The 490,197-nt window shown below is 35.1% G+C and overlaps 16 protein-coding genes and 4 long non-coding RNA genes across 41 annotated transcripts; 8 read left to right on the top strand and 12 right to left on the bottom strand.

Annotated features, from left to right (window-relative positions):
• Window positions 1-36,766: 36,766 nt before the first annotated feature.
• On the bottom strand, window positions 36,767-39,658 carry LOC145960588 (myrosinase 1-like). 2 transcript variants are annotated; one of them, XM_083080166.1, is made up of 9 exons: window positions 39,582-39,596; window positions 39,312-39,447; window positions 39,130-39,157; window positions 38,918-39,027; window positions 38,589-38,846; window positions 38,213-38,390; window positions 37,677-38,071; window positions 37,328-37,569; window positions 36,767-37,070 (listed from the first exon to the last, which is right to left on the bottom strand). In XM_083080166.1, exons 2-9 carry the CDS (start codon window positions 39,312-39,314, stop codon window positions 36,947-36,949), a joined length of 1,338 nt encoding a protein of 445 aa, XP_082936292.1. In that variant the 5' UTR covers window positions 39,315-39,447; window positions 39,582-39,596; the 3' UTR covers window positions 36,767-36,946. The 2 variants fall into 2 exon arrangements, with proteins under 2 accessions (XP_082936292.1, XP_082936291.1); XM_083080165.1 differs by lacking the exon at window positions 39,130-39,157 and having other exon boundaries at window positions 39,312-39,658.
• A 2,819-nt stretch (window positions 39,659-42,477) lies between these two features.
• On the bottom strand, window positions 42,478-48,184 carry LOC145960673 (sperm-tail PG-rich repeat-containing protein 2). Its single transcript, XM_083080293.1, has 11 exons — window positions 47,958-48,184; window positions 47,759-47,877; window positions 47,504-47,659; window positions 46,584-46,745; window positions 46,300-46,521; window positions 46,058-46,177; window positions 45,839-45,986; window positions 45,516-45,757; window positions 43,788-43,941; window positions 43,599-43,717; window positions 42,478-42,837 (listed from the first exon to the last, which is right to left on the bottom strand). Exons 1-11 carry the CDS (start codon window positions 48,118-48,120, stop codon window positions 42,652-42,654), a joined length of 1,791 nt encoding a protein of 596 aa, XP_082936419.1. The 5' UTR covers window positions 48,121-48,184; the 3' UTR covers window positions 42,478-42,651.
• A 915-nt stretch (window positions 48,185-49,099) lies between these two features.
• Nudc (nuclear distribution C, dynein complex regulator) lies at window positions 49,100-124,385 on the top strand. Of its 2 annotated transcripts, XM_083079127.1 has the most exons (8): window positions 49,100-49,558; window positions 50,818-50,923; window positions 51,007-51,084; window positions 51,238-51,453; window positions 51,577-51,789; window positions 122,877-123,071; window positions 123,613-123,815; window positions 123,887-124,385. In XM_083079127.1, exons 2-8 carry the CDS (start codon window positions 50,849-50,851, stop codon window positions 123,936-123,938), a joined length of 1,032 nt encoding a protein of 343 aa, XP_082935253.1. In that variant the 5' UTR covers window positions 49,100-49,558; window positions 50,818-50,848; the 3' UTR covers window positions 123,939-124,385. The 2 variants fall into 2 exon arrangements, with proteins under 2 accessions (XP_082935253.1, XP_082935252.1); XM_083079126.1 differs by lacking the exon at window positions 49,100-49,558 and having other exon boundaries at window positions 50,714-50,923.
• Window positions 52,514-101,879, bottom strand: LOC145959942 (uncharacterized). 2 transcript variants are annotated; one of them, XM_083079130.1, is made up of 4 exons: window positions 101,537-101,879; window positions 53,998-54,189; window positions 53,387-53,651; window positions 52,514-53,243 (listed from the first exon to the last, which is right to left on the bottom strand). In XM_083079130.1, the coding sequence occupies exons 1-4, from the start codon at window positions 101,540-101,542 to the stop codon at window positions 53,218-53,220; spliced, it is 489 nt and encodes a 162-aa protein (XP_082935256.1). In that variant the 5' UTR covers window positions 101,543-101,879; the 3' UTR covers window positions 52,514-53,217. The 2 variants fall into 2 exon arrangements, with proteins under 2 accessions (XP_082935256.1, XP_082935254.1); XM_083079128.1 differs by lacking the exon at window positions 101,537-101,879 and adding an exon at window positions 68,477-69,230.
• A 98-nt stretch (window positions 124,386-124,483) lies between the features above and the next one.
• Window positions 124,484-139,399, bottom strand: LOC145959940 (uncharacterized). Its single transcript, XM_083079125.1, has 11 exons — window positions 138,139-139,399; window positions 137,112-137,655; window positions 127,074-127,170; window positions 126,860-126,981; window positions 126,489-126,608; window positions 126,279-126,409; window positions 126,075-126,205; window positions 125,801-126,000; window positions 125,508-125,642; window positions 125,210-125,434; window positions 124,484-125,084 (listed from the first exon to the last, which is right to left on the bottom strand). Exons 2-11 carry the CDS (start codon window positions 137,301-137,303, stop codon window positions 124,797-124,799), a joined length of 1,641 nt encoding a protein of 546 aa, XP_082935251.1. The 5' UTR covers window positions 137,304-137,655; window positions 138,139-139,399; the 3' UTR covers window positions 124,484-124,796.
• Window positions 139,400-140,792: 1,393 nt separating this feature from the next.
• On the bottom strand, window positions 140,793-142,211 carry LOC145960829 (uncharacterized). Its single transcript, XM_083080527.1, has one exon. It carries the CDS (start codon window positions 142,194-142,196, stop codon window positions 140,793-140,795), a length of 1,404 nt encoding a protein of 467 aa, XP_082936653.1. The 5' UTR covers window positions 142,197-142,211.
• A 2,928-nt stretch (window positions 142,212-145,139) lies between these two features.
• Crok (crooked) lies at window positions 145,140-146,880 on the top strand. Its single transcript, XM_083080824.1, has 3 exons — window positions 145,140-145,376; window positions 145,687-145,848; window positions 145,935-146,880. Exons 1-3 carry the CDS (start codon window positions 145,310-145,312, stop codon window positions 146,159-146,161), a joined length of 456 nt encoding a protein of 151 aa, XP_082936950.1. The 5' UTR covers window positions 145,140-145,309; the 3' UTR covers window positions 146,162-146,880.
• Window positions 146,494-153,135, bottom strand: LOC145961024 (uncharacterized). Of its 4 annotated transcripts, XM_083080822.1 has the most exons (6): window positions 152,897-153,135; window positions 152,658-152,826; window positions 151,009-151,333; window positions 149,557-150,120; window positions 148,948-149,284; window positions 146,494-148,846 (listed from the first exon to the last, which is right to left on the bottom strand). In XM_083080822.1, the coding sequence occupies exons 3-6, from the start codon at window positions 151,213-151,215 to the stop codon at window positions 148,722-148,724; spliced, it is 1,233 nt and encodes a 410-aa protein (XP_082936948.1). In that variant the 5' UTR covers window positions 151,216-151,333; window positions 152,658-152,826; window positions 152,897-153,135; the 3' UTR covers window positions 146,494-148,721. The 4 variants fall into 4 exon arrangements, with proteins under 4 accessions (XP_082936948.1, XP_082936947.1, XP_082936946.1 ...); XM_083080821.1 differs by having other exon boundaries at window positions 152,537-153,135; XM_083080820.1 differs by having other exon boundaries at window positions 152,658-153,135.
• LOC145961028 (uncharacterized) lies at window positions 150,685-271,705 on the top strand. 4 transcript variants are annotated; one of them, XR_014435542.1, is made up of 4 exons: window positions 150,685-150,780; window positions 152,547-155,264; window positions 180,184-180,246; window positions 271,607-271,705. It is a non-coding gene; the product is annotated as an uncharacterized LOC145961028 (long non-coding RNA). The 4 variants fall into 4 exon arrangements; XR_014435543.1 differs by lacking the exon at window positions 271,607-271,705 and adding an exon at window positions 223,540-224,070; XR_014435544.1 differs by lacking the exons at window positions 180,184-180,246; window positions 271,607-271,705 and having other exon boundaries at window positions 152,547-153,243; window positions 153,373-155,448.
• LOC145961027 (uncharacterized) lies at window positions 173,560-291,300 on the bottom strand. 8 transcript variants are annotated; one of them, XR_014435534.1, is made up of 5 exons: window positions 290,134-291,300; window positions 268,086-268,128; window positions 234,228-234,355; window positions 181,160-181,332; window positions 173,560-174,321 (listed from the first exon to the last, which is right to left on the bottom strand). It is a non-coding gene; the product is annotated as an uncharacterized LOC145961027 (long non-coding RNA). The 8 variants fall into 7 exon arrangements; XR_014435541.1 differs by lacking the exon at window positions 173,560-174,321 and adding an exon at window positions 180,181-180,568; XR_014435536.1 differs by lacking the exons at window positions 173,560-174,321; window positions 181,160-181,332 and adding exons at window positions 231,235-231,627; window positions 231,985-232,163.
• On the top strand, window positions 274,920-279,523 carry LOC145960684 (uncharacterized). Its single transcript, XR_014435444.1, has 2 exons — window positions 274,920-275,091; window positions 277,645-279,523. It is a non-coding gene; the product is annotated as an uncharacterized LOC145960684 (long non-coding RNA).
• Window positions 290,525-389,825, top strand: Sfl (N-deacetylase and N-sulfotransferase sfl). Of its 3 annotated transcripts, XM_083080817.1 has the most exons (13): window positions 290,537-291,306; window positions 323,422-325,037; window positions 348,896-349,093; window positions 377,974-378,226; window positions 379,561-379,752; window positions 383,359-383,702; window positions 384,232-384,520; window positions 385,011-385,139; window positions 385,441-385,623; window positions 385,696-385,916; window positions 385,993-386,271; window positions 386,531-386,828; window positions 386,952-389,825. In XM_083080817.1, exons 2-13 carry the CDS (start codon window positions 324,868-324,870, stop codon window positions 387,060-387,062), a joined length of 2,667 nt encoding a protein of 888 aa, XP_082936943.1. In that variant the 5' UTR covers window positions 290,537-291,306; window positions 323,422-324,867; the 3' UTR covers window positions 387,063-389,825. The 3 variants fall into 3 exon arrangements, with proteins under 3 accessions (XP_082936944.1, XP_082936943.1, XP_082936945.1); XM_083080818.1 differs by lacking the exon at window positions 379,561-379,752 and having other exon boundaries at window positions 290,525-291,306; XM_083080819.1 differs by lacking the exon at window positions 323,422-325,037 and having other exon boundaries at window positions 290,546-291,306.
• A 213-nt stretch (window positions 389,826-390,038) lies between these two features.
• Amt2l (Amt-2-like protein) lies at window positions 390,039-393,699 on the bottom strand. Its single transcript, XM_083080959.1, has 3 exons — window positions 392,816-393,699; window positions 391,630-392,419; window positions 390,039-391,338 (listed from the first exon to the last, which is right to left on the bottom strand). Exons 1-3 carry the CDS (start codon window positions 393,530-393,532, stop codon window positions 390,827-390,829), a joined length of 2,019 nt encoding a protein of 672 aa, XP_082937085.1. The 5' UTR covers window positions 393,533-393,699; the 3' UTR covers window positions 390,039-390,826.
• Mcu (mitochondrial calcium uniporter) lies at window positions 392,972-445,350 on the top strand. 2 transcript variants are annotated; one of them, XM_083080961.1, is made up of 7 exons: window positions 392,972-393,595; window positions 411,338-411,521; window positions 441,955-442,131; window positions 442,255-442,373; window positions 442,606-442,752; window positions 443,482-443,685; window positions 443,773-445,350. In XM_083080961.1, exons 2-7 carry the CDS (start codon window positions 411,428-411,430, stop codon window positions 444,097-444,099), a joined length of 1,068 nt encoding a protein of 355 aa, XP_082937087.1. In that variant the 5' UTR covers window positions 392,972-393,595; window positions 411,338-411,427; the 3' UTR covers window positions 444,100-445,350. The 2 variants fall into 2 exon arrangements, with proteins under 2 accessions (XP_082937087.1, XP_082937086.1); XM_083080960.1 differs by lacking the exon at window positions 392,972-393,595 and adding an exon at window positions 394,273-394,681.
• On the bottom strand, window positions 394,085-399,207 carry LOC145961106 (uncharacterized). Its single transcript, XR_014435559.1, has 3 exons — window positions 398,890-399,207; window positions 396,608-396,925; window positions 394,085-394,820 (listed from the first exon to the last, which is right to left on the bottom strand). It is a non-coding gene; the product is annotated as an uncharacterized LOC145961106 (long non-coding RNA).
• Window positions 413,084-439,233, bottom strand: Jv (javelin). 2 transcript variants are annotated; one of them, XM_083080957.1, is made up of 7 exons: window positions 439,078-439,233; window positions 435,407-435,504; window positions 419,691-419,912; window positions 418,033-418,339; window positions 416,533-417,366; window positions 415,068-416,038; window positions 413,084-414,668 (listed from the first exon to the last, which is right to left on the bottom strand). In XM_083080957.1, exons 2-7 carry the CDS (start codon window positions 435,484-435,486, stop codon window positions 413,666-413,668), a joined length of 3,417 nt encoding a protein of 1,138 aa, XP_082937083.1. In that variant the 5' UTR covers window positions 435,487-435,504; window positions 439,078-439,233; the 3' UTR covers window positions 413,084-413,665. The 2 variants fall into 2 exon arrangements, with proteins under 2 accessions (XP_082937083.1, XP_082937084.1); XM_083080958.1 differs by having other exon boundaries at window positions 439,082-439,233.
• A 3,075-nt stretch (window positions 445,351-448,425) lies between the features above and the next one.
• LOC145961100 (chromosome transmission fidelity protein 8 homolog) lies at window positions 448,426-449,145 on the top strand. The gene is made up of 2 exons (XM_083080955.1): window positions 448,426-448,557; window positions 448,663-449,145. Exons 1-2 carry the CDS (start codon window positions 448,538-448,540, stop codon window positions 449,000-449,002), a joined length of 360 nt encoding a protein of 119 aa, XP_082937081.1. The 5' UTR covers window positions 448,426-448,537; the 3' UTR covers window positions 449,003-449,145.
• Smf (small ribonucleoprotein particle protein SmF) lies at window positions 449,038-450,182 on the bottom strand. The gene is made up of 2 exons (XM_083080956.1): window positions 450,024-450,182; window positions 449,038-449,434 (listed from the first exon to the last, which is right to left on the bottom strand). Exon 2 carries the CDS (start codon window positions 449,416-449,418, stop codon window positions 449,152-449,154), a length of 267 nt encoding a protein of 88 aa, XP_082937082.1. The 5' UTR covers window positions 449,419-449,434; window positions 450,024-450,182; the 3' UTR covers window positions 449,038-449,151.
• Window positions 450,183-450,351: 169 nt separating this feature from the next.
• LOC145960521 (leukocyte receptor cluster member 1 homolog) lies at window positions 450,352-451,864 on the top strand. Its single transcript, XM_083080058.1, has 3 exons — window positions 450,352-450,541; window positions 450,618-450,717; window positions 450,859-451,864. Exons 1-3 carry the CDS (start codon window positions 450,519-450,521, stop codon window positions 451,633-451,635), a joined length of 900 nt encoding a protein of 299 aa, XP_082936184.1. The 5' UTR covers window positions 450,352-450,518; the 3' UTR covers window positions 451,636-451,864.
• Window positions 451,865-451,897: 33 nt separating this feature from the next.
• On the bottom strand, window positions 451,898-453,889 carry LOC145960522 (jerky protein-like). Of its 2 annotated transcripts, XM_083080061.1 has the most exons (3): window positions 453,779-453,889; window positions 452,894-453,033; window positions 451,898-452,790 (listed from the first exon to the last, which is right to left on the bottom strand). In XM_083080061.1, exons 2-3 carry the CDS (start codon window positions 452,906-452,908, stop codon window positions 452,005-452,007), a joined length of 801 nt encoding a protein of 266 aa, XP_082936187.1. In that variant the 5' UTR covers window positions 452,909-453,033; window positions 453,779-453,889; the 3' UTR covers window positions 451,898-452,004. The 2 variants fall into 2 exon arrangements, with proteins under 2 accessions (XP_082936187.1, XP_082936186.1); XM_083080060.1 differs by lacking the exon at window positions 453,779-453,889 and having other exon boundaries at window positions 452,894-453,643.
• Between the last annotated feature and the right edge of the window lie 36,308 nt (window positions 453,890-490,197).

Here is a 490,197-nt window from a genome sequence, read left to right as displayed (position 1 = left end):
TTCAGATGACATTCATAGCCGCATATGCCTAATTTGCATCTGAATACCGATCGTCGTCAGTTATCTTGTGGTCCTCGTGCGAAATCGAACGGAAGGCGGAAGTCCGCTGAAGGATCTAGTTGTGGACAGGCAGGTATTTAGATGCCATTTAGACGTATCGTATCGCGACGCAAGCATTCGAGGAAGGCTCCCAGGTATCGTGTCTTGAACCAGGGATGCGTAGGATGCTCGAAACAATGGGCATTATCTCGTCTCCGTATAGGGGTAAGGGTCGAGAGGTTCGGCAAGGTATAGGTATGCAAGTACGGATGGCAGAGCCAGCAGCCCCCATATAGGTATGTACATATCCCTCTGCTTCCTCTATCATCTCCCTTCCGCCACCGGTTTCCTCTTATCATTCGTATTAGTTGCTCTCTCTCTCTCTCTTCTCCCCTCCCCCTCCCTCCCCATCTCTCTCTCCTCTCGTTTCCTCTCCGGATCCTCTTGGAAGGATGAGAGGCGGAGGGGCGGTAGCATTTAATCACAGGGGCCCGCTGGTGGCAATTCCACCGGACAATGCCTGTTGACCCGACTCATCGGTGCCACCCTTTAATCGCTATGCGATTCACCAACCACGAGTTCGATATCTTTCTTTCTTTTTTTTCACAAATTTTCGTTACTTTTATTTCTCTCTCACCTTCGTTTATTTTTCGCTTTTTTCTGTCATTTATGATGCGATGGATGAATGCGCAGGTATATCATTGAATATTTAGTAATATTAAAATGTCACGTCTTTTTCTTGCGCGAATCTAAATGTTATAATATCAATCAGCAGAAAAAAAGTCAAAAGAAAAAATCTTAGTATATTAATTAAACTTTGAATAAATCTGTGATAAAAATATACTTCTTGCATTTAATATGAAATTATCATTTTAGAAAAATATTAATTAATATTATGATTTATTTTGATAATAAATCAATATAATTCTTATTTCGTAAACGATCTCGGAATAAAAAAACGTGATATGACATTTCAAGACACACAATCGACAGTGTTAACATTTATAAAGAGGATTTGCGTTCTTTTCGACAATCTTGAAGCGTTGTATACGATGTTGCGCACGAGTCACGGTTCATGCGTAATCCACGGGTGGGTCACATAAATCGCGCAGACACAGTATCGTATTAATTTTCCAACTAATCGCGATTGGGATCTACAGGCAATTACGAGAAGGATCGTCCAATCAGATTGTACGCGCGGCGCTTTACCCGCTTCCGTTAACGCACCGCGAAGTCACGCACACGCGCAACGCACTGCACCGGACCCCGGCTACCGTACGTACAAAACACCCACGCCGCGCGAGAATACCGCTCGAGGGTGGCTTATGAATCGTCCAGACATATCGCGATCGAATGACGTGGAATCGACTTTGTACCCGTGTGCCTGGTAAAGTCATTAATTTATGCCGTAGGCTTACGCGAGGCGACCAAGTACAACACATCCACCAGTGTTTTCAACTACAAATTTACGCATTCGGTTTAGAATTAAGTTTTACTCCAATAAAAAGATCCAATAAAAACATATTAATGATAATAATTAATATACATACATACAATATGTTAAATCATAAATCTTGATATTAAGATCAGAATGAAAGCATTTGCTTTTGAAAAGAATACAAAGGATTTTGAGATTTGAATGATGATAACTAATTAATGAGATATTTTTTTCACAATGCGATCTTATTAAAAATTAAAAGTGCGTACTCCAACTGTCAAAAAGTGAACCTATCCGTAATAAAACATGATCATAAAAGGACGTGCATATATTTGCCGAGTAATGGTGCGTACATCATGGTCAGTATATGGCATTACAAGTCACCGAACGTGCGTGTAACGCAAAACCCGTCGGTATATCGTCTTTCAAATAATTACTTTTCGTCGAAAGGAAATGAAGGAGGATCCCGAGGATAAGAAGGGTATACGACCGTTTCATACGAGGGAAGATTACCGCGTGCGCTAACGAAAGGAAGATCGTGAAGGATGTGGAGGTAGTTGAGATCTTATCGAGGATTGCGCCCCCGGGGAATCCAATCGTAAATGACGAAAACTGAAATTACGAACAGCCACCGATGTGGCAAAGAATTGTGCGTGTCGAATAAATTAACCAACTTATGCACGTCTTTAAACCCCTTTCGCTTAAACGAAACAGAAATATGTTAGGCTAAATTAAATGTCATCTGATATCACTAAATATCATTTTTTATCGTCCTGTATGTCGTGCTCTTTCGTTATATTTTTTTTATTATATTTTTCTCAAAAGATATTTCTCTTTATCTCTATCTCTTTTAATAATATTTTTCTTCCTAATTATATTTTTTATTATATTTCCGATATTGCGTTTTATATTTTCTGAAATATATTGTCTATATATCATGCCTATGTTTACTATTATACGAATATATGATAAATATGGTTCATATAATTAAAGGCATGACGGTGTTGAAAATTTAGATACCAGTCGCGATGAAATAGCGATGTAATAATAAGAGGGGAATATTGCCATTTATCAAGTTAACTCGTTAGCACAGCAGCTGGTATTAAAAATGTTCGAAAAACCGTTCGCATATGCAGGCGTGTACGTGTCGACGAGAAAGTTTTGCGACGAGCGGAAATTCCCGGAGCGGAAACCACCGCCAAAACGGCAGCGAAAGGAAGAAGAGCATTTTTTCACTGTCGTTCGCCAGGATTTTTGTAGCTACCGAAACAAAAAGCTAGCCACATAGTTCCGAAACAATTTCGTCGCGGAATTCCACGACATCCGCGACTAAAGGGCAGTAAATTTCGCGCGTATTTCGCGTATCCGCGGTACATTTTGCGCTAAAATTGTTATCGAACAAGAATACGATTTCATGAAATTATACTATAAAAAACCGAGATATAAGTATCCAAGTTGTATCTTTTGATTTTACGCGCACGTGTACCTTAATTCCATGTCATTAGGATAGTCAATTTCTAATAGAACAAGGCAACAAGTTGTTACTATTAAATATCTCAAAAATATTTGTGTATTTTTTATTATTATTATATTATATCTTATTATATATTATTATTTATTATTATATATTATTATTATTATATATTTTAATAAGCGTTTTTTTCTTTATCACATTTTTCTTTTTTTTAGATTGTTTTAACTTGGAAGGAAATTTTACATAATTTTTTGACACTTTTGTATTTATTATATTGATCTGAAAAATCTTATAAGCTCTCTCTCTCTCTACGCAAGCATAATTAATTTAATTTAATTTAATTTAATCTAATTTAATTTATAAATTAATTGAATATCATAAAACTGCTGTTGATATTCTAATATGTATTATTGTTGTCTTACAGAAGCAAAGAGAGAGCATTGTAATGTACGTATGTACCAAGGCAGTGAAATATTCCAAGCCTAACGAATTTGTTCAACTCGTAATCCTATTTCCTTCACGGCGGTAAGCGAGTATCAATGTCTTGATTTGCTCGTGTCACCGCGCGTCTTCCTTCGAACCGTAGCAATCTGCGCGAGACATTTGCATGGGAACGCCCGACTTTAATCCGCACAGCGACGAGCTGCTGGCGCGGCGGTGCTGAATTATGCCAGCGGCGTAATTTGCATAACCCTTGCAGGCTGGCCCCGATAAATGACGATTCGCGGAAAATTGCGGCCCCCGGACGCACCCCGCGCATCGAATTAAATCCGGCGCTTAATTAACAGAAGTTTACAGCGCGCGCGGACGAGAATCGCCGCAATCTCGTCCGCTACGACCGCGCTTAAGCGAACGTCTCTGTCACGTAAATCGTAAGAACTTTCTGTTCACTACTTTTCACAAGTATATTTATACGTCTTACAATCTAATTAAATGTAGAGATTATTAGATTCCGTTGAATTCCAATCTTATCGTAGGAAAAAAATGACGTAAAATAATATATAACTATTAAATATTAGAAAAAACATTATTGTAATTTTTTGTCACTCTTTAATATCACGGTTACCTTAATTACGATTTAATTAAAACATTAAGTACCGATTAAATCAGCGTCTTCTCGCATTTCCTCAAATTGAATTAAAGCAAACTTTAAACGTTAGTTACATCGAGAAGTGTATCGAGTAATTACGTTCTTAAACTATCGCCGGATAACACAGTCGAGAGAACATCGAAGTTTCTAAGTAGCATTTAACTCGAGGAAACTGTTAGTTAATCTCTGAACTTTGCTGATCGAATAGAGAAAGAAGAAAAACTCACATTTTGTTTAGTGTCTTCTTTTAGAAACGCGCATAATCACAGTGATTTTATATCGGAGTGAATGGCCACAATTGATTAACCTTTAAGGCATTGAAATCATACCGCAATGGTTAGCGTTTCTTCTTTTCTTGTGTTCTCCATCCGCACAATTGGCAATTGCACCACTCGTGCAATTAAAAATAAAAAAATGTCTGTTGCTAGGTAGTTCAATGACTTCAATGCATAGCGGCAATGAAGTATGGTCGACATGATCTATAACTCAAAGCTGAATCAAAAGACGATTATCTGACTTGTATGTAACGGAATCTTATTCTCTTCTTCTTTTCTCTTCAAAAGTGGCACTCTTTCTTGGCGTCTGATGCTGATGGTACAATTTATCGTATTAACAAATCATTCTCATATCTCTTAGATGCATGGCTCGATCTTAAAACTTGGATCTCGCTCGTGAGATTGTCAGCGTCTCTTCTTTAGCTTTCATGCAATTTTGCATTGTAGCTTTTTTGTCGTGACTTTTCTTCATTAAGCTTTTCACTTGATTTTCAATTGAAAATGTAATGAATAAAAATCATATCATCAGAAAAGATATCCGGCCTGGCAGTTAAATACATGAAATCTGAATACATGATATTCTAATAACTTTCTTTCAGATAGAGCAAAAAGCGCAATTATTCGATTCTCCGATCGCCAGTTATGAATGCGTCATGTTAATAATGCAATTCATTTCGCTTTCATTTCCATGCACTTCTATCTCGCGGAATGGCATTAATTATCAAACATAAATTGTGTCAGTACGCGTCGCATTTTAACAGGTGGATTCATGCATAAACATGTTCTCTCGATCCCCAATTGGTCATGTAATATTAAAAATGTAATATCGCTACATATTGTACCGTTCGTCGTGGGCTTTTTCGCTGTTAATGACACAATCATGCTGCTCGTCCCCTTTACTGGACGATGTTTCGAATTAACAAATTGCCAGCGCGCCTCTCGTCGTTCCACAAATGCAATTTCGTACCGGTTTTAACTTTAAAGTTCCGTGCATGCGCATACTAATTTGAATCCATTCGTTTTTTATTCATTGTTTTATTTTATCCTCTTCCGGGCCAATTTTGAAAGTAAAAAGCGCAACGAGAATTCAAATCGTATTTGTTAATTATATCTTTAACTCTCTCTTTCTTTTTTCTCCCTTTTTTCTTTTGTATCGAAATACGATTCCAAAATTTCATAACGATGAATGATGGTAATCTAATAATACCGAAATTAATAAATAATTTTGCATAATTTAGAATAATATGCTGTAGATAATTTTAATATAATCTTATCATGTAATATCATATTTTATAAAATATAATATTTCAAGCGATGAAGTGAGAGAAAGAGAGATATTTCATTGGAAAACTCCAATAATCTTTAGTTGTGCACCAGATTTGATAAATAACATTACTTTTTGTACAGATTCTTGTCGCGATTCTATTTCAAGGTTTCTCCGAAGAAACGATAGCTGTCAGAGGGACGAGGAATTGAAAAAAGTTTCATGATCTGATACTGATAGATGAAGGGAGAGAACAAACGTCGAAAGAAACGCACCGGCGGGTTCCATGCTCCAGTATCGCATTCCCTAGACGCTGACAGTGAAGAACCGACTGTCGTACCGCGGAGATTAGTTCCGGTTTCTGAAGAATCGACCGTCATCCTCTACACGACCGCCAAACGTCAGACGGTGAGGATGTACACGACGGGCGACACTTGGCGAAAAAAAGTCCAATCAAAATCGTGTATCGAAATGGAGCAAATCGTTCATGCTATAACAACGGCGTCCCGATATTTGTCAAGAGTCAAATCGTTTTAAATCTTGTCATTACGGTACTTGGAGAGGCGTAAAAAGGGATGATGGATGATTCAGCACAGTTGACAATTGCGATAAACGCACAATGGCCTTCGAATTTTGTCTGCCAGGCACTTGGTGACGTTATACATAAATTGAAATTCACATATTAAATTCAAGTAGGTAATTGATATGTGCCGACCATATGCGCATTAAATTTAATGAATGGCCACGTATCTATCTCTACGAGCGCATACTCCATTTACAACGCTGCAAACCGCAATGATGCCGATAATTCATCGTGGTTTCGCGTAATTCGTCGATGCATATATCGTTCGTCGATTGGGACTGGCGGAATGTTCACATTATGTATTAATAGCGACTCGATAACTTTTGATGTGTTTGAAATAGTATCAAGTTGAAGATATCGTGCCTTCTCGTATTCAAGGCTTTTTATCGCTTCTATTTGTTCAAGGATTGTAGTCGAGAATTTCAAAAAGCGTTCTCTTTATCACGATACGCGTAGCACAGAGCACCCTACGCGCGAACTTAAGTAACATAGCGGGGGAGGCGAGGATCTTGGAGGCCGCTATAAATACGGCAATAAATCGCCACTATAAATCGCTGGCTTTGTTACCATCGGTATCGATATCGTTGTCGGTCCCGTATCCAGGTTGAATCTCGACCGACGACGAGGATGACAACGAGAAGAAAGAAATCGAGAAGGAGCAAACACCCCCGTGTGGGACGAGGCACGGACGCACGGACGCGTTTCCATAAGAGGACGAGGAGGAGAGGATGCTCTCGATAACGCTCTTGTTACCTCGAACGCGGACACGTCGCACCACGTGTATCGGAGTCCTCGAGAACCTGGTTAGATCGAACCGCTCGATCTTTTGCGTTGATAGGACGCGACTAACTCACTCCAGATGTCTCGATTTTTGCCGTTGGAGAGTCCATCCGAGCACCATCTTGTCGCAAGATTCAGTCGCAAGATGAATTGGAAAGGTGTCGTTGTAAGGAAAAATGTCAAGGTTGCAACGCAGGCCACTTCGTATGGCAGTTGGAAAGGCGAGTGTAAGCGCCAATTTAACTTTTCAAGAACCTCAAGATTGAAAGATGTTTATCAAAAGAGAAAAAATGTATTTTTTTGGAAAAAACTAGTACACTTGCGTCAAGAAAAATCGTTATGTAAAGATGTAGCGAATGTTAATTTGAATTACTAATAAAAACGAGTAAATTTTTTTGAGCAGAATTTTTGTAATTTCGTAAAAATTTTTCATATTTATTTTTCGAAACTAATAGATCGTTTAATGGATTGAGTGCCAACAATTTTTCTCTATCTTTTCGGGCGATATTTCGAGTTTCGTTTATTGCAATCTCGTGGTTCCGACTGCGTTTATTTAATAAAACTCATGATTTTTTCCAGATATTGTCACTTTCTGGTTTTAATTTCGAGCACTCAAAATTTCGAGCGATCAAATCATCTCGTTTCTTTGCTTCTTCTGAAACCTATTTTAGTTACTTCTCGTGTTTTCACTCTATTCGATCGAATACTCGATAGATACCACCTTACCCTGGATTTTATCCATCGTGAAAATTTCATTTCCTCTCATTGTTTCCGCATCAGACCCTTCTTCAAGAAACTTCATCATGAGAGAGATTCTTCGCGTGGCTTAACGCGAATCTAACTGCATGTTAAGTGAGTATTACACTCTTGGAAAAAAAGCATAATGGGAATCTCTTCAAGAGAAACGTATTACATAAATTCTCGATTACTATCATAAAGATGTGATATACTTTACCGAAAATCTCACCGACTCGTGTCTCCCTTCTTTACTTTCGCCCACCATAATTGAAACGCGCAAACAACGGAACGGAATCCCCTACTCGCCGATCGTATCGTATCGCTCCGTGACCACGTGCACTTCTTCAATGAGAGACTTCGCTCCGCGGGACTCCGGACCGCATTATCGCTCGGTACGTCCGATGCGCTCCGGACATTCCGAGGTAGCCGGCGCTATCGCATTCTTTCGTCTCCCTTAGATTTGCAGGCGCGTTGCATGCGTGCGTGCGTGCGTGTTCGCCCCGTCGTAGGCGGCGCGAGACTTCCCGTAGATTACGCGCCGACTGTGCTTTCTTCCTCGCGCGGAGAAAAATCGAAGAGGCGAACCGAAAAAGTCGCAACGCGAGTATGGTCGCGCGCGACTATAGAGCCGCTTTATTTACGACGTTATTTCCGAGGAATCCGCCGCTACGCTCGTCGCGCGGTGGCAATTTGGTCGCACGGCCGTGTTACCCGCTAGCCGGGCCGATGTAAATGCAAATACAAATGCATTTAAACCGGCCGCACTGTCTGCCCTCTCTCCTCTCGTTCCTGCATCTCTCTTTCACTCGCGGATCCGCGATTGCAGCTTCCTCTTCCTCCTCCAGCATCCTTCTCTCTTTCTCTCTCTCTCTCTCTCTCTCTCTCGTCTCTCTTTCCGAGACCGCTCTCTCTGCGGCTGTAACCGTTAATCCGTGCCGCAACTAACCGCGCACGAATGTGCGAGCTGCACACGTATAAAAGGCTGAGCAGCCCTTTCAGTAGATCTAATACTCTCTCAGTAGATCTAATACTCTCTTCGGGGTCTGCGAATCCTATGTCTGATACCATGAGACGCTATTTTTTTTTCTTTTTTTTTTCATTATCCTTGCATACACGCGGTTACCTTTCCCTTGGTCTCGTGCACGCCTCGAAGATTCATGAGTTGAGCGACGAGATTACTCGAAAGCATAGCAATGTTAATAGCTAATGGCTAATAAACGGTCTCGACGAGAGCGGATGTGGCTCGCCGCGGTCTCGACACTATAAAAAGTTGTCGGAATACGCAATTTCTGTGATGACAGCCTTTCAGCGTATTATTGCAAACTCGAGAAAAGTATATTGCAATTTTCTTCGTTCTTTCAAGGTAGTGGTACTAAGCTCCTATCGAAAATTACTCGTACACTTAATGCTTTCAGTATTGGAGCTATCAAATTTCAATCTTTGCTCAATGACAGATTGTTTTTTATATGAAATAACGCACAATATCAAGATCTTGATATTGATATCATGAAAAAATAACAAATTTTGATACTTTCAAGTAATCTTTATATACCTTTTTTTTGAAATTTTTTAAGAGCAATGTACTCCATCGTTTTAATTAGGTATTTTAATGCGACGTGCGAGAATGATGTTGTCACGAGCCACGGATGGCCCATATGCCACCGATCCGTAGTTTAATCTATATTTAGATTCCAGATGCACTCTAGACATTCATTGCATGTCGCGTCGCGCTCGATGTCGCGTGAAATTCGCGTGACTTTAATTCATTCTATTTTGCAACGAATTTACTAGCACGTTCTTCCTCTGTCCAATTTGTCTGTTTATTCGCAGAATATATCTCGAGCGATTTTACTCCATAATATTTTAAATGTATACTATCTCTTTTTCATATATATCTTCTAATTGAAGAGTACAAGAGATTCTAATTCAATCAATAAAATTAAACTAAAACACAAATGTAAATCGATAAAATATTAAATCATTCTAAATAATTGCGCTAGATAAATTTGTATAGATGTAGATGAATTTATAAATTATTCGCGATATTTCTTAAATATATTGAAAAAATTGAAAGATTTTTGCCAAGAAATATATTTCCCTCTATCGTGCAAAGGTGTTTCTCTCCGCTTACCAGGGGGAATTCACTCACCCCATCGTATATACGAATCATAGCGGACGTGTCTGGCGACGACAGGATAAAGAGGCGCTCCTACACGCACTTACGTCACGTCCTTTCCCTTTGTACTCCCGCGCCATCCGGTGCGAAACCATTCGCCGTCTTATCAACGCGGAGCGCGCGCGTCCAGATAAGGCACGTTGGACGTTGTGCGCGCCCAGCAGCATAAATTGTTTCGAGGACACTCGCCGATCTCGCGAGCGATTCGCGAACAGTGAGAAGCGACGAATGGATCATTTATATGCACCACATATATGTATATGATAGCGGGTGTTCCACGTTTGTTCATCATCGGAGGAACGAATGTCTCCTTCCCTGCTCATCTCTTGTCTCCTCGGAATAGCGGGAAGTTCGATCGTTGAAACCACAAGAAAGTACTTCCGTGACGTTGCTTTTCTCTCGTAACGATCTACCGTAATCTTCGAGTGTCTCGGACATGCTGTTGTGACACGTCCTCGAAAGAAAAAACGTAAAATCTTTCGAATATCTATTGGAATTGTACAAAAACAATTGTCTTTAATTCTAGTTCTTCGTATTAAAAAGAAAAAGTTAGACGTGGTCAGTAATATGTATTATATGTAAAATTGTATTTATTTAATTTAATTATATGTATAATTGTAACTCTAAGGGGAATCAATAAATTCAAATTAAAAAAAAAATAAAATTGCTGTCTGTCCACAATTAGCGTATGTTTCATTCAAATGGTATTTAGATATTGGAGGCCTTTTCGTAAATCTCACATTTTTCGTCGGAGGAATTACAGTACCTCGATTTCGCCAAGAAAACACTCGGAAATCCGCTTTTATTGGAGATTGTGCAGCGATTTAAACGAGAGAATGCGGCCGAAGCTCTTTCGTTTGCTGGAGTTGGTAGATAGCAAGATGAAGACGAAGGATGAGTATTAGAGCAAGAGAGCGGCTCCAGCGCGTTACTTTCGTTGGTAAACCGTGGTCAGCGTTTCTCGAGGATCTTACCGCGATTTACAGGAGCAAACGTTATTAAGGGGTTTTCGTTCGCAGCGATCCGAAGACTTGAAAGAAAGAAGAATTCTGCCGTAGAGGTTGCTTGGCGGATTGACCGCCCCCGAGAATTTTATTTCTCCTCCGAAACAGATATGAACAGAGAGGAGTGAAATAGTGGGGGCTGAACGAGAGAGGGAAACATTGTCGAGGAGAGGATGGGGACGGTGGTTCGTTAGCCGATGTAATTTCAAACTTGCTGACTGGTCCCGTATATGAATGGATTCGGGGGAAGGTGATCGAACCAGGGAGATCCGCGAAACCCCCATTCTATTGGGCTGATATACCCCGTTTTAAAGTCCAGGGGCGTATTAGACCTTCGATTGACCCTCCTCAAGTTTATTCTATGGATTTCGAGCCGTTTGACCGCTCAAGAAAGCGAACTCTCAAGTGGCGCGTATACAAAGTCTTTTTTTCAATACTCTCCGTTTTACTTTGGCGACTTTGCCTTGGCATAGGAGGTAATGGAGCGGCTTTTAGCAGACTGAATAGAGAAGTCAGCAGACTGATGAAGATGACTTCAAATACGTCACAAGAGAGAGAAAGAGAGAGAGGGTACAGCTTACAAATATTAGTTACTCTTTTCTGTTAACGGTATATTTTCTCGATAAGTATATTTTCAATAGTTATCCCAATAATTATGTTTTATTCAGGACTGAAAAATAACGTATTCGCATTTTTGTACATATAATATTTAAAATCTATTTATAATATATCGAAAAATATTATCAAGTAATGATCAAATTATTATCAGAATCGATAATTCTATTTATTACATTACATTAGCCGAAATTTTCGTTTTGGAAATTGACATTAATCTAATTGCGATTCTAGATAAAATTAAGGTGAATTCTTGTTAAATTTCTCGCGTATATATAAATCACACGAAAACTTGAATTGTGTAATTCCATGAACTTTGAAGGTGATTGTCTTGCGTTGGATGGCGAATATAGTTCTATTCTCCGTTTCTCTTGAGTTATATAAAGTATTGTGTATATATGTATTCGAATGAAAATAATTTTAAAATATAAATTAAAATTTTAATGCAAAAATAAAACAAGAAAACTAATAATTTCACGCTGATATTCAAATGTAACTTTTCAAAAGATATACCTCTCAATACAATAGCATCATAATATTATAATATATATTAACATGCAATAATGAAACAATTGACGTTATCAGTGTTGTGGCTTTTTATGTTTGTATCAAGAAGGAAATTGTCATCTTTACAACTTATTTCAGCTCTTACTTGAAGTAATTGTATGCTACTATGGTATCGCCGTTAATTTTCATAATATCTCCGTAGATAGCCCGCGACATTGTTTCTCAACCCTGAAAAATATTTCAAAAAAGAAAAGCTGCAAGCAAGAACAGTTGAGCAAGTTGGCGTGTCGCGAAGTGTTAAAAACTGTCGTTATTCATAATTAGCGCCGAATCACCGAGGCTTTTACACGGATGAAGGCCTTTTAAAGCGATGGGGGATTCGTGACAGTTGGCTATTAGAATAGTTGAGCACACGCAGGCACGACATTATAGCGAATTCCTAGCCTTCGTTGAATGTCCACGCGCTGCTTGAAACAATGAAAAAAGTCTCGCCGCAATCATAAAGTTAACTACGTGGGTAAAATTGTTTCCGCTTATTGCTAGTGATATGCATATTGTCGTCGTCCTGGTACATTCGATTGATAATTATTTCTCGAAACTTGTGTATTTCATATACAAAATTTATACGTTAAGAAAGACTAGACTGGAAAGGCTACGCCAATTATCATTCATTTACATAATAAGAATTAAAATAAAGAAATATATCTGTAATTGATATTAATAATACAAGAATCAAACAACAGATCAAATATTAGAAATGTTAAGAGTATCAATATATATCTTTCACAATATTGGCTCTTCTGAAAAAGAAGACTCTTTCAAAGTAATTTTTTTAACTGTAACCGCGCATAATCTGAGATAATTGCAGACAGCATAAGAATGAATCTCAATGAAGTGCTTTGGATGTTAGCCATATAGCCTGTATACAAGTTTTCCACGGTTTTTATAATCACAAAGCCGACCACTTGGCGAGCTAGTCCTTTCTTGATGAATAAACTTTTTCTCGTAGGGTTTGCCTTTTGCGAATAAACGAGGCACGCCCAGTCATTTGTACAAACGTATAAAAAGATCGTGAGAAAGGCAATGAATCGCTTTATTCGACTTCGAAAAAAAAAGCGAGGAAGCGAAAAGTGGAGGAATTGCATTGGTAAATAAGATCTTAGGGATGGAAATCGCGACACAATGATAAGCATCTACAATATAAATCTTTTGATTTTGCGTAAAGAGCAATTAAACGATTGATTCTAATTGATATTCATTATCATGCCATCCTTGTATGTCTTGAATAAATTAAAACTATATACATATATATGTACAAAGAATACAGCCTCGAATTTTAATGTTTCTTTTGACAGATCAAGATGTAAATGAAGAGATGTGAAACTTTAGCATATAAAATCGAATACGCGAAACTAGGAACGATTTAACATGCAAGGATACTTGTGTATTTACCATAACAATTCGAACCCTTATCAGTAACTTTTGTTCGAGATTTTGACGGGGGTTGTCCGAAACAAAGACGGCAATTTCTAAAGGCGCTTCGTTACGTCGGCGGTAGTTGACGTCACCACCGACATTGGCGAAAGGCCGCAACAAAGGAACCGAGATCCACAAAGAGGAATATTATTCCTGCCGGGCGTAATCCTACAGGCGAGTACGAATATTTATTACGCGGGCCATGTTAAAGCGGCCAGCCGAATGCGAAAACAATGGCGGATTTTCCTCAATCTGACTAGCCACACACGAATACCGTGGTCTATTCTGATTTATAGAGGACTTTTTTTCTCGTTTTATATCTCAGGAGAACTAAGCTTTCCAGTCAGTATTATAATACTCGGTAAATGTGCGTTTCAACATTAAAAGCACTCTTATCTTGCGATGACACGATTAATATGAATAGGAGCCAAAAAGAAATAATATCATAAAATTTTAATTTGTGGAACGACACAATTTATACCATTTAATAAAAAAAAATATATTTAAATGACGTTAAATCACAATTTTGCCTAAATGAAGCGTGACATCGCATTTCTTCCCGATTCTTCCTATCAAAGTCTCGATTGTCGCGAGGGAAACAAAACGGCGAGGTAAGACATTCTTTACCCCTTCGTCGTATAAAAGAAGTTCCCGATTTTCATAGTAAGCCCATCTCTTTGCCTAACCATCGGCATAACCATCGTTTCGCGTAGAGAGCAAAGCCGCCCTGCGCGCGCGCACTCTTTCCGCTCTTTTACCCTTGTTTTAAAATATTTGGGTTTTATGAACGCGCTCGCAGGGTGCATAAATTATACGGTATTCCGTGTAACGTAAAGAGAAGGAGTGAGAGAGAGAGAGATGCGAAGAAGCGAAGCGTCCGGAATATAATGTCCCGTCGGCTTTTTCCCCCGGCACAAAACACCGCCAGTAAAGCACACAAATTGCGCGACGAGAGAAAGAGGAGAAGAAGCAGGAGAAGCCGACCGCTCGAATGTCACATCGAATATTCGTGGAATAAATTGTCACGTTCCGCGCTCACATATACACGCGTACACACACAGCAATATGTTTAACCGTATAGGCAACGACGTTTCCTGACATTTCTGCGGTATTCGCGCCAAACGCGTGAAAATTAACGTGACGCAAGATTGACATTATATTCGTCGCAAGTATTTCTCGACGTAATTGCATTGATATATGGAAGGACCTTTCGATGTTACGATTATCCTTGATTAATTTATTACATTTGCGTTTACGATGATACAAATATGCGTATATAATCCTCGATTATACGGAAGGATTTGTCAGAGGAGGATAATAGGTAGTCGTAATATGTTTCGGATGCAAAGGATATTGGACGGAATTCTCTGTTCGGTATAAGAGAAGGGGTCATAGGTGAAATGTGGGTAAGACGCATTTATCTTCGTTTGAGACGAATCGAGTGCGAATAGCCGAACACCGATAACCCTCGTACACCTGGGATACGGATCGACTTATTTCCGACAAATCGGCACGAATGGCGCCAGGGTTTCGATTGATCGAACGAAACATTCACCCATCCCTGAGACCTTCCCGAGGGATCGGAGCGTCCCCCCCTCGCCTTTCTATCCACAACGACGAAAGTCGAAACTTTCCTCGGTTCCGACCATGAAATCCCTAAGCGTAAAGGTACAATGATTTGCACTGTAAACGTAGAGAGAATGTGCGTCCTCAAGTTATTTTCGTCAACTTACATTTATTGTGTTTTCGCCGAAACAATATATCGCGGATAACACTATAAAGCTGGTCGCATCTTTTTATTCGCCGACTTTTACATAATTTCAGCGCGTATTTTCTGTGCGCTTATTAAAGATACAATACAACAACTGGCATGCACATCTATGAATCTCGTTTCAAGATTGCGTTATACATCTCTTGATTATTTCATTTAGCCGCGATATAAAAAACATAATTGGAAAGCCGCGTCGTTACGCCATCATTTACCGCACTTGTCAAGCCTCAATCTGTCTCGGATAACGTTTCTCGCTTAATTGCGCTGCCTTTTTTCCTTCATCAACCACCGTTTAAGTATTCTTTGAAGGCCAGGCGCAGAATTCTACTCGTTTTATTCGCGGCTCGCTCGCCCTCTCGTTCGTTCGCTCATGTGCCAGCTCACGCTACACAGACGCGCGGCTATGCCTCCGAGATATTTTAATTGTCGCCTCAAAGCACAGCGGGCCCTAATGTAAAAATTCTTCGTCACTCCGGTGAAATATGAGAGGAGTTGACGAGTCGCTAATAACCTCCCCGCGGAGCTACTGACGGCGAATTTAAAGTTCCTCGACTCGGAAACTCTCTCCCGTGCGATTCTACATTCATATCTTAATATGCATTAACACTTTCGTTATAAACACGTGTGAAAATTTTTCTTCTTCTAAATATAATTAAAGTTAAATTATATTTATTCTTCGATATAATTTTTATTACTCTAATAAAAATAATTAATAATGTCTTTCTATTTTATTTTATAGAAATTTCTCCTCTCTCAGTCTTTTATATTTATAATTTATTCATTAGAATTAAGGATATAAAATTACACGAAATATCTTCACTATTCACGAAAGCGTTAAATATTTATGTCGAGAATAATGGCGATAGACGATCCAAAAAAAAGAAACAGACTGGAATAGCGAAGTGCATCGAAGCGTTACAAAGGATTTCATTCCATCGATAGTCGCGTTTCGATTTCCGAGGCTCAGGTGCCTGAATGTTGAATTCAGTCCCCGGGGCTCGGCTGCGCACAAGAGCCCGTGCAGAGGAAGTTCATAGGATCGCACCCCGAGTAAATCGGGGTGCAAGGGGATCGGCGCTGCAAACGCGAGCCGGTAAAGAGAGCCGTTGGAGCTCGTTAACACGCCCTTTCGACGGACCTTAAATCACTCGTGTTCTCGAAGAATTGGAAAAGAAACTTTATAACATTCTGAGATTAAATTGGATTTCCCCGTCCCTCTCCGTCCATGTACGGAAAGAGCATGCAAAGGAGGAGAGAGCGAGCTAAGGAACTCCGTGCCGGCTTAATTTTCCAGGGACTCTTTCGAAAGTCCGTCAGTTAGCCACGGAAGTTAAATCGCCGCGGGTATATCGATTAGCAATAAGAGAAGCCTTTACTTCACGAGGTAATGAATTGATTCACATCGATTAGTTGGCGCGGATCGTTACGCTTGCCAAATGAACTCCCGACCGCGCGAAATTTTCAGGCGCGTTCCTGCTTTTCGACAGTGCGTATCAAGAGTGATTTTTCACCGGTTTGGTCTGGCGAGACGCCAGTTCCTCGCGCTGATAAACCTTTTTCTCTTTTCCCTCCCACGCTCGCTCGCTTTCGGCGCCGGTGAAAAATAATTTGCCGCGCCGAGCGCAACTTTTCGCGAGTATTTCGGGCCATTTGTCCGCGGTAGCACCTCGCCTTACAGAAGGAACTACCTTAATATCGCCTCTACCGCCTATTTCGTATGCATACCGCGTTGCGCGATCTCGTTTTCTCTCTCTCCCTCGGTCGTCCCGTCGCGATTCCTTCGTCCAATTCAGAGAAAAAGCACACATGAGCGACCTCGCGCTCGTTGGAAATGGTACTCGTTCGTAACCCTCCACGGACAGGATCATTCGGATCATGCTCCGCAGTCTGAGGTGAGTGCGTCTGGCGTGTAAAAGAAGGAATCACGGGCATAACTTTAAAGTCCGACTACAACTATCCATTTCGCGCTACGGATAAAAAATCCTCGAGTTATACACGCACTTGCTTGCCACTCAGACAGACCTCGTGAGAAACTGAAATTGAAACTGGAATTCTCACGAAACACGAAAGAGATCGTACTTCTTTAAATCCCTTAACACTTCTGGCTTAAACTGTAGAATATCATGGCCAAATATACCGAGTATTTTGGGAGATTTTCATTTTATGGAAAAGTTCTACAGCTACGTAGATTGTGTTTACATAAAGCACAAAAATCTTTTGTTTGCGTATAATTCTCTCTCTCAGTCAAGCATTGTTTTACGTGATATTTTCTCTCATTTGTCAGAAATTTTTATACATCTTTCTTGAATCTGTTTCAAAGTTTTGAATATGAGTTAATATTTTTTCTTTATTTCTCTAATGCTTTGATGTATTAATTATTATCTAACAGCGAGTTTTTTATTAGTATTTCTAGATAAAGAAACAATAATTATGAAAAATTTATCGCTATTTTTTATGGTGTTTGAAAACGATAATAAATTTTTTACAACGTGTCCGCGAATAATTTACGCTGCAAAATAAAGCTGACCGCTACCCGGACAGGATAGTCTTAAGAGCATATGTTACACCAAAGTAGCTTTTAATAAAGAGCATCACCGAGGAAATGTGGCTTAATAATGTAGGAAAGCTTTCGTCCGCTCTCTATTGTCGCTTGAAAGCGCAAATAAAGAGGACGCAGTAAAGTCTACAGTTATTGGCACTCTAAGAGCAGGTGTTCGAAATGATTTCTCCTGGGATCATCCGGTTCTCTTCGGATGTGATATTTTATTCTAACCGAGCGAAGTCTATTTGTATGTATAAAAAATCAAGCACGGATAGATTAGTAAAAAACGCAAGTGAACGTCAGACTGAGATGTAATATCCAATCGAATTTGTTATAAATTTTAACATTCTTGTGTATCTAATTTTTATGCGAACGTAGCTTGTACCGAGGATTTTATCCAAGCAGTATTTCAAGATATTTGTTTAGAAATAAAAATAAATTTTTTCTTATATCTTTTTTTGGTAAAGAGTTATCTCTCTCTCTTTCTTTCTCTTTCATGCATAAAAATAATACATTACATTATCCATCTCATATAGGAGCCTAAAGAATAATAAAAGTAATAATAATAATAATAATAAATTCTATTTAAAAAATTCTAATTAATAAAAATAAAAATAATAAATTCTTTTAGTTGATGGAATAATAACTTATTATATATTTGACGATACATTACACATGTACATTGAATTATGAAGATTCTTTTACGTTTGCCCTGCGTTATATAAATCGGAGCCCGTAAACTAAAAAAATATCATGCCTCTTCGAGATTGATCTAAAATCAAGTTACGAATAAAGACGCGTGGGTTGCTTTCCTGCGAGCGAACATTTTTGCCAGAACACGATTCAGACCTCTGTCATTTCGGACGATTCGTTTTCTGCCTGTCTTCGTCGTGGCGGTGGACGCGAGACCGAACGCCGAGTCTCGTGAAGACGTAGGTGGAAACACGAACTTTCAGAGGGACACTCGCTCTCTGTCCACCGTACGTATGGCGAGACCATGATCATAAATTCACAGCATGCGAGCTCGCGCGAGAACCGTGTCTTCATAAAATCTTAGATCGAAGATTACGCGCTCTCGTGCGTATGCGAAAAAAATAATTAGACGGACGAGCTTTTATATCCACGGCGGATATTCGAGATATGTACATAAATTATCGCCAAGATGTGCCGCTAATTCTTATTTATTAGAGCACTTTACTTTAGCCTTTCCTTTGAGATGACTACAAGTTATCAAATGATACGAAGCTATATCAAGAAGAATAGTCGTACTAAAAAGAAACTTATGCTTTCACGGAGAAGCTTTCATTTTTTTATCGTATTATCTAGAAAATATTATTCTTAAATTTAATATTATTTAGTAATAATTGGATTTTATTCTGAATTATTTTTCTATTTACAAAGCAAACAAGTATTCTATATGTGAGAGAGAAAAAAGATGCATTAGAAAAGAAAATTATAGATTTATCTCACAAATATAAAATTATGCAATAAATAATAAAAATGAATAACATTTCTATTATGAAATTTTACACTTATTGCTCGTGTAATTTTATATATATTTTTACAGAAGGGTAAACAATTCTCGTCAGCTGACACTCGCTACTCTCCGTAATTCTTGCTTTTGCGGATGAATTAAAACATTACGAGATTTTATACGAAGGAACGATTAAAGTATACATGCAAAATTGTCCGTACACATGCTCGTTGTGGCACTGTGTGTTTTAAAAATGTAAATTAATAAAATCTCTGCAAGTGCGAGCGAGCAGTACATCCTAGCTAGCCGGCGAGACACTGCCGTGAGAGAGTTTGGGGTAATTTATGTTCGCGCTCGTAGGGTTGGTTTGCCCCATAAAGCAAGATAAATACGCGTGCCGTAGCTACGCATACTTTTAAGGCCTGTACACGCGGATCGAGCGCAATCGAATTTTCAGGCATCGTGTTACGACCGGCAAGTTGCTCGACGATGCCGCGCGTGGATGGAAATAGGTTTCAAGTAACGTACGTAACTTCAACTATCGCTGTAAAATTCTTTCCTCAGTAGCTTAACTTTCTTGCGCTTGGCAGGCAAATAAATTTACGGAATCGCGGAATGATGCAGGAGCTGAACGCAACCTAAGGGCCGGCCAATACGTGCACCTCAGCTCCGCGAAAGTATACTCGTATATCTCCCCCTTCAGGTACTTTCTCAAGAATATGAGAGATATGTTTACTGCACCCGTTCACTAGCCTTCCTACTTGCTTCTTTCTATTTGCGCCAATGTCTATTGATCATTCCGTACTATATGCAAAATATTTCTCTACATCGTTTCCTTTAATTTCAGCCCAATCTCATTAATAACCGTCGTAATTTTATGTAATGAAAATGAATTAACTTAACTAGTATTAATAATTTAATAACGTTTATAAGTATGAATCAAGAAAATAATAATATATGCAATTTATGTATCTGCATCTGTTCTTTTTTTTTTTAGAGTTACATTGCTACGCTCGGGAATTATATCGCAACGTATTTCTCAGGAGTATGTATCAGTACATATATCAGTGCATGATTCCCAGCCATGTTATGATTTTATTTCAATCATGTCCTGTGCATTTTATAGGAATTGCTGGCGCACCAGTACTAAACGTTCCTCGAACTGGAAGCAATTCATGCTTGCGTGCTACTCGGCGAAAATGCGCTCGTATATCTTTTCTCGTTCAAAGTGTCTTCCCGAGAGATACGTTTACTACCCTTATCCTCATTATTCTTTTTTCCCCCGCCTCTCCTTCCCCTTTTCTCACTCTTCTCTCTTTCTTTTTGACCGTGCCGCGATTGATCATTTCTCGCGTACTATCCTTTCCCATAACTTTACAAAACGTATCGAACGCAAACCATGCGTGTATCTCAACGATATTTATCGTACCGACGAAATTATTTTCGTGTACAACTCGCGCTGTCTGTGCATTATTCAATTGAACACACTGATCAGTTTGCGACTGTTTATAAAAATATAAAAAATATATAATAATGAATGAAAACATAAAAAATATATAAGTTATAAAAAATATGTAATAATAAATTGAATTATATAATTTGATATAATAATAGTCTAATATCACAAATATAGGGGCTATTTAACTTCATTATATTCTTAAATCAATTTTTTACTGTTAACAGATTAACAGCACCCCTCTTTAAAACTCCGCTTAATGTATCGGTTTTTTTATGTTATTCTAAAATTATTTAAAAATTATTTTAAAGTTTTTTAAAAAAGTAGTATAAATTTATTTTTCAATTTAATTTTTACTTTTGCAAAGTTAAATTATTTTTATGATATGTGTGCAAAGAAAATGGATTACTTTATGATGCGATTACTTTAAAAACGATATTACAAAACTTTGAATGCCAAGTTTTAATGGAACATTTTCGCACAATCAGTATCTCTTTTTTTTACAATGCACGTTTCGAAAAAAATATTAAGCCGTAACTTCGTTGTTCGCGATGCAGTTTCCTGCCGTCAGACGCAACAGATGACACAGTCGCGACAAGCATTGTTTCAAAACGGAAAAGTTTCTATCGCGCCTCGCGTCATCCATTGTAGGAAACAACGAACGAGAGTAACGAGTTGACAAACGACAACAAGACCGACGAAATCTTTCTTAGCATGAGAATGCACTTTGGGGATCAAGCACGGTTACGATCCGTAAGCGTCCGTAATGTCTCCATCCATCACGCTTCTTAGAGTTCGATCGTTCGACTGGTCCTCTCAGTATGCTGATTAATGATCGGCGAGTCGTACAGCTATCAAGGGTGCCCAGCATCGAATTTCCTTCGTAGATCGACGTGGCCCGTTAATTCGCGAAATCCGACCAGTGTCCATCGGTGTCTGATTTCTTCTTATTCCTTGTTTTTCCTTTTCTTCTTTTTTTTCTTCCTCTTCCTTGAAGAACTGCGGGTGCTCCATAGCTTCCTTCAATCAATGTCGATTAATCTCGATTTGGACGCATCTCCTCTCTCTACATCCCTCTTGCGAAATCCATTTTTTTTCGGCGCGCTTGTACTGCAGCCTTTCTCAACTGAAGGGCGGAGAGCGCATAATTATTCATCATGGTCTTTGCCTAATTCCAGCTCGTTAATCACCGTCTTCGAGGACCGCCTTTCTTAGGTCAATGACTTGCGAGAGATCGAGGCTATAAACTTCCTCAATGATTTGAATTGAACGAAAATTATAGATTTTCCTCATTTTAATTATTATCGATCAAAAGTGCCGATTATTTTTCAATTATGCATTTGCTACTGATGGATACTGATCGTTGAAAATGTCAAATTAAAAGATATAATAAGAGATAATAAGAAAAACATTAATCAAGCGTATTTAATAAAAATATGTAAATATTTAAAAAGAACTTAAATAATTATAATATACGATTAAATTTATACGATTAAATAAAAAGATATTAAAATTATAAAATATCAAAAATATAGCGCTACACGAAAATGTCATCCGAAATATGTACAACACAAAATTCATTAAAAGTTTTCAGATTAAATCTGACAACAATTAATTACGCGATACTTATTGTCGATTCTAAATTACAAAACTTATTAAGGGTTATGAGAATAAGCCGTACGATAAGCAGCGTTATTAATACATTTATTAATTACAAATTTCTCTCATTCTCATCAGATAAAAAATATCTTATTTTGCGAATAATCTGACAATAGCAATTAAAATCTTTTTGCCAGATAGCATGCCAAGTAATACCTGACAGAGAGAAAAATGATCCTAAATGTAGAGAACGACTTCAATGTGTTTTGCTTTTACATCAACCCTCGCGGGATCAATCTGCGAAGAAAAGTGACCCGTCAAACGCCAAGGGTCTTGCTACGAAAAGAACGAATTCCGAATCTTTTAGAATGCTCTCAACGATTTTAACATTTCAATGATCAACGATAGTTATTGTTATTATTATCTTCAATTCATAAAATTAAAATTTTGCGAAAATGTTCTTATATTTAATAGTAAAAGAACACATTCTTCCATTATTTATAGCATATCTCTTTATTAAAAAATAAATGGATATAATAATTTTTAATTTGTGTGCGCATTACACGTAAAATTGCGAAGAAAAGTATTTTTGTTTCAGGTATTTTTCACCGATTTACCACTGATTAGTTTTGATTGATCTGTCGTACGTGACTTAAATTAATCATTTTTTAAGCTAGCATTAAATTTTCCTTTCTAACCGCATTCAATCTGACTACTTCTAGTTAGACATAAAGTAGTTTCAACCTCTATCAAAGGCCAATGAAGGAGAAAACTCCTTCCGTTGCAGGCTAATTATTTTCATCATGAGCGTAATTTTACACTCGTTCGTAATACGTAATGACCATTTGTTGTACAACATCTTAATATAACTTTACTTTAATTAATATAATATCAAGTTATTAGTCAAGATTGATTAAGAGATTAAAATTTTTATAATAATATAATATATATAAAATTCAAATTATAATAGCATTTAAATTAATTAATATTTTAAAAAATTATTATTGTACGCACTGAATCTCTTATAATTCATATAACAATAAATTCATATAATAATAAATATATAACGTGAAATAATTTTATAAAGTCCAAAAAGTTTATTTTTTTAAATAGAATTTTTTATAGGATTTATATAAAAGTCTTTCTCTCTAAATATTTCTTGTTTTAATCATTCAAATAAATAAGCCGAATTAATGGATACGCGATTTATAATAATTAATATGTAAATAATATAATATTTACCTGAAGGTTGTGCCGCTGATGCAGGATGTCTCTCCTAGGTCTCTTCCTCCTTTCAAATTGTCAGAGTCGACAGAATCCATTGAGTCACACACGACACTTTAATGGCACTTTCGCACTTATACGTGCGATACTTTGAACGGCACTCCCGAATTTCACGATTAAAAATCTCGTTTCATATGAAACTGATATATCTGATATATTTTATAATTGCTTTATTATTTATTATTTATAAGATTGGTGCTTTTTCAATATTTACGATAATAATTTTTTATTCATTTATGTATTATATTATAAATATTTTATTTTTTAAGCTAAAAACTTTTGAAATATTTAATAAAATATTTAATAAAAAATGTTTAATAAAAAGCATATAATTTTAAATATTTAATAAAAAATGTTCAATCATTTTTTATGATGTTTTATTACATGATGTTTTATTAAGAGAATATTGATTATATATATAAATTTTAAAAAAATATATTTAATAGGATTAATAAAATTAATGATCGCCACTCCAAGCGTTGAACGGTTGTTAAAAATTACCGAATGACATATATTAATGATAAGTAATGTTTAAGTAATGTTATAAAAACGCGTGAGATATTCCGATATAATGATAATAATAATTAAATTCTAAAATATTTAAATTTAAGCATGGTTAAATAATATTAAGGAAATATATTTGATTTTAAGTATTGTTAAATATCCGTACAATCATTAATCGATAATCAAAAGATACGAAAAGATAATTTATAACTTTTATTTATGTTGCGCGCGCGCTTCGATTTTTATTTGTAATAATAAATAATTACATTTTAATAAAGTTTATCGTCACAATAGTTTCATGTCGTCCAAGTTTAATAATCGATTTTAATAATACAGCGAATTATATCTCGATATTAGTCGTGATCGTGATTAAAAAGAGAATTTAATAATATATGAAGTATTTCCGCACCACACACTACGACGCGTCTTTGCCGTGTAATGATAACAAGGCCGCGGTATGTAAACAATACCGCGTCATACGCCGCCAAGGCCGAACGCCGTGTTATTGTCAATAGTCGTTGCCGAAATATTTTACGTATTTTAATATATATATATATACGCGGAATGTTTTAAAATAGAAATATATTTTAAATTATAGATTAATTTTATTTCAATAATTGATTTAACGATCATGGAGCTTTTTGTTTATGTATGTTAATACACAGACTTCTATATATTATGCTAACAGCGACAGTAGCTGAAGCCAGGACAGACATTTATAACTTTATTATTATATGAATTATAAAATTCAGTGCGTACAATAATAATTTTTTGAAATATTAATTTGTATTAATTTGATTGGACAAAAAAATATATTGTATATAGATTGAATATTAATAATCGTTTTTAATCCACGTACAAAACGATATGTCATATCAAATTCTGTGATATCCGATATAAATTCTGCCTAATTGTAAATGACTGCCCTTGTTTCACATCTCATATGAGATAGTCGTATTAGCTTCTAGTATAGAAGTCTGTGTGTTAATTATTCGATTTGTTAATTACTCGATTTTATTACGCGTTCTCAATTCGAATTAAATTTAGATCGTTGAAAAGAATTCGATAATATGCGAAGTAGGGTTTCGTATTACTACGACGCGACTTTATTGCACGAATGTCGCCGTGTGAATGATAACAAGGCCGTCGTATGGAAACAATATGCGCTACACGCCGCCAAGGCCGAACACTATATTATTGTCAACAATATCATTGCCGAAATATTTTATACTCCCTCTCTCTTTCTCTCTCTGTCTCTTTAACATATATATACATGAAATAAACACGATATAAAGTATAATTAAATGTAATTAAAAAATATAATTAAAATGTAATGAAAAAATATAATTAAAATATAAAAGTATTTTATATTATAAATTAATTATGTATTAAATCGCTAATGTATATCTCTCTCACAGAGCTTTTTATTATGCTAATTACTCGATCCTGCAACTTGTTTTATACTACACATTCTCAATTCGAATTATATTTAGATTGTTAAAAAGAGAACGCGCGCTAAAGTACGGATAAAATATGTTTGACTTTATATTATTAAAGAAATAATTATTCTCCGTAAATATCGCAATAACAATTTATAATTCCTACCAGACTTCGATTCTTACTTGTTTAAATGAATAAATTATGCGAAATATGTGCTTTATTAATGTCATCATTCTTCAATCTTCTTATCTCCGGATCTATCGAGCTCATTTTATGATGAAAATTTATCCATAACTACCCGTCTTTAATAGTACCTCGCCAATGACATTGATTAAAGCCATAAAATTAAATAGCTCTTGTACATGCTAAAAACAAAATCTGCTTCAGTAAATTAAAAAAAAAATTATTAAACCGCTTTGCGTTAGGGTGAAAATTGTTGTTATATTTTTATTTTAATATCTCGTCGCGCACTATCCTTGAAGGCAGTTTCCGGCAATCCGATTTCTTAGATACGAATCTCTGCATCATACAAACGAGCTTTAATATCAGAAAAATCTGGTACAATAGACTAAAATCATAAATAAAGTTTCACACTATAGATAAGAATTTTATATAAATAATGAATGAAGATATAGATTTAATAAAGCGTGATTTCGTGATATATATTCATATTAATTAACATTTACGTTTTATGCGATTTACTCACATAATTGATAAGAGACTCCAGGAGATATTAAAAAACAACCTTCAAAGGTATATCACTTTTATCGAGACACGATATATTATGTGCTTGCGTTCCTCTCTTTCTCTCTCTCTTTCTCATCAGTTAGCATTAAATATTTATATTCATTTGCAATAAATGCAAATAGATAGCAGAATTTCACTTGTTGGCATACCAATCGCCTAACGCAATGTGGATGCATTTAATAGTCACGTAATGGGTCGGTAACCACATTCGTGCTAATAATATATCAAACTATTAGCGTAATTGCTATGGTAACATCGTGCATCACGAGATTGTTATTATATCAGCAAATGTCTGCGGAATTAACGTAGATGCACTTTTAATACAAAGTGTTATCTCTAATAAATGGCGACATTTAGAAATTGCAAGAAGTAAAAAAAATTGAAAAGAGTTAATAAAAAATCTTGAATTATTGGAAAGAAGTCAAAGTTGAGCACATAAATGTTCGCCGATATTCAGTCGTAAGGGAATAATCAATTCTGAATTCGCCATATCGATTTCGATATTTTTCATCGCCTCGAAAACCGTGCATCCTTCCATGAGATCTTCGTCTTCGTGAAAACCAACAGTAGGACTTGGATCTCTGGAACGGTGGATCACCCGGCGTGTCCTATCGATCAGTGCCTTATTCAGTCTGCATTGTCTGTACGTGAGCGTTTGTATCCACTCCCTTTCACCGTACTTTAATTCACTCTTTCACCCTCTTTCTCGCGCGTCACCGTTAAATCTTTACGCCACAGCGTATTTGGCGCGATTTCTTCCTGTAATTGACGCTCATTCGATCCGCTTACGTACTTCAGTAGATCTCTCGGACGCTGTTTTTGTCCTTAATTACTTCGCTCGGCGTGGTACCGAAAAAGAAAGGCAAAAGAGAAGGCGGGGATGGGTGGTATGCTAGGGACTCGTTAGTTTTCATTCGGGTCGCCAAACTAATTAATTTCGCCTGGCCGCGACGAGCTGCGTGTCTTCCGCTTAAATTGTGAAAAGAATCAAGCAAAGAGAGAGAGAGAGAGAGAGAGAGAGAGAGAGAGACTCTTTCCTTTTGACCGTTTCCCCAATTAGACACGGATACGTAACCGTCGTTAAATTAACTCTGCGCGACGCGTGTCATGTGCGAGATTGATCGTTGACGGTCCTCTTTCAGAGAACAGACAGTGAAGAAGACAGCGTCAGACAGAATCGTTTTCACGGTCGGAATATGAACGCGCACACGTGCACGCGTAAACTTGGAATGCTTCTTTATGTGGGTGACAGGGCGACGGAGAAAAATCATGCATCTTCTTTGGAGTTAGGAAAGTCTCTTCTTCGTGGTGCGATGTCAAGCTCATATATGCAATCGTTACCATGTGACTACATCCACGTCACGAAATTGAGTCATTTTTCGGCGGAAGTTGGCGAATGTTGCCGAAACGGCTGAATATTTCTTGTCACTGTTATGTAATAATTCGTAACTTTCCACCTATTAATCTAGTTGCGAGCGATGCTTATTGCAGTTAGCCGCGATTTATGATAAGCGTTTCGACGATTTCAGAAATTTACCGAAAATTCCACGATTATATCGTCCGAATCATGGGACATTCGTAAAAAAAGATATCGAAAATTTTGGAACGAGCTAAGCTCGTAATTGCAGTCGCATACAATACGAAGAATTCCTTTTATTATATTTCTTCCTCTCTTTCGTAGTGCAAGAATTTAGATCTGTACAACAGCGAATCGCGGAGGGGCATAAAAGGGCTTGGGTTATGTCTGGATTCACTGGTGTGTTCGCGCAAAAGAGACTGCATGGGAAGAGCAGAGTCGTGCACACCCTGATTACACCATAAATCGAATCTCGGCCGACCGCGCGGAAGCTCGGATTAAATGAAATTCCTATGCCATCTCGTATATCTTTCCGGTTTGCAGTGGCGGTTGCTTCGGCAACGAGAACCACGTCAATGTAACGTTTCCCGTCTGAGAAGCTTTTCGAGACGCTTTGCATGAAATATACAGGAAGATTTGAGGGCGTGGATCTCACCTTACTCTTATTAAATGCAATCTACTAGGTTGATTGATAACCACGCCGCGACTGGCGTACCGCTCTGCAGGAAAACAATAAATCTAGAATCCAACAGTTAAAATGCGAAATTGCTGGATATCCGATATCCCGAAGGCTTAATATATGGGACTTTAAAATATCCCCGTCAGTTGTTTCCGTCAGATAAAAAATTATGGAGTATTTTACTATAGATAACGTTGCAACTGTGATAGCTGTGCAATTTTAATATGACGTGTTCTAACTAGAAAATATAATATAAAATATTAATAATATATATTACAAAAAAAAGTAAATTTAATATTCATAAAGACAGCGTACATGGGTGACTTTTATCCTCTTTCTTAATTATATAAAATATATTTTTTTCCATAAATATATGCATTGTATATATAAATCAATTTTCATAAAAATATATTTGTTTCAATTTTATCTTTCCCTCTTTTGTGGTGCTCGATATTCCATTGAACCTGCAGTAAGACTAACACGATGTTTCTATCTCAAGGCACACTATTCGTTCCGACAGTGCGCGTTTCGTGGCGTTACATCGTCTCGTCTTGGCCGTAGAAAGGGAGATGGACAGATAAGAAACGCGAGGCGATGATAAAGGAGAAAGGGGATGATTCGCGCTAGAAAGAAAGGTAGAAAGGGGAAAGAAGAAAGAGATGGAGAAGAAAACGAGCTGAGCGAGTCGAACACGGTCCTTTGAGCGTGGGCGGGCAAGCCGAAAGATCGACAAGATCGATAAGATTGCTCGACTGCAGTTCAATGCTCGCGGTTGAATTGTCAACTGGTTTTGTCGATTCATCAAACGATCAAGATCCAGGTCCGCAGAACACCTCGAAATTCTGCCAGAGGAAAGACGCGTGACGTATTGCTGACGCATCTTATGATGCTTCCTGGATGAAAAAAAAAGATAATTGATGATTGTATCAATTTGGCTATTCCACAATACTACGATCTGTTAAAGTGCCAATATTTTATACACTATTTCCTTCATGTTACCGCAAAGGTACTTCTGTAATCGCGTTTACTCGATTGTAACGGAACTCCGATGTAAAGTTACAACTGCAGAGGCGTGCGAAAAATTTTCGATTGAAAAACTCTCAATTGCTGCAGAAAACGTGGCTGTCTTGAACGACTTTATAATCGAAGACCTCGACTCAGCGGATTGCCAAACGAAGTCGACGTTCCGATTCCACCGTGCCGTGAAAGTATCTGGCTTTGGAAAGTTTTTAACGAGCTTCTTCGCTCGTCTTTTCCTCGGGACCGAACTGGTGTTTACTCTGGCAAAGTAAGACTTGGCGACGCTGGTACCCGTAGATGGAAACGCGGTGTACTATCGTTTGTTATTTGTTTTTGTCTCGACACGGCGGTTTACCAGCGAAAAATGTATCTTCTCTTCGAAATGAAATGTGCAAGAAGCGAATGGCCGCTCGATCGTTTGTCTCGCGTGCCTCATGGCGATGTTAATTAAATTGCTCGGAATCGAGTCTTATCGAGAATTAATATCAATTAAAAGCAACGATCTGTCGGCAATCGTGATTGATTGCGCTGCAAAGTAGCGAAGAAACGCCTTGTTCATTTAGCATTTAAATACCTCGTTCCTTTCCATAATAAACAAACGATTTCCTGATACATTGCCTCGTTCCTTCTATCCATGATTTCTCACAGTAACATTTGCATATGTTAATTTTTACAAGTATTTCTGCGCAGAAAAATTTTATTTGCGCTGAAACTTCTGCAGTATACTTTGAGTATTTTCAATAAAAATTAATTGCTGTTACAATTCTCGCTCTGTGAGAGAGACAGAAATAAATAACGTATTATGCAAGATATTAAAGCAGATATTCAGAAGAGAATTTAATGCGCCAAACGTTGTTATTAACTCTTACCTTTTCTAATAATGACCTAATACCATCTTCCCTAATTCCTTCAATGATGTAGAAAACAGTGATTTTTCTCTCTCTCTCTTTTAATATTCGAAGTAGTCACGGCAATCTTAGAATAGCTCGGAGTATCTATAACTGTTTCTCTGCTTGCGTTGTTAAATCCAATTACAAAATCCAATTTACATACACGCGCGCATACCATTCCAATGCGATACTTACAACAGTTTTAAATGGATAGAAACCGGATACTGAATGAAGACATTTAGCCATTTCCAAGCTACGATTTTGCTGGTCGACCGCTTCTACGGAATCACGTCATGAACTTTGCTCGTTACAAGCGCCGGAGCGGACGCACGAGGAGAATCGTGCTGCGACGTTAATCCTTTGACAGTTCGAAAACGGGTATTTGCCGAGCTAATGTCACGCGAGAGAGCAGGACGGGACGGGCGGTAAGATGGAACGAGACGCCGGATGGAAGAACAGCGCGAAAGGGGAGGAAACGTGACGGGGACAACCCTCGCACGAATGTCCGACCCTTTGTTTGAGCTCTGTCAACCGAGATACATTTTCCGTTTCGCGCCAAGGGTGCAAAGCGATTGTTCGACGCTAGAGCTGCGCGTATAAGAGCACATCTCTCAGCTGCACTTACGCGCATTACAGCACCCTCTTTTCCGCGTCTTTTACTGCACGATCCTTCATAATAACCACCTCTTGTATCGCTCGGATTCAAGCGATACAAAAAATAAAGTATTACATTCCACACGTGTAGTTATGTAATTAAATAAATCTCTCTGTAATATGACGCGAAAATATAATAGCCGATGCAATTATGATAATCAATGATCAATTATCTCTTCACGACGATACATGCTCGTAGCGTGTGAGCTAAAAGTAACAGCGTTATGAAATATTCATGGCATAATAACGGTGCGAATCACGGTGTTTCGTGTATATTCGCCAGGTGCGGCCGTCGTAGTCGCTGCACCGTGCAGATGTAATCCGCGCTGCTTAATCGCGCGCCTGGAGTATGTCGGGAATCGGTTGTAGCGCGGGAATCGGTATTAGCACTCTCCGCGATTATGTAAAGCTCGAGCGATTATGGAGATCGAATTAAGCTCATGGCGCGCGCCCGCGCACTCAAACGGGGTTGACGCGTGAAGAGAGGGTGAGTTGCGAAGGGAAAGGGGGAGTGAGCGGGCAGGAGGGGAAGATGCCATGGCATAGAGCAAGGGGTCGTGAGAGCTTTTCGCGGAGGTAGCGTAGCCTCTCCACGGCAGAGAGTAGGGCGGGGGGAGGGAGGGTTTGCAATTCCCGTAAATTAAAGGACAATCGAGCCGAGGTCACTCCCCATTGTTACTAGCTCTGATTCCAACAGCACGACCGGACAATGCGCATCTAGTGAGATTCGCTCCCGTATTTCATGTAACTGCCAAACGTTCGTGGTTTCCGGACCGAAAGAGAAGCGGAAACGTGGCGAGTGAAAAATATAAATATGCGAAAAAATGTGTACAATATTAATAACGAAAAAGAAAGAAGAACGAGAAATTATATTTTTCTTTTACTCATATTATTTGGTAATTATCTCTCTTTCCTCATCGCGTTCGGAAAAATTTGGATGACATAAGACGTCACGCGGTCTCGAGAATCAAATTTCTCGAACGAGCGTCAATAATCGCACCGCAAGGTGGTCGCGCTTCAAGTTCGTTACATCGAAATTCCACAAGTTCGGTAAGCATCGGCACCACTGGTTGTCACCTGCGCGAATTCGCATTTACATACCCCTCGCCGAACCTCGTCGGATTAGACTCCGGCAATAGCGAGATCTCCGGAGATCTTCTTGGTTTACCTCGAATCGTGACGGTTTGCCTTGAGTTATCGTGCTTTGATCTTCGGCTCCGATAAGTCGCGAAAGGATCCCCTTCCCGTGCCAATTGCTTGTGTAAACTTTCATCGAGTTTCTAGCACGATTGCTCGTAGTCGCGTGCTGCTCGGACGGCGAATCGATCTTGGCACGGTACTTAAAGTCAAACAAGCTTGTACAGATATGTAAATCGCGTTACGCTCTCGAAGTCTTGCCCAACTAGTCGATTAATTTGATGTATTTTAATTCCATTGCCGGTCTCGAGCTGTTCGTAATTGCTCACCAAAGGGCAGTCTATCGCGCGAGAACTATCTTTTAATCGATCGGATAATTTTATGGATAGAGGGGGGCAGAAATGTATGCAAGTAAAATCATTTCACGGTCAATCTATCTCGTAAAAATTTTTTAACAAAAATTATTTATGAAAGACTACCTTGTATGATATGATACGCAAAAAATACTTGATTAATAGACTTGTTAATAACTTGTATACACAAGCGGATTAAATAAAATTATATTCGATACAAGATGCGGAATAATCTAGAATCAAATATCTTCATAATAAATCATTATAAATCAAATTTATTATGATGATATAGTTGATAGAGAAAATTGATAGAAGGTAATGTATTCAACGAAAAAGAGAAAGTCTTGATAGTACTATCGATTTTGCAACGCAGGAAACAATCCGTCAGATAAGTAATCTTTAAACAGATCAAATCGGTGACGTTTCCACTCCGCTACCCGCTATGATGGAGCGCTGCCAAAACTTTTGCGACGCGCGCATTTGTAAAATGAAGACAGTCCCCTCCCGTTGAAATTCATCACGCGTGAAAGAGCGGCGCAGAAGTAGTCATCGGCAGCAGCTCTCTCGTGTCCTATTAAAATTCGTCAAATTCGCTTCGCGGGCAATTAAAGCTGCGGCGGCCAGCCGCGTCAAATAAATCAGGGATCAATAAATTAGCGGGCGGTTAAAGCTCGGGGGCTGTGACTTTATCTGCGCGGTGGCATCGCGCCGCGCTGCATCGCGTACAGCCCGACCCGACCCGGGAAGGCAGAAACGGAAGCTGGCCCCAATAAAACACTTGCCACCCGACGCTCTTACGTTTACGTCTGCGTTTGCGCCCGTTCCTCCGTACTCTAATCTGCATTTTAAATGTCGACGCCCCCCCTACAGATAACGCCGCGCACCGGGACTGAAACCCACCGTCCTCGCCACCGACGAATAGCTCTCTTTCTCTATCTCTTCCTTCCTCCTCGTCTCTCGTCAGCAGCCACTTCGTTCTCTGACTCGCCGGATGCGTTGCCACTGGATACCTCGCGAGTACATTCTCGCGCCCGCCGCGAAGATAAAAGTACCTGCCAGAATGAGCTACGGAGATCCCGTTCGTGTACCGTCAGCTATGCCGAGAGCCTGTCCGCGAGCATCGCCAGACGACTTCATTGTTCTCCATACTTTTCGGAGTTCCGCCTTTCCATGGGATATCGGCCCAGTTTGCAGCTCGTCGACGGATTCTTTTTGTTTCAGGAGTAACGAGCTGTGCGGCGGCTTTTCTCATCCGCTTGAAAGCTGGTTTATGGATCGTTGAGGCTTTCCTTTATGGAGCGGTTACCTTAATGTGTATTTTTGAATGTGTTTTCGTTACCTCGCGAGAATCAACCATGAGCGAAAAGTGCCGAGGAAGATAATTATGAATCCCAGCATTTTGTGGAATATAAAAAGTGCGTTAAAAGTACATAATATAAGATATCTAATATCTAATATTGATATTTAAATCTTGAGATTTATAAAAAAAATTTTTAATTATTACCTGTATATTTTTTACTTATTTAGAGAATATCTTAAACTTTATCACGCGTTAAGGAGCTTCTATCTTGCCTTTATAAAAATACCTTTCTTGTCCGCGTTAGTAAGTATAAATACTCGAGAGATCATCTGACATTAAATTTGTATCGTCGTGGAGATCAATGAAATGAGGCGTCGCAACTTTGTCAACGACATAAATTCCATTGTTGGTAGTTCAAGCTGAAGCAATGCTCGATTTTACGATCTCTCCTCGAATTCAATGGAATAAGAGTTACGACGTACTGCACATATCGTGAAAAGAGCGGTATTGTAGCGATGCAGAAAGAAATGAATCAGGGATTCAACTTGGTCAAATGACCGAATATGATCGCTCGAAGTAAAAAGTTCTTACTACTTTTCCTTCCCTTCGGTTGTGCAATTGTTTCCACTCGTGTCGGTTTCGTAAACGCGAGAAGAAGGCGACGAAGAACACTGGCAGCTTTATTATAGTTACAGTCTTGGTAAAAGTTTCCCGAAGTTCGAAGTCTTGTTGTGCCAACTTCTTTCTTCGTGAAACTTATTCGCCTGTTGATTTTTTAATCAGATAATTTGTAACCGTGTTTCTTGTAATGTAACTTTGTTTTCTTACAACAAAAACTAAATATTGATTAAATTTTATAAATAATATTTTGCATAAATTTTATAAGAATTATTGATTAAAGTATTGATTATATTGCTTAATACTTGAATATAATTACTGATTAAAAAAATTTTTAAAGAAATAAATATATGCTCTTTTAATGCTCATAGTGTATCTCCACTAAAAGATATTAGAAAGAAAGACATTTATGTAATCTTACAAATTGTTCATATATAAAAGAATATAAATACGATGGAAAAGAAAGGGATGACATGCGTCGGTGGGGCTGCCATTCCCGAGCAAAGTGCCAGTAAAGTCAAAGGGACAACGTCACATTCTTTCTAGCAGGATATTCCTCTTTACTTTCTCCTACAGTGACTTTTGTAGACACCGTCATCATACGCGCAAACAATGGTTTTTTGCGAGCGACTGCGTGAATCGCGAAAAAGTGAGACAGCTGGGCGGAAGAATCTTTTGTCTTTGGGGTACACTCGGGGTACTTTCGAGGGGGTCGAAGGAGAAAGGTCCACCCTTCGTCAGCCATTCTTCCTTCACTTCCTAAGAATGAACGCGAGTTCCTTTTGTTTTACATTCAAGGAAAAAATATTACTCTTCTTGGAAAAAAACTAACCGTGGAAAAAATTAGTTATTTTATTTCATATGTGTATATGTGTATTTAATACTATCTTTATTATATCTCCAGTAATTTTAGTGCTTTTTACGCTCTCAATTAAAAACACTTAAATATTTCGCAATATTGCATTAAACGATGTTATTATCAAGTATTTTCCTTATAATTTTTTCAAATAGTCTTTACATTTCTAAATTATTCGTTATTAAATACTCTTATCTGGAGTTGCATTTTTCGTTATTTCAAAGCGAAAACTGACAATAAGATATAGCGCTATGCAACAACGCGTATCAAATGCACAGTCTTTTGTCGTTCCATTCTCTCACCTAGTTGTAAACCAACAAAGCTGCAAGTAGCGACAATAGCGACGTCGCACACCGTGGAGGCACTTATATGGCAGACTAGAACAAAGTAGCGTGACACTTCCAGTAACAGAAGCGTCATCGGACAGAGATACGTCGGAATGTCGGCGTGCTGGCGCACTGTCTATCTGTCCTCGGCAGACAATACGAGATCGGAGGACAGACGTGGCCGAACCGCGCCCCTTTCATGTACCACTGATTGATACCCTCGGTCCTGTCGGACGTGGGGATGCGACGGTAATGTCGCCCTCGTTGCTAGTCTCGCGTACGGCCACATTATCAACGCCAGGCCCAAAATGTACCGATTAACTGAGCGGCCGATGCTCAACATTGCCGAAAATGTCGAATCGCGCGTTCACCGTTTCGACGTGTGCCAAAGTATAGATACTCGCATAGGGGATGAAGACATACACCATCGTGTCACATGAGCTCGCGTTTCGCATAATGTCACACCGCATATTATCGGATCAATCGATCGTTCATGATGCCGTGACATTAGGTGTATCATCTATTAATATTGTATATAAACAAAGAAAAAATTACTAAATAAATACACACATGTATATATGTACGATAGATTTTTTCAACATCCTTTTTCCCTAATATATCACTTTTTTTAGACTAAAAATATTTTTCTAAATATAATATTATGAAATTTTAAAAAGCCGTTTTTGAATGTACATGAATGTACATGAATAAAACTTTGATGGCACATTTCTTTATTTTATATAAATAGCTACGTAATAACATGATATGTTGGAACGGTAGCGAAGGTATTTCCGCCCGTCGAACATCGTCATCGAGCGACGATCAGTATTGCCGTGCTTCCGGATTGAACGTGTGATAAATGTCTTATCCTACGCATCGAACCAAGGTGCAGCGACGTTTCAAAGGGCTTATCCCGGCGGCATTAAAAGGTCGGACCGGCGCGGATCCGCCGTTGCGGAGTTATCCGCCGCATCCGCTTCTTGTTAGACTGACATTCGCGAGAGACGATCAAAGGCGACATTCCTCGCAGGCAAGAATCTGTGGAATTGCTTCCCAGACGCAAGCCGTGCGTGACGATTTGGCGAGGAAATTAGCGGGTCGTTGCCTACGTGTCTCCTTGTCATCGGTGTCGCGTCGCTGTCGTACCACGGGCATTGCCTGAATTCGCGTGAGTGCCATTTTAATCGCACACAAAGAGCCGGTTATAACGCGAATTACGTCGGGGAGAGACTTATCGATCTAGGCACACACTGATGTAGGAAACGCACAGGCAACTCCATCCAATAAATGTGAATTTAAACAAGTTTATGCAATGTTTTATGCAATATTAGCGACTTGTAACAATATATTAATACAAGTGAAACACTTATTTAGATATTACTTACAATAAATTATTTCGTATAATATTAAATCCTCTTTAAACAAGTTTCGTGCGCTATTATATTTGTGCACATTTATTTTATATACATGATTATGCGTGTCACAACACTTCTTCGTCTATTTCAAGAATTATATTTGCTGCCTCTATTCTCGATTGTATGACTTTCGTTTGAAAGGTATCAGCGATCATTTCGACTGAAGAGTTTGATGTTTCAGTATGGTCACTGAAATCAATATAATAGAGATCAAGTCTTATTTTAAAATATACAAAAAAATTGACAAAATATTCTAACTATAACAGTTTTGAATTACATTATTTTGATTCATTATTAATATGTATAATTACATAATACACTTATATAATACTTGTAAAATGTAATTTCTAAAATTTGCAAAATTTTCTATTTGGCTCCATAATGTAGCTTTTTGAAAATATAACATATAATAATAATTTCAGTTAATCATAAAAGATTTAACGTACCGTGAAAAATTATTGATTAACGAGCAAATCAAATAACCCCGGATATTGACACCTTTTTGCATAGCTTTCATAACTTGTAATATGTGCTGTTGGAAGTAAATTATTCTATTTATATCCACCATTTCTTCGTTATTCGCAATTTCCCCAATATTAGCGCAAGCGTTTTCAATTATATAAACATCCGGTAGAATGTAATTGTTATCCAACCATTCTAATAATTTACGGAATCCCGACGTTGTAATCTGCAATCGAATCATATAATTATGAAAAAAATTATTTTTACGCATAATATATGTGACATATAATGTATGGTCTCTTGTTTTTAATGATTATCTATATAGCTATTTACCTCAGTGCGTGTATTACATATATTTTCGCTTTCTAAAAGAAATGCAATATCAGCATCATATTTGAAAGATATTCTATCTCTATCCCATACTTCTGCCGCGCGAATCTTAAATTCCCCGCAAAAATTAATTCCGAGAAAATCGGCGGAATTCTTGATAAGTTGCACTTCTTTGTCTGCGAAATAAGGCAGTCGCGAACGAGAGAATCCTTGAAAGAGACTTTTGAAGTCTATTCGATTTCTCATCAGTTGCGAATAGTCGCCGCTTTTGCTGAAAATTGGATGGGTGAGCCAACCATTGTACCATTCGAGGCCTCTTCTCTGTCCGTAAATATCGGCTTGTGCATCATCATTTTGCGGTTCCATCCACGTATAAAATTGAATAATTCCAACTTTTCCTATTGCAAGAAAGTGCACATTCGATATATCGTAAAAAGAAAATAAACTTTTAGATTCGAATAAGAAAAAAGTTTACAGCTCGAATGCTTGCAGTTCGATTAATAAGCCTTGTCATTATTATGCATGTTGGTTATACGTACCATTTTGTGACTGGCGAAAATTTTCATTATACATATTATACACTTTCGCGTGCGCTAATAGCATATAATGACCGCAAAGATAATCTGCAATGCCAGATTGATTAATTGCAGCTGTATGCGTACTGCGGTTGGAATACGCCATCAAATTCACCTCGTTTATGGTAACCCAAAATTTCACCTAAAAGCAGAAGAGTTAGAATGAACGTGTGGAAAGGAGCGATACACATTTAAAAAATTCTAAAATTTTATAAAATATAATAATCTTTTATAATTTTATAGCATGTACATAAAATTGTGCCTTGTTTTCAAAATTATAAAATTTTCAGAATTGTGGAATCAAATTTTCTTTCCTTTATTTATATTTACTAATATGTACCTTATCTCCGAAGACTTCAAATATTAATCTAGCATAATCCTCAAACCAGGTTACTAATAAAGGATTCGTGCATCCTCCCATAAGTTGTAAATTGAGCGGTAAATCCCAGTCAAACATGGTAACCATGGGCGTCATACCATTCGCTATAATTTCATTAATGATAATGTTATAGTCTTCTATTGCATCCTTGTTAATGAAGTTTGTGAAGCCATGAGGTAAAATTCTTGTCCATGATAAGGATATTTTAAACATTTTAGACTGCAAATGATGAAACTTCTTAAACGACACCAGAGATCATTATATCGTAATATCCTCGCACAGCAACTTACATTGATAGTTTTTGCAAATGAAATGTCCTTATAATGCGAAGTAAAATTTGTACCTTCTGCAACATTATTCATGATACATTCTGATTCTTCACAATGCGATTTTCTTTCATCTGTAACGAGACAGTATCTATTTCATTTTAGCGTATTACTTTAGTTTATATAAAAAAAATACTAATAAAAATACTTATAATATTTGAAATTTTTTGGCATACCAAATATTTTAAATATGCAACTCTTTCTCTGTTAATAAAAAAATAAATTATTAAATAATTGAATATTTCTGAATTTCTATCTCTTCCTCCTTTTTTTTTAAACACTTAATATTTATTTATTTTAATATTGATCTGATATCTGATATTATTCTGATCTATCAATTTTTATTTTTATTACTTACCATTCACAACAGGCACTGAAACACCGAACAAGAAATCTTCCGGAAATGTATTTCTAGTTAAAAGATTAGCTTGATAAATTTGTTCTGGAGAAAACTTATATGTCACAACTTCCTTCGACAATTCGAATATTGATTCCTGGGTAAAATATGATATCATCGTACCATAAAAATTCAAAATAGTTACCATATCGATTGAAAACCACATTTTCTATGATTTTATTCACAAGAGAAAAACAGTGTAAAAATAAACTGCTCTTTTATCTGACGCACATATAGTATATAATATATGTAGGAAATAATGTCAGCCTCACAACTTTACTGTTTCTATGCGACCGTAAAGTCTTGCGTGGTATTAAATTGTTAAATAAGTGTCCATTCTTGATTATACCATGGCATAATGAAGGCAATTATAGCAACCGATAACAGTTGCAATTATGATGCAAATGATAAAACTTACATAGAATCAATAATGTATACGAGTGCATATATTTATACATATAGAAATTTTTACTTAATAATGTTAAATTTAAGACAACTGTCAATATCATATATTCAAAAAAAATATTCAAAAAACATAATTAATTTTTGAATATATAATTATTTTTCACCTCTATAAAGAAATGATACATATATATTTCACTTATTTAAAATAACCAATTCTGATAGAATTTTTGGCCAGGATAACGATATTACATATATTATACTATAAATGTATATTTAATAAATATTTAGAAATGTATATTTTAATAAATATTCACTTTTTTAAAATACTATAAACAAAGAAATCAAAATAAAATGTTTTTAATATATAATTAATTAAGAAAGAAAGATATCTATTTTAATTACAAACATAGTGTTTATTTTCTATTAAGCATTATATTTATTCCAAGATTTTTCGGTAATTTAACACCCTCTTTGTATTCGTGAGATGTGTTAACCATCATATCAGCACTGCTTTGGTTGATAATTGGATTCATGTGCATCATGTAATCCCAAATAGATTGCCCTTCGCCTATAAATTACTAATTACAATTCGAAATAGTATTGATTATGTATTATCGAAATATATACAGCAATTTAGAAGGAGTAAAAATGCATAAAAATTTCTTTTTTATCTTTGATATTTTTGATACGTTAATAACTAAAGAATGTATAGATAAATTATCGACCAGATTATATATATTTTATGATAATTTAATTACATGTATATTTCTTTATGTCATAATAATATGTTACTCAAAACAATATAATTTCACACATTGATGATTGAATATTTTTAAGAATTAATAATTAAGAATATGCATGTATACTACTGCAAGTATACTATTGACATTCCATATTTTTCAATTCGATAAATAGTTGCGAAATAGAAATTTTCCGAAAATTTGTGTATAGCATGAGTTTGTGATCTTAATGCGAGTATGTGAAAAATCGTATTTGACAAATTATTACATTCCTGCATAATATAAATTGTAGAACTATTTTGCAAGCATATTTCATCAAGATATTAAACGTCAAAAAAATACGCTAAATGTTCTTCACAAATCATATTGTATATAATCTCATGTATATAAAATATAAATAATTTTGCACATATAAACATTTTATGGATAAAAATAAAACTGAAATATTCTAAACGATATTTTCAGAAAAAAACGCAATCATTTATATATAATTTAGATAGTAATTTGAATGATAATGATGAAGTAACATACGGTAATATCTTTTTACGGTTGAGTCACGTAATAATGAGTTATACTAGTTATATATACCTAGACTATTATTGTAAACATTGAAAAACTGCAGTATTATGAACATAAAATATAAATGTATATTTTAATAAATATTCATAAATAGTAACTTAATCAATATAATTCTTAAAAAATGTAATTTTTATTAAATGAATAATTTTAAAAATAGAAAGACAAATACTTATTATTATATATTTGTAAGATAATACATGTATGTAAGTACAAACATACATATACATATAAATCATTAATTATGATGTAATAATAAAAACAATAAGAAAAATAATTCTATTTTTATAGTTTATCGAATCAACGCTAAAATTATATTCGACTTTTAGCATAGTATGAAACTCTAAACTTTTATGGAAATTTTAATTGAAAGTTTATATTAAATTCATTCATGTCATACCCGTTACATTCCATGCGTCCTCACATTGGTATGCCGAAGTAGCTATCTCGAAATAGAAACTGTCTGAAAATTTATTATTGGCAAGAAAATTTTTGTATACTTTATTTCAGTTGAAGAGAAATAATATTTAAATATTACATATGGTTTATTATTTTAGACAATATAATATTTTTGGAATATATCGCTAATGCGACTTATAATCACACTCAGAATAAAAAGCAAAGAGAAAGCAAGAATTTTGCTAAAACTTTTGAGTGCTGCTAAAAGAAATATAAATACATTATAAATAATATAACGTCATGACAAAATGTGTAATATGAGAAACCTTTTAATATTTATTTAATAGATGTTTATCTTATAATGTTGAATGTGTAGATAAATTTTCTATAAAGTAAAAATACAAAAATAGTTCGTAAATCTAATTTAATATACTACAATAATTATTATTAATATATAATTACATATTGTTTCGCGAAGACCAAGTCTGATATGTATGTGAATATAAGAAAATTGGAATACTTTGTGATATAGTCAACAGCTCTTACGTATTTCTTTCTTAATATAAAAATACACATAATATAGTTTTTAAAAAGTATACGTATATAATTTTAAACATATATAATATGTGAAATTATGTATATCATATTGAAGGGAATAATATATAAATAACACATTAAAAAACGTTAAATTTTATTTTATCTTCAATATTATAGATAATAAGCATATATATGGCTGTAGTTTTTCCAGCCGCACGGTTTTATATTTGAAAAACATTTGCCTTTCTTTCCGCATCATTACATTCGACTGTTACAGTTCATTGAACATCTTTTGCCGTCGACCATTTCCCACTTTTACAGTATTGATCTTAGCTACGATCTTTCCTAAAAGTATGAAGATAAATTTATTGCACTGCTAGAGTTTTCCCTTATTTAAATATCTGTTGAATTATTGAAATTTTTACATTTGTGACGCATACTTTCCCTAAATGATTTACGGAAACTGACAATATTAGAAAATTAAATAATTTATTAACTATAAGAATGATTCGGGGCTACAAATCGAAAGTACAAATGCTTCTAAAAGATACATGAGAAAGAATTTCATATATAAAAAATTAATAATATATATTTTTAATTATATTTTAATTACGTTAGATGCATAAAATATATTAATTTATTAATCAATTAATTTCAGAAGTACAATGTTGATATCTTTTGCGAGGTATAACAAAACAACGAAGAACTTTCTTCGATCGTCGATAATGCCATGGAGTCTGGATTTCATTAATAGTCTTTATGTTTTTCGATTTATTCAGAGTGACATTAAATGATTTCTTCAAAACGGATGATGCAATGCATGGATGTATCTATATTGCAAATTGTTAATTAATTAAATAATTATGTAATAATTAAATTTCATTAAAATTAATTTTCATTAATTAATTTTCTTATGAATATTTAATCATAAATGATTTTTAACCGCATATTATAGTATTTACGATAATCCAGTCATTTTTTTCTAATATATCTGCGATTTATGAAGCCACTTTACACACGGATATGGCGAAAATACAGCAGACAGAATAATGCAGGATGCCAGCCATCTCGTAGTGCATAGCTGTACCTCATACATCACCATCTGAAGCATCCGGTATTACTCTCATATGCTGTGAGCACGCAATATCCTGCCATGTTACAACTAAGTAAATACTATCGAATATTTGTGCGAATCGAAAGATTAAAGACTGAAGCTGATCGAAGGCAATCACTTGTATGTCATTAAGTAATTTTTCGAGATTGAATTAATGTAAGATCCGTCAGAAATATGTGATTAAAGGATAATCGTATATATACACATATATATTGATATACATGTGTTCAAATTGCATAATCCTTTTGCGATACACATAAAAAGTCATTTACTAAATGAATTTTTTAAGTTTTTTAATATTCTCTATAAATATTTATATAGCTGATTATACAATTATTATTATTATTATTATTATTACTATTATTATTATTATTATTATTATCACTATACAAAACTTTCTACTATAAAGTAAAGAGAATATTGACACACAACAATGTTGATTATTTATTCCATTGTAAAATAAAAACAATAACTTACATGATAATGCAACGGTCCTGGTCCTTTAATATCTTCCTTTCTTTCACGAGGAGCGTAACATATCACACCATTCTTTACGTTCTTGGATATGTCTTCGCTAAGATTATAATATGCTGGACCTATGCACGTATAATAATAATGAAAGAGTTTTCTTGACAATTTCTATGTTTCATTTATTTTACTTTATACCTGGTACATGAAAATCGTCTTTTAGTGTCGTCGGAAACCGACAGACGCGTGAACCAAAGGGTGGAATTAATTGTCGGCAAAGAAAATCGCATTTATCACGATTAGTCTTGAAGGCTGATAAGGCTTCGTAAGCACCTGGATCCGGTACATCATCCTATGAAAATTAAACGAGTATCGTCTTTAATCTAAAGCAAGTTAATACTGATATGCTATTTTATTATACATTTTTATAAGGTCTAAAATCATTTAAACTTTTATATTCCTAGGTATGTATTAACCCTGTCCGATAAAATTAAAAGATTTGAAAATAATAAGACAGGTATTCCGCTTTTCTTTGTAATTTAATCATTTAGAATGGATGCCGATTCGACACAAATCTAAGCGCCGATGTTTCCGGCAATCCACAATTCGTATTACAGAGACAGAGACACCAAGCAGGGATTGGCTCGAATTTCCGGCTCAGCGAGCCGGAAGTGATTTCTCTGGGTAACATTGGCCACGCGCCTCTACATGGAAATGACCTGCAGAGCACAGCAAAATGTCATTTCCGGCGTACAGTCACTACTCTTTCCTACGTTATGTAAATATAAGACCTCGGATTGGTACGCCGCTGTTGTTATTGACTAGACATCCAACGAAAGGAAAGATACTTACTTCACTATCGCTCACAGTTATCATGAAATGATTCAATTATTCAGCAAAGGACTAACATGACTAACTGTATCAGTAACTGTATTAGTTTATCAACACAGCATCAATTTAGTTATATCGAACTGAGCTCCCAGTTTTGCACCGTTTCAATTGTTTAAGTGAGACGCCAGCTAATCGAACCCACACGAACTCGTCGAACACAGCGGAATCAGCAGCAAGTCGTTCGGCATTGACGGTCCTGGTCTATCCACTGGCTGCGGCATCGAATTTCGTCCCGGCACTCTCGATTAACGGCCAGATTGGATCCTAGCCCCGAATCGCCCCGGGTACAGATGCATCGGTCCGATCCACTGCCATTAATTTCGTCTCCAGGTCTCCTGATTACCTTGCGCTTCCAGGATTACTCGGGTCTACCGAGCCCACAGATTCCTGAACAAGCTGAAAGAATCTTTGGACGTCCGGCCAACGTTTGGACGTCAGGTCTGACCACAGCCTTATCACGACTACTAGTCCAAGTTTCTCGCCGTCTTATTAACGTTGCACAAGTAATTTAGATTGCTTCATTTATTAATAGCGATCTTTCTCTCATCACATACTATTTTACACAATAGTCGATTAAATATGTAATGTATAAAAAGTGATATAATATATTTGTTTTCTGCTTATTTTAATTTCATTTTATCAATCATTTTTTAATCTTCTCATTATTTTATTAATCTCATATTATATTATATAAACAAAAAATATAATTAATCCATAATAAAAAATTATGGATATTAGTTTCAAGAAATATGAATACTTATTATATGTTTTTATAGCTAATACTTTTACAAATTTAAACAAATCTTGATAATTTATGCAAGTTACTTTTAATATATATCATGTTTTATGTATATCCTTTTATAGTTTTCAAAAGTTTAATTTCCTCGTGATATATTTATATTAAAAAAATGATATCTATTCTAAATAATATCTTATCTCTCAAATGTCGCATAAAATTATGGTTTGGATAAGAAAGAAATATATTGAAGAGAAAAAATTATATTACATATTATGTATTAAATTTTTATAACTCACATTTTTGCGAATTTTTGGAAATCTGTCCACTCTTGATTTAAAAACTGCATGATATACCGAACATTTTCCTTCATCTGTTACTTTGCGTTCATCGGTTAATTCGATACATTCATCATCGCCGTCTAATGATGTTAGTGTTTTGTAAAACTTTAGATAATCGAACATCTTTGCATATCTATTCTTAAAACGCTTTATGGATTCAAAACTCAAATTTCCGACTTCTGTATGGTAATCTGCAGGTCCTACAATGCAAACTCATGTAGTTTATTGCGAATTTGATATAAATATTAAAATTTATTTAAATTTATAATATATATACACACCTGGTGTCGTCGCATCAATCATTCTCTTGAAACGAGCACTGAAGGCACCAAAAGGTGCGTGTAAAATAGAGCCATAACAAACCTGTCGAGTTGCGATTTCGTATTTTCCAGGTCCAGGTGTGTCCGATTCAATAGTCTCTATGAATCTCTAAAATAAAGAAATAAGTCATATTTTCGTATAATTATCGAAAAACATACAAGAAAAAATAAAAAATATACCTTTGCTGTTCGACCGAAAGATAGAGGCTTTGTCATATGTCGGTCACACTTACATGGGATGTATTTGTATTTGTCGAACACGCTTTTCGATAAGTCGTAATGATTCGGAGCTGGAAAGTTCTTTATGGAAAAGCAGATTTTCATGAGACGATTCACAAGAATAAAGGTAGCTTCCCGGCCCGAAGTTTTCGCGAAAGAACCGGCGACTGCGCGAAAGTTACAAAGCATGTTCTTAAAATTACTTGGCGTAATTTTTGTTGGTACAAAGCTCCCAAGAAACGCGGCTGCTTAGCGGCGGCTCTTTTCGCTTCCCTAGTTCTCTCATTGTGGATTTGGGCGAGACTTTTCTTTGTCTCGTGCTCGTAGTCCCCGGGACTCGGGGTCACGGAAGTCCGTTCGTCATCTCTACCCTTCATTCTGCTCCAAAAGTTTCCTTTGTATTTCAGAGTAGTAAAGTTTGCCTCCTACGGTATAAATAATCGTTCGCGAGATCTTTTATAAAGCAGAAGGCACGGCATCTTCATACCCCTCGTGGAACATCGTAAAAATCGGTTGGCTTATGTTCAATGACCGAATTTTTCATAAATATGCCGCGTTCATCGCAGTCGTATCCGCCGACATCACGTTTCGAAGGAATAGACAAGCCTGTTGTATACATAAGCAACCGCGGAGGACGAACGAGCCATAACTATAAATGTAACAAATAATTATATCGAACGATAAATATTTCATTATGATTGAAAATAGAGATATTTAATCGTACATGCAATTGTATTGAACATATAAAAAAATTATTTATACATATAAAAAAAATACATTACTAATTATTTATGTAATTTTGTAATATTATATTATACAGCTTTATACAATTAATAATCTAATTATTTTTATACAATTAATAATCTAAAATCTAAAAAAATCTAAAAAATAATTAATAATCTCTTTATACAATTAATAATCTAAAATCAACAATTAATAATCTTATTAATAATCTAATTTAAAATTTTTTATGCTTTTAAAGAGAGAGAGAAAGCGAGACTTCCTTTCATATATTATGAGGAAAACTTGTTTTACGAGAGGGCTGAATAGAATTTCATTATAGAAGGCTGTATAGATAGACGAATTTTATTGCTCACGCATTTTTTTTCAACATACGAACGTTGACTGACTTATAATAATTTTTTTCTTTACGCGTATAATCTTTTTCTCCTTCTCAATATCTATTGTTGTATTCGTATCCCCACTACATCGCATTGACATACCAAGTATGTAAACAAAGATTTTTCTTATACGCACAATGTGTCTTATACGCACAAGTTGTTTTTATAAAATATCTAAAGCTAGTGTATAAAGATACGTACGATGACACGTATATTATCTACATATGTGTATATTTGTGGTAAACTGAATGGGAAAAGGAAATATTATTGACGAAATATTTTATACTTTGCCTGCAGGATCACGCCAAGTGCCTGGGTAAGATCTTATTTTTCGAGATGTTTTCTTAAACAAATCATCTGGTAAAGTGTACTCTGTTGGACCTGGTCCTTCGTGTACTTTTTCTTTAAATCTAACAGCGGTGTAATCAATACTAATACCACCCTAAATTATTAAATCTCATAAAATACATGTAAAATACATATTGTTATCGAGCAGAAAAATTGCAAATAAATGAGGCATTAATAAAGAAAATGCACGTTCTGATATATGTTTCCGTGGTGCCTCTATATTGTAACAGTCAGGTCCTGGAAACTTATGCGAGTCTTTTGGTATGCTGAGTATCTGCCTGCTCGCTCCGCTCAAAAATGGATAAGCATTGTCTGTAGAACACACAGTTGCGTAATACAAGAGCATACGCGAGCGAATGCAAAATTCAAGATTATTGTACATTATAAGTTACCTGGATCTCGAGTTGGCTTTGATAGAACCGATACGTCGTAAATCCCTGGACCTATTCGAGCAGAAGTCGACGTAGCTCGTTTTACGAATCTTTCCGTTCTGTCAAACGCCATGCGTTGACTTTTGCATACACGATTAAGAAAAAAAAAATCTTCAAAGCACATGTAACTTATAACCTAAATGTAAAGGGAAATATAAATGTTTTCTTGAAAATACACGTCCTATAGGGAGATAAAAAACAATTTAGAATCAAATTTAATGATAATAAACAAAACTGTGTCTATCACTGCATATCTATATATCTTAAATTTACATATTTACACAATTAGAAAAGAAATATTTAATTTTAAATATGTATATATAATAATATATAAATATATATAAATATATATAAATATATATAAATATATCCATTAAATTTAGAAATAATATAAAAAACATAATATAAAACATTTTATCATTTTAATATATGAAACTGGAAAAAGATGAATTTAAAAATATTCCTCTTAAGCCTCTTTAAATATATTAAACATTTCATTAATAAAAAATAGGTTTCAATAAAACAGATTAAGTTTAACTTTTTTTGTATTTTAATAGAATTTCTCGAAAACAACTCTCTTTCTCTCAATGTTTTACTACAACAAGTCATTTTAATGTCATCAATATTTTCATTAATAGGTAAAAAACATTGCGCGCCATTAAGAAATTTCAAAGGTCGCGCGAAATTGAACGATTACGTAATCGAATTTCAGTAACCGCCGCGCTTTTGTCCCGTGTGGATCGTGGAGCGATCGTTTCGCGTCTCCACGTTTTTCCCGCGTGAATTTCGTGCACGAATGAGTATCGGGAGTGTCGAATCCGTCGACGGGTCGTCCGGTTTATTAATTGTTCTCCGTGATCGCGAATTAATGGTGTCTTGATATATCAATGTCCGCCCTTCGTCTCATGTTACGTCGCGAAGTGCCCTCCTTCCTTCGATCCTCTCTCGCGGCGATCTCTCATTCGACAAGCATCGCGAGAGCCTCTCAACATTAGGGATATCGAGGATTATCAGGTAACATCGAGGAGCATCTCGGAGAGACAGAGAGAGACGAGAGACCGATCATCGCAATGGATTAATCGCGACAAGTGATCCGATATCTCGCCGCGTAACGATCAGTGTTTCACGTCCGCCATGATTGCTGGATGTGCTTCTCTCCGCTCGAGATTCTCCTGATCCAAATCGCGTGGTGCGACGAGTCAAAGTGATAGTGCCGATATAATAAATCTACGGGCGATCGATTTACATCGCTCGATTTCGCGATCGTGCGTTTTCCGACATTCCTGACGTCGCGGATAACGTTTCGTCGTTCGCGAAAAAAGTCGCGCCAAATTGATTGCGTGAAGTTCGCGAGCTTCGGGAGTGCCGAGTATAATGTACGGGCGATCGTAATCGCGATCGAATTTTTTTCTGGACATACATGATGGAAATTGTTTGACAATGTGCGTTTGCTACATATTCGTCCGATCAGCTGACTTTCATAAGTGCGTCGAGTACATGTGTCAAGAATAGCGTCGAGAGGCATCCCGAGATTTTCGTCGTAAAGGACTAAATCGAGAAAGGTAAGTGTGTTCCAATGTGTTCCGAGGAAGTGCGCACCGCTTAAATTTTTCCGCGTAATATCATGTTACGTACACATTTCCTCGAATTATCTGAAATTATCAGAAAAGGTCCTTTGCCCCTCCCATCATTCGCGTGCGCTTATGTTAGTCAAAACAATTCTTGGTCGAACGCGCCGCTTTATCTGATTTCCCCGAAACGATCGACACGAATATCGTGACCACTTATGTGCCCGTGTTCTCTTGTGTTAGTAATAATTTGGTACAATTGAAAAATAATTAAATAAAAAAATATATTTCTTTAACTAAAGCAATATTTCGCATGAAAATTTAGTCAATATTATTTTTAGAAAAAACAATTCGCGAGATAGAAATATAATTTACTTTCGTAATCGCTTTAAAATATATAAATTCAAGGATATATAAATTAACATTAAATATTGTATTTATTAAGCTTTTGCATTTTTTTATTTTATGATATACAGAGTCTAGATAATAATTATATTGTATAAAATAATTTATTCTATCTCCCGATATTAATGGAAGTTTTTAATATTTGTGATACAAATGCGCAATAGAGTATATTTTGCACAAATGACTGCAAAGTACAATACAAGAATTTTTTAATAAAATTGATAATTTATAATTATATATATACACATTTATAAATTATCATTTTTATTAAAAAAATTATAACATATATACATATACATATAATGTGTGTTAATTCAATATAAAAAAATGTTTGAACAATTTATTTTGGACAGCTTGTAGTTATCTCTAGAGAAGTGTATATTTCTTTTTTTATTTAAATTAAAATATTAAAAAAAGAAGATTATATATATATATATATATATATATATATATATATTTATTTATTTATTTATTTATAAAAAACTTGAGCAGAGAGAGAGAGAGAGAGAGTCGATAATATTTGACTCGAAAGTTATTACTACAGTTTTACCAGAAGGTTATAGTTGTTATTGCTCAGTTGGTTAGATTACTTCGGTCGATAATTCAATGTTTGTGTAAGGGAACGTCGTCGGTAATGACGTAGCAACAGAGGGTTTTGTTGTTGTCTCGACTTGAAGGACGTTAGCGGTTTTGTTGTCAGAGGACGTTATTGATGAACTTGATTAGAATATTCGGTCGATTATTCGAGATGTTTCATCGTGGAAACGTGATGTAGTATAGCAACAATAGCTTCGTCGTTACTAGACAACATAAAACGATACGAATTATTGTGGCCTTTTATCGTAAAGTTGACAGAATATAAGTAAATATTCAGGCAAAATGACGAAAAAGGAGGATCAATTCGACGGAATGTTATTGGCATTGGCGCAGCAACACGAAGGCGGTGTGAAAGACGTAAGTTTCATCTTCTTTCTGATTGAGGTTAACTCGCGCGATAAGATATGTATTTGTGTCTTACATTGAGCTTTCTTCTTTAGTTATTAGATACCTTCTTCAGTTTCCTGGCGAGAAAAACAGACTTTTATACCGGAGGCGGCGAAGGGGCAGCTGAACAAGTAATTGTTTTTATATATTTGTTGCATAGTTATTATTCTAGAAATTCCAGATTATTCTAGAAATTATTTTAGAAATTTCTATGAATTTTTATTCTAGAGATTATTCTAGAAATTTCTATGAACTGACCAGACAAATTGTTCTTTTATGTGCAGCTTGTCATGAGCAAATTCAAGAAACACGAAGCTAACGCTTTAGCCAAAGCTGCTTCTGATAAAATAGAAAAAATTGAGCAAGAGAAACGGCGTAAGGAGAGACTCGAAAAGAAGAAGAAAGTGGAGCAAGCTGAGGAAGAAAAGATAAATAACGACTCTAGAATAACAGAGCTAACTGAGGAAGAAGCTGTTAAATTACAAGAAGAAATAGATAAGGTATTTATTTCAAAAACTTTAATATATTATTTAATATATCATTTATATTATTTAATATTATTATTTATTTGATGAAAAGTTATTTGTTAGAAGTCATAATAATATTTTAAAATTTTTGCTTAGCGATCAGTAAAAGACGCTGCTGTTGCGGGACCTAGTAGTGATCATAATGAACATTCTAAAGATGTCGAGGATGAAAATGTTGATTCTAAAGATGGCAATGTGGATGATGAGGAAGAAGAAGATGAAAAGGAGAAAAATAAGCTGAAGCCTAACAGTGGTAATGGTGCAGACATGCCGAACTACAGATGGACACAAAGTCTTGGAGACGTGGACGTAAGTGGATATTCTTATTTTCCTTTATCACTATGAATTACACAATGTGGCGCTAAAATATTCTTTTCATATAAAAAGAAAATTTAAAGAGATAGAATATTTTGAAATGTCAATTTTTTACTATGTAGACTGATTTAGCTTTATTTAAATTTATATTGATGACAATAGTGGAGTTATGATATGTTAAACTGTACTGATAGGTAATGAAACATTGTTAGATTAGGTTAGATACTTACCATGTGATATCATATACTATTTTTGGGCTATTATGTGAATGTTATTGAATATGCTGCAAAAGATAGGTTGAAATGAAACGACGTTTGATATATTTGACAGTTTCTTGTTGAATCGACGATTAATTAATACGCATATAATATCACAGACGCGAAAAGGGATCGACTGCTCCCCTCATTGCTTTTTCATTTATGTTTATCTCTGTAATAACATGTCAGCGGAAATCCAGGTTTATTTAAGGCAATTTGTGTTAGTGAGAATTAAGTTATGCGGGTCCCTAAACAGATACTCGCTATTTTGGTCCCATTTCGTCGATTGCTTCCAAACTGTCTCTTGATTTTCGTTAAAATACGATCAGATTTGAAATTCTATTGGACGATCAGGATTAGTGACACTATGACGATGCCTTTCATATTACTTTTCTCTTCATCAGCTCTCGATAATATCAAGATTTACAATGAACGGTAAATCGATTGAGAACCAAAGAAGAGGAGCTTAAAGTACATTTTATTTAAAGCAATCGCGAACCGCATCACATGTATCACTGTCGTCGATAACCCCTTACCACATGTATCTTCTTATGCGGAAAAATATATAGCGTGCAGAAAGGTGTCATAATCGTGTACAAAACGGTGAAGAAATTTTAGAGAAAGTTGCTTGTGCTCTATATAACACACGCATTAGCGGTAAGGGGTCAATTAATATAAAATATTACAATATTCGTCGAATCGTGTCTCGCGATACGACTCGAAGAAATCGTTAGTCTGAGTATAAATATAGCAAGGCTATCCCATCGCGAGGATCTCGTTAATCCCTTAATAATATGTACGTTGTTCATTACACAAATGTAATTACTGGTTTTCACGTACCACACTTGTTACGGTGCAATACAGTATATATGTATATATACTTAAAAACCTAACCGTAGCCGAGAACGTCTGCTAACTGAGAGCGATCTGAGCGGTCTAATAAGACAAATATAAATACGAGTAAATTCAAATTAATTAATATCGTGACTGAATCAAATGCGCGTCCTGCTTCTGTCTCGTTTCTACAAAAACGACATTCTCGTTCGACTTTAATCTTTCCATCGCGCTTTTCGCCAGATTCGTTTCTTCGCTGCCTTTTTCTATCAAGATGATCATCATTCACGGTCACGTGTCGCCTCCGTTTCTTCCTCCCGTCACCCTCGGCCTAGTTGTACTTGTCGCGAGCCCTCACTGCAATCAGAGGTAAATACCGGTGAGAAGGTTTTGTGGATGGTGAATCTACCGAGATCGCGCGTGATGTTGAAACACGCGGTGAATGTGGCAATAAGAATTCGCGCCGCGGCTGTTGCTGCCACACTGTGAGAGATACTTACTTTCCATGTAAAGGATCCCGGCTAGCAGACCGACCATGAACAGAAAGCTCATAGTGCACACGAGCACGGTGAGCTGATTCCGCGCGCACCAAGACTTCCTGTAGACGGTGGTCGGTCTGCCGAGACCGTTCACGACCGTAAAATGGGTGCTGCTGGCCACCGAGGCGGTGTCAATCTGCTTCGGTGCCGTCACCGTGGGCGGATGTATGGCGGCGAGATTTGCCAGATTCGCGGCTGTGAGTAGCAACGTTCCAGACGCGGCGCTCTGTAAATCGATTCGGAAACATTCGATTATTATCTTGGGAAATCAGACAATCTCTCTTGCTTCTTGTATATAATATGAGCATTTTGATTGTGTCAATTTTGATTTAAATTTTTAACGTGGGTATAACTTAAATTATTCACAAAGTTTTATTATTAACATCTATCAACTCTGAGAATCCGATAAAGTAAAGTAGCTCTTTGAGATTTGCATCGGAATTTTAATTTCGGTCTTTTAAGTTAATTTAGAATCGAATTTTAATTTAATTTTAATTATAATATTAAATTTTTAATTTTAAAATTCAGGGAGATGGGGGGCGCTATTTTAATATCTTTCGAGTGAAATTTACGTGTGTACTGGCGGTGGAGCCTTGAGACGACGTCGACCCTCTCGAGGGGGAGTTTGGATGCAAATGATGAGCCCAGCTTCCATTTTCACTGTCCCTCTCGCTGCGTCCGACCAAGGACGGCCTTGGGATGTGCCAGGAAAGCGGACTGGCAGCAGCTACCGCCGTTGTTGTCGCCACCGCCGTCGTCTCGATCTGAAACCGACGTAAATCGACGTGAAGCTTTGATTGCATAAGCGATAATGCCATGCCGATTGCACCTCTACTCTTTTGCCCGCATGTCCCCCATCTCCGATCGCGTGTCGTTTATCTGTCACCAGAAAACATTATACCTAGCGATAACGCGCACTTAAATGGGAAGCTTTTAAGGCGACGATAAAATTTACGGAAATCGTCTTGTTATATTCGCTATTAATTTCATTTATTTACTCTGGTTCGAAAGAAACTCAATCTGTTGCGAGATCGTATCTAATAATTTCTAACTAGAATTATTTTTGTATATATTTAATCCGATTTCTTCGACACATATATATTTATTTTATATATCATATATCTTTCAATTCGTCATCAGAGTTATATATAAAAATAATTGCTAATTTGTTATAATTTTAAGAGACGGTTGATGTTAAAAATGATACAGAAAATTGATAATGAATAAGAGCGCACTTAGTACACGCCAATGTATATTAATGCAAGAGAATTCACTAATAGATTTTTTAACACATTATTATTTATATTATTATTATCGTTGCAATCAAGCAGGCAATCACATTTGCGCGCAAATCTCACTTAAGCGTTTGCATTCTTATTTATCATTAAAGTCTTTATATTTTTTAAAGTACTATACACTATTAAAAAAGTCAATTCGGAGTTACATATTTAAAGACAATCACGCGGGGAATAGCTAATATTTATTAATTAATTAATATATATGAAAAAGAGAGGTAAAATTATGCCACTTTTACGAGTCCACTTCTCTATCGTACAGATTTTACCGCGCTTAGATCGAGCCTCGTTTAAAAATCCGTCGTGTAATTTTGCCGAATGAGGAGCTAAAGTGCACGGTATCAAAACAAGACACCGCGTATCGCGAAAACATCTTCTGCTCCCACTCTTCCTTCCTGCGAGAGGAAGATTGACGAGAATTTCGGCGTCTCCCGGGGGCGTGGAGCACCTCGACATTCCGGTTTGATCGTTGCACAACGCCCGTTGCGCTCTCGAATTCTGTGCCGAGCCGCCTCTCCGCGTGTCAAGTCCGCCGCTGTTGTTTTTGCATCTTGTTTTCGTTCTTCGTTGCGGAGAGACGCGACGCAGAAGTCGTCGACGTCGTTCCTCTCCCGCTTCCTATCCGGACCGCGATATTTCAGGGCCATTTCCGTGACCTGGCGCGGGATGCCGGGATGACTTTTGACAGGACGCGACGCGCCGTCCCGTTCGCGCATACATGCCGATTACGCCAGTTAATTGGCAATTTTCGCACGTAAATTAAGTGCATTTCGCACCGGTGTGGCCTACCTTCGCGGCCGGGCGTTGCCCAAGGACCGCCGTAAGACTGTGAACGAGTTTGCGCGTTCTTTTTCGTCCCCGGTGTTGGTTTTTCAGGCGTGCACTGGTCTTTCGTCCCGACTGGTACAACGCCATTCTAATGAAACGCTATTCTAATGAAACGCTTCTTATGTAGCATTCATTTTCAAGCAGATGAAGAAGATTTGATCGAACCAATAAACGTGCTAAGTCATACGCGGGAAACATCGATATAAAAGTTATATTTATTTACAGGGTCGACTACGATACCTCCTGAAAAATGCTTGCCTTGTCTTTAGAAGTGTACGTTAAGAAGTCGGTTCAAAAGTCATACATAAAGAAGGATATTAAATCTTCTTAATGATCGGTAACATTTTTTTTCTCCTATTGAATTTGCTTCGTGCGAGCTTAATGATATTGGTTTTAATTATATACGGATTATTCCAATTTATCTCTTTAGTCATTCCTTGCTAATCGATCATACCAAATTAGGAGTACAATAACAAAAAGTATTAAATGAGTATACAGCGTTGCAATGTATGATTGATTTATTACATCCGTATTCAACTCTAACAAAGCACATCATCATTAATAGGATAGAATATAACTCATCTGTTATCTTTAACATTCCTTCAGAGAAGCAAATTATATATTTTTTTTAAATATAAAATCATGAAAAATATCTATGTAAAAACCTATATAAAAAACAATAAAATACAAAAGGCAAAATTTGGGCATCATCGACATTTCATGAAACATTTATATTTGTATCTGTGATGTGCAAAGAGAACGTTCGCGAACAGATCGAACGAAACGGGAGTTTCGTGACGAAATCATCGGACCCGAAGTCACGACGGTGACAGGTATATTTCTTCGCGAGCCGATATCTTGAAAAAATCTTCAGTCGTGCACGAGAGCGAAAGACGGAGGGATCGCGAATAGTCGGGCAAGAAACGAGAGAAAGAGAGAGATAGAGAGAAGGGCGACGCTTACGGTCGTTAGGAATTTTTGTAGAACTCAATACACCGGTCAACCTCGAAGCGCCGCACCTGTACAGGTCTACGTAACGTAATATCCTGAGACGGATTTTGAATTCGTATGCGTGAGCTTATGTCCAAAAGCTGTCATATTTAATTTTTATCGTTTGCAAGCAAATTATAAGTGATACATTACGCTTATTTGGTATTAATAAAATTTATTATCGAAATAAAGTGAGACAGGATTTAAGTAAGACATCAAATGTTATTTTCACAGAGTTTTGAAAGATACACTTGACATCTCTCAAAAATAATTACATTATAAATAATCTTTTTAAGACTAAACAAAAATATTTTGTTTTAGTCTTATAACTTATCAAAGATCAAGTGCGACAGAGAAATCGGATTTATGTCTCAACGTATAAAAGGAACATCGTCAAGTAACATCTATATCCCTTTTCATTGATAATCGAAAAGAATAATATCGCGCGCACAGAGAAATTTTGCTTGGAATGTCCTTGGTGTCCGTATGATTAAAGTACAACATTAAGTTTGATATCAGTTCATATGTCCGGACATTATGAAAACGTATGCTCAATTCGCGATATGCCATTAATTGCATCGCCGATATTTTAAAGCATCGCTATTCCTCATTTTTGCCATATCCCAGATAATTGCGCTGTCATCGTGTATATTGCATCCAAACCTCCAGCGATGAAATAAATATGCTTTTTCAGCAGAAACAAAATTTCTCTATTAATACAGCGAGACTGAATATAATCATCGATAAGATATTATTGTAGTATTCGGAGCAAGGCTATTTAAAAAAAGAATTTCTGTGTTCCTTTGTTGAGATTATTACGTGCAATAAATGAGAGCGCATAATTGCGGGGTAAATGTCAAATGCCGTAAAATCGCTTACGCGATATTAAATGGTTAATGTGTGGTTAACATCGATGCCGCATATGGTACCGTCGTAATCATCATTATTGTCCACTTCTAATGTAAACGTCCTCATTAAAAGGCACCGTGTATTCGCCATTAACGAAGATGCCATCGCATTCTGCGATCGTGAAACGATAGTGTCCGTAATGAACGTCACGCTTTTTTTATCCATTGTTTATGGATCTATGAATAATCCATTGACGTTTCGCCAAGTGCATCGTTTCTTCGATACCATAAACGACATCAATCGGTTTACGACTTCGGAATTATGCCGTATTTTCTTCCTGTATTATATAAGGGCCTGTGAAAAGCCGGCAATGTATAGATGGAATTCATCACCGCAGGGCAAAAGTTTGATTCATTAAGCAACCGTATGTTGCGCGATTACTGGCGAAATGTTCGATATTGAAGACGCATTTACGTCAATCTGCACCTAAGGGCATATTTTCTCGTTATCGATAGTTCCCGGTAGTCTATTTCGCTCATAAGCAGCGAGAACGAGTGTCACCTCGCCGGATACGTGAACGCTAATGAGCGTAAAAAGATATATGTTACAAGGTAGCGATAACAGACTCTGCCGTGCAACCTTGTGCATTTTGAGATGGATTATTTTACACTTATGTATCGATAGCTTCGATCTATCAACCTCGAATCAATCCGATTAGATTCGTAGAAACAACAACCTATTGCAAGCCTTTATTACATCAAAGCGCGCTTTTGATTTGATTGACTCGTTGATAGATGGAAGCTATCGATACGTAAGTATAAAATAATTTGATTATTATGAGGTTACAGGTTTTACTGGCATAATTAGCGGCGCGTAAATATATTTTTGCTTCTATCACATGGCTATGCGCGCCCGTTTTATGTTCGCGAACATGGCAAGCCTCGTAAAATCGATTGTGCTTTCCAATACGAAACGAGAAATAAATCATGAAGTACGTTTTTAAAAGGGAAAGATATATTATGAAAGATCGATAAATTTCTTTTACAACAGGATTGAGACACGGCAAATTAAGTCTCTTTCAATTATACATACAATATTGATATTCAATAAAAACTTCATTCATAGTAGATTCTTGATTTTATCGACAATATTTTTATTTCTATGGTATACGAATATTTACAAATTTTAATATTTATGCAATTCAAGCAAACTTGTATAGAGATACGTATAATCTATGATTAAAAATTGAAGTTAAATTTACTTTTAATTTAAATAGCTAAGGAAATTCATAGTTTGATCGCCGTTGATTTGAAAAGCAATTCTTTGAATAAATAATTAGAATTTTAAAATGTACGTAATTATTTAAAGTAATATGAATATACGAAAGATCATGCACTATTTAAAGCATATAATTTTTCAAGTATATGAATAAATTGCCCTTTGAGAATTAAGAAATTTAATGGACAATTAAATATTTTTTTGTCTGCGGGCAAGAAAAATTAAAATTGTAAATTTACAAATTAACACATACTCTATCGCATATTGCTGGCGTACCTTGTCAAGTATGAGTGAAAGATTATCAGCAGCGGTCAGTTTCGTTCTTTGCAGTTACCACTTTTCTTTCAAACATTACTCAAGGATATATTTAATAGTGAGTAAGATACTATATTTTATCGCGATTCTCTCTCTATGCTCTTATCTGTCTGTTGAGCTAATGCCTTTGTTAGATTGCCGTCAATTAATAATTATAATCAAGATATCATTAGGTCTAGGTCTGCTTAATGCGAATTCAATTAAATCCGCTTGACCTTAATATTTTTACTTATTTCATTTTTTCAGAATTATCTAAGTAATCTTGTTGAGAACGATTAAGATATGTATCTTTATTGATTGAAATTTGATTATTCTTTTAAAAACAATACCATAAAAAATAAATTATGAACCAGTTAGAGAAATTTTACGATTTTTGGAATTCAAGAAACTCAACAGACATTTGAGATAATGTCATGTATTATGGCAACTATATATAAGCTTTGCAAAGCATATTATCATATATTTTGCAACATTACTATCATCACGAGAATCGCGATTTACGATCGCTGCTAAGGTAAACAAATTTGCAAATTTCTGTAATTTGCTATGCATCGATTGAGAAACTATCACACGCGCTTCGAGTCCTTGAATGTTCGACTCGGCTTTATGGCACGTTCGCGAACTAGTGAAGACGTACGGACGCGTTATATGCACGATTATGAAACGGATCTGCGGTTACGAGGGAAGCAATTATCTCGCACGCATCGTGCACTGTTTCGCGTCTAAGAAGCGCTGAGAACGCGAGATAAATTGAGTTGAAAATTTCTCTCGAGATATGATTATGAGTGGTTAAGAATTTATTAACTTTCATCTTCCTCTTTTTTTCTTTTTTTTTACTAGCGAGGATTTTTTTTCTATCAGCGAATATTTAATACAACGAAATATAGACATATATGTTGGCTGAAAAACGATAAGAGAAAGAATAGAGATAAATTAGAGAACAAACTTATATGAATTTACCATCGTATTTTCAATAAATTAAGTTTTTAATACAGATAATAAAATGATAATATTTCTTTTATGATTATTTGTATTAACGATAATTTCGTTTATAATCGAAGCTAAATAAAATTTAACATTTTGAAAAATGGGCTGTTATTCAAGTTCAGAATAAAAAAAATTGCTAACGTATATATCTCTTGATCAAAATCATTTGTAGTGATGTTTCTTTCGTCTGTAATTGTGTCATTTAATAGTGATAGTATATTCATAACTAAGGAAAAAACTACAGAAAGAGAGAAGAGGTGGGCGGGAGGGAAAGATTCATTAGAAATGACAAATAATTCTACATACAATATTACTTGATCTTATAACAAAATTGCTCGCATACTTTGAAAATTCAACATGGATTTTAAAAATTAACTGCTTAAAATTAATTGATATATACAATATATTATGTTTTTATCTCTTTATTAGCGCATGTGAAACATATAATTTCACGCATTACGTTTTTAGTTTTGAATATCTTATTTTGTACCCCCCTCGGTAATTTATTAATTGTTTTATGCTGCTAGTAAGATCGCGCGATCTCATTCTCAAGGACATCTCGCCAAAGAAAAGTGTGATGTAAATCGATTTTGTCTACCTGTCCTTATCGTCTTCCTTTTTCCGCGTCTCATATCTCGGATAGTCGACCCCGAGGTCGCCCTGATTGCCAATTAGTAGATACCAGATCGATTTGCGAGAAAAAAAAGGCCGTCACGGCACGCCAGGGTATGCAACGAATAAAGGTTGAGTGATGACTCTAAATGAGAAGTATGTGCTGAGTCCTTATTGGTAATTATTCGCTTATTATTGTGAACGTCTCTGATTCTTTAATCACGCGACAGTTATTATCAATTCAGAATATGATTGTTAAGGTTGCAGACTGATTTATTGGCGAGTCGAACGCAATTCTGTAATTATTTCCTCAAATGTTTATAGAATTAATAAAAAAAAATATATATGTACTGAATACATTCTCATATGAGATGAATAGTATAACCTGAGAAAACACGTGGCTAATTTTTTCGAAAGACTCGAGAGGTGGTAAATGCTTAACATAAGCGATTGTTGTGGACAAATGAAAGTCCTCGCACTACACAGACGCGACAGATGCTCCAAGTTAACGTTCGACAAGCGTTTGATGAGTAGGAAGAAAATCATTTCCTGAAGCGTATTCGCGCGCTGACCGCGCGCAAACCATATGGACTCGAAGTTTTCACCGTTCTGTTCTTCCTGTCATAATTCATTTTCTCGAAGCGGACGTCCATCACGGTAATTTTACTACTGTGACGACGCGGAGACGATATAAGAATTACATGACTTCCTATACGATGATTCAACAACAAACAAAATACATTGTATCATTTCCTAATATTACATTATGAGTAAAGGATTAATTGAATCAATGTAAATACGTATTTTGGAAGATCAATTACAATTGTATGAATTAATAAATTAATTTTGTATTTCCACAATAAGAAATTTTTTTTAAATTTTGTAGCTATGTTGGATGATGTGCATAATATGTTATGTCTTCATTGCTACGAGTAGGTATTCGAAATTCATGTTCCTAATTTGTTTTTTGTAGATATTTCGGTAGTCACATATATATATGTATACATCTCTTTCGTAGATACTTATAATTTAATTAAGCCTAGCGTTTGCCGTTTAGCGTAGATTAAATATCCATCTGATTTTTTTTTGCTCGCGCTGACATTGCGAACAGCTGGTCGTTTATCTTCGTTAGTCTGCACTTAGGCCTTCGGCGTGGCCCGTGGCGATTTGTCAAACGTAAATAGTGGTTTAGCACGCGATAGAAGTTAATTTCGCACCGTAAGTTTTCTGATGCTCATAATTCACAGTATCCTCGACACCTTTACGGGTGTCCTCAGATAATTTCACGAATTTTGCAATTTTTCGATATCCATCTGTCCTTGATGCGAATGAACGAGCAGAAAGAGAATAGCTAATCAATTACGAGCACTATTTCTTTCTTTTCACGCAATGCAAATAACTTTCGTGCGGCCGTGACGTTCACAAATCTCGACTTTCTTTTTCCGTAATCTAACCACAGAAGTTTGACAGATGACACAGATGTATGTATGTGCGAGTGGTACTCAACGCCGCCCACCTTCGCCTTCTTACGCTTTCGACCACTTTCTTTCTTAGCCCAAGGGCAATCGTGAAATTTCGTCGTTTATCTGAGTAATCAATAATGGCCTCGATCAAATATTCAAGTATATGTAATCTTTTAGGCGAGTGTTGATTGGTGGAGAGTTCGGATCGTTCTATGGCAGCTGCTAGGATGACGTTACATCCAAAAATTTAAATACAGCAGTTTTAATGAGCAATTTTATATAAGCATACGAGAATTGCCATCGAAAATAAATTCAATATCGTTGTGACTATTTTTTTCTTTCATATCAAATTTAACACACAATCGGAGTTGATAGAAAAATGTTGATATAAAAATGTATACAGTACTGGTCAAAAATATATCACCTTTATGTATTTTAAGGATAATATATTTCTATATATTCAAATATGGAATATATATTTCTATCTATTCAAATATGTTTTAATACTAAGTAACATGTAAATTACTGAACAATAAACTTTTCATTCAATAATGAAAACAGCAATTTAAGAAAAATTAGTTAAATATATACACTTTGAATTAACTTACCCTCAAAAAACATGAAGGTGATATATTTTTGGCCGGTACTGTATATCTGTTTTATGTATGATTTTCCGTCAAACGCGGGAGGCTGTCTATTAAAATTGCAATCTCAACAACAACCAAAAGATCGGGGAATAAAATACTCGAAAAAAGCACTTTAAATTAATTAACGTCGTTTCGTGACTTATGACTGTTAAATGTCACAAGTATATATGGATTTGGAACCTGTCCTCGACTAATCATCGGTTTGAACCTTCTAGGTCGTCGTGAGTTTTCTGACCGGCATCAGATCGATTTGCATTTACGATGTAAATAAAGAGAACTCGACAGGACGGCGCTCCGCAAATTGCGAAACCGCCGACGGTTGCGTTCGCATGCCAAAGGACGCTAAAGCCGACTCCACATTTTCCTCTTGCCCCTCATTTCTCCTCGTCGGTACGAGTCTAATAACTGACATTGCCGAATTCGGCCGTCAATCGTTCTCGAAATCGATCGATCGTGTCATAATCCATCGGAGTCCTTATGCATATGACATGTGCAAGGATATCGTAATCGTTCTCTCGTAATCGTTCACTCGTTATAATTTAAATTAGTATTAGTATTAGTAGTCGCTTGTTTATCAAACTAAAGGACATTTCGAAAAGTAACTCAGAAGAAGACTGTTTGATGTCGAAACTTACAACCCTGTTTAATTCGTGTTTAGATCAAAGATTTCGGCGAAGATGTTAATTACAAGGCAAATGTTACAAAATATAGCTGCGCTTAACGTAATCGAACACTTCTCTCCTGGCAATTTCGCTTTTTCCTATTTATTGAGATTTTCGAGGTGTGATTGCTGAGTCTCGGAATATTCCAAAGAGATACAACCGTACGGAAGAAAGTTCGGTGTACATCTTTCTGGTCACGCAACCTGACAAAATGTTTTCTTAAGGTATTTAACAGCTCTGCGGTTATATAAATGCAGTGTAAACGCGTTGTACGCTTAGCTTTTTGATGTAATCACATCACTTAGTCATCGTTTTTGACTCCTTCCATTGAATACGTGTTGTCTCGACGTACTCTACCGACTATCGAAATCGTATCGAGTGACAGTTGGTATGCAACTTGAACGGATTGCAAGTTATAAATAAAAGCTTTTAAAATCTGAGATACAAATTAATTCACATTATATAAGTCATTATGTAAGTAATATTTAAATGTGGTATATATACATGTGTGTATGTGTATATGGTTATAAATATTGAGTCAAGAGCCTTTATGATTTTAGTGAATATATATTTACATTATCAGAATTATATCGAATACGTGAGACTTCAAGCACATTGAAAAGTGACTTTTTGTGTATATGTTTGCTTATCAAATTACTTGCATTTTTATCATGTAAGCCAAAAAAAGAAGCCATTTAAAGTAATAATCAGAGAAATTACAATTAGCAATCGAGCACGTAAATCCGGTTAAGAAACAGAGTGTCTTATTATAATTTTAAAATTTAATCCGCGTCTAATGAAGGAGGAAAAATAATATCGTCATTTAAAATAGATTATTTTTATATTCTATGCTTCGACAATTTTTATTTTAATTTGTGATGTAAATTTTTTTCATGTGATAATGATTATAAATTTTTATTAAGATCTTTCTGCTCAAAACAGGTTTTCGTATGATATTAACACAATCTATTTCTCCACCTTTGATGAGATATTCTAAATTCTAAATTCTCATAATTATAACAAATAGGATTCTTGGGGTCTCCCACATTTTCTGCGTAGAATAAATAAAAAATAAATAAAGTAACCTGTTTAGCTATCAGTTTTTCGTTGCATACAGATAAAAAATTATTCGTTTCACCGAAAAATTTTGTTCTTCAATGAATTAACGTTTCAGATTGGATTGCATCCAAGGCTTACATAAATCTCATTTGTAATCTGTCGCGTAGCAATTTTTTGTTGTCACGTGAAATAAACGCAATACGCAGTTATACATCGTTGAGCGCAGATAATTCGATCAACAGAAGAGAATACTTTTGCATTAATAGCAAAATCTAATTTCGGTTGAGAGAGTTTAGTAAATAGAATTTGTTTTCCCTTTCATTTTCGTAGACGGATGTTAAAGTTATATGACTTCCTCAGTTGGCATGTTGCAATCAATCGAATAATTCTGTTGCAAGATGCATGAACGGGATCCGACTGTGAGACGAGTCATCGCGCGTTAGACACGATCGTGTGGAAAGTGAAATTCTCGAATCATCATATCGATCACATTCTCCACAAGACTACTTGGCTTACGATCTATGTCTTTCCTGGAGAAATTCATGGATCTAAAAATCTCTTACTGTAATATATATTAAATTAATTCATCACGTACTGTAAAATCCGGATATATTAGATTTTTTATAGAAAGCATTTTTATTTTTATCATTTTCACTTGATTGAATTAATTATTCAGTGATACAACTTTGGCAATAAATAATTTTTGTGCAGTAGCACAATTTAATTATTTTATTTTATTATTTATAAAAGTGCTCGTGGTTGTTTTTTGTTTAACGTACGTGCGCGAAATTGCTTTTAACATATTAAAATGCCAAGGGAAGCGATCATTTCTGACACGTCGTTGCAGTTTGCATGCTAAAATGATCGGTTTGTATGTTACTAATTTTGCATACACGGCTAATTCGTGCCGTTCGTGCATTCGAGCGAGAAAAACCATTGTATTCCTACTCATTTGATACAAACGACACGTCACGACAGCTATTTTTCGTCATGGGTCTACTCGTTCTTTTTCCTCTCACAATGACGTTAAGTATCGGACTTAACGTTTAACTTCCAGTACTTCGCAGCCACTTTGGCACCTTCTTTGAGGTGTGCCGTAAGGCAAAGAGGATCGAGATTACACCTTGCATGACTAGTCGTTCGGCAAATGACACTCGTTTTATGCATGCATTCCACCCGACATATCTCTCAAAGGTCTGGGGTGCGCATAATAAAGTTGAATGGGGAATTTTAAATATTTTTATACGCATATAAATTGTGCATTTCATCGCAGACAAAAAATTAGCTTTCCTTATCTTAAAGTAAGAGACACACGTGCCAACAGGTTTTTAGGAAATCGTTACGTTATCATGTAAATGCTTGATATCACGATCTTTTAATCCAACGGGCGATTTATCTTTTTCGATCGATTAATTTTATAAGATAGGTGTAGGTGCGCTTGTCAAGACGTGTTAAGATCGTTATCTAACTGTTATTCTAAGACATTTTGTTTATTCATTAGCGGTTTTGCAATTTAAAAATATTTAGCGTGATGCTTGCGCAAATCACGTATGCACGATACGATGCAGAAAACGGGCGAAGTCATAAATCATCGGACTCTACGATTAATTCTCGATCTTCGTTGTATGGCAGAAGTTAAATGTGGGACGAGATGATCAGTTGAGAGGCATAAATTGAGATTTAAAAAAAAGCATCGAACACACAAAGTGTCCGGGGAATTTTATTCCGGAAAATTTATGAACAGTCAGATCAGATAATGTTGACATATCAAAATTTTATTTCTCGGTACAGCATCCAAAAAATCAATTGTGATAAAGTCTAATTGAAACTTTAAAGCGGCATAAAGGGCACTCTATACAATTTTCGTAAGACATTGAAATTTTCTCCGATCGTAAATTACGACTTCTTACGGATAGAAATTTGCGTCAGACGAAACAAGGTCCGCGATACTATAGCGGACTTTTGCGGTGTTACATCTCGCGCATACTTCATCCGCACGCGCGTAATCGCACAAGTGAAGTCGTAAACATTAAAATGACGAGAATTATGGAACTTGCGCATAAGAAGATTAATGGCTTGCAGATGGTTGTTCACCGCCTTGTTGAGATCTCTCGTGCAGCTCGCGACGCTGGAAGTACGTAGATTGTTCTCTTGCGACAGCCCCGCACCCGCAAACTGCACTTCATTCTTTCGACCTTAACGTCGAACCTGTTATGAGGCTAACGCACGAGCGCTCGTAAACTGTAAACGAAGCTCGAAATTAAATCAGTAATCGAAAGGAAGGAAAAAATTTTCGATTCGCGTTGCAGAAGAGAGGGAGAAATAAAGGAGGGAATTTTTTATTTACGTTCATCGAAATTAGAATTTTTTGGAAAATGTCCGTCGTTTTGCGTTTTTATGATATGCATACGCGATGAGGCCGATCTGTCTCGTTCGATTGCTTCGAGCGAAAGTTAAAAGTTTATCCGGCGACGTATAAGTGAAACTGAATCTTTTACCATAAATAAATCAACGGTTCGTGTTTTTTTTTGGCTGCTATTGCACAGACTTCGGTAAAAATCTCGTCATTAAGTGCGCGACGTTATTGTAATTAGCAGCCACGTATTAAGCACAAACTTGGCGTCGTGAACCTAAACGAAGGAACAAGTCGAACCGCTGGATTACCGTTTTTAGTTACGGAACACCGCGTATCGCAGTCTGTCGAACGTGAAATGAAACCGAAAGATATCTACAGCTCGCGAAAATGATATCACTATGCGGCTAAGCGGCTTGGCAAAACCGGAATAGTCAAGCATATAGGGTGTCCCGAAAATATCGCGACTTTAACGATTTAGAAAGATTTTATAATAAATCCTGAATTTTTTTCCTTTCTTAATGAGACGTTGAAATAAACTTCCGTATCAGAGAAATTGTGTAATTATGCGTGACGCGCTATTGTTGACTTGCATCTTCCTTTAAACACAGATAAAGTTTTCTGTCTCAGGGAACTGTTCTCACGCGTAGTAATTATTACACGGTTAATATGGAAAATCAGCGTAGCTCGCGAGCTTTATTCAAGATTTTTTATTTACCACATTATTTTCTATAGTTACTTTAGATGTGAAATATACATATATACATATGGGAATTATATTGTTCTTCTCGTTTTCCAGCTGATAGCGAAATTATAGAGAATACTGTTTTTACATTACATAAAACCTGAATGGGCGTCAAGCTTATTAAATATTCGCGGTGAACGGTATATAGTAATATATATACACCTTGCCCATGAACCTAGTGCATTCGATGCCTTTTACCAGAATACCTCGATTATATTAAGACCGCATCGCGCCTGTTAAGGCTCGTGTGTTGAACTTGTTACTCTCTTGATTGCGGCACGACCATAATTTTGAATAATAAAAGATACATCTCGAGCTCTCTGAACTCACGCGTTATAAATCATCCGGATGGACAGTGTGTGACTAAAAGAGATCTAACGTTGACAGGAGCACGACACTTGTCGTATTTTTACCAGACGGAAGTTGTTTGTAATGAATAGAGGAGATCGACTCGTTTCTGAATGATTATTCTACGATGAAAAGAAAAATCGATAGACACATGCATAATTAATGAATAAATAAAAGTTTTCGCTTTGAGATTCAAGCTATTCACCGAGTAACCGAGCTCAACTTGTTAGCTCGTTAGTTTGTTCTGATCGTTTCACCGGATCTCGGCGCGATTCTCAGTTATGCTCGCGGTTCCCTTTGTGCCGCGACGCGTTTCCCGCCAAACCAGGAGATATTCGTCGCGCAACCGTGAAAGTGCCTCCGGGTTCCGCGAGGTTGAATCTCCGATGGAGGGAGATCGAAACGTGGATGCGCAGCAGCCGTCTGTATAGCCGGAAGGAACGATAAAATAGAAAGCCACTGACGAAATAACGGGGGGGGGGGGGGGAGGGATATGCGTGATTTCCGCGTCAACAGCCTTCTCCCTTACACCCTCCCATCGGCGTCTTGTAAATCGCCGACGAGGTAAGACGTTACATCGTCGATTATTCGAGTCGAGACTGACCGCGTAACGAACTTACGTTTCTAACGAAATCCTCGCGGCCGTTGGAAGCCTCCTCCACGTTGATACGAATTGCCGACATGCTACGTGGCGTCGATCCTTCGCGAAATCGTTCTGACAGAACAGCTCTCTCTTCTAGATTGTCGTTGAAAATCGATGATGCCTCTTGAATCTTCAATGGATATTATCCGGGAGATACCTGTTTCTTTAACGAGATCACCACTCCTTGTCGCGGCGGCTGGTGACCTTTCCGTGTATTAATTCACGAATTCCACAAGAAACTCACTATCGATCACCCTCGAGAAACTAATCGCGATCGAGCTATTTCTCACGCGGATGCTCCGTGCGTGACTATCGGCGTCTGATTCGAAATTTAAGAGGGAAAGGTCGATGCGCTAAGCGCGTATCTTAGGATATATCGTGTCCTCCAAGACAGATAGAGTCGAGTCGGAGCTCACCGTCCTTTCTTTCTCTTCGGATCGGGACAGTGCCTCGTCGTCTCGTCAACTTAATCTCTCCTGGGACATACGCGACGCACGAACTCGCTCTCGAGCCTTTCGCGAAAATCCTGCACGGACTCACCACCGAGGGACGGACCAGCGATGCGCTGGCCAGTGTCGCATGAGTGTAAATAAGCGCGCTTCGCACCTGCGTGCGCCTACGCGCCTGTTAATTTTTGAGGAGTACCGCACGCCGAGCACCGTGATCGTCTCTCTCGCACACGTGCGACTAGAGCCGTCGCCGCATCTGGCCTTTGGACTGGCTGGTACCAGTCTACCAGATCGGTTTTATACCTTCGTATCTCCCACTCTCGCGAACGTGCGAGCGCGCTCGTGCTCGCTCTCTCGTTCGCTCGCTCCGCGGCACGTCGATTCTGCACACGAGCAGTTCCACCACGGTCGAGAGAATCGATCTTTTTTTCTTCCTCTCCGGACATACGTGGTATACGCACGAACACACGCGGCGCCGGAATTCAGGCGGTCGCGCCTTTTCCTCGCGAGGGGCTATACTCGGGTGCTCCGAGACGCGAGAACGAAGGAGGAATCGAGAGAAGGCGACTTGTCCGCGCCCTAAGTCGATCCGGTTGACGTAGGATGTCGATCGATCGGTCTTGTTTCTCTATGTCGCGGATACAGGAAACGCGAAGAGCGAACGCGTTATCTCCTGGTCGTCGCGTAACGGAACCGAGGAAGTGTGGGCTTACTCTTATCTCTTGAATTCCGCGTGTAACCGCGACACACCCCGTCTCGAGAGGTTTTACGTCTTATATACGTCTTACTTGTGTCGGATATAAACAGAAAAGTGTATACGTTAGTCTTATTTCGTTCTTTGATAGTGTTTTTAATATGAATACTACTGTGCCATACTCATGCCGTATCATTTTGCGATCATGCGTAACATTTGTTCTTTCTGTTGTGCAGATTCAATATCGAATTATGACGAAGCGAAATAATGATCTCTCGTTTCTGTAATTCAATCATTTATTCATATTAAAGTAAAATATAATAAGGAAATTTCAATTAATTTTTATGCGATCAATTTTAGAAAAGATCTAATCAAATCCTCGATTAGAAAAATTAATATTAAATGATTTTGCATTATTGTTGAATTAAACATTTATAGTTGCTATCACGAAGTATCTATCTTGCACTTTAGTACGTAATAAAAAATAAAAAATCTGCTTTTTTATTTCTGAGATGAAATATATCTACAGTCTTATATTTTGCAACTCAGATCGTCCTTCGGGTGTGTGTGGTCGTAAGCACGACCGGAAGCGGGTTTGTTTTATTGTATGTTTTACCTTATTCTGGTTTGCCTTATTTTTATGTCGTCTGAATCTGTCTCGTTTTTTGATCGATTCGCGTATCATTCGTCGTCGGACTGCGTGTATGAATGTACTCGCAATTTTCGACATGAATAACAAAATATCAAAGAGAAATTTCGTATTTTTCCTGTCATAAACTCTTTTCTGTGTAAGTAAGTGTAAATCAAAAAAAGCCACGAAATCGTAAGCTAGTCATTGATTTCATTTTCTCTTTGTCGCATACACGAGTGCTTGAAAAAGGCGCTCGTGTATATAATGTGAAAGCATTTCCGCACAATCGGAAACAATCATGCGCTCGATTTTATGCAACGTCAAAGACGCGTCGAAGCATGCGAATCTGCGCGCTTTTTGCTCGATCGAATTCATAAAATGAGAAACCATGAAGCGATTACCGTTGATCAAATATTATCGAATATTATATTGTGTAACATTCGGCGCGAATATTCGACGTTGGCGTGGAATTATATTCACATAAATTCTGCAACAATCAGAACGTAATTGGGCAAAGTTTATCTCGCAAAATCCGAGTCGCGAGGTGACAAAAATCACTCCGTGAAATATCATATTTATTATGAAAAATCTCGGCGATATCAATGATGTTTGAGAAATCGAGGCGACCAGGTGCAGAACCCACAGCTGTAAATTATGCGGGTATTATATGTAACGGTGGCTAACGTGACTGCCGAACTATCGCTTCACTCGAAACTTAACGTAATCGCGACGAAACAGTGGTCCTTATGCAATATTTATCGCCCCAGGTACCAGCGACTCGTTTCGTAACCTTGAATTTCACCGATCAAAGGTAGCATCATCGACGTCCAGCAGATCCGCGAGTAAAATCGTCACGCTTTGATCGGTTCTAAGAAATTTCCTGATGTATTCTCTATCCTCGATCGAATCAACTGACTCACGCGATCCATCGCTCGCCGATCAGCGAGGACAAGGTGCGCTTTGATACATGTCCCGCAAATTAGGCCTAATCACTATGTTGGGTTCTCCGATCAAATTGAATATTCCGCTCAAGAGCGACGTACGTAGCGCTCTATTTCAGGCAAGGACTTTCCGCGCCCGGAACTACTTCCTTCCTACCCCTTCCTACTTTTCCTTTCCCGCGTCGTTCGACTCGCGAGAGATATCTACGAGGTCGTGATCTCACGCAATGATCTCGATCGTCGAGAGTCAAGTGCACCGCCCCTTCTCGGCTGACCTCCGGTCGCTCGCTCGGTCGCCCCAAGGCGAAAAGTTACGTGACTTTTACAGCCCGATCTTTCGCAGGTCGGCATCACGGACGTCTCGCGAAATTCTCTATTTAAACAGACCGCAGCACGTGGCTTTTTTCCCATATAAGGTCGATTTTGATGATTTGTTAGAAGGCGCCCGACTTCCTTACGTCGTCAATTAATTTTGGATTTTTTCTCTTTTTGCAATAAAGAGAAACGGCGCTGCGGATATTCTCTCAATATTAGGCAACAACGGATGCGAATCAACGGACTGTGGTCGCGAGATTAAGAGCGGATTTATCGTAAAAATATTAATTAAGGAAAATTTTCTTGCGAATCGATTTATAAATATTTATAGATGGCAAAATCCTATTTTCAGATATTTCAATTTCTTATAATTCTGACGAAAACAAAATGATTATTTATCCGATAATTTTAAATCATTATTACAAGAAAAATTCAGAATTTCTCTAATCATTTATTAGAGAGAAAGTTTAACAATTATTAATGTTTTGAGGTATTCTTATATTAAAAAAAAAATAATTTTAATTGTCCAAAACCTTCATACATGAAAGGAAGTGCAGCGAAACAGGGACATTCTACATATTTACAATCATGGCTGCTGTACAATTAGTCAACCCTATGGTTGTGTGTGTTGTGTGTCTGCTTGCTACTTATTTTCTTAAGTATATACTAGAAGACAAAGTATCATACCGCCGTGTCAACGACAAAGATACTCGCGTACGAGTCGATTAAAGTTATTAGCCGTATTTTGCAAGCGGGCATTAATCGTCGCCGGCGAATCATGAGATCGTCATTGACTCGTCGGGAAAAAAACCGAGTACATACATCCTCGTGTGCAATTTGGTTTCCATTAACGACGATTGTGCGACTCGGTTGAAATCTGAATGTGACTGTGCGAATTAACGCGCGCGAAAACGCATCTACGCTCATCGCGCGATTTAACTCTCGCGCTCGTATCGATCACGATAGATTGCGTGCCGAACGACTCCTCTTGATCGTCCATCGTGCGATTTTTCCTCGGTAGAAAGTATTTTACAAGCTGGAACTAATGAAATTCGCCTCGATCAAGCTTCTCGATATTTTATTCTCCGAGTTACAACGTAGGCAATGCCACTATATTTCGCAATTATGTATTACCATAATTATACCTTTAGTTGAAAAAAAAAAAACGTTGATTATCTTTAATATGTATGTAATAAAAATTTTTTGTAGAAGGATGAAGTGTCCTCACATTTTTTGCGACGGGATTTGTACACGGAAGGGTTAAGATTTCATTTTTTCGAAAGTCGACACACGCCTCCGAGATTTTTTCTGGACTCGAAGCACTCTGCTCTACTCGGAGTCTTCTACTCTTTGTCTCGCGAATCTATCCGGTTGGTTTCGGTGCAAGGTCGTACTTTCGACAGCTTCCTGATCCACGTCGCGCGCACCATCGCCGGGAGGAATGCGAAAAAAGCACGTGCGTTCAATGATATATCGATCTTTTTCGATTGCGTGCAAGGTCGAAAGGGATTGGCTACCTTGCTCTTCCACGTCGCGCTACCTGTACGCCGTTTTCATTCTATCTTGTGATGTATTTCGACCGCCCACTTCACGTCGTTGCAAACCTTCGAGAAATTAATTACACGTCCCTCTCTCTGCCGCGTACATTATTTCTCTTCCTGGCTTGCCCAAGAGTCTATGCAGGTCGATTGTTGATTGCTACGATGCTTGAAGCACGTACGCGTGTATGTCTCTTTTACGATGTAACGATGGATGTGTCTGCGTCACTTGCGAGATACGTCTTTCCCGAGATGGGAGTTCGCCAAAGATTCTCGAGAGTGAATGCGAAGTACCCGCGAAGTCGGCGCGAGAAAACTTGGTGTCTTTTATTAAGTATCTTTTATGATTTTTATTTCTTCTTACTCTTAACCAATAACTTGCTATACCTCCGACTTGCTTAATCCCATACACTGACATTTGTCCGCATTTGTTTGCATGGTTCGGTAAATTTCACGGTGATAAATGTAAATTTATTTGTAGATTCTATTTGATCGATGTTGCGAGCGTCATAAAGTTCCCATGATAACATATTCAAATGATTGTCAAATATTTATTCGCACCATCGATCACGTACAGATACATTGTTCTCGTAACTGCAAAATACAGTATTGATAGTAACTGCACGATTACGGCAGTGCATGCGATTACGTATGCGAGTAAACAGCTTCATAAGCACTGTCAGTGATTATAAAACGTTCTGCTAATACGAAGTCGACTCGAAGAAACGCAGTCCAGGTAATGTTCAGGTACTGTAGATCGCAATCGTGCGTCTATACATATTTTTAACTTGTCTGCTAACAATTGCTAAGCTACCATAACCGCTAATTGCCGTCCTTAATTATATTTTTGCCGACGTACTAGACAACATGTGTATTCATTACGTACGTTGTACGCTGCGCAAGAATTCACGGCAACATTACGCGCGATGCCGAACTTTCCCTACGCTATCGTGTCGAAGACAGTGGATGACGAAATGATCCTGGGCGGGTTCGAGCTAACGCCGCTTGAATCGTTCATAAAGTGTGAAATCTCCGCGACATTTAAGCGGTGCCTTCGGTTATCTAGCGCGAACCACCATAGAGGAGAAAAGAAGAAAACTGCAGTAACCTTTAAAGGGGAATAAATTACGGTATAAAGGATTAAGAGAACTTGGGAGAATAATTACATCTTACAATATTAATCTATCGCATTTTAAATTATTATAACAATAGAAGTACAATAATATTATAAATATAGTCATATTAAAATTATAAAATTTTATAAACGCATAATATATTGCATGCGACATTCTCATACAATGTCGTTGGCATCACGTCATCATGCGTATTATTCCATTTAAACGGGCTTTTAATATTTCGTTACGTGTTGCACATAAATTGTTCTTATGTCATATATCGTTCAAGAATCCCGACTCGGTTTCCTGATTAGCATGACGCCGCATGTGGTGTCAGCACGAAGAATATATCTACGATAATCTGCACAAAAATGAGGACCGTCTCGAAGCTATACCGTAAGGTGACTAATTCCGGAATAAATTCATGCGTATTTATTTGAATTATGCGAATGTCAAACATGCGCGATTAAATCCGCACGTGTCCACGATTCCAAAATAAAATTACTCCTTGCGTGAAATTTCACGACGCCTTCGATGCCCGAGTAAGTGAGCGTGGAATACGTTCTTACAGACAGGATAATGGTAGAACCCTTCATCAACCTCGCGGAGGTATTCGTGAATGGTTCCGTGTGAAAGAAGCGGGGCTCTCTACGAACCCGGACACGGGCTCCCTCGCTCTCGCGTGCATTACGTTATTGTTCCCGATTCGTTTATCTCATCGGCCCAGAATCGTATATCCGTGCCCGTGAACTCGACGTACGCATTGAAATTTATTACTATTCCTGCTGCAAATATATTTTGAAAATGATTTTTTTAAATATTAATTTGTCTCTAAACACACACATGAATGATTATAATTAAACAAAAATATTATATATATGACGCTTTAAGGAGTCTTAATTCAACTACTTGAAAGGCAGTAAACAAAGGTATTGCGAAAGTTACCGCCGAAAAGGTTTCTGAAGAGAAGAGAGTTTCCCCCGAAAGTAAATATACGTAACATCCAATTAACAGAGCACGATGATAATTGGTATCCGCGTATGCAAACGTCTTGCTGTGCTCGCGGAATTGAAATTCTACCGTTAATTTATGCATTTTATTCTGCTATAGTGTGCGAGGTACTTTAGATGCGAGAAGAGATATTTTAGAATACATAAAGAATATTACCAGTATAGCGTTGAGAAATGAGAAACATTAGCAAAGATGAAGAAATAAAAAGAAATAGAGAAATGTAGTGTAACTTAATTAAACTGCGAAGGTGTTTTTCACTAAAATCTTGTACTATAATTATATTACAATATAGCGATACTTTTGATTGATTTTACGTTAGATTAATTGTAGATTTTGATAAGAAAAAAATATACGCTTGAGCCATATGGCTGATTGATGTCGTATGTGTAACACACAAAAGAGCAGGAAACATTCGCGATTATTTATGTGCAATAGAGAAAAGTATGGCGATTTCGCACTCGCAATAATACTTTACGATAATTTGCCACAGACAATTTATAGTTTTTACCCTCCGGCCACCGTATTCTATTCCATCGTATATTAATTAATCTCGACTATTCGATATTGATATATTTTATTTTTTGCAATAGCATGTGCATCATAATATAACTGGTAATCATTTGCGATACTTTCTAATTTTTCCGCTTGATACGTGAATTTATATTATCTCGAAAATCATCTCGGATTATTGTAATTTGATCCACTTAAATACATCATATAACACATGCAATCCATATCCGAGTCACGATTTTCTTAATGATAACGATTTTTTCACGCTTTTTCGTCGGTATTTCTTAATTTAATAGTTTCAAAATTACGATCGATATCGCGTTCAAATTTATGACTATCTCAGATCCCGAAGTATTTTTACACATGTGGCTAGAAATAAATATCTCCATTGCACATATGAATACTTGCCATTGTCATCATTTAATCTGAGGATAACATTGGAAAATTATATTTAAATATCATGTAAGATCCTTTCTTTCTCGGAATTCATTCGCAAATCTACCGCTAAGACATCTGTTCAGGCGTTCATGTTCGTTACGTCACTTGTAAGTAAAATTCTAAGTATGTCGCAGCATCTCTCGCATTATGTAATATTACATTATAATTTACACACTATTATACTATATTATATAAGATTTTTTTTTTCTTTATTACGATTCTTTATTTACGATTTCACACAATTAGTTTTGCTTGTATCTCATTTACATCCCGCGAATCTTTTCGCGTGTTAAACGGCCTCTCGCGAACGCGCATATCTTGAAGTTTGTCGTTCGTTAAATCGGAAAGGAAGGACATAGAATTATGTAAGCTACAGCGAGAAAATCTCCGCTATCTCCGGTGTGTCGCAAAGCGATAGACGATTTGTATAGCTTAGGTAAGTCGAAAAGAAAGTGGCCATCGGAAGAAGGCGCGCCTTCATATATACGTGCACGTGACTCAACGTTAATTCTTCAAGTGCTTCCGAGGAAGTTATTGTGCAATGACTCGCAGACTCTGACAATTGCTGGCTTTAGTGATCAACGATATCGATGTTCATTATTCCAGGAGGAAGGTCTGAGACTCGCTTAAGGAATGAAAACAAAAGTGGAAAGCAAACCGCGAAAAATACAAGATTGCTTCAATCATAAGATATTCGTGTTGATAGGCAAAATGATGAAATAGCTAAGAAATAAACCTTTCGAGATATGTTTCTTGATAATATGACGAGATCTACAGAATATATCATCAAATAAATGAAAGATACTACATACTTTTGATGGAACATTTCCTTATATGTAATATATTTTTCATTTTTAACCTGAGATTACTAAGCTTTTTGTATTTTTTAAATATACAACAATATATATATTGAAAATTTTATCACAGGGATGCATTTCCAATTTCAATATCATTACAGTATTAAAATCAGGAATTATTATTTTGCAAATCTAGAAATATGTCTATTTTTAATACCTCTAATACATATATTTGGTCTTGCTTATAAAATATACGGTTGTTCCTTGTCATTTTATTTTCAAGCCATTTGTATCGAAATATAATTTGTCATAGTTGTAAGACTGGTTTTTAGCAGTCGATTACGATTAATATATGAGTATATGATTAAAAGCACGGAACATCGCGCATCGCGGTAAGTAACGCCCAAGATACGACCCATATTCTATATCTTACAAGTTCGACAGTACTGTCTTTATAAATTACGATTGTTTCGGCAGTAACTCAGCGCGTGACCTTGGGTAGCAAATTATAATTATGCCGGGCGTAGCGATTCGTGAGTAACGGCCGCCGTCAAAACACGATGCAATTAAGTCTTGCGGGGCGTGCTTGCTCGATGCATCGTCTCGCGGATGACTATACTAGACGTAAATGTAACTCTTCAAGTTTCCTTGAACCTTCGCGAGCCAATGATTAACGAGTTCGTCCGGGCGTGCGTGTCCCCGAGTAGGTGATAATGTCGCTGGAGAAAGCGCGTTTCGAACTCAAAAACGACCACTCGTAAGTCTTCTCGAACGTTTCTCGGACGTTTACGGCGATTGTACTTAAGATTGCATCCGATCCCCAATGACTGGCATCATTTCTTGTAAAGAAAGCCGCGTGCATATATCGGCAGAACCAACGAATCTCGCCGTAGATCCGTCAATGACGAATCAACGCTAAGGAAAAGCGGCTGGACCTTGAAGTGTTGACGCGATAGTTGCTCTATAAAACACGCAGGTGCGAGGATTGTGCCGACTAAAAGATCGCGGCAGATAATTGGGAAGATTCTATTTTTTTTGCAGCAGATTCTTTCATACGTCAGGTGGGACGTTAAGATTCGTATGAAGCAAAATACACGTTCTTAATCGATGTACTGTTATTCCAAAGTTATCTCAGTTCCTAATAAGCCATAGTCATCAAAGAATTCCATAAATGTATCTCCGTTATAAGTCTACTTTTATAGATGAAATTCTCTTTCTACATTATATTTCTATATTATTAATTTTCTAAGTACTTGACGCTGCTGTCAAGTCAGCAATCTGTGATCAAGGTTAATCATAACAAAGGTACATTTTTTCTAGCTAAACAGATTTATTTCTTCACGGTTTCTGATTATAAATTTATGAAACACATTCGATACCGTTAACGCTGGATGCTGCTAGCAACGAGATGGAGATGTTTTATCCACGGGAATTTTGGGGATTTCCAATGGCTACTAAGTATGCAGGAATGCCCGCACTAAAAGATAGCTATTTTCAAGTTCATGGTTGGGTCATGTAGTGAGTAGTCGGAATATAATATGTATGTTTTTTTATTAAAATCCTGTTCCTAAAAAGGTAATGTGTTGTGACTTTAAATTTAAAATATAATTCCACGCACAGGAAAAGATATGCGGAAAATAAAATCTCGCGTGATAAATCTCGCGTATTTTTTCAATAAACGTTTAGTATAAATTTGGGAATTTTGTTAATCTAATGTAATCGTGAAGATTTTAAAAAAATTTTTATAACACGAAAATTATTATATTTTAAAATAAAATGCTTATTTAATAAAATAATTTAAATTAATAAAATAATAATTTAAATTAAATTAAATTATTTAATAAAATAATTTAAAATAAAATATTTTAAAATGAAATGCTTATTTAATAAAATAGTACTCTTATCCAATATATATATTTAAAAGTAATTAGTATATTTTTGTATGTAGGATTATATAATTAGCAGATTGTATAATATGGTTTTGTTATATTCTAAATCGTGATGAATATAATGTCGGAAACTACCCACTCGATAATGCTTGCCAACTATTTTGAGCCATTATGTCAGCTTATATGATTACAGTGTTATCACGGAAAAAAAATTACAAATTGCAATACATAAACGTGCAGTCAGACGCTGGCTTTTCTTCCGTATATGATTACACAGGAGAAATTTGCGTTTGTGTTGACTTCGTTCACACGACCTATTACCGAGTGTTCACGCGATCCGTTGTCATTTTCCCTCTTCATCGATTGCTATTTCTAGCTATTTTTTTAAATACATTTATAACAGTTATTTGTAATTATAAAAATAATGTTTAACACGGTGATTAAAAAATATACGCCTTTCATTTTGATTTTTTTATATTTTTATAAAATATTAATATTTATATTAATATTAATTTTAAATATTAATATTTTATTTTAAATATTAATATTAATTTAAATATTAATATTATTTTAAATATTAATATTAATTTAAATATTAATATTATTTTAAATATTAAATATTAATTTAAATATTAATATTATTTTAAATATTAATATTAATTAATTATTATTTATATCAAATGAGCTTTAAGATAGATTTGGTTTCAATATAAGATTTTAAATAATTATGAAAAATCATGCACACGTATTTCGCATCTTGAATAATTTATGTATTATACGAAATGCAATATTTGCACTACAAAAATTACATGTTAATGTAATCTGATGTAAATTTTCATTCGTCATTTTACTATATGTCATGTTCTATAATTTCATGGCTATTGCATATCGAAAATTAAGAAACCGCGTCGTATCGATGCGTGTAAATCACTTTGACACTCGGTAACATTGTTCCACCTGTTGGATTCCTCGCATAACATTACTCGTTTCATAAAAACCTTCCACGTGAATATTAAGTTTTTACAATGTACGCATGAGTATATAAGTATCGATATTCCATGTATATACCTCTCGAAGAGAGAGCACGTATTTACTTGGCGAATCGACGCGATTTTATTACGATAGTTTTTAACGCGAGGAATAAAAAAAGAAGAAAAAAAAAACTCGCGGCATACAATTCTCATAACGTAACACTAGTAGCAAAATGGAACGAGGCGCGCGATCTCCAATTGGCCGATCGTCCGCGATTTCACAATCTGTTTGCAACTCGTCTGGACCCTCCGTGCTCCGCGCAACACCTGCTGCGACCACCAAGTCCGCAAAGTTTCATCTTCCAAAACTTCGGCACGAGACTGCAGAAACGCAACCGGCGACCCGTTCGAAATGCAGGCTGGCATCGGGCCCCCGGACTTCGAAACAGAGACGAGAACATGCGAAATACTCGCGTAGGCGATTACGTCTTACGGCAATATTGTGCCAAAGATTGAGAGAAAGGAAGCCCGGCGATGCAATCGATCCTTCTCCGTTTCGATGTCGCCTCGTTCGCTCGATGCGAATTCGTGACGTGTTACGAATTCCGCTCACGTCATACCAATGTTATGCCGCCGCGAAATATCGTCATAGGTGACGCCTACACGTTGGTATCCTGCCGGTTACTCGTCTTGCGAATTATTCGAATAACGGCATTGGTACGTGAATGCGAAATTTCAGCTGATTGAGTGTCTCCTGCGAAACGAATTAGTCCTTCGGATCTGATTAACTCGTCGTGACTCGTTTTCGCGAAATGTCTTTAATGAGCGTTGCAAAATTTCGTTATGAAACTTGGTGAAATAACACTATAAATGAACTAGCTGAAAACGCTTGTGAATTGAAAGGTAATTCATGTCTCATGAATTTTGTAACATGTGTAGGAAGTATTATTACTTCATTTTTACTACACAGTTTCACTTACATTAATTAGAGTATTGAGTTAATATAATTCTCTTATTTACTTTATATCGTACTTTTGCTTGATCATATTTCAACTTTATGCTAGATATAAATTATATGTGTTTCCAGTACAATCTGGACAGATGTATCATTGGCTTCTGATTTTCATAAATTATTTCACGATTATATATGTGATGCATATCGCGCATAAATTTCTACAGTATTTCAATAGCATTCTGATCCTACTTTTTGTGATATTAAAGATTCTTCGTGGCGCCAACAGAATTGTAAGAAATTTATCTTCGGAATTCCACGTCGCGTCGAACCAGTCTGCGTGCATTTAAATAAAAGTTTAGCCGCTCATAGGTCGATATTAAACATTCACGTTGATGTTATATCATGTGAACAGTACACATCCGAATTTAATTTTTTATACTATCAAATTTAATATTTTATTCTATTTTACTCGCCTATTCTTTCTCTGATAGTCGTGAAGTAATTCTTATTTAAAATTTGCCACATCATTGAGAGACTGTTATGTGCTTCATAAAGCAATCAAGATTTGTATTCTTATTGCAATCATTATAAAAGAACTAAGGATGTGACATGCTAGTTAGAAAACATTGAACACAAGAGCAAAATCAACGAAAAAAATTCAATTATATGAGAAAAATAACAAAGTTTAAAGAGCATTGCCCTCAAAAAGAGCATACCACAGAGAGCATTCCTTTGATATCCGTTCTGTAGGTTCTTTGACCTGCGCAGACTACGAGAAAAGAACTTCACGTAGCCGGCAGTTAAGAGAGTACGTGTACGAAATTCGCGGCTCGCCATTCTTCATTCAGATTGCCCCCTAAAACGCGAGTCATCACATATCGTTGTTTATCGTAGGATGAACGAACGCATCAAATATTTTATCGTAGAATTTTTTTCCTTTTATCTTTTTTGGCCACCGCGATTATGGTCTTTTTTCGTTAAATGCAACTGCGACGACGCTATTTTAAATTCTATTCCATCTCGCTGATAAAAAGGAGCATACTAATTATCAAGTTTCACCGCATTCTTCGCAAAATCTAAAAGCTTTTGAAGTATTTTAATATATTAAATATTTTTTACTTATTATAAATTGTATATTTTTTATATATTATATTATTTATTGTATATAAAAAACTTGTATAGGTACTAAAATTCCTTGTCAGAATATTTTTATCTCAAATTGTTGTTAGATGACTAAAAATACTCAATCAGACATATCATACTTTTAAAGCAGTGCTTCTCAATTTTCAGAAAATTCCAATTTATATATTTAATATGCTTGACGTTATTAAATTAATGTGTTTGCGCGTTTTCTTACATCCGTATATCTTGGACAGTGGACATAACTTGGGAACAATTCACGATAAGAACATGGTTCGCGCAGAGGGAATTACTCGCCCGTATTCATTCGTATAACCCTGAACCCTATTCACGGATCTCGGAACACCGCGGCTTCTCGATTCTTCTCCCTCGTCCCTTACCTCGTCTTTCCTTCCTTCTCTATCTCGCCGTCTCTCGCTGTCTACGGGACCGCAAAAATCTCTAATTGCAACGCGGATGTGTGCGACTGTCTGCGGTCCCTCCGGCATGCGATGAAATCGCATCTTTTCTCTCTCTCTCCTTCTTTCCTTATGGCTTCTTTCTTCTTTGTCTCACCCGGGTCCCCTCCCCTCCGTCGAGAGAAAGAGAGAGAGATAACCATAAGAATTTATATGCGTGGCACAAACCTGTCCGCTTAACGATAAACCGCACGCGTGTACGTGCGTTTTTTCCTTCTACCTCGCGCACACCATCCCCCTTTAAGATTCTTTTTATCCCCGGTGAGATATTCAGTAATGATTCGCCGTATGGAAGGTCGCGCGCGAACAGGTTTTTCATGCTTCCTGCGTGACTGCGGGCTTGAAGGGTAAAATATTGCCAAGGGGATGTGCGTTCGCGCTCGCAGGACCATCACGTGCCGTAAATGGCAGACAAAAGGATCGCGTCCGAACGTTTATCCGACATAAGTCCAATTACGCGCGAAATACCGCGATACAAGATAAAGCGCATAAACGGTGAGATCAACAGTGTCACCAGACGATTAGCGTGATTCATCACGTGCACTTTGCGGCGGAGATCCGTTAAACTGATGAAATGATCGAGAAACATAATAGATTTAATAGATTATGGATTACTGATGAGCCGATACACGTAATGGATAATCGCAGCGGCAAGTAATCAATTAATCTTGCGTGCAACGCGAGGAAGTTTGAGATTTTGTCCGGTGGAATTCCCAGTTGCATATCCATTAATTACACGACTGGTTACGGCACTCGGCTGCTCTCATGGTACTCGCTTTGTCTCTTGGCGGAAGTATTTTATGCGTCGCGATACATATACATTATCTGATTAGTCACCGCTTGTGTCCCCAGAACCCGGAACTTGCTCTTATAATTATTACTTTATTATTCAGTGAAGGCGGATGCGAATCTTTCGCGCACGATCTGGTGTTATTGATAATATCAATCTGAGATTATAAGATAAACAGTGACCCTACACAGGTTACGAATCTCTTTTGTATCTTTTTGTAAGGACATTATCACGAAAAGAGTCGGCGACAGGAACCATACTAAGAACACTTGCATACAATTTGTGAAAGGAAACTTTGTTCTCTCTTTTTTTCTCCCTCACTCCTTAAATGTATCTCGTTTCAAAGGAAAAGGTCATGCCTTATCTATATACACGTTAATCCGTATCAATTTATCAAATACTGTCATAACTTGTTGGGCTACATGTTATAAGTTCAAGATCGTGACCTGACAGAATGATGCACGCATTATTTCATATATTTATCCATATCATTGAACGATATCTATATTTGATATACGGTTCGTTATATAATGAATAAAATATTATTCTACACGCTATTCTATAATAAACCGCATTGCAAACCAGTTATATCTCGCTATATCCAGTGATAAATACTATGAACATAAATGTAACATGAAAAAATATTATTTATAGGATATGAGAGGTATAAGCTTTATATCAGGAAGTATGTTCATGAAATATATAAATTGGCAGAACGACGCATAAACATACAAGATTTTATTACGAGAAAAAGTTATACCGATCTGTGTAGGCTAGTATCATATGAGGAAGTAAAATAAGTAGCAAGGTTGCGATATATTTCTCTCTTTTTGAGATTAAAGCATTAAGTAACTAGTTGGCAAGAAAGAAAAAAAAATTTATTGCAGTGTACAAAAATGGAAGCAATGAAAGTGTTAAGTGTTTGAGATACCTGAGATAGTCTTTTATTTTAAATCTGATAAAATATCTCTATTCTTCAATCTCTTTAATAAACGCGAATTTATTTGAAGTAAAGACATTTGCATACGTTGAAACGTTCGTAAAATCGTTATCACGCGTCATGCAAAATGTTATAAAATTATAGGTCTTTCTATGTGATTTATTACATTTCCCTCGTGTACAAACTATTGCATTAATATTTTACAACGGTATTTAGCTTGACGCAATAGGAAGACATGCCTAGCATTCTTCTACATAATTGCCGCTTAATAAATATATTTGGCATTTTAGAAGAAAGTTCATAACTGTTAAAAAATTGTTGATTGGAAAAGATAATAAAAGTTATATATCTTGTAATACAAACTCTTTCACTCTTTATAACTGTATGAAAACTGTATACTTATCGAAAATTAATTCTTTATCGTTTCCGAGGTATTTCGATGAAATTATTTACGCTGTTTCTCGATCAACGCACCCTGACTTCCATATCCAGTACAGAATTTTTTTATCTCTTTAACATGTGGATATAATATTGAATTCGTAATACACTCTTTCTTACGATCTTTTCTGACCGTGAAAACACCCACGTAATACGGACATGTAATAAGAGAATATGTAATAAGGTGTATTGTCTATTATATGCGATTTTTCATTTATTTTTTCTCTTTTTTTTTTGCTACTTTTAAATAAACTTAATTTTCCCGATGTTTAATAAATTTATATAATATAATTGCAATTTAATAATATAATTGTAATTTATATTGCACGAACAAAAATGTTGATTTATTTCTTATTATTCTTGTGACTTGACATTGTTATGCACACATTCACAGACACATTTATTTGAACAAATATGAAAAGTGTCGCTTACTTTCTCCGAAAGCAATTTTCTCTCTCTTCTTACCGCGAATTTATTGTTTGCCAATATTGTAACGTCTGGCACGTGATTTTATTCACGGACATAATATTTACATAATGTCGTTTCATTGCGGTCTTCGCAATAATTCGCGTGTAAAAAGGGCTTGATAACGACTTGCTTATGTAAACATGCATCAGTTTATTAGCTCGTTACGTGGCACAAACATTTCTTGCATTTGCGTCTAAGAATTGGTGAAAGCGGTGACACACAATAATACCTCGCTTTTCATCATCACGTACTCCTCTCTCGTACTATTCATATTCCGCACGTTTATGCGCGTCCGGAACGCACCGCCGGATTTTAATGCAGAATCGCGCGCTATGCTACATCATCCGTGTATGATGAAGGCTAAACGTGATGACACGCATGTATACGCACAAAGCCGCGACGGGATGATGTGCGCGTGATGCCGGGTATCATTTTGCTCATATCGCTCTCTCGCGAATCCGCCTTTGCTCAGGCCATAGGAGGATCCTTCAAGGACACGAGGCAACAGGCACGTGAACATTAAGATCAACGGACATTGCACTTTACCGCCCATATATACATATATTACACCTGAAGCGAAGATTAAGTCAAACGTTTATGAAAAAAAAATATATGATAAACTCTGCTGTCCGACCGGCTTTTATTTTATTGTAGTTTTATTTGGCTTCGAGATAGAGAGAACAAAACTGCGATATGTATGTACGTATTATATTTAATTTTTATTCGCAAAATTAAATTAGCGGTCTTGTAGAGCAATTACTGTCAACCTTGATAATATTTTCACCGGCAATTGTGACAATATCACGATTTTACAAAAGATAAAATTAATCCTCGGGGAACAAGCGGTTGCAGTTTGATATTCCGTGCAAATATCATGCAAACTAGATTTTAAAGAAGCAAGTTCAGAATTTATCATATAAACGACATGAATTCAGTTTATAATTTTTACCGAATTACGGCTATATATCCTATATTAATTGTTTTAGTGGCACTTCCGCATTTCTGGCATGTGCAAATCTTACTCTTTAATTTTCATTAACATTTTAATAATTTCCAGATGAGATCTTTATACGGACCGTCGGTCAACTATTGCGCAACGGCGCTTTCTAATTGACTTAGATTATCGATCAGAATTTATCTCTAACACAACGAGTGCACGATGAAAATACGAGCCATTTCTCTGACGCAATGACCTTCCGTCATATTTCATATATACCTATTACTTTCACGGAAACCCGACGATTGTAGAGTTAGATGCCGCGCGCCTCGTGTCATTGAAATCTTCGGAGAAGGGCCATGGCATTAGGCAATGACATGCTATACGTATACCGGCGAAATGTCGCGTGCACGACTTGCGCGGGCAAAAACGCCGGTCCAAGGTCGGACCTGCCCCTGGTTTAATTTCCGCGACGCAATTTATTGGCGCTCGCAAAAAAATGTGCCAAACATCGCGTGTATATCGGTCGGACATGTGCGTGATGTGACATGATTAACAGCAATGACGTATGATAATTTTTTTTTATTTACGTGCATGTATTTATTTAATTTAGTGAATTTATCGATGATTAGAATCCATAATTGTCACTGTTCAACTCCAATTTTTCTACTCGACGCGGCAAAATTGTATTTACTTTGTCGAATCGAATGATTTTTATATTGAATCGTAGATCGAAAGTGATATTCGATATTCAATTCGAAGGAAATTTCTGCGTCAAGTGCACACTTTAATAAATGAATTCGGTTTTCTAAAAAAGTGATCTCGAAATACGAAAGTTATCGCGATTGCGTAATCGGTACATTTAAACACAATTACACAATAAATAAGTAATCAGATGCGCGTGAAATTTATAGATGTTTTTCTAGATTGTGGGCGGTTTCGATAGTTTTTGCGCGCGTTTTTTTTTTCTTTTATTTATAACATTTTCTGACAAGTCGTTTATTATCGATCGCGCCAACGCATTAACGATCCGCCCATTATTCCAAATTCTCTATCGGGTGAAAAAAAGAAAATTAGAGAGTGAACTGACTAGTAGAACTGACTTAATTATACAGATGGAGAAAACCGCGTCGCTAATTCGAGAGAGATTTTAGATTATCCGATGCATGCACGTATATTCGCTCGTGTGTGTGCACACACACACACACACACACACACAAATAAATAAATGCTATATATATATTGACGTAATATATGAGTTATACCGATGACGTAAGCATGATAACATCTTAAATTGTATATGTTTAAAAAAAACGAGCATGTGTTATAGAAAAGCGCGAGAGAGCATTAACATTGGTTATATTCGTATCCTGCTTAAAAGCTATTCTAGTCATGCGGTGAGATGAAATGCTAAAAATAAATGTATCCTGCTCCTGTTCCGCGAATTTCGACCACGATGAAGTCATCGTTCTTTTTCGAACACTCAAATATACATATACAAGAGATTATTATTTAAAAATTCATAATTTGACATTTTTTGCTTACTTTAAAATAAAAAAAATTTGGCCTTTATTTCTTGTGGACATTACATTTTTTAATCTTTTTAATCGCCACGTTATATCTTTATACCCCCAATTGACGTGAGTCTTAACGGTCGAAGAGACAAGAAAGAGAGATAGAGAATAAAAGAGCTACCGTCGCGCTACCTTATTTTTTACGACGTCATGTGACCGGGGGATAAAAATACTGGAGTCGACGCGTTTCAGATACTATCTCCCGTGCGTTTTTCATTCTTATTTCTGTCTTAAACCAATTATACGTTCTCTCGATCCCGATCGCGGATGTCTGTTGACAATCGAAGCAACATGGTCGAGCTGAATGCTGTCTCGTTTTATCGACTCGTTTTACATACTCGCGCCGATATTTTTTTTGCTCTATTGTAAAAATACACACCCTCGTAAAACAAACGATCGTACGCGGGAGGGTAAGTACCCGAGCGCGGTGATTGCAATCGTTCGCGCGCTGGTTGCACGCTGCATGCAAATCCGGTATTAAAACTGAGAAAAAGACGGGCGGAGGCGTGTTATGAGCGGGTACGTTGTCGGATCGGACCAGTTCAAACGAGTTTGAGGCCGAAGGCGAACCGCTCGATCCACGAAAAGCACGATCCACGAACGAAAAGTGAAAGGGACGCAGGTGGGGAAAGCGCATTCGGGGCAGCTCCCTATGGAAGCTCCCCGACCTAGCATAAGCGATGGACGCTATTATCTTTACACGTGTTGCGCTGCGAGATAGATTCCCTGGGAATCCCGGGAGAGAAACACGCGTCGTAAAAGTCTAAATTGAGAATCGTAGGATGTCGCTCTCTCGAGTGAGCACGGATGGGTCGAAACCTACAGGTCGACCTTGAAGAATCGCAAGAATCGCGATCCCTCGTGGAACCAGCGAATCCGCTCCGTTCCGCTTTTCAGGAAGGAACGACCTTCACCATCACCTCCTGTACTATTGTCTATCGTTACCGGTCACGAATTTCTATGATGTTGCAACAAAAGGAACGGACCGTAACCCTGAAAAAGAATCTAGTTGACGATTCCTTAAAAAGGTTGTTAAATCGTTTTCGCACATCGAGGAAGCGGTGACCTTTGCCGAATTTGAGCGATTGTGACGAAATATCGACCGAGACCTTGACGCGATAAAGTCGACGGATGTATCTTATATAATTAGTTCTGGATTCGATCGGAAAACTTGATTTATACCGGATTAACGAGTACGCGTCATAATCATCTGTAAATTTCACAGGAATTTCAATTGACAGTGAAATATGACGAACTCGAACAATCGAGGCGATCGACATGTGAGGATGTTACTAATTCTCTGATTAATGAAAAAACTATTCTTGTCTGTGTATTTTATTAAAATTCCTTCGACATTAGAAAATATAATTATAATATAATATATTATAATATATGATAATATAATTTATTTCGATCAGGATACTCGCTAGAGAAATTTTGCAAAAGCTTGATTTCTTTCTCGTTTTCTTCAATTCTTTTTTCAAGAATTTATTCTTTTTGTGTGGTTATCTATATATAAATTGAATATAACGCTCTATTACAAATATAATAATATAATTAGATGAGCAAATGATGATATCAATATCTATTTTTAGATTTTGAGATTCGCGAATTCTTGTTTTCACATTTATATAGATGTTATAATACAATGTTGTTTATGTAAATTTGCATACTCGTTCTTGAAATTCCTATTCTTGATGAGAGTAGTCTAAGTTATCCCTCTTCCTTGCCCGTAACCTCGGCAACGCTTACATCCGCGTTGTGGCCAAACGCGGTTATTACACGGCGACGTAATAGACGGCGAGTCGATGACCACGAAAAAATCCCACCTAGGCATAGTAACGATTATCGTTTATAAACGACGTTCCAACAACATTTACCTGGTAATTTCGATGCTTAAAGATCACGGTAGTTGCGGTTAATCAAGGATACTCGGAAGAAAGTCTCGCGTCGAAACGCGATTACTTCGGGTATCTAATCGTCCCGATTAAAGAGCGCATCTTGTACAATTTCGTAATTTAGATAAACGGTGGCGGAGATAATCTTGCGCATGAGAAATCTTCGCGACCGCATTCGCCTAGATATCTCTTCGGGATCGTTAATAACTCGAGAGACTCGATATAGAGACGCTTATAAAACATCATTTTTCTGCCGCTTTAGGCGTGCGCGACATCATGAGTGAAGTTATTACGATGAAGACCTTGTATCTTCTACGCGATTCAAAATCATCAGCATACCGTGCTTTATTGCAGAATTGCGCCAGTCTTCTCTCCCTCTTAGGCAGTTATGCGATTCTTACGCAAATAATGCCATAACTTCGAGATAAATATATGTCGAACCGCGATAGATGATGTCTCGTGTGAACATCTGTTTCTTGTCAATGCGCTTCGTCTAACAATAAGAAGCCGGCTTTAATGGATCACCATTTCCTCGGATAAAACACGACGAGTCCGATGATTTTCACACTCTTGGCAAGATTTGGCGCAATGTTATTGCTAATGTGTGGCCTTTGCATACGTCCTCGCGGTTTTGTAAATGAAAATCTATTAGTCGCGCGTTGAGAATCGTCGTCGTAAATTACTCGCCATAATACTTCGCGGCAAAAATGATTTATTAATAAAGCACAATTGTACATTCATATTGTTACATGTATGGATTTTTCAATGCTCTTTTAATCGTATATGTCGATGAGACCTTGAAAACGGTATTTTTGTGAGACACCTAAACTTATGAAATAACGAGACGTTCCTTCGATTGCGTTTCGCTAATTAAGCAGTGGAATTGCATTACGTGTCATATGTTATAGCATCGATAATACCAGTTACAAGAGAGTTAATTAGTTGAATTCGATGTACGTGCATTGTCTGTTGGATCTCTGTTGGACTCTTGTTTATTTCTCCGATGCTTTCGTAATAATTGGGAATACGACATTTAAAGTAATTATTTAGATATTAGGGTTGAAGATTTATTAAATGTAATTTTCTTATTTACTCATGTCTCATAGTTTCTTACATGATTAAATACACTAAAATACTTGCAAAAGAGAAATCTACGATGTTAGACGTGAATCAATTATTTTCTTAATCATATGTTTTACAGCACGTAATTATAATGTTTAATATTCACAAATTACGATTCGTAAATCAATAAACTCAAATTATACCTAAATTTATTAATTTCGTAAAATAATTAATGATTCTTCAAGTAGAAAAAAATGAGATTTTAATAATAGGAAAAATTAGTCGCATGAGATCACATTCTTGTAAATTTAATTAGGAAGATAATTTGTATGTAAATTATTTTTATTACAGATACATCCATGATTTTTCTTTAAAAACTATTTATTTTAAATAAAAAACAAATTACCATTGAACATAATTGCATATAATTTCGCATGTATTATAGATATATTACATCTCGTGGTATTACGTTATTCACCAAGGTCGTGATTGCGGTTTTGTTGAAAGATGATTAGGCGCATTAGATTAGTATACCACGCAATGCACGGTATACGGTAATACGGAAATGACGTTCATCGAGGGAGAAAAAAACTGACAAAAAAAAAACAAATCCACATGGAACACGTGATATAAGCCTCTCGGCGAGGCAACAAAAAGAATGGTGGCCGCATGTTACGATGATCAATGCTCAAGTGGTCGACTTCTCTTCCTCGTGATCATTTTTTTCCTGCCTCCTACGACTCCTAGTCTGTATAAATAGCGAGTATAGACTCGACAACAGAGAGACGGAGATACGGAACTCTCGCGAAGGTCGATTTTAATTAATACGTCGCTCGAGAAACGATCTCTACTTCGTATACATCTATAATGAATGGGCATGTAGCTATCGTATTTTGTTTCGTTAACAATCTACCGGTCGATTAATCCAATTACGAAGTAAATCGTGTGAAAAGCCGAAAGTCATTGAACCCACGAGCGATCGTTCGTTTCTGGGAATCGCGTTTCTCATCAATCTCCAAGTTGTTCTAATCAACTTGGATTGACAAGTCGATAATTAAATTGCAATTATCAAGAGTTACCGCGATTTTTCTATCAATCATTATAACGAGAATATCTTTGGACGGAAAATTGTTTTGTGTATACATATTGATATATATTATGTTTATTTTCTTTATTTTTTTTATGTATCATATATAATATAAAATATGAGTCAATTATATTTCATAAAGTATTCTATCATGAATGAGAATACAATCTAAAGATTCTTCTAAATCACATAGGACGAGATACTTGATGAATAAAAACTATTATTCGGTTGGACAACTTTCAAGATTTCGCTCCTCCCTTCGATAATTAATTCAGTTTTGCCACTGTCTTGAATCCTGTCAGACGGATATTCTTCGGACTTCTTAGGCTTATAAATTCCTCCCTGGCCAGTCTGTGGAATGTGGATTTTTTTTAACGATGGCGAGCGTATGCAAGGGCAAGGTTTTTTTACGGATGGCTTGCTGGACGAGAGGGACGAACAGCCACGTGCAGGTGTTCATCTGATCGAAAAAACTGTAGGAACCCGTCGCGGAACAAAGGCGAGCGTACACAATTCCGATCCGCCTCGAAAATCGCTCTCTCGTTCGACAGGTTCGAGGACGTACGTAAATGCTCCTTTGTCAACGATTTAACGAGACAAATAACATGAGTACTCTCGCTTGCTCGAAGCGCATCGCATCGCAAATATCGCGAATAGAAGGGAACTCGAGGATTTTAGTATTTCATTTTTATCATGTCAGACAATGTTTGTACGCGAAAGAGGCTCTTGAATTTTAAAAAGAAATAAAATTACATAATATAAGTCTAAAATTGAAGCGTTTGATCTATCGTTACAGTCATTGATTGATTGACTATTTGAAATTTGATTTGACAACATTATTTTTATTATCTCGTTATTAATAATAAAAAACACGTCGCGACGATAGATTCTCCGTTGCACAGTAGCAACCGAAGATATGATCCAGCAATAACAGCGGGCCTTGGCCGGTTTTTGATCTAGATCGAGGATCAAGTTCCCAGGTCGGTTCTTGGCGATTGCATTAAGCGTAATGGGAGGCACCCTCTTGGGATCCTTATCTCGCTCGACGAGCAGCTTCGATGCGGGAATCAAATGACGCTTTTCGTAATAAAAATTTGCATTCGCGTAACGATAATGTCCGTCGTTTCCTTCAGGAAAAGAATGTCGAGAGATTCTCTGTCGATCCCGGCAGTCGACCTTCACTGTCTCCTTTCAGAGCGCTACGTAACGCGACACTGGAACTATTTTGCTCTCGAGAGCGTTCAATAATACGAAACATTCTCAAGTCACGCTAATTAAGGCGATTCTATCATCTCACGTGCATGCGCGGGGGTGTCTAGAGTGTCAGTTTTGCGCGCCGTTTATGATTGCCGGTTCCCGGACGCGATCTCGCACATATATCAACGTGCAAAAAATTATAAATTTAAATATACCCGGGCAGTTTTAACGGGATACGTGGGTGTCGGGACTAGCGTGGCATGGGTATATTATTGGTAGTGGTTCGCTAGCGGCCACTGTCAGAAAATATTTCATCTCGTTAATTAATTCGCATTGGTTATCACGACGGCGAGCTGCAATAATCGTAACGCGAGTTTGAGCGGGCGACTGCCCTCGAAGGAACAACGACGTCACTTCGAAACGAGGTTAATCGCCCGCGAGTGTCAGCGGGAGTAACGGTTCCATTTGACGTGTCACTTTATGCATTCTGCAATAATGATATTCTAATAAGGATTCTGGATCAACAAAATTCATGCATCTTATTAAAGTTTATTGCATCAGAATTTGAAAGTGGATGCCATGTGTATTTTATCACATATAAATGTGTATTTTAAGAAAACACTAATCGTATCCGATACGCAAAATTAATAGCAGAAAACTCAATTTAATATTTAAAAAAAAATCTATTTTATTTAATGAAGTATTATTGCATTTGTTGATTATTACTTCAAAAAATGATCGATTCATATGTTTTTTTTTTTTTTTAATTATTTCTCTAACACCGCGGATGGCGTCTGTCTTGTTGCGAATATTTTATGTTTTACGGTTTTTACGATGGTTTATGTTCTATGCAAATCAGGTTTATATCGGTTTGCAAACAATATCTTGTCAACGAGATTGACTATGCGTTTATCAGACTTATGTATGTCATAAATTATCTCTGGCGTCGGACGTCTCTTGAAGAAAAATTATCACTTTACAATGTCATTCAATGAGCTTTTTTTGCTACTTCAATTTTTCCGCTTAATTATATATGTATTTTTTTTCTCTAAAGTTACCGCATTATGTGTATTAAGCAATCTACCGTTTTATCGCGTGATACATACGACGACAATAATGGAATAATTGCAAAAATGCATAATCTCACTGTGTGTACTGTTGTAAGATTCACACGCGTGCAAAAGTAAACTTCGTGAACCTTCGTCAACGCCAATCAATTCATTGTTTTGCTGTCTTGAACCTGCTATCTGCGATCAATGTTTAAAGTCATTACGTGCATTTACACGACACAGTTTATAAGGGGTTAACAATATGAAAGAGCCGTGACATCAACCGTTTTTCTAGCAACGTATTATTAGGAAAAATATTTATCGATGTACGTCAAGTGCATAATCTACTAATGTTATATGTGGTTGATTTTTATTGGCACGTGGGACAGAAGTGGCAAAGTAACATAGATTGAACCTCTTTTGATACAATATATTTATCAAGCGTGAAATCCTGGTAAAAAGTCAATCAATTCAGACGCCAATTTTTTGCCGCGTTACAAAAGACGCGAAGTTTTTACTCTCTTATAATCTGCAACTGATCTAGTTTCGATACGCTCAAAATCGACATTACGTAACATTTCGTCGCAAAAAATCTGCATGATATTGAGCAATTTATCTCACAATGATGTACAATGCTTCAATATGCATGTTTCTTGCATAGTATTCAACTTGTCACTTTATTAGCATAATAGTTGATGTTTGCGGCCATAAGGATTAGAGTAACATTTGAAATGTCTCATATTACTTGAAACCGCAGCTGGAAGAGTGCAAGCATTTCATTATTTCACCAAATGCCAGCACGAAATTCATTTTACTGCAGCATATTGTCTCTCACCCAAGTCATATTAATATACCACATAATACATCAAGCAAGTAGAATGAAGCAAACGCCTCAGCAGTCGGGACCGCATCAAATGCAATTGGCAAGTCTGAATATTCTCGCTGAATAAACTTCCAGTAAATTTCAGCGTGGCAGAACTCTTCTCGTTCTCTCTTGTACCGCATGGCTTTATAGCAACCGTAGTGATGATCATTATTCGACGTTCGCTAAACAATGGATGGACCGAGTACTACAAGAGAAAAGAGAGGGGGGAGTTGGGAGGGAATATCAGCGGGAGGATGTTCTGAATACTTCGTCGTTGTTGCCCATCTCGGTATTCACGTACCTTGGTCGTAGACCTTACTTGAATGCGGTTACGTTGCATAATGACCGAGATTTCTTGACGTGCGGCACTCATTGCTGCCGTGTCAATTCTCGTGTCAATAATGCTAGTCGCCAGGTCCTCTTCGAGCTCATCCCACTTGTTGCTCGCGCAGCACACGAAAGGTTACACCGGCTGTTGTATGTTAGATTTACGGTGACGATATAGTGTCTCTGTGTATGTATGATCGATCGTAATACCGTCGATTTATTCTCGTGGGAGAAGCTGCAGGATTTATATTCTAGATATGTTTTTTAACGATTACATGTTACTGAACAAAAAATATAATTGACACTGAGCTAGGATTCTAAGTGTTAAAATAGAATTTTTTTTTGTAGAAGCGTAACTTTCGAAAGAATTAATTGAAAACGATAGTTATTTATGTCAAGTTGTATTCTGAAGCGATCTTTTTATTTTCTGTTTAATGTACGATCAACAGAACGTGCATAAAATCTGAGAATAATTACGATAAATACGGTAATAGTGCATAGTTTTGCGTGTATACGCAACGTCTAGTCTTGCGTTCACGACGATTTACCATCGCGTGTATTCTTTCTTTACGAGCCGGTTGACATGCTAAGCAGGTTCCCAGCCAATGAAATATGATACTAAGGAGATTATATAAGGTATTTATATATAATATTCTGAAGAAACAAATCGTAAATTTTACAGATAAGATAAAAGTTTAATTCCAAGAATTAATCTTGTACTGATGCATGCACATTAGAAAGATCTGTAACTAACGCACACGCCTCGATGATCTTTAATACTTACGAAATATCAGTGATGCCGCGGTAATATGAGAAGAAAGAGAAATCAACAGGCTCATCCTCTGTCATTAATTGCTTTTATTCGCGTGCGCGCGATACGCTTTATATACGAATACGAATTACGCAAGTTTCAAGATTTGCAGTCGACGCTTTATGCGTAGCATAAATCCGTCTAATCCATGTCATATGCGTGGACAATGATCCGCATGATGTAACGTCAATTTTTACGAAACCTCGATGTAGTAAATAATGTGGGAGCTTGACACACAATGGACAGCGAATAATTTGAGTAGCATTGAATTTGAGTAGCGAAAAATTTTGACAGAGATAAAAAAATTTCGATAAATAAATAGGATATTTTGCGCACGATATACGCAACGTGCAATTATTGTTAAAGGGTAGAAAGTCACTAAAGATAAATGTCTATCGCGACTTTCTTCTTCTGCCTTTTCCTCCTCGGTCTTGCGCAGTCTGTTATCCGCCATATGTAATTAAATTTGACATATCTGGTACTCGCCGTTTACGCCGATGTTGATCGATCGCTATTGACATTCCAATCGTGTCCGCCTATCGGTACACATCGCAAAAATGAACATTTGTTTCTCGTCGATCATTTTCCATTACACTGCGCTCTCGTTAAAAAAATAGGACACAAATGTTTCTTTGACGTTTCATTGCAACGTCACCACCCGCATTCTGTATGACTAAAGACTTCGCTTATCTTGAGCATGTTTTCCACTAGCGGTTGACAGTATAATCGCGGAAGAGAATGATATCAATTGAAAGGAAGATATTAAAAGGATTATTGTATTCGTGAAGTGCACTCGATGGAAGATGCGTTTCATCCTTGAGAGCGTAAAGTGTTCTGTTGCGTCTAATCGATTTCAAGGTTCGCTGGATACGAAGAAATGAAGCAAAGAAGAAGACTGCAACCAACATTAAAAGTCGCCGAGTACGACGTGACTGGATAATCTAACCATCTCGCCAAATAAACGACTCTCAACCGTGGAATCGTTACTTTTTATTATGTCACGAATTTGTACACGTGTTGACGAAATAGTTCAGGAAGGCAAAAGCGCGAAATTCATTTTCGATCGGTCTGCGAAAAAATATACTACACACGACAATGTGTACAAATAAATAAACAAATAAATATAAATAAATTCTTATCAATTGCCAAATTAATATACGAATTTTATGCATTTGATAACATACTTTCATTCTTCGGTAGTTATACAAATTTAATACAGATCGACGCGATTTTTTTGAATGTTTGAAATAATGCGAAAAATATTATTATAATCTTTGAAGAGGACATTATGGCAAGATTAATTATATTAATTTCAGATGTTTATAATTGAATCAAATTAAAATAATTGTTTTATCGGAAATTATTAAAATATAAGTTATATCATTGACTTTTACGTCTTCCAAATCATGTTTTACTATTATGCATTATTATACATATCATAGAAGTTGACAACATTATTTCAATAATAAACAACTAAATTTTCAATTATAAGCAATTGCTAAAAGACGCAAACACCTATGACATAATTTATATCTTAATCATTTCTGATGATTAAGAAATCTATGGAATGCATATATGTTGCCTGTTTATAAATATCTGCGTTACATTTTACATGATTGCGACACTATCGAATTTAGAAATGGACCGTGCATACCAGAAATTATCTGAATCGCAAAGATGGTCCTCGTATGAACGCAATTGTGCGAATCGAGAAAACATCGAAGTCACATTAAGCTCCGGGACACGCCACTTAACTGAATCTCGAAAGCCTTGCGCGTGCGTGGAAGGAGTCACGTATGTATAGACGATGAAGGAATACTAAGATCCTTCACACCCACGCTTTATTTTATCTGCTATTTATCGAACAGTATCTCCGGCGCCTATTATGCTATTTCTTTCCTCGTGAAAAGTACCGTAAACATTTTCTAGACATTTTCCGACTTGCTACTCTTACGAAATAACATCAATTTTCATGAAGTTTATCTATTGCGTGAAATATTCAATACACAATTTATTTCGTCACAATCTTTATTGCATTTATATGGAAATGACTAGAATCTAAACGATTAAATAAAATGAAGATTTAACGGTATGTTAATTATTTTTTTTGGTCATATTTTATTGGCCGAAGAATAAAATGTGTTTGGAATTATTATTTGAAACATTCAACACATCGCTATTCATGAAGATGTTATCCTTGGCCATTTTAATACACCTTATAACAAAATAAATAAATGCTAACACACATGCATATTTTTAACTAACATTGACATACAGTGTAGATTATAAAATAATGTGTTCTTCAATCGGATTATATCTTAGTATTCCAAAGCATACGAGCATATGACTCAAGTTGGAGAATGAGGCATACAAAGTGACCAATATCAAAGGAAACAGCTGAGAAGGGAGCATTGTGGGAGAGACAGAATCTGGGTCATTGCGGTAACAAAGAAACAGAGGAGGCTTTTCATTGCTATAGCAGCAATTAAATCGACAAGAGCGCTGAGATTTTGCCCGCATACGTTGCAACCCTGTCGCATTTTGCTCGTAATCATATGACAAACCGATAATTTTGCTCCAATGCATTCGAGTGCGCGCGCACAGATCGTGATGCGGTTTGTAGAATCATCAATTCCGATTTGTCAGATCGTTGAATAATCGCTTTGTGCTAATTGCCTAGTAAGTTTGTCTAGATAAATCAAGGGTATGCAAATAGTCAATCCAAGGTTTTATTGCGGTACGATAATTGCGTTGCTTTTCTTTATTTTACTTCCTCACAATCGAGATGCAATTCGCCTCTTTTTGCGATAAACCATGACGGTAACGAATAAATCGATTTAACGAACCGTATAAGTATCACGCTATAATTTTTCCATTTGTGGTTAATCTTATTCGAAATTATTAGTACACAGATAATAGATATTGCTGTAACTTTCTCGCACTCTGAATTGTCTAACAGTTCTAAAAGGATATTAATATCAAGGTTGACTTCATCATAATCTTTAATTGAAATTCTTATATATCGCCTTATTTCTGATTTTTGTTTTATTATATTTTTTTTATATTATCTCGTAAACACCTAAAATTTAAGCCTAAACATATGTTTATAGAAAAAGAAATATTCTCAATTATTTTCTCTCTCTTTCATATATAAAATTCCGCAAACAATATCAGTCGTGAGAATTTATGAACTTTATTCATTATAATATTCATATGATTTGTTAGGTCTTTTATTTTTTTTATCATGCATCTATATAAAGGAATACTTTCTCTTAAAACATGTAATAGCTTTGAAATTAGTATAGTTTGGTATTACCGACAAAGGAAATTCCATTTCGATTTGGTCTTGAAGAAATAAAACTGAATATCCAGTTCTTCTCGATATACCGATATCCTGCGGCGGATTGAAATAGTTGAGCGGTGTTATGGTAGTTACCGGAGCCAACGAAGCGTATACGCGACTTTTCCACAGTCACTTTCATAATATAAGCCGCTTCCGAAAGTGAATCAACGTATCCGACGTCGAAAGAAGGTTACGCATAGCTAATGCAATCTTATTTATCATGCAGCTGAGAAATTTTTTTGTACATATTTTTCGATATGATGTATGATATATATTATAGTCTTAAAGATGATAGAATATTTCCATTAATGAATATTACCTTATTATATTATTTTATGCTAGAGTGAGATAATAAAATTATACGTACGAAACAGCCTTACTAATATTGAAATTTTATAGTAATGACATAGGCATTCTCTTATCGCTCGTTTTAAATCAATGATGTAATCACTTGTAGCCAGTTAATTTGTAATGTTTTTTATGGCTATTACTCTGATTTTTTTATTTCGCTAAAACTTATATAAATTCATACATAAAAAATCACATAATTTTATATATTGATTAAAAATTAATTTTATGTATTGATTTAATATATGTTAATAACACAATTTTATTAAAATTGATACAATCTATTTGACAACGAGAATATATATTGCACAAATATTGAAAAATTATTGTTCTTAGTATACGAAAAAAAATTAATAAAATTAAATTAATATCGGTGAGAGATCAATATTAGTTACGATTGATTCATAACTATTTACGCTTTTCAATCCGTAAGAAATTGTTATCAAATGTAAAATGGATCGAATTATAGTGAAAAAATACTTTAATGATCTAACTTTCACATATTCATTAGCTCGTTTTTACGAGAATAGAAACATGTTTCGATGGAGCGTTATGGTTAATAAAATAAATCAGAAGATTAAATTTTGCTTGTGTTTTATTCTAACTTATTTCTTCGAGAAATCTATTTATTCCATTAGAAAGCTCATAACATTTTACATCAGAGTATGAAAATTTAATCATGATTTTAGATGATTTCGCACGATACTTACTATTATATATTTCATACGTGATAATGTTATTTAAATAGAACTAATTGCTTTACGTGTTCAATCTTAAGATACTTGGTAATGGGTTTTATATAGTCAGGAATTTGATTTCGAATTATGAGATGAAAATCATTTTGCGGAGATAATATAGTTTCCATTTTCATGTTTTAAACTCATCAATGTGATAATTAGAGAATATATTATAATTTGGCAATTCATGATTCCTTGAGAAATTGAAACAAAACATATATTATTTATAATTATTTTACAGGTATCAATTTGTAACAATTTATAACATATTTTTACATACATGTGTATAATAATTACACTCTCAGAGAAATTTACTATTATTATCTAAAAAAATTTAACATTGTTAATAACATTACATTAAAACAATAGATATTTCTGTAGCACATATTTTAAAAAAAACTTCTTTATTATAATTTCTGTATAACTTTTTACTGTTATTTTATCATGTAAAGTAATATGTTAAAAACATTTATAAATTATGTTGTATGAAATTATAATATTGACAAAGCAAACTTAGGCTCGGTTAAAGGCTTATAATAATATTACGATTGTAACTACAATGATCGTTAAAGAAAATAATCATTGAAATAGTACTCTCTATGGTGAATCCCGACAATGTCAATCAACGCTCAACGATGTTACGTGAGTCGCATTGTTCTCAAGTGTCACGGACACTCATTGCGCAACGGCGTTTTGATGAGTGATTGACCCACAAGTATACACACGTACACAATAGTTTTTATAAACGTGTCACGATAAGAGACATATTATATTCAAGTGCATTAGCCGCGATTAAAGTGCCTTTGTATAATAATTGCAACATTTTGCATATGATTACGTAAGTCATGTAAACTACTTTCGCGATTTAATTTAAATATATTTCGACAGTAGGAATCTCTATTTCAAGGAAACAAAAATTTATATTGTATTGTATAAATAATTATTACATATTTATTGCTTTGATCTCTATTTTACTCAACAAAAATGCGATTAGAATTGTTCTTGAATATTAATCAAAAAATAAACTAATTTGCAACATATTATCTATATTCAAATATTTTTTATGGTTTGAGAATAGTTATTAATTAAACTTTATTAATTATATTTTTAAAAGAAAAATATAAATCTTTCTTTTTTATATATTTTTACAAATGTGTGTATTATATCAGCAATGAGCATCCAAGAAAACATGACTTTACGCTTTTATAATTTTTGCTTTATTAACTTCATATTTAAATAAATTTATAGAGAGTTTCAATTGAAGTCCGTTAAATCTTATATAATAACAGGTGTGTAACGAGCATTAATACTCACCAACATTTCTATCAGGAATGATTCGACGTATCTCAAAGATCGTGTGGGATAAGATGCACCGATCGCACCTTCTTCCCAATTACTTCGTCGTGCGAGGAAACGATCTTTTCAACGGGGCATCGGTTACAGTCGTCATTCAATTTCACTTTCCTCCCTCGCGGCAAACTACGAGACGCTCGAGTTATGACGAGACGAAAGCAACCTAATGTGCAGCTGGAGCTAGAACCCGATCGATATTATTACGTAATTTCATCCGAGACATAACGCGGGTCTGCGGGTCTGCGGGTCTGCGCACTCAATCACGCGGAGACATGCGGGTTTCGCCCGTATTTCGAAGACTGGTCATCGCAGTGGCGATGCCAGGGTATTCAAAGATCGAAACCGCCGAGTGTCGCCTCCCGCGAGGGAGATCGAGTGATCCGAGGAAGGCAGACGTCTTGTTGCGAGCATTGCGGGGAAAGGCGGGAGGGAGAACTGTCACGGAGAGGGGGGACCCAGGGCCCCCCCGCGATCTTCATGGAAGGGGCAAGAGCATCCAAACCCCCGAGTTAGCTGCTGGTAGGAGCTTGGGAGAGGGCCCAAGTTGGGTCCGAGTGAAAGACAAAGCGAGACGAAAAAACGAGAGGGAGGGAGAGAAAGAGAGAGACATCGTCGAAAGGAAGAAAGATAACGCGAGACGCAAATCCATGGTGAATCGCTCGCATTGTTGCGTGTCAGCGTGCGCGATAGTTATGGGCTCCAGGCAACCTTGTCCCAATACCTGGCTCGCGCTCGCGCTCATCCAGCGTGCCATCATCGCGACGCGATAAGGCGCAACATCGACGCATATCCGACAAAATACGAGCGTCGATAAGACGAGGCGCCGCCTCGCGTAAAGTAAGATTCGCGGCTCTCGACGGAAGAAATCGAGGAAGAAATCTTTCCGCGCTGCTATTGCGCGCTTCGCTTTCGCGACCGGAGGATGCGTCGCGCCGGGTATGCTATGTGGGTCATGGATGCAACCGAGAAGACGATGCTGCATTTTGGTCAGGTTCCTCCTCCCCCTCCTTCCTTTGCACGCGCGCGCACTCCCCCCTTTCACCATCGCTGTTAAGCAGGACCTTAATTTACATCACGTTCGGAAAACTGGCGCGCACTTAATAAGAACGGTCGATATGTAATACTGAAATTATCGCTTGAAACGCACTCGATAGCAAGCTCGTGATTGGAGTTAACTGCTGGAGCTGCTCGATGAATCGAGACTCGAGACAATTTATGAAAGAGATCGAAACACGCACAATACGATCGAGAATTTAAAAAAATCGGACGTTTTTTCATTGACGCTTTATTCGCCGTGTCTTTTCATTTTTCTTCGACGTTCTTCGTCTCTCGATTAAGAGACGCTCTAATGCGCCTACACCACTATTCTTTACATAACAGACGCTTACTTTATGCAAGTGACACAAGTAGAGGCTGCGGTTCCACGGTAAAATTATGTAAATGCCTGTAAACAGCGCTGAAAGAGAAAGAGAGCATAATAATTTGACTAGTAAATTTCGTTACTTCTTGAGATTTAAGTTTAAAATTCTAACAATGAGTACCCTATTACATACCGTGTTATGTATAAAAGATAATCTTATCAGCTGTACGATGGTGGGAAAATCTCTCATTGTCTTTTTCATTAAAATATCTATTATAGTGAGAGCAAAGTTGAGAAAAAATAATGCAATTAAGTGACTATTGTGCATTCTCCTATATTTGTATGTGTATCATAATGAAAGATATAAGCTATGTTTAAATATTTTTTTTAATGGAAAGAAAAAAGCCTGTACCGGATGCAGAGAAACATAAATGAGAGGCATTTTACGAGATAGTACTGCTAATTAGTTTTAATCATTACGTTATCTCGATACCTCGAAAACCTCGTGTTCTCTTCTCTGTCTTTATTATTCGCACTATAATTACTTGGCTATATGATTATCATGTAAATACGATGGTTGGCATATAACATCATGTACGTGATCCGGGCAATCGAACAGAGTGTGATCATCGATAAGTCGATATTTCGTGAGCAAACGCATGATTCCACGTCCGGTACATCCGGTCGTGACGGATCGCGATTATTGCGCGATTATCAACGTTCGAAAACGCTTCTTTTTTTCATATACACAAACGTTAGCGGGTCAGGCATGTAGGTCAAGGAGCTGTTTTGACGGCCTAGACAAGTCGAGGATGCGACTGCCCTTTTGACACGACGGTGGTCACATGAATTACACCGAGTGTGAATTCGATTTTGATCGCGTAGAGGAGACAAAGGGGCACATTCGAGACATCGGTGTCTCTTAGCGTTATTTAATACGCTTGATTTATCGCGACAAGCGGTTATGCGTGCAAGCGGCGCGCACTATTCTTAGCTGACAATCTCTGCATGCATTTATCGTTGCGGCATTCTCTTCTATTCGCTTGTCTCTCTAGACGTGGATAGTTATAGTATAGGCGAATTCGACGCGAATGCGAATGAACATGCACGTGACGTACATATTATCGCAATTAATCGAGCGGCAGAACGGACAATTAGTTAGCCGCAAACAAAAGCAAAGTCTGCATGGAGATGATTAAGTAGAATGGCCATTGCATAATGATGTTATCGAAATAAGCTAATGCAACATTAGTGTTGATTTCTTGGACATCAAGTAATGAATGTATCAGAAATCATTGCTTCACAGCTGCTAGAAAAAAAATATATTTATTTATTTATTTATATTTATATATAATATTACATTATATTTTAAAAGATACAATATGATGTATCATAATCATAAATTGAAGACAAGAAAAAATTGTGACAAAGCCAGGATTGTATATATCTTCTCAGTTTGAGCAATAATACATCCAGGCAAATTTGTTACCTCCTTCAATTAATGTATCACAGGATTAATATTGCGTCGAAATATCTTTTAAGACTCTCGACTTTAGCTCTAATATCACGCCATCTTTTTACATGTATGTCGTAACATGCAAGAGTTGGCAAATTTCGTTAATGTCTTACTATCGTATGTTCGCTACCGTCATTGATCAGTCATTGGTTATGAGTCAAGAGTTTTTGGAAATTTTTTAAACCTGACATTGCATCGGCATCGATTCTTTACGCCGTAATTTCGAGAAGAGAATGGATGGAGATTATCTTCCAGAATTTTTTTTTGCACAAATGCTATTCACTTTATTTGGGTCAATGTCGACAAGAGCTATTTTAATGTCGTTTTCGATAGGAGTCGCGAGAGCCCTTTTGTTGACGAGAATAAGAATCATATCAATGATAATTGCTCCTGTTATTACATTTTGAGTGACTTTCTGAATCTGCGAGAGTAAAAGTATCGTGTTTTTCTGACGATTATTATGGTAATAACGGGGTAAAGTAAATTATTATTTCCGTTAGTATCTTCTTACATTCGAAATGAGCTATGAAATGTGGACATAAGAGTCTATAAAGATAATTGCTGTTACATCAAGATATCGATCTGTTCTATTATGATCTTAACCGATACTTAAAGTCAGGTGTAATTAATGTCGAGAGTAACAGTAGCTCTTTACTTTTTTTACTTTTCTCTACAATCATGACACCATCTGTGCAAAGCTTCACGATAAAGAAAGATATTGAAAAAGTGCAAATGGTTACAATAAATATATGTATACGAATCAAGTTAAAATAAAACGCAATCGAAAAATATAAATAAAATTATAAAAAAGAATTAATTAAATCCATGAAATATTAATTAACATTATATAATATTATAAAAATATTATATCTATTTAAAACACATGTTGCAGAGAACAATTTATTAATTATCTTTTTATTTTGCAAGTAAATCTATAGCTTGTATTGATAAAAAATTGATCCGCAGAAGAGTAAGGGAAGACGTACGAGTCATGTATTGATTACTGTATGTACGATAATAAATTGAGATTGCACTCAATTACGATTTATCTCGTATTAATCAGGTGGCTCCATAAATCGCACCGAAAGAACGCATCGTTGCTTCAGGCTGGCGAATCATGCACAATTTAAGTATCCGATCGTCCATATCGATCGTCCCTACGCCTTTTCTTAATCGGCGAACCGCGAAGATGTCGAGAGAGATGTTTTTATCCATCCAATCGAGTATGCGATGGAGCGAAATCGATTTCGAGCAATCGCGTTCGCCAGCCATTAAGTCATATCTCGTCATCATCTCATCTGGTGCGAAATGTGCGTATGTCGAAAAATTCTCTCGATGACATCAAAATATCATCGCCTGCAATCGTTACGCTTGGTGTGGATTTAAATGCATTTAAAATCGCGCGATCTATCATTGTATCTGCATAGAAAATTCTTATGTTTGTTAATGATAATATCGCAATTTCTTGGCAAGAGAGAGTAAACCTGTATGAATCACTTGACAACTTCAAAATAGCGCAAATCAAATTTTCAATTTTTTGATACATGTGATAGCGTTTTGCTTATGCCAAAAGTGTAAAATAATCGAAGTGATATGTTGGCTGTAGATTTGCTATATTTTGAAAATTTTTTCGGATGCTGCAGAAAATGTACTGTTGTTTCACGTAAAAAATGGAGAGTTATAACGCCAGAAAATTTGCACATAGCGCAATATGTCGAAGGTCGGGGACTCACGCAAGCATTCGGTGCATACTGTCAAGTGCAAGGTTTTCGATATAGCACGAAGGCAATCAAAAGGCAGGGCGTTTCGGACATCAGCGGAGATTGGTAGTACCCCAGGGAGTCTGACTTCATTTTTTCTGTTTTTCTCTCTTTCTCTCTCTTTCTCTTTTTTTCTCTCCGACTCCGTGCCTGTCGCTAATTATTTTACACGAAATCGCCTGGAAACGAAGAAACTCTCCCCATCCCACGGCGCTCCTTCTCGTTGTTTCGTAATGTTTCGCAATATCAATTACGCGGTACCTGTCAAGTTATACACGCGCATGGTGCGTCGACGGCGGCGTCGCGTATTGCTTTTCGCGTCGTGGCATTATTCCTTAAGGTGTTCTAAAGTATTTAAGGCTGGGTAATTTAATAAAGTTATGCCGACGCGAGAGATCGCTCTTCGGCTTCTCGAGGCAGTATTAAAAATGCCGCCCTTTGCGAAACCGTGAAATTGCAGCGCGGGTGAACGTCCCCGATTTAGCTTTTAATCCATTACTCACGAGTTAGAAGAAAAAATTCTCTACTCCTTATATAACGCAAGAATTTTCACAGCCTGCCCGAAACGCGTCTCATATCATTCTTTTCTAATAATCATACTTGATGGGTTTGTTTGCGAGAACAGTAAAAGTGCACAATCGAATATCCTTTATAAGTCAGAATATCCTATATACTTTGGCATATTACGCAATGGCATTATTAAATATTGTAATCGAATATTCTTGCGCGATTATTTATAGCGACATTTTTGATCGCTTACAAGCATTCCTCGTACCATATATTTTTTTGCCGAGTAGACACTTGGTTGTATCGATGGATATTGTAAGCGAGCTCGTAAAAAGAATTAAAAAACATTCGATTGCAAGTCAGTCTCGTGATATAAGTAGGAAATGTGGGAGAGAGAAAAATTAAAATAATCATGCGGCGCGCACGTTTGCATCGACGTGATCGGAAGGGATTGAGTAAGATGTATTTTTAGAATCGACGTGCGCGATGCGTCTCCCGTAGGGGCTCCGTTCGCCGGGAGCTGCGCCGGAGTCGTAAGAATTCGCGACTGTCGGCGGGCTGTCACGGCGCCGAAATTCTAAATTAACCGGTTTTGCAATTTTGGCGCCACTCACCTTTGAGAAATCACGCGGTGGTCCAATTTCGGCGATCGGCGTCGAACCGACTCTCGGTGTATATACGGGTACATAAGCCGCGTTATGTAGACATACGTAAACTTGTTTCATACAAGTTACCTGCTTCTCGACACCTTGTTTCGTCTCGATGAATTACGTTCTGCCTTGGACGCCGCGATGTCGATCGGTTTGTTATTTAAACGTGATTGCGTCTCGCGCTGCATAAAATTACGTGCGTGTATGTGTGTGTGTCGTCATATTTTGTAAATTAATTAAAAATATTTATAAGTCGTAAAGAGTGGAAGTCAAAGTCGAACTTGCGCGCGCGCAGGAGTTTTCATAGATTAATAATTATTTATACTATTTATGCGTATAAAATAATTATGCATATATTTACTATTTATTACTTATATTTTACAACTTTCCCTCTTAAAATTTTATCGAGATGCACCTCGCGGTGCTCGAGACTTCCCGCGAAGAACTCATTCCTTTGTGAGATCGCACCTTCGTGCTAAACGAAGTCGCTGAACGATGAGACGGCTTCATGCGAGAAGAGAGTTAATGACTCTCGCGAGATGCGGTGGAAAATCTATCTGCATTTAGATGCATCTTTAGACCATCCGGCTAGGATGTGGCGATCGGTATTTAGGCCTCGCGTTACGCAACGCACGACCATCACCGGCGATGGATAAGAAATTATCTCGAGGATCGCGGGGGAATGGTAGTGGATCGTCTGGCTGACATTGAACTCGCATTTTCCGTATGCGCCTCGCGTTTAGCCGAACGTACGACGGAAGACTATCTTCTTTTTTTCTCCCTCTCGTTTTCTGCTCGCGCCTATATTTCGTTCAATTCAGTCACGTAAACGCTCGTCCGAGCGCGTTTGACACATGACTATCCGTACCTATCTACCTACGTGCTCGGGAACGCGTAGAGCGGGCATCCGCCAATTGCGAAATGCAGGAATTTAAAGAGGCATTCTTCATAAGGTCAGCAACGACGCTCGGGGTCATCGTCGTAATTGTACACGCAATTAAAGTGCGTGCCCGGCCATGTAAAGTGCGGCGCATGTACCTATTCATCGTAAGAAGTGTGCGCTTATTAACATTTCCAAAATCGCCAGCCAAGAATAAAGATAAATTTACTGCTTCAAAAAATATGAAAAAGTTATATAAAATACATCCTTTTTCTAAAAGTCATAATTTTTTACCAATGTATGTGATTAATATAGTTTTTTCATGAATATAAAAATTATTCTATCTTTATAAAAAGAGAGAGAGAGAGAGAGAATTTCTTTGAATACATGACCTCGGTACTAGACGTGAAACATCTCTTCTTACGAAACGAGATTTCATTTTCGTAATACCTCGATTGCATATAAAAAACGTATTATCTCAGAGACTCCCTCGTAAAATCATCGCACTTCTTCAGGGTCATCGCAGTAATTGTCTGCAGCAATTAAAACAAGCGCGGGAGGCGAGATGGTGTGTTCCATGTTCTCAACAGTTTTGTCATAAAAAATTCGCATAAGACAATCTAAAAGCAATGTGACAAGAAGGACTGAGATAAAACGGCAAGCCTCACAGTGTCTTTGATTTGCGATTACAATGTATGAAATAACGAATAAGTACTACTACATGACCAATTATTAATTTAAGTAAAGAAACTCTGCACCAAACTATTCGTATCATATGCAAAAAATGTATGATTTTGAAATTTAAGTGATAATTACTGCGGAAATAGAGTGTGCACTTCGGATACCAGGTTTAATGGTACTACAAAAATAGCCTGAACGAAAAGTACCTTAATTATATGTAATTATAGTATATAAATGAGATTATTTAATACAAAAAAGCGTTCAATCACGGCGAAAAATTGCTCGCGTTGTACGTGCCTTTGAAAAACACTTGTTTAATTTATCGTAATTATACATATACGTTCATGCACTTACTGCATAAGTTAAAAAGTTCCAGTCATCGAATATTATCGTAGCTGAAAAATAAACGAACCTCTGATCTCTTCCACAAAATAGAATGCCGCGAAAGGATTTTGCGGAGGTTCCAATTATTTTATTGCTCGCCCTCGGTCTCTCACTCTTCTGATACGTTTGTCAGTTATGAAAGGCAGAAGTTGCAATGCCTGCGCGCAACGCCGGGGTCATCATGGCAATTACTATGCAGTTAGAGAATGTGCGGCTGACGATCGACGACGTTGCGCACCTTGTAAGAACCGGTAATTTTGCAATATTGTTGCCCGATTCGCGGGAAAAATATAATAAAACCCCCCGCTTCTCACAAGGGACGAGTGTAATTGTGCCGAAAAACGGTCGTGCGTGCGCCCGCGAACCGATCCGCAATTTCTCCTTATATTTCGAGCGACAGAATTGTCGCGCGTTGCGAAAGATTCCCAAACTACTTAGCGAATTCGTATATTCTCGTTTCTTGCGGTAACGACGTCCTTAACCAAATAATAGTCCCTCATTAGCGCGTGTCTGACCTCGCAAATTCTTAAATACGTGAAACGTGAGGTGCCAGATTATCGAGTGCAATTGACACTTAACGATATATCCGATTACATTATTTTTTTTTAATAATATAAATACAAGTTTTTTTTATATCGTTGAATGCTTTATTGAGAGATCACGCAATAATTGATAAAAAATCGCCGAAATCAAAGGAGATAATCTATCTCGCAATTATTGCAGTAATTGCGAATCGCGCCTATATTCTTGCCAAGTTAGTCAAGATTTAATTAAGCGAGAGTCTGTTATCGCTAATGATCATAATTGTAATATTAGCAATATAGTGCAATAGCTATAAATTACACATAGCTATTTTATAGTACAGTCCTTCTATAAGTTATCGACTCCTATCTATTATTAGTTATGCTTCACATTTAAAAAAAGCACGAAAACGTATAATAGTTCATGAATAAATTGTAAATAAAATTGTAATAATTATTGTAAAATTACATTATGCAAGACGTGCTTCTAATCTTTATCTATGAGAATTTTTTTGACCAAATAATCACAAGTTAATCATAATTTTTTTAAAGAAAGATCTTTCCATAAAAACAAATAGAATACAAAACAAAAGTATCAGTCATTGGAAACATTATTCAATAAGTAGATTATGTACCGTTCAACCAAAACTTGCAAAGCGAGATAATTTACCACGTCTAATTATATATTATTATTCTGTATAAGCGACAATATCGATCGATCGATTCGCGCGGAAGAAGAAAAAGGAATACGGAATTTTCAGCGGCGGATTATCGCACTTAGCGCGCCTTACAGCCTTGTAACATATACGCAAATAACCTAATAAATCTCGGTATAGGCTGTTCATCCTTCGGAGTCCTTGACACCGACGCGGTGTCACCGACTGCATCGCGTCGCTCGTTGAGGAAAAGGAGAGCCGGTTGGCTGTTCGCCATCGTCCGTCCGTCCAGTCGTAGAAGCGACCCGGATCAACCTCGCGTTGTTTCCCAATACGTGGTCTTCTTCGTAACGTTATTCACCACCGTCTACGTCACTCCTCCCCGCGACGTGTAGCGTAATCTCCTTAGAAAGACGTTAATGATCCTTTGGAGTTATCGACCACGAGAGGTTCCGCTCGGCTACCTCGATGAGCATGTGTGGAAGACGCTCTTTCTCAATAAAACGCGAGAGTTTCTGGTTTGCGCTGCTCCTTTGACGTTCCTGAATTTTTCACGAGTGACGACAGCGATGTGCAAGAGTAGTGATGATATACTTGAGCGGGGCATCGCAAATGATATACGCAAATTGTAACGCGTATTTGACACAGCGGTGTAATTTTGCCGCCAATCTGAATGGCACGAACAAAGAAATTGTAACGATTAATGTTGAGTAACGTTCGACTGATGCGTGAAAGGTGTTCGCTGACCCAGATCAATAATCGCGATTCGAGAGATTTTCAACTAACGGCTTAGTTGCGCTAATGTTTTCGCTCCTTGGAAGTATCGGTTATCCTCCGGTGCAATTAATTTGTAGCAATAATCGATGAAATTAATTTGTTCGCCGATTGCGGTGTCCATCGTGAAATTGATAAAAAATTTCTTTAACGAGGCTACACGTTGATTATAAGAAAGAGAGTCGTTTATATGCGTGCAGTTATTTTTTATCAATATAACTCAAGAAATTAATTGATGATCACTAATAATTACCGAGTGCGTAATAATAATTAATTTGAATGGATTTTATTTCCCAATCCAAGTGTACTTCGGCAACCGGCAATTAATCCTCTCGTTACTGCAGGTTTTAATCGTAGGGGACAAAGAGAGGTCGTTACCGAGTGACAGTTTGTTAGTAATTAGTGGTATCTACACGTCTTATCGATGATATATAAGCATGAAAGTTAAAAGGAAGGAGAGGATGATGGTGATGATAATGTTTGCGTTGTCAGTAGCTTTGGTAATGAAAAACTCAAGTAATCTGCCGATACGTCCGCCTGTCGGACATAGAATAATCGCAGAAGACGAATAAATAATATGCCACAATAATAGGCCACTTAAAGAAAAATAATTATCGACAACATGAAACTGCTTTTAAGTAACAATGCGAATGTGCGCAAGCTACGATTATTCGTCATATTAATGATTGCGCAAGACAAATGTCATTGTTTCCAAGTTAAAAGTATTTATGCGTCTCGTAACAATTTACGAGCAAATCATCCCCCATCATGTGGTTGCACTCCGGACGTATAATTCGACGATGCATCGCAATAATAAACGTTCTTATTCCCGATGTGTGCGCGGAAATTATTAGTTATGCATTTAATTGCCGAACGGCCAATCAGCGATATTTTACATTATCGCTCAAATACAGAATATAATGATGTACTTAAATGTAATCGAACACCTGTAACGATCTCGTTTGCGAGCGTAGCGTTTTTTGGACGTAATCATGTCAAGGAGATATTTATAAAATAGTAGTGTAAGAACGCTGGCATTTAGCACTTTTGAAGAGCGAGCTTCGAGAAATGAGCTATATCTGCATTTATTAAAATGTTGATAACTGAATAATGTAAATTATTACTTTGTCAACGATCAATACAAAGTTCGTTATGGCATCGTTTATGGCATCTTATTAATATATTATATATTATATAATTATGGCACATCTAGTAAAATATATAAATTTTTCCTCATAGTTCAATTGTGACGGTGTTTTTTAAGGACACGTTTTCTGATCTAAAGTTTAAAACGATAAATTGCAAGTGATGTGAAAAATATATATTGTTCCATTATTTATCTAAAATTAATTGAATATTAAACGACGATAAAATGCAACTTAAATTTTTCGACAACATTTTTCAAGGCTATTCTCGGTCTTATCGGGTTGTAAAAATAAGACAGATTCGGTGAACAAAAACCCGTCATAACGACCTCGTACGATATACGATCATGTATACAGTATGCAAGAATTTCATCTACTTACATAACGTTTATTGTTGAAGTTTTTACGCATGATCCTGCAGGCAATCCAGTTGTAATAACCGACATCTGTTTCTTTCTCGCTCAAAATTCGAATTATATTGGTAATGTAAAGAAGGATTAAATTACGTTATAGAGATTTATAGGAGAGAGTTTATACGAGAATTTTTTTTATATAAAATTTATATCTTAGATTTCTTTATCTGCATATATTAAGAAAAAAACTTTACAATACTAAAAAATTTAAAATAAAAATCTTAATTAAAGAAAGTATCGTTAAAAAATCGTCTTTTTTGTAAAACTTCCAAATAGTCTAAAATAAAAAAACATTTAAATATAAAATCTTTAAATATAATTGCCGCCGAAATTTTTGCATAAGAAGAATGCTGACGTAAGATTCAATCTATGAAAGTACGATAGTATGAAATAATTATTTAATTTATCTTTAATTCTAATGATTTATTACATTAAATTGAAACGATTACGTATAGAATGTATCTTACAAATTTTAACAGAAATCATATAAATATTTTGTTTTTAGAAAATTAACATACATCTTTCTATAGCGTACATATCTAAAGATTCGAAATGCAGATATAATTTATTTAGCCTTCTTTATGCTAGATTTCTTAGCCTAGGCAGAACGTATTATGACATAGAGAATTTTTCTTTTATTATATCTATATACATATGTATAGACTTTAATTAACACCGATCTTTAATAGATAAAATAGATCATTAAGGAAACGATTACTAAATGCTTCATTATTAAATTATATTTAAGCAATACACAAGACCTTTGGAAATAACCGGAAATGTCAATCTATCGATGATAAATCTACAGATAATTTTCATCACCTAGTAAACTTATTATAATCTTCCGACACCCACGCTTTCGAATCAGCGAAACTAGTTAAGCGCAATTAAATGAAATTAGACAAAAAAATGCTCCCTGTAAAGATCTAAGAAATTAACGATGAACGCTCGCTTGCTTCGAGAACAATGGTCATCGGAGTTTACGCAAGCATAGTTAACAGGGTTACAATCGCACGCGCAGTTTTCGTCTAGTTCATGCTAAACTCTGCACTTGGGAGGTCCTTTAATGAGGCACCGGAGAAGGCAATCTTCTCGATTCTTATACCGATAACCCGAATGTTCCCGCGAACTTTCTGTTTCTATTTACGCTACCGTGGTATTTCTCTGCGTATCACCATATGTACAACGCGCATATTCTCTTTCATCCTTTCATAGCGTTAAATAACGAAGATAAGTACTTTCCAGCCATAATTCACCAGTAAAAATTATCACATTTAATATTCCTTAATAGATTAAAATCTTAAAAACGTAATGTGATTAGAATAGTTGATAACTTGGTTATAAAAAATACGTGGACGTCAAGTTTGTTAAACCAAATCATTATTATTGTTCATTAAAAGTTACGTAAGTAGGCAGCGAGATAAGAGATATAATAGCGCAGATTATATTTTACGTTAATTGCTAAATGACAGCAGAGAGATTATCGCTGATGTTCGGGGATTAGATTGTAAATTTCGTCTTCCCTTTTCAACATCCCGAAGCGCCCTATCTTCGCTTGGTCCTCTTCGATCTCTCGATTTCACTTTTGGCGGCCGCGGCGCACTCTTCCTCCCCGCGCGCGCGCGAGCCTTCCTTCCTCCCTCTCCCCTTTCTACTTTCGGTCTCTCCTTTTCTCGGCGATTGCGTAAGCGGCGCGTTTGAGCGCAACGGTGATATTTGCCGCGGCGCCTGTGAACCGCACGCGTGCCCCTCCGAATGAAAAGGACCATTACACTGCAGCGTGCAATTTGTAAAATGCGCATTTGCCGCAAATCCGCGAAAGTAGAGCGATTGTTGATTAGCGCTTGTCTAACAGCGGTGCCCAATTTCCTCTTGCGTTTTAATCGCCAGAAATTATCCGATTCGTGCCGGTAATTATCGCCGGTAACGACGAAAAATTTTATTTCCTTTCGCCCTAAAAGCCTTCAACGTATTCCAATCAACGCGATTTGACGCGTTTTCATGTTACGTTGCGTTATTCATGTGATCTTTGCGCAACACCTAGCGTTGAAGATAGCACACTTATTCTATCCTGTTTATAATTCATGTATAGTACTTGAAATCTCTAGAGCAGAGCAAGTATAATGAACAGGAGCAAGTTGCGTAAGGCAAATTTCTTGCATAAATATCGATAAAAAGTTTGACAGAGAACATCTGCTATCCGAATCATGCGTGACCGTACTTTAAGGTAGGAAGGCTAAAGTCAATTACGACTAAGCACGCGTAATTGATACGGCATAAAGTTATCGCGTATCTAAAGCGAATGGCGAACAAATTGCCAATAACTTAGTAATTATCTGCCATCAGATACGTTCAAAATTACTCGGGATTACAAAACTTGCATTATACTTTCTCGAACTAGGATAAGAGTGCGCGGTTTTTATTAATGTTCGGATTTCCGAGGCGGTATTTATTTATGCGCTTTTACTCACCTTTGTTACTTTTCGCAATCATGTATAAAGCACTTGCTATCTCGATAGTTAATGTAATTGATTTGTTGTAACTCAACTTGCTTCTGTTCGGGTTAACAGTTTACTCGCGCAGTCAAGAACGGCAATGTCTGTCGAAAGTTACCCTGTTTCTCCATATTTCGTCAAGGATGAAATCGAAGCCGAAGCGGTGGAGATCGTTAAACGATGACGTATTTGACTAGTAATTGCTTGCGGTCTACGTGAATGTCGAATTCTTAATTCGAGTTTTAACATATCGTTTATTTAATACAATTCAGAAAAGTGATTATATCAATTCCTCTGATTCTTGCGAACGCTTTATCATTAAAAATTTCGCTTTAAACACGTTCAACCGTGAGCAATAATCGTGAGATGTCCTAATCCACAGATAAACAGTAATCGCTGATCTCGTAATTAATTAGGAAGAATCCGACACGCGATTATCAGGGAGAAGGGGATGCCATTAAATGTAAAACACGGAATATTATCGTCATCTTCATCGTCAGCCTCTTTTTTTTTCTCTGACATAAGGCGTGTTTATGCCACTGACATCGACGCGGTGGCGATGGCGAATTAAGGTGAGGAGGGGAACCGTGAGGACGCGAAAAGCGCGAGGAGCAGTCAAGGCGATGAGACAGGGGAGGTGGCGAAGAGGCCGCGGGAGTGAGGGACGGGCGAGAGGCAAGGCCGTTCTTTGACCCGAAACGTGGTCAGCTCGGCGCCAATTTTTCGGGAGGAACCGGTCTTACACGGCCCCCTGGAATTTTGGCTGGCGCGCACACCACCGGGCCACGGTTGATTTCGCCGAGAAAACCGAGGGCGACATGTTGGCATTATTGTGGCGGAGCCGCTGCTGTCTCTCCCCGCCCCGACGACGTCGCCGAGGCCCCGCGCGAACAATTAATATCGAGAGAACCCCACTTCGTGTTTGGTGAACCTCGTCAATCAACGGTAATCGAGGATCACGTAAAAAACAAGGAGAGAAGTCAGCATGCGCCCCATGGATCAACGACGTTTGACATCGGTTTGATATTTGTGTGAAAAATCCTACGGTTAATTAATTAATTTTTAATAAATTCTATACGAGATATTATGATTTATGGAATTTTAAATTAGTTAAATAAAAGTATTTGGCATTACAATTATTCATTTTTATCAACGTGATGATGATAATAATAATAATCTAGTAAATATTGTTATAGAGATATATATTTACAATTTTAACAACTTTTTAAAAATGTTTTACTTTTCACGATTTCGCCTAAATCGCACACTACATGTGCTCGTTCTTATTAAGATATAAATACATAAATACATTAACGATTGAAGTAAAATAATACGCGACCTACATTAGCTCGATTCCAGATTGTGGTGTGAAGAAATATTTACCTACGGGGCCTCTCTCCCCCCTCCTCTCTCCGGTTTGCTTCTCGTCGCGACCTGGATTCTGCATCTACCGGCTGCAACAATTTTTACCTTAATGCTCCTGGTGCACGGTGCAATTTTTGCTTCGGGAAGCGCGCATTCATTGTCGGCGCTTATTATCGCGACGGCTTGGGTCCGATTTAATCTCGGCAACTACCTCCTTTCTTTGTGCAACACATCTGTTCATACGTATAAATTACGCGCCGCATTTTCATGCATATTAACACATATCGCGCTCTCATCCTCAGCCGTTAATAGGGACTGTTGCGAATCGCAGAAAATCCGCGCCGGGAATCCTAATCGTCTCCTCGAATCCGACGCGCATTTACGCGAGTCGATTTATCGGTGCATCTTTGCATCTCTCTCGCCCCTTTTCACGATCCGCATCTCTCCTCCTCTTTCGGACTCGTCTCTTCTTGCATGCGAGACGATGTACACGTGCACGCGTTCTCGTAGAAATGCATGATGCACCTGTACACTCGCCACACCTGTGCGCGCGCTCGGTAAGAAAAGCTCATCGATCTTCTCATTCCTTCTCGATCTTGTACCTTCTCCATCGCTTCTTGGCTCCGTTATCGTAAATATTATACTACTGATATTGAAATAATATTGAATAATGAGCATATAAGACCTAATATAGTTAACAATTGGTAATCGTGCGTCAAAATTTTTTTATTTATTAGTAATTAATTATTAATTTTTTTATTTATTATAAAACCGCGGCTTTTAAATACTGCACTGGCATCATTTTGTCTCTGAAATAATATATTGTATTATTATCTTATCCGTATAATTTGTAGCTGCATTTATTATTTAATGAAAGTTATTGGTTGTAATGAGAATTATTATTGTTTGAATATAATGTTTAATGTCTGCAGCATCTACCGGAAGCCATACGTTAATGTTTTATCTGTACCATTTTGTCTCATTGTTAAAACGGCGATTAACATTAATTGTGTGTGGTTTTGTAAATACACGCATTAAATGATTGTTACGGGATAATTATATCTTCTGCCGCAACAAGATTTAACTGATTATGAAAAATGTGAAATGACGCATATGTAGATAATTGCTGATTTACAAACCAGATTTTATGACGTTAACATGATGTAAAAATCATTTAACATTAATCGATATATATTATTTTCAAAATACGTTATTATTATGACAATTTGTTAGTATAAAAAAATTTTTGTAAAGATGCAGGAAAAATAATGCGCTAGAAACTGATATACTCAAAAGAAATAATTTCACAATTCACAATAGTATTTTACATGATATATAAAATTATTAAAACTGATTTTAATAAGATTGACTTTTTAATATTTCGTTTTTTTTTTTTTTTGCAAATTACATTGTTCGAGATAATAGTAATGTTTTTAGTTCCATAATATTTCTTTGGCACATGTTTAACAATATGCATCTTCCAATATGTACTTATAATATGAGTAGTAAAATCTGATAATTGCAAATCAACCTTGGTTGGTCTGATCAGTGCGAAAATATATCCTCTCTCTGTAATGTTCCTTGACAGCTAATTAATTCTTTGTGTTTTTTAATAATTTTGCTAAAATTTATTAAGAAATATAACATGAATATCTCAATAACATTTATAATCTTCATTTTTTGAATCTTATTTCAAGCTTTAGTTAAAAAGAATTTTTTAAAAATTATTAGGAGAGAATTCTTAAATATATCTAGAAAAATTATATATAATTTATCATCAGAATTTAATCTCAAAGTAATCTTTTGGTTTTATATTTTACATTAAAATATTTTTTTATCAAAAATTTTAATACTTACAAAGAAAAATCAGATATGTAAGTTTGTTAGAATTATTTAATCCTTACAATCGATCCTATTTTATAAATATAAAATCATTTTACATGTCGTTTTTAATCGCACGATTAAACTTTCTTTATTTATATATAAAATAGTGAATTCTTCATGAAAACTAGAATTTTAAGAAGTATTATAGAAATATTAATTTTGCACATTCAGATGTCTAACAAATAAGCTAAAATATAAGAGCGATTTTAGGTCATAAATTTTTCAACTTCAGCAATTGCTGCAACGTTTGCCTTACGTTTCACTAAAGTAGCTTCTATAATTATTAAAGTAATGTATTAATCTTTGTGCATAAGCTCTTTTTCGTTTACATTTCGCGGCGTCCTTGATGTCTTGAAAAGATACCGTCTTTGTCGAGTCTCTACCGTCTCTATCGCAAACTGATGATTTAATATTTTTTACTATCTACTGATGTGCTTCTAGGCGAATAGAAAAATTTCATTTGTACGTTAATACACCGTACAATGTCGGAGTCGCGATTACAAATTTCGATCTCGTCGCGAGATCTTCTCCGCCTCGAAAAAAAGCGTGTTATTCAACATCGTGAGTAATGAACAAACTATTCGGTTACGCAAGCAAGGCCTGGTAAACGTGCGATCCTTTAGTATCAAGGATTCCACCGAAGCGCCAAATAAATCGGTTATCCATGAGCGAGATGATGCGCAGCTATAGCAGCCTTTGGTGTCACGTTCGTCCGTTCGTGACAACAAGTCGAATGCCGATAGAGCTTCATCACGTTGAGTCTATGAACTTGTATTAGGTACAATCTTCATGCCATTTTTAGCGCCTATGTGTCGTTTACAAATGCTAAAATCATCAAAATAATTCACAAATATACGCGAAATAAAATCTACCAGAACATATGTGACTCTGATGTAGTGTACGAAGTTTGTATTATATTAACGAAGATTAAAAAAGTCACAATCTCTAAGATATATAAGATGATTTTAAAATGGATTTTATTACCTATTATTTAATTATAATATTTAATAATAAAATTCGAAACAGAAAGTTTATGATATCTGCTATGAAATCGTAACGAATGAACGAGTTGATCATTTGTTAATAATCCTATCCTATATATCAGTTTTAAATTGCTAATTATGCATATAAAAGAATAAAATTCCGTGGAATTCGATCAAAAGTGCATGCATGTGTGCTTAATTAACTATGCAAACATATTTATAAATAGCAAACACACCATGTATTCTTAGCTTAGCACATAGTTTCAAAAGTAGGTAATAATTTCTTTATTGTGACAAAGTCTTTATTAGAATTCTTCTAGATGAAGATCCTGTCTTTATTATGAATAATCAACATGCCATTTTTAGTGCGGATACGTCATTTACAATTGCTCATGATATCATAAAACAATAAGAATTTCCAAAATTTGACTAGTTTATTTATACATATTATTAATTCTCTCTAAAAAGCTGACATAATATCGTAAACTATTAAATAAATTATAGTGATTATTGTATATCGATAATATTTTTTTAAAAAGTCCGACAGATAAATTTATTATGATTTTAAAGAATCAATTAACAAGATACAGTTATTTCTTTTAAATTCAAGGACTAGAGACTTAATCATCTGTTTTTTTCTCTCTGGTTCTGAAAAGATTTACTCCATTCTTATACCAAAGCACAATAGTATGAATGTATTTGAATATGAATAATATATCTCGTACATTTCTTCGTAAAGCTGACGATCAAATAGCTATATTTCCATTTCTAATTGCATTCTTGCTGCAAACTGTCAAAGATGCTGTTCATTAGTCTCATCATTGTTATTGATATCTCATATATAAAGGTACATACACATATATACATGTGAAAAGAGTCTACATGTGTTTACGCGATCTCAACACGGTGCAACTACAATATATGGTAATAAAAGGAAACGTTTCGCAAGTCTGGCCGTCACAGACGACATCGATACGACACATTATGCGGGTGCCAGGTTAAACCGATAGGAATATCAATGATTTACACTAAAAATATGAAATTAACAATATTACTATATTCTGCGAATTTTTATTATTATGCAATTTTTTTTATTCTCAATAGTATTCAAAATTAATATTGACTATAAAATTAAGTATTGTAAATTATTGAATATATATTTTAATAACGAAATAAAATAATTTAGGAAGCAAATTATATTCGTATATATAGAAAAATTGAAAAGCAATTATAACTGAATATGCCTTTGAAAATATGCCTTTAATCTTTTTATTACGTATAATTAAAAATAATTCTTTACTCGTGGAAGAGTCTCGGCAAGCTGTATCAATACAGCTGTGATTACCAATCGTATACATAAGAATCCCTGATCTCTGAATGTCATTTTTTAAAGTAAAAATACTAATTGCACGTTTATATAGCATATATACTTTCGCAGTAGCATTGATCAAAGTTCGAACATAATAGCAAGGGCAGCACGAGAGTAAATAAGAAAATAATATTGCTTTTTGAGAGCGATATGTTACCAAATAATGGCCTAGAAAAATGCAGTATCATTGCGGTTGCAAAAAAACAAATAATAGAATGTCAAAATTCTTATTTGTGGTATGAATTGATTTGTAACGGGCATTCCACGAATGTCTCGAAGATTGTTAAAGCATATATGTGTCAGTCTACTTAGGCTAGACCTCGGTAAAATGAACAGCCTTATAACCGTCTTCTTCCTCGCCTTCTCGTTGTCGCTTTTATAATGATATTCCACTTTGTTAACATCGGACGCAAAGTCGGTAGCCATGATCCGTTTCCACGCACCGATGCATCCGACTCTATCTCCACTCCATCGTCGTCGTTGTTGTCATTGTAGAAATCTAAGAACAATCGACTGCGAAATAATGATGATAGTCTCCCTAACACATGAGTTGCTATTTTGTTTTCTTTATGAGAACCAAATCACAAAGAGTGAAATATCAAATAAGTGTGTACAAAATAAATGTGTGTAAAAATGTCGCAATAATTTATAAACGCATCAGTTTGATCTCGAGATTCAACCGTGAATAATTGAACTATTTGTGAGTTTAGCTACAAAGCCATATGGCGTGAGAATTACATAAATATATGTAAAATCTTATCTATTATTTGAATAATAATAGCCGGAAAAATACAAGATAAAGTCCAAGATAATGAAGCGGAATTTGCATGCGTAATAAACTTAGGAAATATTTAAATTGTATATTCATTATAAATTGGAATTGAAATGTAAAGATGTATGGGATATAAGTCATTTGTCGCAATGATATAAGAATATGTTAATGAATTTTGCTGCTCAATAATTGCTTTAGAATTCTTATCGGAAGATTCTCGATTTAATTAGATGTACATATACATGTATGTCCATGAAAATCTAATTAAATCAGAAATTTAGGATCGTAATACATTTTTAAATACAACTTTATGTATATTATGCAACCACACAGTTTTAATGAATACGAAATTATTGTCACGACTTTCTTAATCTTGCTGATGATTCATGACCATACAAATAGATGACTTGATCGTTTGACACTTCAGATTTGAACATAAAGGTTCGTGCTCGACCTATTCTTGACCAAAGGTCAATATAATGAACCTGGCAATGATCCAAAGTCAAGATCTGGTCCGTCTGTTATAAGTTAAAGCGAGCCCTTTCCGTGGTTAATGAAGTGTATCGTACGAATATATATTTGGCAGGAATGTTGAACCTTTGTCATTTCGTTTTGTCGAACGTTACAATGCATCTTTCATCCTCCAATTCACGGTTGGAAGATTCGAATGCTCCCACAAACTTTCCGAACGTTCAAGGTCCTCTTCTAAAGTCATTGCGATTTTTCATTTCCCAAATCCAAGCCCGAGGTCGCTGTAATCCGGATCACAATGATCTGCAACGAGATCGTAATCGTAAAAGGATATAAACGCATTCGTGCAGAACATATTGAAAACGAGTCTCGCTCTCACTATTGACCGATCATTCTATTCATTGTTTTTTTCTACTTGAGTGTGCCAATTATCCATGGGAATTTGTAGTTTTTGCGTACCATTATGTTAAAATTATTTATCGAAATAAATTAATATTAATTTATATTAAAGAATAGAGGAAACGGATTATAAAATAGGGGAAACGAATTATATAAAATAAAAAAATATATAATGTATATCATTTATATTCTTCGCGTATAATACAACGGATAAATTCCCAATGAAATTTGTCCAGACGAATTTTCTAGCCGCCACTTGTGAATGATGTTCGCCCGAGCGAGCAAGTAAATACATGTTGCGATTTTTATATTATAGATTAGAGTGCCACTAAAGGTGAGTCTCCCGGCCAAGCCGAAGGAAGTGATTGTGTCGATCACGAAAAAACATTTACGCTGCGGACTTAAGGGCCATCCGCTGATTCTTGATGGGGATTTCCCACACGAGGTCAAAGTCGACGAATCTTCTTGGCTACTCGAGGACGGGAAAGTGTTGTTGATTAATCTGGAAAAGGTGAGTCGTGGACACATACACATGTGGCACAATCCGCGCCCTCGCATTAGTAATATGCTTTTTCGCGACCTTGCCGCTCTTCGGCCTTGCCGGAACGGTAATTCCGATAGTTCTAAAGATCGTTTAATCGTAGACGTATGTGCGTGTGGAGATTCAAGATACGCATGATCGATTGGCAATGAATCCAATGAACATGCAAAAATATTTAATTGAGTACTAATTAATTATTCCATGATTATCGTATTAATCATTCGCAATTATACTTGTCACAATATCAAAAATTTTATTTCATGAAATAAAAAATATAATAATTATTTTGTATTCATTTGCGACATATATATTAAGATGTACGGACATTGTATCAAAGTAATTCGACTATCGATTAAATGATACAAAATATCAGAATGATTTTAAAATTGTTTAAATAAAAACAAAAAATTGTTAACGGCAATATAACTATAAATATGAATTTGTATATGATATAATAGATTATGCAATCATTCTTCTAATCAATAATGAAATCGACATTTACGACATATAGGTCAATAAGATGCAATGGTGGGCTCATGTAATAACGAGCGAGCCGGAAATCAGTACGAAGAAAGTAAATCCCGAACCTAGTAAGCTTTCTGACCTCGATGGAGAGACACGAGGCCTCGTAGAAAAGATGATGTATGATCAAAGGCAGAAGGAGTTAGGACTTCCAACATCCGATGAGCAAAAGAAACAGGATGTTATTAAAAAGTAAGATATTTTTGCGCATATATAGATTGTATTATATATTAATATTTTAAATAATTTATTAAATTTTACAGGTTCATGCAACAACATCCCGAGATGGATTTCTCAAAATGTAAATTTAATTAATCTTATTTGTTGAATTTACAGAAACGCTTAATGATATTCTAATATTACATGATATTACTAAGATCGTATTTTGCTTTTTATTATCACAATGCAATGTGCGAGTCTCTCTGCATTTATGGCTCCGTATATTTAAAAAGAGAAACATATATGCGATATAACTGCAGAGATTGTAGAAGATGGCACCACTATATTAGGCTATATAATGATGTATACAGAATTCTACTATCGATTGAAATGTTTTTTGATTTTTTTAATATTCTTTTCGCCGTTTTTTTGTATTTTACTACTTATCTATAGCTGTAAAGAAAACAAATCGCACAGAGTATAAGTTTTCAATTTTTATATTATATTTCTTATCTAGCGCGCGCGATCTCGTTCATTGAATAGAAAGAGGATGAATTAGAATTGTATGATCATAATATAAGAAATATAAAGATTATGTAAACATTTCTTTTCTTCCGGATTTCCAATAATATTATTTATATATTTAATTATAATTAATAAATATTTGGTTTAAAGGTAAGTAACAGATAAGTAAAGAAAACTGTAGATACAACCAACTGTGTTAATTTCTGCAAAAATTACACTTCATTCCGTAAATCCTTATATAAAAAGTAATAATAATCTTTATATAAAAAGATACAAACCATGCTTGCAGAAATATGTGATGTAGTAACAATATAATTAGCTTTACATTTAATTTTTTCAAATACGTGTTTGCACTTTTTGCCATATCGATAAATCGAGATACTTGAAATTTGTAGTTTGATTGCTTTATCATTCATTTTTCCGCCTTTATCTTCGTTCATATGTAAATACTAATTACAATTATAATTTAAGCATATCTTCTAAGTATATTTATTCATCTGTCTGTTTTATCACTTTTGTAATCCAACGTACATAATTGGATAGTCTCGCATATATACCGAATTTGCCACGTTTGCCGCAACCTTCACCGAAACTAGTGATGCCAAAAATTGTCCACGGATGATCGGGCTTTCGAGGATCTTTGCAGAGTAGAGGACCTCCGCTATCGCCCGCGCAAGAATCCATTTTTCCACGACGATAACCGGCGCAGAACATATTGTCCGTGATTCTATAATCTATGTAGACTTTTCGGCAGGTTTCGGGTGACACTATTGGAACCTAAAATCAAACTTGATGTTTTTATATTGTTTTTCACATGTAATTGCCGTTGTATCCTTATTATTATATCATCAAACAATTAAATTATTTTTTTTTTCATTAAAATGTAGGATGAAATCGCGTACTTTGACTTCGTGCAGCACATCTGTTCCATAATCATCCGTCACGCTGGATTTGCCCCAGCCGATAATAGTACAAAACTGGTTCGTAGGTAAAGGCTGCTTCGGCGCAGGTAAACATGCGATACCTCTCGAGGGAGACGGAGTTAGGATAATAGGTAAACGAAGTAGAGCCACGTCGTTATCAACAGTATCGGCGTCGTATTCCGGGTGGATGGTCACGGAGTCCACCTACACATTCATAAACCTTATCACAATAGAGCATAAAATTATCTTCATTGAACTCTTCGATTGTGATTCGTACCCTAAGTTCTAATTCCGTGCCTTCCTTCTTCGTTAAATCGTGTTCTCCAATGCGAACGTACAGACGTTTTCTAATACAATGTGCGGCAGTCAATACCCATCGTGGAGATACTAATGTTCCGCCGCAAAAAGCTTCCTAGAAAAATAAAGGCTATTAATTTTCCAGATTTAAATAACATAAAATCTTTTTTTCCTATAATTTATAATTTTATAACTTTCTGTGCTATTCTAATTTTAATTTTATTCCTACGGTTATTGATTTAGCAGAAATGTAAGATTAATATCGTTGCGTACTCGAAATCGATTTAACACTGCCACTTGCCACGGCCAACTTCCAGGTGTAGCTGGACGGCCGCCGATAATTCGCATGAAGTACGATAATCTAGCACTTTTGTGAGAGTTCGCTATTCCACACTTCCAAGTATTTGGATTCTTGTCCGGAGCGAAACTATCCACTGCGTTAGGATTAAGTTCGAACTCGTCCAACACCAAGTCTAGAAAATTGAACAAAAATCAATTGTTAATACTTTATCTAAATCAAATTTCGAGTGCTGTTCAAGATATTTACTTTCACCATCTTCTTCGTGGCTACCGTGAATCTTTCGATTGATCCATCTTTGGCAAAAGCTACCGTCAACGTAACAATAAGCGCTCTCTCGTATCACATCGCGACCGCAAATGCCAGGCTTTCTGCACCATCTAATCAGAATGGAACGAATATATTCATTGACATTAATTACGTAAAAATACGTATAAATTTTATATGATATACTTATGACGTTGCGTGGTGCATAGTCTCGTGCAAGGCGACCATTTACTCCATTTCCCGTAATGTCTCTCAGAGTGTTCTTTAATATTTTGATCTCTTCGCTTTCCATGCCTAGGCTCTGCTTCTCTAGGTGTCTGTCAAAAGCGTATATTTATTTATTAATTAAAAATTAGAGGCGACTCATCGCGAAAACGAACGCATATCGCGACTCACCTGAAATCTTTTATCTCTTATCACGTGAAATCCTTTATCCCTTCGTCGATGTCTCCGACGCTGACGCTGCTTGCAACGCCTTCGACGACCCTTTCTGTTATGTTCACAACCGCGTTCTTCCTATTACATTATGACAAGTCATTAATATTGATGTATATTATAGGAGAAAATACGATATATGACGACAAAATATTTTTTCATAATTATATATAAAGAATTTCTTTTTATGTGTCGTTGCAAATTAATACGAATAAATACGCTTGCATATGTGTGTGTATTATAGAAGGATAATTTTGTCATATGATGCATTTGGATCTTTAACCGAAGCTCATTCACAATAATATCATAAATATATATTTATATATTTTTACCCTAAGTACAGTTGATCCACAATTTTCTTTCAATCGGCACCTCCTGACACGATTTTGTGTACAATAACGATCGCACACTGACCATTCGCTCCAACTCGTGAAATGCGACAGCTTTGTAGCTTCTATGAATATAATGTAAGATATGTTGAAAAAAATATTTTCAATTAAGAGGAAATATTTTTATGAAAACAAAGTGGCACGCACACATACTTACTGTTCTTTGGTAAATATTCCACAGTGGACGGCTGGTTGGTCGAATGGAGATAATCTACATCGCCCTTAATTCCAAAGACAAATGTCTTATTTTCATTCTACAAAGAATTTTCAAACATTATTATTGAAATTGCATAGATTCTTTGATCAATTATCTTCTTGTAATATTATTAGAAATCTATAATTTTTTTATAGATTATTTTTTGAATCGGTATATTATAGTGTTACAATCTTTAATCAATAATATTATTATATAACATTGTGCGAACTTTGACATTTATTAAATTTTGTAATTTTTATATTAAACGTGTAAATTAGATTAGATGCAATCACTTCATCTTGGCGAAAGGATTAATCTCGATGAAAATTTCATATCGCAATATCCATCGTTCTTATGGCATTTCTATATGTCGGCAATGATTGTATGCTGATACGATTACCTTTAAAGTACTTTGAGATTGTCTGTTCTAGACCGATAGACTTAATAGATACGACCTGGTCAGCATTCGGCTGATTCTAATATCGTCCAGTAGTCTCCAAGGCTATAACGCCCAAGTCGCGATAATAAACTCAATTTGTCTGCTGGTAATGGCATCGCGACGTAACCGTTGTCGACGTTAATCATGCGTTACGCGATGTCACCGTAGTTGACGGAGTACGTAGGTATATAAAATTACTGTCATTTCGCCGTCACGCCTTGTCGAAGCTCCTCAAAGTTTGCCTGCTCTGAAACTCCGTAATAGTTCGGAGAGCCGCGATGAATCATTACAATTCATTTGGAGGCACGATTAAAATGATACTTGAAGCGTTCTTTTAACGGCCTACATGATATAATATTGTGCGAGATGAATAATGCAAAACTCGATTACCCAATCGAGGATGATTATCTCGGAGAAATCTAGTATTGAATTCATAACAGAAAGAAAAAAAATTTATCTCTCATATACATCGTCGTATGTACATCTAATTTAGAATTTAAATAATTGTTAACTGTTATTTAACAGTACTCGCTATCGATGATTTTTGAAAGAGAAAAATATATTTGACATAATCAACTATAATAATAATAATAATATATAATAAAATAAATAAATTTGAAATTGAGAAATCGCCTAGTAATTCAATATTAAATTATTGCCTAATTAAATGATGATTTAATACTAATTACTTATCGAAAGATGGAACACAAGATAGAAAAACACTAAATGAAGAAAGACGCGAAATGGACGTGAAAAAGATGGAATGAGCGAAATTTATATGCGACGAGGCTAGCGTGTCCAAACTAGGTTGAAACGTGCGGTACCTTGCATCTCGGTGACGATCTCGCAAAAAGATCATGCCGCTAAAAGGAAAGACAATTCCGGAGGGTGAAATCGAAGAGCGTGTTGCCTTATTGTCGACGCGACTTCGCCATTTGAAAATCTTTACAGGGTCTATATGAGAACGCACAACGAATCTCTGATCAAAAAATTCAAAAAACATAAATGACTTCGCTAAAAATTAATACAAATTTTAATTTGTCAAACGAACACTTTGATTCGAGATCTCTCAATGTTTGTTGTAATTCAGTAACAAACGAACTTTCAGCTCTAGTTTACGGAAGGAGAAAAGGGATTATCTAATTTTGATAAAATCTACATCTATCCATTTATCCCTTCTATTTTTTATTCATATTTTTATATCTATTGTATGAAGAAATAATTCGCTTTAAATTTATTTGTATGGCATAATTTACTATGATCGAGAGATCTCTAACATATAAAATATATATTACGAAGATTAATAGCGAAAATAGATACAAATCAAGATCGGGGAATGCTATGATGAAAATTAATAACAGCAAGCCATGCAATTGAAATTGTTGAAGCGTATTTAAGATACGACACACGTAATTCGAAATTACCATTTCTATGACCCAATCTGGATCATGAATGCACGAAGAAACATGCTACAGAGGTCGAATGGAACATGAAGAAAGGTTCGGAAGCCGCTTCACGAGCTAACGCCTGAGCTATACCGTAGATGGTATCGTGGCCGGTCTCTGCCCACCGTGTCTGCGCATATTTTAATATTACGAGATCGACGCATTGATACCACGATATATACTTTCATTGACACATAGCTTCGTGTATTACATTTTACAATTTCTTAAACAATTCTTCAACAATTTGGTAGATTATTTCTTGTTGTGAAAACAACCCATGTTTTTACAATTTAATCTTTAACTTATTCTTTTTTAACGGTTTGTTAAAATGTTACATCGGAAAACACAGCTATAATTTGAAAATTATAATCATTACATTAATAATAATTTATCTCTAAAATTGTTATAATTTTGGTTCTTGCATGAATAAAGATTTTCACACACGATTCCGCATAAATCGCGAAGACGAAGGGAAAATCATGGAGAAATTCATTTCGCATCGACGCTTTCTCCTGCTCTAGATGGTCGAAATTTGTTCAACGATGATCGAAAGTGATTGGAGACTTTTTTAGGAATGTTTTTTTAGGATTGTTTTTATGGAGATTTTTAATGTGTGGGTTCTTTCATAACCTTGCTTGTATCACTATGCTGTCAGTGGAATGTTCTCTATGGAAAGATCGTGATCTGTTCTTGAAATTGGAAAATTCGTTGTATTTATTGATATTTTTAACATCTTGATAATTTTAGTTGAAATCAAAAATTTTGACAAAAGACAAATTAAAGAAATTTGATAAAGCATAACGTGATATGTATGAAAAACGCACACGCTTCTAATGATGACAAATTAGAATTTCATTGATGTGTAATCACGATGTAATTTGAATATAGCTGTAATTATATGACATAACGCATATTCGTTCATTTAATCTCAAGAGAAATTATAACTGCATTATATCTTTGACGCAGCTGGAATACTTGATTCAAGCTCATCGATTTATAGAGAAATATAATTGCAAGGATACTTACACGTATAACAGAATGATCATTACGACATTGTCATGATTGTTGCATATGAGTAATGTTAGACTCGTAATATTCATGGGACCACAATTTACACTCGCGTCAGCGTTTATTCTCTCCTGCCAACAATCGATTAATGTAATGGACAGCGTCATAAAGTACAATAATGCCATACAGTTGCATCGACAGCTGTTGGGAACAATTCATACGCTTTGAAGTCCGTTTGGCAACGTGTACTCGTTGCCAGGGATAACAACGCGCTTTATTTCTCTTTTTGTGCTACTTCTTACTTTATGTAAGCGGTTCGATGCCTTTCAAGTCAAAGTTTACGAGAACTCATAAATACTGCTCTGTTTTAATTAGATTTTTCATAGCAGTAATAAACGCGCGTGTCTTGAAAAATCGTTTATCTCACGAATATTGAACGCGAGATGAAAGTGGCTTCCTTATACTTTTAAACTGTTTCGTTTTCGCGATGTATTTAAAACATAAGCCACTAAACTCTTCTGACCCATTTGTGACCCAATATATATCTAGCATGTCATGTATTACATAATTTTTTAAATCGTTTTGCTGAGTGAAAATATGCAAAATTTATAGCTAACCGCAATGTAACGGTTTTACCTTATGCGTTTCTCTCAAAAGTTCCATAAACATATCTCATAATCCCTTCGTGTTCGGGAAGATCATTGTATGTGATTTATTATTTCCATTGTTTAACATGCAATATAACGCGATAGAATAATTTTTACTTAAACCGTAGAATAGCATGCCTCTCGTGCTTCTATCTTTGTTAAGTTGTTGAAATATTGATAATATTCAAACAAAATTTATACTATATTTATGTTTTATTTTTATTAATCACGCATATAGAATTAATTTACAAGTATATATGATTTAAAAATTCTCAAAAAATTGACTTTTTCATGCTTAATTTTCTTCCCTTACAATCATTTTGAACTTTAAAAATACCCTTAATAATGCAATTTTCTCGAGACCAAATTCAATTATGAATTTTTTAATAGACATTGTGTATTATTTACATTATCAGAAATATGTTACGTTTACACATTATGTTACTATATACATATTAGATTAAATCGCAGATGCCGCCAAATTTTCTGCGACCTTAATAAGCGTAAATAGAGAGCGGCAAATAAAAGTAGCAGGAGATGATTTCTCAGATCTATGGTAAAAGCCAAGTTCACAAGAAGTTAATTTGCGTCGGCGTCTAAGTGGGAATTTAGACCGTAAAACTAGCCATTATGATCGTTTGAGGAACGGCAGCAAGGGGAGTCACCTGCAGTGCTTTTAACCATCGCTAACCATCCGTTCTCAACTCGCTGTTCCCTTCGTTCGTTCTTCCACGTATAGTAAGGCGTCCGGCTTGCATTTATGGCCACGGTTATTTCCGGATCAGCGTCTCCGACACCATACACCACCGCTTTATATTACTAGGACTTTGTAACCCCTTATTGTTCCTTGACACTGGTATTCCCTCGCATGAAAGAGTCTGCGCGAGATACATCATTGCCCGCGGCTAATTTTACAAGTACTCTATCGATACGCTATGCGGAACTTTCATAAAGCCGATCATCGTTTCCTCATTTTATTCTCGTTTTTGTTAGCTATGATAAAATTAAAAGCGCGCTTTCATAATTTAATTTTCAATTTTTGCGAATTTATATAATTTATTTATTTACGAATTTTTATTGAAAATATTTTTATTCATTTATTTACTTCTGACATTTATAAAAGACATATGCAATAAAGCGTCTTAATAATAAATTCTTGCATATTCCACGTGAAAAGTAACTTAGTCATCATCTGATATTGTAAAATTTACTCTGTCAAGGCAATCAGATTTATTATTTAATGATGATGAAATTGTGATGTTGCATTCTCTCGAATTGAATGGCCGTATTTACGGGAAACGGTGCGTTCATTTAGCGCAAAAAAAACGTATATGAATGACAGTTAATACACGATATTAATGAAGGCAACTCTTTGTGCATAGACGAGTTATACCGGAATAACTTGTTTCGAGTCATTCCCACCTCGTACATGATGTTTGCTAAATTCAAAGTAAAGACACAATGTCACGTGCTGCAATACTCATAACATTATGCGCTTGTCCTATAGATTTAAAGATGTCTTTTATAAACATATGTATATGTATATGTATATGTGCAAACAATATGATTAGAGATGATACATGCAAATTTATATTTTTTTTATAAGGGACTACAGATTGATCTACATGATATGAGCTACAATTTAGCACACATTTGAAGTGTTTTATACGTATATAAAATAATAGATTTATAAATAATAATAGACATGTAAAACATTGAAGGATTAAACATTTCCTGTTCTTTGAACTTTATTCTTTCACAGACGCACGAATACCATTTGAATAAACGCACGTGCAATACAACTTTGCTTAAGCAAGTCATGCGTCTCTTATCGATGAATCAAACGTGAGACAGTAATTCGTGTCATGAGTAGTATGTATGGAACACCGGAGACTTCAACAATCATGCATTGAACTCCCGGCTGATCACAGAATTCTAATCATTTCTTCCGCCGGTATCGTGATCGCTTTTCCCGCGTACATCGACGACGAGACAATGGAATCGCCGGTCTTGGCACAGGCGACGTGAAACATCTAAAGGTAAAGAAACCACGAGGAAGATGAGTAGAGGCGGCCAAGCAAACGGGAGTGGGTGAGACGGGGAAGAGACGTCGGTAGAAACGAGCCCCAACAGATTTTACGGAAAGAAGAGGGAGACGAACGTGATCTCAAACGCGGTTGCAAGTCTCTGGACGTTGCTGAAGGGACATCGTATGCGACATTCTCTTCGTCTTTCTTTATGTTCTCTTCGTCCTCTCTCGGGGCCTCTTACACCTCTTCTCCTCTTATCCTCGTCGGAGTCCCGCGTGGTGCCTCGTTTCTTTCCCTGACGACGACAACTTTTTATCAGCCGCGAGACTCACATACTTCCTGCCCGACAACGGGCTGAAATTCCACGCGATAGTCGTCACGATACGCAATAAGAAGCTAATCGAGCTGGATTCACCAGAAGAAGCTGCCGGGTGATACGGAGATTCCCGCGGGAGAGGATTCTCCACGGGGTGCCAACGAGACGTTCCAGTCTTTCATGGTTGTTCTTACGCCGGTGAAAAGTACGCGATACCAGGACATTTTTTGCATAGTTTAATAAAGCGAAAGAAGAGCCGGTTTCTTCAGCTATTAGACGATTTAACTTGCAGCGCATAGACTTTTTCTTTTGATTAAAACATGTCTTGGAATATGATATTCAAGATATTCATTGTTGTCAAAAAAGCAATTTATTATCGAACGCGAATTTAACGCAAGTAAGCCGGTGTGAATCAGCTACAACTTTACAAATTTAGAATGCATAAAGAAATAGTATAATAATAAAAAAATATCTGTCATTAATGAGACTGTAGTTTTTTCTGATGATAATGAAATTCCATATTAATTTTCTAAGATTATATTTGCCAATTTAAATAATAAATGAACGTTCTCGATGTTAAACGCAAAAACGTGGCAATATTTCACGCACGATTGCGAGCTAATATTTCCTCGGTAGAAAAACGATTTTCACATGTGACAGCGGAGAAACCATTCGTGAATCAATGAGCTTTCTTCATCCCAGTGTCAAAGTTCACGATAATGTTCGGCGAAGGTTGTCTCTTCGGGAAAGTGGAAACAGCTGCTGGAATGTTTCAATAGAGTCTTTCGATGTTCTAATGGAGTGCACGAGCATCTTCGAGGATAAGGACAGGAAGTTTCACCGCGGGTTGCCCGTGGTAACACGGTCGAGGTCAAGCGTCGACGAGTGATACCTACACGATTAGAAAGTCGAGAGATGTTTAGCGAGAGATTGATGCAACATCTCCTTTGCGAATATCCGATCACACTCGTTACAAAGCTGACTGAGAGGTGACTGCTAATTGGAAGATCGACAACGCGATTGATTATATTTTCTGGGATGGGAAAGATGCTTCTTCGACTTTGGAGCTCGATCAAAAGAACTAGGATGTATAGGTGAAGTCATGTTGTTCTCAATAGAAAGTAAGAATTATTACATACATTGATTAAGTGATATTAAATAGTTATTGTATTGATTATTTTGTTCCTTTGGCGTGATAAAATTTCTTCCAATGACAAATTTTTTTCCAGAAAATATTCAATGAAAAAATATTTATAATAATATAAAGATTATGCTAGTAAAACATTCTTAAGATTTTTAATATTCGCAAAAATTCTTTACGTTGAATTGATTAATCATAAAATATCTTCATCGAAGATGTATATTTAAAACACACTGCTGGCGTTATTTACACATATTAATCTGAAGAAGGAGCGTACGCTAAATAACGGTATTTGAAAAGAGCATTCAATTTATCGAGATGTTAATAAACGATTTGAAAGGACGACATAATTAAATCTCCTCGGGACTTCCTACTTAATTCGCAAGCATCAGCTCTAATCGATATAGTAATAAAGGAATCCTCGCTTGGTAAAACGCAAAAAGAAAATGCAGAAACTGCTTGAAAAATACATGTCTGCATTCCTAACATCGCGCTATCGTATAAAAATTAAAGAAACCAATATCCGTTATTCGATTATTTTTAACAAACCCAAATTTACAGCCGACAAGATAACGCTAACCGAGACGTGAAAGTACTGCTCTTCCAATATCTATGGGGTGTAACGTCTTGACGTTGTGTTATAAATTAGCTTGTTAACCCGACGATACGCGCTGTTGGATAAGCAAAAGGAGATTTAGATAAGCGCTTATCTTCCTCTATTGTCCGTGTATATGTAATAAGTTCTTTTACCTTTTTTCTCGTAAAGTTTTTTCTCGACAAGCGAGCTGGCGGATTATTCGGCACAATTGACAAAACGATTGTGTTTGATGACCCGATAACCCGGATGAGTAACGATTTTACAAATACCCGATTATGAAATATTATTCATGCACAGTTACATCAACAAGTCGAAGGAATCGGAGATGGCATTCATTCAGGCAAATATCACCCGTGTTGCTACAGCTGACGAGGATTTTATTGCAGAGATTGCATTCAAGCATGTATTATTGAATTTCGATAAAAAAATTACTGGCGATAAAGAGTACGATTGTCGCGATGCAAAATTTTAGATGCCAATACCTTGAGAGACATTAACGCGTGACTCATGCTTTAACTTGTCAAAAAAAGGAAAAGAAAAAGTAAAAATATTTGTAAACTCTATGTAACAAATTGATGCGTATTTTACATTGCATAAGAATAATTATTGTTTGAGTATTGTTTAGAAGTTGATATTTCCGCGTTCTTTTCTAGTATAACATATTGTTTGTTCAAGTAACGTTCACACACATCCCACGCAAAGTTCATATAATTTTCAACGCGTCTGTGTTTCTGCCTCTCTTGCTAACGGAACTTAATGTTTTGCAGAATATAAATACTTCGTTGATTCCCGCATCTTAACGCACTTCCTTTTCAATCATAGCTTTTATTGCAAGATGAATATTTCGAGCAATGTTATTACCGGCCTTGTTAGCAATAGAACTAGTTTACGTGTCGGCACATTAACCTCGAAATTGTAAATGATTATTGCAGTCTAAGAATGGTCACGAAACAAAATTACAGTAATTATCCCGACGTGCTTAGCTAAAACGAGGTTTCTCCGCTTTGGTCGGTAATTGCATTAGTATTGCTAGGTTCCTGCTGACACGATGCTTTATCGGTTGTTTTAGGCCTCTTGAACCTTTCCGTCTCTCTTCCTTAATCCATCTAATTACTAATCTATCTTTGATAAATTGCATTACATGAAAGAAAAATGTTTATAGTGTGTGAGCTCAATATTTTCTTTACGTACATATTCAGTATATTAGCGATTGTAGCAATTATGCAAAATCATTTTTAAAATATTTGACTTTGGTTGCGTTCGATAAATTTAGAAGTATTTATTTACACACTTGTTCGAAGCATTTTATTATTAAGCAAGCCTAAGAGAATAATTAATGGGAATATACAGAAACAAAGTTACAAAGTACATGGTACATGTAACAGGAATTTTAATTGATAACTTTTAATTAATCTCGCAAATTTATATTATTCGAGTCAATATTAATTTATTTTATATCAAATTTAGATGTGATATTACACGTGATTTTTTAAATTAGAATATATATTAACTGAATGCTAGATATTATATAAATTCGACTAGCAATTAAGTAAACTTGTACTCGATAAATATCCAAAATTATAGTGCATTAGTTGGATACAAGATACGTGTAATACCCCGTTTTCCCTGGCTAAACGATTTTACGATCAATATTCGATCGGTCAGGAAAGTCTTCTCTTCTCGTAATACGATGCGAAGTCGATACTTCTACGGTCTCAGAGGCTAAATACATCGCAGTCGTGAAAACTATTGTCTACCGTGCTGCAGTTAGTAGTCCCAGAACCTTTTCAGCTAACGATGCAATTTTGCGCGCAGCTTCTAACTTTCATAAAGATATATTCGTGTAATTCATCCGATAAATAATCGATTTTAAATTTATAATGAAGCTATAGCTTCGTAAAAACTGCATTACACTATAGATCTCATATTTTTTCTCAATATATATAGATAATTTTTTTCTCTCTTTTTTATATACAATATTTTAATCTATGATTCTAATATTTTAATCTATCTTCATTGCAATAATTAATTATCATTAATTTAAATATGATTTTAATTTTCTATATTTCCAGAATATTATTGATGATAAAATATATAAATGTTATAGCAAGACATATAAAGTAAATTGACAGCATCAATAAGAAATATTGCAACTGAATTTATTTATGCTTTCCAATCTCTTTTTTTACCGGTAGCATAAAAAAATAATATATTCCTAATTCATACAATCTTATTCAATATTTTTTATTCCTAACTGAAGCAAAAATTTTTCGGGAACAAAACTATTGCAATATTTTAAAGAATTACAGATATTTTACAATATGTTTTGCAATATTTTTTATTGATGTATCGTGGATATAAAACAAAATACTCACCAGACCGTCGGCGGCAACCGCGTAGGCAACGACAAGTAGGACCACGAGGACGCGGAGGATCGCGCCGGCGATCATGCCCGGAAGTAGTGGTTCGGTGGATCGCAGCCAGCGGGGCGACCAGCGCAGACAGTTCGACGGCGACGGGGACGCGCTCGTCGAGACGGGCCGGTGGTGCTCTTGTCGCGGACGCATCGCGTCATGATCGCGCTTTACGGACGCGGGCCCGACGCGGCTCGGTTCGCCGGCTGTTCCACGTACCTACTTACTTATTTTTCCACCTTCGGGAGGAAGGAGCTGCGTGTGTAAACGCGCGACCCTACGCGCCGCAGATCTATAAATACGGGCACGACTCCGCGCGAAGAATTTCAAACAACCGCGCCGGTAAAATACCGTCGATGACAGAGTCCCCGGGAGAGACTCGGAGAGCTTCGGCGGCCTCCTCCGTCGAATCCGTCTCGAGGTAGCTCTCGGCCTTGACCCTGCGTCCTAAGTTCGGACGTCGTGACGAAATCCGATATCGATACCGGGTCTTCTTTTAGGCAACCTAATGGCGCAATGATATTAAGATTAGAAGAGGATTATCTTGTTGGAGTAGATATATAATGTAGAAAAGAGATATAAAATAATATTATTTGTGTGTGTGTGTGTGTGTGTGAAGAGCTTCTATTTGTATGAGAATGAAAAACGATATGTAATTTAATGATAAGTAAAATTTCTGTGATGGTTGAAGCATTTCGTGTATCTTACACGTGCAGCAAAGATTTCTATTATAACGCGGCATAGTTTACATTTCCTCCTGCCAGTTCAAACCGACCGGCTAAGAAAGAGCGTAAGAAAAAAGAATACATGCTTCATGCATTTTAGTTACTTTATTTCCGACGAGACTGTTTAACGTCTCATTCTCGCGTGCAAATCGTTACAAGATCAAAAGATCACACTTGACGTCTCTCGCTCCTGGAGAACGCGAGCCTCCGCTGCTATGTGCTCAGGTTCCCTAAATAACGTGCATCAACAAGCGAAATCTTACCCTGGTGTATTTCAACGTATCTGAAAGAATAAATAGCCCGAAATTTTTCGGCGCATCAAGCTCTTCGATATCTCAGACCCTCGAGTAGATGCGGCGAAAAGGCTGATAACTTCTGTCTTAGCATTCCATCTTAGCATTCATCAATACTTGCGATCTTGGATGTGGTATGTGTTTATAGCAGTAGTAGATGATGGGAGAGAGAGAATAATAGTAGCTGAAGAAATAGACGAAGGCAACGGAGTATTCGTGGATCACGCGTGAAATCGCGACACGGTCGCGTCTCTCGTGAATGTCCGGTCTGTCAACTCTCCGCTCTTTGCGGTAACGACGAGCGTGCTTGATAGTTCGTCGCGAATCGTCGTCCGCGAGTCTTATTAAAGGCGAACCCTGTTTTCACCCCGCACACGAAGAGATATCACTCTCATCTTTTCCAGGCGGTAAAATTGTGGAGTACACGACGTGGCGGGGCACGTCGCCGACCAACCGCGGAACCGGCTGATATTTTTAGTTCTCCCGACGTCTTCCACAGCCGACGTCTGTCTTCACCTTTGAGAGCTACCTAGAGCTCGCAGCGATATCTTTGTTCTTCCTCGAAGCACTCTCTCTCATATGCCAGGATTGGCGGCGAATCGTGCCGCTTTCCGATAAGCTTGATCGATGATGCCGCGAGATATTTCGATCTTTCTTTGAGTCGGCATCGTACACTAGTATTACGCGAGCCACCAGACACCATCGATATACTTCATCTTACACAAGTATTCTAGATTGCAATTGTCAATATCTTATCGTTTATTCGATAAGATGAAATTTTATATTTTAGGATTACATTACATAGCATCGATCTTATGAAACACAAGAAAATTATCAATTTTCAATCTTTCCAAATTCTTCACTTATTGTTCTATTCCATCTATCTATCTAATTATCCATTCTAATTGTCTTTCTCATATCATCGCATGTGTCAGCCATAAACTATTTTTTTTATAATTCACTATAAATGTAACTTTCTTTAAAATCAGACTGCGCATCGATCTATTTGTCGATGATTAAATAAAAAACGAATATGGATCATGAAATGTAATTGTCTTCTTGCACTAGTAACTTTACGTGGAGATTTTTATCTGTCATCGGAAGTAACGTTAGGCTAGGACGATTCGTCAATACTAAATGACACTGTCCGATGTCCAGTGTCGTTCACGCGGGAGCTACTCGAGCGAACACAGCACGTGGCTTCAGGCCGACTGACGAGATACACGCGCGCGAGAGGAAGTATCAACGGAGGCTGCTGAGAGGAGTGGCTGCTAAGCTAGGCGGAAGTGGAGGGTGATACCGTCGACCAGAGGTGGAATGAAGGCGGAAGGTATCTCCATCTCTACTTCTTCAAGATGCGTTTACGGTCGATCACGCGCGAAGATGAATACGTATCGACATTTGTTCGGCAAACAGGGGAGCGCGTGTTGCTCCAATAATCGACTGGTTTTACCGCGATAACATCAAGTATCTTTAATAGGTTTTAAATAAATTAACGCTATATTAAAGTGTCATTATCCTTCTTACGTTCTCGTGCGGTCAAATCAACAGAGATATTTAATAATTTTCGAAATATATACTTACGCATTATTGATGTACTTTTGCATGGAAGGGATTTTTCATGAGAAAATTGTGAGATGTTTCGAGCCGCCTTTGATAATAAGCATTTATTTCATCATGTGACATTATCTTTAGCGCTTATGAACATTTAGGTCACTCGGACGCGCATCTAGCGCGAAATGACAATGAAAGATGTGTGAGAAATCTCAAAGTATTTGCCGCGATGCTAGAAATAACTGTACTTAATGGTCTGTTCGAGATGCCCAGTATTAATCGTTACATTAATCGAGCCATCTAAAGAAATTTCTTGATTGTCGGAGTCTTTTAAATATTGAGACAAGGTGTCAAACATTTTTATTATGTATTTACAGTTTGAAATTTGAATATATCATGTCTTCATAATTTTAAATTTTATTCAGTCAATTCCGAAAAAAGAGAAAGAGAGAGGGATGAGGGAGGGAAGCAGAGACCGATCAGGGTCGCTTGAAGGATTCGGTTAATGACACACGTCGCAGTTGCCTACCAGAGTATCCCTGTGGTCCAACCACGCCCCGCTCTCGCAAGAAGATTATACGAAATTGACCGTTTTTGAGGAAAAAATAAGCATGAAGCATGGCCGCTCTTCAGGCCAGTGATTTCGTTCCCGAAACGAGGGCCGTCCTTCGACCTAAGCGAGACTGACTCATATAAACGATATGCTCGCAGATCGGAGGCGTTCCACTCGTTTGAGGAAACTGTTACATTGATTAAAATTGCTCGCGTCCATCTCGCGCCGTATATAACGATTACACGTCGAGGACACGACGTGCGCGCAATATAACGAAGATTAACTGTGTTCCGCAAAGCACGAGACGCGATTAAAGTACGCGTTATTATCGCTACTGGTATTGCGATATATCATAAATTTCACAGCAATGTTCATCTATTCGATAATGCCACCTCGAGGGAATCAATTTTTCAAGTTCATATATCACAATGTTAATTAATATCCATCTCTGATCATTAAAGTAGCGACAATTTTCTTAACAACTTGCAATTTGTCTTAATTATATCGTAGTCCATTTTTATTTATTCTTCTTCAAGTTTAATAAATGACATATATTATCGAAATTCAAGTTGATGTTAAATTGTTTCCAAATTAGTTCGCCGATGAAAACGAGAGCAGAGATCGAGTATCCCGTTATCAATACATAAATCATTGAATAATACACGTTGACGCACATAGAATTCGTTTGGTGTTGATTTGTCTGAATAGTTGACTCTCTCGTCTCATTCCACAGAAACTCGCGAAACCATTTATCGTAAAAACCTCCTTCTATGAGCATTAGGAATAAGTCACTGACACGTTTGATATAAGGAGATCCTTCCTGGAAGACATAACCGACTGGTGGCGACAGATAACAGAGTTTTGTCGTCTGCAGCAGACTCTCATCATTCTGCATATTATTGACTGCAAGCATTTCGGCCCGATTAGCCTGCATAAAGCAAGTAACATTCCGGTACATCAGCAAATCCTTAAGGCAAAGATCTGCGTGAATAAAGGTTGTGATTTTCTTGCCTGATTTGTAAACTTCCTGCGAAAAGGCACTGTTAAATTGCATGATAATTGTCTTCATATTTTCGTCCATCATTAATGCGAAATCGGAATCTATTAGATCTTGTAAATGATCATATTCAACATAAAGATTGCTCTTGAAACTGATGCTCGTCAGTTCGATGAAAAGAGTCGAGGAGTAGCATGCGTAGACAGCGAAAATGCTGAGAAGGATGATTCGCTCGTGTAATTTTGTGGATACCGGTGGAAATGATACACCCAGCATGATACCGACGATTTTCACGAAATGCCATTCACTTGGATTGAACTTCATTAATCGTGAGCACAACCAGAAGATTCCTACAATCGAGAAATTCAGAACGAGCAATCGGAATGCGATGCTCGTAAAATTTTGCTTGACGAGCAGCCTGGGTACCACGAAGCACCAATTCTCGTAGAAGAAAGGATAAGTAAATTGTATAGCGGGTGGTGGTGTATGTTGGTACACATTTCCCATCATCGGCAGCGTAACCATAAGGGCGTCGTATTTTTTAGATCCTACATCGATGAAGATACCAAACGAAGTTCCATTAGACCTTCTAAAGTATTTATTCTCTTCTGTTATCTTGGGAATACCGGTGAAATTCATTTTATCCGCCAGGATATTGATGATGGATACATCTATGCCTTTTAACTTTTGTTCCGCTTTGTTGGCTGATACAATATCGCTATAAGGAAGCCGACGAGTAAAGGCGTAAACCAATGGATAACCATGCATGTTTGGAAAGTCTTCCGTGAACCACACGGTATCTACAGAATACGGTTCGTCGTTCTGACTGTCGGTGAATGGGTTGTATCGATGAACAATCGTGGAGTACTCCGATACTCCGGAATACTCCACAACAATCGCATCGAGAATATTCCTCGACCACATCGCTCGGAAGAGCGTTATGAGATTGCGACACGGTCGACGAAGTATCATCAGTACAAGTACCTTGGGCCGAACGCGATCGTGAATGAGGCGGTTCATGTCTTCGGCAACGAGCTCGCCCTCGACGATATCCGGCTCTCGCTCCGAGACGTAGATATACACGACTAGATCGCGTGACATTCCGCAGGAAGAAACTCGAGACGGTTTCGTCTGATCCGCGTTTACGTAAAGAGTCGGTACGCGTCGACTTGTCGCCGCGAGTATTTTATCGAGAATGTCACCCGCCTGCCCGTCTAATAAAGAGTTTCGAAGTACGAGGACAACGTCCTTCGCCCGTGATGTTTGCAGCACTTTGTTTAAGATATCCACGAAGAAGTCTTTGTCCGAACGATTGGTCAACGTGGAAAAGCAGCTTCGAGTTTCAACGAGGCAGGAGAACACGATGGTCCAGAACAAATGTTGTCGCGTGATTCTCATCTTGGAAGGAAGCGAGCGTGGTTATCAGATGTAATCGAAACGACGACTGAGACGATCAACTGAAAAATGAGTATCAACAATTGCAAGAGACTGTATCGCTAGAATGCAAGGTATACGTTAACGAAGAAAAAATATAGCTTAAAACATTTATGCAGAATTGCTTTAGGAACAGTCCGCCGCAAAATACTCATTAATCTTTGTCACTTAGCGTATTGATTCTTATGCATCAAAGATAAACAGCTGATTGTAATTTCGAATGAATGAAAGCTTTGAAACGCAGGAAATTTTCATGTACAATCGATAAATAAGTCATTATGATTTTATCTCTCTAATTATACGGCAAAATTACACGTTATTCTATCTTGAATTTCTAGGAAAATAAATATTTAACGCGTGCTTATTAACTTTCATTACGTCTTATGGGATCTACCTAAGTATATTTAATTTTTCATGAGAGTTTACATATTCTCTTTTACTCTTAAAATAAATAAAAGAAGGCAGTTCTACCTTTTAGTCTGAAAATTAAAGAACGACTTGTTCTTAGGATTCTTGAACTATAACGTGTACAATATAATTATAGTTTAATAAAAATAGCATTGAATTTAACGTGTGCCATACGAATATGGAATCCAACGGCGTGTAATGCGTGTATAAAAGCACACATAGCGACATATAAAGAGCGCTACTCTCGAATTAATTCCCACGAGCCCGAGACTGAAGGAGACGGCACGGCCATGCGCGTATCCGGATCCCATAGTCCCGTGCCCTTTTAAGTTAAAGGGAAGAGGAGTCGACGAGTGAATGCCGCAGGAACCGAAGGGACACCGATATAAATCAACGTCCAGCCGGCACGACTCGGCCGCAAGAGGAGAACGGAACGGGGGGAGAATAACGGACAGGGGATTCGCTCGGAGTCGCTGTCTTGCCCCTTCGCTACTACTTATATGCTAATGTCAGCAAATCAATTTATTTATATTTATTTATAGCATTCAAATGTTTTTCGGGCCGCGCACGTCGGTCGTCGGCCACCCGCGGACCACCCGCGAAAGCGAGCCGATCCCGCTCGCTGCGGGCTACGAGATCCGTGGGGTCCAGATCGCCCCCTTCTTTCAGACTGATACAGATAGCTGGAGGATGCTGGAGGAAGGGAAAAGGGGGACGATCGACGTGTACCAGTCGATTCAGAGTTTCACGATCCAGACTCCTGTACGCGATCGCGTCTAAAGAGAGAGAAGATAAGATACTTTCACGCAAATGAGCTTTGAATCGTTGAACAATATTTCGTTGTAATAGCCCTTCTCAGAAGCATATTGTTTTTTTATACTCGTAAGGGCATTGAACTATATTTCATGCTGATACACAATCGCCGTTCATCTGATAACGACTGCTGAATGATTAGAATCAGTCAACTGAAAGTTACTGCAATCAATTACAATTTACTCTTTTTTAATATTAGTATATGTCTACATGTATAATATGATATTACATCTATTTTTTATACATATATTTATTTTGTATTTGTTTTAGATCAATTTTGTTTAGATTAATTTTAAACTTGGCATGTATTATAAAAAATTAAAATTTTAAGAATATTAGATAAAATAATTTTCTTTTACATATTGTCAGAATGTATAATGCAAATCTTTATTATTTAAATGTGTTAATTAATTTAGAGAAGCCTACTCTTATTTACATTTCAGTTATCCACTTCCAAATGCAGTATCACGTTTCCTACGTTGCATTTTTTTCATATGTGGTTTACCGATATAAAATAATTCCGTTTCTCTCTCTGGCAAATACGCATATGTATGCATACTGTTGTATACCAGTAACACTATAGCAAGAAATATTGCATATGTCGGGCGCGGTTACTCGAGTCACGCGTGACGTAATTCCGAGGATACCCGAAGTCTTCAGTAACGTATGAAAAGATGTAATCTCGAGAAAGCTTACTTATATTAGCTAACAATATCAAATTATTTTAATTTTTACAAAATTTTAGTACGTTTTATTTTTTTCCGTCAATATTTTTCGAACAATATTTATCAATCAAGGATGTTAAAATATCGATAATAAATATGAATTTATAGAGATTACACTTACTTGTAAGACACGCGTTATAAGCGACTGCGAATGAGAGTACGCAAGTAATTGTGATAATTAAACAATTATTGACGTACAAATATAGAATGATTTCAAAATAACATGGTTTCAGAAAGCATATTTATTATATAATAAATATGCCTGGAAAAATGTTTATTTTAATATTTATTTACAATATTAAAAATATAAAAATTTAATTTGCATGATTATTTGATATTTCTAAACATTAATAATCTTTCAATAAGTGGCAGCCTTCCGGTAATTTATCAATAGATATTATCTACAATATTGGAGAAAGTTATAATAAACTTATGAATCATTGTCTGAGGCTCTTTGAAAAAAGAAAATTTGTTGGAATTATTTGGGCTACCCGGTATAAAATCGGGCGACAACACATCGCGCGGTCAGTTGTGTCGGTTATAGGCGTGGACACAGAATATGTAGAGAATGTTTATAGTAGTTTAGAGGCATTGAATCTATCGTGAGGAGTTTTCACGAAGCAAGGAGAAAATACATATCTCAGGTTTTTTCCCGAAATGGCTGTTGGAATTCGCCTTTCTTTTCTCGCGACAGTGCTTGTTTTAATTTACTGCATCCATGAAGGTATATTAAGCCAGTTACCTCTACAAGTTCTAATTAATTCTTCTTAGATTAACCTTCAAATAACCTTTTTTTTAAAAGCTCGAGACTACACAAGTAAATACTTTATACATGTATGTACTTATCGGTATTCTTACGGAGCTTTGCGTAATAATTTTGATAAGAATTTTATATCAGATACGTTCCTAACCTCTATTTTACAGAAATAAATGCGTATTAGATTGCATTTAAATGAATACGGCTTTATAACATAATTAAGGAAAGTATTTATTTATATAGTTAGAAATATTTTGGATTTTATCGCATTTTTCAGGCCTTTCTATCAAATGTTATGTGTGCAGATCAGACAATGATCCAAAATGCACGGATCCATTTGACAATACCACTTACCATATGACAAATTGTGCAGAAGAAAAGGACCTAGCCCATTTACCGGGTGTAAGACCGACAATGTGCCGCAAAATTCGACAAAAAGGTCATTCATCTAGAAATATGAAATATAAACCAAGCTCATCAATTTTATTGTTACACCCTAGGGTTTATATAAACTTATGTTTACAGTTCATGGTGAATGGAAATATTATCGTAGCTGCGCTTTTATGGGTGAACCCGGGATTGGAGGTGACGAACGATTTTGTTTAATGAGAACTGGAACGTATAATATATTTATGGAATACTGTACATGTAATAGTAAAGATGGTTGCAATTTGGCGCCATATCAACATGAAAATTGGTTGCTCTTGTTAATTGGTTTAGCAACAGCAGTTCGATATATATTCGTCATTTAAAAAAAATCTAGCCACAGATTTTTGACAGATCTGCTTTACTGAATAATTAATATTTTAGTATGTTTACAGTTCAAGATAGATTTTACTTGTACTTATTAAATACTTCTCTTGTTTTACACATCAAATTTCAAAGGAAGCTAAATTTAGAAAATTAAATATATTGATAGGTCTGCTTATTTAGTTTGTTTGCAATTTTTGTAATTTTATAATTTTTATAATTTTTTTATGGAAGAAAGAAATTAAGTGCCTATAGTATGCCTTAATAAAGGGATAAAGAAAATTTTTTAAACATATTTATAAGAGAGAATAACTTCCAGTAAGTTAATAGCACCTTGGCTTAAGCAATATTTTATCAACATAAATTACATATTTTATAGAAATACATATATATATTTTTTTTCTCTATCGCTACATATATATAAAAATGTATATTTACATAAAACTTTTTCCATTCTTATATTAGAGTACAAATTATAAATTTTACTAATATTGGAATAGTTTACTATTATAATATAATCTCAGATATTAATGATCAATAATAGATCAATAATAAATAGCTAACACCGTCCATTAATTATCCGTCCATCAATTATACCGACAACTTAGTGTTAGTGTGACATTTTGCTATTTTTTATTATTTTTGTACATAATTCTTTAATAATATGTAGTTTTTTACACTGCCATATGATACAAATAAAGCATTATTCATATATATAACATATTACTGTCATACTTCATACGAATTTAATATATTAATAAGTTAGAATCAAAATTTGATATATTGTAATCAAAATTTTCTGTAAAATTGTTAAATGATTGTATGAAATGCAGACAATAAAATAATTTTTGAATCAGAAAATAAATATTACCTTAATGAAGGTGAAACCTGAAAAACATTGATTTTTTTCACGATAGAAAATTAATTTATTGTTTGATTCACATAATAGAAAATTAATAAAAACTTGTCTCGACATATAATATATAATTAAGTATATTTATAAATATATATGAAGATATTTTGCTTCTACATATAATAAAAAAGTAAGAAATACATTTTAGACATATGTATGAAATAATATGTTGTTTTTAGTGTTAATTACAATCCAGATATTATTTATTAAAATATTATAAAAAAATATAGAAAAAATATTGATAATACTTATGTTTAACGTTATAAACATTTTAACATTTCCTTAACTATTTTCTTCTTCAGTATTCTCTTATGTTAAATTGTAAACATTTAAAATTATTTAAAACACATCAAAATTATTTAAAAATACAATTTGAATTATCATTAAAATAATATAAAATCTGAAAAATTTAATCTGTTATATTCGCGATAGAGAATGAGTAAAAAATTATCTTGATATATAACATACAATAAAATATTTACAACATATAATAAAGTATATTTATATAAAGATATATTTGCTTTCACAAATAATAAAGAAATAAAAAAAATATATGTTTAAAAAACATATATGCGAAATAATGTGTGTTGTGCATGTATGTTTTGTCGAGTAACATTTATTGAAGATATAAATACTAACTCTTTAAAATTAACTTGAATTAAAACTCAACATTTGTAAAGATATATATATAGATACGTTTTACAAAATTTACTACGTCTTTTACTACATCGTTTTATTATGTCATTTTATATTAAATACTTTGTTATCAAATGTACATAATAATTAGTAAAACAAATGTTTCGATTTATCACAATTTAAAAAGGCTTTTAATTTTGTTAATACACCAACTCCTAAATATTGTTCACTCTCTTCCTTTATAATCAAATGGTAATAAAAATGAGCATGTATATATAATATAGAGCAAAATAGAGCAAATTTTCCATTTTGTCACTTTAAAAGAGCATATCATTTTTCAAAGTATTTTTACAGACGACTATAATGTGCCTCTCGATTGTCTTAATTTCTATAGAAATTGTTAGTTTAACACGAAAAAATTATTATTGAATTGAAACTATTTTCATAAAAAATATTACTTAATATTAATGTAATATGATGAGCTTATGTTCTCGCAATCTTATAAAATATGATATGTTGTACTTGTACATTACGATTTTTTTTAACTATACGTATGTGTAAAAGACAATAATTTTTACTTAGTTTACGGACGGTTATATTGATTAAATTCAGAGCAGAAAATATTCAGTTCTCTCCTTTGCAGAATAGAGGACGGTTAAAATTGACAAAGAGTTTGTATATGAAGAATTTGTGTGTATAAAGATAAAAATATAGAATTATATTTTTAAAAACCGTGTTTCTTTTGTATAAAATCGACAGATCTCGGACATAAATATACGTAGCAAGAGAGATGTAATGCACACATAATAATCTTCGAATTCGCGTACGTATCTATGGTATTCTTTGGAATAGCTTTATCGATCAGTATCTCAAATATTTATGATGCACGTATATAGCGCTTTTATTTTCATTGCGGTGTCTTTAGACGTCTAAAAGGAAAGTACGTGGTGCAGTATGCAAAGGCTGCAATGATTTTTCGTTGTTGAATAAGTTATTACTCGTACGCCTCATTTTTATTCAAACGCTTGCCATTTCGTTATCTCTTGCCCTGGTTTCGCTAGAGCTTGCTTCCATTGTTCGCCGTAAGATCCACCGACGTCAGGGCCCAATACAAAGTGACCCACGGGAGTTTTCTTGCCTAAAACATAAATAATTGTATAATAAAACCATAAATAATTTTACATAAATCATGCATAATTTATATCACGACAAATTAGAATTTCCATTGGTTTTACTAACTCATTTTATTCTTCGAGACGAACTTTACAACAAAGCTCACGTCATTGAGCGCTCCTTTGTACGGATTGTCGGCGACGACTCTCGCCGTTTCCGGCGAAAATTTCGTGGATACCGTCGGCGCAAATCGATCGCTCTTCCAAAAGTGCGTTACACGTCCATTATCGACAACCGACATCTTCAGATACATTTGTCCTTTCAGACCCTCGTGCTCGTGCATCGTCTGAAGCGAACATCTCAGACGGCTTAGAGACAGTACCAGTTGCCCACCGCTATCTTCGTCTTTATCGCCTTTCGATAGACATAATGATAATTCGACTTGTCCTTTTTTATTCTCCTTCTAAAATAATATTGACTCGTATAATAAAATTAAATAAATGTAAAGAATATAGTAAATAACATATCTTTCGAAGAAAGATATCAATATATATTATATATATTTCTAGATATATTTCTAGAAAATAAATATATATTTCTAGAAAATAAATGCACATTTTTATTAAAATGTATAGGATGTTGTAATTTTTCTTAAAATAAAAAAAAATATTAAATATAATTGTAATGATTTCGCTTTTGCGACTGTGCAGTTTGTATGAAACTATAGAAACCTACTCTGTCCTCGGCACCTAAGATACCACTTGCGATTGGTCGCAGCGGTTTCCACAGATCTCCTGTAGATACATCGCTGGAATGTTTCGATTTCGGTGGTTTGCAAACAAAATTTTTCGAGTCGAGTGGAATTGTTGTCGCGCCGATGGTTCGTCTCTTGTCGTAGGCTCTTCTCTCCGTAACCATAGGTTCCGCGAGCTTGTCGGTACCTTTGCCAAAGAATTGACTGAGAAGTTTATTCTTGGTGGATTCCTGATTTTCGGTAGAACCACCCTGACCTTCCTTCTTCTTTCCGCCTTTCTTCGCCGATTCTCCCTTAGCAGGCGATGTCTTTTCCTTATCCGAGTCCTTCTTTTCAGTCGCTATCAGCGGTTTGTCTTCGAGAATCGCGAAGAGAGTCGCAACGATGAATCTGGATCCGTTAATTTCCTCCTCGACGACCTTCGATTTGCCAAACTTTTGCTTAATTTCTTTACGCAAAAGAAAAGTGAATGTCTCGTTCCATTGTGGCCAGGATTCATTTTTCGTAGTAGTCTCGAACTTCTCCTTGCCAGGTATCAGCTTTACCTAGAGAAATTAAACCTTGAAATTATTTCTTCTCGATGACAGCGAATTTTAACTTATGCTTTAATTGTTTATGATTTAATTGCTCAACTTTTAAGATAAAAGTATATATGAATCAAGCATGAATGTAATAAAATAGAGATATATTTTCATTCTTATTTATTTCTTAGTTAAAATAAATTATTCTTCAAAATATGAAAAATATATTTTTTAAATTTATTTTTAGCATTTTTTAAAATTTAATTTTTACTTTTACATTCTATTTATAACTCAATTTTCTCCCAGCGATGTAAATAATGAGATCAACGATTGATGTTATGTGAATTTTATTAAAGATCTATATATATATCACATATTCCAGAAATATATTTAATTGATAAAATGTTTAATTGATTTTTTGTATGTATATATAAAAAACATAGATGCACATATATATAGATAGACGATATGTTCTATATGTCGTTCTATTCGCGAAACGATGTCAGAAGGAAAAGGAACTACTAGAAATACTACAGTTAATGTCGCACTTCTATAATACAATATTCTCGTGGTATTACGTAATCATAGATAACACCCAACAGCTTCTTTGACGTCTTATGCGTAATTCAGAGTACTGCGAAGCGAAACGAAGCACGATCTTGCAGTGTAAAATTGTTGATACCGGTTAGTATTTTTGCGATGACGTATTTTTCGAAAACGTTATTGTTTTATTCATACAGATACGAGCAATTATATGCGAAAATACAGTACGAAATAAAATTGAAAAATAAAATTACTATGTCAAATTTATAGATTCAGTTGACACAACGTGCGAGAATATGTGAACTATTGATAAAATGTACACCGCCTCTTGTTTGATCGATCCACATTCTCGAGTGAGGTTTACTCTACCTTTACGACGTAGCTGTTGACTCTGGTGAAGCCAAAGTTCTGCGGCAAGTGTCTGGCACCGAGAACAGTGACGTGGAGCGTCTTATCGTTCTGCGAGTGTACGATCCTAATGCCGATCTCCGGCTCCAAATTTACCGTGCGATCCAACGGCGTGGACACCGTCTTCAGATTATTGTCGATGAAATTCCTGAGCTTGGCCAGCGCCATGGTCTCGTGATTGTCCTCTCGAAAATCCAATTATAGCTTATCGGCAAATGAGCGATCGCTTAGATAAGATCGTTTAGATCGGCTGATCACGGGGACTTGGTAGCGTCGTCTGTGCACGCTGCAAAATTTTATCGTGAGCACGGCAATGAGCACTAAAGGTGTGCTATTAATATACACGCATATATAATGCGACGCCATGTCCGCTTTCGATCATCTAGAGATATAATTTTCGACGCAAAATATATTTGCTACAGTCAGTGACAAGAATTTTCACTCATTAAAAAGAATTCTCTATTTTTATTATTATCACATAGTAAACATATCGTAACTATTACTGAAAAATTAGAAAATTAATATAATAATCTCACTTTAAAATGCTCTAATGTTTCATTAAACATTCTTATCAGATTTGATTTATGGGAATAATTCCTTAGAAGTTTCCTTATAAGTTATCGGAAGAAAAATGCCTCGATCACTTTGATATCGATTATACATCTTATGAGTGACTGAAAAATAAGTTTAGAAAAATATTGTTATGTTTCGGATAATTCTCTTGACGTGGACAAATCTTTCGATCGTAAAATTTCTCGGTCGTAAACAGTGCTTTCTCTCATCAAGCGATGCAATTCTATCATCTACAACAGGTGATTATCAGCTGTTCCGGTATTAGCTGCACGATCCTTCTCGATCGTTCTCATGCAATAAAACCGCGATCGCGCAGAAACAGGATGTCCGAGAGAACGTCAAAGAAACGAACTAACGATCGAACTTTCCCCGTGAAGAAAAAATAGACCTCGCCTTGTCGTGACCACGTCGATTAATCTCGAGCGATCGCGCGAGCCGCTATCCGACGACTCCGGAATGTAGCAAAGAAAATCATGTTTACCACCGAGATCACAGCGACGCCGACCTCGATTATCGCATTATTAATTAATGAGAATTAATGTGCCAAATGCGATAGACGCCTGCACCTCTCATCTCCTTAATAGAGACTTTAACGCTCGGTGTGTCATCTGAAGTAAAGGAAAAAATAACGACAGCTTCGATCTTTTTTATTAGGACATTATTTTGCGCTATTTCGTGCATAAATCGAATGAAATTTCTTTCCAATAACATTAGGCATTCAAAACACACTTCTTTTGGAGCACGTTAAAATTTAAATAACGGTAAATGCATGCATAGCAACATCAGTATAATGTCTTTTTAATTATATTGCAAAATAAGTGCTTATCAGAGAGGAGCATATAATGATAGAAAATAATCTGTTATAGTATTCACGTCTAATTTGGCGTGTGTGATTTCTAGGAAAAATTTTAATTACTCTGTATCAGGTAGCTCGTTCCACACGCAACACGTCAATGTCGTGATATCAGAATTAATCGTAAGTAAATAATCGCTTGGATCGCATCGGTGCACTCGATGTAAAGAAACAACACTTGTACCATAATCCTCGTTTCGGAGTAAATTGCTGCAGCCCAAGAACGGCAGATTGAGATCTCGAGTAAGCAGGAAGAGGACAGTTGCTATCCGGCGAGAAGCGATGTCGGCGCGGATGCACGCCTGGCGGGTCCGTGACTGATGACGTCTCGAGAGATCCACCCGCTGATCTTCCTGCCGATAGACAACGATGTCAGACGCTCGATCCCATGGTTACGAAAACGATCGAAACGCGAACACGCACCATCATCGATCGCGAGGAGGAATTCGCCGACAGCTTTCACCGCACACGCACTTTGCACGCCTTAATATCCACTGCGTATCGCGACGCACCGAGACCAACTACGTCATCGCACTCATCAACGAAACTTGTGGGATCCCATGAATGGCTTCGCAGGCGATTGCGCGCGTGCGAGCGTTGCTGGAGCGTCGTGACAATCGTCGACTTGGGCTGCGCGCGACGCGTCGACGTGGTATACAGCCTGCTCTCGCGTGGGTTCCCTTTATAAGAGGCCAGCTTACAGTGATGGATGATGGCAAGACGTCTGAAGGCCTTTTTCCGAGGGGCACCGTTACAGTTGGGAATTATACGTGAGTAAACATGTGTACGTAAGAGAGATTTGCTGAAGAAATATGTATAATTTTCACGTATATATGTAAGTAATTAATATCTTTAACATATATACACATATATACACAACATTTCTTTTCTTTTTTCAGATATTTTTTATCATTCCTTTTTGCATACAAAATGTACATGAAAATTATAATTATGACTCTGCCCGATATATTTAATATATTGTTAAATTCATTAGATGGTTAATTTTAATCCAGCGTCAAGTTAATTTTAATTTCTTAATTTTTATGAGAAATTTGGAGACCAATCAGGAATCTGCAACTACGGTACTGTCACAAAAGTGACCGTTGCCGCTAAAATAGGGGATTTATTTGACTGCCGTGTGTCGTATACTCGTCTGTAGTCTGTAGAGTTGTAGTTGTGAAGTGACGCCTGTTGCGCTCGCAAGGTCGTGCGTTTATATTACGCGTTGCTGCATGTGTACAGGTGTGTGAACGTGCAGGCGCTTCTCCGTGAGTAAATACAACCACATGGAAGAACGGTATACAGAAACAGGGCCGTAATTAGTCACAATTTTCCCTATCCGAGGTACAACAACAGATAAGAATAAATAATAGAAAATATTTCACACAAGAGAGAAAAGATTTTAATATTAAAATTGATGTGAAATTTTAATATAATATAAAGATGTTCTTTTGGTAAAACAAAGAGTAAGAAATTTAGTCTATTTACAGAATCAAAATTTAGGTAATATATTAAAGCGATAGAAAATTGTATGAAAATATTTTTTATATCAATTAATTAGTGATAAAAAATTAATCAATCGACAAATTTTCGCGATCTAGTACGATAATTATGTTCGCCTAAGCATGATAAATAAAATTTAGTAAGAAAAAGGATCGGCAACTTATACTGAATATGTGCTGTGTAGAAATTTATACATCTTGATGCGCAGAAAAAACTAATTATAATTTCACGATAATCTCATGATGGCAGTTTAAAAGAATGCGGTAGAGAATATCGCGTTGCATAGAAAATGAGTTACGACAATTGCATTAGAATATAGTACATTAAATATACGCGTATCACAAGAATACAATATGTGTTACAGTTAAAAAGAAAACGCTCATCATTTAAAAATATATATCTCTCATGTGAATATAAATAAGATTATATTGATTTTGTGATTAATTTATTTTTTATACATAAATATTAAATTTAAATATCTAATATTCTATCCATTTTTTGCGAGAATGCATATTCATATGCACATATCTACATTTTTTCAATCGCATATTTAAATACGCATGACGAATGATGTTCTATGCGTACCTGATTGTATTGATCGCACGTGATGATATGCAAGGATAGCTCTATCAGATAGATCGTGGCCTTCAAAGTTAAGCAACATTTGTTACCATGTTTATATTAAAGATATTACATTTATGGAAAGTGAATCTACAATTTACCATCACGCGTCAATATATGGTTCCTTCTAGAGAAACATTACATAGGTTTGTAAAATTATTAACTAGTTTATAACGCAAGAATATATAAACAATCCTACAAAGTATTACAATTATAAATATAATTAATATAATGAAAAAGCAGGATTATTTAGCATTAATAGGTAAAATTTAACCATTAAAAAATTAGACGTTAGAAATTGATATTTCCTGCGGAAGTTAAACAACCAGGATATAAAGACTACAGTTACTGGCACCCTGCGGTAGATGGCAATAATGGACGACGGTCAACCCTTCTTCCTGTCAAACAATCCCCACGGTTGACGAACAGCTGTTCAGCACCGCCATGGCACGCGCGACATCGCAACATCAAAAACACTTTGAACGATTTCGATTTCGTGCCAAAAAAATCTTCCCGCGCCGCGATACGACATATCTCGTGATAAACTTTCGATCGTAGAGCGATATTTCGCGAAAGTGCTTCAGATTGTGCGAGTTGTATGTTCGCGAGTGATATCAAAGTGACATTTCAGAAATATTTGGTGCAAATTTTGTTCCTTATATACCAGGTATGAATTTCCTTTTTATTTGTTTCTTAGCATCTTGTATTAGCTTGGAGAGATTAGTATTGCATAACTTTTAGCAAAATTGTAACAAATAAAAAATGATCATCAGTGAATCAGATAAATATATATATGTATGTATAAACATATGGTGCGTGAAATGTAATAATATAATAAATCAAAATATATAATGTGGAATCTTTTATTTTTTGATTAGTCATCTTTGCAAATAAAAGTTTAAATAATTTTTGTCTCTTGTCTACAAACACAATATATATCTTTTTAATTATATTTATTATTTCTATTATTTAAATAAATAATACATATTAGATGTTATATTTTTCAGAAAAGAAATAATTTATATTATATAAATTTTCCAAATGCCTTAATCGTTCTATTAAAATAATATTATTATTTGCAAAAGTTTGTGAAGATATTTATTTGTTTAATTTTATATAATTTATATTATTTTTTATATATTAAATGTGCTTCAAAATTAAATGTTTACTTCAATATCGAGATAACTTATCTTAATTATAAGCTGAAAAATACTTATCATCTTGATCGTGAGATGGCACCACACAGGTATATGTTTCAATTTGGTAAATATAAAATAAATTTTTCCTACAGATTATTTTTTATAATTTATATCCATATCGCTTATCATTTCTAAATTAATTTGCTTCATCATATATGTTTAATGAAAAAATTATTTCAGTTTAGAAAAAATTGTTTAAAACAGAAGGAAAAATTAATGTAATCATGTGTAATTGTTGTATAACATAATATATTTATGCAAGATAATATTACATAAAAGTTTGATTATAGAGAAATATTTGCTATAGCAAAATGCTATTATGAGACTCAAAATTATATGATCGAATTACGAATATTTTACATTCTTAAATATATTTCTTTTTTTCTGTTTATCAGCAATAAAATAATATTAAATTTTATTAATTATAATATTTATAATAATATTAATAAATAATATTAATTTTTTTCAAGATACTATAATATAATCTACATATATATGAAAAAAAATATGTGTAATTTTTTCTTTTCGGAGAGAAAAGCCAGCATATGATCCGGAAAATCATACATTTTTTCGGTTACATGTGTTCTTATTCAAGTCACGTTCTGACGACAAGGGTAATAGCCCTGAACTTTGTCTTCGTCGGATCAGCTTAACTTCCGGTCATAAAATTTCACGAAATTCTAGTGCTCAGCGAAATATGTTTTCTGTGGTTCCTAGCATTTTTCAACTTGATCGATCACTGCCACGTTATTGTACGTAGGAAGCCAGAGATATAACAGACGTTTTTATGAGTTTTTCTAAACATTCATGTTATCTAACATTCACACCGACTATTTTACATTACGCGATATATAAATATACACAATATATATTTTAAAGAAAAAAATAAAAAAAGAAAAGAAATTTAAAAACCGATTCAAAGAGAGAGAACGATGTATGATAAATTTTAATATTTAAGAGGATCAGAGCTGACATACAATAATTTTTGCTAATATATCTCTGTGAAAACACACTCTCGCGAAACTTTATTTCCATTTTTTTTAAATATAAACATGCAGTTGTATTTATATTTACTGCAGAGCTGCGTGATGTTCAATATATGCCGCAATGACACAATGAGAAAAAACCGATATGGCGAAATCACATTATACACTAGTAATCCGCGCTGCATTACGATGAATGCTGCATGTGTCTGCGGCTTTTTCGCATCACGAGATTCATGAATGCAAATATCCCAGGAATAAAGAGTCACGCACGCTCTTTACATCATTCACCTTTCTCATTTTCGTTCCGCACCGCTTTCCAGACCATCCCTTTCTATCCACCTCTTTCTTCTTTTTTTACGTTACTTGTACCTCACTCTTCTCCGCAGCGAGTCAAACTTTAAACCCGGATGCTGATATGCACTATCCATTTTCGCGTTTATGATTTAATGAACGTAACTCCGCACCTTCCGCTATCGACAACAGTTCGTGCTTCTTCCTTCGGTAAATCTCCGGTGTACGCCTTATTATAAACTCTTTTACGCGGCGCAATTTAAAAGTGCAGCTCGCAACTTCATCCTGTGAAGTTTCGTATTAAGCTTCCACTTTGAAAGCGGCACCTCGGTAACCGGTGGAAGTATCGTCCAAGTTTAGCTAATCGTTTCTCATCACGGACGCTGATAAATTATTCAATTATAACGCCTTCCGCTACCGAACAAGCACTTTCAAGATAAAGAAAAGATAGGGAGAAAGAAAGAAGAACGTATATCTTCCGAAAATAATTATTCAAACGTTTCCCATGATATCGAAATGGTATCGCGTCGACAGTACGAAGATTAAAGTCAGATTTCGAAATACTCCGTAATTCCCTGTACGTATTTCTCGCACGTAGTCGTAGTTTGATATATTTAACCTTCCCTTTGACCCTGCGCACCCTTTTAAGTGCATCATTACGTATTCCCTTTTGTAACGCCGGACTTTATGCAGACCACATTCGCAGCACCTTTCTATTCTTGATCATATCGCACGTTAGGTGTACAAGGTGATAATTCTGCCTTTATTATACAAATGTCCTTTATTAGCGAAATGTATGTAGATATATATAAATCAGTTATATTCATGTCTCAATAGTCCATTATTAAAATTGATGATATATCTTTTTTAATTATATTACATAGAAAGAGACATTTTTTATTACAGAAAATATAAATGGTACATAATTGATGTATGAATTGATCATATAGAATTGTCTTGTGCCTTTATATTATGGATGATTTTATTGATAGAAATGCGAATTTTATAATCGAACAAATCCGGGGATAACGCGCGAACTTTAATTGGAACAGAATCTATTTGCATTCCTCGCATTGCTTTCAACGTGATTCTGTTAATATCGTTTTCCTCGTCGTGTTCACCTTGCTATATACGATACTTTGTCCCAGTTCCGTGATACGGCGACAGAGAAAGAGGTCGGAAGCTTCTGAATGTCGGTAATGAATATATGAATGCATAAGCATTGTCGCCGTTTGTCACTCAGAGATTTTAGATGTATCATTTCATGAGAACGCGCATCAAGATTACATTCAATCCTAACAATATATTTAGCGACAGTATGTATGTATCGTGTTGGTATTATTATTCTCATTGCAGAGAATCGAGTTCTCTAGATCAAAATCTTCTTCAAGTCCTTCTCTCTTTATTCGAATTTATTATTGCAATTAAAGGTAATTATGCAAACTTTCCATTTTTAATAATAAAATAATTCGTAAAAATCGCGGTTTTATCAGTTTTATTTTTTATTACGTTAAAAGTTTTATTTTTTATTACGTTCTATTAGTTTTATTTTTTTACGTTAAAAGTTAAATAATAAAGATTCTATTCATGATTGTATGTACGTTTCGCGAATGAACAATGCGTAATATAAATGAATATTCGTGATAGACATCTGTCCATCGAATTTATAATCTTGGCATCATCAATCGTCACTACACAGATAGAGATTTCATTTATCGAGAAAGTTTAAATCAAACCACCATTACTCACGACGCGGCAACTGCGACGGAGCATTTTGATTCACCAGAAGGCAATTGAAATTCGTTTCGTCACTGGCTTTTGCCCTTTTTGCGATTCTGCAATTTATTGTAGGTATTTTAAGATTCTGAATCGGCACAATTTAGCGGTGCGCGAAAAAATACAATTCGTTTCGCGTACGTGGCAGGGCTTTTTAGATCCTCTTTTTTAATTTTCTACCTATCCTACGGCAAACTCGACGAATGTAAATTTCTCGTCGATTACGATTGGCATACAAAAATGCGTTTCGTAAAATACGTTCGTAGTTTGTCAATCATATGGAACAGCTTTCGAAAATTGAAACGTAAAAAATTACTCGTTTTGCGGCCGATCGTAAATATAATTTACGGTACAGGACAAAATTGCTCGAGCATTTCATTTACGAAAAAAAAGAACGTGTAATTTTTGTTATTATGCTGAAAATTGCCATGAATTTCGACACTTCACTCAACCGAATCTTCAAAATTTTCAGACAAAACGGATTAGCACCGACCGTAGTCGAACGAAGGGGGACGTAAATCGATTCCGACGTGCCCTTAAATTCTATTAGCGCCAACTCCGATTGCATTCTTCAAATGGAAATAGGGAACGAGATTTTCGCGACGAGGAAGTGATTTCGACAAAGCAAAGTCGCGCCGGGCGTGTGATTAGATTTTACACTCTCGCTTTACTTTTACGAATGTCGTCGTTGTCTTCGTTGTGTCCTTAAACGAAGTCATTCGCCGGAGTGGTGCGGAGCGATATCGGAAAATAAATTTTGCGTAATCGTGTTTCGACCATGGAGAGTACCGTGGCTATTAAACGCAGGAAATTCTTGTCCTGCTCTGGCAGAGAACTAACAGGACCATTTCCCTTTCCAGTTTAAACTGCCATTTATGAAACCGTCTGCCGCGGCGAACGAGTGTCCTGGTTCCTGTTCTATCGTTGATGATTTATTCAATCGCGCGCTTGTCGATATTTATCGTTCGGCAGCCGTTCCCAGGGGACCAGACACACTCTCGGCGAGATAAATCATATTATCGTAGACAAGTAGCGTCCAGTACGTGGCAATCTGCGCCATGCCAAAATCTGCGGTCGTACGAGCATGGAAATCATATTAGACTGATACCATATTGCTTAATAGCGATCATCTGCTTTGCCGAGCATCGATTGCGTTTTTACGTTGCTATTATGATAAAACTCGTAGTTTTCTTTTGAAATAAAAGCAAAATATTTGATATTTTTCTATTAAATGTTCAACAACTTTTCATCGTAGAGGAAAATAAAAACCGAATAAAGAGATAAACTTTTACATCTTGCTCGCTAATATTGTCTATAAATATCTACATAAAGTATTTCACGTTTCTCTGTACGCTCTTCCTAAATTTTCGGCAAGATCGGCTCCAGTTATAGCGAAATGTAACATGCAAATGCGATGAGATGTAGCAGCGCACAGACATCGTATAGAACGCATCATCGTCGAAGGGTTAATGTGGAGTTGGCGAGTTTCCCTCAGAAACTTTGGACCCGACAGCCTCCAGCGTCATCGCGCGAACTAAAGCAAAGCCTCGTGAATTCTCCGAGGAAACGCTCCCGGAGAAAGTCTTTCACGATAGGAAGCAAGCAAATCCTATCCGGATGGAATAGCCGTTCGAGCAAATTGCTGCAACGATTGAATGCACGCCGCGCTCGATTATTTAAACGCGCGCCCGAGATTTTCCGGACGCAAGTCGGGGATGGCGCGGAAGATCGACGGGAAACACTCTCGCATGCTGCGAGACGTTCCGGTGGACGTATAGTGTGGCAAGGAAAGAAACGTGTGTCTGCTGACGCCGCTTCGTGGAGAGCGATATCGATTTCGACCTGTCGAGCGTGAGCGATTTAAACTCGCAAGACGGAGAAGATAACGTAAGTCTCCGTCTTTCCACACACATACATACATACATATACATATATATATATTTTTCTCTCTCTCTCTCTTTTTCCGTTCTTGTCCGTGCTCCGCGAAGTCGATCGGATTCGAACGCCAAGGAGTATTTCTATGATTCACCCTCTCGACTGATGCTGTCGCATCTTCGGCGACGGCGTAGCAACGTCCATTTAGATTGTCATAATAGGATTATTTTTTTTTCGGTTAGCTATTCGGTAAATTTAATTTATTTTTAATTTTATATATATAATATCGAAAAATAAGATAATCGGGATTTCATCTCTATCGTATTGTAAAGTTTAGGCTTGGAAAAATATCCTCTCAAAGTTTTTCGAAGTTATATAAACTATAATTATAAAACTTATAATATATACATTTTTGAAAAATAATAATTTTTGAAAAATATTAATTTGTACAGCTTTTGCTAATTGCGAAAAAATTAAAATTGTCATAATGTGTCGTTCATAATATTTTAATACTTTAGATATTTTTGAGATTAAATTGTTTTTATAGTTGCATCTATTTTTACCCCCTTACCAAAATAAGATTGCATAAGAAAGTATTTTATTATACTTATGTTAATAGTTGGAAATCTTAGAAAAAATACGCGTTATAAATTTACATTTTCGAAAATATTATTCCCCGTATATTCGCGCGATGGGACATCATGACTCCACCCAACCATTGCGGCTACTTTGCGGATCTGAATATCGATTTTATATTGCACCGGCAGATATCGAAAATATTGTCGTTTGTATGTAGCCGAAGGAACGAGTGGGCAGGCGATTTGGAATTCCAGGTAAATAGTTACGATCGCCTTTCCGGTTCCGGCTGCGAAACATTTTGCGCGGAAATTCTGCGGCTTACGCGTGTCGGCAAGTGTTGTCTCTTGGAGAACAATATCGATTTCGCGCCGTCTAGCATGAACGATTTAAGCTTCGAAAACAGAGGGGTTTATAAAGCCATCGTACTGTTCTTCCGTAGCCGCGGAATCAACCCGTGTCGGGGACGTCGGTTAAAACCCCGCTCGCTTATCTAAACACTTTAAAGCGCCCTATTGACTTCGGTATCACCGAAACGGTAAATAAAGTTAGTCGTTAACCAACGACGATTGCATAATATCAGTCGGCTTACATAACAGTTGCTCTGATTTTCAGTCCTCTTTTTTTAAGAGGAATTTTTGATAGTTTCAGGGAGTGTAAACGCGTTCGGCTCGTATCTACATGTAATAGGGATGCCATTAGGGCGCCGTAGTGTCTCTAATCAGCAGCGGCGATCTCTTGATATCTGCAGAAACCTCCACATCACGCGAATGTGAACTATCGGGATTGTAGGTCACTGCGGGTAATCGTGATGTAATTATGTTATGTACGCGTTTTAAATGAGACATTGGCATCGATAGAGCTGAATCATCGCTTTTAACAAGATTGAGCTAGCATTACAATCATTTTGTCAGCGAGCGTTGTCTTCCCCGCAATTAAAATCGCTCGATGCAAATTTTCTCTTCGAGCGAATATTTCTTAGATAATTACAGGCAATTTTCCCTCTTATATTTCCTCTTAATTCCAAGTTATCCATTATGTCTTCTTGACCGGGATCATCCTTGACTCGAATCGCGCTAGAAGAATGAAAATATTTCCATAACCAGTGGATATAATGCCCGTGCGATTTTCTTACAAAACACGACGATGTATCAGTTTTATAGCTGTGTTAGGGAATTAACTTGGCCAAGGGGACGTTATACGCGTGCGTTAATGGATGCGATGGTTGATAACGACTTCCTGCCTACCATCTTCACGAACGGCATCGCGCCCGGAAGCGGTTCCGCGGACGATATCGCTTCCCGACATCCATCGAGATTCCTCTCCGACAACGTCGCCTTTAAAACAGTATATTAGGCCGAGGGTTATAAATCAGACTGGCGGGGGTAGCAGCAGTGGTGGAGGCAGTGGTAGTTGGTTGTGGTAGTGCTTAGTAAGTAAGATAGTACGTTGTGCTCCGTGTATGTGTTACGTGTATGTTTTACATGCCTACAGGATGTATCAGAAACTCGCATCTCCCCTACAGATTTCTCTTGGCAAAAATTTTGATTTTTCAAGCTGTTTGAATCTTGAACGATATAAGTTTCAGATATAAAATACAAATATACAGAGATAAAATTATAATATATATTATTATTTATTTATTTTTCATGGATGTGATTATTTTTAAATTTTTGCGCTATTATTATTTTAAATGTTAAATAACATAAGGAAGTATATAACGCAAAATGTGGAAGAAGCTGGTAGCAAGAATTTATCATATTACGAGATTACGCGCGACTTCTGACGCATCCTGTATATGCATCCTGCGCGCGACGCAGGTAGAATGTTGGCAGGCTGGAGTCACGAGAAGGATAGCCTGCTGCTACAATATTGCTTTTCCCTGGCGTTAGGCCAACTCCTGTCTTCGACGACGAAAGGGAAGGGAGAAGCGCGTGGAAAGCAGATAGACGGAGTTAAGATTGGAGGGGAAGAAGCAGGTGGATTCCTATCGCAGTGGATAAGCTCTAGGCATCCTTTTAATCTGCGTGCCACTCTATTCCTCTGTAGCATTTTTCCCCTCTCGTTCGCTCTCTTCTCTTCCTTTTTCATCTTTACTTTCTTTTTCCCTTTTTCGATACTGCGTTAAACGGTGTCTTATCCTGCCTTGGCGAGCATGGCCGCCCTTCAATCTTCGTCAATCGCCGGATTTAACCACGGCCTCGGAAGTATCAACGAAGATGACGGTGATAAAGGGAAAGATTATGGAGCGGATACGTTTTCCCCTATCGCGGAGAGATTAGATTTGAACGGAAGTTCGCTTTTAAAAAGCCGCGAAGCGATCTCATCGTATCGATCGTAGTTGTCTTTCACGAAAATGTGTTTTAAAAAGAAATATGTAATTCGAAATATGTTTCTTTTAAACTCTGCTTTTAAATTTGTAGAAATTTTAGCATACTTGCAATAAAATCCTATAAATTTCTCTAAATTAAAAACAGCAATATAATGAGCAAATGTAAACTTTATTTATTTTACCGTGAAAAAAACATGATTGTATTGTCATGGAATTATGTATAAGTGATCACAATTCGTATATCACGGAAACTTAATTTTTATTAGACGGAACTTAATCCACTCATAAATGTACGGACACAATACGAAAATATGATAAAATTATTCCAGCGAAAATGCTTTCTAAGAACTTATGAATTTTCGAAGTCGGTTTACATTATCCGGAGTTGGAGGTTCTTTGCGTTTTCCACGATGTTACGTCAGGCGAAATGAACTCTTGAAATTATTCTATAAGTTATTTGAATAATCGTAAGTTAGTTAGGAAATTTATGAAATGAGTGTGAGATTCATTGTGAACCTCGAGAAGCAAGCAACTGTGATTTTTGATTTGCACGGCTCTCTGCCAAGGATTTATTGTCTACTTTTCGTTGAAACAAGAAATCTCAATCGTGAAAGATTTCGAATAATTTATTTTTTGTACAGATTTTTAAATTTAAATATCGATATATTTATCAATTGCATTTTAATAGAATTAGTCTCACGGTTCGGAAAATGTTTAGAAAATGAAAATTGGGCCAAAAGTTGCCAGTAATATGTTTAACGAGTTTTAAAATGCGTTCGATTCTCCAGAACACTGTATACATATTTTCCAAAGTATCTCGTAGAGAGTGGAGTTAGAGATAATGCTAATTGGGGCAACGTGTTTTTCTCAACGAGCGCAGTGACGGATGTTACAACAACGTGTAACATACGGATCGAGTCTAACGATAAATTGCACCAGACGCTGTCTCTAACGAAAACACTGTTTCCGTGAACATCGGTCCGCATACCGCTACATACTACAACCGACGGCTGCCTTATCCTTCTTCATTACCCGGCCCGAACTTTTCGGCGTGTGTCCGGTTGAATTATATTTTCACTGTGGTTCCGGTTCCCTCGCAAACGCCGCCGCGAAAACAGCCTGGAGATGACCGCAGACCCGTTACTCTCTCGCGGTGGCGACTCTCTAACCAATCCACTAAATTTCATCGCCGCTGTTGTTTTCTATTTATCGCGACCGCAGAGAAAGAGGGGAAAAAAGGAGCGGGATTCGGATCCGAAAGGAAATAGAGAGATGTACGTGTGCGAACAATACGAGTATACGGGATAGGATTGAAAATCCAGAGGGAAACGTGTCGAATGAGAGAAAATCGGCGAAGAGCAAAGCGGGCTGGCGATCGGGAAGAGACGGCGATCTCGCAGCAATGGCTGATCGGTCAGCGCCGTCATCCCTGGGGGCGATCTGCCGGGTTAACCGATGCAGAGTACGACGCAGCGGGGTATCCTATTGCCACCAGCTTGAAAATCACTCGAGTGTACCGGCGACCCCGACTGGCCCCGGCCGGTCTGCGGTCGCTCATTGGACGTTATATCTGCAGTATTATATAGATGCGCGCGTGCACATACACACACACACACACATACAAATACACGCGCACATGGACGCGATCGCTGTTCCATGAACATGCGTGTATGTAGAGACACGAGACAGCGATGCTTCCGGATCCCCGCGGGAGGGTACAGAATAGGTGGATGAGTATCGGTGTTAACGTCTCAGTGGACACGCCATGGCGCTGTCCGCTCTAACCGATAACGTTGCCAACTCGTTAGGAATGAATGAACGGCGCCAGGTTGGGGGCATCAAGCGACGCGAGAGTCGGAGACAATAGAGAGTCAGCGATAGTCTCCGTTCGAATGCGCCTCTGCCCTCTCTTTCTTCCCGTCCTTGAAACTTTGTCGGCGCACTTCGTCTTCAATTACTCCGATACCTCGTAATTAATCTCGAGAGCTCGGAAGGTGTTTGCTACAGCTCGTTATACCAGGAGAGACAGAACCGTCGTGGCGGAAAAGGGCGAGAGCGATGGAGGAACCTCGAAACGAACACTGCCTAAGAAGCCAAGACGTATATAAAAGACAATCGGGCGCGTAGACGAGAAAAGGGTTCTCGGTAAGGGGTGATTTTACTTTGAGGGGCGACCCTCGTCGCTGGAGTAATCAAAGAGCGTTAATCGTCCGTGACGAGATTAATTTGATTTTATTGCGCCGCCTCCTTCTTATTTACGACCGATTATCGACGTAGATGGTATTTCGGATGTATCTTCCGCTCGTGTTTCTGGATGATGCTTCGCTTGAGAGAGGCTCTTAACGTAAGCGGATCTCGAGTAACTTCCGCGTGTACGTAAAATGGAAATAGGGATACACGTATATCGATACTCCTCGTCGTCGTCATCGATGGCCCGCCGTTTTTGAGAATTCAACTACCGGAGGCACGAAGTATCTCAGGTTACGTGCAAGCGGGTTAAGAAATGGTCTTTAATATTCATGTGTAACTCGAGATATTGGTCGCCGACCGCGACGAGGGCAGTCACCGGGTCAATTGTAAATTCAAATTACCGCTAAAGTTTCAAGCGAAGAAGCAGCGGGAGGCGCGTCGTGACCCTTTAAAAGGATACTCAAAGAAAATTATAACTTTCTCCATCATCCATATATCTCTTAACTGCGTGTTTTTCAAGTCAACCGTTTCAAGTTGCGAAAAACTAAAATTTCCTTTCGTCTTATCATTCGGCCGACCCTCTCAAATATGCACGATCCCCTTCAGACGAACGGGAACAACTTATCGTTGCCCCGATAAGGCTACTTTCCTCGGATGCTCCGTCTACCGTGAGAGTAATCATGTCACACGATCGTAAGAACTTTTGCCTCAACCGTAGATCACTGTAAATCACTGCACGTGACACGTCCCAAAACTTTACAAAACTTTCGTTTCCCTTAAACTGGCGCGCGGTATTAAACTCCGTCGTAGTCCGGGATAACGATAGAGCCGAATCGATCGTCGTCGGCGAACAAGGATGGCGCCAGGACGACTGCGGATCCAATCGTCGCGATTTCCATGCTCATAGATCGCTATCGCGCTGCACTAACATTAGATCCTACACCGAAAGTGCGACTTCCCGAAACGTTCGTAGAATGCGACCACCGTTTTCAGAAACGGAATAAACTCCGAATAAACCGCAGCATAAGCTGCCCAACTTCTACCGAATAATCAGTATAAGGACGTTTACTGTGTACTTTGCCAGGAGTAAATTTATTTAAGTCGGTTGATATAACAGTCTTAATTGGATATCGTGAATTGTATTTGACTTTGGTATTTGACTTAATAACTAACTAACGATTTCACTTCATTATAATGTTAAATTACGCAATTAGCGTGTTTAGCGTTAAGAAATGTTCTAATTTTTGACATTTATAATTCGATTTAAATTTATTTAATAACCAAATATGGATAAACTTACAAATATTTATATTGTCAAAAATTAAAACATTTCTTATTTATTTATTTATTTCATTATTTATTCATTATTTATTTATTTATTAAATATTTATATTATTATTCAATATTATTTGCATATATAAAATATATTGCCATCTCTTCTCATCAAACATTTCGAGAGAAAATCAAATTCAGAGAGCAATTTTTTTCGTCAGAAAACGATAGTCGGTGAAAAGAGGTGGAGGAGTCAGACACTGTGAATGCTTCATAAACTTTTGGGCGGAGACAGCAAAGTGATCCTGAGCTTTGGACGAGAGAGCTCCTTGACGACGCGACGTGACGGAAGGATGTTGTAAGCATTGTCGCCGCAGGTTTATATGATGGATAGACGGACGAGAAATTCTCGGAAGGGGAGGGGTGAGGGTGTCTTCGAGCCCAACGCTCAACGCCGCTTGATTTCCGAGGTGGAATGCGCGCCCCTTAAAAACGAGGGCTGCGGATAAACTCGAGTAATTTGTCACTTCGCCGCCGTCTCCTGTACAACGGGCTACGACGGCACACCCTTCATCGTTCGCGTAAAAAGCGAGTCGCTTTCTTTCCCGCCTCCTTCCTCGCATACCGAGCCGCGACGAGATATGACTTTCTGCTCGCGGCAGAAACAAAGAAAAAAAGCGACTACATCCACCAAGCAGAAGTCATTTCGTTCCATTTCCGTGTACGGTTGTTTTGCGACCAATCATTTTCTCTTCATTAGAGTACTTGCTCTTCTTTTAATTGCATTTATAATTTGTCGCTCAATGTCGTAGCATGTGATATATGCTGAATATTTTATAAACGTTTTAAAACAGTTTGTAAAACAGGAATTTTTAGGAATTATTAGTCGTGATTTTTATCGATTTGTACTTTATAAAAAGGATTCGAGAAAAAGACATATCACCAATTTGTGTCAATTATGGCAAAATTTCTGTCGTTTCACGTTCGTATTTTTACACTTAAAAAAATCTAATAAAGTCTCAAGCCAATATCGTTTCGCGACATATAACAGCTTTGCGAAAATCGATAATCTAGAATTACTTTCGTTATTTCTACTTCTATTTTTTCTTTTCTCGTGCTATTTTTTTTCTCCTACGCGCGTTATCGTGCCAAAAATAGTCGCATCAAGATTATGCTCGGAACCGAACGACCATATCAATTTTAGATTGTTATTTTCTAAAAAGCTGAAACCTAGAGATTCTATCGTCAATAACGAACGCAGATGAAAAGAGGATATCGTCGCAATTTTAAGGCTTTTTTTATTCTGCTCTATAAAGCGCAATTACGTCGTGCTGTGTGTATGTGAAACGCAGTATAATAAAAAATTATAATTTGAAAGCAAATTTTTTGTGTAACTTGATATTTTTTTTATTTTACAAATCTCTTCTTTTTTGTAACTTGATATCTTTTTTGTAACTTGATATCTTTTTTATTTTACAAATCTCTTCTCTCATTGTTGTCTATTTCTCTTAAAGAGGTTTATGCAGATAAGGAATAAAGCGTATACGCGCTATTTGCGTTAATCTGCGGGAACACAAACTAGACGTAATTATAGGCGATGCACGGTGCTTGGTGTTTACAGACTGCTATTACGAGGCTAAGCGACATGTAGTTAAAAGCTTCATTTAGTGATAGTGGAATTGTAGTAAAGTTGAAAGATGTTTCGCGTATAATAATTTATCTATTGTATTTTAACGATTTAATATGACTTTAATTTTATACTATTCTGAATTTTCTAAATTACGATATTATCGATCAGCTGACCCAGTAAAATTATCCCTTAAATTTCACAAATGCTTCGCGTGTCCGACTAGGCGGTTCGGATCGATATTGGCTTATGGCAACGCGCGTGGCCGAAAACACGTCGATATATATAAGCTGCGTAAGGTGAGGGTGGCAAGCTTACAAGTACAATCAAACGGTGCAATTAAATTGGCGCGTCCTCCACTATTTCATTGTTAAATCTATTCATCTACATTTGTATAGTAGTATCTACCTATTCGGGCACGAAAATGCATGATTGTACATTACCTGCTGAATTTCGACTTTGATCAATATTGCTTACCCTATCGTCGACAAAGAATAATTGCGTCGAGATGAATAATGAAATATAACCGCTTGATATAAATTAAAATTACATGATGACATGGGAGGTACTTTTATTAAATCTTTCATAAGAATGACTAATTAATTAGTGAACTAATTAAGAAATAATTAATGTACGGTATTGATACATCAATAAAATATGATATAATTTTTTACAATTTTCGACTATAATTTTCCGCACCAACTGAATTAAAATACTAGTTTCGTTTCTCGTTACTTAAATCATTAAAATATCTCTTCCGATTCTAGCCACCTCTTTTCTTGCCGATGTAATTCGCAGCGTTTTCCCGCAATTTGTCTTGCGAAAGACAAAAATAAGGAGTACGTTGTCCGGGCGCATGGTGTGAGTAGCTCGTGAGCTAGAGTTATCGTAGATAAGAAAGGCATGGTGGACGAGGGTGCGAGCCCCGCAAGATGGGACACTCGTTTGTCATCGCTGAATAATCGCGAAGAACGGCGCGAGAGGGTAACATGGCATACAAAAGGGTGAGAGCCACAGCGATGGAGGACGTTTAAATGTACAATGGGGACCATTTACCTTCGACTCTTTCGTAGCGGTCCGTTTATCCCTGACCGCGCTTTTTGGACAGGTCAGAAGAAAGTGCCTCGTAGAGGGTTGGAATTCGCTTCATTGACGCAGCAGTGTCATGTGAGAGCTTAGGTATTCCATAGCTATATATATCGTATAAAGCCACCGCTTTTTTTTTTTTTTACGAGTATGCATTTGATAACGGATGAGATGGAGTTACGAAATATCCGGCGAAATAACGATAACAGCGACGACAGGCGTGATAAAACCAGCAGCATCTTCTGCCTGTATTTCCGAACATCAGAGCGTTTTTGTTACGCACTAATGCGATATATTCCATCGTCCTTCTCGCCGTAATTTATCATTGTCCGTGCGCGCGTTCCTTTTACATGCTGCTGGCAACAGCATTTTATCGCGCGAGACAATGAATACAACCTCGCGTAAAGTAACTAAATTTATTATTCTTATCGACCAGCTATTCCCGATATTCCCTGCGATATTTTTTTTACATTTTTTTACCGTCTAATTTTTTTAGCTTCATCGAAACACGTCAACTAATGTGCCAGACTTTAATTTATTTAATATTTATCGATATTCTATGTAACGTGTTAAAAAGCAGATTTCTTGTATAGATTTAAATAATTGATGATTAACTAATTGAGATAAAATTTAGAGCTTTTTATTCTTATTTATAATTTTTATTTTTCTCTATTTTGCATATCTCTTCTTTATATTTTATGTATTGATTAATTTCTACACATTCTTTTTCTAAGAAATTTTTTAATAAATACGTTTTCAAGTTTATTAGTTGAGTTTTCGAATCTGTTGCATTTTTTGCAAATATCGCCAGATGATTGTCGCAATATGTGAGTTAGAATTTTTATAAATTTTATATATCGCAAATTTTTTTCTCTATTAAAGTGTGTGCTACGGAGAGACGACGTGGGTGAGGTTTTATCCTTCTATCGAGATGATTCCTCTTATCTCGAAGATTCTCAAAGATACGTATCGCGTTCTTCCATAAATTGAGATTGATCGTACATACGAAGTCAGTCCGTCAGCACGTAGTATTACGAGATGTTCCGATTTCGACGACCGGATGTCGTACTACTTCCACGCTTCGTAACGGCATCGCAACGGATATCGTTCGCCGAGTTTCGCAATCTGATTTATGACAGCCGGTGATCGCTTACCGTCGTATCCCCGGGCGTAGGAGGAGCAATTCGTATCTGCCTTGGATTTGATGGGCGTTGGCATGACGATTCTCTGATGCTCATGTAACGCGCAGTGGTGTAAATTTTAATCTAATCTCAAAAATACATTATTAAAGAATGAATAGTATTGCAGAGAAGTTTGAAGGATTGACTTCATTTGAAAGAAAAGTTTGACGAGAGATGGTATATAATATATTATAATAATATAATAAAAATATATTATAATAATATAATATTTCAAGCATCTTAACGCGTGCGTTGATACTATAAATATTAAAGTTCAGCGTATTAAAGTTTGTATTCGAAAGATAAATTTTCGACTATATTCAAGTGACTAATTAATCAGGGAGTAACGTAATTAGGGTAAGACGCCTACGGTGAAGAACGATCGTTGATCTCTCCCCATCTCAGCATCAATAATCATTATGTAAGCCTTGCTATGCGATGGAGCAAGAAGATGCCGCGCCATCCGTTCTAATTACTCAAGATGAACGGAATATCAACATTTGCGCATCAATGCGAGTCCGTTCGGTCGATGCGTCGCATATATTGTACATATGCATATATATACATATATGCAGGGATTGGTCAGGGAGAGATGGCAGTGTTTCGAGCTATGCCTAATGTCTAAGTGATGCAATCTGTAATGCTAAATGCTGCCTCAATGTGAATGCAGTATGTGATAAAGGATTCTGACTCGAGGCCGTCAAATATGCAAAGATTAATTGCAACAAATAAATCCGAGTCGAGGTTTCCATTCAAAATTGCGTGATTGTTTGAAAATCGATAATAAAGATAGAAATACTATATATTACGCAATATTTGTGAATTGAGAATAATTCGTTGGAATTATTTATTAAAGAGAAGAACGCATTTTCGTATTTAGAGGAAGATGGAACTTTAATGAAAAATATCTGATATATTTGTAGATTAAAACAATAATTTTTTTTCTTATTCCAAATGTTCTAAAAATAAGGAATAAATTTTTAATATACTGAAATATGATATACAAGTGATTATTTCTGATACTTTTTGAAAATTTACAATCGAGAAGTATTCACTCTCGTAAGATTAAATCTATGATGAAACTCTTTTAAAGATTCAATTATTCTGTCTTTCTTCTGGCGCACCACTGACGTGCAGTTATTAAACATTTTTTTCTTTTCCGTTCAATCGATAAGCACGCGATTTCTTTGATGCATCTTCTCGTTTGCAAGCGCTGTAGATTTTAATACGTTACCGTCCTCAGGGCTCTATAAACTCCATTTTAATCTTCTGTTTCGCTAACGGGGGAGATCCGGCTTTCTTTTCATCCATCCACGCTCCTTAACTGTAACAGAGACTCTTTTTGCGACGCAAATATGATTACGTCGGAGAAAAAGGAATGTACAATGCAGGAGAGAAAATGTAGCAAAGTAACTTCCTATTTATTATGCTTAACCGTTAATACATTAGGGTCGACCTGAGATTTAGTGTCATAAATTTATGTCGTGGCGTGCGTCGCGTAATAATTTTTTTTTTTAACCACTAGAATCTTAATATACTAAAGGAGGTAAATCGGTAGATAAAGGACATCATTTAGGAGATAACTCGCCTAATGACTGACTGATAAACTGCTATCTTAAAAATCGATGTTTCGCGGGTTTCAAAGCAGGTCACTTTTTTTATACACGACCGTAACGACATCCATCTTTTCATCGAGTCATGTGATGATTATAAGCATTACATTTGACATTTGATATATTTAAACGAAAAGTGGTACGATATGAGGTTATTGATCGTCCAGAAGGGATTGCTCATTATTAATACATTTCATTTCTGATACACGTATATACCACGTGTAATTATCGCGATGCGCAAATCAATTTAGAGCGGCGTTCATATTTCAATAAATTTTATGTGATGTATTACCAAAAATAGTTTAGTCATTATCATTGTAATTTTGCAAATGCCAAGAACAATGTTCTTTTAAATAATGAGAATAATTATAATAAATTTCGATCATCTATTTCGTACGGAAAGCTCAATATCAATCGGCAGTTTTTAATTGAATCTCATTTGCGAAATAGCGATCAAATTGAGAATATAATATATGTATGTTGAAGAGCTGGAATTTCCAGTATTAATATTGTAGATGATATCGACACACACAAATGCTTTTACCAATTTTATTTAATATTCAATAATATTTGTTCTCATCTCGTTATCGTTCTCAATATATGTAATTGCAATTCTATATTAAAACTTTTCTTTAGACACAATCGCGTGATTTTCTAAGTTTCCGTGGAAGAACGGCATCGATAAGGTACAATCATTAACTATCCGCCCCTTTTCACTCCTCCCATCGGCGATAGATGTGTTATTTATGGCGACCAACGCGTTTCGAATCAATTGAAACGAGGAGCCAAATCGCGTCTCCGTCCGGCCATTTGCGAGCGACGGGCAGGACGGCTGTTTCGGATCGAAGGGGTCGTTTCTTACGGGTTGTTAGCCCCGATCCTACGAGCCATTACCGACATTACGTTATCTCGCCGCGCTCCCGAATGTTATCGTTCGACTTCCCACCCACACCACCCATACCAATCCGCCTTCGACTTCCGTTTACCCTGCGTCGCCTTCGTCAAACGCCTCTAATATCGTCGGGCTGTTGCGCGCTACCCTAGTTAATCTCCGTTGCATGACTGCAAGCTCGTCATAAAGCACGTACACTCGCATAATGCACACGCACATGCGATTTTCATCCGGAGATAGAAGATTTAACCGCGCTTGAAGGTAGTCGAGTAAGGATGAGAAAGGTGATTTTAGAGCAAATGCGAGGATTCGCGTCCTTCGTGCGATAAAAGGGATCTTTCTCTGCCTTGGACTTGATACATGGATCGCTAGTGTTACGATATACACACTACGTACAACTAGTGGATAGTTATCCTGAAACGGATAGATTCCCAAAATCCTTTTCCTCTTTTTTCTTCTCCCACCAAATGTAATCTGCTGTAGCCTTATGGCGCATTCACAGCCTTAGGTCGGTCTCATGTCAAAGGTCGATGAATCCATCCGCGCGTGGTTTATCTGGGTAACACCCAGAGAGCGTCGTCGCCGCTCTCGATGATTTATATTACGACGGGACCGCGTCGCGTATTCGTCGAGCTTTTTTTCGTCGGCATTATGTACGATATTGTAATGCACGACGTTGCTCCTGCCGGCGACGCCGAGATACCAGATTTGAATTATATCGGCTTGGTCGTTGACTGCTCCCTTGTCACGCGTTTCCCTTCCGCCGTTAAAGTGGGATAAATCTCTGCTCCTGCTTGCCTAAATATCCGTTTCGCTGTCCTCCATTTCCTGCGGGCAAAAATTGTTGTAACAGGAACTTGTAATCGGAACACGAACTGGACGCAAGTAACGTTACGTCATCGTTACTCGCAGCGTGGCCGTAAAATTTAATAAAATCGTAGACACACAATATATATTTAATGACCTGACGTTTCATTTGTTATATATATATTACAACGATCCATCATGCAATATCGGTGACATTAAGATTTTTTTCCGTGACGTATCGCGTTATATAAGCCATTCGGAAAACAAACGTCGCAATAATCTTTGTGAGGTTTAGAAGATATATTAGCGTTTGCATGATAGGCCTGTAACATGATTACATCACTTATGCAATTTGTATATACGCGCTCGCAACATCATGCATGGCGTGGTAATAAATTCGCGATAATTACACGATAATTACACGATACTTACGCAAAGTTATTAACCTGAAAAGGATTGGTCAGATCGCAGGCAAAATGCTTAACGATACAGGCGTATTTACGTCGGTTGTCGCATTTGCGAATCATAAATTGATACGTTATATACGGGGACGTAATTGGAACGCGCGCAATCTGTCACCGCATGCTACCGTACGTACATCAAGACTTTTCGTGACCGATGATTGCGACAGTCGGCAATATTTGCCGTGCGCTAATATTGATCTTCTGCTATTGGCTATTTGCTAGTAAATAGAAATTTTCCTCGCATTCGTGGATACTTTGCTAGGAGTGTCAACGACGTCAACATCAAACGCTACTATTCTTGAGACGCCAGTCATATTGCACGATAACTTGATATTATAACCTTAGAAGACGTAAACTACTTCCTAGGATACGACGTAGCGCGATACAGCAGCTATAAGTACAATCACAGTTTCTAAATTCGATAAGATAAGTTTTCGCACGAGCTGAAAGATTTTCACGCAGAACGGCGAGTCGCCAAGATGCAAGAAAAAGAGACGCACGAATCGAAAAAGTAGTTTGTTACAATGTAGAAAAATAACGGAAATAAATCATAGTTACGATCACAGAGGGCATGTCACTTCTACGCCGTAACAGTTATACGGTTACGTCAGTCGCCACGCAAACTTCCTTCCTAGTAGCTATAACAAGTAAACTGTCGTGACTTTTATTCGCTACATATATAATACGTGCTAGGACGACACACAGATTGTATAAATACGTTTTCGCGTAGCCGTGCGACGCCAACCTTTACGCAAGTCAAGATGTCACCACTACATTCGCAACACACATGCGATATATCGGAAAATATTAAAAGCGTTCAGGATGTATTTTTGCGTCACATGTTGTCGCTCGGTTGCTCGCGTGACAGTTGCCACGCGGCTCTTTGTACGTTTCTGTAAAAAAAGAAACTCGTTATGTGGGACGCTTATGTACGCGAAATATAGTCGGGGAAAGAGAGAAGGCAAGAGAGAGAGAGAGAGACAGAGACGGTCGGTCACGCGAGGAATGAGCTATCCGTTGGATGTCTTTATCTGACGCTATTAACCGCAATGTTTCCTTGCCACTGTTAAAGGGTAAGCGGTTTCCCTGTTAATTGTCTGCCGTCTCTATGACGAAAGAAAATGCGGAAATAAGCTCTGGTCACGTAATGACCATGATGAATGCGACGCGTAAATTATAAGTCGTGAGGTGTCGCAATGAACAGTGGACACTTAAGATCAGACACGGCGCGCGGGAGACTAAGTAGTATAGCGTACTGATATGGTCAGACAAAAGACATACAGCGCGCACAGAACAGTCTTATTAGACTTAACTTCGGGATAGTATCTTGATGTCTTAATCTCATGTCGCTATGAATTGAAGATAGATTACAATGGCTGTTAAAAAAACGAAATATAATTATAAAATAAACATACTTTGATTTAATAATAAAATGCAAGATTAGTATTGTCAATAGAATGTTGACGGAGCTTGTTGACGGTGACATTATAAATTAAAATGTATGTATCATATCAGAATAATATGAAATTGATCCTATTTGCTGTAAATTGTTTGTTAAATTGCAGGTGTAGCTATTAGCAATATATAACGTGGAGCGTAAACAAATCCGAAGATTAAGATCTTCGGTATCGATCGACATCGAACTATATGAATGCGGGAATATATCTACGTGGAATAATATTCGGAGAAGCAACTACGTACGCATATATCAACAGTGTATTGGACTTTCATTCGATGGAATAAATATGTTTCGAGGAAAATAGCTTGTCCCCGGGGAAAACCACAGACACGGTCGATCGAGGAACAAGGGAATACCGATAATAATGTAACAGCAGCACTGGGATGATTATTATCAAATTACAATACGAAGAACGGAGGGAACGATCGGACAGTCATATAATTACATTGCTATTATAACTAGGCGGGGTTAGCCATAATTAGAGAGAGACGTGTATGAGTTAGTCACGCGGTTAGATCAGCATCATCACGTAGAATTCAGTAGTAAAACTACGTTGAATCTGCGAACGGGATAGATTAAACAAACGCGATCAGTAAATAGATCGACGAAGAACGACGGAGGGTGTGGACGATGCGATTCGCCGAGCATCCTCGTTTCCATCGACCAGAACCGCTCCCGAACCGCTCGCCGAGAAACTACCCCTCTCTCTTTTTCCCTCGTTGCTCTTTATTGGAACGAAGGCCGCTTAAATAAGCACGGCACTACGATAAGGATCGCAGGTGAAGTAAAATAAATTACTTCATTCGTAATGCCGAGTGGCTCTATTATCCCAAGCTGCTGCTGCTGCTGCTGCTGCTGCTAGTCCACCCCCGCCATTATGCTCATTTTGCTATTCCTGTCCGACAGGAACAGCAAAGTGGAGTCAAAGACTCGAAAGTATCTTCTTCTTTTCTTCTCTCAACACCTCGAATTTTCTTTGATCTCGAACAAAACGAATGTACATATCGCCATTTAATTAACGCAGCACAGTGGTAAAGATACACAAGATAATGTTACACACGACGTTCAACCGATGGAGCATTCTCACGGTCCTATATAAATTTCCCGCTGACGATTGTATTTTTAATTCAAACATTCCAAACATTCTAAAGTTTTTATATTCCCGTTTTAAACATTTCAGAGTTTTTTTTTATTTATGCGTTGCACGAATTTACACTGCATTGAGCTTTTTTTTAATTCGTTCAAGAAAATATGAAAATTCTCTTCCTCCATATTCGATAGTTTCATTCCCTACATCGCAATCATATTTTTGTTCCCTACATCGCGTTAAACTCTGATATTTTCCATTTTCCATTCTTTCCATGAATATTTATAAACATTTTATATACCGTTTATTTTTTATAGCTTGCGTTAAGCTTATTTCCCTCGTAATTACGCAATTCATGAGTTTAACTTAAAGAACAGAAAAAAAAATTTACAATGTACTCTCGCGGTACTCATAATAATGATTGATACTCGTAATAATTATTTTACGCGTGACCTAAAGATTGTTATCTTACGAGACTTGCTCCATGATAGAAATACATTTAAATGTCCACAATGACGTAATTGCGACACCAAATTTAACCCATCCTACTTGCACAGTATGCCGTCCGTTTTCTCATTACTATCGAGGTGTGTACACACAAACCGAGCGATGGTTAATGGACCGAGGTAATAAAGCGGCGGGCGTTACATCGATTACAAGCCCGGAACGGAACTTTCCGCGATCCGGCAATAACTCTAAATATCGAGGTATCGGTCCGTACCCTGGATTCTCTGGATTACTTCGATCTGGTTAGTCTGCGGCGAGTAACGGCCATTTTCTGACACCCGTTATACGCGAAATAGTCTCAACGACGTTTCCGCTAGTTTTCTTGTTCGTTTTGTTTAGCTCTTCTTACTGCCATCGTATAAATCTGTTATTTCTCGTACTTGCACTTATTTTAATCGATACTTGTTCAAAATTAATTAATTGTGAAACAGATATTATATAATTCTTATTTATGAATTATAAAAACAATTTGATTCTGTTCACTTAATTATCATTATAATATAAATTAGGCAATTCGAATGCTTTTTATTCTCAGAATTAGATTAATGAAATTATAGCTAGAGAAAAAATACGCAAGTTTGATATATAGTAATGTTCGATTTCATATTCAAGCTATTTTACATGTATGCCTTTTCACATTTTGTTAAAAACTTTTCTTCTTATATTCCTAAAAGGGGATAATGTGAATTGTATTTCTATTTCTATTTTTTTATTCTTATCAATTTTAATAATGAGAGACATATTGTATTATTTATTATATATTTTCCGATATATCTCGAGAAGGAAGTTAACGATGCGCTTAATTGTCGAAAGCTACGATCCGTACAATAAATCATGTTTTTATACGGGGAAATGAGAGACGAGCGGATATTTCCGGGTAGCTCTGTAAATTGGGAACGTCAATCGATACTCACGAGAATTGGCGATTCAGCGAGGTGTAATAAAATAGACACAAATCACCCGAAATTGTCGTGCGCCAATATTCGATGAAGTCGTGCAGTTGTTGAATACCCAGGAAAACTGTTTTGAGAGTGTGCAATATTAAGAAACAGAGAGAGAGAGACAGAGATGGAGATAGAGAGGGAAAGAATCTCGATCGAGTTGGTCCGTCTGCCCAAGCTGGAATTGAACCGACCGAATTCATGAGTCTACTTTCGTGGAAGTTTCCATGCAGCGAAGTACCTCGCCAAGTTTCGTTATTAAGCTTTCAAATTCTTAGTTTGCCGCCTTCTTACTTTTTTTTGCGCACTTGGCCGTTCCTTGGTAAAGTTAAATAAATATAGTTGTTAAACATGATTCACATTTTAGTAGAGAAAATTTGTAAAGACTTAAATAATGAGCTTAATATGAGCGAAATATATCTTAGATTATCGCGCTGGATAAAGAATAAGAAAAAAGTTGCAAGAGAAAGCTTCCAAAGCTAGAAGAATTAGAAGATAGAAAAAGCATTATCGAAGTCCCTCTCCAACAGTTCCGAAGAAACACATATCTTCTCTACCTCGCTATCGCCGGCCGCTCTGCGAGGACTTAGATCAATATCAAAACCTTTCGTGAAGGGCGAATCATCTGCCAGAATCGTCTGATTGCCGATAGGGAGTCTTACCCTTCGTGTCTAGAGAGAGTTGCCAGTAGAAACCATCCTTCTCGACAGCATGACAAGAGGGTGGAGGACATTGGAAGGGTGAAGAGAAAGGTGGAGGTCGAAGAACGGTGATAGAAGGGCATAGATGAAGATTATCTCAAAGATACGCGACCGTCATCGAGAGGAGCTTTCACTTGACGGAAATTTAGAGATCCTTTCATTCGTTATCTTCACACGTTTCCCCGAACGTGCGTGATATAAAGCAAAATCCGAAGGATATAAGCCCGAAAATTGAATTTATTTTCACATCCGCGAAACAGATGCGGGGACGCGAGAGAAGCCAAAGACCATGGTTGAAACGGGAGGCTGGCGAATCGAGTGCTTTTCTTTTAACGAGCAGGTCGAGCGGCAAAGTTCTTTTTGTCACTATTAACTTTGCCGCGCGCGCGGCCCATCGGGGAAACGGATTCATGTAAAATTCATTCGGAGTTGCCACCGGCAGCTCGGACGCCGGCGAAGTAAGGGCTGGGAAGAAGCAAGTTTTATGAAATTTACCCTTTCATCGTGCCGCGACGAGAGCATCGGGATATATGGCTTTTTAATGGGTCACCTCCCATCTCGCCTTCGACGTTCTTTCGAGTTTCTAATTGCGGAGCGTGATTTATATTGAAATTCATACTGGCTATGTATCGTGTTTAATTTATAAACATGAAAATTATTGAACAATTAGAAATGAAAGCGAGATACGCGTGTAGAAATATAATTTTCGTTCTTTCTTTTCCAGGCTGAATTTCGCGAGTGTTTGACTGCAAAAACAAGTGTCCGACGTTACAATGGGATGAATAAGGTGAGTTGCATTTTGTAAATAGAACAGATGAATTTTTTTTACGGTTTTAATTCTACAGTTTTTTTTGCTGTGTACACGATTCTGCAAGATTTGTTTTTCTGCAGCGATTAGTGGATGGTTTTTTTTTAGAAATCCGCTTTGTACATCTCTCCTTTTATTTTCTTTTTCTCTATGAAGCTTGCAATAACTTTTTAATTCTTACTATTCTGCTGACATCAGGCAGTTCCGTTTCCGTGGAACAGCATCGTGCTGTTTACAGAACTCTCCGGTTAGCCATATCGCAACGTTCCACGTATTCTTTGAAGTTATGGATGGTGAACGTCTGAAATGCGTCGAGAGTGAGTGTGCGCTTCCGGCGTTAGCCTCGGGCAAAGGGTTGAGCGAGCGAGGAACAGTTATTGCTTGGAATTTACTGTCCACTCTTACACAGAGCACGATTCCTTTTCTCAGATACGAAAAGGAACTGTTAGAAAACCGTGACGCGAAAGATACATCTTTTCGAAACGATCAAAAGTTTTTCTAGTAGAATTCTTCACATTCTCATCATTTGAAGCGTGAACAAAATTCAATAATATTGAAGAATAAAAAATATATCATCCTTAGAATATCGATGATTCCGAGATTAATGACGATCAATGAAAAAAGCAACAATTTGTTTGTAAAATAATATTATGATAAAAAATCAGAATATCAAATAAGATCGCAATTATTTCTAGTTTCTGTGTAAAAAAAAGAAAAAGAGAAATTAATTTCGCTTAAGCAGATATCGCTTTCATATCGTATCTCGAAGACTCCTTTTCACAAATACATGAAATATGGCTCTGCGCGCAGTGTCAACATCGATGTAGCGTTAATATTAAGATTCACAGTAGGATGCGCAGCCATTTGCTCGAAATGAGGATTGGATACCTACCGGAAGTTTAGTTCACCGCCCACGTTCCTCCCACGACGGTATCGCGTAGCGAGAATATTTGCCCCAGCGGTGTTCGGCGTTTTCCGCGCTAATAAACCGTTCCTCTTGCTACTGTCGCTAATTATTCGACGAACGAGTCTCGAAGCCTTGCCCTCTTCCTCCCACGCCATATCCTATACGTTGTAGAAACGTACGTCACTCCTTCAATCTCCCTCGAAGCACGAAACTACTTACTGCTTCGAAAGATGTTCTCGGAATTTCCGAGAAAATCTTTGATGTCGTTGGTAATTGCTTTAATATCGGTCGATACAAATAATAAATTTATTTTACTTTTATATTTCTATATTAGTGCTATACATATAATTAGAATTTTTTATTACGTAATAAAAAATTTGCCATGACAATGTGCGATTTTAGTCTAGTATGGATTCTGATTTTCATATGTATATATGTTGCAACAAGTTTCATTTTAATAAAAAGACACAAATCTTAAATTGAATCTTAAAATAGTATCAACATTAGACACATTGGTCGGTATCGTGTCATGAGAATTTGTCGGATTTCCAGTCCCTTTCGCATTACTTTACTTCGAGCAGGCCGAGACTCAGCTGAAACTTTCGCTCGAGTGCGACCACGGCATGACGGGAGGATAGAGTTAGCAAGAGGAATAGAATTAGAAGGCATGAGTGGAAGAGACGTTAAACTTGTATAATTAAGGGTGGCGAGAGAGCACTTTTAATAGTCGGTACGTTGCGCTCGTTAATATTAAATCCAGTCACCAGCAAAGGAGATGCGTCTCATTGTCAGCCAATTGTCTCTAGCTCGCGAAGTATCCTGGATGCAAACTTGTGCGAAAATGGACGGCGAACTCCGCCGGATATCCGTTGACATGATCTTTGCATTTGACAGCTCGTTCTGACAAAGGACGTTAAGAGATTGTCGTACCGCGTCGTTTCAACTCTGAAGATTGTTCAAACTTTAGAAGCGCACGAAGCACAAGGACAGGAAGCAAATCAGAAAAGAAAAAATGCAGAAAAAAAGCTCTCGGCCGCCAATCGTCGGAACGGCTAAGTTATTAATGTTCCGATCTTTCGAACCACCTGAGGGCTTTGAGTACTTCGTTCCGGCAAAAGGTTGTGGCAAACTTGAAACGTCTAACCATCCTCCGCGCTCGTCTTCGATGACGACGGTTTCGTAGGATACCCGTGAATGACCCTGTATTCTCGCCCATGTAGACGTTCGTCTCGTATTCCCAGAGGGTTTAATTAAGAGGACGTGTTGTCAGTACCTCGTCGTCGTTGATCAATAGCTCAAGGGGTGCTATCACCTTCCCTGTTTCGCGTCCGTTTATCCTGATTTCTTGTTTCCTCCGCGGTCCGATGAGGAAGAGAGGAATTGAGAAAAGGGGTGGTTACGTATCTCAATCTATCCAACCGACCATCTTTCCTCCACTGAACTGGCTTCGATTTCTGTCACTAATACTCGACAGACTCTTTGATGTCGAGGACTGGAAGACACTATCATCGCGTCGTCATGGATACCTATGGCACTTGAGAATCGAAGGAAACCTCTTAGCTTCCTTTCTGTGAGAAATTAAGCGGTCCTCTTTTACGTGATCGGGAAATTGAGCAAGTGTTCTTGTCAATAATACGTATTGCATCGTGCTTACTTCTACTTCACTTGCACTTAACGTGAAAGGAATTATACATCTCGTCTAATTAAAGAACGAGTCTGTCTGATTGAAAAGATAATAAGATGAGAGTGTATGTCTATAGTAAAATGCGAAATCTGTGTATTAGACTTTAAAACAAGTTCCTTTAATTTTTAATTAAGCAAATTTATCGATAAAGAGAGCTCACATTAAATTGACTGTATCTCTGTATATTTTCGAATCAAATTTTTTTTTCAAATATTTATAAACTGAAAAACAAGACCAATACATTTTATCGATATCATACAATCATATGAAAAAATCGAAACATTTCCTGTAGTGATTTTTGCATAATTTATATATTTGTGCTAAAGCTAAAGCTAATAAATTGTAATAATCATAGATCTCTTTTTTTCCCTCGTTTTAATGATAGTTGAGATTGGCACCCCGAAGCCAATATCGATATCGATATTCTTCCCTAGTATCTCGAGTACTTGAGAGTGTTGTTTTAACAGAAGCAGCTTCGAACGAATATCCTCTTACACTTCCTATATGGAACGACAGAGGAGAGATGAAAAGTGCCATATATATCCTTTTTTATTCAAGAATTGTTGCGATCATTTCTAATGTACAGCACGACGCGATAGATGCATGAATATGCTTAAAAATCAATGTATATGCAAATTGCATATACATAATATTTAATATTGTAAGGTAAATATGCGAAGCTTTGGTGAAATTACCCGACACGTGTGAATTTAGAGAAGGTATGTGAGGGATATAAGGGATTTCACGGAGAGTTACGGAATTCATTATGATAACATACACTTTGCCTTTCCTCGTATAGGATTAAACCTGTGCGACAAGCGATTTCTGCGTTACACCGCTTAACACGCAAATTCAATTTTAACAAATTTATCCTAAACCGAATGATGCGGCACCCCGACTAAAGTAATCTATTTACAAAGTTTGAACTGTTCCTGCACTTGAGACTCAATTAATAATGCAATTAATGCACCATTCACGATAGAGCGTATTTGCAGTGATACTTAAAGCAATAATTATGAGAAAAAGTTGCGCGATGAATTTATTCCAGATTAACATAAATTTTTAATTTACAATTTTGCGTTTCTTTTAAATACATATATGAGAAACTTATTTCAAATGTCTCCAAGTTATGGATATCTATTTTCAACTTTCAAATCGATAAAAATTTTATTTTTCTGACCGCGTACATAAAAGCATCAATCAAATTACCTCAGTAAATCCGCTTGAATGAATCCTAAGAATAGCATTAGATTCGCCGTTTATAACATAGTTTATAAATTGTTGGAACACAGCAGATTGCGTCCTAAACCACTTAACTACCACTGGCGTGCCGCGGCGGTTAAACGTGCATCAAAAACGTTCTCGCACAACCGAAACTCTCGAAACGCTGTTAAATCCCGGTACTTCCGGAATTCCTAGCATCAACGTTCATCCTTGAATTCGGGATTAGTACGGTGCGCGCGCGTGAACGGCAGTAGCGACTGTTTGTTGCCGGAGTTTAATCCACATGAAAAGGAAAGAGCCGCGGATAATTTGTGACTTATTGTGAGGACACAGTAAAATCCAACGTTGAAATTGGTGAGATTAGTTTTCAACAAATAAACACTGCGTAAAACTGCACATTTCGAACCTCTCTTTCATTTTCTATAGATAAGATTGAGAGATAAAATATATTTACAGATTTAATCACTGATCTCTTGTAATAATCGAATATTGAAAAATAAATTTTATACAATATCAAGTTTATACAATTAATTAATACAAATTTTATTCAATATCAAATTTATACAATTAATTTCAAATCTTTATGTCAAATTAATATTTGACTTTGACAGAATATGTGGTGGAATTACGTTAGAATTAAGAAAAGATGTATCAGCTGATTCGTTTTATAATTAATTCATTAGTAATTAAGAGATGATTATATTTTCAATTTCACTTTTTCAAAAAATTGATAAAAAAGGATAGACAGAAATAAAATGTTCTCCTCTCTATTGATCGAACCGTTAGAGAATGTATGCCCAAGTTTCCGCGAGTATTGGGAAAAATATCTATCGCAATGCAAATTGCATGCGGACGATTAAGCATTTCCGTCGTTTGGTAGACGATTATCGATTTTCAGAAAACAGTCGTCTGACGCGCGACAGAGAAGGAATAAATGATAGATGCGATTGACTCAAACAGAGAATGATACGAAGGAAAGAGAAAGGTTAGGGGTTGGAGAATAAGAGAGAAACGGAGAGAGAAATAATATCGGCCAAATGGCAGGGGAAGGTAGGCAGACAGATAGAAAAAGAGATGGAGGAAGAGAGAGAGAGAGAGAACTGTCGAAATAATATATACAAAGTCATAAATCGAAGGCGTGCTGCCGACGCAGCAACAGTGTTACCGACTATACGGGAGGGTGGAAATACCGTTCTATTATACAGATATATACACATACACGCACACTCACGCATTATCCCCGGCACGTAACGCGCCGACCGTATGTGCGCGTTCGAAAGGGGTTGAATGCGAACGAATAGAAGATAGGGATATTAATCCCGCAAGTAACTCACCCCGCGCAGTAAACCCCGGCAAGTACGGTATGTGTACCGGGTGTCTCGCTAAAACGGAACGTCGCCCGGACACCGCTGATTTACGCGCGAAGTCGTCGCGAAGTTCGCGGGGCCATGGCACGAGTTTACCGGGCTTTTTGGCACGTCCGTGCCCCCTGACTAATTGCCGAGATCCCCGATGTGGCGCCGCTAATTCGGCGCTTATCAAGACTGGCACGTTTAAGGAGTAAACCCACCTGCATTTTCAGTCGCAACGCCTCCCGGATGCCGCAGCCTCGTTATTAAGTGCTTGCCCGAGACGCAATATTGCGGAGCAAGGAGAAACCGCGAGATTGATGTTTTCCTCGGATTTATAATTAAAGACATTGTATCCGTTTCTTCATATTTGCGACAAAAGAAGCAGAGGGATCTTTCTTTCCTGTGCGAGGAATCTTCCCTAACGGATATATTGACTTTTTTTCGACTTATCGAAAGAAATAAGTTATGATAAAAGAGAGGGGGAGCAAATCGCGACTGATATCATTAGTCGTGGCAAATGTCTCAGTTTTCATCATCAGAGGATTGATAAAGCGGAATATTGTTTATAATGGCGAGTTTCTTAGACAAAAAATGATATCTTTCGATACTCGTCGTCGAAGCTTGCGAGACGATAACTTATTCCGGATGGCAAAACCCGCGAATTGCAGGTCGTGTAATGGCTCACAGACGGTTAACCGTGGAATTAATTTCTTGGCAATGTCTCTTTTTGCCGGACTCGCCACCGAGCGCGGGTCACGCTGTTTTCTATTTTTTTCCTCTCATTCTGCCGCCTCGCTCTCGAAAGCACGTGATAAATGAATTGGACGTAATCCGAATGCCCATTGTTTCGCTTTAACGACGATCTCGCTGACTAGGTGCGTTATGGGTCGGCAAAACACATGGAGATCTCGACGCCTTTAAATGCGGTACCTATTAAAGATGGGTGCGAACGGAACCAGTTCATGACAAAACGATGTACATTTCTGTCGAAATTTGTCAATTTGACTTTTTATATTCCTTTCAATTTTGCGATATGAATTTGTTCGCATTTATAATTCGCGATGTTACGAATCAAATTTAGTTGCAATGTGAAAATATGTCTTTGAAAGAAATTTGTGTAATACTCAGTCAATAATAATATTTTTTTTCGACAAAATGTTCGACACGCGGACAATGGCGCATTGATAGATAATAATAAATGAACATTTGTTTCTCGCAACCTACTCGCATGTCGCCGGCATGCAATTTCGATGCCAATTCGCGCTTTGAAAGTTGTTTACGATCGCGCGCCGAAAAATATCGGGGGACGCTGGTAGGTTTTCGCATGAAAATAAAATATTTTTCGCGGACGCGGTCGAACCCGCCGATATGTTGGATTTATTGGTTTCCATCCTCGACTCTTGCAGATTTTGCTATAACGGACACAATTCTATCGATATTGTCTCGTTGCGTTTCATTGGAATTCGTTAAAGTATCACGCTCCGTTGAAATAATAAGCCTGGATAAATCGACAAGCCAGGCGCTCGTTCGCCAACCTATCGTGATCAACAAATTACAACATTTTCATGGGTTTTTTGTTTCAATTATCACGTATATGTGAATGTCAAAGTCACTCTTAAAATCACCTAAATCTATCTAAAGACAGAAGAGAGCAAGAACGCAAGACTACGAAATTTGAAATGGCATAGATTCTGTTAATCAACATTATTATTTAATTTGCATATCGTCATTCTATATGTAAAGTTTCGCGGAAATGTACGAGTCCCGACTGCGCTTCTAGTTCTCGGAATCGTACCTTTAACCACTACTCCGGAAGATTTTATGGTGATAGACGACTTCCTGCGCCGGCAACTCGGTGGACACCCTTTCATTAAACGCACGTTGCGAAAGCCATCGCAGGGGCGAATCCATCGGGTAGTGATTTTCCTGTGATGATTATACATTAAGCCAATTGTACCAGGCACCAGATCTTCCGGGTATCCGTGCAGTCGCACGTTCCCCAACCATCAGCACCGTTTGATCGATAACACATTTTTTACTGGGTTGAACCGTTTTTTTTTTTAAATTTAACGAGTTTTACAACGACGTAACTTTCGCTCATGTAAATTGTCTATCCGCCAATAATATTAGGTGGAGTAAAAAATGTTTTCGCAGAGAACGCGTTGCCCGATATTTTCATTAACGTTATTATAGTTTTCTGATTGACAGCAATTCTATTTTAACGATTCACTAACGTCATTATCGATATTCTAACGTTTCATTCAACCGCATAATGTTTACTCAATCGATGCGAAACATGTTGCTCGCCATTGATTTATCGTTATTGATTAATATTTAGAGAAAATAGAAATGAAAAGTACAAGATTTATATTATAAAATCGATTAAGTCGATACGTCTCTTATTTCTATCTGAGCATCGAATATCATGATTTTAATTACTCGATGCTTAATTGCAAGCCAGGTAGACTTTAACAACACAGTTCTCGAACTTGGCGAATTCGTCAAAAGTTTCTGCTGGTTGTTAATTCAACGGTAAATTTAGATCCTCGCGTAAGCTTTCTCGCCCGAGACCTTTACAGATATAACATCACCAAGGCAGACACGGCGCCTTTAAGCGCGTCCCTTCGGCCCTTCGGAGGGCCTTCAAAACTCTACGGATGCTATTCATCCGCGACGCTCTTTCAGGTCGTGACGTATGTGTAGAGATAAGAGTGCTAGACTTTGATAGCGAGCTGTCTCACGCACAAAGCGTCTGAAAACTCTGTGAATATGGCCGACATTGTACTTGCCATCATTCTACGCGCGTTTCTAAATAAGAGCTTATATTTGATTTAAGGAAACTTGAATCAAACTATACTTTGAAACGTTAATAGTGTGATATAAAAAAAATATATTAATTTACATTATCTCTTTGTCCTCTTTTCAATTTTTTTCAATAAATTATTCGTGACGCACTATTATAACCGAGGTTTTTTTTCGAGAGATAATATCCGGTGAGACTGTATAGCAATGATATTACCTTTGTACTCCGTATGTATCAAAGCGAATAATTATATTTGAATAATTTAAATAACTTTTAGCAGCGTTAATTTGCAATATGAATGTTTAATAACGAAGAGCACTGAAAATATTCGGATGCTTTTGAAATCCAAAAGTTCGATCAAATTCGAATAAATTTTTTTCTCTCGGAATGTCGCCATTCCGGATTAAAAACAAGTGACTTAGAAATAATCTTATTAACGTATTAAATGAATAATTAATGAAAGTACTGAAAAGTAATTATATTTAATTATATATCCTCAAACTAATAAGTAAATAAATGCTATATAAATAGATAGGTAAATCCTATGTAATACTGCAAAAAAAACTTACAGTATTTCCATGCTCGAAGAAACGTGATTAACTGCTTTTATCTCGCGTTCTCGATGTTATTTTTTCCCAGCCGAACGCTTTCTTCACTATAGTAAAAAATAATCCGCTCTATGGATTGTTCGAAGCCGGTTAGTAAAGCCCGTGCTGTCACGCTTCGTGCGAAATCACGTTTCTCTTCGTCATGGTGAAAATATTATTGATAAAAAAGGGATAGGAATTGATGATTGACACGTACACCTCCGACGGGAAAAACTAAACGTTCGCTCGATTGTCGATTTTTACGTACACAATTTGACTTGTTGATTTAGTCCATAAAATGAAATTGTACGATTTTCACACAGAGAGTCATGTAGGTACATTCAAACCCGTTGAAATTCTCTTTTATTGATATATCGTGTTTATTATTGTTAAACAATTATTATTAACAATTGAGATTTTTCGATGATCTGATCTACATAATGTAACATTCAATCTTTAAATTTCTTTATCTCATTTTATTAATCATTATTATATAGCCAACTATGATAGATAGAATTATTGCACAAATCAAGATTATTATTGTTAGTGCATGTATTGTAATATTATGTTTATATCAAAGATGCCATAATAATTTTGTATAATCTTAAAAAATGTCATAAAAGTAGCCAAAAGATGCTGATTTGCGAGGTAATGATTATGACATAAAATAACATTACATAAAGCTTTAACGATCTATTTGTAATTTCTTTGATATTATTTATGATACCAACGATAATAAACGGAATCTCAGCAGTCGTAAAAGTTTAGACTACATAATTATGGCTATTTTTTTATTTTTCTTACCCTTGCGTGATTATAATACATCACAAAATAATTCGTAATATTGCACGGCTCCGTTTATGCAACATCTTTCACCGATGTTATCAGGCAAATCACTTTCTTGCTCGCTGTCTTTGGATGATCTATGAGCTGCATTGTATCCACGGCATCACGAAAGCCGATTTAATTTCTTTGATGCGTGGGATAAACTTTATAAATATTGCCACGATTTTCCTATGCACTATATATTCATCATGTCAGAGAATAATCTTTATTACAGTGTTAGACATTCTGCAAAAACTTCAAATAAATTTACTCACTGCAGGATTAAGGATAATAGAGATTTTATATTTATATATTTTTTCGAGAAAAATAGAAATAATTTAAAAGCTTTCGTGAGAGAGATGTAAAAATCACATGCTATTTATTCGCAAAAAACTTAATATCGAAAGTAGTTATCAAACTTATATCGCCAGACTTATTACCAAAATAATTATATGACATTTAATTGCATCATGTATATAGCATTCGGATAAAATTTATATAGCAAAGAAGAAATTCTTTTAAGAATAGCTAAACTATTATAATTTCAAATACCTATTAAAAAAGATTATTCGTATTATGTAAACAGAGTTATAATCAAAGTGTAGATACATAATGATAAAAGCATGTGTATATCCGAAACACGCATACACATAGCGAGATAGATACGGTTTGAAGGGGTCAGCCGGGAGGGATGAAATGGCGAGTAATCTCGTGGCGCGACGTGCTTCTTAAAGGGAACGAGCTATTAGTGAAGCGGCTCATCCCCTGTTTAGGACGCATCCCGACAACGAGGACGACCGTTTCTTGGGACGGACCGCCTGAACTTTGACGAGCATCCGCAAGATATTAAACCGAAGCCAAACTCTAACTTGCTCGCCTGCTCCATCTTCGCCCGAGCACAATGCTGTTCGTCGGTTAGTTAATTACTCAGATTCCAGACGTGGGAGATAGAGATTCTATAAAGGATTTTCCCGCGTTACATAATGCTGAATGGCGCTTCTGCCTCTATCTCGCTGTCTATCGGAGAAAGCGGAATAACACCGCGCGCAAAAGTTCGTTCAAAGAAGTGAAATCTATTCGAGTGGACTATGCGACGGACTAACTACAACCTTCCTCTCTTTCTCCCGCCCGTAATCACCCCGCAGCTTCTTTTCCATGGCGAGGTTTCTCCTTCTTCTCGTGCTAGAGCCCATGTACCCTTCTTTATCTGCTGCAGTTGGCGCCGCTTCTCGGCAATTTCACGCAAAATCTTGGAAACTTCGCAGCACTTTGTGCTCCATTGTTTGACTTGTGCTCTAACTATCCGCTCCTAGAATCAACCTAATATTTTACTTCGAGAACGAACAGCCGTCTCGTATGATGGAGGGTTATTGGAAAGTACTTGTACCCGATTGACCCTCTCTTTCTTCCTCCAGGCGTTTCTTACGAAGCTGTGCATTGTCTCTTCCTTCATCCCCTTCACGCTTTTCTCTCACCTGCGCGCTCGTCTTCGCTCGTTTCTCTCGCTGACGAGTACGCCGCACTTACTGTTAGATTCGCAGAAACCTCATCTCTGTCCGAGTTACGGATCTTCGATCTAAAAAGTTTCGACCTGCCCGAGGTGATTCGATGAGGTTTTACCGTTGGTTTCTTGCGTCAGTGATATCCAAAGTAATCAGAGTATAATTGCTCCTATCTCTGCGGGCGGTGGATCCTGCCTTGCTGTAACTTGCGCTAACAATTCGCTCGTATTACGAGCAAGGAAATACGTTTCCGTGCGCGATAACGATTTCTCGGAAGATTAACGACCGACTCTTCCGCGAAGAACTTTATTTCGACGATCCGTAATAAAAAAATCACGCGGTTGTAACGTCGACGAGGTACTTTCGTCGAATGCAGCCGCGTTGAAAAATCGACGCGAGAGGTAAAATCGGCGTAACTTTTCACTCGCGCCGAACGCGGCTTACTTGCTGTTACTTGCCGTTTAAATCCATTAGGACGTCGCGAAATCGTCGCCGGATAAAATCTTAGCGCGCTAGGATAAAACGAGAGAGAGGTAGGGAAGGGAGGGAGGGAAAGACGCTTTGAAAATGGTGCTGCCGATTATACTGTCGCTTCTGGAAACGTCTCATACCCCGCGATGGCTGCTCTTCCATTCGAACGGAATCTTGTCATTCCGAAGCGACGATTGCCGCGTCAAACTTCGAGCGGTCTCTTCAACGTTCCTATCTGGAACACTTTCCGCGATCCGGACCAACTTCCTACAGCGCGAATTCCACATGATGGAATGAGTTGGGACGGTGGGGCGCGACGACGGTTCTAAAGAACTTCGAGAGCGCGCTGAATCGATTAAATGGCATTCCGAGCTACGAAACTTTTCTCTCTCGCGAACACTTCTTCCAGAATTCATGGTTCACTCGGCATTCCGCCTGGATTATGTTCAGACTGCCGGAGATCACCCGAGATTTGTCCCGCCGCAATATTATCCTTCTTTTCGCTGTGTACGCAGCTACGAGTAATATTATTAATCTCGTCGCCGAAAGTGTATTAAAAGTACGAACGGTTTAATTAATTCAACCGGTATCGAACGGTCGATCAAAGAGACTAAAATACCAATGGAAGCGCCTATCGCCGATGTGTTTATCAAAGAGTTGGTGTAATAATTAATTTACTTGCTACAAACGAAATCACTGGCGCTAATAAACTCCGCATAGATGATAGGATCTATTAACCACATTTTCAATAATTAATACACTAACGTAACAATTAATAATTATCGTTCTGCAGCGATTAATTACTGACTTCTTAACCTTTAACGTTCGTTATTACGTTTGCTACGTTACGCGTTTAAATTATTGTTATAAAACGCGCAACATATATCGATGTAGTTGCCTCTAACTATGTCAAACGCAAGAGAGTTAAATCTCACGATAAGAAATAGCCTTGGAAAATGTAGCCTGTAAAAGACGCTAGTCCATCTTTCCAATGAAACTTCTTTGAGAAAAGAAATACCTCGTGTTGAAAGGATAGTTAACCCCATCATGAGCCCTGATTTCGTCTTCGGCGATCGAGAAAGGCTAAGAATTGCCACCCTAAGGGAGTCCCTCGACGCAATTCCACGGGGATCGAATATCGAGGCGGTCGGACAAAAAGTCAGCTGTCCCTCGTCGGTGCTGATAGATTCCTGATGTGTTCCTGGGGTAGAGGTTTTTGCGATGTTCACTCGAAACCTCTCGCATCGAGGTCGTCGGCACGGAAGAGATAAGAAGTCAATGTATAGATACACAGCATCCAAAAATTATGTCCGTGATGGAAAACTCGGTAAAGTGTGCTCGTTCAACGGCAGCCTCTTCTTGTCGATCTTTCATATCGCAGAGCGCCATATGGCGACGATATAAAAACGACGTATATGAGATTACATGCGATTTATCGTGTTATTTTATTTAATAGCTGTTCTCGCGATATAAGCCTTATAAACTTATATCGATATGTGGGAATAGTATCCTGTCGTTATTGTCAGAGTAATAAAATGCTGTTGGCGTTTCTATTATGTGCTTACACATTCTTCATTCCTTATACGTGTTACATCAGCGTAAACGTCATAATTGTAACAGATAATTCACCAGTTGTTTCCGAAGGACGTAGATTAGTTCGGGGTTATCTCCGCGAAACATTTCTCATCTCCGTCGACGCGGTTCTGATGATCTAACTCTTGATTCCTCGCATAGCACGTAGCATCACGCGTTGTAGCTCGTTCGATTAATAATCCTCACGTTACCGCGATAAACCAACCTTCATCTCGTCCGTAGCGGGAATAATGTTTCCATGTTCAAGCAGCAGGGAGTTTCGTTTAGCAATGTAAAAGCTTCCAAGTCTAAGTGGATCACCGTTCTCGTCGATCGAACAAATGGACTTACAAGTTCGTTTACTTGCCGATCATTCCGCCGGTTTATTGTTCCTAGGATAACGAGCGTGTATGAAGGTTTATGGTTGCTCGAAGCAACGACTATAACGCCCGATGTGATCCCATAAAAGAGACTTAAAGCCCGAGTGGATCATGTTTCTCGTTGCACGAAGCACGTACTTTTTTCGAGCCAAATTGGCTTAACTCTTCCTTCTGCGTGTCATACGGTTTTATGAGAAAATCATCGTATATAATATCTACCTACGTTTTAAAGGTATCGCCAACAATCTCGGTTTATGTACTCGAAAGATTGATAATCGTGCGATAGTGTGCATAGGATTATCATTGTAAAAATGTTATAGATGTAAAGGCTTTAAAATTTTTGTAAAAAAATTTAGTATTTTCGAAAAATTGCGAACGCGCGCAAACCATGTATAATATTTAAAAGGACATTATACAACGATAATTAACTACATAATATAACTGCAATGCTTATATAATTTTCAATCTGTTTCTCAAAAAAGGAAAAATTTTCTATAAATTCTATAGAGTATAATATAAAATATTAAATAAATTTTTATTCTCTATCATCTCATTCATTTTCTATCTACTTTTCGAAGAGCGTGTTCGCTGTAAAAAACCGCAATAAATGCAGCTTTAGCTTTATAGCTAAATTAAGAATAAACGCCTTGCTCGACGCATAACGAAGACATCCCTCGACTTGATTCACCAGCATCGTTGATTCTTAATACACGCCACAGTACCCATTGTCGCCATTTTCCTGGCGATTAACCCGCGCGCCGGTCTCGCCTTCATACAAATTCCCTCGTCCCCGTAGCCTGGGCTATTTTTCTCGCCTAATGTACGCTCGCATTAGCGTCATGGAGTCGTCTTCTCTCTCTCTCTCTTCCTCCTTTCCTCTTTACGAGAAGGAAAATTATAATTTCTCTGGGAAAAGTCGGCTATCTGAATTTACTACCTCGTGATACATCGCACTTACCCTACGAAAAATTCTACCGCACATCTCCTTCTTTTCCTGCACAACCTTTTCCTTCTCCTCCTCGCATTCACTCCGCTTCGCTTTGTATATCCGCGTCCCTGTTCTCGTTTATATCTGCGAGCATTTCCCGCTACCGTCACACTTTCTTGATTGCATGGGTCGCGGATACTTACGATAAAGTATGAATGTGTCGAGGAGCGCGACCGCGAGATTATTTCTGTACATATTGTGCTCGCCAAGACTTGCCTTTTTCAGAAACATTGATAAATGCTCGAGTTTCTTTACCGTGAATATCGACTCGCCATTCAAAAGACTCGTGTAAATCGAGACTGAAATATAAAATAAATAATAAAAAAATCAATACATCTACAAAAATACATATATCTACAATCTAAATTATAAAATATGAATCTTAACAAATCATCGATGCCTTTGCCAAAAATGTCATTGTCTCGAGACGAATGAAAAATCGCGCAGTAGGGTTTGGCATCCACCGGATGGCCGTAATTGCTCCGAGCTTGAAATATGACGAGGCCCATGCTGATTCAATTAAACCGCGACGTGATTTCGACGTAATTTAGCATGGCGCCGAGGCGACTGAGCCCGCGATCAGACGGCGGCGGCGATTTGTCTGTTTTACGGTGGGTCCCTAACTCCTCCGCTCTCGAGCGGTATTATTGCCTAATGCGGATCATCGAGCTTTACCGTGCTCGCATTATGCTCGCTCCCATCCACGGCGCATCCTCTCTGCCTGTAAATCATAGGCCTGCCTCGCCGTTTAAACCACCTACACATTTCAGTAGAAACGACGCGTCGTTTGCCAGCCATGCACCAGTAGTAGAGCCGTTAGTTTGTCGCGGACTACGAGTATCGTAATCGACCAATTAAATTAGGTTGCCGACGTGCATTTATATGTCAACGTCCGGTGGGATGTCCGTAATTGGGAATTAACGTGCTTGCGCATATATAACGCCGCCCGATGTAATTAGGATGTTTTCGCTACTGCTGTTGTGAAAACGCTCGTGAGCGCGTCGAGAAAGCTGCGACAATAGCGCCCCGTTGATGCGCTGCTTCGTCCCCCAGACAACGTTGCTAATTATTTTACTTTATCCCGTTAACCACACGTATCGCACACGGCCTTAAGGTTATTGCAACGATGCGAGAGCGCTCGCTATACCTAATTGTCAAAGTACGCTGCGTCGTGTGATACGTAAAGAGACTTTTCAGAGAATATGCTTCGTTTTAGAAACAAACGCGATATTTTCATTAAAATATATTAACAGATGAAACGAATCTTTTACAGAAATTCATAATGAATGTTTCACTAAAATAGTTCAGAGATTAATAATTCCGTGCATTAACGATTATTATCATCAAAAACATCAACAGCTGTATATTGTAGTAACTTTTCTTGTAGCACACATCTTTAATTTGATTCAGCCATTGTTACTGCATTGCAACGAAAGGTCACCAGCTTGAAACTTCAAATTTTCCCTTTAAATTTGCCAAGAGCGCAGTTTCGAAACGAGAAGTTATTACCAACCAAAACCGGTGAACTGTTTGCGACTCGTAACTTTGCAGGAGCGTGAATTTAAAGCGCAACAACCACGAGCGCTAGACGATGGTGATGATGTTGGAAGACTCTGCAAAAGCCGGAAGACGGATCGAAACCGACGCAAAATCTTTCGCCTATGGTTCACGATATCGCGACATACAGAGAATCGCGGCAACACGCACAAGGTAGCGCACACATTATAAACTCTTTACCGTTGCACTATTAATTTGGTACTTAGGCAAGATGAATTTATACCGAGTAAATAGCGCCTCGATGTTCGACTGATGAGATCGCACGTTGTTGGAGCGCTCGTCAAGTGCTAAGAAACTAGGTCACGCGAGATTAGTTTGCGAATTGAAAAATATGGTATTACAGTACATAATGAATACACAGTTGCACTCTCGACCTTTGGAAATCGTTATTTTCAGTCGCAACTAAATCACATTAATATCGTAATGATATTATCAATGTAACTCAATATTGCATGGAGAATATCAGGGCGGATTGTATTATTTTCGCTCTGGCAATTTTTGTGTCTTTCTTTTTTTCTCTTTCGTTTCTTTCCGTTCTTCATTTTTTACCGTTTCTGATGATTTCACAGAATTTCCGAGAATAGTCACAAAGGGTATACTGTCTTATTTCCCATCGGAATTGTGTTTTAATACGATATATCTCACTTGTCGTGCGCGATTTGTAAGTGTTGTCGCAAACTAAATACGCACGCAAAAATCGTAAGGTTATTTGTATCCATCATGGAAATTAATTATATCACAATGATTTCATTATGTCTCGTTGATTATAGACTATCATACATACATTTGCAACATTATTAATTTTGCTCCTATTTACTATCTATATAGATTTATTCGTAATCGAATATTGAGACCAACAGTCATTGCAATTTCGCAGTAGTTATTACATAGTATAGTCAGCCAGTAGTCATACTAGCTCATATAAATCAATCAGCGTTAGTGAATAATAACATACATCAATTATAAGTCTAATAGGAGTTTTAATAATATTAATATTATATTCTCGATTATCTAGAATTGAATAATTTGAATAAAAGATCGTAATAATGAAGAATGGCCCTTAAAATAAAATCAACTATTAATCTTGCTGCATTTTAGATATGTAACGTAAAATATGTAACATCTACGTTTTTTTGTCATATTTAATTAATTATAAATGTGTAAATCAAGATTGGCGCGAATAGTTAATTAACAAATTTAAAATTTTCAATCATTCTTTTTTAATTTTTAGTTCCACAGTTAGTTTCAACATATCTCTTATCTAATTTGATGGTGCATAAAGAATCTAATTCATTCGTCGGATAGTTCCGGGAGAGGTAGTCTCATTGTTCCGCAGTTAATTGCACGGTAATTACAAAGCGATGCTCGGAGATCAAGACGGGTTGTTTTATTTCCGCTCTGACGATTTCTGTGTTTCCCTTGTTCCCATCTCTCGCTCCTCATTTTTCCTGCATTTTCTTCGAAAATCGTCACCGTGAATATAATGCTTTATTTCCCATCAGAGAATTACGATATAATATATTTGTAATTGTCGTTAGCATTAAACTTTTCATCTTGGATAACCTCAATAGTTGTCTTCTGTTTAATATAAATTTGAGAGAGACGAAGTTTTTATTTTTTTTATGTATTCTTACATCATTTAGGAAGAGATAAAAAAATTATACATGCAACATATGCACGAGACGCGAAATTAAATCTAGTTAATAAATAGAACTTTAATAATTATCTGGAAACATTTTAATTAAAATTATGTTGTCATTTTTATATTTATATATATTTCAGTAGCGTGCTATGGATGTACAGTAATTCTGTCGTTCATTGCCTCATGTTTTATGTCTTGTATATTTTTTATGAACACATTTTTTTCTTAGACTGATGTAAAAATTTTATGCCGTACTTTTACGTCTGCATCTAAAGTGATGGTCCTAACTCCGGCAAATTCTGCAAGACCGATGAGTAGATACAGATATTTTCTGTTCTTGACGATTCATATAATCTCGCGACCTCGATCATCTTCTTCGAGCAATTGAATTAAACACTTTAAATGCAATCGAATCGAATGCTCACTACATCAAATATTCGTCACCCCGTGTCCCAATTCTGATTACGTGTTTTGGAATAATCCCGAGTTTGCAATCGAGCAAATCGCAATGACTGTTGCATAATTTCCATGACAAAATTTCAGAATTGGCGCTGTTGATGCGAAATCTTCTGAATATTAGTACACCGCATTTTATTTCGTTTTTCTACGGCATTGACGTAATCGATATATCATTGCATGCAAAATCTCGTATAATCTCGTTATGTCAATAAAACTGTAAAAATATGTTAAATTCTACTTTTATGCATGTTGCAAATTCTATCGTGACATAAGCTAATTAAAAAATCATCCAATCAGCAAACAAGTATTTGGCTATGTTTGCATTTAATTAAATTTATTTCGACGATAACATTTCGTTATACTGTGTTGTAGTTTATTTATTACTAAATATATATGCATATGGATGAAATAAAAAGAGCAAAACGATATATGCATATATGAATAATGATATACGAACTAAAGTGATGTCCAAAATTGTAAAAAAATATGATTTGACTAGCACAGTCTAACTCTTTATAAAAAGTATTTTATTTTATAATAAAACGTACACATTACGTTTTTATAAGTTTAGCATTGATTTACAAGTGCAAAGCAACAATATAAATTCAATAGGAAGCAACAAAAGCGATCAGAGTTTTTCTCCGCAATTATCAAAACAGGATATGGATTGATAGAGCCATTCATCCTGTGCCAAAGTCTCGTTTAGTTTCTGCGCTTACACACGTGCATGTCGCACAGCTCAAATCGGCTTGTGTACGCGTAAACTTCGGAGCACGTAACCAGCCAATGCACGCGGAGAGGAAAATTGTGAACGGGACGTGACAACGGGCTTTTTTTCGCGACAAGAGATCGCATAGTTGCAACAGCGAACCGTTGGTTCGTTGCCGAACTATGAACAAACAAGCGCTAACGATAAAAAACAAAGGCTGGTGAGTTCTAGCGGAGGAAAACCCTGGATATCATATTTGGCCGTCAGAATCTTTTCCCTGCCATTTTTTGTGGACATCTGCGGAAATCTCAAAAATCTGCTCATTCGAGAATGTTTATTGATACAATTCTGTATCGAGCACACATACATATGTATATTTCCAAAATTTCATTATAATTTCCAAAAATCTAAGTTAAATAAGATTTTACAGTTTTAATCTTTTTAATATAAAACGTTTTTATAAAAAAATAAAAAATCTACCATATATCCAAGTAAAATTGTCCAAGGAATTTCCGGCCATTGTCGATAGAGATAATCCAATTATTTTCAAATATCATTTGTATGAATTATAGTCTGCATCTCCTCGCCTGGTGAGTGAAGAGAAAGACGAAAATTTAAAAACTCGGTCACGCAGCAGTTAGTCGCACGATTTAATGAAACTCTTGCAATATGTAGAGTGGTACCTGGTCACAGGAAAAAGGAGGGTGTCTGGGTGGAGGGAAAATTACCGTCGTGACGAAGTGGCCATTAATAACGCAAAATGGTCCCACGACGCTTCATTACTTTCACCTCTTTTTTTAAATTAGCACTCGAGAAAAAGTGTTAGACGGTTGGTACGTTCTTTGAATTAAACCTCTATATGAGTTTCATTAGAACAAACAGATAATGGCCGCTTCATTTATTTATTGTTTCATCGGCAAGCAAAAATAATTTGATGAATAATAAATGACAAAATAAGTTAGCTTGAAGTTGAATTAATATTATTAATATTTATTTATCAAAATCAAGCTACTAGAAAAATATATATATTATTTTTTCAAAAGGAATCAATATTTCTTCGAGGATAAAATTTTGGACATATTTTGAAATCGGTTTGATTAAAGTTTTCATAACAATAAATTAATTATTAATTTTGCTAGCAAACGTACTAATATTAAATAAATAAATTTGTAAAAAATTTACAATTTTTTTATTGGATTACATAGAGAACATTCAAAATTCAGATCGTATCGTGAAATCTGGAGAAATGAATATTAATTTTGTGATATTTTCATGTGATGATGAAGAGCGTACGGAAATTGACCCGCGGGTAAACCGCATGACAGGTTTCGAAACTATGTAGTTTCGCAGCCGTTCTATGTCCCGACACAATGGCTGACAACTTTGCGTTATCGTCAAGTATGCGTTATGCGTGAAATTTGAGATTTCTCATTTAACTTTCGTTTAATTATTATTACAGTCGGGCCATTAGAGGCCGCTGTTATAACGGTGCATATGGCTCAGTCGGAGGAGAATGTTTCACTTCGGGCAAAAACCGACGGAGTTATATATTAACTGGTGCTTGGTACATTGGTCCAAATGCGTCGTTAAATTTATGCAAATAATTTTCGTTAATATTAAACGGTATTATACTGTGCAGTTTGCGAGATGCATTGTTCACATTTTGTTAAATAATACCTATGAACATAGATATTTTCGAGATTATCTTTAGATTTAGATCCGGAGTTTCTCCACTTTCCAGCTTCACGCATCATTTTCATATTTCAGAAACATCTTTTGTTATCTGTAACAAAACACTTATGACGGAATTAAAATTAACTCTTGCACAAATTTTATTTCTTTTATCTTTTATTATAAATACTCATCTACTTTTCATCAAACATTAAATATTTTTAATAACCAAGAGAATAATAAAGTTCTCATGAAACACAAATATTTTATATCTAATTAAACATTTTTATATCTTTCTGTTCGTTGTGTATTTGCAAGGCAAATGTATATTCAAGTCTGAATATTAATGCTTTAGATACCTCGTTTTTAAAGACAATGTAGACTCTACGTAATTTCAAACTTATATCATACTACTTATATTATATTAGTATTCAACCATCTTTAATTATATACACTTTTTTAGCTTAATTAATATTTTATTCTTCTAAATATTGAAATAATAATACATTAATTTACTTTTTAATTGCTTGATATTTACACATTTATTATGAAAACAATTATATTGAAAAACGATGTGAGGGGAATTTATCATTGTATTTATATGATATTATTTTATATAAGTGTTACAGAGTACATTTATAGGTGCTTGGAGCGTTACTATTAACATGGTCAATACCAGTTACATTAAAGCTATTTTAGTTCAGTATGTTTCAACTTATCAAAGACAATATATTCCTCATGTAATATCGTAATATATGCTCTTGTTCGAGACATAAATTTCTTATCAAGAAAGATCTCTTTTGCATATTATTGCACAGTAGCATAAATAAATGTTATCCTTGCATATAATGAATCTTATAATTAATTATAAAATTTTTTTATAATCAATGTTTTTTATCATTAAACATGTTATATAGGTCGAGCCGACATTTTATTATAAACATTTGTTACTTTTTTCTAAGAAAAAAATATAAATCTAATTCGAGGTCCCTGAAGACAAACGTGTTGCAAGAAAAAAAGCGTGCTGCAATGTTTCAAGCATTAAATGTCAAGCTCTCTCAACCGTATCTCTACTACAACCTGAAACATCTACATAATTTTTTTTTTTTAGGATCGCATTCTGCAACAGTGACTTTTGCGTTCATGCGTAGCATAATATTCGATTTAACAACGTGTTTCTTCCTGACAGAGCGTTGTCACACACACTTCAGACATTTCTGTTTCCACTGTCGGCTGCATTGTCCGCTTGGGATCAAAGCCGGACCAAGTCCGACCGCAGAACGAGAGAGAAGGAGAGAGAGAGAGAGAGAGAGAGAGAGAGAGAGAGAGAGAGGAGAGGGGAAAGGGGAGAAAGACAGAAATTGAGAGAAAGAAAGAGAGAGATCCAACGATGTCGGCATCAAAGGAGAGAAGGGGGGCACCGCACCGTAGCATAACACGTAACACAAATACGACTCGCTGACGTATGCGCTGACGTAGGTGAGGTGAGATGTCGCGAGCCCGCGTTCCACGGGCATGCAAGCCCGGATCGCGATGTCGGTGCACCGCAGAAGCCGTGACGGTCGACCGGGGGTTGGAAAATGAGAGGCGAGGGGTTAGCGAAAGAGAGGAGACGGCACAGGGGGAGATGAGCGGAAGGATAGAGAAAGAGAGAGAGCTCTGTTGTGCAGCCGTCAGCGCTGAGAATGGCAAGTGAGTTCCACCAGGCTCTTTCGCCCGTTGCGGTACGGCTCGTGAGTGGCTTCCGGAGTGACAGAAATCTTCTCTCGTCCTGTAGCCCCCCGTCCTCGTCCCGACCGCATTTGAATCGCAAATCCCCACGTCGTCATTGTTGGTCTGGCCAACTCCGCGGAACGGGCGCGCAACGCATCATCCGTGAAGCAAGCGCTCGCTTGCTCCGTACGTTCATTCGAAAGGTCTATACGACAGAGATACTTCGAAGATTTTCGCAGCGGTTTTATTGACACTAAACATTTTATTTTTCTTTCTATCCGACTTTAACGAGCTTCAATAGGATCATATCGCATTATAGTTAACGCACATATTGCATCCTTAATAAAAAAAAAATGTATCGAAACGAAAAGATGAGCTCGAATTGAATATTTTTTTATCCTATGTTAATTGTGTATCCGAGAATATATACGTGTAATTCTCAGATACATATAATCTACATCATACATAATGTGCATATACGCGAAATATGCGATATTATCACACCTGTGTATACATATATGAAGATCAAACGCGATCTAATCACGTCTCCAACCCGATATACACGTCTATAGCCTCGGCTTTTGTAATTGGGTATCGATCCTCGCTAACGCACTGCGAAATTTCAATTTTGACTAGCCTTTTTATGCGGATCCATCCCACCTCTCACGCCCACCGAAATTACCGTCGAACGATTAAAGCCGGGTGAATTACGAAAAATTGATGTATCGTTTAGATAAATGGGGGATGGGCGAAGTTGGGGTTATGCACAAGCTGGAGCTGCGATAGCTAATTTTCATGATGATGCTATACACCCATCCCATATACCATGGACAAAAGCGCGCGCGCGCGGGCGGATTTTTCCAACATATCGGCCACTCGAAAATAATGCACGTGCGTGAGCAAGTACGGGCCGCAGGTGCATCAGTATTTCGCTCTCTCTCTCCTCTTCTCGCATATATCGCGCGAAGTGCATACGATTTAGTGCATTCGGGAAACGCGTCCGAATACGAATTGCATTCGTATTGCATATCAAGAGAGAGAGAAAGAGAGGGAAGGAGAGGGGAGAGGGAGAGATTCTCTCTATGCAGCACCCCTCTCTTATTGCACAAGCTCCTGTATATCGGTCCCGTATAACAGGCGCACGCATGTACAAATCAACGTTTACACAGAGACGGATTCGGGCATAGGAAAGCTTCCACGGGTTCGTTATGAGTAACGATTCGTTTCGCGTATCCGGAGAAAATGTGCGATTTTTTATGACGGCGTAGCCACCCTTCGTACCCTTCGGTGCGTTTTTCTCCTTCCAATCACCTCTCGTCGTTTTCCTCCTCTACGAAAAAGGACGCGGGGTGCAACGAGCTGTTGTTCATTCATCTGGGTTTACCGGCAAATGCACAGCGTTAGCGATTGGTGGAGCCAGCACTGTGGTTTGTCGATATTGTGTGTGGCCGAAACTTTTTTCTGTTTCCACGGTTGTGACAAATATCGATACATTTCACCAGAGTGTCGCCGCGAGAACGGAAATCTCTGGAAAGAGCGGAGTAGTAATATACAGCTTTCAACACTTCTCTCCAAAGAATATGATAAATTCATGTTCGAGATACAGTGTTTTTGTGAGAAAAATTAATATGTTTTGCTTTACGTAAAATAATAAAAAATTTTGCAAATGAAAAATAATTGCATATATATAATTTGTATAGTTTATATAGTTTATAATTTCAATGTTAAAATATATATATGTATATATTTTAAGCGTAATAACTAATTTTTGATTGTATCATATTAAAATAATAATAAAAAATGCAAACATATTAAATGTAATTGCATATTAAAATTAATTCAAAATTATAAACAGACTGCAATATTCAATCGCTTGCCATTTATTATCGAATTAATATCGCTTTCAAAATCAATTTTTTACTTTTCTCAATTTCTTTGCGATTCGAAAAAAATATATGAATTTTATAATTATTAGAGTATATATATTTTCGATAATAAATGTGCTGCAAGTGATTGAATATTGCAGTCTGTTTATAATTTTATTATTTTTAATATACAATTGCATTTAATACGTTTTTTAATTATTATTTTAATATGATACAATCAAAAATTAATTATTACTCTTAAAATATATACATATATATATATTAATAACATCGAAATTATATAAATTATGTTTGGATCGCTTTCGGACTTTGTCCAAACAAGAGAATATTAAAATTAACATATGTGATAGCCAGGGATTTGAAAAGCGTATTAAATAAACACATAAAATTCGCAGAGTACGTGCATGTGCGTATCGCGCTATCTCGCGCGGTTAATCTTAGCTTTAATATTGGCGCGATATTTCGTGATACTATGCATTCCCAATAGCAACAACAACAATAACAACACAAATCATCAAAAAGTTTATCGACAGTTTTACGTACTGCATATGGCTACAACGGCTTTCGCTCAAACGCGTCCATTCGGAACGGCAACATTCGGATGTTGCATGAACGGCATTTGTTGGAATTGCGGTGAGCCTCGGCGCTATTACTGGCCCTTTTGCTGGTATGTGGCTTCAGTATAGACAGTAGCAGCGAAGTAGAAAACGCGATGGGAAATTGTCAGAGGGTGAAAATCTCCGGATAGAAACGAGAGAGGAGAGGGGGAGGAGAGAGGCAGAGCACGAGGTTGCGCACGCGGGTTGCGACGAGCGGAGAAAGAATGGAGAACGGAATTTGAATAATTCAATCGCAGGAGAGTCGGACGCGCGTTAAATAAAATAACGCGGCAAAATGTTGGAATAAAGCTGGCGATGGCTCCCGACGTCGGTGCAATCGTTTTCGGGAGAGGGGACTATCGTCGACGCGATGCCGCGATCCAATTTTCTCGCTGCTGCTTCGGGGACCTCGTCCCCGTTCTTCCTTCCTTCCTTCGTCCATGGAACGAACCCCAACGTTGCTAAAAAAAATGCCCCACGGCAATTGGACGGTAACGCGCGCGCCCTCAACAGGGCTCGTTCCTCAAGAAATATGCATAAAGTCGAGCGATATATGAGTCTCGCGATCTGGTATCTGATATTACTTGGTTGCATTATTTATCGGGGTACGAACGGAGCTTTCATTGAGCATTTCAACAAGTATCTTGATAATTCTTTTCTTCGCCGAAGCTACCGCATGAAATCTTTATTAAACATCTTCCTGTGATGGCAAGAATAACACATTTCTCATATGAATATACGTTCTTTTTTGTTATTTATATTTTTTTACCATTTTTCAGCGATTCTCTATTATTTCAGATTAGCAATTATTATGTGCATTTTCTATTAAATCTTTTAAGATAACCATTTATCCGCATTATCCGTGAACAAGATTGTGATACATCAACGATTTAATTAAAATCCTTCATTCATTATTAAGTAGTAGAAAAAGTTTCTTTCATTATTCTTTTCTCGTTTTATCACTAAGATTATACTCGGCATAAAATTCCAATGTAATTTTACTATCGGATACTTTCCCAAAACATATTTTATTGTCTATATATTATCGGCCACGTTGCGACCGTTCTTGTGGTCAGAGAAGATACGATTTCCATTCACAATGAAATTCGCCCTATTCAGGAACATAGAATTCGAATGAGCCGCTGGTGGACGATTACGGTTCCCGAATGTGTGGTGCATTGTGCGAAAAGACAAGAGGACAAGAGAGCGGACAAATTCCGGCAACCTTCGCGCGAAAGTAAATGCTACAGGACCGCGCAATAAAACGGGCTGAATTAATCCCGCGGCGTATTCGCTCGGAAGACCCGGCAAATGATTATGGAGCCGGGAGTTAGGATGAAAGGGGCGAGAAAGGGTGGATAAAAGTAATGCGTGGCCAGCGGCAAGTGGTAGAAAAAAAAGGAGTTTTCGGCGAGTAGTAAATTGAACGCGCAGTCGCGCACTGTGACATAAAATTACGGGAATACTACTGTGTCGATGACGGCAATGGTCATGCAATTACACAACGACTGATGACTACGCAGCAGTTTTTGCCACCATTGCAGATCCTTCTTTGAAGAGGATTAGTTTACGAGTAGTATTAGAGAAGGACGCGCAATCGCGGTTTCGGTCTCAACCGAGATCCGTCTAATGGTCGCTGGGCTTTCAAGCTAGTTTTGCTTTTGAATACGAGCCAACCACGAAGTAGGCCGTGTATATAAACCGCAATGCTCTTTATATTGCGCGCATACATTGCGGCGCAAGTCCGCTGAGATATGGATGTCACGTATCGCTTTCATATATCATCTGAAAGAACAGGCTCCTGCAATTAAAATGTTCCCGGAAATAGGTGCAATTGGAAAATAATATCGCGATTGAATGACAGATAGCTTTTTTCCAAAAAAAGCTCGGTAATATTCGTTATCTGTCATTCTTGTTGAGGGTATTGTAGCATAAATAATTAAATAGTAGAATTATATTTATAAATAATTGAATAGAAAAATTTTTAACTCGGCATTGCTAAAATGCCGTGACATTTAAATTACCACAATCCCAAATTTGCGAGTTCTTTAATAACAGAATTGACTACATTACCGCCCTAAATGCATTTCACCATTTTGCGAGCCAATTTCTCGTATTATTAGTGGGTAACGTAAATGTAGCTATATGCATTGTAATGTAGTTCCATTATCGGATTTTAAATTTTATTCTTTTACTGCTTGCGCGAACTGCACAAATATAATTGTTACTTAGCACTTTTTTGGGTCATCGTTCGTTTAAGCTGTAGATGCATCTATTATAGCAACTTTTAATTCGATAAAACTTTAAAGAATTAATTAAAAAGTAGAGAATTTATTTTAGGTAAAAAAAATTGAAAAAAATCCCATTCTTTACTTGCAAATTATTTTGATAGAGTAAATAAGAAAATCATTCGGGTACTGATACTTACTATTATTAAACTCGTAAATGCGTATGCTCCTGTGTTTGAAACGCTTTCATAACATGACGCGTCAGTAATTTAAACTAATAAGTAGTTTGGAACGCGCGGCGCGGCATCCTTAATACCGCCGCTTTAAACTTTTCGCCTCACGAATGAAGTTTTGATACGCATTACTCGCGTGGAGCTGCAAGACGCGCCCGTGTAAGTTTCACTTCACGCGCCGAGATTATGCCGCGGGGACAGGCAGTTTTACTACGTGCTCGCTGGAATTTGTACGTCGGTGTAAATGAAATTATCGCGAATAATGCCAACGAGTCTTCCCGCATACAATCATAATCTCTTATAAATTTTTACAGCCGCCTCGACCGCGCTACTCGTTAATTCTCATCGTCTGACAATTTCAGCTTATTCGGTTTCTTTTTCCTGTATTTATGACTTCTTATTATATTTGAAATAAACGCGACTTTATTTAGCAAAGAATATGAAACTTATATTAAATTTTATTCAAGTCTAGTAATTTTAATAAATATGTAATTTCAAGGAATTTATCCAACATATCGTATCTTGTTATTATAAAAAAAATATATGATTAAATTAGAGATATAATTTAATTATAAAATTTATATATATATGTTAGGAATGTGTCTGTCATTTACAGGACAGTGTTGATAATAATCATGATAATAAACAGTTTCGCGACGCTACTACCAGATTCGCGCATCTCAAAATTCGCTGACTCTCCCTTGACATAAAGTGATGCGCATTGTCTCGAGGCGGCTGGCAGATGACGTCAAACTCGATTGTGCTAGGTAGAGTTGAACGTGCATATATGATGCATTCATCGGCACATTTAGTTTGCATAATAATATCAATCTATGTCATATGATTATTTTAGACAAATGTTGTTATACAATGTATGCAACATATGACATGAAACTATTTTACTATCAATTAATGCGAAAATAATTAATATTGAAATTTCCCTATTAGAATCTATTTACTGCACTTTGATGTGCAATGTAATTGTGTGCAATAAAACACTCGTTATAATTTAAATTATATTTAATTTGAGAAAAAACTTTGCAAATTACCAGTACATTTAAGAAATTACTTAATTAAAAGATTCGTTGTATGATTACAGGTGCGAAATGATTAAGTAGAGCTCGCAGATTTGCAGCTACACATATATATGTACTAGGAAAATCATGTCGAAATAATATACCCATAACTTTTCATCTGAATGCTTTTCTTTGGTTCCTTTGTCTCTTCTTCCGTTCATCGAGGTCTTGTCATTGCTCGAGCGACAATACACTACCTAATTCACAAAGAAACCCCGCGAGACTCTTCTTTAATCAAACGCAGCCCCTTTAGTGCACTACAAACAGGCGCACACAGGCTGATGGAAATAAGCGCACTGACGCTTCTGTTTCTGCGGCGCTTCCGTGATAAAAAAAAGGTACAGAGAAGCAGAGAGAAAGAAATAGGGGGAGAGAGGAAGAGAGAACTTGCGCGTGTGGAAGCGCACACATGTGGACGTTATCGCATGAATGAACGATACGCGTGTCCGGAACCAGTCAACGTTAATTACTGCGGAATCGGTAGCTCCGGTTGCTGCGAGGGAATGATTCATGGCTGGCGAAAAAGGCTTCGAAAGTGCAAACGCGGCTAACTACTATAGTGCCCTTTAGGCCGTTTTTCTTTGTGACAATTGTCTACAACTTAGCATGACTCGTTAACGCCACGTGTTTTTAATTGGACGGTTAAATGGGCGAAAGTGGCGCTTTAAGTAGATGAACGACGCTTTAAGTTTTTCCAAATTACTTATACACGTGTTCACTGCTAAATTTGCTCAGACAAGTAAAATTTAAAATTTTGAGTATAAGATGATGGAATGCTAACAACTTTTTTAATATTTATATAAAAATCATCGTATAAAATCTGAAAATATGTAGAATATAATAATTTATTTATTTATTTTTTAACTCTGCAAGAAGCTACAACATTTTTTCTAAAAACTGTACGCTATGCATGTTAAAGTTGCATAATTTTACACGGAGGAAGAGACAGAGAGAGGAGAGGAGCAATTAATAAACTTCAACCAAAGCCAGCTTGTTAATCAGCTTTATAAATTAATCCTTGCGAACTAGTTACACGATTCTTAGTAATTACTGTGCAATATCAGCTTGTCATATCTACGAATATAAATCTTATCTTGCATAAGACAAATAAATCTCTTGAAGAGGATATACATCCGCACGTTTAATAGAAAGACGAATTCCTTCGCTATTTTTCAAAACTATCGATCGATGGCCGATCTAATCGATACCGGTTGTATTCGCGTTTCTGGACACTATGCATAATTTGCGCGAGCAAAGAATAGGGAGAGTACAGAAAGGGAAGGGGAAAGGGGGCTGTAACGTGACGAGAAAGGGCGACGGGATGGCGAGAGTGCAATGTACCGCGGCTGCAACCGCCAGCATGCGGGGTCGCTGTGAATAAATAACGAGTCCGCGGTTTTATCTCGGCGGTTATATTCGGCCTTTAACATTTTCCAGTCGCATTAGCGCTTGCGGATGACAGTGCCGTAACAATGCGGCCGCTTTTCCGCGCGTCGCCGAGCGGAATGGCCGCGCCACACGGGCGTTGTCACTTGGCCATCGAGCGTGGTGGAGAGTCGAGGGATAGGGAGGGATACGATTCCGCAAGAGAGAACAAAACGAGCAACCGAGCCGGAGGCAGTCGACCAAAAAGAAGCGCGGGACATCCTTAAGCCGTGATAATAATTATGGCTGCCGGCAATTAGAATAAATCGCCAGCTGGCTAATTGCCCTATTTATTTGCGACTGAAAAAAGGTTGCGTAACTTTGTGCGGACGCATCTGCGGCTGCACTTTGCGCCAGGAAATCATCCTTGTCGTCATTATTATTATTCTGGACAAAAGTACTAGTTATAGGAGGAATCGAGAAGCGTGTCTTTAACTCAAGAAAATTTCCATATTATTATTTCGTCTTTTCTCCGTCTTTCGTCTTTTTCTCTCAACTGATAGTTTTTGTTATTATGTGGAATTCAAACATTAATTTGAGCTAGAAATAGCGCTATTACTTCCGCGGAATATATTTGAATTTTCGTGGATAATAACGAATGTAACCAATTATTGGGAAACTCATTTAATTCTCATTTATATGCGCCAAGTTTGTCGCAGTTACGATATGAACGGCGCATTAAAGCCATGTATTTGAGGAGCCGTTGACACAAACGGAATATAAGTCTACGAATTATCGAGAACGTTATGGATTATTGAACATGTTTTACACCAGATTTGTCGCGCGTGCACGCTTATCTGAATCGTATAACCGCGCACGCTGTCGACCAATGTGACACGCGTAGAATACTTTTCCGATCATGCGGGTATGCGATATATATTCGATGTCACTCGCATTCCCTCGGTTCTTTTGTACGTCGCTGTAAACGTTGAAAATTCTTCTCTCAATATCCCCCTCTCCCCATCTCTTTTCTGTGATACGCGCTTTACTCTTATTTAGATCACCCTCTCCCCCCCTCCCCCCGTCATAAATGTTGTTTCTCTCGTCAGACATGCTTCCGCTTTAAATCCCCAATCGAGTAATGGATTCTTTCTCTCGTCGTCGTAAATAAAACAAGAGAGAATATGTATGGAAGCGCGTCCCGAGCAATAACAATTTTGGAGATCAAGGAGTTACGTTTTCTCTCCCATTTTTTTTCGCATCGCAAAAAATATTTGCCATAGATCAAACGCGGGAATGTTTTTATTGCGCATCCACCTACATTTCCGCCGCAGCTTCTGACTCGGCCCGCATAGCTCGGCGTGGTATTTTATTTTATTTTCCCTCCCTTTTTTTGGCAGAGTATCAAAAAATAGAGATCACGATGGAATACGGGACCACTATTTGTTCGTTATTCTATTTGCGCAGATATTTCGCGAGCGTCAAGTCAAAATAATTCTCTTGTAATGCTTATCCATTCCCAAAGCAATTTCTGGCACGGTTTCATCGTCACGTCGCACTTTGTCGTAGGTCCTTTAGTTTCCACGTTAGCGGCAAAGTAAATAGGATAGCAGTGGATATGTCAGTTAATGGTCAGCCTATGGTTACTGCATAGTTGGCCTTAACAGGTTGCAATACAATTAAACCGTGTTACGGTTATGTCAGATGCGTCGTGCTCGGTTGGAAGCTGTGTTTGCGTTCATTCGCTTACATTATAATTCGTCCGCCGTATTCGTGCATCATACATTCATACATTTTGAGCTGTGAGTTTTTAAATTTACGCGGAATAAAAATAAACTACAGATAATAATAATAATACACTTACTTCTAGAAAAATTTTGATTAAATTATATAAATGTATATATGTATAGCGTTCAATATTTTAAATTTTATTTCAATCTTTCAAGATGTGAAACATCATGCACATATATGAAACATTTATAACGAATTAGATATACAATAATAGTAATTACAAAGAAAGAAAAAAAGAGATATAATATCGATGTAATAATAATCATGATCTATCAATAATAAACTTATAATAATAAATGTTACGATATAATAGATTTGAAAAAAATTTTGGCTATATTAGATTTATCACACCTTACCAAAAATTGATTAAATATTCGAATAATATCTTTATCGAAATAATTTTGTGTTAAGAAACTTTTGCTGAATTTTCGCCAAACTGTCAGTCTGCTGTCGCAATAGAGTATTACGTACGTGTCCGGCGGTCAATCGGTGCCAACACGATACATCGGCAAAAGTCCACTCTGGATGACCAGCCAAGTATGAAGTAGAACTTGTCAGCGATGTGAAGGGTGTGAAATCGCGTCACGCGCGGAAATCGCGGTGCACGTGATGCAGCGGAAAACTTCCGAGTGTCAGATCACATCCTGAATTGGAAATAGTGGCGAAAAGCTAACGTCCCCTACTTTAAGCTTGACTCGGTTCTAACAATAAAGGAATATTATTGATCGCAGATATAAAATTCATAAAAATGATATATTTTTTCACAACATATAAATACGCAACATATTTTTGCTCTTTTATTTATACATTTCGATATCCAATGGGGTCTTCAAATTTTCCAATATAGGAAATAATGTGACTGATATTGTCAATCTTATGTCATGTTACATCTATCGTAATATTTTTCTTGCATTGTCACGTTTATACATTCCTAACTCTCTCATGTTTTACTCACAAAAATAACTTTTCCATCTGGTGAGAGAGATTTAGAAAAAGTTTTTTTCGGAAAAGCCAATCAAATTGACATATATTGGAGATGTAACATGAGAGAAAAAGGAAATTTATTTCTTGGAACGCGGTCACTATAGTCCAGCGGACTATTTTGAGTTTAGTTTTCTTTAGAAATACGAGAGAATACAAGAAAAGACGGAAAACAGCAAAAAGAGGGGAAGGGAGCCGATGAAGGACAGTGCTCGAACGTGTCTCTGCTCAGTCCGACGGGGACTTTCCAATTAAATTGCAAATTAAATCGCATATTTTATTCGAGTGCCAGTGGGACCATGGGGATATCACGAGAGTTGAAGTGGAAAGGGGAGGAATGGCGTTGTGAAGAAGAGGGTGAGACGCAGGTAGAATCGCACCAGGACAGAAAGTAAGTTCGCCATTTCCTGCAGGGAAATTTTTTTTTTTAACTCGGTCAGCCATGTTGCGCTGTTTCCCGTTACTTCCGCCCCGAGAATACCGGCCGTAATCTCGTCAGTGATTTCGCAAACTTCGAGCGAGCCCAGGGCAAATCGAATCATCCCTCGTGGCGTAGCGACCTTGCCAACGCGATACACCTGCCGGACTACAGGATGATTCTCCACCCTTGCATCTTCCGATTGCATTTTCCCTTTAAATCTCCTCGCTACCCCTCGATGGGCTGGTGGATTGCCGGATTTCCCTGGTTTGAAACTGCGGAAACCTTTCCATTTTCCATCCATTTTCCTCCCTTCGCTCTCACGCAGTCTTGCTCATTATTTTGCATGAACGCCGTTTAACCAAGGAATCTTATTCGGGGCTGAAATAGCTTGCGAGACAAGGAATGCCCCGCTGAGCATTTTTATTGCTGCGCACAACGCCGAGCAATGAATCATGAGCGTGGTCTAACCGAAAGCGTTGGCAAATAATACGCGGACGCTTATGGTATGATAATAATAAAACTAGATAGAGATTTTTTTACGCGCAGCTCGGGAGAAAGCGATAAAAATGCTGGAAACGATGTGAAAGTTCTTCCGCCCGTTACTGTATAATTTTGATACATTACCACTTTTCTGTAATAAGAGATTATTCATATTTATGATAGTAGCATAACGTTTGCATTTGTTGGAGATAAATCACTTTTAATACGTACTGTATGTGCTGGATAATTTAAGAGCATAAAAGATAAAAAGGACGTAACAGATTTATACGAATAAAAAAAAAAAATTATTAGAGATACATAAAATTTGGTATATTCAGATAATATACATAACACTGGATGTTATTTTTAATTGTTTCCACAAAATATGTGATTATTATTATTTGTAATTCTCTCTCTTTTTCCCTCTTTCGTTTGGTATTTTTTACAACTTACTTTTTAAAGATATTAATTTTTTTACATAGAAGATAACGCTGAAAGATGGGATTTTTCTCGCGGCGATAAGAAAAAAGGTCAAAAACAATAAATTTGAAGAACAAGAAGAGCTCAATTCAGTAAAAAGCAACTCTCACAACGATTCGCAACCATAACTCGTTAGAGCAGAGTGCAGAGTCGTTTTTCGAGAGACGCCCGAAAAGCCATTTTACGGGAAGGCATCTAGACAGAAATCTTTCTCGCCGCAGAACCGAGAAAACTTTTCCCCGACAGTTACAACGGAAAGGCAGTGGGATCCCGCAGACGGATAGATATATCCTAAAGGTGTCCATCCCACCGAAACTTTACGCGATATCTGGGGTTAAAGATGACTTTAGAAAGGTGAAAGGAGGGCGGTCGTCCAAATGTATCGTTCGACGTCTCGAGATTTATTTGCGGATAAGATTTTTGTTTTCGCCAGGTCGTGAAGCAAAACGTGGGAAAACGGGAAATGTACGTGGCATCAGAATGCATCTGAGGATCGAAAAAAGCGACGGACGTCGGAAATTGTTTCGAAACTTTTGCGCGTAGCACGCGAGTTGAATCCATGGAGTACGTTGTTTCGATGCACGTATCATTCAGCGTGCAGACAAGCGAATTTAGTTTCCGTTTCCGGATTTTTGTCATCGTCGCGCACGTGACAGAATACATACAACCAATACATAACTGGACTGATTTGATTTTTTCGAGATCGTAAACGTTACACGACAACTGTTTATTTTTTTCTTTGAAAAATATTTCCCTATAATAAATAAAATTACAAATAATTTATTTGTGATCTCATTTGGTTATTTATTACATTTAGCAATTTACTGCAAACTTTATTTTGTTATCGATATTTATTTTTATTATTTATTAATCATAAAAATTAATTAATATATTTTATCAACTATAATATTTATTTAGAAGATAACGCTTTTTTCATAGAATATAAATAAATATGTTTGTTCTTATCGATTTTATAATATTCTAAATATCATATGGAGTTATCGTGTGAAAAATATAAAGAATATTATTATATTAAGTGTCGCATATCAAGTTGTTATATAAAATATTTTATTTGTAAAAACAAAATTATATTATTTCCACTTACACAATTTCTTTCGCACAGTTCTTTCTTCCCAACCATCAGTTTATGAATTTTCTATACTACATAAAGCTACTCCGTCTCGAACAGATACTTCAAACGTTCCATCGCATATATTGTTATTTTGTAGGCCGTCGATCGACTCGTCGTTTATGCGAATTCACAATTCATCCGTGGATCCAATTTTCTCTTTCAATAGTGTCAATTTCATACACAACCGAAAAGCTTTCTCGTGTGACTACAATATATTGTATACGTGAAAAGCAGAAATATCGAAGAAATGCGCTCGGCTAAAAATATCAATTGTATACATATTTTTGCTCATTATGTTGTTCCGTTGCAGACAATAATATTTCATCGAAAATATTGTCATTATTTTCGAGAAAGAGAAAAAGACATGAGTGAACATAAATTATATACATTATAATTAATTATGTACATTTAATAGTACCAAAATGCATACAATAGATTATAAATTAGAGAATATATACACAATTAATAAAGGGAGGAAATGAAAGAAGATTTGTGATTTTATATCGAGCGAGCATTTGAAAGCGTAAAATCCATTGGGTCGTGTTTCGCGAATATGGGAAACGGATGGCCTACGTGCAGCGAGGTTGAGGTCGGAAGAAAGCAGGAAGTGGAGGGAGATAGTCTGCGTGATTTAAGCTCACAGGCAAATCCTGAATAACCCTGTGGCCGAATAGGGAAACAACCCGCCGCCTGGTGATCCGCCTCTCTGTACCGTATTTGCCCGTACGAAGAATATTCCCCGATAGCGGAATGCGAAAGTCCGATTTCCTCTCGTTGTTGCGAAAAGGTAAACAGGATAGAAAATGAGCCGACTACCGAGCGCGCGCGCAATCTCGCCAGCGACAGGTTGAATGCACGAGAAAGAATTTATCTTGGAACTCATTCCTACGGGCGATCGCCCCGCCGGATTGAGCTTTACTACCGCCAAATTGCTTCAGACACGAAAAGCTTTCGGAGTCGAATATTATCTCCGGACTCTTGAACGCGCATTTTTGAAAGAGGTTTTCAAAAAAAGGAAAAAAGAAAAAAATTATAATGCTAACTATGTGTGTGTATGTGTCGTATTATTTCTCTCATTGCATAATAAATAATATTAATTATGTAGCTCATTTATTTAACTATGTTATTTGTATTATTATTATCAATAATTATTACACGATTATCTTGTTAATTGAAACGCAGTGGAAAGTAATTACATTCAATAAATAATATAGGTTCAATAAATAGATAAGTTTAATAAATGATAAGAGTGAAAACGCAGTCTGAGAATATCTCAGGAACGCGCACGATCGATACTAGGCACGATAATAGAACATTGACGTAATGTACTATATAGAATGTCAAATAGAGTCATCATGTAAAATTATCTAATATTTTAAATATGATAGCGCTTATAGAAGAAATTAGCTTAACGCTTGCTATCGTTATAACCTAATTAAAAACTATAAATAATAAATTTGTAGAATTAACAATATGATCTTTATGATTGAAACATTAAAATTAAACTGACATAAGGAAATTATAAACGAATTATCATTTGACCCAAGAATATAATTAGAATTAAATCTAATGCATGAGTGATTAAATACGATAGAACTGTGACAGAATCTGTGTAGCGCAATATCGCGAACGTTGCGGAATATTTATGAAAAATATTCAAGAGTGGCAAGAGCAAAATGAATAATTCCCGAGAGTGGAAAGAGGTATATCAGTGTTTCTTGCTTCCACCGGTGAGTCGCCGTCGAGCGTTCCGATGCAACGACCACCGTGATACCGACTACAAATATACATGTATTTCAATACATTAGCGTTCCGTAAAGCGAAACGCAATTATTCTACCTAATCCATAGTTATCTCTGCGCTTCTCACTTCATATTTTTTTTATAATTTTATATGGGCATCCTTTGAACGTACCATAGTGCGAAATGTGTTCGACAAAGTAACGTTGCGCATAATTATTATATTGTTAACATTTAAATGTCGCCGTAACGATGTTGCATGATACGAAAAAATTATATTTAATAAAAGAGATATATTTTAAGAGATGTATGTACATATATTTGTATATATATAAATGTGTTTGTGTATGAGAAATAAAATGAAAAATCGAAATATTTTCCAATCGTTTTATGCATCGCAGATAAATGATGAATATTTCACGTTTCATTTATATGACTTAATTCATTTGCTTTTTTCATTCTCTGGCTATGAAATAATGATTGTATTACTGATTCAAAGCTTCGGTAAAACAGTCACATTTTTTTTTATAAGCCGAGGCCAAGAATACGAATAGTATCACAATAATTATGGATTTTCAGATGATATGACCTGATGTGCAAATATTTTCCGCGACATTAATTATACGGCATTAATGACAGAACTACATGCTAAACGACGCCGGGAGATTGCGGACCCTTTTCAATAGAATCGTGGCAAACAGCTGATGCAGATATTGTTCGATAGCGGCGCAAACAATCGCAGCCTAACGTTACTGCATTGCATTGCCCCCAGGGCATTAAACGCATAATGAGCACTTGTTGCTTACGCAATTGGCGTATAGGTAATTTACTCGAGTGCGACATCCGGTATTGTTCTTCAACGTGCGGTGTGTTCGTTAACGAGCGGCCGAGTCCCGGATCGCTACTATGTAATGATAATTTATTACTCATTACATCTCGTTATCGTTCAGATTGAGGAATAAAGAATAGAAAAAAATGGCAAATGATCGGAAAACAAGAATAGAGGAAAGAGATCGCCGGCGACAGAATCTCGTACTAGCATGATACGGCAATTAATTGCCACGCACACGTGTCATCATCATTTTTTTACGAAATAAAAAAATATGGAAAAATCCAACTTGGATTATAAGAATGAAAGAGAGAGAGATAGGAGTGGGTATCATTTATCGCGTGGATAAAAAGTAGATCGGTACGTGGCGTTATCGGTGGCCGCTCACGTAGTGTATACAATGTACGTATATTCGGTGAAAATCAACCCTCTCTCGTTTCCACCCTCGCTATCTCTCACCGAGCATTACGTAGAACTCCATCAGTAGGGATTACTCTCCCGCCAGTAGGACGGATTAAAAATTACGCCCGGATTACGGCACACGAAAGGATTTTTGTCATATCTGCTAATGAATCGACGGCCCACATTTTAGAATTACCGCAGTTCGCGCGCGTCCGCAAGCTCGGAGAAGCGAAATCTGGACGCGGTGAGCTGCTGACACGCCACTTTCATTTTAATATATTTTCCGCATCCTTATTTTTCAGAAAGCATTTTTTCTGCTTACGTTTTCGCCAGAAATGATATAGATAATCAGATTACACGGATTTTATATTAGCATACTAAATTGCGTGCGTGCACCAGCAGCCATTAATTAATCCTCTTAACAAAAATGTGCGTTACTAATAATTGTGTAACTCTTTTTATGTATTAAAAGTGAGCTTCTTTATTATGTTTCCAAATAACGATGTAACATGAACATTATTCCGTAAAGTATAAAATTCTGAATTTTCTATCAAATTTATAATAATTTTCTCATGTTTCCGTAATTTAATCTGTATTCATTAATATAAAAATTGAATGTATTTTGTATAAAAGAAAGATATTGGAGCTATACTGCTTTTTTAACATCAATTTAATATAACAACATAACAAAGTTATCTGTTAGACATTTGATATCTATTTTACTTAAATGATAGCGCTTTTCTATAATACATCGATATAAAATTTTCATTAAATTCTTCATCTCCTGTTTTATTAATTATCGCGATCGACTCCAACTATTTTCAATGAAAATACTATGTGATTGAAGTTATTGCTAACTTTCGTGGAAAAAGTTCTACGACGGTACCAACTGCCGCCGCACTATCAATACGTAGTTTATCACACCAGTGGAATATAGGGAGGGGGGGGGGGTAATAAACTAAACGTGAATTACCACATGCGATCCGTGTCGTAGAGATAAATCGAAAGTTTCGCGACGACGACAGCTGTTGGCGATGATTTCACGAAAGTCGAGCGAGTTTATGACATAACTACGCACAGTGAGTTTTATCATACAGATTTCCTCTTTACATCGTAAAGCCAAGTATCGAGCATTCCGCCGCAGAATATCTTAGAATGCGCGGAATGTACCATGATACAACGGAACGTCGCGTTTAACAGTGTAAGTTACGATGCACAAGAGTACGCTTTAAGAGTATTGTGAGTAAACCTGATATATTTCGAGAATGCTTATCGACTTTTAAAATCTCGTCTAAGAGGAAAATCGAGAAATATGCGATTAAATATTTTATACGAGAAACGATTTCGCACAATGTTCCATTTTTCGTCGATATAACGCACTCGTAGCGCGGTTCAAATATTATCACAGTGACATTTAATCGCAATTTTCCCGACATCTCGCCCAGTAGCATTACTTTACCGGCGGACAAACGCTGGCCGACTTTTACGGGTGCTTTCTACTGTTAAAAGGATCGTGCGCTTTTTTGATTTAATCACACTGTTACAACGGACTTAGTAACTTTCAGCAGGACTGTGCATTTACATATTATGAAAAGTATGTAACATAAAATGTACATGAAATAAAATGTAAAACGTTTATATCAAGATTCATATAGATAATATCAAAATATATCCATGATTTTTGTTCAAATATAACAACGAAATAAATATTTTACTATCGTCATACAGAGTTATCGAAAAAGTCGTTTATTTAGGCTAAATTAATATAGATATGATTTATTTTCGATACGACCGGTTTTACAATGGAAATAAATTTTATGTAGCAAGTATTGACATACGTTCGCGCGCGACACATATATTTCTGATATATATGATTGCGATTTCCGATTGATTAATTAATATCAACATATTGCGCGATTAAATTCGATGTTCGAGAATAACTTAAAATAACATAGTGATAGTGCATTTGGTGCATTAATATATAACAACCATTATTAATCTCAGTATTAAGGTTATTTATTTTCAAGACTTGCAATATACATGCCATTTGCATGTATCTTATCGATATTTCATTTTCCACAAAAAAGTCATGTAACTCAGTCACATAACATTCGAAATTAAATAAGAAACTAAACGGACATCCGAGCGAATACAGACACAGAGGATAACATCTAGATCGTCTGTACCCTCGAAGCTCACCGACCTGTAAGTCCGGCGCTTTCAAGCCTTCCGAGCATTCTTCCCTTGCCCCCGGGCTCCTCGAGGAAGTATCGAGAAGATAAAAAGAAAAGAAAAGAAAAGAAAAAATAAGATATCGACCCATGTCCAGCGTACAAGACGACAGGATAGGACGCGCAACAGCGGCCAGAAGCTAAAAAACCGTTTCCTCACCAGCGAAAAGACAGACATTTTTGCCTTTTGGCCGTGTTCCCGACGCGCTTTCACGGTTATTGTTCCCTGCCTCCCTTACCGACTTGTTATTATCGTTCTTACCGTCGCCTCACTCCTCGCTTCTCGCTCCTTCAGCGCATACCACGTGGCACAAATTCTATCCGTGCACAGAACCATCCCCATTCATTCACCGACGGCGTGCTGCAACGCTTCGCCCCCGGGGATGGCTCCGCTTTTAATCTGGCCCGAGAAAAATCACCGTGGTTTTCTGCGCGTCCATCCGCGACAGATCTCTTTTCTTTTCTCCGCCGGATGTTCCGCACTCCAAGCGTCCTATCTCGTCTTGCAAATTCTTGCCCTCTGCTTGTTTCTCGAATCATTCGCTATCCTGTCCGGCTGAGTGATTTTGCGATGAATTAAATGATTAATTGTTGAGTAAAAAAGCGCCAAGTTAAAATTTAGGATGTAATTTAAAATGGCGATTGAAAAAAATTATGAGAAAGATTTATAACAATGTATTGTCGAAATAAAATAAAAGAATTTTCCGTTGTTAGCAAATTAATTTTTGATTACTTTTCAAATTTATAGAAATAAAATTGGTTGATGCGAAACATGTTTCTATAGAAATATAATTTCTTTTAAATAAGGAAATATTAATTTTTATTTTTTGCGTACATATAATACACAATATTTTTTTATCAAATATTTATAAACTTGCGTTATCGTTTAAACTTTTAACGTTTTAAATTTTAAACTTTTGAATAAAGTTTTCGACAGAAATAACATTTATCTTCGATATCGTGGATTTTACCAAGTTCCTTTTATCTGATAATGTGATATGAGATGCGCAAAAGATGTACGCGCGATATTAGGATTCCAGCGATGCACGCAGAGAAATACGTCGACGTTGGAACTGGGAATTTATGGGGATGTTGATGCTCATCGCGGCATACCACATTAATCGATAACTATGCAAGAACGCGCATACATATAATTTTTGCTCATTGTATTTACATCTATTTTGCGAAAAGCTTGCGCAGTTTACGGTAAAATTGCCCCATCCATTAATTTTCTTACGAAAGAGAAAAGGCATTATTATCCTGAGGTCAGAAGGCCAATGACCGTTGAAAGCATTGCGTGGCCATGAGATTACAACATGTCGCTATTATTTTTGATTATTTATTCATGCAGGCATTGCATTCGAATGTTTTATTCTAATGCAACGCGCGATCAAATCTTTTTGAAGTAAGCAATAATTTCATAATAATTTCATATTATTTTGCGACACACTGATCATAAATTCTATCCTTGCCTTTTAATTATGAAGGAGTTGTTACATAATTTATGATTTACTGATATCATATTCATTCATATCGTTCATTTGTTCGATTATTATTAATAGCGTGAATAGATGTTTCAGCAAAAATAAACATTATTACATATACTTTTTATATTCACATAAAAATAGCAGATATAAAAAATGGTCTTTTTTACACTTGCAAACTTTATAACCGTTAGCAACTAGAAATTTGGGTTAAGCAGCCGTCAAGATGAATTTATGGTGATAATATCACAGAAAAATTGCATTTTATTCGCTAATAGGGCAGGGAGAAGGAGGGTGAGCCTTCTTTATTACTTCTTATCGATCAACACGTTTGCCCTTTTTTCCGAAGTTCAACGTTTGGTCTTAAACAAACTCAGTTCGCTATCAAATAATTATGCAAATATATAGATAATGTATACGCTTCTATATATAATTTTTCTTATATTTCGTAGATAGATTGGATATTTAAAATTCTTTAATAAAACAATCGACCGTAAAAGTTTAAACGTAAATAATATTTATTATTATAATATTAATTTTAAAAATTAAAAAAATTAAAAAATTAATAAAAATAATTTAAATTATTATTTAAAAAAAAATTAATAAAAAATTTCATAAAATTTATGGAAAAAATGCAAAATAAATGTCAAAAAAATTAAAAAAATTAAAATAACATAAAAAAAGCTATAATATAAATATAATCACATTAATGTGATATCAATAAATTACACGTATCTCTCGTAAAACTTTTAATAACTTGTTTATTTCTATATTTTTTGAAAGCGACTATAATTTTTATAACTGACACGAGTGTATTGTAAATCCTTCCGAAATTCAAGTATAAACAAAAATGAGAGAAAGTAAAGCAGTAAAGCACGATATGCGCGTGGATATGCATTACGTTATTGAGTCTTAAAGATGCGCGATACGATAGCGAAATTATCATAATGTGATTAGGTAAAATCGAACGAATGCGCATACAATCAAGAGTTGGAGAAAAATGAATAGCAGGGGGGAAAAAGCGAGAGAGAGAAAGAGAAAACGAGCATGGATAGTATCGGAAGAAGAGTGAAGGTATAATAAAGTATCCTTAGACTGACGTAAAGAGCGACCGTAAAATGTACCAAGTGCCGTACTCGTAACGGCGTACAAGTTTACTCTCTATATCCCTTTCCCTCCCCCTCCCCCCTCTCTCTGTCTCTCGCTCTTATTCTCCCCATTTCCCTCTTTTCTTTCTCCACAGATAGTTTCGATCCTCAAGTAAAGTACTCCGTCGATTGTAGGATTCAGTTGAATTAAAAGTGGCTGCCGATAACAATTGCATGGAAAAATCTTTTTTGTGTATTGACTTCATGAACGGAGGTGATTTAGACTTCAGATAGATTTTCCATATTTAAGCGTTTAACTACGATATCAATAACTTTTTGAGCGTCGCAGATCAATTTTTGAAAAGCACTATCCGATTCTGATTAAAGTTTAAAAGCGGTTTGTTTACATTGAACGTATGGTGGTTTTAATAATGTAATTATTAAAACCACCGTTCCCGAACGTTACAGTTATTAACGCTTTTTGCATTTATTTTTCATGCAAATTTGTCCCGCAGCATAGGACGCCGATATCGTAAAACGTTTAAATAGATATTAATTTGGAATATATTTGTAGTCATATGCCAGAGACACATGCTGATATTTGCAGAATGAATATTTTATAATTATTATCAATAAGCTATATTTCACGCATCGTGATTTCATAATTAATTTTTCTTTATGCTCTTGGATTTCAAATGCCGTTATTACACTTGCATTTAAATTTACATTGATTATATGTATGATTCCAGTATATATATATAATATAAATTGACATTTACAGGTAAATCTCTCTTTTAAGCATTTTTCTACTTTGGAGGAAGACTAAAGCGAGATAGCTAAGATCTCGAGGGTCGAGTATACATCCCTTTCTAATTGCCGTGGCGTAATCAGCTCCGGTATCTAACTACCGTAGAATAATTTATCAGAGTTGTTATTAAGATTCCCGACCAAACCGTTACGAAGAAAAATCATCTAGAATTATACCGCCGCAATCTTTCTTATCTGAGCATCGATTTAAAAAACGCGCTATCATAAATTTTCTTTACTGCAAGGCTTTAAATTCTGGTTATATTTACTGTATAAGCGTCATTTTACTGGAATATGATCCCTCGTTTTATCACGAATGAAAAGTATATTTTGATGTAGAATATATTTCACCGAGAAAAAGAAATGGAAGAAAATAGATATAATTCTCCAGAATTCATATGTATTATTTACCGCGAAAATTATGGTTAATAAAAGAACAATGGATATTTAATTCATCCTTTTTGTCGCAAGTAATTTCACATCAGGTCGAAAAGAACAGCGAGCGAAACACGTTGGGTAGATTTGATAGATTTAAAAATGTTAAAAGTCTCTGACGCGATGTCGGTGAAAATAAAATTAAGCAAATATCACGATAGATGAGAAAGTACCAATAATAGCAGCAATAGAACGAAGTATCGGGAGTAAAACGTGAATAAAAGAGAAAAGCGCAATGGAAGTTTTGTTTCTGGAAATAATGACATGCCTGATGTGCATTATCGACTTCGTCTCGACTTTATATCTCTCATTTTAATGAGCTGATCTATCTATGATATATGAAGTTAAACAAAAAATAAGAATTTCTTTTAAAATACATCAATCGTTGCACATAAAAAATAAATATTTCGCGCATATATGTTCTAAATTTTACCACTCAATTCTATCTTTACTTATGTTATTTATAAGAAACAGCTGAACTAGTTTAGATGAATTTTATAAATACTGTTGCAAAACTTGGATACAAGTATCGCGATGAATATGTCAAATTAACATGTCACATTTTCATTTTGTTCATGCGCTACACTTTTTTCTATTTTTCGGTTCTTCGAAATCGTCTGATTTACCTTTTATCTTCGAACACTATACGAAACTTTTGTCGATAAAAGACATATAAACGTTACTCCGGCTTAAGTAGAACGATGCGTTTTCAGACATGAATTTATTCACAGCTTCAGAGAGAACATGACGTGATTCTCTACACGGTAATCTTAGTGACTTATCTATTCCTATTCTCATCCGAGTTCTTATTCGCGCGGGTATTTGAGAAATGCGATGTATAAATGAGAGCTAGGGCGCGAGCGGTATACACGAAGAAGAGTAATGGCAGGCTGTCACAATACACGTAAGCCGTTACTTTAGCATCGATGGAACACTCATGGATAAAGAATTCAGAACTTTATCCACTGCAATTTAAAGCTGCTTGAACGCTCAGCGAGCGACAAATCGTTCGGTTGAAAGACATATATACTTGTCCTAAAAGGGGAATTTGAACGCACAAAATATTGCGCATAATATTGATGATCTGTATGAAATTTCTTGAATCTCTTGTGCTTTTTTTCTATTAATTATTAACATCGATAAAAATGCTTTTATGATATGTATAGAAAGAACGATTATGCCTAAAAAATAGATATGTATATAAATAAAAATTTATAGAAATATAGAAATTATATATAAAGCCATGAAGAAATATAGAAATATAGAAATTATATATAAAGCTATGAAATAAATAATTGTAACTATCATACATATATCATTCGTGCAATTTCAAGCTCCTTGAATTTAAAGGTATTTTTTTTAAATAAATCAACTTATATAAAAAGAAATATAGGTCAAACTTGTTAATTATACGGATATATAAAACATATATTTGACGAAATAAAAGAGAGAAACTGCAGAAAAAACTGACGGATGAGGTCAATATGTGTGTAAAATTGGCAAAGAATCACTTGCGATATTTTTCTCGATATTTCCCACTTGTCATTTTTTCTCGAGTTTTAAAAATTTTTGAAAATTTCTCGGCATACATTTATTTGTCATCTTACAACTATATATGACGCGTTAATTATAATCGCTGGAATTAATAATTTTGTTTACTTTTGTTACGACGCGCGTGGTAGATTACCATTTGCGATCTCACAATTTTCCTGACGCTGAATTTTCCCACTCACGCAAAAAACGCGTTCGATAGCGAGCACAGTTTCTGTAAACAGCACGCGTGGTCCAGCTAATATGCGTCGAATGTGTGTGCTCGCCATTAGGAAAGTCGCTATTTAAACACTATGCGACACAATGCTACTTGAAACGCGACATAGCGTGTGAGGAAATAAAAAAAGCTGCGGCGGATGAACGCAACATTGCATTTCGCGCTTGAGCGATGTGTCTTTCATCGCATGCATTCGTCCCGCATGGAATAAACAAGCCTGTTACGTTTATGTGCAGTATGTACAGTAGAAAGAATGTTAAAAGAAATGATAGCGAGCACATTGGGAAAAATCGGATTTCGTGTAAATTTTGTTATTTTATTTGGAAAAAAATGCGCGACAGCAACTCGTAAAATAAAAATTGTAACTAAAATATACATATAAAATACTGCGAACAATTAAAATTACTGAGAATAAATTTCAATATTAATTCCCTTACATTAATAATTGTATTAATATCATTTATTATATTTTATACTAACTATATATTACTGACAATAATGGTGGAATCATATTGCACATTGAAAATGCTTTAAAGCTTTTGATTGTAATTATGAAATATATATATATATATATATATGTATATAAAACGTAGTATTAATCAGCATAAAGGAATTATTTATTAATAATTTATAAATATATACAACAATTATCAGACGATCTATTGGCGGGGAAACAAACATTTTCATTAATCATCAAGTTAAGATAGAAATTCTCAGCAACACAATATATCTAGTTGCAGATTAATTTGCACAATTTTACATTTCAATATCAATATTCATCTATATTGCGGTTTATATTATGGCGACTAATTATCGCGTATCATCATGATCAGTATAGAAAATTGAATCGTTCTGCAAATATTAACTAATTATTGTTATCTGAATATACTATCCTCGAAAAATACACAGTTAAAAAAAATTTAAATCGATTAAAACGATACAACAGGCAAAATGCAAAGTATTAAATTATTTTTAAAATTATAATGTTACAAATGAATGTTGTTCCTGAGATACATTTGCTTGGATTTCATGCGGAACTTTATTCAAGTTAATTTTTTAGCGCGGGTATAGGTACACTGAAGAAATCGTCCGACTTTTTTTTCGAGGAAACGTAATAAAACGTGAGACCATTGAATGCGAAATGCGTTCTTTCCCTTTCTCGCTCTCTTTCTCTCCTTCGAAGCAGTGACGGTACACTGCGGAAAATTGTCTCCCTTTTTCTTACGACATCCCCTTCCGTCCATGCACTTTTGAGTGACAACCCTTATTATGAATCACGATATCACGCTAAAGATGTCGGATGTCCCGTACGTGAAGCCACGTTGAGTTTCGCGTTGTACTTTTCGTTTTCGTTTCATCCTATCGGATGAAAAATGGAAGATTTAATGAAGCAGATCATCTGGAACTGACAGCTGGATATGAAGGAAGGATAACGAGACAGGGCAATGGAACGTTGAATTTAAAAAAATCATTTTAGTAACCAATTTTGCACTCGTTATTGTGAATATAAAGAGCGCTTGTAGTTTCATGCCTGATGCGGAACGGCTAGTGACAATGTGATCAGCCAACCAGTTCATCCGTTATTTTATGGATAATCTGCGAGAAATTGTGAAGAGAATTTGATTGACAGTGACAAATAACCATACGCTACACGGAGAGAGATTTTCCCGAAAAATGATTATAGTTTAATATCAACTCCCATACGCCCTCGCGTGCGGATTTATGAAATACATATTACATAGAAACAGAGGGCAAGCATACTTATATTTCTCATTATTCTGGAAATATAATTTTGTAGGAGTTAGCGAGTGTTTACTATATTTCGAATTTAACTCATTATATTATTTCTTGTCAATCTCCATTCAATTAAATCTCCGCCAACATAAATAAACTCCTAGCAATGCCGGGTATTTGCGAAACGGAAACTACGTTGCATAGCAATTTGCGCGTGCCAGATAATAAAGAGCACGCCTGCCAAGTAATTGAGTAGAATCAATCGGCATCAATGCGTTTGGTTGCTTGACGAATGCGTTTGCATCTGTCAATGAATAAATGATCGGTGTCCATTGCATGATTAAACGATTGCGCTAAAACTGAACTTTTCCAGATTTTTATTGGTAATTAATCGAACCTTGTAAACTCGACGTGGCAAAATTATCTATACGATATCGGGGAATATTAATAGGGTTGCGTTACGTTGTCGCGGCTTTGTTCGGACAAGAATTAATTAATGAGACCGCGTACAAAAATCGTAACTAAGTATAAAAGAAATTCTGTGATAGAGTAAACAGTGAAATAATTAGCGGAACGTAAGAAGTGGAAGATGAAACGAGGAACGCGAGCAACGACGTAAGAAAGAATAGCTGTGGTGTGAATAGTTTGCACACGGTTTTTTTCGCGAATGTATCACTAGAAAGTACCGGATATAATTCTCGGTGTTCGCTCGTCTCAGTCTAACTCGTCTCTTTCTTTCTATTTTAGTCACGTCCTTTAATCGCTGCGCGTTCTTTCAACCGATCCTGTCTCACGCAAAGATCGCAATCTACGCGTGTAACGAGTTTCCATCTTCTCTCTGCAAAGAAGACTTTATCGTGATATTTTTTGATCGCCTCGTTTGTGCTCTATACACGTTATAGACATTTATATTATATCGAATAACAGAACGCGGTTTGCAAAAATCTCGCAAAGAATTTTAAGATTCGTAATTCATTTTTCGTATAATTCATTTTTCAATTATAATACATTTTTCATTAAATTAAAATGATAAAATTATCAATGTAATAAATTCCTAATTAATATTATGCTTAAAAACTCAGTAAAAATATTTTTATCAATTTTTGCAGCACATTGTGGTTAATATCACGAATTAAATATAATCATCCTGCGATATATTTATCTAGACGAGACAAGATGTCATACGAACAGTAATGCCATAAATAACCAACAATTCGATAATGCAAAATAACCCGCTTAAATTAAATATTATATTAAATTAAATCAAACATACTTTTTATGACGCGCACGCGGACGGGCGTATGAATTGCAATTGCGATACGTCGAGCAATTAATATCTACGGCAGCCGAGCGTCCGGTGATATTAAATTTCCGATGCTTACGTGTAATTTACAAGTGACGTTGTTACAGAAAACACGGAATATACGAATTTTCGCGCCATGAATATTAATGTCGCGACAGATTATTAGAAATAACGCGCGTCCGATATGTACGCCCGCTAGCGTAACGCAACAATTCCGGGACAATTATTCTCCCATGGCGTCGGTATCACGTTTTCATTCGATTTAAGCTGATTTAATTTTACGTCGATGCATAAAATTATAATTACACTGTTGCGCTGATTCCAATCGTGCACGCGCGTCAAACGCTCGGCCGTCCTTTAAAACGTTTTATCTAACGAAAATGAACCGCGAAATTTCGCGATAATGTCTCGCGTTGCAACTTGAACGCAAGGTATTGACGTTACCGTTGACCGTCATTCTCAGCGTTACATCGATATTGCAATAAAATGCAAGAGAGACGTAAATAATGACGCAGGGTCTTTCAATCGCTTGATAATACAAAGAAAATACATCCATAAATCAGCTTGTTGCTTTTCATAAGCGTAACGTTCTCGCCAACGCGTCTTTTGTTTTCAGCCGGGTAAAGATACGAAAGTTTCCGTCAATTTTGCCTCCTTACGCGATCTTCGCGTACGACGACGACGACGTTTGCACGCGTATTGTGTCTCATCGTCCTTCCTCCTATACGACTTTCTCGGTCGGATCCTCCCTTGCCACCACCCCCTTGAGGCATCACCTCTCTTTTCCGGTACTGTTGCCAAGTTCGACGTCGTGCCCGCCACAACAATGCACCGAAAGTTCCATGAACTTCTAGTTCGTATACCAGCGAACGTTCTGTCCTCCCACGGTACCACGCGACAGTCGGCCATCTTTCAACCCGTTCACCCCATGAAGCGTGTTCCAGCGGTTGCCAGACTAATGGTGAGGGGGATGGAGGGATGAAAAGGCGGCGCACGATAGCAAGGGAATTTCGTCGACGAACTGAATCGCGTGCGGCGTTATAGTCTTCGAATGCGACATCGTAAATCGAGAATCTCCGATCGTTGCGCGTATCCATCGATTCGCCTTAATGTCGTACTTTTTTTTAAGAGCTAGAAAAGCTTTTCTAAAAGACGATAAAAATATTTTGTCGAATGAGAGCAATAACCATTTAACGTATCAGAGAATCAATTGAACGAGTTAACCGACAACAATTCAAACAATTATCTGATAATTGAAATCCGCTCTTAATAAAACTGCAGTTCGCGTTGAATAAAACTACCATTTCATAGTATTAATAAGAGATTACTTCAGCAATATTTCGTGATCAATTAATCATAATAAAAGAGAAAAAAAGAAAACGAGCGAGACAAAATAATCGGGTTTGCTGGTCTGATTTAGTTTTGCTAGAATAGACGATGAGAAGAGGACGAAAGGAATTCTTCTCGAAACGGAAGCAGCGCTCTTTTTCGACGTTTCTTAGTGGATTTAACGGACAAAAAATTGTATTCCACGACAGAGCAGGTCTAATGAGATTTCGAATATAATGCGATTAATTCGGTGAGAAAAAATAACTTTCTCGATCGTCTCTCGCGTTCGTTACCATACTTCTCACGAATCTGCTCGCTATTGCTTCTCCCTCTCCCTGTGACCTTCTTTTAACGCTCTCATGCTTATATGTGACTAGATTACCATCGGGTACCTTAAAGCTCTGAGGATTTTCGTCGTGGATACGACTTTTCTTCGCGCATCCCTCCACCTCGAAAACGAACCAAGAACGTCTAACCCATCGAATTCTCCACCTCCTCGATAGCGATCTTCTTTCCTCATCCTCTAAGACTCCTTCTACCCCCACACATCAGTCTACATTCGATCGCGAATGCGATACAATTTCAACGTAGAGAAGGCAAGGGTGGAATCGACCGGCGAATGGAGTTCGAAATTCCGTTCTGACGTAGCATAAAAAAGCGAATAGAAAATCGAATCCAGTGACACGTGGGAAATCACAGCGATCGATTCTATATATATTCCTACCTTGGCAGTGATCACTCACGAATTCCTGGAGTTGTTCTTTACGCGTATTTCTCGCACGCGAACGCTCAGTATCTTCGCCGGCTTATTGGAATTTCCCACGAGTAATCAAATTACCTTATGCATAATTCACGTTCGCTCACGCTACGATAACGCGAATTAACTCTGAGGATAGAGCCAAGCGAAAACGACCTCAAAATGAGTAAACTTAATTGTAATATTCAGCGAACATTTAATTTTTGCTTTATATTTCTCTCTTCTTTCTCGTTTTTTTTTTAAATTTCTATATTTTCTAATTTTTTATTATTTAATATCAATGATATATCTATCATTCTTTTATATAGTTTTACTATATTTTCATATTCTATGTGCAATTAAAATTAAATCATATTGGAATTGAAAACTGACTGCATTCAATTCGAAAAGCTCTCAAAGCTTTGCCAAAGTGAACCTCATTTCGCGTCATATGCGTGCTTGCATCACTATTGTCTTTCAGATTTTATGCGCTCTCTATCTCTCGTGTTTTATTCATGTCTTACACAGTCATAGTCGCGCACGCGCGTCAACAGGATTGGACTTTATTTGGTGAATTGTCTGAGAGAAATTCGACGGTCCACGAAAGTAGATAGGGTAATCTCCGCGACATCCAGGAAATCAGAGTAGTCACTTCGGATATATTTCTCTGGCACACGGTGATCACTCACACATTCCTGAAATCCTTTCCTCGCATGTGGGTCATGCGGCTCGCTGAATTCCAGTCCGTCAGAATTTCCTACGAGTAATCGAGTTGTACGGCACGCAAAATGATAATAGAAATTGATATCGCGTTTATCGGTGGATCCACTGCGGCAAAAAAAAAGGATCGATATTCCATAGAACAAAAGGGTCATTTATTTCGACAAATTTCAACGCGCGATATGTCCGCGGTATATCGATGAAATATGGAATCTATAGTTTCCTGTATGCAGAAACGCAATGCGCGTGACATTAGCCATAAACATTATCATATACCGATAGTATCTAATTCAAAATGCATATACTTGTGTGCGCGAGAGAGAAGCAAGCTATATAAAATTTCTAAAATAATTTATAAAATAGTTTTTAAAAAGTTTTAGAACTATTTACTTACAAAAATGATATTGTTCTTTTCTGGTGAAATGTAATTCAAATGGAATTCTTTTTTCGAGCGAAAATTTATTTCACTTCTTTGTAGTTCGCAGAAAAATCTCCGTGTATGTTTTCGGCGATTAGTCGTTCCGTCGAGGCGAACAAGTGGCTGCATTCGTATTTTCACGCGCATCGTCGCATCTGGCGGGATGGAAATTTTCTTACACTTGGCACGTTAAATCGGTGTATACACAAACGGTGGCCAAGTGGGTCGGGAATTTAAGATTGAATAAAGTTGCTACTAAATCCGTCGGATTCCCGAAATCGCGTTTTCTCAAGTATAGGCGATCGAAGTTGCGTCTTGCGATGCGGGGTAGTTGTATAAGATAACAACAGATTTGCCAGAGAGTTTCGAAAGGATCGTTCCGCGCAAAGGGTGCAATTTTTGGTCTCACTTGCAGGCGTCGCTTACAAATAATTTTGCGAGAATTGTTGCCGATTTTCCCCACGCTTTCGCCTCGTTCTTTATCTGATGTCGCGCCATCCTCCTTTTCACACTTGCATTTCGACCAAATGCGCCCGATTCCGCATGCAAAACCGCGAATATCGATGTCATGAATTTTCAGTCGGATCCAAACCGAAGATCATTACGACCCATCCAATGGTACTTCCAACCGTGAGATCTACATGCCATTTCGCGCGAAATAACACGTTTTGAGAGCTCTTGCGAAATCAATCGGCTATCCATGAACAATTTATTTTATCAAAAGTACCCTTATAGAGTTTTTTAGTTCCGTGCGTGTATTAAATTGTGAAATATCAATTTGTTATATATACGCGAAATCGCCGAAACTATTGACGATGAATTATATCACAAAAGTATAATTTTTATACGATGAATACACTACGTTACGCAATTTTTTTTAAATTGATGGAAAAGCAGTACATATAAAGCGTGCCGCACGATGCGCATGTGAAACTTGGACAAAATATGATATGGATCGCTTGATTTATTTCATAAATGACAATAAAGCATCGAAAAGCACCGCGATAAACGCGACGTACCATTGCATCGAGTTCTCAAACGAAGAAACTTGCCAAGGATGGCTCGATATAAGCGGCGTGAGAAGAGCGACGTTTGGAGAACGCGTTGGAACGTGCAAGAAAGCCGGGGCACAAAGGAAAATGAATAATAGAAGGTGGAGCAAAGCATGTAGGACGCATATCGAGCGATAACAGCCACCAACAGTGAGAGAAGCTTATCGTTTTGAAAGTAAAACAGCGCGCGCTGAATATTGAAGGGAATTTGAATCTCATTTGAATACATCAGCATGATTGGTAAATTATTTTCTCCTGTGTAAAGTTTATATACACAAGAGTATCTATAGAGGAACAGCACCGGCGTCGTCTTGTATCAGTCCTTGTTAACACCGAAGGGCGCTTAATGCTGAAATCAAGTATCGTAGCTTTATATAAGCGCGTTTTATATTATCGACCTTTCCAGAGCGAAGAAACGGACGAAATGATATTTCACCAGAAATCATTTACAGTATAAAAAACAGAACTATACGCGTTCAAGAGAGAAAATGTAATCTTCAATAAAAATTTCATTTTCCAGATATTTTTCCAAACGCGAGGCTGTCTTAATATTTTCGTTGGAATTTCTGTAAACGTAATTTCGTATTTCTTAAAGGTACACCCTAAAGGATAAACGCTCATGTATTTTTTAAGATTATACCTTAAGGAAAAATGTACATCGTGAATCTATTATATCTTGTATGATGATGTATCAATGACTATTTTTTTTGGAAACAATATTTTACTACCAATATATTTTAATACCCAAGTTGAACGAGAAATCGATACTCTTCACCTCCGAATCATTTAAGGAAACAACCCCAGAATACGAAGGACATGCGTCGACGCATGTGTTCTTTCATACATACACGCACACGTGTACACACAGAGAACGCGAGTTTAATATCTTCGTGTACCAAAGCACACTAACGCGCCGCGCGAGATGCCGGCTGAGGCAAGAAGTAAGGAGGGCCAAGATTATTGCTTCAATATTGCCCGATGTCAGGCATCGTAGTTATGTCTACGTATCCGCCTCCAGCTACCCTACGGCACCCTTCCTGTCCATGATCGTCGACGGCGACGGTAGAACGCCATCCTAATGCCGTGTGTACACGTGCATGTATGCCGGCGGTAGTTGCACGTGCGCAACCTTCGGCAATGTTGCGCCGTTATTAAGCCATCTCTTACCAGTTATATCCCTCTAAGCTCCACCAGCCTCCCAAATGCCTCCGGCTTGGCATGCGAATCGGAAGTTGCTGTTTACGATTGGAAGATCGAACGGATGGACGTTGAAGTTCTGGCGTCTTTGGAATTTGCTGGAAAACAAAAATCGTACAAGCAATTGAAAATTAGAGATATAATTAATCGCGCATTTTATTATTAATACAATTTGTATATCTAAGTTATGTAAATTGATAGTTAATACAGTTAAACTCATTTGCTGTAACTTCTCATAAAATGCAAATAGCGGTAAGTTATATTTTCTTCTCTGATTTATTCAAATTGATTACATTAAGCGAAAGTTTACGCAAAAGTGTCTGTAATTATTAGAGAGACAAATAACGCGGCCTAGTTTACAAACAAACAATAATGCATCGACCGTATAGGAGCTGCAGTCATGAAGATAAAGCTTCAACTTCATGGAAGCAGCTTTGCTCTTGAAATATTGTCTACGAAGAGAAACAAGAGAGCCTCGCATACCGAAAGAATTACGTATGCATGTCTCGTGAATTTCTAGATCACAACAGAATTCCTTTATTCAAAAAACAAATATAGTGCCGTACGTCTTGTGTGGTGAAACAAACAGCGACGTGTCTGTGAAATTGGAATGCATCTACTATGTTAACATCTGCGACGGGAAGTTCTGGAACGTTTAACCTTTTTTAGAAGTAAGAATGCACAAGTAGATTCAATAAATACACTCATGAGAGTGGCATATGAATGTCTAAAATTTCTATAATAAAAAATAAAAAATTGCTAGACATCCCACCATCCACAATGTTTCTATTTTTTACATGTATATATGTATGCATGTAATATGTATACAATCTACTTACATTCATTACAATAAAATTAATAATTTGTCCATAAAAAGATACATATTGATATTTTCAATTGATAAATTGCAGCGATTATAAATAATCCCCTTTAACATACTTTTTTCAACATTTTTGGTTTAGAAAAATCTAGTTAAGTATAAAATAGATTACGATTCATGATTGAATTATGTGGCTTTCTTTTTTTATAAAAAAAAATTCGGAAAGATAGATATGTTCAATTACTGCTTCTGTTTTTCTTCGTAAATTTCAATGGACGCGCAGAGAAATTGTCAGAGAATTGGAGAGAGAATCATGTTAGATCGATTGATTGTGGAAATGTGTTGATTTAACAATCAAAGCGGAGAGGAGGACAAGAGGAGAAGAAAGAGAAGCTACGGGGTCAAGTACGAGGAGAGATAGAATATGCCTAACATACGCCGCCGTAATTACAACGGATACAACGGATACAACGGAATCATTTGTTTGCGCATTGTTGCCGCAATGCATTGTTGCACAGTGAAATGTTCCACTACTAGTGTCCATCATGCGCACAGATGTATCCTTCTCTTGTCTTCAAATATATTTGGTTCTACGGATTCAAATCCATTGTGCATCTCTCGATTCGGTCTGCCAATACATCTACATATATACACATATTCCTCAATACACATAAATTGTGCGTGTGCGATGTATGTCAAAAAATGTTGCATCTTTCATTCTTACGCTAAGCCAATTACTAGGTTGCATATACAACGACAAATGAAGTGAATGAGATGCAAAATTGACTGATTTGTAAATAGTTATGACTCATCCTCTATAAATGCAACGAGACAACGAGATGGATGCACACGCTAGATATCATTTGTTATGAATTAATATTCACATAAACCACAAGTCTCCTTTCGTTACGAAAATGTCACGTACTTAATGGTGATGTATTTAAATATAACATAATTACAATTTCTCTGCGCTTGAAATTTATCATTTCAGCAAATTTCTCGTGTATTATTTAATTTTAAAACAGTCATGTGTATATTTCATTCTAATTATAATATGAGAAATCTTAATGTGTCAGATATATGTATATTTATATGTTAATGCTTTCTTAAACTAAATAAAGATGTCATTAATTAAACAAGACAAAATTTCATTGAAGATTAGTGTATGTCAATGATCTTTAATGAAATCATTCACACTTTGCTTCTTCGTCTTATACTTCACTGATTACGACATTAAGATTCCATTGAAAAATCAGTCACTATCACTAATTAATTCTTCTCAGTGAGATTTTGCTGTTTGCAGTGCTTTATTGATTAAAAAATCAACAGTAGTATAGAAATAAATATATTTTTTAAGTAAAATTATACGGTAAATCTTGCATGATTTGTATCTTATCAAAATTCGTGTCGAATTAGCACGACTCTCTCTATATTAAAAATATAAATATTTATCTTTCAAAAAACATGAAGTGACAATGCATTGAATTTTTACTCGTAATATTGGTGAAGCAGACACACATCAATTCAAGCATACCCAGTTATTCGCGCTGATATTAATTCCATTCCTACCGTAGAATCCACATTGCGGTTCCATTATCGCTAATAACATCGCTTGCAGTCAGTCTCACTCGTTATTTTTCTGTCAAATGCGAATTCTAACAAGGCATATTAATTATCGAAGATGCTACCACAGGCAAAGCAATTTTCCCCTTCGGCATGAATCCGTGGATACTACCAGAAACGCGAACACGTATTGGCTGCGGACTATATCGACTGTACGTCGATTATCCGATATCATTCAATACTTCATAATAGATATCCAATATTTACGATAGTGGACAGACGCCTGCGGATGTGTGATGTAAAAATGATATAAGTGATAAAGAGAAAAGTCAAATACGGATAGAAATGTAAAGTGATGGCTCAGAAAGAGAGACAGAAAGTGATCGTATGTGTGTGTATGTGTAAAAAAGAGAAAAGATGAATGTAAAGAAAGGGGTAGAGTTAATGAGCGAGTTACGCGCTAACTGAAATCTGCGGCAATTATTCCACGAATGTACGACATGATTGAAATTATACACATTGCGCTTCAGATTTTGGAAATATATATGTTCTATCCCGATGCATAGTTACATAATCATAAATATTTGATACGTTCGATCAGTTAACGATCCAACAGAGACGGAGTAGATGACTAAATATTCGAATACATACACATGAGTATGTCTAATGAATATATGAGCATACGATATTAGTGTACTGATATAGAATGAACATATCAATGTCATCTAAAAGACTAAATGTACGCTTAAGGAAATCTGTCATATTTTAATAGCCTTTTAATATGACTTATTTTAATAGGATTTTAATCCTGTTAAATAATTAATGTGATAAGTAAATAATATATATCTAATGAGTTGATACAGAGGTAATTAGAAGAAGCTATAGAGAATATATGGCGTGATGCGGAAATTGTATTATCCTTTGAGCAACGTGATATCAACTACAGAAGCTGCGAGCGAATAAAGCAGATGTATCGTTATCTAATATACTACAATATTGCACATTTGTAATATGATTCATGTACTAAAGCAGAATGTATATAATTATTTAAAAGTGAAGATATATAAATGATATTTCTATATAATATCAATAGAATAAATTAAAATATAGACATTTCTTGAGATGAAATAATTAATAAATTATATAGTTTATGTGTCATTCGTTCTCATTCTATGAGAAGAGAGTTGTTGACACAGGCATAAAAATTCTTGCGGAAATATTATTTAATTGCAAAAAAATGTACTAAATAAATTTGCAAAATTATATAATACATTATTCTTATTACGTCACCGCAAATCGCGCAATTCAAGTTGATGCATTTTGTCTGGAGCTTGCTTGAAAACGACGTTTCTATAATCCCAAGAGAAAGCGCTCCGAGACAGATGGTATTGTACGCAAACCTCTGCATAGAATTCGAGACGAATGAAGGGCAGAGAGCACCCCTTTCTCTAGTACCTTGCACAAGCAGGTTTGTGTAACCTCAAGTAAGGTCCAGTGCAAGCTCTTCTCTCCTCTATCATGAAATTACGAAATTCTGCTTGCAACCGGAGCTACCCATTGTGAGAGGTATTTAATATTATGAACGGGACCATTTCGCGCCCCATCTTGTTACGAAATGTACAGACTATAAATCTCTCTCTCTCTCTCTCTCTCTCTCTCTCTCTCTCTCTCTCTCTGTCTCCTTCTCTCTTATTCCTCAATATTTTTTAAATATAAAGCTATTCTAAATTAGAATATTTTACACAGGAGATATTATATTATATTATAAAAAATATTCTGTATAAAATAAAACAATTCAGATAAGAATAAAGTAAAGAATATAGATTATAGAAACTAGTTTATATAATTCCATTAGCTGTTCAAGTATACTCTAAAATGAATAATAATTAAATTGATGTAATAATGTAATAATGTATTGAATAAATCGCGTTGCAAGAGATGCTAATTAATGGCAGAGATATTATATAGACTGGAGCAGTCAGGGGGGAGGGGAGCGGTAATAATATTTGCGTTGAGCGTGCAAACATTCGACATTTATATTATTTGCACTCATATTAATATCATGCGATACTAAATGCGTTACTGCGGACTTTAAATTTAACACTAGAATAAACTTTAGGTTGACATTAGCAGCGTAGTATTATATTACGCTATTAGTACGATTTATTACTAATGAAAACAATATGTACATTATTTCATATTAGTCTAACCCGGAATATAGTGGAATATCGTTTCTTGTACGTGATAAATTTAATCGTTATTAATTTTTACTAACATAACCAGATTACTACTACAAGTCTTTCTTTTATGATTTCTATTCTTTTTTTTTAGCAAAGACTTAAAAACTGGAAACTTTTATTCTCTTTAAAAAATATGAACTTATTAATTTTTAGATGGGAAATATTTATGAGCACACTCATGTACACACATTTATTTCTCTGAAAATTATAACTCTCGTGATTCGGCAGTAATCATTCAGTGGAATTCTTTTTCTGACGCAAGACCTTCGCGACGATAACAAACTGATTAATAATGGTAGGAGCGACACAGCTTCGATTAACGGAGAAGGTTTGCAAAGAGAGGATATAGAAGGCAAGATCCCCTGCAAAAGCCCTTGCCTTTTAAAAGAGCCGACGATCCTCGAACATTTGTTAAGCGTCTCGGCGGCGAACGCTTTAAAAACCATGCCATTTATAACGCTACGACAAAGAAAGCGTCTCTGAGTAGGAAAGAGAACGTTCTGTAAGAAAGACATTCAAGACGTCCCGCGATTAATCCGAAAGGCCCACGTGGGACGAGAAAGGAGGACGAGATGAAGTAGTTCTCTCGGTGTCTTTCCATTTTTTTTCACTTCTTGAATTTTTTATATCCTTTTCCCCGATATTCGCCTCTGTGTCGTCCGCATGCGCACGCGTAATATAAGTAAGTCATCGAAAATTGAACAAATCGACAATAAGTATAACAAAAAAAATATATGAAGATTTATGCAATCATAATTTCTCGAGTAAATTCAGCGTGCGATAAAAATAGCTTGTGTTGATTGATCCAAATAAACATTTTTGCTGCTGTCGCTATCAGAATATTAGCGCGCAGTCGTTGTAATTCGAATTACATCCTGACAAACGTAATAGTACCGCGAGGGACGGGGATTTTCGACAATTCCGGAGCAATTATCGGAAACGGTTTCCGCAGCTTCCTGAACAGCGGCTCTAGATTCATTTCCTGTCCTCACCTGCTTTGAAATCGGCGGTCCCTTCCCATCATCCGGGAGTCCCGCGCATCACGACTAGGAAAGTTTCCCGCGAGTAGTGGTGGGAACAATGTTACCGGATGCAGATGAGTCTCATTTCCCACCTACTCTCAGGTCGTCGTCTCCCGACCTGCCTCGCTGATCTCTCATCGTCGATCGGGGTGCCATCGGTGCTCGACGACTATTTTCTCCTTTTCTCTTTTTCGGCCTCTCTCTTTCTCACTCTCATCTATCTCATTTTACACCATCGTCGTCTATCTCATCGTCGACTTTCCCTCTATTTGCTCCCTTCGTATCTTCTTGTACCTACCAGCACATTACGGGATTCTTTATCGTTCTGCGGTGTCGGACGTAAGGGTTGACCGTGGTTTATCGGTCAGATACTTCGATCGGTTAGGTAGAATGGGGAAAGGCGTTTCCGTGTAGTCGAATGCCTCATAGTCTCTTTGTCGATCAGCATCTTCCGGTGCGAACACTTCATTGCGATGATTTACGAAAAAAATTTTATATTCGTCACACGATTGCCGGCGCGTGGCTACTTCTTTCGACCACTTAAACGAAGTTATTATCGGTCGTTCTTGTGAAGAAACTTTGAGCTCTTGAAATATCATCTCTTTTTCTTTATTGACTCTTAAAATGCGTCCTTGAACAAAGTGCAGTAAAACCAGTTGCGTGTATCCAGTAAATATCTAAGAGTGACTTAATATTCATAAACATGTATATATATTAATATTATAAACGATGAGTTTATGAAAAATAAAGTTTATGTTGAGTACATTAATTATGCATATTAAATAAATATTAAAATCACTAAGATAAAAGCTCAACGCCATGAAAGCTTTCCATATTTTTAGGAAAATGTAATTGGAAAAAACTAGAAAAAAGATATAAATTTCAATCGCGTAAAATAATAAAATCAAAATTTTATGATAACTAATTTCAACAATGCATTTGGTATTCTATACTTGCGTAATGTTAACTTTTACATACCCAGTAATAATAGAATCTCATTTGCTAATGCATTCATAATTTAATTCATCTTCTCGCATGCTCACACGTCTCATGATTAATCGTATAAAAGTAATTCGTTATAAAATGTGATTGCAATATCCATTTCGTGAAATCCTAAAACTCTCGAGGAGGTAATGCACGTTTCTGTGTATAAAATATGGCGGTTGCACCGTTCGCTGAATTTCAGGCACACTTCTTGAAGCAATCCTTTTAACGTTGCGGCAAAAGATTAAGATTCAGCAAAAGTCAGCATTTAATAACGTAGGTAAGCGAAATGCTAAATTTATTATATTAAATAAACAACAAATCAGTCCTTCTGCGCTTTTGACTGAAATTATTAATATAAAGATCAGAAATCAAGTTCTTTCTTATAGTAAATGTAATAAAAACGAATTATATAAAAAGCATTATAATAAACACACAAGCCAAAAATCGTCGCTGTTAAATATTTGTAAGAATCAATGTCGAATTTTATGTGTTAATATCGTTATGCGAAAATGGAGAAAAACCTTTAATACTGAACTATATTACAGATATCAGCACTCTTTTGAACTGTTCACGATGACACTCGTTAATGTCATATACGTATCATATCGACTACGTGTCTATTCCGTCAAGAAGATTCTCACACTTGCCTCTCTCCAAATTGACAAATGGAAAATTGGTTTCGTTTTCAGAATTATAACAAAAATTTTGTAAACAAGGCGAATTTTTGGAAAATGCTAAAACATAAAAAATCTATACATAATAATAGAAATTGCCATTTTTATTACTATTTTAATCAATTAATATACCGTAACTATTTAATGAATTAATATACGCTTCGATTCTTGCATACTATTCTTAACAAGATATTCAACAAAACAATTGTAATAAACAACAAATACATATGGAGACAATTTTTTATACAATTGTTATTACAATTGTATAAAAAATTGTCTCCATATTAAAGATCGTTAATAGTCATTGTTTATCATCAATGAACTACGAGAAATTGCTCTTATGCAAGATGGAAAATTCTCGTAGTCCATCATAAGGTGTTAAATCGCAATCTAACGTTATTCAAGCAACACCTATCGCTAGGTGCTCGCTCATGCTCCCGTCATGTTATCGCACGATGTAATTCATGAAATGTGGCAACGTAACTTAAGCGACTACTCGCACAACGCAATAGAGGTAGGCTATTAGAGATAGATGAGGAGCGGAAGAGAGGGGGGAAAACTGGCGGACATACGTCGATCGTAAAATCGTTGATTCAATTTATGTAGGCCGTAGTTATACGCGATACGACCGTTCGATATCGCGTTACGGCCGGTGGCTGTCGACTGACGGGGCACGATGAACCAAAATCGATCCTATCTGGGAGGAACCGGCGAGCGGGCAACGAGTTTGGCGGTAGTTCCGGCTTGTCCGTTCGTAACTACCGCACCCGACATGGCCAACGGGGTGATCCAACTTCTCTCGGGTGCAGACCCGGAGGCGGTAGTCGAGCTATAAGTAATAGCTAAATTAACATCTTAGTGCATCCCCGGAGCGTCATCTGCTATCTACGGGCCGTTAGTGCCCCGTAGGAGAGTCATAAGACATACCTAAGCGCATCGCCGCGCGAGCAAACAGTGTCCAGCGAGCTGGCGATAAAAGCATTGCGAAAATGCATCCCCGATGCGAGTCTTTATGCCGTTCCTACGCTATACTTTGACCTGTCCGCGCGATAATGCTCGGTCGTATTAAGCGCCGTATACGGTGTGCAATACGCCTAAACTCCGCGCTTGTGAAAATTTCACAATACCCATTAGCGCTCTTGTGTGAATTGCGAGATATAAATTGCAACGTGCAGTTAAAATTGTTCTAAAATTTAAAACACAGAGAATGGAGAATGATATATGTATGATACAGTGTAATATAAAATATAAATTTGTCTTGCTTGTTTTTTTTACACGAGAGAACGTCAACGTAAGCGCGCTGTCTGAGTTTGCAGAATTACGACTATGAGCTGTACACTGTGTATATACGACCACGTGTCTGCAGTTGACAAGCACTTTCGAATGTGAGATGTATAAAGAATAGATGGTTGTTGAAAAAATAGGTTATGATATTTCACCACGCCAACGCGTAAATGAAATAATATAATTTCTCTATCCGTTTTTTTCTTAATCATTTACTCTATATTTTTTCTTACAGCACAATTTTCTCTTCGATTCCTTATTGTGAATAATCATATATTTATAAATTTCTATTTTTAATTAAGACCAAATAAGTTTTCGTAGAAAGTAAATTTTATTCATGTTTAAATAATATTTTTCCAGATATTCGCGAGCAATTATCGTGATTTATTAAAGACGAATGAATGTTGATTCTATCAAGTTATTTCACATTTTGTTCCTTTATTACTTTTCCTGTGACTACCTTCCTTGAAACGCCTCAATCAACTTAGTAAACTCACTGTAGCGTTCCTTGATCGAATTAGAACGTCGTTAACGCGGGATTACAGATCGATCTCAGGTTTGATGTCGCTTAGTTTATGGCAAGTTTCCAGACACTAACAGGAAATTGCTTTTACTGATTATCGACGATTGCATTAAGAGAGTGTTGCAGTCTTTGTGAATATTATGTATAACGATTAATAAAATTAACAAATTAATTAAAAGTCGTAATAAGTAACATGTGAGTACACTTGTTATTAATAAAGCACTGAGAGGAAAGCAAATGGAAAAAGATGTATGAAGAAGTAAATTATTTTTTGTGCATTCGCAATTTATTAAATCGAATATTCACGACCCGAATCATGCGAATTTCTTAGTAGTATTTCTGGAATTTTTTCAGAAAGTGATAAGTTATTTGCGTAGACGATTTCGCAGTGATTAATTAAATGGAGACAATAGGGCACCACCTCGCTTAGGTATGAATCGGCAGACCGTTATTCATCGAGGCGCCGAAATTAATTTAATAATTCCGCGATTTAATACTGCCTCTTCTCTCTCTGCCTCTCTCTCTCTCTTTCTCTTCCTCCGCCCCTTTTCCATTTTCTACCACATTCAAACGTCTCTTTGTACTATTACGACGGGGACTTACTTATTGTGCATCGTGCTATTATCAATAAGGGCGTATCCGCCTAATTCGCGTCTATCTCGTTAAATGACGAAAAGCTAATTAACTGCGAAAATAAATAATTCGAACATCTTTATTCAGACCAATTCTACTGTAAATCACCTTCCAGTTTAGTCAATTATATTCTCGTTAAATTCGCCTCGACAGTGATTTATTATTATTCTCACAATTTTCTACAATAATTATTAAATTACCTGTCATTTGCAAATCGATGTAAAATGATTTGTAAAAAAGATTGCTCATTAATGCGTACATTGGAAAAGTACAATAAAGTAACAGCTATTGTATATAATAATATTGTATTGTGTGTGTAATATGTATTGTATGTATATGTGTTGTAACATGAAGCGTTCAACCGGAATCGCGTTGAAATGCATCGAAAAATAGCAAATAACTTCGTAGATAATAGTCCTATACACATATACTGTACACATGTACGCGTACGTCTCTTGTATGCTCTTTCATTACACGTACACACTCGTTTTCTTCTTTCGCTTTTACGTTGCAAATAACGGTACTATGTATCGTCCTGGTAAAAGACCGAGACTTTGAAAGAGTCCAATCTATATTTTATTTTGTGCATGAATAATTGGCGAAATCACGTGTAAAATATCATCTGGCGGATATAATTCAGCGAATTGCTTTGCTAAGATATATGCACTATTCCTGGTAAAAACCGCTGATATAAGCGGTAATAATAAAAAACTTATCTTGTTGGATGCAGAATATATGTCGGCCTCACGACAAATTGTTGAAATTGCAATTTCTTCTGTCGCATATCGAGAGAGAGAGAGAGAGAGAGAGAAAGAAAGCGTGTTGCAAATATAACGTCCACTTGTGAATCACGAGTTTATGCTTTTATAGGATGAAACGACGGCGCTTAAACAGTTAACAACGAAAGCTGACGAATTGTAAAATCGTTTTAAAAATCTGATGGATAATAATGTTTCAAAATACATATTGCAGTCCCGTTGTTAACGTTTGCGCGCATAAAAAAAAATGCTAATTGCGCGGCTTACCGATGTGCTTGTACATAAATTTCTACTTGCGGTAAGAGCTTTCTGTGCTTCGCTAGATACCTTTCTCAGTTCCCAATGGGGCATAAATTATTTTCCTAATTACTGCCAAGCCGTGGATCGCGTGTTGAGGATAATCCCGGAAACTCTTCGCTGCTTTTCTGTCGGTGTGATTAAGTTTGGTTTTTAACGGAACATCCTTTTTAAGAATTTTTCAAATATGCAATTTACTTTAACAGCAATTATTGAAACTAAGAAACTAAATTGGAACTGATAAAAATTATTTTGTCATATATGATAATATATTTTTTCCTGTAACTATAATGGAATTTTTTATTTTCACGCACACAATGAATATAATTTTGAATTTATTATAAACTACTGTTATTTTTCAACTAGCAATCATCTGAATTATTCTAGAATATGTGCAATAAAAGAAAAGAGAAAATATTATTCATTTATTATTCTTTCTTTTTTAGTATATTAAATTAACTAAAAAAAACCTTTCTTCAAATTCATTTTCAACCTTTATATAAAGATAGCATGATGACTAAAGATTAATCTTTCCATTCCTGTGCGAGTTGTATGCATGTGCAAATTTTCATTTCGCTTCTATAATAGCATAAGTAAAGTACAATGCTACAAAGAGGAAATAAATGACGTCGAGAATTGGTCATGAAATTGCTATTCTGTGCAGTCTCAAAAGACAATGCTCTAATAATCTCCTCCACGAAAATTATTTCAAATTTATAAACGAAATCAAATCAAGTATGTAAATTTATCCATTACATAGCAAAGAAATCTAACATCTTCAACCCGATGTCAGGTATCTCCAATTACTTTGTAGGGATGATATATCTCGCAAGTTATAATAACGGCGCTACATCTGACATACTCTAGAATCACTTAAATATTGAAATGTGACACATACATATATGCGCGCGCGCGTGTATTAAATTTCGCTCGGATAGGCCTCACTCTTGCAAGTTATAAAGTTGTACGTACAACTGCAATTTTACAAAGTATATAAACGGCGGAAAATTATAATACAACGGGGTAAAAACCGAACTGTGCACCAACGTTAAGTCTTGCGAATCGTGGTCACACGTTATTTGCTGAAACCCATGATATATCAGTGCACACAAAGGGCAATGCACCTGTGACGTGAAACGTGAACGTCCAACGACTTATCGATCCCGCCTTCCGTGTAAGACCCTCGGACGTTTAATAAAATACGAAGGGAGTTCGCGCGCGAGCGATGCACTTTCACGCTACCGGTCGGCTGCATCATCGAGTGCATCCGTGTGAAACGCAACGCGACGCGACGTGCCACATCGATCATTACGTAAAAACTCAAGGGGCACCCAAGGGGCTTCAGCCAAGGGAGGGGTATTCAAAATCTGCGCAATTTCATTTGGAAATGTCTACTTCTATGCTTCTGAGAGTACTTCAAACCTAACAGGAAACAAAATTCATAGAAAATACATAGAATATAATTGAATAGAATGAAATTGTAAATATTTTATGAAATTTTCCTATTTTGGGGAATTAATTAAATGATAACAATTTAATGTAATGCGATTAAATTATAATAATAATGATTAAAGTATCATTAAACACATTAGTGATTTACAGCATTGTAATTATAATTGCGATGGATAGCATGTTTGTAATTACTTTCAAATTTACTCAATTTAAAATAATTAATACAATATTCATGCAACAATTAAACTTAAAATTTAATTTATTTAGAATATAATGCTATATACTACCGCAGTGCCAGTTTTTATTAATACTGTTCTAAAGAATTAATACGGATGTTATGACACATTGCCATTTTTACCGCAACGTAAGAAAGACTGTAAATGTGTGTGATTGTACTGTAAATGCGAGCTACTTTGACCATGCTATTCCATGTATTCAAACGCAGGAAACAACTCGCGTTCTAGTTTGTCATCGGCTAACCGGAGACAGAATATCCCAGAAACATGACACGAAAGCGACTATGTAGGGTGAATCAAACAACTAGGTCAAGTCGCTACTTCCGCTATCGTTAACGTCATACCAAAGTATGATATGATTGATGTACGTGACATTATTTTTATATTACTGATTGTAATTTTTCGAGCTCGAAACATATCAATCGCATTTTAACAAATCATCGTTCGTAAAAATCTTAGCTATGATATTTTTATAGATTTGTCTGCATGAGTACAAGCGAGTGTGCCATAAATAATATTCTTCCTTCCGCGAGGATTGTCCTCGGATGGGGAGGGACAGAGTAGATTGTCGCTAGATTAAATTGTACGGGTTACGCGATGCTCTATAGAGAGCAAAGAGCTTCAGGGAGAACAACGGGGGAGAGTGGATGAAAAAAAGGGTCAGAGGGCGGACAGTAAAGCGGTCGCAGTTACGGCCGGAAATTGGCGAAACTTTGCGGAAGGTAAATTAGCGGTAGTAATAAAAAGCGGCTTGGTTCTCGCCGAATTTCCTCGTCCCTTTTTCCCAGGACAGGCTTTATTGCGCGGACCTCCAACCTCGTCCCTCCGTCTCCATCCAACTACCTTCGCAATGCACGACGATGGGAGAGAGCTCGGCGGGCGGTCGGATGAAATTATGAGAGCGAGTTTCGCAGAAACATGCAAGAACTTTGCCTCTTTTCAGTTCTCCCTCCCTCTCCCTCAATATTTGACTGGAAGAACAACAATGGGACCAAAAACAATTTAGTTAATGCTCTCTATCCACCCGTTCCCCAAATAGCATCGATAAGACGGCTAGATATTTAGTGCAATCCCCCTCTACTACCACATCGAAAAAGAGGATCATCTCCGTAATCTCGCTGGATTTACATTTAAAGAGCATAGGTTTAGGCATAGGTTCAGATGGATACGAAGTATATTTTGTCTCTTCTTCCCGTTATGCTGTATCCTAAACAATTTCTGAAATATATCTATGAAAGAGGATTTCATCAAATCGGGAACAAATTTTGTAAGAAAATAATATGAGACATGCTCGACTAATAATTTGAGTAAAATTTATATTAATATTTTATTATAATATTTTATTTTATTTTAATATTTTTAATAAAAATTATATTTTTATAAAAGAGAGAAAGAAAAGGCGATCAAAACAAAAAATTTGGTTCTATAATAAAAAATTTGCAATACTTTCGAGTTCTTTTTGTTTCTTTTTGTTTAACGATGTTTGAAAATGTATAATTAAAATACTGTAAAACAGTATATACTGTAAAACAGTATCACATATTTAATATTTGACATATTTAAGTTCTACGAAATCACGACAAAATTAATCGATACTCAGACACGATAAAATTTTAACATATCTGTTAATATACACATATTAAACATCATAATTCGACAAATTTTGTACCAAGCGAAATTCCAATTAGAATATATTCGATGTATAATACCAGTCAAAAGTATTGCATCATTTATAGAAACAGTCCTTATCTTAATGAACATACAAAAACATATAAATATTATCAACTTATATTTTATTACTATTATTTTATGCTTTAATGTCGTCAAGATTAAAAATTATAATAGAAATATTAAATTTTTGCTTTTTAAAATAGTCTGGTTCTTTCAATCACCGGATCTTAATCCGATAGAAATTTTTTTTGAATGAACTTGATAGGAGTTTCGGAAAAATCAGATCTATCACTCAAAAACAACTTGTGAAAATATTTACAAACATGTCGGAATTAAATATCAGTAACAATGTTTAAAAAACTGCTGTCAGAAGTGCCAAGAATATATGCAGTATTGAAAGAAAAAGTAAGCTATTTTGAAAAAATAAAAATTTAATATTTCTGTTATTATTTATTACAATTTTTACATTTTTCTTTTTTTCGACATTAACAACAATAATAAAATACAATTTAATAACATTTATACATATTTATATTTATTAAAATAACTTTCTTGTTTCTATAAATAATGCAATACTTTTGATCGGTATTGTCCGTTTAAAACGGGTTAAACTCATTTAATTCCAATAATCAGTTTGCAGTAATTATCGTTGGAGGAGAGCTCGTGCGTATTTGAAATGCGATACCGTGTATTCTTTTTCGTTCGAAATCAGTTCAAAGGTCAACTGCGAGTTACATTTAATCGCCATTCAATTCTTGTAATCGAATTATCGTCAAACGCTATCTCGCAAGTGAACACTTAATTAAATTGAATTCAATTTCGGCCAGCGCCGATCTGTCTATCATCAGTCCGTATTGTTTCGTCTAGCGATGCACGAACGGTTATAAAGTGATGTTTCGTACCTTTTAATAAATGTATTGTCAGGATTATGATTTAAAAATGCCGAAAAAAATAAATAATTTGTGTTAATTAAAAATAAATTAATAATTGATGTGATCGATATCTGAATATTTTCAATAAACTAATATAAGTTATAATTCATAATGCCAATAAAAAGTGTGATATTGATATATATTTTATATTTTATAAAAAATCCTATTACGCGATAACAATCTAGTTGGAATTAAAAATGAACATCATAGTTGAAATTAAAAACGAACGATGCGCGACATTGATGAAATACATCGTCTGGCAATGTTACGAAGTATTAAATAACTTCATGACACTAATTAAAGGAACTTTGACAATAAATTGCAACAGTTCGGCGACGCTGCCGTGCGCGCAAGAGCTCTTTTAATCAAATTTAGTAGACTGCATTCCGTTCCGGAAGAGCGCTCATTGACACGATATACTCGATTCCGATCATTGAACGAGTCTGATGGACATTTAATGACGAAATGTGCATCGATATAATAGATATTACCAACATGCGTTTACGAACATGTTGCGCAGCATATTTCGCATCGATCGCAATTCCTGGCACGGGTTAGATGCGTATATAAATCCTCATGCATTCGCATAGAAATTAACAAAATATAAGATGACTTCCGTTGAGTCGATAAGACTATATGAAAATTTTCGGTTCAATGAGTAGAAAATATTACTTTACATATTCTTATACAATATTCATAAAATCCTAATTTAAGTTTTACTTCATTAAAATCGCATGTTTCTAGCTCCTGATCTTCGCTTGTCCATTTTGAACGAATATGAAACATTTCAACTTTTATCTACGATGCAGCATCGCGATGCAAATTGAAAATTTCTGATTGTTATGCGGCTAGAGCGAATAATTGTGTTAAATCAATCGTTTCTCGATTGTGATCAATCGATCAAGCGAAATTCACGTCGATCTTTCCGTTCATCGACGTCGGCTCGACAGCTGCAACAAGGAATAAAATGATCGTAAATGAAAATGGTCGGACGTTACGCGCGAATGCGACGCACACCGCTTGAAATCGTGCCAGATCGCATCTAATTACAAACCTGTCGATGCTTATTCCCGCGGGAAAATCTTTCCGGTTTATACGCGTTTACCTCCTCCTCCTCCTTCCCCTTCTCCTCCATCGGAAAAGCGCCAACAGAAATTTTCTACTCTTCGTATCCCTCTCACCTAGTACTACAATCCTACCTCGATCCTACTTCTGCCATTCTCACTCTCTCCCTTGACGTATTTTCCGCGGAAATGCAAATTCCGGGTCACTGACATCGACTCTCGAATCGAGCGATATATCGCACCGACGACGGGGAAGAGAAGTAGATGTACGTGTGCGGAAAGATAGAAGCTATACCGAGAATATATCTCGAACGAATTTTTCCATATCCTTTCCGGTATCCTCGGGTAATCTCGATAACGACAAGCGTGATCTTACGTTGGTGATAAAGAAATCATGTTAATCCGTTGGGAAAGAATGGAAATCGATTCGAAATTTCAACCGACAGACCGGAAATGTATTTTAGTGTTTGAAAAGTACTTTAATATTTAACATATCCGATTCTCGCCTAGATAATTATATAGATATATACAGGGTGTCCCATTTTAATCGATCACCCCGAATAACTTTTTTAATTTTGATTGTAGAAAAAAACGTTTCAGACAAAAGTTATATGGTTTCAAGGGGGACATGAGACGGTGCCATTAGTTTGACCTTGAAGAGTTAGCTGAAAGTCACGTGAAGGTCATCTCCAACTTTTTAAATGGGACACCCTAAGTAGTAAAGAAAACACATAGTTATTTTTAAGAAAAAAAATAATTGTTAATTGCAAATTACATTTTTTTTTCGAAACAATTATGTGTTTTCTTTACACCAATTGATTCCTCTCATTATTTTGTACATAAAAGTATTAAGGTAAGATAATCGAAAAATGAATATTTTACAAGATATTTTACAGTTTATGTAAAATTAAGAAATTATTTCAAGCCTCATAACTCGGAAAGTACTTAATGAAAACTAACTTAATTATAGTGTTTTGGAAAGCTCTCGAGATGAGCTATAAGAATATGCAAAAGCATATAGGGTGTCCCATTTAAAAAGTTGGAGGTGACCTTCACGTGACTTTCAGCTGACTCTTCAAGGTCAAACTAATGGCACCGTCTCATGTCCCCCTTGAAACCATATAACTTTTGTCTGAAACGTTTTTTTCTACAATCAGAATTAAAAAAGTTATTCGGGGTGATCGATTAAAATGGGACACCCTGTATATATAATTTTATATATATATATATATATATATATATATATATATATATATATATAGTTAATAATAAAGGAGCTAAGCTACTAAAGAAGGCTCTATAAAATTACGATTAACGTTGTTAAACTCGACCATTGAAGGAATCGATCATAAAAATCGACGTAACATACTTCTGCGCAGTCATGGCGTTATAAATCATATTCGACAAATATCGTTCGTATAACTGTCTCTATTCGCATCGACAATTTTCTCTGAAAATCGCCATTCATGCCTCCGCTACCACCTGTCTTAGTCTTGTTCGAGGCAATTCGCTTCAAAGCGCTTCCATCTCGGCCGCATATTTGGTTCCTCGTCAAATGGACAGCCATGTCGGTTCTTGCAAATGGCATTTGAAGATCGCGGACGGCTATGAAAGGGATCCGAGGGTCGTGGCAGCCCTTCGTGACGCAACCCCTGGCGCAAATGCGGCGCGGTTTGTAGAGGAAGAGGAGAGAGGATTAGCGAGGGAGAATTCTTTCGGTTAACCGCAACGATAATCTCGAAATCGATCCGCTGTGCGGAAAGGCTTCTCCCGGTCTAATTCGAGGCGACGTGCATCTCGTGCTTCTCGCGTGCTACGACTGCCCAAAGTGGCCAATCGGGAACGCTCGTCTCTGTATTACTCCCCGGACTGCGCCGAATTGCGAACGCGTCCCCGTCGCATTCGACGCTACCGGAGATGCCTGGCGATGACAGCCTCGGTGAACCGAGAACTACGCTGCAATTCTAGGGTGATTATTGCACTTAGCGTTTATAATAATGTTCATTCTGCCACAAGAACGATAATATGCAAGAAGAAAGTGCGCTCTCGACTTTCTAATGGGTCGCAATCAACGATTTGAAAACTCCGACGATAATGATAGTAGTACTTGAAATATTATTCGCAGAGATGCAACAAAGATTTAAAATATATTTACGGAGAAATCAAAGTCGATGTGTCATTATAGGGTTTCAGCGGCATTGTATTACCATTTAGCACGCACTAGCACGTATCTACTGCGAGCAAACAAAATCCTATTAAAGGACTAACTTTGCCTCATTTGCTCGTCATTATTACGAAGTTCACTGTTTGTTATGAAGCATGTTAATAATAAAGTATTGATGCAGGAAGACATCTTTGAGAACGTTCCACAGTTTGAAATATACTGGAGAGAGTTAAATTAAGTTGAAATAAACTCGAGTGAACCACAACTCTAAATATAAATTAAACAAGACAAGAATCATGGCTCGATTTTTTCTCATGGCTGTCATAACATTTTCAGGAAATAGAGTAACGTTAATGCTTATTTTTGCGGATTAACCATTAAGTTCCAGCTCGTAACTGGCGTCGCGACGGAAGAAGCATGGAAACAGTAAAGCATGATGAAGCCATTCTTCTTTCACAACAACAAGAAACAGCGCAAATCTCAGAGAGCTGAAAAAGAATAAAAATTAATTACGCCATCCGTTAATTACGAAACTTCCGTGGAGTAAGAACGAAACAACGGCCGTGTCTCGTGGCAACTTTTGCTAAAATCGAGTTTTATAAACTTGATTAGGTGCTCTACAGATAAATTGATAAGCTCGGTGTTGAATTGTAACTATCGAATACCGTGGAAACAAGTTGCTTCGATTCGATGTCACGTTGCAGTGGCTATGCGCGGGAAAATAAATCGAAAAAGAAAAGTGCAGCAAAAGAAGCTACGATTCTTCGCTCGATACCGATTTTCATTTCTTAGTCTTCATGTGACGATTTTGATTTTCAAATGAAACTATGTGCATCGTGGATACTTACTACTATTGTAAAAACAAATTAAAAACTACCGTGTTCGTGATATTTTATACAAGTTTAAAAGTTCATACACCATTCGAAATAAAACATCGAAGTTAATCAGACTGTGTGAAACATGCTTTGATAAATCGATCGTCATTTCAAGCATGAATCGTAATAAAAAAAATGCAGCTTTTATTAAAATTTAATATGGTAGGCATACTGAAAATATCTCATCCTCGCATCTCAAAATGTAAGAATATAATATCAAAGTCATGAAAAAAATTTACCGTTCGTAAAATGTTATGATCCTATTTTCCAAGCCATGATTTTTGACTTATACTTTTCATTCACAGAGAATCCACAATTTCGCGAGATTATTTCCGAGCACGCAAAAGCTTTTATTGTACTACGACGAAAGTATAATGACGGTATTTCTTTCAGGAAAGACGCATCAGTAAGGTCGATTTAGATAAAGATGTTTTATTTCGCAGCAAACTTGCGTCCCGCTTCTGAATCTGATCGCGAACTGATATCGCGGGTAATTAATCGTGGAATGCGGAAATACGAAAAATGGAAAACAAGAAACTCGCGACCGAGTGCAATGTAAATGGAAGAGTTATGTACAAGCTAAATGAAAGATGGAAGTCGAAGCGAGGAGTCCCATTTATTCCCCTCTCAAACTTTGCCCTCTTCCTTGCGCGACTTCTTCCTAAGGAGAAGCGACTTCGAGAAGGCTTTCATCTTGCGGCCGATTCTCTAAGAGGAAAGTTTGCCGTATGAAAAATATAGCAACTAAATGATAATCAGATACTATCGCTATATATGTGGTATTATTTTTCAAGATTACATCTCTCATAAAAATCGGAAAGATTGAACAAATTAAATGTCGTTGTATTTTACTGTGTGAACTCCTTCTACGGAGTCTACATCTTTTGTCTGTTCCGCTATCATGTTAATGTTTTCTATATAAAATCCCTTGTCCTTGGTTTATCGTATCCCGCATTTACATAAAAATTTACCTATATAGTATCACCATTAGCATAAAATCAAAAGTGAAGATCGTGTATCTATCTCTGTGTAAAATCGCTTTCTTTAAATTTTAAATCACAGAATTTCATGGAATATATGAAAAGAAATAGGCGGTATTTAAATTGAAATGCACAAATAAATTTGTGCGAGAAAGTCGTTTATTTCGCATAAAAAACTTCCTTCGCGTTCATATCATTCACACGACGTGACGAACGAAATTTTTAACATCACGTAGAGTAATGCACGTTACAAAATCTCATTTCTCGACTTTCCTTCATGATGCAATAAAATAAAAAAAAAATCATTTCCAGATCTCATGACAAACACTTCTCAAGATTGACACTGTAGAATGCGATTTAGCAAGAATTTAAGCAATTTGTGACGAGAAATGATCGACGTACAAATGGAATTTTCCTAACCCAAATCAAATTCCATTTTATAATTTTGAGCAACGATTCATTCATAAGATCAAAATGAAGAATAATGTAAAGATCAATCGAAATGAATTAAAAGAAATCGTATTAAGTATATTATCGACAGTTTAACAATATATTCTACAGCGAAATTATATCAAGAATGATGTACTCGGTACACGCAAAATTCGATTAGAAAATTGAATAAAAAATGACAGGAAATTAAGAGAATTATTGCGCTACAATGATGCGTCTAAAATGGGAACATTCGTCCGCGCATGTATTTGTAACATTAATCGAATTTGCATGTCGAAATTTCATAACGTTTCACATTGTCAAACGGAAATATAAATTTTTTGGCGTTTCATCAACTTTGGCATTCAACTCGTGAATATCCGGCTTTTTTGCAACATCAATTTCATTATATTCTTCACAAACCTTCACAAAAATAGACAGTAATTTCCATATCTATTTTTGCACATGCGAATTCGTAGCAAATCTATTGATCTTTTGTGTCTTCTTTTTTTAATTGTTTCGATGTATTCATAAACAACTCGCGCTTTCGTTTTCTTGAATTGATTGTATAAAGAAACGATTATCGACCAACAAAGATCATAACAAACCAATTTACATAAAGATTCTTTTTGATTCCGTTTCATTTTTGTATTAAGTTTTTCTGTGCCTTCTGAAGATTATTTTTTCATTTTTCATACATTTTGCTTGACAAGTCAACTCTCTTGATTGCGACAAATTAGTTAAAATTTACTTACATTTATCTCTCTAAACTAGTTAAAATTTACTTACATTTAACATCTCTATAATAATTAAGTAAATAGCAATTTGAACAGATGCTAAATCTATTTGTGAATAAGTTTTAGTTATTTACTCTAACATCTATATTATATGCCTGCTCAATCTCGGATTAGAGAAAGAGAGAGAAAGAGCTTGTAATTTTGTATAATTATAGCAATTAGATTTTTTTGTTGATATACATTTTGTTTTATATATATATATTTATTATAAGTATTTCTATGCATATTTTTCCATTTTTCTATTTTCAATAGAAATTTATATGTAAGACACATTTTTGCGTTAATTATTAAAAGTAACAGTTCGGCGATCTAATTAAACACACGTACATGCTTTCTTCATCAGAAGCATTTTCGACAAAAAATAGGTCATTTAAATATCAGATGAAAATCGATAATTTCCAGAACATAAATTACCGGTCAGAAAATTCGAGATATCACATCGTGTAACGCATAACAAGTACGAGTCTCGCACGCTCCTTCTGATTGTGCAGTTCAGGCACATTTCGTCGATGATTTCGATGTATCCGCCTAGGCAGGGGCGGGGAGAACCATATGACGTATGGAAACGCACGTTCGTACCTATCTACCGATCGACGACGATCTATGCCGTTCTCACGGTGGATGCACCCGCTATGCACTTTTATCCTACGCTTCAGCGGCTCCCCCGCCGCGAAGTCAGATCGATAGATATTATTTCCGGCCTATGCACGACATACGCTGAATTCACAATGCGCTTCCGCGTGTGCACGTTACAACGCACCTATCATAATAATACCAATGCGTTTCGTGCACGGGTTACGCGTGTATCCCTCACGTCTCTATTTTTGCACAGGCTATACATGTTAAGGTTGAAAATCGCTTAATCGCTTCATTGAGTCATCTTCGATGACCGCCATGTGTCAAGATAAACTATTTCTAAAACTAATGCTATCTGGATTTGCCGTTTGGCATTTCCAAAATTTCTCGAAAATACGAGTGAACTGCATTAAAGTCATAGAGAAGTTACTTTTGAAAGGAATACGACGTATTCGTCTCTAGCAAAATGGATCTAACTTCGCTTCCGTATATAAGCTTAATCCTATGGGGAGTTGACGAGATTCGCAGTTTGCGTCTCCCATTTCGATTAGAAGATTCAAGTGCGCCTGCCATATTAGATCGCGAAATTAAGTTACCCTAAAATCGATTATATAGATTCATTTCTTGAATAAAATGGCTTTAATAACGCTATGTAATAGTACATTTCCGCGTTCATATAAGAGAAAAAGAAAACTTTTCACAATTAAAGATGTAAAGAAAAAAAACATTGAATGGATTAAAAGTAAGATTTATAATATACAAGATTATGTAATATATATTCAACACCAATCATTTCCAGATGTGTAATTTGTCATACTACCATTTTCTCTCTCTCTCTCTCTCTCTCTCTCTCTCTCTTCTGTCTCTCCCTCAATTTCCACTTCAATTTCCAAAACCGATGACGAACGAACAGCGTGACCGAATCTATCCATCCATTTGAAAAAGTCTCATTTGTTCATTTTTAACTAGTTTTTCTTGCCAAACAAAATTTGCACATTTAATAAAACGAAAAAAAAAATTTTTGCATTCTTCATCGAAGCATCGTTAGGATATGAAGTAGCGTTCAATTATCGTTGACAGCGTTCGATGAGGGTAAATTTAATGGGCCTGCTTAATAAAAGGCGCTCTTGGCGCGATTTCCAGCTATAATTCTGAAATCGCAGGTCGTTAAAAACAAGCATGCAGGGAACGCGCAAAAGTCCCGCGCGTCATTATCGCTGACAAATCGGCGTACAAGCCGATTCGAAAACACTCATTAATTTTCGAAGGAACCTCATATAAAGCAGGCTCGCTCATCGGCGGTGCCATTGGGAGCCATTAAGTTACCCCCGGAATGGCCGAAAAGCGTCCCGCGATATACTCGGGCGCGGAGGATGGTATGTACCGAAACGCTTAAATTTAATCGGAGGATGAGGAAATTCGGATGACGGTGCGCGCGAGCGCATTAATGGCGACGTGGAAATAGGTGACGGCGGGGAAATGGTAAAATTTATTATCGCGTCAATTAGAAATTGATGGAACGTTGGACGGTAATCGATTCAGGATCGAATCGGCTCGCTTCTAATAGCCCACCTCTGGGATATCGTTATCGTCCGCCATTGTTTAAACATTGCCCGTTAAAAATATGAAAACGATACACACGATAAATGCTCCCGTTTCTCTTTTCACATGCGATAAAGTCCAATTCGGAGAGAATAATATCTCTAACGTGTTTTCTAACGGGCGAGGCCGTAATTGAACTAACTTCCGTTGTTTGTTCACGGTTTTTTACAGCAAACTGCCCACATACATAGCGGAGTGAATGCAAATAATGGCTACCGAGCTAAAGTTGGATAAAAAAAAAAGAATAATTCGCACAGAAATATTCTCCCTTCTTGCTAGAGGAGCTATTCAATTCGAAAATTTTACCATAATTTCCAATATTCGTTATATTCCTGCATATATGTTGGCTATTATACTGAGCAAGTTTATAACTGTAAAAAAATAAATTTTCTTTCATATCATATAAGTTCAAAATATCTTAATCATTGCATGAATTATGTGACCATGGTTAATAAAATTTTAGTAATTTATCATTCCTAATCGTATGCATCAACAAGTTATAAATATCATTAACTAGCTATCGCGTGGCATGCTAATTTATTATTTTGGCGTTTTATAAAGCATGCAGCGCAACTCCTGTTAGAAAACATGTTTGTAAAACGATCCACCGGATTTACTTATCTCTATAAAAAAAAGAAAAAAATTCTCTTTGAAATGATGTAACGAACCGTCACTTAACGACTATTTTCATCGTGACTATTAATCACTGACTTTTTATCGATTGATGCAAAATATGCGCATATTGTGGCATAGCCTATGAAAATCGAGCCGGAGATTATTATAATCGAAAAACGAAAAATTCTGCTATATATGTGCGTATATTATCCATATTTTTGCCTCTCTCTCTCTCTCTTTCTCTGTCTCATTCGTATTCCATCACGCGCATGCGTCCATAAAGGTATATAAAAAATAGAATATCATACAGTAGATTACAAAGGTCTCCTGAGCTTATTTTCCCCTCTTTCCATCAGAAACGATAATACTGCGAAATAGATTAAGCCTGCGAAATAAGCCGCAAATCAATTCTTTTCCGTTCAATTCCAGATATTCGCAGAGTTTCCTCGGTTTTCGCGAATCAATAAATCACTCCGGAAATGATTTAAATTTATGAAGCAAATCTCGCGTGGAATTACGCATTCCCTTAATCCTTTTCATCCATCGTTCTTCGAAGCGGAACTTCAAATCCATGCGATCCCCGCATCCCATTACTTTCCGACACAAGGACCTGTTGACTTTAATCGCATATACGAACATCAAGCCATCGGAATAATCCTGTCTCATCCGATCGCGATTTTTCCCCCGGTTCATCGAAACTTTGCACTTTAGAATGACAGCGGGCCGAGATAGCTAGATACGAGACGCTGAAGGGTTGGCCAAACGCGAATAATAAAAGCGAGAGACGGTGTCGCGAGAGAAATCTCGGAGCCGATGAAGCAGCTCTATGGCTCCTGTACGCGAAGAGAAGGAAGAGACGCAAAAAGCCGAGGAGATGAGGCGCCTCGTCCAAAGTTCCCTACAGGACTCAAAGGCCATTCTCATTTTCTCCATTTTGAACTGTCGAGAGGCCGACTTCGTCTCTCACCCGAGGGCACTATACTAATTAGAAAACTTGGAAAGTCCTTCGGATCATAAGGATGACAAGGGAAAGGTGGAGATGAGAGAAGAGAGGCGGAAGCGCGACCAAGTCTACGTTATCCAAGTAACGGGAGACTTCAGTGCAAATATTTGTCGCAGAAGGGGTATGCGTTTGCGTTTTCCCGAAAGGAACCGGACTACATCGTTTGTGATGCATATAAAGCTTTATATCGTTAGTTAAATATAATGTTGCGAACACGAGCTTCGACTATAAGCTCGATGTACCGTAACTTATCGTTACTTTTTTCTATATAATAAAGCATACGATCTGCAAGATAAGCTGCAAGATCGATACTCTGTATATATATGTATACATGCATATATATATATATATATATATATATATATATATATATATATATATAAAACACACACGCATACAATACGTCCAGTAGATTACCGTAAATAATGCGCTTTCCGCCGCCCAGTTAAGGGACGTTATACAGAATACGGAAAACGTACAGTAAAAATAAAGGAAGAATAAACGAATGGAGCTGCGGGAATATCAGATGTGTGTACGTTATCATACGAAAGGAAATGCGTATCGACGGAAATAAAGCGCCTTGCCTCTACTCTAGGGAAACGTATTCGCATTACTCACGTTCGAAGGCTTGCTTTCACAAAACCGAATGACGTTTTTCTTCGAGAACGATGTGTCTGTGTGTTTCGAGGAATATGCGGAACAAATATAATAAATTATTTTGACGGAACTAAATTGTAAGCAATTTAGTTGTAACAAAGATAAAAAGCTTAATATTCTTAAAGTTTGGTTTATATATTAATTAGATAAAATAGAACGATTTATCTTCAGCTGCGCTCATGCATTCTTCATTATGTTACTATCCAGTCGTTCTGTTCTCATTTATAAAAACACTGAGTGAGTAATTATGTATGTTATGTCGACGTTAAATAAAAATCGCTGTTTATTAAACCAGAATGTGAATTAAAAATATTAATTATATTAATGCAAATTGAAACAACATACACTTTTGGAGAAAAATAATATTTTATGTTATTTTGAAAATAAATATCTATATCATCAAGCTCTAAATATTCAACTCTAAATATTTGAATAAATTTTCTCTGTTTTAACAACCTGTTTTATCACTTGGCATGGCAGCAAAAGTTCATATTTTTTGTGCGAATAAAATTATTTTAAACTTCCTCTTACTAAAAAATATACATGATGCTTCAAGCGCTTTTTATGAATTTCTATTTTCCAGCAAAAAGAATCTAACGTGGAACAGAGCCAATTTCTATTTTATGTATCATACATATAGAGATATTCTTAGAACTCAATAGAATATGATATATTTATATTTTCTCTTTTCTCGCTTTTATCTTCTCTAACGTTAAAACTATATATATATATATCATCAAAAAATAATTGTATCAATTATTTCTCACACTATTTTAAATTGCAATCCTATACTTCAATGATGAAAAAGATGACAAAAAAAAGAATTCGAAAAATTGATCATCGTTTTTAATATTCAATTACAACGTTGATTAATTTAATTCCGTCGAAAGTATTTTTACAAAGTTTGCGGGATGTCATAGTCATGAGGAGCAAATGATATAAAAATATTTCACTCTGTCTTTCGCTCTTTCGTCACCGTTTATTGCGAAGGATTCTAGCAATAAATCCAACGAAAAGCACAGCACTGAGGAAATGAACATTCCTGTTTTCAGCAAAGATTTTCGATAAAACTTTAAAAACCAAATACGTTAAAAGAAAGATTTGTCATTTTAAAATTACGTCGATCGTAATTAAGACGAAAATAAACTTCAATCTTAAATACTGACGTCAAGACATTATTATTTTCCTACATTAAACCAATTTTAAACGATATATTATTCGCATCAAAATTCGAGACAATATAATTTTACGTTAAATTAAATATATTAAAATTATATTGAAATTAAAATATAATTTTTGAAATTTTACACATTTACATTTAATTCTAATGCTGCTTCACAAGTTCTTTTTTCTTTTTTTGTATACTGCATTACATATAAAGTTATATGAATTTAGTTCTGTTCCGAATTTTACCGCGAATTATAGAATATCTAAAATAAGTTTTAATCCTAAAATGGCCGATGAATTTACTCATTTTCATTCGTGCAATTTATCTAGGAACACTGCTTCGGAGTATTATCCAAATCAGTCGGGCTTAACGCACGCTCCGTTCTCTACATGCTTATTTCGCAAATGAGCGGTAACGAGAGTCGACTACAACAATTTATCAAAACGCTAAGCAATTAATAATCCGCTCGCGGTATACCGATGAAACTACTTGGCAGCGAGGAGAAAAACGATTCGGGACCATTGTTGCGTATCAGCATGCTGACGCTGAATTAAGGAACTCAATTACGAAGATTATTAATATTCCACGATCGAGTAAGGCATAAGCTTAAAATACACAATGTATCAACAAACAAGACAGCTGAATGACAAAGCAAACATTTCGGAAATGGAATTGGCAATTTCAGTCCACGGATCTCAATGTCATTGATGTCGATAGTGGTCCAACTTGCGTCTATTTCGCGTATCTTCGATCGGGACAATAGCCACTGTCGATTGTAGTCTGCAGTGGAAGTGCAGTCCACTGTAATCTAACAAAAGTCAATGTAGTAATTGGAGATGGACACTACTCGTGTAATGGCAAGAGTATCAACGTTTCGATGTTCTCCTTTTCGATCAACATCGGTATCCCGAAAAGCCATCAACGATATCCACCGTCGTCCTATCAACCGCCGTAATATTACAAACAGGTTTCCTGGCTGCGTTTCAAGACGCGCGCTCGAATATCCGAAGAAGCGGTATCACGGCACAAATTTATGAAACTATGCATATGTAATACGTACTCATCCTCGAGGTAAAAGAGAGATAGAGATAGAAGAGGGCGTACGTTAGCGAGAAGTGGAAACGACCGGGGGTTGGAGCGCGATGCAAAAACCGTTCGCCGTTTTTGCCGGCGCCGCGACGTACAGCCTTCTTCTCCCGCGGCCGTAGAATTCCACGGCATAAACAGACATGCAATTTTCTCGCCCGAAAAGTGGGCAGAATCCGTATAACACCCATACGCGGTTAACGCGTTCCCTGGCATTTCGCGGCGCTTTGGCACGCGAATCACGTTTGCAGTTGGCGCCGAAGCAACATGCGGCAAAACCTTCCTCCTCTCGTTGTCAAGTGAGAAATCGTCGCTTGAGATCTCGAGGACGAACCACCGAGACATCGCCTCTGGAACGATTCATCCATGCGTAATCATCTAACGACTGAAGTTTCGTGCGTTCTCCTCTCCTTCCCGCTGTTCGAGACTAATTTCCGGACTCCCGTTAAAATATCGTGATTAAACTTGTTCATTATACGCGATTACCTCGGCCACGTGCGCTGGCCGACGTTAATTTGTCGCGGTACGCTGCCGACTCGATAAATATTCATCGCGCGTGGTGCTAACTAGAGGTCGAAAGTCGTCATGTCCGCTGCACTTTCTTGCTACGCGAACCAACGATTAGCCAAATTTTAGCATTGAACCTCTCGTCAATAGCAAATTGATTCTTTATTAGCATATATCTAATTATTAGCACATATAATATTTGTTAATAATAATATTTGTTAATTTCCTGATCTAAGAAAAGCGCGTTTATTATTCAAGTTTCGCTTTTTTATTATCCTGAAGTCGTAATTCAGACATTTTCCAACTTTCTGATTAATGTATAAATGATTAGTAAATGTACCTAAGAAAATGTACTTTATAATTATTACGTAGCTTATCATCTCTGCAAGTTTATTAAACTACGAGATTATAAATCTTGCTGGATACGTTTCATTAACTACTTTACAAAGCAGCGTTAACCGAAAGCCATTTGTCTGAAATTAGCTTCGCCGGCTTATAATGGATTTGAATGAGAGATTATTAACAGCATATTGCATATCTAGCTCTATTTATAATAACTCCTTCGAACCATCATTTAAATAATATTAATCTCCACATAAATTATATGTGTATATAAATTTTTTATTTATACACACTATATATATTCAGATAATAGTTTCTTGAATTTTCAAATATATATAGAGAATCTTTGTTCGTTTAACGTCCGAAAAGGAAATCCCTACAATGGCGATGCATTACTATCACTTTATGTATGTTTTCACGTATCGTGATATTTCGGGCATTTAAATTTCTCATATCATGCTGTTGCGAAAACTGAAAGAAACCTTTATTGTCGCTTTTCCGGTTCGAGTCAACCGGACAATCTATTCTTATTTCTTTTATTTTTCACCTTACTTGGATTTTCTCTCTTCGGAACTACACAATCTTGCGTTGAGATGGCTTCGGAGTAAACTCCAGCGAAGGTGCGAGTAAATTTCAAGGATGGCTTTTGTGAGCGCACCGTGTCGGAAAGACGCTTCGTGTTCTCGACGCCGACGGATCAATTAGCAACGAGCGTAGAAGAGAAGAGGGCTCCGCCCTTATGGCGGATTTCACGACGCATGAGATTATCTGGCGCACTAGTCATTACTTTTATCGGCCATTCAAGTTCGGGACACGGAAATTGATCGAGGATTACGACGTATCACGTTTTGTTGATCTCGCTGCAAAAATTTTGAAAAAAATACAGGCTGATAAAATACGAGCTGAGATCGAAAAAAAACTCATTCCTATACCAGCTGTAAAAATTCACATAGATTTTATATATTTCGCGACACTGTTAATCAAACGTGTCGCGCACATCGTCCGATTTTATGCTTTACTCTTCGAATAAGATCTTACGAAGGTACACGATATAATTTCGTTATAAATTTGCATTTTTTTACTCACGTTAAAAATATAGTTAATTTAAAACCCGATGTGTTTAAAACTCGTAAATTTAAATCGTGATGCTGATTGAAGAGCGCACGAAAATTTATTTATAATCTTGTTTATTATCTGTAATCAAAATCGCGTTGGTTCTTTTTAAAATACAATACGTTGAGGCATCACGAACTTTTGCATATACTTTACTGAAAATTTACTATCGTCTTTAACTTCGCATTGGCTGCATCGCACAGACGTCGCCTCTGCATAAATAATGCGAAAGCTATCCAAGTAAAAACACGACATCAACTTAAGCAGAAAAAAGAAAGAGCGAGAGACTATTTTTCTTCTTATCCGAGTTAAATTAATCCCTCCAAGAAGTATCGATTAATTCGAAAGTCGCGACGACCATCCATCTTAAAGTCACGCGTCGTTCATCCCTTTACGTGAACTTCGGGCCATCTTGAAAAGATGGCAGATTGCTTTGACAAGAACCAAGGAATTCATCAAGAAAAGGGATATTAGTCACGCGAAAATAATGGAAATTTGTACCGACACGCTTCTTCTTCCTTTAACAAACGCTCGTCCGTTTTATATGAGCCATAGAAGAAGACAAGTTGCGATCATGAAAGAGACATGTTGAATCGATTTCAGAAAAACTATCACGACGCATAATTTTCTAATTAGTATTTTTCTTATCGCATACTAGGTGCAGTAAATATTTGCAATTCGCGCGTACGAGCAGACACGAAGTACGAGGGATTAAGGCAAATTGGAAATTATATTAGCCCGGAGGAAACGCCGGAGTTCTGACATAAAAGCTAAAAGCTCTCTGGGAAAAATATAAGTAAATCTCACCGGCTTGTTTCACCGTAGAAATTAACGAGGCTTCTTCTTCCACGGCTTGAATGCTCTCTCTCCCTACCGTAGCATCCATGTAAACATATGTACTTATTTACACTTCAACACTTTGAGCTGGACTGTATATGTATACTATATGTGTGTATAATTGATTTGCATACGAATGATTAAACATATAGATATTTATGTAGGCGTACAACGCCTTTCATACGAATATGTGTTTAAATGCAATGCGCGCAGTTTGCTTATGTGTGCGTTGGAGCGAATACTTCTAACTAGTATCCGGTTACATTTTCGCGTATGAGACACACGAGAGCATCCCGTACCGACAAGTAAACACCACCGAAGCGCGCCGAAACAACGGCTTTCTCAGGGAGAACTTTACGCGCGGCACACCACTTATAACACGAGTAGAAGGGAGTAGCAGAGGAGAGCAATTACGAACATCTGCTCTCGAATCTACGTACACACATAGCGCGGCGAGTTCCATACTGGCTTTCATAAGCTCGACTTTAATCCTTAAACGCGTCCCGTCTCTCGTCAGCACCGGTAATACCCGTTAACGTATATCCGGGGATCGTTAGACGCGACGACGAGGCGGTGCCGCGAAAGTTAAGACACGATTTGCGAACTTTTTGCGTGTCAAATTGGTCGTTGACGCTTTGTTCACTACCTATATGACCTCTACTGAAATATTGAATGTAGAGGACAACAGGATATCGATCAGCAATAAAATTAACCGAAATGTATAAAACTATTTGTTTTGCATTCGCATTCATTTGCATAATAATTTATCGCTTTCGGGCGTGACATCTTTTTTATTTTTTGAAGTAATACTAAATATTCTGATTTAATTATACAAAAGTTTTTGTATAATGTATTCGTTTATTTATACGAAAGTGCAACGAATATGAACTGTTTAACCTAATTACTAATGTGTGAAATAGAAATATTATTATAATTAATTTACGCTAGTAATAAGAATAATTTGAAACTATACTAAATCATACAAATGCATATATTATGCTATTATAATTAATAATAGGTAATTAATAATGCAAAGTAATCAATAATAATTTATGACTGTGATCTATAATATAATGCTATTTCTGCAAATGGGTCACGGTATTGTAGCTATAGTATGTGCTAAAACAAGAAAATGAATTGAAAGAGATATAATGTTATGATCCTTCTATGAAAGGGCTAAAGGAGCTTTGTAGACGGTTTTCAAATTCCTCTCGAGATGAACATAATTCGCATAACAATACGCGCCATGATTAATCAACGTCACTTCGTTAGGACGATTGCACAAGCTGACTGTGACCCTCCGCATTCCGAAATCATGAGAATTACACAAGCATTTAGGTATTCTTGTTGCTGTACAACGTTGCGTATGTCACGCGTTAAATACACGTCTATTTCTTGATAAATAGTTATATTCTAGATAAGTAATAAACAAATAATTTAGTAACAATGTTAAATAATTAATTAATTTTCGCACGAGATATCAATGCTAGTATTTCTATCATTTTATTTTTATAAATTATGCAAGCTACTTCTTTTCATATGCGCGAAACAAATATTTCAGACAAAAAAGATCTTGTGTTGCTCCTTAATAATACATGAAATTTTTAATCGCCTCTAGGAATATCGACTTCGCATAAATTATTCGCGGCGCCTTCTAAAACAACATTTCTCATAATGCAAGCGCTATATGCGGCAAACATCCAGCCAGCAGTTTCTTGCGTCAGTTTGCACATATTAGCGTGGCTTTTGTCCCCTGCGGTTGGTTGAATACACCAACGAGATAGACATGCTGCGAATGGGCGGGCAAGCTGCTTTGATACTCTAACAAGCGCGAACAGCGCCTCTGAGTTATGTGTATTATACCTATTTACATAATGTTGACTCTTTGTATTCTAAATAAGATAAAATTACGATGAAAAGAATATACTTGACACTTGTCACAACTAATATATATATATATATATATATATATATATATATATATATATATAAAATTAATTAATGTATATATATATGTATATATATATATATATATATACATACATTAATTAATTTTATCACCGACGATCGATATCCTGTTATTCTGTATATTCAATACATATATATATATATATATATATAGTAGTTGCCACATAATTACATTGTCAAATTCGATATTAGATATAGGTACAATCTGGCAATAAAATAATTACTAGAACTGTAACTACAGAACAATCTGACATAGCCAAAAGTTAGTCGTAGTACTTATTGTTAGTTATAGCATTTGTGTTATAAACGTAAGACATAATAAAAATAAAATAACTTTACTTATTGCCATAATTCGCGTTGGATAATATAATGTAATAATTATTCGCGTATCATTACTTTTCTCCAAATATGTATATATATTAATTCTAGAAGTTATATATACGCCAGAAATTAATCTCGGATAACTTTCATCGTTGATGTTGCATCATACCGTTACATATTCCGCCCTCGTCAAGGAGATAACACAATTATATCTTAATTACACTATGCGTTCCCAAGAAAAGCCAGTTGATCGCTAAACTACTACTGCTAACCTCGTTTCCATAATACAGTAGTTATGCACACCGCAAGCGTTATATACATGCGCAAGCATTAATCTTCTTGTAGCAAAATAATAGCAACTGATATCAGCTTTAGATATATACATACATGAAGTATCTCGCAATTAATACACGTCAATCTTTCAAGAGCGTAATTGCTCAAAACTTTTTCATCGCGCATATATACTTTTCATTTAATTAAAAAAAATCTTTCTAAAAAAAAAAATAAAAAAAAACATTCAAGAATATAAAAAGTATCCAAATTTTATATATATATATATATATATATATATATATATATATATTTTTTTTTTTTTTCTGACGGTTTTATCATAAAATAAGTTTTTCACTCACCAATCGATGTACAATAGTAGAATTGATTTTCGTAGATATTGATCTGTAACATATAAATTTAAAATATAAATTATAATAATATTTAAAATAATTAATACATTAAAATATTATTAAATGCATAAAAATCGATGCATACAATAATAAACAAATATATATTTGATGGAATAACGATATCATTTCCAAAAAAATATTCTTTTTAAATATAAGCTTTTATTTTTCTTATTTTTTAATCAAAGAATCCAAATGAACAAGTAATAGATTAACAAAAAAAATATAAATATTGTTTCTAAAGTTGTTCCACCGTTGCCTGATGTCTCTCCTCCTTTCAGGCTATTGCATTTATTCGCGAAAACACGAACCGTCTACGATGAAAATAAACGCGCGATATCTTGTACTCTCGAATTAATCAAGACTCGACGAACCATTTATCTTTTAACTAACGTCCGCTTCATTTTCTAACGCGCAATTTTATTTGCGAATTCCGCGATCGTGAATAAACGAATCAATGTTCCGTTTCGCGGACGATTGCATTCCAAATCAACGAATCGAGATAACAACGATAATGTCGAATAAAAATTAAGCTCGAAGCAAGACAAGATCTAATCGATCAATAAGATTGATACGAATGAGATTTATTCCGATTCTCGTTTCCTTATTCGTATCTTACAATTATATCGACTTGAACTCAATTAAGTACGACTCGTTATGAAACACTAAGGTGCTTTATCACAGAAGATATCATACGGCAGATAGACATGATAAGAGAGAAAGTACTTATTTCCGCAATGCTAACAATTTAAGCAATCTAGGGAATGGGAGGCCAATCTCTCATGCAAAATCGGACTAAGTTGCACCAGTCAACCTATCAACGCGATTCATATGGGATATTACGGCATATAAAAGTCATCACTACAACTAATATCATATGACAGGATAGACGGAACGAGAGGAGACCCATTAACGACGATTCCATAATCGACCGATTCGGGTCGAGCTGCTTGTCAGAGCAGAACATGCTCTCATTGACCGTTCCGCAGCAAGGTCTCAATGAGATATCTCACTCCATGGCATCGGAAGAGCGATCATCGGCGACAATCATAAACGCGAAGAGGGATGTTGGTAAAATAAGTCTTACAAGTCTTAAAAAACCATTTACGTGCTCAGCTTTCCCTTCAGGATAAACCTTCGCTAAGCCTTCTCGCCAACTTTAAGATTTATCCGATAAATCTCATTGATAAAAAAAATTTTACACATGTATATGCATACGTAAAAATAAAACTTAAAATAAGAAAAATGATTACTTTTTTATTTCGAGATCTCGAAAATGATTGGATCAATTTTATTCTGATCGCAATTTAAGATTTATATCAAAATTAAATCAGAAAATTGCTGCTAGATTTTTATTACACGACGACTCTAGTTATAAAGATATTTAGTTGAATGCACTGCACATGCTTTTGATATAAAAATTCCAGATAAGCTATTTGATGATATATCGTGAACATGATTACGGCCAGTAGTTTTTTTATATACTTGACGTTGTGACATCCTGACGGCTTGACAAACAGAAATAATAAAAAAGAAGTAGGATAAAAAACATATCTTTAAAAAATCCGTAGAAAATTTTTCATGTAAATCTTATGCACATCAAAAATTCTACTTTGTGGAAAGATATTTTACAGTCAATAGTTCTACCGCTGATTTTATTCAATACTATGAGATACGAATGTTCTGTCACTGCTTATGACAAGAAATTGCATATCTACAATTTCGTCAAATGTCATTTCACCTTATGTAGCGGGACTTAACCTCGATGTAAGCTAAGCCTGAATATCTATGGAAGCTTTGTATGCTGGAAGGTGACAATAATGTGCAGCCAATAGTGTGAGAGGGGGATCGAGCATCCTGTTCGAAAACCGATAAACCGGAGGGTGAAACTATCGCCTCTTTCTCACCGTCTGCTGGAGGCTCGACATCGCTGTGCCGTTCTTAACTTCCTTTCCGTTCTTTCTTCCTGCTTCGCTTTTTTCACCTACGGTGCCGCGCAACATCTATTTACCATAAAATAGAGTTTCCAGCTCTCTAGGCAGCTAGACTTGCATTTACCGCCGCGCCGTTTATTTCTTCCCCTTCTTATCGTGCAACGAGCGACATACGGAAAAAGTTCCAGACGTGCAATGTGGATGAAAAATCTCTAGTATATCTGACATTAACTGCACGCCAAATACGATTCGCCAATTGAACGAACATTTTCGAAGCTAACTAAACAAGTACATTGAAATTTTCTTATTTCTTTACTTTCGATTTTTTTTGCAAAAACTCGAACAGAATGAAAAGCAAAAATACTTGTTCACTTAATCGCCATCTTGTATCTTGTTTTAAAATTATATTCTGGCAATCTCTCTATGCTTATTAAATTATTCAATTTGACTTGCGAGATTTGAATTTAATATTAATTATCGTTTCTCTAGTCTGCTTCTGAACATCACTCTACAATTTAATTTCATTACATTTATGAAAAGTTTTCAAATAATAATCTCATCTCTTTTTTTTCAATTATGTAAAGAAAATATTACGTGCTTCTATGAATATCATACATTTTTTAATCATTATCCGGCGGTTCATCATGATAATAGACCATTACTAACAGCGAATAGATCTTTCTATCAAATAATTTTCAATATGCGAATTGTTACTTTCATCGATTTTTATCGATAGATATTTATCGATGAAAAACTATACATTCTGAGTATACAAACAAAATCCTTGCTACATATTCATTTGAAAATTTAGAAAAATTTGCATACAATAGTGATGCAAAATGTCTCGTAAGGCGGATTCGAAACTATGTAAGAAGAAATATATTTTTCGAACTTGGAAGGCGCGATTTGGATGCAATCTTGTATCAAGACTCATAAATATCTTTTCCCCGAGATCTGTGCGACGATAAATGCATTACTTTGAAGGCACGAAAACTTTCAGAACATACTACTATACGTATATAGTTTTCTTCGACTTTCCACATTCGAAATAGTTACGATCGTCGAAGAAATATAAATCTGCGTATTATATTAAATATATATCGAAAGTCTAGTTTTAAACAATTTCTTGCTTCTTGTTCATATTCCTTCTTCCTTTTTTTAATTATACAAAGAAAATATTAGATATGCTTTTACAATAATTACACATTTTTTAAATTATTGTCTCGCGTAAATCGTGAATAAATTTAATAGAGAACTGTCAGTAGTAAATAAATTTAAAAAAAAATATTATTCTTTCGCACTTATTTAATTCTCTAAATTTCACAAATAACATTTTATTGTCACTTAAACTTAGCATTTAAACTAATAATATTCTTCTTTAAATAACTCTTTAAAACTTTTATAAAAAGTAAAATATTAATATATATGGCTAATGTATAAAAGTGCGTCTATTATATAATAGTTGTAAATATTTATTAATCATATTGATTATCATTTTTATATTCGTTATTTGTAATTTATCCGTTGAATTTCTTTTAGCATTATGGCGCACGATGCTGGTGTCATCAATGCATAGCGCGATTACGTCCGTCGAAAAAGAAGAGTTTTCACTTTAGAGTTTGATCTTCACGAGAAGCGTGTAATTCATTGTGTAAGCACGTCGACGAGGTAAGTCAACTAAACACGAACAGATCTACAATATACGCGACAGTCGTGCTAAACGTGAATTGGGACATGACACTTTTTCCGTTCTAGAAGCCTCGAAAATGAAAAAGAATATATTTAGTCACGTACTTACTACGAGAGGGGTTGAATAGCTAGCTCGTGGGATGGAGACCGCGATTCTACTAGGAAATTCACGATCGTGCAGTCGTTGTTTATTCGGTTTCGAGAGTGAAGAGAATACGCCTCGCAATGAGCTGGAACGGATTTCCTACCATATATATCGATGCATCGACAGAGATAAAATCGCACAAAACGGATACTAAAAAATATGTAAAATTTGCATGAGACAGAGATACGCCAACATAAGTTTGTTTATAAATTGAGAAGATCGATATTAATTTATTGAATTTATTATGCATCGAAAATTTTTTTAAATAAATCGCATATAAAGCGGATTATCGAGTCTAGTATCACGCAAACTCCATTTAAAGAACACTATATATGTACGTATATGTATGAGAGAGATTTCAATTTATCGTTACCAGGATTATGTGTCCACACTCGTGCACCATTGTTTACAATTTGCCAGTAACGCGTTGAAAATAAATTTTTGCAACCACAATCTCCGCAGAAAATATCAACAACATCAGAGTAAAAGGCGAAATAAATAGTATTACACATTTTAAAGTGTTTGTCGCCACGACGAGAAATCTACCTCGAGTAATAAATCACGAGAGAGTTGGCTACATTTATCGTGAGCTGTTGTATTTATCAACTTGCCCAGTTGCAAATTACATCGCAATGATAAACATTGCGGAATAACTGTTTTTAAGTGGACATTTCCCGTTATTATAATCGGTCTTTTGTTTATTCGTAGGATTTGTTATCCAATTAAATCGCATATAATAAAATTATAAGAAAAAAAAATTGCGATTTCGCTCCGATATTTTTCTCGTCTACGCTTTTTCAGGAGTAAGAGAGGCATTCAAATTAAAACTCTCGAATTGAGATTTATACATTTACTTGATATAAAACCAAGCTAAGAAGGGTAGGAAGGATTAAATTAAAGGTCTCGAATTAAGATGTTTAAAAAAAAGCGTATTAAACAAAACTTTAGAATATTATTTAGAATATTATTAATCGTGTAAATATTTAATCTCGCGATGCAAAATAATATCGTATGAAATTTTACGACAACAAAAATGGAAGATAAATTATTTGATAACAATCGTTGGAACAAAATGCAACCTGTAAGCGTCGCTCGTTCGGATGGTGTTTGCGATTATATCGCGTGCCCAAAAAAATTCCGCTTGTCGTAAAATTGAATTTCTGCTAGTCAGCATCGACTCAAAACGAACTAACAGCACGCGAGATTGCATTTACCGGCGTTCGAAAGCGGGTACGCCACATTGGCAGAAATTTCGGTCAGAATTTCGATTGTGCAGCGAAATAGTTTGAATTCGAACGGTGCTATTATGCACATGCTTCCAGCTGCTAAATGCGCGCGAATACCAACGTAAAGTTTAACTCGAAACAGTAAACAGAGCTAAGCTTCTTACGAGCATAAATTCGGCTGTATTATGTATTAAACAAAGCAAAATAGCTTAACATTGAATATCCATCATAAACCTACAAATAAAATATGTTACAACACGATCGCTTTTCAAATATTATTTTTATTTTTACGCAATGTCGATAACCGCTAAATCCGTTTTTATTTTTAAAAAATTCGCCATCGCGTCAAAAAAATACGTTCAAAATGAAAATTCTGATCTTCGTCATGTAATTCTCATCCAAGCCCGTTTAATTACTGTACGTTTATTCTACGGATAAAATTTTTTCACGATAAAATTTTCAAAGTTTTACTTTAAAGTACGCTTCGCATCTTTTTTTATTTAAAATCATGTCAGAACTAAGAATAATCAAATCCTTTTGTTACAATTCACGATAAAATATATTCCATATTAGAAAGAAACTCTAACTCCAATAGTCGTTTCCAGCCAAAGCCCGAGCTACTTTCCTATCGGTAGGACTTTTGAAAGACGGGTGCTTACAACTATACGAGCGATTTAGTCTCCCGAGCACGTATCAGTGTCGCGCTTGTCTATGGAAAGGGCGACGCATGTATGCACAACCGATGTGCATCGCACATTCACCCTTTCCTTTGACTTCTCCTCCGGCTCCTGCATCTCGCAGTGCTCCGGAATATATTCTTTAGCCTCTCAGCATTTCTGCTTTCTTCTTTGCACGGATTTTGCTCGAAACTAGCGACATAATAGCGAAACTACCTATGTATCTCAGTCGCCAATCTATCGAATAGAATTGGGGTTGATAATGATTGAGAGAGAGAGAACTTGATGGAGGGGAAACGAGATCCGTGAGACGATGTATATGGCCTCGGTCGCTGCCGTGAATTAACTGGGTGCAGCTGTTCCCTGTTTTAGCTCTACCAGCGACAGGAAGAGTAAAAGCGTGAGAGGTTGTGAGTGATCAAGGACATGGGGCGCTAAAAACGAGTGCGCCCTCGACGCGATATAATTTCTTCGGGCCGCAACGAGACTCAGTAATGAGTTGTTATTCGGAACATAGAACTACACACATTGTGAGAGCGACGACTTTAACGACCACCATAAGTTCCCTCAGAACCGTGGCAAAGGATGGAAGGAAAATATTGCTGTTGGTTGTAACTTATTTGGCTCGTTATTTGCGGCAACCTAAAATTTATAATAGCCAATTATATACGTGCGGTAAGTTATAAATATGTTTAAAGATATAACAAAATTTGCATTACATTAATGAACTACGTTTGTGAAAGAGATTTTATTCAACAGAAACAATTATTATTTTGAAATACTTCATGCAATTATATTAATTTTATATCATAGCAATTATGGCTTCGATGTCACATAATTTTAATAATAGTTTAATTTAATTAATGTTTACTTGGCCACCTTCTAATTCTATTTCCAAAAAAAAGATGCAGGAATAGTTAACTAAGATTAACATGAGAATAAACTAATAAAATAAATTATTACTAAATACTTTTTGCTAAATGCGTGAAATTATATTCATCAGCGACAGTCACGCTGATATAGTTTTATTTATGTAACGCGATAAATAATGTCGCTATCTGCTAGTTACTGGAATCACGCGACCGACGCATGCAAAAATGCGCAGTTAAATTAAAATAAAGCGTGAGGCGTAAAATCGCAAGATTATCGCCTGCAGTTGCGATCGATGATGGTCTGTTGCCTGGCACATGGACGAGCGTATCGGCGATAATGTTTGTAATTAGGCGATGTTATAAGGTGCGGAACGGACAGACAATTTGTGTCGCGGGTTGACCAGAAATTCGGCAAGTAAGTTATCGACTCGTAGATTATCGGACTGACGTGTTCCGCATGCCGAGAAGTCCCCGACTTACCCACTCGGGTTATTGGACATTCCTTATCGCTCTCACGTCCGTTGCAAATTCTGGGACCGCGCGGTCTAAAGCTACTGATTGTCCGATTAATTTCATTATACATTTTGTCTAACAATTTTATTGCGCCACCGTGAGAAAAATAATTATTTCGCGGTAGACGTATTTTTTGCAAAATTGAGCTCTGTCGTTCTCTTTTCTTTATCGGGCGAAAATTGAGAAGATAATCTTTCTTTACAGAAGACACATAATAATATATATTATTATAAAATAATATTAAACAATATTATTATGAAGTGAAATACATATTTCCACTGTGATATATTTGTTTTAAATACGATTCGATAATGTGATAAGGTCTATAGTTTCATAGAAGATACATATCGCGTTCAAAAAATTCTTAAAAATTAAGAAAAAAAGTATATATTGCAAATAAAATATCGAAAAATATATTAAGGAATATAAATCTCATTTTTATAGAAAAAAATGCATAATATATAATACAGCTATTTAATAATATTGTTTAAATAGGTTTATAGCACGTACTGCACGTTTATCGTATACCCGAAAAAATGCGTTGTGCGAAATTCCACACCCTACTCCCGAAAGGTTGTCGAATCTATCGAGATATCGATTCTCCTAGAGGGGCACAAGAGAGTTCTTAAACTCGTAGCACCATGGGGGATTCTAGAGAGCCTTTCGAAGTCTCAAGACGCACGTATCGTCCGAAACGCACAGAGAAGATAGGACTCGAAGCGTACACCTTTTCTTGCCAGCAGCAAGATTTTTCTCCCAGACCAATGACACAAGACCAATACAATTTTGCCGAACTGTTTTCTGCACAATTTTGCAGATTGTGCGAAAGACGAAGTAATATTGGAACAACGATCTGAACCAAGAAATTTCTTTGCATGGGGAACATACCCTTTCGGAATATACTACGACAAACATCGTACGTATATGTGTTTATACATACATATGGATACATACACTTTTCTTTAATACCGTTTACCCAAGTCTAATTAGTAAAAGAGGTCGGTACCGATGTTACGGATAAGCGATTATGAGCTAAGACAAAGAGATCGCGAAGTGGCTGTCAGTGGCAGCTTTTGTCCGCGCAGCCACTATTCAAGACATTCGCGCTTTGTCTACCATTCATCTCTCCATTAGTGATCGTATCCCCATGATGCCGAACAAACGAAAAGTGCAGATGAGTCACACTTCCAGAAAAGCAAAGTGCATTGCCATTAGGAAAATCTGTCTCCACATTCACTTCTTGATTAGCCTTTACATAATACCGTAATTAAGCATATTATGTGTCTATATGTGTATATGTATATATATATATATATATATATATATATATATATATATATATATGTAATGTTTATGTATATACAATAAGATACAAATTTAAAAAATATTATAATATTGTATAATGTATTTTAATTAATTAAAATCAATATATTATTTTTTAACACATATATACTTTATTATTTTGAATATTATTAAAATTATTAACTCGTTAATATATATATACATATATATATTCCTGAACTAATAATTTTCATAGTATATTCAAAGTAATAAAGTATATATGTTTTAAAAAATAATATATTGATTTTAATTAATTAAAATACATTATACAATATTATAGTATTTTTTAAATTTATATCTCACGATTATAGTCTCACAAAAAGTATATGCAATATTCAATGCTCGCGGTTGGATGATACGATAACTATTTAGCAATTTAATTTCTTTTGGAATCAGCGGCGAGAGTATTCGCTGCACGATTTAAAATCGCAGAACGCATCCGAGAGAAATTACGACGACGGAGCACGTCGCGGCGAACTCGCACGTTCAACGTTTATACGTCAGTCCGTGTCTGGATTAATTTAATGAACCGCGATGTTTGCACGCATGCCTACGTGCATTTAATACCGATTTCCCAATAGTTAAAAAGAGACAGAAAAAAAACCGTGGCAACCAATAATTCGCCGAGATATGTATACGCGCATACACATACGTAGCTCTTTCTCTCTCTCTCTTTCTCTTTCCGCGTGCGATACACGCACCCACGTTCCAATACACGTTCGCGGCACTGTCGTATGACGATTATCAGATTTATAGTTTGCTCGCGGGCGGAATCGTTCGGGCGGGTAACGTCACATCGAGCGGGGAAAGGATATTTAGACGTATACCAGCACGAAACGCGACGGCGGTAAAATGAAATATTTGCCGATATCGAATCGCGCGAACGCGCCGCCCTCCGGATTTATAAAATATAAATATCCATCCTTTCTCTCTCTTTCTCTCTCTCTCTCTCTCTTTTTCGCTCTCACAAACGCTGATTGAATTAATCATTTCTTCAAATCATCCACGATCTAATAGATCGTAAATAGTACGTCCCAGGATTTGATATGAATATGTAAATAGTATTGAGTTGCGACTTTTATATCATTTTTTTTTTATTATTTATATTTTCCAGAACAGGAATATAACGGCGCTAAATAACGAACAGTTCGAACAACATATCGATAAATCTCGTGAATGTATATTGGACGAGGCTTGTGAACAAGCATGAGCGCTTTCTCATTACTTCCATGAGATTGCCGGTCGTTCCTTTACGTGACTACTATTCCTAAAAACAAAAAAAAGAAAAAAAAAGAAATAGGACCGTCTTACGAGAGAACGCAATTTGCCTCTTACAATCAATCTCACGAGTTGCCGGAAGGCTTGTTTTCCAAGAGATTGCATGCGACGAACAGCTGTGATGAGTTTGCTTTTCGCTATAGAGATGGCGAATATCACAGCCGGAGTCAACCATTCTGCGGAATAAATACGAACACAGATATAACACAGTAGGGGCAGTTACGCGGCGGGGAACAGGAAAGTTACGAGGGAGAAAAAAAAGAGAAACTGGGAAAATGTGCAAAAGCACGCTCATATGCGGTCCGACTGGCCTGTTAACTTATCTAAATGTCTAAATGTAGCATCGTTGCCCAGAAGAGGCGTTAACTTTATCGGAACTCGTTTTAATAAAACTGGAACGCGACATGCCGTGCCATTAACCGCGCTTGCAAAACTGAGAATTGGACGAGAATTAGGCAGCGTTAATTTAGAGTTAGATTACGAAGCCGTGTAAAGCCAGAGGCCTTCATAACGTGACGACGCACGTTTCCCAGCCGAGAATTATGCCGATCGTAAAAACTATTATCCTTGTTATTACCAGTCTTATTCGTTACTGCATTTAAAATCCTTTAACGCGAAAGGGGACTGGAATAAAAATAGAAAATTAAAAATTTTATTCCAATCCAATTTCCAAATTAAAATGCATATGTTTGTTTAAGTATACTTATAAATTGTTGTGTGCGCAAACTGTTCTTACATTTCTTTTCTTTTTCGTGCAATATGTGACACATTTATATTACATTTTAATTTTCTCGTAGACAAGCTGTATTTGTATGCTGAACGTAAATATTTTTGTACGTTTCACCACAGCAACTGCTGTAAGCTAATTTCGCGCAAGTCACGAGATTTCGTGGAAATTTACTAGATTAATTTAAGTATTATATCGCAACGTCTGTGTCTCACAGAGAGAAGAAGGGCATTGTCCTTGCTAGAAACAGCAAAGTTACTACGGAAACGAAGAAACGGGCCAAGAAAAGAAGAGCAGGAACGAAACAAGAAAACTCCATTACGTTATGAAGCTGCCCTGTCTGTTTCATAGAACGATATTTCTGCCATACGAAAGCCATATCTATGCATTGTATTATCGTACGCTAATTATCCGCATGCAACTTTATTTTCATCGTTTCCTTACGGAACTTCTCTCCGTGGGACTTTTGCTCGCTTTGAATCGATATCGAGATTATCTTGCAAATTATAAAATAAATATAACATCCTGGTTTATATTATAAAGCTTGAAAATTGCGTGCTAAAATTAATGTGCTATTACAGAATGGTAGTCGGCTCATGAAATTCGTGAAGCATTACAAACTTGGTCTGCCCGAGCTCAATTACGCTGATGAATTACGCATACCCATCCTCCAACGCGGACTGGAGAATGAATTCATCTTCGTCATATTCGTTGGCATATGTATCTACCGAATAAAGTGGCATTTTACTAGCTAACACCGCTCGAAAATCTCGCCGCTCAATAAAGTAGGGAGACTACGTTATTGTATAATTGAGTATAAACGGAATAAAAATATAATCGCACAGACATAGAGATATCGAAATGAATAGAGACGCAATATTGTAGATCTATATATATTGTATCAATTCAATTAATTTCAATTAATTGTATCGGTTCAATTAATGGAATCAATATCGTGAAATAATAAAATAAATAACGAGAACTGAAATTATCTTTATTTATTATATGCCAATCTTTTCGCATTTTTTCAATTTTATTTCACTTCTAATGCCTTTAACAATATTTGACGAATAAGTTAATTGCTCTGTCTTTCTCTATTCTTTGTACTACTTTTTTCCGCATTGGCCGCATTGCAAATAATTTAAAAAAAAACAAATACAATGGTGTGTGTGTTAGAATATATTTCCGCCGAGTTCTTGATATTTTCTTGCAACTGTTACTGAACCTAATTAAAGCTGATGACCCACTCATTTTATTGGGCGAAGCAAAAGGCGCCAACGCCTAAAGTCGCAAGGCGCAAAACTCATTGCGAGAACAACGGCTGCAGTGGCAAAGCTTGATGAGAAATTCCGGAATGGGAACAATCGACTCTATTTCGGAAGAGTCCCCGATCTCGGAAAAATGCGCTAAATAAAAGCAACGCGTGAGTACACGAAGAAATATACGGAAAATATACGGAAAAGAACTTTATCGATACCCCTCTCCCGCTGGCGATGCACAATATCCGCTTTGACGCCGGAGTACCACGACGATCGTGTCTCGCATCGTTGTCGCGGGATGCATCGAATTTTGCAACTAGAGAAAACTCCACAGAATTTCATAATACGCCGCGTGAAAATTTCAACGCCGCCGCTGCTCTTGCCGTAAAGAACCAGGTGCGTTCAACTTTGTATTACAACTAAATGGAGAATTTCATACTGTCGAGAGGCCAAAGTGCACGGACCCCAGGTATGTTGCGCCTGCTTCTCTTCTTCCGCCCGTTTTTTCCACGAGAAAAATAGAAACATATTGAGAACTGTTTTTAGAAGTTTTCATAATATGCGACGAAAATACTCAGCATTAATTACGCGATCTAAACATCCCACGAATATACGCGAGAAAAATAAGTTGACATTTGAAAATACAGTATCGTTAAATGTAATTAAAAATTTTCAGAAAAAATCCTGTCGTTACAATTCTATTTAGCATTGATATGATTTCGCGTTGAAATAACTTTATACGATTAAAAAACGTTGCCTAAAAGAAAAAAAACGAAAAAGTAGACGACATTGCCACAGTTACAAGTAAATAAAATAAAAAATCCAAAATATGCTACCGACAGAATATATAAAACAAATTTTACCTTGGCGTATGATTTCTTCTACGTTTTAGAATGATGTAAAATTTCTAGCAGAATGCACGAGCGATCAATATAGTTGCTAAGAGCTTATAGGTAGAATGTTTAATTACTAAAATGGAGTACAAAAAGAAAACAAAAAAAATATTTTTTATGTTTCATGCAAATAATTGTTTATATTCTAACTTTTTTTAATTGAAAAAATCATTTTACGTACGTACAATTATATTTGCTTATCAAAAATTCAGTTTTTAGTTACATAATAATAATACGATCGATAATGTATATAAAAATATAATAAAAAAAAGTAAAAATATAAAAATATAAAAATGATTCAAATGATACAAATCAAATAAGAAGCAAAAGAAGGCTAGGAACCAAAGACGCAGGTAATAGTGCGTGATACTAATAATATATTATGATAGAGAAATTTTGTAGTTATTTATCTTACATACAATAAGAAGCGCAAAAATATATGTTTAAAATGTACTGTCGACGTTTTGACCCTGCTCTGATCCTTTTCAAATAAGAAAATTAAAATTATATATGTATGTATAATATTATGTTTTTCCTATTTGAAAAGGACCCAGAGCAAGGTCGAAACATCATCGACAGTACAATTTAAATATATATTTTTGCGCTTCTTATAAATTCCTAACCTTCTCTTTTCCTTCTTATAAAAATATAATACAATTCATAAAAACAATAAATATGAAAATATATTATGAAAGAAGTAGTTCCGGCGAATCAATTAAATAATAACCCAATTAATATTCGCCGTATATTAACGCAACGCTATTTTTTTCATTTAAAAACAATGCAAATTATACGCGTTACTAATTAAACTATATGATATTTATATAATAAAATCTGTAAAATGTAAAATGTTCGTGAAATATAAAGATCTACGTGGTATTATTTTGCTTTAATGAGAAACATAGAATCAAAAATAAATCATAGAATCGGAATTGGATTGGTAAGTTGGAAGATCCATAAGCAACGAATGGAGCAATCGTTGAAAAACTTTTCGAATTAAGATAATATGTGTGCGCAGTCTAGAATATTATACGATCTAACTTGGACCATTAATTTCCAATGTCAGATTTGCGCCGAGCGTGCACGTATTTCTGATCCTAGATACTTCTTCATCGACAAAAAAAATCCGAATCGTAACAATAATAATACGCTAAAAGAAACCGATACCTTAAGCAAAAATCAGTTACCGATATATTCGGAAATCCGGTACGTTATGTTCCTATTTGCGTTTTGCGAGCGTCGACAGTTTAGATGGAACAATATATATCTACTATTCCTGTGAAATTCTCGATTCTGGAGAAATCGGACATCCGTGGCATATCAATGAAAGAGAGAGAGAGAGAGAGAGAGAGAGAGAGAGAGAGATAGAAAACACTGGTCACCACGCGGCCAATTTCATTCCGCCCCAGATCGCCGTGACTTTTGTACGGACACGCGTAGACCGACCTAATTTCGCACGCCCCAGGAAAACGATCGTCCGTGGCCAATTCCATGAACGACCGGTACTGCATCACCAGCTACTGGTAATATCGCTTTCAGTGGTGGAAACGCGGTTCGATTACCCTCCTCGTCGACGAGAAACGACGCGGTACAAATCCTCCACCGGATGGTGTGAGGCGGAAATGGTCGTACGTGTGGCGGACTCGTGCGAACAGCATCGGGGGTCGTCGAAGAAGCACCTACTGATTCCCTATTAGTCCGATTTCTTATCCGGATCTTTGCTCGACTATAAGAAAAACCGTAACGCGTTATACCTCGATGCTTTGTACGAAAATAGACGGTCCGCGACGAGGAGTGGATGTTACTCGCAGACACGATTTATAATTTTCGTTAAATGTTGTTTCGGATTGAAATTGAATAATTTGCCGATTCCTTCGAATCGTTAAAAAAGCGAAAAATAATAACGTTCTACACGTCATATATTTCTTATTTACGTGTCTGACCTTACGCTTGGAAGTATTATAGATTACGAAAGAAACGAAATGTCGATCAATGATTTTCAAAAAATAATCCCGTGCAATGCAAGGAACGATAAAAAAATTTAAGTTTTCCGAAGTTTGAAAATGGACGCCCCGAAAAATGAGATATGTTCGTATTTGGCAAACTTTGCACGTACACAGAGAATCCACAAAACGGACGGGAAGAGGCAAATGCAGCGCAGATAGTTTCTTCTCGATTTGCACCATTAATTTCTCTTATTTTACAACCGTTTACTTCTTCTCGTATCGTCTCCGCGTACAATATTTTATCCTGAGACAGCGAGTGTATTCTGCTTTACAATAAGACAATGACGCGTTGAAAATTTCACCATTAACCGTAAGATAATCGCGATATAAGACGCGAAAGAACGATATAAAATATTTCGTTGTTGCCATCATCATAAACGCTCCAGCATCCCATTTTCCAGTCTCTTGCTAAACGAATGTCATCCTTGCCCGTCTCACTGATGATTCTCACGTTAAGGTAAGGTATAGCAAGTACCCAGCCTTGTTCCCTCGAATTTCCATCTTTGGCGTACCCTCAAACTCCTCATCCTTAGATTATTTACGCGCGCACCTCCATTCTCGTAGGTCGGGGAGCTACGCGAGCAGCAGAAATACTACTTTCGGAACTTCGAGAACTTCTGACGGAAACCACTACGGGTGCAGTAGAGCGGGAATTTATGGATTTTGTTTGGTACCTTCGTCCCTGACAAGGCTGCGTTTTGATTTACGATCGAACCGTGGTGCGTTATCGGAGACACGACGATGGTATCGTCGAAGAGCGAGGGATCGAAGGGACGCGTAGAAGAGAGAGGAGAAAAGAAGGTAGCGCACGGTGTAAAGTTGCAGAAAGGTGGTTGACGTGCAATCACTTTAGCTGTTTCGCGTTTCGATCTGACCATCTCTTCTCTCGCTCTCTTTTTCTGTATCTTCTTGAGATCGCGCTGCCGCGTGTCGATTTTTCGCCACGTCAGGAACACGATCGACACATGGAGACGCGTCGCGCGTCGCCGGTATCTATCCACCATGCCATACGGAAGATCGAGAGCCTCGAAGAAGCGCGCGCGGAAAGGAGCTTACGGTGCACCCGGCGGGAGACCAATGTGACATGGTGATGCATGAGAAATCCGTTTTGTAATAGAAATCGTTACCGCGACGTATCGACGCAGCCGCGCACAGGACTACCCAGAGCTACGTCTACGGATTTCCGTTCTTCGCCGAGGAATCTCGCAGCTTAACTTGAAATTTGCAACCATGCGCCGCCATGCATAAGATGCATCGTATTTTTTGTGTTTTTTGTTGGATTTCCATAATCTTTCAATTTTCGCCAGAAGTTATTAATTTCCGCCTCGCGGCGAAATCCTGGATTTTATCTATCGTATCAAGTGTTCTGAGCAAGTAAAAATTTATCTTATTTAATTCTATTTAACCATCCGTCTCTGTTGCCGATATGATCGATACTAATGTCTGGAATTTTTATTCAGGTTATCGCTTAAAATCGAATTGTCAATCAAATATTTATTTATTGAAATATTAATGTCATAGTGTATTTTTCTCTATCATAGCAATATCCTAATGGTCATTAAATAAATTGAATTATAACATAATATAAACTTTACGCAATGTTTTTTCCCAAACTGATTTGCAGCTTAAGATTTAGCCATCACTATTTTTTAAGAACCCTGTCAACAATCAGTCATACGTTTCGTCGGCGTGATCCGTAACAGTCCAAGCTTCACAGTTAGTTTGTCTCGTCATTGATCTTCACTAACGGCGCGTCAGAGAGACTTAATTAAATCGCATGCTAACTAACATAATCTGTCTCCACTTCCCGATAAGGGGATAGCGATGGTTGAATTGGGGAAGCTGCAGAAACGCTACGACTGTCAGTTTAAGGTAATTAGTTAATGTTCCATTGCCAGCGGACTTCCAACCCGTCTGCAAACGTACACTATATCTATGTACGCTACCATTTCCACTTTCATCCCGCTGTAACCCGCCAGTTAATTTCCAGACAAGGGCGCCGCGAGTCCGTTGATAAATCAGACGCGAGCACATGTACCTACGTCGCAGGATGTATAAACATCCGCGCGACAGTGCTTAATCGATCGGCGCTTAATGACTACAATACGTTTCAGCCGGTGCAGGATAGCATAACTTGCTAGTCGTAAATTGAAGAGCTAACGTCGTACGTTAGACTGGTATGTACCACTCTTCCTCCCGCAGCGAAAGATCCGACAAACGATTATTAATAGCGCCGACGATGAAAACGAGCCGTTTATGTGTAGACGATTCACCGATAAATTTAGGGAGAACGTACAATTTACCACTTCGAGCAAACAAGAATTTGAAACTATCTTGGTATAAAAAAATTGATTGGGAAGCATCGGCTTAAAATGATGTTAATCTTAGATTATATTACAATATATATCATGTGATAATTCGGGCTTCTAGAATACTAGAGAGTAGTATTTTAACTATTATTAATAGTGTGTGTCTTAGTACCGTATACATACAGATATTATAAATTTTCGTTAAGAAATACTAATCAATTTATCAATTTATTTCAGTAACATCGTAATTATATAATAAATATAAAAAAATCATTTATAACATGTTTAATATTTTAGCAAAGCGTTGTTGTACATACACCTTTGTATGTCCCTTCTCTAGACTATCGATCAATATTACGAAGTGTTCATCCAGTACGAGATGCTACGCGGACCTTGTATCACGTTAAAGGGCGCATTTAATTAGCACGTACAGTGTCCTTCGATGCGTCAAAGCGTAGCGTGCCTGTTTGATCACACATTTGTGGTATCCACAACAGGTGTGGAACGTATCGACTAACGAGTTACTTGTAGGAACAGATTATCATCACCTTAATAGGTGACGTTAACCTCTGCATCTAATATCAGAAAACGCTCCCCAATTTGTTGAAATCGTCAATTTTTAATAACCGGCAAAAAAAAACTCTATTTTCCTATAGTAAAATATAAGAATATCATCTTAATCATACAATCACGTGCATGAAAGCAACGATATTTTTTCTGCTCGATACTTTTTTTACTCGAGATTACAAAAATTTTACAAGAATTTACGAGTTATAATCTCATTAAAGAAGATTGCTCCGCGACACGAAGCAAAGTGAGAAAAATTGAATCGCGTGCGTGAGAAACGGAAAAGATGAGAACTCATCCGAGATGAAGCATAGCACTCTGACGCTTCGTCTGCACACACTGTATCCGCGTGCTTTTCGCTTTCCGATAGATGCTCAGAGAGAGTACCAAGCGCTATGGAATGTCAGCTCAAAAGAGACAAGACAAACAGAAGGACAAGGGAGTTGTCTACTGACAAAGCCGTCAGGCGCCTCCGGTATGAACTATGTACACGATTCGATCGCGGACCGGTTTGACATACCGTTTGAATCCATCGGAGACAGAATTTCATTCTAGATACATATCATTTCTACCGATAGTTTTTACCGATTGCCAGGTACAATGTCATATCGCGCGCGCGAACGGAAAATACTTTAAAAATGACAAATGAACTTGAGAAATTTTTTATCGGACTTCCGTACACCATCGCCGATAATTTTCACGCATAATTTTACACGCGGTATTTGCATAAATTTTTAAATATATCAAGACTTTAAGGGAAAATTCTTCATTGTAATAACTCGAGATGTGTTTATTTCGAATTTATTCCATTACTACAACCGACTTAATTTAATTACGGAATGAACGAATTTTGTTAAGCACCCTTTTCGATACAAAGAGAAGAGCTCTTAGAATCTTCAACGATAAATTACGGAAGTATATGAAGTGAACTCAAAATCGATACGTCGCTTCGTCGCTTGATAATTTCTATCAATATAGAAAGCAAAGAGAAATATACGAGATGAATTCTATTTTCCATCATTACGCTCGCAGAAACATGATTCTATATCTGAAGAAAGAAAGAATTTCATTTCCTCTCGTAAACTGCAAAGAAGAAAAAATATAATATATACTTGCGCGTACTCGACAAACAATTTTCCTCCGGCAACTATTAAACATAAACAATGCTCAGTCATAATATTAATAGCAACTGAAACATGCTTTAGTAAAACGCAATATCTTTGTAATTTCTTTCCACTAATTCATTCGATTCAAGGTTGTTGAAATATTTTCGCATATTTTAATAAATCTGAAATTGCTTCATCTTTAAAATTAACCACATTCTTTTACTGTCGGTACCATCAGAAGTTAATTATATTTTTATTAATTTGTAATTTTTTCAAGTAAAAGTGTATTTGATTTTACTAACAATAAGTATTTTTTTTTAATATTTCGGTTAAATTTTATGAGATAATACAATAATGAAAATTCATGAAAAATAATTTTTTCAAATATTCCACGAAAATTTTGTGTTATAAAATAATGGAGGTACATAAAATTACGAAAACATTGCCTTTTCTTTTAGTAATTAGGATTCGAAGGATTTGAGAGGGAGAAAGAGAGAGAGGAACAAGCAAAAATGACATTTGCATCGCAATTTTAATTGGCTATGGCGATAAACGGAGCACTCAGCAAAGTAAGTAGTAACGATTAAAAGTCTAATCGGCTAAAAACTTGTTAACTTCCCCGAAATTACCGACATGGGATTTCGTCTTACGTTGAATGTTACTTCGCATAATAAAAGAGCTTGGAAAAGAGAATGGGAATATATTCTAAAACAGCGAGAGCTGAATTGAAACCAATGGACCGTAAGTGGCGGTTTGTTGGGAAAAAAAAAGTTAGACATATATTTTATGATTGTTACTAAGTTCAAACAATTATTGAATTTTGTATGAATATTTACACAAAATTATACATATAAATATAAAAAGTTGAGATTGTGTAAACATAATTTAAAAAAGTATTCTTTAGAGGATTACATAAGGATTATATAAGGACGATGATGACTGTAATATCCAGAACGCCATGCGAATCTTCTCTACGTTGGTATTTTTCGTTATGAATTCAAGTACTATGATCTCTCGCCGACGATTCGCATGCTCGAACATGATACTCCGAAATTCAAGAACATAATCCGAATCCCGGGAGCACAATTTGAGACGCAGCAGCTCGTGTTCGCCATAACGCGCGACGAAGAACGGGGACGCCCGAATTCTCGCACCGGAATAAGATGCTCGGCACTTAGCATCTTACGCTCTGACATTCCTCCGACCCAAGAGAGCCCTGTAGTCACGGGAGATGTATAGGATGCACGACGGGAGATGCGCGCGAGAGAGGTCGAGGTTTTAGAGAACATCTGCCAGGCAGGTTGATTTCAAGCCGACGATAAAATCTCGAAATATGCAGCCGAGTCCGAGACTCCGGCTAGTGTAACCGCGCCAGAATTCATTAGTTAACTCTCAGCGGCTCAGCATTTTCACAGACTCATTTCGTAGCGTGGTCTCGCGTGTCGCGTGTACATGGAATTGCGTTCGCCGAGGAATTTAGAAAAATGCAGGAAAGCTACAATCGCACCGGCTGCATAATAAAGTAAGCGATAGAATTCCTAAGAGCGACACGAAAGTCTGATCCAGCCATGTGCCAAGAAATATTGCATAATATCAACGTGGAAAATTGTGACGATCGTCATTCATATACTTTAACTCTCCAATATTATACCGACGATTAAAGACAAAAAATGACATATATGTGAAATTACATTGTTTAATAGAGAACACAGATTATATATTTACGATATGTTCGAATTCAACTAAAATATCAACGATTATAAATGGATTCATACACATACATCTTAAGTTATATACGTAATTAATTAAATGGGAAAATCGAAAAGATATAAAAATATGATGACCTACATTTAAAAATTCATGAATGCACTTAATAGGAATGACACCTAATTGAAAATCACTTAATAGGAATGACACCTAATTGAAAATCAATTTAACAACGCTCGAATGGATTGGATTTGATTTGGAAATCCAGACTAATTATATTGGATCACTGCTCACTCATTTTCTCTACTAAAAGCATTCATTGATGTACATGCGTGGCAAAAGAAATATCGCGGATTTTTATCACGGATTTTTTTTTTAAATTTCGCCTCGATAGATTTTATTTCTCGAAACCGATAGAAATAAAGAGTAATCGGGCGAACACGATTATTGCTCTCAAAGGGTGTATATCGACGCGTGAGGGATATAGATATAGAAAGTTATCTCGCACTTTCTTTCGACCCAATTCGATCATCTAAAATAATACATGAATAAAACTCGCGCAAAATATAAATATCGATATCAAGTAGATAAATAATGCATTGGAGAATCTATAAAGTGATTAGTTATTACTGCTAGAATATTCCATAAAATTTTATCAAACTTTGGAAATGTATCGTTAAGAAAGTTTTAAATCAACTTTGTAGAAAAATTTTTATACATTGAAGATAATTATTAAATATTTAAATATTGAAAATGAAGGAGTTTCAGCAAACTTTTATCTTCAAAATACAAAAATTGATTATAAAAACTTATTCGGTAAATTTTGTATCTATGAATAAAAGACAGAGAGAAAGAGAGAGAGAAAAAGAAATTTAATTACTTGAAGCTTAAACATTTAAAGCCAAAAAAATCTAATAAAATTGTGAAAGGGAATAATCCTTTCGAATTTTCACTGAGAAAAAGAAGCATCTTAAAATTTATAGGCAATTTAATATTTGAAATGTTTACATAATATTCAATTCTTTATTGAATCGCGAAGATATATTTTTTTAGAATAATAATACCGTGTGTTTATTACAACGTGGTCGCGTCCGAAAAAATTTCTCTCATTAAATTTTATGTAAATATTTAGAAAACCACTGTACTGACAGGTATATAATAAAAATCGTGCTACGGTCGAAGGAGTCCATTGTTTTTCATGCTAATTAAACTTGTACAGAGAATCATGCAAATAGATAGCACGTCGACGCGCGCAAGCTCGATCAAAACGGCGAAGTTGACCTCTGGGCGAACTCGTACGCGATAAACTCACATAACTACCTACGCAATTCTAAGCGATGTATATACGAGAGCAAGTACCGTCGTCCGTCTTTAGCGTCTACGATCCTCTCTCTCATTTGCGACGGCCGCAATCGGCTCGCCGCGAGTGCAAGAGCGTAGTACATCAATATGTGAATCGCGAGGCGATGCATTTGGGCGCGACCGCGTGCCGAGTTTAGCGTACGACGCATGCGCGCGCATTCCGCTTATTCGCGTCGTTCTCTTTCCGACCGATACACCGTTAGCGAGTCTCTTTATCGTTACAATGACGGTGCTCTCTGTCCGACTAGCGCATCTCACTCGTAGTACTCTCGCTCGTGTTCATCTTTGTCGCGCCACTGATGCACTCGTTATCTCTCTCCTTCGTACGTGGCACTAACACAAACTATTTCTTTCCCTCTCTCTCGCACACATACACATACTTCACTTACCTCGCGCCATCTTTGTTTGATCAACCGCGCACTCGCAGCCTTCTCTCTCGCGATTCCAGCCGCAGTCTCCGTTCCGCTAAACTTGTCACCTGCTCTCGCTCTCGCTCGTCTTCATCTCTCTCCACACAAGCACTATCAGTCTCTCTCTCGTTCGTACCACACAGGTCACCAGCACAAGACTTCTCTTTCTCGCACCGAACTCTTTCACTACTGCGCAGCAGTGGGGACTGAATCACACTGAAGTTGGCGGCGGTGGGGGAAGCCGAGCGGTGGTCGAGTGGAGGGGAGCGAGCAAGGCGGTAGGGAGCGAGGGTGGGGGGACGAGCCGCCGGCCGACAGAGAGATGGAAGGGAGAGAGAGAGAGGGAGAGTGAGGACAGCGGGAGCGAGAAGGAGAGAGAAGCGACTCCTCTAACCGGGCGATGCCACTCAACTGAATCCCCGCTCCGTTCTCGCGGCAGTCTGACGCCGGTCGCGCAGTCAGCATGGTTGGATTTTCGCGCAGTTTTTCACCGGTCCTTCCGTGCTGAGGCTCCGACTTGGTGCTCCACGTAATTCCAGTTGCTCGCGGTCGTGCGTGATATCGGTGCGCGTAGCGTACGTCTCGTCGCGAGCGCGCAAAGTGACGTTTGGCGCAACAATTGAGAGCGACAAGTCCGAGAAACGACGCCAGATGCTTCGACCTAACCTCCAAGCACAAAGACCGCCCCGAGGGAGCACGCTCGCTGCTGCACGGCAACGATAACTCGCATACGTTCCGTCGATGTACTACGCATGAATCTCTCTCTCTCTCTCTCTCTCTCTTTCGCGTGTCCCTTCGAATTTCGCGGAATCTGTGATTTCTCGCGACGCGATCGATTTCGTGTGACAGCGCGGTAAACAACGAGATAGAAGGAGGGGAAACGAGAAGAAGTCTGAAGTTTCCGCGTATATCGTAGAACTCTTTCGCGGCGCATTTCAGTCGATGATGTGAGGGATTAACGAAGAGAGGAACGAGAAGAAAAGCGACTCATAAATGACAGTGCAGTGAGAGAGAAACGAAAGGACAGAGAGAAAGTGCTGCTTTTCAAGGCAAGCCGTAAATCTGGACCACGGGGGAAAGGAGAAGAAGGATCTTCCCTTCGAAATTCATCGAATCAAATTCGTCGAATTCTATAGAATTTTCTTCGTAACGGTAAGTCCATGAAGTTTGACATAAATATTCTTCGAAAATTCGACCAACATCTGTGCGCAATGTAATAACCTGTTATTGCGTGTTTATGGCAAATACGTCGATTCAATGAGACTATAAACATGTATAAATAATGATTATATGTATAAATAACGATTATATGATCGTAAACAAGTTACATTTTTCAAGCAGGATGAATATTACGTTCGAGTCATGTAACATTCGTTATCGCTCTGAAATGATTATCAGAGTATCAGATACCAAAACTAATAAAAAATAGATATGATAGATAAGTCATTTAATCGGCAAATATTATCGTTTCTATATTCATTGCACACATGTGTGGTTAGAACTTTATATCAGTTTAAACGCTACATCTCGTATTGACCGTATAAAATTGTTAAATTGAATATTAAAATACGCATAATGATATGTTATTATTTTTTTATAAAAATATTAATTTGTGTATCAAGTAGATTTAGTACTATATACGTATAATGATTCTATTTTTCTGGAAGAATAAAATATTGACATACGTACGATCACGCACACAGTTTTAGCTATATTTACATTTGACGGATTATGTTTTTGCGCGTTTTCTTACTTTGACTAAATTGTGTCTATATCAAACATATTTACGTATGCACAATAATTCTACATTATTGTTTTTAGATTATATAAATATATATATATATATATTTTTTTTTTAATTATCTGTGTATATACACACGTACGATCATACACACAGTTTTAGCTATGTTGTTTACATTTGGCGGATTACGTATTTTTGCGCATTTTTAGTTCGAAATGTCGAAACAATAGATCCGTTTGTTTTTTCGTGAATAATTTTTTTATACGTAATATTGTCTATTTTTTGAATTCCACATTTAGCCGAGATTTTAATCGCTCATGCCAGTGAGATTCTCGACGTTATAAGGAAAAGTTGATATGATTATTAACCAGATAATTCGCTGACATATTTGTCTTGTAATTCCGATAAGCTCAACAACATTCCGGAAAGATGACATGTACTATCATTAAGACACATACTATCATTGCTGTAAATTCTTAGATAATCGACTTCCACGTCATCGATTCGAGAAAAAGGTGAAAGTGTAATAATGTTTTAATTCCACGATTTGTTCGTGGTATTAAACTGCTACTATTACGCCTCCAGTCGTCTGTCGCCATCGCGATGAATTTAATTAATATGACTTGTGTAATTAAATAATTCAATCGTGTATGTAATAGACATTCTTAGCTTTAAATATTCTTGCAATGGCGGTGTAAGTTTGAATAAAAATTAATTTCGCAGCGCGGTATACATCACGCGCATATTTCATTTCAACCTCCACGGTATTTTTAGGTGCAAGAGAAATCTCAAACGTCGGAAGATTTGTAATTTATTTTTAATTACTTATCCGTTGCAATGTTTGCGCAATAATTAAATTATAATCGAAATAAACGAAAACATTAGATATCTCGGTTGAAGATAAAAAAAGATAAAATTTCAAAGATAAACAAGTAGCCAAAGAAATTGCTTTCTATTAATATTAATTAATTCCGCGTAGCAATGAAAAACAAATGTAGCTCAATACAATGTGAATTGTGCATAAAGTTAGGTGAAAAATTGTTATTTAATTTTCGATAACACAAAAATATACATGATTGCGTAAAAATAGATCATATTTTGTACGATATAAAATTTATAATTCACACATAATTAAACATTAGAATATATCAAGTGTATCCTCGTGATGAAACGATTTTCTAGCGACGTGTCATGTCTTTTGCTTTCTTTTAACCGCGACTAGAAACATCTTTTCCGCGCTGGCGAGATCGCCTTTAAACGCTGCTCGCCTTTAATGCGACATCGTACGAACCCTCGTCAGGATCTGCACCGCGAGGGTAGTAAAAATTCCACGTTTGTAGAGTACTTTTAGTGAGAGGGAAAGAGAGAGCGGGACAAGAGGCGAATAGGTTGAAAAAAAATTGAACAAGGGACGTCCGCGCTAAGCAGAATACTCGAAGGCGCTGTTTTTACCTAGACAAAAACGCGGATTTAGCTTGTTTTTCCGTTTCTTCATCTGGTTTAAGTCACACGTACGATTGCGTTTCGTTTTAACGATTCTACGAAATAGGATTAAAAATCGACGATCCGTAATAAAGGGACGTGTGCACAAATCGGGATTTGCGCGCGAATTTGTATAGCGCAACTGTGATTCGTCGGATTTAAAAACTTAATCATCAATTTGCAGTTATTTTCCACTTGTACTCGACTTCGGAATTTGAACTAGAAACTGTGCGCAACAATATACGTGTCAGCCTATAGATAAAAAGTATACCTATAGATAAAAAAAGTCGCGTCATGATATTGCGACGTTAATATTTATATCAGCATTAAATTATGACGAGCCAAGAGCGACGGTTTTATTTTGCTCGATATAAATCGATATCCAGAGATTAAGTTTGGAATTGCTACACAATTGTTATTCGATAAAGGTCCAAAGCGGAATTATCGACATTGTCAACATTGTTATCTCGAAATCAGGCGAAATTCGCTGTCTGCGTGGATCGTTATCGAAAATTGTTCCCGTGCGTGAGACAAACTTCGACGCCGCATCTCACGTGCCATTGACTTCGAACATGCCGCGGAATCGCGGAAATTTCGAAAGCGGCGATTCCAAGTAATGACGTGAGCAATTTTCGTGACATTTATCTCGCAACAAGTTCGTGCCAACGTTGGGCATTTCTCGCGACATGCGACACGCCGGAGAGTTCGGATGCAACGCTTCGGATAATTCGCATCGAGTTAGAGGACGGAACGAGAGTCGTTCTTTTTCGGGTTTTGATACGAATTACCCGAGTTTGCGCGTATCGTACCCTCAAGATTACCCCCTTTTCACGGTCGCCCCCGGGGCGAAGGATGCGCTTCCCGCGTGATGCGAAAAGTTTGAATAGCTTTCGTTACCGGAATTTTCCGGACGATGCTTTGCTACATGCAAATTCGGAGCATTTTCCGCGCGCAAGAGTCTTCAAAGACTTTACGCTAGATACTACGAGATGAGCTGGAGCCCGCGGGATTTTACCGGCAACGGCGGCAACGAGACACGATGTAAGGATCGCTACAACCTATGTTATTCGCATTGATTTATTCCTACCTGTTTCGCGGCACGTATTAGCCACCAATCGAGCGAAACGAGGGAATCCGGATGTACAGTTGATCCCGGTGACCTGTATGCAACACGATTCTTAAGCAGTCCGAATATCTCGCGTGTTATTAACGATTCATTATGTTTTCCCACGGAAAATCGTGCTCGACTAGCATTAAACATTGATACTAATTGTAAGAGTAATGATACAACTTTATGTGATAACTATACGTTGCATTTTAGGCTATAAATCAGTGGCGTTTTATTTAGAAGTTTATGCCATGTATACTTTTAGATAAAAAATCTCACTATTTTTTGGAAAACTATTAAAAGGGAAGAAAGAGAATAAATAGTTGTATTATAATTATAAATTTGTGACATTATGTAAAAATTATGACATTCGATGAAAAACCTATTATATTCAAAGAATGAACCTGTTATATTCAAAGAACAATTGAATTATTAAATTAAAAATTAAAAAAGACATATTGTAGATTTGAGTGGATTTGATTAGATATAGATTTGATATCTATTTAGATTTTATATCTAAAATCAATCTTTTTTTATTTATTTCTACGAAATTGATACAATATTAATTAATAAAATATAAATTAAATGATAATATTATCTAAAATTGATATCTGTATATCGAAAATAACATTCTAATTTAAAAATAAAATGTTAATTTTAATGAGGTATTGATATCAAATGTAAATTAATTTTAAATATTAATTAAACTAAGCTTATTTTCAAAAATAGATTTATTGCTAAAATAAACTTTTAATTTTCTTGTAAAAAAATAAAATAAAAAATACTTCAGATTTTATTTAATATCCTGAAAATTTATTATCAATAATAATTGCAATTAAATTTCAATTAATAATTGCAATCAAGAACCGCTTGACTGAGAATTTGTTATACGATCTGAAAATATATATGGTATAATTGAAATATTGTAAAAATATAATATAATTCTTATAAATTCTTAGCATCACAAAGAATGTATCGTATGTTTATCCCTCAAGAATGTTATTTTGTTTTATTTCATCTTTTTCTCCGTCAATACACGAATTCTGTCTGACAGGAACGATCGAGCAAAGAAGTAATCACGCATTACAAATCCGATCGTTGCGTATCATTATGCCTTATTGACTGTGATTAGCGCGTCATACGCTGAACTAATTGGCTCGCTGTTGAGCTGCGTCCGCGCTTACATGCAACACGCTTCGTACGTTCGATCAGCTGGATCGTCAAATCCCGCTGCGAGTTATCGGCGCGTCGCGCGCTTATCGGCTTCCGGATTCGCGCACAATAATTGAGCGTATTCCAGTTTGTGCCGCATTAAAACGACGAGCTTAACCCTGCAATAGTACTGCTGGCATTCTGCCGTCGATACTTGCATAATGTCGCGATACAGCGACTCCGACGCTATATGTACTTATACATTCATCGGCCCGACGAGCGTAGGCGATGAACTCCTTCACCGCACCCACGGCATTATCTTAAGTTGGCACCGATATATACGCGAATTCAGCGCGATTGCCCGTTGCACGTTTCCCGTAAATCGATTCTGATGCCTTTGTTCATGTCTATACATCGCTATGAATATTTTTTTGTTCTTTATTATTTTTATTTTATTTTCATATTTATACATTAGATATGCGTATATGTGCATGCAGTGTATGTGTATATGTCTATAATATAATTCTTAAATTGCTTCTTAAATAGCTTTGTAAGGTAAAGCTTTGTCAATATTATGGAGTTTATGTATTATGAAGAAATATAATTTTTAAGTAGTATAAATATTTAATCACATTTACACAATATTTATATTTATATGTATTTATATGTATACATATATTCATGTAAACATGAATATGTGTATATACCTGTATACGCATACATATGAATATTACATTTGAATTAGAGAAAATAGAGTACATTTATATTCATGTAAATTTTTGATATAAATTGATTCGTATTATTAGATGAAATCCATTTCTACATCGCGCATATTTCTATAAAACATGAAATAATAGCTCGTGCTCTGTTTTATATCCTTCACTTCAATTCATATTCAAATTTCTTTCATTACAAAAAATATAGATCTATTTCTATATATTAAAATAGAAATTGAAATTGAACGATGAATAGAGATTGACACGATGTCAATTAAAATAAATCGTTAATTATATTAACCGTTGTATATATTATCGTGTGTTTCATCATTCTAAAAGACATAAATCTCAAGTGCTCTTTAAAAGTGCCGTAGAATGATAAATCAAACGAAAGATCTCTTTGCCTCTATTTCTACTTACGTTGGGCTCCGACCAGCGAGAGAAACTGTATACGCTCCGTAATATCCACACGTCATACGGTATATAATTTTCCAATCGTCAGACGTACAGCTCGTTGAAAGAAAGAGGAAAGGGAAGGCTCGCAAAAGGCCTGTTCGCGTGAGGAGCACAAGGACACGTAATTCGAAGGCGCGCACGATGAAATATCGAGGTTCTATCACGTCAGGTCCGTACGTTTGGTCGGCCCTTCGGAGGTAACCATCTCGCGCTCGCTCGGTCGATCGCCTCTCGATCGGAAAGTAAACGAGTTCCCCAGGCGAGCTCTCGCTTTCGGTCAGGCAAAAGGAACGAAAGAGAAAAAGAACGAGAAATGGGCGAGAAGAAGGCGGCGGCGGAAGAAAAGCTGCAGGAGAAACACGATGGAAGCACGCATACCTCGCGCATGCATCACGACTACCTGCTTCTCCTGGGTTAACTCGATTGCCGTAATGTTTTGTTGATATAACCGTACCATTTGGCCAGTGTGTGCTCGTCGCATTCTTGGGTTCGTTCACCCAATTAAGGGCAATATTTAAAAGAATAACAGCCTCGCGTGTGTCAGCCTCGGCTGTGCAATACGAGCTGTTTTTGGGTTCTTGACATTTTGAAAGGTTATCGAGGCTTTCTTATGTGATTCATAAGTCGAAAAGTCGACGAACCACAACAGTTATGGAAATGTACTACTAAGGCCGGTTTATGTTATTTTTAGAAGCTTGTAGTGAATATTTAACTCGACGGTCACAGATGGCATTCTTAAATTAACTATAACATCTCGAGCCATTCTGACATTTTCTCCTGCACACATCAATTTGTTAATACATTGATTAATTCATCGCAGAACTTTATTCCAATTCAATTCATAAAATATTAATAAACCTGAAATCGATCTCATCAATTTGTCTAATCGAATGTATATCAGGATATATCAATCAGGATATATAATCTGAAGAAACATTATTATACTTATTAAAATATTATTATTATATTTTCAATTGAGAATTATGTTTGTAGTACCGAATTAACGAATGAGTCTGATTCGTTATCTCCCGCAGGCAATCTCGGAGGTTGTCGACCTACGAAGGTCTGACGACGAAAGTAATGTAGCTACTGTTTAAATTTGGAATGCGACGTTCCATCGCGGCTTCGAAATACCACCGGTTCATTTTCGCTTCCATGTCATCGGTTCAAATGTAAAAGTCAAAGGGATAGACATAATGTTACGATTACATATGAGTATACGTTGACTTTACATTTAAAAGCATTGAAAGGATTGTATCATGAGAACAATTAAAAAAATAATAAAACAATTAAAAAAATTGCAATTACGAGAAACACTGAAACAAAAGAAACAAAGAATCCGTTTTATATTTAGTGAAATACATACAACTGGAATTTTTAACCTTTTGTCAGCTTTCAAGCGGACATATTTAATACTCTTTTGTGCAATAAACAACGCGCGCATTATTTGCATTGCTCATTACGCAGCTGCGCTACGCATAATAGAATTGCATTCGTAACCGAAGGATGAGTCGACCGATTGAATTGCAGGAAGAGTGGTCGTCTGGGTTATAAATCATAGCCATTGTGTAATTTAATTACGTTTTCGGTAATCGGCAGCTGCAATCGATTGCGCTCGACCGAGTGTAATTTGCAAACCTAATCGCCTGTTGCGGTTTGCGCGTAAGGTATAATACTAGTTTGTCAACTATATTACTATGTTTGATAAAGTTCATGTTAACGTGTCCATTAATGCAAATCGCGCTTCAAATAGAAGGTTGATGTGATGTAGTCGATAAACTTAAATTAAGGTGCGTTATTAAAAACTAATCTATTCCATCTAATAGTTTAATTCCACTTTCTTTTTTAGGAAGAAAAATGAATGTTTGTGACTTTAACAGAAAATATTTATATTAAACTTATTAAATTGTACGAATAAAATGCACGGAGCTTTTTTCCAATTATCAAACTCTGCAATCAATGGATCTATTGAAGAGCACCTAAATCTATCAAATTACCTCTACCTTGCGCGAATCGACTGGACCAATCGAGTGTTCATAATAGGCGGACGATGTAATCGCCTTAACTTTGATTTTCCGATTGGCTCTTATGCCGCAGACAATAGCGAATAAAATTTCTGAATTAAATGATACGACAAAATCATCACGGTTTAGTTTAGCGACTAACAATAAGTACGAGCGGAACACATTTTAGTTGTCATACGTGCAATTTAATTTTATTTCAGAAATATTCAACAATCACACAAGGATAAAGAAAAGAATATTAAATAAGCGAAAAAAGAGAAATACAATTTTAAATAAATATAGAAAAAGTAAAAATTCCCGATAAATATATACATTTCGATCATTGAAAATACAGAAATAAAGCAACGCTTGCATCGATGCATTTTGTATGCGTTTCTGACGGGAGAGCAATTCGCCGTAATGCGCCAATAAACCTTTATGCATTCAACATGCGGAAACGTTTCTAACGTTTACTCGCTTGTTGATCAATCTGCGCTTGGTTGCACAATATTCGCGGTTCGTGCAACGTGCGCGTTGTGGCGACTGGCGCAACGACGTGATGATACTTGGGATTGACCTGACTACGACCTGACCACGAACGTATCCTGCCGAAATACCTATATTGTGGATACGAAATTGTCATTAGTAGTGCAACGATACGGGTGGACGAATGCGAAACTGGAGAAAGACGAGACATGCTTTGGTTTACGACCGAATCGACTGCCTGACTGAAAATTACTCCCGATACGTATCGAGACGCGTATTGTTGGCGATATGACGCTTGCGGAATGGCAATCTAGTTTGTTGACGCGTTGTTCAAACTTGGATATACAGCTCTTGGCTATCACCAATAGAATAGAAGACTACATCGAGATCGATCATAGCCTTGAGTGAGTAAATTCTATCCGATGCATTGACAAGCACAGAGCGAATTCCAAGAGGTAAACCACTGACCAGAAATATGTGGCAGGAGTAAGCTCGAATTATCGCAAGCCGTACGCGGACAAATCGGAAAAGGAAGAGAAATGACAAAGAGCCCGCGACCAACGAGCAGCCGCGATAAATACACCGCAAAATTTGATATCTGCGCTTGTCAGAGTAAAATATCGACTCATTTCCCCCGATAACTCGTTTTCGATCGTCCATTCACGATCGACGTGAATCTCGTCCGTGCGATGGCTATAAAGCGTCCGCGTGCAACGGAAGGACCGTTTACGAGGAAGGATCGTTCGCGATCGCGAGCCGAATTTAGCGAACGCGGTTGAGTAATCTCCGCAATCTGCGTTAGTTCGCTTGAGCGATGCTCGGTCAGTTATTCCGTGACTGAAATAGATAGCATATGTGTAAACTGTTCATGCATTTTGTACACGTCATTGTCAGAAAAGCTGCTTAGAGAATCATAGATGAAAATCCAAATCGATTGTATCGAATGTTTCAATATCGATTTGGCAATCGAGCCTGACAATCGCAATATTTTTTCATGAAGAGGGATCCGGGAATTAATCTCCGACTGATCTATGAAAATTAGATATTCGATACCATAGTCAATTTATTTGAATGAATATATTTTTCACTATTATTTATATATTTATAAAAAGAAATTGGCTAGGAAAAAAGTCACATAATTTTTTCAGGGTACAAAAAGAAACGCATGCTATTTCAGAGGTTTATCGAGAGCTTTTAAAAAAACGGGAGGAAGGAAAAAGGGGTTTGCAGATCGTGTTGCTTCATCTAAAAATATCACGAAGCTGCCGGTTAGAATAACTATTGTTCATCTACGCGGGTAAATAATTGGTGACGTAACAGTGTAATTCAGGCGCTCTTTCTCCCTTTTGTTTCCGCGTCGGGAGAAAGAACGAGTCGGCGGTGGGCGAGGGAGGAGTAGCAGGGGCGGATGTGCAGCAGTCCATTGGACGAAACTGCCAGAGAATCGTCGCGAATGTGTCGTCGGGGCAGTTGCAACAACAACGCGACAATCTGTACTCGACGAGGTGAAACGCGCGAAGACATTCCTCGGTTGTGTCCGACGTTCGCCGATTGGATTTGCGGCCGTTCTCGTCGACCCGTGACGTACCTCGCAACACTTTGACAAAGTCGTAGGAGTACTAGACCCGAGAATAACTTCCTTGTCCCCTCCCGCATCCAGCCCATTCACCATTCTTGACCATTGTCGTTGGATTCAGCAATTACATTTATGACCGAACTCCTTCCCGGAGTTTGAGCGCCATAACGGCTTGCTCGCTAATCTGAATAATCTTATTTCACTTACTTACTTTGCTCGAGCTGTTTATCGCGCCGGTTTATCTCTGCCCGAGACGGGATTAAATTCTCCGGCTAATGCATCGCGACCGTCTTGATCGTCGTTTAATTGTGTTTATAATGACTTAGCGTCAACGTGAAAAGGAAATGAAATGTTAGATTTTTGACAAGATTGAATCGGTGGTTCTTTTTTTTTTCATTCCTTTTTCCCCCTTTGAAAAAGAGAAACGCGACATAATCGATTAATTTTTATGCGAAATTCGATTATATTGACGTTTTAACGCTCTCTCGGAATTAGGACAAATATATTCAAAATTGGATTGGTTTCAATTACCGGTCTCTACGGTTAAACCATGGCTGTGGGAAATTTGTACATTTGTTAAAATAATCCAACGAGCTCTTTCCCGAATACCGCTCTCGCATTCGATGCGGTTTATTAACTTTTCGACGATCACGCATGGTACATGTAAAACTAACGGCGGCGGAATCGCCTATCTGATTTCGCAGATAGATAGGTCGCACTCTGCTCGAATCGATGCAATAGGATATTACTTTTAATTATAAGTGGATAAAATATTCAGTTACGTTGAATTTATGATTATTGACACGCTTTATAATCATGGAGAAACTTGTTCAAAAGTTTTCCCGCTCTGTTTCCATATTTTCTCACGTATCACATTTATACCACTATTTGAAAGCAATACCCATGAGGTTGTTTTACGCCGTTGGTTATTTCCGCGTGAATCATGATTTAAACATATCATTTACCGGTTGATAAAAATTCTCTATCGGCCTTCGATGCATGTCATAAGATATGTCTCGGATTCTCAAATAATGCATGAAAATAATTTTGTTACACTATCCGATGCAAAATATAATGGACGACGTTTAAAAAATTGATACCGCAAAAACGGACAGTTACTCTCGGTTGATAGAAAAAAAAAAATATTTTACCGCAATGAAACGAACACTGCAGGGGTGGACATCGGCTATGTTGCCGAAATCGCGATGAACGTTTACAAAATCGGATCGTTTTCAATTACCAGCCAGCGCTGATACGGTGGCCACGGGAAATTTGCAGTTCCATTGAGAGCGTCGTTGCATTTTTTTTTCGTCACTGATGCCTGCGATCCGCTATTACGAAGTTCGCGGACGGTATCGCGTTACCGCCTGTGTTACCGTACGTAACCGTGCGCGCAGCTTGGTCCATTGACTTCAATCAACGCGGAAGTATCGCGAAAGCCGGTCTGTGCTCCAATTACCGTCTGTCCGTACGTCCGTCGCGTTCGCGATCTGATCCGATCCACGCGCGTTCGTATACAACCGGTTCACCGGTTAAGCGAGCCACACGGCAAATACAGTCATTAAAGTGCAGTGCCCACGCGCGCACCCACGCATTCGACCCATTTGAACGAGCGCGTGTCACGATACACGGGCGAAAGGAACGGCGAATAAACGATCGATCTCTCTTTCTCTCTCTATCAGCTGGCATTGCGCGGTTTCAAGAGCCTCGCACCTCAAACATGTGCGCGTAAATGCGGGACATCCATCAAAGTGTTTCGTTTGAGGGGTTACGTATAATAGGATTGATAGGGAGCCGGATACTGCACTCCTATCCACAATAAGCGATGATGCTACGCATTACCGAATCTTTCTAAACTCTTTTACGTGCGCGATACGATGCAAATTGTGGCAATGATTGGATATATGATTTATATGCAGTTGTTTTTCCAAAATTATATAGAGAGAGAATTATCAAGTCATAATTATTATAAAACTCTACAAGGAAAATGATAAATTACACAGTTTTTTTAATACAATTAATTAAGAGAGTGCTTTATTATTTTTGCAATTAATTAACATAATAAATGACATATTGCGGAAGAGAGGAGAAGGGCAAATAAAGAAAAATATTCTTTGTTATTCATATTTTAAAAAATAAGTAATATATTTCTACTATATTTTTCTTGATACAATTTTATATTTATTGTTATATATATATAATCATTTATTACATGACACGATTCAGTTTGCGACAAGCGATCTGTTATCTATAATGATTTAGAAATTCCGATTCTGTTTCTGCTCTTATCCTTTATGATATATGCGTATAATAAATTCTTCAAGTGCAGTCAATGCGTACCGAAATGTATTACGAACTTTGTAGATTATACTATCACAGGAATTACTGTCAAAGGACGAAAGGCGTTATTTCCGTTAGAGAAGCCAGGAAACGTGGCGCGCGTGCGTTCGCTCGCGGATTAACGGTTGTAAATTGTTGTTTTTTGTGCATTACCGCTTGGCTACGCATATCACGAAGGTACAGTAAAAATTTGCCCTAACAGCACGGGATTTATTTATTACCGTAACACACGCGGCAGATGACCGTGCCGGTTATCCTGACGCCGTAAATCTAGCCTAGTACACTATAACACTTGACATAGTTTCACTCGGGCGTCATTGACAGTGTCATAGAAATAAATAAATATATATATATATATATATATATATATATATATATATATATTCGTGTAAATTTTTGAGAGAGAGGATGACGGTGTATAAGCATAATAATTTGCCGTAATTAGTGAGATAAATAAACCATTTCAAGATAATATAGGTCATAAATTAATGTGTGAATCTATGAATGAAATAATCTTTCTCGTTACGATCGGTCTCGTCATTTTCTGCACTTTTCTCTACTTATATTTATTAATCAATGTTATGAGCTAATGAGCAAACGAGAAGTATGGCTGAACACACACAGCTATCTTTACTCTAAATGATAAATATACTTTGTAATCGAAAAAAATAGTGCATGAAAAATGGCTGGTTGAATAACAAAAGGAACGAATTAAAACCTTAATTATCTATGATTTAAAATATATTTCTAGAAACGTGATATGATTTTCGTGCGGCAAATTATTACTTTAATGCCTTAATTATTGCTCGATGATGAGATGGACAAAATTTAACGCGGCAAATTTTTAACAAGAATTTTATCAAGATTAACTTAGGACGTAGTATGTATTGCTAAAAATACACTCAATCATATTATATTTTTTATAATATTGAAAATTTTATATTAAAGAAAAATATAAAAATACATTATTTTTTCTTCGAAATATATGGCATATATATGGCAATTGTGAAAAAATTTTTTAATCCTAAAATGAATAGAATTATAAAATATTTAATAGATTCCAAAAAGAAGAGAGAGGGATAATAATTAAATTATACAGTATGATAATTTTGTTACTTCATAACGTTATTTTATAATATAAAATGCAAAAAGTCAGGGATACCTGATATTGCAAGTTTGTACTGTTTTTACGAGCTTGGTCGATACAACGTGTATACTAAAATGGCACGAGTTTTGAGCGCGTCTTGCACTCCGAATTCACGGACAATAATTTCGCGATGCGAAATGCAAATACGCTACAGATTCCCTTAGAAGCGTTGTCGTTCGTGTCAGCTTCATAATACGGCGGAACTTTGACTCGAGTTGTCTTTGACTCGAACGGGCGCGGATCTTGATGCTGCATCTCTCAGAGTTGGCGGAACAATTGTACCTCAGAACTCTACTAATACCTCGTCGAATTCGGGGCGGTAACACCTTTGTTGACGTGTTCGCTCCTTAACGAATTGGTAGTTCCTTGGATCCCCGATAGTTTCGAAAGTTTGAACCGTGCATCATGTGCATCGACGCGCAAAATACCAATTTTATTAATTTAAGTAACTTGTAAAATCAATTTAATTAAATGTGTCAGTAAAATGTCGATTATTTTACAATCATTGTATCAAAGAGAACATAATAAAATTGCTCTATAAACTATGATTTTTTTTGTTAGCTATATAATTTTATTTATACTTCAATGATACATTAGACACGACACACATGACGCACGTAATTTATCGCTTTAAATACACATGACTTCGGACGAAATAGATCATTTATCAGTTACTTCTTGTACAATAAACGCAGTTTCTTAAATGAAAAAGACAAGATGTAAAAATTTTCTTTTTATTCGATAAGGATTTTTTAAAGATAAAATTGCGAAACAAGATTTTCTTATCGCGCAGCGAGCAAGAGCACTTAGTTAAGAATCAAATAGCGTTTGAAATTACGAAAACTATTTCTTTGTTTTGTTTTGCAGAGAAGCATAAGCTCTTCTCCCTTAGCGGCACAAAAGGACGAACTTCGTCGCGTAAAGCGTGTTCTCTTCCACGAGCAAGCGTCTGTTTCGTATTCTTTCGAAAGAAAAACTTTTGCAAAGTGAACGGAAACCGCGGAAAGAGCGAGATAAAAATTCGCAGGTATTTTGGTTGCTTTCCTTTGTAGCGTCCACGGTTATCGTCATCGTGCGTTATTGTCATCGTGCGTTTCTCTTACAATTAATTGTAAACGATAAGCGATGTATATCTTGGGCAATGAATGTACGAGTCACGAAGGTTTGCGATAATTCTACGCTCGAGAAACGAAAATGTGAAATGCGATTCGCTTCGACGATCGAATATATATTTAATGGCCTGATCCATTAACCTCGACAATATCTATGCACTATGCGCCACTAACCTGATACAGTATATCAACATGCTAACGATGACATGAGCAAATTTATTTTTGAAGTATGGCATACTCTTCGAGGCTGTTATTATTAACATCGACGAATTATTTTGAAAACATGATATTACGCTACTCTGTGACTAATTCCCGGGCGAGATATTTAAAGTGTGTATAAAGCTGGCGTATTATTTCGTAAATTAAATAATGAAGAATTCTAGTTTGATTTTTAATAGTTCTATAATTCTTAATTAAATTAAATTAAATTAAATTAAACTTAATTAAATTAAATTCTAAATTTAATAATTAATTTAATTAATTAAATTAACTTAATTAAATTAAATTCTAAATTTAATAGTCTATAATTCTTGATTTAAATTTTATAATTCTATAATTCTTGATTTAAATATAAATAATTTTAATCGTTAAATCAAGGAAAATATCTCAGAACATGTTGAAATGTCAAGTTTACGTAGTATCTCATTTTGTCCTGCTTTTCCTTATCTATAATATTCTATTGTTAAGTTTTAAAAAAGTCTTAATTTTAAATTAATTATAATTAATCTTATTATTCAAGACAAAAATATTAAAAATACATTGTTTTAATTACATCTGATGATTTCGCATGTCAATAATTGTGCTTGGAAATTCTGCTACATTCTAAGATTAAAGCGAAAGTTAGTTAGATAGTCGAAAAACTTATATCTTTATAAAGCTCGTATCTTGTAACTTTGGCATGTTTACCGAGCTGCAGCCGTGAACTCTCGAAAAGTTTCCGGATTCCGTATCGAAGAAAGGTTTAGCTCTCGAATAAGAATGCTAGGCTTGTAACAACGTAAGTCAGGTTACCGTGGAACGTTGATTCATGGCGTATAACGTAACTCTAGCCGGCGATCGGATTAAACTTGACGCCTGGCGCACCGGCCCTGCCAATACCCTGTCGTTATACAATATCGACGTGCCACCGATAATAGGTCCAAATTTACACCCTGCTACGATGAGATATGACCCTTCAAACTGACGCATTCGAGACTTATATAGGCTCCGCTAATCTGACAGTTTACTGATTTTAACCAAATAACGATCTATATGCTATATTCGGAAAAAATGCATTGCATAATGAACAATTAAATCATACGTTCGGTAAATCAAATCTCCTTTGATACAAAGTTTTATTTAAAGTTTGATTGATTCAGTCCGATGTCCGAGTAAAAATAATGGCAGTCGAATAAAATACTAATTAAACTAAAAATAAATTTATTTAAAAAATAGATATATATTATTAATTGTTAATATTGCTGTTTATTGTATGTGATGGTTTTATCGAACAAAATTATTTTATATAGAGATATCTCTCTCTCTCTCTCTCTCTCTCTCTCTCTCTCTCTCTCTCTCTCTCTCTCTCTCTCTCTCTCTCTTTCATATCCATATCCCTCCCAATTCCGTAATTGCGCGTACGACGGATACCTTCCTCGATCCGGTGTTACGTAATTGGCACCGTTTATGTCACGATTAACACGAATAAGCAGCAAATACCTTGTTATGCCGGCTAAATTTCATTGATTTCTCGTATGGCAGAATTACATGATTAATTGCTAATGCCAGTATTCATTATAACGAATCGTCAGAAGCCCGGTTTATTTCATAAAAATATTCAAGTTTTACAATGAAGGACTCGCGATAATCGATCGCTTTACCCTGCATATCTATATAGGCGTATGTAGATGTGTGTGTGTGTGTGTGTGTGTGTGTGTGTACACATATATTTATATACACATATATATTTATATACGTACACATATACATATATATATAACTATACATACATCGTACTCGTTGCGCGCCATTAATGACACCGAGCCAAAGTGGCGGTAAGTGGTGAATGTGTGGCAGTCGTGTTAACGAGTCTCCGATAGCGAGCGGCTCGACAGCTGTTAACGTGCAATTAAAATGACGGGACAGAGAGAACCGCTGCGGCCGAGAACCGACGTAAAATCAGCGGCGCACGGCGCGTCCGCCTGCAATCGCGACTTGTTCGGCGCGTAATACCTGCATCATTAACGGCAAGCGCGTAGCACACCGGACATGCCTGCCTAATTACAGCTGACTAAAGCGTTTGATTATCGGCACGTGCACTGAGATAATAGCGGCACCCGGCGTCCCGGCTACGTGATCGAAACCGGGATATCCGTAAACGCAATTTCCGATTAAAACGTATCTCGCGCGGAACAACGATCACAAAATATCAACGTGATTCGATCTAATTGTCCTTTTTTTCTCTCGTTTTTTTCACGTTTTTTTTTTATCTGCAACATCATTCTACAATCTTTATCCATAATCTTGCAACGTCTAAACAGAGAGAGCGAGGCAACATAAAGCGCAAATCTTCGCTCTTGCATCATTAAATTCATTCCGATCGAGATGCTTTCCTCGTAAGTGGACGAATATTCTCTCTTTGGATTTTTCATCAGCCCTCCTTTGAGAGATGCTTCGAGTTCTTTTATATCGTAAACCTTTGACCGGACAGCGGCCGTGATCATTAAAAACGGCTGATATCTTCTTAGAATTGAATAGTCTTATTGAAATATCGAATTAAGCAGAATTTTTTTTATTTACTCTATAATTCGTGAATAGATCCATAGAAAGAAGCTGTGTTATATGAGATATTCTGCATTTCGCAAACATCATCTAATCAATATCTGCCTCATCTCGTATCCGGACGATTTGTCAATAATTTATCGCTATTTTTTTAAGCGAATACTTATCGCGATCGCCGTAACGCCTCGGTCCAACGATTTTTTGGTATTCTAAACCTATCGATACTCTCCAGAGATCTCCCGATAGATCTCCCCTGTCGTAATATTCTCACCCTCTTTGGCTTTTCCTTCTCCTTCTTGCATATGTTTGGCGCACATACTTCGTGTTCTGTGGTGAGACCACCCTCTCTTTTGCTCTCCTCCTCTTTTTTTTCTCATCTTTCCCTTATCCCGTATGCGACCCATCTCCAGCATCCTTTCGTGCCTCCCCTTCGTCGCCATCGATCAGCCGGTACTTTATCACGGCGCAACGTGTGTGCACATACTTTATCGCCGGTGCCGCATTATGGCAATACGTCAGCGCGGTTTTGCCAGCATCAATTGCTATTCAAATCAGCGCTGATCGTGCCTCGGACAGGATATGGCTGCTTATGATAAGAGGAAGAAAGTGATGATATGCAGTGTCACGATTAACTAAAAAATGATTGTCTTCTATTTCTTTCGAGTTAACAATCGCAAAAGTATCAGCGAATTAAAATTAACGGTCTGCCGTCTGATATTTATATCATTTTCACTTTAGTAAATCGTGCATGAAATGTTAACGCAATCTATAAACTGACGATTAATATTTTTACGCGATTTTATTAAGGAGTCTTAGCGAGTTCGTACATGTATTGTTCATATAATAATTGAATTCGATCAGGTTTCAAAATTTGTTTGCAATACCGTAACTAAATTGCTCATAATGAGAAAAGAAACAATGAGAGAATGTATTGCAAGTAAGGGTGAGTTTGATTATACTGCGAATAACGCCTGTACAAAAGCATATATTTTATTAAATTATATTAAGATTTACTCTTTGTTTAATAGTAATGACTAAAATGCAAATTAACTATGTACGAAAATCTACTTTTCCGATTTTTATAAGAAATATTCTCGGTATTCCTGATTGATAAAATAGAGAGTATTACAGTGTAAAGCAAATTTTTTTTTCAATTAATAGAGAATTGTGATGAGATGAGATCGTACATATCGGATAAATATCAGTAGAATGTTGGTTTTAAAGCATCAGTGTGAAAATACAGGAAACGAATGTTTATTTAATACTATACTGAGATTTTATTTAATACGATATTGTCATTCAGAGATGAACACATGAATTGAAATGAAATTATTAGAATTCTCTACATAGCGAATTCCACTAATCGTATTATTTCCTCTTCTTGTTTCATCCTATTTGTAAGAGAATTATTGAAAACTTATTAAAAACATGAATTGAAAATAATAGTCGCTCTCATTACTGAATTTTTTCAAAATTTGTTTTTTATGTTATGTGTACGCTTCTTTTTTCTTTACAGTATAATAGCTTTTCTTTTATTTCACTTAATATAATTATTTTTAAAATCTCTATAAATTTATATAAGTTTGTTCAAATGAAATGTACTTATTACATACGTTTCGTTTAGATTTGAGTTTACCATAGTTTATCAAGTGAATGAATCGAAAAGTTAATAAACAATAAACGTTGTTCACATATGAAGGCTACATCATATCGCAGAATATTGCAAGTTTTAAGAATGGAAAGAGTCCGAACAACAACTGGTACAACGCGCTTTGATAAAAGCAGGAAATAATAGGAGACGCAGCTTTTGTTGAGTTTCATGATTCAATGCTTTTGAGCATACATACTCGTATTTTCAATAAAATGGTAAAAATTTCATTTACAACAAAAATTTCCTTGCACGTCATATAACGAAAGAAAAGTATTGCGTTTGATCTAAAAGTGATAAACTGTTTATAGAAATTATTGTAAAGCAATATTGCGGAAGATAATAAATGTCTGTAACAACAATATGATTTTCTAACACACATGTGATCTTTTTAGCTAGTGGTTCACGGGAATATCGAATTGGAAAGATAAAAAAAATTACATATCAATCTCTTGATATATAAACCGATTTTGTATTTGCGATATTTCCTATCGCTCATTTCATCTGTGTATGAAATCTCATAAAAACGTCGCGTTCATTAAAAATAACAGTCGGATAGTTATTGGATATTTCTAAATAATAATGTTGAAAATCTGACTCGAGAATAACAACGTTTTAAATGAAGTTCATAGGATGAGCGTCTTTAATGCGATTTATACTCGGGACTTAACGAGGTTAATGAATTTAGAGCTTTATTTCACGTAAATACAATACTTGCAGAGATATTCACGATACTATGTTTCACGTTACATCGATTGTAATTACGATCTAGTAAATGAATTTTCGTGTGATCCATCGTCTAATTGGATTTTATTTGAATCGCTACTTTCGTTTATATTTTTCGAAGCTCAATGCGAAAAGCACCGGAAACAATATTTACCCATTCAATAGAAATTAAATGAATCTCGAATCGGCATGACAGTTATTTAATAACACTACTCAAAATGATCTGCACACTGTGACAATACTAACGAGATATACGCACGATGCCATAATTATCGCTTTTGTTTTAAATCGGATCAAAAGTAATCATGTGCTTGTTATCCACAAGCAGTACAAGCTTTTATTTTGACAATCGTGTTATATTATGTGTCAGTTTCAATCATTTTATCACTTCATAATCATTTCCATCGCAATGTGAAAAGACGAGATACATTTCCATTATAGCATTAAACCGGTTTCGTCTGATCGCCGCTCTCATTATCGTTTATTTCTCAAGATATCGAAATAATTGTTAAGTGACGCATACTTTCCTCATATATATAGGATATATAGGATATATTTTATATAGGATATAAAATTATGTGCAACGAATATAGCGAAGTTGAAATAAAATTAGTTCATAAATTAGTGTTAAATATGCATCGTTGATAGCGTGGCTTGGAATATAATCCTGGCACACGGTCAAATAAACGGGTTATTGCGGAAAATAAGGGCAACAAATAATATTAACTTCTCATAACATCGGTTTTATTAAAGCAATTTCGCATTGCATTCGCAGCTTGATAACGCAGAGAATTATAATGTTACAAATATTTTCTTCAGTTTTCTCTTTTGAAAATTTACCAGTAACCTCACGACGTTTTTTTTCTTCCCTGCTATGAACTAAAATTATATGATATCATATTTCTAGATTTAAAATGTTGATGTAGTATAAAGCTATCATAATATCCAGTAGGTTAAAATGGCTATATAAAAGTAACGCAACGTAATCGTTCATAATTATATCCTGGTTAATCTATATCGATTGATATCCTGATTGAAATGGCCTAAAAGTGTAATGTGGCAGAACGAGCATTACATTATCTTATTATTATCCGAATGATGTAAGCATAGATTATTTTAGAAATCCGAAGGTGCAGCCGTTTTTATGTACATATTAGTACCTATACAATACCGAATATCTCTAGACTGCTCTACACTTACAAACTTTCTCTCTACATTTATAATTAGTCATGCATTATGATAGCGATGTTATTACAATAAAAAGTGCAATTTACCGTGCTCGAAACACGCCTCTTTAATATTCTGCGTATCATCAGTGTAACTAAAAAAAAGTACGACATTTATGAAAACTGCGATATATCGCGAGAGGAATGTAGAAAATCTCACTGAAACATTGCAGCCGTACAGTTTGCGAAATACGAAACTAGGTTTTATTAAAATGTTTCTTTTTCAGACGGAGAATTAATCTCCAAAATTATTATTTTCTACCATTATTAAAGAAATTAAAATTTCTCTTCGTTCTTAAATGTAATTTGTGACTAATATATTTTTATTATGTGATGTAAACTTTTCAAATGACGCTAAAGCTTTTGTAATAAAATTTGCATTTCAAGCACACATGTATTATACTTGCTGCGATCGCGAACGTCAGGTTGTAAAATCAATGATTCGAGCGATTTAACCGAAGAAACGAGATTATTTCCGGAGATAATATACATAAATCGTCACATGCCTCGTTGCGTTATCTAGCTAGTAATGCGAACAAATGATCCAGTAAAAGACAATCCACTTAATGGAGTGGTTTTAACTCGTGATAACGGAATAACTTTGGGAAATCATCAAAATCTTTTTCCGGGTCGCGTGGATCTGTCGCTTTTAAGACACGATGAACGATAAAAAGTTCCTCCAGTCACATCGACCTATGATACGATGTCTTCAGCGAAGATCGATCATGTTCTTATACGCTTGAACATGAACATATGTACGTCGAGAAAGAATTCATTGTTACATTACAACGTTTCGATGCGTTATGTAGAAGCAATTTTTTAATTTCCTGATAATACAAAGTGACAAAGAATATAATAAAAGAAATATATGATTAAACGATATACGTTATTCTCAACGTTTTCGAATCTTGCTTTGCGAGCTTTATCGAGAATCATGAAAAAATCTAAGACAAAAGTATAGTAAAAAATTTGGGCTTATTTAGATTAAATGATTTTTTATGACGATATCGTGTTGAGATTGCTTAAAAGAAATATATGATTAAAAGATATACGTTATTCTCAACGTTTTCAAACGTTTAAGTCTTGTCCTGCGAGCTTTATCGAGAATTATGAAAAAATTTAACACAAAAGTATAGCAAAAAATTTGGGCTTATTTAGGCTGCGGTCAAGGGGACGCTGAAGATGCTTTGAAGGGTTTGATTGACCAATCAGGTTAAAGAAATCTTTACTCCTTTTACTCTGATTGATAAATCAAACGCTTCAAAGCATCTTCAGCGTCCTTTTGACCGCAGCCTTAGATTAAATGATTTTTTATGACGATATCGTGTCGAGATTGCTTGAAAATTATACCATATTTCTGGTAGAAGTTGCGATACGACATCGTGACCACCGGTTATTACAACTTGTAACCGTGTTATATATTAATATTGGATATAGTGTATGGTTATAGAAGGCTATAAAATATCAATATTATATGTAAATTTAAACGAAGGGCAACACAAAGTCATGATGCTTATTATTACATAACACGGAAATTATGAAATTAAAATAACTATAATTTTTATACAAACTATTAAGTTGAATTTAAAAGAGAGTACCATATGAAAACAACAGTATATAGTATGTATAATAATATCACAGTTACTCTGTTTAAGTAAAGTTTGATAAAATCTTTGAATTTTTCAATATGTCTATCAAAATTAGTCACAATGTTAATACATTTGTGTTACGACATGATGATGATACATTGCTACGGTATATATGACACCTAATTATGATATGGCACGATTATTACGTGTTATTATAGCTATTACGTATGATAATAACGTACGCGTTATTCCATCGTAATCGCGCAGTGTGTTGTTACTTCACTCCAGTATAATGCAAATACGACATTATCAGTATGCAACGTATGTTTGCCGACGATAGTCGTGTTGATAACAAATAGTAGCGTCAGAGATTGAAATAAACTTGAAGGATACGTTTAAAAATTACGCATTGAGTATATTGATTATATTGATTCCAAAAGAGATTTTCTATAAAAAAATATACACACACACACACACACACTCTCTCTCTCTCTCTCTCTCTCTCTCTCTCTCTCTCTCTCTCTCTCTCTCTCTCTTCATTTTGATTTCCTTTGAAGTTTTAAATTTAAATCATGAACGAAGTCTAGTCACGTTATTTATGTTAAACTGTTAATATTCCTCTCTCCCCTCCTTTATGCATATATTTCCACGCATATACTCGAGATTTAAACTACTTTTCTAGTTATAAATTAAAATATAGTCCCTTGCAGTTGGATTATTACGCTCCAGTTGAGTCTTTAAAAAATTCATCAAATATTTTGCATTGTTCGCATCTCACGAGATGAATAACAGTATATAATTTTAAAATTGTAAAAATTGAACGATTGTGCATAAAGCCGCGGAATCAGATTTATTAGTTGCTTGTGCAAATTTTATGTTATTTTTTTTCCTTTTGGACATACAAAGCGGTTTAATGCGCAAAAGTAAAATACCTTGCGGGTAAAGATGATGACAACGATGACAACGACAGTCACGCTGCTTTAAGCGACGACGTCGCGGACGAGAGACCGTAAATCCGCGTCGCGGAAGTTCGAGAACGAAGTGGAGGTGTACGAGGTGAACTCCGGAATGCCTTGGGGCAAAACGAAAAAGAGAAGAGTCGTGTTGTAGCGGGAACGGGAGTCGAAGATATGCTGGTGATGGTTGTAGACGGCAACGGCGGCGGGGGCGGCGGCGGTGACGGTAATCCTGGAGGTACGGAGGTGGCTGCAGGGGGGATGCACACTATAGTGCAGATGATGCACGGGACAAGTGGGGCGAACTCGGGATGGTAAACAGGGGAACCGTGCATCATCTGAGAATTGAAGTTCGCTCTACAATCTCCGGGGGAAAGATCTCTAAGATCTCCACGCGATGCGAAACTCAATAGGCCATTCCCTCTTAAGAAATGCATTTCGATGCTGACGCGCGGCTTTGACGTTGGAGAGGTGTGAATTTCGCAGTCCCTTTCTACGTCATGTACGTAACGAAATCGCCAGCGGGACGAAATTTACTGTTATCGGCCGAAATTGAATTCTCTTTTCTTCGAGTCCCATTATATTTTCACAAAGAGAAAATCTATTGCCAATTCCTCAAGAAATTTAACAATAATATTCGACGCAATGGAGACTGAGTGCCTATATATATACGTATATCGCTATTCGACTGAAACTGCATTTTCCGTTCGCGAGTATTACAGGTATTTCACAAAGAGAAAACCTCTCTCTCTCTCTCCAATTTCTCAAAAAATTTAACGATAACATTCAATTACAGTAAAAACACACACATACTCATATTGAATTCTATGTATATATATATATATATGTATGTATGTATGTATATGTATATATATTAGTATCAATACACACTCTTTGGTTTCGAATAAACATTATTTCCAAAACCACGAGCGATTACATAGCTTATATTAATGTGCAAATTCATCGCTTTATACCAATCAGCGCGACTGTCTATTAAATTGCTATATGTATTAAATAAGCTTGAAATGCATTTACCCCCTGACAGCAGGCGTTTATACACAGTTTCGAACATTTCAATGGACTCGGCCGAATTGAGTTGATTAAAGTCGAATCGCTCGTTATTGTTGGCAATCTGGTAAGCAATTCTGTCACGCGCGCATAAATTATTACCGCTAATGAATACACGCAAATCTTTTGTTTTTCTATTATGGGATAAGAGTTAATGCCTTGATGTGTATGATATAACGCCTAGCGTATATCACGATATGTAAAGTGTTATTTATAGAATAGATGTGTGGCACACAACTTCATCTTGTCTCTGAGTGCGCGTACAAACATACGTGAATTTAATTACCATAAATCGTTAGTACACCCAGCATAGCGCGCAATACCGTTTTACGGTGCCATCATTAGTGCAAATATCGTAGCTAGTGCGTTCTAGCCCCTACAAGTCGGTACATACGACAGATGTTAACACCGAATTAACACGTACAATGTACGACTACAGCACCATAGGAAGTTAACAGCGTTACCGGCACGTCGATATGATCGCAATTTCAGCTTACAACCATAATTAACGCGTACTGTACAAGCCGTATGCTTGAGTGGGCTCTATTAAAATGTACTTTACCGATCATTAATTGCAAGAGATGCGAGCAAGGGTGGTCTTGCAACTCGCTGAATGACAATATGCTGTAGTAAATGTTAAAAATCTTTTACAATTATATACATATGTATATTACAAAAGATTTCTGTATTTAAAAAGCATAGTAGTTGTGTTGTGACAGTCTCTAGTTGTTTTGTGACAGTCATTAAACTTTCGTATAATGCTCATGGTTTACGTCATGCTTATTATGAAAGTGCTCGGTTGGGATTTCTGAGACTATTTTCTACATGTTAGATCAACATGTAACTAAGTTGCTCAATGTAATGTGCGTTATGTTGAGTTTTACTATTTGCTGCATTTATTTTATATATAATTTTTGAGATTGTTTTAAAATAAAATAAAAAAAAATATTAATATGAAACTATTATGCATTTATACGGAAATACGTAGTATTAGTTAAATACAGATAATGAATGAAATTAAATCAGAGATTCTTGAAACAGGAATTCTAGAGAATATAGGTTGATTAGGATTGATATGGAAATTGCAAATTAACATTCAGCAAATAGCAAATATTACAATGTCCTCTAATCACGACTGGAACATAATTACACGAGCTAATAGGATCGTTCATCATCAAAACGCATAACAAAGAGTTGCTTTATTACTCTAATCCGCGTATAATATTAATCAGTAATATTAATCAGTAATATTAATCGTTATGTAAATATTGTAGTTCTGCTAAATTTAATAACGACGTCGATAACCCCTTCCTGTATGTACACGAACGTCTCTTCCGTGTTTGCACAAGTACTTTCATAAGCGGATACAGAGTCGTAATTAGACGCACGGTACTCACCGAGAGAAACACTCGAAAAGTAAACGAGGGACGAGTGAGCAATAATCCAACAAAGACATGCGCGCACAACCCTACACTGACGCAAAGGTAGACCCGCACGATGAGAGAAAGGAACAACACGTGATTGTTATACATGCTCTCGTGCGAAACACTTTTCATTCACATTTCGTTATAACTTTTGGATTTTATCATGCGCGAAAATTGCAATATCAATTTTATTAACAATCCAATATACACACGTATAAGATTATAATGATGTTTACATCCATTCTATACCGCTGTCTTCCTCGGTTTATTTTGCTCTTCTTGATTATGTAAAATTTTATCCAGATAACAGTTTAAGCTATATCGTATCGTGTTCCCTGCTGTTATTTTCTAGAAAATTTTAATTATAATTTCAAACGACTCGTAAATGAGACGCATTCATTATCCGCGCTTTATGTCTCGTTGAATGTCTTGCTACGATATACAACGCCGAAGAGCAGCATCGCTAATTAATGATCAACGTTGCAATTCAAAACACGATACATCATACTTACTCTCTTCTAAAAAATTTTAACGCAAGAATGAGTCATTTATTTTTGCTGTAATTGAAGAATCATGAAACTGATATCAGAACAAATAAATCATGGTATAATGAAAACTTTAAATCGATAATATACATATTCAATTTCTTAAACTTATTTAGGAACAAATTATCAATTTCCTAAGTTTCAAAGTTAATTTTCCCAGAAACAAAAAGCATTTTATTTTATATTGTTTTATTTTTATATAATATTATTACATTCATTGAAGTCGTTATCATTATTATTCCCTTCAAACGTCAATGATGAAGAGAGTTTGATCTCGAAGCGAGCACGTGCAAGATGAGGATTGCATGAAAAGGCACACATCACTTCTACGTTTTTTGACGCATATCGCAATTTGCGCAAACTTGAAATTTCGCGCTCGCGAAATTCCGGGACTGGTGAGCAAAAACGAGCGACAGGACGAATTATGACGATACGTTAAATATCGAGCGACACGGACGGCAGTCGTAAAGAGGCGTTACCGCGCCGCCGATATGCATGTGCATCTATCTATCTCCGGTTGTGCGCATCTGTCTGTCTGTCTGTCTATCTATCGCTGTGTGTGCAACGGCGTCGAAATGACAGCAACGCCGCCGACAGATCGGCTCTCCGCTTGTGGTCACGACGGATAAAAATACGTCGACGAAATTTTGCTGCGACCGCAAATGTGCCGAAATTATTACAGTACAACCCGCAAACTATCTCCGCGGTGCGCTGCAGAACGATAATAATGGAATAATTGCTCGTTTAGTTCGAAGAATTGCGTAACTTGTTGCGTAGGTGATAAAATGTGTCTATTTTAAATACTAGTTTTGCACTCTCTATTTTATTGAATGCTACGTGTTTCTTTATTAGGTAAATGTTTTTTTCAGATATATGATTTGAATCTCAATTTCATAAGCAATTATGTATCCATCAACTTTTGCTCGGTATAATCTAGATTTTAAAAATTGTTAGAAATAAAAAACAGAGAATGCAAATGAGATATTTGCACATGCCTCTTTAACTATAATGAATTATAAATATTTAAACGAGCAATTAGTATGTAATCACATGCTACTAGTATACCAGAAGATTCTTTCATGAAAGATAGAAAAAATATTTCCTTATCGCAATTATCGTTTTCCGTTTCCCCAAGACTATCTTTTCACAGCTTTATTTCACATTATATATCTATAATTATATTTTTTAATCGACATCATGAAAACATCAGGAAAGTAGCAGATATTATGTTTTTTTTTATTCATTATCATATTTTCGAAAAACAAAAATATTATTAGGCACAGAATTATAGGTGTGACATGTATTTTTTTTTATAGTCTCAGATATTTGGAAGAAAAGAGGAGAGGGAGAAAAAGTGCAATAGATGTGAAGAGCATTGATTTACACAAAATAATCCTAAAAAGTGCATTGTAAGGCGTGTACGAAAAAACCACGCGCCTCATCAGCTAGTTAATTGCTTTTTAAGTCGGATAATATGCTGAGGCTGTACTTCATCCGCGGCTTTTAAACCAATGCCTAGCCGCGGTGGTATCTCCCCATTGCAATATACGCTAGAATTTCATCTTAACCTTTAGTGCGCCACTTCAATGCTTTTCGACATCATAATAACTCTATGAGCCCAGCTGTTAAGTGGCATCTTTATTGCTGAAATAATCTCTTAATTATTGCAGAATTTCTCACTATTTACTCTCTGATTTCTGACGCCTGAAATGATTCAGCAAACGTTAAACATAAAATATGCTTGGGTATGAAATTATATACATATAATAAATTATAGGGTAATTTTTCAAATTATAACATTTATTTGTTAAGTAATTTTTTTGCTGTCTTTAAATTTTAATTATACACAAAGTGTGTTTTCCTCCCGTTAATTATGTATAGTTTTCTTTTTGCGCAACTCTATGAATTGCAGATATTTTCTTAACACTGGAAATTTTTCTCTGTATAATCACGTTGCCCTTGCGAACGAGCAGTATGCAAATTCTCAGCTAATTTCCTCGCGTCTACGCGACGAGCTTATTTCTTACGGCACGCGGCTTGTAATTATCGGGCAGGATATTTGATTTCCTTTACGCTCTCGTGCCATTTCCAGTGTCTTCTCTCCTTACTCTACGTGTTTGCGCGCACTAATGCATCTTGGATGTAAAACGCAATTTAAAAAAGTGCCGCGTCAATTTAATCGACCATGTGTATCTCGCGCGTGTACCTAATTTTATTACAATACGCGCGTTACATACATATGTTATAATGTTATAATACGTATTTCCCCATACGTGAACGAATGTTTTGCTCGTATCAGGCATTATCGACGCATTGTTGATATCATCTTAAAATGATGGCGCAAAATTTACAATTTAATTCGCGTATTCAATATGATTGCCGATCGAGCACACATAAATAATAAATCCACTCGTGATTTGTGCATATCATATTTTTTTCAAAAGTTTCGTTTTCGCGCACACGCAAACCATCTGGCTCCTGGCGAGAGCCACAGAGAGATGTCGAGCTGGCTGCATTTTTATTATATCGCGATATCATAGTGCATACGCAGCCGGAGCAACAGCGGAGGCGTATGAACGTGTGCGGAAGGAGGGATGCTGTACGTGTGTACGTGCATGCGTGTATGTGTGTGTGCCGCGTTCCTCGGATTTAATTTCACGCTTCTATTCTGGCCAAAAACGCACATGTACGCACATGTAGGCACTCGCGTGTGTACGTAGAAGAGTACGTCGTGCATATACGTGCAACGAATTGCGCCGGAAAGCGAGAGACCACCGTGCTGGCCGACCGGTTAACCGGGGGAGGGGCACAATAGGCGTTATTTCCGACCGTTGTTTTTCATGTTCACCACCGTCGGAATATGGCCGGCGAAAAAGGAAAAGAAAATAGGAATTATATCCTTTTATGTGTATGCGATATATTTATATAATCCAAGGATCATATATAAATCAAATCAATAGAAATTTTCGATTGTCTGTCGTTCAAAGATGAAGCCGAAACTCGCGTCGAAACTTTACGATGTTGCAACGGTTTCGGTGCATTGCTGATTTCTTTATTAATACTTGAAGCGCTCAATGAGCGGGAAGACGTTCGAATTTGATGTGCACATGTATGTGTGTGATCATCGAGTATTGCTCTTTCGCTCGAGATTCCTACGGAGATTCTCGATTGAATAATGGAAGTTGGTCCGTACACATTAATACCTGATGCCACGTTTCCAGATGCCAGAGTTTCCCATCAAATAGGAAACATCTCATTAATTCAGAATACCGTTGGGATTGATAATAGTATTGTGTGTGCGGTATAGAAAGTAGATATTCAATATTTCTGCTGATAGAAAAAAATGTATTCTTTGTTATAAACGTGCTTTTTGATAGAATACACATCGCTAACTTTGATAAAAACGAGTCTGTTATATCTTTGCTGTTGTGTGTGTGTATGTATTATATTTTTAGAGTATAAAAACACGTGTGTATTTGGAAAAACTTTATAATAAAAAAATACTCATCTCCTTATTTTATTTTTTACAAAGATGATAAATTCTAGGGTTTCACGTGTGCCCTATCTTCCAAAAAAATATGTCTCGCTTGGGAGATTTTTATATGTACGAAACACTCTCCTGGGAAGAACTCCGATTTCGCAGCCCTTTGTTTCACGACGAAATAAAAAGAAACGCACCAATCATGCTACGAGAAACAGATGTGACGTTTCGAGATCAATGCTTGTGAATTTCTTCATCCGACATGTGACAAAACATCTATAAACAAGATTGGTCGTATCTTTTATTTTCTTCGTTCTAGTTTATCTGTTTCCTATTCAACATTTATTACACTCAAACTTAAAACTTGTGCGTATCAAAAGTATATATCTCGGATCGATATTTCATTCCGCATTAATGCTTAGAAAGCTTCTTCTGTCTTGAGAGACGTATCATCAACTATTTATGGTAATCTCGTCAAAACTTTTCGCTTCAGAATTGAAGAAAAACTAAAATTAATTACATTTTTTAAAAACATTATCAAATTTCATACTTATAAGTATGTTTAAAATTTAAATCAGATTTTAGATAGCCAAAGAAAATTGGAGATTTGAAGGAGAACCTAGAAAACAAAAAGAGGCTAAGATTTTTTAGTGGGATGGAGGAAGAAAGATGAGTTCGTTCGAACGAATAATCAGAAGGAAGTTCTCGTAATCATTTTGCGCCAATCGAGTAGTTTCCTTGTGCAATCTCAGTGCTCGTGCATTTACGTGGCTTCTCCCTTTAAATCCGCGCACGTGATGCATTCGACTAACGACTCTCTCGGGGAGCTAAAACGTGTCTCTTGAATTAAGCACCCGGCACCGGGTAGATCTGGAAGGGACCTCGAAGGAATTATTTCTGTGCAATAAACGAATCGACTCCATGTGGAGCGAAATTTGCGAGAAAAGTTACTTTGGTGCGTAAGGTCGGAAAATATTACAGAGTTGAATGTGTGCTGGAGGGAATTAGGGAGACCTTAGTACGGATGTTTTCACATATATCTGAATAAGAGCGGGGTTGCCACAGCGATAAATTTTATTTACTGCTTTTGTTTAGCAAAATAAATAACTGGAGTTGCTTAAAGAAGAAGAAAGCAACTATACGTATTTTTAATATCACTCGTGTGAAAGATTTAGAAAGTTATCATCTTATGATATTTTAAACATCTATATTTATAATGAAATAAAAGCAGGAAAAGTGTTTTTCAATTTGCAAATACTTGTATTTGCATTAGATGCTCTTGATGTATTTAATTATTATGGACATTTATGCGTTTAAAACACTATCAATTTGATAACGTGTGACATTGAAGAAACAATAGCTATTCTATTTTCGTTTCTCGCAGGTAAACGCATAATAGTTGTCGTTGTTCAATTTTCGTGCTTTTGTGTTCGCTTCAAGCATTTGTTTCGCGCCGAGTTTCATTCCGAGCGAACTATCTCATCATTACACGTCAGCGAGTCAAAGAACGGAGCATTTCGATCGAGAGGACGATGGAATAGAAAAGCGGGGAAGGTATTACCAAAGTTCGACGAGTTCCCCCGTCCACCCATTAGCGTGTCAGTCATTCCGGCCGTGTAATTAAATTCTGTGCGCCAATGTCGCCTCGCGGATCTCCCGTCCTTAGTGAGCGAGTCTTTTCCGAAGTTACCGTATCTGCCCTCTCGGCTGATTCCTCGAAATTATCCTGGCGTGCTTTGTGTGTGGACGATATCAATATTTTCCCTGGGAAAAATGTCGGGTCAGCTCCTGAGAAAGACGGGCAAAAAAAGAGAAACGTGGGGCGCGGGTTGCGCGAGGGTGATATTCTTCCGGAAGGCCTTCTTGACATCGGTTCTATTCGCTCCCACCGTTTCTCCGCGTTTCTTACCGCTCCGCAGTCTCATTTTCAATTTATCCCGGGCGCCTTTTATCGCATTTTTCGTTTCTCCAACCTCCACACAGTCCGACGACGAATAGACTCGCGCGAATACACCGGATGAAACGAAAGTTTGTATCGCCGCGGGGTCGCTCGCTTAGGGGAGGCTCGAAGGACTGATTAATGGACTTTTTACCGAGGGCGGATGTATAACCGGTGAGAAAAAAATTAGTCGAGAGGAGGCTAGTGGCAGGGGGGAAAGCTGTAATACGGTCGATTAATTGGAGTTGTTGGACACCGTAATCGTCTGACCGTTGTTGTTTAATCGCTTCGAGATGACTTGCGCACGAGTATCATCCCTTTTTACATTGTTTTCCCGAACGATTGATCGTTGTCAATATTGATTTGTAACGTTATTAATAATTTTGGTTGAAAAAGTAATCTTTTTTAAGAGATATTTTCCATACATAAATTCTTTTACATGAAATATTATTTCAAATTTAAATTGACTGAAAAATTTCATGTACGTTTGTGTGTGTACGTGTACTTATTATTGGTAGGAATATCTCACTTATATTTATTGTCCTTTGTGTATTTTCTAACTTTCTCTTTATTCTGATTGTTGCAGAGCGATACCATGGGATTCGTGGTATTCCCCGATGCTGCGCGAGAAGGGTCGCCGACGCAAAGAGATAAACTCTGAAAATTGTTTCGTGTAGGAAGAGAGAGCGTTGCGTCTGTACATCGTTTCTAATTGACAGATAGAGGAAGGAAAGCCAACGGCAAATAATTAGAAGCGGGAATGAGAAGAGGGTCGGGTGGAAGACGCGAAACATTCGAAATTTACGAGTGAGTCGGTTTGCTTGCACGTCGTAGGATTCAAGGTGGCGTCTAAGGACGGTCGTATACTATAACAAATGGTCTAGCCGTGAGCTAGCTCGCCGTGCAACGACACCGGAAACAGGCGATATCTATCCAGCGAGTGAATAGGAAGGTCCGCGAAAACTCGTAAGAACACACGATGTGAAGTTTCAAGCACGACCCTGCTTGTCTTCCGCGAAGCAAATTGTGCACGAAGAGATCGTCGACGATGAGACGCCGCGCGTTTTACGACGATCGTCCTGCAAGAGAACGCTTCGCCATTTTTTAAACTCGCGATTTGGATCCCAAGGATGATGAAGCGTTGCGCAACTCGACATTGAGATTTCGAAAAGGATAAGATCTACGGTAATCCGGCCAGATGGGTTAAAGACGACCCCGATCGACGGCGCGATCTCGTGCTGCTTGCAAAATGGCGATCGTAGAGCGTTTTCGAAAGTGCAACAAGTGGCGTACGGATCTTCGATGCTGAGACGTCATCGATGTTACCCGATAGACGGACGACGGGATTTGATCCGGGACCGATCACGACCGGTTGGATCGAAGCTCTCGGGCAGAAGGACGGTTTCCTAGGGACGTGCGCGATGGACCGGCGAGATTAAGCGCATCTAATGAACTCTGAATCCGTTTCTCTCTCGTCTCCAATACGATCGTCTCGAAATTTCTTCATCAAGGTTCTCTTTGCTGGACTAAATAGATTTACCTTGACCAACGAGTCGAGAGTCGAAAGGCTTCGATCGGATGCTGTTGCTTAACCTCGTCAAAGTACTTCATTGACCGAGAGATCGAGAGATAGACGAAGAGTAGCTCCGAGCTGGGATTTTAACTTGATTCCACTGGTTTCTCTCGAACTCGAATACGTATATTAACGCCGTCAATGTGTGTGTGTTGTGAGATATTTATAAATTAAAGAAGAAGAAGCATTGATGCTGGAGGGAAGACCAGAAACGCGAGTCCATGGCGACAAAGACGCTCGATATTGAACAGACGAAAGAGACACTCGCTGGGAATTATCAACGATTCTTGAAACTACTACGAAGTCTCCTGTCGGCGGATCTACTGAATAACGTCGCAACGGCATTCACGCGTCATGGACAAACACGTCCACTGACACGCTCAAGGACGGGCATTTTGCGATAATCCACGTCAAGGCGTTGTCGCATTCGCAGAGACATCGTCGAGTGAGACGATAGTGATGAGGATAACCGCGAACGAAGCTGGCGTTCCTCTACTAGGCGCCGTTGGTCCGCGCTATGTCGTCAAGCAGGCGACGGTGAAGCGCTGTGTCCTGGCGCTACTTCTCATCTCCGTCGCCAGCATATTCTACTACACTCACTACATCATCAGCAGTGGATCACTGTCTAGGTAAGTGCAAACAAGTGAGCAATCCTGACATCAGAAAAAAATAATCGCTTAACGTCAACACTTTGTGTCTCATAATTAAAAAATCTTTTCAAATCATTTTAAATCCGTATTTTAGAAAATTAATATTACACACGTTAATATGTAGATATATTTTCCATATATTTGCACTTTTCCATATATTTTTGTGTAACAATTTTTTATTTTTTTTTTAACGTATTTAAAATGATTTTGAAAGTTCTCTATTTTTTTAATGTTAATTTTGAAAAGTCTACTGAAAAACGTCGACGCGAGCAACAGTGTTTGCGAGCATTGTAATCCAAACAATACTTGATACAAGGTTTTTATACGCGGCATCTGTTGCAGACGAAAGTTTTACAAGCTTTTTCCCCTCAAATTCGATATGTTCATAGAAAAACACTTGTACAGCTTTTTCAGGCTTATGAATTTCGAAAATCCGACCTTTTGGCCAAATTTTCAAAAATAAAGTCTTACAGCGTAACATAAAAAAAAACACAATATTGCATTATTGTGTGATATTAATAAAATTACTAATATTTTACCGAATTTATCATAAATCGTTTGGAAAATACGTGTAGTTTGATAATAGTACTTGCGTTTGATAACAGCGTGCAAATGCAACGATCCTTCAATGAAAACTTCATCACGTAAGCGGGCTTAATTCGGAACGGTAGTATTGAGCGGCGCGAGATGAGGTGAGTCGTTTGGCGCGAAATAAAGTAGAATGGTGACACTTTTAATTACTTTGTATGTGTAATCAAGCGAAGCAAAGCAGGCCAATTAGAGCCGCGAGTTGGCCGACCGTCGCGGCCGCCAGTAACTCTGAAATTGCGTGGTCGCGTGCAACGTCGTTGCTAATGGTAGGGCATCTTCCGCAAGAAATCTCGAGCACTTGCGCGTCGCAGACAATTTCCCTTGACGTCTTTTTTCCGCGCGGCAACGATGCAGAAAAGTGGAAACGTGAAATCAATACAAACGAGCGCAGTTAACAATTATCCTACGGGAATTGCTTTATAATAGAGTCACGTTATGGAAGAAATATCGCGAAATAAATGATTTTCATTGATCTTCAGCGACAGAAAGCTCTTGTTTAGAGCGAAAAAAAAATATTGTCGATAAGCATCTCGTTGAAAAAGAGAAATAGGAATCTAGAGATGATATCATAGGAATAATTAAGGAAAATACACAACGAAAATGGATACTTTATGCTGTCGATAATAATCAGCCGAGATAATTGCGAGGCAATTTTTATCGAATCTACAGTCACGACAAGTTTCAGTGCAAGTAATAAACAAATAGAAAAAGATACATATATACAGTTTATCATCGTTTCGCGTGAAGATAATAAATGGAGAACATAATATATCCGCAAAAATTCCGTGAAAAATAATTTTTATATTGATATAGAAATATTGGTAGTATCAAAAGACATTAATCTAACTTAGCAACGTTTTTTCATGCCCCGGAGTAATAAAATATTTTTGTCACGCAGCTAACACACCGTCCATTATATATAAATACATATGGTTCTTTGTTATCAAGAAAATCATATACAAGAAAATTACACACTAATTTCGTCTCACGATCAAAAAATAAAAGATACAAGAATTTTCTTTCTAACCGGAAGACGTTAAAATTTTCCCCGATGTTTTTTCTAAAATTTAATTTAGAAATGTAATGTAAAATGACTTTCGCTTGCACACGAGCAACGTGTAACGAAGAATTTTAGTAAATGAATATCTTTTGCTGCTGTAAACTAACCGAATATCCTAGAACTCGTATGCAGAAAGCTCAAGTAACTCGTGCAAGAACGAAGTAGTTTGTGGACTCAGCAAATTGACAGATGCCTTTGGTCTTAGAGACGATCCAATTTAAATCAGATACGAGTGCAAATATATGTATGTGCATACAAGTATACATATGCATGAGAAGGAACGGACGTATACGTTCCTGCAATATAGCTGGCCCAATTCCAGTTTTCTTCGATATTCTGCAATTCTCCACGATGCCCGTCGGGCAGGGAAGTAAATTTGCAGTTAATTAGAGACGAGTAACTCCACGAATGAACCAAGATCTTCATTTCATTTCTACGACACATTCAATCTTGATGATAGGAAAACGAGATGCAAATATTGCATCTGTGATATTTGTCGAAATATATTCTAATAATGATTATAATACGTGTGTGTGTGTATGTGTGTATGTGTGCGAGCACGCGCGCTTCCGAAATATGGCAACTCCAATTAAGCGTATTGCGTGTGCGACAGGCGCTGATATTTCCAAAGGTGCGGAAATTATATCGTGTGACCGATGTTTTAGTCATTACGTACACGCCAAGTTCTTTCCGCGCGGGAATCGAAGTAATTAAAGTATAATTTCCCGCGCGCTACGCGGCCGATCTCCTTGTCGAATGAGAGCTTAACAAGTTTTCTTGGGCAAGTAGCCGGCAAGGTTCTGTTTTTCGAAAACCGTACATCGCTTGCGTCAGCGGGAAAAGTTTGGGATATATTTTTCACGACGTGACAGTATGTTGCCAAGTGTTGCAAACAACTTCAAGAATGTAAACGGCATGTTTACACGAACGCGAAGCACTCCCCTGACGCCGTATTATAATTTGCTTTGCTACAATACTAACATATATTTGCTGCTATAAAATATTCGTTGTAATCCCGCAACGTGCTTTACATGGGAGATCAGAAACGAGAAAGGGAGGGAAGTAGAGATATGATATGTTATTACAGTACTACATTTCAGGGACTAAGGCATGATCGCATAAATCCTCGCGCATATGCTCTATCGAGTTAAATGATAATGCCGTGATCTTATGCGGATCAATCTTAGCAGATAACCTGTGGCATGGTAGAATTCTGTAACTGATCGTAGTATGTACGCGAGTATCCGCCTCTGTCGTCAATCATGAAGGCTAATACAAACCGACACGGACATTGACATGTAATTTCACATCTATGCTGGCAGCTTCGTAACTATCTATATAATCCAGGACTGGTCAATCTTATTGGCGACGGTATCTCCGAAACTATATTGCGAGACATTGCATCCCGATATTTATAATTGCACTGCCAATCTAGACAAGATAAGACAGACTGCATGCGATTTAATTGAAACCCGGTGCAACCGACAACGAACTACCCTGATTGATCATCTAGATAAATTCAACTATACTCTATCTGTCCACGTTAAATATCATTCAAATTGTTTTATCATTTCAAATCTTCTTACTGTATGCACTGTAGAGCTTTGATAAAATCTTAAGCAAATCTTAATTTGAAGGAAATGATAATTCAAGTCTTTATGTCAAATAAAAATTATTATACTTCATATATTTGTATATTTATACACATTACAAAAGTATTGTCTATTATTTATATAAAATTATACGCATGTTATTATAACAAGTGATATCTGTCGATCGATATTTTGCAAGAACATATTACAACGAATATTTTAGCGACGTTCTCTCAAAGACTGTCGTTGTTCCTTCCGCAGTAAAATGCATTATCACGATGGCAGTAACAAATTAACGGAATCCACGGCGACGCACAACGTGGCAATTTTAGATCGCTCGTAGAATTCTACCTCGTTGCACCGCGATAGTGTCAGCTGTCGCGTCGTCTACAGCTATGCATCGTTGTGTTTTTGTGCGCGGGCGCGTTATCACGCGATAAATCGTTGTTTTACATTTTGGACAGTGACGCGTAAACGCTATTTAAAGTAGGATGCTGAGACACAAAAAGGCAGGAGCAGGAAATTTATCGTTAACGGTGTCGCGACTCTTTCCTTTTTTTTCCTTTTGTTTTTTCAGCAATGCCCGAGTCTTTCTCTCGCGAACCATAAAATAATATCTCGGACTTCCGGCGACTGTACAGCTGACAAAAAAAAAGTACGTTCATCTCTATTGAATAATTCTTTCGGCATTAATCCAAGAGCGCTGTCATCGCGATATTCCAATATACATGCGTCAACGGTGGCTGTAACAAATATCGCCAGTCGCGAAAAATCTGCTTCTCGTTTAAATGCATATTGTGCACGAAGTAAAAGGCGGAAGTGCATTCACGTGCAGATACGAAGCGCGACTTTATCCCTCTTTCTCTTTCTCTCACTTCCTCTTACTCCTCACTCATCTCTCCCTTCCTTTCTCTTTCTTAACAAGACGAGAATCAATCGTCTGATCTATTCCGCGGTGCAAACGTGCCGTGCACCGAAGAAAGAGAGGCGCACTCCCTGTCATGGGACATGAAATGCGGCCGGATGTTTGTCGCACGCCCAATCAACGTCAATTCAAACTTCTCCTCTCTCGACTGGCCTTACGTCGGCGCTAAGCTTTCCTTTCCTCGTCTCCACACACGTATACAGCTTCTTCCTCTATTACTAGCTATGCATCTTGTTCTTGAACTTTGAATCGCATCCGTAAACATTATCGAGCGCGATAACGCAAACTTTTTTTTATTCGCTGATTATATTCCACGTATGCAAACAGAATATGCGCAAAAAGTACAAGAAAATAACATGCAAATTTAATCTTTACAATATCCTTGCGCATTAATGTTTTCATTAACAATGCAACTTTGTGCGATTACATCTGATTACGCATCTTGATTATCTTGTATATTCATATTATCTTGTATATCTTGATTATCTTGTATACTCATATTATTTTGTATATTCATATAATAGTGATATCTTGCGAAATATTTATAATGTCAAGATGTCAAGATCTGTAACAAATTTTCCAATGACATCCGCGTAAACATTAATTTAATTTCTGAACTTGCGATGCCGCAGATTAAAAGTAGACTTATATATAGTCCGACTTACAATCTGAAATTAACTAATTAAATTGCGAACGCCGCGAAAGCTCTGTCGACGTGGCGGCCGGTATCGCGAGAGTATCAAGGATAGAGTTTGTTCAACGTAGCGATGCATTATTCATCGCGTTTATTCGCTCGCGGAGTTTCGATTATTTTTAACAATTATATTCTTGAAGTAGCGCATAGTAATTGAATTATGAAAACTTTGGTCGCAAATTTCTTTGGAATTTTCTTGCGAAATTTATTCAGATACTAACTTATGCTTCAGATTATAGACTTTCTAATAATTAAATTTTACATGTAAAATTAGTCGTGAAAGAGTACAATTTTTTAATATCAACAAGTATATAAGAATTATACTTAATTTGTTTGATTTTAATTAAAGATAGCAATATTCTGTTTAATAAATCTTTAATGAATCTCATATCGAGATTATTAAAGAAATCTCAATATTTCCGTTAATCGATCATATGATTTGTATGTATCTAGTGAAAACAATTTTCAGACATTTTGGAAAATGCGAAATAGCGGTATCTGCAAAGATTACAGGATACCTGAAAGTTTGAAGAGGCAGAGACCATATACTAGCAGAACAAACATAATTTTCGACGTATCCCGATTTCGATGCTTGTTCTCCCAATAGAGCAATATATCTCGAAAGAAAGTAATATATTGTACGCGACTTTGCCCGCGAAGGATAATCGCAAAGGATGACGACAACAGAAGAGAATCTTCCGCTTTATCGATTTTTCCGAGGCCATCAGAAAACGGTCGACAAAAGTCATGTTCGACGTTTATTCTTACTACAGCCTTAACTTATACAGATTTTCTAAAAAATTAATTTTAATATTATTAATTTATTTTAACATTATCCTTATGCGCATAAGGATATTTTTCTTCCTCTTTCTCTCTTTTATTTATATTATTTTAATATGATATGCTTTATTATATACAATTTTAATATACAATAATTAATAGTTCTATATTAAATTTATAAACGATATTTATAATTAATAGTCCTATATTAAATTAATATATAATTAAGTTCCTATTGAATTAATTTTCCTATATTGAATTAATAATAACGATATCTCATAGAAATGCGCTAAAAAAATCTATCAATCATAAAATACCTCGACGATGCACCAAGTCAAACGGAACTAAACTAATTCGCGTCAATTTGTATTGTTCTTTTCGCTTTCTTAAAATATATCGCCCTCTTACTATATACTCCCTTGACAGATATTCTCCATTTTTATACGCGCAATTGCGTCTACGATACAATTGCGTCTGCTAACTCGATCTACGATCTCGTTTATCATACGAAATTCCGACGCGGCGACATTTCGCAGACGGCATCGAGCGGTAATTGCCGGCGCGCCGGCAAAAAAAAAAGGAGAAAAAAAGAGAAGTGTGTGTCCGCGTAGCGTAATTTCAGGCTTTCCGACGCGATGCCTCTTGCTTTTCATCCCTCTTCCTCGCGCGCTACCATGACGATTTACGAAGTCGCGCGTGTAGGTAGAGTAGGTGCATCTCGTTCTCCAACGAAAAGAAAAAGCAGGAAAGGCCGCGGGTGGTGCAGTCTCATTAGCGATGGTTGAGCAAAAACTCGGGAAGCACTCGACCGAGAGCTACCGGTCCGTTCATTCGAAAGACTGAGGAGAACCACCCACAGGATTTAATCGGATCGTATGTGCGTGCGCCATGGATTGAAGGACGGTGAATAAAAAGCTCCACAATTACGAGTTAAATGGAAAGCCGTGAGCGACCGGTTCCGCTGGAGATCGCGCGCTAATCATAGTCTCGCCTAACTTGCGATCATAGAGGAAGTACGTTAATGTCAAGATTTGCACTTATTAAAGCTCGTTCGAGTTAATTTCGCTAAAAGAATGTACGATAGATCGATATAAAATGTTGCTTGGAAACGATATAGTGCATCGATTGCAGGGTGTTATAATTTTCATAACGTTTTCTTCAGTCGCTTTTATGTTCACATTCTGATTGCTTTGATAGGTTGCTTTGATCAGATATTGCTGTTTGAAAGATACGCCAATTGAGCAACTATCGTGCAAGCAAGCATTGTCTTTTATCGAATAAAATCGCGTCTTTTACATTCGCGCTTTCCAATGAACGATATATCGATGTTTGATACAAAGTTGCACTCGAGATCAAAGCGATCTCAATTTACTAGATATTTTCTAGAATGGTATATACGCATTCTGTGTTACACAAAAAAGACACTTAAATCTCGATTGGTCCTCCGGCGACTGTATCGATTTTCGTCGCTACGGGAGGGAAGCGATACCTCATAGGTTTTAATGCAACGAAACAATACGATGCCGCGGCTGCTCGTGCGTATACCTAATTAAGCGCGTTAATTCATTGCAACAACGAGTTACTGATTCATCAACTAAATAATACATGTCACGTGACCGTGTCACAAATCGTCGCACATTTCGGGCTGGACAATGTGGTGTGTACATCCAAGCCATTAACATTGTCCTGTTGCTTTCGTGGGTGCGTGAGAAGCGACCCTAATTCTGTCAATCCTGAGGGTGGCCTCCGGTACGGATGGCCGTGGTGTACCGGCGATGTTAACTCGTAATTCTCATCGATTCCGGTGTAAATATACCCGGGGGCATGTATACCTGGCCGTGCAGGATTTCCGTTACGCTAGATATACCGCGCGCGATACACACACACATACACCCACGCACACAGACACAAATCGTGGAGAAATAGTCGAGCGTACAAAGAGAGATGAAACGTGCGTACACGCGACAATCGAAACACAAAATGCGGTTCGGGGGTGAGCCGATAACCTCTCGCCTCCTCTCCCTTCCCTGCCTCCGAAGAATTAATAGCTGCGAGTATCGGGGACTGCCGTCGATATCGCTCGATTCTCCGGTTCGCGACCGAAAAGTACGTATTGGATACACGACGCGCATTGCAATGTCAGTGACTCGTTTTTTCGCAAAGCGCGGAATTAGCGAACACGGTTGTACACGAACCTTAATACTGCTTGTCTGGGAACAGCGGAAAGGGAAAAACGAGTTTTCGCTTGGTCGATTATAGGTGCGATCTCCTGTGCACTTGATGCGTTAAAAATGATTGTAAATGCACTCGTTTATTGATCTCGAAACGTGATATCGCGAAAAGGAACAGGCGAAGTTTCATTAAAACCAACGTCCTTACGTTTTCGATTTTTTAATCGTATCGCGTTTCTCAAGCTTATACGTGTATATACGTGCATACGTGTACGCAATATATGTATATGTATAAACAAGTTTTCGTCAATTGCACGAAAAATTTTTGCGACAGTCAACGGTTGCGATCGTTAATCACATCCGCACTCGTAACATGTAATCAGGTGCATCTACCGAGCGACAATCAGCGTGATAGCCTGCCAAGCTCACGACTAGTCCTTGATCCGTGATCCCAATCGAGGGTGTGTATACCACGCGCGGTATAGCGCCCGTTATTGGACGTGGGTGGTTTCGGTGGATTTCGATGAATTAGCTGTAGGATATGACGCAAACGCGCTGCCATTGTGCAATGTCCACTTGCGGATATCTGTGTATCGGCTGTACGGCTCCTTGCAAAGCTCCATTCAAAACGTTTGCAATACCCTTGTAGCTCCAAGCAGCGTGCACGTACAATATCCGATACCTTGTATCTAATACCACATGCAGGAAGCTACGTGCTCAAAGAGACGGTCTTACCGAGGAATGGCGACGAATTAGTCATCGAACGTAACGCAAACAAGATCGCCTTTAAGGCTTTGTGTTAGTCGCTGTATGTTGGAGCATGACGTCAGAAATGAGGAATTACGTGGAATTTCCTTCCACATGTACATGCAAATACAGATAAAATCTTCTCTGTGTGTGTTTGCTAGTACGTCACGTTTATAAATGTATATAAAATACAAAATTTTTAATTACAAAAAATTAACGAATCGTGCAACTTTTCTCTACGTCAGAATGATATTATACAAATCTGTACGTAATTTTTCAACAATTATTATTTAATTATAATTTCTAGAAAATTTTATAATATTAATTCAATAATATTACATGTAACAATTTTCAATAATATCGAACCACAATAAAATAACGTAAAACGCGGATAATCAAACTTGAGCGTTACAACATCATAATTTATAAGGTACAAGATCTATGGACTGTCCAGAACAATAGAACTTTCTAGTAGATTTAGTAGTTACTCTTGATAGAGGACCGAGTCTTCACGCATCGACGAATCCTATTCGAACAGGCGGTTTTGCCAAACTTGGTGGACTTGCAACGTGACGCGCGAAACGCGGCACGATCAATACGAAAAACACCACAGGATTCACAGCCAACGCAAGCTGCTCGCAATTGCGCCCGCTCTCACGCGAGCGAAAAAAAAATCCGGGAAGAAATTCGTGAATCCCGCTCGCGCGCGGGCAACAATCGTTAATAAAGCGCGCGATGTAAGAGGTAACGCGAGCCGCATAGTTCGCCACGTTATCTCGTGACGTGCAATTCATTCTGAAGGGCGTGGCTCAGGTAGATTTCCATGAATTAACCCTTGGACGCCGCACAAATCTCCTGCAGTGTCGCTGTTATTCTCCATATACTTGCGTGTCGGTGGGCTCTCATACACTCCTGTTCAGCTCGTCGGAATGTTATACTGTGTCCCATTTAACGGCATCTGATACTCGTGTAGGTAATATACATATATGCGTACAAATATACACACGCAAATGCATATAGATTGCTGTACGGCTCGCTTACACACAAGTACTACATAGAAGTGTGAGCTTAATTTATCTGGTCTAAAAGACTCGTGTGCGGAGAATATGCGAGTGTGTTCGGGCGTGCAAAAGCAGACGCTAATCACGTGTTTAATCATACCGCGTCTCGAAATTAACGCGAGACTGTATCGAGACACCTCCGTAAAGAGAATAAAGGGCTCCCCAAAACTGACACGGTGATACAAAGTCCCTTACCGCACGAGTTCGTCCTTTAAAACTACCTGCGGCGAACTTGCGATAGAAGAGAACTAAAGAGAACTTGGAGAGAAATTTCGCATATCGATGTAGAGCAAGAAAATATAAACCGTACCGTGATCAATCTAGATCCATGGAGAGAAAATATGTAACAGATTTGCATACAACGCGCCGTAAGATTGATATTCGCACTGACGCAATCGCTCTTTATGTAGATTGATCGCGTTGTTCTTAATAATTAAAAGATTCAAGAGAAATTAGTAAGCGATTCGAGATATGCAATAATACGTTAAATTAATGTAATAAAAAAGACGTCGTGCGCACGATATCTAGAAATGTAAGTGAAAATTTGTTTTATAACGATTATGACATTTCCGATAATTAATTAATTAGAGACAATCGACAAGTGCTGAATTGATTCATAATGTCCGGTGACGCAGAATGATACGATGAAAGAATGTTATATCGATACTGTTGATACAAGTACATCCTCAGATAGCAAATTCGTTCCAACAACAATGTGTACGGCGTGTGATATAAGTCATGTCGCACATCGGGGGAGCCAGTAAATATATCGTATGGCCGTAAAAGCATGGCGCAGCCGGATTTCTCCGCTCTCCTGACTTTCTGAAAGCCGAATCCAGGTGATTTTTCGTCGTACGTCTCCGTACCTCTTTCCCTCCTTTTCCCTCCCGCTCCATCCCCGCAACATATCAAGGTAAAAGAGGCGCACGGATAGCGATAAAAACGAGTTTTACACGAGAAGAATCGACGAAGACACAAAGGAGAAGACGGTATGTTTCGGCGATATGTTTCGAATTGTGCCGAGTTGATATACGACACGGTCGGATATATATAGAAGGACGCAAACGTAGGTGGAAGGAAGCCCGATGGACAGACAGATGCCGTTGGTAACTTCGGAGTAGAATGGGAGCCAATAATTCTTTGTGTCCAAGTGGAGCACTTCGTGTGGATGGAGATACATATACGACGCAGTGTGCATCTATAAGTGCACGCTTAGGTGTGTATGTGTCTGTCTAGATGTGTGTGTGTGTGTGTGTGTGTGTGTGTGTGTGTGTGTGTGTGTGTATGTGTGTGTATGTGTGTGTATGTGCTATATGCGCGTATATAAATTGTGCCTCTCCCTTGAACGATACATCATGGTTGACTGATTGCGCTCTATTGATTAGGATTCCAATTATTGGAGGCGACCCGGCCTGTTTCCATTTTCCCGTATCTTTTTTTTCAGGATCTTTCGTACGACTACTATAAAATCCTTTTATTTGCTCGTACAAAGGAAAATCGACACAATACCGTATTACTTTATCGAGTACGGTATGTCTTTTTCGATATTTTCCCGTTGCTCGTCCGCGCTCGAGTCTCATTATCGCGAGAAAGTCATTAAAATTACACAGTAATCTCCCGCGCGCGCGTGGTGTAAATAAACGGTTCGCTTGTTAAGCGAATTGTTTTTCGTGTTTGTACGTTTGCGCGTTTATAAATGGCGTTGTGGAATAAATGTCGTAAAATTGATATCGCACGGATGAGATAAAAATCGATAAAAATGATATCATTAGAAACTCTCGTGCGTGTTTCATTTATTTCACGCGAATCATTTATAATTTGAATAACAATTTTCAAGCGACCCAATTTCAACATAACGATCGTTAACATACTTATTGATATAAATATGCTTATTTCATACAGAGTTATAACAGGATATTCATATTTCTTTTTACATTTTTTGAGCAACTTTTATTGTCAGATTTTCATTTATCGACTGTTTATTGATTAATTTCACTGCATCATGTATGTCAATACAAATTTAAAAAAGCACGGAAATTGAGAGACATTTGACATTTCTACGATAACTATGACAAATCTCAAAACCCCTTCCGCGAACGTTTTATTCTTTTATTATATAAATGAAATCCAATTTTGTTACAAGAAGAATAATTCTTCTTAAAGATAATTTATTTATTTTTACGCACATAAATTTTTCACAGATTTTAAGTAGCTCTGAATACATTTATTTTTAATAATTTTTAATGTATGCTAGATATTAAATTTCTTCTCTAATATAATATCCTCAATTTATATAAAATAGATGTAAGATTATTGATCATTCGTATGATCAAAAATTGGACAATTTTAGGCAAAATTTACAACTTTATTTGCATTCGCGCGATATTCGATGACATCTAACGCAAATTATTATTGTGATGTGAATTATTATTGTGATCATAATTGATAAAGTCAAAATTAAATACATTGCCAATTATAATCATTCTTTTCATTATAATCTATCGGTTTAACGAACAAGCTTTTAGATATGCAAAACATCGCAATTAGTTTCTTTTCCGATACTGCAAATAGATAAACATTGAAAAGAATTATCCGGCTGATATTTTTAAAACTTTGTTTTCTATACATATTTGGAGACATATCTTATGATCTTATATGATGGCATGAGCACTAATTATAATCAAAGTCTGAATAAAATACAAACAGTTTGCGAAGAAATGATTTTAAATTAAGTAGATTTTAACTAGAATTTATTTTCAGGATACTCGGTTAAGTTTAGACTATTTTCGTCACAATTATCGTTAAGCGCAATTTCTATATTTTCTTTACTATCTTTTTTCTATAATATCTTCTCTACTATAATATCTTTTATTATATTACTTAAATTTGTGACTTTGCGATTAATAATTTTGATACAATCATTTACTAAATAATTGAATATCCATTCGCGATTACCCATTCAATCCTTATCAGGGATAATGTCATCAAAGTAGCTGTCACGTAGTTACGCGTCATATATTAGACGCGGATGGAGATTGAAGAGAAATGCCGTCAGGAATTTTGCCAGTCAAATTCGAGCAGCTACTGTGTCATTAGAGGCATTTCCGCCTAATTGTTTCATCGCTCTAGCACTCGAGTGCCTGCTGCCAAGCTCGCGTTTTCCACAGGCCTCAGAAATTGCGGGCGTATCAAAGTGGCGCTCCTTTGATGATATATTAATCATTGCTCTCTATCTTCTTCCAGATTAATATGAGTATAGCTTATTAACGTTTCCCTCATTTGTAATCTCGATTACAGATGTAGCGTTGTTATAACGCTTTGTAATAATTCGCGCGCGTTCATTGTAATTATATTATACTGTTATTTTACACGATATTCAATTGCTGCAAGCGATTACGCATTTATAATACGACATTAATAAGGCTTTATACGCGCATACAAACGAAAATGTTCGCTGCTGATTGATACATATTGCAAAATAATACAACTATTGGACTAAAATTATTACAGAGTTATGGAGTAATTGGAATCTCCCGACTTCTTTCCAAGAAACATCGCATTGTCCAATACCAATCGATAGCGCTCGTGCATGTAATGCAACGCGTTTACAACGTTTCCCGCTGCGAACGAGTAAAAACCTCGCGAGAGCTCGTATGTATCGGCGTTTCCTCTCGTACAGCCCTTCGGAAACCCCTTTCGCGCGCCCCGCTTTCATCTCTCTCAATTTATCGCCTATATATCGGAATTGCGAGTGTATTTCGCGGATCGATCGGTCGATAGCGAGAGGACGAGCCTTTAATTAGCGCAAATTAAAAACTTCCGTGCGGCTGAATGTAGAAAGTAAAAATTTTGCACAACGGAAACGACAGATGCAGACAAATTGATCCGTGAAACACTCAATTATGTCTACGAGGGATATTCAAGCTTACTACATTGTGTCAAAAAACGGCTTTGTCGCGAAAGCTTTTTTTTCTTTACTTTTTTTATTCGTTTTATTTCGAAGAAATTGATCGTATATATCGCCCGTTACTATGTAGTTAAAAATATAGTTATTTCTATCGAGATTCAATTCAAGTTTGCACTTCGCGGATCACAGATTTATTTTAACAAGTTTTAGTTCAAAATAAGAGTGGATAGTCGCGAAAAAATGATAGAATTTATTATTATTTAGATATCATATAGGTATCTCCCGATATTTCTAAAAGCTGTGCGGGGATGAAAAATTTTAAATCGGATTATCAATTTCTTTTTAGATAATCATTTAATACTGAACTATCGATAGAGAAAGATTTTCAGTGAAATTTTATTTGTATCGCCGTAAGCAACATAATGAAGTGAAAGTATTTTACTGCAACGTTTATTTTTGTTCCAATTACATTTGGCAATCATAGTAAAACTACAACATGAGTCAGAGGGTGGATCCCTCCAAGCTTGTTTACGACCTCCCGTATATCAGCCTTACGAGCAGTTAACAGAAAGAAATGGCCGCAATCCTTTGTTTCTAATTCAGTCACTTAACATGTTAGTTGGCTTGTCGTCTCGAATATTTTACGTAACGATTTTATTTACATCTGTGTAATTCGATATTTGTTTAATTAATCTCTGCAACGTTTTATATCACGTTTTAATGTTTTTGCATATTTTGTTTGCAATATTATTTGTAGATTTTGAAAAATGCGTTTATAATTTTTCATTTATAATTATGTTGAGTTCTTTTCTTTTGCACTAGAGATTTTAGTCTGAAAAATGATGTAATCGTACTTTATATGATATAATCGTATTTTAAGATTAAAGTTGTAGAAAACTTTAAAAGAACATTTTTTCTAGATTTTCATATATTTGCGCTCGGATCGAGAAATTTAATTAAGAATCGACGGCATATGGCATGAGTCAAATATCGGTCTTCTATTCTCGAGAAGTATATTACGAAATTTACCACGACTACCGCTCATTTCAAATCGATATGACCACAATGTCGATGCGCTGGCCGCGAGAAATCAATATGAAGAAATCGCGCGCTCGCTGTGGATGATTCAATTGAAAACCACAAAGCTTACATTGCCCACTTCCTCAAAATTTGTAATAACATTGGAAAAATTACGTGCGCTATCTTAGATAAATTGCTTGAATTTATGTTGCTCTTTAAAATCGAATTAAAAATAAATGCATTAATTTTGGTATGCACCTTCAATTGATAATAATGCATGTCAAATTAAATGTAACATTGTGATCCTCAATATCGAGAATAATTGAAGATGTGATATGATTTGTGCTTTTATATCACCCACAATTGCCGTATCGGAACTGAACGAGGCTTGCTATAGTGTTGTAAGTTAGATATAGTACCCTAGAGGCGAGTCACAAGTCGTCGCGAAATCGAAAAAAGCTCAAAGTAGGAAAGGAAGGACGCGAAGAGGCGGGAATAGATGGATGGATGAATGGATGGACGGGTGGATGGATGGATAGATAGATAGAGATGGAGAGAATACCGCGACTTCCTGAAGAAGTAATTTCTGTCGCCTCGAAATCAGTTTCGCCGGACGTCCGTAAATTGCCGGATGCCCCTTCGCATCCTCCCGAACCGACCGGGATTCCACCTTCTGGTCACCTTCGCCACTCAATCAGAGGATAGAAGTCTACGCGCGCGCTGCTTCGAGGAATCTTTTCTCAAAGTTTTTTTCTCATTCCATCGTGACCAAAAAAGAGCATCCCCTGATGATTCCGTTCTCTTCGGACCTCCCTTCGATTTTCACCTCGTTCCGGTCGTTCCGTTACTGGTCGATTGACGAAGCAAGTTTCGAATCCTTGACTTTCGCCCCCATGCTGGCCCCCTTTGCGTCGCCACGAAGAGTAAAACCGCAGAAGCAATTTACTATCGTGTGGCTTCGGTCACGTACCTGATGGAGAGACGCGCGTACTCGCGCGCGAAATGTGAGTACTGCAAGAAGCCCGGCATGATCGAACACGAAGGGTTGTGCGGATTTTGAGAGTTACATAAAGCAGGTCCGACACGGTAATAAATGTGCTTCGTGACGCGGGGCGTATTTCTGGGGCTAGTAAAATTAATGTGTCGATAAAATACGGCGTATGATAATATATACAATATTACTTATTCCATATCATATATTTGACAGGAATGGCAAATGTAGATAGATATTATTCTTTAAATTTACAATTTTATTTCAAAATTACAATTACAATTTTATTACAAAAGGTGATTACATTTATCAAAATATTTATTAATTCAATTTTAGAGATATTTTAAATATTTTATTTTAATGTTTAATAATCACTTCGAAATAATTTCAATTAATTTAATTTTCATGATTTAAAGTATAAGAATAAAAAAATCAATCTAGAGAAATTAATATTAAAATTGTTTTGATCAAATTTTTCATGCGCGAAATGCATCGTTTATCTTATTTGATCTCATTCATATTAATATGCATACAACCATTTCATCAATGTCATCGATGCCTCGCTACTCCAATAAGCAACTGTGGCCATTAATATAGTCTAATAATGAAATGTCTCAGATATAGATTGCATCATTGAATCGCATGCCGCGAATGTAATATCATTGCATACGTGATTAAATTTCTCGGGAAAATTAAATTAGCTGATATTGAAGAAGAAAAATTTATTTATTATGTGTGCGTTTTATTTTTAGATTTATAATTACATTTATATTACCAATAATTCATAAATTATTTTATAGCTATTTTATTATATTTATTTACAAACTTTCTCTCTTTTCCCCTCTAGAGTAAAATGTAAATACATATATTTGATCTTTTGTCGTACCACTAATTCACGTAAAGTGGAAGAACAGAATCAAAGTAGGTAGATATAGAAACTTATTAAGTTTAAGCGAAGAGGAAAGGAAGTATGTAGGTAATGTATAACCTTGAGATCATAACTCCGCTTCATTTATCTCGAATATGATACAACGTTATTACGCGAGATAAGGAATACTTAGAAACTGCTTCTGTTTTATGCTGCTCTATACGTGCCTCTATTCAACACTCTTCCTACTTTTCGCGAAGAAAATTTCCAATTCATAAATGTAAAAGAGAGAAATTCGAAATACTTTACGTGTACATTATCGATATTTGCCACTCACAAAAATAAGATTGGTTATATACTAGAAACCATATATGAGTACTGCAGAGATGAAAGAAACAGTTAATCATATATAAATACTTTTGGAAACTCAATTATACGCGGTTGTTATCTTCAACGCGGTGTAATTCTATTGTGGAAGCAGCTATTATTGTGCTCACACGAAAGGTTCTATCTCTCTCGTGTCAGAGTGACATCATGTTCGTGCTCACTCGTGTGCACCTGCGCTCGTAAGATAGATCCACGGTAACTTAAACGACGGCGTGTGCGCGAGGCTTAAATTTACTCACAGACCGTCGCGTAGTCGCGCGATAAAGAAAAGGAAACTCTTGGGAGGCCTTTTATTACCACTGAAGCCGTGGATTCGCGTGTCACGGACACATTTCTGCGCCTGATTCTAGTGCGGTGCGGTGTTACTATCGAACTCGAAGAAACGAGATGCAGACTTCGAAGATCGATATGGATGTGTATTGTTTTCTAGTTTCGAAAAAATATATATTTTATTTTCTATATATATTTCTATATATAATATTTTGAGGATATCTAAAAATATTTTTTTAAAATATTTTTTATTTTTTTATCTTTAAAAAAATTTTTTAAGTATTTTTAAATGTTTTTAAATTTATTTATTTATTTATTTATTTAATAACCAGATATTTATAGAGATATTTTATGTAGATTAAAGAGATTATTGTATATATGTTTAATGACCAGATTATTTATAGGGTATATACATATTTAATAATCAAAATTGTAATGACTGTGACAATTAAATTGTTTTCTCTTATATATATATATATATTGAAAAGAAAACAATCTCTGGTCATTGCACGTAGCAAAATACGCTTTGGAATCGTCGCGTTGGCTCGCGGGGTTCCACGTAGTTTAAAACGGAATCGTTTGGCAAACTTTCATACGAATACAAGCCGCAGGCGATGAACTTTTATTCTAAGTGACGGTTGTTCCATCATATGAATACATGCATCAAAAAAACTCGGAAACAATTTTACTTTATGCGAAACTATATATATCTAAAAAAAACCTCTAAATATATATACTGCATTTTAATTTTTATATATTATTACGCTTCTAATTAGCTCTGAAAATTTAATTAACCTAACTACAATGATAAAAATATTCTTCCTCTTCATCTCTGGTAGTAACGAGTTTTATTTAGGTATTGCGAAAATTTTATTATTAAATTTAGGTATTAATATATATATCACTCCTGCTTTCAAATCGAGCAAATATTGTTTTTAAATATTTATGAGTTATATATCTTTCATATTTATCTTATATCACAATGAAAATACCGATTTATATTAACGAGCAAAATATTATAAACGAGAAAGCGAAGTCAAGTGGCGAATACGATTAAGCGATCGCGTTGAGTAAGCATTAAAAAGGATATGCAGGAAAGATAGTGTGCGGATCACTAATCGACGTGTGATTACGACCAACTTTATATTAAATGAATTGTGTAACGTTAATCCCTATTATTCTTTCACCAAAAAAACTCCCGGACACCTGTCCCTAATTAACATAAGAAAGAGGATCGCGAAATTCTACTAGAAGTAATTCAAACGAAGAGAAAGACAGATGAAAAGGCAGGAGAAAAAGAGAGAGAAAAATAAATACGAAGAGAAAAAGGAAGGCGCATCAAGGTTAACGAACGAGAGGGTGATTTCGTTTGTCATTTAACCAATCGACGCTGGCGAGCGGCCGTCCGTGGACATGACAGACGTGCATTTGCGTGCAGCAGCTGCGGCGGAGCTCATATAGCGCACACAGGCACGTCTACTAAGGTTAACCCGGCTAAAGCGTTCCGCGCGGAAAGTACCGATTATGATTCATTAGCGTCGCCATTCTGACCGAGGGATTCTCGCCGCTCTAACGAGAAAGTATGCGCGCGGAAGGAGCTACTACGCGCTCCGGCTTTGCCGGCGCATTTGAATACCGAGGCGCGTACGCGAACCAACACGAGCCAGGCATTGTATCCTCTATCCATGGAGAAAAGCGTGGGACGGACAATAGCTCTTTTCCCGACGGTCATGCACTTGATAAATCTAATAATGCATCGCGCTGCTCGTGCGTGAACAGCTGCGTTAATTCGGCGATTTAAACCCAGAAAATGTGCGTTGATGCAGAATGTTATCTAAAATATGCGGGAATGTTTTCGGTAAAAACTCAGGACTTTAAAATAAAAAAAAAACATCTCTAGTGAAAACATCGTTTTATTATTTAGAGAGATGAAAAAATGAGGAGTATTCAATAAAATATTCTGTCACGTACTTTTGGTCCCAAGTTATAAAATAGATATCGATTATTCTTGTTGAAGCTACAGATATATTCACCAAGGTGTACGAATAAATTCTTTGAATATTATTTTAGTAGCTTTAGAGAAAGCAATTTGGATGCACGCATTTGACTTTAAATTTTTGCGCGTTGTTTTCTTCGCGACTTTTCCCGAGAGTTAGGGAAGGTATCCTATAAAAGCCGCACATAAAAGGCAGATAGACGACTCCCGCACGGTAAGACACGAAAAGTGCCAACGACTTTGCCTGTCACAGCTAGGCAATATAAGGGGACGAAAAGCGAAAGGGGATCATAAAGACGCATCGGACGTAACTTGATTATCCGCGCGAAAAGTACGAGACGACGAGCCGTTATACGACGTGGTAATTCGAGAGCTCCCTCTCCGCTCTTTTGCCGCTCCCTTATGTCAAGAGCAATTCTCCTCTGTAATTTAATCGGCTGTCGATAGGCAACAATGGTGGCCGTAATCTAAAATTACTTTTTAAGAAGGGCACATCATTTTTCTTTCTCTTTCCCTCGCGTGGCGTTTATTAACGTCGTCAGACGACGTTGAAACTGCTGTTACGAGCTTCTATATTTTTTTCGTCGTACCTCGCTAAAGTCTCACGAAGATGGGAAGAACCTGGCGAGATTTGAAAAACAGTTCTTCTGGCTTCTCTCTGATGTCTTGTAACGTCACACTTATGCGATCTACGGAGGGGTGACGAAAGATAAAAAAAGTTTGACCTAACGATACAATCGTTAGACTGGAAACGAGAGACTGGAGTACGAAACTTTAAATTCTTATCTATAATTTATACATATGTAGGATGTTTCAGTAAAGATAGACAATCTTTTGTAAGAATGTAAAACAGGTAAAAATAATTCCATAAGTTCTTGTAAAATTTTTATTTCCATCGAAATATTTATTTTTAAAATTTGAGAAATATTTTTTAAAATTAAACTTTTATAGATATACTATAGATTTTAAGAATTATTTTTTTATGTTAAGTAAAGATCTTTAAAAGCGCGATAAATTTCTTAATACTACTTCAGAGATGGATCTCCTATAAGCCTTCTAACTTACCAAACTTTGAAGTTGATAGGTTTATTTTATTTTTAAATGTTTTCTCTCTCAGATTTTTCTTACATCCTTTTCTAAAAAAAGCTATTCTTGTTTTATCTAATTAAAACTTCTTCAAGAAAATAACATTTGATCGATAGAAAGTAAATGATGATAAAAGATGAGTTGTAGAAAAAATATAGGCATTTGAGATTATTTTTACTTGTTCTACTCACCTTTACGAAACGTCCTGGATAATTTTGTAAATGTAATAAAAACGCCATATGATAAAATAAATGGTCTTTTCCAATCGTAATATCGTGTCACGTTACTTTAAATCGGAATCGACTTTTGACGTTTGCTCACGGTGTGGTCGGAAGCTTGCCAATCGTTCTCAAGTCAATCATATCTATGATAGGATAATGGTTGAATAATGAAAGCGTTCCGATTGGATGTATTTCTGAACCCTTACATTATAGATTCCTGGCTGCTATGCTCCCAGGAGTCGAGATAGTTTAGTTATGCGCGTGTACTCGAGAGCTTAGAGCTTTATCGTAAATTCGTATTAAGGGTGCCTACGCACGTCGGCACTGTAACCGATAAGGACCCGATAGGAAACTCGAATTTAGGTCAGATGGTATCCTCTAATAACTCGCACTAATACGCTTACTTGCGGCCACGGCTGATGTGTGATAGCACGAGATGCATCATATCTCTTCCGTCCCAGATTACTGACGTACTTGGAGCTTCTATGCGGACACGCACGTGCGGATCTGCACGTCGTACACGTCGTAAATGTCAGATATACGTCGCTGCCTGTCGTTAACGTTGAGACACATTTACGACGCTCGTGATCGCATTGATTGTCAAATGCAAAAACGGTTTTCAAATCTTTTTTGAATCGCGAAAGACTCTACAGAATTTAAGAGCTGTTTTAATCGTATCAATTTCCACTGCGTTATTAATCATGTAAATATATTTGTTTCGTATAATAATATACACGACCTTATTTTTTTTTAGAAATGCTATAAAAATTTTAGCAGAAAACACGATTTATTCCATCATATTTCCTAAATACATGAACATATTATTGAGTTAGCGAAGCGAAATGCTAAGCTAAAACACGATTATTGCAAACGTTTGACTGGAAAGTAAAACGTATAAAATCGCATTTAAATGTCATACCTAATGGAATAGAGAGAAGCTAGTTTCGTGACCTTTTTACTTTTCCAATAGACAGCATCTTTCGCACACTCTTAACTGTGGATAGGATTGCAGATTCTCAGTACTCACGAATGGCTCTGTGTGCGCGAATAAACGACTTCGGTGCACACGAATGTCAAGAATATTGCATCGATAACCCGCGCATGAAATGCAGAGGGACCGGACGATACACCGTCGAAATATGCATACGCATACGTATGTATATCGCGATCGATATCTCTGTTTTCTGCTACGACTGTTTCCACATTTTTCCGGAAACTATTGCAAAACATTCTGCTTATCCTCTGAGGATGTTAAATTTTAATAACGAGAAATTTTAATAAGCGAATATCGATGCGCTGATCGAGTTTTGGCGAGTTGTCCGAAACGCAAACAGATAACACGACATTACAGAAATGTTACGTGCATTTTATACACATTTTTTTTCATTTCTTGCATTTTCCGAACTGCGTTTTACGCCGCGAATTTCGTTATGCATGTCAGAATTTTTTGCAGCGCAGCGCGGTTTACGTCCCGACCTGTGATTACATTACGTAGAAAATATTTGCCCGGAGTTTAGTTACACCAAACACTCTGTAACAACGACTAAAGCAGTACTACGAACGTAAACATTACTGCGACCAAAGCTCCGCTTCGTGCATGCGTCTAGCGACGCGACGCCTAATGTGCATAAATTGTAAACTTGAGAGGATAAGAGCTGCGAAGCGTAAGTGCAACATCGATAATCTGTTTCGCTTCCATCTAAGCCAGAAATTCCCAACCCTTTCAATCTCACTTCTTGCATTACTTGATTAAAAACTTTGCATACATCTGCATTTCTTCCAAACAAGAATTTGACAGAATTAAAATTAAGTATGGTGTAAAGAATATTCATCTTTCATTTTTAATTACAAAATATCTTCTCTAACATTTAAACATTTTAAAAACTTGCGGCGTCCTTAAAATTTCTTGAAATTTGCCAATTTGAAAATTAATGATTTATTCAATACACAATGTTTATTAGTACGCTCATAATATCTATCGTTCATTTCGAATTCGTGTCGACGTATTCGATGTACTGCACGATAAAGGTTTTTACGCATTAATGGCGCAAGTATAGCAATTATGAGAATGATTGATCGTGTTGGCACTGTAATCAATAATTCGGATTCGTATACTATAATAGTTGTTGTTCTATTATGAAAATGCCTCCACATATTTGAACGTCAACCGGTTCTGGTTTATCCTGCTTTACCACAAAGGTCCGATTTTCGATGGTTTATGGCGAGAAACCTGGTTACTGGACGCGTATTAATTCGATGCATGCGCCGATAATGCACCGCGGAATCTGCTCGTGACAAATATCAACATAAAGGAGCTTAGCAACTAGGGAAGGTATTTGTAACTATTTATGAAATAAAACAGATTCACTATCCAATTTAATTCGACATTCAAGAAAAAATTTATAAACAAAATAAAACATTAAATAAGAAAAGAAAATTTTAAAAATTTAATTTTGAAAACTTTTTACAACTCGTAAAATAGTTGCTTATTTTCTCGCAGATGCATTTTTGAAAAAACTGCTCGAATATATACAACAGGTATATATCACATTTCTTTTAAAAATACCGAATGTCAAAAAATTCCGATCCTCTTCTATTTCTTTGAAACGCGATAGCAGCGACTATGTTAAAATGTAAGAAGAGAAGAAAGATTATCTTTATTCCCACATGAGCGTAGTTTGCGCGCGGTAAATGCCACGAAACTCGCAGAATACTCGACGCTAGTGTCCGGAAGGGCTCGTTGCAACAACGCTAAAGGGTCCTTTGTGGAGCTACGCATACGTTCCGAAATTCCTGCGTCGCTGTTGTATCCGCGTTCTCACGGATACACCGAGCGCGCTGTATCTGTCTATATTGAAAGAGGAACTTTGAGGACAGGTTGAAAGAGCTACCTGCCATGCATTCTTCGAAGGCCGCTCGTTACGAAGAATTCGGCGGAAGAATTTGCTCGTGCATTGAAGCCAATCGAAATGTTCCTTTTGCCTTCTTTGAACATTCAGTATTATCATGAAAACTGTAACATGGACGTGTAAGAGAGATGAAGCAATGTGATGGGGTTCGCATTATATATGTATATAACAAGAAAATATCTCATAAATATGTAAAGTTTTTGAGATAAAAGATAGTTCAAGAAAATACATTACATGTATGATCAATAAAGTAGAAATTCTTTAAACTTTTGAAGGCATGCTATTAATAATTTAACTTCAACGTCATATTGAAAAGTATTACTTGTGTATGAGAGAAATCTATACATATTTATCTACTAAAGATTGCCATTTGCAATTTTTAATAAATGAATATTGTATTTGAGTAGTTAGAAAATCAAGAGGATATAAATAGCTTAAATTTAAATAAATAGTAATAGTTCACAAAAATATAAAAATTGTACATTGAATTTCAACGAAAATTATATATAATCTTCTCTCTACTTCTACACACGAACTGACAGATGATTTCTATTATTGCAGTTTGATACACCGAGATACAAGGCCGGAGCCAGCGATACGATGTTCAACTCTAAGAGGAGCAACTAGACTGCCGTCAGCACCAGACCATCGTAGTGAAGCTCGATTAAGGATAGATCCGAAGGTGTTGGTCTTTGTAGAAACTCTCTATTCGAGGTTGGGTCGAGAAATAGCTGAACTGCTAGTTTATAATCGAATAAAGTAAGTACAAATTATTTTTATTTCAAATACCAGGCATTGATAAACCGAATTCTTGAGGCTTTATTCATCGTTGATTCAAATAATGATAAATTCGATGAATAATTACAAACGCACATTACGATAATTATAAAATAATTTATTTACTTTGATGAGTAAAACTCGTTTATGGATGCCTGACCTACTTGCATTTCACAACGTCTTTTATGTGCATCGACCTGATTCTGGAAAAAAGATTTTACCCTAGCGCGATCTAAAAGTAGGTTACCAACGTAAGCTTTCTTCGGAATTCTCAGCCGCAATAGTTCATACTATTAGGCTAAAAGTACACGGCTAATGGCATACAGTTGCTGAAGTCGATCAATATCGCGACACAGTACCGAATCTCACGTAAAAGCTCGCTCTAGTCCACGACCTTTTTTATCCATAAAATGTGGATTTTTACCTCTTTCGTAAGAAAAGAACGGTAAATGATAGTACTCCGGGAATTTAAATGGAATACTTTATTCTCATACTTTTAAATGAAAAATCAATAATAAACTTGGATGTTTGTTTTAATTATACAAAATCGTGTATCGAATTGCTATATGTCATTGAGGATTTAAGAAAAATTCGTAAATTGTATTTGTAATTTTATACGCGAAACTCTTCTTAGAATTTTTTCATTTTCATGGCAGTAATTTTTGCCAGCAAATGTTTGCCGGGAAAAATATTTCGACATTTTTCTGGAAAGGAAAAATTGTGACCTAGATCTTGTTATAATTCCGTACCGTCGATCCGAATTTTTCAAAAAATTCTCGATATTATAATTCCGCGACAGAGATTCCGGAAATCCCGGTTTCACTACATCGTTGGACGATGTTATTTCATGAATGTCGGTATAAAAATTAGAAATGCAAATTCCTCGATCGTCGTGAAGTCCATGTAATTTTTACGCTATTATACGGGTATCACGAATATTTTAGTATCATTTTTCCTATATATGTATATATGAAAAATTGGCTAAATGTCGACGTGAACATCGTTATTTCAATTTCCATATTCGTTTTATAAATTTTTGTTATTCCATTGTGTCTAATATATCGAAAGCTATCTTAATAAAGATTTATGTATCGAATAATTTAAGATTCTATATTAGTTTTAGAATCAAAATCACTGAGAAAGCTACGTCAGTTTATAGATTCAACTTAGAATATGTAATTTAATGGAATATTCAATTTAAAACAATATGAACCCCACTAGATAAACAGAGAAAAAATAAAATGCGATGGAAAATAAGTGATTATCTAAACATCAGCTGTGTATATTCGCGCATGTACGCAATATTGCATGTTAATATATATTAAAATGTAAGCGCGCATATAAACTGAGAATAGTTGTATAATGTATTCTGATATTCAGATAACTTGTTTAAATAAATATTAATAACGTTACTCGTAGAGTACAGTTAATCGTTCAGTACAGTATAACTTACATATAACGCCATAAAACTATACAACGAATCTATATCAGGCGATGCAATTTTGCGCCCATTAACAGCAAAATCTCCCTTTTCCGTTTCGCGAAAATAATATCGTGATGAGCGTTTCCCTGAAAAGTTTAACAAATCCGCTATCGGAGACACGATGTATCGTGAAATTTACTCTATTCATGATATGCGCATTCGTTAAACGATAATAGCCGGGTCAAGCCTATTATGGGGTTGAGCGATGCGGACGGTTCGAAACTTTAACGCGCAATGAGAAAGAATTTAAGCCGGATGTGTCTGGAAGGAGGATAAGATTGTGAGAGGGAAGAAAGCCGCCCTGTATCCTCTGTGCGCGCGCGTGTACCTCTTGATTCTTCCGCGGTCGATGAAATAATAACAACGCGATAATGCGATCCAATGTCTGCTTCCGTAGACCTCAGTGACTATTGGGAATTATAGTGCAGCGTAACCGCAAACATGAGCGAAAATACAATACGCAGTTTAGATATAACTCTCGATGATAGAAACTACAACTGACAGGATCGACAATCCTTCTCCGCCGTAAAAGGGAAGAAGGGACGCGCGACACGTACGTCGTGCTATAACACTCGCTCGATATGGGGGTGTGAAATGGCGAGCAGGGTGAATATCCCTTCTCGCGTGCATATCCAGAGAACTCGGACCGCGGAAAGATAACCGACCAACAACGATACCACCGATACGCGCGCGCGAAAAGCACGAGGGAGACTCCACCGAGCGAGAGCTCATCGTGGCGGCCGCTCGTTTGCTTTATCCGGTGCAATTTCATAATCGATATCGGTACCCGAGGGTAGAGAGAGAGTACGGCGGGTTACCCGCACTCTGGCCGCACATCGTCCACCTGTGCGCGCGACAGGCAAATTTTGTTGTCGGAGATTGCGAGACGCAGATATGGAAAGCGTCGCACCCCGAATCGTGTTCGCCGCAAGCTTGCGTATGTATACATTTTATAATACATACACACAACCGCGTATATATAAGTATACGTTGCATATCGACGCGCAACGTATATATCTAATGAAATATTTATTCGTGTTGGTGTGTGCACTCGCTCCTTTGCAAGTGTAGAAGAGCGCATCGCCGTGTCTACTTTACGCCGCGGTATATACATGTAATGCGATATGGAAAGTTTTGAATCTGTGAGATCCAGCTGTGCTAGATAAAACGTGATATCTTGCCCTAGGATATTCCCTCAAACCGGGGACGTAAGAAAAATAAAGGTGGAGGAAGAAGTTTCTATAAGCGAGTTGAGCTTTCAACCCATTTTACCTTACATACGAGAAAGCATCGTCTGTTTTATCCTTTCCGCGGCTTTTATTGCTTATTAACTGCTTTTGCGTGCACTCGTATCGTTTTATCGATTATGTTCATGTTGCGAATGATGAATAATGTAGGATATAAAACACACAAGACGTTTCGAATTATTGGGAGGCTATTCTATCGGAAATATTTACATGAATGAGGAACTGCTCTTTTTCTCTTTCTCTCTCTCTCTCTCTTCCTCTCTTTCCTTTGATACGGACAATTAATTTTCAATTTTCAAAAATAGCTTTAATAAGCTGTAAAACACGCGAAACGAAACCTTTATATAGAAATTCCGAATTAAGAAGAGCTTCCGAGATATGCGAAAATCGATTAAAATATCAAATGTCAATTGCGTTCAATCGCCAATATTCTATTCGACACGTGTCAATCAAACAAAATTTCCTCATCTTTTTCGCGATATTTTTTAATCCATTCTCGATCGATGGGCTTTTCGATGCGTCGTATCTGTCTGTCTAGAAACCTTCAATAAACGTTCGCATGTTATCAGCCTGAAGAAAGAAATCTTCTATTTCTCAATCGAGAGCGGCAATATCGATCACGCTTCTCTCCAGCACCACCCTCACACTCTCTTTCTCTCTCTCTCTCTATTGCACCTCGATAGTAACGCAGTCTGCGCAACATAGTCTTCGTTACTCGCGGCAGCATCGATAAGAGAAAAGGGTGGCGACCGAGCGAAAGGGTAAATGTTCCATGGCGCGCGTTGTCGGAGCGGAAGCGGCGATCAACCCCTCGCGTATTTTTTCGTCGCACGCACCGACGACTCTCATTTCAAATTTCTTTTATTTCGCGTCTTTTCATCTCGTCTTTTCAATCCCTCTCGTCCCCATTGTTCCGACTCTCTTTCGACATGCGTCTCGCATTGTCGCAGTTTTTCTCGCTCCTTTGCCATGTCGCGATAATCTCGCGCCTCCGTTGACACGTGGGAAAAATAGATGAACGACGTCGTTGTGAATCCGAGGATGATGTGTCGCGCGTGTACCCGGAATGTCTTATGCACGAATTACGGCATATTTTTAGCTTCTTCAGTATTTACGAAAGACGGGACGCCGTTACGCGCACGTGCTCGTCGCGTATATACGCACGGGGCTGAATTTTTAATAGCGGCTGCGCCCTTCTTCATGATTTCTGGCGTACGCTGTAATATATGCGATGTTATAACGGTCGTTTGCGCGGAAGTAACATCTCGCATGCACGGAGAGGTATTTCGGAATTACGATGAAAAATATGCGGCGTTTATTCAGCCCCTCGCAAGGGGGCCGTCCGTAATGTTTCGAGGGAATCGCGTTAGTTTATTTTCACGCCCTAAAAGAAAATCAACGCGTCTGTCACGTAAACTCCGCTATTTATCCCAAATCAGGCTGCATACGACGTGTACAAGTGTGTTGCGTAATTACTTGAGATATTACTACCTTGAATAGGATAAAGAGGTATGTTCTCGCGGTAACTACAGCTGTCGACTCGTACTAAGATTTGGTTTCATTTTTTAGTCGGTTCAAATTGTAATAGCTTCTACTCTCTCTCTCTCTAGTACTAATGCAGATGTTGTGGAGTCGGAAACTCTTGATATATTACCGACGTAAATTTTTGCAACTCTGAAAAATATGTAAAATGTAATTACATACGATAAGTTACACGTTAATTAGGAAATAGAGTTGTCTTGCATTTTATGCAGGACGTACAAGAAAATTTGATAACAATTAGATTTTTTTAATTCATTTTTCCGAACGTCATAATATTCGCAAGTATATATATTATATATGTAATATAAAATAATACAGCTATAATCTACTGTTCTGCTTCTATAATAAATAATAAATGTTCTATTTTTATATTAAATGAACAATATATCTAATAATAACACGAAGAATAGACACTTATCGAGCGTACGACATAAGTAATTCAAATCCGACGATATACGAGAAACTTCCCGTATAAGGGAAATAGACAAATATTGATTTAGTTATAATGTGAGGTATTTTAAAACCATTGTATACATACAACGGTGAAGTTATCTATTTTTACCGTTTCATTCACGATATACATAAGCATAGCTCTAGTTTTTAAATTATTTATCTACATAATATCAGATATATTTCTTTCTAGTAAATAACGATTTTTTGTTTCATTTATTCAAATGCTTGTATATATCGATTCGAGATTCATTAATAAAAGAGAACAAAAAATTATATGTATGCATAATTTAAAATCACCTTTAAAAATAAATGTCTAAAGTTTTTAACAAAAAATTTAAGTTTTAGATACTGATTTGTATATTTTTTAAAAGTTGAAATGGTATAATTGATAGCCATGATAATCTGTTAGAAAGATTCTCTCTACAAGTAGATTACTCAAGGCTTTCAGATACATAAAGTGATGTTACTGTTTATGCGATATACACTTGCCTTTTTATGTAGATTTCGCTTTTACATATACGTGATACGATTTCCGCTCATTTTTATTCGGATCTTATAGCTATTAGGGATTTCTGCCTGTCATCTCAGAGATCCCGTTCTCTTCTCAAAGAATTACTTACTGAATGTGTATCGAAGCGTTATTAACGACATATATATATATATATATATATATATATATATATGTACACTCATACATATATATACACTCGTGCCACAACATGACATACGACCGACAACAGCCGGACTTTGCGGATTTCCGTTCGAAATAAATATGTATCTGTCCGACACCATCGTGACGTACAACATGACGAAGGTCTTGTGCTAGAAATATATTTTCTTCTCCAGCATACACTCACGTATGAGGAGAATAGACAGACGGAAAAAATATTGCAATGATCTTGCACTGACCTGCCATCATGCAAACCGCAGTAATAGTTTTTTAAAATATGCACGTCATAACATTGTGGTTTATTTATTTCATACACATATTATATATTTTAAATATTTTAACAATTAATAAAAGTGGTATTTTTATATTGCTGACAAAAAGAAGATATTTTGTTAAAGAAGAGAATTTTTAATATGTATAAATATTAATTTCTCTCGATAATATATGTGTATGTATATCTCTAAATATAAATTTGAAATTTTCCAAAATTATGCGCTTTAATTATACGTGTCTGTCTTGATATAACAAATGTCAAACTAAATATTGAAAATATATCGAAGATAGATGGAACGTTTTTTAAAGAGTTAAATAATTCACGTTAAAATGCTCAGCGATATTTCACGTTTTTTTTCGTCGCTCGTTGTAATCGTACAGATCTGTTACCTCTAGAGGTTACCTCTAGTACTTTATGTTGAATAATTTTTTATTCCGAATAACTGAATAACGGACGGGCAGAAATGTTGCAGGAAAAATAACTTCATTTTCTCGTTGGATTCGCGCCAATGAACGAATAATTTATCCGCAACCCCCTGGCCATTAACATTCGCGAATCGCATTAGATGAAATTTATAATTTTTGTCAAAATAACGCACATATGGCAAAATAATTCAAAAGCTTTGGCTTGGCACATACACAATCTTGAATCAGTATAAATACAGATTTTTTCTTTCCTTCTCTTTATAATATTTTCCGGAATAATGTATTAAACATATGATTGTTATGAAGAAGTAATACATTAGTTAATATATGTAGAGTACATTCATCATGATTACTTCCATATCAGTAGTAAATATTGGAAATGCGCAAAATAATATACATGCGGAGTTTAAATGACACGGATCAAATGTTTGCAAATCAACCACTGTGTATTAATGCGTCTTTTAATTAGCAATGACCAATCGAACCAAAACGATCAATCACATAGCACTACCACGTTTATACGTGCACAAGGATAAGAATTAAATCGCATTTATTCTGCTTTCATTTTTAATAGCTATATTGAATCTTTCGCCAGGCATGATGAAAATTCTCATTTGAGGATTAAATCGGCCGGCAAACAGAATGAGCATCGCTGGAAGAGTAGCGGATGTAAAACAAGCTACCTGAGTACTCAAGCAGCGTGAGGAACGGGAACGTGCGCGAGGGGTCGGTAAATTAAAACCCTCATCAAGGATTCAAACAAATTCCAGCGCTGTGTCGAACAGATTAGGGCCCCGGCCGTGCCAATTCGGGACTGTCGTTTTAAGCTGGCGGAAATCAAGCGGCTGAATTACCGGCTTGATTAATACCCTTGGTGGTTTTCGCCTAATTATCTTGGGAGCCCCGTAATTAATAGTGGTCGGGCGAAGCGCTAGCCGAGAGCTAATCGTATTTTTATCTCCACATATGGAAAACCCGAATTGATAAATTTTCACGGGACAAGGGAGATTCAGAGAACACTATGATAGAAATAAGACAAGCAATTAATACAACGCAAGGAAGCAATGAAAGTCGAATGCCGGCCGATTGGAAAACAATTACGGCGGTGATCGATACAAAAGTGTCGCGAGAAAAAGCGGAAAATTCATCTACCCTCAGTAGAAGATTGATCGAGGTCCACTTGCTCGGTTCAAGAACTGTAATAATTATCGCCACGCTCTACGACACTCTATGTAGTTGCGAACTTGTCCGCCCGTAAAATCCTTCATTTGTTCGGCCTCGCAATTAATGTTACTGCTGCTGGTCGGTTTTCGAGCCTTTCCGTATCATTGCAATGATTTTTCTCCCCTTGACTTACGTACTGTTGGACGTGATAAAAGATTCGATCTTCTCATTGTCAGTGCTAAACTTTTGACTTAAATTTAATTAGTGTATAAAAAGTAAGAAATGTTTTAAAAATATTTTAAATGCTAATTTATTTTGCTATATTTATTCTTATTATTATAATAATATAATATTATTGTTACTATGAGTCTTATTATCTTTAATGTGGAATTACATCTCTCCAATTATATATTAAGACAAAGGAAAATACACTGTAAGCTTCATTAATATTTTAAACACTATTTACAGCGGAATATTTAGCAATATTTGAATAATATATTGCAAAGATACAGATATATGTTATTGCGAGAAATGGAACAAAAGACTAATGCAATGCATCATAGCAAAAGTTCTATAACGAATAATTAAAAGTTCAACAAAACGTCGTAATCATTACCGCAATGGTCAATTATGTCTTTGGCACGCTATTCTGCAGCTGCGAACTATTCGTGAAATTCCGGAATTCAATTTTCCCCAATATTGGCTCCATTGTAGAGCCGAATACAGTACGACCTAGTATTTCTTTTTTCGCTTATAAAACGTAGCGCGATTTCGCGGTTTTCGTGCGCGGAGAATTTCGCATTTTCGGTTTAGTGTAATAGAGAAGCTCTCTTCGTGGCTGACCCGCTTAATTGTCTTGACAGGTCTCACAGAATCTGCTTGCGGTTGCATGTTCCTCCCGTCCCCGTCCTTTCTCCCCTTTGCAACCACCACCGCTATAGAATGTCGGTGTAATAAATACGTCTCTGAAATGCCATACTGTCTTCGGGTGTCACTTCCGACTGCGAAGACGCAGAAATTCAGCAAGGGAGCGCGAGACGCAGAGTATTTTCGCAATACGCGACGCGTTCACATGTGTCGAACTGTGAACGTTTCTCGGTCGAATCGTTTTATGTGTTTACCTCGCGTTCGCGATATCCACCGATAACTTTCCGTACGAATAATTTTCGATGGATTTATTAATTACACGTTTCAATCATTTTGTATATTTTCCACGCGTTTCGTGGTTCAGCGAGCGATTGGCATCGCGAATTTATTACTTTTGTGCGGCGACGATGAGAGAGAGACGGAGAATGGGACGAATGATTTATTTGGCGAATTAATGAAAAGGCAACAAAAACGATAACCGTTTCTGAAAAGATACACAATTTCGCGTGTCGCGTGTCGCCGTAACGTATTTGTCAGACTTGTAATAAACAGTTTGCTAAAAATAGCCTTCTATTTTGAAAGAGACAGAAGAGAAATCGATTCGTTATTATTATTCTCGTCTAAATACACAATAACGAAAATATGATAAAATATACTAATGATAAACAGGCGAAAATAAGGTGGTGTGTGTAAACTGCTGGTTGCGAAAACAGAGAGCATTATTACTCTTTGATCTTCACTTTTCCCTAGAAAATGGACCTCCATAGGGGTACAATGTATAGATGGCGAAGTCGTACTTCTTTGTGAATCCTTCGCTCTGCTCCTTCGATCAAGTCTCAAAACACGTTTACCGCGGCGTCGAGGGATCGAAGGCACCTCGTGCGAAAGGCGAACCTGTAAAAGAGATCAAGGTGCAGGGAAGCCCGAGAAATTCATAAAGCGCTTCTTAAGCCGGCATAGAAGAACATCAGTCAGTGACCTTCTCGCGCCGTCAAGCGATCCGGCTTGCCCTCAAGAGGATTCGCCGGGAGTTCGTTTGGCCGAAGGCAGTCGATGGCTCTGTACCACGGAGTTCAAAGCTCCCTCGGAACGCCGACGTCGGATATCACCCTCTTTTTGCTAGATATCCCTCGGAACTTCCAAGCCCGTCGCTTCCGAGTGCCCCACTTATCGACCTCCATTCAATCGACGGATGGAACTTACTCACTCCTTCCTTCTCGCGAATTCCCTTCTCACTCTTTGTCTTTAGCTAAGAACTAAAAGGGATTGAGAGATAATACGACTTGTTCGTAAGCGCGGTCAAAGCCGATAGAAATCTGAGAAGCTGAAAAATATGGCTAAATGGCGCATGTACACCATGCATAAAAGAGAAAAACAAGTTTCTCGAAATAAACTCTGATCTGCCTGGTTAATAATTAAATACATATTATAACAGTATCAATAGATATAAGAATTTCAAATTTTTAATATTTCAACATTTTAACATAATTGTTTAAACATATCTCTTATAAAACTTTCTATAATATCTGTGATTATGATATATGAATCGTTTATAAAGTCATATAAATCATGACTTGTTTTTATAGGCTCAAATATATTATAAATACTCGTAGTTAATAATCAAATGATTAATCGATATTAAACAGATAATATTAAAATTATACAAAAATATGTATATATCAAATATTAATATAATAATGTCTTCTTAATCGACAATGATATTTGATCAGTTGTACCTTATTAATGCTTTGAAGAGAGAGAGATGGATTTAGCGTTATAATTTAATATACGATTTCAACGAATTGGTAGTTGAAAAATAAATGCAACTGTCACTCCGTTAATTTTCTCATATTAATATCTCTTTTGGTGAAATAATATTATATTTTCATCATTTATATATATTTTAACATTTTTATCATAATTAGACAGTAATAGCATTTATCGGATAAACTGCATACCATTAATTGCAATATTCTATATAATACGGAAAATTCACACACTTAATAAATATACTATATAATTATCTCATACATTTTTATCTGCGGATTCTCTCGCAGATTCGGATAAATATTTTTTTAAAAAAATATTAACAGTCAAATAATTGTGGAGGTAACAATAAAGGATTTTCTGCACGTTTTTCATAGAATTTTTTCAGCAGAGATTCAATTTAAAATGCATTGCATGCTGGATATTAAAAAATTTGGAGCAATTAAATATACGATATACTTTTAAATTTAATTTACGATATACTTTTTAAACACTAAATTGAAGCGGTTAAATTTTGATGTAAATCAGAAAAAGTTGTTAAAGATATCCGCTTTTTTATTGTTACAAGAGAATCGAACGTATCGCAGGGCGCGAGCAAGTGGCGCGGTAAAGAATGAGAGAAGTCGTCATTACTTGGATGAGGTGAGAGGTTTACGACTGTCGATCAAGATCTGAAATTGCTTGCAGAGCGCGCGCGAGCATTTTCTTCAACTTTCCATGGGAACCAACTTTTGTAGGAATACGTAATTTCGTCCTCCGGGAGCGTAGAGACGATTGTTGGCGAACGACTCCCGGCAAGCTGTCAGGGGACTTTTTGCTTCTCTCCTACATTATACATGTACGTATACATCCTACTCGATGAAACGAATAGCGCTAAGTCAGCAACAATATTACTGTCTTCTCTTGAAAGTTATAGTTGTGAGGGCACAAGTTATGAAATTAACTTCTGCCACTCTTTCACGTCACGCGGATAAATCGCGCGAGATTGAACTTCGCGAGGATGGAAAAACGTACCAACGCAACGATAAGAAAATCGCTGATTGATTCGGCGATTCTCTCTCTTCGCTTTTCTCTTTGGTGAGCTACATTCGGTTCAAAATCGAATCTCGACTACGCATGAGAACAAATCAAATATCGCTCGCCGGTATATAAATGTCTTTAGAATAGATTTGAATTATACATGAAAAGAGATGAAATATCGGTTACTTATTTCCGATGTAATCTGAAATGTATTATCTTTTCCCATGATGTATCGCGTCTCTCGGTTTTTAGTCATTGCAATAAAATCAATGGAAATTATCTTTTCGTCGCGAGACTGCACAATTATTAGATAATGTTAAAACGTTATATAAACAGTATCGTGAAACATTTTAACTTGATGTCTCCTTTTTCTTAGATACAATCGACAAAAGTTAGGTACGAGCTGTTTACTTGGCTTGCAGCTGCTTCGAAAATCTCATAAGGCACGACCGAGTTAAGGGATTAAATTGCGCGACTGGCGAATTGTCGCCTAGAAAGAACTTTTCGAAATCCAATAAGTGGAATGCGCACAAAAGATTCAAACATTTTGAACACCATAAATAAAACGAGAAAAGCTATCACACAATTGTACAAATTCATTCTACAATACATCTGAGACTCACAATAAAAATTGCAATTTATTTTTCTCGCTTATATGATTAAATATATAAATGTATTTAGTGATTTATTCACATCTAATTTTAAGATGAAAAATTTATATAGAAAACGAGCAATATTCGAATTGCTTTCCCCGCGAAATCGGACAATTTATCGTTCCCACAGTTTCATCTATTATTTAGAGAAGTTCGCATCCTATCGTGGATCGAGAAGGATCTTTCTCTCGGTTAAATCTTCCTGGAGATCCCTCTTGAACCTCCGAGCACCCTTCTTTCTATCGTGGGCTTCTATTCAATTCCGAATGAATTCTGGCCCTCTCACACACCGCCTTCTATTTAGCGCTCTTCTATTTAGCCTCTCCCCGCAGAAGGGTCGAACACAGACAAAACGGTATAATAAGGTCTACGTACGATCGCATTCCACGAAGGGGGCAATTTCTATTCTACTCGTTTCGTGGTACAAAGCCATCTACGTAATTATCCACATACGCACACACAACTATGCATATATAATATCGCTATTCATATATGCTTTTCTCTCCCTTGGAGCATAAGCGGCTAAAGTACTACGAAGAAAGTATATAAAATGTTTTAGAAAACTGTTCGATCAGTCAATGTGTGTGTATGCTGTATGTATTTTCCATGATAACGACGTGTGGTTTAAATTTAACGCATATCGATGAGAGTTCGATAAAAAGTTGTTCATTTCGATAATAAAGTGCTGTGTACGGAAGATTTCAATATACAATTATATGCTAATTCTATTCTCATAGCATAGAATTATCAAAAGGACTTAAACGACTAACTAGAACCTAATGATCTAACGTTAAAATTAAAATAATTATTGAATAATATATATTATTTGCATAATAAAATATCTAGATATAAATATATTTTACATAACAATATTTTATATGAAAAAATTTATACATGAGAATTTTTTTATTAAATTGTGGAAAAATTTAGATGCTCATAATAAATATAATTAAAATATAATTAAAATACTGGAAAAATGGATCAAGTCACACAATACAAGTTTTAAGGAAAATAAAAAATTATTATATTATGCGTCATGAAACAGTACACATAATAAAACTGACTAACCAATTTATGTATTATTTTCATAAAATTTATGTGAGCAACGACATCGAAGTCAAAAGTAATATTCTCCTTGCGCGATTGCCACGCCCCAATGATTTTCCAGAAAAGGATAATTACCTCCGGGATGAACCCCGAAAAGACACGAATCTTTCGCTAACCAATACACGTAGCGGGTAGGAGACCCTCTTCGGCCCTTTTCGCTTTTGAAGCGAGAGGGAATCGTCCCGGCAACGAGGAATCATCGGAGCTTTGATACCCTTGAAATATTCTTTCTCGAGGGAGCCTCCTACTTGAACCTGTTCGATCTTACACTGATCCGTTACATCCTCGGCTTACTTAGTATTTTTTGTCACAATTGACATTCTTGTCTGTAACTTTGTTTCCCAATTTCGTTGCCGCGTCGTCGACCAATTGCGTAAACTTACTAAACCGTGGACAAATTTCACGAAACTTGCCCCAACAAACAGGTCTTTCGAACCTGAACCCGAGCACAAACAAGCGAGGAAGAAGCGCGCATCGACACGATCGATGGTAGCGCTTTTCTCTCGCAACGATATGATTTATTCAGAAGGCAAGGACTAACATACACTTGGTAGTTCTCGAAGTACAAATTGCAACCAAGTAGAAATACATAGATGCTCGCCGGCCATCGCTCTACCACCATCGACGCATCCTAATCAAAGACGTATTCTGGCATACTTAAATTTAATCTAATCGCAACCTAGACTGGGACGGAGGAGAACGATAAATCTTTCTCGTCGGAACTCGGTGCGACTCATGAATTCATGAGTAAGCGATGTCTCGGACTAAATGGCCATTCTCTCTCTCGTTGCACCGTAATTGAGTCGATCTATTCAGAGAGGCGCGTTATTCAGTATAAATTTTGTTGTTGTAAATTTAAGTCGTAATGCTACCAGAATTAATGTCGCGAAAAACGAACATTGAAATTTTCTGTTTTAACTATTATTTGCTTCAATAAATATCAAAGATCACACGTGATATTTATACAGGATATATTTACGTGGATCATTTCTAAATTATTCTGGGTATTTTCGAAAAATGGACGACCCTTTAACCGTACGGTAAATATCTACACAGCTGTCGAAGAGACATAGCTAAGACATCGCATACGAAATAGCGATGGCAGACGAGGTGAGCATCCCACGGGGCCCGAAATTTTCCTTCATGAATAATTCTCAATGTTCCCCCGTGCATTCCTTTTCTCGAGCGAACTGAATGCGTTTCAGAAATCTAGAAACGGTGGTCAAGTCATGGCCGTTGGCCACAGGTATGTCTAAAATCGAGTCGTGTCGATCACGCGTTTCAACTTCCTTTGTTGGTTTATTTTTTTCTCTGTTTCTCTTTCTTATAAAAGTTCGTTGTACGTACGCATATCCCTTGAAGGGCACAGGCGAGAGTATAAGTAGTCTTTAAGAAAATCTATACACGTTGATATTTGCAGGCATCATCCAAACAAGAAATGATATCTATATTATAATTTTAAAATACAGGGAAAAGAGTAAATATCCCTCGAGGCAGGGATCCCCCTTGGTTAATTTTGCTTTTAAAATATCTAATAAGCCGTATACAAATTATCCGAGAACATACACGTAATATAACAAGATAATTTTTTTATTGCTACGCATATAATAGAACTTAACTATATATATTTCTGCATTTATTTGATGGTACATAATCTTCAATTACTGAAGAGATTCCTTATTATATTCTTCATTCTACTAGTTATTGAAAATAAATATCGTACATTCTGCTTGCATAAAAAAATCTTTGTAATAATAGGGCGGATAAAATATAAAACATGGAATTGTAATTCTTCCATTATGATATCTCTTCCGTTCGTAGGAAGAGATTTTCCTGCAGTTTACAAAACAAAGTACTTTACAATATCGATGTTTTGCTAATGATACTTACACAATCATCGAATCTTCGGAAATGATCCTTCCAGCAATGAAGAAACTACTTTGTCATTAATTTCAAGAGCATTCTCGATCGATATCGTCTTATTTCTCGATATTTGCTCGGGAAAGTTTTCAAGCACAATCGAACTGTCTGTTTTATCTGTTCTCATGGGAATAAAATTGTGAGCACGAAATAGAGATGTCCGTCTACGATCCTCCTCGGTTGAACGAGCGTAACCTTTTTAACGGAAGGGGCTTTTAAAATCTCGTACCCATGGCAGAAACGAAAATTAAATATTCGCTAAAAAGCGGATAGGGTTTCACAGGAGTGTGGTAGCGATCAATTTGTTAGGACGAAACACGGGGAGGTGGGTAGAAGGTGAAGAAGCGGTGGAGAGAAAGATAAAGAGAGAGATATGTCACACAGGGACGGTACTCGCATTCAGCCATTCGCCGGAGTCCACTTTTTTCCACGCGTTCGTAACAGAATGCAAATCGAATAGGAGAGGGAATTTAAAATCCGCACGGTCCTGTTGACGAACCTGCAAATTAGTGCGCGAGCGTCGCCGACATCGACGCCAGCGACAGCGGCGCTAATGAGATTCTACGTAGATGAAAGGGCTCTGGACGAACGTGGAATTAATGGAATAGTCGAGTCTACAGTACGAGGCTTCATCGATCCCTTTCCCGCGATGCCGGAAACAACCAGCCAACTGATGTCCTATCGGATACGTATCGGGAGACAACTATAGCATCGGCATCGCTTTCCTTCATTATATTCTGCTGGACAATTCATCGATTAACGACCATCGCTTGCAGTGTGCGCGATCGTTTCCCGAAACGAGCGTCCGTGAACGTGATTTGCATAGTCGACGATAAGAGAGCTGATATCTCCGCGCGACGATAATACAGCCCGAGCCAGAAAGTTTGAGTACCTTGACCGATTAATATCGGCGGTTTGATTAATAGATCGATTAAGCATTCCGGTAGGGCAAATAAAAGTTGAATGGTTTTATGATTGAATCATGATGAGAAAAAGAGTCCATAAATTCTCAGAATTCTCGCTTTTGTAAAGGATTAATTTGATTTTCCAGGAATATTCTGAAATGCACATTTTTATCTTTAAAATCCTTACTAATTTAAAAAGATATATATATATTTACAGCCTGGATTAATATTATTTATAATTAAAAATATATATCTATATATAATATAATGATATAAATGAAAATTATATTTAAATTTATATTAAAAGGGATCTTGTGATTAAATCTCAAGAGCTTCAACAAATATGATTATATTTAATAACTTTAAATATTACTGAATGTGTTATCTACATTATTCTAAAAACAATTATTCTAAAAACACATCGCCGTCTAATCAGCGTATCCATATTCAACAGAAAGAGAACGCATAAAATGAGTTTTGTCTTAACGGGCTTTGAAGGAATTGGTCTTTTATCACGTACTAAATACATCAGTGGGAGCGCAACATCTCAGCATCTTCAGTCGCTATTACTCAAGATAGAGTATCGAGGCGCTTCTAGAGAACAACTGCGTCATTTGCATCGTCGATAAACGCGTGCCGTCGACGGAGCCGTGCGACGATAAGGCTTCGTCGTTTCGACGAAGTCTCGAGGACCTTGATAGATTTAATGTCTCCGACGAACCCGATCGTAAACCCGCAAATTCCGTTGTCGCTTTGCGAGAATTCTCCGCGCGGATAATTCGAGGTGCGCGATAACCGCTGGCGAAAATATTTGCGCTGCATTACGCTGTCCGTATGTCCCGCGCGATAAAACCGACAATCGCTATACCGCGCTGTCGCATCATCGTAATTAAGCAAATGAAGCTACCGCAAAGTAGATCTAACGCGAGCTTGTTTTTGCACGCCCGAAAATGCAACTGACTCTATCGATTAGCCTATCGTCGTTCTATCGCACGAATAAGCTAGTATACAATATTGTATCTTCAGCAGTTTAACTCTCAACCGCGATCGTACATCATAATTAATTGTGAAGATTATTATAGAGATTTATTATGATTCCCCCCTATTATTATATATCACGTTAATGTAGAAATTAATAATTTTTTAACAATTTATTTATGATTTAATTTAAAACTAGTGCATGAGCAATTTTAATTATAAATGTTTCACAAATTACGAATGTGGTGGTTATTTTAATTAGAAATTAAAATCTATTTTCAGTACACATCATGTTTTAATCACAGTCATGTTTTAAAATGATTGAAATATCCATTAATCCAGATAGAAAGCACGATAATGAAACGTCAAAACAAAAATAATGTATGAAACACATTTTTGGTTCTGTGATAGAAATCTAAAAATATTTAAAATGTAACCGCGCATATATTACTGCTTTCGTCACGTTCTAATTATAGCATGATGTATATTTTACTTTCAAATTCCCAGCCGTCCCTAGATTAGCGATTTTGCTCACTGTGTGCAGCAGCGAAACCGTTAGTACCGAAACGACGTGATTTGCATCGCACCCGATAAACGCGCGTGCCGATAGCACCGTAGGTACAGTGCCGATAACGTTGATCGGCAGGTAACTTCGAGGACGCGAACCGCGTAATCGAATCGACAAATTCGAACGAGCGACTTGGCTGATCTGCCAACTTCTCGACGCGATGTTGAATCCCTGCCTGAATTCTCGTTACCTGGGAAACTCGTTACCTGTTTAGCAGGACAAAAGGAAAGGTGTATGCAACTAACTTTGAATGGAGATATGTAATTTTTTAGGATGTGTCGAATTTCATCAAATTCTACGACATTTTGTGTATGTAAGATGTATAAAGAATTTTCATTTTTTAATTCGCATCAATCTTTAATCGTAATTCTGAAAACTGATATTCTTATCAAAAATGTAATATAATAATCTATTTAGAAAAGATTCTGTTTTTAATATTATTTTTGACGTTAATGAGTGTGAAAATTTAAATCGGAAAATTTATTAATTAATATAAATACATTAATTTACTTTTTATATTTGTAACTATTTTTCCTTGAGAATAATGCAATTATTTCTATATCTTGCGGCAATATTAAATAGATTTCAAAATGTAATGTAATATATATTTATATATTATATAGATTCTTATTATTGCAAAAGTAGCTTTGTATTTTAGAAATTGAATTATAAATTGCCTTTGATCTGAAGAGAGTTAATAAGAGAGTTTTGTAATTATAATTCCAATGTAATGCACGAGTGGAAACGGACGAAATACAATTATTTGTTTAACGATCATGTTACGAGGTGCTTTGTAACCCAGTTAACCATTTTGTGCCCAATAACTATTTGATTTCATTAGAAATCCTAGGAATCTCGAGGACCGTGGCCGATTTAACGTCCAATTGTAGGAAGAATAATATGCTGTTGTATCCTATCTAAATATTCGTAGATTAAGGATAGTATGTGTAATCGAACGCAGAGATTTGTTACGATCCTAAGCCGATTATTGGATTCAACGAAGTCGATAGAATTGTATGAAGCCGATTAATGGTATCGGAAAACACGACGTTCTGTATCGCTGAATTTCGACGCACGTTTGTACAATCGAGAAAGATGAATCTGACACACACAATTACATATCCATATGACTGAACTTGAAACTGCATGTAAATTGTCACTTCTCGTTATTTGTTAACTTGAATATCATTTAAATGATACTTCATTGTTATATTTAACTTTATTAATGGGCAATTTAACTTTATTAATGAGTTAATCTATCACAAAAGCCAATTGCACTGTTTTGTCTCTTGATTATATATATTATATATATATGTATATAAATGACATGATATTTTACATCATGCGTATTTTATTAAGCATGTTGCTTATACAATATTTTATCTAATATTTAACTAATTATAAAATGTAATTACAGACTAATTTTAAGATTAATTAGTTTTGATTAATACTAGCTTACCTCAATATTGAAGAACAGGAACATTTAATTTATCTCATTATCTTGTCATATGTGATGAAAAATAAATGATAAATTAATTGACAAAATTCGTAACATCGTCAAGATTTTATTCTTCTTACGTGAATGTAAGAGTTTGCGTCTGATTCGTGCAAGGTACAATACTTCACTTGAATCAGCTGTCAAGATATCAGAACGCGAGACTTACATACATTTCCGACAAGTTGGGCAGTTCTTCATTATTATCGTTCACCGCAACATACCGAACAGGTGTACAATTAGCAGCTTATAGCCTTGCCTTCCACTCGTCACATTTTACAATAGAGTATCGTAGTTAAACAGAAAGATTATTATCACATCATAGCTCGTAAATAAGTCAAATAAAATTTGCACATCGACATCTCCCGCGTTGAAACAAATGATCCTTCAATGAAATGTTTATTGATCATCGTTTATGTAAGATAATTGGCATACGCCGCGATAAACTATATACATATAAAAGTTTATCGTCATTCAAATATGAGGACTCGCATCTATTATTTTACGACTATGCAGATCCATCGCGAAACTACTTTTCGTATATATTTGATACAACTAATAATTAATTGCTAGTGCTAATTATCGCTTGCTATTAAGCCGTGTCAATATATATGATTTAATGAAATCATTACATGATTTTTATGACTACTAGAGTCTCTAAAAAAACCGATTGACTTCTTATGCAATCACTTTTTCAGAGCAACCGGAGTAATGCGAATGATTTTATATGATATAATTCGCTTATTTATGAATCTAGAATTGATTCACATTGTTCTTTCAAATTTATACATGCTACAAGAAATTATGCAAGTTTACATATGTATAACAATTTAAATCTAAAAACTTATAAGTTTACGTTAAGAAAAGTGTAGATAGCACGAAAATGAGCTTGTTAAGCAAAAACTTTAGAAACTTATGAAACACATTAAATTTATACCACTTCGTAGTAGAATGTATACATTTAGGCTGGCAAATTCCGTCTGCTGAAATTTAATTGAGAAAAAAATATAGAAAAATAAAATTTCATCGATGAATATTTAATGTAAAAAAGATTATATTAAATTAAATAAAAACGTTAAATAAGATATATTATCAGATTCGAGATTCATTTTATAATAATTCTCCAAAGTAAAAAAAAAGAGATCACGTTAATATTAATGCATTCTATGAAAAATCTTGTCGACATGACAATACCTTTATATTGCCTATTACAATGCACAAGATTCTTACTCCTTCTTTACGCTTTACGTCGGTGATATAACTTAAGCCGGAAACGTACCGGACCTTGGCCGATTAATGGTAAAGCTAACTCCAACGGAATTAGCAAACTTGGAAGTCAATTTGAATCGCTCACGAAGACCACAAAGTCCATGATCGAAGCGGCTACACTTCGAAACTCGCGTCGGTAAGTTATTGTTGGCGATTAAACTAAAGCATGTGCTGCATTGATGCTCGCCCGAGATGTTGTTTCGAAGCGCAAAGAAAAATACAACTAGAGGAACACAGGGCAGTATTGGACAATGAAGACGGATTACCGTGGGTGTTGTGATAAGCGAAACGAGGGACAGAGTGCTATACATTGACATAGATTTCTCAATAAATGTGTATTAAAGGCAATCTTGATATAATAATGTTACATTTAATTCATGAACCATTTTTCTTCTCTATTTTTATGAAAATTTTTAAAAGAGAGAACGATCTATTGATCGGGCATTGTATGCTATTTATTTCTGATTATTTTGAATTATTATAAGTAGTGTACTATTATTTTCAGCATTTTTTATCCATAAAAAAATTAAATTACATATAACAAACAACAGAAATAGGCAATAATTTTTACAATTATTTAGTTTTGTTATACCATCGTATGTAAAATCTCAGTTTCTCTATATTTGTCAACGCGAATGAATTTGATATTGCAGAATTCAAACGACACAAAGGCGACTTCAAACTGAAAAATATTGTGCATAGGACAGACTCGTTGGATGATTTTATTTATGATGCGTTTGCGATTGGCACAAAGAATAAATGCATACCGCGTCTCTGAAAAACTATGGGTATCTCGACGTTGTAAATGCGACTGAAAATTTTTCTACCGTAATTTCTCTATATACAGCATTTCGTCACAAATATGTGCTCTGCTAATTAAAGATTATTATCAGGCACATGCTTTTTCAGCTTTTTTTAAGAGGTAAAAGCTAGCCATTACGAGCGCGTGGCTTGCATAAATATGCGGCCTTTTTCACCGCTAATTAACGCAATAAATTAGATCCATAATGCAAAAGCCGAAGAGTATTAGCGAGCAAAAGTTATAAACAATATTAATCTTACGAATCTATGGCCTTTTACTCCCTACGAATATATGTTATTACAAAATTGTAAATTCAATTATACACAAAAAAACAGAATTTATTAAAACGTCGAATTAACTCGCTATGAATGGATCTCGTTTGATATTTTTTTTACGATTTATAGCCGAGTCAGTAGAAAAAAAATGTTCCATTCCCAATTTGAAAAAATTGTGATAGCTTCAGCGATCGGACGAAGAGTTAATCTCGCACCATGCCATAACGGCTGTGTTAATTCCGCTCGCATCGGCGCGAGCTACGTGCCCATTATGCAGGATAATTGGATTTTTATCCAGATACGGATCATCAGCGCGGCTGTCTGAACCATGATAGAAAGATTGTTGGGAAAATGGTCTGCGATGTCGAGCGCGCGCTAGCGGTTTTATTCGCCCGGCATCGCCTTTTTACATTCTGCGCCGCGGCACAAAAGAATAAATATACGTATACCCACCTTGCTCTCCCTCGCAGAATTCGCGGAGATCTCGACAATACGCGAATACGGATCCCGCCGCTCATTCCTCGTCCTGAACGAGGCACAATAGGCCAGTTGCGGAGGATCCTTTCGCGAATTATAAATCCTATCTTAATAAAATACCTTTGTGTGCGTGCGTTATCTCCCACGCGATAAAAGGCGAGAAACGTTCGAGTAGAATATTTGAAATTGTTTTATGCAAGTGCTTTTCTGATAAAGAAATTTTGATCGTAATATACTTGTCACAAAGCGGTTGGCAAAAATCAAAAAGAATACTCGTTACCGTTGCCCCTATTTTCTATAAAAATTTGCATTTGATCGTGAATAGTTGAATTTTCTCGATAGTTTAAATAAATTATAGCGATTTATTTTTATGAGAATTATGCTTTTAGATTGTACATATATATATTGTATGATATCAAGATTAAATATACAAAATATGTCTATAGATTCATTTAAAATACAGATATTGCGATTTTTTACATTTTTTTCTGAGAATATGGTTTCGTTAAAAAAATAGTATAATCTCTCTACAATGCGATATAAGAGATTTTCTAGCCATATATATTCTTGCACAGATATCTCTCACTGAAAAAATTGTATTCTCAACTTAAGAATGTGCCACTTATCTTTAGAAATAGCGCTAAGAGGATCTCTTTCTTTTTAGTATATATTCTAAAGATAAGTGGCATATTCTTGGGTTTGAGAATGCAATTTTTTCAGTGTAGGGATTTATTTCTTTACTCGAAAGTGTATTTTCGTCTTATTAGCACCTTTATGGAGTTTGTTAAAACTCCGTTGCGCGAGTGAGAAAATTTAATCGACAAATTCTTTCGAGATTGTGAAAGAATTATTTTAACAATGATACTGTGGCGAACATATCGACGTCGCAAAAATAGAACTGCATTCCCACGATCTGGAGAATTTATATCTGAATGTACGATACATACTTTCTTGTTGCTAGCTGCAAAATATTCGTGGAATTTATAAAATAAGAAAGAGAAGAGTAGAATATATCAGTATGTGTAAATTTAAATAGCTAGTAATAGTTTATCAGTTATCGTGTTAGTATTCTCGTAATATTAAATGTAAATTATTTTAAATATTTTATAATATTTACAGGAAACACACACATCATTTGCTTATATGTTAAAAATAACTATTTTATAAATTTTTTTCTCCTTTTCTCTCTCTCACACATATAATTTTCTTAATTAATCTTTAAATTATTAAATCTGTCCAAGTAGAAAGATTTCAAATTAAATAAGAAATAAGCTTTATTATTTATTTGGAGGTGTATATGAAGTTTTATTTCCGAGAAATCTTCTTTAATTATTAATATAAAAATTATTGACGTTTCTATTAAATTAAAAATTGACAATTTGATGAAACAATCCGCAGCAACGTATGTTCGGTGGATTTAACAATGAGGCATTCTGTATATACGAGGAAACAGCTTTTTTTCGGAGATTCGAGCAAGGCGCTCGCGGTGGTCGTTTCCGTTTTGCCAGCTCGACAAGCACCTTATTTTCTTATACTCGTTCGCGTCGCCGTCCCTCTTCATTCCGCGAAATGCACTTTCGGCAAATCCGCTCGGGCAACGACTTTTCTCGTTTGCGCTTGTTCCCGTTGCCGCGGCGCCGGATGCGACCGCCGTCAGCCAGGAAGATAAGTCCTTGCCGGGGGTAAATCTTGTTTGCCCACCTCGTCTACGACGACTCTCCGCGCCGAAGGGTGGCCGGTTTTCTTCTTCGTTTGAACCCCTTGCCGTTTCGCTGCTTCCTGCTTTTAGTCCTTTCACAACGAGAAATGACAATAGCTGCAAAGTATCGCACCAACGAATGACATAGCGGCGTTTGCCTTTTATTACCGTTTACCCTTCGTTGCTGACGCGCTATCTGCAAATGTCATTGAGAAAATACGCGGGTTTATATAGAAGTCCAAGAGCGTTTTCGCTCGAGTATGACGCTCGAAAGTATCGGATATCGATATTTGAAAAATGCGTGTCGGTATGCGAGTCGACGTTCATTTTAAAAAGTATCGTTTACTTTGTAGCAAAAATACTGTTTTTTACCCTATGAAAAGTAAACTATCGAAAAAGAGATATTACTAATCTAATACTAAAAAAGGCAAGGATGACGAAAAACTTTCATAACCAGTACTTTGGAGGATTCCTATCTGGGTCATGTTGGAGTATCGAATATCTTTACAAGAATCGGTCTTACGATGAGATTAGGATTACCGGTCGATCGTTTTTCATGGTGTTTTTTATGTATGAAAGTGGAGTGGAATAGCGGTGTATGTGTGTAGTCGTTGTGTATTACAATGACTTCTGTTTAGTAATGTTTAAGCATATCTCGGCAAGATGGATTATCTCGGCGAACAGCAATTCATAACGCGTAACAACTGAAACAATGGCCCTTCAGACTTTTTATTTCTTCTTACATTTTTCCGTTTACTTAATGGCTTACGCGTCCGCTCGTTTATTGTAATCGCGATTTCTTTTACTCTTTTCTAAAGAGCTGAGAGATGGGTAAAAGTCGACCACATCGGTTAAATCCGGAGGTGCGAAAACACTGGTAGCGAGGAATGAAAGATTCAGGAAGTCCGCGGGCGCTGGATTAATTCAATATTTTGCAATGCTAACGTGTCGCTGCCTTGTAAATCTTCAATGAAAACTACGACGACATGCCGGAGAGATGGAGGAACTTTAGACATTTATTTTTGAAAGAGACATCCTCTGCACTCGAGAGAGAAAACAGGAGGTGCCGTGGTCGTAACACCAGGCGAAAAGCACATGTGCAGCACTAGATTCTCCGACAATCCTGTTGCAGATCTACTGCAGATTGCGGCGCAACTCCAAAGATTAAGAAAGTTAAAGGCATTAAGAAATAGTTTCACTCATATATATCACGATTCTACACATGACATTAACTAACTTATTTATTCATTTTCTTTAGGAAAAGATGTCAATATTGAATTGCGTATTTATAGCGAAAATGATGAGAAAAATTAAAATAGAGTCCGAAGTAACATAATAACACAATCAAACAAAAGAACAATAACATAGTAACAAGATGCAATGATTTTTTAGATAAGATCAAGCTGCTTTAATGCTAGAGTACTTAGACAACTTTTTAGAATTCTTGATATTTTTATAGTTTTAATAATGTCGACGTGAATTTATATCGATCCGTCTTTTTATAAAGAATTGCCTCGGCATTCTTTCGAAATTCTTCGAATCTATATGATATTAGTCTATTCAAGATCTCCCTTTGTAAAACGTTACGCAACTGTCGCGTCATCGTAAACGTCGTCGTGCCTTTAGTCCAATTTGCGTCAACTATGCGGCGTAATTTAATTCAAGGAGCAATTTAAAAAGTTTCGCCCGATGGCATAAAGCGAAACGAGTCGGAGAAGAAGGCGATCCACCACCATCACCACCACCCGACAGCGCGACTTTAAAGTAATGAGTGGCCGTTGGAATTCCCTCCCTCGCGTCGCTGACCCTATACTAGCCAAATCGGAAAGATTTCTTCCGAAAATTATGAAGTTGTTTTCCCGGAAACTCCGCCGCGCTTTTGCGTGTTTTTCACTCCCGGAAAAGCGACGCCTGGATGAGAGGAGCGGAAACGGGGGCGAGGGTGGCACGCGTCGCGTCGGCCAGAAATTTACGAGCCGGCTACGACTTCTTTGGAACACGCCCCGGGGGTAAATTATTTCCCCCCTGAGTGCCACCATTGCTTCTAGATGTTGCATCGGTATACATATATATACATGTATACAAAATCCCGAAAAGTCTCCTTCTACGTTTCGATCTGAAGGGGTAACTTACGATAACTGCTCCACAAATGCAATCTGCGATTGCCTTTTCGAACTGAGCTCGCTTATACCATCACGTTTAATTCTGTCATCTAATCCGCTTAATTGAATTATTTTTCTTAACATAAATGTGTCTGGGTCCTGTACACGATTATACAATTCAGATCGCTCGGTACTTTGCGTTTGTAATATCTACTACGTACGCGAGTTTCGGCGAATTACATCTGCATTTTAACGTGAAATTTGCTCAATAAATTTCTACGCTCGCAGAATAATGAAGGTTGAAAATTAGATACTATCTTAATAACTCTTTACAAGAGATACTTGTTTTATATATTAAAATTTTTTATCAAGAACGTAGCTATAAATATCGAGATTAAAATCTGAAGGATGTTTTCTGCTAGTTATATTAATCACTGGAAAATTGAACAACGTTTTACTTGATTAAACGATCTAAAGAATCTGTTTATATGCTGATACACTTTGCTCCCAAGCTTTACTAACTTATATTAACGATAAAATTACAGTAGATTAATTAAACTGGCTGTGCGGCATTTTCATTTTTAGGAGACTAATTTTCTTTTGTAGTAATAATGCGATTTACCGTTCATTAAGAGTTCAACAAAAATTTAATTTTTTATTAAAATTATAAGTCATTATTTATTCGACATTAAATATACTTTATTGCATATTATTACGTTATTTAAATATAACGCAAATTGAATATTATATTATCTAAACATCTGTGTCAAATATTCTTATCTAAATAGTCAAGCAATGAAGAAAACATTCCGTAAATAAATTGGTACAATTTTGAACTCACGTGAGCGCTTAAACTCGAAAGGTTAACAAATTTTAATCAAATGGTATTATCGATTAATTCTAACCGATATAAGACATTGGATATAACGTATTAACGAAGCCAGCAACGTGCGTAGAAAATGAAAGCGGCGATAACGGTAGTGAGAGAGAAGCTCTCCTCGATCTCGCCTCAATAATGCTATTCACTATACCTAATACCTAATACGATGCAATATCGAAGCACTACGACAGGCATGTCAATTTTATCGTACCATAAATCCGTATTAATTAAATTTAATTCAATCTTCTCTCGTTTGCAGACGAGACAGGAAAGTTTTCTGTCGCGGAACTAGGGTGAACTTTTAAGGTACGAAGTTCGTGAGATATAATTAACGAAACTGCCGGTGCCGTGTACAAAATTTCCAAGTTTCGATATCATCCCCGTCACGTAGGCGGCCTTTCATCGTTTCGCGATTGGGAACTGTGTGTGCCCATCGCGATCGATACTTCTGAATTTCGCTTTCGGATTCTTCGCGTGACGTGTGCCCGCGCGATACGCTCGATTGTTAGCCAAGAACAAAAGAGCCGCATCGGGGATGGTTCGTTATGACAGTTCGTTAGTCTCGTAAATTGGCTAACTCGCCGTTAATGGGCGGTTACCAATTATCGAATCGATTACATCGGTAAATTATCCGGTATTCATTAGTTAACTCGAATTTTCTGCTGCGCGCGCGTACGGCCAGGAACGACCGTCGAGGCAAGTCGACACAATCCATTAATGCGAAAATAAAGTCAGTTACGGTGCGCACAATATCCAATAATGTCCATCTAATTATAAAACTATTACATTGGGCGGATTATTCTTGGATGGCCTTTAACCCTCTTGGCTCACCGTGTCGTTGCACCACGCATCGGAGTCATTTATCTTCATTGCTACGCGAAACTAGTAAATTGTGCATTAACAACATAAGTGTTAAACTAGTACTAACTACCAGGGAAGAATTATCTAGTAGAATACAATAAGATACAGTATCGAAGAATTAGAGTAAATTCATATGTGCAAATATCTCTTTTTCAGCATATCTCTATAGCATTGAAGTTATTATCATTTATCGAATTTTTATTTTCTACACTTTAATATAGTATAATCAAAAACACTTGTAAGTAAAATATTAAATAAATCATAATATTTCTAATAAATACGAAAAAGTGTGTTATACAAAATGTTCATACGTGGACAGAATTAGGACATTCAGGACTATGGCAATTTTAGCATGCTAACATATTCATGTTTATATACGATTAGAATCATTGGTCTTGAATGTTAAATACAAATAGGAGATATCCAACTATCGTTGATATTGATCCGCATGAACCTGACGAGTTTTCCAGATATCTCTGCATGTACCCAAAATTATATATGTATGTATGTACGTACGTATGTATGTATGTATGTATGTATGTATGTATGTATGTATGTATGTATGTATGTATGTATGTATCATTTAAAGTTTATTTAGAATTATTTAACAAATATTCATATATTCGAATATTGCATGTGTATGAAAAAAGAACCGAAAAAGCAATGTTGGATAGTTAATAATGCATCAAATATAATATTTACCATTTACCGTCAAATTTTATTATTGATTAATTGATCACTTCGTCATAACGGTTATTAACAATTAAACTAAACAAACAAATATGTGATTTATCTGGAAATAATAAATTTTAGCCTCGATATATTATAAATAACCAATTATTCAGTGTTCGTTGAATATTTATTATTGTCATTGCGACTTTATGACAAAATATATTTTCCATTGTCCAAAATTTACAAAAAAATAAAAATCGGACATGGACTTATCATTGGCAGATAGCGTATTTCTTTTCTTTTTTTGAATTGAAGTGCATCTCCAATAAATTTGATATCCGCGCTACCTCTTTACGATGTGACAGGATATGAGAGGAATCTATCGGTACGATCGAGAGAAGCCTCGGCGGTTTATTCCCGCAATAAAATCATTTTATCGCGTTCAGAACAGAAGTATGGCATGCCGATCCTTTTTTTAACGATTGGAAAAATACATAAGATATAAAAATTTTGATAAAATTAAAATGCGACGAGCGGGATAGCCTGATGTAGCCGAGATATAATTTTTAAAGAAATGCAATAAATTTTTTGAATATTTTCGTGTAAAGAAAATGTGTATCATACATGTGTACTTGTTTTATTATTCGTAGAGTATTGTTGATGCCGCATAAATGGAATTTCGATATAAAGTGTCTCAGTTTTATCGTTTAACAATACCGGCAGTCTCCATATCGAACTATTTCTTTTATCGATATTCCATTTTACTTTTATTTACTATGAATCTCACTTTAAACATTCGATACACCATTGAATTGAAATTGTCAAAATATACGTTGACGGCTATATCTCAGGCGAGTGGTATTGTGTCTAAATATTTGCTCCGGCAGGAAAAGTGAGAGAAAAACCGCATAAAATATCAGCTACCAATGAAATGGTATAAGAAAGTAAATTAAAAAGAAAAATTTATTTCATTCTAAAGAATACGTTCACTTCGATATGGTGCTTATTCTTTATATATAAGCCTCCTTATACATAAAGAATAATGCGTATCTAGATACAAAAGTTTCACATTACTCCATTCAATTCTTAAGTAAAGAAATTTAGAAATTATTAGTAGTGCATAAATTAATAAAAAAAAATTAATATATTATTAATTAATCCATTTTGATTTTTAGAGAGAAAATAAAGCGATCAATTTCTATATAAGTAATGTAGATTTTTTTAAATCTTTGTAAAATTTGAATATCTAGTAATATTAAATACGAAAAATTATTGGTATGCTTTCAGGTACAAAGTGGAAGTGACCGGCAAGTCTTTACCTGTGTTGACGAATCTTGATAAAGGTCGATATGGGGTACTGATTTTCGAGAATCTAAACAAGTATCTGCAGATGGACAAATGGAATCGTGAATTACTGGATAAATACTGCAGGGAATATTCAGTTGGCATTGTGGGTTTTGCTCCTCCTGGAGAAGAGAGCCTAGTCGGTGCTCAGCTCAAGGGCTTTCCACTTTTTATACATACAAATCTCAGATTGAAGGTCAGTTTCCAGCACATTATATATTCAAATTCTTTAATAATATATATATTTTCACAAAGATATTACAATATACAAAAATTGATTTTTATAAGTATATTTTTAAATTATTAAATCTTGTATAAATTTTATTTTTATATCATATTTTTTTGTATGTACACTTCTTTAATATAATAGTATATATGTTTATTTATTTATTTACTTATTTAACTGTCGCAAGATTAGAATCGATATTGCTTGTAGATAAGAATAAATAATAGTAATTTATCTTAATTTTATTATTATTAAAAACGAAATATAAAGATTGCGAAATGTACGGATAATCACTATTTTCTTTCATTATGTAATGAAAAGTATCTATTTTTATTCCACAATCAATATTAGAAATTACTTAAGAAAGCCATGATGATGGGAAAAGTCTGGGTGGCAATCTTCATGGCTGCAATCAAGTTTATATATCGCGGAAACTGGTCTCGAAACGAAAAGGAAACCTCGTAAAAGAGAGTAATAAAAAGCGCGGGTTCCATAGTATTAGGTCTGGCTGCAGTAATAAGGCAATCGATATTGTACATTGTTCCTGAAAAGCACTATTACGCCGAATACTTTCAAGCTAATTTATATGCGCACTATAACGTATTCCTGAATCATTTTAATAATTAAGTATTATTAGATACTTAATTTTATGATATCAACCTTCCTTTTACTTCCTTATTACTATAATGTTCGCAATGTAAAGTAAGTTACAATCTTCTTAGAACTTTGGAATATCGTGCCTTGGACACGTGGCACATCTCCTGAGTAACGATCATGCTTCTCTTAAAGAGACTTTAAGAAAAAAAAGTCCATGCTCATCGAGCACAATATTGCGGAGTATCTCTCTTTAAATAACCGTAATATGCAATTTTATCCATCTTCTCGACATGTTTTAGTGAATATTTATAACGAAGAAAGGAGGAAGCAGCTAATTTGATTTCTAAAACATAAACTGTATTAAAACGAGATTACTTCAGAGCACGTGATGAATAAATGTAAAACTTATTATTCTTAAAACTATTTTTTGCTTTATTTTTCTCAGACTATATTCTCATGAATATATGTATATAATAAATTCAAATAATTTTCTAGATAGCTATTACATCGTGTATTTTAAAGAAAAGTGCTATTTTGAATAAAACCTACTATAGCATTGGTGTGAACGATTTTCTTTTGACAAAGAGCTAAAACGCGCGCGCGATGCATTTGAAAATTTGATTTCTTCTCCAAAAAAGCGAGAGAATCCGGTACGACGAGCGAAACTTTTGTGCGGGTCGCATAGAATAAGGTTTTTCCTCCTTCAGGATGCTCAGTTGAATGCAGCGTCTCCCATTCTTCGATTAACCAGAGCAGGGGAAACGGCCTGGGGACCACTTCCTGGCGGTGACTGGACTATTTTTCAGGCCAATCACAGCACCTACGAGCCGCTCGCTTGGGCGCACCGAGACAGCCTCGACTATCCGGCCAACAAAAGTCCCCTAGCCACCGTCATCCAGGTGAGTCGTGCACTTTGCTTGTCGGACATTCCGGTCACGTATCTCTTCTCGGACAAGTCGGACGACTGCGGAATTAATGCACCGTCTCGCGCGTCCATGCGTATTACCCTTCGGCGATGGAGTCGGAACGTTTAAATTATTTTCTTCCTCGTGTCCTAGACTTAACACGTTGCTACGTTAAAAATTTAATCAGTAAGAAAATACAAAGCTACATGAATTTTTTGATTAAACTTAAGGATAAGACATTTTTCACAGCAAACATCAGGGGAAAATCGTTGAACTTATATCTCGCATATTAAATCAAAAGTTATATCATCTTTGAACAACGGCTTTGAGAAGGTCCCCATTGGTTTCCACGTAGGAAATTATACATAAAGCTTTCAGAGCATCTTTTGGGAATCCCTTATTAACTCACGCAGCGCTTCGTGCACTTGGCTCTTATCTTCTCGGATACATGGATGATTTCAAAAAATAAAAATGCACAAATTTTCGCGACACGAAACTTCATCTTAAAAGGATGCACAAATCCCCGTGGAAATGGTAGGGAAGAGAAAAAGAATACGGACAACTCGCGAAGTATATAATTGCACTCGACGTTTATCGCATATGGAACAACAAAGTTTCTCGAAAAATCTGTAAATTTCAAGAGAGCTCATCCTATTATTTCCTACTATTTCATCATAACATTTAGTAAATTTAAAATATTAATATTTTTTATAATATATTAATTTTTTTATAATAATGATATTAATTTTTAAAACATTTTTGAAACACGAACGATATATGCAGTTTGATAACTTTTAATGATGAGTTTTTCATTATATCACTAACAAACTTAGAATACTCAGCAAGTGAAACCGTTATGATGCAAGTTTAAGACGCATCGTTTACGTACTTATTAGAGATTTTCTGTTTCTTACGCGAGAAAAAAGACCTCCCGGTACCAGGCGTCTTCAAAGGGTAGTTTCTCACTCTTATGGTTTCCGATAGCGACACTGGAAAAGAAAGCCGGTTAGAAACGAGAAATTTCTCGGGTACACCACTTCACTTTGCGATTGTATGTAACGAAGGGAAGAAAAGAAGAAAGGCGACTGGTAGAAAACAAGAAGCTGAATGACTGTGTAAGATTCGCCGGCTCGCAAGGGATAGAACAAAAGAAGGGTTTAAAACAATACGTACAAAATGATTTCATCGCACGCTTGTATCAGTGAGAATAATCTTGTCGAGGAGAGAGAAATCTACAGATTCTCTTGGATGTCAATAAGAAGCACGAGCGAGTTTCATTCTTTTCTTACATTAGCTTTTAGCTTGATGTGATAAGAGTTACACACATTTCGACAAGTGAATAATTGCCAAATTTTATCATTATCTAAAATAATTTTGAGTGCGCATTTTCTCTTTATTCTATTCCATATTGATAAAATTTAAATCTAACATATTTACACTTTGATAAAAGGATATTTCCAAGATATTTTCAGAATATATCTTTTATACATTTTCTTCAATCGCTCCCTAATCAATCGTAATTTTTTATAAATAAATCAAATTGAAACATTAAAGGAAGATAAGGGGATTATAAACAAATTATTTTATTAATTCTAAATTATACTATATTACTTTGTCTGGTATTTATCTCTCTTTTTTTTGTACTCATAAAGATTTTCTCACCATTTCATAAAAACATTTTTTAGCTGTGCTTACTACTAATTAATTTCATATTAATGGGGACAACCGCGAATATGCACGTATCTCTCTCATTCACCTTCCTGAATTTTTCCTTTCCTCCGTTTCTCTCATCCTGGCGATCCTTCCTGCTCTGCCAGCAGCGCCGGAAAACGAAAACAAATGTGGAATTTCCGCGATACGGCTCGTAGCTACGTATACGGAGGTGAAGTAAAGAGAAAGAGAAAGAAAGAGAAAGGAATGAAGGTACGAGAAAGAGGAGACAAAAAAGAAGAATAGAAAGGATTCGCCGTTGGCGGAGGTAAACTGAAACAATTCGTAAAGCCGTCTCGGCCGGCGTTTACATTCGTGCAGGAATTCGCAACTGCAAGATTCCGGACGTAACGGACACGGAAGAGAATGAGAGAGAAAGGAAGAAAAAGAAATGGAATGACGGTGGTGCATGAAAAACGCGAGAAGAGAGCGCCGAATGACCAAACTGTAAATGATATAAAGAAAACGGCACTCATCCGACAAACATGCGCGAGATATAGCGTCCAATATAGCGAAGAGCGCGAATATATGCTGTATCGTTCATGTTTTGCTGTCCCGGTGCAATATTTTTCCACCAAGCACATTTCACATTCGACCACTTTGTCTCTGTACCAGCAACTGTGAGATATGCGTGGAGTTTTTTGTCAGTTTTCCCGTTTTTGTGAAAAATCAATTGACAGCGCATCTATTTAATTTTATGCCGACTCGACTGTCTTTTAAAGGTAAAAAAGCACTGTCAATTTTTCTTTCATATTTAAAAATTCAGAAGAAATCTCGAGAATTTAGAATTTTATAGTTCAGAATATACTGATGCAATGACATTTTTGTTAATTGGAGACCGGTTCATTAAGCAACGGATGCAAATTTTGAATCGCGCTGAATTAAAACAGTAAAATCCTATGATGAAAATGCCTCGCAGCACGTGAATAAATTGAATTTTCCCATTACGTAGCAGAGCTATTGTGTGTGACAGCACAAAAATGATCTCTGTCGAATAAATTCTTCATTTAATTAGACGTTGAATTTCACCTATCTTGATAATAATAAAACAAACTTAAAAAGAAAGATCTCAACACCTCCCATCGTGACGATACCCACAATTCGATATACTTTAGCGCTTCCTATTCGCGATTGTTCGAAAATTTTCCGATTGTCTGTGCTCGTCATTCTCTGTCGTGTCGTCGGTGCTCTTAACGTTCGATCTGTTCAATCCCCGAAAGGAAATAAATTGGCGGTTCCAATGGTAGCAAATGAAGCGCACCGCACAGTCGCTCATTAATCGAATGAACCTACGGCTAATTGGTTCCTGATTTAATCACTTGGCTACCTGCACGATTCATGTATCTACCTCGACATGCACCCATCTCGCGTGATAGAATTATCCGTGAGATTATTATTGTTATTTACTGCTAACAAGCTTGCGATTCACAGCCGATTCTGCGGAGTTGTCGGAGAGTTTCCATCAAACAATATAATTAACACATTGGATGTTTGCGATTATTGCCGTACTCGTTCATTGTGAGAAAAATAAAAATAACGATATTTATTAACGCACGATGATTAAATTGATGCATGCAGGATGCCATCATGAAAAATTCTAACATATTTACGGTAGTTGAAACGTCAACTAACAATAAGAATAGGTTGTTCCACGTTGCAGCAATATAATTAGAAGAAATTAATCATAATTAGATATCACTGCGTCATCAGACATTCTTATTTATGTAGTCACAGGATATATTTATATACAACGAGGCAGATATTTATGAATCATAAAAACTATACGTACATATACATAATGTGACAATGATAGATTAACTAATAAAATTTTTTATGCTTGAAAACAAAAGGTCTTAGTTTATAAAATGTATTTAATTATTTATTTAACAGGATCATGGCAGATACGATGGAATTCAAAGAGTTCTTTTCGGCGGTGGCCTCAGATTTTGGCTACACAAACTATTACTGCTGGACTCGTTGTCTTATTTATCGCACGGACAATTAAGTCTCAGTTTGAATCGTATGATCCTAGTGGACATTGACGATATATTCGTCGGCGAGAAAGGTACCAGATTAAAAAAAGACGATGTAATGGCATTGTTGGCCACTCAGCAAAGAATTCAAGCTCTAGTGCCGGGGTTCAAATTCAATTTGGGGTTTTCCGGGAAGTATTTTCATCACGGGACAGCGGAGGAGAATTTGGGGGACGACATGCTTTTGGAGAACGTAGACAGGTATGACAAAACCGAATATTAGTCACTTAAATAATAAATGCGGTAAATATTACGTTACAGAGATTTTAACCAATTGAGTATTATATTAATATTATTAATTATATCTGTGCAGTTATATTTGTGCATTTTAAAATTAATTTGATTAATCAGCTTTATAGTATTAGCAATTACAATTATTGATTAAATTTATTGTTATAAAATATATAAACATATAATCTGTTATATATATATATATATATATATATATATATATATATATGTATACATAAGCTAAATTTAAATTTACGACCTCATCGACATTATAGTGCAGCTTTTATCGTATAATGTCACGCGACTGTTTATTATAATGCCGCCGTGATCGCCACGACAAAATATTACAAAGCCTCAATGTAGATTACCACAAGGTAATTAATCGCGGTCATCGACATTGAATAAAAAAAAAGGATTTTTTAAACGCTTTGAAAAATCATTTTTTATACATTAATATAGTCAGTAAAAATAACTGTTAAAAAATGTCGCGGGCTTTTAGATTTACGTGGTTTTCCCACATGTGGAACCACCAACAACCGCATCTGTACGAGAATGTAACTCATCTACAATTGGACATGGCGTTGAACAAACAATTCGCAAAGGACCACGGTATACCGACCGGAAGCGGATACAGCGTAAGTCCGCATCACTCCGGCGTTTACCCGGTCCATGAAGGTCTCTACGAAGCGTGGAAACGAGTATGGAACATCAAGGTCACGAGCACCGAAGAGTATCCGCACCTGAGGCCGGCACGTTTGAGACGCGGCTTTATTCATCGTAACATAAAGGTATAAAATCACGTAAATCGGCAACAGTCATTAAATCATCTCTAAATCAAACATTATTGATAAATACGATACGATATGAGATATAATTTGCACACATGAATATATTGAAAATGTTATTTGTATTAACTGAGTGCCGTGTTGCGATTAAATATTGCTTTATCTCATAATTTCCAAAATATGAAAATCTCGATTTTATTGCCGGTTACAATTTACATACGTAAATATTAAATACGTAATCGATCATAAAATTCAATAATTAATTAGATATTTGTTTACTTATGGATATGAGAAACATGATTATATTATTTTAGGCAATATATAAATCAAACTCGTGTGGAGATTTTTTTGCTCAAATTTTTAAAAAATTTTATTTTTACAATAAATATAATTAATTTATATTTTATATTTTATTAGATCTTCTGGCGCATATAGATTACAAATTCAATATTTATTGTCGGATATAAAATTATTCATTTTGTATATATTCAAGGTTCTACCGAGGCAAACTTGCGGCCTTTTTACTCACACGATTTTTATCGAGAGATATCCAGGCGGAAGGGAAAAGCTGGACGAGTCGATACAGGGCGGTGAACTTTTTCAAACGATTGTATATAACCCGGTGAGTAAATCAACCGTTATGGAATCAATTTTTGTCGATTTCGTTTGATCTCTCATATCATATGTGTTCATCTTTTTAATCGTTATATATTCACATGTGAATAAATTTTATTATTAATTTTGCTCGACATGAAATATCTATTTTTTTAGCTTCTTTCTTTTTTTAATTTATTACATTTATTATTATGATTTATTACATTTTTTTATATTTTATATATTTTCTTTTTTTAATATTATTAATATTATTATTTATAATGGGGTATATTCAAAACCAGTGAAATTATTCTTGATTGCTTTTCTAGATAAATATTTTTATGACACATATGTCGAATTATGGAAACGATCGATTGGCATCGTACACTTTCGAATCGGTTATAAAATTCATTCAGTGTTGGACGAACTTAAGACTATCCAGCGCACCGCCTCTCCAACTTGGGGAACGTTACTTTCAGTTATATCCCGAAGAGGCTGATCCAGTGTGGGGAGTGAGTAGATTGGATATTCAACAATTTTAATTGTGCTCTTCTACAACATCAAGTTTTTGATCTTTCTTACAGAATCCATGCGACGATCAGAGACACCAAAAAATCTGGTCTCGTAATAAAACTTGCGATCAATTGCCGCGATTTCTAGTAATCGGACCTCAAAAAACCGGTACCACGGCATTGTATACGTTTCTGTCTATTCATCCAGCAATAAGCAGCAATCTACCGAGTCCCGACACTTTTGAAGAGATACAGTTTTTCAATGGAAAGAATTATTACAAAGGTCTCGATTGGTAAGTGATCAGAAATTAATTCTGTATCTATTGTTAGATATAAAGAACAAAAATATAATTCGCATTACTTTTGCAGGTACATGAGCTTTTTTCCGGCGTCGAAAAATGAGAGTTCTCGATATCTGTTTGAGAAATCTGCCACTTATTTCGATGGAGAATTAGTACCACGGAGGACCCATGCGCTTCTTCCGAGAGCTAAGCTAATCACTATATTGTTGTCTCCAGCTAGACGTGCTTATTCATGGTACCAGCATACCAGAGTGCACGGAGATCCGGTAGCGAACAATTACTCCTTCCATGAGGTCATTACAGCAAGCGATTCTGCACCGAAACCCTTACGGGACCTTAGAAATAGGTAATAATTAAACATGAACAACCTAAGAGATATTTGCCTAATAATATATGAATATAATAGACGCTAATAATAGACACAATTTATTAGTTGAAACGAGCGGATAAGCATTAAGATTATGGGCTTTTCATACTCTATCTCTATATGAAATAAAATATTTAAATTTTAATATATTATATATATTTAATATATTATATTTAAAATATTTAAAATAAAATATATTTTTAGTTAAATTTCAACATGATATTGCACTCAATTACAGATGTCTAAATCCCGGAAAATACGCCCAGCATTTAGAGAGATGGTTGTCGTTTTATTTACCACAGCAATTACACATCATCGATGGCGAACAGTTACGGCAAAATCCTGTGGAAACACTGCACGAATTGCAACGATTTTTGAAGATAACACCTGCGTTCAATTATTCTTCGCATCTGAGGTACGATCCGAAAAAAGGTTTCTTCTGTCAAGTCACTAACGAAGATCGCACTAAATGTCTGGGAAAAAGTAAAGGTCGCCAGTATCCACCAATGGAAGATAGATCGTACAAATTATTACAGGTAAAATTCTTGTAAATATATATATTTATATAAAAAAATATATATACAAATATATATATTTTTTATTCGATATGCATATATAAAATAATGTGTGATATGTTTTAAACGCTATATCTTTTGCAGAGATATTATTTATCTCACAACACAGCTCTAGTGAAATTATTAAAGCGGCTTGGGTCCAGAACGATCCCACAGTGGCTGAAGGAAGATCTAACAGACACTGTGATGACCTAGCAAACGTCAATTACGTGAAACTCTAGTGTTTCCCGGCTGCTCGCTTCCGCTGTCAGCGAAATACATCGTTTGCTAATGGAAGACCTGTAAATTAATTGTACATTCGAAACTCTACTGGATTCTACATTTTCAAAAGAAGGACCATGACTGGCCTATCTCAGTGAACTGGCCTAATCTAATTGGAGGGAATTTGCAAAAGCTAGTCATTAAGCGGCTCTACGAAGCCACATTATAATTGTCGATCATTATTAAGCTAATATTATTAATAGATTATTTTTTTTATTTTGTGACTATTATATTATTATCATCATTATCATCGTTACCGCATCGTACAGATAAGAAATCTTAAGAATACATAGTTTACTGGTGCCATTGCTCAGCAATCGTGATTAGGCACCTTTCGTCCTACTTACTGATGCATAAGTTGGGCCAAGAAAAAGTCGATTAATGCAACCGTTTTGCATTCGGCTTGAGATTTATTTAAAAAAAGTATGTATATCTTACAAAAAATATCATGGACCCGTTTAGCAATTTTGATATATAAATAAAAAAATTCATATAACAAAAGAAAAAATATATCCATACTAGAAATTTATAAAAAAATATCAAACTTGAGTAAATGAATTTTTACTACAATATCAAACGTATAATATATGTCTCTTATGCACAAAAGTACTCTTCAACTTAAACACAATATTTAAAAAAATTAAAATTCGATTTCCTCAATATTAGACTTGTACACACACACACACACACACACACACACACACACAAATCATGTTTTGAAAAATATATTTTTCATGTGTAAAGATCATTGATGAATAGTACTGGTTGATTTCTTTATCAGGCGATTCATCGATTGTTCTTTCCGCATTAATCATCGAATCGTCCATGCGAGTGTAAAATTTCGGAACTGAACTGTTTTCCTTGAGCCCATCAACTTTAGAAAATACAGTATATATGTTAATTCTCGATATGTATTTAAAGTCGATGATGATGACGGTAATGACGAGATGTCTGTATATTTTGACAATACTATTCTTAGTATCGGCGATATGAAAAAGCCAACAAAAGATGTGATCGCGTCCGTTTGTATATTGATGTAACGCATTATTTTGACGTTAATATAAATGTATTATACGAACAAAAAGAATTTGAAACGGATCAAATCCGAGATGAATTTCAAAGTTTGTCGATCTCGGATGTGATGGCGAACGTACGTCCGCTTGCAATAATCAATGCTATCAGAGTTAAACTTGTGCGAATATTAGATTGATAAATGATTACTTGGAAAACTACGGAGATTACTTACTGACAAGTTATATATGGAATTATGCATATGTGAAGATTTTAAAATTTGTCGCGTACTGTACATTAACAAATCATGGATTTGAAAAGTGTTGTAAAGTATAGTATTAGGTCTGATCTTTCAGCTTAAGTCCAAATGATATGACGACTTTTCAAGATTGTTTATCAGCATATTTTTTTCACTTTCGATATGTGAATAATAAAATGCATACTCGCACATGCACGTGCGTGCATTCTTGTGTGTATGTTGTGTGTATGTGTGCGTATTTAATTGCTCGTTTTGGAGTGATGTTCACGCAAAATATCTATTTTACCTCAAAAGAACATAGATTGAAAATCAACTTAACGAGATTTTGCTGATTGAGAAGAATGCTAATGAGATCTGATTTATATTGCATATATTTTTTTGTTATTTATTGATCACTTACACATATATATTATCTCCAGCGCGAACTATATGTACAAATATTTTTAATAATACTAAATGTGTATCTGTGACTATTTATATTGTACATTATAAAGAGTTCTTGGAAAGAAGGAGTTCAAGAATCTGATGGGAGATAGTTACCTGTATTATAACACCTGCTTGCCGCACTTTTTTATATTGAAAAGTGTATTAATATTGTATAGCCCATTAAGAAAAAGTCTTGGCCCAAGATGAGCAATCCATCAAGTGAAGAAAACATCTTTTGTTATAGTTTTAGTATTGCATCAGTTATTTTTCCTATTATGAATGGTTGATTGATATTCTGGTGATTTTGTTTAATGATCTCTGCATTGGAGTTACGCATATGTGTGAATCATGTTATATTCAAATAATCTTCTATACATAAATCTTTTGTTACGTTTGTATGATTTGTTTTCATTTTTATACTGCCGTTAAAACTATGCCATAATGTTTAATAAATCATGTACAAAGATTATTATTAGTATTACAGTAGTTGTTAATAATAATGAAATAATATCAACTGATTGATCTGTTTTATCGAATCGTGCCATTTTACCAATGTTGTATATATGATTATGATTATAACGTATCAATCATGTTGGATTTTTAGAGTCAATATCCTTAATTTTGTTCGGTATGGCGGTAGCAACGAATGTCCGGCTTGCTACTACCTGACAATAACCTGACGGCAAACAGAGGTAGATGATAACTCCGCGAAATTTAAGAATCGCACAAAAATATAAGCAGGGCCAATATCTAGCATTATCTCATCATTGATTTAATGTTTTCTATAGTCATCTTTCTTATTTTTCTATTTCACATATAAACTTTATGGTCTTTTTTTAATCTTTCTATTTTGTATCCCCTAATTTTGTTTTTTTATTTTTCTATTTTCTGAAATTTTCATATTGATATATAATATGATTGAATGTAACATAATAGAATATATATCGTAATAAAATTATGTATAGCATTAATATACGAATATTACCAAATTATATACATATATATATTAAATATATATATATATATATATATACATATTATATACATATTATATACATATTATATATATATATATATATATATATATATATACATATTATATACATATTATATACATATTATATATATATATATATATATATATATATATATATATATATATATATTTATGTTAAAAATTTATAATAATATAAATGCTAACATATATGTTTGTTTTGTCTTTTTTATTATACATTGTTCAAATAAATTAAGAATGTTTAGAATTTTACAGTTGTATATCAAATACTACTGATTATAATCAATGATGGCGTACTGCTAACTGCTTTCAAATTTCGTGAGTGCATCGTTTGCGTATTAATAACGAGCATTCTGTAAATATTATGTTCCAATAGAGACTGTCATACAAGAAGAGAAATGCCATTGTTGTACGAATAAATAAAACTGCGCGTAGGCTGAATGTATGATTCTAAGAAACAAGAATTTTAATTATTTAATTTATAATTATTCTATTGTAAAATATTGTAATAATTGTACGAATAGCTTATAAGTTCTAATAAAAGAAGCATTGAAAATCTTAGACTAGACAGTTTTGTAACAATGATACATGTTGAAAAATGCTATATAATACATTTTTTCTAGTATACATATACACTTCAAATCATATATATCTTAATTTTAATATAATTTTATTTATAATTATTTTATATGATACACTCTCGATTCTCTTTATTCTCTTTTAAGATACATCTGATATATATCTTTTGTTACTGTATATATTAATACCATTTTAAAGCTAGAACTAGAACAATTTAGATATTGCAGAAACGTTCTTGTATGCGAATACAATTTTCTCATCAAAGCTATATGTAATATTCTCTGAATGATAGCTCTAAGGTATATAGCTTAGTCCTTTGATAATTTTACCACCTTAACATTGTATGTAGATGTCTGCGCTCAACCAAATGTTACTAGAATAGCAAGGAATATGACTTTATGTTATAAATTAATGAATTATTGTTGCAATATCCTTTGTGCATGCGTTCAAATTTGGTGTTTTTTCAAAGATAGTATCCTCATCGCACGAATCACTGGATGAAGAATCCACATGTTTCGGTCCTAATACGACTTTCACATCTTCTTTGACAAATTCGTGATATAAGTTCATTAGTTTTACAGTTCTCCGAAGCTGATAATTCGATTCATTCATATTTCTCGATTTTGCAATTCTCGTATTAATATTTTCCGTCAAGATTGAACTTTTATCACCAACATTATGATCCTCAATTTTATGTTGAGCGTTACTCTCTTTGACTTCAAACTCTTTCGAAATTTCCTCGTCTATTTCTTCAATAGGATCTAGAATACATTTTATTTCTTTTCCAAGAAATAATTGTCTTCTTCCGATTTCCAAAAGTTCGTTGTTAATCGATTCGCCAGTACCACCTTGATCCTTTATTAATACAGGTGCACATCCAGACAAAGTATGAACTTGTCTTGCTTTCTTTACTCTTGCTTCTATAAATACATCATTTCATTTATTGAGGAAATTGCAAACTAATTATTGTTTACATATCTTAAAGCTACAATTTCGAAATCCTATTTTTAATTGTTTTTAATTATTTCTGCATCACTTTTTGAAATAATTATTAAAAAATATTGTTTAAAAAAATACACAGTAGAGAGAAAGAGAGAATCGAGTAAATCGTGTGAAAATATTCTTAGGCAAAGAATTGTAATTGTAAAAAGGCAAAATTGATGTTAAATAATCAAAGATAATGAAGAGAAATCTGAGTAACTTCAACCAACCTGGCACTTGAACCTTCATAACATTATCGTCAATTTTAACATTTGATTTACTCCCGGTAGGTCTTTCTTCTTCAAGTTTGTCTATCTGCGTCTGATACTTCCAAGATCTGGAACCTACATTTGGATGATGTTTTGTACCGGAGATTGAACTCGGTTGCAGATAGAGGCATCCGCTCTCAGGAAAGAAGAGTCTCTGCAGAAATGATCTCGGCGGACCTCTATCGATGACAGCATTAGCTCGTGCGTGGTTGAGACATTCTGATTTATTGCGAAGTATACCACAGCATTCCAGCATGCCGAAGACTAGCAACATCGCCGTACTAACCAGAGTCAATAATGCGGCCAGACAAATTAATTGCCAGGAGAAATTCAACAATATCGTCACGATATCCTCGTCAGTGCGCGCGATGCAGAGAGGAGCCAATGTACTGCCGAGAATCGCGCAAACTAGATGTATAGCTATAATATTGCAGTAATCCTCCAAAGAGCTGCGAAAAATCTGTCTGGAGATCAAATAGAACGCGATACCTCCCAGACAACCCAAGACAATAGCTATTTGCGGCGAGTATTCATTCGTCGCGGCTGATACTGTCACCACACCGACGATTGTACCTTGAACGCATCTCATCATGGTCCAATGATTGAAGCTCTCTCGGCTCAATATGAGATGCAGGGCCACGATTAGCAGCGTGCACGAGGATGCGGCTAGCAAATTGTTGACGTATGCGTGCGATGGATCCCGCGTATGTATTCGGAATTTGTCACGGTCGTACGTACTCGTGCATAAACCCTGTAAACGTGCGTGACATCATACTCAACTAACTAGTACAGTTAGTTTTTGTATGACTAGCAGTTTCTATCTATGTATGGAATTTAACGATCGACGCTTAGAAATCGTTACGAAGGATTTTTAAATTTAAGAATCGTGTCAATGAATTTGAAATCAGAACTTTCTTAGAATTTCAACAATATTTTCTCATATATATTTTGTTCTCATTTAATTATTTTCCATAATAATCAGTTTATTAAAAAGGCGTTTTTGTTTACAATTTCCAAGCTTCATTATTATATAATAGACTATATGAATTATCAAAAACAAAATATTTTTCATCATATTATCATGATAAGAAGTTATATTTATTTCTTATATGATAAGAAGTTATATTTAATTCAGAGAGATATTTACTTGAAGTCCAGCCAATATTAATAGAAGACCCCCGAAAACGGTCCCTGCGGAACCGGCAGTAATACTCGCATCATCCAGATCTCCCAGTATAAGCATTCTCCTGCCGAGGATGACACATCCAATCAGACCAGAAAATCCCCCGACGACGTGAACTACTCCCGCGCCAGCGTAGTCCTTAAAAGTGACCGCTCTTCCACCCAATTCGTTCTTCGCCATCCATCCTTCGGCGGTCCAGGCCCAGTGGATCAACAATGGTTGTATCAGACCGGATAAGAGAATATTTACCAGCAGATATCCCACTGTATGCATTCTGCCTACGATAGCGCTGGTGCAAATTGCCGACGCAATTACCACCGCTTGCCAACCGACGATCGCTTCATTCTTGTCAATTGTTGGATCACCGATCCAGTAACCCTCGCCGATTAAACCAGCCATGTCGCCGTTGTAGGCAACGAGGAAGCCCGTAAGGAAGTACATGACGGTAACGCAACACAAGTCGATCACATTTTGAAGGAGTATCAGATTAACATTGTTGACCGGTACGCTGCCAACTTGCACGAGGACGAACCCGATGCGTAACAGGATCGTCAAGACGAGGCGAATCAACGAATTCCAATGAAAGTGCGCCGGTGAAATGGTGGTGTAGTTGTTGAATGAACGAAGCATGGCATAATCGTAATCGTCGTAAATATAGTCATCTCTAGTGACGGATGACATTCTTTCCTCTGGAAATCGAATCTTTCGTCTAGTCACGTTATCACATCGTTCACCATAGTCGAGGTAAGTCTCAAAGTTCTATACATATTCTATACATATATATAATATAATATTTGCTGAAAGGTTAATATAATTGATAAGAAACTTGAATGAAGTGTTTATAGTTCGATTATCCGATGTTTTATTAAAATCGATTAGTGATAGATTGATATTGTATAATAGATCGTGTTGCTCGCACTTTCTCTCTCTCTTTTTAACGCTCAAACATATATTTATCTCGCTTTAAATGTAAAAATTTTTAAGAAACGCAAGCAACACGAGTAAATGTAAAGACATGTAAACACGAGATTCGATTGAAATGGATGCACGTTCAATTTCGAAAAATTTTAATCAAAGTTAAATAACAATTTTTCTCAAGCATAAAAATCACACAAATTTATATTCCTTAAAATATACAAAATATTAAAGTAAAGAAGGAAAGAAAAAATAATTACCCATCTCATTAACATTTAATTATCCTTTATGAAACAACGTTACATAAGAGTCTTTAATTTTCATACTTTTTATATAATACTACTGTTATATGTACATATATACACTATACTGTATTACGCGAGTCAAGATATTAATCGGAGGAATCGTTTTACGCATGAAAGTATTAATCTCGAGATATATCGATGATAAGATATCCGCGGATGTTGCGCTGGGAGAAGATGATCTCCAGTTGCGTTTGAAATTTTCCAAATATGCCGCGAACAGCGACCTCGATCCAATGCGCGTCGAGAGTGATGCAGCGCGCATGTCACGTCAGCTGGCCGCTGCAAGGTCGGGGTTCCGCTCGGGCTGGAGCGCGCGATGTCGCCCGTTAGCCGCGGGTAGCAGTTGCTCGAAGCCGGCCGCAGTTCGCGCTGGTCTGCCCGATTATCCGCGGTGGCAGACAGGTAGGTGGTGTTTTCCGTGACTCGTGAGAGAGAGGAAGAGAGAAGCGAACGGTGGTGTGAGCGATACGTCAAAGTGCCCAAGTTTTTCGACGCCGACGACGGAATGGCAGCGGTATCTTGCCGGGCGATATTCGTCGTGAGATGGTGCGAAATGAGTCGCGTGTTGACCGCCACATCCTGCCTGGCCGCGACGAGAAGGTACCGAAAGGTGAGTCTGTTGACATTAGGCTACCGAAAGGTCGCAAGGTGCGACGCCTTCTTTCGTCCACGTTGCGATGATAGCGCTTCGGCGATTTCGTTGACATTTTTTTCGTTCGGAACATTCCGGATATAAACGATGAATATTCCTGGTTTGGATAGAAGCGTGCAAGTATTATCTTGAGGTCGTTGTCGTTTATTTCGTTTGTATATATTTATACAATTACGCCGGATTGATATTACGTGTATCGGGGCTCAAGTGTCCCGCTCCTAGCTGTTATAATGTATACAATGTGTGTGTCCTCGGTGCCTCGGTATATCCTGCTTCTCCCACTCTCATTCAAACGAGCGTATCGCTCTTCGATACGAGCCCCTCTTCCTGTTTACGCGTGCACCTATTTACGGGCTTTTTATCGCACACGCATCTTCCGAACACGCAATACCTTTAACGACACCGTATTTCTCTCGAGGAGGTCTACAAATTCTTACAATGCTAGAACCGATATTTGTAGAGAGATAAGATCACGAGTCGAGAACAAAGAGTGGTCCACAAATGCTTTAAAAAAAAATCTTATTTCCTTTATACTCTTTCGAAACCTATTTGTTCGTAGAAAAGATTAGAGAGAGAGAGGACTATTTTAAAAATCAAATTAGATAATTAAATTATATAATAATATTTAATATAACATATAGAAATGATTTGGGTCTTAATTAATAATTATTAATCATTCATTAATCCATATCTTATCGTATCTAATATTTATTGTAATTATGTACATAATGATTTCAAATAGTTTTATAATCAGAGATACTTGAGAGATATCTACGATAACGATACGAAGTGATAACATAATGTATAAATAAATATATATATGTATTATACGTTCTTTCTGTACAATTAATATGAAACACTTATAATGTATACTAAGAAAAATTGACTTTGTTTTTTTTTACTTTATCATCAAGTTTATAGTAGAGAAAATATTTGAGAAACTTTTATATTTTTCTAAAAGACTTTTATATTTTTCTAAAAAAACTTTTATATTTTTCTAAAAGAGCTTTTCCAAGAACATTGTTATTCAACATCCAATTTAAAAGATATCTCTTATACTCTTCGTTGCAAATACACGCATACTAATTACAGACAGAGAAATATGAAAAGATACTTTTTACCAAAAAGAAGATGGAATAAAAATTTAAAAGAAGTCGTTTTCTTGTAAAAATATACCGTCCGTAAAATATTATGCCTGTAAATATTGAAATCATTCAAATCATATTCAAATCATTTTTATATGCATTAACAATATAAAGAAATGTAAATCATTCTCAATTGATTATTATTTTTCGAGCTCTCAAATTATAAGAAATATCTGAATGAAATATCGCATGTAAAACTTTATAATATAACGTTATCATTCTTTTATCATAAGGAACATATATGTGGTTATGAGATAAAATATAAAAGCAAACACATACACACACACACGCATCTCGCGTATGTGTTCATGCGTTCTCGCCTTGCGCAGATTACATCTGCAGTATATCGGCATTAACCAGCATCTAGTAATTGCGAATATGAAATAATGCGGAAGATAAAATACTGCAATTTTTCCATTTTTCATCATATTTTACATATTTTTCTAATATGAATATATATTTTGGTCTTGTTAGTATATACACGTATTATCTCAATATTATATTCATGTGATATTTGTTATAATCATATAATACAATTATAAAACATACATTTATAAAATGAATATGGTTTACTTAAATACTTATAATAAATGCAATTTTTCTGAGATATATATAAAATATAATTTTTCTCTCTCTTTAATATATATTACAAAATTAATTAAAATAATATCAAATATAGTATAATATATTAAATGTTATTTTTGTGTGAATATATTAAATGTTAATTTTTTTACCCAACTGTAAACTCATGATCTCTTTTCAGCAATTACTTTCGGAACTGAATGACAGAATTCCAATTTTTAACGTTTCCCGAATAATGAGTTTTTAGTGAAGCTATCCAATTAATGGAATGTGTGTGGTGACAAGCAAAACTGCTTTGGTCCTGATATGCTCGTTACAATGTTATAATTTTGTCGGTTTCCGATAAATTTTCCAAGCACGTTGCACATTGCATTTTTGATACAAAAGTGAATTACTATTATCCGAGTTCCCGAGTCCATTTCCCGCACTGTCATCGGGTAGAGAAATATTTTCCAGGCATAAACTAGGTCCACATCTATACATATATGAATCAAATACAGTGTGTAGCACTTTAGCACTATCCATATAATGATACTTCATCTAGCTAATAGCGACATTTCACTGTTCGCCTCGATGCACATGCGCGTATATTAAAATGCATAACGAGAAAATTGTCACGACTAAATGGGTAAGAAAATAGAATAATGGGCAGAATATAGGACAATCGTATGTCGTATTTCTGAGGATATTGCTATTTAATTATGATAATAAACACATGCCGCTGGTGAGAAATCTAAACCCTCTTTATTATATAATTCACAAGTATGTAATAAGCGTGTACAATTTGCGAGCAATATCTATTCTCTAAAATAGAATTGTTTCTTAAACAACTAATTGAATATATAGAAATAGAATTACAATAATAATATAAATTAATTACATAAAATTTATATAGATTTTAAAATAAATGAATTGAAATAAAGAATGAATTAAATTGAAAATTAAATTTATGCAGAAAAATGTAATGGCGAGAAATTGAATGTATGTAACATACATTGCATATGAGAAGCATGAATTGTTTCCCATTTTTTAATGGTTTTCAAATAATGCAATAAAATAAATTAAAAATAATAATTAAAAAATGTGGACTAAAATATAGAGTTTCAAAAAAAATATTTGATATTTTAATACAAGCCAAAAATTTTTTGCTTTCCACATATTAGTCAATTTGAATTTCTAACTGTAATCTGGCCAAGATCCAGAATCCTGCGAATGAAGTTCTATAACTCTCGAAAATATATCCCAAGATCGCGAAACATAAAGGTACTTCACAGTCACTTATATGCATCGGTAACGTGCTATGTCTGTGTGTCACATTTCTCAGTTAAATGTCAAGAGAGATAAATCTGGTATCTCAATATCTCTCTCTTTGCGGCACATTCATAAATATTCAGTATTACACCGAAAATACGTCGCATTCTTTAACGTTACTACTTCGATCGCGAAAATATTTCTATTCGTTCTCTTCGTCGATAGGCGACCTTGTAAAAGCGATATCTTAGAATAGCTATGAGATTTTCAGGAAATTAATTTTTAACATTTGAGCAGACTTAAAATCTTACGTATGATTTTTATTCGAATATTCTCCAAATCATCGTGCCATAAATGCAATTGATTTTTATAAGATTGATATGTGATCGAATTGAAAACGGTTTTTCAATTCAACAAATTCAGTCTTGTAGAGCTCGAATTTAATATTAAACAATTGTTTTAAATTTAGGGAATTATTAATTATTATAGATTTTAAAAATATAAATAAGGATATTTAATATTTTATTTATCTCTCTTTGTACTGTGAAATAATCCAAGAAAGAATCATACAATATTTATTTGGTATATATAAGTCGAAGTAAAATTGATAAATATACATGTATAAATTCATTTGTCTTGTTCATGCTTTATATAATTTAGTAAAAAAATTATAATGATTAACGACAAGAAGGGATTCTATACTTCTGTTCTTATCTCTTGTTCTTTACTAAAGATATTAAATGATATCATAAATCTGTATTACAAGTTCGAAGAAAGCACGCAACATCGTTATGTCAGCACATCATTATCAAGTTCTTGCACCGTAGAATGTATAAAATCAGCTGAATAGAATGCAAGTTTGCGAAAAATGAATATGAATGTTTTATCGTACATATATGTATATATATAATTTGATGATTCATCTTGCAGCCGTTATAATAAAAGCGTCGTCATAATAAAAGCTTGATTATATTTTTACTCATCTGGTCGGTATTTCATTGAAACACCGCGAATTTTTTTTTCTCGTAACCTCACTACACGCTACCTGACATTTCACAACAATTGCGCGTGACTATTCTTTGGAGAGAATGCATTCTCTCTTGGGTTATTTCACGCAAAGAGAAATAAATGAAATCAGAAATGAAATGAAATAGATGAAATTTAATTGATAGCGCATGACCTGATTACCTTACAATCAATTTATTTTTTGATTTGGGAAAAAATTTCATCCGTCCCGAATTTGTATTGCGATACGTTTCGATCAAATTGCTATCAAACCAGATGAATCGTAGCACTTCACTCACAATGCTGCGCAATATTCGATATGACAGTCGCAAAAAGTAGCGCGAGGCAATTTTCGCCACTGGATCTTCTGTCAATCCGTTCTCGTTGATGACGTTCTCGTTCATGGAGAACAACTGTTGTCAGACGATCGAGAAATTGTTGACTCATCCAAGTGACAGACATGTTCAAAGACGTTGACGTGACGAGCATCATATGTGATGCCGTTGATGCCAGCAAATGTATAGACGAGGATTATCGATCCATTATCGAGATAGTTTGATTTTTCACAAATGGACTGCATTTTAAATGTAAATTTATAGATTCTTAGAGCATCTAAAATACGAAATATATAAAAATATGTTGACAAGATACACATTTATTACGAGTTTATGCGGCAATTACATGATAGTTTTACATATATATTTATAATATATTAATTGAACAGTTAATGAAGTGTAATTAGTTCATTGAATTAGTTTATTAAACAATGAATAGCCAATAATGATATCGGCTTTAACATATTAGTGCATGGTATTATTAAGTAAAGAGAGAGTTATTCTATAAATTTTCAGTTAGCAAATTAATTTGTAAATAAAAATTAAAATATTTTAATAATATTACATTTATAATTGTTGGAATACAGTTAGATAATCATATCTATTAATATCAAGTTTATTCAATGCTATCATTGAATAAACTTGCATTATATAATATCAAAAAAAGTTGTACAATACAAAAAAAATTGAATAAATATAGTACGGCTTCCATGTTGATCTTTTAGGACAAGAATAATCCTACTAAAATTCAAACAAATATCGCGTACAATTTTTACAGTATACAAAAAACAATTCACGAGTCGTTGAATCTTGGTCGATGACACGAGTTATCGATTTGGAATCTATAGTAAACTCGAATTTGTTCTCGGTAATGTTCCGAACCTGAAAAATTGTCCTCGTTTTTCAACAATATCGAAACTAGCGCCAGTTACTGCGAAAATTTGTCCCGCTTTTTTCTTCCGGATTAAATCATTAATCAAAAATTTCCAGGTTGCGCGCAAAGATTAATTGCTTCTTCAAAAAATGCGGAACGATATTTTTATTTTTAACGATAGGATTTATGAACTTTTTGCATTTAAATTATAGAAAGTTATGGCGAGTCTCTCATTAACTTAAATGATTTAGCCAAAATACTTGTGCAATTAGTTAGAAATTACAAACTTGCGGTTTTTACCAGAACATTTTTAAGTCTCTAAGATCCAATTGAGTTTCTTGTATATTTAAAAGTTAAATTAGGGCATAAAAAAATTCGAAAAAGGTTTCAGATCTTTTTCCAAAAATCGTTAAAATATAGAAAAGAGAGAAAGAGACTTCTTTTCTGTCAGAGACTCATAATCAGTTTAATTGGTTTTTTTATGTATTACATAATATTTATTACACACATACACACACAGATGAGATATTATTTCAATAAAATTATGCGTTTCTTACTTGGAATAATAATCTTTATAAAGATCGTATATTATGAAAGTTATAGAAAAAATTATCAAATTCGTATATATTGCAGTAAAAGATTATATATTTATTTTAAAATAAAAATGAACAAGTTTAACTTGGCATTAAAATATCAAGAATATGCTGTAAATATGTATGTATAATACATGTTATAATATTGCACTAAATATAATATATTAGAATATATATAATATTGGAGCAAAAATATTAATAATTAATCAAATTTTTTTGTAATAAAGTATCTTTATCTTCGGAAACAATTTTTAACGGACACTTTATTATTATGACTGTGGAATACACTTTTTATTTCAATAAAAATAAATAAAGACTAATATTTCTGTTGAAGTGAAAAGTTTATTTTCCGATATTGCATGTCACATTTCTCCATACAATTTTTGTTAAAGTTTCATGTTGGTGCATACACATAATAGACCGTACTTTGTTGTTTCGCAAAGTTTACGTGTTGACGATTTATATAAGTACATTCTGCACATTCCATATCTTTCATTCCATGTCTCTCAACATATTTCATACTTTTCATAAACTCTAAGAATCTCATCTATAGCTTTTTTTATAAATACGCGATTGCTCTAAATATTCTATTATCAGTTTAACTACATTAAATAAATCATGTGTTCTAAGAAATTGTATCAGAGATACTGTAGAAATTTTATTTTGATATATCTGCAAGTAGTTTCAATAAAGAAAACGCATCTCATATTTTATAGCACTGCAGTCCTGCAAGTTGGCAAACTTTATTCAGATGCTTTGCCAAATAGGTTTGCGTATCTTGCAATACTTTTAATATGATTGCTTTTATATTATAAAGGACAAAAGCCACTAAAAGTTATGTTGTATTATGTATCAAATAAAAATTAATAATTTAGCCACAAAAAAATGTATATATATAATATTTCTAATTTTTTTCTAATTTTTTCTTTTTTATCTAAACGTTTTTTTAGAATTGATTTTTAGACCTGACCAAAACATTATTACAAAAACATTATTACAAAAACATGATTATAAAACTAATCTAATTCGAGCTAACTTAAAGTGGCTTAGAATAAAGTAGAATATATCTAATTTGTCATCTTTCGTTGTACACGTGATTTACTAACCCAAATTGCCTAAATATCTTATTATTTAGTCAGCTTTGTAATCTGACATTAGCGCGACTAATGTCTTATTTAATTCGTAAAGCTTGTTAGTGAATATTACTGTGTCACATATTAATTATTTTTCTCGATGCAGACGATTTAAATTACTTTTGAAACGCATTCGTTGAAAGTCAAAACTAATAAATAATAATATCTAATCTGATAATTGCGATAAGTACAAATGCATTGCATCAAATTAGATTTAGCATACTTAGAAGATATTTAACAGATAGCATATTTAATAGATTTAACGTGTCGTCTTTCATTTCGGTATAAATAAAATGAAATAATTATTTTTAATCAAGACATCTAACTAGATATTTGCCTCGTTTTTCACGTATCTATTAGTTTTAATAAACAATGTTGGTTGCTAAATCTATGAACACATCAAAGCGTAGAATTAGCTTATTCTCAAACAGGGTTAGAAAAGCCTCACTTTACTGTCAATAAATATTGAATGTTACATCGTGAGAGAAAGAGACGCGCTCTGACAACTGCATCGCGAAAATAAAGCTTCGAGTAAGCCGTTTCCAATGTTTGAACGAGTATTTATGAAGCATCCGGCTAAAACAATCATTTGTAAAATTTAAATTTAAATGCCAATCTTGTAGTTTGTTGGCAATTTCTTATTTGCTTAGTTATGGTTAGATCCATTCTCTTAAGCGATAATTAAAGTTACTCGAATAATGTTTTGTAAGACTATGCTATTGCGAGACCATTAATCTTCTCTGATTATTTTTACACTTTGTAAAATTAATTCAGTGAAGTTAAATTACTCAATAACCCAAGCATGATATCGTAAATCTCAATAAAGCTTCGTCGATTTCGAACACTAATATATTTAGGCCACTCTGTGGCATCGAAATTTAGTGTAGCAAATTTATTGATTATGAAAAGCAGTCACATAAACTATACTGAGCACCTAATCAGCCTTAATAGACCTCCATATTGAAATAAAATTGCTGGGTGCAGCCATTGTGAGAAGATATATTTCTCTGTTGAATTCAACAATACTGCTTATCGACATGCAAGCTAATAGTTGTTGGATAATTAATGGAAACATGAGATGCACGCTCCATGAGAAGTAACTAAACTCAACCATAGTGTGAAAGTTGATAACCTCACGAATTTACAAGTTGACGTGGTTGCTATCCAAGGGGTTCCAGACTGCGGAGGCTGCGGCAGGCGCCATGGGCATCGATCTGTTCTACTGCGCTTTCCCTCCGCCTCGATTAGTTCTACCGGTAGAGATAATTGTTGTTGTTCTCGCGCTCTTAAGTGGATCCTCGATATTTTCCTTGTACATCGTAAATTGTAATGAGTAATGCAAAGTGTGTAATCGCGTTTATTAGTATGCGTTCGAGCGTATAAATGTTTTATCAAGATTTATCTTCAACATCGACGTTACATCATTGATTTCAATGTACATAAAACGCTCGTTTGCAGTGATATTGTGTAAATATCTTGCTGCGAATTCTGAGACGCTATAGACAAGAACAAAGCAACCGCAGTAATTTCCGAGATTAAAGCTCGGTGCTATGAGATTTATTCGCCGCTGGGTAATTGAAATTGTAAATCTGTGTAGTCAAAGATCATATATCATGTAATACAAGACATAAGATCTGTCTATAACGCGTCGGCTTTATTTATTATTAAATATGCGATATGTTATAATAGATGAATAACAATTAAACTAATATTTGACTGTGAGAAAACAATTATATCCAAAATATAAATTTTCGTTTGACAATTTTAGTAATGGTTAAAACAATCGCAAGAATTTTGTTGTACAAAGCTAGTTTTATCACTATAAATAACATTTTTAAAGCAGTTATGTAAATTAAATTGCTTGCATAATTCTAATATAATTGCTTACATAATTTTTTTGTATAAAATCTCGTAAAACACTTCTAAAAATGTCTTATAAGAAGTATTGTATAATTGGACAAGATAATAAAAAATAAAAAGAAAATTAAGCAAATGTGCAAGTTTTGCATTTACAACTGGCTTTTTTTAATGAAAATATTCTTCGCACATTCTGATCGTAATCAAATAAAGGAAATTATGTCGCTGCTATTATTTACTACATAATAATCATGACATAATGCATTCATTTTTCATAATAAACAAAGCGAATTTCACGAGTGTTAATTTATTGGCCGTTAACCTATGATATAACCACAGAGTGTTTTAGACAGTTTCAAATCAATAATTGGACACGTACTACATTAACTTTGTACAAGTACAGAAAATTTCTTTTTTAATCTTGAATAACATCTATAAAAATAATATCGAGTGTATTTTGTACTGGAGGAAATACATCATTTTCGTAAACATATATCTGTATTAAGTGTAGATCATAAAAGCTAGTATCTATTATAGCCCATTATAGAAAGTAGTCAACCAATATCCCTTCTTCTATAAATTTGGTTTAGTGGTGACCATGAACTTAGCAGTAGTAACAGTAAGACAATACAGAATCAATATTACATTGTTGTCTACCATTCGATACATACATATATACTGTATAATTACATAAATTGAATTATTTCTGTTATAAAAAAAAATGTATAATTTGAGATATATAATAATAAATATTTAATTAATGTGAAAATTATAATTCGATATAACGATGTGTTTTAAATGAATTATATCATATCGAATTAACGATGAAATGTTTCAGAAATTATATGATAATAATATATAATAATAATAATAAAATGTGATTGTATAAATATTACTCATTCCAATCAATTACTACACATAAATAAGCTTGTATACAGAGAAAAATGCTTATTGTAATGCAATCTGAAATCTAATAATGCCCAAAAATGTGTAATTAGAATATATTTTTAATATATTTTTATAAATATTCATACATCTAATCAATTTACTGAGTTTACGATTTTTGTTTCAACGATAATCGTCATTTTTTGCATATTTTCATAGATACAAAGTTTTATTAATATGCTAAAATTCACTTAAATTGATATCTTTGCGCAATAAATCGAGAAATAATTTAGAAATTATATATTGCATATTTTAAATCTAGTTTAGTAGTATAAATTATAGTATTATAGTAATTATAGTAAATCTAGTTAACAAGTACAAGACACATGTACGCTATCGCAATATTCCTTCTCTTCATACATTTATATTATTAAATAATTATATCGAATGCACAAAAAATATCTCGCTCGATGTGTCGCATTAAAAGGATAACAAATAGCTTGATTTACTTACTTAATTAATAATATATGAAAGACAAATGAGAACTGTGAATAGAATAAAACTGATAACTCTGTAATATTGGAAGCTATTATTCGTTGAGATCCAACAGTACCGGCATTTTGTGATGACCCAATTTGCAGCTGGCCGCGAGTACAATTACTGACAAATATTGTAAATTCGCGTTTCTATTGATTCTCATTGACGTATGTCTCATTGGTATATCGAATATACATTGACAAGAGCTTTTCCACTCATAGAATGTTATTCCGAACAATATTCTGACCAAAGTAAGAAAAGTACGAATGAGAGTGATAATCGAATTGTGCGAAATTCAAGATACCTTGCGATCTACTTTCTTAACGAAGTTTCCAAGGAAGTTTCTAATTTTCCTGGAGATTTGTATTTGGTTTTCAGACAAATAAATTATTACGCTATATCGAGTGATTCAATATATTTCAAATTTATGAAAGAGATTGTAATTATTATCTTTATCCTTAATAAAATTATTAACTTAATATAATTACAACAAGCAATTGAGTATGAAAGATATAAATATTTGGATATTTTCATTTTGATAGATGTTTGAATATGTTACCTTATATTACATTAATAAAATATTTAAATCGAATAAGCGTTTTTGATTCTGCTGCAAGTTATAAAAATTCTTTTTATTTAAATCATGATACATACAAATTCATATAGCCGAATTAGTATAAATTATATATAAATTCATATGTTGGACACACATACATATGATCCATATACGCATTAATAATTTTTGCAATATTGTTTTTTTTTTTATTTCGTTGACTAATATTTTTAATTCTACAGTTTGTGAAAGCAATGTCAATGTCAGATGGTATTGACAATTATATAAAAAAATATTCATGAAAGAGAAAAAGCAGAGAGAAATGAATTGATATGGAGAGATGAATTGTCACTGCTAAAAGACACATCTGCGTGAACTATTGCACATTATTCATCGTGTATGCTTGCTGCAAACATTGGAGAGTCATAAATTCAAATCTCGTGTATCGCGTATATATTATATTCTCTCACGATGAAAACAATCCTTTTTCGATTATGGACGTTTCATGGATACTTCATTGTAATATCCTTTGTATGATTTTATATATTTTTGTTTTGTTAATTTTTCAATCAATTGCAATTTATATTTCGGTAACATTACAAATTATAATTATTTGTAAACTAAAGCATATATATATATATATATATCATATATATGATATGATAAAGGATGTTCCAATCTGAACAATCTTATTATTCTATTGTGTATTTTATATAAAGACTTTGTTATATTTTATAAATAAAAACCATGTTTGTGCGGTCTCGTGCATTTTTTTAATATCGTGCAATTCTTTTGCAGATTAGATTATATCGTAACTTTCAAGTATTTCTTAAAAAATGGCAAATGTGTAATTTGTGCATTTCGTTGCCGTGATTCGATGCACACTATGAGATTCATTCAAGGATGCGATAAGCAAATCGGATAAAAAAAGCGAGACGATATTTTTATGCGAAAATAACAAATGTTATTTAATCGTTTCAAATTTCCAGCGACATTTTTATCTATTGATTTTAAATTCGATAATGTTATATTGGCATACATCTAAATCATACACGTGCAACAACATGTATTTGGGACATTTACAAATATCGGTTATTGTTAATCGAAAAAAAGCTACACAATCTCATGATTCCTTTCACGAAATATGGTCATATATTACATTATAAAATTGTCTGAAAATCCCTATTATAAAAAAAGAATATATAATTCTATCAGTGATATAAAGGTGATAACAGAAAATTAATTTTTAATTTAATTTAATTTTTAACTTGGCATTTGTGTATGTATGTGTGTATGTGTATGATATAACATTATTATATGATATACATTATTATATGATGCGTCATTTTATCTAATAAAATTTAATACCAATCGATAAAACTTTTAACAACTAGGGTAGTTTAACGATGTCAATTTTAACTCAACAACATGCTTTGTCGATATCCCTCTAAGGCTTCAAGGCAATACGATGAAAGCATTGCTTCATCACTAGATCCCCTTCATGCCCCTTATTATTGGAGAACATTTCCTAAATTTAGAGAAGCGCTTAAAGTTCATTTAATCGTTTGGAATAAATTGTTTTAAACGCGTCGAAAACTGCACATATAAATTTTACAATATCGATATGTGCATTTTTGATGCCGCGCAATATTCGGTTTGTTTGCGAAATTTGAAAAAAGGTTCTCTGCGAATGTAATCAATGTGCATTTTCGTTCTATCAATACGAATATGCTTTGCAGCACGAACTGAAGGGTGAAAGCTAATCGACACGATATGTAGAGATGCATGTATGCGCGCTAGTGTGTACTTTCGCAAGCATCAACAAACGGAAACGCTACAAGTTGGATTAATACGAAGAGTTCTCCCGGTTTGAAACGTGCACTTGACTACCACACCATTCCATCGATCCTATCCAGCGTCCAGGTCCACTCAACATAGGGCGCGGAAAATGTTTTCAGCCCGTGTAATGGTGGTTGGAGCGATGTTGACCAAAAGGGCTTATCGATTCTGTAAACGGGTATGACGAAATAATGCTTACCTTCGCTCGTACACAAAGATTATCTCCACGTTAATTACTAAAGCGTATTAAAGTTACATTATTATATAAATATAATATTCATATATATACAATATTTAATATTTTATTTAACATTGTTGCAATTGTCCAATAAATCAAAGCTAATACTATAATGGACTTTATCCTCTTTATTATCGGAAAGAAATTTATCGTATCTCGAAAAAGAAAGGAGAAATGTGCACAACTTCTTTCACAATAATTTCTCTTCATAATTGATTTTTAGATAACCGATTATTGTTATTATTATATTCGCCGTAATGCAAAGAAAAGCTTTGCCCTAGATTTTTTTATTTTAATATCACATCTCTCGTTATTTCTTCTGCAGTTCACTTCTCACGTTATGTATGAATAAAGAAAAACGCAGTACCTTTAAAAATATGTAGCATTTTTTTATAATAAATCGCAAATTATTTGCCGCTAAAGATTGTTAATTGAAAAATATACGTTACATATCCTATATAGCTCAGTGAAAAATCATGACATGATTTAAAATTATAAAGTTACAATTATCTAGATATAACTATATAACATGAGAATCGAAAAATGAAATAAAAGATAAAATTAAATAGTCTCAATGTTAATTAAAAATTGCGAAATATAATGTAACATTCTGTTACAGCTTTACTATCACAATATAACTTTATTACTCGATATGGGTACTTGATATGGAAACTATGTTTTTTATGAAAGTTCAAGAGCTTCATACAAATTTATATTAAGATCCTTATATGAATAAATACATCCGATTATTAATAATGCATGAAACAAGAAAAGTTGCAATTGTGAATATGTATGAATCATAGTGATATATTGAGTGTGTCCCGACTGACATGGTTTTCAGACGCATATCTAATATCTGAAAATTGAATGTTCTAACACGAGGGAAGTTCGTAACTGCACATATCAGATTCAGCCTTTGCAGGTAGCCAATTAAGAAGTTAACATCAGGTGACCGAGTATTAAACTGGAGTTTATTGAACATGATATGCATGTTTCATTAAATGTGATGTAAAATATTGCTCGACCCAGAAAATATAAAATAATCCATATATATTAATATTTACAATGATAATTTATCTAAAAATTTGTGCGAAAATAATTTTTGAACTCATCGATGTTTTCACTGCATGTATTTAAAAAATTGCATTGTACAAATCTTTCTTTCTCTTTTTATCACACACTATACATGTATATCTAACATAAAAATATGTAATAATTACAATTATAATTTTACTACATTTTTTTAAAACAATATATTTTTGAATAAAGGCTATACATATTCTTTTAAATAATTAATGACAAATTTTAGCAACCAAAAATTGTGTTTTCATAGAAATCTCCCAGATATTTTAGCTCTGGCTGACGACCAAATTAGAGACAATTTCTTTTGATCATGTTGTACGTGCATGTTGAATGCTCATATAACTAGTCGTACACTATAATTAGAAACACTACTTAAATTAAGAGTATTATAGAGAGTCACGGAACTTATTTTATGAATTATAGACATAATCAACTCTTAATTTTTAGAAATTAAATATCATTGTACAAACTTTTAGAATTAATAAAAAGTAGATTGTTTCTTAAGAAATTCACACTCTGTTCATGTTTTAGATGAAAACGAATCAAATGTCTAAATCAAGAAATATAATACCTTCAGCGATTGCAAATTCCAAAATAAACAGAGGGACAAATCTTTTGTTCTTAATTTTAACATAAGTTTTTTATTTATCGTCAATTATGATAATTCTGTTTTTTTACAAATTTATAAAACATCAATACATAATTAACAAAAATATTTTGCTGGAAGACAAGATACTTTGACACACGTTAAACAATCAATGATAGCGTGTCGCCTGTTGTGATTTTCTTTAATAATGCAACACATAACGGAGGTATCGATCGAATTTTCAATTCGTATTATAGACATTACACACGTATTCCACTTAAAGGCGATCTCTTTAAAAATTTACGTGATTCATAATGCATAAGTAATGACGATTGAGATGTACGATGGACGCTGCACAGTGATAGATATCGTCAATATAGACCCACGTGTCAGACGCACTTGTGCTGCACGATGCAAATATTCCAGTGAATGCCGCAGTGGAATCGATGGCGACAGTTCGTAGAGACCGTCGAAGTAAACGCATCAGAAGTAAGAGGAGACATAGAAATAAAGAAACTAGGGCATCGGAGAAAACACCTGACGAAATAGAATCTTGGGAATTGAACGCTTTCGAAGTTAAAGAGATGGATTATAGATGGATATATTTTTTAGAATTCTCTCGCTTTTATTTTTTTAAATCTTCGTAGTCATTTTCTCAAAAATTCACCTGCATCAACGCCTTTAATTCAATGCACGTAGAATTACAGTGCATTGCAATTCGCTCACGATTCGCTCGAAAGAAAAGTTATCTAACGAAGTCAGCAAAATAAAACGTATTGGAAGAAATTGCTATCGAGCTATATATATATATTAGTTTTATAAGGTATCGATCTTATCGTTGAGAAAATTCACAGAAATCAAAAGAAAATAAAGCAAATTAATGTTTTTTTAATTATTTGATGTCCTTGTTATACATGTATTTGATGAAATATATTATTTGGTATCTTTAATCTTTCCTTGTTATTCTCGGAATTGATAATAAACTTTGAAGGCAATTTTCTACTTCGCGATAAAGTTTAAGATAGAAATGCGCTTTGATTTACGCCTTGGAATAAATTCTTATGTATTATTTATATATTTCTCGCTTTCTCGTGGAATTAACTTTTTTCGCATATCTGCGTTTAGCTAAAAATAACGATCCCCTTCTCTCTTGAAGAACCGATGCAGTGCTATCGAAATAGAATACATTCCCCTGAGAGTTTGAATCCACTTTGTTCTATCCGATTTCGTTAAATCCAGTAACGGAAATATTTATGTGCAACACATGCAGTTTATACAATCAAGTTTAAAATTCAATTTTTATGGTAAAAAAGTATTTACATTAAACGCAAAGTTGCTGTCGTTATGAAATGTTGAGAATTTACGATATTTTTCTACGGTATCATGATTATACTTTTACAAAACCTCTTTGCATATTTTGCACAAGATTTCCATCACCCAATATTGCATTTCCGTGTTCTGAAGTGAATATTATGCGTACTTTCTGAACGGAAGTATCTCAGTTGATATGTTTTCGAAATTTATATGTAAAAACTAAAATAATACATCATAAGCTAAACAAAAAATATTTTTTCAGAAAATTTTTCCAAAAAAATAGCGAAAAATTAAGATTTTTATTATATACATATATAATATGATTTATCTTATACATATTCGATGACGATTATCTCGTATTATTGATTGTTGCGATATGTTAAAAAAATAAACTTCTTCCTTTAATATATTTTAAATGCATGTATATTTCTTTTATTACTGAATATGGTTAACAGCTCTTCCGAGAGTCAATAAACGTTATTCATTGAACATTTTAATCAGATTAAAGCAAACCGACCTTGTTAATGTATATATTTTTATATTTATATTTATCTATAACTTATTATTATGGTTTATCGGATAATCGATGAGCTATAGTTGAGCCATTGAGAGACCATGAAATGACGGTAAACTTGCATAATTATAGGCTTCGCTAAACGGAATAATTGAAAACGTTCAATCCGTATGCTTATATAATTTTATTGAATTTTAATAATATGTTTACTTTTCTCTCTGCACTCGTCATATTTATTTGCACGGAATTATTATATAAGCAACAACGGAAATTGTTATTGCGCGTTTCAGGAAACGTGGTGCAGACGATGGTGGCACATTTCTCAAAGGAGTCTCTCCCTATCGGCCAGTTCCTACTCGCCGAGGTTAAATCCGCTTCTGATGAAGCAACTAAAAGAGCCTAAAGCCACGGAAAAACAAGCGAAGAGAACTGCGAGAGCTACGTCAACGGAAAAGATAGATATTGAAAGTGCCGGTAAGTTATTACATTATCCTGTCTTAAAATAAAAATAAATAATCAGTATATTTTATATATATAATAGGATATAATAACATAAAATATATTATTTTCCTTTATATTGCCATATCTGTAACATCTATACAATATTGCAAACTTTTAACATGTTCAACATAAAAATGGAAACTTTAAAATTTATCATGATGACAAAGATTTAAAAAATATATTTCTCGAAAAGTTTTGAAAAAAAATGAAATTACATTTACTAAAATTTAATTAATCAATTTATTATTTACTGTAATTTTTAAATATTTTATACGTGTAAAATTGCTCCGAAATTAATTTGCACAACATGCGATTTTACGTTTATAAATATACATATGCAGATTTCGAAATTTTGGATGTTAGTAAAACCTTTCATGCATTAATTTTTGTATGCAATATATGCAAATAGTGTTTTTATTATATTATGTATGTAATTGAAACATTAAATCACACTATATTCGGCGTTATCGTTACAGGCTAAAGGAAATATATATGAGGCACATATATTATATTATGATATAGTTACGTATCGGTTAAATACATTTATAAAATAATAAAATATCTGCGATATAAAGTTACCAAATAGAAATTAAGTTCTTCGAGACACAGAAGACTTGAAACAGTCTTATATAATGATCTACTTTAAGTTCAACGAAAGAGCATCTATTTATGAGAAGATTGCTTTTCCGTATTCGTCACACTGTACGAAACTCGCAGTATACGTTTTATAGGATTGTCTGGTCTGTAGTAATTTAGTAGTTAGCCTGTAGTAAGGCTTAATTCACACTGAAAGCTTTGTGACTATTCTTGCATTTACGATTGTATTATCTATTTCAGAATAGATCGATAATTATAGTGAACAAATTAGACGGCTTAAATGTCGCTTTTAAATTATTACAAGATATTCGTTTATGTGCATATTAAAATATTAGATTATATTTGAGTTTTTGGAAATTTTTTGTTATTCTTATCATTATTATTTTTATTTTGTTAATATTAATGATAAAATATTGTTTTACAATATATACATATTATTAGTTTTTTATTTGCAAAATTAATTGATGCGGAGATATGAATCCATCTTAAAACATTTTAGACCTCACGGTGGATTTTACTTGCCAAGACTTCCTTTGAAATTTATGACGATTGTTGACTCTTAAAAAAAGTCGATAAAATCAACATCACTACTCCGAGAATATATAAAGCCGAAAATAATGTCGCATAATTTACGCTTTCAATACGTCATTTAATTGAGGACATTTAATATGGACCATGTATTTGAGCCAGTTTTCGTGACTCTGTCATTCATTCTATTCCAAGCTATGCGTGATAGTTCGAATATAGATTGGAGATAAAACGTTTGGATAATTATATTTTTTTTTATACAACCTTGCCTTTACTGTGCGACAAGATAAAATATTGAAAAATTTAATTTCATTAATATTTGTAAAAAACACAAAATTTAATAGTTACATAATTTTTTGGAATTCACGAAGACAGACAGTAGATAATACATAAGAAATAAAAAATTGCACTTGTATTACATACATTATTTATTACACATTTAACACACTCCAACGTTGATCCTTTATCTACGCTTTGTATACTATATACGACATATATTATTACATTGAAACTTCTATACGCGTAATATAACTTTAACTTTCCCTACATATATTGCTATAAAATATGACTCGTATGAACTCCATCTGCAATAATAAATTGATCAACTTGGATGATAAATTATCTTGTCAATGTTCTTTCGCGGCATTTTTATTATTTACTGCCAGAAACATTTTACATATTTTAACATATCTTACAAAATTAGGTACTTTTATCAACAATGTTCAACTTTGTTTTAACTTTTCTCAACAATGTTTATTCTATACGATTGGAAATTATTTTCTATGAATTATATATTATTCTTGCAAAAGATGATTATGCTTATTAACGCCAATTTTTAATTAGAAATTTTATTTGAAATTTTATTTTATTAAAGAAATTTTACTTGATTTCATTAAGAATAATAATCACGTTATCTCCTTTAACAATCCTCGTTTATCTTCGCAGTCATGTGTGCATCAAAGAAATAAATATATTATACAATAAACTGTCATTCAGGACGCTTGCGCGCATTGATCCTGTTCGTCAATCCCATTGAGACTATCTTCGAGCACCTCAAATTCTTCAAACTCCATTTTACCGAAGTCATTGCCGACTCTCCAGCTCGTGTTCGCCTCCCATCTCGTTAACGCGCTCGGCATAAATTTACTCGGATAATTGGATCTCAAGTCATCTAGATCGCCCAGTTTAAAGTCAGCTTTAAAGATCCTCCTCGTCTCCTTGGAATCGTCTTTCTTCGGCTCCAGACCGATCACCACCGGCGGTTCTCTCTTCGTTTGTTCGACTTGCTCGATACCCTCGTCTCTTTGCTCCTCATTTTCTTGCCTGCTATCGATCGTCGTGATCTCGATGCTAGGTGTCTCCGCGATGGTGCATTGCCTGAGATTAGCACCTCTATCGCAATTGCGGCGCAACGATTGTCCCTCGACAAGTCTGCCGGTCAGCTCCAATCTACTATCGCATGAATTACTCTTCACCAACTTGAACTTGACATAATCGTTTGATTTGTCGACCCGCTTGAAGCCATTGCCGATTAATGGCGATATCAACGGTCCATTATGCATGTTCACAACTTTCCCGCCATAGTAAGTTACCGAAGTGCCATATTCACGGATTTTCTTCAGTACATCTTGTGACACGTAGTGTCCCGGACCACTCGCGTCCGCGACATCATCGTTACAATTGACATCGTCATCATCAGATGATGTGCAATGAGCGCCGCTTCCGGGATCTGTATCGGGATAATCGCTAGATACGCCGGAACTCACACTGCCGGTATCCCAGTTTTGATGATGATGATAACGGCCGACTTTATTTTTAGAACAGTTTGAACCACTTGGCGACGAATTCCCGCTTCGAGCTTCGAAACTTTGCGCGAGAATACGTGTCTTTGATTCGCTTCGTGGACTTCCGGGTTCTTCCTTAACGACAGAGGCAGTCGATGACACGGACTTGGTTTCGAAAAGCCTCGTGAGATCTTTCGCTCTGCTGGAACATCTGGATTTGAACATAGTACATTGAAATTATGCTATAACTACTTACAAGTAATCGAAGAATGTGTAAAGAAATTTTTAAAATTTGGTTTACATCAGAGTTTCAAAGTAAATAGCTTACTTATTCTACTTAATCAAACTTTAATAGAACTCCAGTAACGTGATTTAGTCGCGAATAATTGAATCGAATAAACGTTCCAATATAAACTTTGTTACAATTTGTAATTCCATTAAATATTATCTCGGGCTGAATTATAGCCAAGAATATTCACTTCGAGTGATGCTTAAATTCAATTCGTTTTAATCAAAATAATTTGCATTAAAGTACGCTTATCAAGACACTTGTATCTGCATCGTAAATAATAAAAGTTTCATTGCCGATGCCATTCAATTATTACACTACCTGGACTCTTCGCGTGCCTTGTCAGACATTTCATCATATCGACTGTCGATGCTAGTTAAATCCTTCATGCTAACGCTCCTCCTATTCTTGCAGTCCCTGGAGAACTCGGCGTCGGATGCATTCTTCTTTTTTTCAAGAGTGTTTTCGAACATACGTCTCACATTTTTTACTGTATCCGGATTCGGTAACTCCTCATCAATCAGTTCGCGATTCACTCGTATAGGATGGTAAAAGAAGTGCTTTCTGATGGATGATTGCCTAGAGCTTTTGCCGGTATCACCACTTTCGGACTGATCACCGTTTCTTTCGTAATTCTCCATCTTTTTCTGAATCGCGCCAGCAATTTTGCACGTGGGTTCCATTCTGGTCAGTGGTGACGATTTTCGTTCCACTGGCTCGGCGCGAACCGGCTCGATGATGACGACGTTATTATCCATCAGCAATTCCTGGAACGAGTATTCGTGCAGGTACTGCATTAGTCCTTCGTATGTGACGTCGCCCCGAGCGGTACTGAACATGTTCTTGCTGAACATATGCGACTTGACGATCTTATAGCGGACGTGATCGAACTCTTGACCGTCCTGGCATTCTATCGAATCCACGCAGCTCCTGGATCTGGTGAGATTAGTATGAGACTTTTTACCGTCATCACTTTTCGGCGTGGTTAAACTATCAACATTTCTGGACAGCCGATCGTCTTCAGCGCCGTCATCCATCGATCGTCTGCGAGAGTCACTACCGGATTCGGAACCGAGACCGAGATCGGAGCTCTCCGATCTCGCTTCGAAACCCAAACTACCCTTTACAACGCTGCATGCCTTGCCGAGAATATTAGATGTCTCCTTCATGATCCTCTCGAATCTGCCCTCGTTTTGCTTATTTCGCGTCGTCTCCTTCTCCGTGTTTTTCCGCTCGAAGAAATTTCTCGCGTCCTCCACCGTCGCCACATTTTCCGGTATCATAGCAGCATCCTATAAAATTAATTTGCCAATTTTAGCATTAAAGCGCTTCTGCTCCATTTCTGAGATATCAACTTTAATTAATAATTAATTTCTATGAAAAATATATGAGAGGAGATAAAATCATAAAAATAAAATGCAACATTATATAAAAATTAATTAACAGAAATCGAGCTTGAATTTAATCGAATTGAAAATTCTTACGAAAATATAGAAGTTAAAGTTGCAGAAGCACGAAGTCGTGGAAGCTGTACTCAAAATTCCAATGTGCACGTGCAACGTGCGTGCAAGGAATTCAGAATCTTTCTCTCGCACTCTTTTTAAGTAGCTTTTGCCTTTGAAACGTTTCAAAAAATGTATTCGTACTTTTTGAGATTATTTCTTTCTTCAACATTTTATTTTTACAGTTCAGAATTTTTAAAAAGTTTTAATAACGTAACGAACTTATTAAACAAAAAATAATTTCTCTCTCTCTCATCAGTACGAATGCTTTGTCTCATACTAACCTTCGTGTTTTTTCCATGTACTTCATCCTCCTTGTTCACGTTATTCGATTTAATCACGAAGACATCGATATGCTCGTTTCCCTCCTTCGTCTGCGATATTTTATCCTTTGGCACGTCCTCGACGATGGCATCAATCTCCACGACAGAACGTCGATGCCGTTTCTTGGTGACGTCATTATCAACGACCTTGAGTATCTGTGGTCTTCTCGACATCTCGTGATGGTCCTCGTTATCCGAGATCCAGATCGACTTGTAATCTTCTATTTCCTCGACCTTGCGATCCTCCTCGCAGAAAGTCACGAGATTTTCGACATCGGCTTTCCTATAATTCTGATCAGTGATGTTGGACGAAGAGAAAAGAACGCGTTCATCCGCGAACTTGTTCCCCGAGCTAATCTGCGAGTCCTTTTCGAGGCTTTTATCAGATTTCCGACGCTCTCGTTTCACTGAGTCTCGTCGGCTCAAGTTAGTTCCTTTGGACAAATTGAGATTGCGGACCTTCTTCTCAGAACTATCTGCTGAAGTGGGATTATCCTCTTTTACTGTGTGCTCTTTACATTTCTCCTCGTCCGTAGCGTTGCTGCTCCTCGTCGGCGAAACCTCGCTCGCGCTGCTCGGCTCGATGTATTCGAGTACTCTTAAATCCCGCGAACCGTGCACCTGCTCCGTCTTTCGCGTAAAATTATCGTCTTTCGACAAGTCAGCCTCGTCGTATCCTAACCGTCGTATGTTAGAGAGAGGCAGTAAATTCAATACGTCGAAGTATTCCAATTCCGCGTCATCCTCGAAGAGTATGCTGTCTAAACTCCTATGCTCTTTACGTTTGCGCTTCACCTAAATAGAAAAACATATCTAACTACATCCTTTTCATTTCTCTTCTATAGAAAGTGGTATAGTCCATCTTTCCTAGGACGACAAATTTTCTAAATGTACTTTTGTATGAAAAATATTTTTATGATAAATGCAATTATGGACATATTTTGAAAATAATTAATAAAATAATCAATTTCTAATTTAATTAACCATCTTTTCAAATAAAAACTATTTTTATTATTAAACAAAATACAATAAATTTTTTAATAATAATTCGATTATTATTTCAATTTTACGAAATTCGCGGAAAAATAAAAATTGTTTAATTTGCAGAACAGAACTGTTTGATATACATGATGACTGGTTGAAATTTAATTAAACTACAGCTAATGATAACGATGATAGGAAACTCGACCTGTATAATAATCTGTCGTTTTAATTAAAGTTGCCAACAAACTTCTTAATCTTGTTCCTACATCGAGAAATCCCGGCACGCCTATTCTCAAAGGCAATACGTCATTGTATCAAGTGAATCTCTAATCAAAATAATAATTATATGAAAATTTGCTTTAGGAGCCTCTAATATGTTATATATATCATCATATATATTCTTCATTATTAAGTGCGAAATAAATTAATATATTTGATATTTTAATATATATTTTATCGAAGAGAAAAATATTTTACCTGGGTATATATGCAGTCGATACTCCGATTGCCTTCAATGGGCCAGGTGTCTTCGACGATATCGATCAATCCGCTTACGGTATCCAAATTCTGCACGCTGCAGTATCGTCTCGGAGGATCCGGCCAATCGAGAATATTTAGCCGATCAGGATTGGCACGATTTCCTCGAACGTAAGGTAACGGATCTGGAAGAGACTCAAGACTTGGCGGAATTGAGTGAAGGCCGCATGTCGATCGCGAATGATACGGTTTTGCCTCGTTGAATCTCTCATAAGAATCTGAAAGATGCTGCTGACTCTTGGAAAGTCTGAAACAAGCAAAATACAAAATCTCTAAACCGATTATCCCTATGAAATAAAATTCGTATTTATAAAGCTTGAAGACTCTTGTAAAAATATGAATAGAGCAAAAAAGATTCGAGGAAAGCAGATTTGGAAATCTAATGGCCTAATAACATTTGGATTCATTGAATTTGTTGCATAATGGCATTGGCTGATAAAAAATTATTAAAGGAAAGGATATTAAGCGGAATGAAAAGATATAGAAAATGCATTACAATATTATAATTTATGTTACCATCTTTTACATTTTTTTTCTTTTATTACACAGATTCTATATAAATTTATTTGAAATTTATTTGTGGAATTTTTTCATTCAAATTTATTTGAAAAAAATAATTAATAAACTGTATTACATTTGTTGTCAGCAAATGATAAAGACTAGATTAATTTTAATAAAAGCATGTTTCGTTACTATAAAATAAATACAAATATTTTATCAATATTTCTACCTCAATTAATTATTGTCTTATAAGTTTTGCTTTGACGTGCATATGAGTTGCAAAAGATCAATGTGAAATAATGCTGTTTTTGTCTGTCAATGATGACTATGCAACGAATTAAATTGCTTTCAATGGATCGTAAATAAATGATGGAAACAAAAAAATTTGCTCACCGATCGTGAGCCCCACTATTTGATTTGATTTCGATTTTAATTTAATAGCTTAAAATCATATTTCAGCAAAGTTTCTAAAAGTTTCTAAAGTTTTTATATCACTTTGAAAAGAACTTTAAATCGTTGGAATGTTTGATTGAACAATATATCACTTATCGATCGATTGAGTTTCGAGTTGCGAATTGCAATACTCTGGTAATCGCCGCAAGGGTTTAATGCATATTTATGATCAAGATATCACTTAGAAAAACACTATAAGTTATTGCTAATGTTCAGCAATTTATTATTTATTAATCTCGATGAGATTATCGTTGGTAAACTTATTGAACTACATTTCTTGTGCAAACTTGCATTTTCTGTGAATATAAGATGCACGACGATATAAAATGAAGAAAATTTTTGTAATCTTCGATTAACAATAAGAAAGATTTCTATTTATTCAATTAAATGTAATCCTTTATTTGATTAAAATTAAATGGAGTTCTCAAATACTCCAAAAAGGAACAATCTTCAAATTAATTAATTAATGTACGCGTTCTAGCTCAACAATTTACACACTACATTGTGCAAGTAGAAATAGTCTGAAAAGAACTTTCATTATGTTCTTATTTCCCTCGTGTAAAAATTGTAGTCTGTTAATTAAAAAGTAAGCGAAGTTAAAAGCGCGCGACCTACGATCGAGTCTTTTTTTAATAGTGGCTCACCTGTCCTTGAGAGAATTCCGATCAATCAGCTTAGCTCTCGGTATCAATTGATATTTCCTGGGCAGGTCGAAACTCGATTGGCCTAGTCGAAAGTGCTGCGTCGCTTCTCGATTTTGTCGAGAATCATCCTCTGATATGACTGCAAGGCTCCTCGTGCGCTTCAATAACTTGCTGCGCTCCTGCGTCGACTGTGCCGAGTGGGAATCGTAGCGACTGCCCTCTCTGCAATTAAAATCGCGCAATTGTGCGGTAACGAGTCTAAATCATAGGAAACGCAATTATATTAAAATCATACGCTGTGACAGTTTTTTATACTGGCACAGGTTTTCCGGGTACAATGTACGCATGTAATAAGCATATTTTACAGGCTTGTATAAGTACTCGTTCTTTCTCTCAATTACAGATCCGCGAGGGCGAATTTGAGAGAAATTATACTTTTATCTCTCTCAGTAAAACCATTATGAAAACATAATTTAAAAGTTGTACAACTTAATTTAAAAGTTTTAAAAATCAAGATAATTTATGAAGAATTAATTTTTAAATCTCATCGTAAATAAATAATAGAATTTTAGGAATTCCTCTTTAGTTTATTTCAATTAATTAAATGCTTCATATTGTGTTTAAACGGAATTTTTCGGAACCTAATTATGAAATGAATGTATATTTAATAGTAAAGATTTATTAAAATGCTGCATAGGACTATAATTTTACGCTACATAAATAAAATTTTCTTTATAAAAGATCAATTGCAAACTCGTCAAAATTGTATGTATTACTAAAACGTATAAACGTAAATATGCAAATATTTATAATGCTTTTTAAATAATTAATTATAATAAAATCACGAATGCTTATGAAACAGCAATGCAATCACTATATTTGACAGTTTGTCCTATATCGATGTAAAAGCATAAAATGACATAGCTTCAATATCTTGTTGATTACTTTGAGTGGCTTGGATGAATAGCAATACTCATTAATGTGTAGATGAGTATCGATGCATATTCATCATTCTTTTATCATAAGGTAAGTTATGATGCCAATATCGTATCAATAAGTTATTTGAATGTAAATCAGTGAAGAAAACGCGAAAAATATCTGTGTACTTAGACACGAGGAAAAAATATATAATACATCTCTCAAATTCCTTTGCGAATAGCGAATTTCTTTTCGTCTTGTACAGAGAGGAATGTTACGTGCAAAGCTACTTAAGCATCTTCTTAAAATAAAACTTATCAGTGGCTTTATTTTTTTCATCCCTATTAAAAAAATATAAAAAATTATTCTTATCGCACAGAATAGGCCAGCTCAAGTCATACTCAACTCAACTCCCGTTATTTTCTTCGCATGATGTTCATTATGATTTACCGCATCCTAACGCACACGTGGATGTATTCGTAATGAATCATTAATTAAGTATCTTGCAATTATAAAATGTAATAGCTATATTAAACTCCTATTTATGTATTCATTCAATAAAATTATTGATACCGGATATTTAAAAATAATATTGTGTTCGGGCTTTTAGTCATTATTAAAGAGATTGACAAATCAATATCTGGTTTATATTTTCCTAATATAAATTTGAATTGAAATTGTAAAATAAATTTCTTAAATTACATATACATAATTTCTTATACTTATTTCAAAATTTTTTAATTTATTTTAAAAAGAGAAAAAAACACTTATTTTTTATACACATGATAATATTAATTCTACGCAAATATATTTTTCTGTGTTAGAGATCTTTATTAGATAAAATAAAAATTTGAAAGTTTATGTCCTTCAGTGTTAGTGCTTTTATTATTTCAGTCACGAAATTAAATTGTTCGCCTTGCTCCCATTTAAAGTTCCTAGTTCGTGAATTTCATCGCAAATGTCATTTGCATGCGAAGGTAAAGCAAAAACTGTGCTAGTGTTCGTGATTAATGTTGTATTTCTTATTTTCTAATCACACGTGATCGAGGTTTATGAAGAAAAAAATCAAAAATTTTGATATTGTTTCACATTTCGATTGATTAGTTATTTGATACGAAAAGAGAAGAATCCCATTACGTTTAATTTGTTTGTTTAAAACTATCAGCTTGAAATATTCATAAAAAATGGCTATATCGTATCAATCGTATATATCGTTTCAATCAATAGCGAATACCTATAAACCATTTGCACACGTATCTCGGCTATAGATGCCAAAATCAGGAATGCAATTGACATGCAATTATCTCCTCACTTTGATCTTCTGTATATGTGCTGAAGTGCCATTTAATTGATGTTCAAAGAGCTTATGCCAGCAAACGTAGAAAGAGAGAATAGAGTGATAATTTTATCATACAAAATCAGAATAAATACAGGTATAAATATATGTGTGTGTCAATATATATAAATTTTTAATATATATAAATATTTAATAAATTTTAAAAATCTTAATGAATATTTCGATAGCCAGTTATTATATATCATGTGCTTTTTCTACTTGAAGTACCGAACCTTCTACTTGAATATAGTGAAAAGGAACATGTCCTTTTGGCTGATTGCTCGTTTTAACGTGAATCCTTGAGGTCCGAATGCAAACTGCGTATCGTCGTCTCATTGTGTTCGCCTGAGCATGGCAGCTGGTTACGTAAGATTATCACGAGTTATCTCGGGTAACTTTGCACGTCGTCTTCAATGCATATACATGCAAGAAGATTATTCTCAGGTGCCTACTTTTTTCTTGTTATTTTTCTTTTTATGATACACGAAGATGTATTTTATAAAAGGAAAAAAAATATGTTTGGAAATGTAACAATTTTTTTATTATAAATTTTATAGATATAATTAATTAGAATCAAGAATATTAATAACAAAAATTTAAGAATCAAATTTTTTAATGTAAAATTTTTATTATCATATTAATTATCGGAAATTATTCAGAACTTTTTGTGGATTTTATAATGTTTATGATTTGTAATTGAAACTTTAATCTAATCGATCAATATAAAAGTAATTTTACTTCATGTTTCTTAAACCAAAAATAATCAACAATTTTAGGGACAGAGTTATTAAACGATTAACGAAAGTTTATCACACACATCACCTTAATTACTTATAAACTGATTGATATTTAATAAACTCGTTGATACTTAGAAACTGCGCTGTGTATATGTCACGTTCGCGAAAACTAAAGATTCTCGATTTTAATTCGTTAAGCAATTAATATGCAATTATTCTTATATCGCATCGACTTGAGTTTTTTGTAGAAATGAAGACGAGAACGTTCGGACAGAGCAATCATATTGTCGAGCAATAGTGATTGAATATTCATGAATTATTAAATCATACGCAAAAAAATATTATATTATCAATCTACAATAAGAAAAAAGAAACCTACAATAAGAAAAAGGACAGTTTCCTTTCCTTTCACAGCTATATTATTTTTTTCTCTAAAATCATAAAAAGAAGTGTTTGATATAGAAAAGAAGTATCTCATATTTTCTTAGGTAAAATAAACGGTTTGGCATAAAATGTCAAAGGAGAGGACTTCCATTTCGTGGAAGTGAGTTAAATTTTTCTTTGATGTAGAATATCAAAGACGGAAAAATTTCTCCACTGCTGCGAAAGACAGCCGCTTTGTCAAAGTTCTAGAATATATTATGTGTATCTCGATATACATTACAAGAAAGCTCGAAAACACTTTGATATGCGCTTTCATAAGCATTACACATCGAGCATTTATCCTGTGTGCAAACAGTGATAGAATTAAAATCATCGCGATTTCCGGTCAATAGACCGCTACCTACACTTGCATTCAGGCTGCACGGTATAAAGAAAAGTTAGAGACTTTTGCACGTAGCGAAACGCGACGGGAATATCCTACGTGACTGAACCGGAAGAAGTTCCGCAGCGTGAACAGTCAGTCGATGGTTGACATCCGACCAACGACAAAGTTGTCTCTGTAAGACTTCATGAGTTGAAGTGCAAATGCTCGCGACATTTATATAAAGATGTAATCTCGCATTTCAAAGAGTTTATTTCAATTTGCATGATTAAATGAAATAATTTATGATACGAAGGTGATAAATGCAATATTTTTCTGACTTTGCGATTTTTTTTAATTTGATTACTCTTAGTAAATTTAAAAAAAAATAGTATTAAAAATGTTATTTTACAATTACTCTACAAGTATAATTATTATAAATGATCTAAAACATTTTTAATACTAATTTTCTTTAAATTTAAAACAGGAATATAAGTATATGTATGAAGTTTTTTAAAAAATATATATAAAAGTTTCTTAAATATTATTTGTAACGATAGTTTTTCATGTAAGTTTTAACAAAAATAAAATTATTATTTATTTTATATTATTTATTTAATATTTTATCTTTTTTTTCATAATTATATCAACTGGAAAAATTCGCGTCAAAATAAATGTTCTCTCGTTTCCCGATTATTCAGCATCAGCAAGGCAAAATTGTGAACTGTCCGAAAAGCAATAAGAACAATCGTATAACTTATTACACCGGAGAAGAAATAAATCTGTTGAGTTGTCAATGTGTTTATGGACAGAATAGCTTGAGTGAGTCACCGTATAAATCTTTTTTATCCTTAACTAAATAAGAAACGTTACCTTGATCCTCAACGACTCGTGCCTTTAATGTTTATTGACAAAGAAATAATGATTATGCAATTTCATATAACCTAAATCTCATGAACAAAGCCCACCACCATGACTAATGATACTATACTTAAAATGAGGATCAAGATTAAGTAAGGTGACCCACGACAAAATATAACATGTAGGATCTTCACTTTCAGATAATGCGCACGCAGAATTTATTCGAACAGAATCTTTTATAAGACACAAGGTGTTATATTATTAAAAAAATTCTAATGTTGTTAAAAATTAATTAAAAATTAGTTCCATTGTAAAATGCAATAAAAATAAGCAGATCACTACATCATCATTTTTTTTCCAAGTACTTTGCATAAAGGTCTTGACACATTTGCCATGAAAGACGCTTGATCAGCGCACGCGATGTGTGACATTAGATAAATTAATCCAGATAACACTCACGGTTTTTCCAAATGACCCTTAAACAACTGATGTAATGAGGATGAAGTCGAAACGCTAGCTATCACTGATCTGTCGATAACGAGTCTTATTGTTCCTCTCACGTAATGAGTCGACGAGAGATTCAGAAACTCTTGAACGAATCGATGTTCGATTAGGGTCAGCTTCGATTTTGTCGATAAAGGAAGAATTCTTTTAACGTAAAGAATTATCTGATACACTCACGATCGCCCGGAACCCCACCGGACGTTAGGTTTCGGCCCTCGCTGGACCGAGTCAAAAGACGGGAACGATTGCTAATCTCGCGCGAGATGCTCTATCAGTCGCGGGTACCGGCTCTTCACTTTCTCGTTTGCGCACCGACTGGCGTGAAGTATTGTTGTACCTGCAGACCGATCGCCATCGTGCACCTGTTCCCGCCGGTGTGCCTGCTATATAGTGGGAGTAGGATGTACTTTAGTCAGACAATGACGTCACTATAGTCTTCAAAAATACAACTGTTGAAAAAGTAGTGTGTTAAAAAAGTAGTCACGCGGAGATAAGCTATAACTTTAGAAGTAAAAAATAAATCTGTCTTCGAGATATTGCATACGAGCTGAAGCTATATGATTTTTAGAAGTTTGTTATATCTTTCAGCGAGAGAAATCTTTGTAGAATAGAAACTATTGAATCACATCTCTTGTAATATAAATTTCCATTTAATTCATAATGTATTTTTTATTTCAATTTCTTAAATTTATTATTATTTTTAAAATAATATGATACGATTTGACGGTTTTTAAATCTTCTTTATAATATTTACTTACTATTAATTTAAATCGAAAAATAATTGTTATAATAATAATATATTACCATAATATGTTTCTTCATAGCATATTAATAAATTGCTAATTAAAAAAAATATTATATTATATCATATGCTACGGAAATTTGAAAATTATTAATATTGCCAGGATAATAGATGACACATCGAGATGATATAATCACCATCGAAGGTTATGTTTTAAAAGACTAAATAAATTATGTGGAAATAAGGATTATATAAATGCCAATGACCATGTATCGCATTTGACAAAGATTTCATTATAAATACGCGATGCATACGAACATTAATTAAATTATTAAGCAATACGCGCATAGATTAAACAAGCAGAAATTTTACAATATTTATATATGTGCGTGTGTTGTATAAAACATAATAATTCAGTTATGCATTTATTATAAAAACAAAATCAATTACTTTCTATAACACTTATGCTTCTGCATTTTTGTCGAATATGATATATTACACTATTAATTTACCTTCAACAGAAACCTGGACTATAGGTCGTTGTTTTAATAAAAGTCTCAGTCTACATTTCAATTTAACTACTATATATTTCAATTCAAATACTATCGTGACATTCAAATCTAGAAATTAGATCTAAATGTCTGAATACGGAAGAAATAAGACCTCCATTCAAGCCCATTACGGTTGCTCGCAGTGAAATGCAAATCTTACTAAGACAACTTTATCTCCTCCATTTTAATTTGTTGAAATAATCCAATCTTCAATGATTCACTTTAATCTATCGAAATAAATTTTCAAATCTCAAAGTGTTAAGTAATCTTTGAAAATAAGTTCAAAATTCTAAGTGATAAGAAGGTACTTTATCTCGAGCACATCGTATATATATATATATATATATATATATATATATATATATATATATATATCGAAAGTGTGTCAAAGGATCCTCTCAAAGTATCCTTTGGAGGCATCTCCTTTTGTTATTCACGAGGTTATCTACGAGGTTACTACCTTTCTTCCGCGAAAGCATCTTTACTGCGTATAGATTTGCCATTCTAGACTTAAACTCACGACATTGTATCAAGGTCATAATATGTCAAGCAGAATATGATGTTTACATACGAAAGATTGAGAAGTTTTACGCAAGAGATTGAAAAAGATTTTTCATCAACAAATCTTACTTCGCTCGACGAATTAATATAAATTAAAAGTTAATTGACCATATCTCGACAATCTGGGATTAATTCGTAATACTATGTGAGTTTCTAAAACTTTATATTTTATATTTTTTAAATAAAGTTTATGTAATAATCCTATTGCAAAATTTTAATTACACGATTTGTAATTATGAATAAAGAAAGAAAGAGAGAAATTATTATTTTATTTCTATCCTATATATATAAGGATAGTAAGATTTAAAAATTTAATTAAGAAAATTTCCCCCCATTCCCTTTTTGAGATCTACATACATTTTATGATCCTAGAACAACATATTATTTTTGTAAATGTTCTCTCGAAGGATTTTTATTGCCATTTCAAGTAAAATTAAAATTTTCTAAATTTTTATTCTATTCCATTCTTATATTTCATTCTCTATTGTAAAATGATTTTAACTTATTATTGAAAATGATTTATTTATTGCATTTCCAGTGTCGACTAAAGTACATATTGTGAAATATCTGCAGAAGTTTAATAATTTTTATATCATTGTTCCTCTCATGATTAAAACAGGCTTTTGATCTGCCAAAATTATCATTAGCACACTCGAGGAGAGAACATCGTCAAAGTAAGACGCAGTCAACTAAGATAATTAACAAGGAGCACGGCAAAGAGCTTTAAATGTACTTATAATAAAATGTGTTCCCCATTTCCACAAAACATATTATAATAGAGCAGATCTTTTTTCGAAAATAGAATCTATTGTTTCTAAAATTCATATTTTTTTGTGTTCAAGCATTAAACAAAATTACAATTAAAATTTCATTAATCGTTTCATATAATTTATATAATTATCAGTTATATTATTAATCAGAATCTCACACACACATACACACAATTTCTTAATATACTTTTATATAGAAATAGAAATATATGACATGTGTGTCTAAAAATAACACAGGTCACGTTCATTATCGATGTGCGATTCACTTTCTATAGCGATTTGATTCGTGAGAGATGGGTAGTAAACATGAAAGAGAAACGAGTGCATTGTTGCAAACACATGATTCCGTTTCGTGTTTCGAGTCGACAAGCGCGTCGTGTAAAATTACGGAGAAGAAAGTGACCATGGCACTTGGCCTAGCTGCCATTTACACGTTGGGGTACTTTCCTTGGTTAGCAGGACTTCTCAGCTTCCTTTCTGATTCACTCAAACTCACGTTACATTCTACGCATTTCTCCACAGATTTTTTTCTGACACTTAATCCTTCACGAGAAACTATCACGCGCGTTAAAATGATCATTACAACGAATACATTCCACAATATGAAAGTAAATAACATGCTCAGCAATTATTTCATTAATTAATTCGAAACAATAATATTACAATTATAAATCAATTTGTGAAAAGCTTTAAAATTCTTTTGGATAATCAATTTTTTAAAACTGCATTAACATTGATTATTAAAATCTGAATAATTCAGAATTTTAAGAAACAGTTGTCCAAGAATTCATGTAAAATTAATATTTAATATGTATATGTTTCTAATATTAAATACATAAATTTCATATATATTTATATCACAAGTTTTTTAATAAGTGAAATTTCTACTTTGCGATATAAGATCATTATTATTATCTTCAGTCATAAATTTATGCGTTGCATAATTTTTCTTAAATTAAATGTTTTTTTTTTTAATTTATATCTCATTATTATAATTATCTTACTTTATTTATTCTACTTTGGTTCACACGAACTTTCTAAAGCTCATCTCCAAATGTATTTCCTTTAATTTTAGATAGATTAAAAATCCTTCCGTTATATGAAGTTAGAAACGGAAAATGGTGTGTTGCAGTTCGTACTGTTAAAATTACATGAACTTTCAATCAAAGTTTCATCAAATTGAAGAATCGCATTTCCGTAAAGTTTCATTAACTTTGAGAATGGTTTGAAGGAGATCGATTATTTCTTCTTGCAAAGAGAACATTTGAGTATCAAACATACAGAAAGTTTAATTTTTACTGAAATTCTATTAGAATTATGAATGAAATTTCGGGAAAATTGACATGGTTCTAACCGATGTGATCCTTAAAATTAATGATATGAAAGAAGTAATTTCTAATATTTTCTTATATAATAATTTATATATACGAAATATTTGATAAAATTTGATATTATTCGCCGAAAGATTCCATGAAGTATAGCGAATTTAAAAATATTGGAGATCGCTTAAAGTTCCTCTCTACATTTTGTCGATTTTGATAGCTGCTATTATCAGCTGCTTAATATTTATTAATTTTTTTATAGAACTAGGGTAACATCATTTTCTTGAAAATAAATAATTGATTAAGTTTGGTAAGTGAGAACAATATATACATATGTATTTGGGCAAAAAAGAATATTATTTATATTCATGAACAGAAGATACAGATCTACGAGGCGCAGCATTTTTGTGAAGATTTTATCATACTTTCGAGCACAAAACAGCTATAACGGTTAAGGTAAAAGAGCTCATAGTATGTAACTTTAATGATGTACGTATTTGCGCCATGTTTCAACGTATTGCACGCTTTCTCTGACGGCTTAATGCAATGCTCATTTTTTTACGTTTCTTTTAATGAATGATCCATGAAACTAAAATATTGTTTGTAGAGATTTAACAGCATTGTGCGTATTAAATTGATCGATATATTTTTGAAAACAAGATAAAGAGAATACAATATAATAAAAAATGGAGTATGAGAAGAATAGAATGAAAACTCAACAAAATTTTGCTATATGTTTAAATTAAAAAATAACATTTCTAGGAAATTTAAATGATATATGCGATGTTATTCCGATTGTGAAACATAAATCCTAAAAATTTTTAATTAACTAATTAAATTTTTATAGTTCATACTGTTCTCAACAAATATTAATATTAAAAGTAAAAATACAATACAAATTTTAGTATGAAACTTTACGAATTCCAACTTTTCCATAAAAATAATTTATTCAAATATTCTTTATTCTCTAGAATAATTTTAGAACAGTATATACAGAAAAGTGATGCAGTGGGCTGTACAAATTGAGAAAATCGTTTTTGCTTTTGTCAAATACCTGATCTAATGCACAAAATTTTCTGAATGCTCTTTCCGGCATGAGAATATATTCAGTAAAAAATCTACCGTGTTTCACACAGGATACGCGTTCACAATAGAAATAGTGATCGAACGACACCCCGATTTGCCGTTGCATGCAACCGATATGCAACTGGGGTATCACGTCGAAAAAGAGCGCAAACAACCGCGTCGCCACTCCGTCCCCTCTACTCACATCAGTTTTAAATCGATGAATCAGAAGGTTGTCGAGGAAACCACTTCACCCCATGTGAAACAAAACATGTATACAATTGAACGTAGGATATACGATCCTCTCAACTTCACCTGTCTTTGATTTTTGACTCATCTTGTCACAGTTACTTATATACTGCGTTTTAAAAATTGCAAAAAATACGAAATATAATCATTTCTACATTTTTAAACTTATATGTTAATATTATAGAATATCTTGAAATATTATATAAAAAATTATTTGATTTATTGAGTGCTAAATTTTATATTTGAATTATATAAAAATAGCAATTTTATTCGCATTTGCTCTATTGTATACAATAATAATTTATAACATATATTTATATTGAATAAAATATGTTATAAAATTAAAAGAATATTACTAACAGAGATATGAAAATAATTACTTTTTTTAGAGAAACAGAAAGATAAAGAGAGTATAAGTATATGTATATACTCTTAACTATACTGATTGTTAATCACGATATTCAAAGCATAAGAAAAAATATTGAAAATAAAATAATTTAATATATGTACACACACGTACAAAATAACTTATATATATATATCTTCTCAAAGAGGTGTTGTAGATATGTTTTTATCAGTAATCAAAATATATGTGTGTATTCTTATCAAATGTTCTTGTCAGTAATAAATATCAGTTTACAATACATTTCGAACGGTATTATTACTGATAATTATTTTGTTTTATGAATATTTTTCCCCTTGTATTTTGAATATCGCGGTTAACAATCAATGTAAGATGTAATTAAAAACACAATAACAATCATGTCCGAAGGTAAAACTTTCACGCATGAAGTAATTTTTATTGATCTTCATTATTTTTCATTATTCTTCCGGTTCTCATCGTTTCACCGTCGACTGATTCACGGAATTTTCATAAAACATCTCGGGAACCAATTATGAATTAATCGATAGTACGCATGATGGAATCAATTAAGCTTGATTATCTGAAACATTGTTAGGAATTCCGCGTGGTCGGCGATCCGCACTTTATCACGAGAGTACTCCGGAGAAATTGATGCTTATGCTTCCAGAAACTCAGTGTGAAAGCGAGGTGATACGTATGTAATTTAATCTTAGGTCATTGACACTTACGAAATTTGTGATTCACTTTTTATATAAGTAAGATAATAATATGTTTCTAAAATAATATTAAGATTTATTATTTTTGTTATATATAATCACATATTGTATTTTTTTCAATTTTTTGATGGATTTTTCGATTTATTTTTATATTCAATTTATTTTTATTCGATTTATTCTTATATGAGTTTCCTATAATTAAAATATTGAATATATTAATATTGAAATTATAAAATACCAACCTTTCAGTTATAAGTGATTGACACGAGAAGAAGCTAGAAATTTTACAAATTTATAAAATAAGTGTGATATAAGATGTGATTTTATATATCTTATATATTGTATCTTATATATATATATATATATATATATATATATATATATATATATATATATATATTTATTTATATATATATATATATATATATTTATTTATTTATTTATTTATTTTCTTGATAATTTTAAAAAAATTAATCATTCCCTTTTTTCAAAAAAATATTTTTATTTAGCTATAAGAATAAAAAAAAATTTTAGACTAATTTAATACTCAATATTTATACATTTTCAATATCTATATTTGCTTCGTTTTCTATATTAAAAGAAATATATATATATATATATATATATATATATATATATTTTTTAGTAATTTATGAATATAGCAAGCAATTTTCAAAACCAGGTCTTGATGGATCAGGAAATCATATTTAATCGAGGAATCGCTCTTACTTAATCTGGCTATCGATTTTAATGCTACCGTACTTCAAGGATGGCTGCTTCCTTTACGTAACATTGCATTCATCGCTAATAAAAAACATTGCCTGTGTAATAAACTTATTATTACATAAGTGAAAATCTTCACGAGACCAATTGCAAATTGTGTCTAAGTCGAAGGTACACATAACACTCGGAACTCCATTATACAAAGTGTCCGTATTGATAAATGCTCGCGTCAGCATCTCATTAGAACGATTTCAATGAGTAAACTACAATGAGTTTATATTTAAATCTCATGATTCAGCAGCATCTACTATCTATGTAGTTATTTGTTAAACAAGACGGAAAGTAGGTCCGATTATTCCGGTAAGTTGCATGATTTTTCCCCGTCGATTCGGAAAGGTCAGGAAACGAGGCCACGAAGCGACAGGAAGTTATACAATAGAGAGTATGCTCCTGTTCTCACAGGGGAAATCCTATATATGCTGATAACGTTTTTAATGAGGTCTCGATTCCCTCGTTACGACTGCTGAGTTCTTCTCATCTCTCATAGTATGTCCATAAAAGTCCCTGACTTTTCATGCGACGAATTACTTGCTCTGAATTAGGAAAGTGGATCTCGTCGCAAAAGGTGGATCTCGTTTTAAAGAAACAATATGCTCAAAAAGCACCGCCGTAGGGCTTGTGTGACACGGTACGATTACGGAAGCATGTTTTTCTGATGGTCACAAAATTGTGTATACGTTGGTACATCGCCACGTTAATCTGATCACGTCGCGTTAAACAGATAGACATATGTCTGAGCAGAATTTAACGAGGTCTCCTGTAAAAATTGAACGATGTCGTATCTTGAATAATCCAGGGATATTTCGAGACAACGATAAATGTCACGACGTAAGCTCGTTTCGTCAATAGACTTTACTTAATACTTATGAAATTAACGTTTCCTTTTCAAACACTGACTTGAATAATCCAGAAAAATGCGCAAATTTTGCATATAAATTAGAGAAAAGATATTCATGTGAATATTTTTGATAACTTTTTCGAATATTACGAGTAGTTAAATGATGATAAAGTTCAGATAATTTCTAATTGTAATGTATTTAATGCGCTAAGTTAAATCACAAATGATTCAATGAATGCAAAATTCATAAATCCAATATACACGTGCAGAATGTAATTCACAGTTCCATAAAATTGTTTCATGCATTTTTTATAATAATTTACATTAATCCCATTAAGGTATGTCATTTAGTAAAATTAATTAACGGTAAAAATATAATAATGTATTAATAAAAAATTGAGAAATTCGTCAAAAAAAGGTCATATAAGAATATTAGAATATTAATTTAAATATTTTTATTTTTTATTTTCCTACAACTTTATTCTCTAAGATTTATTGTATTTCTCGATACATTATTTATCATATCTTTCTTGATAAATAACTAATATTAAAATATATAAGATTAAATGAGTAAACTAAACATTTTGAAAATTTCAATTCTAAATTAAAATCAAAACATATCGTTGTTATCATAATCGTTTTCAGGATTTCAATCGATTATAATTTACCTCGATCTCCCGATGTCCTGCTCGACGAACTCCATCGTCACTTGGCAATACACAATCTTGACAACATACATTGCGACGCAAGTCGCGATCCAAGTCGCTACGGCACTTTGCACTGCCAACACTCCGCAATGCGAATGATTTTCAATGTGCAAGAGACACACGCGGTTTGTCAAAGCCCTTTGTTCCGTACGGTACACACGTGTGCATATGTATTACGAGTGAGAGAAAAGGAAAGAAAGGGATAGAGTAGGAGAAAAATAGAGAGAAACAGGGAGAGAGAGAGAGAGAGAGAGAGAGAGAGAGAGTGGTATTCGGATGCGCAAAAGACGGATATCCGGTGTTCCGCTACTACGATCACGCTATAACGCAATAGCACTGCGCGGTTTTCGCGCTAATTAACGATACTCCGGTATCATGAGGATTATTTAATTCGAATCGATTTTGTCAATTAATTATCCGATATCGTTAACCATAGTCTTTTGAGCTTGCAATCCAATCACTATTGTGAAAGAGTCAAGAGACTTCGTTTCAAAATTAATCATGGCAAATATTGCATACGTTCAATGTCCCAGTAGAGATTTAGATCGCTTACGCTAATAATATCTTAATATATTATAATTTTTATTTATCTGGAAATATATTCTATGAATACTATTACTAATACATAGGTGGGACTATTATTCAATATTATAACTATCGTTACGCTATATATGTACATGCTGTAAGTTACATGCATATATTTTAGTCCTCAATTGGGAATATAATTTAGTGCAATGTGAATACTATAATCTAGCAGTACAATCGATGTTATTTGGAATATAATCCGCGATTTGAACTCCGAAATAGATTTTGTCATTAAAGTTTGAGAGAGAGAGAAATTGTATTCAAATTTATATAATATTCTGGCTAAATACATATAATATTCTGGCTAAATAACCAAAACATATTTGCGAAATTATTATTAATAATTTTCGCAACAAAAAGATATTGTACATATTGATGAAATTGATAAAAAATTACGAATCAATAATAATATAATATTTTAGATTGCATTTGGAAGAGGATTTTACAATATAGTGAAACAGAATTTAGCATACACAACATGATTGGCATATATCGTTTGTAACTAAATTGCGACTCGTACATGTATAAGATTTTATTTCGTTGATTCTCGAATTAAAATAGAGATTTGTAGCATACTCTGGAATCTCTCTTTATATAGAAATGGACACCTAGTTTGAAGTCAAGTAATTAGACCACAACCGTGTTAATAAGCGTTGCCTGACCGTAGCAATATACACGGCAGTAATTAACTATTAACTATTACTAATCGTGACCGTATCGCCTCGGGACGCTACGGAAACTAACGCATTTCTAAATCCTCAAAGTGAAGAGCTCGGGGCACACATGAAAAAAATTCTCTCTCAACTTTTAAATTATTCGTGTCAGCCTTGTCCCCGTTACAGTTATTTTAGTTCGGTCTTTGCGATCACTTTGCGGAGAATAGCCCGAAGAAAATCATCTCTCGCTATTTTAAAAAACAGTCGCAAAGAATGCAAGGGCAACCATAATTAACGCGATTGTGAGAGGAATTTCGTTGAATAAAAAACAAATTGAAACACGACTTAATTTCGTACTTTCGTTATGGAAATCATCTCATAATTAGTAGAACTTTCCGACGCTTGAATAATTAGTGAATTGTTGGCTCGGATAGAGAGGAATATTCTCCGATATAGCCATTAAAGCTTCTTCATCAGTCTTTAACATTACTCAAAGTCTCCGCGAAATCAGGAACATCGTGAATAATTAATTGCACTATATAATACGAGGTTTTATCAAGAATCTGGGCTTAGCGTCATAGAAAAAGGAATCAATTTAAAAATTAAAATTAATACTTATTCAGCGTGTATCCTAAGTATCTATATCGCAATAGTGTATTTCATATAATTATATTTTGCATGCATTATTTAAAAAACTACTACTTACCGATGACCCTTCTGCCGCTGTCGCTCCTGTACCCATAATGCCTCGCCAAGATTATGAGTTCCACTTTGCACACCGCCCATGACCGATCATGAAGAGACCTGATGTAAATTCACATTTAATAGCTGAGCGACATCGAATATTTTTTTTACATTGCTAAATATTTTACAAATGTTTCCGAAAATCGCGGTGATAGTTTTGACAGTGCGTATCTTATTTAAACAATCTGATAAATGATAAATTATGTTAAATACGTGATATATCAAATATAGGAGAATATGATAACATTATTATATATATATATATATATATATATATATATATATATATATATATATCTTTCATTATTATAACGATAACTTTAATTATTATTCATATACAATCAATTATTAATTTTTAGTTAAAATATATAACTAGCATTCAAATTAACGGTTAGACAAATTATTTTAAATAAATAATCAATCAATATATATCATCACGAAAATTTATAACGAAATAATGGGCTTGATATATGTATATCGTTACATTCGCGCCCTTAAAATCATAAACTTTGATAAAGTTTCGTAGTTGTAAAGTGTAATATCATCTATAACACTTAGAATTGCGTTACAAGAGCGTTGCTAATAGCAAAAATTTTCGCTATAAAAGATTGAAAGGCATAATTACTATTAAATAAATGTATATTACAGTTCTTTACATGATTAATGGTGTTTTGACTCACTTATCAATTTATGTTAAAAAAGCCCATTAAAAATTTATGATACTGTATGAAACGTCTCTAACTTTCTTGGCACACGGAGCTAGAGAGATATAGAGAGAAAGAAAAGAAGACGTTTGCCAACCTGCAATTTACATTCGTAACGCATAAATAGCCGATGTGATATATACAAAACTGTCTGTCTAAACAAAATTGACATCGGAACGATAATGTAAATCCGATGCTTTTTCCGCACTGTTTGGCTATGTAATAGCAATTTATATCGTATATACAATGATGTGAAAGGTGTCGTTTAGGGACATATTGTCAACCTCGTTTTCAACATATTTACTCGGTGTTTAACGAGTACGTAGCAGATTATCCAATTTGTGATATTTATGGAGAAATTTACAGAACCTGTGAAATTTAATAGAGGGAATATATGCATATTCTCGAGATATTTCCGTACATTTAATATCCATGGAAAAGTGGAAACATTTGAAAAAATACCAAGCAAAAATAAAACGAAAAGCCCGCTTGATACATGTGTTACAGCTCGAGCGGAAAGGCATTTACGATGAAGGTCCCTCCTCGTAATTCTTGTCTACATCATTCTCGTGTATGTATTTTTCAACCAGTTTCTCGTGCTACCAAGACTTACTACTAGATGACACTAGCGTGCAGCTTTCTCGTAAATAAAATCGACCCAGGAAGCGTATATTAACGAGACAATACGAGCTACATTTATTGCGAACCGAGAATGTTCCAACGTTAACTTTTTCCGGAAAGGGTCTTGACCGTCAGGTTTAGACCTAATAAAATTAATAAAGCAAAAGATTTTTCTATTTTTTCAGATTTTTTAATTTTTCTTTTGATAGATTTCACGAAAATTTATTTAAGTATTTTATTTTCTCTGTTAAAAGTTACATCGCACTCTATAAGATGTAGTGATGATAATTCATAACGGTGATTATTTCAATAATAGGGATAAAAGTGTCTCTAGCATTGATTTATAAAAATCGAGATTTTTTTAAATCAAAATAAATATATTTCTGTAAATGATATTAAAATTATTAGATATTTTTAAAATATGATTTTTTAACGTCCCTGTAAAGCTTATAATTTTAAAATCTTAGTTAATATTAAATCTAATTTTTTGGAGTAATATTGTTTCTATTTATTTTTTTTCTTAATTCTCTTATGTGAAAAGTAATCATATATAATAAATCAAACATTTCTTTAGTGAAAATATAATATATTTAATGCAGAGAGATTTTCTTTTAGAAGTGATATAAGCTCGAAATATTCTATATGGATGTGCGATATATAGTCTGATATTTTCAACCAAGTGATCACATACATCTGCCTGCAGCGTCAGGTATCCTGGAGCTATATATTATTTACATGCCTAAGATGCCTTAACCCATAAGCACTCACGTTACGAAAAATCGAGTTGTATATTTATGTTGGCTAACATTTTTTTCGAGTTGTAAATTTATGTTGGTTACGTTCATTTTGTATATTACTAGCAAATTCATGATAAAAATCTCTAAATTTACAGATAGATATAGATTTGTAGACTTGGGAATTGAAAAGTCAAATGTCAGAAAAAAATATATATAAATTAATATATAAAATAATATATATATTAATATAAAATATAATATAATATTAATAAAATAATATTAAAATATAATATTAATATAAAATAATATATTAAAAATTGAATTAAAAAGGAAGGTTTTAATTTCATATTTTTAAAAATCTTTATCGAAACTACTATCGAGATATCTCAAGCGTCGCAGACAATAATCACTATATCTCTTGTGGTAGAGTACGGCAATAACTTCCAAAAGAGGAAGTGAAACTGCAGCATGTCAAGTACGGTTACACGCAAATTGTCAGTTAGATAGTTGCGATCCATACACACACATACGTCCCCCGAGATTAATTTATTATCACCTCGAATTGTATGATATACGAATGACGAATTCATCGACGGACGATGAAAGAATAAATATTAATAATTCTGTGCTTTAAATTCTCATAATACGGGACTTCTCAAAATGAAATTTAATTCGCGCAATACTTTTATTAATTATACTATATTAATTACACAAAAATATTTTTTTTCATCCGACTTCATAAAATATTTTACATGTCAACATATCAGAGACTTTCTAGGCAATCATCGGCGCGTAAATTTCTTCATAATTCGGTTGAAAGTTGAACGGAAATTTTAAAAATATATATAGGAAAGCGCTTGTGCGCATATATATGAAAGATTTTTTTTTAATTTTAGGAACACATATTGCCTATCAAATTTTTAAATTATCTATTATGAAAGAGAAATCTATCTCTTATCTAGATGAAATCTTAGAAATATATTTCATTATTTGTATGCGTATATATTGCTAATATATAATATTTTTACCATTAATAAATTATATAGTAAGAACTTTTTATATTTAAGAGATATATATGATGAATAAAATAATTAAATAGTAAATTAAATTTTTATTATTTTTATATTCGTGACATTCTTTAATTCTACATAACAGCTTTAATATTAAAAACATAACATATTTATATTTATACAGAGATTAACATTAAATATATGTTTCCTTTTTATTTCAATCGCGTATGCATTTGGTCCGTTATGAATAAAATATTTCGTATATTCCGAGCAAACTAAATTTTAGAAAAATAACTATAACTTTTAATAAAGCACAAAACGAAATAAACATATTTAAATCGAAGGATTTAGTGCAAAAGAAATAAATTTATGATTTTTTTATAAAGTCCGTTTTAAATATGAAATGATATCTAAAATAAATGTTATGGTTTCACTTTTATCTTGCTCTTAACTCTTCAATTTATAATCCCTAAAGATCCGGGACCTTGCGATTACTCGAGTGCTAACGGTTCTTCGAGAATGCCATAAGTCGAGTGCTCAATCTCATAAATATCCACCTACCTACCCTCGGGAAATTCCCTTGGCAATCGTCAATCGTACATCTCCGGGGAATAAAACAAAATCAATTCGCAGGTTTGGAGAAATTTGAGGAAACTTCGGAGTGCTGTCGCAAAAAAAAAAAAAAATAACTACGTCGTCTTCCACGATCGCGTCACTTATTAATTGAACAGGATCTTACGATAGACTGTGACGGCACAGAAAACTTCACCACCGCATCGCACTACAGACAATGGAAGAAGGGAGGCGAACGGTTAGGTGATGGTAGATTTCTTACCACTTCCACCTGTGTATGCCAACCTACTACCGGGCGATGCACACAGATCGCCGTCCGCCGATCGTCTGTCATGTGGGGGCGTACTAATTATCGGATGTTACCTGTGCGTTTAAAAAACTCGCAATTATCGCGGCATTAAATTTCTATCCGAGTTGCAGTCGATCACTACCGATCGCTCCTTGAGTATCCTGAGTGATCAAGAAATCTTAGCTTCTTGCGTTTCCCTTTCGAAATAAGAATTATACATGACAAACGATTAGTAATTATATTATATCTTTTATTCGAGAATTAAATGGTATTGCCGGACCATTAGGCACATAATATCGATAGATATTGTACAATATATTATAAATAATATTTTTTTGTAAACGTAAATAACTTTATATATATTATTATGCGATTGTCAATATTTTGATATACGATGCCACATATCTCTCTTTCTCTCTTTCAATCTATAAAGTAAGATTAAAATAAATTTTTTTCCCAAAAGAGATTACATACTTTTACTTGCAAAAGGATTATATCTTTAATCATATAAAAATAATTACAGTAATCGATTAAAGAAATAGTATCTAATATATAATTTTTAAATTATTGATTAATCAGATTTAATATTAAATGTACCATCATAATATATTTGTATTTTTTACAATATATTTATAAATAATTTGAAAGCAGCATTAATTCTTCCTCTTTTTCGCATCCACTCATTACACGTTAATTTCTTGCATCATTTCTTGTATTTCATAATCTCGGAAAAATTTGCATTTTTATTTGACAATTTTTAGCGCTGTTTATTAAATTTTATCTCTCTCTCATTTTTATTAAAATCTGAAATTTCCATATCGTTTTTTCTTGCAAAATATTTATATATGCAAAGTTTTGAAATTATTTCAGAACATATTGGGCCACATAATTGTGTATTTGCGTCGCGAAAATCTTTATTTGAACTAGAGAGAGTTTATATATTAAATTTTTTATTTATTTCTTTTTTTACGAAGTATATCGATTTATTTTTGCTAATCTTTCATCATCTCATCAATATTCTATGATGATGTGGTTCTCGAAATTAGTCGCTTCTTAGTCTTTGCCACCTTAAAAATTATAACGACAAAACTTGGAAAAAAAATTTATGAAGATGGCTCTTGCGCCTACAAGTGCATTTTTTAGAGATCGTTAGCGCAAGCGGATTAATGCTTGGTTCCGTTCTGCTTACAGCGGAAAGACCTCGCGGTCGTCTCGTTCCGTTCTCCACACTCTAATACCTTCTTCATATCAACGGCTCGTAACCAGGTTAATACACACAGTCTAGCTCTCAATTGCGCGATTATCACGCGAGCAAAGTCGCGGATACAATGCATTTTACTGATTCCACATATCGTTCTTTTTTTTTTAGTTTTGAAAGATGCACGGATACATAAATACGTTTAAAAAATCACCAAAACAATTTCCCTTGAATAGCAATTAAATTGAGAGTTCAGTATAAAATGTGTTGTATTATTTTTTATACAAATAATATAATTTATATAAATAAATAATATTATATTTTTTATATAAATAATAATATAAATATATAATAGTTGGGGCAATATTCTCATCCATTTTAAATGTTTTTAAAACTCTTATTTTATTTCATTTTATTCGTACTATTCTCATCAGGCATATCGGAAATATATTAAATATATTAAATTAATTAAGAGAAACAAGTTTTACAGAAAATAATACTGTTCGACGAATTATTAATCATTATGAGAGGTTGAAAGTATTTTCACTAGATTTATATTGTATACATATAATTTTAAGTAAATATAATAGGCGACACGGATAAAGCAAGTATGTAGTGTGTAACTAATGTTTAACGTATGTTTTTATAATTGCGCATATTCGCATATTTCCATTGCCTCGTCAGAACGATGTTCCGTTCTAACTACGTTATAATTTTAATTGTTGTACATAACCAATAATTAACATTCTTTCGGCATTATTTAATTAAATTGTAAAGGATAAATCGATTTAAATATTAATTGATCAATTAAGCTTAAAAAATTGATATTAGCATAAAATAAAAAAATTGATATTAATATAAAAACGGTTCTACGATATGCATTGTTACAAGTCTTATATGATGGTCTAATATTATTGAATAGAAATACCGATAAAATTAATTAATCGAATCGCTCGAAATGTTAAATTTCATGTTTGAACTAGACACTTCCCATCCAAACTTTCGACAATGAATACGAATAATCCATGATACGATTGTACGCGTGCACGCACGCATACTTTTCTCATGCGCAAACCGTATTACGTTTTTGCCAGTCAAGAAATATTCGCATGATGCACGCAATTGAATGCACATATGGATCTAGAAAATATACTAAAAATGGTTACTAATACTAAAAATCAAATTATTTTACAAGATTTGCATATGTATAGAGAGGAAATAAGAGAATAAAGTCTTATAAAAATATTCATAGAATTTAATAACTTCGCAAGACTTGCTAAATATATTCATAGACATATTAAAGACAATTATACCTTGTTTTGCGTGAAATAGAAAAACGTTATGTATAAATATATTAATGTATATATATATTACGTAGATGTGGATGTCACCGTGACATATTACCAAGGACTTCCCAGAATCACGGTGCCTCTTCCATCTAGAAGAGAATATTGCTCGTTTACTATGAAACCAATAACACATACAGTCGGCAATTTTTTAGATATGTTGAAGACAGAGGATCGTGGCATCGATCGAGCATGCATAACATCGTTAGGTAAGATATCGTATCAATCATTTCTATTACAATTAGCGGTTAATTAATAATTAAGATATTAGAGATTGTGACAATATCAGATAGATTTGATAATGCAAACTAAAAGCTTTGATTGCTTTTCAGATGGCGTCAGAATATCTTCCAGTAATACGATAGAATCGCTTTTAGAAGGGGATTTCAAATTAATAATAAACGATAACGAATATGTTGTTTCGCCACCGTTGCAAGAAAGGTGCACGATAGTGAGTTATCACATAAAGACGAGTTTTCTATTCGACTTTGTATTTTTATATATAATCTAGAATTGCGTAGTTGGGACGCTCTGATTAATGTCGATTGATTAGAATTTTAAACGAGCGATATTTCGGTCAATCATAATTTTCACTTGTCGGCGATATCTTTTGGTTGTTCACATATTTTTCTTGTCAAACTAAGCGTGATACAAGGATCACTCTACATTTCTCACTTTCGCAGGAGGATCTTCAGAAACTTGGAGATATACAAGCACTCATTGCACAACTTTATGAAGCGTTCCACGTGCGAGAATATCAAGTCGATATGGAAAGATCGGTTGTGGCCGAGCTAGAAGACATTAGATTACAATTAGTACCCATGGAACAGGTAAAAATGTTAAAATAATGTTTTAAAATATAAAATTCTTATGATATAAAATAATATTTTATAATATTTTATATTATAAATTGTACGACATACATACACGAATTATATATATTCATAAGACATATTTATGGATATTTATGTGAAATAATATATAGATTTGATAATTGATTTATTTTGATTTAATTAAACGAAACAATTAAATGAAGCGCATGCATCGATTACCTTTCCATCGTAAACGTGCATAAATTATATTTAAACGCGGCCACACTTCTATTGTTAATCTTTTCTCATACTCGCGCTGGTTTTACAACTCTTCTTAATTGCCATATTCTTTTAATTAGCACACTCGCGTTGTGCTTCGTATACGTGATCGAAGAAATAGCGAAGAAATACTTTTCTCATCCCATCTTTGTGTGAACTGCGCTTGCTATATTCGCTATTATGCAATGTCATGAAAAGAGAATTTTTGTAAAATATTTCTTGCATCTTTTTTTCTTTCTTTACGAAATAATAAAGGAAAAAATTACTTTAGTTTCCACAGTCCTCTGATATATTTATTTGTCTCAAATATCATATCTTTTTTCTTAATTATGTAGAATATGATAAAAAATAAAATAATTTTATTAACAGAAACATCTAGATACATTACAAATAATGATAAAAAAATAAAAAAGTGTGGATTTTACATTCTCTTAATCTCTTTCTTTCTTTTTTACGTATTTCTTTTAGAAATTGCAAGAAATACAAAATGCCGCTTATAAAAAGGCAAATTTCTTTATTTGGACGTTCCTAATTATGATGTCAATCCAATTTGGAGCATTAGCCAGATTAACTTGGTGGGAATATTCATGGGATATAATGGAGCCTGTCACTTATTTCGTTACTTATGGCACTACTATGATGTGGTTTATTTATTACCTCGTCACTAGACAGGTTGATTTTATAATAAAATATACTTGTAGAATTCTATAACATTATAATTCGATGAAATCAGCTATTTTTCTTTATGCATTTATATAGGAATATATGCTGCCGGACGTGCTGAATAGACGTCATCTCATAGTACTTCATAGAAGAGCACGGAAAATCGGTCTCGACATTAACTTGTACAATTCGTTAAAGGATCGAGCCTACGAATTAGAAACCACTTTGAAAGTCATTCGTGGTCCTTTACACGAATATAAGACTCAAAAGGAACGTAAACAACGCGCCAGATCCAGTTCCAGTAGCTCAAGATCGCCGAGTTCCTCGCCTAGCCCCAGTCCCAGCCCCGAAAGAGATGTTCCTAAAACCATGCCAGAACTGAATGCTCCGAAAAAACATCCCGACGAGGGATTTAAAGTTTAGTCTAGGTGGGTGAAAGTTGAATCAAATTTTGTCAAATTTAATTCAACATAGAGTGTGCGATAAAAAGTCATAAGTAACGAATTCAACGATTACCGATCGCTTAAATTGACATTATCTTTTTCCAACGAAGTATTGGATATACTCAAAAGAGAATTTTTCGCGCGATGCACTCAGGGTAATTTTTAAGTCCGCGAAATCGGTGCTGAACGCGATCGGAGTGCGAGACAAAAGGAGAATGTAATTTATTTTTGTGTTTGTGTGTGTTTGTGTAAACAGAATCTAGAGTGATATCTTCAGATCTCGACTCAGTCTTCCAAGTAGTATCGGCGGCAACCTTTACCACGCGTATTTCACAGGCATTAAAATATCGCGATTATCGAATGCTCAATGCTGTCGACGTGTTTGGAAGACGTTAGAGAAAAATATAGGAGATAATTATACTTAGGCATCATAAATGTCGTAACAACCGCTGGATAAGCAGTCTTCGAATCAGCTAGTACTTTAACAGAAGAGAGTAACATTTTATAAAAATTTTATAATAACATGTTTTATTTGAGATATAACATATGATCAAAATGATACATGTCAAATATGATGCGTTTTTTTTTTCAAAAATACATCTGGTAAGTTAAGGCATTTATGATGCCCAGTATCAGTGTTAACTTAGTGTATGCTATTTTGATTAACTCTTTGTTGTATTTTTATGTATAATCGAAGGATTATTTCCTGAAAAATGTCAACGGGTCATTGTTGTATATTATATCTTATCACTTTACTGGCCAATCTTTCAGCACCAATTCAATCGTTATATCTCATTCTCGGCCGAATTATATTATAATAAATCTCAAGACAGCGGTGCTGTAACTTGAAACTCTATGATTGCATAATAATCATGACAGTAATTTTTGCGCATTGGTGCAGACTGAATACAATTGACTACAAAGTTATTCAAAATTATAATATAAGTACGTTGACCAATGAAAATTTGGTAGTCGATTTGTGTACACAATACAATTGTGTATAACAGTTTTTAGTATACATCTCTGCGCATTAGTACCGCCAATTGAATTCGCTATAAAAAATAAATAGCATTTTAAACGAATTAACTGACAAGTAATTATTCTGTCACTATGATAATATGCCTCGCGAAAACTGTGAGAAGATTTAAAAAAAATAAATCTTCTGAAATATAAAGCCGTGTTAAGTGTAAATTATATTTATAATTATGTACATAAAAAATTAAATTATGTATATATTTCATATACATAATTATTGTATATATATACATATTGTATATATATTATAATTTTTATTATATAATAAATTATAATATTTTATATACAATAATTATGTATGTAAAAAAGGCATAATATACGAATACCTTGCTTGAAAACAAGAGTATATAATGAAAAACTTGTAATATATTAAGGAGTTGCAAAATATGATTACATTTTTTTTGTAAACTATAAATTAATCCGCAAAAATACGTATCTTTTATTTATATTATTTAATATAGCATCTGAAAAGAATATATTGAAGATTTTCTTATATCTTAAGTAAGTAGACATAAGATTTTTGTTCTGCAAATATTAAAAGTAACTGAAAATCTTATTTACAACAATTATAGATTGATACATTATAATTATATAGATACATCCACATTATAGATACATTATAATTTGATACAAAATACACAATTAATGAATACTAAGTCATTTTATGCATAGTATTAAATAATGCTGTTGACTATTCACAAAGTGGTATTATGATATACATCGATTGATGTTATTGTATATATATAATGTTTCATAAAAAGTCAACGAAATTGCTAATCATTAATAATTAATGCATTTCAATAACTATCACATTGTAAATATCAGTACATATATATACATATTGCTATCCTTTCCTTCATTAATTATACACGAACATACATGAACATTAGCATAGATGAAAATCCATCCAAAAAGACATTAGTCCAGAAAAATATAACGAAAGGTAGGTTAATACGTTCGATTATGTACCTTATCATATTATAATGTAACTAAAAAAAATATTTAATGTTCTTTCAAAATTATCCTTGAAAATTTCTAGTTTTCAAATCAAACTCTTTATAGAACTCTTTATAGAAAATCATCAATATATAGTCAGAAAAATCATAATAAAAAGCACTTATACTATTATCACTTTAGCATTATCAATTGCTCTTAATGAAAGCACACGAATAATGCTACTATAACTATGCTATTACATAACATTTCCAAAATGTCATAATATAAAAAAAAGTCATACATAAATTGTCCTTCTAAACTTATAAGACTTCTTCTTGATTTTATAAAATCTATCCGTCCGTTAAAGTAGTCTGTTAAATCTATAACTGGCTTTTATTTATTTTGTGCTTATGTTAACAATTCAAACAAAAAAGTTCGATAGAATTCAAGAAATAATTATTATAATTCATGTTAAAGCAACAAAATCTTCATATAAGCTATCTCGAGACTTTCAACTAAATTTCTAACTATAATCTCCTATAATCATTCAAATAGATTAAAATATATTTATTAAAATATATTTATTATTTATATTCTGAGGGGATATATAATGCATCTAATTTTAATAAACTTTTTATGTTACGTAAAGCAATTTTTTACATAACATCATTATTAAAATGTATACCGTATTTCAAACATAAATGATAGATAATTCTAAATTAAAGATATTAGAAATTAATTAAAATTTACTGCTAACACACATTAGATGCCAATGCTTTTTTACGGGAAAACACAAAGCATAAAAAATACGTTTAGAGCGTCCCTATCTTAATCACACTTTAATGAGCTTATTCTATTTCTTGTAAAAATGTTTCGTAAGTTATAGATCTTTATATTATTTGTAGTGAATAAGAAGCATAATTATCTAGAATAACATAAATGAAAGTATCACTTTCCTATTTCTGATCGTCTCATCGCACAGTTATCTTCCTAAAATATTTTGTACTCTATTCTTAGATCTCGTATATACAAAAAGATTTTTGTACATATATAAATATATACACGCACATATGTACATTACGCACATGTTATTTTGCGAATGATATTGCCTTAGTGTATTTCTCATAAGCTTCAACGCCTAATTCTCGATTGATTAATAGATAATCAAAGCTAATTACATTTGAGAGAGACTATTATATATCTATTGTATATCTGACGTAAATGTTAAGAGGAAAAGAACTTGTAAAATGTTCACGTTAATCATAATCGATAATCTTTGATGCCAACTATTTTATTTCATCAAATTTTCCAAAGAACCGAAGCATCAAAATTCATTTGATAAAAATTATTCGTGATCAATTTCAATCATTTTTATGTCTATTTTTTTTATATCCGCATATTATTTTCAAAATAGTTCCAAGTCATTAGAAGTATGTTTAAGTCGATGAATTTAATTAAAAATCTAATATTGTGTAGATAAGATTGATAAATATATCTGTAAAATGATATGTAAACGGACATCAAAATCTTATTTTGAAATATATGAATCTCGCAGATTCTAATTCAGTAGTTAATAACACAAATGCACCTATAAGCATTTATTTCTACTTTTGTTTAGAGATATACTACTACAGTCGATACATGAATATTTATTCGAGTGAAGATGTGCTGTGATTTGCGTTCAATGTATTTCCATGTGAAGAAAATTGGAAATAAAATATATGTACAACATTAAATCAAAATTGCATTCTATATAATTAATAAATATTTATCCCTATGGAGACTTCTTATTCATTTTCACATAATTTTTCTATAATTAGATATTATTCTTTTAATATAACAATTCTTTTCCATTTTTATATAAGCTTAATAATAATTAATTCATTTACATAAATTTTTTATAAATCGAAATTTATAAAAAATAACTTTATTAAGAAATATTTATTAAAAATTTATTTTTATTTTAGATTTTGAGATTTATTTTTGCATCAATAAAATGATAGACTTTTCCATAAAAGTATTTGTATATATCTATATATATTTATATATAAATTATATTTACATTTGTTTCATCCGTATTATATATGAAAGATATTATATTGTAATTATATTATTTATATTTATAATTGCATATTTTAATTTATATAAAATATGGATATATTTATTATGTATAGGTTTATATTTAAATTATTATATTAAAAGAAAATATTTCAATCACACAAAAGTTTTACTTTTTTTTTATTTCGTAGTTTTGTTTTTCGAAATTAATGGAAATGCCATTTCTCACTACAGTTTCTAGGGAATTTTTATACGATACTTTTGTAAAAGTGGATGAACGCACGACAAGCTTTGGCGGCATTTGATATTACTTAACCTCATGAAGTAGTGTTCATATATGTACATCGTTCAAAAGAAATTCAAAAATAAAGAATAAAGATTTAACGAAGATGATCGTACCAATTAAAAGGTAAAACTTTTTTGACACATCTTTATTACGGATTATATATCTTACTTCTCATAAAATATCGATAATTTTTATATTATTAAATTAAAAAAAGTCCATTTTTTTTAGAAATGGAATTATAGAAGATTGGGCTATCATAGATTTGCAAGGAGATTTAAAATTCGAAAAAATTGGAAATTTAGATAATCAACTAATTGGCGACCTTCATTTTACAAAAGCTGGAATACCTATTTTAATTATTGGAATTCATGTACTACATGGAAAAGAAATAACACTTGAAAAACCCTTGGTTGTATTAGAAAGACATCGTGACAATGTAAGAGACGAGACAATTGGAAAAGATCAGATTGTAAAGACAGAATACATCGTAAAGGCTATTGTGAAGAAGAAACTTTTGTTTAGATCAAGGCCAAAATCTATAGTAACTAATGTTCCAAAACCATGTTAACATATAAATTTGTATCATTTGCAAATTTAACTGTATAATGTTTAAGAAATATTTTATTTATTGATTTTATTAGTCTAATTATGTCAATATTTAATAATACAAGGTTAAAATCTAGCATTAAATTTAATATTAAGTTTAACATATTTTATTTAGTCTTTCATTTCACCCTCTTCATCTGATTCCTCCACTCCTCTTATGTACATGACATTATTACATCTGATTAAAACTTCCCCAAGATTTCCAGTACAGCTGCCATCGATATGTTCTTCAGTGTTTGCAAGTTGCAAATTCATATATCCATCCACAGAAACCAGATAACCCTTGTATTCATGGCCCCATTTTAATTTCACCATGACTGGTTTTCCAGTCAAACCATTTAAAAATGGTTTGGGATTTATTGGCATTGTCGCAGCCATGATAGATATCTGCAATCTACATTTTAAATAAAAAAGAATATGTTTATAATAGATTTATATATAAAAATAAATAATATTATATATATATATATATATATATATATATATATATATATATATAATAATAATAATATTAAAACAATATTATATATAAATAATAATAATAATTGGAAGAGAGATTCGTGTCTATGAAAATTGAATATCTAATCTAAAACTTTGATATGTGACAAATAGTTTTGGAATCTGTGTATATTTATATTCAATATATACTTCAATATATATTCGATATTATTTAAAATATATTTTTGCAACATAATATATCAATAGTTACGTTAAATTATCAGCTTCAGTTATTATTTTTGATACATTTGATGTTAAATAAATGTACAAAATAACAAATAATATTACTTTCTCGAAAACCAATTTTTAGAATTAGGTTATAAAAATACATTAATATAAATGTATATATTGAAATATATATTAAATATAAAATTGATGAAATCAAGTTTCAATAGCTTGACTATGTTAAACTATTGACATATATCAAATAAAATATTATTTTATAAAAATGTGTATATAATATATATATATGTATATATACTTACTTCTTAAATAGAATATAAATAAAAAACTTATTCAAGCACAATTTATGCTAACTATAACCTCGATTATTACAAACGGTTCTGAAGAAAAATATTTGCTCCCTCTGTCATTGACTCTGCGACAAGAAGCTCCCTCGTGTTCGTTTACGTAGGTTAGTCTATCATACATGTTACCAACTGCAAAAGATAAGTAAGAAAACAGAAATAGACACAATTGGCTATCGACTAGAGAATTTTCGAAGACCCGAAAATCTTTCTATCTAATAGCCAATCATGTAACAGTATGTCTATGTGTATTTTTACTGGAAATCTGTTTTATGGTTCCAATATTCACTGCCATTACTGAAAATCTATAGTTTACATTACGTATACTATAAATTTTCAGTATTAATAGAACGCAGCCCATATCGCGGAATTGTAGCTTCAACCATACACTGTGCAAGATTATTTATGTGCTTTGCTACATAAAGAAACAGTCATTTACTGGCATCAGCGATAATGAATATTCTACCGAAGAAAAGGTATGAATTATTTTTGTGTGTTAAATGTATTTTTATATTTATGTTGTATATATTCTAATGTAATTTTTTTATTTAGATGGCATGTCCGAACAAAAGAGAATATTGCTCGTGTACGTCGAGATGAAGCAAAAGCTGCTGAAGAGGAAAGAATTAAACAAGAACGAATTCAAAAAGCTGTATGTAATAAACGTTATTTAAATATTGATTATAGAGCTTTGTTGTTATTTAAAAATTTTGTTTATTGATTTACTTTCCAACAAAAATTGCTTAAAATTATTTCTTGTTATAAGTTTATAATGTTGGTTTTTTTTTATTAGGAAACTGAATCGAGAATAAATTTATTAAGACATCAAGCAAGATCCAAATACGATGGTCGCTCAAAAGTTGACAATTCCAATACAAAATTAGAACATGTCAACTTTTTTGCTGAGCTTGAAGATGGAAAGATCGATTACAACAAACCTAATGCAGAACATGAAAAGGAAAAAAAGGAAGAGAAGGAAAAATATGAAAAACAAATTGGATATTTGACATATCTGGGACAAGATACTAATGAAGCAACCGGAAAGAAAAATTGGTATGAAGAATTACCAAGGAGATTATTAGATACAGAGAAGAATGTGGAAGTAGAAACAATAAAGAAAGCTTTAAATGATCCAATAGTCGATATAAAAAAATATTTGAATATTATGCGCTCTACATCTGTCGAGGAATCAAAAATAAAGACAGAGGGCGCTAAGAGAAAATATTGTAATTCTGATAGTTCTCATTCTGATCAAGAAACCCATAAACACAAAAAACATAAGAAAGACAAAAAGTACAAAAAACATGAGGAAAAAAATTACAAGCAATTAATTAAGAAAGAAGCCAAGAGTCAAAGTAATATAAATATAGAAAAATTAAGAACAGAGAGGATGCTTAGAGAACAAAGTGAAAAGTTAAGAACTGAAGCACTCTTGGCCAAGGTGAGAGGGGAGCCAATACCTATTGTAGCACCAGAAACTCCTAAACCTACCATCAAACAAAAATACAATTCACAATTTTTCCCTGAGATTGCTAGACAAAATGCAGAAAGAACACCTAAATATACATAATCTAAATGAAGTAAATAAATTACTTTCACATTTTTCGGATGATATACTTAAAATATAATCATTATTATACAAATCTAAATGTAAGAAATATGTAATATATATGAAGTTATATATGAAATTTATATATTGTATGTATATACTGTATGTATTCCTAATGAATAATTAATCAAATGAATAAAATTTTGTAGAAATTGTCTCTAAAATGTAAAATAAATACATCTTTACAAAATAGATTGATGTTAAATTACAAACTTATTATAAGTTATAGATTAGTACATTTATTACGTTAAATTAGTTTACATTTTTATCTTATTTTCTACTGCACACATACTTTTTTACATTACAAAAATAAACATATATTCTTTTACTCTATATTTTTTTCACAAGAAGAGTTTGATCTAGTGAATGTTTCCAAAATTTCCATAAATATTGCCATTCCTCGGGCGAACGATAATTTTGATTTTGATACCAACAGATAAATGTATTAATCGCATCAAAAGCATTCTTTGCTGTAATATCATTTTCAGAATTGTCATCCAAATATTCCTTATCTTCCATTTCTACTTCTATTTCTTCATTTTCCTCATGATCAATGTCATTTTCATAATGATCAGGCAAGACAACTTGATTTAATATTTCCCAGTCTTCTTGTTTTACATTGTCATTAGTCAATTCTTGACACAAATCATCACTTGCATCTTGAACAGCAGAGTCTTTTTCTTCATCAGTGTTTTTCTCTCTACGAACTGATAAAATAATATCATGTCTTTCTTTAAATTTATTCAAAAATCCTGTTGATGCTTTAAAAGACGCAGGTCCATTAAGTAGTTTGTTTAATTCCAATGCCTTCTTTCGCAACATTGATCCCGTCACATGAATCCCCATGTTTGTTTCCTGATAATACCATTCATACAACATTTGATCAAGACGACTATTTTCGACACCTGTGCATCTTTTTTTGGACATTTTTCCTTGGCATATAATGAGTGAACTTTTTTGTTTCAGCAAATTTTCTTTTGATTTCTTTATGTTTGCTATTGCTGATGTAGATACTTTATACTCCTGTGCTAGAATTACACCTTTCTCTCCTTTATCAAGACGTTCTAAAATTTTAACACGATCATCAATGCTAAGACGTGTTTGCTTAATGTGTTCCTGAAAAAGAAGAAACAGTATTCTTAATATTTCAGGAATAGAAAATATATAAGTATCATCAAAATCATTGTTGGGGACTTTAATGCAATCTATATTAATGTACCTTCTTTGTTGTCATTGATTTTTTATTGTTTATACTGTTAAAATTCGATATTTTTTTTCTTCGGAACCAATTTCTCTTAAGTCTCCCGAATTTGTAACCTCAGTAAACTTAACTTCTTCTCCTGCGTTGCTCTCCCTCTACTTTACATGAAAATATCAATGTACGCATGATCAAAGTGAGAAAGCGAGTAAAAGGGGTGTAATGACATAACCAATCAGATTCTCGCTATTTTATCCTTTCTATTTTTAGAACTCGCCTAAAATTATTCTATTTTTTTTTCTACATTTTTTTTTAGTCGGAATTTCGGAAAACGGAATCTCGGAAAAGTACTAGAGTGGTGATCAACCAATCAGAATTATCTAGTAAAGTTTGAATGTCGGTTTTTCGATAGCCTCGCTCCCCATGAAGTGATTTTTACGGAAAACGGAATGCTATTCTAACCTCAAATTGTTTTTCAATTTAGAAAATTTCTTTATTATTTTCTGTTATAATAAACAATACATACAAATGTCACTTTTTTATATATTTTTCTATTGTATTAATTATTTTTTTTGTCGGGAAACTATCAAAATAAATTTTTCTATTTTTACTAATTTCTGAAATGCTCCGAAATATTAGTCCATGGGGAGCCCAGCCACAAAAAAACCGGACCGACAAACACGCAACTTTTATTCTTGACAATATGATAACCATTTTATGTGATAAAATATTTTGATTAAATATTTATATGTATATTAATAAATACTTATCGAACAATTATTTATTAACAATAAAATTCTTCTTATAAAGATAAAAATTCAATCCCGGTTAATTTTCATTAAACGTTAAGTTAAAATTTCTCCAAATAATTCTGATTGGTTGATCCTAATACTAGTATTCTAGTACTTTTCCGAGATTCCGTTTTCCGAAATTCCGACTGCCATGTGACAGCACCCTTATCGGAGAATATAGAGAAAATCGCAAAAAAAATACAAGGAAACTTTCGACTATAAAATAAACAGTTTGACACAAGATTACATATCATATCAGAGAGAAGACTGAGAGATGTCATGGCCTGTTTTTAGGTGATCCCTGAAAGCGATACTTCCTCTATGGACATTGAAAACGTGGACATGAACTACAAAGCAAATGTCCATGAATGTTCTCAGAGGGTAATATATAATGTGCACAATTTCTGGTTTTGTTCCGTGCTATGTGCACGAAATGCCGGTAGCACCAGAGTATAACAATCATTATTTTGAAAATAATATACAAATATGATAAATAATAATTTTTATAAAAATAATTTTTATAAATTACTTACCTATATGTGTATGTATGTGTGCCCATACCTTGTCCAAATGATTTTAAATATAAGAATAGACTATATGAATATCGGCGTATGTTACCGCCGGCATAGCTCTCAGGTTCATGAGAGTACTGAAACCTCCTCACCTGGCAAATGCCTTCGAGGCAATTGAGGAGGAAAAATTTTTTTATTTTTTTTTATTTTTTTTAATAGAGTTTTTAAACAGAGAATATATAATACATATAAAAAATATATATTACATAATTATAATATATACAACGTAAATTATAATTAATTTGCAATTACATAAAAAACACATTACAAATTATTAAATTATGTAATATAGAAATAATTACATTACAAATATATGTATTACAAAATTTAATGCAGAATATATAAAATACAATGCATTAGAAATATGTATTACAAAATATAATACAAATTTAATATAAACTATAATTTTAAACTTAATACAAAATAAAATTTATTACACGAAAGTGTCCAAAGTATACTTATAATATAAAATTTACTAAAAATTTTTACATAGACCAGACAAGACTGATTAGTGATGATTAATTACGCGATATTTATTATTAATAATCAACATAGAATAATAGAATTTAATTAGTTTTATATAAATAACGTATAAACGTAAATAATCATGATCAAAAGAATCATTAATAAAATTGTTGATCATTTCTTCGATTGTAGAACAAAGTATTTGCATTATTGACGCATTTCGTGCAGACCATGAAAAGAAATATTTAAAACGTGTAAAGATAGAACAAGCTTTGATGTAAATCAAAGATTAAATTACAAAATAAATTGCGATTTAAAATTCGCGAGAAAACGCGACGAATAAATAAATCGACAATAATCGAATATTCAATTGCGAGATACGCATAATATTTATAATATAATAATCGAATCAATAAACACGCGTGCGATATAATTATTATCACACAAATGTTGACAGACGAAGATATTTTAGCAAACATTTGTGATCCGTATTGTTTATGAACATAAAATTCACTGTCCGATTTATTTGCGATTAATATATACGCGACTTTATACGAATTTCACGATTGAGAATAAAATACATATCCTATTTCGCGCATGATTAGCTGAATAAGAAGAAATTAGCTCTATAAGCTTTAAAATATAATTAAAAATCGCGTTGTGGCCACGTTTAATAGAAAATAACGGAACGAATGATTTTCATTAATATAGTTATCGATCGTCTTTTAAATTATAGAAGAAAATATTTGCACTACCAGCATTTTGCACGAACTATTAAAACAATATTCAAAGACGTGGAAAGATAAACAAAGCTTCAATGTATAAGTCAACGATTAAATTATAGATAAATCGCGATTTAAAATTTATGAGAAAACGCGACGAATAAATAAGTCGATAATATGCCGAATATTTGATCGCGATACGTATAATTTTTATAATATAATAATCGAAGCTCTCAATAGACACGTGCGCGATATAATTATTATCACGTAAATATAGAAAATCGAAAATATTTCAACAATCGTTTGAGGTCTGTAATGTTTGTGAATATGCAATTCAGCGACCGAATTACTGCGAATTTTTATAAGATATATCGCGATTTAAAATTCGTGATAAAACGCGACGATAAATAAATCGATAATATTCCAAATATTCAATTGCAGATACGCGAGTGACATACCGGTAATCCGATAAAAAGAGGAGTGACCTTAAAAATGGGGAACGATTAACATCTTGTTTCTACATCAGATTTCGCAAGATCAATCTGCGAAGAAAAATTAAGTGATCCATTGAACGTCGGGAATTCCACTGTAGGAGGGAACGAATCCTGGATCTTCCGGACTATTCCCGATAGCAATGATTTCAGTATTAAATCAAAGACAATTATCCCTCGTCATTATTTTCAATTCACGAAATTGATATTCACGTCAAAAAACATGTTCTTCCATTACTAAGAAATATATTTCTTTATTGAAAATTAAATGGATATAACCTTTGTTATTGAAATGTGATTACGAACGATTATATTTATAAATAATAAAATACATGCATTATTGGAGTTTGTGTTAAATGTGCGAACACATAATTTGGGGTACCGTCTGCGCGCGCGAGACGAATCGAACCCGATAACAGCAAGATTTAAAAAATTTCAATTCGAATAGTGGTCAAAATAAAATAAATGAAATAATTTTAAATATATAAATAATTCTAGATTAATTATCTAGATTCTTATTCTTGTAACGTTTAAATTAATAATTTCTTTTTCTTTTAATCAATATCTTACTGATATAGGGGTACCCATTCGATTCGTCTCGAAATTTTTAAGTATTCGCACATTTTATGTAACATTCATGTATAATTTCGCGTATATATAATATATCATATTAACAAAAATTATAAAAATATTTTGGATATGTTAATTTGTGCATGTATTTTATTATACATATGTATAAAATGGTATATATCTAAAAACTAATATTCTAAAATGGCGATGGATGTCCAATACCTGCAAATAGTTTCTTAAAAGAAACTAAAAATTAATATCCCCAGTACCTAGAAATAATTTTTCAAATGAGATAATTAATTAATAATTAATAAAATATATTCGTTCGTAATCATTTTTATCAAAAAATTAATAAAAATTAATTACAATATAAAATTTCTTGAAAAATTAAAATTTATACACAACGCTATCCATATTTAATCTACTATATCCATATTTAATCTACTATTAAATCTTTCTGGCATTATATATATAGACAATAATAATACCTATCCTAATAATGATAGAACATTTTTAATGAAGAAAAAAAATATACATTTCTCTTATCTAAATATATATTATTAAAAAATTAATTTGACGTTAAAGAAGCGTATCGTCGTTGAATTACTACCGAAATCATTGCTTTCGGAAATTGCCAGGAAAACCTGGGATTAGTTCCAATCTTACAATAAAAATTCCCAATTTTCAACAGGACACCAAACTAGACGTCACAAATGGATCTCCCAAGAACCGGTGAGAAATAATTTTGCATGATCAAAATCGTTTCGACTCCTCGGCGGTACGAGCCACGCAATTTTCATTAACGTTTATTTAACCGAAGGAACAACGATAACTCTTTCATTAAAACGACAATCTCGTCTAAGAACGCGAAAAGAACGCGGGAAAAACGGTGATTTCGCAACCGTAATTTATAAATTTATTTAGTATTTTCCGATACGAAATTCCTAAATACAAATATAACAGAAAAAACAAATTATTAAATTCATAATAATTAACTCGCGATTCTATATAATATCGAAGGTGATCGTTAAATTTTTTGAAGCTAATATTTAATCGTTGACTTATCACATCGAATCTTCACTCTTATTCGATATTTCTTTATATTTAATTAACAATATTTAGCAATATTATCTGATGAGAGGGACAGCGGTAAAATTCTTTTGTTAAAATGACAACCTTGTATAAGAACGCGAAAAGAACGAGCACAATATTTTTGCAATCATAATTTATTAATTTATTTTACGAATATTGAGTTTCGCGCGATATAGAATTCATAAATATAATAGATAAGTTTAACGGAAAGCATATCATTAAATTTATAATAGACTCGCGATTATGTAACGAAGGCGTTCGTCAAATTTTGTAAAGCTTATATTTAATCATTAATTTAGCATCGAATTTTTATATTTTATATAAAAATTTTCCGATTTTATTAATGACTCTTTGATATGAAAATACGAACAATTACTCTTTTATGATCTTACTTAATATAGCCCTAACAACCCTACTTTCTGATTAACTAAAATTATTCGAGATTTGTGGAACCTATTTCTAATCATCACCTAATCTAATCATGTATATATTTTAATCACGTGCCCTAATTACATGCCCTAATCGCATGCCCTAACCGCGTGTCCTAACCGCGTACCCTAACCGCGTACCCTAACTGCGTCCTCTTCAGGCCAGTTGAACCTACCTTTCGTTGATCCTGGCCATTTTCTTTCTCGATCTCTAATCAAAGATAGAAAAAGGAGATAAACACTCCTTCTTTTGCCGGATAATTACCAGCAAATGAGCGTGAAATATTTACGCTCATTTAGTAACGATCGTTCCATTTTACGATCGTTCGTTAAATATTTGAATATAACTTTATTTTAACTGAAATAAAGCCAAATTACTACAAATTTCTATATATTTTATATTTTGTAATAAAATATAAAATTAATTTGTGTATAATTTTTATTATATTACAAATTATTTAATTAATTAATCATTTGACTTTATATTAAGTTAAAGTAAAGTTTAAAAACAATATCTACAAACAAATTCTACGATGGATGAGCTATAAGGAATTAGAAGATAAGTGCGCGTTATAAGAATAAATTAGCATGAGAAATTGATAAAATTGATAAAATTGTTAATGCATGTTCTTTATTTAATAAATTAGACAAAATCTTTACAAAAAAAATATTTTCTTGATTTCTTCTTTTTTTAATTAATATTTCAATATATTTTCGTAATAGATGCAAAGCATTTCGAAAGAACTTATTAAAATTTATTTAATTTAATCCATCCTAGCTCATTCATTTTAAGGCAACGGATTTATTTACAATCTACAATCTACAATCTACATCTACATCTACATCTGCAATCTCTACGAATCCGTTACCTTAAAGTTAAATAAAAGTTTTTCTCACTCACCGACACTGATGCGCAACAGCGGAGTTGTTGTTATCGAAGCTAGTTGTCTGCAACATACAAATATAAAATTCATTTATAATAATGCTCACAAAATGCAATCAATATTTAAAAAAATTTTTATCGCGCGGAATTTTATATCCGATGTGTAAAATAATAAGCAGATAAACACGTATAGAAAAATTTTATAAATTTTTAAAACTGTTTTTTAAATAGAAAATTTTATATGACTTTTATAAAGATCTTTCTCTTTAATTTATTTAAATAATAAGATCAAATTATTGTTCGTTTATAATAAGTTAACGATTTATAACAATTAATATATAAATAATAATATTCACCATCAGGTTGTTCCGCCAGTGCAGGATGCCTCTTCTAGGCCTGCTCCTCCTCTCAGATCATCAGGGTTGTTACATCGATCTATAACATACAAAAGAAGATTCCAATGTAGCAGCGTTCAAAATAATTAATATTTCAAAAATTATTGTATACATTGAATTTTATATTCGATGCATATAATAATAGCAGATTAATAAAATAATTCTATAAATTTTAGAAAACATTACTAATAATTCTCTTATAACTTTATAAAAGCTTACACCTTTACAAGATTATAGCTTTAATTTAAAAATCTTTATCTTTAATTCTCTCTTATTTAAATATAAAATAAATAAAAAAATATAAATAAAAACATCAAATTAATTGTTGCGATTAATTGTTTAATTGAAATTATAATAAATATATTTAATATTTAATATATAATTACAAATAAATAAATTGCTTACCAGAAGGTTGCCCTGCCGGAGCCCGATGCCTCTCCTAGGCCTCCTCCTCCTCTCAGTCTTAGACGCGCGATATTTAACGGCACTCCCGCACTCACGAGCGATATTTTTATATCGCTATTTTCGTTACTTTACGCGCGATACTGAACGGCACTCCCGCACTATTTCGGTACAATTAAAAATTTGGTCGCGCGATGTATATATTTAATATATGTATACTTTCAACGACACTCCCGATTTCGGTACGAGCGAAAATCCCATTTCATTTACGAGAATCAACTTCGAGCCAACAGGTCGGGAATGCAACGATACAACGAGCAAAGATTAGGCCCGAACCGGAAAGAAGACGAAACGATTGACGGAATAGAGGAAAATAAAGTTCACCAGCTCTTTTTCGCGCATAATTATCCTATCTCGTATCGAACCTGGACCCGCTAAGCACGATTTCAGGTGCTTCGCCCGGAACACGAAGTTTCCCGCGATTGCAGGACATGGCTACACCAGGCTGGTAGACGGCAAAAGAAGAGGATACCCACATTTTTTAAATGCTTACATTCAGCAATTTAGAAAATGGGGAGGCAACCCCTTTTACCGAGCGAAAATCGTGCCTAGGGGAATCCACTCGACTCCTCGACAGGGTTAACACACGCAGTGCGTGTGGCTGTAGACGAGCAAAGAGAAGGGACCCATTGACGACCATTCCGAGCAATCGATCGAGTTCTAACTAATTCGGGCCGAATCACTTGACGAAGCACGAAGCAAGAAGCGCAAGTGTACGTTGCATAGCAACGTGTGCAAACTCGAAACATCCCAGTTAGTTGGCATCGGAAGTAGAGACTCGTGACAATAAATGAAATTGGGATTTTATATGAAAAAGTCCAAAAGTTCCGCGAAAACGCGACGACGCGAGAATACTACAACGCGAAAACGCGGTAACGAAGCGCTTGCCGTCCGCGGCACGTTGACGGCACCGACGACGCGAAAGGGTACTTAGCTTCCCATTCAGGCACCTTAAAATTTATCATAAATAGAAAAATTTAAGATAAACCTCAAGGCACCATCCAAGTACTAAGCCCTCCCACCGCGACAAGGTGTACCCCATGGGAGGGTTATATTATATATAATTTTATATATAATATAATACATAATTTGAAATTTATTTTGTAATATAGTACATAAATTTAAATTCGCAAATATAAACAATAAATATAAAGGGTAAGAGAACATCTATTATATAAAGCAATGTTCAAAATAATTGATTTGAAATCTAATTATTGCGCGCAATTAATTTTTACACTTTTACTTTTAAATAGATATATTTTAATATTATAAATCGCGTAATTACAAAATAATTTATATTTCTTAGATATAAACTTTTCAAAAAATTTCTATTTTTTTATACATGAAATATTTAAATTAATATATTAATGTGAAATGTTTTGTAGAATATAAGAAGTATCTGAAAATATTAATTAATAAAAAATTTTATAAATGTTTTAATTATTTTAAAATAAAAAGTGGAATAAAATAAAAAGTGGAATATTTTTTATAAGTATATGTATTATATATGTTACAATTTAAAATCACTACTAAATCACAATGAAAGAAATAAAACGAAATGAGAAATATGTATATTTTGAATATATATACTATTGATAAATAATTTATATATTGTTGTAATATATTGTTGCGTCCGTGGAACGATATATATCGAATGCGCGCGACACAACCGATCGGCACACGCTCGCGCGTAAATAATAACGCGGTTTAAGGTACACAAGAATTTTAATAAATCACGAGTAACATACAAGAATTCAGAATAAATGTAAAACGAATCACAGGTAGACGCGCGTCCGCACAGCTTGACAGCTGGGCTCAGAATCTCTGACAGTCGTTGTTAACATCTTGACAACGCGCGCGGAAACGATCTTTTTTCGTCGACGTACTTCCTGCCAAAAGAATTCAACGGGTGGCGAATACATCCAGGAGGACGGGACGCGGGAACGCGGGAACGCAACAATATAATAAATAATGAATGTGATAAATAATTTAAATTAATGACTTACATCTTATTGATCCATCCATTTCCAAAACCTCCTTTTTTCTTTTGCTTTCTTCGATTTTTCCTCGTGGCACTTTAATCCTCGTTGCACTCATTTGAACTCCTCGTTGCACTTGCACTCATTCACGAAAAGTTCCTCGTTACACTTGCAATTGTGTTTAGAGAAAGAATTTGGTAATATATGAAACGTCTCACATCACTACTTCACTGCTCAAGAGCCACTGAGCGAATGATCGTAAGTCAGAAACATTACCGCGATACTGTTTATATCGCCAAAGTTGACTATGAAAGGAAAGAATTTGATAATATATGAAACGTCTCACATCCCTACTTTAGTGCTCAAGCTCACTGTGCGAATGATCGTAAGTCAGAAACATTAACGCGGTACTGTTTATATCGCCAAGGTTGACTATGAAAGGAAAGAATTTGATAATATATGAAACGTCTCACATCCCTACTTTAGTGCTCAAGCTCACTGTGCGAATGATCGTAAGTCAAAAACATTACATATCGCCAAGGTCGTCTTATATTATGTTATTGTTAAAATTTACTGTTGAAATATTTTATGAGTGATAATTATATATAATTCTCATTTATAAAATATCTGAACAATTATATTATTATGAAATATTTTAACGTATTAATATATTAATATATCTCATATATTTAACACATTAGTGTATCGTAAGATTAAAAGATTAAAGTAATGATATGTCGTAATATATAACTATTGTTTAATTAATAAGGATTGCCGATTAAGAAAATTTAAAGCATTGGTCGAAATTTATTTAATTCCAATAAGTATCGTTAGGGAAATTATTATAATAAGCATCAATAATCGAAAGATCATAACAAAATTAATTCTCTTATCTCCTTTTATGTATCTCCTGTTACAATTTTTAATCGCGGTAATAAAGCATTACGATTCGATAAAGATTTATCGTTTCGATACAGTTTCATGTCGTTAATTAATTTTTAATTAATTGATTTTTATTAATATTTAAAGCAAATTATGTTTCGATATTAATCGTAGTTGTGTTTAGTAAAACAATTACAATATACGAAGCGTTTCTCATCACTACTTTATTATTCGAGAGTCACCGTGCGAATGATGACAAAGCGGTAACGTATAGCGCGCTACTGTTTATATTTTATATTGCCAAAGTCGAACACCGTGTTATTGATAATTTGTTGCCGAAATATCTTATATATTATAAAATATACACTATCGCGTAATATTAAATTATAGAAGTATTTTAATTTATTAATTAAAATTGATTATTTCTTAAATAATTTGCCCGATCTCACCACTCCTTCCCCACTCTCCGCCGCGCGCCTAGTATAAGGTTACAATCGGACGACTCTCGTTGCCTCACCCAAATTGGCCGATTTTCTTTAATTAATTTTTCGTTAATTATTGCTAATATTGCAAAACAGAGCACCTTCCTTCTTAATTTGAGCCAATCTACCTTCACACTTCGGGACTACAAAAAGTTATCAGACATCCTGTATACATATCTTATAGTACGTAAAATACATATTTCGGCAATGAATTTTCAACATATAGATAGTGATACGAATAAAATTACTACATGTTCTATACGAATAAAATTACTTCTTTAATAATACATATAGTCAAATATATTTCGTGATAAAGTATAATTTATTATTTTAGATTCGTTGAAACCGTTCAAAACGTAACGATATATCCATCAGGTAATCATAATTTTACTAATCAGGTAATAATATTTTTAATAATATTTTACGATAGTATATATAAAAAATTTATAAATCACTTACCACGCAATTTCATTACTCCGTATGTTGCCTGTCCTATATGCCTTTCCTAATATCCTTTTCCTCCCTTGTTTGTCCTTTGTTATTTTTTCGTGGCACTCACTCTCGAAAATACGATTAATTATATTTATGGAACGATTGTGAGATACCATGCCTCATCGCGGAATAATTATACAAGAAATGCACTTTATTATATTGTAAGAGATAGAGAACACACGAGGGACGTATTCGCTCGACATTTATATCGGGCCAAATTCAATACTACTTGTTAATTGCTATTTTCATTGTTGATATGTATAATATATGTATATTAACACGAATTATAAGATCGAAAGATTAATGTAATTGAAGTCATGATATGTAATAATCATTTAATTATTAATTTTCGATAATATACAAAGTATTTTGTATCACTATCTTTGCTCGAGAGTCACTGTGCGAATAATACTAAAGTCGTGGCATGTAAATATTAGCGCGCTGTTGTTTACGCCACCAAGGCCAAGATGTTATTGTCCGTTCATCATCGAAATATTTTACATTCTTTAACAAATATATGCGCAAAATATTAAAGTATAGAGAAATATTTTAGATTATATAGATTAATTACATAATTATTTACTAAAAGATTAATGTATCTTTTATGGAGCTTTTCGTTATATGTTAATTATTTAGACGATTCTACCATTCGACGTTTTAAAGTGCGTGTTTTTAATCCGAATTATATTTAAATGATTGAAAAATAGATGAAACATCGGAAATGAATTATATTTGACTCTATATAAATATCAATAAAAAATAATTTTAAAAAATAATTTTCGCTCGTAAAAATTGATTTCATATTAATTAAATCAAAATTGCACATAAATGCCACAGCGCGGTAGTTGGAGCGCAGGAAAAAACAATACTTCCTTCTTATTAATTGTTGTTTATTTCGAATTAAAAAATTACAAAAATAACGAATATTTCGGATCGTCTTTGATCCTTTCTCAACACGATTAACAATATAAAATATTATATATATAATATTATAATATTGTAACATAATATTTTATTATAATCTTCATTGCTGCAATATTTTTTATATTTAAAATGCTCTATATTATATAATACAATGTACTTAATAATAAAGTATAACATAATTACAAAATATATTATTATTATATTATTAGTAAATTTTATAACTCTTTGCAAGCTGTCTTTTTATATGTCTAATCATTATGCGTCTCTGTCCAATGCATCTTTTTCTTAGAGTCTTCGGATTGTTATGAACTGTCGCACTGCCTCGTCCTAAAAACTATAGAAACGCTTCTTCTTCTTGTGATGTCCATCGGAATACTTTCTGTGGCCATTTGTTGTCTTCAGGCATTTTTAACAAATATTCAAATTGCTGAAATCTATTTTTCTTTATTTTTTCGATTATTGTCTCTTTTGCTTCATTTTACTCAAAAATATTAATAATTCAATTTATTCAAAAATATTAATATAATAATATAATAAATATTATTATATATTAATTAATAAGTATTAATTAATATATTAATATAATAAATAATATAACAATTTTGGTATCTCTCTTATTGTTAGTCTGACTCTTCCCCTTCGACCTGTCCGGCATGGGTGTTCCTGCCGGTAACGATGGCCAGTATTCATAATTCACTCTTATATTTAAGATCGTTTTAAGTAAATTGGAAAATATTATATAACTATTTATTATATAATTTATTATATAACTTATTTTACTAACTAAACGGAATCTTAAGAAGCAATCTAAGACTTAAGATTATTTTACTTAAGATTATTTTAAATATAAGAATAGTCTATATGAATATCGGCGTGTGTTACCGCTGGCATAGCTCTTAGGTTCATTGGAGTACTCAAATCTCCTCACCAGGCAAATGCTTTCGTTAAGGTAGAGATGTATCGAGGAAAAATTTTTTTTATTTTTTATTTTTTTTCAATACAGGGTTAGGTTTAATAAAAAAGTTAATGTAAAATATAATTTGAAATTTAATACAAAATAATTTATTACATGGAATAATTTATTACACGAAATAAAATTTAATACAAAATAATTTATTACATGGAATAATTTATTACACGAAAATGTCCAAAATATACGTATAATATAAAATTTACTAAAAGTTTTTACATAGTCCAGACGAGAATGATTAGCGATGATTAATTACGCGACATTTATTATTAATAATAGATATGCAATAATAGAATTTAATGTAACGTAATTATATGTAACGTAAATAACCGTGATCAAAAGAGTCATTAATAAAATTATTGATCATTTCTACGATTGTAGAAGAAAATATTTGCATTACTGGCGCATTTTGCGCGGACTTATTAAAGACAATATTCAAAGACATGGAAAGAGAGACAAAGCTTCGATGTATAAGTCAACGATTAAATTATAAGATAACGTTAAATTATAAGATCGCGAATTAAAATTCCCGAGAAAACGCGACGATTAAATAAATCGATAATGTTCGGAATATCCGATTGCGATATGTATAATTTTTATAATATAATAATCGAAGCTTCAATAGACATTATAATCGCGCGCGATATAATTATTATCACAATTTGATGTCTGTAATATTTACGAATATAGTACTCACTGTCATTTACGAATCTTCACAAGATAAATCGCGATTCGAATTCACGAGAAAACGCGACGAATAAATAAATCGACAATAATCGGAATATTCGATTGCGAGATACGCATAATTTTTATAATATGATAATCGAAACCATCAATAGACACGCGTGCGATATAATTATTATCACACAAATGTTGACAGACGAAGATATTTTAGCAAACATTTGTGATCCGTATTGTTTATGAACATAAATTCACTGTCCGATTTATTTGCGATTAATACGCGACTTTATACGAATTTCACGATTGAGAATAAAATACATATCCTATTTCACGCATGATTAGCTGAATAAGAAGAAATGAGCTCTATAAGCTTTAAAATATAATTAAAAATGGCGTTGTGGCCACGTTTAATAGAAAATAACGGAACGAATGATTTTCATTAATATAGTTATCGATCGTCTTTTAAATTACAGAAGAAAATATTTGCACTACCAGCATTTTGCACGAACTATTAAAAACAATATTCAAAGACGTGGAAAGATAAACAAAGCTTCAATGTATAAGTCAACGATTAAATTATAAGATAAATCGCGATTTAAAATTCACGAGAAAACGCGACGAATAAATAAGTCGATAATATGCGGAATATTTGATCGCGATACGTATAATTTTTATAATATAATAATCGAAGCTTTCAATAGACACGTGCGCGATATAATTATTATCACATAAATATAGAAAATCGAAAATATTTCAACAATCATTTGAGATCTGTAATGTTTGTGAATATGCAATTCAGCGACCGAATTACTGCGAATTTTTATAAGATATATCGCGATTTAAAATTCGCGATAAAACGCGACGATAAATAAATCGATAATATTCAAAATATTCAATTGCAGATACGCGAGTGACATACCGGTAATCCGATAAAAAGAGGAGCGATCTTAAAAATGGAGAACGATTAACATCTTGTTTCTACATCAGATTTCGCAAGATCAATCTGCGAAGAAAAGTTAAGTGATCCATTGAACGTCGGGAACTTCACTGTAGGAGGGAACGAATCCCGGATCTTCCGGACTATTCCCAACAGCAATGATTTCAGCAATAAATCAACGACAATTCCCTCGTCATTATCTTCGAATCACGAAATTGATATTCACGTCAGAAAACATGTTCCTTCATTATTAAGAAATATATTTCTTTATTGAAAATTAAATGGATATAGCAATTTTTTTATACAAATGTGATTACGAACGATTATATTTATAAATAATAAAATCCATGCATCATTGAAGTTTGTAGTGAATGTGCGAATACAAATAGTTTTGGGGTACCGTTTGCGCGCGCGAGACGAATCGAACCAGATAACAGCAAGATTTAAAAAATTTCAATTCGAATAGTTTGTAAAATAAAATAAATCAAATAATTTTAAATATATAATTAATTCTAGATTAATTCTCTAGATTCTTATTCTTATAATGTTAATTAAATTAATAATATTTTTTCTTTTAATCAATATCTTGCTGATATAGGGGTACCCATTCGATTCGTCTCAAAATTTTTTAGTATTCGCACATTTTATGTAACATTCATGTATAATTTCGCGTATATATGATATATAATATTAATAAAAATTATAAAAATATTTTGGAAACGTTAATTTATGCATGTATTTTATTATACATATATATATATAATGGTATATATCTAAAAACTAATATTCTAAAATGGCGATGGATGTCCAATACCTGCAAATAGTTTCTTAAAAGAAACTAAAAATTAATATTAATGTCCCCAGTACCTAGAAATAATTAATTAATAATTAATAAAATATATTCGTTCGTAATCATTTTTATCAAATAGTTAATAAAAACTAATTACAATATGAAATTAGTTAAAAAATAGATATTTATAGACAACGCTATATCCATATTTAATCTACTATTAAATCTTTCTGGCATTAAACAATAATAATACCAATCCTAATAATGACAGAACATTTTTAACGAGAAAAAAAAATAGATACATTTCTCTCACATCTAAATATATATTATTTAAATTAATTCGACTCTAAAGAAGTGTATGGCGTTCGTCGTTGAATGACTACCGAAACCATTGCTGTCGGAAATTGCCAGGAAAACCTGGGATTAGTTCCATTCTTACAATAAAAATTCCCAATTTTTAACGGGGCACCGAACTAGACGTCGCGAATAGATCTTACAAAAACCGATAAGAAATAATTCTCCATGATGAAAATCGTTTCGACTCCTCGGCGATACGAGCCACGCAACTTTAACGTTAACGGAAAAAACATCGATAAGACTCTTTTATTATAACGACAATCTCGTCTAAGAGCGCGAAAAGAACGAGTAAAACACGGTATTTTCGCAACCGTAATTTATTAATTTATTTATAAATATTTTCCGATACGAAATTCGTAAATACAAATATAATTGAAAAAACAAATTATTAAATTCATAATAATTAACTCGCGATTTTATAATATCGAAGGTGATCGTTAAATTCTGTGTGAAGCTAATATTTAATCGTTGACTTATAACATCGAATCTTCACTTATTCAATATTTCTTTATATTTAATTAGCAATATTTAGGAATATTATCTAACGAGAAAGATAAAATTCTTTTGTTAAAACAATAATTTTGTATAAGAACGCGAAAACAACGCGAAAAGAACGCGGAAAATCACGGTATTTTCGTAATCATAATTTATTCATTTATTTTACGAATACGAGTATTCAGTTCCGCGCGATATGGAATTCATAAATAAATAAATCTAACGAAAAGTATATCATTAAATTTATAATAATTGATTCGCGATCCTATAACGAAGACGTTCGTCATATTTTATAAAGCTTATATTTAATCATTAATTTAGCATCAAATTTTTACATTTCATATAAAAATTTTCCGAATTTATTAATGATTCTTTGATATGAATATATAAATAGTTACTCTTTTATGAATATTTCAAAAATATGTACTATAGAAACAAATATGTTAATTTAACAAATTACTATTTTATAATCATTATACGTATACTTTCGACCATTTTTCCTGTAATTTACATAAGAATGCATTGATATAATTGACAATCTTAAATACAATTTCATATAATATAATTATAGTTATAATTGTATTTTGTACACAATTATGTCAATAATTAAAAATATCAATATTAAATTATAATTAATATACAATTATAACTATTTACAATTTACAAAACACAATTTATTGCTTACAAATTACAATTTACAAAATAGAATTTATGATGTTACCAATATCAAATAAATGGATTCGTTTTATTCAAATGTTTAATAACATAAATAATTTGATATTGACAACATTAACATTTGGACTTAATATTACATATCATATATATATGTAAATTATATATTTAATTTTTAATTTTTAAAATAAAATATAACATGTTAAAATATATCTTGAACGTTTACAATTATGCAATTTGTTTAATCTTCTTGAAAATAACTTTGATAATTTAAATTTCATTTTTAAAACATTTTTAAAAATAAATTCCACTTAATTTTTTAAAAATTTTAATTTTTTTACAAAGGATTACACGAAAGTATTTAAAATATACGTATACTATAAAATTTATTAAAAAGTTTTACAAACAAGACTGATTAGCGATGATGAATTACGCGATATTTATTATTATTAATCGACATAATAGAATTTTATTCAAAACGCGAAAAGATAGATCAAGCTTCGATGTATGTCAAAATACATTGAAATACAAGATCAATAACGATTTAAAATTCGCGAAAAAACGGATAAATACGATAACGAATAAATAAATCGATAATATAAGGAATATTCGATTACAATAGGCATAATTTTTGTAATATGATAATCGAAACCGTCAACAGACAGCGCGGGACATAATTATTATCAAACAAATGCGAAGATATTTCGAGACATTTGAGATCTATAATATTTGCGGATATAGAATTTATTGTCTGATATATTTGCGAATTTTTAGAAGATATATCGCGATTTACAATTTCCGAGAAGACGCGACAAATAAATAAATCGACAATATTCGGAATATTTGATTGCGGTATGTATAATTTTTATAATATAATCGGAGCCCTAATAGCACGCGCGATATAATTACTATCACACACAAGTGCGAAGATATTTCGGCAGACATTTAAGGTCTGTAATATTTGCGAATTTATTTGCGATTTATTTGCGATTAATACGCTATTTTATATAAATGTCGCGATTAAAAAAATACATATTGAAAATACATATTGTATACTCGCGCATGATTAGTTAAATGAAATAAAATGAATCTTAAAACTTTACAATTTTAAATATAATTAACATATAATTAAAAAATCGCGTTGTTCGCCACGTTTAATAGAGAATAACGGAACGAATGATTTTATCAAAGTCCCTCTCTAATAATTTAACTATCTAACTATATCTCTAACTGTCGATGTATTAGTAGAGTTTAATAAGATTTATATAATGATTTAAACAATCGCGATTAATCATTAATAAAATTATCGTCTTTTCAAATAGTAGGAAAAATATTTGCACAATTAGCGCAGACTATAAAAGACAATATTCAAACACGTGGAAAGATAGACAAAGCTTCGACGTACAAGTCAACGATTAAATTAAGATAATATTAAGTTATAAGATAAATCGCGATTTAAAATTCCCGAGAAAACGCAACGACTAAATAAATCGATAATATTCGGAATATCCGATTGCGATATGTATATCTTTTATAACATAATAATCAAAGCGCCCTCAATAGACATTATTATCGCGCGCGATATAATTATTATCACATAAATGCGAAGATATTTCGACAGACAATTTGATGTCTGTAATGTTTACGAATATAGTAGTACTTACTGCCCGAGTCATTTGCGAATCTTTATAAGATAAATCACGATTTGAATTCACGAGAAAACACGACGAATAAATAAGTCGATAATATGCGGAATATTTGATCACGATACATATAATTTTTATATTTGATCGCGCGATGTATATACTTAATATGTATATACTTTGGATGGCACTCCCGGTTTCGGTACGAGCGAAAATCCCATTTCACTTACGAAAATCAACTTCGAGCCAACCGGTCGGGATTGCAACGATACAACGAGCAAGGACTAAGCCCAAACCGGAAAGAAGACGAAACGATTGACGGAAATAGAGGAAAATGAAGTTCGCCAACTCTTTTTCGCGCATAATTATCCTATCTCGTATCGAACCTGGACCCGCTAAGCACGATTTCAGGTGCTTCGCCCGGAACACGAAGTTTCCCGCGATTGCAGGACATGGCTACACCAGGCTGGTAGACGGCAAAAGAAGAGGATACCCACATTTTTTAAATGCTAACATTCAGCAATTTAGAAAATGGGGAGGCAACCCCTTTTACCGAGCGAAAATCGTGCCTAGGGGAATCCACTCGACTCCTCGACAGGGTTAACACACGCAGTGCGTGTGGCTGTAGACGAGCAAAGAGAAGGGACCCATTGACGACCACTCCGAGCAATCGATCGAGTTCTAACTAATTCGAGCCGAATCACTTGACGAAGCACGAAGCAAGAGTGTACGTTGCATAGCAACGTGTGCAAACTCGAAACATCCCAGTTAGTTGGCATCGGAAGTAGAGATTCGTGACAATAATGAGATTGGGATTTTTATACGAAAAGTCAAACGCGGATACACGAAAACGCGACGACGCGAGAATCCTACAACGCGGTAACAAAACGCCACCGTCCGCGACACGTTAATGGCACCGACGATGGAAAGTCGACGACGCAATGTGCGTTAACGCATTAAATGCGAAAATCCCATTTCACTTAGGAGAATCAGCTTCGAGCCAACCGGTCGGGAATGCAACGATACAACGAGAAAGGACTAAGCCCAAACCGGAAAGAAGACGAAACGATTGACGGAAATAGAGGAAAATGAAGTTCACCAACTCTTTTTCGCGCATAATTATCCTATCTCGTATCGAACCTGAACCCGCTAAGCACGATTTCAGGTGCTTCGCCCGGAACACGAAGTTTCCCGCGATTGCAGGACATGGCTACACCAGGCTGGTAGACGGCAAAAGAAGAGGATACCCACATTTTTTAAATGCTTACATTCAGCAATTTAGAAAATGGGGAGGCAACCCCTTTTACCGAGCGAAAATCGTGCCTAGGGGAATCCACTCGACTCCTCGACAGGGTTAACACACGCAGTGCGTGTGGCTGTAGACGAGCAAAGAGAAGGGACCCATTGACGACCATTCCGAGCAATCGATCGAGTTCTAACTAATTCGGGCCGAATAACTTGACGAAGCACGAAGCACGAGTGTACGTTGCGTAGCAACGTGTGCAAACTCGAAATCCTAGTTATTTGGCGTCGGAAGTAGAGACTCGTTAAAAATAATGAAATTGGGAGTTATACGAAAATGTCCAACGCGAAAGCGCGAAAACGCGATGACGCAAGAAAGCTAAACGCGATGACGCGAGAAAGCTAAACGCGATGACGCGAGAAAGCTAAACGCGATGACGCGAGAAAGCTAAACGCGAAAACGCGGTAACGAGACGCCGCCGTTCGCAACACGTTGACGGCACCGACGACGGAAAGTCGACGACGCAATGTGCGTTCAACGCATTAAATGCGCGTGTCACATAAGAGCCATTATGGCATCTTACAATAAAAATCCCCAATTTTTAACAGGGCACCGAACTAGACGTCGCGAATGGATCTGACAAGAACCGATGAAAAATAATTCTCCATGATGAAAATCGTTTCGACTCCTCGGCGGTACGAACCACGCAACTTTCATTAACGTTAACCTAACGAAAAAAACAACGACAATCTCGTCTAAGAACGCGAAAAGAACGCGGGAAAAACACCGTGTTTTCGCAACCGTAATTTATTAATTTATTTATGAATATTTTCCGATACGAAATTCGTAAATATAAATATAACTGAAGAAACAAATTATTAAATTCATAATAATTAACTCGCGATTCTTTAATAGCAAAGGTGATCGCGATAAATTTTGTAAAGCTAATATTTAATCGTTGACTTATCACATCGAATCTTCACACTCTTATTCGATATTTTTTTATATTTAATTAGCAATATTTAGGAATATTATCTAATGAGAGGGACAGCGATAAAATTCTTTTGTTAAAACAATAATTTTGTATAAGAACGCGAAAACAACGCGAAAACAACGTGAAAAGAACGCGGAAAAATCACGGTATTTTCGCAATCATAATTTATTCATTTATTTTATGAATACGAGTATTCAGTTCCGCGCGATATGGAATTTATAAGTAAATAAATCTAACGGAAAGCATATCATTAAATTTATAATAATTGACTCACGATTCTATAACGAAGGCGTTCGTCAAATTTTGTAAAGCTTATATTCGATCATTAATTTAGCATCGAATTTTTACATTAATATTATATAATCGTTATACGTATACTTTCGGTAAATTTTCGTATAATTTACATAAGAATGTATTCACGTAATTTACAATCGTAAATACAATTTCATGTAATATAATTATAGTTATAATTGTATTTTATACAAAACTATGTCAATAATTAAAAATATCAATATTAGATTATAATTAATATACAATTATAACTATTTACAATTTACAAAATACAATTTATGATGTTATCAATATCAAATATATGTACTTGATTTATTCAAATGTTTAATAACATAAATAATTTGATATTAATAGCATTAATATTTGGACTTAATATTATAGCTATATATTAATTTACACATATATATGATATATTTTTAATTTTTAAAATATATCTTGAACATTTATAATTATACAATTTGTTTAATCTTCTTGAAAATAACTTTGATAATTTAAATTTCATTTTTAAAACTTTTTTAAAACTAAATTCAATTTAATTTTTTAAAAACAATTTTAATTTATTACAAAGAATTACACGAAAGTATCCAAAATATATGAATAATATAAAATTTATTAAAAATTTCTATATAGTCCAAACAAGACTGATTAGCAATGATGAATTACGCGATATTTATTATTAATAATTGACATACAATAATAGAATTTAAGAATAGAAATTAATTTTATATAAATAACGTTTAAACGTAAATAATCGTGATCAAAAGAGTCATTAATAAAATTATTGATTGTTTTTTTGATTGTAGAGAAAAGTATTTGCATTACTGGCGCATTTTATGTAGGTTATCAATATTCAAAACGCGAAAAGATAGAGCAAGCGTCGATTATAAATCAATGATTTAAATACAAGATAAATGACGATTTAAAATTCGCGAGAAGAAATAACGAATAAATAAATCGATAATATTAGGAATATTCGATTACGATACGCATAATTTTTATATAATATGAAAATTGAAACCGTCGATAGACAGCGCGCGACGTAATTATTATCAAACAAATACGAAGATATTTCGAGATATTTGAGATCTATAATATTTGCGAATATAGAATTTATTGTCTGACTTATTTGCGAATTTTTAGAAGATAAATCACGATTTACAATTCGCGAGAAGACGCGACAAATAAATAAATCGACAATATTCGGAATATTCGATTGCGATATGTATAATGTTTATAATATAATCGGAGCCGCTATAGACACGCGCGATATAATTACTATCACACACAAGTGCGAAGATATTTCGGCAGACATTTAAGATCTGTAATATTTGCGAATTTATTTGCGATTTATTTGCGATTAATACGCTATTTTATATAAATGTCGCGATTAAAAAAATACATATTGAAAATACATATTGCATCTCGCGCATGATTAGTTAAATGAAATAAAATGAATCTTAAGACTTTACAATTTTAAATATAATTAACATATAATTAAAAAATCGCGTTGTTCGCCACGTTTAATAGAGAATAACGGAACGAATGATTTTATCAAAGTCCCTCTCTAATAATTTAACTATATCTAACTATATCTCTAACTGTCGATGTATTAGTAGAGTTTAATAAGATTTATATAATGATTTAAACAGTCGCGATTAATCATCAATAAAATTATCGTCTATTTAAATAGTAGAAAAAAATATTTGCACTACTAGCGCAGATTGTAAAAGATTTATAAAAGAGACAATATTCAAAGACGTGGAAAGATAGACAAAGTTTCGATGTAAGTCAGCGATTAAGTTAGATCGCGATTTAAAATTCGCGAGAAAACGCGACGAATAAATAAATTGATAATGCACGAAATATTCGATACGTATAATTTTTATAATATAATAATCGCGAAGTCCTCAATAGATACGCGCGCAATATAATTATGCTGTCACATATAAGTGCGAAGATATATTTCGACAGACATTCGAGGTCTGTAATATTTGCGAATATAAAATTCACTATCCGATTTATTTGCGATTAACACGCAACTTTATGAACGCCGTGATTCACATAAGATACCTATCTCGCGCATGATTAGTTAAATAAGATAAAATGGAAAATTTTTATAATATGATAATCGAAATCAAGATGCGTGCGCGATACATTATTATCACTCAAATTATCACACAATTTGTAAATAATCGCGATTAAAACAGTCATTAATAAAATTATTGATCGTCTTTTAAATAGTAGAAAAAATATTCGCACTACTAACGCAACTTTTGCGCGAACAATTAAAAACAATATTCAAAGACGTGGAAAGATAAACAAAGGTTCGATGTATAAGTCAACGATTAAATTATAAGATAAATCACAATTTGAATTCACGAGAAAACGCGACGAATAAATAAATCGATAATATTCGGAATATCCGATTGCGACATGTATTAATTTTTATAATTTGACAATCGAAGCGCTCTCAATAGACACGCGCGCGAAATAATTATTATCACACAAAAGGCTAAGATATTTCGATAGACAATTTGAAGTCTGTAATGTTTGCGGATATACAATTCACCGACCGAGTTATTTGCGAATTTTTATAAGATAAATCGCAATTTAAAATTCACGATAAAACGCGACGAGTAAATAAATCGATAATATTTTAAATATCCAATTGCGTATAACTTTTATAATATAATAATCGAAGCCATCAAATACGCGAGTGACATACCGGTAATCCGATAAAAAGAGGAGCGATCTTAAAAATGGAGAACGATTAACATCTTGTTTCTACATCAGATTTCGCAAGATCAATCTGCGAAGAAAAGTTAAGTGATCCATTGAACGTCGGGAACTTCACTGTAGGAGGGAACGAATCCCCGATCTTCCGGACTATTCCCAATAGCAATGATTTCAGTAATAAATCAACGACAATTCCCTCGTCATTATCTTCGATTCACGAAATTGATATTCACGTCAGAAAACATGTTCCTTCATTATTAAGAAATATATTTCTTTATTGAAAATTAAATGGATATAGCAATTTTTTTATAGAAATGTGATTACGAACGATTATATTTATAAATAATAAAATCCATGCATCATTGAAGTTTGTAGTGAATGTGCGAATACAAATAGTTTTGGGGTACCGTTTGCGCGCGCGAGACGAATCGAACCCGATAACAGCAAGATTTAAAAAATTTCAATTCGAATAGTTTGTAAAATAAAATAAATCAAATAATTTTAAATATATAATTAATTCTAGATTAATTCTCTAGATTGTTATTCTTATAATGTTAATTAAATTAATAATATTTTTTCTTTTAATCAATATCTTGCTGATATAAGGGTACCCATTCGATTCGTCTCAAAATTTTTAAGTATTCGCACATTTTATGTAACATTCATGTATAATTTCGCGTATATATGATATATAATATTAATAAAAATTATAAAAATATTTTGGAAACGTTAATTTATGCATGTATTTTATTATACATATATATATAAAATGGTATATATCTAAAAACTAATATTCTAAAATGGCGATGGATGTCCAATACCTGCAAATAGTTTCTTAAAAGAAACTAAAAATTAATATTAATGTCCCCAGTACCTAGAAATAATTAATTAATAATTAATAAAATATATTCGTTCGTAATCATTTTTATCAAATAGTTAATAAAAACTAATTACAATATGAAATTAGTTAAAAAATAGATATTTATAGACAACGCTATATCCATATTTAATCTACTATTAAATCTTTCTGGCATTAAACAATAATAATACCAATCCTAATAATGACAGAACATTTTTAACGAGAAAAAAAAATAGATTCATTTCTCTCACATCTAAATATATATTATTTAAATTAATTCGACTCTAAAGAAGCGTATGGCGTTCGTTGTTGAATGATTACCGAAACCATTGCTGTCGGAAATTGCCAGGAAAACCTGGGATTAGTTCCATTCTTACAATAAAAATTCCCAATTTTTAACGGGGCACCGAACTAGACGTCGCGAATAGATCTTACAAAAACCGATAAGAAATAATTCTCCATGATGAAAATCGTTTCGACTCCTCGGCGATACGAGCCACGCAACTTTCATTAACGTTTACCTAACGGAAAAAACATCGATAAGACTCTTTTATTATAACGACAATCTCGTCTAAGAGCGCGAAAAGAACGAGTAAAACACGGTATTTTCGCAACCGTAATTTATTAATTTATTTATGAATATTTTCCGATACGAAATTCGTAAGTATAAATATAACTGAAAAAACAAATTATTAAATTCATAATAATTAACTCGCGATTCTATAATATCGAAGGTGATCGTTAAATTTTGTGAAGCTAATATTTAATCGTTGACTTATCACATCGAATCTTCACACTCTTATTCGATAATTCTGTATATTTAATTAGCAATATTTAGGAATATTATCTGACGAGAGGGACAGCGATAAAAATCTTTTGTTAAAACGATAATTTTGTATAACTTGTATTAAAAATTTTATATTTGATCGCGCGATGTATATACTTAATATGTATACCTATACATTAGATACGGCACTCCCGGTTTCGGTACGAGCGAAAATCCCATTTCACTTACGAGAATCAACTTCGAGCCAACCGGTCGGGATTGCAACGATACAACGAGCAAGGACTAAGTCCAAACCGGAAAGAAGACGAAACGATTGACGGAAATAGAGGAAAATGAAGTTCACCAACTCTTTTTCGCGCATAATTATCCTATCTCGTATCGAACCTGGACCCGCTAAGCACGATTTCAGGTGCTTCGCCCGGAACACGAAGTTTCCCGCGATTGCAGGACATGGCTACACCAGGCTGGTAGACGGCAAAAGAAGAGGATACCCACATTTTTTAAATGCTAACATTCAGCAATTTAGAAAATGGGGAGGCAACCCCTTTTACCGAGCGAAAATCGTGCCTAGGGGAATCCACTCGACTCCTCGACAGGGTTAACACACGCAGTGCGTGTGGCTGTAGACGAGCAAAGAGAAGGGACCCATTGACGACCATTCCGAGCAATCGATCGAGTTCTAACTAATTCGGACCGAATCACTTGACGAAGCACGAAGCACGAGTGTACGTTGCATAGCAACGTGTGCAAACTCGAAACATCCCAGTTAGTTGGCATCGGAAGTAGAGAGACTCGTGACAATAAGGAAATTGGGATTTTTATAAGAAAAGTTCAACGCGGAAGCGCGAAAACGCGACGATGTGAGAATACTACAACGCGGAAATGCGGTAACGAAATGCCGCCGTCCGCGACATGTTGACGGCACCGACGATGGAAAGTCGATAACGCAATGTAACTCTTTTATTAAAACGACAATCTCGTTTAAGAACGCCAAAAAGAACGCGGTAGAACGTGGTGTTTTCGCAACCGTAATTTATTAATTTATTTATGAATTTTTTCCGATACGAAATTCGTAAATATAACTGAAAAAACAAATTATTAAATTCATAATAATTAACTCGCGATCCTATAATATCGAAGGTGGTCGTCAAATTTTGTGATAGCTAATATTTAATCGTTGACTTATCACATCGAATCTTCACACTCTTATTCGAGAATTCTTTATATTTGATTAGCAATATTTAGGAATATTATCTGACGAGAGGGACAGCGATAAAATTCTTTTGTTAAAACGGTAATCTTTTATAAGGACGCGAAAAGAACGCGAAAAGAACCCAGAAAGAACGCGAAAAGAACCCAGAAAGAACGCGGAAAAAACGCGAAAAGAACGCGGAAAAAACGCGAAAAGAACGCGGAAAGAACGCGAAAAGAACGCGGAAAGAACGCGGAAAGACCACGGTATTTTCGTAATCATAATTTAATAATTTATTTTAAGAATATTCAACTCCGCGCGATATGGAATTCATAAATAGATAAATCTAACGGAAAGCATATCATTAAATTTATAATAATTGACTCGCAATTCTATAACAAAGGCGTCCATCAAATTTTATAACGCTTATATTTAATCATTAATTTAGCATCGAATTTTTACATTTTATATAAAAATTTTCCGAATTTATTAATGACTCTTTGATATGAAAATATAAATATAGTTACTCTTTTATGAATATTTAAAGAATATATACTATAAAAATAAATATGTTAATTTAATGAATTGCTATTATATAATCATTATACGTATACTTTGGATAATTTTTCGTGTAATTTACATAAGAATGTATTTACGCAATTTACAATCTTCTTAAACATTAATAATTTTGCAATTTCTTTTAGTATTCCTGAAAATAATTTTAATAATTTAAATTAATAATTTAAATATTTTCATTTTTTTAGCATTTTTAAAAATAAATTCAATTTAATTTTTTAAACTGAAATAAAGCCAAATTACAAATTTCTCTATATTATATTAGACTGCTAACACGGCCATATCTCATATGATAAAATGTAAAACAAAGGCAACCATTTATAACTGGACAGAATTTATACCGGGTATCACAGAATTTAACATAACATAACTATCGCTCTCGAAAGATGCAATTGTAATTTATATGAGTATCGATTGTATATTTATTTTAATAATTGCTGGTTATTGCTTTTATTTATTTAAATACTATATTTTAATATTTTGTAACTACTTATGTTCATTTTAATCACTATCTCGTAGAAGTTTATATTTATTTTAATAAATGCCGGCAAAAATTGACAGTACGACATAATATGTATATTAATCTAATCTGTATATGTATATCCTGCCCAAATATAAATGGTTATCCTGGCTTCAGCTGTTAGCAGCCTGGTATAATATATAAAATTCTTATAATATAAAAGTCTCTGTGCAGATTATCAATAAAAATTGATTGATATTATAATAATATATGTAATTAATAAATTTTTATAGTAATGCATAATTTATAGTAAAATATAAAATTAATATGTGTATAACATTTATCATATTACATTTATCACATTACAAATTATTTCATTAATTAATCATTTGGCTTTACATTAAGTTTAAAAACAATTCTACAACAAATGTTGTAATGGATGAGCTAATAAGAAATTAGAGTAAGATAAGTGAATAAGATAAATGCGCGTTATAAGCGAATAAATTAGCATTAGATGTAATTGATACAATTTTTAGTGTTCTTTATTTTTAATAAATTAGGTAAAATCTATACAAAAATAATCTTTTCTCTATCTTTTTTCTTTATAATTAAAATACTGCAATATATTTTCGCAATGGATGCAATATATTTCGAACGAATTTATTAAAAGTTATTTAATTTAATCTATTCTAGCTCATCCATTTTAAGGCAACGGATTTATCTATAATCTCTATGAATCCGTTACTTTAAAATTAAATAAAAGTTTTTATCACTTACCGGAGCATTGATGTGCCACAGCGGAGTTGTCATTATTGAAGTTACGTTGTCTGTAACATACAAATATAAAATTCATTTATAACAAAGCTCAAAATACAATCAATATTTCAAAAAATTATTATTGTGCGGAATTTCATATCCGGTGTGTAAAATAATAAGCAGATATAAACACGTGGGAAGATTTTATAAATTTTAAAATTACTTTTTAAATAGAAATTTTTATATATGATTTTTATAAAAATCTTTCTCTCTAATTTTCTCTTTAATTCCTTTAAATTATAAGAACGAATTATTGTGCGTACGATTTATAACAATTGATATACAAATAATAAATATTCACCATCAGGTTGCTTCGCCGATGCAAGATGCCTCTCCCAGGCCTCCTCCTCCTCTCACAATAGTTTTTGTTGGTCTGTAACATACAAAGAAGATTCAAATTGTAATCATGGTCAAAAAATTATTATTATATGCATTTAATTTTATATCCGACGCACATAAATAATAAACAGATAAACAATTTTATAAATTTTGAAAAAAATTCTATTAATAAGTAATAATTTAATAATTCTATCAAAAGCTATTTGAACGTAGAAACTTTTAAATTACAGTTTTTATGTAAAAATTTCTCTCTTTTTCTCTTGTTTAAGTCATATAAATAAAAAATCAAATTACGCGATTAATTACTTAATTTAAATCGCGCATACGCAATTAATAAATAATTATATATAAGCGATAATTTATTTACCATAGAGTTGCTTTACAGGTGCCTGATGCCTCTCCCAGGCCTCCTTCTCTTGTCATGTTGTTGACGCGCGATACTTTCAACGGCACTCCCGCACTCACGAGCGATATTTTTATATCGCTATTTTCGCTATTTTACGCGCGAATACTTAATGATTTTCGCACTATTTCGATGCGATTAAAAATTTTATATTTGATCGCGCGATGTAATTTTATATTTGATCGCGAGATGTACCTGGAAGTAGAGACTCGTGACAATAAATGAAATTGGAATTTTATATGAAAAGTCCAAAAGTTCCGCGAAAACGCGACGACGCGAGAATACTACAACGCGAAAACGCAGTAACGAAGCGCTTGCCGTTCGCGGCACGTTGACGGCACCGACGACGCGAAAGGGTACTTAGCTTCCCATTCAGGCACCTTAAGATTTATCATAAATAGACAAATTTAAGATAAACTTCAAGGCACCATCCAAGTACTAAGCCCTCCCACCGCGACAAGGTGTACCCCATGGGAGGGTTATATTATATATAATTTTATATATAATATAATATATAATTTATTTTGTAATATACTATATAAATTTTAATTCGCAAATATAAACGATAAATAAAAATATAAGAGATAAGAGAAAATCTATTATATAAAACAATGTTCAAAATACTTGATTTTAAAACTAATTATTGCGCGCAATTAATTTTTACTTTTAAGTAGATATATTTTAATGTTATAAATTGCGTAATTACAAAATAATTTATATTTTTTAGATATAAACTTTTAAAAATATGATGAATAAAAAAATTTCTTTTTTTTTCTATTTTTTCTATGTTACAATTTAAAGTCACTATTGAATCACAATTAAAGAAATAAAACCAAACGAGAAATATGTAAATTTTGAATATATTGTTACGTCCGCGGCGGCGACTTTGAGATATCGAAGCGCGTTCAACACAATCGGGCACTCGCGGACCGCGTAAAATAACAACATACTCTTAATGGAAATTAAGAACTTTAATTAAAAACACAGAATACACAAACAATGAATAATAACAGGGGAAATCTCGCGATAACGACCCGTAATGTAAAACGCGTCCGGATAGCTTGACAACTATTCTTAGACTCAGCTGACCATCATTGTTATACAACAATAAATACTATTGATAAATAATTTATATATTGTTGCGTTCGCGGAACGATATATATCGAACTCGCGCGACACAATCGATCGGCACACGCTGACGCTCGCGCAAATAATAACGCGGTTTAAGATATAAAAACTTTAATAAACCACGAGTAACATACAAGAATTCAGAATAATTGTAAAACGGATCACAGATAGACGCGCGTCCGCACAGCTTGACAGCTGGGATCATTGTCAAACTCTTTGATCGTCGTTGTTTATAACAACATCTTGACAACGCGCGCGAAAATGATCTTCCGTCGACGTACTTCCCGCCGAAAGAATTCAACAGGTGGCGAATACATCCAGGGGGATGGGACGTGGGGACGTAACAATATAATAAATAATGAATGTGATGAATAATTAAAATATTAATGACTTACATCATATCTTATTGATCCATCCATTTCCAAGATTTCCTTTTTTTTTTTGCTTTCTTCGCTTTTTCCTCGTGGCACTTCAATCCTCGTTACACTCATTTGAATTCCTCGTTGCACTTACACTCATACACGAAAAGTTCCGCGTTGCACTTGCAATTGTGTTTAGAGAAAGAATTTGATAATATATGAAACGTCTCACATCACTACTTCACTGCTCAAGAGCCACTGAGCGAATGATCGTAAGTCAAGAACATTACCGCGGTACTGTTTATATCGCCAGGGTCGACTATGGAAAGAAAGAATTTGATAATATATGAAACGTCACTACTTTATTGCTCAAGGTTCTGTGCGAATGATAATAAAGCCGTGTAACGTATTAACAATAGCGCGATACTGTTTATCAAGGTTGAACACGGTGTTATTGATAATTCTCTCGTTGCCGAAATATTTTCTGTAATATAAAATATTCGCGCGCGGAATATTAAATTCTAGAAGTATTTAAATTTATTGATTTAAATTGATTATTTTTTAACAATTTATCACGGAGCCTTTCGTTACGCTATTTATTTGCATCTATAATTCGATTGTTTTACTTTGTATTCTCTCATAATCCAAATTATTTTTAGATTTTCAAGTAGAACGATAAAGTAACACGGATGAAATATATTTGTGACTCTAGGTATTGAAGTAATAATTATTGTCAGTAAAGATCGCAACGATCGAAGCAATTATTTAACATTTTGGATTCCTATTATTTAATCGATTCTCGATTAAATTGTACATTGTTAAATTAACAAGGATTGTTTAAATTTAAGGTATTGGTCGAAATATAATTAATTCTAATATTGTTAATGAAATATAATAAGCATCAATGATCGAAAGTTCATAACATAATTAAGTCTCTTATCCCCTTTTATGTATATTTTGTTTCAATTTTTAATCACGGTAATGAATGATTGCGATTCGATAAAGATTTATAGTTGCGATACAGTTTCACGTCGTGAATTAATTTTTAATCAATAAAATAAAATACTTCATTAATTTAATATTTCGCGTTAATGTACATTTTATAATATATAAAATATTTTGGCAACGAATTATTGATAACACGGTGTTCGACTTTAGCAATATAGAATATAAACAGTAGCGCGCTATGTTTCGGCTTTGTCATCATTCGCACGGTGACTCTCGAGTAATAAGGTAGCGGTGAGAAACGTTTCGTATTGTATTGTAATTTTTTTACTAAACACGATTACGATTAGTATCGAAACATAATTTGCTTTAAATATTAATATAAATATTTTGCTTTAAATTAATTAATTTATATTAATATTTAAAGCAAATTATGTTTCGATACTAATCGTAATCGTGTTTAGTAAAAAAATTGCAATACAATACGAAACGTTTCTCACTACTACCTTATTACTCGAGAGTCACCGTGCGAATGATGACAAAGCCGAAACATAGCGCGCTACTGTTTATATTTTATATTGCCAAAGTCGAACAACGTGTTATCAATAATTCGTTGCCAAAATATTTTATATATTATAAAATGTACATTAACGCGGAATATTAAATTCTAGAAGTATTTTAATTTATTGATTTAAATTGATTATTTTTTAACAATTTATCACGGAGCCTTTCGTTACGCTATTTATTTGCATCTATAATTCGATTGTTTTACTTTGTATTCTCTCATAATCCAAATTATTTTTAGATTTTCAAGTAGAACGATAAAGTAACACGGATGAAATATATTTGTGACTCTAGGTATTGAAGTAATAATTATTGTCAGTAAAGATCGCAACGATCGAAGCAATTATTTAACATTTTGGATTCCTATTATTTAATCGATTCTCGATTAAATTGTACATTGTTAAATTAACAAGGATTGTTTAAATTTAAGGTATTGATCGAAATATAATTAATTCTAATATTGTTAATGAAATATAATAAGCATCAATGATCGAAAGTTCATAACATAATTAAGTCTCTTATCCCCTTTTATGTATATTTTGTTTCAATTTTTAATCACGGTAATGAATGATTGCGATTCGATAAAGATTTATAGTTGCGATACAGTTTCACGTCGTGAATTAATTTTTAATCAATAAAATAAAATACTTCTAGAATTTAATATTTCGCGTTAATGTACATTTTTTAATATATAAAATATTTTGGCAACGAATTATTGATAACACGGTGTTCGACTTTAGCAATATAGAATATAAACAGTAGCGCGCTATGTTTCGGCTTTGTCATCATTCGCACGGTGACTCTCGAGTAATAAGGTAGCAGTGAGAAACGTTTCGTATTGTATTGTAATTTTTTTACTAAACACGATTACGATTAGTATCGAAACATAATTTGCTTTAAATATTAATATAAATATTTTGCTTTAAATTAATTAATTTATATTAATATTTAAAGCAAATTATGTTTCGATACTAATCGTAATCGTGTTTAGTAAAAAAATTGCAATACAATACGAAACGTTTCTCACCACTACCTTATTACTCGAGAGTCACCGTGCGAATGATGACAAAGCCGAAACATAGCGCGCTACTGTTTATATTTTATATTGCCAAAGTCGAACACCGTGTTATCAATAATTCGTTGCCAAAATATTTTATATATTATAAAATGTACATTAGCGCGGAATATTAAATTCTAGAAGTATTTTAATTTATTGATTTAAATTGATTATTTTTTAACAATTTATCACGGAGCCTTTCGTTACGCTATTTATTTGCATCTATAATTCGATTGTTTTACTTTGTATTCTCTCATAATCTAAATTATTTTTAGATTTTCAAGTAGAACGATAAAGTAACACGGATGAAATATATTTGTGACTCTAGGTATTGAAGTAATAATTATTGTCAGTAAAGATCGCAACGATCGAAGCAATTATTTAACATTTTGGATTCCTATTATTTAATCGATTCTCGATTAAATTGTACATTGTTAAATTAACAAGGATTGTTTAAATTTAAGGTATTGGTCGAAATATAATTAATTCTAATATTGTTAATGAAATATAATAAGCATCAATGATCGAAAGTTCATAACATAATTAAGTCTCTTATCCCCTTTTATGTATATTTTGTTTCAATTTTTAATCACGGTAATGAATGATTGCGATTCGATAAAGATTTATAGTTGCGATACAGTTTCACGTCGTGAATTAATTTTTAATCAATAAAATAAAATACTTCATTAATTTAATATTTCGCGTTAATGTACATTTTATAATATATAAAATATTTTGGCAACGAATTATTGATAACACGGTGTTCGACTTTAGCAATATAGAATATAAACAGTAGCGCGCTATGTTTCGGCTTTGTCATCATTCGCACGGTGACTCTCGAGTAATAAGGTAGCGGTGAGAAACGTTTCGTATTGTATTGTAATTTTTTTACTAAACACGATTACGATTAGTATCGAAACATAATTTGCTTTAAATATTAATATAAATATTTTGCTTTAAATTAATTAATTTATATTAATATTTAAAGCAAATTATGTTTCGATACTAATCGTAATCGTGTTTAGTAAAAAAATTGCAATACAATACGAAACGTTTCTCACCACTACCTTATTACTCGAGAGTCACCGTGCGAATGATGACAAAGCCGAAACATAGCGCGCTACTGTTTATATTTTATATTGCTAAAGTCGAACACCGTGTTATCAATAATTCGTTGCCAAAATATTTTATATATTATAAAATGTACATTAACGCGGAATATTAAATTCTAGAAGTATTTTAATTTATTGATTTAAATTGATTATTTTTTAACAATTTATCACGGAGCCTTTCGTTACGCTATTTATTTGCATCTATAATTCGATTGTTTTACTTTGTATTCTCTCATAATCCAAATTATTTTTAGATTTTCAAGTAGAACGATAAAGTAACACGGATGAAATATATTTGTGACTCTAGGTATTGAAGTAATAATTATTGTCAGTAAAGATCGCAACGATCGAAGCAATTATTTAACATTTTGGATTCCTATTATTTAATCGATTCTCGATTAAATTGTACATTGTTAAATTAACAAGGATTGTTTAAATTTAAGGTATTGGTCGAAATATAATTAATTCTAATATTGTTAATGAAATATAATAAGCATCAATGATCGAAAGTTCATAACATAATTAAGTCTCTTATCCCCTTTTATGTATATTTTGTTTCAATTTTTAATCACGGTAATGAATGATTGCGATTCGATAAAGATTTATAGTTGCGATACAGTTTCACGTCGTGAATTAATTTTTAATCAATAAAATAAAATACTTCATTAATTTAATATTTCGCGTTAATGTACATTTTATAATATATAAAATATTTTGGCAACGAATTATTGATAACACGGTGTTCGACTTTAGCAATATAGAATATAAACAGTAGCGCGCTATGTTTCGGCTTTGTCATCATTCGCACGGTGACTCTCGAGTAATAAGGTAGCGGTGAGAAACGTTTCGTATTGTATTATAATTTTTTTACTAAACACGATTACGATTAGTATCGAAACATAATTTGCTTTAAATATTAATATAAATATTTTGCTTTAAATTAATTAATTTATATTAATATTTAAAGCAAATTATGTTTCGATACTAATCGTAATCGTGTTTAGTAAAAAAATTGCAATACAATACGAAACGTTTCTCACCACTACCTTATTACTCGAGAGTCACCGTGCGAATGATGACAAAGCCGAAACATAGCGCGCTACTGTTTATATTTTATATTGCCAAAGTCGAACACCGTGTTATCAATAATTCGTTGCCAAAATATTTTATATATTATAAAATGTACATTAGCGCGGAATATTAAATTCTAGAAGTATTTTAATTTATTGATTTAAATTGATTACTTTTAACAATTTATCACGGAGCCTTTCGTTACGCTATTTATTTGCATCTATAATTCGATTGTTTTACTTTGTATTCTCTCATAATCCAAATTATTTTTAGATTTTCAAGTAGAACGATAAAGTAACACGGATGAAATATATTTGTGACTCTAGGTATTGAAGTAATAATTATTGTCAGTAAAGATCGCAACGATCGAAGCAATTATTTAACATTTTGGATTCCTATTATTTAATCGATTCTCGATTAAATTGTACATTGTTAAATTAACAAGGATTGTTTAAATTTAAGGTATTGGTCGAAATATAATTAATTCTAATATTGTTAATGAAATATAATAAGCATCAATGATCGAAAGTTCATAACATAATTAAGTCTCTTATCCCCTTTTATGTATATTTTGTTTCAATTTTTAATCACGGTAATGAATGATTGCGATTCGATAAAGATTTATAGTTGCGATACAGTTTCACGTCGTGAATTAATTTTTAATCAATAAAATAAAATACTTCATTAATTTAATATTTCGCGTTAATGTACATTTTATAATATATAAAATATTTTGGCAACGAATTATTGATAACACGGTGTTCGACTTTAGCAATATAGAATATAAACAGTAGCGCGCTATGTTTCGGCTTTGTCATCATTCGCACGGTGACTCTCGAGTAATAAGGTAGCGGTGAGAAACGTTTCGTATTGTATTGTAATTTTTTTACTAAACACGATTACGATTAGTATCGAAACATAATTTGCTTTAAATATTAATATAAATATTTTGCTTTAAATTAATTAATTTATATTAATATTTAAAGCAAATTATGTTTCGATACTAATCGTAATCGTGTTTAGTAAAAAAATTGCAATACAATACGAAACGTTTCTCACTACTACCTTATTACTCGAGAGTCACCGTGCGAATGATGACAAAGCCGAAACATAGCGCGCTACTGTTTATATTTTATATTGCCAAAGTCGAACACCGTGTTATCAATAATTCGTTGCCAAAATATTTTATATATTATAAAATGTACATTAACGCGGAATATTAAATTCTAGAAGTATTTTAATTTATTGATTTAAATTGATTATTTTTTAACAATTTATCACGGAGCCTTTCGTTACGCTATTTATTTGCATCTATAATTCGATTGTTTTACTTTGTATTCTCTCATAATCCAAATTATTTTTAGATTTTCAAGTAGAACGATAAAGTAACACGGATGAAATATATTTGTGACTCTAGGTATTGAAGTAATAATTATTGTCAGTAAAGATCGCAACGATCGAAGCAATTATTTAACATTTTGGATTCCTATTATTTAATCGATTCTCGATTAAATTGTACATTGTTAAATTAACAAGGATTGTTTAAATTTAAGCTATTGGTCGAAATATAATTAATTCTAATATTGTTAATGAAATATAATAAGCATCAATGATCGAAAGTTCATAACATAATTAAGTCTCTTATCCCCTTTTATGTATATTTTGTTTCAATTTTTAATCACGGTAATGAATGATTGCGATTCGATAAAGATTTATAGTTGCGATACAGTTTCACGTCGTGAATTAATTTTTAATCAATAAAATAAAATACTTCATTAATTTAATATTTCGCGTTAATGTACATTTTATAATATATAAAATATTTTGGCAACGAATTATTGATAACACGGTGTTCGACTTTAGCAATATAGAATATAAACAGTAGCGCGCTATGTTTCCGCTTTGTCATCATTCGCACGGTGACTCTCGAGTAATAAGGTAGCGGTTAGAAACGTTTCGTATTGTATTGTAATTTTTTTACTAAACACGATTACGATTAGTATCGAAACATAATTTGCTTTAAATATTAATATAAATATTTTGCTTTAAATTAATTAATTTATATTAATATTTAAAGCAAATTATGTTTCGATACTAATCGTAATCGTGTTTAGTAAAAAAATTGCAATACAATACGAAACGTTTCTCACCACTACCTTATTACTCGAGAGTCACCGTGCGAATGATGACAAAGCCGAAACATAGCGCGCTACTGTTT

This window comes from Camponotus vicinus, unplaced genomic scaffold, assembly GCF_025532165.1.
Source record: "Camponotus vicinus isolate PSW18456_S1 unplaced genomic scaffold, iyCamVici1.0 SCAF_10, whole genome shotgun sequence".
Lineage (NCBI taxonomy): Eukaryota > Metazoa > Arthropoda > Insecta > Hymenoptera > Formicidae > Camponotus > Camponotus vicinus.
The sequence above is the reverse complement of the archived record's forward strand: the minus strand, read 5'-3'. Positions and strand labels throughout refer to the sequence as shown.

Bases quoted from the DNA above. Each gene is read 5' to 3' on its own strand.
- LOC145960588 (XM_083080165.1), bottom strand. From the start codon at position 39,516: ATGTGGTTTTCAATCGATATGGTAACTATTTTGAATTTTTATGGTACG. The intron at 37,570-37,676 runs GTAAATAGCTAT...ATTCGATTGCAG, and splicing joins TATGTAATACACGCACTGAG to ATTACAACGTCGGGATTCCG. The intron at 37,071-37,327 runs GTACGTTAAATC...TATTGATTTCAG, and splicing joins TTAATCAATAATTTTTCACG to TGACCATACTGAAACATCAA.
- Nudc (XM_083079127.1), top strand. From the start codon at position 50,849: ATGACGAAAAAGGAGGATCAATTCGACGGAATGTTATTGGCATTGGCG. The intron at 50,924-51,006 runs GTAAGTTTCATC...TTTCTTCTTTAG, and splicing joins ACGAAGGCGGTGTGAAAGAC to TTATTAGATACCTTCTTCAG. The intron at 123,072-123,612 runs GTGAGTCGTGGA...TACGACATATAG, and splicing joins TGTTGATTAATCTGGAAAAG to GTCAATAAGATGCAATGGTG.
- Jv (XM_083080957.1), bottom strand. From the start codon at position 435,486: ATGGGCGGTGTGCAAAGTGGAACTCATAATCTTGGCGAGGCATTATGG. The intron at 418,340-419,690 runs GTGAGCCACTAT...TGCTTGTTTCAG, and splicing joins CGGAATTCTCTCAAGGACAG to ACTTTCCAAGAGTCAGCAGC. The intron at 414,669-415,067 runs GTAGTGTAATAA...GTTCAAATCCAG, and splicing joins AAGGCACGCGAAGAGTCCAG to ATGTTCCAGCAGAGCGAAAG.
- Mcu (XM_083080960.1), top strand. From the start codon at position 394,577: ATGGCAGCGGTATCTTGCCGGGCGATATTCGTCGTGAGATGGTGCGAA. The intron at 442,374-442,605 runs GTGAGTTATCAC...TCACTTTCGCAG, and splicing joins TGCAAGAAAGGTGCACGATA to GAGGATCTTCAGAAACTTGG. The intron at 442,753-443,481 runs GTAAAAATGTTA...TATTTCTTTTAG, and splicing joins AATTAGTACCCATGGAACAG to AAATTGCAAGAAATACAAAA.
- Crok (XM_083080824.1), top strand. From the start codon at position 145,310: ATGGCTGTTGGAATTCGCCTTTCTTTTCTCGCGACAGTGCTTGTTTTA. The intron at 145,377-145,686 runs GTATATTAAGCC...CGCATTTTTCAG, and splicing joins AATTTACTGCATCCATGAAG to GCCTTTCTATCAAATGTTAT. The intron at 145,849-145,934 runs GTCATTCATCTA...TTATGTTTACAG, and splicing joins CCGCAAAATTCGACAAAAAG to TTCATGGTGAATGGAAATAT.
- LOC145960521 (XM_083080058.1), top strand. From the start codon at position 450,519: ATGAATATTCTACCGAAGAAAAG. The intron at 450,542-450,617 runs GTATGAATTATT...TTTTTTATTTAG, and splicing joins AATATTCTACCGAAGAAAAG to ATGGCATGTCCGAACAAAAG. The intron at 450,718-450,858 runs GTATGTAATAAA...TTTTTTTATTAG, and splicing joins AAGAACGAATTCAAAAAGCT to GAAACTGAATCGAGAATAAA.
- LOC145959942 (XM_083079128.1), bottom strand. From the start codon at position 68,539: ATGTCGGCAATTCGTATCAACGTGGAGGAGGCTTCCAACGGCCGCGAG. The intron at 54,190-68,476 runs GTAAGTTCGTTA...CGTCGGTTTCAG, and splicing joins GCGAGGATTTCGTTAGAAAC to ATCGAGACGACGGCGGTGGC. The intron at 53,244-53,386 runs GTAAGTATCTCT...CTCTGATTGCAG, and splicing joins CGGGATCCTTTACATGGAAA to TGAGGGCTCGCGACAAGTAC.
- LOC145959940 (XM_083079125.1), bottom strand. From the start codon at position 137,303: ATGCGTCCGCGACAAGAGCACCACCGGCCCGTCTCGACGAGCGCGTCC. The intron at 126,206-126,278 runs GTATATCATATA...CATTCTGATTAG, and splicing joins TGCACCACGCAACGTCATAA to ATGGTGCAGAAAGCCTGGCA. The intron at 125,435-125,507 runs GTACGAATCACA...ATGAATGTGTAG, and splicing joins GCACGGAATTAGAACTTAGG to GTGGACTCCGTGACCATCCA.
- LOC145960829 (XM_083080527.1), bottom strand. From the start codon at position 142,196: ATGTGGTCGAGGAATATTCTCGATGCGATTGTTGTGGAGTATTCCGGA.
- LOC145960673 (XM_083080293.1), bottom strand. From the start codon at position 48,120: ATGTGCTTTGAAGATTTTTTTTTTCTTAATCGTGTATGCAAAAGTCAA. The intron at 47,660-47,758 runs GAACGTGCATTT...TTAATAATTTAG, and splicing joins CACCACGGAAACATATATCA to GGTGGTATTAGTATTGATTA. The intron at 45,758-45,838 runs GTGTGTATATAT...TTTGCATTGTAG, and splicing joins GATTGATGCGACGACACCAG to GACCTGCAGATTACCATACA.
- Sfl (XM_083080817.1), top strand. From the start codon at position 324,868: ATGAGGATAACCGCGAACGAAGCTGGCGTTCCTCTACTAGGCGCCGTT. The intron at 349,094-377,973 runs GTAAGTACAAAT...GTATGCTTTCAG, and splicing joins CTAGTTTATAATCGAATAAA to GTACAAAGTGGAAGTGACCG. The intron at 386,829-386,951 runs GTAAAATTCTTG...TATCTTTTGCAG, and splicing joins GATCGTACAAATTATTACAG to AGATATTATTTATCTCACAA.
- Smf (XM_083080956.1), bottom strand. From the start codon at position 449,418: ATGGCTGCGACAATGCCAATAAATCCCAAACCATTTTTAAATGGTTTG.
- Amt2l (XM_083080959.1), bottom strand. From the start codon at position 393,532: ATGTCATCCGTCACTAGAGATGACTATATTTACGACGATTACGATTAT. The intron at 392,420-392,815 runs GTAAATATCTCT...GCACGTTTACAG, and splicing joins TAATATTGGCTGGACTTCAA to GGTTTATGCACGAGTACGTA. The intron at 391,339-391,629 runs GTTGGTTGAAGT...ATGTATTTATAG, and splicing joins TATGAAGGTTCAAGTGCCAG to AAGCAAGAGTAAAGAAAGCA.
- LOC145961100 (XM_083080955.1), top strand. From the start codon at position 448,538: ATGATCGTACCAATTAAAAG. The intron at 448,558-448,662 runs GTAAAACTTTTT...CATTTTTTTTAG, and splicing joins ATGATCGTACCAATTAAAAG to AAATGGAATTATAGAAGATT.
- LOC145961024 (XM_083080821.1), bottom strand. From the start codon at position 151,215: ATGGCGCTGGCCAAGCTCAGGAATTTCATCGACAATAATCTGAAGACG. The intron at 150,121-151,008 runs GTAGAGTAAACC...TAATTTCTCTAG, and splicing joins TCAACAGCTACGTCGTAAAG to GTAAAGCTGATACCTGGCAA. The intron at 148,847-148,947 runs GTTAGTAAAACC...TTTATGTTTTAG, and splicing joins CGTCTCGAAGAATAAAATGA to GCAAGAAAACTCCCGTGGGT.